The sequence below is a fragment of the Stomoxys calcitrans genome, chromosome 2 (genome assembly GCF_963082655.1).
Source record: "Stomoxys calcitrans chromosome 2, idStoCalc2.1, whole genome shotgun sequence".
Taxonomy (NCBI): Eukaryota; Metazoa; Arthropoda; class Insecta; order Diptera; family Muscidae; genus Stomoxys; species Stomoxys calcitrans.
The window spans coordinates 196,485,215-197,023,465 of NC_081553.1; the positions used below are offsets into that span (position 1 = coordinate 196,485,215).

The following is a 538,251-nucleotide window of genomic DNA, read 5'->3' on the forward strand; positions in this document are numbered from 1 at the left end:
AAGTAATTCTGTTTATTTTACGAATCGTCTTCGAATTTCGAACTGCGGAATGCTAGAAAATATTCGAAATTCGAAAAAATGAAGGAGTTACAGCGTAGTTGGCCTTGAAAACGACTTTGAATTTTTACGCCCAAAATAAATTGGTTTTTGCTATGTTTTCCATAGCAACCTTTACAGTATCGCTTCATGTAGCACCTCTACGGAAAGGGATCTTTGTCACGAATCTAACGGTGTCTGAAAATTTGTAAAGTTTGCCAAAATAGGGAAGTTACAGCAATTGCAAACTCAAGTTGGTTTTTTTGAATTTTTGGGATATGAATTATGCGATTTTGATGCAATACACTGAAGATTTCAAGGAAATGGGAAATAGTATTGATTCGTCCGGCACCACTACGGAAAGAGAATTTCTTCACGAATCCAACGGTGTCCTCAGAATGTTGAAGTTCGCAAAACTAACGAAGTTACAGCAATTTGAAACTCACGTAGATTTTTTTTGCGTTTTTTTGATATCAATTATGCGATTTTGAGCTTGTTTTTTGAAGAAAAAACATGGGAGTTGCGCAAAACCGATTTTTTTGCCATAATCTTCAATACTCTATACTCAACTCGAAAATTTTTTTCGCATCAAAAATTGAAAATTTTCATAAGGGGTTAGCCTTTGCTAAAAAAATGCAAAAAAAATAAAATGTGAAATTTTAAGTAATTCTGTTTATTTTACGAATCGTCTTCGAATTTCGAACTGCGGAATGCTAGAAAATATTCGAAATTCGAAAAAATGAAGGAGTTACAGCGTAGTTGGCCTTGAAAACGACTTTGAATTTTTACGCCCAAAATAAATTGGTTTTTGCTATGTTTTCCATAGCAACCTTTACAGTATCGCTTCATGTAGCACCTCTACGGAAAGGGATCTTTGTCACGAATCTAACGGTGTCTGAAAATTTGTAAAGTTTGCCAAAATAGGGAAGTTACAGCAATTGCAAACTCAAGTTGGTTTTTTTGAATTTTTGGGATATGAATTATGCGATTTTGATGCAATACACTGAAGATTTCAAGGAAATGGGAAATATTATTGATTCGTCCGGCAGCACTACGGAAAGAGAATTTCTTCACGAATCCAACGGTGTCCTCAGAATGTTGAAGTTCGCAAAACTAACGAAGTTACAGCAATTTGAAACTCACGTAGATTTTTTTTGCGTTTTTTTGATATCAATTATGCGATTTTGAGCTTGTTTTTTGAAGAAAAAACATGGGAGTTGCGCAAAACCGATTTTTTTGCCATAATCTTCAATACTCTATACTCAACTCGAAAATTTTTTTCGCATCAAAAATTGAAAATTTTCATAAGGGGTTAGCCTTTGCTAAAAAAATGCAAAAAAAATAAAATGTGAAATTTTAAGTAATTCTGTTTATTTTACGAATCGTCTTCGAATTTCGAACTGCGGAATGCTAGAAAATATTCGAAATTCGAAAAAATGAAGGAGTTACAGCGTAGTTGGCCTTGAAAACGACTTTGAATTTTTACGCCCAAAATAAATTGGTTTTTGCTATGTTTTCCATAGCAACCTTTACAGTATCGCTTCATGTAGCACCTCTACGGAAAGGGATCTTTGTCACGAATCTAACGGTGTCTGAAAATTTGTAAAGTTTGCCAAAATAGGGAAGTTACAGCAATTGCAAACTCAAGTTGGTTTTTTTGAATTTTTGGGATATGAATTATGCGATTTTGATGCAATACACTGAAGATTTCAAGGAAATGGGAAATAGTATTGATTCGTCCGGCACCACTACGGAAAGAGAATTTCTTCACGAATCCAACGGTGTCCTCAGAATGTTGAAGTTCGCAAACTAACGAAGTTACAGCAATTTGAAACTCACGTAGATTTTTTTTGCGTTTTTTTGATATCAATTATGCGATTTTGAGCTTGTTTTTTGAAGAAAAAACATGGGAGTTGCGCAAAACCGATTTTTTTGCCATAATCTTCAATACTCTATACTCAACTCGAAAATTTTTTTCGCATCAAAAATTGAAAATTTTCATAAGGAAACTCACGTAGATTTTTTTTGCGTTTTTTTGATATCAATTATGCGATTTTGAGCTTGTTTTTTGAAGAAAAAACATGGGAGTTGCGCAAAACCGATTTTTTTGCCATAATCTTCAATACTCTATACTCAACTCGAAAATTTTTTTCGCATCAAAAATTGAAAATTTTCATAAGGGGTTAGCCTTTGCTAAAAAAATGCAAAAAAAATAAAATGTGAAATTTTAAGTAATTCTGTTTATTTTACGAATCGTCTTCGAATTTCGAACTGCGGAATGCTAGAAAATATTCGAAATTCGAAAAAATGAAGGAGTTACAGCGTAGTTGGCCTTGAAAACGACTTTGAATTTTTACGCCCAAAATAAATTGGTTTTTGCTATGTTTTCCATAGCAACCTTTACAGTATCGCTTCATGTAGCACCTCTACGGAAAGGGATCTTTGTCACGAATCTAACGGTGTCTGAAAATTTGTAAAGTTTGCCAAAATAGGGAAGTTACAGCAATTGCAAACTCAAGTTGGTTTTTTTGAATTTTTGGATATGAATTATGCGATTTTGATGCAATACACTGAAGATTTCAAGGAAATGGGAAATAATATTGATTCGTCCGGCACCACTACGGAAAGAGAATTTCTTCACGAATCCAACGGTGTCCTCAGAATGTTGAAGTTCGCAAAACTAACGAAGTTACAGCAATTTGAAACTCACGTAGATTTTTTTTTGCGTTTTTTTGATATCAATTATGCGATTTTGAGCTTGTTTTTTGAAGAAAAAACATGGGAGTTGCGCAAAACCGATTTTTTTTGCCATAATCTTCAATACTCTATACTCAACTCGAAAATTTTTTTCGCATCAAAAATTGAAAATTTTCATAAGGGGTTAGCCTTTGCTAAAAAAATGCAAAAAAAATAAAATGTGAAATTTTAAGTAATTCTGTTTATTTTACGAATCGTCTTCGAATTTCGAACTGCGGAATGCTAGAAAATATTCGAAATTCGAAAAAATGAAGGAGTTACAGCGTAGTTGGCCTTGAAAACGACTTTGAATTTTTACGCCCAAAATAAATTGGTTTTTGCTATGTTTTCCATAGCAACCTTTACAGTATCGCTTCATGTAGCACCTCTACGGAAAGGGATCTTTGTCACGAATCTAACGGTGTCTGAAAATTTGTAAAGTTTGCCAAAATAGGGAAGTTACAGCAATTGCAAACTCAAGTTGGTTTTTTGAATTTTTGGGATATGAATTATGCGATTTTGATGCAATACACTGAAGATTTCAAGGAAATGGGAAATAGTATTGATTCGTCCGGCACCACTACGGAAAGAGAATTTCTTCACGAATCCAACGGTGTCCTCAGAATGTTGAAGTTCGCAAAACTAACGAAGTTACAGCAATTTGAAACTCACGTAGATTTTTTTTTGCGTTTTTTTGATATCAATTATGCGATTTTGAGCTTGTTTTTTGAAGAAAAAACATGGGAGTTGCGCAAAACCGATTTTTTTGCCATAATCTTCAATACTCTATACTCAACTCGAAAATTTTTTTCGCATCAAAAATTGAAAATTTTCATAAGGGGTTAGCCTTTGCTAAAAAAATGCAAAAAAAATAAAATGTGAAATTTTAAGTAATTCTGTTTATTTTACGAATCGTCTTCGAATTTCGAACTGCGGAATGCTAGAAAATATTCGAAATTCGAAAAAATGAAGGAGTTACAGCGTAGTTGGCCTTGAAAACGACTTTGAATTTTTACGCCCAAAATAAATTGGTTTTTGCTATGTTTTCCATAGCAACCTTTACAGTATCGCTTCATGTAGCACCTCTACGGAAAGGGATCTTTGTCACGAATCTAACGGTGTCTGAAAATTTGTAAAGTTTGCCAAAATAGGGAAGTTACAGCAATTGCAAACTCAAGTTGGTTTTTTTGAATTTTTGGGATATGAATTATGCGATTTTGATGCAATACACTGAAGATTTCAAGGAAATGGGAAATAGTATTGATTCGTCCGGCACCACTACGGAAAGAGAATTTCTTCACGAATCCAACGGTGTCCTCAGAATGTTGAAGTTCGCAAAACTAACGAAGTTACAGCAATTTGAAACTCACGTAGATTTTTTTTGCGTTTTTTTGATATCAATTATGCGATTTTGAGCTTGTTTTTTGAAGAAAAAACATGGGAGTTGCGCAAAACCGATTTTTTTGCCATAATCTTCAATACTCTATACTCAACTCGAAAATTTTTTTCGCATCAAAAATTGAAAATTTTCATAAGGGGTTAGCCTTTGCTAAAAAAATGCAAAAAAAATAAAATGTGAAATTTTAAGTAATTCTGTTTATTTTACGAATCGTCTTCGAATTTCGAACTGCGGAATGCTAGAAAATATTCGAAATTCGAAAAAATGAAGGAGTTACAGCGTAGTTGGCCTTGAAAACGACTTTGAATTTTTACGCCCAAAATAAATTGGTTTTTGCTATGTTTTCCATAGCAACCTTTACAGTATCGCTTCATGTAGCACCTCTACGGAAAGGGATCTTTGTCACGAATCTAACGGTGTCTGAAAATTTGTAAAGTTTGCCAAAATAGGGAAGTTACAGCAATTGCAAACTCAAGTTGGTTTTTTTGAATTTTTGGGATATGAATTATGCGATTTTGATGCAATACACTGAAGATTTCAAGGAAATGGGAAATAGTATTGATTCGTCCGGCACCACTACGGAAAGAGAATTTCTTCACGAATCCAACGGTGTCCTCAGAATGTTGAAGTTCGCAAAACTAACGAAGTTACAGCAATTTGAAACTCACGTAGATTTTTTTTGCGTTTTTTTGATATCAATTATGCGATTTTGAGCTTGTTTTTTGAAGAAAAAACATGGGAGTTGCGCAAAACCGATTTTTTTGCCATAATCTTCAATACTCTATACTCAACTCGAAAATTTTTTTCGCATCAAAAATTGAAAATTTTCATAAGGGGTTAGCCTTTGCTAAAAAAATGCAAAAAAAATAAAATGTGAAATTTTAAGTAATTCTGTTTATTTTACGAATCGTCTTCGAATTTCGAACTGCGGAATGCTAGAAAATATTCGAAATTCGAAAAAATGAAGGAGTTACAGCGTAGTTGGCCTTGAAAACGACTTTGAATTTTTACGCCCAAAATAAATTGGTTTTTGCTATGTTTTCCATAGCAACCTTTACAGTATCGCTTCATGTAGCACCTCTACGGAAAGGGATCTTTGTCACGAATCTAACGGTGTCTGAAAATTTGTAAAGTTTGCCAAAATAGGGAAGTTACAGCAATTGCAAACTCAAGTTGGTTTTTTTGAATTTTTGGGATATGAATTATGCGATTTTGATGCAATACACTGAAGATTTCAAGGAAATGGGAAATAATATTGATTCGTCCGGCACCACTACGGAAAGAGAATTTCTTCACGAATCCAACGGTGTCCTCAGAATGTTGAAGTTCGCAAAACTAACGAAGTTACAGCAATTTGAAACTCACGTAGATTTTTTTTGCGTTTTTTTGATATCAATTATGCGATTTTGAGCTTGTTTTTTGAAGAAAAAACATGGGAGTTGCGCAAAACCGATTTTTTTGCCATAATCTTCAATACTCTATACTCAACTCGAAAATTTTTTTCGCATCAAAAATTGAAAATTTTCATAAGGGGTTAGCCTTTGCTAAAAAAATGCAAAAAAAATAAAATGTGAAATTTTAAGTAATTCTGTTTATTTTACGAATCGTCTTCGAATTTCGAACTGCGGAATGCTAGAAAATATTCGAAATTCGAAAAAATGAAGGAGTTACAGCGTAGTTGGCCTTGAAAACGACTTTGAATTTTTACGCCCAAAATAAATTGGTTTTTGCTATGTTTTCCATAGCAACCTTTACAGTATCGCTTCATGTAGCACCTCTACGGAAAGGGATCTTTGTCACGAATCTAACGGTGTCTGAAAATTTGTAAAGTTTGCCAAAATAGGGAAGTTACAGCAATTGCAAACTCAAGTTGGTTTTTTTGAATTTTTGGGATATGAATTATGCGATTTTGATGCAATACACTGAAGATTTCAAGGAAATGGGAAATAGTATTGATTCGTCCGGCACCACTACGGAAAGAGAATTTCTTCACGAATCCAACGGTGTCCTCAGAATGTTGAAGTTCGCAAAACTAACGAAGTTACAGCAATTTGAAACTCACGTAGATTTTTTTTGCGTTTTTTTGATATCAATTATGCGATTTTGAGCTTGTTTTTTGAAGAAAAAACATGGGAGTTGCGCAAAACCGATTTTTTTGCCATAATCTTCAATACTCTATACTCAACTCGAAAATTTTTTTCGCATCAAAAATTGAAAATTTTCATAAGGGGTTAGCCTTTGCTAAAAAAATGCAAAAAAAATAAAATGTGAAATTTTAAGTAATTCTGTTTATTTTACGAATCGTCTTCGAATTTCGAACTGCGGAATGCTAGAAAATATTCGAAATTCGAAAAAATGAAGGAGTTACAGCGTAGTTGGCCTTGAAAACGACTTTGAATTTTTACGCCCAAAATAAATTGGTTTTTGCTATGTTTTCCATAGCAACCTTTACAGTATCGCTTCATGTAGCACCTCTACGGAAAGGGATTTTGTCACGAATCTAACGGTGTCTGAAAATTTGTAAAGTTTGCCAAAATAGGGAAGTTACAGCAATTGCAAACTCAAGTTGGTTTTTTTGAATTTTTGGGATATGAATTATGCGATTTTGATGCAATACACTGAAGATTTCAAGGAAATGGGAAATAATATTGATTCGTCCGGCACCACTACGGAAAGAGAATTTCTTCACGAATCCAACGGTGTCCTCAGAATGTTGAAGTTCGCAAAACTAACGAAGTTACAGCAATTTGAAACTCACGTAGATTTTTTTTGCGTTTTTTTGATATCAATTATGCGATTTTGAGCTTGTTTTTTGAAGAAAAAACATGGGAGTTGCGCAAAACCGATTTTTTTGCCATAATCTTCAATACTCTATACTCAACTCGAAAATTTTTTTCGCATCAAAAATTGAAAATTTTCATAAGGGGTTAGCCTTTGCTAAAAAAATGCAAAAAAAATAAAATGTGAAATTTTAAGTAATTCTGTTTATTTTACGAATCGTCTTCGAATTTCGAACTGCGGAATGCTAGAAAATATTCGAAATTCGAAAAAATGAAGGAGTTACAGCGTAGTTGGCCTTGAAAACGACTTTGAATTTTTACGCCCAAAATAAATTGGTTTTTGCTATGTTTTCCATAGCAACCTTTACAGTATCGCTTCATGTAGCACCTCTACGGAAAGGGATCTTTGTCACGAATCTAACGGTGTCTGAAAATTTGTAAAGTTTGCCAAAATAGGGAAGTTACAGCAATTGCAAACTCAAGTTGGTTTTTTTGAATTTTTGGGATATGAATTATGCGATTTTGATGCAATACACTGAAGATTTCAAGGAAATGGGAAATAATATTGATTCGTCCGGCACCACTACGGAAAGAGAATTTCTTCACGAATCCAACGGTGTCCTCAGAATGTTGAAGTTCGCAAAACTAACGAAGTTACAGCAATTTGAAACTCACGTAGATTTTTTTTGCGTTTTTTTGATATCAATTATGCGATTTTGAGCTTGTTTTTTGAAGAAAAAACATGGGAGTTGCGCAAAACCGATTTTTTTGCCATAATCTTCAATACTCTATACTCAACTCGAAAATTTTTTTCGCATCAAAAATTGAAAATTTTCATAAGGGGTTAGCCTTTGCTAAAAAAATGCAAAAAAAATAAAATGTGAAATTTTAAGTAATTCTGTTTATTTTACGAATCGTCTTCGAATTTCGAACTGCGGAATGCTAGAAAATATTCGAAATTCGAAAAAATGAAGGAGTTACAGCGTAGTTGGCCTTGAAAACGACTTTGAATTTTTACGCCCAAAATAAATTGGTTTTTGCTATGTTTTCCATAGCAACCTTTACAGTATCGCTTCATGTAGCACCTCTACGGAAAGGGATTTTGTCACGAATCTAACGGTGTCTGAAAATTTGTAAAGTTTGCCAAAATAGGGAAGTTACAGCAATTGCAAACTCAAGTTGGTTTTTTTGAATTTTTGGGATATGAATTATGCGATTTTGATGCAATACACTGAAGATTTCAAGGAAATGGGAAATAATATTGATTCGTCCGGCACCACTACGGAAAGAGAATTTCTTCACGAATCCAACGGTGTCCTCAGAATGTTGAAGTTCGCAAAACTAACGAAGTTACAGCAATTTGAAACTCACGTAGATTTTTTTTGCGTTTTTTTGATATCAATTATGCGATTTTGAGCTTGTTTTTTGAAGAAAAAACATGGGAGTTGCGCAAAACCGATTTTTTTGCCATAATCTTCAATACTCTATACTCAACTCGAAAATTTTTTTCGCATCAAAAATTGAAAATTTTCATAAGGGGTTAGCCTTTGCTAAAAAAATGCAAAAAAAATAAAATGTGAAATTTTAAGTAATTCTGTTTATTTTACGAATCGTCTTCGAATTTCGAACTGCGGAATGCTAGAAAATATTCGAAATTCGAAAAAATGAAGGAGTTACAGCGTAGTTGGCCTTGAAAACGACTTTGAATTTTTACGCCCAAAATAAATTGGTTTTTGCTATGTTTTCCATAGCAACCTTTACAGTATCGCTTCATGTAGCACCTCTACGGAAAGGGATCTTTGTCACGAATCTAACGGTGTCTGAAAATTTGTAAAGTTTGCCAAAATAGGGAAGTTACAGCAATTGCAAACTCAAGTTGGTTTTTTTGAATTTTTGGGATATGAATTATGCGATTTTGATGCAATACACTGAAGATTTCAAGGAAATGGGAAATAGTATTGATTCGTCCGGCACCACTACGGAAAGAGAATTTCTTCACGAATCCAACGGTGTCCTCAGAATGTTGAAGTTCGCAAAACTAACGAAGTTACAGCAATTTGAAACTCACGTAGATTTTTTTTGCGTTTTTTTGATATCAATTATGCGATTTTGAGCTTGTTTTTTGAAGAAAAAACATGGGAGTTGCGCAAAACCGATTTTTTTGCCATAATCTTCAATACTCTATACTCAACTCGAAAATTTTTTTCGCATCAAAAATTGAAAATTTTCATAAGGGGTTAGCCTTTGCTAAAAAAATGCAAAAAAAATAAAATGTGAAATTTTAAGTAATTCTGTTTATTTTACGAATCGTCTTCGAATTTCGAACTGCGGAATGCTAGAAAATATTCGAAATTCGAAAAAATGAAGGAGTTACAGCGTAGTTGGCCTTGAAAACGACTTTGAATTTTTACGCCCAAAATAAATTGGTTTTTGCTATGTTTTCCATAGCAACCTTTACAGTATCGCTTCATGTAGCACCTCTACGGAAAGGGATCTTTGTCACGAATCTAACGGTGTCTGAAAATTTGTAAAGTTTGCCAAAATAGGGAAGTTACAGCAATTGCAAACTCAAGTTGGTTTTTTTGAATTTTTGGGATATGAATTATGCGATTTTGATGCAATACACTGAAGATTTCAAGGAAATGGGAAATAATATTGATTCGTCCGGCACCACTACGGAAAGAGAATTTCTTCACGAATCCAACGGTGTCCTCAGAATGTTGAAGTTCGCAAAACTAACGAAGTTACAGCAATTTGAAACTCACGTAGATTTTTTTTGCGTTTTTTTGATATCAATTATGCGATTTTGAGCTTGTTTTTTGAAGAAAAAACATGGGAGTTGCGCAAAACCGATTTTTTTGCCATAATCTTCAATACTCTATACTCAACTCGAAAATTTTTTTCGCATCAAAAATTGAAAATTTTCATAAGGGGTTAGCCTTTGCTAAAAAAATGCAAAAAAAATAAAATGTGAAATTTTAAGTAATTCTGTTTATTTTACGAATCGTCTTCGAATTTCGAACTGCGGAATGCTAGAAAATATTCGAAATTCGAAAAAATGAAGGAGTTACAGCGTAGTTGGCCTTGAAAACGACTTTGAATTTTTACGCCCAAAATAAATTGGTTTTTGCTATGTTTTCCATAGCAACCTTTACAGTATCGCTTCATGTAGCACCTCTACGGAAAGGGATCTTTGTCACGAATCTAACGGTGTCTGAAAATTTGTAAAGTTTGCCAAAATAGGGAAGTTACAGCAATTGCAAACTCAAGTTGGTTTTTTTGAATTTTTGGGATATGAATTATGCGATTTTGATGCAATACACTGAAGATTTCAAGGAAATGGGAAATAGTATTGATTCGTCCGGCACCACTACGGAAAGAGAATTTCTTCACGAATCCAACGGTGTCCTCAGAATGTTGAAGTTCGCAAAACTAACGAAGTTACAGCAATTTGAAACTCACGTAGATTTTTTTTGCGTTTTTTTGATATCAATTATGCGATTTTGAGCTTGTTTTTTGAAGAAAAAACATGGGAGTTGCGCAAAACCGATTTTTTTTGCCATAATCTTCAATACTCTATACTCAACTCGAAAATTTTTTTCGCATCAAAAATTGAAAATTTTCATAAGGGGTTAGCCTTTGCTAAAAAAATGCAAAAAAAATAAAATGTGAAATTTTAAGTAATTCTGTTTATTTTACGAATCGTCTTCGAATTTCGAACTGCGGAATGCTAGAAAATATTCGAAATTCGAAAAAATGAAGGAGTTACAGCGTAGTTGGCCTTGAAAACGACTTTGAATTTTTACGCCCAAAATAAATTGGTTTTTGCTATGTTTTCCATAGCAACCTTTACAGTATCGCTTCATGTAGCACCTCTACGGAAAGGGATCTTTGTCACGAATCTAACGGTGTCTGAAAATTTGTAAAGTTTGCCAAAATAGGGAAGTTACAGCAATTGCAAACTCAAGTTGGTTTTTTTGAATTTTTGGGATATGAATTATGCGATTTTGATGCAATACACTGAAGATTTCAAGGAAATGGGAAATAGTATTGATTCGTCCGGCACCACTACGGAAAGAGAATTTCTTCACGAATCCAACGGTGTCCTCAGAATGTTGAAGTTCGCAAAACTAACGAAGTTACAGCAATTTGAAACTCACGTAGATTTTTTTTGCGTTTTTTTGATATCAATTATGCGATTTTGAGCTTGTTTTTTGAAGAAAAAACATGGGAGTTGCGCAAAACCGATTTTTTTGCCATAATCTTCAATACTCTATACTCAACTCGAAAATTTTTTTCGCATCAAAAATTGAAAATTTTCATAAGGGGTTAGCCTTTGCTAAAAAAATGCAAAAAAAATAAAATGTGAAATTTTAAGTAATTCTGTTTATTTTACGAATCGTCTTCGAATTTCGAACTGCGGAATGCTAGAAAATATTCGAAATTCGAAAAAATGAAGGAGTTACAGCGTAGTTGGCCTTGAAAACGACTTTGAATTTTTACGCCCAAAATAAATTGGTTTTTGCTATGTTTTCCATAGCAACCTTTACAGTATCGCTTCATGTAGCACCTCTACGGAAAGGGATCTTTGTCACGAATCTAACGGTGTCTGAAAATTTGTAAAGTTTGCCAAAATAGGGAAGTTACAGCAATTGCAAACTCAAGTTGGTTTTTTTGAATTTTTGGGATATGAATTATGCGATTTTGATGCAATACACTGAAGATTTCAAGGAAATGGGAAATAATATTGATTCGTCCGGCACCACTACGGAAAGAGAATTTCTTCACGAATCCAACGGTGTCCTCAGAATGTTGAAGTTCGCAAAACTAACGAAGTTACAGCAATTTGAAACTCACGTAGATTTTTTTTGCGTTTTTTTGATATCAATTATGCGATTTTGAGCTTGTTTTTTGAAGAAAAAACATGGGAGTTGCGCAAAACCGATTTTTTTGCCATAATCTTCAATACTCTATACTCAACTCGAAAATTTTTTTCGCATCAAAAATTGAAAATTTTCATAAGGGGTTAGCCTTTGCTAAAAAAATGCAAAAAAAATAAAATGTGAAATTTTAAGTAATTCTGTTTATTTTACGAATCGTCTTCGAATTTCGAACTGCGGAATGCTAGAAAATATTCGAAATTCGAAAAAATGAAGGAGTTACAGCGTAGTTGGCCTTGAAAACGACTTTGAATTTTTACGCCCAAAATAAATTGGTTTTTGCTATGTTTTCCATAGCAACCTTTACAGTATCGCTTCATGTAGCACCTCTACGGAAAGGGATCTTTGTCACGAATCTAACGGTGTCTGAAAATTTGTAAAGTTTGCCAAAATAGGGAAGTTACAGCAATTGCAAACTCAAGTTGGTTTTTTTGAATTTTTGGGATATGAATTATGCGATTTTGATGCAATACACTGAAGATTTCAAGGAAATGGGAAATAGTATTGATTCGTCCGGCACCACTACGGAAAGAGAATTTCTTCACGAATCCAACGGTGTCCTCAGAATGTTGAAGTTCGCAAAACTAACGAAGTTACAGCAATTTGAAACTCACGTAGATTTTTTTTGCGTTTTTTTGATATCAATTATGCGATTTTGAGCTTGTTTTTTAAGAAAAAACATGGGAGTTGCGCAAAACCGATTTTTTGCCATAATCTTCAATACTCTATACTCAACTCGAAAATTTTTTTCGCATCAAAAATTGAAAATTTTCATAAGGGGTTAGCCTTTGCTAAAAAAATGCAAAAAAAATAAAATGTGAAATTTTAAGTAATTCTGTTTATTTTACGAATCGTCTTCGAATTTCGAACTGCGGAATGCTAGAAAATATTCGAAATTCGAAAAAATGAAGGAGTTACAGCGTAGTTGGCCTTGAAAACGACTTTGAATTTTTACGCCCAAAATAAATTGGTTTTTGCTATGTTTTCCATAGCAACCTTTACAGTATCGCTTCATGTAGCACCTCTACGGAAAGGGATCTTTGTCACGAATCTAACGGTGTCTGAAAATTTGTAAAGTTTGCCAAAATAGGGAAGTTACAGCAATTGCAAACTCAAGTTGGTTTTTTTGAATTTTTGGGATATGAATTATGCGATTTTGATGCAATACACTGAAGATTTCAAGGAAATGGGAAATAATATTGATTCGTCCGGCACCACTACGGAAAGAGAATTTCTTCACGAATCCAACGGTGTCCTCAGAATGTTGAAGTTCGCAAAACTAACGAAGTTACAGCAATTTGAAACTCACGTAGATTTTTTTTGCGTTTTTTTGATATCAATTATGCGATTTTGAGCTTGTTTTTTGAAGAAAAAACATGGGAGTTGCGCAAAACCGATTTTTTTGCCATAATCTTCAATACTCTATACTCAACTCGAAAATTTTTTTCGCATCAAAAATTGAAAATTTTCATAAGGGGTTAGCCTTTGCTAAAAAAATGCAAAAAAAATAAAATGTGAAATTTTAAGTAATTCTGTTTATTTTACGAATCGTCTTCGAATTTCGAACTGCGGAATGCTAGAAAATATTCGAAATTCGAAAAAATGAAGGAGTTACAGCGTAGTTGGCCTTGAAAACGACTTTGAATTTTTACGCCCAAAATAAATTGGTTTTTGCTATGTTTTCCATAGCAACCTTTACAGTATCGCTTCATGTAGCACCTCTACGGAAAGGGATCTTTGTCACGAATCTAACGGTGTCTGAAAATTTGTAAAGTTTGCCAAAATAGGGAAGTTACAGCAATTGCAAACTCAAGTTGGTTTTTTTGAATTTTTGGGATATGAATTATGCGATTTTGATGCAATACACTGAAGATTTCAAGGAAATGGGAAATAATATTGATTCGTCCGGCACCACTACGGAAAGAGAATTTCTTCACGAATCCAACGGTGTCCTCAGAATGTTGAAGTTCGCAAAACTAACGAAGTTACAGCAATTTGAAACTCACGTAGATTTTTTTTGCGTTTTTTTGATATCAATTATGCGATTTTGAGCTTGTTTTTTGAAGAAAAAACATGGGAGTTGCGCAAAACCGATTTTTTTGCCATAATCTTCAATACTCTATACTCAACTCGAAAATTTTTTTCGCATCAAAAATTGAAAATTTTCATAAGGGGTTAGCCTTTGCTAAAAAAATGCAAAAAAATAAAATGTGAAATTTTAAGTAATTCTGTTTATTTTACGAATCGTCTTCGAATTTCGAACTGCGGAATGCTAGAAAATATTCGAAATTCGAAAAAATGAAGGAGTTACAGCGTAGTTGGCCTTGAAAACGACTTTGAATTTTTACGCCCAAAATAAATTGGTTTTTGCTATGTTTTCCATAGCAACCTTTACAGTATCGCTTCATGTAGCACCTCTACGGAAAGGGATCTTTGTCACGAATCTAACGGTGTCTGAAAATTTGTAAAGTTTGCCAAAATAGGGAAGTTACAGCAATTGCAAACTCAAGTTGGTTTTTTTGAATTTTTGGGATATGAATTATGCGATTTTGATGCAATACACTGAAGATTTCAAGGAAATGGGAAATAGTATTGATTCGTCCGGCACCACTACGGAAAGAGAATTTCTTCACGAATCCAACGGTGTCCTCAGAATGTTGAAGTTCGCAAAACTAACGAAGTTACAGCAATTTGAAACTCACGTAGATTTTTTTTGCGTTTTTTTGATATCAATTATGCGATTTTGAGCTTGTTTTTTGAAGAAAAAACATGGGAGTTGCGCAAAACCGATTTTTTTGCCATAATCTTCAATACTCTATACTCAACTCGAAAATTTTTTTCGCATCAAAAATTGAAAATTTTCATAAGGGGTTAGCCTTTGCTAAAAAAATGCAAAAAAAATAAAATGTGAAATTTTAAGTAATTCTGTTTATTTTACGAATCGTCTTCGAATTTCGAACTGCGGAATGCTAGAAAATATTCGAAATTCGAAAAAATGAAGGAGTTACAGCGTAGTTGGCCTTGAAAACGACTTTGAATTTTTACGCCCAAAATAAATTGGTTTTTGCTATGTTTTCCATAGCAACCTTTACAGTATCGCTTCATGTAGCACCTCTACGGAAAGGGATCTTTGTCACGAATCTAACGGTGTCTGAAAATTTGTAAAGTTTGCCAAAATAGGGAAGTTACAGCAATTGCAAACTCAAGTTGGTTTTTTTGAATTTTTGGGATATGAATTATGCGATTTTGATGCAATACACTGAAGATTTCAAGGAAATGGGAAATAGTATTGATTCGTCCGGCACCACTACGGAAAGAGAATTTCTTCACGAATCCAACGGTGTCCTCAGAATGTTGAAGTTCGCAAAACTAACGAAGTTACAGCAATTTGAAACTCACGTAGATTTTTTTGGCGTTTTTTTGATATCAATTATGCGATTTTGAGCTTGTTTTTTGAAGAAAAAACATGGGAGTTGCGCAAAACCGATTTTTTTGCCATAATCTTCAATACTCTATACTCAACTCGAAAATTTTTTTCGCATCAAAAATTGAAAATTTTCATAAGGGGTTAGCCTTTGCTAAAAAAATGCAAAAAAAATAAAATGTGAAATTTTAAGTAATTCTGTTTATTTTACGAATCGTCTTCGAATTTCGAATTGCGGAATGCTAGAAAATATTCGAAATTCGAAAAAATGAAGGAGTTACAGCGTAGTTGGCCTTGAAAACGACTTTGAATTTTTACGCCCAAAATAAATTGGTTTTTGCTATGTTTTCCATAGCAACCTTTACAGTATCGCTTCATGTAGCACCTCTACGGAAAGGGATCTTTGTCACGAATCTAACGGTGTCTGAAAATTTGTAAAGTTTGCCAAAATAGGGAAGTTACAGCAATTGCAAACTCAAGTTGGTTTTTTTGAATTTTTGGGATATGAATTATGCGATTTTGATGCAATACACTGAAGATTTCAAGGAAATGGGAAATAGTATTGATTCGTCCGGCACCACTACGGAAAGAGAATTTCTTCACGAATCCAACGGTGTCCTCAGAATGTTGAAGTTCGCAAAACTAACGAAGTTACAGCAATTTGAAACTCACGTAGATTTTTTTTGCGTTTTTTTGATATCAATTATGCGATTTTGAGCTTGTTTTTTGAAGAAAAAACATGGGAGTTGCGCAAAACCGATTTTTTTGCCATAATCTTCAATACTCTATACTCAACTCGAAAATTTTTTTCGCATCAAAAATTGAAAATTTTCATAAGGGGTTAGCCTTTGCTAAAAAAATGCAAAAAAAATAAAATGTGAAATTTTAAGTAATTCTGTTTATTTTACGAATCGTCTTCGAATTTCGAACTGCGGAATGCTAGAAAATATTCGAAATTCGAAAAAATGAAGGAGTTACAGCGTAGTTGGCCTTGAAAACGACTTTGAATTTTTACGCCCAAAATAAATTGGTTTTTGCTATGTTTTCCATAGCAACCTTTACAGTATCGCTTCATGTAGCACCTCTGCGGAAAGGGATCTTTGTCACGAATCTAACGGTGTCTGAAAATTTGTAAAGTTTGCCAAAATAGGGAAGTTACAGCAATTGCAAACTCAAGTTGGTTTTTTTGAATTTTTGGGATATGAATTATGCGATTTTGATGCAATACACTGAAGATTTCAAGGAAATGGGAAATAATATTGATTCGTCCGGCACCACTACGGAAAGAGAATTTCTTCACGAATCCAACGGTGTCCTCAGAATGTTGAAGTTCGCAAAACTAACGAAGTTACAGCAATTTGAAACTCACGTAGATTTTTTTTGCGTTTTTTTGATATCAATTATGCGATTTTGAGCTTGTTTTTTGAAGAAAAAACATGGGAGTTGCGCAAAACCGATTTTTTTGCCATAATCTTCAATACTCTATACTCAACTCGAAAATTTTTTTCGCATCAAAAATTGAAAATTTTCATAAGGGGTTAGCCTTTGCTAAAAAAATGCAAAAAAAATAAAATGTGAAATTTTAAGTAATTCTGTTTATTTTACGAATCGTCTTCGAATTTCGAACTGCGGAATGCTAGAAAATATTCGAAATTCGAAAAAATGAAGGAGTTACAGCGTAGTTGGCCTTGAAAACGACTTTGAATTTTTACGCCCAAAATAAATTGGTTTTTGCTATGTTTTCCATAGCAACCTTTACAGTATCGCTTCATGTAGCACCTCTACGGAAAGGGATCTTTGTCACGAATCTAACGGTGTCTGAAAATTTGTAAAGTTTGCCAAAATAGGGAAGTTACAGCAATTGCAAACTCAAGTTGGTTTTTTTGAATTTTTGGGATATGAATTATGCGATTTTGATGCAATACACTGAAGATTTCAAGGAAATGGGAAATAATATTGATTCGTCCGGCACCACTACGGAAAGAGAATTTCTTCACGAATCCAACGGTGTCCTCAGAATGTTGAAGTTCGCAAAACTAACGAAGTTACAGCAATTTGAAACTCACGTAGATTTTTTTTGCGTTTTTTTGATATCAATTATGCGATTTTGAGCTTGTTTTTTGAAGAAAAAACATGGGAGTTGCGCAAAACCGATTTTTTTGCCATAATCTTCAATACTCTATACTCAACTCGAAAATTTTTTTCGCATCAAAAATTGAAAATTTTCATAAGGGGTTAGCCTTTGCTAAAAAAATGCAAAAAAAATAAAATGTGAAATTTTAAGTAATTCTGTTTATTTTACGAATCGTCTTCGAATTTCGAACTGCGGAATGCTAGAAAATATTCGAAATTCGAAAAAATGAAGGAGTTACAGCGTAGTTGGCCTTGAAAACGACTTTGAATTTTTACGCCCAAAATAAATTGGTTTTTGCTATGTTTTCCATAGCAACCTTTACAGTATCGCTTCATGTAGCACCTCTACGGAAAGGGATCTTTGTCACGAATCTAACGGTGTCTGAAAATTTGTAAAGTTTGCCAAAATAGGGAAGTTACAGCAATTGCAAACTCAAGTTGGTTTTTTTGAATTTTTGGGATATGAATTATGCGATTTTGATGCAATACACTGAAGATTTCAAGGAAATGGGAAATAGTATTGATTCGTCCGGCACCACTACGGAAAGAGAATTTCTTCACGAATCCAACGGTGTCCTCAGAATGTTGAAGTTCGCAAAACTAACGAAGTTACAGCAATTTGAAACACACGTAGATTTTTTTTGCGTTTTTTTGATATCAATTATGCGATTTTGAGCTTGTTTTTTGAAGAAAAAACATGGGAGTTGCGCAAAACCGATTTTTTTGCCATAATCTTCAATACTCTATACTCAACTCGAAAATTTTTTTCGCATCAAAAATTGAAAATTTTCATAAGGGGTTAGCCTTTGCTAAAAAAATGCAAAAAAAAATAAAATGTGAAATTTTAAGTAATTCTGTTTATTTTACGAATCGTCTTCGAATTTCGAACTGCGGAATGCTAGAAAATATTCGAAATTCGAAAAAATGAAGGAGTTACAGCGTAGTTGGCCTTGAAAACGACTTTGAATTTTTACGCCCAAAATAAATTGGTTTTTGCTATGTTTTCCATAGCAACCTTTACAGTATCGCTTCATGTAGCACCTCTACGGAAAGGGATCTTTGTCACGAATCTAACGGTGTCTGAAAATTTGTAAAGTTTGCCAAAATAGGGAAGTTACAGCAATTGCAAACTCAAGTTGGTTTTTTTGAATTTTTGGGATATGAATTATGCGATTTTGATGCAATACACTGAAGATTTCAAGGAAATGGGAAATAGTATTGATTCGTCCGGCACCACTACGGAAAGAGAATTTCTTCACGAATCCAACGGTGTCCTCAGAATGTTGAAGTTCGCAAAACTAACGAAGTTACAGCAATTTGAAACACACGTAGATTTTTTTTGCGTTTTTTTGATATCAATTATGCGATTTTGAGCTTGTTTTTTGAAGAAAAAACATGGGAGTTGCGCAAAACCGATTTTTTTGCCATAATCTTCAATACTCTATACTCAACTTGAAAATTTTTTTCGCATCAAAAATTGAAAATTTTCATAAGGGGTTAGCCTTTGCTAAAAAAATGCAAAAAAATAAAATGTGAAATTTTAAGTAATTCTGTTTATTTTACGAATCGTCTTCGAATTTCGAACTGCGGAATGCTAGAAAATATTCGAAATTCGAAAAAATGAAGGAGTTACAGCGTAGTTGGCCTTGAAAACGACTTTGAATTTTTACGCCCAAAATAAATTGGTTTTTGCTATGTTTTCCATAGCAACCTTTACAGTATCGCTTCATGTAGCACCTCTACGGAAAGGGATCTTTGTCACGAATCTAACGGTGTCTGAAAATTTGTAAAGTTTGCCAAAATAGGGAAGTTACAGCAATTGCAAACTCAAGTTGGTTTTTTTGAATTTTTGGGATATGAATTATGCGATTTTGATGCAATACACTGAAGATTTCAAGGAAATGGGAAATAATATTGATTCGTCCGGCACCACTACGGAAAGAGAATTTCTTCACGAATCCAACGGTGTCCTCAGAATGTTGAAGTTCGCAAAACTAACGAAGTTACAGCAATTTGAAACTCACGTAGATTTTTTTTGCGTTTTTTTGATATCAATTATGTGATTTTGAGCTTGTTTTTTGAAGAAAAAACATGGGAGTTGCGCAAAACCGATTTTTTTGCCATAATCTTCAATACTCTATACTCAACTCGAAAATTTTTTTCGCATCAAAAATTGAAAATTTTCATTTGCTAAAAAAATGCAAAAAAAAATAAAATGTGAAATTTTAAGTAATTCTGTTTATTTTACGAATCGTCTTCGAATTTCGAACTGCGGAATGCTAGAAAATATTCGAAATTCGAAAAAATGAAGGAGTTACAGCGTAGTTGGCCTTGAAAACGACTTTGAATTTTTACGCCCAAAATAAATTGGTTTTTGCTATGTTTTCCATAGCAACCTTTACAGTATCGCTTCATGTAGCACCTCTACGGAAAGGGATCTTTGTCACGAATCTAACGGTGTCTGAAAATTTGTAAAGTTTGCCAAAATAGGGAAGTTACAGCAATTGCAAACTCAAGTTGGTTTTTTTGAATTTTTGGGATATGAATTATGCGATTTTGATGCAATACACTGAAGATTTCAAGGAAATGGGAAATAGTATTGATTCGTCCGGCACCACTACGGAAAGAGAATTTCTTCACGAATCCAACGGTGTCCTCAGAATGTTGAAGTTCGCAAAACTAACGAAGTTACAGCAATTTGAAACTCACGTAGATTTTTTTTGCGTTTTTTTGATATCAATTATGCGATTTTGAGCTTGTTTTTTGAAGAAAAAACATGGGAGTTGCGCAAAACCGATTTTTTTGCCATAATCTTCAATACTCTATACTCAACTCGAAAATTTTTTTCGCATCAAAAATTGCTAAAAAAATGCAAAAAAAATAAAATGTGAAATTTTAAGTAATTCTGTTTATTTTACGAATCGTCTTCGAATTTCGAACTGCGGAATGCTAGAAAATATTCGAAATTCGAAAAAATGAAGGAGTTACAGCGTAGTTGGCCTTGAAAACGACTTTGAATTTTTACGCCCAAAATAAATTGGTTTTTGCTATGTTTTCCATAGCAACCTTTACAGTATCGCTTCATGTAGCACCTCTACGGAAAGGGATCTTTGTCACGAATCTAACGGTGTCTGAAAATTTGTAAAGTTTGCCAAAATAGGGAAGTTACAGCAATTGCAAACTCAAGTTGGTTTTTTTGAATTTTTGGGATATGAATTATGCGATTTTGATGCAATACACTGAAGATTTCAAGGAAATGGGAAATAATATTGATTCGTCCGGCACCACTACGGAAAGAGAATTTCTTCACGAATCCAACGGTGTCCTCAGAATGTTGAAGTTCGCAAAACTAACGAAGTTACAGCAATTTGAAACTCACGTAGATTTTTTTTGCGTTTTTTTGATATCAATTATGCGATTTTGAGCTTGTTTTTTGAAGAAAAAACATGGGAGTTGCGCAAAACCGATTTTTTTGCCATAATCTTCAATACTCTATACTCAACTCGAAAATTTTTTTCGCATCAAAAATTGAAAATTTTCAAAAGGGGTTAGCCTTTGCTAAAAAAATGCAAAAAAAATAAAATGTGAAATTTTAAGTAATTCTGTTTATTTTACGAATCGTCTTCGAATTTCGAACTGCGGAATGCTAGAAAATATTCGAAATTCGAAAAAATGAAGGAGTTACAGCGTAGTTGGCCTTGAAAACGACTTTGAATTTTTACGCCCAAAATAAATTGGTTTTTGCTATGTTTTCCATAGCAACCTTTACAGTATCGCTTCATGTAGCACCTCTACGGAAAGGGATCTTTGTCACGAATCTAACGGTGTCTGAAAATTTGTAAAGTTTGCCAAAATAGGGAAGTTACAGCAATTGCAAACTCAAGTTGGTTTTTTTGAATTTTTGGGATATGAATTATGCGATTTTGATGCAATACACTGAAGATTTCAAGGAAATGGGAAATAGTATTGATTCGTCCGGCACCACTACGGAAAGAGAATTTCTTCACGAATCCAACGGTGTCCTCAGAATGTTGAAGTTCGCAAAACTAACGAAGTTACAGCAATTTGAAACTCACGTAGATTTTTTTTGCGTTTTTTTGATATCAATTATGCGATTTTGAGCTTGTTTTTTGAAGAAAAAACATGGGAGTTGCGCAAAACCGATTTTTTTGCCATAATCTTCAATACTCTATACTCAACTCGAAAATTTTTTTCGCATCAAAAATTGAAAATTTTCATAAGGGGTTAGCCTTTGCTAAAAAAATGCAAAAAAAATAAAATGTGAAATTTTAAGTAATTCTGTTTATTTTACGAATCGTCTTCGAATTTCGAACTGCGGAATGCTAGAAAATATTCGAAATTCGAAAAAATGAAGGAGTTACAGCGTAGTTGGCCTTGAAAACGACTTTGAATTTTTACGCCCAAAATAAATTGGTTTTTGCTATGTTTTCCATAGCAACCTTTACAGTATCGCTTCATGTAGCACCTCTACGGAAAGGGATCTTTGTCACGAATCTAACGGTGTCTGAAAATTTGTAAAGTTTGCCAAAATAGGGAAGTTACAGCAATTGCAAACTCAAGTTGGTTTTTTTGAATTTTTGGGATATGAATTATGCGATTTTGATGCAATACACTGAAGATTTCAAGGAAATGGGAAATAGTATTGATTCGTCCGGCACCACTACGGAAAGAGAATTTCTTCACGAATCCAACGGTGTCCTCAGAATGTTGAAGTTCGCAAAACTAACGAAGTTACAGCAATTTGAAACTCACGTAGATTTTTTTTGCGTTTTTTTGATATCAATTATGTGATTTTGAGCTTGTTTTTTGAAGAAAAAACATGGGAGTTGCGCAAAACCGATTTTTTTGCCATAATCTTCAATACTCTATACTCAACTCGAAAATTTTTTTCGCATCAAAAATTGAAAATTTTCATTTGCTAAAAAAATGCAAAAAAAAATAAAATGTGAAATTTTAAGTAATTCTGTTTATTTTACGAATCGTCTTCGAATTTCGAACTGCGGAATGCTAGAAAATATTCGAAATTCGAAAAAATGAAGGAGTTACAGCGTAGTTGGCCTTGAAAACGACTTTGAATTTTTACGCCCAAAATAAATTGGTTTTTGCTATGTTTTCCATAGCAACCTTTACAGTATCGCTTCATGTAGCACCTCTACGGAAAGGGATCTTTGTCACGAATCTAACGGTGTCTGAAAATTTGTAAAGTTTGCCAAAATAGGGAAGTTACAGCAATTGCAAACTCAAGTTGGTTTTTTTGAATTTTTGGGATATGAATTATGCGATTTTGATGCAATACACTGAAGATTTCAAGGAAATGGGAAATAGTATTGATTCGTCCGGCACCACTACGGAAAGAGAATTTCTTCACGAATCCAACGGTGTCCTCAGAATGTTGAAGTTCGCAAAACTAACGAAGTTACAGCAATTTGAAACTCACGTAGATTTTTTTTGCGTTTTTTTGATATCAATTATGCGATTTTGAGCTTGTTTTTTGAAGAAAAAACATGGGAGTTGCGCAAAACCGATTTTTTTGCCATAATCTTCAATACTCTATACTCAACTCGAAAATTTTTTTCGCATCAAAAATTGCTAAAAAAATGCAAAAAAAATAAAATGTGAAATTTTAAGTAATTCTGTTTATTTTACGAATCGTCTTCGAATTTCGAACTGCGGAATGCTAGAAAATATTCGAAATTCGAAAAAATGAAGGAGTTACAGCGTAGTTGGCCTTGAAAACGACTTTGAATTTTTACGCCCAAAATAAATTGGTTTTTGCTATGTTTTCCATAGCAACCTTTACAGTATCGCTTCATGTAGCACCTCTACGGAAAGGGATCTTTGTCACGAATCTAACGGTGTCTGAAAATTTGTAAAGTTTGCCAAAATAGGGAAGTTACAGCAATTGCAAACTCAAGTTGGTTTTTTTGAATTTTTGGGATATGAATTATGCGATTTTGATGCAATACACTGAAGATTTCAAGGAAATGGGAAATAGTATTGATTCGTCCGGCACCACTACGGAAAGAGAATTTCTTCACGAATCCAACGGTGTCCTCAGAATGTTGAAGTTCGCAAAACTAACGAAGTTACAGCAATTTGAAACTCACGTAGATTTTTTTTGCGTTTTTTTGATATCAATTATGCGATTTTGAGCTTGTTTTTTGAAGAAAAAACATGGGAGTTGCGCAAAACCGATTTTTTTGCCATAATCTTCAATACTCTATACTCAACTCGAAAATTTTTTTCGCATCAAAAATTGCTAAAAAAATGCAAAAAAAATAAAATGTGAAATTTTAAGTAATTCTGTTTATTTTACGAATCGTCTTCGAATTTCGAACTGCGGAATGCTAGAAAATATTCGAAATTCGAAAAAATGAAGGAGTTACAGCGTAGTTGGCCTTGAAAACGACTTTGAATTTTTACGCCCAAAATAAATTGGTTTTTGCTATGTTTTCCATAGCAACCTTTACAGTATCGCTTCATGTAGCACCTCTACGGAAAGGGATCTTTGTCACGAATCTAACGGTGTCTGAAAATTTGTAAAGTTTGCCAAAATAGGGAAGTTACAGCAATTGCAAACTCAAGTTGGTTTTTTTGAATTTTTGGGATATGAATTATGCGATTTTGATGCAATACACTGAAGATTTCAAGGAAATGGGAAATAATATTGATTCGTCCGGCACCACTACGGAAAGAGAATTTCTTCACGAATCCAACGGTGTCCTCAGAATGTTGAAGTTCGCAAAACTAACGAAGTTACAGCAATTTGAAACTCACGTAGATTTTTTTTGCGTTTTTTTGATATCAATTATGCGATTTTGAGCTTGTTTTTTGAAGAAAAAACATGGGAGTTGCGCAAAACCGATTTTTTTGCCATAATCTTCAATACTCTATACTCAACTCGAAAATTTTTTTCGCATCAAAATTGAAAATTTTCAAAAGGGGTTAGCCTTTGCTAAAAAAATGCAAAAAAAATAAAATGTGAAATTTTAAGTAATTCTGTTTATTTTACGAATCGTCTTCGAATTTCGAACTGCGGAATGCTAGAAAATATTCGAAATTCGAAAAAATGAAGGAGTTACAGCGTAGTTGGCCTTGAAAACGACTTTGAATTTTTACGCCCAAAATAAATTGGTTTTTGCTATGTTTTCCATAGCAACCTTTACAGTATCGCTTCATGTAGCACCTCTACGGAAAGGGATCTTTGTCACGAATCTAACGGTGTCTGAAAATTTGTAAAGTTTGCCAAAATAGGGAAGTTACAGCAATTGCAAACTCAAGTTGGTTTTTTTGAATTTTTGGGATATGAATTATGCGATTTTGATGCAATACACTGAAGATTTCAAGGAAATGGGAAATAATATTGATTCGTCCGGCACCACTACGGAAAGAGAATTTCTTCACGAATCCAACGGTGTCCTCAGAATGTTGAAGTTCGCAAAACTAACGAAGTTACAGCAATTTGAAACTCACGTAGATTTTTTTTGCGTTTTTTTGATATCAATTATGCGATTTTGAGCTTGTTTTTTGAAGAAAAAACATGGGAGTTGCGCAAAACCGATTTTTTTGCCATAATCTTCAATACTCTATACTCAACTCGAAAATTTTTTTCGCATCAAAAATTGAAAATTTTCAAAAGGGGTTAGCCTTTGCTAAAAAAATGCAAAAAAAATAAAATGTGAAATTTTAAGTAATTCTGTTTATTTTACGAATCGTCTTCGAATTTCGAACTGCGGAATGCTAGAAAATATTCGAAATTCGAAAAAATGAAGGAGTTACAGCGTAGTTGGCCTTGAAAACGACTTTGAATTTTTACGCCCAAAATAAATTGGTTTTTGCTATGTTTTCCATAGCAACCTTTACAGTATCGCTTCATGTAGCACCTCTACGGAAAGGGATCTTTGTCACGAATCTAACGGTGTCTGAAAATTTGTAAAGTTTGCCAAAATAGGGAAGTTACAGCAATTGCAAACTCAAGTTGGTTTTTTTGAATTTTTGGGATATGAATTATGCGATTTTGATGCAATACACTGAAGATTTCAAGGAAATGGGAAATAGTATTGATTCGTCCGGCACCACTACGGAAAGAGAATTTCTTCACGAATCCAACGGTGTCCTCAGAATGTTGAAGTTCGCAAAACTAACGAAGTTACAGCAATTTGAAACTCACGTAGATTTTTTTTGCGTTTTTTTGATATCAATTATGCGATTTTGAGCTTGTTTTTTGAAGAAAAAACATGGGAGTTGCGCAAAACCGATTTTTTTGCCATAATCTTCAATACTCTATACTCAACTCGAAAATTTTTTTCGCATCAAAAATTGAAAATTTTCATAAGGGGTTAGCCTTTGCTAAAAAAATGCAAAAAAAATAAAATGTGAAATTTTAAGTAATTCTGTTTATTTTACGAATCGTCTTCGAATTTCGAACTGCGGAATGCTAGAAAATATTCGAAATTCGAAAAAATGAAGGAGTTACAGCGTAGTTGGCCTTGAAAACGACTTTGAATTTTTACGCCCAAAATAAATTGGTTTTTGCTATGTTTTCCATAGCAACCTTTACAGTATCGCTTCATGTAGCACCTCTACGGAAAGGGATCTTTGTCACGAATCTAACGGTGTCTGAAAATTTGTAAAGTTTGCCAAAATAGGGAAGTTACAGCAATTGCAAACTCAAGTTGGTTTTTTTGAATTTTTGGGATATGAATTATGCGATTTTGATGCAATACACTGAAGATTTCAAGGAAATGGGAAATAGTATTGATTCGTCCGGCACCACTACGGAAAGAGAATTTCTTCACGAATCCAACGGTGTCCTCAGAATGTTGAAGTTCGCAAAACTAACGAAGTTACAGCAATTTGAAACTCACGTAGATTTTTTTTGCGTTTTTTTGATATCAATTATGCGATTTTGAGCTTGTTTTTTGAAGAAAAAACATGGGAGTTGCGCAAAACCGATTTTTTTGCCATAATCTTCAATACTCTATACTCAACTCGAAAATTTTTTTCGCATCAAAAATTGAAAATTTTCATAAGGGGTTAGCCTTTGCTAAAAAAATGCAAAAAAAATAAAATGTGAAATTTTAAGTAATTCTGTTTATTTTACGAATCGTCTTCGAATTTCGAACTGCGGAATGCTAGAAAATATTCGAAATTCGAAAAAATGAAGGAGTTACAGCGTAGTTGGCCTTGAAAACGACTTTGAATTTTTACGCCCAAAATAAATTGGTTTTTGCTATGTTTTCCATAGCAACCTTTACAGTATCGCTTCATGTAGCACCTCTACGGAAAGGGATCTTTGTCACGAATCTAACGGTGTCTGAAAATTTGTAAAGTTTGCCAAAATAGGGAAGTTACAGCAATTGCAAACTCAAGTTGGTTTTTTTGAATTTTTGGGATATGAATTATGCGATTTTGATGCAATACACTGAAGATTTCAAGGAAATGGGAAATAGTATTGATTCGTCCGGCACCACTACGGAAAGAGAATTTCTTCACGAATCCAACGGTGTCCTCAGAATGTTGAAGTTCGCAAAACTAACGAAGTTACAGCAATTTGAAACTCACGTAGATTTTTTTTGCGTTTTTTTGATATCAATTATGCGATTTTGAGCTTGTTTTTTGAAGAAAAAACATGGGAGTTGCGCAAAACCGATTTTTTTGCCATAATCTTCAATACTCTATACTCAACTCGAAAATTTTTTTCGCATCAAAAATTGAAAATTTTCATAAGGGGTTAGCCTTTGCTAAAAAAATGCAAAAAAAATAAAATGTGAAATTTTAAGTAATTCTGTTTATTTTACGAATCGTCTTCGAATTTCGAACTGCGGAATGCTAGAAAATATTCGAAATTCGAAAAAATGAAGGAGTTACAGCGTAGTTGGCCTTGAAAACGACTTTGAATTTTTACGCCCAAAATAAATTGGTTTTTGCTATGTTTTCCATAGCAACCTTTACAGTATCGCTTCATGTAGCACCTCTACGGAAAGGGATCTTTGTCACGAATCTAACGGTGTCTGAAAATTTGTAAAGTTTGCCAAAATAGGGAAGTTACAGCAATTGCAAACTCAAGTTGGTTTTTTTGAATTTTTGGGATATGAATTATGCGATTTTGATGCAATACACTGAAGATTTCAAGGAAATGGGAAATAGTATTGATTCGTCCGGCACCACTACGGAAAGAGAATTTCTTCACGAATCCAACGGTGTCCTCAGAATGTTGAAGTTCGCAAAACTAACGAAGTTACAGCAATTTGAAACTCACGTAGATTTTTTTTGCGTTTCTTTGATATCAATTATGCGATTTTGAGCTTGTTTTTTGAAGAAAAAACATGGGAGTTGCGCAAAACCGATTTTTTTGCCATAATCTTCAATACTCTATACTCAACTCGAAAATTTTTTTCGCATCAAAAATTGAAAATTTTCATAAGGGGTTAGCCTTTGCTAAAAAAATGCAAAAAAAATAAAATGTGAAATTTTAAGTAATTCTGTTTATTTTACGAATTGTCTTCGAATTTCGAACTGCGGAATGCTAGAAAATATTCGAAATTCGAAAAAATGAAGGAGTTACAGCGTAGTTGGCCTTGAAAACGACTTTGAATTTTTACGCCCAAAATAAATTGGTTTTTGCTATGTTTTCCATAGCAACCTTTACAGTATCGCTTCATGTAGCACCTCTACGGAAAGGGATCTTTGTCACGAATCTAACGGTGTCTGAAAATTTGTAAAGTTTGCCAAAATAGGGAAGTTACAGCAATTGCAAACTCAAGTTGGTTTTTTTGAATTTTTGGGATATGAATTATGCGATTTTGATGCAATACACTGAAGATTTCAAGGAAATGGGAAATAATATTGATTCGTCCGGCACCACTACGGAAAGAGAATTTCTTCACGAATCCAACGGTGTCCTCAGAATGTTGAAGTTCGCAAAACTAACGAAGTTACAGCAATTTGAAACTCACGTAGATTTTTTTTGCGTTTTTTTGATATCAATTATGCGATTTTGAGCTTGTTTTTTGAAGAAAAAACATGGGAGTTGCGCAAAACCGATTTTTTTGCCATAATCTTCAATACTCTATACTCAACTCGAAAATTTTTTTCGCATCAAAAATTGAAAATTTTCATAAGGGGTTAGCCTTTGCTAAAAAAATGCAAAAAAAATAAAATGTGAAATTTTAAGTAATTCTGTTTATTTTACGAATCGTCTTCGAATTTCGAACTGCGGAATGCTAGAAAATATTCGAAAATGAAGGAGTTACAGCGTAGTTGGCCTTGAAAACGACTTTGAATTTTTACGCCCAAAATAAATTGGTTTTTGCTATGTTTTCCATAGCAACCTTTACAGTATCGCTTCATGTAGCACCTCTACGGAAAGGGATCTTTGTCACGAATCTAACGGTGTCTGAAAATTTGTAAAGTTTGCCAAAATAGGGAAGTTACAGCAATTGCAAACTCAAGTTGGTTTTTTTGAATTTTTGGGATATGAATTATGCGATTTTGATGCAATACACTGAAGATTTCAAGGAAATGGGAAATAGTATTGATTCGTCCGGCACCACTACGGAAAGAGAATTTCTTCACGAATCCAACGGTGTCCTCAGAATGTTGAAGTTCGCAAAACTAACGAAGTTACAGCAATTTGAAACTCACGTAGATTTTTTTTGCGTTTTTTTGATATCAATTATGCGATTTTGAGCTTGTTTTTTGAAGAAAAAACATGGGAGTTGCGCAAAACCGATTTTTTTGCCATAATCTTCAATACTCTATACTCAACTCGAAAATTTTTTTCGCATCAAAAATTGAAAATTTTCATAAGGGGTTAGCCTTTGCTAAAAAAATGCAAAAAAAATAAAATGTGAAATTTTAAGTAATTCTGTTTATTTTACGAATCGTCTTCGAATTTCGAACTGCGGAATGCTAGAAAATATTCGAAATTCGAAAAAATGAAGGAGTTACAGCGTAGTTGGCCTTGAAAACGACTTTGAATTTTTACGCCCAAAATAAATTGGTTTTTGCTATGTTTTCCATAGCAACCTTTACAGTATCGCTTCATGTAGCACCTCTACGGAAAGGGATCTTTGTCACGAATCTAACGGTGTCTGAAAATTTGTAAAGTTTGCCAAAATAGGGAAGTTACAGCAATTGCAAACTCAAGTTGGTTTTTTTGAATTTTTGGGATATGAATTATGCGATTTTGATGCAATACACTGAAGATTTCAAGGAAATGGGAAATAGTATTGATTCGTCCGGCACCACTACGGAAAGAGAATTTCTTCACGAATCCAACGGTGTCCTCAGAATGTTGAAGTTCGCAAAACTAACGAAGTTACAGCAATTTGAAACTCACGTAGATTTTTTTTGCGTTTTTTTGATATCAATTATGCGATTTTGAGCTTGTTTTTTGAAGAAAAAACATGGGAGTTGCGCAAAACCGATTTTTTTGCCATAATCTTCAATACTCTATACTCAACTCGAAAATTTTTTTCGCATCAAAAATTGAAAATTTTCATAAGGGGTTAGCCTTTGCTAAAAAAATGGAAAAAAAATAAAATGTGAAATTTTAAGTAATTCTGTTTATTTTACGAATCGTCTTCGAATTTCAAACTGCGGAATGCTAGAAAATATTCGAAATTCGAAAAAATGAAGGAGTTACAGCGTAGTTGGCCTTGAAAACGACTTTGAATTTTTACGCCCAAAATAAATTGGTTTTTGCTATGTTTTCCATAGCAACCTTTACAGTATCGCTTCATGTAGCACCTCTACGGAAAGGGATCTTTGTCACGAATCTAACGGTGTCTGAAAATTTGTAAAGTTTGCCAAAATAGGGAAGTTACAGCAATTGCAAACTCAAGTTGGTTTTTTTGAATTTTTGGGATATGAATTATGCGATTTTGATGCAATACACTGAAGATTTCAAGGAAATGGGAAATAATATTGATTCGTCCGGCACCACTACGGAAAGAGAATTTCTTTACGAATCCAACGGTGTCCTCAGAATGTTGAAGTTCGCAAAACTAACGAAGTTACAGCAATTTGAAACTCACGTAGATTTTTTTTGCGTTTTTTTGATATCAATTATGCGATTTTGAGCTTGTTTTTTGAAGAAAAAACATGGGAGTTGCGCAAAACCGATTTTTTTGCCATAATCTTCAATACTCTATACTCAACTCGAAAATTTTTTTCGCATCAAAAATTGAAAATTTTCATAAGGGGTTAGCCTTTGCTAAAAAAATGCAAAAAAAATAAAATGTGAAATTTTAAGTAATTCTGTTTATTTTACGAATCGTCTTCGAATTTCGAACTGCGGAATGCTAGAAAATATTCGAAATTCGAAAAAATGAAGGAGTTACAGCGTAGTTGGCCTTGAAAACGACTTTGAATTTTTACGCCCAAAATAAATTGGTTTTTGCTATGTTTTCCATAGCAACCTTTACAGTATCGCTTCATGTAGCACCTCTACGGAAAGGGATCTTTGTCACCAATCTAACGGTGTCTGAAAATTTGTAAAGTTTGCCAAAATAGGGAAGTTACAGCAATTGCAAACTCAAGTTGGTTTTTTTGAATTTTTGGGATATGAATTATGCGATTTTGATGCAATACACTGAAGATTTCAAGGAAATGGGAAATAATATTGATTCGTCCGGCACCACTACGGAAAGAGAATTTCTTCACGAATCCAACGGTGTCCTCAGAATGTTGAAGTTCGCAAAACTAACGAAGTTACAGCAATTTGAAACTCACGTAGATTTTTTTTGCGTTTTTTTGATATCAATTATGCGATTTTGAGCTTGTTTTTTGAAGAAAAAACATGGGAGTTGCGCAAAACCGATTTTTTTGCCATAATCTTCAATACTCTATACTCAACTCGAAAATTTTTTTCGCATCAAAAATTGAAAATTTTCATAAGGGGTTAGCCTTTGCTAAAAAAATGCAAAAAAAATAAAATGTGAAATTTTAAGTAATTCTGTTTATTTTACGAATCGTCTTCGAATTTCGAACTGCGGAATGCTAGAAAATATTCGAAATTCGAAAAAATGAAGGAGTTACAGCGTAGTTGGCCTTGAAAACGACTTTGAATTTTTACGCCCAAAATAAATTGGTTTTTGCTATGTTTTCCATAGCAACCTTTACAGTATCGCTTCATGTAGCACCTCTACGGAAAGGGATCTTTGTCACGAATCTAACGGTGTCTGAAAATTTGTAAAGTTTGCCAAAATAGGGAAGTTACAGCAATTGCAAACTCAAGTTGGTTTTTTTGAATTTTTGGGATATGAATTATGCGATTTTGATGCAATACACTGAAGATTTCAAGGAAATGGGAAATAGTATTGATTCGTCCGGCACCACTACGGAAAGAGAATTTCTTCACGAATCCAACGGTGTCCTCAGAATGTTGAAGTTCGCAAAACTAACGAAGTTACAGCAATTTGAAACTCACGTAGATTTTTTTTGCGTTTTTTTGATATCAATTATGCGATTTTGAGCTTGTTTTTTGAAGAAAAAACATGGGAGTTGCGCAAAACCGATTTTTTTGCCATAATCTTCAATACTCTATACTCAACTCGAAAATTTTTTTCGCATCAAAAATTGAAAATTTTCATAAGGGGTTAGCCTTTGCTAAAAAAATGCAAAAAAAATAAAATGTGAAATTTTAAGTAATTCTGTTTATTTTACGAATCGTCTTCGAATTTCGAACTGCGGAATGCTAGAAAATATTCGAAATTCGAAAAAATGAAGGAGTTACAGCGTAGTTGGCCTTGAAAACGACTTTGAATTTTTACGCCCAAAATAAATTGGTTTTTGCTATGTTTTCCATAGCAACCTTTACAGTATCGCTTCATGTAGCACCTCTACGGAAAGGGATCTTTGTCACGAATCTAACGGTGTCTGAAAATTTGTAAAGTTTGCCAAAATAGGGAAGTTACAGCAATTGCAAACTCAAGTTGGTTTTTTTGAATTTTTGGGATATGAATTATGCGATTTTGATGCAATACACTGAAGATTTCAAGGAAATGGGAAATAATATTGATTCGTCCGGCACCACTACGGAAAGAGAATTTCTTCACGAATCCAACGGTGTCCTCAGAATGTTGAAGTTCGCAAAACTAACGAAGTTACAGCAATTTGAAACTCACGTAGATTTTTTTTGCGTTTTTTTGATATCAATTATGCGATTTTGAGCTTGTTTTTTGAAGAAAAAACATGGGAGTTGCGCAAAACCGATTTTTTTGCCATAATCTTCAATACTCTATACTCAACTCGAAAATTTTTTTCGCATCAAAAATTGAAAATTTTCATAAGGGGTTAGCCTTTGCTAAAAAAATGCAAAAAAAATAAAATGTGAAATTTTAAGTAATTCTGTTTATTTTACGAATCGTCTTCGAATTTCGAACTGCGGAATGCTAGAAAATATTCGAAATTCGAAAAAATGAAGGAGTTACAGCGTAGTTGGCCTTGAAAACGACTTTGAATTTTTACGCCCAAAATAAATTGGTTTTTGCTATGTTTTCCATAGCAACCTTTACAGTATCGCTTCATGTAGCACCTCTACGGAAAGGGATCTTTGTCACGAATCTAACGGTGTCTGAAAATTTGTAAAGTTTGCCAAAATAGGGAAGTTACAGCAATTGCAAACTCAAGTTGGTTTTTTTGAATTTTTGGGATATGAATTATGCGATTTTGATGCAATACACTGAAGATTTCAAGGAAATGGGAAATAATATTGATTCGTCCGGCACCACTACGGAAAGAGAATTTCTTCACGAATCCAACGGTGTCCTCAGAATGTTGAAGTTCGCAAAACTAACGAAGTTACAGCAATTTGAAACTCACGTAGATTTTTTTTGCGTTTTTTTGATATCAATTATGCGATTTTGAGCTTGTTTTTTGAAGAAAAAACATGGGAGTTGCGCAAAACCGATTTTTTTGCCATAATCTTCAATACTCTATACTCAACTCGAAAATTTTTTTCGCATCAAAAATTGAAAATTTTCATAAGGGGTTAGCCTTTGCTAAAAAAATGCAAAAAAAATAAAATGTGAAATTTTAAGTAATTCTGTTTATTTTACGAATCGTCTTCGAATTTCGAACTGCGGAATGCTAGAAAATATTCGAAATTCGAAAAAATGAAGGAGTTACAGCGTAGTTGGCCTTGAAAACGACTTTGAATTTTTACGCCCAAAATAAATTGGTTTTTGCTATGTTTTCCATAGCAACCTTTACAGTATCGCTTCATGTAGCACCTCTACGGAAAGGGATCTTTGTCACGAATCTAACGGTGTCTGAAAATTTGTAAAGTTTGCCAAAATAGGGAAGTTACAGCAATTGCAAACTCAAGTTGGTTTTTTTGAATTTTTGGGATATGAATTATGCGATTTTGATGCAATACACTGAAGATTTCAAGGAAATGGGAAATAGTATTGATTCGTCCGGCACCACTACGGAAAGAGAATTTCTTCACGAATCCAACGGTGTCCTCAGAATGTTGAAGTTCGCAAAACTAACGAAGTTACAGCAATTTGAAACTCACGTAGATTTTTTTTGCGTTTTTTTGATATCAATTATGCGATTATTTTGAGCTTGTTTTTTGAAGAAAAAACATGGGAGTTGCGCAAAACCGATTTTTTTGCCATAATCTTCAATACTCTATACTCAACTCGAAAATTTTTTTCGCATCAAAAATTGAAAATTTTCATAAGGGGTTGTTAGCCTTTGCTAAAAAAATGCAAAAAAAATAAAATGTGAAATTTTAAGTAATTCTGTTTATTTTACGAATCGTCTTCGAATTTCGAACTGCGGAATGCTAGAAAATATTCGAAATTCGAAAAAATGAAGGAGTTACAGCGTTGTTGGCCTTGAAAACGACTTTGAATTTTTACGCCCAAAATAAATTGGTTTTTGCTATGTTTTCCATAGCAACCTTTACAGTATCGCTTCATGTAGCACCTCTACGGAAAGGGATCTTTGTCACGAATCTAACGGTGTCTGAAAATTTGTAAAGTTTGCCAAAATAGGGAAGTTACAGCAATTGCAAACTCAAGTTGGTTTTTTTGAATTTTTGGGATATGAATTATGCGATTTTGATGCAATACACTGAAGATTTCAAGTAAATGGGAAATAGTATTGATTCGTCCGGCACCACTACGGAAAGAGAATTTCTTCACGAATCCAACGGTGTCCTCAGAATGTTGAAGTTCGCAAAACTAACGAAGTTACAGCAATTTGAAACTCACGTAGATTTTTTTTGCGTTTTTTTGATATCAATTATGCGATTTTGAGCTTGTTTTTTGAAGAAAAAACATGGGAGTTGCGCAAAACCGATTTTTTTGCCATAATCTTCAATACTCTATACTCAACTCGAAAATTTTTTTCGCATCAAAAATTGAAAATTTTCATAAGGGGTTGTTAGCCTTTGCTAAAAAAATGCAAAAAAAATAAAATGTGAAATTTTAAGTAATTCTGTTTATTTTACGAATCGTCTTCGAATTTCGAACTGCGGAATGCTAGAAAATATTCGAAATTCGAAAAAAATGAAGGAGTTACAGCGTAGTTGGCCTTGAAAACGACTTTGAATTTTTACGCCCAAAATAAATTGGTTTTTGCTATGTTTTCCATAGCAACCTTTACAGTATCGCTTCATGTAGCACCTCTACGGAAAGGGATCTTTGTCACGAATCTAACGGTGTCTGAAAATTTGTAAAGTTTGCCAAAATAGGGAAGTTACAGCAATTGCAAACTCAAGTTGGTTTTTTTTGAATTTTTGGGATATGAATTATGCGATTTTGATGCAATACACTGAAGATTTCAAGGAAATGGGAAAATAGTATTGATTCGTCCGGCACCACTACGGAAAGAGAATTTCTTCACGAATCCAACGGTGTCCTCAGAATGTTGAAGTTCGCAAAACTAACGAAGTTACAGCAATTTGAAACTCACGTAGATTTTTTTTGCGTTTTTTTGATATCAATTATGCGATTTTGAGCTTGTTTTTTGAAGAAAAAACATGGGAGTTGCGCAAAACCGATTTTTTTGCCATAATATTCAATACTCTATACTCAACTCGAAAATTTTTTTCGCATCAAAAATTTAAAATTTTCATAAGGGGTTAGCCTTTGCTAAAAAATGCAAAAAAAATAAAATGTGAAATTTTAAGTAATTCTGTTTATTTTACGAATCGTCTTCGAATTTCGAACTGCGGAATGCTAGAAAATATTCGAAATTCGAAAAAATGAAGGAGTTACAGCGTAGTTGGCCTTGAAAACGACTTTGCATTTTTACGCCCAAAATAAATTGGTTTTTGCTATGTTTTCCATAGCAACCTTTACAGTATCGCTTCATGTAGCACCTCTACGGAAAGGGATCTTTGTCACGAATCTAACGGTGTCTGAAAATTTGTAAAGTTTGCCAAAATAGGGAAGTTACAGCAATTGCAAACTCAAGTTGGTTTTTTTGAATTTTTGGGATATGAATTATGCGATTTTGATGCAATACACTGAAGATTTCAAGGAAATGGGAAATAGTATTGATTCGTCCGGCACCATTACGGAAAGAGAATTTCTTCACGAATCCAACGGTGTCCTCAGAATGTTGAAGTTCGCAAAACTAACGAAGTTACAGCAATTTGAAACTCACGTAGATTTTTTTTGCGTTTTTTTGATATCAATTATGCGATTTTGAGCTTGTTTTTTGAAGAAAAAACATGGGAGTTGCGCAAAACCGATTTTTTTGCCATAATCTTCAATACTCTATACTCAACTCGAAAATTTTTTTCGCATCAAAAATTGAAAATTTTCATAAGGGGTTGTTAGCCTTTGCTAAAAAAATGCAAAAAAAATAAAATGTGAAATTTTAAGTAATTCTGTTTATTTTACGAATCGTCTTCGAATTTCGAACTGCGGAATGCTAGAAAATATTCGAAATTCGAAAAAATGAAGGAGTTACAGCGTAGTTGGCCTTGAAAACGACTTTGAATTTTTACGCCCAAAATAAATTGGTTTTTGCTATGTTTTCCATAGCAACCTTTACAGTATCGCTTCATGTAGCACCTCTACGGAAAGGGATCTTTGTCACGAATCTAACGGTGTCTGAAAATTTGTAAAGTTTGCCAAAATAGGGAAGTTACAGCAATTGCAAACTCAAGTTGGTTTTTTTGAATTTTTGGGATATGAATTATGCGATTTTGATGCAATACACTGAAGATTTCAAGGAAATGGGAAATAGTATTGATTCGTCCGGCACCACTACGGAAAGAGAATTTCTTCACGAATCCAACGGTGTCCTCAGAATGTTGAAGTTCGCAAAACTAACGAAGTTACAGCAATTTGAAACTCACGTAGATTTTTTTTGCGTTTTTTTGATATCAATTATGCGATTTTGAGCTTGTTTTTTGAAGAAAAAACATGAGAGTTGCGCAAAACCGATTTTTTTGCCATAATCTTCAATACTCTATACTCAACTCGAAAATTTTTTTCGCATCAAAAATTGAAAATTAGCCTTTGCTAAAAAAATGCAAAAAAAATAAAATGTGAAATTTTAAGTAAATCTGTTTATTTTACGAATCGTCTTCGAATTTCGAACTGCGGAATGCTAGAAAATATTCGAAATTCGAAAAAATGAAGGAGTTACAGCGTAGTTGGCCTTGAAAACGACTTTGAATTTTTACGCCCAAAATAAATTGGTTTTTGCTATGTTTTCCATAGCAACCTTTACAGTATCGCTTCATGTAGCACCTCTACGGAAAGGGATCTTTGTCACAAATCTAACGGTGTCTGAAAATTTGTAAAGTTTGCCAAAATAGGGAAGTTACAGCAATTGCAAACTCAAGTTGGTTTTTTTGAATTTTTGGGATATGAATTATGCGATTTTGATGCAATACACTGAAGATTTCAAGGAAATGGGAAATAGTATTGATTCGTCCGGCACCACTACGGAAAGAGAATTTCTTCACGAATCCAACGGTGTCCTCAGAATGTTGAAGTTCGCAAAACTAACGAAGTTACAGCAATTTGAAACTCACGTAGATTTTTTTTGCGTTTTTTTGATATCAATTATGCGATTTTGAGCTTGTTTTTTGAAGAAAAAACATGGGAGTTGCGCAAAACCGATTTTTTTGCCATAATCTTCAATACTCTATACTCAACTCGAAAATTTTTTTCGCATCAAAAATTGAAAATTTTCATAAGGGGTTAGCCTTTGCTAAAAAAATGCAAAAAAAATATGAAATTTTAAGTAATTCTGTTTATTTTACGAATCGTCTTCGAATTTCGAACTGCGGAATGCTAGAAAATATTCGAAATTCGAAAAAATGAAGGAGTTACAGCGTAGTTGGCCTTGAAAACGACTTTGAATTTTTACGCCCAAAATAAATTGGTTTTTGCTATGTTTTCCATAGCAACCTTTACAGTATCGCTTCATGTAGCACCTCTACGGAAAGGGATCTTTGTCACGAATCTAACGGTGTCTGAAAATTTGTAAAGTTTGCCAAAATAGGGAAGTTACAGCAATTGCAAACTCAAGTTGGTTTTTTTGAATTTTTGGGATATGAATTATGCGATTTTGATGCAATACACTGAAGATTTCAAGGAAATGGGAAATAGTATTGATTCGTCCGGCACCACTACGGAAAGAGAATTTCTTCACGAATCCAACGGTGTCCTCAGAATGTTGAAGTTCGCAAAACTAACGAAGTTACAGCAATTTGAAACTCACGTAGATTTTTTTGCGTTTTTTTGATATCAATTATGCGATTTTGAGCTTGTTTTTTGAAGAAAAAACATGGGGGTTGCGCAAAACCGATTTTTTTGCCATAATCTTCAATACTCTATACTCAACTCGAAAATTTTTTTCGCATCAAAAATTGAAAATTTTCATAAGGGGTTAGCCTTTGCTAAAAAAATGCAAAAAAAAAATAAAATGTGAAATTTTAAGTAATTCTGTTTATTTTACGAATCGTCTTCGAATTTCGAACTGCGGAATGCTAGAAAATATTCGAAATTCGAAAAAATGAAGGAGTTACAGCGTAGTTGGCCTTGAAAACGACTTTGAATTTTTACGCCCAAAATAAATTGGTTTTTGCTATGTTTTCCATAGCAACCTTTACAGTATCGCTTCATGTAGCACCTCTACGGAAAGGGATCTTTGTCACGAATCTAACGGTGTCTGAAAATTTGCTAAAAAAATGCAAAAAAAAATAAAATGTGAAATTTTAAGTAATTCTGTTTATTTTACGAATCGTCTTCGAATTTCGAACTGCGGAATGCTAGAAAATATTCGAAATTCGAAAAAATGAAGGAGTTACAGCGTAGTTGGCCTTGAAAACGACTTTGAATTTTTACGCCCAAAATAAATTGGTTTTTGCTATGTTTTCCATAGCAACCTTTACAGTATCGCTTCATGTAGCACCTCTACGGAAAGGGATCTTTGTCACGAATCTAACGGTGTCTGAAAATTTGTAAAGTTTGCCAAAATAGGGAAGTTACAGCAATTGCAAACTCAAGTTGGTTTTTTTGAATTTTTGGGATATGAATTATGCGATTTTGATGCAATACACTGAAGATTTCAAGGAAATGGGAAATAGTATTGATTCGTCCGGCACCACTACGGAAAGAGAATTTCTTCACGAATCCAACGGTGTCCTCAGAATGTTGAAGTTCGCAAAACTAACGAAGTTACAGCAATTTGAAACTCACGTAGATTTTTTTTGCGTTTTTTTGATATCAATTATGCGATTTTGAGCTTGTTTTTTGAAGAAAAAACATGGGAGTTGCGCAAAACCGATTTTTTTGCCATAATCTTCAATACTCTATACTCAACTCGAAAATTTTTTTCGCATCAAAAATTGAAAATTTTCATAAGGGGTTAGCCTTTGCTAAAAAAATGCAAAAAAAATAAAATGTGAAATTTTAAGTAATTCTGTTTATTTTACGAATCGTCTTCGAATTTCGAACTGCGGAATGCTAGAAAATATTCGAAATTCGAAAAAATGAAGGAGTTACAGCGTAGTTGGCCTTGAAAACGACTTTGAATTTTTACGCCCAAAATAAATTGGTTTTTGCTATGTTTTCCATAGCAACCTTTACAGTATCGCTTCATGTAGCACCTCTACGGAAAGGGATCTTTGTCACGAATCTAACGGTGTCTGAAAATTTGTAAAGTTTGCCAAAATAGGGAAGTTACAGCAATTGCAAACTCAAGTTGGTTTTTTTGAATTTTTGGGATATGAATTATGCGATTTTGATGCAATACACTGAAGATTTCAAGGAAATGGGAAATAGTATTGATTCGTCCGGCACCACTACGGAAAGAGAATTTCTTCACGAATCCAACGGTGTCCTCAGAATGTTGAAGTTCGCAAAACTAACGAAGTTACAGCAATTTGAAACTCACGTAGATTTTTTTTGCGTTTTTTTTGATATCAATTATGCGATTTTGAGCTTGTTTTTTGAAGAAAAAACATGGGAGTTGCGCAAAACCGATTTTTTTGCCATAATCTTCAATACTCTATACTCAACTCGAAAATTTTTTTCGCATCAAAAATTGAAAATTTTCATAAAATGCAAAAAAAATAAAATGTGAAATTTTAAGTAATTCTGTTTAATTTACGAATCGTCTTCGAATTTCGAACTGCGGAATGCTAGAAAATATTCGAAATTCGAAAAAATGAAGGAGTTACAGCGTAGTTGGCCTTGAAAACGACTTTGAATTTTTACGCCCAAAATAAATTGGTTTTTGCTATGTTTTCCATAGCAACCTTTACATTATCGCTTCATGTAGCACCTCTACGGAAAGGGATCTTTGTCACGAATCTAACGGTGTCTGAAAATTTGTAAAGTTTGCCAAAATAGGGAAGTTACAGCAATTGCAAACTCAAGTTGGTTTTTTTGAATTTTTGGGATATGAATTATGCGATTTTGATGCAATACACTGAAGATTTCAAGGAAATGGGAAATAGTATTGATTCGTCCGGCACCACTACGGAAAGAGAATTTCTTCACGAATCCAACGGTGTCCTCAGAATGTTGAAGTTCGCAAAACTAACGAAGTTACAGCAATTTGAAACTCACGTAGATTTTTTTTGCGTTTTTTTTGATATCAATTATGCGATTTTGAGCTTGTTTTTTGAAGAAAAAACATGGGGGTTGCGCAAAACCGATTTTTTTGCCATAATCTTCAATACTCTATACTCAACTCGAAAATTTTTTTCGCATCAAAAATTGAAAATTTTCATAAAATGCAAAAAAAATAAAATGTGAAATTTTAAGTAATTCTGTTTAATTTACGAATCGTCTTCGAATTTCGAACTGCGGAATGCTAGAAAATATTCGAAATTCGAAAAAATGAAGGAGTTACAGCGTAGTTGGCCTTGAAAACGACTTTGAATTTTTACGCCCAAAATAAATTGGTTTTTGCTATGTTTTCCATAGCAACCTTTACATTATCGCTTCATGTAGCACCTCTACGGAAAGGGATCTTTGTCACGAATCTAACGGTGTCTGAAAATTTGTAAAGTTTGCCAAAATAGGGAAGTTACAGCAATTGCAAACTCAAGTTGGTTTTTTTGAATTTTTGGGATATGAATTATGCGATTTTGATGCAATACACTGAAGATTTCAAGGAAATGGGAAATAGTATTGATTCGTCCGGCACCATTACGGAAAGAGAATTTCTTCACGAATCCAACGGTGTCCTCAGAATGTTGAAGTTCGCAAAACTAACGAAGTTACAGCAATTTGAAACTCACGTAGATTTTTTTTGCGTTTTTTTGATATCAATTATGCGATTTTGAGCTTGTTTTTTGAAGAAAAAACATGGGGGTTGCGCAAAACCGATTTTTTTGCCATAATCTTCAATACTCTATACTCAACTCGAAAATTTTTTTCGCATCAAAAATTGAAAATTTTCATAAGGGGTTAGCCTTTGCTAAAAAAATGCAAAAAAAAAATAAAATGTGAAATTTTAAGTAATTCTGTTTATTTTACGAATCGTCTTCGAATTTCGAACTGCGGAATGCTAGAAAATATTCGAAATTCGAAAAAATGAAGGAGTTACAGCGTAGTTGGCCTTGAAAACGACTTTGAATTTTTACGCCCAAAATAAATTGGTTTTTGCTATGTTTTCCATAGCAACCTTTACAGTATCGCTTCATGTAGCACCTCTACGGAAAGGGATCTTTGTCACGAATCTAACGGTGTCTGAAAATTTGTAAAGTTTGCCAAAATAGGGAAGTTACAGCAATTGCAAACTCAAGTTGGTTTTTTGAATTTTTGGGATATGAATTATGCGATTTTGATGCAATACACTGAAGATTTCAAGGAAATGGGAAATAGTATTGATTCGTCCGGCACCACTACGGAAAGAGAATTTCTTCACGAATCCAACGGTGTCCTCAGAATGTTGAAGTTCGCAAAACTAACGAAGTTACAGCAATTTGAAACTCACGTAGATTTTTTTTGCGTTTTTTTGATATCAATTATGCGATTTTGAGCTTGTTTTTTGAAGAAAAAACATGGGAGTTGCGCAAAACCGATTTTTTTGCCATAATCTTCAATACTCTATACTCAACTCGAAAATTTTTTTCGCATCAAAAATTGAAAATTTTCATAAAATGCAAAAAAAATAAAATGTGAAATTTTAAGTAATTCTGTTTATTTTACGAATCGTCTTCGAATTTCGAACTGCGGAATGCTAGAAAATATTCGAAATTCGAAAAAATGAAGGAGTTACAGCGTAGTTGGCCTTGAAAACGACTTTGAATTTTTACGCCCAAAATAAATTGGTTTTTGCTATGTTTTCCATAGCAACCTTTACATTATCGCTTCATGTAGCACCTCTACGGAAAGGGATCTTTGTCACGAATCTAACGGTGTCTGAAAATTTGTAAAGTTTGCCAAAATAGGGAAGTTACAGCAATTGCAAACTCAAGTTGGTTTTTTTGAATTTTTGGGATATGAATTATGCGATTTTGATGCAATACACTGAAGATTTCAAGGAAATGGGAAATAGTATTGATTCGTCCGGCACCATTACGGAAAGAGAATTTCTTCACGAATCCAACGGTGTCCTCAGAATGTTGAAGTTCGCAAAACTAACGAAGTTACAGCAATTTGAAACTCACGTAGATTTTTTTTGCGTTTTTTTTGATATCAATTATGCGATTTTGAGCTTGTTTTTTGAAGAAAAAACATGGGGGTTGCGCAAAACCGATTTTTTTGCCATAATCTTCAATACTCTATACTCAACTCGAAAATTTTTTTCGCATCAAAAATTGAAAATTTTCATAAGGGGTTAGCCTTTGCTAAAAAAATGCAAAAAAAAATAAAATGTGAAATTTTAAGTAATTCTGTTTATTTTACGAATCGTCTTCGAATTTCGAACTGCGGAATGCTAGAAAATATTCGAAATTCGAAAAAATGAAGGAGTTACAGCGTAGTTGGCCTTGAAAACGACTTTGAATTTTTACGCCCAAAATAAATTGGTTTTTGCTATGTTTTCCATAGCAACCTTTACAGTATCGCTTCATGTAGCACCTCTACGGAAAGGGATCTTTGTCACGAATCTAACGGTGTCTGAAAATTTGTAAAGTTTGCCAAAATAGGGAAGTTACAGCAATTGCAAACTCAAGTTGGTTTTTTGAATTTTTGGGATATGAATTATGCGATTTTGATGCAATACATTGAAGATTTCAAGGAAATGGGAAATAGTATTGATTCGTCCGGCACCACTACGGAAAGAGAATTTCTTCACGAATCCAACGGTGTCCTCAGAATGTTGAAGTTCGCAAAACTAACGAAGTTACAGCAATTTGAAACTCACGTAGATTTTTTTTGCGTTTTTTTGATATCAATTATGCGATTTTGAGCTTGTTTTTTGAAGAAAAAACATGGGGGTTGCGCAAAACCGATTTTTTTGCCATAATCTTCAATACTCTATACTCAACTCGAAAATTTTTTTCGCATCAAAAATTGAAAATTTTCATAAGGGGTTAGCCTTTGCTAAAAAAATGCAAAAAAAAAATAAAATGTGAAATTTTAAGTAATTCTGTTTATTTTACGAATCGTCTTCGAATTTCGAACTGCGGAATGCTAGAAAATATTCGAAATTCGAAAAAATGAAGGAGTTACAGCGTAGTTGGCCTTGAAAACGACTTTGAATTTTTACGCCCAAAATAAATTGGTTTTTGCTATGTTTTCCATAGCAACCTTTACAGTATCGCTTCATGTAGCACCTCTACGGAAAGGGATCTTTGTCACGAATCTAACGGTGTCTGAAAATTTGTAAAGTTTGCCAAAATAGGGAAGTTACAGCAATTGCAAACTCAAGTTGGTTTTTTTGAATTTTTGGGATATGAATTATGCGATTTTGATGCAATACACTGAAGATTTCAAGGAAATGGGAAATAGTATTGATTCGTCCGGCACCACTACGGAAAGAGAATTTCTTCACGAATCCAACGGTGTCCTCAGAATGTTGAAGTTCGCAAAACTAACGAAGTTACAGCAATTTGAAACTCACGTAGATTTTTTTTGCGTTTTTTTTGATATCAATTATGCGATTTTGAGCTTGTTTTTTGAAGAAAAAACATGGGAGTTGCGCAAAACCGATTTTTATACCCACCACCGAAGGATGGGGGTATATTCATTTTGTCATTCCGTTTGCAACACATCGAAATATCCATTTCCGACCCTATAAAGTATATATATTCTTGATCAGCGTAAAAATCTAAGACGATCTAGCCATGTCCGTCCGTCTGTCCGTCTGTCTGTTGAAATCACGCTACAGTCTTTAAAAATAGAGATATTGAGCTGAAATTTTGCACAGATTCTTTTTTTGTCCATCAGCAGGTTAAGTTCGAAGATGGGCTATATCGGACTATATCTTGATATAGCCCCCATATAGACCGATCCGCCGATTTAGGGTCTTAGGCTCATAAAAGCAACATTTATTATACGATTTTGTTGAAATTTGGGACAGTGAGTTGTGTTAGGCCCTTCGATATCCCTTGTCAATTTGGCTCAGATCGGTCCAGATTTGGATATAGCTGCCATATAGACCGATCCTCCGATTTAGGGTCTAAGGCCCATAAAAGCCACATTTATGGTCCGATTTCGCTGAAATTTGGGACAGTGAGTTGCCTTAGGCCCCTTGACATGTTTCTTTAATTTGGTCCAGATCGGTTCAGATTTGGATATAGCTGCCATATAGACCGATCCTCCGGTTTAGGGTCTTAGGCCCACAAAAGCCACATTTATTATCCGATTTTGATGAAATTCGGGGCAGTGAATTGTGTAAGGCCCATCGACATCCTTCGTTAATTTGGCTCAGATCGGTCCAGATTTGGATATAGCTGCCATATAGATCGATCCTCCGATTTATGGTGTAAGGCTCATAATAGCCACATTCATTATCCGATTTTGCTGAAATTTGGGACAGTGAGATGTGTTAGGCACTTTGACATATTTCTTCAATTTGATCCAGATCGGTTCAAATTTGGATATAGCTGCCATATAGACCGATTTCTTGATTTATGGTTTTGGGCCCATAAAATGCTCATTTATTGCCCGATGTCCCCGAAATTTGGAACAGTGAGTTAAGTTAAGCCCCTTGACATACTTCTGCAATATCGCAGAGATCGGTCCAGATTTGGATATAGCTGCCATATAGACCGATATCTAGGTTTTAGGTTTTGGGGCCATAAAAGACGCATTTATTGTCCGATGTCGCTGAAATTTGAGACAGTGAGTTTGGTTAGGCTCTTCGACGTCCTTCTTCAATTTTGCCCAGATCAGTCCAGATTTGAATATAGCTGCCATATAGACCGATCTCTGGATTTAAGGTTTAGGGCCCATAAAAGAGGCATTTTTTGTCCGATTTCGCCGAAATTTGGGACAGTGCTTAATGTTAGGCTCTTCGACATGTTAATGCAACTTGGCCCAAATCGGTCCAGATATTGGATATAGCTGCCATGTAGACCGATATCTCGATTTAAAGTCTTGGCCCCATAAAAGAAGCATTTATAATCCGATTTCACTGAAATTTGACACAGTGACTTATGTTCGGCTTTTCGACATCCGTGTCGTATATAGTTCATATCGGTATGAGGTATGAAATTTATATGAGTATAAGGTATGAAATTTTCACTGAATATTTATGAAAGGTGGTTTACATATATACCCGAGGTGGTGGGTATCCAAAGTTCGGCCCGGCCGAACTTAACGCCTTTTTACTTGTTTTGCCATAATCTTCAATACTCTATACTCAATTCGAAAATTTTTTTCGCATCAAAAATTGAAAATTTTCATAAGGGGTTAGCCTTTGCTAAAAAAATGCAAAAAAAATAAAATGTGAAATTTTAAGTAATTCTGTTTATTTTACGAATCGTCTTCGAATTTCGAACTGCGGAATGCTAGAAAATATTCGAAATTCGAAAAAATGAAGGAGTTACAGCGTAGTTGGCCTTGAAAACGACTTTGAATTTTTACGCCCAAAATAAATTGGTTTTTGCTATGTTTTCCATAGCAACCTTTACAGTATCGCTTCATGTAGCACCTCTACGGAAAGGGATCTTTGTCACGAATCTAACGGTGTCTGAAAATTTGTAAAGTTTGCCAAAATAGGGAAGTTACAGCAATTGCAAACTCAAGTTGGTTTTTTTGAATTTTTGGGATATGAATTATGCGATTTTGATGCAATACACTGAAGATTTCAAGGAAATGGGAAATAGTATTGATTCGTCCGGCACCACTACGGAAAGAGAATTTCTTCACGAATCCAACGGTGTCCTCAGAATGTTGAAGTTCGCAAAACTAACGAAGTTACAGCAATTTGAAACTCACGTAGATTTTTTTTGCGTTTTTATACCCACCACCGACGGATGGGGGTATATTCATTTTGTCATTCCGTTTGCAACACATCGAAATATCCATTTCCGACCCTATAAAGTATATATATTCTTGATCAGCGTAAAAATCTAAGACGATCTAGCCATGTCCGTCCGTCTGTCTGTTGAAATCACACTACAGTCTTTAAAAATAGAGATATTGAGCTGAAATTTTGCACAGATTCTTTTTTTGTCCATAAGCAGGTTAAGTTCGAAGATGGGCTATATCGGACTATATCTTGATATAGCCCCCATATAGACCGATCCGCCGATTTAGGGTCTTAGGCTCATAAAAGCCACATTTATTATCCGATTTTGTTGAAATTTGGGACAGTGAGTTGTGTTAGGCCCTTCGACATCCTTTGTCAATTTGGCTCAGATCGGTCCAGATTTGGATATAGCTGCCATATAGACCGATCCTCCGGTTTAGGGTCTTAGGTCCACAAAAGCCACATTTATTATACGATTTTGATGAAATTCGGGGCAGTGAATTGTGTAAGGCCCATCGACATCCTTCGTTAATTTGGCTCAGATCGGTCCAGATTTGGATATAGCTGCCATATAGATCGATCTTCCGATTTATGGTGTAAGGCCCATAATAGCCACATTCATTATCCGATTTAGCTGAAATTTGGGACAGTGATATGTGTTAGGCCCTTTGACATATTTCTTCAATTTGGTCCAGATCGGTTCAAATTTGGATATAGCTGCCATATAGACCGATTTTTTGATTTATGGTTTTAGGCCCATAAAATGCTCATTTATTGCCCGATGCCCCCGAAATTTGGTACAGTGAGTTAAGTTAAGCCCCTTGACATACTTCTGCAATATCGCACAGATCGGTCCAGATTTGGATACAGCTGCCATATAGACCGATATCTTGGTTTTAGGTTTTGGGGCCATAAAAGACGCATTTATTGTCCGATGTCGCTGAAATTTAAGACAGTGAGTTTGGTTAGGCTCTTCGACGTCCTTCTTCAAATTTGCCCAGATCGGTCCAGATTTTAATATAGCTGCCATATAGACCGATTTGATAGACTCTGGATTTAAGGTTTAGGGCCCATAAAAGAGGCATTTATTGTCCGATTTCGCCGAAATTTGGGACAGTGCTTTGTGTTAGGCTTTTCGACATGTTTATGCAACTTGGCCCAAATCGGTCCAGATTTGGATATAGCTGCCATGTAGACCGATATCTCGATTTAAAGTCTTGGCCCCATAAAAGGCGCATTTATAATCCGATTTCACTGAAATTTGACACAGTGACTTATGTTCGGCTTTTCGACATCCTTGTCGTATATAATTCAGATCGGGATGAGGTATATGAGCATAAGGTATGAAATTTTCACCGAATTTTGATGAAAGGTGGTTTACATATATACCCGAGGTGGTGGGTATCCAAAGTTCGGCCCGGCCGAACTTAACGCCTTTTTACTTGTTTTGATATCAATTATGCGATTTTGAGCTTGTTTTTCGAAGAAAAAACATAGGAGTTGCGCTAAACCGATTTTTTGCCATAATCTTCAATACTCTATACTCAACTCCATAGCACCTCTACGGAAAGGGATCTTTGTCACGAATCTAACGGTGTCTGAAAATTTGTAAAGTTTGCCAAAATAGAGAAGTTACAGCAATTGCAAACTCAAGTTGGTCTTTTTGAATTTTTGGGATATGAATTATGCGATTTTGATGCAATACACTGAAGATTTCAAGGAAATGGGAAAGAGTATTGCTTCGTCCAGCACCACTACGGAAAGAATCACGAATCCAAAGTTCAGATTTAGATGTAGCTGCCATATACATATGTACTTCGCCCGATTTTTACTTCTAAAGCCACCGCAAGCGCATTCATTGACCAATCTTGCTCGACAACTACCAAAATATCTAAGAAGTTTGGTCGAAATCGGTTCATATTTAGATATAACTCCCATATAAAGGGTGATTTTTTTGAGGTTAGGATTTTCATGCATTAGTATTTGACAGATCACGTGGGATTTCAGACATGGTGTCAAAGAGGAAGATGCTCAGTATGCTTTGACATTTCATCATGAATAGACTTACTAACGAGCAACGCTTGCAAATCATTGAATTTTATTACCAAAATCAGTGTTCGGTTCGAAATGTGTTCATTCACCGTAACGTTGCGTCCAACAGCATCTTTGAAAAAATACGGTCCAATGATTCCACCAGCGTACAAACCACACCAAACAGTGCATTTTTCGGGATGCATGGGCAGTTCTTGAACGGCTTCTGGTTGCTCTTCACTCCAAATGCGGCAATTTTGCTTATTTACGTAGCCATTCAACCGGAAATGAGCCTCATCGCTGAACGGTGAATGAACACATTTCGAACCGAACACTGATTTTGGTAATAAAATTCAATGATTTGCAAGCGTTGCTCGTTAGTAAGTCTATTCATGATGAAATGTCAAAGCATACTGAGCATCTTTCTCTTTGACACCATGTCTGAAATCCCACGTGATCTGTCAATTACTAATGCATGAAAATCCTAACCTCAAAAAAATCACCCTTTATATGTTCGTTTGCAATAATGCTGTCATTTGTTCAACCGTAGTTATTTCAGAGATTATAAAATGAGCACGAAAGATCAAGCCGCTGGGAACGTTATTCTACGTTCCAGTAAGTTATTACTGTTTGAACATTGTTGCTCTAAATTTGATACGGATTGTTTAATATTTGAAAACATCCGCCATTTGAAAACATCCGCCGAGGTCCATCAAAGTTGGTTCAGCATTAGATATAGCTCCCACTTTGTACTTATAGGGTAGGTGAGGATCTGCAATAACCATTATGCAGATTTTTCCCTTCCTATAATCTAAGAAAAAAATTATACATTTTTAAATATAATAAAAATATATATTATTTTTTTAAATGATCTCCAGAAACATTCAATAATTGAATACAGCATAAATACAATAAATGTATAATTAAATGTTTTCTCTCTTCAATGATTTAATACATACATTACATATACATAATAGTTTTTGTTTTCATTTTCGTTCGATATATATGCAAATTTTATCTAAATTTTAATTAAAAAAATTTTTTATAATCATTCGATTCTTATCATTGTCCCAATAGAAATTGTTTTCCGACAAGAGTCGTACAAAAATCATACAATAATAATATTTATATAGCTAAGGGGGGAAAAATACATAATCTATAAAATTTAAAAACTTAAAAAATAATGAAGAAACAGTCCGTTCATAGATATATATATGTATGTATGGGTGTTTGTTAAGAAAGTTACAAGGAGGGAAGGGAAAGAAGGAACATGGTTTTATGTAAACAATTTATGAATTTGATGAAGTTGAGGTTAACATGGCATCGGGCTCAGGAATGGTTGAGACCGCATCCTTAACATAGCCATAGATTTGTTTTCTTGTATCGGCAACCACATCTCTAACCATACTTTTGAAAAAGTTTGTGTGGCGAGGAGCTTCCGCATAGCGGTCGTAATGGTCCAGGGAATCTTGTAGCTTTAGGGTTAGATCGTAATTTTTTCTAACCACATCGAGAATTTGCTCTTCTGTGGGAGTGGATAGACCCTGTTCGGCCAGCCACTCTTTAATTTTGTTTTGGAAATGCTTGACAATTGCCAAAATATTGACCAATGAATTCAATAGCTTAATGACATCGTCTTTGTATTCACAGTCGGGCATGGTGGTGTAGCGTAGAACTATTCAAAGGAAAAAAATTACATTTAGAGTAACATATTTACACTTTTGATTAGTATAGCTCCACTTACCCATGGCATGTAATTCAGTAAAGACTTTTTCCTCCCTATTCAGCTCATAATATAACTCATCATAACTATTTGTAGTGGCCAAAAATGTATCACCATAAGTTATAAATAAATTAAAAATATTCACCACCTGTGTAAGATATACATGAAATGTTATATGATGTTTTGTTACTTTGAAACATAGATGGGCAACAACACACAACCGCAATTATATTCCTATGCCTTATGCGAGTATAGAAAAAACGAACAGAGCACACGGACAGTGTAAGCAACTCGTTTGCCTTGGTCCGCTCGGGATTTACTATCCCTCATACAAACACAATTTATTATGTTCAGCTATGTAAGTGTGCCCATCACTGCTTTAATATGACTGTCTAAGAACCCACCTGCAACGATAAATAGAATATGTTGCACTTTTTCATTAAGGCTTGCTCTTGATTCACCAGAAACCTTAGCAAACCAATTAAGGCTGACCACAACTCCTTCCAGGGATAATTAAGGCGAACTCGGCAACGTTTCTGATAGCACAATATACGATGTATAACTCCCACACACAATAAGTACAGTTCCATGGGGAATTTCTTCATTAAATGTGAAACTATAAATTCCACCAGAAGATCCAACAAAGTGGCTGCCAAGGGTTGAGATTTGCCCACACGATCCACATTTAATTTGCGATGGCGCATTTGGGCTCTATGCAACATGACCTTAAAGGTCAAATTATTATCATGCATCATGGAATTGGCATATTGGTCTTCTGATATGCAGGTCAAGATTAAGAAGCACAATTTCAAATTGGCCACACTAGATTCGTTTTTATTGTCCTGCATGACAATGGAACTGTAGATGAAAAATACATACGAAATTAAATAAAAAAAAAAATTAACTAAGGGCAGTCAGTTTTAAAGCACTTACCAATATTGGAAAACAGCCACCAACAAATTCGTTGGATATTGTGTCATATCTATTATGGGCGCATTGGCCAAATCAGGCACCGGTTGCGTTAGACTTAAAGTATTACTGGGCGATGGTGGTGCACTCGACTCAGCCTGTGTATGGGCCAAGGTGGTGATAAAATTACGATTTAAATGCACTGCCTCATAGAGTGCCAATAGCAAACCATTATTGGCTTTAATTTGTTGCACTCGTTCACAGCCCTCATCCGAAACAAACATATTTCCCACAATATTTGACAGAGAGGAAAACCATGATGATGACTGGGCATTGTTCAGGCTTTGCATGTATTGGCGGCAGAAATCAATTAATGACTGAGATATCATTTGGCCATATCTAAAAAGGAAACTTGTTTAACAATGAATAATATAAAAGGAAATCTTATATGGATATATGTGCCCTAACTAAACTATGAATGGTCTAGATATGGTAAGTTTGGTTTTTAGGGATTTTTGGCATTTAAAAATAACCGTCATCGGCAATGGCTGCCGCCTTAGTGTAGAACATACTGCTACAACAACAACGATGACAAGGCGAGTTATTGTGGCCTTTAAATAAGCAATGGTCACCCTGTTCCCGCGGCGATCAGTCCTTTGAACCGGAACTCACCTACAGGAGCTTGACGAGGATCGCAACCTCCACATGAAAAGGTGTACAACGACATATAAGACCCCGACATTTGAGATGAGAAGGAGATGAATAGGGTATGGAGCAAGCGCCAATCCGATACGCCCACAAGTATGTGCCTCCCATGAAGGACCATGGGTATCTCAAGTATCTACTCGCCATCACGGCTTGTGTATGAATTTGAGAAGATCTATTAGAGTGGAAACAAGTAAAAGCGTGCTAAGTTCGGCCGGGCCGAATCTTATATACCCTCCACCATGGATCGCATTTGTCGACTTCTTTTCCCGGCATCTCTTCTTAGGCAAAAAAGGATATAAGAAAAGAGTTGCTCTGCTATTAAAACGATATCAAGATATGGTACGGTTCGGACCACAATTAAATTATATGTTGGAGACCTGTGTAAAATGTCAGCCAATTCGTATAAGAATTGTGCCCATTGGGGCTCACGATGTAAAATAGAGAGAACGATTTATATGGGATCTGTATCGGGCTATGGACCGATTCAGAACATAATAAACACGTTTGTTGATGGTCATGAGAGGATCCGTCGCACAAAATTTCAGGCATAGCGGATAATAATTGCGACCTCTATGGGTCAAGAAGTCAAGATCCAAGATCGGTTTATATGGCAGCTATATCAGGTTATGAACCGATTTGAACCTTATTCGACACAGTTGTTGAAAGTAAAAATAAAATACGTCATGCAAAATTTCAGCCAAATCGGATAGGAATTGCGCCCTCTAGAAGCTCAAGAAGTCAAATCCCCAGATCTGTTTATATGACAGCTATATCAGGTTATGAACCGATTTCAACCATACTTGGCACAGTTGTTGGATATCATAACGAAATACTTCGTGCAAAAACTCATTCAAAAATCGGATAAGAATTGTGCCCTCTAGAGGCTCAAGAAGTCAAGACGCAAGATCGGTTTATATGGCAGCTATATCAGGTTATGAACCGATTTAAACCATACTTGGCACAGTTGTTGGGTATCATAACAAAACACGTCGTGCGAAATTCCATTCCAATCGGATAAGAATTGCGCCCTCTAGAGGCTCAAGAAGTCAAGACCCAAGATCGGTTTATATGGCAGCTATATCAGGTTATGGACCGATTTGAACCATACTTGGCACAATTGTTGGATATAATAACAAAACACGTCGTGCAAAATTTCATTTCAATCGGATAAGAATTGCGCACTCTAGAGGCTCAAGAAGTCAAGACCCAAGATCGGTTTATATGGCAGCTATATCAGGTTATGGGCCGATTTGAACCATACTTGGCACAGTTGTTGGATATCATAGCAAAACACGTCGTGCAAAATTTCATTCTGATCGGATAAGTATTGCGCACGCTAGAGGCTCAAGAAATCAAGACCCAAGATCGGTTTATATGGCAGCTATATCAGGTTATGGACCGATTTGAACCATACTTGGCACAATTGTTGGATATAATAACAAAACACGTCGTGCAAAATTTCATTTCAATCGGATAAGAATTGCGCACTCTAGAGGCTCAAGAAGTCAAGACCCAAGATCGGTTTATATGGCAGCTATATCAGGTTATGGGCCGATTTGAACCATACTTGGCACAGTTGTTGGATATCATAGCAAAACACGTCGTGCAAAATTTCATTCTGATCGGATAAGAATTGCGCACGCTAGAGGCTCAAGAAATCAAGACCCAAGATCGGTTTATAAGGCAGCTATATCAGGTTATGGACCGATTTGAACCATACTTGGCACTGTTGTTGGATATAATAAGAAAACACGTCGTGCAAAATTTCATTTCAATCGGATAAGAATTGCGCACTCTAGAGGCTCAAGAAGTCAAGACCCAAGATCGGTTTATATGGCAGCTATATCAGGTTATGGACCGATTTGAACCATACTTGGCACAATTGTTGGATATAATAACAAAACACGTCGTGCAAAATTTCATTTCAATCGGATAAGAATTGCGCACGCTAGAGGCTCAAGAAATCAAGACCCAAGATCGGTTTATATGGCAGCTATATCAGGTTATGGACCGATTTGAACCATACTTGGCACAGTTATTGGATATCATAGCAAAACACATCGTGCAAAATTTCATTCCAATCGGATAAGAATTGCGCACTCTAGAGGCTCAAGAAGTCAAGACCCAAGATCGGTTTATATGGCAGCTATATCAAAACATAGACCGATATGGCCCATTTACAATACCAACCGACCTACACTAATAAGAAGTATTTGTGCAAAATTTCAAGCGGCTAGCTTTACACCTTCGGAAGTTAGCGTGCTTTCGACAGACAGACGGACGGACGGACAGCTAGATCGACATAAAATGTCACGACGATCAAGAATATATATACTTTATGGGGTCTCAGACGAATATTTCGAGTAGTTACAAACAGAATGACGAAATTAGTATACCCCCCATCTTATGGTGGAGGGTATAAAAATGCCTCCCAGGGCAAGCCCGCACATGGACAAGGTAAATGCTTGATCGTCATCAAGAGAGCTTCTACAGTAAGCACCCCATGTCGGCCGCCATAAGGAATGTCGTACAGTGCTCGGTTAATAGAGATGTGCGCATGAGCGATTTCCACGAGAAAAAAATTTCCCCACGCACGACTGTTTTATGTCCACTCAAATTCACGCAGGCTAACGAGACGAACATTTTACTCACGCACGACTCACGAGACACTTACGCCGCACGAAACACGCACGTGACAATCACGACTCACGAGCCATTCACGAGAAAATCACGAATTACGAATCACGAGACACACACGAAACACTCACGACTCACAAGAAAATCACGACTCACGAGAAAATCACGATTTACTTAAAACTCAAAAGTCACGGTTAAACAAATCTTTTTCCATGAAGCGAACAATAATTATGTTTCATGCGTCTCAAATCATTTGAACGTACGAAAATTAATACAATTGAACCTCGATTATCCGGGCCTCTATTAACTGGTTACCCTTGTAAATCGGCAGAACGTGCTTTTGTACCTCTTTTAACCGCGGTTAGCTCCATTATCCGTGCTTCAAAAATGCTACCTATAATTTTGTTGTTGTTGCTTTTTGTTGTGTTCTATCTTTCGTCTGCTTGATTCTGTTGAGTGTCAAGACGCAGGAACTCTGCGACTAAGATGGGGTGCGTCCACAGGTATCTTGGTCTGAGTCGATGGGTCTAGCTGGGCAGTTAAACAGGTGACGTGTATCATGCGGTTCCTGGCTACAATCAGGACATACATCTTGCACGTCGGCATCAATCCTTGCTCTGTAGGAGTTGAGGCGGCTGCATCTGCCGAAACGTAATTGAGCCACAACTATTCTGGTTTGCCGAGGGAGGTCAGTTTCTTCGGGTGCAGTGGGAGGCGGTCGTTCTTCAAGGACTACATTCACCCGGTAGCCATTTACCGCATCTGCTACCGTGTCTGCATGAATGTTGTCTAGACCTGCTTGATATGCCGCTTGATCTAGAGGTTCTCTCTTGTAGCGCTGAACCTCACGCTCTAGCTCATGTAGATCTACCTTAAGGCTTCTTGGCGATGGATATCTATCCACAAGATGACTATTTGGATGGTCTCTGCCTCTATCAACCGTGCTTTCCTCTATTATCCGTCCACCACTCAAATTTTTTGAGGTAAAATTCTGGGACTCCCCTTTTTATTATACCCTCCACCATAAGATGGGGGGTATACTAATTTCGTCATTCTGTTTGTAACTACTCGAAATATTCGTCTGAGACCCCATAAAGTATATATATTCTTGATCGTCGTGACATTTTATGTCGATCTAGCCATGTCCGTCCGTCTGTCTGTCCGTCCGTCCGTCCGTCTGTCTGTCGAAAGCACGCTAACTTCCGAAGGAGTAAAGCTAGCCGCTTGAAATTTTGCACAAATACTTCTTATTAGTGTAGGTCGGTTGGTATTGTAAATGGGCCATATCGGTCCATGTTTTGATATAGCTGCCATATAAACCGATCTTGGGTCTTGACTTCTTGAGCCTCTAGAGTGCGCAATTCTTATCCGATTGGAATAAAATTTTGCATGACGTGTTTTGCTATGATATCCAACAACTGTGCTAAGTGTGGTTCAAATCGGTCCATAACCTGATATAGCAGCCATATAAACCGATCTTGGGTCTTGACTTCTTGAGCCTCTAGCGTGCGCAATTCTTATCCGATTTGAATGAAATTTTGCACAACGTGTTTTGTTATGATATCCAACAACTGTGCCAAGTATGGTTCAAATCGGTTCATAACCTGATATAGCTGCCATATAAACCGATCTTGGGTCTTGACTTCTTGAGCCTCTAGAGTGCGCAATTCTTATCCGATTGGAATGAAATTTTGCACGACGTGTTTTCTTATTATATCCAACAACAGTGCCAAGTATGGTTCAAATCGGTCCATAACCTGATATAGCTACCATATAAACCGATCTTGGGTCTTGACTTCTTGAGCCTCTAGAGTGCGCAATTCTTATCCGATTGGAATGGAATTTTGCACGACGTGTTTTGTTATGATACCCAACAACTGTGCCAATTATGGTTCAAATCGGTCCATAACCTGATATAGCTACCATATAAACCGATCTTGGGTCTTGACTTCTTGACCCTCTAGAGGGCGCAATTCTTATCCGATCAGAATGAATTTTTGCACGAAGTATTTCGTTATAATATCCAACAACTGTGCCAAGTATGGTTCAAATCGGTTCATAAACTGATACAGCTGTCATATAAACAGATCTGGGGATTTGATTTCTTGAGCTTCTGAGGGCGCAATTCCTATCTGATTTGGCTGAAATTTTGCATGACGTATTTTATATTTACTTTCAACAACTGGGTCAAATAAGGTTCAAATCGGTTCATAACCTGATATAGCTGCCATATAAACCGATCTGGGATCTTGACTTCTTGACCCCTAGAGGTCGCAATTATTATCCGATATGGCTGAAATTTTGTACGATGGATCCTCTTATGACCATCAACAAACGTGTTTATTATGGTCTGAATCGGTCTATTTCCCGATACAGATCCCATATAAATCGTTCTCTCTATTTTACTTCGTGAGCCCCAATGGGCACAATTCTTAAACGAATTGGCTGAAATTTTACATAGGCCTCCAACATATAATTTAATTGTGGTCCGAACCGGACCATATCTTGATATCGTTTTAATAGCAGAGTAACTCTTTTCTTATATCCTTTTTTGCCTAAGAAGAGATGCCGGGAAAAGAACTTGACAAATGCGATGAATGGTGGAGGGTATATAAGATTCGGCCCGGCCGAACATAGCACGCTTTTACTTGTTTTGAGTTAAGGTAGAGTATCAAATTATTAAGTGGGGACAATATCTATTTATTGGTTAATCTAAACATAATCTAGTGTAGGTGTATCAAATTAAGGAATTATGGCTTCTAGGGGTGCAATAAGTAAATTCCAATTGACGGCTAATTGGAGAAGCGCCAAGGTAGCTGCGTTGGTAGTAATATCGAATTCTTAGTGAGGGGATCGTGGGTAAGACTCCCACCAGAGACTTGTTTAAGTGAGATTGATATAGGACTACCACTACAACCTAACCTATCCAAACCCTATATCTTTGCGAAATTTCAAGAGGATAGCTTTATTCGTTCGAACTCTTCATGACAACTCAAGACGACCCAAAATGTATACACGTAAGTTCATATTTCGGGGTGTTATCACGAAATGACCAGACAAGTATACCTCCACATGAAAATTGGCTACAACAACAAGTATAATATACCGTCATCCAATGGTTAGGGGGTTCACGAAATGCAGTTGTAATTATGACAAATCCCTAAATGGGGGTTTAGTAATCGCAAAACGAAAATTTTTTCTATATCTACTACGCCTTTTAGTCGACACAATTTGGGGTCGCCGACGTTTTACTATGTTGAAATTCCATTACAACATGCATTAAAATATCAATATGATAAACAAAAGGAATTTTATGACCCGAACAAAGGGGATGAAAGCGTAGAAAGTAGGATTTCCCGGGATTGTAAAATATTTCGCGATTTCGCGGCAAATGAAAAAGGTCAAGAAATGAAAATCGCTACTCTGGGCACACCGCACCTTAGTCGCCGAGTTTCTGGATCTGCATATTTAGCAGAACCAAGCAGAACAGAACACACAGCTACCCGGCACGGGATAACTATAAGCGCCACACTGGCTGGAACTTTGAGCTCCGATCTTTGCGGTGTTCATTGTTATTACGAGAAGCTGCGAGCTACCGGGCGCGCTCACAGTTTGCGGAAAGAGCTTGCTCACCTATAGGAGCCAGACAAGGATCACCACCTCCACATATAGACATGTGGCTACAACAACAACAACAAATAGAGAAGGCACACTCTGTATACACGCATGGGTCTTAATTGGGTGGGGCACCGGCGTGTACTGTTGCTGTGGTTTGCAGGGTGTCAAAGGAATATTTCGCGGAACAGGACGTCATGTATCCTTGGGCTGAGGATACATGACCTCAGACTGCGAACAGAAGTCCAGACGCATCGATAGGTTGGCGACCGTCGAGACGTAGGAAAATGAGTAAAAACTTCGTTTTGTTCCCCGGTTCGCTTCAGGTAATGAGTCCTTTCGTCATACTTTTGGTCTGAATTCGCTGACTAGACGATGCTCTCACTGATAGAACTGTCCGGTTGTTCTATTATTTTTATTGTTGTTGTTGTAGCCACTTGTTATACACTGAGACGTCAGCCCTTGTCGATGAAGACTTCAATTCCTGGCATCTTACATCTGCTAGCATAGTCCTAAGCCTTTCCTTGTCCCCATTTTGGCAGTGCCCTTAGTAACCTTTCCATAATCTCACAGCACAACATCTCCCTTTACATTCTCACATAACGTTAGACCACGAGTTAGCATAGTCCAAAGCCTTTCCTTGTCCCCATTTTGACAGTCCCGTCAATAACCTTTCCATGATCTCACGGCACAACATCCCCCTTCACATTCGCATACAACGTTAGACAACTTGCTTTAACCCAAGAAATTGTTAGGCTACGATCAGTGGATATATTGGGTTGCCCAAAAAGTAATTGCGGATTTTTCATAGTCGGCGTTGACAAATTTTTTCAACGGCTTGTGACTCTGTAATTGCATTCTTTTCTTTCAGTTATCAGTTGTTATTTTTAGCTTGCTTTAGAAAAAAAGTGTAAAAAAGTATATTTGATTAAAGTTCATTCTAAGTTTTATTAAAAATGCATTTACTTTCTTTTAAAAAATCCGCAATTACTTTTTGGGCAACCCAATAAATACTGAACGAAGTTCGTCGTGGCTCGATTCATTGAAAAAAACCTAGATTGGACAAAAGAGAAATCTTTCTGTATAAATCGAGAATGACACCTTATTCTTGGAAAACCTTTAAGTACATTGCAGACGGTATCATTAATTGCCATTAACTTGGAAATTTTTCATATATAGCCCGTAGATTTGATAATTTGGGATCACGCACGTGTCACGAACAAAGCTCTAATTTGGGCTTTGTACCCTTTATGACATCCTACAACTTTTTCATGTATAGTCACTAAATTCGATTATTAAGGTTCACGCACGTGTCACGAAAAAACTTTTTTTGACTTTATATGATATGGTTACTAGTAATCCATTTTCGTGGGCAATAGATTGTTTGCTTCTATTATCACAAACATGTGTATTGCCTTGAGGATTAGAAAGTAGGATTAATATGGGTGACGAATGTCATGATGTCATAGCCGGTACACAATGTTATGTCAATGATTCAATATGTTTCTTTCTACAACTAGCATAGCATATCCATCAACTTACCCATTCAAAGCCAATTCATCAGCCAAAATTGATAATTGCACAATATAGGGATTAGTTGCTTCATGCTTCCGATAGTTAACCAATATAGTAAGCAGTATTACTATATCATGGCCATGTTGTGCTCTCAATGTGGGATCACTAAGCAGTTTAACAAAGGCTTCAAACAAAGTGTTCATCATAAGATATTCCAGCAGCACATTTTGGCTAACATTGTCAGTGCCCGTTACTAAGACCAGCAATAACTTCAGGCACATAAAGCGGGCGTTTTCGGTAATATCGCCTGGGAATAGTGATAACAGCCAAATTACTAAATCTGCAAATCTACTGTCCCAACCTCTTTTTCCACACTTACCCAACAATATACGATTACAATGTTCCATCAATTGCTTCATCCATTTGTCCATATGTTCATAGCCAAATATTTCATTGAGTATATCATAGGAGTTGTCAGCTGTGGATTTCTTAAAAATCCCATAAAACAATGAGCACAGAGTTTGAAGGCTATTGCAAAGGCGCTTGGGATGATCTGTTTAAATAAAATAACAAAACAGAATAAGGAAAATTATGGTGTACCATTAAAACACTTTGTTGATAAGGAGAACCACACCCTGTTGCTATTACCCTTAATCCAACATATATTAAATTAAAAGGGCAAACAGTTTGTTTGACTCCTGTCGCCCACACACACACACACTCACCTGTGTCCAACATTTCTATGCATTTATGGAATATCATATTTAGATTTGGTTTCACCAGCGCAAATTGTTCGCCCGTCAATTTGCTAATCTCTCCCTCCAAGACCTCCACATTGGGTTGTAGCAAAAAGAACTCATTCCAAAATTCCGAGAAATCAGGACGGCGGTCTTGGCTAGGATCTTCACCGCGAAAGAGCAATTCGTATATATAAACCACCTTTTCTTTGGGCCTCTTGGAGGAACCACTTCCACTACGTTTCCGCGATGTCATATTCTTCCAATATTACCAAAATTTTAATTTTATTGTTTACTTTTTCGTCTTGGTCGTTGCTGCTACGTTGATACGTTTTTTTTTTTCCAAAAACAGCTGAGTGTAAAGTCATGGAGTCTTTACACTGTGCAAAGATTAATAAGGCAAAAAGATAAGTTGTACAATATTTATTATAGCAGTACAAATACATAACGGGTATGTTGTTTTTGACAATATTCCAGGAATATTCTACAAAAAACAAAAGTAAACTAAATAAATACGGAAAACATAACATAAAGCATATAAAGAAATAAGAAGAGAAACAAGTAAAAGCGTGCTAAGTTCGGCCGAGCCGAATCTTATATACCCTCCACCATGGATCGCATTTGTCGAGTTCTTTTCCCGGCATCTCTTCTTAGGCAAAAAAGGACATAAGAAAAGAGTTGCTCTGCTATTAAAACGATATCAAGATATGGTCCGGTTCGGACCACAATTAAATTATATGTTGGAGACCTGTGTAAAATTTCAGCCAATTCGTATAAGAATTGCGCCCATTGGGGCTCACGAAGTAAAATAGAGAGAACGATTTATATGGGATCTGTATCGGTCTATAGACCGATTCAGACCATAATAAACACGTTTGTTGATGGTCATGAGAGGATCCATCGTACAAAATTTCAGGCATATCGGATAAAAATTGCGACCTCTAAGGGTCAAGAAGTCAAGATCCCAGATCGGTTTATATGGCAGCTATATCAGGTTATGAACCGATTTGAACCTTATTTTACACAGTTGTTGAAAGTAAAAATAAAATATGTCATGCAAAATTTCAGCCAAATCGGATAGGAATTGCGCCCTCTAGAAGCTCAAGAAATCAAATCCCCAGATTTGTTTATATAACAGTTATATCAGGTTATAAACCGATTTGAACCATACTTGGCACAGTTGTTGGATATCATAACGAAATACTTCGTGCAAAAATTCATTTAAATCGGATAAGAATTGTGCCCTCTAGAGGGTCAAGAAGTCAAGACCCAAGATCGGTTTATATGGTAGCCATATCAGGTTATGGACCGATTTGAACCATACTTGGCACTGTTGTTGGATATAATAAGAAAACACGTCGTGCAAAATTTCATTTCAATCGTATAAGAATTGCGCACTCTAGAGGCTCAAGAAGTCAAGACCCAAGATCGGTTTATATGGCAGCTATATCAGGTTATGGACCGATTCAACCCATACTTAGCACAGTTGTTGGATATCTTAACAAAACACGTCGTGCAAAATTTCATTCTGATCGGATAAGAATTGCGCACGCTAGAGGCTCAAGAAGTCAAGACCCAAGATCGGTTTATATGGCAGCTATATCAGGTTATGGACCGATTTGAACCATACTTGGCACAGTTGTTGGATATGATAGCAAAACACGTCATGCAAAATTTCATTTCAATCGGATAAGAATTGCGCACTCTAGAGGCTCAAGAAGTCAAGACCCAAGATCGGTTTATATGGCAGCTATATCAAAACATAGACCGATATGGCCCACTTACAATACCAACCGACCTACACTAATAAGAAGTATTTGTGCAAAATTTCAAGCGGCTAGCTTTACTCCTTCGGAAGTTAGCGTGCTTTCGACAGACAGACGGACGGACGGACGGACGGACGGACAGACGGACGGACATGGCTAGATCGACATAAAATGTCACGACGATCAAGAATATATATACTTTATGGGGTCTCAGACGAATATTTCGAGTAGTTACAAACAGAATGACGAAATTAGTATACCCCCCATCTTATGGTGGAGGGCAGGATTCACTGAATAAGGTTAAGCCAAGCGATCAGCCGATATACTTTTTTTTTAATATTTGGCAGTACTTGGCATTGAGGATGTCAACTTGTTCTCTTTTTACATTCATTCTTTGTTTACGTTTTCTCCTATATGATGACATTTTCAATCGTCAGATTTGACATCCTTAATGATGTTTATGGGGCCTATCCACTTTGTGTTTTTGCATGTGACCTAACCTTCTATTAGTGAATCCTGGGTGGAGGGTATAAAAAGATGCCTTCTAATTATAATCGTTGAAAGAGCCTGATAGCTTTAAAAAGCCGAATAACTTTCGAATGCTAATATCCGCCGAAATAGATAAGTCTTTAAAGAAATAAGATCCTAATGTGGTACTCCTTCTATGATAGTGCAGGAAACGCACGCAACATATATTCTATAGTTCCCTTGATGACTTCCCAAATTCTGCGGGAATCGTTACTTAAGTTAGGTTCAAAGGCACTCGACTAGCAACATCGGTTGATAGCCACTTCTTTCGGAGACCTAAGGTCAATTGTATTGTCGGTCTTGAAGAAGGTAGAATAGAAAAAGAAGATGGATTATCGCAGATAGAGATACACCCCAATTAGGTGCAAGACATCAAAAGCCATAGGAACGAGGAAGGCAAGGCACAAGACAAAAAATGGGGGAGCAAGGCGACCGGAGAGAAACTTTTACAGTGCAAAATCAAAATCTATTCGCCCATTATTATGTTTCTTCTCCTGTAAATACCTGCGTAAGTCCGCCTGACCGGTATCCATAACAACGTCAGACACTTGAGGACAATGGGGTCTTCATTTACCTGCAGCAATCGCCAGCACCAACGCACGCCTCTTTCTCCCGGTCTTCGCCTCCTCCCTAACAAAAAGCTCACACAAGGGACGACCCATCGATATCGTAGCACGATCCGAGCCCATTCTTGGTCAGCTCTGTGGCCGCCTCGTTCCCCGCCCTTTTTCGATAGCCCGGGACCAAGGAGACCCTGACAGCTTTCTCCATGGTTCGAACAAACTTCTTTAATCTTCTAGTCTTGACCTCACGTGACCCGACGTTAGAGCCTTGAACGTCACCTGATGGTACGCGTTTATCCTGACAATCCAATCTGGCAGCCGCTTCCTCATCGACATTGACTTCAGCGGCTTTAGAACCGCGAAAAACTGCACCTGAAAGACGCTACACCGGTCCAGAAATGTGTTTCCCTAATTCCAAGAAACTCTATTAAGACTTAACCCACAGCTCAACGATCCCTTTCCGGGAAAAATACGTCTTACCCGTCAATACCTTTCGGTAAGTTATTCAATTAGAAACTACCATCACGCGACGGAAACAATGAATGAGTGGTTATCCTGACAATCCAATCTGGCAGCCGCTTCCTCATCGACATTGACTTCAGCGGCTTTAGAACCGCGAAAAACTGCACCTGAAAGACGCTACACCGGTCCAGAAATGTGTTTCCCTAATTCCAAGAAACTCTATTAAGACTTAACCCACAGCTCAACGATCCCTTTCCGGGAAAAATACGTCTTACCCGTCAATACCTTTCGGTAAGTTATTCAATTAGAAACTACCATCACGCGACGGAAACAATGAGTGAGACTTTTGTTCTTCTCGATGACAACAAAGTGAACTCTTCAAGATTAGGTTTTCCCACATACTGTGGGAGTGTTCACAGTCCCAAGTTTGTGAACATCGTTTATCCGTTGGGCACATTTTCCAGCTCTTTAGTAATGACGCCACCGTAGCGTCGAGGTCAGCATGTCCGCCTTTGACGCTGAACGCCTGGGTTCGAATCCTGGCGAGTTCATCAGAAACAATTTTCAGTGGTGGTGTTCGCCTTCCAATGCTGGCAACATTTGTGAGGTACTATGCCATGTAAAACTTCTCTCTAAAGAGGTGTCGCACTACGGCACGCCGTTCGGACTCGGCTATAAAAAGGAGGCCCCTTATCATTGAGCTTGAACTTGAATTAGACTGAACTCGTTAATATGTGGGAAGTTTAACCCTGTTCCTTAATGGAATGTTAATGGGCAAAATTTGCAATTTTAGTAATGAGGCAGTTCTCAGTCTTCCAATACCATCTCCCAAGTTTGCATAAAATCATACCACATAGCATTTTATTCGTCCATTATAAGATATGTGTATGAGTGAATCGTCAAGTGATCCAAAATGGCTATTATCGACTTTATTTCTCCTAGGTGTTAAATGCACCATCGATAACCAGAACAGTCACCATGTCGTACTCCTTCGTTGCAGAGAAGTATCTATCTCTCGTTCCATTGTGAGGAAGGCTGTCTCCACCGACCAACCCTTGAACCACTAAAGTTTTACTGTATCAGTCTCTCCTTTACCTTCAGAACTATCAATTTTTTCGGTATTTTCAATAAAAAAAAAGATGTCAGAATGATGGGCCTATAGCCCTATGTTGTCCTCTCCAGACCTAGGTGACCTCAGCTTGCCCTGATAATTAAGTCCAGCCACAACAGCGTTACTCCAAGGGATTCCTCAAGAAGTGCCGGGATGATTGCATCCGGTCCAACGATATATCTATCTTCTATCCTTTCTATGTCAACAATGTTACCAAAGGGATCTTCCGTTGTTGTAGGTGCCACATATTTGCATGTGGAAAAAGCGATCCACAGCAAGAGCCTTGAGGTGAGCAAGGCCGTTCTTTCTAAAGACCCAACGCCTCGGGAACGCGAAGACTATTGGTTATTTAAAGGCGCCAGTGAATCGCCTTGTCATATTGAGTACCATAGGCACTTAGTATTTAGGCAAGAGCTGGAGCCTTCCAGCCTCTTACTTAGACTCTTCACATGATATCGCTGATTGCCCGCAGCTGCAGTTACTCCGTATATATATATACTTTGAGGCAGTTACTGTAAGTATTGCGATACTTTGAGGTTGGCCACTCTTCCTCGCTGCCATGAAAATGCGTCTCCATCAGTAGTTCACTTCTAGCTCTCAGTGTAAGTTCCCTCCTACCTCCTTTGTTCTTTTTACTGGTGAGAGATTTAGGATCAGTCTTACTTGAGGCAAAGCATGTGAAGAAGTGTTTCTTCTTACAAGCTTCAGCTCTGGGTGGACATACGTTGTGTAAAAACGTACCTATTACGAGGAAACATTGTTATCATTATACTGGTAAAGGAGATACATAGCTCCAAACTTTAACTCTGGGTGGACATACGTTGTGTAAAAATGAGATAGCTTCAGCTTGTTTTTGCGATGGCTTCTTCTTCTTGTCTTCCAAGAAGTTTTTGTGAACCATCAGATGGGGAAATATGACGAATTGGTAGGTCCATTTAGCATGGGTTATCTTTTTTTATCTGAGCGACACCATGATCCGCCTAGTTTTAAAATTGGAGAATTCCTCTCGGTCGGTCGTTTGAGGTACTTAGTAGCCCTCCAAAGAAGAGTATCATCATATTTTGAGTTATTTCTTTTGTCGATAAAAGAAGCGTTTTCGATATTTCTTCGATGATCAAGGAGATTCTTCAGATCTTTACAAGCTTTGTTGTAAACGTCTGCTAATCTGCCATGTTTCCCGTAGCCTTCTTCATTTTTACAAAATCGCTTATGCTTTGTATTTGTATCTTTTGCTGGACTTGACAAAAGAGCTGCTTCATGAATTAAGCGCGTAAGTTTATATATATCTAAGTATAGCTCTCTGCCTTAAGGATTCATGAGTCGCGAGCCCCACCAGGGGAGTTTGGCGCTAAAATCGCCACCTGTGATAAATTTGCTTCCGAGAGTATGGAAAAACCTTTCGTATTGCGGTGTAATTACAGAATGTCTTGGTGAAAAATAAATGGACGTTATGCAAAGATTTTCGTTGGAGGATTTTACTTTAATGGTTGTTGCCTGTAGATAAGGTTCAGCAACAGATGGACATACCATTGAATTGAATTTCGGACTAAATTGCATGATTCAGCATGGGCTCTATTACTCGTGTGATTTGTATTTAACAAGTCATATCCTCTTATTCGAAAATATGATATGAAATATGAAAATATACTGAGCAACCTTTATAACTTGCAATGTGATTTTCTAAGCAATTAGTGCATAAAGGAGGAATATTTTCATGTTTATAACAAACTGCCGTTGTGTGATCTAGACCGCATTTTACACATGTGTAGTTATTTCTACAATAACACCTAGAATTTCTAAATTGTTGACATCTATGGCACTGGATAATATCGTCCTTTTTATCCGGGGCTTCTATTTTAACAATAGCGTGAAATATATCTCAATTTTAAATACGTTTGGTTTACTTTTTGCTGGCTCCAAGTCGGCATAAAATATTGGGTTGCCCAAAAAGTAATTGCGGATTTTTTAAAAGAAAGTAAATGCATTTTTAATAAAACTTTAATCAAATATACTTTTTTACATTTTTTTTCTAAAGCCAGCTAAAAGTAACAGCTGATAACTGACAGAAGAAAGAATGCAATTACAGAGTCAAAAGCTGTGAAAAATTTGTCAACGCCGACTATATGAAAAATCCGCAAGTACTTTTTGGGCAACCCAATATTAACATCGGATTCCTGGTAAAACGGCTTCTGATATTTGAAATGTTTTTGACTTTATGTCCAAGTTTTTCAATACCATTTTTTATCATTTCAGACAGAGTTGAATAATGTAGGTTTTTGACCACAATTCTGCTTCAATTGAAAAGTATGGAAACTTTTGCCTTCAACATCCAAATAGTTCACCAATCTTATATATACAATACAAATCAATTTGTGTTTGTTTGTTTGTATGTTCCTTATAGACTTAGAAACGGCTTAACCGATTTGCGTTAAAAATTTCACTGATGGTGCATAATGATCCCGTGCTGAAAATAGGGTACTACATTTTTTGATATCTGAAGGGGAGGCGGACCCTCCCACTTATCCTATTTTTCAGAAACGCCTATTTTTCAGAAACGCCAAATCTGGGTTAGAGTGGTGCGATTTAAGCGAAATTTTGTGTGATTAAAAATTTTGGTATCCAAATTTCGGATGGGGTACCTAGGGGGGCCACCCACCCCCAAAACCTACCAAATATGTTTATATCACTCACGATAATATGGGACTCAAATGAAAGGTATTTGCGAGTAGAATACGAATCTGTTTCCAAAATGTGGGACCAAGTGTTTGGGTGACCACCCCAACCTCCAAAAACACCCCTAAATCGGACATATTTACCGACCATGGCAATATGGGACTCAAATGAAAGGTCTTTGGTAGTAAATCACGAATCTGATATCAATATTCGGGAAAAATGTCAATGGGGCTACCCCACACCCATGGTGCTCAAATAAGAGGTATTTTAGAGTACAACACGAATCTGATACATGTTTTCACAGCCAAATCACAGAGTGGTCGCTCCATCGCCCTAACCGAACATGTTTGCTCAAATAAAATGTTTGGAAATATAGAGCTCAAATAAAAGGTATTTGAAAGTAGACCACGAATCTGATATCGACATTCGGGACCAACTGCCTAGGGGAAGTCCCAACCCCATAACAACCCCCAAATAGGACGTATTTGCTAACCATGACAATTTGGGACTTAAAGAGAGTGGAGCACGATATTGATTGTTTTTAGGGACATCGGACATGTGTACTGACTTTTGGAATAAGGGGTTTAAATGAAAGGTATTTGAGATGAGAAAACGAATTTTGTAACCAATTTTGAGGCCAATGGCAATATGGGATATGATGATATTTGAGAGTAGAGCAGGATGCTGATATATTTTCAGGGCTAAGTTTTTAGGAGACCACCCCAAAATTTTAGGGGAACACCCCAAAATCGGGCATATTTACCGACCACTTCAATATAGGGCTCAAATGAAAGGTATTGGGGATAAGATTACGAAATTGATACCCACTTTCGGGACCAATTTTCTGGGGGTCTACCCCTTCCCCAAAACACCCCACAAACAATAATTATTTACTGACCATCGCAATATGAGGCTCAAATAAAGGTATTTGGGAGTAGAATACGAATCTGATATCCAAATGTGGGACCATGTATTTGGGGCACCGCCCCTTTACAAATTTTGGGACCAAGTGATTGAGGACGCCTCATCCCATAAACTCCCCTTAAACCATAACAACCCCCAAATAGGACGTAATTGCTCACCATAACAATTTGGGTCTTAAAGAGAGTGAAGCTCGATATTGATTGTTTTTAGGGTCCATGCCCAAACCAGTCGTATGTACTGACTTTTGCAATAAGGGGTGTAAATTAAAGGTATAGAAAACGAATTTTATAACCAATTTTGAGGCCATTGGCAATATGGGGTTCAAATAAATGATATTTGAGAGTAGAGCACGATGCTGATATATTTTCAGGGCTAAGTGTTTGGTGGACCACCCCTTTCTCCAAAACACCCCAAAATCGGTTATATTTTTCGACCACGTCAATATGGGGCTCACATTAAAGGTATTGGGGATAAGTGTACGAAATTGATACCCACTTTCGGGACCAATTTCTCGAGGGGTCTACCCCTTCCCCAAAACACCCCACAAGCAGCAATTCTTGACTGACCGTCGCAACATGAGGCTCAAATAAAGGTATTTGGGAGTAGAATACGAAACTGATATCCAAATGTGGGACCATGTATTTGGGGCACCGCCCCTTTGCCAAAACTAAAAAAAACCTTCTCTAAAACCTAATTGACGAAAATCAATATTCAAAGGCTAATTTTGTTCCATACAAAGTAAAAGAAGGCGCAGCGGAGCGGGCCCGGTTCAGCTAGTATGATGTTAGAGTAAGAAAATTATCCAATATTCTATTCCAACCAAATTTTGCATACATTTTTCAAAAATTTTGTATTTTACCGCAATGACATTTTTGAAAATTATCGCCAAATTGGCATCTCTCTTAGTTTGCAGATTTGCGAGATGCAGATTTAAGAAGCATCTGAGCTCAATCCAATTCAGTCGTCTTCCAGCATTGGCTCACCTTCGTGTCTCTGATGCCGCTGAATTTCACGCTCAATCGCAATGAAATGCCTTAGCCGCTCACATATGGCCATTATCATTGGCTGTCTAAATATATTGACCTATTGTTTGGTCGGCATAATGGTATTTGAAAATGTAAAATACGATCGCTATTCGCACTATGATTATGACGACTATCGTGACGTGTACAAAAGTTATGAGCTGCGAGAAGAAACGCGAGCCTACCGTGAGCTGTACTGCATGATTTATGTCATTGTGTGTGTTATAATGATGCTATTATCAGGTCTACTTATTTGGGGTGTTGTGAAGGTGCAATTAAAATTGATTTTTTTTAAAGAATTGAAACTAATTATACATTTTTTAATTTAATCACAGCAACGCCCAGGTTTAATGGTGCCCTGGCTCTTGGGTTCTTTTATTGTGGTGATTTATAGCAGCACCGAAATATTGGATGATATATTTCTGAAATCATCATTTCAGAGTGTTGCAAACGCTACTATATTTTTTTCTGTACTTTTTATTGTTTTTGGTAAAAAGCTTTGCATAGCCATTTATAAATGATTTATTTTCACATTTCCTTTTATTTTTCAAGGCTTTCAAATGTTATGCTTGGCATTGGTCTACAGCGTATTTAGAAATTTTGAAGTGAAAATAATTTTGCAACGATTTTGTGACCAGCACGGAGAGGTATTTGATGACTACAAAACTGGAGAACTTGCATCGAACTTCAAAAAGACAAAAGCTGAAAAAATATTAAAGAAAACGAATTAAATAAATCATGATTTTAAAAAATAAAATATGTATGTAAAATGAAAAAACTTATTGAAGCCTTAAAATAGGTTTATGTGACAGTTTTATAAAAGAAACCTGCCTAAACATTTTTATACCCTACACCACTACTGTACTACAGGGTATTATAACTTAGTGCATTTGTTTGTAATAATAAGAAGGAAGAGAGATAGACCCATTGATAAGTATACCGATCGACTCAGAATCACTTTCTGATTCGATATGCAATGTCCGTCTATATGTCTGTGTGTCTGTCCATCTGCCTGTCTGTCCATGTTCATTTGTGTACAAACTACAGGTCGAAATTTTTATCCGATCGTCTTCAAATTTGGTACAGACATGTTTTTCAGTCTAGAGACGAAGCCTATTGAAATTAGACAAAATCGGTTCAGATTCGGATATAGCTCCCATATATATGTTCGTCCGATTTGCAGTAATAATGCAATAAAATGGTCTTTTGTTAACCGATTCTCCCGAAATTTGGCAGGATGAATTTTCTTATGACTTTCGATATTACTGGTGAATTTCATAGAAATCGATTCAGATTCAGATATAGCTCCCATACACATGTTTGTCCGATTTGCAGTAATATTGCAATAAACTGGTCATTTGTTAACTGATTATCTTGAAATTTGGTACGAAGGATTTTCTCTTTACTCTCGACATTACTGGTGAATTTCATAAAAATTGGTTCGGATTTAGATATAGCTCTCATATGTATGTATATCGCCTGATTTTTACTTCTAGAGCTACTGCAGTCGCATTTATTTACCAATCTTCCCAAAATTTTGTACAGCGCTTTCCTCGACTACTACCACTATATCTGAATCTGAACCGATTTAGAGCACACTTCTAAGATATTGTGAAAGTTGTTGTTGGGCAACCCAATATAACACACTGCTACAATATTGGGTTGCCCAAAAAGTAATTGCGGATTTTTCATATAGTCGGCGTTGACAAATTTTTTTCACAGCTTGTGACTCTGTAATTGCATTCTTTCATCTGTCAGTTATCAGCTGTTACTTTTAGCTTGCTTTAGAAAAAAAGTGTAAAAAAAGTATATTTGATTAAAGTTCATTCTAAGTTTTATTAAAAATGCATTTACTTTCTTTTAAAAAATCCGCAATTACTTTTTGGGCAACCCAATACACTGAAGCGGCAGCCCTTGCCGATGAATATCTCCATCGGGTCAATCCGGTACGTACAACCGGCTGCCATGGGATTGATATTTGATAGTTGATAAGGAAAGCAAATGCGCTTGCAGTGGCTCTAGGATTGAAAATCGAGCGATATATATATGAGAGCTATATCTAAATCTGAACCGATTTTTATGAAATTCACCATTAATGTCGAGAGGTAATAGAAAATCCTTCGTACCAAATTTCAAGAGAATCAGTTAACAAATGACCATTTTATTGCATATTTACTGAAAATCGGACGAACATATTTATATGGGAGATATATCTAAATCTGAACCGACTCCGAGCAACCTTCCCAGATATTGCGGTAGTTGTGAAGGAAAGCTTTGTACAAATTTTTGGCAGGATTGGTCAATAAATGCGTTTGCAGTGACTCTAGATGTGAAAATGGGGTGATATACATATATGGTAGCTATATCTAAATCTGAACCGATTTCTATGAAATTCACCAGTAATGTCGAAAGTCATAAGAAAAATTTTCCTGCCAAATTTCGAGACAATCGGTTAACAAATGACCATTTTATTGCATTATTACTGCAAATCGGACAATCATATATATGGGAGCCATATCCAAATCTGATCCGATTTTTTCCAATTTCAATAGGCTTCGTCTCTAGGCCGAAAAACATGTCCTTACCAAATTTGAAGACGATCGGTCATCCTTGTTCGGTTCCTAGAAGCTTTAATTTTTGCTGGTTTGGCAGAAGTTTGGTATGAAGAATAAAATAATGCCCTTCAACTAAATTCGGTCCGGCCGAACATAGCACGCTTTTACTGTTTCAATTTCTCGCCGAACTAACCTCTTCGCCAAGAATCTAATAGCGTATATAAAATCACCCATCTTGGACCGGAGAATTCTGTATTATGATCGTCCAAGTGAAAAACAAGTAAAAGCGTGCTAAGTTCGGCCGGGCCGAATCTTATATACCCTCCACCATGGATCGCATTTGTCGAGTTCTTTTCCCGGCATCTCTTCTTAGGCAAAAAAGGATATAAGAAAAGAGTTGCTCTGCTATTAAAACGATATCAAGATATGGTCCGGTTCGGACCACAATTGAATTATATGTTGGAGACCTGTGTAAAATTTCAGCCAATTCGTATAAGAATTGCGCCCATTGGGGCTCACGAAGTAAAATAGAGAGAACGATTTATATGGGATCTGTATCGGGCTATAGACCGATTCAGACCATAATAAACACGTTTGTTGATGGTCATGAGAGGATCCGTCGTACAAAATTTCAGGCAAATCGGATAATAATTGCGACCTCTAGGGGTCAAGAAGTCAAGATCCCAGATCGGTTTATATGGCAGCTATATCAGGTTATGAACCGATTTGAACCTTATTTGACACAGTTGTTGAAAGTAAAAATAAAATACGTCATGCAAAATTTCAGCCAAATCGGATAGGAATTGCGCACTCTAAAAGCTCAAGAAGTCAAATCCCCAGATCTGTTTATATGACAGCTATATCAGGTTATGGGTCGATTTCAACCATACTTGGCACATTTGTTGGATATCATAACAAAACACGTCGTGCGAAATTCCATTCCATTCGGATAAGAATTGCGCCCTCTAGAGGCTCAAGAAGTCAAGACCCAAGATCGTTTTATATGGCAGCTATATCAGGTTATGGGCCAATTTAAACCATACTTGGCACAGTTGTTGGGTATCATAACAAAACACGTCGTGCAAAAATTCATTCAAATCGGATAAGAATTGCGCCCTCTAGAGGCTCAAGAAGTCAAGACCCAAGATCGGTTTATATGGCAGCTATATCAGGTTATGGGCCAATTTGAGCCATACTTGGCACAGTTGTTGGATATAATAACAAAACACGTCGTGCAAAATTTCATTTCAATCGGATAAGAATTGCGCACTCTAGAGGCTCAAGAAATCAAGACCCAAGATCGGTTTATATGGCAGCTATATCAAAACATGGACCGATATGGCCCATTTACAATACCAACCGACCTACACTAATAAGAAGTATTTGTGCAAAATTTCAAGCGGCTAGCTTTACTCCTTCGGAAGTTAGCGTGCTTTCGACAGACAGACGGACGGACGGACATGGCTAGATCGACATAAAATGTCACGACGATCAAGAATATATATACTTTATGGGGTCTCAGACGAATATTTCGAGTAGTTACAAATAGAATGACGAAATTAGTATACCCCCCATCTTATGGTGGAGGGTATAAAAATTCATGTTACGATGTGTAGGCAGCAAAAAATTATTCGCAATATCGTGCAGGCGTGTTCGGTGACGCATGAGTAGAGATGGGCTTCTATCGGGAAAATACCCAACGCTTGGGTATTTATTGGGTAAATACGCAATAAATACCTTTTTTGAGTATTTATTTGGGTATTTATAATTGCAGATATCTTGTATATAAAAACATTTTCCAAACAATTTTTGATGATTTCCTATTCTCTGTATATAAACCTGACATTCTGACCTCATAAAGTCGGATTTTAGTTTTATATAGCCGCTACATAGACCGATGTCCACACTTAAAGTCTTGAGGCAATAAATTGGTCATTTTTCATCCGATTTCGATGAAATTTGGTAGTGAGTTCTGGTAGACCCTATTCATTTCTGTGAAGTGTGGTTCAGATCGGACTATATTTGGATATAGCTGCCCTTGACCGACCTCCCGATGTAGTTATTGAGGCCATAAAAGATCCATTATTTACCAGAATTCGATGAAATTTGGCACAGTGTGTTCTGATAGACTCCTAACCATTCCTGTCAAATGTGGTACAGATCGGACCATATTTGGATATAGCCGAATTCCCGATATTGTGTAATGAGCCAATAAAAAGTGCATTTTCACCATATTTCAATGAAATTTGCCACATCGAGTTCCCCTACCCCTCTAAACCTTTTTGTTGAATGTCGTCCAAATCGGACCATATTTGGATATGGCTGCTATAAAGACCGATCTCTCGATATAGAGTATGGAGCTCATAAAAGGAGCATTTTTCATCTATTTTGATAAAATTTGAAACAATGAATTTTGATAGACCTCTACACCTGTTTGTTGAATATCGTCCATGAGAAATCGGCAACTTCTTGAAACTCTTCAATAGAGGTCACAAGTGGTAAGAGAAGCAGATACCGGGACTTTAAAAACAGTTGCCTTGTCCGTCTCTCTATCTTATGATCGGGGTAAGGTCACATTTACTGTCCAATTAACATCCAATTTTTGCACTGTCATTGATTCTTCTCTACAGAGAGTCCAGACATTTCAAGTGTAGATTAAATCATACTTTTTAAAAGGCTTGGCGAGATTTCCAAAGTTTTAAGTTTCATTCGATTCTTTACAGCATTTCCTGTTTTTTGAGGAACAAATCCCTCTAAGCAGAAAACACTTGATCACACATGTAATAGACCGGCATAAAGAATACCACGGCCGCCTCATACCATGGCGAAACAATTAAAGGTGGTCTCATTTGTACAATAACCACAAATCATATGGTACAATCCGCCATCTTGTCATCAAGCTGATCGACTTTTTACCAACACACACAAAGAAATTTGTGTGCGTACATGAGCAGAGAATATGGGAGAAAGAAGATAACAACAAAGAGAATGGAAAAACACATCTGTAATCTTTAAAATCTGGCCGGCTGTTAACAGCTGTTCGCGTGAAACCGCCTTTTTATTTCCGCTTTGGCCTCTTACTATGAATGCTTGGGCTTGAATCCTGGTGGGAAGATCGGAAAAATTGTTCAATTATCTAAAACCCATTGATATGAGAGAGGATTCCGTTTCTTCTTAATGCGATGATTGTGGTAAAGTTGCCAATTTTGCCCATGAACATTCCACTAACGAACAGTGGCAAACTTCTCACATATCAATGAGTGCAGTCCAATTCAAGTTTTAAGCTCAATGATAAGGGGCCTCCTTTTTATAGCCAAGTCCGAAAGGCGTGCCGCAGGGTAATATCTCTTTGGAGAGAACTTTTAGATGGCATAGTACCTAACAAATGTTTCCTGCATTAGTAAGGGAAAACCACCGCTAACAATTTTTACTGATGGTTTCGCCAGGATTCGATCCCAGGCGTTCAGCGTCATAGGCGGACATGCTAACCTCTGCGCTATTCAAAATTTTCATCAGTATTTTCATCGTAATATTCAATATTTTCATCAGTGTCACAAACTAATTCCATTGTTGAAATATATAAATTTATAATAACAAATACATACATATTTTGATTTGCCTTATTTTCATATTTTTTTTGACAGTTCATTTTATTTGATATCATTAAAACACGCATCCACTGTGATTTTTATTAACAGAAAACAAGTAAAAGCGTGCTAAGTTCGGCCGGGCCGAATCTTATATACCCTCCACCATGGATCGCATTTGTCGAGTTCTTTTCCCGGCATCTCTTCTTAGGCAAAAAAAGGATATAAGAAAAGATTTGCTCTGCTATTAGAGCGATATCAAGATATGGTCCGGTTTGGACCACAATTAAATTATATGTTGGAGACCTGTGTAAAATGTCAGCCAATTCGAATAAGAATTGCGCCCTTTGTGGGCTCAAGAAGTAAAATAGAGAGATCGATTTATATGGGAGCTGTATCGGGCTATATACCGATTCAGACCATAATAAACACGTATGTTAGTGGTCATGAGAGAATCCGTCGTACAAAATTTCAGGCAAATCGGATAATAATTGCGACCTCTAGAGCCTCAAGAACTCAAGATCCCAGATCGGTTTACATGGGAGCTATATCAGGTTATGAACCGATTTGAACCATATTTGGCACAGTTGTTGGATATCATAACAAAATACTACGTGCCAAAATTCATTCAAATTGGATAAGAATTGCACCCTCTAGAGGCTCAAGAAGTCAAGACCCAAGATCGGTTTATATGACAGCTATATCAGGTTATGGACCGATTTGAACCATACTTAGCACAGTTGTTGGATATCGTAACAAAACACGTGGTGCAAAATTTCATTCCAATCGGATAAGAATTGCGCACTCTAAAGGCTCAAGAAGTCAAAACCCCAGATCGGTGTGTATGGCAACTATATCAGGATATGGACCGATTTAAAACATACTTGGCACAGTTGTTGGATATAATAAGAAAACACGTCGTGCAAAATTTCATTTCAATCGGATAAGAATTGCGCACTCTAGAGGCTCAAGAAGTCAAGACCCAAGATCGGTTTATATGGCAGCTATATCAGGTTATGAACCGATTTGAACCATACTTGGCACAGTTGTTGGATATCATAACAAAACACGTCGTGCAAAATTTCATCCCAATCGGATAAGAATTGCGCACTCTAGAGGCTCAAGAAGTCAAGACCCAAGATCGGTATATATGGCAGCTATATCAAAACATGGACCGATATGGCCCATTTACAATACCAACCGACCTACACTAATAAGAAGTATTTGTGCAAAATTTTAAGCGGCTAGCTTTACTCCTTCGGAAGTTAGCGTGCTTTCGACAGACAGACGGACGGACGGACGGACATGGCTAGATCGGCATAAAATTTCACTACGATCAAGAATATATATACTTTATGGGGTCTCAGACGAATATTTCGAGTAGTTACAATCAGAATGAGGAAATTAGTATACCCCCCATCTTATGGTGGAGGGTATAAAAAAAACTTTTGCGAAAATGTAAACAAACATTAACAATTTCACAAAGCCTGTCATGTAGACAAACAAATCGACGATTTAAAAAACAATTACAAAGCCCAACCTGGGCATCATCTTCAAATCTCTCTCGCACACGAAATGCCCATCATGTACGGTATGTTTTTTAAAGCTTCCGTTGTTGTTTTTTTGTGTTCTTTTTGGAAACAATCACTCACTTGGCTGTCATATGGGATAGATCACCACATAGCTCACTTGAACCTATTCATCAATTCGCATACTCGTACTATAAAACTGGCATCAAAAAAGCTTTTGCATTTAGTCGAGTTTGCGGTCTAACCTCGGATTGAACTCATTTCTGTGCTTAAGTCGTGATTTTGGATTTGATTTAAATCGATTTACATACATACTACTAAACGAGTCATATAAAATGCGTTTCGCTTTGGGATTCTTCTTGGGTAATTATTTTGTTTAATTAATGACTGGCCATTCTAACATAGTAGTGGAGTACTCGTACATTTTTAATTGCCTTTATTTTCTTTTGTGTTAATTGAAGTGTTGATAAAATCAAGTCATTATTTACTTTTTTAATTGGAAGTGTAAAATTAGATCATCTATTCTAGGAATCCATAGAAAATATGATACGAGAGATTATGTGGCTTATATGATATACCTATATGCATATTATATATACACATACTATTCTCGTATTATATACAAAAATTCCGGCTGACCTAAAAGTAGAATTTTAATGTGTTTGAATTCATTGTTTGTTTTTCCATGCACTTTTCACGAATGTTTGATTTAAAATTAAGAAAAAAAGCTAAAGCGATAAGAGGCTTGGGACGGCTCAATCCAATCCAATGGTTTAGGATAACCTTTTAGAACTTCGGACTATCTCCAGAATCTCCCCATAAAAGAGATAGCGAAACTCTGTCCCAAAAGTACAGTTGAATTTTGATTTGGAGCTTGCTCGGGACTGAGCTTGCCACAGAAAATCGAAAACACGGTTACTAGGTAAATTTATACAAGGTAAAGTCATCAGCCGAGCTGATGAAATTTTTCAATACCAGAGTTTTATGTAAATCCCACTAGAACGTCAAATGCGTTGTTTGGGTTTTAAAAGTTTCTTACATTGTTTATTTAATTTTTCACATTTTTATTCCCTCCACCATAGGATGGGGGTATACGTCGTCATTCTGTTTGTAACTCCTCGAACTATTCGACTAAGACCCCATAAAGTATATATATATTCTTGTTCGTCGTGACATTTTAAGTCGATTTAGTCATGCCCGATTTAGTAAAGCTAGCTGCTGGAAATTTCGCACAAATACTTCTTATTTTTGTAGCTCGGTTGGGATTGTAAATGGGCTATATCGGTCCATGTTTTGGTATATCTTGAGGCACTAGAGGGCACAATTCTTATCCGATTTGGCTGAAATTTTTCATGAGATGTTTTATAATGACTTCCAACAGCGGTGTTGAGTATGGTTGAAATCGTTTCATAACCTGTTATAGCTGCCATATAAACTGATCTAGGGTCTTGACTTCTTGAGTCACTAGAGGGCGCAGTTCTTATGCGATTTGGTTGAAATTTTGCATGAGGTGTTTTACTATGACTTCAAACAACTGCCTGAAATCGGTCCATAAACTGATATAGCTGCCATATAAACCGATTTCGGGACTTGACTTCTTGAGCCACTAGAGGGCACAATTCTTATCCGATTCGGCTGAAATTTTGCACGAGGTGCATCATTATGACTTCCAATAACTGTGCCAAATATGTTTCAAATCGGTCCATAACCTGATATAGCTGCCATATAAACCGATCTGTAATCTTGACTCCCGAAATTTAATACAACGTGTTTTCCCATGACCTTCAACATACGTGTCAAATATGGTCCAAATCGACCCATCTCCTGATGTAGCTCCCATATAAACCAATCTTTTTATATTACTTCGTGAGACCCTAAAGGGCACAATTCTTACTTGTATTGGCACAATGACTTCTACTATGGTCTCCAACATTCAGTTCAGACCGAACCATAACTTGACATAGCTCCAGTATTATAGCATTTCTTTTCTGTTATCCTTTTTTTCCTAAAAAGAGATATCGGGAAAAGAACTCGACAAATGCGATCTATTGTGGAGGGCATATAAGATTCGGCCCGGCCGAACTTAGCACGCTTTTACTTGTTATCGTTTGAATTTATAATTTACACCTTTATAATAATAAATCTTTAGATCTTGTGGCTGCTACACATGATAACGCAAATAAAAACAAGTAAAAGCGAGCTATGTTCGGCCTGGCCGGATCTTGGGAACTCACCACCATGGATTCTGCTAAAATATGGGAGCTATATCTGGTTAATGACCGATTTGGACCGTACTGGGCATAGTTGTTGAGAGTCATAACAGACACTAACTAACACTATATGCAAAATTTCTGCCAAATATCGCTTTAATTCGGAGCTACGGTGAGGCTTCCAGGGGCTTAAGAATGTATCAGGATATAAACCGATTTGGACCGTATTAGTCACAGTTGTTGGAAGTCATAACAGAGCACTATGCGCAAAATTTCAGCCAAATCGGATGAAAATTGAGGCTTCCAGGGGCTCAAGAAGTCAAATCGGGAGATCGGTTTAATGGGAGTTATATCAGGCTATAGACCGTATTTGGCACCGTTTTTGGAAGTCGTAACAGAACAAATCGGATGAAAAGTGAGGCTTCCAGGGGCTTAAGAATGTATCAGGTTATAAAACGTATATGGCACAGTATTTGGAAGTCGTAACAGAACGCTATGTGCAAAATTTCAGCCGAATCGGATGAAAATTGAGGCTTCCAGGGGCTTAAGAAATCAACTCGGGGATCGGATTATATGGGAGATTATCACTTTATAGACCGATTTGGACCGTATTTGGTACAGTTTTTGGAAGTCGTAAGAACACTATGTGCTAAATTTCAGCCAAATCGGATGAAAAGTGAGGCTTCCAGGGGTTTAAGAATACATTAGGTTATAGACCGATTTGGACCGTAATTGGCACAGTTGTTGGAAGTCATAACAAAACACCGTTTGCAAAATTTCAGCCAAATCGGATAAAAATTGAGGATTCCAGGGTCTCAAGAAATCAAATCGGGAGATCCATTTATATGGGAGCTATAACAGGTTATAGACCAATTTGGACCGTGATTGGAACAGTTGTTGGAAGTCATAGCAGAACACCGCATGCAAAATTTCAGTTAAATCGGACTAAAACTGTGGCTCCAGGGGCTCAAGCAGCTAAATCGGGAGATCGGTTCATATAGGAGCAATATCCAAATCTGAACCGATATGGCCCATTTGAAATTCCTCAACGACCTACATCAATATTAAGTATCTGTGCAAAATTTCAAGCAACTACCTTTAGGCGTTGGAATATATATGCTTAATGGGGTCCTTGATCAATATTTCGAGGCGAGTACAAAGGGAATAACTAGATTAGTATATCCCCATACTATGTATAACTAGAATGTCAATTAGGAAGTGCCAAGAAATTTGACAGCCAAATGGGAATTTGCACCACCATTCTCACAGGCTTGGTACAATTATAAGGTAAAGTCATAAGCCCAACAACAACGAAATCAACGATACAACCCTGTAGGGATGGTGGCGCAAATTCCCACTAGGTTGTCAAACTTCTGTACACCGTCAAATTGACATTCTTGTTTTTATTTGCATCATCATGTGTAGCAGCCATAAGATCACAAATTTATGATTATAAACTATAAATTCAAACGACAAAAATGTGAAAAAAGAAATAAAATGTAAAACAAAACATTTGACGTTCAAGTAGGATTTGGATGCAACTCTGAAATTGGAAAATTTGATCAGCTTGGCTTATGACCAAGATATATAGTGCACTATCTCTCAAAATCAGTGATTAGTGCAACTCTGTTTTTGTGTATGTTACTAATTCGCGCCATTTTTTATTGTTCGTCTGTGTTGTCGTTCTTAACTATAATACGCACACACACAACCAAAACTCGTTGACAGATAGTGCACACCGCGAGAAAAAAATTGTACTCAGCTGTTTACGGTACACTACCTTTTAATTAAGTCATGCTTATGACTTTACCTTGTAAAGCTGAGTATTCTGTTCGGCTTTTCGAGCGGAATGCGGTCAAACTTCATATAAAACAAGTAAAAGCGTGCTCAGTCCGGCCGAGCCGAATCTTATATACCCTCCACCATAGATCGCATTTGTCGAGTTCTTTTCCCGATATCTCTTTTTAGGCAAACAAAGGATAAAAGAAAAGAATTGCTATAATATTGGAGCTACGCCAAGTTATGGTCCGATTGGGACCATAATTGAATTGATTGTTGGAGACCATAGAAGAAGTCATTGTGTAAAATTTCAGACAATTCGAGTAAGATATCGGTTTATGTGGGAACTGTATCGGTTAATATGGGAGCTGTATCAGGCTATAGACCGATTCGAACCATATTTGACACCTATGTTGACTGTCCTGGGAGGAGTCGTTCAGCAAAATAGGATAATAATTACGCCATTTGGAGGCTCAAGAAGTCAAGACCCCAGATCGGTTTATATGGCAGCTATATCAGGTTGTGGATCGATTTCAACCATATTTATCACAGTTTTTGAAATTCATAACAAAACACGTCGTGCGAAATTTCAGCCAAATCAGACAAGAATTGCGCCCTCTAGTGGCTCAAGAAGTCAAGATTCAAGTTCGGTTTATATGGCGCTATATCAGGTTATGGATCGAATTAAACTATGCTCAACACAGTTGTTGGAAGTCATAATAAAACACGTCATGCAAAATTTCAGCCAAATCGGATAAGAATTATGCCCTCTAGTGGCTCAAAAAGTTAAGATCCAAGATCGGTTTATATTGCAGTTATATCAAAACATGGACCGATATAGCCCATTTACAATCCCAACTGACCTACACTAATAAGAAGTATTTGTGCAAAATTTCAAGCGGCTAGCTTTACTCCTTCGAAAGTAAGCGTGCATTCGACAGACAGACAGACGGACGGACATAGCCAGATCGACTTAAAATGTCATGACGATCAAGAATATACATACTTTACGGGGTCTTAGACGAATATTTCGAGGACTTACAAACATAATGACGGAATTAGTATGGGGGTATACTATGGTGGAGGGTATAAAAAATAGAACACATATGTAAATGTGTGTCTCAGTGGGTGTTTATAATCACCACTGAATGTATATTGTTGTTGTAGCCATATGTCTACATGTGGAGGTGGCGATTCTCATCTAGCTAATTTAGGTGTTCAAGCTCGTTCCGGTCCAAAGGACCTATCGCCACGATAACATGATGACCACTGGTTATTTAAAGGCGCCAATAACTCGCATTGTCATATTTATGCAAGAGTCGGTGCTGCACGGCCTCTTTAGGTGTACAAGCTCGTTCCGGTCCAAAGGACCTATCGCCACGATAACATGATGACCACTGGTTATTTAAAGGCGCCAATAACTCGCCTTGTCATATTTATGCAAGAGCGGGTGCTGCACGGCCTCTCACTGAGACTCTCCGCTCGATACCGCTGATTGTCCGCAACTGTAATTGCTGCTACTCCGTATGGAGCATTCCACTATCCGCAACCTGTGGACGCGCCCGGTAGCTAGCTTGTCGGGATAACAATAAACACCACACAGATCGGAGTTCAAAGTTGAACAAAAAATTAGCGATCCGATCATGAATGTATCCCTATTTCACATTTTTCAGTCGTACTTCTTGTTGAGTATTTCAGGTATCGTTCGTTTCGGCCCCTAACCCAATATAACTTTCTTATTAAATCTCTGGATTTTACTGCTTGAGCCTATAGAGGGCACAATTTTTATCCCATTTTGTACAATAATTTTTCTCATGATTTTCAACTGACTTTATTAAATTTGATTTTAATCGATCTATGCATTGATAATGCTTCTATATAAAATGGTCTTTTGATTTTTACTTCTCATCTTCGTTTTAAATATAGGAGATAGGAAATTATCGATAGTATCGAATGTCGCAAATACTGTTACGATCTCAAACAAACGTGCTAAGTACGGTTGAAATCGGTAGATAACATGACATGGCTCAATCCCATGGCAGCCGGTTGTACATACCGGATTTATCCGATGAAATCCTTCATTGGCAAGGCAGCTCTTGTTTGGCAGCCTCGATGTTCAACACACTGCTACAACACAACATGGCTTCCATCTCTTGACTTGACATCTTGAGCCACTCTCAACATGGTAAATTTTGTCTAAATCGGTCTACAACTTGATATAGCACCCGTATACACCGATCTCGCGATTAGTCTTGTCCTATTGCTTAAATTTTTGCCTTATACTGCATAAATTTAGTACGCAAAGTACACACATGCCCTTCAGCAAAGTTCAGTTGGTGGTGGACTCCCAAGATACGGCCCGGTCGATCTTAGCACATTTTAACTTGTCTGAGAACAAACATTTTAATGGAGTTCGCCACCTCCACATGAAAATGTGGTTACAACAACAACGACAATTTCCTGTTTAATCTTGATTTTGTTGTAATTTTCATTACGATTTTACTCCGCTACAAACTTTAAATATAAAAAAAAAATAATTAAAATTTTTTTTTTTGGTTCATTTTTAAGTTGCCTGCTTGGTTGCCATAGCTTTGGCCACTCCATCCAAAAACAAACAAGGTCCTGCCTGTTCCATAAACTGCGGTGAGAAATATGAACCGATCTGCGCCAAGGCTAAGAATGGCAATAAGGAACGTCTTTTAACTTTCGGCAACGAATGTGTTATGGGCAATTACAATTGTCAACATAGCGATGATCGTAAGTTTAATGGATACAATCACAATCACTGCTATTAATCACAAAACATATTTTCAATTTCCAGCTTATGAAGTAAAGTCCAAAGGAGAATGCGGTGGCAATGTATCCGTACGTCTATCCTAAATTTCAATGAAGAACGTAAGGGACAACTGTATGCCAGAAAAGATCAATAAATGTGTACAATAAAGCTACAAATATAAATATTTATAACAATTAAAGCATATAATTTATTTTTGTAATATTCATTTGTTGTGGTTGTAGTTGTAAGCTTAAGAAAGGTGCATTATATGGACTTTGCCATCTGCTTCTTTTTTCAAAAATGGGCATAGACTATTTCCAGCTGGAGTCGTTTAGGTATATAGATTTCCTTCAGTCATTTCATAGCTTCAACTCTACTAAACTTTCTCTTAACGTATATTCATCTTAAATAGTATCATTATAGAAAAACTTTCCAGTGAAGCTCAGGCTTACACATTTCGTTTTACAAAAATATGATTTTAATCAAGTTTGGGTTGGGGTGGTTGAGTTTGGTTAAAACTAAGCGTACACTAGGAGTACTACTACAATATATAACTAGATAAATTTCAAATAATTGTGAAAACTCTGCTTTCCAAACAGCTTTTCCAGGGCATCCATTTTAATTTTTAGCTCGGAATTAATTCTCCTTCTTCTTCTGCTGCTTGACTTTGTAATCAGCCAAAGCTGCTTTAATGGCATCTTCAGCCAACATGGAACAATGCAATTTTACGGGGGGCAATCTCAATTCCTTGGCAATATCGGTGTTCTTCAATTTGCCTGCTTCATCGATGGTCTTGCCCTTAACCCATTCGGTGGCCAAAGAGCTGCTCGCTATGGCCGAGCCACAACCAAAAGTTTTGAATTTGGCATCGATAATTTTGCCATTCTCATCGACTTTAATTTGCAATTTCATGACATCACCACAAGCTGGTGCACCAACAAGACCAGTGCCCACCGTGGAATCTTTTTTATCTAAAGAACCCACATTGCGGGGATTTTCATAGTGTTCAACGACCTGAGGAAGGGATTTAAAAAAAACGAGACAAGTAAAACGTAAACAAATTAATAGGGCTATAAAACAAAATGTTTTCTTGCTAATCTTATCAGCCAAAATGTGTCTGAGAGATAATGAAAAAAAATGAGCGTGTGAGACAAAGAGGCTCGAGGGTGTTGTGGAAGGAATGAGTTGCTTAAAAATACTGTGTTATGGGAATAATGTAATTTGCATTTTTCTTTTCACTTTAAGCTTCTAATCTGTTATCAGGTTAATCTGTAGTAAGGTTCTAGTAAAATCTGTTCCAATATCAAAAGGAAAATGTGTCCCAAAACAAGCAAAAAAGGAACAGAATTGAGACTTCTTTCACAAATAATGAGTCCGGACGGTGTCTTTCAGTAAAATTTTGTCTTTAGAGAAAATTTCATGAAAATTTAGTCTTTAAACAAAATTTCATGGAAATTTTGTCTTTAGAGAAAATTTCATGGAAATTTTGTCTTTAGAAAAAATTTCATGAAAATTTTGTCTTTAGAGAAAAGTTCATGAAAATTTTGTCTTTAGAGAAAATTTCATGGAAATTTTGTCTTTAGAGAAAATTTCATGAAAATTTTGTCTCTGGAGAAAATTTCAAGGAAATTTTGTCTTTAGAGAAAATTGTATGGAAAATTTGTCTTTAGAGAAAATTTCATGGAAATTTTGTCTTTAGAGAAAATTTCATGGAAATTTTGTCTTTAGAGAAAATTTTATGGACATTTTGTCTTTACGGTAAATTTCATGGAAATTTTGTCTTTAGGGTAAATTTCATGGAAATTTTGTCTTTAGAGAAAATTTTATGGAAATTTTGTTTTTAGAGAAAATTTCATGAAAATTTTGTCTTTAAAGAAAATTTCATGAAAATTTTGTCTTTAGAGAAAATTTTGTCCTTGGAGAAAATTTCATGGAAATTTTGTCTTTAGAGGAAATTTCATGGAAATTTTGTCTTTAGAGGAAATTTCATGGAAATTTTGTCTTTAGAGAAAATTTCATGGAAATTTTGTCGTTAAAGAAAAATTTTTGGAAACTTGTCTTTGGAAAAAATTTAATGGATGATTTGTTTTAGAAAAAAATTGTCTAAGGAAAAATTTCAATGCCATTTGAAAAAATTTTATTGAATGGAAGAACAATATTTTCTCGATTGTTGTTAATGACTGATATGTAAGACCCCTAATCTAGGTTATATAAATCTAATCTGACGTCGGCACCTGTTCCAAAAAAAACCGTTGTTGTTGTAGGGTATTCAACTACTATTCCTAAGAGGATAGGGGCAGGTCATACTTTGCCGGTATAAGTGATATGATGATAGGAAAGCTGGATGAAATTGAAGAGATTTCGGAGCGGATGCCTGAGACATTTGAAGTCAAGTGCGAACCACATCTGCCAGCGGCCTTGGATTCACAGAACTCTGGTATTGCTACATGGAATTTTACGCTACACGGCCGGATCAAAGCTATGGGGCACAGGGGTCTGCATTGCGGACCCAGTGACTGAGATTTTTTTTCGACTGCCTGCTCATAATAGGGTCGCTCAGGCGTAGATCCGTGTTGTTGTTGCAGTGTGTTGTAGACTGAGTCGGCAACCCCTGCCGATTCTGGCCTCCATCGGGTCAATCCGGTACGTTCAACCGGCTGCCATCCAGGTGATCACCGAATGATTGAGGTGGTATTATATTATCACGAGGAAGTCGATTGCCACTATCATTACAAACTGTAAAGTGGACATCAGGGTTATAACATCCAGAACGGCCTTCGAATGTAAGAAGGGTATTACCGCCTTCTCTGAGGATGACACGGTTCGGAATGGTTTGGTGTCGGACCATAGAAAAGGGTTACGAAAGAGTCTGGACAACTTTCATGCAAACACGGCAACGGATGCGTTGAATAGCTATGCAAATTGCAAATTTTGCCCATGAACATTCCACTAAGGAACAGGGGCAAACTTCTCACATACCAATGAGTGCAGTCCGATTCAAGTTTTAAGCTCAATGATAAGGGACCTCCTTTTTATAGCCGAGTCCGAACGGCGTGCTGCAGTGCGACACCTCTTTCGAGAGAAGTTTTACATGGCATAGTACCTCACAAATGTTGCCAGCATTAGGAGGGGAAAACCACCGTTGAAAATTTTTTCTGATGGTCTCGCCAGGATTCGAACCCAGGCGTTCAGCGTCATAGGCGGACATGCTAACCTCTGCGCTACGGAGGCCTCTGCCGGCACACCAGATAAGTTCTGGCTCATTTACGATACAGCAGATGCAGCTGCCCCAACTCCTACACAGCAAGGATTAATACCAACGTGTAGGATGTGTGTACCGACTGTGAAATGGGACCAAACGTCACCTGTTTAACTGCTCAGCCAAATTCACTCTCGACTCAGACTCAGATACCTCAGGACGCACCCCACCTTAGTCGCAGAGTTCTTGAATATGGATATTCAACAGAATCAAGCAGACAAACTATAGAACACAACACACTGCTACAAGAGCAACAAAAACAGCAAAAGGCACACAAAGTGGCTGTATGGCCAAGAAGGCCGCAGTTAATAAATTCGGTAAACACGGGGCGTCGCAGTCCCAGATAAGGGCGTGGGCAACGAACGCGCGTGAAGCGATGGGTAATAGTGAAACGATGGGTGGGACGACCAAATCCCCAAAAATGGATCCGCACCGTGAGAGGACGAAGATATTGCTGAAAGGTAGCAGTATCGTAGTCAGTATGGCTTTCGGCAACATTACAGGTTACATAGGGCTACGGTCGCAAATTTACAGAATAGTTGAAGCAAGTGGCTGCGTGCGTAGGGCATTTGGGTAAAGATGAGACATTTTAACATTTCCTTTGTGGATGCCCGGTTTTTACAGCTAAAAGACTCAGGCACCTGAAACGAGCTTAGCGGCATATAATGAAAAACGATTAAGGATTTGTGAGCAACGCGAAATTCAGCACGAAATTCCTGTCATAGATATCTTCAGGGATACTTTTTGTACTTGATGCACGTAGTTAACAAGGTGACTTGAAAATAATCGTCCTGCTTCTGATTTTGCCACAAACTGCTGTGGCATGTGCGGAGGACCTGTAAAGGCTGTCAAAAGTAGCTTCATACATTTTGTGAAAGTTTGAGGTCGGAATCTTTACTCCATCGACTCTCATATTCAATTGCCAACGTACTTCCACTGTCCATGTTGTGAAAAATGTGGCTGAAGATTTGGTGACAGATCTTGCAGCTATATATGCTACAAAATTGATATGGTTGACGTTTAATACATTCCAAAAATCATCAACGTAGAGGCTTGAAATCATGATCGTCATCTGCATACGATACAATCTCGATGCCGTCTAAAGTGAGCGGAATGTAGGACAGGTACAGGTTAAAATGTGCCGAAGGTAGCACCCCTAGAGCTACGATGATCCGGTTCAAAACTCGGTTAATGGGTGAAGAGATTTCGCACAAATAATTCGCCGTGCTATGCAATTTACCGAATCCATGTGGGTCCGCACTGGGAAACTCTCCAACAAGGGTTGAAAGCCAAATAGTGTTTCAAGCGTCTTAACTACAGACGATAAAAGGAAAAACCTTTTACGGTTTTCCCATGGCTCGAATGTTTTCCTGACTTTAGTTGCTGAATCACTCAGTCTCTTTCCCAGAAATCGGCAACTATAAGAGAGTCAAACGTCAGGTTGTGAACCTGTCGGGTATTCGACTCTCGGTATATTCAGATTTCTCTGAACCAATGTAAAAATTCCATCGCAACCTAGATTTGGCGATGCGAATGAAGTTTGGAACCATGTCCACGGTTAATTGTGATGGTTCTTCATCAGCTTGGAGATCATAGATTCAACGAATGGCGTTTCTTCTCGCCCTGTCAATCTCGGGATGATCGCAAATTTTCCCATGAACACTTCATTAAGGAACAGAGGCAAACTTCTCACACATCAAAGAGTGCTGTCCGATTCAAGTTTAAGGTCAATAATAAGGGGCTTCCTTTTTACAGCCGAATCCTAACGACGTGCTTCAGTGCGACACAACTTTGGGGAGAAGTTTTTAAATTGCATAGTACCTCACAAAATAGGACGAGATAACCACGGCTGAAATTTTTTTATGCGTTATAGGCCTACATGCTAACCTCTGCGCTGCAGTGGCCTACAGTCGGCTTGGTCAATAACCAATAAAAAGGAGACTGATATACCATTCGCGTCTTTCCGGATCAAATAACCAAGGTCCTACGTTGTTATTGTTGTTGAAACATCCTTGCAGATCGCGGTAGCAATCCTTAGCCATCTTCTGGTATGCTAGTTTTGTTACCTGCTAGAGGAATTTAGGCCCACCGGCCGGCTTGGCATAAAGAGAGCGGGAGCTTTTTTAATGATGTCTACCATTTTATCATCTCCTTTAGCGGTGCTCAAAGTTGAGTTGGAATTGTGGCAAAAGGTTAATGGCAAGCGTAACAAAAGATTTTTCTATTCGTTTTTTAGTTTCCCTAAAATTACCTCACAAATCTGTTTCGAACGAATCGTAATTGGTAAAAATATAATATGCATAGACATAGGTTAGGTTGGGTTAGGTAAGAGTGGAAGTCCTTTACAGACTCACTTAGACAATTTTAAGTACATTGTGATACCAAAGTAGCGACAGACCAAGACTTCTGGCGGTAATCGAACCCACGACCCCTGCAATGGTAATCCAAGTACTCTACCAACTCGGTTACCGGGCCGCCCTACGTATAGACCATAACAAAAGTCAATATGATGCTTATTTTGTACATTATGGTCATTCTAGTTGGCCGTAAAATATTTGTCTGTTCTTATGATAAAGGTCTAAAATCCTTTTAGAAATTTTTTGAATATATCTATACTCATTTTATTGAAAATGTAAATTTAGTTTGCGGCGTTACTACCTACGTAGATCCACAACAAGCAAGCAGTAGAAAAAAAGTATCTTTTAATCTAGGTTTTTGTTAAACAAATTGGTTTTAACTATTGCACAATACCCATTATCTTGCAAATAATTAACACTCTGCTCATCTTCCTCTAACTAATGGGACTTTACCCTTTACCTCAAGAACCAACAAAAAAAAACACATCTATTCTATTGTTGTTATGTGTGGAGAATCTTAGATATTCCAATACAATCACCAATGCGATCAAAACAATAAGTCGTCATTTATTTCCCCCTTCACATCATATTTTTTGTCAATTAGCCAAAAATATCACCAACAACAAGAACCGGCAATAGAACCTTCACTTTGAAATAGAAATTACAGTATGTACAGAGTGTAAGACCTTGAAAATAGTTGCCTTTTTAAGAAGTATTAACAAAGATAATAAAAGAACTGGTAACACTACTTATTACACTATCTATAGTGTTGGGCAATGGCATCTCATTTCCCCACGTTCCAGTGGAGGTAGATGACCAAATATATATATATACTTACATTCTCGTGATATAAAGCGACGGGAATACTTTGAGTGCGTCTTAATGGAGCTTGCAACAGACGGGAAACTCGTACCAAGGATGCCATTATGTGGATTAACTTACTTGGGCGACCGTTTTATGAACTCGAGGAAAATAAAAGTTTTGTTGTGAAATATATCAGCTGATAATACCTATCGATAAGTGTAAAAATATCGATTATTCAACCTTCAACAAAAATCGATAGCAATATTGTGAAAAATAACAACTAGTACACAGAAAAAAAACACAGCATGATATATTTAGCACCAAAAGAAAGTAATTAATACTTATGACTTCCAAACGGGAGCCACTTTATGGGATTATGTTTCAACATATCCATTTTATGTGTTTTATATGTATCTGAAAAAAATAGATATAACTTTTTATTTTTTATTATATTTGTAATTTGCAATAATATTGTCATTTCTCAACCGATTGTATATATAATTCTTTTGTAACTGTTGACATATTTGTTAATTATTATCAAAAGCGGTTAAGATTTATATTTAGCTTTCATATACATACATTTATACACACAAAGGATTCACTAATAGAAGGTTGGGTCTGTCCCATGAACATCATTAAGGTTGTCAAATGTGCTTAATGAAAAATCATCAAATGTTTGTTGATTTTTTTCTTTAACTCTCAATTTCAATTTGGTCGCAAAATGACGAAGGAAATTCCAATCTAAATAAAAACAAGTATAAGTGTGCTAAGTTTGGCCGGGCCGAATCTTGGGTACCCACCATGACATAATTACCAGGTAGTGTACCATAAACGAGCTGAGTACAATTTTTTCTCGTGAAGTACACTATCTGTCAACGAGTTTTGGTTTTGTATGCGTATTATAGTTAAGAACCATAACACACATAAAAGAGTTGCACTAACAATTGATTTTGACAGATAGTGCACTCAATTTTTTGTTGTTGGGCAACTGCTACTACCTGTAAATGAATATATCTTGGGAACCCACCACCATGGATTCTGCTACAATATGGGAGCTATGTCTGGTTATAAAACGATATGAATCGCACTTGGCACAATTGTTGAGAGTAATAACAGAACACAATATGCAAAATTTCAGCCAAATCGGATAAAAATCGCGGTTCAAGAAGTCAAATCGGGAGAACAATTTATATGTGAGCTATATCAGGTTATGGAGCGATTCGAACTGCATATGGCTAAGATGTTGAACGTCGTAACAGAACACCATGTGCACAATTTCAGCCACACACAACCAAAACTTGTTGACAGATAGTGTACTTCACGAGAAAAAATTGTACTCAGCTGTTTACGGTACACAACCTGGTAATTATGTCATGGTACCAACCATTAAATGAAACACAGCATGTAATAAGATTAAATAATCAACTTATTAGACCATGTATAGGTCCCCTTATCTTCTATTCAGCTGTGCCGCCATATGTTTTTTTGGGTTGCAAAATAAAAAACAACAAATATCACATCAGAAAGCGATTTAAAGAAAGTAAATTTTTAGAAATTAAAAACAAGTGAAAAGGCTGAAAGAAAACTATGAAATTTTGCACATTTTTGATATTAATTGGTTTAATCCAGACGACATGGACGAAAGAGGCCAAGGAAACTAAGAAGAATCACACGACGTTTGTGGCCACCCATGAATGGCAAGAAATTGAAGAGGGTATGTATGATGTGTCCGATATCGAGTAATGCATCTCATTAGTGATTGTCAAAACGTCTCGTATTTTTTTTTTAGGTCAAGGCATCCCTCAGGGTTTACATGTGCGTATTAATTTGCAAACAGGTAAAAAGGAAGCCAAGCTTTTGGATGAATCACAGGAAGAATATGATAAAGATAATGAGCACATTCAAAGAGCTGTGCACAAAGATGGTGCACTGTCAATTTTGCCGGACGATAATGGTGGAAACGAAGATGAAGATGGTGATAGTAATGGAAAAGCTAAGAAGAAAATCAAACACTTAGATGAGGCCTTTAAAAGGATTGGCATTGACTATGACCCAGAAGAAGGGGGAACCAAAGCAAAGCGAGAGTTTCGTTCCTACGAGGAACTGAAGAAGACATTTGAAGGCATGCGCAAAGCTTTTAAATCGGATGCCGAAATTATAATACAATTTATTGAAGAATTTCGCAATGCCACCAAGGAGAGCAAGGATGCTGATGCCCGCATTAAGATACAAACTCAGATATTGGAAAGTTTTAATTATCTCATGTCTCAGTATGATAATGCCCTACTGTTTGTGGAACAAGGTGGCTTGGATCATGTTATTTTGCCTACTCTAGTCAATGTGTCTTACACTCATGTGGGCCTAAAAGTAGAGGCCATGAGGGTATTGGGAGCCATGTCCCAGAATAATCCCAAGGTGCAAATTAAAGTATACGAAAGGAATGTGGGATCACATTTGACACAAATTCTGATGACCTCTACACGCACTGAAGAGCTTTCTACGGCTCTGTATGCTTTCAGTAGCCTATTAAGAAAATTTCCACATGCCCAACAACGTATTCTCTCCACATCGGGCACACAGGCCTTGGTGTCAGTGTTGAGCAAAGATTGCGATTTAAAAATTAAAGCAAAAGCTGCCACACTAATCAGTGACATTGTTTTGGAAAAGGAGTTGGTTCTATCCAAATCCACGGTGGATGATGATCCCCTGGCTGCTGCTCAATATGCAGAACTAAGTTTCCCAGAATGGTTGCAGGCCAACTCATACTGTGAAACAATGGACGCTCTGGTCACATCGAACTTATACGATTTTCTAGAGGCTCCCGACATTCTAGAATATTTTATACACTCTCTTGCCAATACAAAATCCTTTTGTTCACTACTCTGGTCTCAAAGTCCACAACTGCGGCATGTTCTATTGACTTTGAGGAATCGTTATTCCCAATCGGAGGATGAATACCGTTTGGAAATCTCTCAACTGCTAAACAAATTAATAGATCAATTGTATCCCGAGACCGTACGGCATGATGAATTCTAAATGGTGTTTGCAAAGCGTTCCATGTCTATGTGTGAACTTTTTGAAGGCTGTTTTTTCCTGTTAAGTATAACTTTTATAGTAATTTATTTTCCTTATTTTAAAACATTAATTCCTCTAGTATGCAATTTAAAGACTTAAAACTATTTTTTCCATTCGTATTGGCTTAGAACAAATCAAAAGTTGAAAAACTTAAGTTCCATAGGATTTGAAAACTATCATTAATTTTTTTTTTTGATTTATTTGAAACAAACTAAAACCAGGTGCAAGGCAAATGCCCACTGTTTGGTATAATTTATTTTCTTTTTTTTCCTATTGTCTATTTAAGTGTTGAGGTGTTCGTGGCACAAATGAAAACATAAAAAATACACACAAAATAGAACTCATACCTTTCGTTATCCCAGTTTTGTATTCGCTAGAAATGTTTTGTTCTACTGTTTTTCGTGAAAGTTATCCCATTGAGGTGATATAGTCATTTTAAGTTGTTAACTTCGAAATTTCTACAGAGCAGGCCAAGTGATTTAGCAAGCTATTATTTTATAATTGCTCTGATAACCAGCGATAAATAGGCATATTTCTCACCGTGATCAGTTATATGTGGTTTTTGTCCCTTACAAATTGACGCACCCTAGTTATCATAGGCCCGAAGCTCGATTTTGATTTAAGACCCATGGTTTCGTGGGCAAAGTTTCATAGATCTTGTCGTAGATTACTATTTTGATAGATGCTAAGTGGGCTTTCCCCTATACATATTAATCCGTACTTGTGATCATAGTATAGCAAATTCCCAACAGGCCCATGAAAATTCTATTAGGGACAAGGGGCACACTTCTCACATATCAATCAGTGCTGTCCGATTCAAGTTTTAAACTCAATGATAAGAGGCCTCCTTTATAATGACGAGTCCGAACCGTGTGCTGCAGTACGACACCTCTTATGGGAGAAGTTTTTACATAGCACAGCACCGCACAAATATCTTCAGTATTAGGAGGTGATAAACACCGTAGCAATTTTTGTCTGTTGTTCTCGCCAGGATTCGAACTCAGGCGTTTAGCGTCATAGGCGGACATGCTAAGCCATAGACCTATATAGGCCTCTGGGTGGGATAAGCAATCACAGAAAAGTTTAAGTGTTAAAAGTGTTCAGAATTTAAATTTACATTTTCACGATTGTTACCAACGATGTCAAGCAATATTTTCTTACCATTGTTTTGGCCGCTCATTAGTTTATTTTTATTGTTCCAATAAAAGCTTCTTCCTTCAGATATCAGCTGCTCTTCCCTGACTACTATCCTTTTTTCTCCGTTGAGCTTCTGCAATTTTTTTTTGGAAGCTTCTCTCTCTGGAGCCTAACACCACTCAAATCGTTTTCAATAATATGGGTGTGCCAGCTAACAATGTAGTATATCTAACAACATTCGTCACTGTTTTGGTTGAGTTGTGTTCCACTAAAACTATCATCTTCCCCTTTTTCTCTTGCATTTTTTGTTTTTATAAATTCTACTAGCCGAGCCTGTCCCTTCTTTAACTCTTTAATATCTTATTAGGCTGAATTTGGATACAGAATTCGTGCCATTGTAGCCTATGACGCTGAACGCGTTCGAATCCTATGTTTATCCCCTCTTAATGTTGGCGACATTTGCGACGTACAATGCCGTGCATGATCGTTTAAAAAATGTTCCCCAAAGAGGTGTCGCACTGCGGGATGCCGTTCGGGCTCGGCTATAAAAAAGGTCACTTATCATTGAGTTTAAAATTGAATCGGAAAGCACTCATTAATGTTTGAGAATTTGCCCCTGGTTCCTGGTGGTAATGTTCTCATTAGGGGAAGGATGGCCCCTTAGACATTTAATATGGACATCAAATTCGTTCCTTATTCACAACGGAAACCAATCAGTTCAGGAGGTGCTTCAGGGCGTACTCCAAAACACTTGGCTCCAAAATTGGATATCAAATACCTTTAATTTGAGTCCCATATTTACATAATGGGTCAAATAATCCATTTCACGTAGAACACAAATTTAAATGTCATATTTGTAATCTACTCTCTAATACCTTTCATTTGAATACCATATAATCATGATCGGCTAATATGCCCATTTGGCGGTATTTGGGGGTGGGCGACCTACCATTAATTGGACCTAATGTTTTATGCCATACTTGTAATCTACTGCCTAATACTTTTAATTTGAGTTCCATATGGATATGAACTTCGAATATATCTGCTTAGAGGAGTTTTGGGGTTTGGGGGGCCCGTTGGGCACTTGGACCCAACTTTTAATACCATATTCGTTTTCTGGTCTTCAATACCTTTCATTTGATACCCTTATTGTGCCCATCGGACCACTTTCGGATATGGGTTGCGGGTTTGGGGTTAGGGGGAGAGGTCCGTCTCCTCCCGATATCTAAAAAAGTCTTGGTTCCTTTCAGATAAACGTACACAATCTATGAAAATTTTAAGAAAATCGGTTCAGCCAAGTATCATATAGTAATAATGGGTCTTATGAAGTTTTTGAGGGTTGGCGTGACCCCCTATACTTCGATCTAATTTTGTATGCCAGAATCTACTCCCGAAGTTTGGGGGAGTTTTGGGGTTGGGGCGACCCGATGGGTACTTAGATTCAAATTTTAATATTATATTCGTTATCTACTCCCGCATACTTTTCATTTGATATTGTCCTTATCGCTCCACTTTAGATTTTGGGTGGTGTTTTTGGGGTAACGGTGGAGGGTCCGCCCCCTTCCGTAATCAATAAATTATAAAGCCTATTCCTAATTCCTAACCATATTCGTAATCTACTCCCGAATACCTTTCATTTGAGTTCCATATTGTCATGATCGGCAAACAAACCTATATTAAGGGGTTTTGGGGCTGTGCGGCCCTCCAGGTACTTGGACTCAACTTTTATTATGAAATTCGTACTCTTCTCTTGAATACCTTTCATTTGAATCCCATATGGTCCGATCGGTCCAATTTAATTTTTGGGTAGTGCTTTTGTGGTAAGGGGGAGGGTCCGCCCCCTTCCGATATCAAAAAATTATATAGCCTATGTTTCCTTCTGGACGAACCAACACAATCTGTGAAAAATTTTAATATAATCGGTTCAGCCGTTTTTGAGTCTATACGGTACAAACAAACAAATACAAATTGAATTTTATATATAAGATTTCCGGTTCAATGCTCATCTTGAGGTTGGCATAGAAAAGTTCCCTGACTGCCCTATTTAACAATTTTTGGTTGGGTAGTCCATGCCCATTTGGTAGTCCATTTGGTTGGTAGTCCATGACATGCTTTATGATTAAAATTTTGTTACTGTATGAAACAACTTTAATGTAATGACGACCTAGGAATAATTCTAAAGTTTGTAGTATGATTTTAGGCGTAACTTGTGTTCTTCCTCTTCTGGGATTATAAGCCGTGCAAGATATATATGGAAGGTATATTTTAATCAGAACCGATTCATTTGAAATTCACCCGATATGTCAAAGTCTCAAAAGAATGAGTTGTGCCAAATATTTTTATAATTGTTTAACAAATGACCATTTTATTGCATTATTACTGTAAATCGGACAAACTTATATATGGGAGCTACATGTATCCAAATCTGTACCGCTTTTTTCCAATATCAATAGGCTTCGTCTCTTCTCCAAAAAAATGTATGTGGCAATTTTAAGATGGTTGGAGAAAAACTGCAACCTGTACTTTGTACACAAATTTAAATGAACAGACAGAGAGACGGAAAGAATCAGAAAGTGATTTTGAGTCGATCGATATACTTATCAATGGGTCTTTCTCTCTTCCTTCTGCGCGCTACAAACAAATGTACTAAGATATAATTCCCTGTATAGCAGTGGTGGTGTAGGGTATAAAAAATGGGTATTAATTTGGTTTGCAGTACCTTATAGGAGACAGTATTTAGTGGTAATTTTTTATACAGTCCACAAACGTTGCCATAGGGATCCATGGTTTATGTCTTTGATAAATATATGATATACGAATTGGAATATTTCTTGCAGTTATTTTCGCCTCAAATTTTTTTTGTTATATTGGATGGACGAGTCATGCCTTGCAATTAACACAACAGCGCGAGTTAAATGTCATATGTGTATTTAAAAACCTCGGAAAAAGAGTGAGCTATCACAAATAACAGCTTTGGCCGCTCGTGGAAACATCAGTACCTCTGGAGACATCAGCAATGGAGGTAAGTTTATTCATTAATTTATTCAAATTTACACATTTTATTTCTATAATTTTATAAAAAAAATTTGTATTTGTAGAATATTCGTGGTAACTTGAGTTTTGATGCCGATTCTATCACAAACCTTTTTTAATACCCACATTGAAAAAAACTGCTATACTGACCTCATTTCATTTAAAGCACTTTACTTTACTTGGCTATGACAGAATATTTGTTCCACTAGCCGAACGTAGAATAGCGTTTCAAGCGACTCGATCTTCTGCGCTCATTCTAAAATCTCTGACACAAAGTTTCGAGGTGTCTCCCACCACTTGATCTTTCCATCGGGCTTTTGGTCTTCCCAGTTTGCGTGTACTACCGTGTTTGCCTTCAAAATACTTCTTTGTTGGAGCTTCTTCATCCATTCTGACAACATGACCTGTCTGTTGAAATCACGCTACTGTCTTTAAAAATAGAGATATTGAGCGGAAATTTTGCACTGATGCTTTTTTTGTCCATAAGCAGGTTAAGTTCAAAGATGGGCTATATCGGACTATATCTTCATATAGCGCTCATATAGACCGATCCACCGATTTAGGGTCTTAAGCCTATAAAAGCCCCATTTATTTGGGACAGTGAGTTATGTTGGGCCCATTGAAATCCTTCCTCATTTTGACCCAGATCGGTCCAGATTTGGATATAGCTGCCATATAGACCGATCTTTGGATTTAAGGTCTTGCGTTCAAAAAAAGGTGAATTTATTGTCCGATTTTGCCAAAATTTGGAACGGTGAGTTGTGTAAGGCCCTTCGACATTCTCCTTCAATTGGCCCAGATCGGTCCCGATTTGGATATAGCTGCCATATAGATCGATCTCTCGATTTAAGGTCTTGCGCCCATAAAAGGCGCATTTATTGTCCGATTTTGCCAAAATTTGGGACAGTGAGTTGTGCTAGGCCCTTCGACATTCTCCATCAGTTTGGCCCAGATCGGTCCCGATTTGGATATAGCTGCCATATAGACCGATCTCTCGATGTAAGGTTTTGGGCCATAAAAGGCGCATTTATTGTCCGACTTCGCCGAAATTTGGGACAGTGAGTTGTGTTAGGCTCTTCAACATTTTTCTGCAACTTGGCCCAAAACGGTCCAGATTTAAATATAGCTGCCATATAGACCGATATCTCGATTTAAAGTCTTGGCCACATAAAAGGCGCATTTATAATCCGATTTCACTGAAATTTGACACAGTGACTTATGTTAGGCTTTTCGACATTGGATCAGATCGGATTATTGAACAATGACTTGGACTTATTAGTATTTGGTCCAAATCGGAACATGGTTCGATATATCTGCTATGGGGCATAAGATATGCATTTTTCACCGGATTTGGACGAAAAGTGGTTTACATATATACCCGAGGTGGTGGGTATCCAAAGTTAGGCCCGGCCGAACTTAACGCCTTTTTACTTGTTTTTTTATTGAAATTTGGTTGTGCTAGAAAATTCGTGCTAATATGCCAGCCGTGGAACTTAAATCCATAGATTACAAACCAAAGTACCGGAAAGAATATGAAAAAAGAACATGCTTAAGAGGTTGTAGACGGACTATAAAATATGAAAGGAAACGAATGTAATCCGTTAGGCGTATTCCGACAACAAAAAACGGCCAAACAAAGGATCTTTGAAAAAGATCAAAAATATGGACCAAATTTCTCAATTCAAACAATGGCTATAAAAAGATTTAGAAAAGACATAAATTTACGATTAACACAGGCACTTTGAATTGTCGAAAAAATGTGTAAAAACACTAAAAACTGACCATACAGTCCAAAAAATCCAAAAAGACAAGGACCAACATCCCTCTATGGCTTTCAACCACCACTATCATCAACACCACCCGCTATAAATCTGATCGTGCCAGATTGTCTATTTTTTTTTGCCAAAGGACATGCAGCTGATGTCCCCTAAAAACGATAATTAAGGTTTATTTTTATACCAAAATTGTAAGGGATTTTTATGGAGTATAGGGGGAAAAAGGAGTCCAGCATATCACATTGGCACAAGCGAAATATAAAACAAAGAAAAATAAAAATAACGAAATTGGTCTCGTGCAAAGATATGCTGCCAAGGCATCATTGATGATGGTTGAGATAAAAGGTCAATTGTTTGTCTTCGCTTGCTATGAATAGCCAGAATAGTCAATGTCCATTTGGAAAACAGACAATAAGCAGCCTAAAAATCAAAAGGAAAGGACTTTATTCTCAGAAAATGATAGAATGAAAGAGAAAAAACGTTACACACTTTTGAGGTTACCTTAGAGGTCATCTTGATCATCATTCTAAATAAAATGTCAATGTGCAATGGCAAAAGGATAGAATTTTTGTTGTTGTTGGCTCATAAGAGGAATTGCCAGAAACATTTGATGCACCTTTAGTACGCTGGCTGGCCACTGAAGTCTGCTTAGAATGTCAAGATGATCTTAAATGCTCATTTTAGACAAACCATCAGCTAGGAAAACTCATTAATTTCATAGACTCTCCTCACAAAACAAAACAGTTGCTCAACATGCTCAACAAATTTGGCGCGCTCTCTTCAGAAGAATAGAGTTATACCTCTCTCTTTCTATTTTTCGTAGCATCCTTTATTTGCCATGATCACATTTGTTTAAAATGTCATTTGCTTTGAAATGGTCATTGTATTAGGCTGCTTAGTATTCTTTTACTCTCTTTGCTGAGCATGCTTTGTTTCTGAGTTAATGCTTAATCCCTACACTACAGGACCATCACCATCAGTATCATATGGCTATAAATGAGCTCTCTCATACTCTCCGAGTGGGCAGAGTTATCTTTTGAAAACCTTTGGTTTCTGGTATTCGATTTCTCAACATCTTGAGGAAGTGGCCAATACTTTACTTTTTTCGTTTTCTCATTCTTTCCTCATTTCCACAAAATCCCCAGGGACAATGGTCCAGTGACAAAAGACCACTGTTTGGTGTTAGAGAGTGTCACAAGACAATAGCCATGGCATGCACGCAGGACATTTCCGGATTTATTATTTTGTGTTGATTTTTTTTTTTTCGGGAACACACCAATCATTTGCAAAAAAATGAAATGTATGAAAAGATATGATCTTGGAAAAACTTCTTTGTTGAAGATGATGGTTTTTTTTTTCGAAGATATTGTCCCTAACTATGATACATCTACTAATCTTTTGGTTTTTTAGCTCATTTTACCTTAAATGTTTTTTAATTGTTGTCCTTGAAAGATGACCTTTTTCCTTCTAGAGATAATCATCAATCACTTTTCTAAAGGGGGGTGTTGCCTTAAAAAACCAGTGCCAAGTGATAAGGTGCTGTATAGGGCATTTGATTTAAAACTTGGAGTTATGGAGTTTTTATCTTCATTGACATTGTAGACATTTTCTGTTTTTGATAGTCCTGTGGATTTTTTTACGAGCAAATATTTCGCTTTTGAAATGGTCTTTGCTAAAACATTTTTTTGAACCTTGATCATTGGATTTAGGCACAATGGCAGATATATGTAATGGAACTACAGATACCCCGTCATTTAGGTACCCCAAGAGAACCAAGTTAGAGGACTTTTAGGCAAAAGTTTTTGATAAAAATTATTGTACAACCATTCCTGATAGAACCGATTGGAACTACGATATTCCTAGTAACAGAAGTTACATAGACTTCTGTACGGATGGTTCCAAACTTTGGTGTGTACTCTAAAGGTCTAGAACTGGCCATATCGAAAAGGTTACCCGACCACTGCAGTGTGTATCAAGTGGAGATCCTAGCAATTAAGGAAGTGGTGGAATGGCTAAGATATAATGTCATTACGATGATTGGCATAAATATCTTCTTAGAAAGCCAGGCAGCCATTAAATGCCTGGAGAACGTAGTTCTGAACACAAAAACCGCCCTCGACTGTCGCAGATCTCTCAACGAGATGACTGAACAGTTCAAAATTCACCTGTTATGGAGAGAGATATCGCAGGAAATTGTAAAGCGGATGAGCTTGCGAGATTAGGAACTACCCTACACATTCCAATGACATTGGAATCGGTGGGTATGCCCCTAGCGACATCTAAGCAAAGTTTTCAGGACCAGGCCCGAAGGACAACGAATGATAGATGGTCACAAAGAGGGGCCTGTCAGCATTCCAAAACTATGTGATCTAATCTAGAACTGAAGAGATCTACTGCTTTGCTGTCATTGGCTAGAACGCACGTCTCAGTCATTGTATCCGTCATGACAGGTCACTGTCTAATCGAAAAACATGCTGACAGACTGAAGGTTGCCAGCAACGACTTTTGCAGAAGCTGTAGGGACATCGAAGAACAAGAGACTATAGAACACCTTCTGTGTGTGTGTCTCGCACTAGCAGTTAGAAGGAGTTCCATTTTAGGTTCTCATTTCTTTGAGAACCTGTTTGATTAGGCGGATGTGAACATTCGCAAGTTATTTGGCTTTTTAAAGCGATGTGGATCGTTCAACGATAGGAACTAGAAGGCATCCTACTTCGTCTGTTCCTGTGGTATCACAATGGACGAAAACGTCTAAGTGAGTCTGATGGCAGACTGTCACTTAAACCTAACCTAACCTAGGTATCAATTGGTATAATTATTCATGGTGTGCAAGTTAACTGTGTAGCCAAATTAACGGTCTTCGCTCAAGAAACAACTCTGGTGACACTAGCTTGACCAAGACTTCTTTGTATTGAACGACTGCCGGCCTTCGTTGGCTTTACCGAGACTTTTTATTCAAAGCGACCGGTTTGGGGGTGTTTGGGGAAGGGGTGGACCCCCAGAAACTTTGTCCGAAATTTGGATATCAGATTCGTATTTTACTCGCAAATACCTTTCATTTGAGTCCCACATTGCCATTGTCGGTAAATATGCCGATTTAGGGGTGTTTTGGGGGTTGGGGGTTGGGGGGGCCTCCCAAACACTTGGTCCGAAAATTGGATATCAGATACGTTTTCGAAAGCATCCAATCCGAGAGCACACAAAAGTTCGCTTAAATCGCACTTAAATCCGAAAATTAAGGTAAGGGGGAGGGTCCGCTCCCCTTCGCAAATCAAAAATACCCTATTTTCACCACGGGATCATTATGCACCATCAGTGAAAATTTCACGAAAATCGGTTCAACCGTTTCTGAGTTTATAAGGAACACACAAACAAACAAACCTTCAAACCAACACAAATTGATTTTTATATATAAGATATGCTAGCGCATTTACTGACCAATCTTCCCAAAATGTTGTACAACGCTTTCCTCGTCAAATTCCACAATGTCTAGAAAGTTTGGTCGAAGTTAGTTCGGATTTAGATATAGCCCCCATATAAAGGGTGATTTTTTTGAGGTTAGGATTTTCATGCATTAGTATTCGACAGATCACGTGGGATTTCAGACATGGTGTCAAAGAGAAAGATGCTCAGTATGCATTGACATTTCATCATGAATAGACTTACTAACGAGGAACGCTTGCAAATCATTGAATTTTATTACCAAAATCAGTGTTCGGTTCGAAATGTGTTCATTCACCGTAACGTTGCGTCCAACAGCATCTTTGAAAAAATACGGTCCAATGATTCCACCAGCGTACAAACCACACCAAACAGTGCATTTTTCGGGATGCATGGACAGTTCTTGAACGGCTTCTGGTTGCTCTTCACTCCAAATGCGGCAATTTTGCTTATTTAGGTAGCCATTCAACCAGAAATGAGCCTCATCGCTGAACAAAATTTGTCAAAATTTGAACACATTTCGAACCGAACACTGATTTTGGTAATAAAATTCAATGATTTGCAAGCGTTGCTCGTTAGTAAGTCTATTCATGATGAAATGTCAAAGCATACTGAGCATCTTTCTCTTTGACACCATGTCTGAAATCCCACGTGATCTGTCAAATACTAATGCATGAAAATCCTAACCTCAAAAAAATCACCCTTTATATGTTCGTCCGATTTGCAGTAATATTGCAATAAAATGATTACTTGTAAACCGATGCTCTCAAAATTTGGCCGAAAGGATTTTGTCTTGACTCTTCACATAAATGGTGAATTTCATAAAAATCGGTTCAGATTTAAATATAGCTGTCATATATATCGCCCGATTTTCACTCCTAGAACCACTGCAAATGCATTTTTTGATCAATCTTGCCAAAATTTTGCACAACGCTTTCCCCAACGACTACCACATGATCTGAGAAGTTTGCTCGAAATCGGTTCTGAATGAGATATAGCTTCCATATATATGTTTGTCCGATTTTGAGAAATATTGCAATAAAGTGCTCATATGTTAACCGATTTTCTCGAAATTTGGCAGGAAGGATTTTCTTTTGACTCTCGACATTATTTGTGAGTTTCATACAAATCGGTTTAGATTTAAATTTAGCTGTCCTATTTGTATATCGCCCGATTTCCACTCCAAGAGCCACTGCAAATGCATTTTTTGATGAATCTTGGCAAAATTTTGCACAACGCTTTCCCCGACGATTACCACATGATCTGAGAAGTTTGCTCGAAATCGGTACAGAATTAGATATAGCTGCCATATCTACGTTTGTCCGATTTTGAGAAATATTGCAATAAAGTGCTCATATGTTAACCGATTCTCTCGAAATTTGGCAGGAAGGATTTTCTTTTGACTCTCGACATTATTTGTGAGTTTCATACAAATCGGCTCAGATTTAAATCTAGCTGTCCTATTTGTATATCACCCGATTTCGACTCGAAGAGCCACTCCAATCGCATTTTTTTTTAACAATCTTGCCAAAATTTTGCACAACGTTTTCCCCAACGACTACCACATGATCTGAGAAGTTTGCTCGAAATCGGTTCAGAATTAGATATAGCTCCCATATATGTGTTCATCTGATTTCGGGTTATTTTTTTTTGTCAAAAATTAAACGCCTGCCCAATTTTTTTTCCTTTTGATCCCAGTAAATAAAATACGAAAAATTATGGCGATCGGGGTACAATAACCCATGCCGAAATGACATGCAAGCTGGAAATGCAAATTTGCCTATGAAAATTCCATTAAGGAACTTTGGCCAACTTCTCACAAATCAATGAGTGTCCGATTCAATTCGAAGCTCCATGTTAAGGGACCTCTTTCTTATAGCCGAGTCCGAATGGCGTGCCGCATAACGACATCTCTTTGGGGAGAAATTTTTACATGGCAAAGTACCTCACAAATGTCTCCAGCATTAGAAGGGGATAAGCACCGTTGAAAATTTTTTCATCATTAGGAGGGGATAACCACAGTTAAAAAGTTTTCTGATGTTCCTGCCAGGATTCGAACACAGACCTTTAGCGCCTCCACGACATGCAATTTGGATGTTTTAATTTTCTAAAGGATCCAAATCAGGGTTTTAGGTCCTAAAATTAAGCACAAAGTACATATTTACATAAATGGCATTTCTGGTTATACGGCGAACTGTACCCTGCGCCACTACTGTGGCTGTGATTAAGGGCACATTTCAACTCCGAAATTCTTCCCGATTCGGTTTAGGCATGTCCGTGTATCCTTACTGTACCGAATGCCCATCTGTAATTGTTGTTTGAAACCAAGTTGGAGATAGTAAGTATCAACCAATCATCATGAAATTTTCACAAGTTATAAGACTTTAATGGCAAATTTAAATTTGAGGAACTCTATTTGTAAAATTTCTATACATTCTAAAAAACTAACCCATTCACTTTTTTTTAAAAAAAACATCCTCCAAAATAATTTTCTTCTTACTTTACTTTAATTGGCTATGACAGAACATTTGTTCCACAAGCCGAACGTTCCAAGCTCCTCGATCTTCTGCGCTCATTTCGTTTTTCGAGGTGTCTTTGGTCATCCCGGTTTTCGGGTACCACCGTATTTGTCTTCTAAAGGCTTCTTTGCTGGAGCTTTCTCGTCCATTCTGACAACATGACCTAGCCAACGCAGCCGTTGCATTTTGATACGTGTAACTATGCTTTCGTCGTCATACAGCTCATACAGATCGTGGTACTTTCCTCCTGCTTCCTCTAAATTCAGTAAACATGATTCGCTGAAATCAAAGTGTTCTTCAAACATCCTCCATTTTTTTCAAACACACAATAAAAATTAAACTAAAATTAAGTAAAAACATGTAAACTCTGTCACATAAATTATACACACCCCACACCAAGCATCACACAACAACAAATCCTCTACTTATGATCCTTGTCTACAAAAAAGGAGCCAAGTAGCAGAAGGCCATGCCTTTGGCACCTTGCCATTCTTCATCGAAGAAGTGGGGGGGAGTAAGGTAAACTATTTTTAAAATCATGACACCGTAAGGATCATTACACTAAATGTCCTGTTTTTGTTCCTTTGAACTGTACAGGCTACTGGGGGCAAATGTACATTCACATATGTCATGCGTGTCAATCTACAATACAGCTGCTGCCGAAGCGGCAAAGAATTGCTGGCGTAACACTCCATTTACATTTGTTTCCAGTTAAAAATTAGTGTTTTTTGTTGTCTTATTAATATAAATGTCCTGTGTTGTCTTAAGCACATGCATCAGACAGGATTTCAGTAGCTAAAGAACATGTGATCCCCCACTTTCTCTCTCTACTCCTTGAGAGATAAAAATTTGTTGCTTCTACACATACTTGAAAAAGGGGAATATTCCACATTTATGCCATAGATACATGGATTTAATAGAAGTGCATCGTCTGCCCATGGTTCATCTTGACGGTCTTGGTGTTGAAAAAGGCGTCGTTGGTGTTACTCGTATTGTCTTAGAGGTGTACCTTAAGGGTGTGGATAATGGGTTTTCGAAAGGATTACATGTTGGCTTCTCATATTAATCCATTTATTATCTTGAATACTTTCTTTGGAATGAATGGCTTATTAATGTGTTGCAATAAATCACATAAATGTTTGAGGGGAATGAAAGTATTGCCCCACTTTTTTTTTGGGAGCATCGATATATCTGCTACAATCTGATATGGGTTACCGACAAAGAGGCACCATATAGGAATGCAAACCATTTGAAGTATGCTGGGTGGTAAGATGGAGCTAGAATCGCCAAAGTGATTGCTGCCAAAATCCATTGTAAGTAGTTTTGAGGTAGAGTGCCTTCCGACCATCTAAGGGAAGGAATCACAGAGTGTTTGAAGAAACGAAGACTTATAAGCCGATACTAGAATTAAGTACTGAAAGGCCCTGTGCGAGTACATAATCGCGGTGGAATTCGTAAAACGGGATTCAATCTGAAGACCTTCGAGCTGTACGTTAGGTGCCCAAAGCCAAAGATCAGTAATGGAGTAAGGCTGTGAAGAACCTACAAATGAAAATTTTGCCATAAACTTCCATCTAGGAATAGAGGCAACTCCTCAGAGATTAGGGACGAGTCCGAACGGCGTGCCGCAGTGCGAAACCTTTTTGTGGAGAAGTTTTTACATGGCTGCTATATCATTTATCGCCAGCATTAGGAGGGTATAACCAACGCCGACATTTTTTATACCCACCACCGACGGATGGGGGTATATTCATTTTGTCATTCCGTTTGCATCACATCGAAATATCCATTTCCGACCCTATAAAGTATATATATTCTTGATCAGCGTAAAAATCTAAGACGATCTAGACATGTCGTCCGTCTGTCTGTTGAAATCACGCTACAGTCTTCAAAAATAGAGATATTGAGCTGAAACTTTGCACAGAATCTTTTTTTATCCATAAGCAGGTTAAGTTCGAAGATGGGCTATATCGGACTATATCTTGATATAGCTGCCATATAGACCGATCCTCCGATTTAGGGTCTTAGACCCATAAAAGCCACATTTATTATCTGATTTTGCTGAAATTTGGGACAGTGTGTTGCCTTAGGCCCTCCGACGTCCTCCGTCAATTTGGCTCAGATCGGTACAGATTTAGATATAGCTGCCATATAGACCGATCCTCCGATTTAGGGTCTTAGACCCATAAAAGCCACATTTATTATCCGATTTTGCTGAAATTTGGGACAGTGAATTGTCTTGGGCTTTTCGACATCCTTTGGCAATTTGGCTCAGATCGGTCCAGATTTGGATATAGCTGCCATATAGACCGATCCTCCGATTTAGGGTCTTAGACCCATAAAAGCCTCATTTATTATCTGATTTTGCTGAAATTTGGGACAGTGTGTTGTCTTGGGCCCTCCGACGTCCTCCGTCAATTTGGCTGAGATCGGTCGAGATTTGGATATAGCTGCATATTGACCGATCCTCCGATTTAGGGTTTTAGGCCCATAAAAGCCACATTTGTTATCCGATTTAGCTGAAATTTGGGTCAGTGAAATGTGTTAGGCCCTTCAGCATCCTTCGTCAATTTGGCCCATATCGGTCCAGATTTGGATATAGCTGCCATATAGACCAACCCTCCGATTTAGGGTCTTAGGCCCATAAAAGCCACATTTGTTATCCGATTTAGCTGAAATTTGGGGCAGTGAGTTGTGTTAGGCCCTTCAGCATCCTTCGTCAATTTGGCCCAGATCGGTCCAGATTTGGATATAGCTGCCATATAGACCGATCCTCCGATTAAGGGTCTTAGGCCCATAAAAGGCGCATTTATTGTCCGATGTCGCCGAAATTTGGGAATGTGAGTCAAATTAAGCCCCTTGACATACTTCTGCATTATCGCACAGATCGGTCCAGATTTGGATATAGCTGCCATATAGACCGATCTCTCGGTTTTAGGTTTTGGGGCCATAAAAAGCGCATTTATTGTCCAATGTTGCTAACATTTGGGACAAAGAGCCCCTACACATATATCTGCAATTTGGTCTAGATCGATCAAGATTTGCATATAGCTGCCATATAGACCAATCTCTCGATTTAAAGACTTGGCCCAATAAAAGGCGCATTTTTAATCCGATTGCACTGAAATTTGACACACTGACTTATGTTATGCTTTTCGACATCCGTGTTGTATATAGTTCAGATCGGTTTATTTTTAGATATAACTACTAAAAGGTCCAATATTTTGTTATATACAATTGAACAATGACTTTTAATTATTAGTATTTGGTCCAAGTCGGAACATATGTTGATATAGCTGCTATGGGGCATAAGGTGTCAGTTTTGCACCGGATTTTGACAAAAGGTGGTTTACATATATACCCGAGGTGGTGGGTATCCAAAGTTCGGCCCGGTCGAACTTAACGCATTTTTACTTGTTTTCTGATGTTCTCTTCAGGATTTGAACTTAGGCGCTCAGCATCATAGGCGGAGAATAGTCAAGAACCTGGAACTTTTAGAATTTCGGGCTAACGAGTGGGATGTCATCTTCTCGAAAAGAGAGAGAGCTGGCATGGAGGCTATTCGAACCTTCTGGAACTTAGGTATGCACGGACGGCCCCGGGTGGAATAAAGGCAAAAGGCAAAGCCTTTATTAGGTTAGGGAATCACATAAATTTTATTGCTGTGATTCGTCCAAAGTCCATCCGAGGGTGTCTGGTCTGGCATCCAGCTGCAGGAAAAAGGAAGCCTCCGCAGTATGATCGGGGAGGTGCAGTAGACCGGGGGGTACTCATCTTGAAAACGGAAAGTAGTTCGCAGAGAAAGGTTCTAAATACCCTAAGCGATCTGAAAACCTTCCACCTGGACGTAAGTTGCCTAACGCCAAAGATCAGTTTTGAAGTAAGGGAGTCGAGAACTTGAAGCTCCTCGGGCACTTTTCTGTATTGCTAGGGTCTACACATGCGGAGATACGGACTATATGCCAGGGAGACATTCTTAATTGCCATGTTGAACCATGTCTTCCAGAAGAAGGAACCTGCCATTTTTTTAACGTTTGGAATATGCTGACGGGTCCAGGTTGGATGGGGCTGTGAGGCAGGGGTTTTGATTGAATTGTTAGGAGTTTTAGGTGTTAGTGTATCATATAAACATCTGGACGGGTAGAGCCGAAGATCTTCGTAGTCTTAAGACGATCTTAAGGCACGGCGACTGCCGTGGCAGACTTACGATTTATGTCTACAGTTAGGCGCCACTGAAGTGGTATGGCTCAACGAGTTCGAGACTTTTTTAGGGATGCAAGAAGTATCTCTCGACCATCCGGAAATCTATCTGGATCAAGGATGGAAAAGTTAGTACTTAAGTACTATATTCAATACTTTATCCACTCAACGAGTACCGTAGAACGCACGCGACCGATTAAATACCGTTTTACGACCTAAGAAATTTTAGAACAGTTCGAATGTTTTTTGAGTTTTGCGAAGCAACCGCAGTTGCCAATCGCTTCACTCGATGACCTCTGGTCCATTGTGTTCGACCAAAAAAAAAGAACACAGCAGACGAAAGCCATTAAAAAAATATAAATAACAAAAAACCAAGCTTGCATAGGGACCGAAGAAATCTTACCGACTAGAGGGCCGCCCCATCAGCCATCCAAGACCCTCGTAGAATTCCAGAATAACTCGGGGGTCGAGAGACTGTATAGGTGTTCACCTATAATCCTACTCCCCGTTATCGCGGGGCACTGGCCCAGCAGATGCTCAACCTTCTCCAGCTCCTCCTCATCGCCACAGACTCTGCAGAAATCCTCATCTTCCCGAGCCCAGCGCCAAGTCAGCGACCTGACATTGAAGTGGCCGGTCAGGACTCCCATCATCAATCCAATGTCACGTTTCCCCAGTTCGAGAACAAACGACGTTCTGGTTATGGAGAACCTTGGCCAGAGGACCTCGGGAATCCTGAAGCCTACAAAGCCTGCCCACGCCGAGTGAGCCATTCGTCATAGTAAAAATCCACCATCCCAAATAGCAAACTCAAAGGAGGGTTTACCATCGGCGTCACACTTCCAGAGTCCATCCGCGACCCAAACCTGGCCTGGCTCGTCAGCCGTTTCTTTACTCGCCATCTCTTGATGGCCCAACCCCAGCAGAATCTTACAGCAGCTCGGACTTTTAGGCCGAGAAATGCCTTGCATCTCCCGACAAGCCTTGACCTTACGTGACCCGCAGACAAGGCCTTCAACGGCGCCTGACTATCCACATAAATCGTGACAGTCTGAGAAGGCTGCCGCTACTGACTCAGGATCACATCCAAGGCCCTGAGGATCGTGAAAACCTCTGCCCCAAGCACACTGCAGCCATCCAGAAATCAATGTGACTCCCCAGTTCCGAGGAATTCAACAAAAACAAGTAAAAGCGTGCTAAGTTCGGCCGGGCCGAATCTTATATACCCTCCACCATGGATCGCATTTGTCGAGTTCTTTTCCCGGCATCTCTTCTTAGGCAAAAAAGGATATAAGAAAAGAGTTGCTCTGGTATTAAAACGATATCAAGATATGGTCCGGTTCGGACCACAATTAAATTATATGTTGGAGAGCTGTGTAAAATTTCAGCCAATTCGTATAAGAATTGCGCCCATTGGGGCTCACGAAGTAAAATAGAGAGAAAGATTTATATGGGATCTGTATCGGGCTATAGACCGATTCAGACCATAATAAACACGTTTGTTGATGGTCATGAGAGGATCCGTCGTACAAAATTTCAGGCATATCGGATAATAATTGCGACCTCTAGGGGTCAAGAAGTCAAGATCCCAGATCGGTATATATGGCAGCTATATCAGGTTATGAACCGATTTGAACCTTATTTGACACAGTTGTTGAAAGTAAAAATAAAATACGTCATGCAAAATTTCAGCCAAATCGGATAGGAATTGCTCCCTCTAAAAGCTCAAGAAGTCAAATCCCCAGATCTGTTTATATGACAGCTATATCAGGTTATGGACCGATTTCAACCATACTTGGCACAGTTGTTGGATATAATAACGAAATACTTCGTGCAAAAATTCATTCAAATCGGATAAGAATTGTGCCCTCTAGAGGCTCAAGAAGTCAAGACCCCAGATCGGTTTATATGGCAGCTATATCAGGTTATGGACCGATTTAAACCATACTTGGCACAGTTGTTGGGTATCATAACAAAACACGTCGTGCGAAATTCCATTCCATTCGGATAAGAATTGCGCCCTGTAGAGGCTCAAGAAGTCAAGACCCCAGATCGGTTTATATGGCAGCTATATCAGGTTATGGACCGATTTGAACCATACTTATCACAGTTGTTGGATGTCATAACAAAACACGTCGTGCAAAATTTCATTTCAATCGGATAAGAATTGCGCACTCTAGAGGCTCAAGAAGTCAAGACCCAAGATCGGTTTATATGGCAGCTATATCAGGTTATGGACCGATTTCAACCATACTTGGCACAGTTGTTGGATATCATAACAAAACACGCCATGCAAAATTTCATTCTGATCGGATAAGAATTGCGCACGCTAGAGGCTCAAGAAGTCAAGACCCAAGATCGGTTTATATGGCAGCTATATCAGGTTATGAACCGATTTGAACCATACTTGGCACAGTTGTTGGATATCATAACAAAACACGTCGTGCAAAATTTCATCCCAATCGGATAAGAATTGCGCACTCTAGAGGCTCAAGAAGTCAAGACCCAAGATCGGTTTATATGGCAGCTATATCAAAACATGGACCGATATGGCCCATTTACAATACCAACCGACCTACACTAATAAGAAGTATTTGTGCAAAATTTCAAGCGGCTAGCTTTACTCCTTCGGAAGTTAGCGTGCTTTCGACAGACAGACGGACGGACGGACGGACGGACGGACGGACGGACGGACGGACGGACGGACGGACGGACGGACGGACAGACGGACGGACATGGCTAGATCGACATAAAATGTCACGACGATCAAGAATATATATACTTTATGGGGTCTCAGACGAATATTTCGAGTAGTTACAAACAGAATGACGAAATTAGTATACCCCCCATCTTATGGTGGAGGGTATAAAAACCCTGCTCCGGTGCTCTATCCAGCTTAGAGCCATGCTTGTAGACAGAGAGACCCAAGAATGTCGGGACGCCCTCAAACCAAAGCTCCCTCCCATTAAAGACAACCTCCAGGTCACCATTGAAGAAAGATCCGCGTGGCACATAGTTCGTCGCATTGCCTATATGCACATAGTCCGTCGCATTGCCAATATGCACAATTTTGCACAGATGCTCCGTAGCCGGTTTATAGGCCAAGATTTGCTTTTTCGCAAATATTGGGATGCCCAAAAGTAATTGCGGATTTTTCACATATTCGGCGTTGACAAATTTTTTCACAGCTTGTGACTCTATAATTGCATTCTTTCTTCTGTCAGTTATCAGCTGTTACTTTTAGCTTGCTTTAGAATAAAAGTGTAAAAAAAGTATATTTGATTAAAGTTCATACTAAGTTTTATTAAAAATGCATTTAATTTCTTTTAAAAAATCCGCAATTACTTTTTGGGCAACCCAATAGTTTGCCAGTAAGCGTTACTAATACCTCTTGCAAAAAATGGCAATACTGAACCATTTTGCTCTATGTAATTGACCGTAGAGCAGAAAGTTTTTTAAAGTACCGTCCACCAGATCACAAAACCATATATTTTCTATGTCGGACCAATGTAGTATGCAGCAAATGCACTACACCAGGTTAAACTCTCTAACTATTGCCACAAACCCTTAGAGAAAGATTTGCCTTTGTATCCTCTCAAGAAAGTTGGGATTTGAAGTCCAAAGTATTGGTAAATGTTTGGAGGATGTGAGGACATCTGGTGGATACAGCTAGAACGACATAGGCGTCTCAGATCAGAATTACAAGCTTTCAGATCAGTATTATGGGTTCTAAAATTTTTATTTTTGAATGTTATAGGCGAAATATTTTTAACACTTCATGTGGTTAAAAATTTCCCACTTAATATTTTTGGACATTTTATTCTTATCCCAAATAAAAACTTAACTTATTTCCGCATATTTTCGCTCCATGTGCGTAAAGGGCAGCTGTAAATACAACATACAGGATCCCATCTCCCTTTCCGTCTGTTGGTCCTCAATAATATCCATAACGAATTCCTTTGACAATAGTTGGCGACTTTAGTTAGCACATGTTGCAACAAAAATAGTCATAGATCGTTGAGAAAATTTAACAAAAAATTCTCAGACACCAGAACTAAGAAGAAAAGTGAAAAACTCATTCAAATGCCACGAACCCCACGACTGGAAAGGCGACAATGACACATACCAAAGGGCATACATACTGGTTTAAAGAAATCTCATTTAAATTTATTTTCCTTAGAAATTCATATCCCTGAAGATCATTATAATAATAGGAGCCATGAACTCTGAACCATTGCTAATGCCTTAGCAAAGGAGAGCCGTGGTGCATTTTTAGTTTAGTTTTTCTCCCCCTCCCTTTGCCAAGTTTCACTGCCATGAAAATAACACACTTCAAAGATATTCAAATATCTTGTGTTAGCAATGCATAACAAATGTCCAAGGCTGCTCTTAACTCCTAGTGAAGGGGCTCACAAAAGGTCGCAGCATCCTCAGCACCTTTGACATAGGGGATAGCAAGGCAAAAGAATTTGAATGTGTGCGCGCGCGCCACTAAAATCTAACACTTCTTGGGGTGTTTCTTTCAAACTAACAGCATACCCCATCCAGCATCTTAGGCATGCGCATAAGGATTTGCTTCCTTCTTCTGGGCAGCATCTCTGCTTTATTTAGGGGTTGTTGCTTAATTTTCCTTGGCTGGCATGTTTTCTTTACACTTCCTTCTTTTCTCTATGGCCTTTGGCATTGTTTTTGTTTTCCCTAAGAATTTCTAATGCAACATTAGGACAACACCTAAGGTCGGTTGGGGTGTTTAGCTTGTGCTGTTGTTGGTTGATCTTTGAGTAGACAGGCTCTTTGCTGCAGCTCCTGCCAAAGATCTTTGTCATAATCTTACGTATGAGCTGCTGCTTGTGGTCCTTTCGTCTTTTCTTTCTGGCTTATCATGACAAAATCTCAACTGAAATGTGAGTTGAGAGGGGGGGACATTTTGTATGTCTATCTGTGTGTGATTGTGTAGCGTGTGTTGCGCACGCGCATTTCATTCATTAGTACATTTTCTCATATTTGATTATTGTTTTGATTTGTTTGATTTCTTACCCGGCGATCCTTGGAGTATTAAATGATTTGTAGACAGGAAATGGGTTTTTATTGTTGTTACCATGTATGCTTGCTATGGAGAATGCATTGAATAGTGGCCTTAATAACGTCTTTTTGGCTCATAATAATTCTGTGGTTGCTTTGGTATTCCTGCTTTGAGGGTGTAGAAGATTTTGGTTTGAGGTCTGGCAGTGATTATGCATAATTTAATATGAATTTTCATAATTTTCAACAGTGTGGGGGTAAACTTTGTATATATTGTGTTGGATTGAGATGGTATTGGAAGATTTGATGTGATGTGTGGGGAAAACAATTCCTTGAGGTTAATGAGAAGGATGTATTAGGGTCAGTTAAGCGGTAAAACATAAATGAATTGAACGAATTTTCAAGTATAAAACCAGTTAGGAAAGGCAAAAGTCGGGAGATGCCGACTTTATAATACCCTACACCTAACCTCTAGGTACAAAGTGGACCAATTATGATGGACCTCGCCGGATGGGTTATTTAACAATCCATATGAAATTTGGAGCATATATTGGGTTGCCCAAAAGTAATTGCGGATTTTTTAAAAGAGAGTTAATGCATTTTTAATAAAACTTAGAATGAGCTTTAATCAAATATACTTTTTTTACACTTTTTTTCTAAAGCAAGCTAAAAGTCACAGCTGATAACTGACAGAAGAAAGAATGCAATTACAAAGTCACAAGCTGTGAGAAAATTTGTCATCACCGACTATATGAAAAATCCGCGATTACTTTTTGGGCAACCCAATATATTGAAGCTGTAATAACTGCGGTTGACAAATGACAACATTATTGAAAATTACCCAAACTCTAACAGAACTTATATATGGGAGCTACATCTAAATCTGAACTAGGCATCGAGGAAAGTGTCGTGCACAATATTGTCAAGATTGATCAATAAATACACTTGCAGTGGCTCTAGAAGTGAAAATCGGACGATATACATATATGCCAGCTATATCTAAATTTGAACCGATTTCTATGAAATTCACCAGTGCTATTAAGAGTCTTAAGAAAGTCTTTCCTGCCAAATTTCTAGGGAATCGGTTAACAAATAAGCACTTTATTGCAATATTTCTCAAAATCGGACGAACATATATATGGGAGCTATAGCTAAATGTGAACCGATTTCGACCAAACATTATAGATATTGTGGTAGTCGTCGAGGAAAGCATTGTACAAAATGTTGGCAAGATTGGTCAATAAATTCGCTTGCAGTGGCTCTAGAAATGAAAATCGGGCGATATATATATATGGCACCTATATCTAAATCTGAACCGATTGCTATGAAATTCATCAGTAATGTCGATAGTTAAGAGAAAATCCTTCCTACCAAATTTCAGGAGAATCGGTTAACAAATGACCATTTTATTGCACTATTACTGCAAATTGGACGAACATATATATGGAAGCTATATCGAAATCTGAACCGATTTTTTCCAATTTCAGCAAGCTTCGTCTCTAGGCCGAAAAACATGACTGAACCAAATTTGAAGACGATCGGATGAAAATTGCGATCCATAGTTTGTACACAAATTAACATGGACAGACGGACATAGATACAGACAGACAGACAGACGAACATAGTTAAATCGAATCAGCAAGTGATTCTGAGTCGATCAATTTGGGTGTTACAAAAAAATTCACTAAGTTATAATACCCTGTACCACATTAGTGGTGTAGGGTATAAAAACAGTTGTTGAAAAAGTGTTTTTCACTTAATTTATTGTTCTTTCATAAAGTTTCACTTAAGCGATATTTTTCACTAAAGCCTATTTCAGTTATACGTTATCGACTGTACTTCCTTTTAATAGCTTAGCCCGAACGGCGTGTCGCAGGGATACACCTCTTGGGGAAAAAGTGGCCACCGAGGCGTAGAAGTGAGCATATCCGCCTATGACGCTGAACGCCTGGATTGGAATGCTGGCGAGAAAGTAAGAAAAAATGTCAGCGGTGGTTAACCCCCTTAATGCTGCGACATACGCATATACTATGTCATGCATAGAAACAATATAAAAACTTCTGTGAACTACTGCAATCACCCATAAGTCTCGTGGGGGCATGCTCATTCAATTGCAATCCATTTTCCCATCGCCTTAAGTCTCATAGCCGCTGTGGCTGGCTCAATCTGTATGTCAATGGGTGGGATATGTAGAATAGTCTCCAGTGCCCTAGTGGGCGTGGTCCTCATCGCTCCGCCTATGCCAAGACAACAGGTTCAGAGAACATGTTGTCATATATAAATGCAACATATGGACATATAGTCCTTATGTTGCACTTTTTTTCCAAAGCAGTCCACCAAACTACTGAGGGGTAAGTAAGTATTGGTCTAATCATGCTTCTGTAGAGCCAGTGGACTATCCTCGGATTCAGGCCCCATTTAGAGCATACGAGATCTCTACATAGAGCCCAATATCTGTGAGCCTTCTCAGTACTCTCCTCAATGTGGCATTCAGTATCCTGTCCAAGATCACACCTATGTATTTGACCTTGTCAGATATCGAAATCGTTTCGTTATCTTGTGAACAGGCTGAAATTTGCCTTTTTGATAAACATTGAGACCTCTAAGAACCCGGTCCACTCGGTACTGGTGTAAGGATTGGATCAATGTGCACGTCTTGCCATCAAAGGATTCTTCTATTTTTTGCACAGCCTCGAGCAGGGCAGTCTCCATCGATCTTCCCTTGACATAGGCATGCCTTTTTGTATTTGAGCAGTTCGCTGAATGTCCTTCTCTTTATCATGGTATCTACAATACGTTCCATGGTTTTGAGTAGAAAGGACGTAAGGTTTAAAGGTCTGTAGGAGTCGCATAACTTGCCTTGCAGGGCTTGGGTATAAACACCACTTGCCTCCTACCAGACTTCCGGAGTATATGCAAGTGATAGGCACGCTGTGAAAATAGTGGCAAGATGAGACGCCAGATAGTCGGCCTCTTTCTGTAGTAACGCCGGAAATATTCCATTAGGTCCGGGTGACTTAAATGGTTTAAAAGGATTCCTTGACCACAAATTCCGTTTTAATAAGCATTTGATCAACCTCATTATTCCAAGATTCCGGTGTCTCCGTGAGTCCCGTCGTATCCTTTGGAAAATGGGTTTTCATCAAAAGCCTCAACATGTCCTCCGTTGCCTCTGCTCTCACTCCCATGTCGCCTGCTAAAGTTTAAGTTTGGACATGGGCTTTTGAGAGAAACTTTTTCATCTTGGCGGCGTCATTAACGCTAACTACCTGTTCGCAGTAAAGCTTCCAGTATGCACGTTTTGCCGCTCTGATAATTTTATTGTATTCTTTGAGCCGTGTGTATTACACATCCCAATAAACTTCCGCTTTTTTACGATGTGATCTGTTAAAATGTCTGTAGACCTCTCTCCCAATGTTGCGAATCACCCCGGATACACCACGTCACGTCTGCTTTGCTTTCCTCACCAACCGTTACAGCTCCGACGTAGGTGGCGGTGTTGGAGAGTTGAAGCGCATATAAAGTGATGCAAGGTATGCTCCACCGTCTCACTGTCTCATCACTGTTGCATCCGACGTTGACCACTCTGGGGAAAATATAGTATTAAAATTTTTATGACAAATAATGAAGGTCAATCAATGATCCTCCATTAGATGAGCTTCTTGGGAGTAGGTTATGGTCTCATCGTCGGCTCCCTGTGTGTTAGGCGGCATTGAGTTCTCTTGAGTTCCATGAGCCCATAGTAATTTCATGCCGAATTAAAAATTTGCCAATCACCAAAAATTTACTGCAACTGATCGTTTTTTATTCTTCACAAAAAAGAAGAGAAGAGAAATTTCATGGCAACAAGGATTATGTGATGTCAAAAGTGGCATCATTCATACACAAGTCCCCGCACACTTTCGAAGACAACAAAAGCGCTTAAAAAATAATCTCCTCAACCAAATTCGAGGGAATCTTCACGGTCAATTAGTAATCAACAATTCAAGCAAACTTAAGACACATTGTCAGCAGGACATGTCAGCCAAAACTCTTGGCTTAGGCCAAGAAGACATGAAACAAGAGGACTTGGTGTATAATCCTGTCAGCATGTGATTGACATGCCTAAAAATATAGATCACTCCAGGATCTTGAATGAAAATGTTCTCAATTTAATCTCCAAAGCAAAAAATTATAATATTTTTTGAGGAAAAATAAAAATCCTCGATTGTCCCTTCAAAAAAATCACCAATAAGAGAAAATTGTCACGCTTATGGGCACACATGGACAATGCGAATCATGACATCTGTTTTTGCTAGCTTGATGACAGTTAGAAAAGATCATGCCATTGAACAGATAGATTGTCGGAGCAATTGTAAAAATCACATGATATAGAATGGTAACAACTGCTGGGCCACTGCTTCTGCTGGTATTGGAAAATTTAAATGTGTATTTTATGCCTGAGGGCAGACGCACTATTGCACCTTAGCCATGGGTGAATAAATGGTCTTACATGTCTCACTTCGCCATTTGAGTTGTGATTATAAAATACTTTAACGAGGGTGGTTGAGTAAATAGGGTTGAAAGTTTCTCTCAAAGACCTATGGTCAAACTGAAACGTTAGTAGATGATGTGGAAGTAAGAGCAGAGACAACAATAAAAAACGCATTTTCCACAGGATATGATGCACAGTGGTCCAAAAGGAGAAAAAAAATGCAAATTGGTCCATAACTTTTTATCTGCTGATCTGAGTGAATTGAAAACATTTATGGAGGAGGGCATAGGCTTTCAGGGAAATGGTTGTTCGTCTATATCTATTGTATAACACAGGGTGTCAAAATCAATCATTTTCTATAGTTAAACTTTAAATTTTTAGTCCACAACATTTTGTACCGTTTAACAGACTTATTGCCAATTTTTTCTTCGTTTGGATCACTGTACGACATGACAGGGAATCTTGAAACATTGAGATTGATCGAAGACTTATCATAACAGAGCTTATGGTAAAGAAAGCCTTATGAACCTTCCAACCATTTAACACACTTGCATTAGGAGACAATGGTGTTGTTCATACCCGGCAAGCAAGCTATGCGACACCAAAGGCTTATAGACCTATAACCTTACATCCTTTCACCAAAGGCCTACAGACCTAAAAGCCATTCATCCTTTCTACTCGAAACCGTGGAACGCATTATGGATACCATGATAAAGAGTAGAAAATCCAGCGGAATGTTCAGACATAAGCAGCATGCCTATGTCAAGAGAAGGTTGGTGGAAACCGTGAGCCCCACAAACATTTTTCATAATTTTGGAAAAGCGTTCGTTTCCGCGATGAATAAAACAATCATCTGTAAGATTTTTACGCAATTGTTCTTCAGTATTAGTCACGACGATTCTCTTACAACCCATTGCGTTATAATCGACCGCATGACTCATGAAACACCATTCTTGGTTATCATTAGACAATCCATTCCATGTGCGGAAGTTTTAGCAACTCTACGCGACGGTTCTTTTACAACCCTTTGCGTTATATTCTTCCGTATGACTCGTGAAACACTCTTCTAGGTTATCATTGGGCGATCCATTGCGTGTGCGGAAGTTTTAGCAACTTTTCGCGACAATTATTACGCAACCCATTGCGTTATACTCGTCTAGAAGATTTGTTTATTAATCACCTGATTTAACTTTCCGCGATTCGTTTTATTTTCAAGTTTAGTGCGTTTATGACTTGTATTGAATTATGTTATTCGATGTTTTGTTTTGAGTGGACAACTTCCATAACACTAAACAGAATTCTCACATGGCTTATATGACGATTGGTACTTATATGACGAATAATACAAAAATTTCTTTTTTTTCGTAGTTGTTACGTTTTTGATGAACAACTAATCTTGATATGCGTTTTTCGATCTTCTAAGCGAATAACGCTTAGAAGATTAATAAATATTTCAAAACACCTAGGTTAGGTTGAAAACAGGGTGCATATATTATTCTGCCCCATGCCACGATAGACATACACCTAAGCCAGTAATCGGCTTGTTGGGCGCTCTACAATAAAAACTAAAAAGTATCCTCGAAAATCTAAGTTAGGAATTTCGTGATACTTACAAAATCCTTTATTGTTTTCCATGCCACGCCCCTAAGTTGGTTCATGTCTCCACCTAAGTGCCGGTATCTGTTAGACGCGAAAGCCGGGCAATGGCAAAGAAAATGTCCCAACGACTCATTATCTTCCTCGCATGCCCTACACATGCTATTACTTGCCGCACCGATTTTACATAAGTGAGCTCGTAGTCCTATCTATCCCGTTATGATACCAATAGCTATACTGACCTCTTTCTTACTTCCTTTCAGTAACAGCCTAGTCTTCTCACAATTCGGATCACCCCATAGGATTTTCGCCGTCCTACCGACCATTTCGCTGTTCCACAGGGTTGCATGCGCATTCATCGCCCACGCCCTTAACTCGGACTGCGTCGAATGGCTTCGGGTTAACCAACAAATCGTCTGTCCTTTCATTCCCCCTTACTTCGTTCTAGCCCGGCACCCAAACGTTGCGGATTTTGCCATCCTCAGAGCAGGCATTAATTTCCTTCTTACACTGCAAGACTGTTTGTGACCTTACTGTCCTGCTTGTTATTGCCCTTATGGCAATTTTACTGTGCGTATAGATGTTCACACTCAATGTCCTCGCGTTTGCACCACACCACCTTACACATTCCGTGATCGCCCGGATCTCCACCTGTAGGACAGTATTATGGTCAGACAGTCTAAAACAGATCTCAGTTCCCGGGTTCTCAATGTAGACCCCCAGACCCACCCTGTCTTATAGCTTTGTTCCATCCGTGTAACATGATCTTCCAGATGGCAATACTAGTGTTCCGTCAATCCAAGAGTGTGCCGCTGGCAGCAGTGCCTTGCACTGACCTCAAGGTTCATCTCAGGTATCCGATCGGAAACAATTCTTCCAATTCAGTTTCCCATCAAAGATCGCACCTAAGTATTTGACCTTGTCAGATATCGAAATCCCCTTAATGACGAAACGTGGTGCGTTAAATTGGCCCAGCTTAGTCTTCCTCGTAAAAAGGCATATTTCAGTCTTCTCCGGGTTAACATTGAGACCTCTGGGTCTAGCCCAGTCAAATTCCATATGCAAAACCTTTTCGGCGCTTCTGCATGGCTGGTTCGGATCCTTACATTTAGAAGTATTATAACATGTAGTAACGCCGGAAATATTCCATCAGGTTTGGGTGACTTAAATGGTTTGAAGCTCCTCAAGAATTCCTTCACCATTAATTTCATAATTATAAACCTTCGATCAACATCATTATTCCAAGATTCCGGTGTCTCGGTGATTTCCGTCGTATCCTGTGGAAAATGGGGTTTCATCAAAAGCATGTTACGTTTTGGTATTACTTATAACAGTTGTGCCAAGTATGGTCGATATCGGTTGATAACCTGACATATCTGCCATATAAACCTATTTCCGGATTTAACTTCTTTAGCCTCTAGAGGTCGTATTTATTATCCGATTTGGCTGAAATATTGCACGTTGAGTTTTGCTATAAATTCCAACAGCCGTGCTAAGCATGGTCGAAACCTGATATAGTCCGCATATAAACCGATCGCGCGATTTTTTTTATAGCCTTTAGAGGGCGCTATTTGTATTCAAATTGGCTGAAATTTTGAATGTAGTGTTTTGCTATAATTTCCAACAGCTGTGTTAAGTATGGTGGAAATCGATTGATAACCTGCCATAGCAGCCATATAAACCGATCTCCCGATTTGACTTACTGAACATCTATAGGGCGTAATTATAATTCGATTTGACTGAAATTTTGCATGTTTTTACGTTTGCCTATGACTACCAACATCCGTGTTAAGTTTGGTGCAAACCGGTCTATAACCTAATATAGCTGCCATATATCCAATCGCCCGATTTGATTTCTATAGCCTCTAGCTACTATACCATTTGGCTTAAATTATATTTTTACAGCTTCTAACATAAAAAGTTCGGTTCATAACGGTCTATGACTTGATCCCATATATTTGAAAAAGTCACTCAAATAACTTGTCACATGCGATCCATGGTGAAGGGTATATACGATTCGGTCCGGCCGAACTTAACGTTCGTACGCTACTCCCAAAGACGTTTTATTTAAGTCCCATATTGTACCGGTCGGTATATATGCCCGTTTTGGGGTGGGGCCTTCCCCCCTAGGTGGGACCTTTCCCCCTAGGTGGGACCTTCTCCCTTGACCCCAAATTTGAATTTGTGATTTGCTTTTTTGGGTTACCATTAACGTACACACAAAATTTCGTATAAATCGGTCCACACATTTCTGATGAATTTCGGATATAATGCAAACTATGGGGATCCCGGGTCTTCGGTTTAAGGCCCTAGAAAAGGTTTGCCTGAGAACTATAAACTGTTTTGGGGTTTCGCTCTACTGACCTAAAACCATCAGCCTAAGTTGTAATGCCCCTTTTCCAGAGTAACCAATCTACATGCCCAGTATGATAAAAATCGGTCTGTAACATGATACATTTATATATTCCCCATATATTAACCTCCACTTTTGACTTCCTCAAGGGTGCAATTCTTCTCCCATCTGAATAAGTCTTTTGTTTCTGCTTGGAAATTAAAACCGTTCAAAGAATTTGGCAAATGCGATTTATGAATGATAAGACTTTTTTTCCAAAATTATGCTTATAGTTTTTCTTTGTTCCTTTGCCTACCATACCACCCTCGTGAGAACGTGCGTTAACATAAATGATGACATGACACAAAGCCGTCTCGATATTATAATTCAAAGTAAGTGCATTTTTTGTATTGTTCTCTTGTGTGTCAATGTGTGTGTGTGTGGGAGAGTGTGATTATTTTGTGGGCTAGCATAAGGATGAGGATGTTGCAGGACAATCAAAGAGAGAAGAAATTGGGGGCAGGAAACAAAAAAACACCAGGTCCAGCAAACCATGGAAAAAAGAAAGTTACAGACAGCAACATGCAACATGGTATTCCAGACAGAAAGCTGATGAAGTAAGGAGCAAGGGAAAATGGTGGTGTAGATGACGTGGACGATGCTGTGGATGATGATGACGTTGGCTTTGCTGAGACTGCGAGGTATGCTGATGGTGGTAGAGCGGTTGGAGGTGGTGTTGTTGGTTTCTAGGTGGTAGGAGTAAATTCGCTTCTGTTCTTTCAGTGTGGTTGTTGCTGTTTTCACTTTGACTATTGAATGTTGAGTGTTCGGTTTGCTTTTTGTCCTTTAGTCGTCGTCGTTGTCGTCACCGTCACCGTCATCGCATATTTGATAGTTATTATGTGTTTATAGTATTTTTAGTTGTTGCTGGCAATATTATTTTGTTTTTGTTTTCGCCGTCATTCAGTGTCAGCTGAATAATTCCGCAAGCACTCACACGCACATGCACTCTCTCAACCATACACACTGGCAACAACTCATTGGAATTTCGTGCGTGAGGAGGCTCTTTCTATGATTTTTCTATTTTCCTACAGGACTCCGAGTCTATTTGTTTTTTTTGTGGGTGTATGAGAGTGTCTGCGATTTCTAGGGTATAGTGTGAGTATCAACATGGCCATTACAGTATGGTAGTATAGTGGTATGTTTGTGTGTATGTATTCGTATTTTTGTTTATTCATATTCATTACGTATGCAATATTGTTTGTAACGGATGTTGATGTGGTACACAAACAAATACCTCTGTGTGTATGTGTGAGTATACAGTACTTGCATGCCATATCCTCTAGATGAATATAAAATAACCGTTTTTTTTCTCGGAAAATTCTATATAAATATCCCCTGAAAAAATCATTGCCATCATCGACATTCGCCGCGGCTATGGCAGCGTCAGAATCGATAGCAACAATAATAAAAATATCCTGTACAAAAAGGATATTAGAAACCTTCCCTCCCCCTCCATCTCTTCCTTCGCATAACATAAATGTAAACAACAACAACAACAAAAATGAGTAAAAATCGCATAATATTTTCCATTAATTTCCTTTGCTTTGGTGGTGGTGGTGTGCTCAGCTCGCTTCATGTTGACCCGTTTTTATTAATGTCCTTGCTAGCTAGGGCCTCTGCAAATGGAGAAAATTTCATTGAACAGTTTTTTTTTTTGGTTGCCTATTTTGAAAGAGAATGAAATTTATGTTGGCTTAATTGTGTTACATGCAGATGACTTTGTTAGACATGTGAGAGCAGCAGCAGAAGCCGCAGCATATGAACGAATATTCGCATGTGTCCTTTAGTTGTGGCATAATCCTGTTGGGTTCTCTTTTTATTTTTGGCAAATCATATTTGTCTGCGATAACAATGACATTTCAATATTTTTCTAATACCAAGGTGCAAGGTTATTTGGTAGAGATTTTGGGTGAGAGTTAGAGTTTAGGCTAAATCATTAGAAAATCTTTAATGAGATGCTGAGGGTAAAGAGGAAATCTCTTCAAAAAAATCCTTGCTCCTGTGAACTTTGATCTTTTTTTTCAGGGTTTAAGTCTGGGAATATAAAAATGATTTTATTTTGGATTTTTATTGGACGGATGTTTGAAGGACATTTAAGACCTATTACACTTCATAGCAGCCATTATGATAGATGAATATTTCCAGGTTAGGATGATGGCGCACCTGGAAAACCACAAAAGGGTTTAGAGTTCTCAAGTCGAACAATTTTAGAGGCCTTTTCTGTAGCAAATAAAATGTCACCTTTTGCCAATGAACATTCCACTAAGGAGCAGGGCAATCTTCTCACATATCAATGAGTCCGATTCAAGTTTAAGCTCAATGATAAGGGGCCTGCTTTTTATAGCAGAGTCCGAATGGCGTTCCGCAGTGCGACACCTCTTTGGAGAGAATTTTTACCTGGCATAGTATCTCACAAATGTTGCCAGCATTAGGAGGGGAAAACCAAACCCTATGCTGCAAAAAAATAAATTCACCAATCCCAGTTGATGCTAGTCCCGGCAAGAAGAATCAAAAAAGGGTTGAACCAAAACCATAAGTTAGAAGGATTGAGAGAAAGAAAGCCGACAAAGAATCTAAAGCGACGAAGAGGATACCGCAGTGAAAATTGTTACCAACATTTTCGTACTAGCGGTTTTCACTGCAGAGTCTTACATCCTTCTGGCACGCAGAAAGTACTTTAATGTACCAGAGCATCTAATGAGTATGTTAAAGGACTATGTGGAAATCCTTCTGTCTGTTAGTGCGGAATACACACACAGTAGATGTTCTATATATTCTATCTTCCTCGACGTTCTCACAGCATCTGCAGACGTCGGCACCCAGAACAGATGAATTTTGAAATTTTCAGCCATCTTCTTGAGAGATCTGCGACAGTCAAGGGCGGTTTTTGAAATCTTAAATATGTTCTCCAGAGATTTAATAGCTGCCTGGCTGTCTGAGAAGATATTTATGCCATTCGTTGTTATGACATTGCATCTTAGCCATTCTAATAGTTCTTTAATTACAAGGACCTGCGATTGGTACACACTACAATCGTCGGTTAACCTTTTCGATATGACCAGTCCTAGTTTTTCGGAGTACACCCCAAAGCTAGTTTCGTACCATCCGTTTAGAAGTCTAAATTACTTCTATTATCAGAGATATTGTAGTTCCAATGGGTTCTATCAAGAATAGTGGGAAGTACTTTTTATAACAAAGCGCCTCAAGCAATCTACACTGCCTGAAACATCGGGCAACGTAACAAGGATAACACAGTGTCCGTGGCCGCCGCTTGACCAAAGAGAAAGCTCCCTTAGCCTCGCAGCAGAGGTCGCAACAATTTGTGTAGCTGCAATGTCCAGAGGCATTAGATGTAGCATTAAACTCACTTCATCAGATGGTGTCATCTTCAGTGCGGCAGTGGTGCACAAACAAGCCATCCTTTCAATTCAGCTAAGTATTGAACAGTAGACGCACATTTTTAGCGTCATCCACCAAATGGCAACAGTATTGCAGTATACACCCAGTACATGACACGCTGTGTAAACCCCCCAACTATTGTCGATGGACTTACCAAATCCAAACAGATATTTGAATTTAGGTTTAAGTATCTAGGAGTACACTCCAACACAAAAACCCTCTAAACGGTCATATAGACCGATCGGTAGAGTAGAGTACGAATTTGATGCAAAGATTTGGGGCAAAGTGTCAGGGGGTATACTCCATATTTCGATACTACTATATAGACCAATCGGAACAATATGAGACTTAATTGGAAGGGTTTGAGTGTTTTGAAGATGGAGTGGGCCTCCACACTTGCCCACCCACCAATTATACACCATCATTGTGGTACAAGGTATTATAACTTAGTGCATTTGTTAGTAACACCCAGATGGAAGAGAGATAGACGCATTGATAAGTATACCGATCGATTCAGAATCGCTTTCTGATTCGATTTAGCTAAGTCCGTCTGTCTGTCTGTACATCTGTCTATGTTAATTTGTGTAAAAACAACAGGTCGCAATTTTCATCCGATCATCTTCAAATTTGGAACATAAATTTTTTTTGGAGTAGAGACGAAATGGAAACTGGAAAATATCGGTTCAGAATTGAATATAACTCCCATATATATGTTCGTCCGATTTGCAGTAATAATGCAATAATATGGTCATTTGTTAACCAATTTTATCGAAATTTGACAGAAAGGATTTTCTCTTGACACTTGATATTACTGGTGAATTTCAGAGAAATCGGTTCAGATTTAGATATAGCTTTCATGTATATATTGCCCGATTTTCACTCCTAGAGCAACTGCAAGCGCATTTATTGAACAATCTTGCCAAAATTTTGTACAAAGCTTTCCTCGCAGACTACCACCATATCGAAGAAGTTTGGTCGAAATCGGTTGTTTGCGATAATGTTGCCATTTGTCAACCGCAGTTATTACAGTTTGAACATACTTGCTCCAAATGGGATACGGATTGTTAAATAACCCACCTTAAAACATTCGGTGAGGTCCATCAACATTGCTTCGGAATAAGATATAACTCCCACTTTGTACTTATAGGGTAGGTGTAGGGTATTATGTAATCGGCACCGCCAGACCTGTGCTTTTCCTTACTGGTTTTTATATATAATTGGTACTCTACTCCCAAATGCTTTTGATTTAAGTCCCACATTTTACCGATGGGTCTATACATCCCTTTTTTTTTGTCTTCGGTCTATATGCAGCTGCGCCAAAATATGGTCCGATTTGGATTTGATTTGGATTTGATTGGAACAAAATTTCTATCTTTTCCAAGTTTTGTCGATATCTGAGGCTTTTGTGAGTCCATGACCTTCAATCAAGAGATCGGCCTTTATGTTAGTTGTATGCAAACAGAGTTCAAACTCGACCACATTAAAAAAAAAAAAATGATGAAAAATTCGCCTTTTATGAGCTTAAGACCATACATTGCGAGATGGCTCTATATGGTAGCTATATGTAAATATTATTCGATTTTGGGACATATATAAAGGAATCTCATGAAATTCACTGCTCCAAGTTTCAGCGAGACCGGGCAATAAATTCGCCTTTTTGCGGCTAAAGACCCCGAATCGAGAGAATGGTCTATATGGCAGTTATATTTAAATATGATCAGATGTGGACCGTATTCGGTCTTGATATCAGGGACCATAGTGGAACTCACAGTTCTACATTTCAGTAAAATTAGACTTAGATGGCCTTAAGGCCCTAAATCGGTAGATCGGTCTAATAACAGTTTTATCTAAATATGATCATGTCTGGACCGTAACTGACATGCGGACTGACGGACAGTCACACGGAGAGACACAAGGACATCTTTAAATGTTATTTATATATTTACGACAGTCATGAATAAACATCAGATATACTTTGTAGGCACGGAAATGCACATTTCTATGCGTTGCCAATGGTATGACAAAATGAATATAACCCCCATCCTATGATGCTGGGCATAAAAACAGTGAATAGATAAATATTCCAGTCCATATTCAATATGCTACCAACATTTCAATTAGCAAACAAATTGAACTCTAATTGTTTAATAATACGATCATCCATAGCCGTCCACGCATTCATGTAAAAAACCACATCTATTAAAAAACAAAACCTCCTCAAAATAACAAACCATTATTGCCAATATATTTTTTTTCAATAACAAAAACAATTGCATTGTGAACGTATCAGAGGTTAATTGGTCAATTAAAGAATCACATTACAAATCAATTGCATGTCCTTTTTTATGCCACTCAACATGGTGCCGGACATTTTATGCAGAGTTTTTATACTCATTGAAGGGAGTGTGTGTTTTTTTTTAATAACTATGGCATGTTAAAAAAAAATCACCCCATATCCGTTTTTTTTGCCATAAAAACCACGACCCTGGAACTCATAACAAATAACTCACAATAGTTAAGTGGCGCAAGAACATGAAGTTATCATTAAACAAAAAACATACAAATTAAGGGTGTCCTTTTTTATGCCTCTATGGGCCACATCACAGAGGGACGAATTACATGATCGCCCTTTTTTCTTGTGGCTGATAACGAGAATTAATCCCTAAAAAATCGCATAATCCAAAAAACAAAACAAAAACAGAAAAGAAAAAATTAACCTAAAAAAAGCGGAAGTTAGGGCAATCATTTTGTTCCCCCAATTACCCACACGAAAAAAATAAGTAAATGAAGAGCTCTCAGCAAATTATCCCTTGTTGATTGTTGTGTGGCATAAAAAATTGGTGGTTAATTGCCTCACCTCAGCAGCCACTCTCAATAGGGAGTAAGTGATGGAGTGTGATAAGTATCCCAGATTAGGATGTGAGGGTTAAAAATTGCTTCCCCTCAAACACAATTTTTTACTCTCACCATTTTTTGTTTTCATTTTTTTTTTTCATGAGTCTCTGAGAAAGTTGAGTTAGGGATTGTGATTTTTTTTTGTATACCCTTAACACCCATAGTGTGATATTGGATAACATGACAAGAGCTGCTACTGCTTATCCTCCATCCATCCATCTATTCTCAAATGCAACAAGTTAATGTGATGGCATGCTCTATGCATGTCCTGTCCCACAACCAACAACAGAGACCAAGACCCTTAAGGGAAAGAGAAAATTGAAGTGAGACAAAAAACACACCATGGCACGTGATGCTGGGGATTCTGTGTCTTTTTTTTACATGTCTTGCCAACTCAAGGGTAAACAAAAGGATTACATCCCAAGCATGATAATATGAGTTGCGGGAGCATAAAGGGTTTAGGACATATCTTCATTAAATTTATCTTTTTTTAGTTCTCTTTTTCCCCCTTTACTCCTAGATTTTTGTCGGCACTTCTGTATAGGCCACCAGGCATTGATATTTGTTTGTTTTTCCCTTTGATGGCTATCAAAGTGTGGGTAATATTATACAACAATTGTTTTTCCTCTTTTCATTTTTATTTGACTTTAAGTAGTCATGGTGTGAACATGGTTTTTTTTTGAAAAATTGATCATTAAAAATAGATTTGATAACTCATTTGCTTTGAAAAGGGGTGGGGACCTGATGAGCGAAAAACTACCCCTTTTTTTGGGTTAAAGAGAAATGGAAGAAGCGTGTCTTACATATGTTTTCCATTTTTCAAGTTCATTGCTCCATGCTGGGCGAAGGAAAATATAAAATCACTTGATTTACTGGCTGCCATTTGAGTATTGGAATTTTAATATCACTTTAGGGCTAATTATAGAAAATTGGCTCCATTTTTCAAACAAAGTCAGACATGAAAAATTGAAAATGTTTCTTTAAAAACGTTTTGAAAAGTTCAACCAAAAAATAAAATTCAAATAAAATCAAACAAGGAAAAACGTTTTAAATTCAGTCGTGCCGAACTTTGAATACCCACCACCATGGATAAATTAACCATCCTCTTTTAAAACAACTCAACTATCATATCCATTGTGATATGCAAATCGGGGCTGGTCTGGATCATATTTGATTGATGTCCCGATAACTCACAGTTTCAGCGAAATCGGGCAACAAATCTGCTTTTTATTGAACTAAGACCTCTAAATTGGAAGGTCGGTTTATATGGCAGCTCTTTTTTTGGTCGGATATGGGGAGGCTTAGAAAAACTTACCATTTCAATTTTCAGCGAAATCGGTTAACAATTAGGGCTTTTATGGGCTCAAGACCCTAAATCGGCAGATCGGTCTATATGGCAGTTATATCTGCCATAGGTCATAGGTCAGAACCATGTTTGGGTTCTGACCGGTCTAAGATTTCAGCGAATTCGGGTATTAACTGCGGCTTTTGTGGGCTCAAAAACCTAAATCGGCAGATCTGTCTATATGGCAGCTATATCTTAATATAGTCCGGTCAGAATCATGTTTGGGTTGGATGTCGTGGGGCTTAGAAAAACTCACCCTTTGAAATTTCAGCGGAATCGGGTTATAAATGCGTCTTTGATGGGCTCAAGACCCTAAATCGGTAAATCGGTCTATATGGCAGCTATATCCAAATAAAGTTCGATATAAACCATATTTGGGTTGGATATCGGGAAGCTTAGAGAAACTCATGATTTAAAATTTCAGCGAAATCGGATAAAAATTGCGGCTTTTATAGGCTTAAGACCCTAAATCCGCAGATCGGTCTATATGGCAACTATATCGAAATATAGTCCGATCTGATCCATATTTAAGTCGGATATCGGAAGGATTAAAACAACTCAGTGTCATGCTATATGGGAGCTATATCCAAATATAGTCCGATTTGGATAATATATGCTCCTCTTACAGGCTTGAAACCCTAAACCGGCATGTCGGTCAATATGGCAGCTCTATGTAAATGTGGAACGATATGGGCCATATTCGGTTTGCATATCGAAAGCCCCTAATGCAACTTCCGGTTTCAAACTTCAGCGCAATCGGATAAAAACTTCGGCTTTTTCGGGCTTAAGACCTTAAATCGCCAGATCATGCTATATGGGAGCTATATCCAAATATAGTCCGATTTGGATAATAAATGCGCCTCTTACAGGCTTGAAACCCTAAACCGGCATATCGGTCAATATGGCAGCTCTATGTAGATGTGGAACGATATGGGCCATATTAGGTTTGCATATCGGAGCCCCTGGTGCAACTTGCAATTTCAAACTTTAGCGCAATCGGATAAAAACTTCGGCTTTTACGGGCTTAAGACCTTAAATCGCCAGATCGGGCTATATGGGAGCAATATCCAAATATAGTCCGATTTGGCCCATTTTAGAACTTAACCTGCGTATGGAAGAAAAACGAGTCTGTGCCAAATTTCAGCTCAATATCTCAATTTTTAATAACTGTAGCGTGATCACAACTGACGGACACACGGTCAGACAGTCTGACAAAAACACGAGCATTGTTAAATCGTCTTAGAATTTTACGGCGATCAGAAATATATATAAAGGGTAATTTTTATACCCTCCACCATAGGATGGGGGTATACTAATTTCGTCATTCTGTTTGTAACACCTCGAAATATGCCTCTAAGGCCCCATAAAGTATAAATATTCTTGATCGACATGACATTTTAAGTCGATCTAACCATGTTCGTCCGTCTATCCATCCGTCTGTCTGGCCGTTCTTCCGTCTGTCGAAAGCACGCTAACTTGCGATGGAGTAAAGCTAGGCGCTTGAAATTTTGCACAAATCCTTTTTTTTAGTGTAGGTCGGTTGGGATTGTAAATAGGCCGAATCGGTCCATGTTTTGATAAAGCTGTCATATAAACCGATCTTGGGTCTTGACCTCTTGAGCCTCTAGAATGCGCAATTCTTGTCCGATTTGACATTTTGCAAGTGATGTTTGGGTATCACTTTCAACAACTGTGCCAAGTATGGTTCAAATGGGTTCATAACCTGATATAGCTGCCATAAAAATCGAAGTCTTGATTTCTTCAGCTTTTAGAGGGTGCAATTCTTATCCGATTTGGCTGCAACCACTGTGTTTCGTATGGCTCAAATCGGTACATAACCTTATATAGCTGCCATATAAACGATCTTGGGTCTTGACTTCTTCAGCATCTAGAGGGCGCAATTATTATCCTATTTGGCTGAAATTTTGGACTTGTTGTTTTGGTATCGCTTCCAACAACAGTGATAAGTATGGTGGACATCGGTCCATAACCTGATTAAGCTGTCATATAAACTGATCTTGGGTCTTGACTTCTTGAGCCACTAGAGGGCGCAATTCCAATCCGATTTGGCTGAAATTTTGCATGGCGTGTTTCCAACAACTGTGCCAAGTATTTTTTAAATCGGTCTATAACCTAATATAGCTGCCATATAAACCGATCTTGGGTCTTGGTTCTTCTTGAGCCACTAGAGGGTGCAATTCTTATCCGATTGGGCTGAAATTTTGCATGAAGTATTTTGTTATGATTTCCAACAAGTGGGATAAACTTTGTTCACATCGGTACATAACTTGATATAGCTGCTATATAAACCGATCTGGGTTCTTGACTTCATATGCCTCTACAGAGCGCAATTCTTATCCGATTTCGTTGAAATTTTGTATAACAGCTTCTCTCATGACCTTCAACATACATATTCAATGTGGTCTTAATCCATCCATAGCCTGATACAACTCCCATATAAACCGATCACCCAATTATGTTTCTTGAGCCCCTACAAGGCGCAATTCTTATCCGAATGGACTGAAATAATACCCAGTTTCGTCTTCTTTGGTCTTAAACATTCGTTTCACTTATGGTCTGAGCCGGACTTTAACTTGGTATATCTCATACTATACTAATTTTTATCCATTATTCTTTGTTTGCCTAAAAAGGGATACCGCGCAAATAACTCGACAAATGTGATCCTTGGTGGAGAGTATATAAGATTCGGTCCCGGTCGAACTTATCACGCTCTTAATTGTTTTTAAACTACTATTTCCAAAAGGAATAGTTGCAAAATTGATCATATTTAAATTAAGTTTGCTTATCCTGGGTTCTAATTTTTAAAATTAGGAACAAAATTTCAGTGAAGTCATTCATCAGGTGAAATAGAGAAAAAACTTTCTTAGCCTTTAGTACCAAAGGTGCTCTCAGTTGAGGAGACATCCAATCGTGTCATCTTTTTGGTATCCAGCTAGAGCAATGCCGATAGATCTTAAAATAATATTTAAGTATTAAAACAAGTAAAAGCGTCGGGCCGAATCTTATATACCTTCCACCATGGGTCGCATTTGTCGAGTTCTTTTCCCGGCATCTCTTCTTAGGCAAAAAAGGATATAAGAAAAGATTTTCTCTGCTACTAGAGCGATATCAAGATATGGTCTGGTTTGGACCACAATTAAATTATATGTTGGAGACCTGTGTAAAATGTCAGCCAATTCGAATAAGAAGAAGAGGTAAAATAGGGAGATCGATCGAAGAATTGCGCACTCTAGAGGCTCAAGAAGCCAAGACCATACTTGGCACAGTTGTTGGATATCATAACAAAACACGTCGTGCAAAATTTCATTCCAATAGGATAAGAATTGCGCACTCTAGAGGCTCAAGAAGTCAAGACCCAAGATCGGATTATATGACAGCTCTATCAGGTCATGGGCCGATTTGAACCATACTTGGCACAGTTGTTGGATATCATAACAAAACACGTTGTGCAAAATTTCATTCCAATCGGATAGGAATTGCACACTCTAGAGGCTGAAGAAGTCAAGACCCAAGATCGGTTTATGTGGCAGCTATATGAGGTTATGAACCGATTTAAACCATACTTGGCATAGTTGTTGGATATCATAACAAAACACGTCGTGCAAAATTTTATTCCAATCGGATAAAAATTGCGCACTCTAGAGGCTCAAGAAGTCAAGACCCTAGATCGGTTTATATGGCAGCTATATCAAAACATGGACCGATATGGCCCATTTACAATACCAACCGACCTATACTAATAAGAAGTATTTGTGTAAAATTTCAAGCGGCTAGCGTTACTCTTTCGGAAGTTAGCGTGCTTTCGACGGACAGACGGACGGACGGACAGACGGACGGACATGGCTAGATCGACATAAAATGTCGCGACGATCAAGAATATATATACTTTATGGGGTCTCAGACGAATATTTCGAGTAGTTACAAACAGAATGACGAATTTAGTATACCTCCCATCCTATGGTGGAGGGTATAATAAAATAAACATAAAAATTCTACAAAAATCGTTTAGAAATACTTCATCTTGCAAAGTGAATGAAATAAATTCAATGCTCTATAAAACTATTATTTGGTGCGATTTTAAAATTGTGGTTTAAAGGTGGTTTCAAGATGGAAGATCGACAATTTGTTGAAACTTTCTGAAGCCATACTCATATCATCCCCCATATGTCTTAAGACTTATAGATCACGTGGCACCACATGTTCATAGTACTCACAAAACTTACATAAAGAAGATCCTGTGGCAGCACACAATCTAAGTAACGAAAAGAGGAAGGGGTATCCATAGGTGCCTTTCAACTCCACTTCCTATATAATCGTCTCCTCAAGATTGCATTAGAGCCTCCACAAAATAGCTTCAATCTCATTTGGTGCTGCATTATTTCAACACCTTGGTAGGCTATGGGATTTACAACTACCACCTCTGCCTGTGCCTCCCTCTCTAACACCATTGCCTCACACCTCTTAAAGCATATATTTGAAGGCATTCAAATAAGATGTCTTCCTTCTTCTTTTTTTCAATGCCACACAAATTGTTATTCTTGAGATTGTCGTTGTTGGGATGGATGACTTTAATTGGTTTCTCCTGAGTGTAGCCGGTAATGCTCTCTTAGCTTAGCTCCTGCCATAGTCACATGCTTGCATTCATTCATGTATTTATTCGTTCATCATCATCATAGGAGTATTTCCAACCTCCAACTCTTTCTTGTGCTTTGCTTCTTCACTTTAATCATTCCTCTTTGGGATACCCATCATTAAATGGGCTCAATGTGCAACAAAAGTATGGCGCACGCGTGTTTTCACTCATCATAAGTTTTTTTAGTCTTTTTCTTAAAATAAAAATAAAACAAAAAGGCCCATGTGATGGTTGTTGTTGTTGCGTACTAAGGATTGTTATGAGTGGAGTATGGGGGCCATTGTTTTTTTCTTTTTTAACTTGGAGAAGGGGGCGTATTTTTGTAGCTTGCAATTGGGTGGGGTAGAGAAGCAATGGCGCGAGGTTTTATGTGCCTACCAAAGTGATTTGAACGGCCTATAAAAACTGAAAAGTGGAGGAATGAATATTTAAAAGAGTTTATTTTTAAAGGAGAGAGTATGAAATTGAGGTGATAAAAATGAGATCAGAATATGGAATATGGTGCGTTTTAAAGTTTTTGATAAAACCACCTTTATGCACTTTAATGTATGTAGTCTTTTAAAGGCTGAAAAAGAATATTTTTATTAAATGAGATCTTATCAATCCTGGATGTCTTAGAGCGATTTAAGAGTTTTGTTTAATTATGCTCAAGAATAATTTCGTCCTGGATAATAATTTTCATAATTTTTTTTGGAAACTTTTCAAACTTTTTTATGCTAAAAATAAAATTTTGGTGTTTTCGTTATTTTTGACAAACACTCACCATTGACCGCATATTCAAGAGAACATGAGCATAAAATTATTTGTGGTGGTCCTTTGAATTCATGTGAACACCGAACAGTAGGTGGACTTTTGAAGCGCCGTCCACCAGACCACAACACCATATAGCATTGTAGGTTGACAATTGCAGTCCCGGCACGGGATAGCTGTGAGCGTCTTTAAATAAACATTGGCCACCCTCTTCACGCAGCGATCGGTTCTTTGGACCGGAATGAGCTTGCTTACCTATATGACGAGGATCGCCACCTCCACATGAGAATGTGGCTACGACAGCAACAACAATAATTGCAGTATACATCCAGTACTTCTCTTTCTGGTATATAGGGCAAGATCGCCGTTGTATTTCGTATTATACTTATTGGGACCAAAAAAAAAGGAAGGTTTACAATTCTTTATTTGAAAACGAAGTGCGCATATCAAAAGCTTGTGCGAATAAAGCGCTTGTGCATATAAACTATTTCCGAAAAAGTTATTGACATGATGGGTGTATTACGGTTTTGAGGGGATTTTATGAGGTAAAGCGCCACCCCTAGATATTTGTATACAAATTTTAATATCATATTCGTAGTCATTATCGACAAGTAAGCGACTTGATGTTTATGCCATTTTCCTTATATATGGGCATGAACTCGAATATGTCTGTCTGAAAAAGTGTTGGGGTTGAAGCGGCCACTGAGCGGGTACTGAAACTAAAATTCTAATAAAAAACGTTCCATTTCAAGTAATTTTTGGTATTTTTCTCCATAGAGATTACGTTTGTACCTATTGCAACCAAAACAGGTAAGAGCGTGCTTAGTTCAGCCGGCTCGAATCTTACATACCCTCCACCATGGATCGCATTTGTCAAGTTCTTAGGGCGGTATCTCTTTTTAGGTTAACAATGCTAAAGACATGTATGCTGAACATTGTAGAAGTCATTGTGTTATATTTCAGTTCATTCAGATAAGAATTGCGTCTTCTAGAGGCTCAAGAAGTCAAGATCTCAGATCCGTTTATATGACAGCTATATCAGGTTATGCACCGATTTGCACCATACTTAACACAGTTGTTGGAAGTCATAACAAAACACAATTCAATTTCAGTCAAATCGGACGAGAGTTGCAGATGCTAGAGGCTCAATAAGTCAAGACCCATATATGTGGCAGCTATATCAAAACATGGAGCGACCTACACTAATAAAAAGTATTTGTGCAAAATTTCAAGCGGCTAGCTTTATTCCTTCGGAAGTTATCGTGCTTTCGGCAGACAGACTGACGAAATAACAGACGGACGGACAGACGAACGGACAGCTTGCTTACCTATATGACGAGGATCGCCACCTCCACATGAGAATGTGGCTACGACAGCAACAACAATAATTGCAGTATACATCCAGTACTTCTCTTTCTGGTATATAGGGCAAGATCGCCGTTGTATTTCGTATTATACTTATTGGGACCAAAAAAAAAGGAAGGTTTACAATTCTTTATTTGAAAACGAAGTGCGCATATCAAAAGCTTGTGCGAATAAAGCGCTTGTGCATATAAACTATTTCCGAAAAAGTTATTGACATGATGGGTGTATTACGGTTTTGAGGGGATTTTATGAGGTAAAGCGCCACCCCTAGATATTTGTATACAAATTTTAATATCATATTCGTAGTCATTATCGACAAGTAAGCGACTTGATGTTTATGCCATTTTCCTTATATATGGGCATGAACTCGAATATGTCTGTCTGAAAAAGTGTTGGGGTTGAAGCGGCCACTGAGCGGGTACTGAAACTAAAATTCTAATAAAAAACGTTCCATTTCAAGTAATTTTTGGTATTTTTCTCCATAGAGATTACGTTTGTACCTATTGCAACCAAAACAGGTAAGAGCGTGCTTAGTTCAGCCGGCTCGAATCTTACATACCCTCCACCATGGATCGCATTTGTCAAGTTCTTAGGGCGGTATCTCTTTTTAGGTTAACAATGCTAAAGACATGTATGCTGAACATTGTAGAAGTCATTGTGTTATATTTCAGTTCATTCAGATAAGAATTGCGTCTTCTAGAGGCTCAAGAAGTCAAGATCTCAGATCCGTTTATATGACAGCTATATCAGGTTATGCACCGATTTGCACCATACTTAACACAGTTGTTGGAAGTCATAACAAAACACAATTCAATTTCAGTCAAATCGGACGAGAGTTGCAGATGCTAGAGGCTCAATAAGTCAAGACCCATATATGTGGCAGCTATATCAAAACATGGAGCGACCTACACTAATAAAAAGTATTTGTGCAAAATTTCAAGCGGCTAGCTTTATTCCTTCGGAAGTTATCGTGCTTTCGGCAGACAGACTGACGAAATAACAGACGGACGGACAGACGAACGGACAGCTTGCTTACCTATATGACGAGGATCGCCACCTCCACATGAGAATGTGGCTACGACAGCAACAACAATAATTGCAGTATACATCCAGTACTTCTCTTTCTGGTATATAGGGCAAGATCGCCGTTGTATTTCGTATTATACTTATTGGGACCAAAAAAAAAGGAAGGTTTACAATTCTTTATTTGAAAACGAAGTGCGCATATCAAAAGCTTGTGCGAATAAAGCGCTTGTGCATATAAACTATTTCCGAAAAAGTTATTGACATGATGGGTGTATTACGGTTTTGAGGGGATTTTATGAGGTAAAGCGCCACCCCTAGATATTTGTATACAAATTTTAATATCATATTCGTAGTCATTATCGACAAGTAAGCGACTTGATGTTTATGCCATTTTCCTTATATATGGGCATGAACTCGAATATGTCTGTCTGAAAAAGTGTTGGGGTTGAAGCGGCCACTGAGCGGGTACTGAAACTAAAATTCTAATAAAAAACGTTCCATTTCAAGTAATTTTTGGTATTTTTCTCCATAGAGATTACGTTTGTACCTATTGCAACCAAAACAGGTAAGAGCGTGCTTAGTTCAGCCGGCTCGAATCTTACATACCCTCCACCATGGATCGCATTTGTCAAGTTCTTAGGGCGGTATCTCTTTTTAGGTTAACAATGCTAAAGACATGTATGCTGAACATTGTAGAAGTCATTGTGTTATATTTCAGTTCATTCAGATAAGAATTGCGTCTTCTAGAGGCTCAAGAAGTCAAGATCTCAGATCCGTTTATATGACAGCTATATCAGGTTATGCACCGATTTGCACCATACTTAACACAGTTGTTGGAAGTTATAACAAAACACAATTCAATTTCAGTCAAATCGGACGAGAGTTGCAGATGCTAGAGGCTCAATAAGTCAAGACCCATATATGTGGCAGCTATATCAAAACATGGAGCGACCTACACTAATAAAAAGTATTTGTGCAAAATTTCAAGCGGCTAGCTTTATTCCTTCGGAAGTTATCGTGCTTTCGGCAGACAGACTGACGAAATAACAGACGGACGGACAGACGAACGGACAGCTTGCTTACCTATATGACGAGGATCGCCACCTCCACATGAGAATGTGGCTACGACAGCAACAACAATAATTGCAGTATACATCCAGTACTTCTCTTTCTGGTATATAGGGCAAGATCGCCGTTGTATTTCGTATTATACTTATTGGGACCAAAAAAAAAGGAAGGTTTACAATTCTTTATTTGAAAACGAAGTGCGCATATCAAAAGCTTGTGCGAATAAAGCGCTTGTGCATATAAACTATTTCCGAAAAAGTTATTGACATGATGGGTGTATTACGGTTTTGAGGGGATTTTATGAGGTAAAGCGCCACCCCTAGATATTTGTATACAAATTTTAATATCATATTCGTAGTCATTATCGACAAGTAAGCGACTTGATGTTTATGCCATTTTCCTTATATATGGGCATGAACTCGAATATGTCTGTCTGAAAAAGTGTTGGGGTTGAAGCGGCCACTGAGCGGGTACTGAAACTAAAATTCTAATAAAAAACGTTCCATTTCAAGTAATTTTTGGTATTTTTCTCCATAGAGATTACGTTTGTACCTATTGCAACCAAAACAGGTAAGAGCGTGCTTAGTTCAGCCGGCTCGAATCTTACATACCCTCCACCATGGATCGCATTTGTCAAGTTCTTAGGGCGGTATCTCTTTTTAGGTTAACAATGCTAAAGACATGTATGCTGAACATTGTAGAAGTCATTGTGTTATATTTCAGTTCATTCAGATAAGAATTGCGTCTTCTAGAGGCTCAAGAAGTCAAGATCTCAGATCCGTTTATATGACAGCTATATCAGGTTATGCACCGATTTGCACCATACTTAACACAGTTGTTGGAAGTCATAACAAAACACAATTCAATTTCAGTCAAATCGGACGAGAGTTGCAGAGGCTAGAGGCTCAATAAGTCAAGACCCATATATGTGGCAGCTATATCAAAACATGGAGCGACCTACACTAATAAAAAGTATTTGTGCAAAATTTCAAGCGGCTAGCTTTATTCCTTCGGAAGTTATCGTGCTTTCGGCAGACAGACTGACGAAATAACAGACGGACGGACAGACGAACGGACATAGCTAGATCGACTTTAAATGTCCTGACGATAAAGAGTATATAAACTTTATGGGGTCTTCGACGAATGTTTCGAGGTTTTACAAACAGAATGACGAAATTAGTATACCGCCATCCTATGGTGGAGGGCATTAAAAAAAATTGTCGAAGCAGTCGCCAACAAAAATCGTATTGAAACAAACCCCATTTTGACTTTTCTCCAACTTTTTGACTTTTTGGCTTTTTTGACTTATTTCCAATTTATTCCGACTTTTCTTCTTTTTTCGTCTCTTTTTTGACTTTCAGAGTTTTTTTAGACTTTTCGACTATTTTTGACTTCAAAGTCGATTATTCGACTTTTTTGAGCAGTAAAAGTCGCCTCCCTTATATGGTACGACTAAGAGTGTCGAGATGCTACTGAAGTCAAGAATGCGGAATCCTGAGCAACCTTGCAATCAGTAGCAAAGCGTCAGATGAGGGAGAGTTATCGGGAGAAGTGGAGGGGGGAAAAACCTATATTTCGCAGAAAGAAAAAGGAAATGGAAAGATGTGAGTGTTATCGAATTGAGATGTACAGGACTCAAAATAAAGTCTGGGAATTCTAAAAAAATTAAACATCAAACCTTTGACTTTGGCGCAGGCACATCCTCCTCTAGAGACAAAGAAGGAAATCTGGTAACTGACACAGATAGCGTGCTGAGGATATGGAAAGAACATTTCACCCAACTGCTCGTGTCCGACGATGGCGGCGAAGAGGATACCGCAGAACCAATTTCTGATGATGGTATAGAATGATTACCCCCTTGTCAGAGTGAGGTCCAATTGGCAATCACCCGACTGAAGAACAACAAGGCAGCAGGAGCAGACGGGTTACACCCTGAACTTTTTAAGACTGGACGCGACACGCTTGTCTGCGCAATCTGGCTAGAAGAACGCATACCCGAAGATTGGAACCTCAACATACTAAGTTTCGTTCAAAGGTATTTCAAGCCATGTCTGAGTTTGGTAAACCTGCAAAATTAATAAGACTCTGCAGAGTGACTCTTGCTGATTCGCGTCCCTCGATAAAAATATGAAAGAATCTCTCTGAACCATTCAATACCAAACAAGGTTTCAGATAATGAGACAGCCTATCGTGTGATCTATTGTGATATCCTGCTGGAGAAGATTATATGAGATCCAGATGTGAATAGATATGGCACACTACTCACTAGTGTGCGAGGAGAGTCTCGAAAGGGAACCAGTGAAAATGGGTCTGGCAGTAAATGGAGATAAAACGAAATGGATGGTATCAACTCCCAAAACGCCCTGTACAACCGATCAGATAAAGAAAATGGAGAAAGTTGGGAACCATAACTTTGAGATAGTCAGCTACTTTATCTACCTAGGCACCGCCGCAACCGAAACGAATGACACCAGTTTTGAAAAAAAAAGCGAATAATAATACTGGAAAACAGATGCTACTTTGGATTAAGTAGGCAGTTTTGAAACAAGACCACCTCTCGACAGATGAAGATCACACTATACAAGACACTGACACTACCCGTGTTGTTATATGGTTGTGAGGCATGGGTACTTGTGAAAGCAGGTGAGGCATTGCTTGGAGGGTTTGAGAGAAGGATTCTTCGTAAAATATTTGGACCAGTTTGCGTTAATGGAGAATATAGGCGACGTATGAACCACGAGCTGTATGACGACGATAGCATAGTTACACGCATTAAAATTGAACGGCCGCGTTGGCTAGGTTATATTGTCAGAATGGATGAAGAAGCTCCAACAAAGAAGTCTTATGAAGGCAATCTCGGTGGTATACGCTAACCGGGACGACCAAAAGCTCGAAAGAAAAATCAAGTGGTGGAAGACACCTCGAAACTTGGAGTCAGAGATTATAAAATGAATGCGGCAAATGACAACATTATTGCAAATTACCCGAAAATCTAACGAACGCGTACAGGGGAGCTATATCTTAATCTCAATCGATTTCGAGCAAACTTCTCAGATATTGTGGTAGGCGTTGAGGAAAGAGTTGTGCAAAATTTTGGCAAGATGGGTCACGAAATGCGCTTACAGTGGCTCTAGAAGTGAAAATCGGGCAATATACATATGTCACAGCTATGTCTAAATCTGAACCGATTTTCATAAAATTCACCAGTAACATTAGGAGTCGTAAGAAAATCCATCCTGCCAAATTTCGAGAGAATCGGTTAACAAATGAGCACTTTGTTTCAATATTTCTGAAAATCGGACGAATATATATATATATATATGGAAGGTATATCTAAATCTGAACCGATTTCGAGCAAACTTCTCAAATATTGTGGTAGTTGACGAGGAAATCTTTGCACAAAATTTTGGGAAGGTGGATCAATAAATGCGCTTTCCCCAGCCAAATTTGAAGACAATCGGAAGAAAATTGCTACCTGTAGTTTGTACAAAAATTAACATGGGCAGACAGTCAGACGGACATAGCTAAATCGAATCAGAAAGTGATTCTGAGTCGATCGGTATACTTATCAATGGGTCTATCTCTCTTCCTTCTGGGTGTTACAATCAAATGCACTGAGTTATAACACCATGTGCTTTGCAAGGCAAAGCAAAAAAATTTCAATTCAATATAAAATTTACTTTAGCTTTTCATATCCACTACCTGAATACTTCAATCATTCATTCTTTTCTGAAATAAGATATTTCCTTTCTTCTGGCTAGCAGTTCCTAATATTTTTACCCCAAAACAGCTGCCAAATTTTGCTAAATTTTAGCCATTAATTTAACATCTTCATCATTATTCCTTTCGAAAAATGAAACGGAAATAAAAGGGTAAATTTTCTCTGGCGAAAGTATCCGAAAAAATTGATACTTTTTTCAAGTGCTAAATAAACCCCAACTCCAAGATCCTAGAAAAATATGCCAACAATAAAACGCCGACACAAATGTCAAGCCAACAAAATACAACCGCAAAATGTATGGCCAGGAAAACACCAAAATCAAAGGATATGTGAACAGAGAACCGTGTGACTTGACAGAAAAAAATGCAAACAACAGATGGTGCCACCAAGTCGTGGTGCCTCAAAGCAACAACTGGTGGTCATCGCAGGGAAAAAGGGAAACTATTTGTAAAAAGGAGTAAAAGGAAACACTTCAGCGTAAACAAACAATTTTGCAAGGCAATAGCGTTACCAAAATGCTACAACCACTATAAGCCTCAAGCAAAACACCCATGCCAGAAAAGAAATTGAATCCTTTTTCTCTTCATTTTCAACCATAAAACAATGGAAAATTGAAGGAAAAAGAGAAAATGTAAATGATAGATGAGCCAAATGGTGACAGATGATTTTTCCCCTTTAAATGTTGCCCCATTAACATTCAAAAAGTCACCTGCATTTTTGAGACTTCGATTGAGGGCAAAATGAAATGCTAAAAAAATCTACAATGCAAAGAAATTGCATTTTGAAAACTCCATAGAAAATTATGGGATTGTTGTTAGGGCTATTTTCCGATTTCAAATGATGTGGTATGCCACGAAACCAGGTGAAAATTTTGTGGTTGTATTTAGATTTGTTGTCTGGTATTCATTAATGAATTCATTGTGCAAAAGGATTGGATATTGCGAATGACGAATTTCTTGGTAAAAATTATTTGCGGCCATTGAGTATTTCATCGGGTTTTAGGTAACACTTTAGACAAGAATGAATAATTCTTTAGTCGGAAATATTACAAAGGGGTTGCATCCATAGTCGGCAACCTTTTGACTTGGTACTTTTCTGTTTTGAGGCAAAGGTGAAAATTGGGCAAATTCATCGTTGGATAATTGAAATATTTTATTGTACCCTTTATTATCCTTTGATGGAAATGTTCATAGATTAGATTGTCCCAAGCTAAAAGCAGTTTTTTTTTGCAAATAGGAAAACGCGTTACCTCAATTTTTTCACAATTTCTTCCTTTCGTTCTGAATAAGCAAAACACGAAATATTTTTAGCAATAACCCGTGCCGACAAGATGTCTTAAGTTGGATGTATTACTTTCTTTAGGATCCATTCGAGAATTCGTCAATTGGCCCATCATGAAATTCGTAGACAAAGTACACATTTATATGGCATTTATGATTAAAACATGAACTGTACCCTGTGCCACTACTTTGGCTATGGTGCAGTGTACTGCTCTACTCAGAAATTCTTGCTGATGAGCGCTAGCCATGTCCGTCTGTCTGTGAATTCTTTCGGTGCCATTTGTCTGTCCGTCATGTTTTAGCAATCAAGGTGGATCTCGGATTTGTTTCCCAATCGTCACGAAGTTTTCCACATATCACCCTTCCAAATACAAGCATTATAAATATAGGTAAAAATCGGTTCAGATTTAGATATAACTTGCATATATACATATGACGACCGATTGTTACCTATATGATCATAATTACTACAATTTTCCGCCGGTTTCCATGACATTTGGTATGAATATTTTTATTACCCATCTGCAAGCCTCTGCTTAATTTCATCAAAATCGTTTCAGTCCATGACTGCAGCCCATTAATTAAAACCCGGGTGGTATCTTTATATGGGAGGTAGCCATATCCAAATCTGAACGAAATTTGGCATTGGCTTTCAACTGAGTATTAGATTTTTGTTATGACCTCCCATTAAGAAGAAGTGTCTACTTATAAAGAGAAACCGAACAAATAACTTCACAAATATGAATTTAACACGATTTTACTTGTTTTTCACTTATACTGGTGAAATTTGGGTAGTCTTCAGCCATGTACAACTTCTCTTAAAATTGGTGTCGCCTTGCAGCATGCTGTTTTGGACTGGCCTATAAAAGAGAGGTCCGTCATAATTGAGCCAAAAGTAGAACAGCACTCATTGATATGGGAGAAGTTTTCCCGCAGTTTCCCAGTGGAATGTTGACATGGCACTTAGAGGTGACATCGCACTGGAACGTCGCAATTCTTATCTGATATTGGCCTCATATAATTATTTACTTGGTTGCCTTTGCAGACCGTTTGATCCTTTACCTACTTACTTAGTTGGCTATCACAGAATATTTCTTCCACTGCCAAACTCGGAAGGGTTTCCAAGAACATGTATTTTCTGCGCTTGTTCTTCTATTTTTATCCTTCCACCAGAGTTCTGGTCTTCGTCTTCTGCCTTTATCATCAGGTTCCTTTGCAAATGTCTTCTTAGCTGGGTCTGTTGAACTCATTTCTACAATATGACCTATCCAATGTAATCTTTGTATTTTGAAATACGCTTGACTTTGCGAACTTTGTCATACAATCATACAATTCAGCTCGTGGTTCATATGACGCCGATAATCTCCTTCAAAGCAGATTGGTCCATAAATTTAAGGAAAAATGCTTTTCTCAAACACTCCAAGTACTCCCCTGTATGCCTTCACAAGTACCTATGCTTCGGTACAATATGGATTCGTGCATAATGTGACGCCGATAATCTCCTTCAAAGCAGATTGGTCCATAAATTTAATGAAAAATGTTTTCCTCAAACACTCCGAGTACTCCCCTGTTTGTCTTCACAAGTATCTATGCTTCGGTACCATATAGATTCGTGGTTTATTTGACGCCGATATTGTCCATCAAAGCAGATTGGTCCATAAATTTAACGAAACATTTTTTTCTCAAACACTCCAAGTACTCGCCTATATGCCTTCACAAGTATCTAAGCTTCGATACCATATAGATTCGTGGTTCATATGACGCCGATATTCTCCTTCAAAGCAGATTGGTTCATAAATATAACGAAACATTTATTTCTCCAACACTCCCAGTACTCCTCTATATGCCTTTACAAGTACCTATGCTTCGATACCATATAGATTTGTGGCTCATATGACTCCAACATTCTCCATAAAAGCGGATTGGTCCACAAGCTTAACGAAACATTTATTTCTCAAACACTCCAAGTACTCCCTTGTATGCCTTCACAAGTACCTATGCTTCGATACCTTATAGACTAGTTTAAACCAGTAAGGAAAGGCAAAAGTCGGACGGTGCCGACTGTATAATACCCTACATCTACCCCATAAGTACAAAGTGGGAGTTATATGTGTGCCCGTAGTCCTATGTGACCCGTTATGAAACCGAAAGGCTTAATGACCTCCCTTCTACTTTCTCTCAGAAATACCCACGTCTTCTCACTATCCGGATTTCCTATACAGTTTTCGTTGTCCTACAGACCGTTTCACAGTGCTACAAATGGCGTTCGTTTCCGACGTCTTTAGCTCGAACTGTATGACCCTAAAAGGCTTCCCATTCGCCAACTGATGGCAGTTCTCTGGCCCCTTCGGCCAAATTCGTCCGCTCTTTTATTCTTCGCGTTTTCCTCTTTGGTTCTACATCCAAACGATGTTGGTCGGGTTGTCCACTTAAATAGCCGTCCTGATTGTTATGGCCCTAATGGCTAGTTTACTGTCCTTAAAGGTGTTCACTTCTGTGGTTGCCCGGATATCCGCCTGCATATCGCTTGGATCTCTGAACAGATCGAAGTTTCTGCATCCTGTATGTCCTCTTGCTTTGATCGTAACATGAACTTCCAAATGGCGATACCAAAGTTCCTTCCATCCAAGACCGTGCCGCTGCATAGTGGTATGGTATAATGGTTAGGAATAACTTTTTTTTGAATGGTTATAGCAGAGGTGTTCACGAGATCATGTTAAAAATTTCCCGGGAGACTTTTTGCAGGCCCCTAAAGTTTGTTCCCTCGTCATTTTGAAAAAATTTTTTGGGCTGTCTAATCTTTATTTGACTTTACTTTTTATTGTATAGTACTCAAAAATCCCTACAAAAAAAGTCCACTTGAGGTCTAGAATATCTCTTCTGGTCTCGAGGGTTTTAATTTTTGGACGAAACAAGTGGACTATCCTCAGTGTCAGGCCCCATTTCGAAATTTCGGCCTATCTAGATAGTGCGCAATATCTGTGACCTTCTCAGTACGCACCTGAATGTGACACTTCAAATTAAATTTCCTATCCAATACCACTTCCAAGTATTTGACTATGCCGGATATCGAAATCGTTTTGTTGAGTAATTGTGGAGCCTCGAATTGGCGCACCTTCGACTCCCTCATAAACAGGCAGATCTCAGTCTTCTCTGACATTATACTCTGGCCTATAGGTCTAGCCCAGTCGTATTCCATTTCCAATACCCTTTCGGCCCTTTTGCATAGCTGATTCGGACAGCTATAGAAGTATTATAACATCGTCTGGGTAACAAAACCATCTTCAATCTGGATCCGCAATAGGTTATTTTTGATGGTCACCTATAAGAGCAGCTATAAAATGCCTACTTGTGGCGTGCCTTTTCCCCTTATCCATATATGCACCTGATCGTAAGCACATAATTTTGCTGTCTCTAAACACCCAGTCCATCCGGTATTAGTCTTAGGATTGGATGAGTATGTCGGTCCTCACATCATTAAAGGCCCTCGCAATACATACCGCCAGTGTGTATGTCTTGCCATCGAAGAACAGTGTCCACCGACCTTCCTTGACAAGGTATCCACAATACGTTGCATGGTTTCGAGTAGGAAGGACGTTGGGCTTATTGGTCTGTAGACGTTTGCTATCCCATAATTTGCCTTGTCGGGCTTGGTTATAAATACCTTTCTTACCCCCTGCCAGGTTATCGCAGTGTATGACGCCTCCAATTTTAAATCGATTAGTTGGTTGACCATCGGCTCCTGCTGCCTGGTTATTCTTGAGCTGGGTTACCTTCGCCCTCATTCTGACTAGGCGGAAATCATTTTATTATAACGTTACTAGGGTTTGTATCTAGAGTATCCTCATCAGTGCCGCTATCTGATACTGGAAGAAAAGAAGTGTTTTCTTTAAGCAGTTGGGTCAGTCGAGTGGATAATGTCGTTGTCATAGTTTATGTCCTGGTGAATTTTGGGATGTTAAAACCTTGTGTTAATTTTGTACCATGTTTTTGTGCCGCAGCGAATCTCTTAGCCTCAATCCACTATGGGACGTTTCTCTCTTAAACGCTTACATTTCCGACTGTTTGACCAAAAACAAACAATGACATGGTGTGGTCTGCGGTCATATAATTTTAGGGTATTCATATGTTTTTGTTCATCTTTCGAAAGTTGTGTTATCGGCTTTGAAGGTAAAATTTACGGCAAATTGGTCAACGGGATCAATAAGCGCTGCCCGATTCACGTTTAAGCTTAATGATATGGGATCTACTTTTTATTGCCGAGTTCGAACTGCGAGCTGAGGAGTTTTCCACCGCTTAGTAAGGATATAACTACTGCTGAAAAATGTTTGTGATGCTTAATGGACGGACATGATAGCCTCTGCGCCATGGGGTTACTGATTATTATACCCACCACCATAGGATGGGGGTATACTAATCTAGTCATTCCGTTTGTAACACCTCGAAATATTTAACTAAGACCCCATAAAGTGTATATATTCTGATTCGAACTAGCCATGTCCGTCTATCGAAATCACGTTAGCGGTCGAACGCGCAAAGTCAGCCTCTTGAAATTTTGCACAGATACCTAATATAGTTCGTTGGGAATTGCAAATGGGCCATATCGGTTCAGATTTGGATATAGCTCTCATATAAACCGATCTCCCGATTTGACATCTTGGGCTCCTGGATGACGCAATTTTTGTCCGATTTGGCTGAAATTTTGCACATAGTGTTCTGTTACAACGACTGTGCGAAGTACCGTTTAAATCGGTCTATAACCTGATATAGCTCCTATATAAACCGATCTCCCTATTTGACTTCTTGAGCCCCTGGAAACTTCCATTTTCATCCGATTTGGCTGAAATTTTGCACATAGTGTTATTTTATGAATATCAATAACTGTGCCAAGTACGGTAAAAATAGGTCTATAACCAGATATAGCTCCCATATTTTAGCAGAATCCATGGTGGTGGGTTCCCAAGATTCGGCCCGGCCGAACCTAGCACGCTTTTACTTGTTGTTTTCTACTTTCTTGCTACAGCCTTTAGGCTACATCAAATTATGCATTTTTTTCTACATCTGTCTCTTCGTGGCATAGGACGTTCCCAAACACGTGATATTTTATTGTGACATATTTGAAAACCTTACTCTAAGATTAACACAGAATCCTCCTTCAACAAACGCCCCTTGCAATTGAAATAACATTTCATGTGGCAGTTGCCAAGAGGCGTTCAAAAAGTGGTTAGCTTTTGGTTTACACCCAACTGAAAATAAGAAGAAAAAAATATAATTTTCCCCACTTACCACATGATGATATGTGAATATCAATTTACCTGAAAAAAGTAAGGCCACAACCTTACGAAGGAAATTAAATACCTGTTTCCGTTTTGGTTATTTTACAAATATGAATTGATATTTTTTGCATTTTTTTTCAACATACTATAACAACTTTTATGCACCTAACTGTCCTTTACATTTTCTTTGACATTTTGTATCAAAAATCAAAATCTTTGCACATCTTTTTTTTTAACAACAAGAACAAGAGTAGGTCACCAAAGATCACCTGTTTTTTGTGTCTCAACACTTGAGCTGGATGTAGTATTTGCTCAGATTACTTAAAACAATAGAGGCTGTGTGCTCTTTCAAGAAGAATTTCTTGGAAATTATTCTTGTGGATGAGATATTGAGAATGAAAACACAAAATTCTATGACAGAAAATACGATAGAATATGGTTTTCAAGGCAATATTAAATTTCTTGTTAGAATAGTTAGCAAATAAGGGCTCTGAGGAGAGGGAGGAGTGCAGATACTTATAGTTAGTTACTTATTTTTGATTTTAAAAAGGGCATATTAAAATCTTTTTTATTCCCTCCACCATGGGATGGAGGTATACTATTGGGTTGCCTAAAAAGTAATTGCGGATTTTTTAAAAGAAAGTAAATGCATTTTTAACAAAACTTAGAATGAATTCTAATCAAATATACTTTATTTACACTTTTTTTCTAAAGCAAGCTAAACGTAACCGCTGATAACTGACAGAAGAAAGAATGCAATTGCAGAGTCACAAGCTGTGAAAAAATTTGTCAACGCCGACTATATGAAAAATCCGCAATTACTTTTTGGGCAACCCAATAATTTCGTTATTCAATTTGTAACTCCTCAAAATATTCGTTTCAGACCCCATAAAGTATATATATTCTTGATCGTCATGACATTTTATATCGATCTAGCCATGTACGTCCATCTGTCCGTCTGTCAGTCGAAAACACGCTAACTTTCGAAGGAGTAAAGATAGCCGCTTGAAATTTTGCCCAAATACTTCTTATAGGTATAGGTCGATTGGGATTGTAAATGGACCATATCGGCCCATGTTTTGATATAGCTGCCATATAAACTGATCTTGGATCTTGACTTCTTGAGCCACTACAGGGCGCAAATTTTGTATGAGGAGTTTATTTTTATGATTTTCAGCAACTGTGTTCAGTATTGTTGAATTCGGTTCATAACCTGATATAGCTGTCATATAAACCGATCTGGGGTCTTGACTTCTTGAGCCTCTAGATGGCGCAATTCCTATCAGATTTGGCTGAAATTTTGCGACGTGTTTTGTCATGACTTCCAACAACTGTGCCCTGTATGATTCAAATCGGTCCATAACCGGATATAGCAGCCATATAAACAAATCTTGAATCTTGGCCTCTTGAATCACTGGAGAACGCAATTCTTAACCGATTTGGCTGAAATTTGCATGAGGTGTTTTGTTATCATTTCCAACAACGGTTGAAATCGATGCATAACCTGATATAGCTGTCATATAAACCGATTTGGGGTCTTGATTTTGTGAGCCTTTAGAGGGAGCTAATCCTATCCGATTTCGCTAAAATTTTGAACAACGTGTTTCGTTATGACTTTCAACAACTGGGCAAAGTATGGTTCAAATAGGTCCATAACCTGATATAGCTGCCATATAAACCGATCTTGGGTCTTGACTTCTTGAGCCTCTGTAGGGCGTAATTATTATCTGGTTTGGGTGAAATTTTGTACAACGGCTTCTCCCATGACATTCAACAAACGTGTCAAATATGGTAAAAATCGGTCTATAACCCAATTCAGCTATCGGGAGATAGTTTTATAGGGGCCCGAGCCCCTGTATCTGTTTGAGTTGGACAATTTTGAAAACGCCCTCTTAAAATTTTCTTACCCATAAAATTGCTTAACTGTAATGTTTTTGTTATAATTTTTTGGAACCACATAACGGTCATATTTATCATAGAATAATTTTGAGAATTATCCCATTCCCTTGCGAGCATTTAAAATTTTCACAAAAATATTCTTTTTCCTGCTTTTTTTTTGCTCATGCGGCGCAAGTCCTTTTTAATATCGAGTTTTTAACATTCTAATAAGTCACTCCTTAAACACCGCCTCTATCCACAGGTTGCCAAAGATATTGGAAAAAAAACAAAAAAAAACGGAACCTTTCCACAAAGATCCTTTCTTTGATCCTGATGACAGCCAAATTCTTTTTTTACGGTGATCATTGCCAAACAAAACAAAACACATGTTGTTTTGGGACAAGGATCAGTAAAAACAAGTAAAAGCGTGCTAAGTTCGGCCGGGCCGAATCTTATATACCCTCCACCATGGATCGCATTTGTCGAGTTCTTTTCCCGGCATCTCTTCTTAGGCAAAAAAGGATATAAGAAAAGAGTTGCTCTGTTATTAAAACGATATCAAGATATGGTCCGGTTCGGACCACAATTAAATTATATGTTGGAGACCTGTGTAAAATTTCAGCCAATTCGTATAAGAATTGCGCCCATTGGGGCTCACGAAGTAAAATAGAGAGAAAGATTTATATGGGATCTGTATTGGGCTATAGACCGATTCAGACCATAATAAACACGTTTGTTGATGGTCATGAGAGGATCCGTCGTACAAAATTTCAGGCATATCGGATAATAATTGCGACCTCTATGGGTCAAGAAGTCAAGATCCCAGATCGGTTTATATGGCAGCTATATCAGGTTATGAACCGATTTGAACCTTATTTGACACAGTTGTTGAAAGTAAAAATAAAATACGTCATGCAAAATTTCAGCCAAATCGGATAGGAATTGCGCCCTCTAAAAGCTCAAGAAGTCAAATCCCCAGATCTGTTTATATGACAGCTATATCAGGTTATGGACCGATTTCAACCATACTTGGCACAGTTGTTGGATATCATAACAAAATACTTCGTGCAAAAATTCATTCAAATCGTTTAAGAATTGTGCCCTCTAGAGGCTCAAGAAGTCAAGACCCAAGATCGGTTTATATGGCAGCTATATCAGGTTATGGACCGATTTCAACCATACTTGGCACAGTTGTTGGGTATCATAACAAAACACGTCGTGCGAAATTCCATTCCATTCGGATAAGAATTGCGCCCTCTAGAGGCTCAAGAAGTCAAGACCCCAGATCGGTTTATATGGCAGCTATATCAGGTTATGGATTGATTTGAACCATACTTGGCACAGTTGTTGGATATAATAACAAAACACGTCGTGCAAAATTTCATTTCAATCGGATAAGAATTGCGCACTCTAGAGGCTCAAGAAGTCAAGACCCAAGATCGGTTTATATGGCAGCTATATCAGGTTATGGACCGATTTCAACCATACTTGACACAGTTGTTGGATATCATAATAAAACACGTCATGCAAATTTCATTCTGATCGGATAAGAATTGCGCACGCTAGAGGCTCAATAAGTCAAGACCCAAGATCGGTTTATATGGCAGCTATATCAGGTTATGAACCGATTTGAACCATACTTGGTACAGTTGTTGGATATAATAACAAAACACGTCGTGCAAAATTTCATCCCAATCGGATAAGAATTGCGCACTCTAGAGGCTCAAGAAGTCAAGACCCAAGATCGGTTTATATGGTAGCTATATCAAAACATGGACCGATATGGCCCATTTACAATACCAACCGACCTACACTAATAAGAAGTATTTGTGCAAAATTTCAAGCGGCTAGCTTTACTCCTTCCGAAGTTAGCGTGCTTTCGACAGACAGACGGACGGACGGACGGACGGACGGACGGACGGACAGACGGACGGACATGGCTAGATCGACATAAAATGTCACGACGATGAAGAATATATATACTTTATGGGGTCTCAGACGAATATTTCGAGTAGTTACAAACAGAATGACGAAATTAGTATACCCCCCATCTTATGGTGGAGGGTATAAAAAGTATCTGTTGCACAAAAGATCCTCCAGTTGTCATACCTGTTTTTTAACATCAATTTCTATTGTTTTCTCTTCGGAAGAAAATCCAAAAAAGTATCACTTTTTCCAAAAAAAAAACAAATATTTGACTCATTGTAAAGTAGACACGGGAGTTATAGAGATTTTTCTTTTTGGGAAAAGCAACCCTTATATCCTGCTTACACATCAAAATATACTACAGCATAGGGTTCCCCGGCTGTTTGTGTGTGCTTGTATGTGTGAGTGTGGGATTTACGGTATTGTTTTGCTGTTTGGCTGTTTTTCTTTTTTTTGGCAATTTTATTTTTTGGGTACTCCATTGTGTTGTTTTTTGGGTTTTATTTGCAACGAAAATTTTTGGGTTTCCACCCCTCTCTCCACCACCACCACCACCAACAACACTTGAGCAGCCACAAACAACTCTACTACGGCCACCACCCCAAGGGTATTGGGTTTGGCACATTCGTTGGCAATAGGATGACGGAAGGATGAATGTATGCATGGAAGTTGGAATGAATGAATGTGGCCAGCAGTAAAATTCGTTCATTCGTTCGCTTTGGTATATAAAGGTTTTTGTATTTTTATTTTCCAATTTTTTATTAGCATTTTTGTTGTACCCACACACTGACACACACACAGGCATAGACAAATATACACAAACACATTTATAAATGACTCTATGGGGATGTATGACATTTGTGTCTATGTCTATGTGTGTTGTTGTGCTATATCCGTTTTTGTTGTGGTATGGGTTGTCAGAGAGTCCTGAATTCTGTGTCCTGATACCGAAATATTATTTCAAATGGCCTAACGTATGATATTTTTGTTGAATGCTGGTTTTTGGGTGTTTAAGGGTTGCAAATGAATGAATTTGGGTTTTGTCATATAAAAATTTGTTTTTTCTTTTTTACATTTTTATCAACATTCATGTTGTTTTATTGGCAAATATAGCTTTTGAGCCTGCATAAAAATGAAAGGACAAACACACACATACATTTACATATTTGTGGGGAGTTCAACCCACAGCCGGGAGAAAAAAACAAACTCCCTGCCACATTTTTTATGTATGTTTGTTTTTTGTTTTATTAAAAAAAAAAATGGTTTATGTAAAGTTTTGTGATTGGTTGGTTTTTTTCTCCCTCAAAGGAGATGAGTGGGTAAATGACACCCCTCATAGGTTTTTTTTTATGGCAGGGGAAGTAGATTTTTTATGGCTTTATGTATTTGGAAGGTTGTGGGGTGCTTAAGAGTGTTTGTGTAGTAGTTGTGGAAATTTTTACCACACATAACGACTCTTGATTGGTTTAATAATTATTGTATATGTAAAAGAGGACTCTTGGGATTATACATAAAAAACACATACAGAATTTAAAGCAGTGATGAAAACTTGTGGATTTTCTTTGATTAAATAGGAGTATCAGTGCAACAACAGGCGGGGGTACAGCAAAGTTTCTAGAAACCGAACAAGGATAATCGAGAGACCGGTTTATATGGGAGCTGTATGAGGTTGTAGACTGATTTGGACCGTACTTTGCACAGTTGTTGGAAGTCATAACAGAACACCGCATGCAAAATTTCAGCCAAATCGGATAAAAATCGGGGTATTGGTTTATATAGGAGCTATATCAGGTTATAGTTCGATTTAGACCGTACTTGGCTTAGTTGTTGGAAGTCATAACAGAACACTATCTCAAAATTTTAGCCCTATCGGACAATAATTACGGCTTCCAGGGGCTCAAGAAGTCAAATCGGGAGTTCGGTTTATATGGGAGCTATATCCAAATCCGAACCGATAGGGCCTATTTGCAATCCCCAACGACCTACGTCAATAAAAAGAATCTATGCAAAATTTCAAGCGGATATCTTTACGCGTTTGACCGCTATCGTGGGCTCGACGGACGGCCATGACTAGATCGATTGAGAATGTCGAGACGAACAAAAATATATTCACTTTATGGGGTCTTAGAAAAATATTTCGAGGTGTTACAAACGGAATGATGAAATTAGTATACCCCCATTCTATGATGGTGGGTATAATAATTCGTGGTTGATGTAGTTTAGTTCCAGAACTTTATTCCGTCCATGGCTCCTGGATTGAGGCAACATGAATCTTGCCCTTGCTGATTTTTTCCATCGTAGCATGTATAGCTTCCTCATTCCGATGGAGGTTTATCTGGATGGCCTCAATCATTGATCCTCGAGTAAATAGGTAATTTGGGAGTGGGTGATGGTTTCATCGTCTGCTCCCTGTTCTTTAGACTACTTTTCCTGCCTGATGTTTTAATATTAGGATCTAACCTATCATGGTGCTCCAAATCTTGACTAAATGGGCTTCTTAGAAGTGGTTGATGATCTTATCGTCGGATCCCTGTTCGTTAGTCTGTATAGAGTTTCAAGTCACTGCACTGCCTGATATTTCAATATTAAGATTTTTGCTTATATTAGGATCTTTGCCTATCCTAGTCTTCCGAATCTTTTGAAAATCTGTGATGGTTCGATACTCTCATGTTTAAGGCATGTGGTGAAGATATTGAGACACTAGAGTATTTCCTCTGTTATTGCCCGGCTTCGCGGCTAACAGACACCGGCATATTTCAATATTAAGATTTTTGCTTACATTAGGATCTTTGCCTATCCTAGTCTTTCGAATCTTTTGAAAATCGGTGATGGTTCCATAGTCGCATGTTTAGGGCATGTGGTGAAGATGTTGAGACGATAGAGTATTTCCTATGTTATTGCCCGGCTCCCCGGTTAAGGCGACACCGGCATAAGGTGTGGACACAATACTAGACTTCAATTAATTTAGGGTCGTGGAATAGAGAAAAAGTATGTATTTTGTGATTAGCACGGAATTCCTAGCTTAGATTGTTATACCCACCACCAAAGGATGGGGGTGTATATACAACACATCGAAATATCCATTTCCGACCCTATAAAGTTCATATATTCTTGATCGTCGTAAAAATCTTAGACGAAAATCTGCAGTCTTTAAAAATAGAGAAACTTTGAAACTGAAACTTTGCATAGATTTTTTTTTGTTAATAGGCAGGTTAAATTGGAAGATGGCCTATATCGGATTATATCTTGATATAGCCCCCATATAGACCGATCTGCCGATTTGGGGTCTTAGGCCCATAATTTATTATCCGATTTTGCTGAAATTTGGGACAGTGAGTTGTGTTAGGCCACTCGACATTCTTCTTCAATTTGGCCCAGATCGGTCCAGATTTGGATAAAGCTGCCATACAGAACGATCTCTCGATTTAAAGTTTTGACCCCATAAAAGGCGCAATTATTATCCGATTTCGCCAAAATTTGGAACAGTGAGTTGGGTTAGCCCCATCGACATATTTTTTCAATTTGGTTCAGATCGGTCCAAATTTAGATATAGCTGCCATATATACCGATCTGCCGATTTAAGGTCTCGGGCCCATAAATCGCGCATTTATTTTTCGATTTCGCTGAAATTTGGGACAGTGAGTTGTGTTAAGCCCTTCGACATCCGTTTTTAATTTGACCCAGATCGGTCCAGATTTGAATGTAGCTGCCATATAGACCGATCTCTCGATTTAAAGTTTTGTCCCCATAAACGGCGCAATTATTGTCCAATTTCGCCAAAATTTGGGACAGTGAGTTGTGTTAGCCCCATCGACATATTTTTTCAATTTGGTTCAGATCGGTCCAAATTTAGATATAGCTGCCATATATACCGATCTGCCGATTTAAGGTCTTGGGCCCATAAATCGCGCATTTATTTTTCGATTTCGCTGAAATTTGGGACAGTGAGTTGTGTTAAGCCCTTCGACATCCGTTTTTAATTTGGCCCAGTTCGGTCCAGATTTGAATGTAGCTGCCTTATAGACCGATCTCTCGATTTAAAGTTTTGTCGCCATAAAAGACTCATTTATTATCCGATTTCGCTGAATTTGACACAGTGATTTATGTTAGGCTGTTCGACATCCGTGTGTTATATGTGTCAGATCGGTCTGGTGGATATAGCTCCAAAAAAAGACAAACATTTGCTCTACTAAATTCAACAGTGACTTGTATTTATTAGACCACTCAATGTCCGTCCCGAATTTGGTCCAAATTGGTCGATAGTTCGATATAGCTGCTGCAAATGCAAATTTTGACCATGAACATTCCAATAAGGAACAAGGGCAAACATCTCACATGTCAATGAGCGCTGTCCGATTCAAGTTTAAGCACAATGATAAGGGGCCTCCTTTTTACAGCCGAGTCCGAACGGCGTGCCGCAGTGCGACACCTCTTTGGAGAGAAGTTTTACATGGCATAGTACCTCACAAATGTTGCCACCATTAGGAGGGGAAAACCACCGCTGAAAATTTTTCTGATAGTCTCGCCAGGGTTCGAACCCAGGCGTTCAGCGTCTTAGGCGGACATGCTAACCTCTGCGCTACGGTGGCCTCCTCGATATAGCTGCTATGGATGCATAAATTATGCATTTTTCACCGGATTATGACAGAAGGTGGTTTGCATATAAACCCGAAGTGGTGGGTATCCAAAGTTCGGCCCGGCCGATCTTAATGTCTTTTTACTTGGTAAAGATCATTGTTTTGTGTTTAGTGTTTAGAGCGTACAGCAAGCCGATTACTGGCTTATATTTTCATGGTGCCATGGGGCGGATTAATATCCACGCCATATTTTCAATCTTACTTAAACTAACCTTCGTTGACATTAAAGCCTGAATGCAAACTAATAGTCTTTTTGAGCATAGTCCATTTTCTAAGGCTCCTCCTTTACTTAGCCCGAAAGTTGGTATTTACTCGATAGTGTTAGAAAGCGTACCCAATGATAGGATCGTTAGTATAGTATGGCCAGCGCACGAGAAGAGCGAAAAACAAGTAAAGGTAGTCAAAACTCTAGAGAAGTTGAGTCTATTTACTACTTTTAAGCAAATACAAGCAAAGCAAATGAACTTGGTTACACTTTGTGTCAGCTACCCTATAAATATAGCAACAAGAATCGAAATCTAGACAATATTCTACTGAAAAATAAAAAAAGCACAAGATTAAGAAACTTTATTTTTTTTTAATTGAAAGAAGTTGTGATCCCTGCTCTGTGTTCCTTAATTCGTGGGATTTATTACGAAGAATGGGTATTATAATTAGAATGGGAGCATACTAATCTGGTTATACCGTTTGTAACACCTCGAAATATTCGTCTAAGACCCCTGCAAAATATCAATCTAACCATGTCCGTTTGCTTGTCCGTCCGTCTGTCAGAATCACGATACCGATCTATCGGTTGGGCATCTTGAGCCACTGGAAGCAACCATTGCTATCCGATTTGGCTGAAATTTTGCACGGAGTGTTCTGTTATGACTTCCAACTACTGTGCCAAGTACGATCCAAATCGGTCTATATCGGGAGGTATATAAGGTTATAGACCGATTTGGATCGTACTTGGGACAGTTGTTGGAGGTCATAAGAAAACACTCAGTTCAAATTCTAAAACATTGAAAAAGCGCCTTCTTCACGGATTGAGCTACAGCTCTGAAATTTGGAATACAGTTACATCTAGGCACTATATACCGAGCAACTACAAGATTTGTTTTTCATATTCGTTCATTTTAGCACTAAAACATACAAAGTGGTACTTTATTTACAGACTGAGCTACATCTGTGAAATTAGGGATACAGATACAAACTTTTAAAATGTTCTTTTTTTACGGATAAGGCTAAAGCTAAGAATTTTAAGACATTTTTGCTTTTGATTTTTGAGAGATAAAAAATTGCTGACTTTTCACAACTTTCCTTCAAAACATGATGGGAAAAATTGTTGTAGCTAATTTCAGTCGTCTACTTCACGCCAATCCAAATGGCATTACGATACGTTTTTCCTAACTCGAGCTAGAATTTTTCTATTCTTGGGTATTTGTCGTCGTTAATGCTAACCTGGGCACACGGAGCAGCAACAAGAGCCGTTGCCCTTGTCTAGCTTTCGAAGCCATTAATACAACTTCCAAAAACTGATTGGTGGCAATCAGTGTAAAATTCAGCTCTGATTTTATGACCAAATGTCACCGCCGATGTGTCAGCTCCTGCACCCAATTGCTATCACAATTAAAAAAAAAAAAAAAAAACAAGTAAAAGCGTGCTAAATTCGGTCGGGCCGAATCTTATATACGCTCCACCATGGATCGCATTTGTCGAGTTCTTTTCCCGGCATCTCTTCTTAGGCAAAACAGGATAAAAGAAAAGATTTCCTCTGCTATTAGGGCGATATCGAGATATGGTCCGGTTTGGACCACAATTAAATTATATATGGGAGACCTGTGTAAAATGTCAGCAAATTCGAATAAGAATTGGGCCCTCTGGGGGCTCAAGAAGTAAATAGAGAGATCGATTTATATGGGAGCTGTATCGGGCTATAGACCGATTCAGACCATAATAAACACGTATATTAGTGGTCATGAGAGAATCCATCGTACAACATTTCAGGCAGATCGGATAATAATTGCGACCTCTAGGGGCTCAAGAAGTCAAGATCCCAGATCGGTTTATATCAGGTTATCAGGTTAGGAACAGATTTGAACCTTATTTGACACAGTTGTTGAAAGTAACAATAAAAAACGTTTTGCGAAATTTCAGCCAAATCGGATAGAAATTGAGCCCTCTAGAAGTTCAAGAAGTCAAGTCCCAAGGAGTCAAGCTTTACTCCTTCGGAAGTTAGCGTGCTTTCGACAGACAGACGGACGAACGGACGGACAGACGGACGGACATGGCTAGATCGACATAAAATGTCGCGACGATCAAGAATATATATACTTTATGGGGTCTCAGACGAATATTTCGAGTAGTTACAAACAGAATGACGAAATTAGTAAATCCCCCATCCTATGGTGGAGGGTATAAAAAAAATTGAGGTATCTTTACCAATTTCACAGTATCAAGAATTTTTGCAATTTTCGATTTTGAAAAAATGTGGGGTGGGCCCCCCAAAATAAAATCCTGGGTACTTCCCTGGCTCCCATATAACCAGATCTACTGACTTGATTTGGCTAAAATTTTGCACTGAGTTCTTTGTTATGACTTTCAACAACCGTGTCAAGTATGGTCTAAATCGGTTTAAAACCTTATATGGCTCCCATATAAACCGATTCGTCCCGGCTGAGCCTAATGCTTTTTCTTATTTTTTATTAAAAAGAAAAAAATGTCCAAGTGCCTTTGAATATGTTTTTGGATATTAAAAAAAAACATCAATTGGGCTTGCAGCAATTTCTTCAAATATTTGATCTTTCATTGCTTAAAGTTGTCCTTCTAAACATCTGATTGATGACAACATGGCATTCCCAATCACTATCCCCCTTCCTCTTGATTTGTATATTTACTTTTACTTTTTTGAGTATTTTCCAAAAGTAAAATCTAAAAATCATAATGACCATCAGATTTCCTGCCTATTCAAGTGCTGGCCCAAAAACCACCAACAAAGAAAAACCAGCTGCTTCTGATGTTGGCACTTTAGTCTCGGTCAAAGTAGCACAGACACAGACGCGCACACACCAGAGAACACTAGCATTTACACCACAATAAAATAGTTTGCTCCATTGTTTTCCATGCAGTTTTGTTGTCCCATATTTCCCTTGCCAATGGACACGCGTCCATTCTTTCAATTTTTGTCAATGTCAACTGGCTATGGGATATCAAGTCTCTGTTGTCTGATGATTGTTTTCCACATTTTCCGAATTTTTTTTGTAAATTTTTTTTTTTTGGGATTTTTATTTGATTTTATACCGTTTTTCAGGCACACTTTTGATTGTTTAACTGCAACGGGGACATTTGATAATGACCAATACTACCATCGCCACCACCACCACCACCACCAACACCGTTTATCGACTATGGTGTATCTATTGGACAGGGGCAGCCATCTATCTCATAGATACGCTAAATGAGGTTGCGATTTTGTTTTTTTGTTTGGTTTTCTAGAGGAACAGATGATTTTTCTATAAAGTGTGGTGGTGGTTCAGTGAGAATGGCAAAAGATGGTGATCGCAAATAATTGAATGCCTAATTTTTAGAATAATTTTCTTATTTTTATATAATTCAACAAAAAATATGGGGAAAAATTGCATGAGAAATAAAATGTACATCCTTTTCTTTTCCTTGTTGAGAACCACCTATTGTACAATTCGTGGAAAATAACCTTCAAGCCCCCACCTAAAGGAAGGTATTTTTCCACTCGACAAATAATAACAATATCGCCCACTGATATATGGTACAATTTTACATGTGTGTGTGTGTGTGTTTATTTTTATAGAGATCTCATGGAAACCTCCTTTGAGGGTGGTGTTTCTTACAATGGGAAAACATGGCTTTGCCATTTCCTCATCCCCCTCCCCCCCAACTTTCTCCCACCTTTTCATCTGTCTGCGTATAAAACCCTAGGAAGCCATCATTTTCATCAACGCGACACTAACAACAACGATGATGGCGAGATGGAAAATTTAAGAAAATTGAAATTGCTTAATGGATGGAAAACAAAAGAAGAAAAACAGCAACAACAACAACAAAGGCCACAGTTAGAGGGTGGAGGTAAAAATAACGCAATGGGTTACAAGAAGGTACACATTTATCGTAGTATTTGTTATTAGGCAAGCACTTAAGGCATATGTATGAGCATTTGTTTTTGTTTTCGGCGAAAAGGTGGGGATAATTTTTGGAAATTGTGGCAGAAAGAGGGGGAGGAGGGGGTAGGAAAGAGTAGTAGGGGTTGTTAGTGAAAGTTTGTTATATACTTTAGATTTAAAAAAGAGAGGAGTAAAGACTTTGCCTCCCTCACCTATTTCTAACCACTTATACTACCACATCCTAACAATGTATACATATGGAAGTCTTTTAGGAGCTCAAGCATTTCAGCCGTGAGATCGTTCTATATTAGTAAGACAATCAAGGATTCGGTTGACATGGCAGCAATTCTTCTTAAGTTCCTTTAGGAAGCGTTTTTAACCCAAATGCATTGAAATTTGAATACTAAGTGGTATTAGACTCATCGATATAGGTTCAAACCACCCATATTTTTGGTTTGAAGGTGTGATGGCTTCAAGGGCTGTGCGTTGGTATGTTGTATTTGAATCGTATTATTTTCGAAAATGCATACATGATACAATTACAACATTAACCACGCTCGACAACCCTATCTATTAGCTGTACTTTTTCCCAATGCATGTGTTTTTGGTTAATGACAGACTTTTTTTTCTGTGGCAATTTCACTACTCCCATAGTACACATGAATCTGTGCATCTATTGGAAGTTGTATTTATGGCTTCGAACGCTAGACAACGGCAACGGCGAATCCCGGCAGGCCTCTGCCGAATTTTTTCTTTTTCAAGTTTTTTGCCTGTTGGGGCGAAGATCATTAATTTTTAAAATTTTTATTTGTTTCTCTTTCGAGACGAGCTCAATGATCGGAGATAGATATTTTATACGAGCGCCTAGAGAGAGAGAATACGACCGTTGCCCCTCTCATGATGTAAACATCGTTTTGGGAGATTTTAATGCGAGAATAGGGAAGAAAATATCTTTGGTCCAAAAGTCGGAAAATTAAGCCAACATGAAAAAACTTCTGATGGTGGATTGAGGTTAATAAACATCGTAAAGTTGGTATTTTTTGCTGGATAGTGTTATACAAAATTACGACTCGTTTCGGGTATATTTCACTTTAAATTTTTATTTTTTGAAATTTTGGCTTATATTTGCTTCGTATTCTGCGATTTTCGAAAACATTTGTGGTTTGATTTTAATTTTGATGCATGATTTTGAATGGCGACAAATTAGCAATGACTTTGCTGCAGTATGCGTCAACATCCTATAGCATTCAATCAGCAATCAAAAGCATTCAATCAGCATGTTAGATGTACAATCGATCTAAAAAGCAAACATTGATTCGGATCATTACGCTGTTGCTGCAAACCATTTGCCCACTGAATGAAAAATGGCTAGAAATCCGTACTTGGGTACCGGAAGCCTCCAGCAAGAAATCCATGGTACCACCAAGATTGTCGAAATGCTGCTGAAGCCAAGAGTGCGGCATACACACCAACCATGTAATCAGTAGCAGTCTCGGGAGAAAAGGAGACAGGAGAAACTTCTATTCCGCAGACAGAAAAAAGAACTAGAAAGATCTGAGTGTGAGCGAAGGGAGATGTTCAGGAGTCAGAATGAAGACCGAATTTTCTACCAAAGAGTTAAACATCTTTGGTATAGGCACATGCTCCTGCAGAGACAAAGAAGGAAATTTGGTAAGTTGTGGGCCACCGTAGCGCAAAGGTTAGCATGTTCGCCTATGACGCTGAACGCTGGGATTCGAATCCTGGCCGTGTTGGTTATCCTCTCCTAATGCTGGCGAAATTTGTGAGGTACTATGCCATGTAAAACTTCTCTCCAAAGAGGTGTCGCACTGCGGCACGCCGTTCGGACTTGGCTATAAAAAGGCGGTCCCTTATCATTGAGCTTAAACTTGAATTGGACTTTAAATCGAGATATCGGTCTACATGGCAGCTATATCCAATATCTGGACCGATTTGGGCCAAGTTGCATTAACATGTCGAAGAGCCTAACATTAAGCACTGTCCCAAATTTCGGCGAAATCGGACAAAAAATGCCTCTTTTATGGGCCCTAAACCTTAAATCCAAAAATCGGTCTATATGGCAGCTATATTCAAATCTGGACTGATCTGGGCAAAATTGAAGAAGGACGTCGAAGAGCCTAACCAAACTCACTGTCTCAAATTTCAGCGACATCGGACAATAAATACGTCTTTTATGGCCCCAAACCCTAAAACCTAGATATCGGTCTATATGGCAGCTATATCCAAATCTGGACCGATATGTGCGATATTGCAGAAGTATGTCAAGGGGCTTAACTTAACTCACTGTTCCAAATTTCGGGGACATCGGGCAATAAATGAGCATTTTATGGGCCCAAAACCATAAATCAAGAAATCGGTCTATATGGCAGCTATATCCAAATTTTAACCGATCTGGACCAAATTGAAGAAATATGTCAAAGTGCCTAACACATCTCACTGTCCCAAATTTCAGCAAAATCGGATAATGAATGTGGCTATTATGGGCCTTACACCATAAATCGGAGGATCAATCTATATGGCAGCTATATCCAAATCTGGACCGATCTGAGCCAAATTAACGAAGGATGTCGATGGGCCTTACACAATTCACTGCCCCGAATTTCATCAAAATCGGATAATAAATGTGGCTTTTGTGGGCCTAAGACCCTAAACCGGAGGATCGGTCTATATGGCAGCTATATCCAAATCTGAACCGATCTGGACCAAATTAATGAAACATGTCAAGGGGCCTAAGGCAACTCACTGTCCCAAATTTCAGCGAAATCGGACCATAAATGTGGCTTTTATGGGCCTTAGACCCTAAATCGGAGGATCGGTCTATATGGCAGCTATATCCAAATCTGGACCGATCTGAGCCAAATTGACAAAGGATGTCGAAGGGCCTAACACAACTCACTGTCCCAAATTTCAGCGAAATCGGACCATAAATGTGGCTTTTATGGGTCTTAGACCCTAAATCGGAGGATCGGTCTATATGGCAGCTATATCCAAATCTGGACCGATCTGAGCCAAATTGACAAAGGATGTAGAAGGGCCTAACACAACTCACTGTCCCAAATTTCAACAAAATCGGATAATAAATGTGGCTTTTATGGGCCTAAGACCCTAAATCGGCCGATCGGTCTATATGGGGGCTATATCAAGATATAGTCCGATATAGCCCATCTTCGAACTTAACCTGCTTATGGACAAAAAAAGAATCTGTGCAAAATTTCAGCTCAATATCTCTATTTTTAAAGACTGTAGCGTGATTTCAACAGACAGACGGACATGGCTAGATCGTCTTAGATTTTTACGCTGATCAAGAATATATATACTTTATAGGGTCGGAAATGGATATTTCGATGTGTTGCAAACGGAATGACAAAATGAATATACCCCCATCCTTCGGTGGTGGGTATAAAAAAAACAGATAATAGTTATTTTCAATGGGTCAATGGGTCTATCTCTCTTCCTATTGGGTGTTACAAACAAATTCACATTCAAGTTATAATACCCTGTACCACACTAGTGGTGCAGGGTATAAAAAATCACACGATTTGTTGACACAGACAAAAATCTCTAAAAGTTTTAAATTTCTTATAGATATGCTCAATGTGCATTTTTTTTTCTCCGTCATTATATTATGTACAAAACAATTATTGGTGGTTGATAAATTATGAAAATCAATTTATATTTTTGTAAATACATAAATCCTCTCACTCTGGTATGTATGCCCGAAATTTCGTTTCTAGGCAATTATTATTTTCCACAAAAATATTTACCCCTCAACAAAGGAATGGAAAAAACGCACGCCATAAGGTTTTAATCCCACACATTGGCGAACATCCAGGGAAAAGTAAAAACAAAACAAAAATGTGGGTGAGATTTCAATGCCATGATTAGCGTTAGAAACTTATTCCCCTAAAAATGAATACAAAACATTTTGTGATGCCACATAGAAAATCGCTGGGTTAACAAAAAAAGGACTCATAACTGACCCAGTGAGGTTTTGTGAAGGGGTGGGATGAATGGCTGAATACACGCAACTTTTTTTTCCTTCCCCTTGTTTCTTTTCCTTTATCCATGATGTTTAACGCTTTTTAATTGAATTTTCAAAATAAAATTTGTAGCCTGCTATGAACCTATCAACGCTTCTCAAGCATCTGTGAAGGGGCTATTATGGCTTTTGAAATGCCGCGCGCATGCGCATGAAGCAAATCAACCAACACCCGCATTAAGGCCAATTAACAATTATGGGAATAATGTAAGAGTGTGGCAGACCTTTTTTCATATCTATCTCCTTCTCTCCCTCTCTCTCTCTCTCCATCTTCCCTCTTGGTTTTATATTGTAACTAATCATTTTTAGGCTCTAAGTAGCCTTGTGATACAGGTCTTCTTTTTTCCTCCCCCCACTCCATAAACAGACAATTGGCAATTTTTAACCTTATCTTGAAGGGTATTAAGATCGCTGTAGTTGTTGATGTTGCTGCCTTGGATTAAAACAATAGTCCTGCATTTTGACCCTATAACAACTTGTGGCTAAAGTGAGCCTCGTTTTTTTTTCCTTTGTTAGTATTTTCTTTGGCGCCCTCAACCAAGTCATGTGCATGTTCATCCTCATCCTCATCATCACCATCACCAACGACAACAGCAGCATCGTTTTCACTCTTGTCCATTTGGCATTTTCAAAGTGACCGTTGAAAATCTTCAGTGGCGTTTTTATGGTCTGTTGTGTGTGGGTTTGTGCCTCGTTTTAAAATTTCTCAAAAAAAAACATAATAATTTATTATTGTAAATATTTAATGAAGCGAATTCTCATGTCCTCATCCAACAGATGACCATTTGGCTAGTAAAAGGCGTAGCAAATTTTTAAATGGCTGATGGTGAATAAATCATCTTAATGGCTTATCAAGAGAGTATTATTTCTAAGAAAAGGCTAAAGAAAAACCAGTAGGGAAAGGCAAATTATCCAAAATCTGACGAATATATATATGGGAGCTATATCTAATTTTCAACCGATTTCGAGGAAACTTCTCAGATAATGTGGTAGTGAATGAGAAAAGCGTTGTGCAAAATTTTGGCAAGTTGGGCCAAAAAATGCGCTTACTGTCACTCTAGAAGTGAAAATCCGGCGATATATATATATGGCAACTATATCTAAATCTGAACCGATTTCTATGATATTCGCCAGTTATGTCGAGAATCATAAGAAAATCCTTCCTGCGAAATTTTGTGAGAATCGGTTAACAAATGAGCGCTTTATTGCAATATTTCTCAAAATTGGACAAACATATATATGGGAGCTATACCTAAATCTGAACCGATTTCGAGCAAACTTCTCAGATAATGAGGTAGTTATCGAGAAAAGCGTTATACTAAGTTTTGGCGAGATTCGTCAATAAATGCACTTGCAGTGGCTCAAGAAGTGAAAATCGGGCGATCGACATATATGGCAGCTGTATATAAATCTGAACCGATTTCTATGAAATTCACCAGTGATGTCAAAAGTTATAAGAAAATTCCTCCTGCCAAATTACGAGAGAAACAGTTAACAAATGAGCACTTTATTGCAATAATTCTCACAATCGGACGAACGTATATATGGGAGGTATATCTAAATCTGAACCGATTTCGAGCAAACTTTTCCAATACTATGCCAGTCGTCGAGGAGAGCGTTGTGCAAAATTTAGTCAATTTGGGTCTATAAATGCGCTTGCTGTGACTCTAGAAGTTAAAATCGGGCGATAAATATATATGGCATCTATATCTAAATCTGAATCGATATCCATGAAATTCACCTATAATGTCGAAAGTCATAAGAAAATCCTTTCTGCCAAATTTCGAGAGAATCGGTTAACAAATGACCATTTTATTGCAATATTACTGCAAATCGGACGAACATACATATGGGATCTATATCTAAATCTGAACCGATTTCAATGAAATTCACCAGTAATGTCAAGAGTCGTAAATCGAAATCCACCCTGCCAAATTTGAAGAGAATCGATTAACAAATGACCATTTGATTGCATTAGTACTGCAAAGCGGATGAACATATTTATGGGAGCTGTATCCAAATCAAAACTGATTTTTTCCGATCTCAATAGATTTCGTTTTTAGGCCGAAAAAACATGCCTGTACCAAATTTGAAACGATCGGATTAAAACTGCGACCTGTACTTTGTAGACAAATTAACATGGACAGATGGACAGGGAGACAGACAGACGAACGTAGCTAAATCGAATCAGAAAGTGATTTTGAGTCGATCGATATACTATACTTATCAATGGGTCTATCTCTCTTCCTTCTGGGTGTTACAAACAAATGCAATAAGTTATAATGTCCTGTACCACAGTAGTGGTGCAGGGCAAAAAAAATTCAGTTAGGCTTTGCACGAAAAGGTTGGCATTTTTATTCACACTTACCTACATAGAGCATTGAACGGCGGCCTAATTCGGAAGGCATCTAAGGGATTGAAAATATAGGCTGTGTGCACGACTTCGCCTTCTTCATGTTCGAGGAAGCTAAGAGAACTTCAGATTAATTTCTATCACTCCACGGCCGCTTCGAACGAATTCCTACTAGCACTATCAAGCTCTTTAATGGATATTGTCCTGATTGAGAATACTTGCATTGTTGATTTCTGGGTTAGGCAAAAAGAACATGTACCCTTTACCCCAACCTCTGCAGATGAAGTAAGAACATGTATTGTAGGAAATGTGAGTTTAAATCTAATCCTCAAGGCCTTGAGGGCCGCCACACTGTCCACATATATGCTGAGTTTCGAACATAGCAGGTTCATCTTTCGGAACCCCTTTTGCGGCCAATAATAGCACAGACCTCTGCTTGAAAGATCGTGCACTCCTTCGGCAGTTTAACTGACATACCGATGGCGATTGTGTTTTAGTAAATCCCAACTCTAACACCGTCCGCCACTCCTCCCTACCGGGAATGTGAATTCGGAACAAACACTCCGAAATCGGTCGCGGCGACAGGTAGTCTGAGACCCTCCTCAACCAACCTCTAGCATCCATGACCTCCAGAATGGAGCAGTGAGCGAAATAATTTAAAATAAGTCCACAACTTATTATCTGATGAGCTGAGCATCCCTAGCATGGAAAGCCTATGCCCCTGTAGATCCGGGCATGAGCAAAGCAGGCGTTCGATCTTCTCCACAGTCCACAGTTTTCGTTGTGCGGGACTCCCATGCGCGAGTCCATATGGCCAATCGCACAGTGGCCGGTTATGACTGCTATAATCGTACTCAGTGACTCCTTGCCAAGGGCCAACAACTCCCTCGTCCTCTTCCGGTCAACAGCAGGCCTGAGTATCCTGGCAATCCACAGACTCTCATCTCGCCACTATCTCCTAACTGTCTATCTCCTATCCGATGCTAAGTAGTTCGATAAAAGGCAGGTGTCCAAGACCGTCCACAGGTCTGCCTGCTGTGAATGATTCCTTCCTGGCATACTCCACCTTCTCAATTGCCAGAAAAGCGATGTGTCCGCGATCCCAGACTAACACAACGTCATCGACCTGGTCGTCGTAAAGTCATGGCCCCCAAACACTCCGCCGCTCACTTTGACCTCATCGTGATTGAATTCAAGTCCTTGGGGGCCTTCATACTGCCCACATATATCCTGAGTTGCGAAGGTAGCAGGTCCATACTCCGGAACTCCTTTTGTGGCTAACGTAACGGCACTGAATCCTGCCTGAAAAATCGTGCACTCGTTCGGCAGTCTAACTGACATACCGATGCCGAGTCCCATCCAACTGAGACACAACATCCGCCTACCACTCCTCCCTCCTGGGAAAGCGAATCCTGAACAACTCTCGGCGAATGATAGCCTGAGAAAATCCATTCCAGTCATGGCTGTGTGAATGCAAGATACTGTTGCAGCAGCGCCGATCCGTTTAACACGGATGGAATTTGCGAATCGCCCACACTATCTTCTCCTCGTCAACAATGTCAATGCTAACATCTTCCACGGATTCATTCCATGTGGGCATTACGATGTTCTGATCAGTAGTACCATTATCTCATGCTTGTTCTCAGTGTTAGTATCTCCTTAGTCCCTCAGAGAGCTTGGTGTGCTAGGATCCTTGGAAATCCTAGAGTTTTGGCATGTTCGAAAATGGGTTATGTTAGACTATATCTCGATATAGCGGGTTTAAGGACTAGGAACTTTAAAAAGCGAATTTATTAACCGATTTGGTTCATTGAACTGTGTTGGATCCCTCCCTATCCGTGCTAATTTTGATCGAGATCGGTCTATATTTGGATGTGTCTGTCTTATATACCAGTCTCCCGGTTTTTATTCTTGGGTTCCTAAAATACTAATTTTTTACACAATTTCGCTGAAATTTGTCACTGTGAGCTGTGTGAGACCCCTTTATGTCTCTGCCGAGTATGTTCCAAAACGGATCATATTTGGATATAGTTGCCATATAGACTATCAAACGATTTTAGTACGGTTGAGCCTTTTAAGCACTGCCGGATATTTTTTGCTTGTTTTAAAATTTTTATTGTTTTACAATTTTTATCGTTTTACAATTTTTATTGTTTAAAATAATTGGTATACATTTTTTTTATTTTTCTGCTAACTCTATTTGTTTCAATTTTTATTATTTATTTAAAATTATACATACAAATACAATTCTCTAATTTTCTACCTTTTAAAATATAACTTTTCTTTAATTGTTTCTCAAGAGACAATAGAAATAGATTCCATGCATACATACAAGTACGTATGTGATTGGCTGCTTTTGGATTTCAGGCCCACATTAATTTAAACTGAATTGAATTATTGAACATTTGGCTTTTTCTCTCTGTAATGAATATTCTCAATGTATTTTTTTTTAATATGCAAGTGTAAGTGCGACTTTATTTATTTACATATATGCCCACATAACATACATATGTGTATGCCTTTATTATATCCGTATCCTGTAAAAATTTCTCTGCTGCGGCTGCTAATGTGATGATGATTTTATGTAGCTGCTGCTAATGCTGTTTACGTTTGTTCTGCTATATTTTGGGCTTATTATGGGATATATTTGCATGTGTGTGTGTGTGTGTGTGCAAGTATGTCTCTTGTATTCTTATCAATATGGCGTTTTTATGTCGTTTTAGGCTACGCTGTACTGCTTGTGTGCAGCATTTATAATGATTATTTTTAACAATGGGTGGTTTTTAATTCACTCACACCACAGCCACATACAAATACTCAGTGACTTCAAGTTCCCCCTCTGACTTTCCCCAATGCTCCCCACCACCCTTCGGCTCTCTCAACCCCCCGATGATAAAAACATTTCAAATGCATTGAATCAATGTGTGTTTTTGTTGAAAGCAGAGAGTGGGGAGACAAAGCAAACACAACAACTCACTTACCTAAGCATACTCAAATACAAACCAACACATATACTATGTCTGTGTGGGTGTGTAAGTATAGAGCCTGGAGAATTTTTGCTTTAAATGTGCGTTAAATTTCATATAAAATATTAAAAATGTTTCCTGTAGTTTCTCGCCACCACAAAATAAACCAACATTTTAGGGGACCTCATCATCCTTTTCTGCCATACGCACTACAAACCTTTGGGGTCTCATCGTGTGTGTGTGTGGGAGCTGGTGGGGGTGGCAAAAAATAAATAAAAATTGAAAACTTTTTCATTGACACACATTCGCACGCAGATCCATTCCGCGAAGCCAGTCAGCGAATACACACTTGCTGTGGATTTGAATATTCAAATTTACTTTTATTTTATGTATTTAAAACATAAAACACATATACGCACACACACACACACACACACATAATCACCCAAATGATGGCCACGAAACGCGCGCGCAATTTAAAATTTTTGTTGTTGGCAGGCATCTAGGCAACACATATTCCAAAAATTTTCTCTTCCAAGCAGCAGCATTTGCAGCATCTCCAAAAAGTGAAAATTATTAAGAAAGTTCAAGCCTTCTGTAACTCTGAGATTTGGGTGTTGGGTAGTGGTCTAATGGGAAAGAGTAACAGTAAACTTCCCCTAATTAATTTTACACACATACACACACCCAGCCACATTTTAAGAATCTTTCTCATATATGTATACATTATGTTGCCCCCCACCCCACCAAAATTCTCCCTCATTAAAATTTCTTTTAAATTCGTCGTTGTGGTGTCTTCGTGCATTTTGCATATCAACAACTTCTTCGTGTGCTTAAAACTCTATCACAAATGTGCTGTGGTGTGTGCGTAGGTGAGAGCCTGTTTTGGAGAAGAGCCGAAGATGTTTGTTTTGCACGAATATAAAGAGCTCTGCGAATCTGTGCTGCTGCAGAGCACAGCAGCAGCTAGACAATGAGCAGCGCTTAAGCATCTACTTTCAAGTGTCACAACAACTTCGTCTTGGCATTGCATCCCACATGTTTTGCTAAGCAGTGTTGCCACAAGAAAATATTAGAAAGAGTCAATAAAAATGGACTTTATTTTTAGTGGTTTTTTAGTACCCACCATAGAATGGGGGATATACTAATCTTATCATTGTAATTCCTCGAAATATTGAGCTGCAGTCCCATAAAGTGCATATATTCTTGATTGTCTTGATCTTCTAACTCGATCTAGCCATGTCCATCCGTTCGTCCCTCTATCCGTCTATGTGTGGGATAGCGTCGAAACGAGTAAAGCAATTTGCTTTAACTTTTGCAAAGATACTTCTTATGCATATAGGCGGTTGGTGATTGCAATTGGGTCAAATTGGAGGCTCAAGAAGTTAAATCGGTAAATGGGTTTATGTGGGAGCTATATCTTGTTCTTGACCGATTTGAACCGTACTTGGAAAACACAGAAGCACCCTTATCATTGAGCTTAAACATTTATTGGACTGCACTTATTGATATGTGAAATGTATCCCCTGTTCCTTAATGGAATGTTCATGAGAAATTTAGTATTAGTAGTAGATCAGACAATGTTTGGATATGGCTGACACGTAGACCGATCTACCGACGTAGAGTATTAAGCCCCTTAAAAGGCCACCGTAGCGCAGAGGTTAGCATGTCCGCCTATTACGCTGAATGCCTGGGTTCGAATCCTGGCGAGACCATCACAATAAATTTCAACGGTGGTTTTCCCCTCCTAATGCTGACAACATTTGTGAGGTACTATCCCATGTAAAACTTCTCTTCAAAGAGGTGTCGCACTGCGGCACGCCGTTCGGACTCAGCTATAAAAAGGAGGCATCCTATCATTGAGCTTAAAACTTGAATCGGATTGCACTCATTGATATTTGAAAAGTTTGCCCCTGTTCCTTAGTGCAATGTTCATGGGCAAAATTTGCATTGCATTTGCAAAAGTTTATATGAAACTTGGCATCAGTCCATAACCTGATATAGCTGCTATATAAACCAATCTCCCGCTTAGACTTCCTGAGCTTCTTATCCGATTATCCTGGTGGCGCAATTCTTATCCGATTTGACTCAAAATTGTTGTCCATATCGTTTTGGTATAACTTCCAACAACTGTGTTAAGTATGGTCTAAATCAGTTCATATCCTGAGAAAGCTGCCATATAAACCGATTTCCTAACCTTGAGCTCCTAGAGGGCGCAATTATTATTCAATTTGGTTGACATTTTTCATATGTTGTTTTGGTATGACTTCCAACAACTGTGCTAAGTATGATCTAAATCTGTCTGTAACATGATATAGCCACCATATAAACCTAATTCCCGATTAGACTTTTTGAGCTTATAAAGGGCGCCATTGTTATCCGAATTGACTGAAATTTTTCATGAGGTGTTTTGTTATGACTTCCAACAACTGTGTTTAGTATGGTCTAAATCAATTCATAACTTTTAAAGCTGCCGATCTCCCGACTAGACTTCTCGAGCTTTTAGAGGGCACATTCTTATCCGATATGGCTGAAAATTTGCGCATATGACTTCCAATAACTGTGCTAAGTATGTTCTAAATCAGTCCGTGCAATTCTTATCCAATTTAAAACTGAAATATTTATTGGTTCATTTTGATATTACCTCCAACAGCAGTGCTAAGTATGATCTAAATCGGTTCATAACCTGATATAGCTGCGGTATAAACTGATCTCCCAAATGGAGATGGACCCGAAATTTTCGAGGCGTTATTTTTCAATGACTTGTACTGCATGATACGTACGGTCCATTTCGGTCAATAACTTGATAAAGCTCATATATATTTGAAAAAGTAATTCAAAGAACTTTTATTTCATTTTATTTTTATTTATTTTATTTTATATTATTTTATTTTTTTTTAATTTATTTTATTCTGTTTTAGTTTATTTTATTTTATTTTTTATTTTATTTTATTTTATTTTATTTTATTTTATTTTATTTTATTTTATTTTATTTTATTTTATTTCATTTTATTTTATTTTATTTTATTTTATTTTATTTTATTTTATTTTATTTTATTTTATTTTATTTTATTTTATTTTATTTTATTTTATTTTATTTTATCTTATTTTATTTTATTTTATTTTATTTTATTTTATTTTATTTTATTTTATTTTATTTTATTTTATTTTATTTTATTTTTTTTTATTTTACTTTATTTTTTTTATTTTATCATTATTTTATGTAATTTTATTTTTAGTGGCAGCTCTGCCTCCAGCATAAACTCTCTCTCACACATGATTATAATGCAAAGGGGAGCTTTGAAATTTGCATATTTTACCAACTAATTATTGTGCAAAAATGGCATTTTGTCGCATAAACTGAGCTCGGTTGCTCTCAAAACACATTGACGTAGCGCCGTCGCCGCCGCTGACTGCAGCTGATGTGCTTGCTTCAATACTTTAGGTTTGAAGGCATGTGTTTGCCTAATTTACCCTAATCAATACTTAGCGAAACAGCGCTTTTCAGCAGAAACTTCTGCTGCTGCCAACATCGTGTGCATAGTACATCTTCGTTATACGAAGATGTTTGGCACATTGCTGTTGCTCTGCACAACCTCCCACAAGCGCTCATAACTGAGCTTCTTTTGGGCCTATTGCTGGCAGGGATTTTTTATATAAAATTTTTGGAAAATGTCATCACCCTCTAAAATCTTTTCGTTTTAAAGTTGTTGGCGGGTACGACGAAAGGGGGGATCTTACGATTTTTAAATAGGCGGGCAGGCAGCGACAGCTTAGAGAATGGGCCCAATTCCAGGGGCCATAATGAGGCTCAGTCTCATTGCTACAATAATTAGGAGCATTTCTCTATAACAGTAAATGGTAAATAATTTTCCATACATCAGACCAGGCCAAGAAGCCTGGCTGGTATACATATATGTATGTGTAAGTGTGGTTGGTTGATTGTTTAAGTACGACGACGTTGATGCCGTCGTCGTCGCCATCATTGTCTTATGTATTGTACATTTAAATGTAGAAATTCATAAGTAGCATCTAAAAAATGGTAAATGAGCATATAATCATATACAGAACTCGACTTGAGATGTGTGTTGCGTGCGTCAGGACATTTGTCAATACGCATAGGTATGTATGGGGATATTTTTGTACTTATGTGTATAGATGTGTGGCACTTATGTGCATGCATAAATACATTATTTAAATTATCAAACGATTGTGCAGGTACATGCTTGCTACCTCTAAGTACATGGTTAATAAGTTTAAAAATTGGTGTAGATAAAATGAAAACTTTTGGAATATTCTAGACATAATAAGAATGAGAAATTTTAAATGATGAAATTAGAAGTAATGGTTATTTGGTCAAAGAAAATATTATTTTGTAGGATAAAAAATGTAACTGTTGTTCGTTTTTAAGAAAAAAGGTTTTAATCCATTAACGACTGACCCTCGATTCCCTTATCCTTTTGAAGGATTTTATGTATTTTTTTCTGGCATTTATATCGACCTAATTTTTTTTCAAATTTTTTTTTTTAACAAAATATTTGAAAATATCGTTTTCTCCAAAACATGTAAGTAAGTTCAGCCAAGCTTAAGCTTGGAAACCCATCAACATTGATTCTACTTAAAATTGACACAAAGTGAATTAAGGCATATGTGTACTTTGCGTACCAAAATTTCTGCTAAATCATGCATATAAACCGATCTCCCGATTTGACTTCTTGAGCCCCTGGAAGCCACAATTTTTGTCCGATTTGGCTGAAATTATGCACACTCGTTCTGTTATGACTTTCAACAGCAGTGCCTAGAACGATCCAAATCGGTCAGGTCAGTTTAGGTAAGACCTAATATGGCTCCAATATAAACCGATTTCCCGATTTGACTTCTTGAGCCTTTAAAAGCCTTAATTTTTGTCCTATTTTGGCTAAATTGTGATTGCGGTGTTCTGTTACGACTTCCATCAACTGTGCCAAGTACGGTACGAATCGGTCTTTAACCTTATATAACTCCTATATAAACCGATCTCCCGATTTTGATTCTTGAGCCCTTACGAGCCGCAATTTTTATCCGATTTGGCTGAAATCGAATTATGACTTTCAATAGCTGTGCCAAGTACGGTTTTAATCGGTCTATAACCTGATATAGCTTCCATATAAAGCGATCTCCCGATTTGACTTCTTGAGCCCTTACAAGCCGCAATTTTTGTCCGATTTCGCTGAAATTTTGAATGTAGTGTTTTGTTAAGACTTCCAACAATAGTTCGGAGTACGGTCCAAATCGGTAAAGAATCTGATGTATCTCCCATATAAACCGATCTCCCGATTTGACTTCTTGAGCCCCTGGAAGCCACAATTTTTGTCTGATTTAGCTGAAATTTTGCATGTAGTGTTCCGTTATGACCTTCAACAACTGTGCCAAATAGGTCCAAATCAGTCTATAACCATGTAAACCGGTCTCTCGTTCATCCTTTATCATTATGTGTTTGACAGAAGTTTGATATGTAGAAAAAAATTATGCCCTTCAACTAAATTTATTTTGTATAACATTTTAGCATACTTGCCAAATATAGTCTGAATCGGTCCATAACCTGATATAGCTCCCATATAAACAGGTCTCCCGATATTACGTCTTGAGCCACCATAAGGCGCAATTCTTATACGATTTGGCTGTACAATGACTTCTTCTTTTGTCTCCCATAGCCAAACTAAGTTTGTCCCTAATATGTCCATAACTTGGTATAGCTCCGATAGCATAACAATTCTTATCCATTATCTTTTCTTTGCCTATAAAGAGATATCGGCTACAGAACCTGATAAATGCGATCCATGATGGGGGTATATAAGATTGGGCTAGGCCGAACCTAGTAGGCCTTTACTTGTTTAAACTTGTTAATGTTTTCGCTAGAATTCGAATCCAGGCATTCAGCGTTTTAGGCGAGAAAGTTTACCATTGACCTATAGTGGCCTTTTATATCCTTCCCAAGGAATTTATAAGATTTTCAAAGCAGATTTTTAGGGATTCCCCTTAAAAACTTAGCAAAGGGGTAAAATTATAAGTTAAGGTTAAAGGTCACCATTAAAAATTTTTTCGGCCTCATATTGTCAAACATTTTTAGTCATGCAGCATCCACCCTTACGGCATCTTTTGCAAATCAAATTTTGTTAGATTAGTTGAGTTAAGGTTAAAGGTCAACATTAGAGATTTTCCTGGGCTCAACACCACAATGATGACGAATTGTCACACTTCTTCAGTTAGGCAGCATCCGCCCAATTAACCCCTAATTGTAGTAAAGATTCATATCTTCACCTTGACAGCATCTTTAAAAGTCGAATTTCATTAGAAAAAGTTGAACTTTGACTCCCATTGAGATAGGCATTATAAAAATTCTGGGGAAGGTTTCAAGGGATGCTGCATTTGGTGGTAATTTTTCAGCATTAGATAATTTGCAAAAATGTGATTAACCTTTAAGGAGAGTTGAAGAAGCTGAAATGGATGAAAGACTTAAAGCATGATCAAAAGAGGGATGGAAAATGTTGGCCTTTAAGAAGCGATCCTTTATAGTTTTATAGAAAAAGAAACATTTTAGTTCTTGGAAAGAGACCATAAAACTTTTTCAAAACTAGTTTTATCTTCAACTTTAGACGGTGTGAATGACCGCTGCATCCTTGACCGTAAACGGTGAAAAATTAAGTATAGAATGAAGAACTTGTTCTTTTCTACCAAGGGAAGAAATTCCGTTCCTTTAAGTCTGTGTTCAACGGTTTGGTAGTTTTTATTGCAAACACTTTTCCTTGGCTGCGTGCTTCATCTAGTTCCCAGTAGATATGATGACAAAAACGTTAACCCTCCCCTTACCTAAAGGCAAATTCAAGAAGATAATCTCCAAGTGTGTGAAAATATTTTGTAACATTTCCATAGTTTTTGTGGTAGAAAAAAAACAAGAAAAAACAGGATTTTCTGTTTAAAAAATAGGCTTAAAAAACGTCGCATATAATGCAAATTCCTTGAATAAGAAATTCATTGAAAAGAAGAAGATCTTTTGCCTTCAAAGTGATATCCTCAAAGGACATGCACACAAAAACTATGCTCAAAGGACTTGCATATGTGTAATATCCCATTAAGGGTTAGTATTATCTTGTCTCACAAAACTGGTTCTAACTTAGCAATAGTCCTTGCACTTAGTGTCCACTCCATATCATAACCGGTTGGATGGTCAGCCAAACGATCATGTTTTGATCGATTGTCTGTAGAGTTGTTTGCTTTCAATTAAATTGTACTTCGTATATTTGGGTGAAAATTTTTCCCACGAATATTTTTTAAGATTATTAAAAGAATAAAAAGGACAAAAGAGAATTTTTTGAAGAAAAAATTTTGGAGGGTTATTAGCCTTATATTCCGGTTTGGGATTGTTCATTTGTTTTGATATATTTTTTAGTGGGAAAAATTCTTTAATTTTTTTATACAGCTGTCTGCAAAAAAAGAAATCAAAGGCCAGGAAGCCGACCCCCTTTATTGTACTGTTCTTGTCAGCCATTAAATTTGGGCATTTTAATGTTCATAGATATCACTATGGGATGAGCTGTATACTATTGGGTTGCCCAAAAAGTAATTGCGGATTTTTCATATAGTCGGCGTTGACAAATTTTTTCAACGGCTTGTGACTCTGTAATTGCATTCTTTCTTCTGTCAGTTATCAGCTGTTACTTTTAGCTTGCTTTAGAAAAAAGTGTAAAAAAAGTATATTTGATTAAAGTTCATTCTAAGTTTTATTAAAAATGCATTTACTTTCTTTTATATATGTTTGTTGATTTCAAAGGAACGTTCGATTACCTTTTATGACATAGTGTACTTTCGATGTTGGGTGAAATAGGTTGTCATGAACTTTCTCTGTTCTGTTTCTCTGTTTGTGTGGTTGAGGCTAGCGATACGGCTTAGAAGGATATTGAGCTCAGCTATCCTTAGGCGTCTATCTACAATATTGCAAACTTGCCGAAAACCATTCCATTAAGGAACAGGGGACCTTCTTTTTAGAGCCGAGTTCGTACAGCTTGTACCAAGGCAAAGTACCTCACAAATGTTCACAGTACTAGGAGGGGAAAACGACCGCATAGGCGGACATACTAACTTGTGCGCTACAATGGCCTCTATATAGGCTTCTATCTAAACTTTGGTTTATTTTAGTATTATATAGAGCATATCAATCCCGTCAAGCCAAGCTATGCGACTCCAAAGGCCTACAGAGCTATAAGCCTTACGTCCTTTCTACTCAAAACCATGGAACATATTGTGGATACAATTATAAAGAGTAGGATAACCTGCGAACTGTTCAAATGAAAACAGCATGACTATACCAAGGGAAGGTCTGTGCCCTGCTAGAGGTTGAACATAAATAGAAGAATCCTTCGATGCCTAGACGTACACATTGGCTGTATGCATTGACATCGAGGGGGCTATTAATAATGTGCGGACTGACACACTAATCCAATCCTTAGACCAGTACTGGTTGGACCTGGTCCTTAAAGACTGGATAAACCATATGCTAAGAAACAGCTCGATAGATTGTGGGTCCCAGGACATAAATATAAGAAAGATGCAGAGGGCACACCGCAAGGGGGTATTTATTGGGTTGCCCAAAAAGTAATTGCGGATTTTTAAAATGAAAGTAAATGCATTTTTAATAAAACTTATAATGAACTTTAATCAAATATACTTTTTTTACACTTTTTTTCTAAAGCAAGCTAAAAGTAACAGCTGATAACTGACAGAAGAAAGAATGCAATTACAGAGTCACAAGCTGTAAAAAAATTTGTCAACGCCGATTACATGAAAAATCCGCTATTACTTTTTGGGCATTCATAGGAGTGGCAATGAAATATTGCCTACCAACCTATTACGGATACCGACCGAGGAGGAATTTGAACCCGCCTTCTATGCAGACGATGTTATAATATATACTTCTAAGGGGTTAGGATTCGAACCAGCAATGCAGAAGCGCCGAAGGGTATTGCAGATGGCAAATGACTTAGATCAGACTTAGGGGTCTCAATGATAACCCAGGAAAGTCTGAAATCTGCATGTTCACAAGGAAGACTAAAGTGGGCGCACCACGTTTCCTCAATAGAACGATTTCGATATCTGACGAGGTCAAATTAGGAGTGATCTTGGACAGAAAACTGAACCGAAAATGTCACCGAGAAAGCTCACAGATGTTGGGCACTATGCAGATGGGTCGTAAGCTCGAAATTGGGCTTGAATCCGAGGATTGGCTCTACAGGAGCGTGATTAGACCAATTCTTACTTACACCTCAGTAGTTTGGCGGACTGCGATGGATAACAAGTATATCGAAAGAATAACACAACAGTTTCAGAGAACATGTTGTCTTGGCATATACAGAACGATGATGACCATGCCTACTAGGGCACTGGAGACTATTCTAGATATCCGACCCATTGACATTCAGATTAAGTGTGAGGCACCCACTGTGGCTATGAGACTTAAAGCGATGGGAGAATGAATAAAGGATAGGAGCAGGTCATACCATCACAGATAATCGGGACAACGATAGGAAACCTGGAAGGAATGGAAGAGATTTTCCATCGGATACCTGAGACGAAACTTGGGGTCGAGTGCGAGCCACTGCTGCCAGCGGCACTGTCTTGAGTTGACGGCACCCTAGTATTGCCCACTGGAAGATCATGCTACACAGATGGAGCCAAGCTAGGGGACAAAGTGGGCCTGGGGTTCTGCATTAAGAACAAAGGGACTGAGATCTGTTTTAGACTGCCTGACCATAATACGATCCTACAGGCGTAGATCGGGACGATCACGGAATACGTGAGGTGGTGTGGTGCCAACGCTAGGACGTCGAGTGTGAACATCTTTACGGATAGTAAAATGGCCATAAGGGCAATAACAACCAGGACGGTAAGATCACGAACAGTCTTGAAGTATTAGAAGGAGATTAACGCCTTCTCTGAGGATGGCAGGAAAATTTCACTGAAATTTTGTCTTTATAGAAAATTTCACTGATATTTTGTCTTTAGAGAAAATTTCACTGAAATTTTGTCTTTAGAGAAAATTTCACTGAAATTTTGTCTTTAGAGAAAATTTCACTGAAATTTTGTCTTTAGAGAAAATTTCACTGAAATTTTGTCTTTAGAGAAAATTTCACTGAAATTTTGTCTTTAGAGAAAATTTCACTGAAATTTTGTCTTTAGAGAAAATTTCACTGAAATTTTGTCTTTAGAGAAAATTTCACTGAAATTTTGTCTTTAGAGAAAATTTCACTGAAATTTTGTCTTTAGAGAAAATTTCACTGAAATTTTGTCTTTAAAGAAAATTTCGCTGAAATTTTTGTCTTTAGGGAAAATTTCACTGAAATTTTGTCTTTAGGAAAATTTCGCTGACATTTTATAATTAGGGAAAATTTCACAGAAATTTTGTCTTTTGGGAAAATTTCACTGAAATTTTGTCATTAGGGAAAATTTCACTGAAATTTTGTCATTAGGGAAAATTTCACTGAAATTTTGTCTTTAGAGAAAATTTTAATATGGCCCCCTGTATAGACCGATTTCCAGATTTTATTGCGTGGGGACTTAAAGGTCGCATTTTTCTTTTGCAATTTTTATTTATGTAGATATAACTTTTCCGCTCTTTCTTTTATATCCTTAATGAGTTTATGAAAACGTTCTCAAAATCCTGACAACCATATGATGCTGTAACGGATGCCAAATGTCAACATAGCGAAAAAGAACTGCTCATGATTTATGATCATTTTCAGCTTTTCACATCACAATGATCCCCATCAACTGAGTCAAATGTGCTCAATCATTAGCTAATCGCTGGGGAAGAAAGAAACCATTTACCCACATTATTGCTTTTCTGCCAAATCCAATGAGATTTTTTTCTGCGGGCTACCAGCGAAACAAATGAGTAAGGGCCAAGAATAAGAAAGACAAAAAAATTAAACAAAAGATCCTGGCTGTCAAGGACACGATGAACTGGCATAAATGCCACCATAAGAACAGCAAACATTTGCCAATATTGTGTAAAATAAGAAAAGGAAACTCCTCTCATTGGTAAAGGAAAAATTGAAACAAAACAATTTAAAAATTCAAAAATTGTTATAAAATTATGAATAACTCATAAGGACATGATGTCGAAACTGATCAATCATTTGAGGAACAACATCTAAACAATCAAACCAGATGTTGGAGAAACAAACAAGCTTGTCAACCATCCAAATGGGTAAAGTGTGGCTGGCATCAGCATTACAAGCAGAAGCCACAAATGCTCAAATGCTCCTAGCCAGTTCTTTCGTCTGCTCTCTGTTCTTTGGGCATAAACGTTGACGCCTTGTTATGCACCATAGAATCTTTTGAAGGAAAAATGCAGCAGTGTCTCCCCTCATGTGGCATGTGGTTAAAGATGAAAATTCATAAAAATTTTCTGCCATTCTTACAATGACTATTCAAATTTTTCCCTGGTTTTTTCAATATTTGTAAAGTCTTATTATCCTTGTGCCTGGCACACTTTTTGTTTGGCTCTTCTATACTGTGAAAGAATTGAGGACCACTTCAATTGGCTGTTGTTCTTAAATTGAATTTTATTTAAACAAAATATTTCTAAGCTAGCTTAAGCCTAGGCAGCATGTTCCCATGCTGTTGGGTTGCTCACCTGTGTGAATATGCAACGTATGTATATTCACACGGCAACGCGGATGGGTGTCCATATGCGCGAATCAGATTACCTAAGCCAGACAATGATCATGACCAAGGCCAGACAATTGTCTCACACATATACACACTACATCTCCCTTTTCACAAAAAAATGATTACTTGCTAATCATTTTTTAATATGTACAAAATTACTTAATAGATAATTATTTCTTATGGAAAATATAAACGTTTTTAATAAAATCTTAAAGTTAAAAAAAACATTAATTATTAATTCTACAATTTAATTAAATGTTATGTGTTAGTTAGATTAATTTTCTTAAAATGACAGGATATACATTTAACAAAATTACAAAAAAAAAAATTAATAATAAATGCTAAAATGATCTTAATTAAGGTACACGAATTTGAATATATTTAAAAAGAAATACCAAAAAAAAAAACTATGAAAATAAATTGGTGAACAGGCCTGTCTCTAATCTATTTTCTAAATATTTTTAATCTATCGCTATGAACAGTAATAGTCTTTTTGCCCTTTATAACGTAATTACCATTTTTCATCACGTCAATTATGTTATAAGGGCCTAAATATTTACTATCTAATTTGTGACCAGTTTCATTACGAAGAAGCACAGTATCACCTATATTGAAAATTGGTTCGATTTTTCCTTTATCATGCCTTTCTTTACGCTCTATTTTTGCCGTTTCTAGCAATTGCCTTGCCCTTTTATACGCCATTTCCATCCTGTATCTTACTTCCTTGGAGTAATCCTCAGGATTATACAATGGTTGAATATCCTTAATTTGATTAAATACCTGAAACATGTTCGGAACCCTGCCGAATAACAGTTCATAGGGGCAATATCCGTGAGAAACTGAAGGTGTCGTATTGTAACAATACGTGAAGTACCTTAACCACACATCCCAATCGTCCTTGTCAATGGATATGTAAGACCTTACATATTCGTTGAAAGTCCGATGGTTCCTCTCTACTGTCCCAAGAGTTTGATGATGGTAGGCTGTGGAAGTAATGTTTTTCACTTTCAAATATTTGCACAAGTGTTCAATCAAACTGTTTTTATATTCAGTACCCATGTCAGTAACTATAGTTCTCATAGGCCCATAAGTCAATATATGAGACTCAAAGATTGCTTTAGCTACTGTTTTGGAATTTTTGTCCGGTATTGGCAAAGCAACTAAGTATTTTGTGAAATCACAAATAAGTGTTACTGCATACTCATTGCCTGTTTCGGATTTCGGGAAGGGTCCAATGGTGTCAATCAACACAATATCAAAGGGCTGTGCTGGCGTATGTGTCAATGTCATCGGAGTTTTGGTATGTCGGGTTACCTTTGAGAGTTGACATTTCTTGCATGCCTTAACATATCTGGTAATATCCCGAACCATACCTTTCCAATAATAGTGTCTTTTAATCTTCCCGTAAGTACGTGTAATACCAGCATGACCTCCTTCAGCGGCATCATCATGGTATCTTGTCAAAATAGTCTTTTTTTCTTTCTCATTATTTCCGTTTATAATGGTCACCATAGGTAGTAGCGCTACTTTTACCCTATTTAATATCTTCTTGCCCGTTTTCTTGAATAAATCAAGTGGAACAAATTTAAATATTTGTTCGCTTGGTGCCATCTGAAGTTGGGATATTTTCAGTGAGCCAGCTTCTCTATTAAGCCTGTGGAAAAATTGATCTAAATCAAAATTTCCATTAGCACACAAATCCACAACATGAATTCGTTTTAAAATCACTTTGCCATGTTTTAAGCAACACTGGTTTAAAGATAACTTTAATTTTACGAATTTTTTAACATCATTAAAATTAATGACGTCATAAACGTTGGGCTCTTCGATTGAAATATTTCCACGAGTGTCGTCATAAACGTGGTTTGGACTATTTCGACGAGTTTCAGATCTTGTCACGACTTTATATACTCCAACTGTCTGTTCATATTGCTCTTTTAGCTCATTAAGAGTGATGCGGGAAAGAGCATCCGCTACAACATTTTGTTTTCCCTTGAGAAATTCCACGGTAAAATCATATTCCTCCAAATCCAATCTTATTCTCGTCAACTTGGAACTTGGATTTTTGAGCGAAAATAAATATGATAAGGGCTTGTGATCCGTTTTCACTAAAAAATGTGTTCCGTAAATGTACGGCCGGAAATATTGTATTGCCCAATGAATTGCAATTAACTCTTGTTCGGTTGTTGATTTATTACTTTCGCCGTTTGTAAACGTTTTGGATGCAAATGCAACAGGAAGCTCTTTTCCATTATACTCTTGGCTGAGCACAGCTCCACATGCATATTTGCTTGCATCCGTTGTAATACAAAATTGCTTTTCAAAATTCGGGTACTGCAGAAGTGTAGGTTTCAACAATTGTTTCTTGAGGTACTCGAATGCCTCATTGCATTGTAATGTCCATTCAAATTTTACATTTTTCTTGCAAAGTCGAGTTATATGCCGAGAATAGAATGAAAAATTTCTGACAAACCTTCGATAATAATTGCAAAAAGCAATAAATCTTCTAGCACTATCGCTATCGGTTGGAACAGGATACTTTTCAATTATGTCGTATTTGCTCTTATCAGGTAGAATACCATTATCCGTACATAAATGACCAAGAAAATTAACTTCACATCGAAAAAATGAACACTTGTCAGGATGAAGCTTGAGGTTATATTTACGGCATTGTTCGAAAACATTCTTTAAATTCTTTAACATATGATTCGAACTACATCCGATAACAATCAAGTCATCCATGTAGACAAAAGCTTTTGTGGGTTCTAGTCCCGAAAACGCAAGTGTCATCATACGCTGGAAGGAATTCGGAGCAATTTTTAATCCATATGGTAATCGAGTGAACCTATACGAACCATTGTCCGTGGAGAATGATGTTATGTCTCGTGATTTTTTCTCCAGTTCTATCTGATGAAAGCCAGACATCAAATCTAAACATGAAAAATATTTAGCTCGACCGAGTTGATCCAAAATATCTTCGATTCTCGGGAGGGGAAATTTGTCTGCTATTACCTTTTTATTAATTTGGCGATAATCAACAACTAAACGCCAACGCTTTTGTTCAGAATTTGGAAGCGCCTTTTTCGGAACAAGAAGTAGTGGGCTATTAAATTCTGATACGGACGGTTCAACTATACCATCAGACACAAGTTTATTTACTTGTTCGTTTATTTCTGCTCTATGTGTATGTGGAATCCTATAGTTTTTTATATATACCGGGTCAGAGTCCTTGAGTTTTATCTTTTGTTTATAAAAATTATTAGCTGTGATTGGTTCTGTTTCTAAACCAAAAACATCCGTGTAATCAGAACACAATTTGTGAAGTTGATCCTTAAACTCTTTGGGACAATTCTTTTCCAACCTTGAAAGAATTTCCTCTTTTCTGTCATTTTGTAGATATTTTTGTTCAATCAAGTCATAATTTTTCAAACTCTCAGTCGCAATACTCTTGGTGTTTAGTATAACATTTTGTGAAGTTGTATTCAAAATTCGAACAAATGTGTTTTTAGCATTTACTATAGAGCTAGCGACTAAAACACCAGGTTGAAGTTCCTGATTCATCACTAAAAACTCTTTTTCGTTTGTTGTTATATGTACTTTTCTAATTACTTCAGAACGAGCAGGTAACAAAATGTTATGGTTAACGTCAGAAAATATAATAGGGACTTGAATATTACAATGAAAGTTGTTAGGTCTTAGAATCAACCAATCATGGTGCTCATTGAAATCCAAAATACAGTTGTATTTCTTAATGAAATCCATGCCAAGAATACCATCACAAGGTATACGGAAATTCCTATCCACCACCTGAAAATCATGGGGTATTAAGAATTTTTCAATTTGGAGATCCAAATCAATTGATCCAAATGACTTGGTTGTTCCTTCACCTATACCACTTATTATTGTGGTATTAGACTTGATTAATTGACTATATTCTTTATTAAATTGCTTTAATAAAGATATATCCGCTCCTGTATCTACTAATAATGTGAGAATGTTATTAGAAAAATTGTTTTTTGCCTTCACAAATATGCTCTGACTTAGATTTATATGATGTATAGTTGGATTTTGGACTATTGTTCTCCCAAGGGAAGATTCAGGTTTCCCGAATCATTATTTTCTTCGGTAAGGATACGCACGTTGCGGTTCCTATTACCTTTATTGTTTCGACTGTCGAAATTGTGGTTATTGGAGCCACGTCCTCGATTGTTTCTATAGTAACGACCTCGTCCTCTATAGTGGCCATTACCCCGTCCACGACTATTTCCGCGTCCATACCATTTCGAATTGTAGTATCTTACATCAAAGGTGGACATGCCCTCGGTGGCCGGTGCCACTCGACCTCTCACTGAGACTCTACACTCGATACCGCTGATTGTCCGCGACTGCAGTTGCAGCTACTCCGTATGGAGTATTCCACTATCCGCAACCTGTGGACGCGCCCGGTAGCCCCCAGGTGAGCTTTTCGTGATAACGAAGAACACCACCCAGATTGGGGCTCAAAGTTCTGGCCTGCGTGATGCTCATAAGTTATCCCGTGCAGTTAACTCCTAATAAAGTTAGGTTTGAGTGACAGCCTGCCATCAGACTCACTTTGATGTTTTCGTCCATTGTAATACCAGAGGAACAGGAGAAGGAATATTCTTTCTACTTCCTACCGTTGAACCATACAGATCGCTTTAAAAAGCCCAACAACTTGTGAATGTTCACATCCGCTAAATCAGACAGGTTCTAAAAGAAATGTGCGGAAGTTTATTACACAGGGCTCAAGGAATACAATAAGATTACCAGAGCGGCAAAAAGGGCCTCCTGGAAGCTTTTCTGCGATTCAGGTCGATAGCGTTTATGACGCCGCCAAGATAAAAAAGTTTCTCTCAAAATCCCATGTCTAAACTGAAACTTTAGTAGACGACATGGGAGTGAGAGCATAGACAACGGAGAACATGTTAAGGCTTTTGATGAAAATCCATTTTCCACAGGATACGAAGGGACTCACGGAGACACCGGAATCTTGGAATAATGACGTTGATCGAAGGTTTATTGCGAAGGAATCCTGGAGGAGCTTAAAACCATTTAAGTCACCCGGATCTGATGGAATATTACCGGCGTTACAACATAAAGAGGCTGACTATCTGGCGCGTCGTCTGGCCATAATTTTCACAACGTGCCTAGGACTTGCATATATTCCGAATGCCTGGCAGGAGGCAAGGGTGGTGTTTATACCCAAGCCCGGCAAGGCAAGTTATGCGACACCAAAGGCCTACAGACCCATAAGCCTTTCGTCCTTTCCACTAAAAACCATGGAACGTATTGAGGACACTATGGTCAAAAGTAGGACATCCAGCGAACTGCTCAAATACAAACAGCATGCCTATGTCAAGGAAAGATCGGTGGAGACTGCCCTGCACGAGGTTGTGCAGAAGAATACTTGAATGCCAAAACGTACAAACTGGTGGTATGCATTGACATCGAGGGGGCTTTTAACAATGTGTGGACCGACACACTTATCCAAACCTTAGACCTGTACCGGGTGGACCTGGTCCTTAGAGACTGGATAAACCATATGCTAAGGAACAGGTGGATAAATTGTGTCCCATGGCATAAATATAAGGGAGAAAGTGGCACAAGGCACGCCACAGGGGGGCATTTTATCGCCACTCCTATGGGTGACCACCATAAATGACCTATTACGGGCGCTGACTGAGGAGGAATTAGAACCCGTCTGCTATGCAGAGGATGTTATAATACTTCTAAGGAGTAAGGATCCGAACGAATTATGCAGAATGGCCTAAAAGGTCGTGCATATGGCATATGACTGGGCTAGACCCAGAGGTCTCAATGTTAACCCAGAGAAGACTGAAATATGCCTGTTTACAAGGAAGAGGAAGGTGGGCTAATTTAACGCACCACGTTTCCTCAATAAGACCATTTCGATATCTGACAAGGTCGAATTCTTAGGTGTGCTCTTGGACAAGAAATTGAATTGGAAGTGTCACATTCAGCAGTGTACTGAGAAGGCTCACAGATGTTAGGCTCTATGGGTCCTGAAACCGAGGATACTCCACTGGCTCTACAGGAGCGAGATTAGACCAATACTTACTTATGACTCTGTACTTTGGTGGACTGCTATGGAGAAAAAGTGCCACATAAGGAACATACAACAGGTTCAGAGAACATGTTGTCTTGGCATAGGCGGAGCGATGAGGACCATGCCCACTAGGGCACTGGAGACTATTCTAGATATCCGACCCATTGACATTCAGATTAAGTGTGAGGCAGCCACTGCGGCTATGAGTATTAAGGCGATGGGAGAATGGATTGAGGATGGGAGCAGCTCATACCATCGCGGTATAATCGAGGCGACGATAGGAAACCTAGAAGGAAGGGGAGAGGTTTCCGATCGGATACCTGAGATGTACCTTGAAGTCGAGTGCGAGGCTCTGCTGCCATGGGCACACTCTTGGATTGACGGAACCCTAGTATTGCCATCTGGAAGATCATGTTACACGGATGGATCAAAGCTAGAGGACAGAGTGGGTCTGGGGGTATACATTGAGAACCCAGGGACTGCGATCTGTTTTAGACTGCTTGACCATAATACGGTCCTGCAGGAGGAGAACCGGGCGATCACGGAATGAGTGAAGTGGAGTGGTTTTAACGCAAGGACGTTGAGTGTGAACATCTTTACCGACAGTAAAATTGCCATAAGGACAATAACAACCTCCTTGCTGTGTAAGAAGGAGATTAACGCCTTCTCTGAGGATGGCAAAATCCGCAGACGATTTGACGGTGAAGGGCAATCTTCAGTCTGTCAGCATGTTTTCCGATCCGACAGTGACCTTTTATTGCGGACACAATGAAAACGATATCTTCCTAGCTAGCAATAGTAAAGCGGTCCAACTCTTCAAGTCTAGATTAGGTTATTATGTTGTTATGTCATCCGTAGCCCTTCGGGCCTGATCCTGCAGACTTAGTTTACCTATCGCTAGAGGTGTACTTACAGATTTCAGTTTCTCTAAAATGTGTCAGGTATTTCTTAGTCTCACAAACACGTTTGCAATTCCCTGGGATATCTCTTTGGCCCGGCACCAAAAACAGGTGAATTTTAATCTGTTCAGCCATCTCGTTGAGAGATCTGCGAGGTCGAGGGCGGTTTCTAAATTCAGAAATATGTTTCTTAGATATGCCAGGAAATGCTTCAATGTCCCATCATCTTCCTTCACATTCCCTACACAAGCTTTCACTTGCCGCAATGATTTGTCATAAGTGAGCCGGTAGTCCTATGTGTCCCGTTATGAAAACGAAAGCTACACAGATGGATCAATACTGAACTCCTTCTTACTTCCTTTCAGTAATAGCCTCGTCTTCTCACGATCTGGATTTCCCCATAGGGTTTTCGTTGTCCCACCGACCATTTCGATGTTCCACAGTGTGACATGAGATTTCATCGCCCACGCCCTTAACTCGGACTGCGACGCCCCGAAAGGCTTCGGGTAATCCAAGTTTAGTGACGGCAGTCCTCTGGCCTTCACTACCGCAAAGTCTGCTCTTTCATTCCCTCTTACTTCGTTACTCCTTCTTATACTGACAAGACTGTTAGAGGCCTTACCGTTCTGGTTGTTATTACCCTGAATGCCAGTTTACTGTCCGTTAAGATGTTTACGTTCTCGCATTAACACAACAACACACCACCTCGAGCTTTTCGTGATCGCCCAGATTTCCGGCTGCAGGACAGTGTTTTGGTCAGGCAGTTGAAAACCGATCTTGGTTCCTGGGTTCTCAATATAGACCCCAGGCCTACTCAGTCCTCTTGTATTGATCCATCTGTGTAGTATGATCTTCTAGATGACAATACCACGGTCCCGTCAATCCAAGACTGTGCCGCTGGCAGCAGTGCCTGACACTCGACTTCAAGTATCGTCTCAGTTATCCGATCGGAAACTTCTTCCCTTCCTTCCAGGTTTCCTATCGTCGCCTCAATTATACCGCGATGGTATGAGCTGCTCCCACCCTCAATCCATTCTCCCATCGTCTTCAGTTTCATAGCCGCAGTGGCTGCCTCACACTTATTCTGTATGTCTATGGGTCGGATATCTAGAATAGTCTCCAGAGCCCTTGTGGGCATAGTCCTCATCGCTCCGCCTATGCCAAGTCAAGAAGTCAACAACTCTAACCTAACCTATCTTCGAAAGACCTCGCTGCTTTAAAATTTTTTCCAGCTGTATTTTAACCTTATTTCGGAAGCTTATTGGATTTGTCGAAAAGTTACGATGATACGGGAAGCAGTGTTCAATAGACACCCCCTCCTCATCAATCCTGCAACTTATCGATTGGATTTTTCGAGCATATTGTCACATTTAGAACCTCCCTAATTCTGTTAACAACGGAATCGGAGTTTCCAATACAAAGTGTTATAAGGCCGTAAGTATTTAAGAATTCTGTCAGGGTTTGGCACCGCTTATTAATGTTGGTACTTCCCCACGATATGTGGCCAAAGTTCGCAACGCACCCCATTAGTACCTCATATGTTACTTGTTCTGTCTTCCTTACCAGTTGTTGCAATTCAGACGTGTGCGTTGATGTCAGACAGTCGTTAGACAGAATCCACCGTCTATCTGTCTCAGCATTGTTGCATCCGACGTTGACAATTCTGGGAAAAAGAGAGAACTTAAATTTTTATGACAAATAACGCAGATCTTCGGCCGTTAGCATAGAATCATTGGTAGTTGACATGAATGAGTCCATAAACTTTGTTCTGGGTCGTCCGTGGCTGCTGAATAAAGGAAATATGGGTCTGTCCTTGAGACACCTTTTTGGGAGACAAATGTTCTCTGATGTTCTCGCCAGGATTCGAACCCAGACGTTCGGTGTCATAGGTGGACATGGCTACCTCTGCGCAATGATGGACTCCTCTCCTCCCCAATGAGGGGCGGTACGCCGTTTGGACTCGGCTATAAAAAGGAAGTCCCTTTTTTATTTAGCTTTCAACTTGAATCGGCCAGCACTCATTGGTATGAGCGAAGTTTGGCCCTGTTCCTTTATGTAATGTTCATGGACAAATTTGGAATTTTGGATATTGCCCTTGCAAACTTTTTCTATCAGGTGGAGGCTTGTCTCGATGACCTCAATCATTAGTGCTTCAGTAAATGGGTTTTTTGAAGGATTATCAGCTCGGGTTTTTGAAACCCGGTTTTTCGATTTTTGGACCCATTATACTAATCGGATTTTTAAAAATTGCCATTTTCCGGCTTTTGGTATATATATTAGTTGAGGCTATATATATTAGATTCGGCCCGACCGAACTAAGCATGTTTTTATTGGTTTTTTAAATATTTATTTCATTTTTGCAAATCACAAGTCGATATTTATTGGGTTGCCCAAAAAGTAATTGCGGATTTTTCATATAGTCGGCGTTGACAAATTTTTTTCACAGCTTGTGACTCTGTAATTGCATTCTTTTTTCTGTCAGTTATCAGCTGTTACTTTTAGCTTGCTTTAGAAGAAAAGTATAAAAAAGTATATTTGATTAAAGTTCATTCTAAGTTTTATTAAAAATGCATTTACTTTCTTTTAAAAAATCCGCAATTACTTTTTGGGCAACCAATAGATCTCCAACTTGTTATACCCCACACCACTACAGGGTATTAGAACTTTGTGCATTTGTTTTTTTTTTTTTTTAAATCCACATTCCTTCATTAATCCTTGATAAACCCCTCACCATACTTTGCTTATCATCATCAGCCAATTATGTTATTAACAAGCATGCTAAAAGAATAGACTTACCTTTTTATCTCCATCTACATCCATTTTAAAGATCAATGCACAATTTTATCTCCCCACAAACATCACCTCATCTGACCTCATCGCATCTTAACTCACAAAAAAGGAGCAAATAAGAAAACCGAAAATGATTTCCTTTAACCTATACGAAGAAGTATGGTGGCATGCGTCGTGGAAGAGGATTTTTGATTTTCTAAGACATACAATCTATGTGGCACACTTCTAAAAGTTCATTAATGTTAGGCAATGCAGCATCATCAAGCCACAAAAGAAGTGATCTTTCTAACATTTAAGCGAAAGGAAGGATAAAAAGGAAACACACACACACACACAGAAATGATCTTTGAACTAACTACTGAAGATGATGTGGCACCCTTAAAATTAAACAGACAGAAACTATTCTCAAAAAGATGTTGGCAGACGTTTGGCCTTTAAGAAGATGGCTATCTGTTGAAATTCTAATACCAAAATTATTCATAAGGAAAAAGGATGCTGCGGATCCTGCTGCATGTCAAACAAATGTTTGCCGTTAGAAGGCTGGACAAAACTGACCCCTGTTGTTGTTTGAGGTAAGAAAAGGCAGCCAGCGAACTAGCTAAGGTTTTGGTTAGGCAGACGGACATTCTTTTGAACAAAGGTACAAAAATTCCTTTCTTTTTAGGCTGTTGTTTGTCTTTGATCTTATCTCAGCTTGTGGATTGTCCTTCGAAAAAAAAAAACGAATAATAACTAGAAAAATAATGAATTTTTTGTATTTATTCAAAGGATTTTTTCCTGCTTAGATCTTGGAGAGAAAAAAAAACAATTTTTTGCTTAAGAGTTTCAAAGATCCAATAGACTTTTTTCCTCTTATCCCAAAGGAAAAAATCCACTTTTGGCGAAAGGTGTAATTTTCTTTGTATTCCTCATCTCTTCATTCCTATTTGGCTAAATGAACATTATTTGTTTTTTTTCTGTTATTTTTTGGCACTTTTTTTGCTTGTTATTTAATTTCAAATGAAATGCATCTACATTTAGCTACTTGTCGAAATAATGTTTTTTTTATAATTTTGCAGCTTGGTTCTTAAGAAAATTGGAATTTTGTTACTAATCTAATTTGTAAGAATTTTTCTTCATAGTTTTTTTTCTATAGCCTGGTTAGGCCACCCATCTTCATTCATTAGGCAGCATTAGGCGTTCATGGCATTTTATGTGTGTGTGTGTTCTTGTTGTTTTTTCTTCGTCATGGCATGAGATGGTCAACTATAATAACAATGGGAAACGGAAATGAGTTAATCGAGTTCCGTTTTGATACCTTCGAGTATGGGATATGTAATCTTTTATCCGTTTAATGTTTAGTGTTTTTGCAAAGCATGAGAAATACAACTGAGTGCTGGTGTGAATGATGCATGTGCGAAAATGATTGATTAGGTGTTTATGCCCTAACCCCAATGAATAAAAAAGGCAAATGAGTTATTTTTAAGAGACTAAAGGAAAACTGCTACAATTTTAAAGGATAATTACGAAAGGCTGTAATTAAATGTCAAAGGCAATCGCTTTTCTTATCACACTTCTCTCTCTGTACATTCAAACGAAGACAACGTGCGGTGAAACAGCTCCACCGACGATTTTACACAGCAGTGCTTGAGAATAGTTTGCCAAGTTCAGAAAGAACATTTTGAGCTTGAGGACTTTAGGTTACGAGATATAAAGAAAACCAGTACGGAAAATCAAAAGTCGGTCGGAACCGACTATATAATCTCCTACACCACCGAGTCCAAGCATTACTTTTAATACATAGAACCTATGTCTAAATCCAGTCAGACTTTAATTTCGAATACTTATTGAAATATCGAATAGAAGCTTGCAAGGTTTTCCAACGATACGACTTAAATTGTGGCGAGAAATTGTGAACACATGTTGAAACGTCAAGTGGAACACACCATGCAACCGTGTTTTTTTAACCCGGAACTTTAAGCTCCGATTTGTGGGTGTCCATCGTTATCATGGAATTCTTAGCTGAATGCAACCGGGTGAGTCCACAGGTTGCGGATAGTGGAAAGCTCCGTCTTTATGAAGGGAAGCTGCAAATTCGGCCGCGGGCAGAGGAGAGTCTCAGTGAGAAGTCAGGTGACTACTACTACACTACTGACAAGGCGAGTTATTGGCGCCTTTAAATAACCAATGGCCAACATCAGCGTCTGTTCCCAGGTTAGGGACGGCTGGAGCAGAGCGTCGGACCAAGCGACTCGCGACAACGAGGGATACATGTGCGATCCCACAAAACCCATGCGGTTAGGGTGCTGGGCCAGTAACCAATGCCCCGGCAAACTATGAGAACTATTGGGTTACCCAAAAAGTAATTGCGGATTTTTCATATAGTCGGCGTTGACAAATTTTTTCACAGCTGGTGACTCTGTAATTGCATTCTTTCTTCTGTCAGTTATTAGCTGTTACTTTAAACTTGCTTTTGAAAAAAAGTATAAAAAAGTATATTTGATTAAAGTTCATTCTTAGCTTTATTAAAAATGCATTTACTTTCTTTTAAAAAATCCGCAATTACTTTTTGGGCAACCCAATACTATGGGAAACAAAGGAATAGTAGAAAACCATGATTTGCGGATTGCACCTGAAAGGTCCGCACTCTCTGCAGAGCAGGAGCAGTATACGCGCTGACGGATGTATTGGAGAAGTACAAGGCAGATATTACCGCCTTACAGGAAGTGCGATGGATTGGGAATGGCGTCACAACAACACCAAACGATGACTAACTATACCATAGCTGCCATAACACGAGGCATGAATTTGGCTGTGGATTTGTGGTTAATCGGAGACTGAAACACCTGAGCTGCTAGCCACAATCCGCATAAAAGCCAAATTCTTCAACATCAGTTTTATTTGTGCCCAAGCCCCGTCTGAAGACAAGGACGAGCTGACCAAAGATATTTTCTACAAGCGCCTAGAGAAAGAATATGACCGCTGCCACACCCATGATATTAAAATCATTTTGAAAGATTTTAATGCGAAGATAGGGGAGGAAGACATCTTTGGTCCAACGGTCGGAAAGTTTAGTTAGTATCCACGAGATTATGTCCGGTAATGGGTTGGGGATAATAGATTTCGCCGATACGATATGGAAAGACGTGAGTGTGAGCGAATTGAGATGTACAGAAGTCAGAATAAAGTCCGGAAATTCTACCAAAGAATTTAACATCAAACCGATGGCTTTGGTGCCGGCACATCCTCCTGCAGAGACCAAGAAGGAAAACTGATAACTGACACAGATAATATGCAACTGTTAGGTGGCGAAGAGGGTAGCGCAGAACCAATCCCTGATGATGGTATAAAATATTTACTTCCTAGTCAGAATGAGGTCCAATTGGCAGGTACCTGACTGAAGGAAAACAAGGCAGCAGGAGCCGACGGGTTACCCGCTGAACTATTTAAGACCGGAGGCGACACGGCGTATGCGCAATCTGACTAGAAGAACGCTTACCCGTTGATTGAAACCTCAGCATACTATGTCCCGAACACAAGAAAGGAGACAAGACGGAATGTAAACCGACCCCCAGTTTTGGCTACTTGAGCCCTTAGAGACCTCAATTTTCATCCGATTTAGCTGAAATTTCGTACAAATACTTGGGTTGTGACTTTCTGACCAATATCAGCGTCGGGGGGCTATACCAGTTTGTAGACCTAATCGGTCTATTAACTGGTTTAGCCCACATACAAACCGACCCCCGGATTTGGCTTCTTCAGCCTCTGCAAGCCTCAGTTTTCAACCGATTTGGCTGAAACGTGGCACAAAGACTTATTGACACTTCTAGATGTGTCAATATGGCTGAAACTTGGCACAAAAACCTCTGTTCTGATTTTCAACATTATTGTCAAGTATGATCCAAATCGGCCAACAAACTGATATAGCCCCAATACAAATCGATCCCCGAAGTTGACTTCTTGAGCCCGTAAAAGCCTCAGTTCTCATCTGGTTAGGCTGAAACTTGGTCCAAGAACTTCCGCTCTGGCTTCCAACATTAATGCGTATGATCCAAATCAGTATATAATGATATAGTCCCCATATAAACCGATCCCCGGATTTGACTTCCTGCGCCCCTAGAGGTCGCTATTTTTATTCGATTTAGTTGAAATTTGGCACAAGGACTTCCTTCCTGACTTCTAACATCATCGCCGAGTATTATCCGAATCGGTCTATATACTGATATAGCACCCATACAAACCGATCCCCCGATTTGATTTTTGAGCGTTTAAACGCCTCAGTTTTCATCTGACTTTACTGATACTTGGCAGAAAGACTTTTATTTTGCCATCTAATTTTAACATTTTCAAGTTTTTTTTACCTGTTAGGGCGAAGATAATTAAATTTCACTATTTTTGTTTATTTCTTTTTCGAGACGAGCTCAATGATCGGAGATTTTCTTTGCAAATGGAAAAGGGAATTCAGAGATCGCAACACGCATCAAACACTATGGGACGCGTTTCGTCTTTGGTTACAAGACTTTTCAACCATATTAAGTGTGATGCCTTTAAGGGCCATTCATTGATATGTTGTATTTGAATCGTATTTATTGCGAAAACGCCTCTATGATACAAATACCTCATTAACCACACTCGACAATACTATCTTATAGCTGTTCTTTTCCCAATTTTATTGCCGAGTATGATGCGAACCGGTCTATATACTGATATAGTTCCCATATAAACCGAACCCCGTATTTGACGTCTTGAGCTCGTAAAGGCTTTAATTTTCACTCATAGAGGCCCCAAATTTCACCTGATTAGGTTGACATTTTATACAAGCACTTTTGCCATGACTTTCAGCCTTATCCCAAAAGCACCACCCAAAAAATTAAAGTGGACCGATCGGAACAATATAGGACTCAAATTAAAGGTATTGGGGAGTAGAGTATTAACTTGAAAATAAACATTGGGACCAAATACCTAGGTGAGGCTCCGACTCAAAAGCCCTCAAATAGGCATCATGGCAATATAGGACTCAAGTGAAATGTATTTGACGTCTTGAGCGCTTAGAGGCCTAAATTTTCAACTTGAACTCCTCAATTTTCACCTGATAAAGCTGAAATTTGACACAAACATTTTGCTATGACTTCCAGCGTCCGTGGCAAGTATATTCCGAATCAGTCCATATACTGATATAGGCCCCTTAAATACCGATTCTCCCATATGACTACTTGAGATCCTAGCAGCCGCAATAAATTCTTGATTTGACTGTTGTAAATTCAATTACGCCAACTTTATCTTGTTATACCCAACACCGTAGGATAAGGGGTATATTCATTTAGTAATTCCGTTTGCAACACATCGAAATATCAATTTCCGACCCTACAAAGTATATCTTATTCGGATAGTCGTAAAATTCTATGACGATTTAACAATGTCCGTGTGTCTGTCCGTCCATCTGTTGTAATCACTCTATAGCCTTCAAAAATTGAGATATTGAGCTGAAATTTGGCACAGATACGTCTTTTTGATGCACGCTGGTTAAGATCTTGAACGGGCCAAATCGGACCATATTTAGATATAGCTGCTATATAGACCGATCTGCCGATAAAGGGTCCAATGCCCATACATGCTATATTTTCTATCCGATTTCAATGAAATTTGAAGCAGTGAGTAGTTTAAGTCTCCCAACATCCGACACAAATATGGTACAGATCGGTCTATATTTAGATATAGCTGCCATATAGACCGATCTCCGATTTCGCTGAAATTTAAAATAGTGGGTTATTTTCTGCCTCCCGGCATCTGAACTAAATATGGTTCAGATCGGACTATATTTAGATATAGCCTCCATATAGACCGATCAGCCGATTTTGGGTCTTAGGCCAATAAAAGCCACATTTATTATCCCATTTTGCTGAAATTTGGGACAGTGAGTTGTGTTAGGCCCTTCGATATCCTTCGTCAATTTGGCTCAGATCGGTCCAGATTTGGATATAGCTGCCATATAGACCGATCCTCCGAATTAGGGTCTTAGACCCATAAAAACTACATATTATTATCCGATTTTGCTGAAATTTGGGACAGTGAGTTGTGTTAGGCCCTTCGACATCCTTCGTCAATTTGGCTCAGATCGGTCCAGATTTGGATATAGCTGCCATATAGACCGATCCTCCGATTAAGGGTCTTAGACCCATAAAAGGCGCATTTTTCATCCTATGTAGCCGAAATTTGGAACAGTGTGTTGTGTTAGGCCCTTCGACATCCTTCGTCAATTTGGCTCAGATCGGTCCAGATTTGGATATAGCTGCCATATAGACCGATCCTCCGAATTAGGGTCTTAGACCCATAAAAACTACATATTATTATCCGATTTTGCTGAAATTTGGGACAGTGAGTTGTGTTAGGCCCTTCGACATCCTTCGTCAATTTGGCTCAGATCGGTCCAGATTTGGATATAGCTGCCATATAGACCGATCCTCCGATTAAGGGTCTTAGACCCATAAAAGGCGCATTTTTCATCCTATGTAGCCGAAATTTGGAACAGTGTGTTGTGTTAGGCCCTTCGACATCCTTCGTCAATTTGGCTCAGATCGGTCCAGATTTGGATATTGCTGCCATATAGACCGACCATCCGATTTAGGGTCTTAGGCCCATAAAAGCCACAAGTATTATCTGATTTTGCTGAAATTTGGGACAGTGAGTTGTGTTAGGCACTTCAACATCCTACGTCAATTTGGCCCAGATCGGCCCAGATTTGGATATAGCTTCCATATAGACCGATCCCCCGATTTAGGGTCTTAGGTCCATAAAAGGCGCATTTATTGTGCGATGTCGCCGAAATTTGGGACTGTGTGTTGTGTTAGGCCCTTCAACATCCTTCGCCAATTTGGCTCAAATCGGTCCAGATTTGGATATAGCTGCCATATAGACCGATCCTCCGATTTAGGGTCTAAGGCCCATAAAAGGCGCATTTATTGTCCGATGTCGCCGAAATTTAGGACAGTGAGTTAAGTTAAGTCTCTTGACATACTTCTGCATTATCGCACAGATCGGTCCAGATTTGAATGTAGCTGCGATATAGACCGATCTCTCGGTTTTAGGTTTTGTGGGTCATAATGTCCGATGTTGCCGAAATTTGGGACAAAGAGTTGAGTTAAGCCCCTTCACATATTTCTGCAATGTGGTCTAGATCGATCAAGATGTGGATATAGCTGTCATATAGACCGATCTCTCGATTTAAAGTCTTGGCCCCATACAAAGCGCATTTTTAATCCGATTTCACTGAAATTTGATATACTGAGTTATGTTAGGCTTTTCGACATCCGTGTCGTATATGGTTTAGATCGGTTTATTTTTAGATATAACTACTAAAAAGACCAATATTTTGTTATATACAATTGAACAATGACTTTTACTTATTAGTATTTAGTCCAAATCGGAACATATATTGATGTAGCTGCTATGGTGCATAAGGTATGCATTTTGCACTGGATTTTGACGAAAGATGGTTTACATATATACCCAAGGTGGTGGGTATACAAAGTTCGCCCCGGCCGAACTTAAAGCCTTTTAACTTGTTTTGCACTTACCTTTGTTTTTGCCCAAAATGAAAATGCTATTTCACTTCACTTACGTATTTTTTTTTGTTGTCAAAATTTTTAAAAATTTGATATATTTTTCTTCTTCTTCAAATGATTCACATTTTGTTCGTTCCTGTGTTTTTTTTTTTGTTAAATCTAGATATCATTTTTTTTCTTTTGGTTTGTTTTAAAAAACATCTAAAAGTTAAACTTAACCTGAATTCATAAAGTGTAAGTATGTGAGTGTGTGTGTTAAGGTGTTGATTTCTTAGGTATGTGTGAGTTAGTTTTCGATTTCGTTTAGACAAATGAGAGAGTCTATCTAAATTTTTAAATAAATAATTTTTATTATTGGCATATGTATATATATATACAACACATAGTACATACTAAATGGTAGTTGTGGTGGTAGTAGTGGTAGTAGTAGTAGTGGTGATTCAAATACTTATGAGATTTTCCAAAATTCAAATTCTAATTTTGATAATAGTATACTTGTATGCTCAAAGTCTACCAAAAAATTCGTTTTTCCGAAATGTTTGTTTTTGTTCTTTTTTTCAGAGTTTGGGGGTATCTTGAAAAAATTTCGTCGTTTTTCTCGTTCAGATGTCTTTTTATTTTTGTGTATTTTTTTTCTTGTAAAAATGCCTTCAACTGTTTTTGTTTTAGTATTTCCTTTTTTTCGTGGAAAATTTTGTACTTTTTTTTTAGAGGAAAACAAATATTGTCGTTTCGTCGTCGTGTTTAGTTGAGAGTGTGTGTATGGGTGAGTGAGTGCTTTTCGGTTAGGTTGAATTTTCATTTCGTTTGGCTAAAACTCTTTTTTTCTTTTAATCTAAAATCTTTTCTAAAATAGGAAAATAAATTTCATTGTTTTTAAATAGTTACATGTACATACATACATTGTTATAAGAAATTTTTAGGTTTTTGGCTAAATGAAGAAATAATAGGAAAAGTTATGGTTAAGTGGTCTAGTTTATGAAAAAAAAATGTTTTTTTTTTATTTCTCGTTAGAAAAAAAAAATATTTTTTTTCTTAAAATTTGTATATAAGTTTTATTTATTCCTATTTTTTCATTTATTTCAATAGGTATTAGTTGCTAGTTATATATATATATTTAATTTCAAAATCAACATGTCTTTGTTTGTCACAATAATATATTCATTTAAACAGTTTGGCTGGTTTTGGTCGAGAGATTTGCAATGATTTTTTGAAATAATAATCTGCACCAAAACAAAAATTAATATAAACATCGAACATTGGAAATTTCATTTTGTAAGGGATTCATTTCATTTGTGGTAAACATAGTGTAGTTGCTGCAACTAAACTTCGTTTGAAAGTTGCAGATTATCTTTTTGGAAGTATTTGTTTTCATGGTAGGTTTTTGAAACAGAGAGTTGAGAGTTCTTTCTGCGTCAAAAACATGTGTTTTTAAGTGTTTCCCAGAAAAATTTGCATTGAACGGAAATAATTATAAAAAATCCCTGTTATAATAATACCACACTAATGATTAGAGTCCGGATTTTTATGCAAAATCGAAATTTTGTTATCCATTGTTTTCCAAATGCGGTGTTATCTATTATAAATAACTCAATGTGTGTTTGTTTGTTCCGAATAGACTCGAAAACGGCTGAACCGATTTTCTTGACTTTTTCACTGATTGTGTGGGATGGTTTGTAGAGAATAATAGGCGGACCTTCCCCCACCATCCAAAAATAAAAGTTGACCGATCGGGACAGTATGAGACTCAAATGAAAGGTATTTGAGAGTAGAGTACTAACTTGGTATTAAAAATTGGGTCCAGATACCTAAAAGCCGCTCCGACCCAAAAACCCCCTCCAATAGGCTTATTGAACAAAAATGACAATATAGGACTCAAATGAATGATATTAAAGAGTAGAATCCGAATATGTTCTGGAAGGAGCAACAGACTATAGAGTTTGTTGATATCGTAAGGGGGCGGACCCTCCCCCTTACTTCAAAAGCACCATCCAAAAATAATAGTGGACCCATTGGGACAATACGAGACTCAAATGAATGGTATTATCCAGTAGATTACGAAAATTGTCTGGATGAAGCAAAAGGCTATAAGGGGGAGGACCCTCCACCTTACTCCAAAAGCACCACGCAAAAATAAAAATTGACCGATCTCTGCAATATAGGACTCAAGCGAAAGGTATTAGGAAGTAGATTACGAATATGGTCCAATATGCCCCCTCAAATAGGCATATTGGCCGATAATGACAATATAGGACTCAAATGAAAGATATTAAGGAGTAGAATCTGAATATCTTCTGGAAAGAGCAACAGTCTATAGAATTTGCCGATATCGTAAGGGGGCGGACCCTCCACCTTACCTCAAAAGCACCATCCAAAAATAAAAGTGGACCCATCCGGACAACTTGAGACACAAACTAATGGTAGTAGGGAGTAGATTACGAATATGGTCTGGAAGGAGAAGTAGGCTGTAGAATTTGTTTATATCGTAAGGGGGCAGACTCTCCCCCTTACCCCAAAAACACCATCCAAAAATAAATGTAGATCGATCGGGACAGTATGTGACTAAAATGGAAGATATTTGAGGGTAGCACTTTGTATTAAAGTTAGTACATTGTATTAAAAATTGGGTCCACATACCTAGGGGGCCGCCCCGACCCAAAAATCCCCGTCAAATAGGCATATTGGACGATAATGACAATATAGGACTCAAATGACAGATATTAAGGAGTAGAATACGAATATGTTCTGGAAGGAGCCATAGGCTATAGAGTTTGCTGATATCGTAGGGGGGCGGACCCTCCCCCTTTCTCCAAAAGCACTAAGCAAAAATAAAAGTGGACCGATTGGTACAATATGGGACTCAAACGAAAGGTATTAGGGACTAGATTACAAATATGGTCTGGAAGGAGCAATAGGCTATAGAATTTGTTGATATCGTAAGGGGGCGGACTCTCCCCCTTATCCCAAAAGCATCATCCAAAAATAAAAGTGGACCGATGGTTACAATATGGGACTCAAATGAAAGGTATTAGGGAGTAGAGTAGTAGTTTCATAATTAACCATTGGGTCCAAGTACCTAGAGGACACCTCCCACCCAAAACCCCCTCAATTAGGCATATTGCACTATAATTACAATATAAGACTCAAATGAATGGTACTAGGGAGTAGATTACGACTAGGGTCTGGAAGGAGAAATAGTCTATAGAATTTATTGATATCGTAAGGGGGCGGACCCTCCACCTTACCCCAAAAGCGCCACCCACAAATAAAAGTGGACCGATCGGTATAATATGGTACTCAAACGAAAGGTATTAGGGAGTAGATTACGAATATGGTCTGGAAGGAGAAATAGGCTGTAGAATTTGTTAATATCATAAGGGGGCGGACCCTCCCCCTTATCCCAAAAGCACCACCCAAAAATAAAAGTGAACTTATCGGCACAACATGAGACTCAAATGAAAGGTATTCGGGAGTAGAGTATAAATTTGATAAACATTGGGTCGAAGTACTTAGGGTCCGCCCCCACCCAAAACCCCCTCAAATAGGCACATTATATATATGACAATATAGGACTCAAATAAAAGGTATTAGGGAGTAGATTGCGAATATCGTCTGGAAAGAGCAACAGTCTGTAGAACTTGCCGATATCGTAAGGGGGCGGACCCTCCACCTTACCTCAAAAACACCACCCAAAAATAAAAGTGGACCGATCGGAACAATATGGTACTCGAACGAAAGGTATTAGGGAGTAGATAACGAATATGGTCTGGAAGGAGCAATTGGCTATAGAATTTGTTGATATCGTAAAGGGGCGGGCTCTCCCCCTTACCCCAAAAGCACCACCTGAAAATAAAAAAGGACCGATCGGGACAATATGGGACTCAAACGAAAGTTATTAGGGAGTAGGTTACGAATATGGTCTGGAAGAAGCAATAATAGGCTATAGAATGTATACATATCGTAAAAGGCGGATCCACCATGGCTATATGGGGTACATATTTTTCGCGTGGTGTTAATGAAGGCGCAGCGGAGCGGGTCGGGTTCAGCTAGTTGTTAATAAGATTAAATTGTTTAAACATATAAAGACTTCGGCACTTCGATTTTGCATGTGTGTATGCAAAATAACACCACATATCCCAAATAATTGATACAAAACTTCGATTTTGCATAAAAATCTGGACTCAAGTAATGATGTATGTTTTAATATAAATCCCTTGACATTTTTGTATATGGAATTTTTTTTGAAATTTTTTTTTCCAAAGAATATTTTGTCCAGATATTTTATTTTTAATTCCTTTTTCTTTTGCACAGACATTTTTTAGGTGTTTTTTTTCAAGTAAAGTTAATGAAAATTAGTTTTTTTTTATTGGAAATGTATACTTAAAAGATGTTCACTTAAAGTAAATGTAAATACTAAGTTACTGGTTTATGGCTTACTATTGCTGCTTATGGATCTAGTTCTATTGTTGTTGTTGTGGTTTTTGGTTTTGGTTTTTATCTGTTGTGGAATAATAATATTTAGATGATTGTAATTTAAAGTCAAACTTGTGGTGTTCGTAGGAAACAGATGTACCTATATTTTGCGAACTTAGAAAACTTAAAATAAAACATTACTTACTTCAATTATAGCAATTATGTTAAAAATAAAAAAATATTTTGTTAAAAAAAATAAAAAAATTATTTTTTTTTTTAATGTATGCTTCTGTTAATTTTTCCAAAAATTATAACTTTGGCAAAATGTTTATATTAGGGTTCTATTGTAAATTAAACAACTTCTGTTTCTAGGTTAAAAAGAGTGCGGATATAAATTCGCCCCATGCCACTCGGGACAGCCAGTAATCGGCTTGTTGTGCGCTCTAAAGACTAAAAAGTAGTCTCCGTCCTACTAACAAAAACTAGCTTGAAGGTCACAAAATGAAGAAATTGACACATCAAGAAATGTTGTACAGGAGGCAGCAGTTGTTGCTTTGTTGTGGTACTTAGATTCCAAAGGAAATATACTTTGCATTCTAAGCTTAAATACCAGAGACAAGCAAGCCAAGAACTGTGAGCTGAAAGACGGACACCCCTAACCAGACACCCGAAACTTCAGCTGGTGGTGTATTGTCTGTGTCAATTCCGCCTGTATGTCTGGTGATTTCTTTTCTGTAATCAATAAAAACATTTCATTCTAGCGATATTCATTCTCATGGTCAACAGCTCGTTACTCTCCCCTTTGGGAGATTAACAAAGAATATGTGAAATGAGTGACCAAGCCGTAATAGGTACCCATAACGAATATAAAATCGCTAACCATTGTCCATACCACTCCCCTAAGTCGTTTCATGTCTAGTATTGTGTTCCCAATTAAGTGCCGATGTCTGTTAGCCGGAAAATGCTTCAAAGCACAGTGGGATTGAATAAAAAAACAGAAAGCAAGGTACAGGTACTCCATTTGGGCAGGTACTCCATTATGGGCGTAAAAATTCAAGGTCGTTTTCAAGGTCAAACACGCTGTAACTCCTTAATTTTTTCAAATTTCGAATATTTTCTAGCATTCCACAGTTCGAAATTCGAAGACGATTCGTAAAATAAACAGAATTTCTTAAAATTTCACATTTTTTTGAATTTTTTACAAAGGGTAACCCCTTAGAAAAAATTTAAATTTTTGATGCCAAAAAAAAAAATTTCGAGTTGAGTATAGAGTATTGAAGATTATGTCAAAAAAATCGGTTTAGCGCAACTCCTATGTTTTTTCTTCAAAAAACAAGCTCAAAATCGCATAATTGATATCGAAAAACGCAAAAAAATGTACGTGAGTTTGAAATTGCTGTAACTTCGTTGGTTTGGCGAACTTCAACATTTTGAGGACATCGTTGGATTCGTGATTGGAGTTGGATTTTTTCCGTAATGGTGCTGGACGAAGCAATACTCTTTCCCATTTCCTTCAAAACTTTAAGGTATTGCTTCAAAATCGCATAATTCATATCCCAAAAATTCAAAAAAACCAACTTGAGTTTGCAATTGCTGTAACTTCCTTATTTTGGCAAACATAAAAATTTTTCAGACACCGTTTACAGTATTGCTTTGTGGTGCTGCACAAAGCAATACTGTAAAGTTTTCTTTGAAACATATCGCAAAATCCTAATTTTTTTCGGCGTAAAAATTCAAGGTCGTTTTCAAGGCCAACTACGCTGTAACTCCTTCATTCTTTCGAATTTCGAATATTTTCTAGCATTCCGCTGTTCGAAAATCGAAGACGATTCGTAAAATAAACAGAATTACTTAAAATTTCACATTTTATTTTTTTTGCATTTTTTTAGCAAAGGCTAACCCCTTATGAAAATGTTCAATTTTTGATGCGAAAAAAATTTTCGAGTTAAGTATAGAGTATTGAAGATTATGGCAAAAAAATCGGTTTAGCGCAACTCCCATGTTTTTTCTTCAAAAAACAAGCTCAAAATCGCATAATTGATATCAAAAAAACGCAGAAAAAATCTACGTGAGTTTCAAATTGCTGTAACTTCGTTAGTTTTGCGAACTTCAACATTCTGAGGACACCGTTGGATTCTTGAAGAAATTCTCTTTCCGTAGTGGTGCTGGACGAAGCAATACTCTTTCCCATTTCCTTGAAATCTTCAGTGTATTGCATCAAAATCGCATAATTCATATCCCAAAAATCCAAAAAAAAAACCAACTTGAGTTTGCAATTGCTGTAACTTCCCTATTTTGGCAAACTTTACAAATTTTCAGACACCGTTAGATTCGTGACAAAGATCCCTTTCCGTAGAGGTGCTACATGAAGCGATACTGTAAAGGTTGCTATGGAAAACATAGCAAAAACCAATTTTTTTGGGCGTAAAAATTCAAAGTCGTTTTCAAGGCCAACTACGCTGTAACTCCTTCATTTTTTCGAATTTCGAATATTTTCTAGCATTCCGCAGTTCGAAATTCGAAGACGATTCGTAAAATAAACAGAATTACTTAAAATTTCACATTTTATTTTTTTTGCTTTTTTTTTTAAGCAAAAAGTAATTCTGAGTCGATCGGTACACTTATCAATGGGTCTATCTCTCTTCCTTTTGGGTGTTATAAACAAATGCACTAAGTTATAATACCCTGTACCACAAAAGTGGTGTAGGGTATAAAAGCAAGTAAAAGCGTGCTAAGTTCGGCCGGGCCGAATCTTATATACCCCATATCATCATCATCTTATATACCCGAATCTTATATACACCATATCGCATTTGTCAAAATCTTTGAATGACTTTTTCAATAAATATATATGAGCAAAATCAAGTTATTTACCGATATGGACCCTACTTGGTATGGCTGTTAAAAGTCATAGAAAAATACCACCTCCAAAATTTTTAGGCAATTCGAGTAAAAATTGGGCCCTCCAGTGGCTCAGTGTGTCAAATTGGGAGATCCTCTTATATGGCAGCTATGTCAGGTTATAAACCGATTTGGACCATACTTGGCACCGTTGTTGGAAGTAATAACAAAACTACATATGCAAAATTTCCTCCAGGCCGAAAAACATGCCTGTACCAAATTCGAAGACGATCGGATGAAAGTTGCAGCCTGTCGATGGTACACAAATTAACATGGACAGACAAGCGGACAGACATTCAAACAGACAGACACACAGACGGACATGGCTAAATCGATTCAGAAAGAGATTCTGAGACGATCTGTTACTTATCATTGGATCTATCTCTCTTTCTTTTGGGTGTTACAAACAAATGCACTAAGTTATAATACCCTGTACCACAGTAGGGGTGTAGGGAATAAATATTTTAGAAAGTTGCTAAGCACACAAGGCTAGTTAGTGTATGTTGTTAATTTAGCGAAAACAAAGAAAAAAAATAAATAATTTTTTTTTTGGTTTTTTTTTTTGCAATAATTAAAATTTCAAATGTCCTAAAAACTTCTCTTCACGATCTTCTCATACGATATCTTTCTTCAACCACAAGTTTGACTTTTAAATCACTTTAAAGAAATGTAAGTCTATGGCTTTATATGGCTATTGTTGTTGTTTGTTATATATGTATGTATATGGGAAAATTAAAAGTAGTTGTTGTTAATGCTATTGTTGTTGCTGCTGTTGTTGTAGTGGTTTACAAAATAAATATATGGAGTTGCATATGAGCTGATTTCAACTATGGTTTGAGTTGAGATTGTGGTTGGTTGTAGTTGATAAACAAAAAAAAAAATAAATAAAAAAAAAAATTAAAAAAAAAATAAAAAAATATCAAAAAAAATCAAAAAAAAATTTTTAATTTTTAAAATAAAATAAAAACTGCAAAAGTTGTTTTTTTGTTTTAATATATGAAAATAAATTTCTTTTATTTCTTTTGTTGTTTTTTTTGTTTATAAATTCTTAAGAATTACAATCTCTCTATAATTGGGTAATAGCGTTTTTCTTTTCATTTTATATTAAATTACTACAAATAAAAATTTTTTAAAAAATATATATATTTTCGTTTATTAATATTAACTAAAAAACTTAAACAGAACTAATGACTTTGATTATTTTGATTTTCGTTGTTTAACTTAAGTGTACACATATAGGGAAAACATAAAAATGTTTAATTTGTTTTTGATTTTGGCATAGGGGCATAGGGGGGGGGAGAGAAACTTAAAGTTAAAAATTTTTAAACCTTTAAAGGTTTTTGTTAAAATTAAGAAAGAAGAGCAGAGATACACAGGGAAAGTTGTAAAACTATATATAATAAAGGGAAAATATTTAAATTACGGTTTGTTTGTTGGTTTGTTTGTCTTGCACTTACACTAACACAAAAAGAATACATTTCAAATACGTACATACATACATATGGACAAGAGAGCAGTTAAAACAAAAAATAAATCGAGTTTTCTTTCTCTAAATCAGATCATTAGCATTATCATTAAAAGGAACCGTTTTTTCTGGATTTAGTTGCAAAAAGGGAACTTAAGACATAAAGAAATTAAAAAAAAAACTAAAAACTAAATGTTTCATATTTACAATTCATGACAACGTTTCGCTTAGTTGACCTACCCCCCTTAGTGGGCTATTTGGTTTTTCTTTCAGTGGAGAGGGGGGGAGGGGGGGTGAGAGGCCAACTAGGCTACTTAAAATTTTTTTCTATATACAATTCAAAGCAACGAAAAATAAAATAATAACAAAAAACATATACAAAAGTTTGCATTCAAGTCAAGTCAAGACCAGGGTCGCAGGTTTCGAGGGGGGTTTTAAGGAGTTTATAAAAATTTGGTTTCTTACGAATGAGCATTGCGAGCCATGTGCACAAACAGCCCCACCGGGCCATCACATTTCTCGCCGCACATGTTGCACTTGAAGACATCATCACAGCTGTGGTAGCCCATGTGTATGGTGTAGAGGACAGCATCCTTGAAGAAGATATCACAGTACTTGCACTCGTACATGGTGGTGTTGGTGGTGGTGGGACTGGTGGCCGCCGATGAGGAGCCATTCGAGGCCGAGGTGGAGGAGCTGTTGGAACTGTTGCCCGAGGAGGAGGCCGTTGAGCTGGCGCTGGTATTCGCAGCCGTGGTGGTGGGATGATGGTTTTGGGGGCCGTTGGCCTGCTCCATGGACTCATCCGCCGAGGAGTGTTCTTCGTTTTTATTTTGAGCGGGAGCTGCAAAGCCATTCGCCTGAATGGGCGAGGAGGTGGTGGGAGGATTTTCGCTAGCATGTTGAGGTGATGAGGGCAGTGAAGTCGCTTGATGGCTCTTCATTTGCTCCGGATCCAGCTTCAAAACTCTGCCCTTGCGTCTCACCGCCGCCGAGGAACTGAACAGGGGGGTATCACCATGATCTTCGCCACTTAACTTCAGATTCATGGCCATGTCTGGGGTTTGCTGCTCCTCCTTGGTGGGGGTGCCTTGTGACAAATCCATGGCCGAGTCCACAGATTTGCGATCGAATTCCTCCTGATCCTCTTCCTCATCGCATTCCTCCTCCTCTTCTTCATTGAGATCGTCGGAGTTTTGATGGAAATCACTGCCATTTTCGGACTGCTTCTGTTGCAATTGTTCACGCATGCGCGGCGATAATTGGGCCAAGACCGCTGCCTGCTGCTGGGCTGCCAACATTTGCAAATTCAAATTCCAATAGGGGAAAAAGGCCATATTGCGATTCTGCTGCAGCAAGGAGGCCAAGGGGGGCAAGAGGTTATTAAGCTGCTGTTGCTGACTATTGGCGGCCTGCTGTTGGGCCGAGGACCCTGCGCCGGGCGATTGCGGTGGCATATTGGCCTGTTGCTGCAGCGACATGTTGAGCGTCAAGGCAGGCAAGTCAGAGACCACCGAGCTATTGCTTTTGGCTGGAGAGGCTGGCATTTGACTGGAGTGCATGGAGGAGGAGGAGGCGGATGATTGCGTCTGCTGCTGTTGCTGCAAGGGAAAACCTTGCAAGGCTGCCGACAATTGTGAAGTGGGAGGAATTTTCAAATCACTGCAAGCCTTCTTAAGGCCAGCTGCTCCTGAGGAGGATTTGTTTTTGGGGCCACGTCTGGTGCCATAGACATCAATGATCACCGAGGGATTGGGTATGCCCTCCTCATCCAACACCATGCCTGGCTTGTGCTCATACTTGCGCAAATGCAGTTTAAACGAATGACAATACTTGGTGGCATAATCACAGTCGGCACAGCGATACTGATACACCGAGGAGTGCGATTTGCGATGCGAGTTCAGCATGGACTTGTTGACACACGAGTACGAGCATTTGTCACACTGGAAGGGCTTGAGGTTCTTGTGCTTGCGTATGTGATATTCCAGATGGTGCTTGAGCTCGGTGACAAAGGGACACTTGGGGCATTGCAAAATCTTCTCGGGCTTCATGTGTGTGCGGGCATGCTCCCAGAAGGCCATTTTGGTAATGGCCACCATGCCGCAGGATTTGCATTTGTGATTCTTCATCTTGCCATGTGAGTTGTAAATGGGCATGCGTATGGACTCATCATCCTCGGACTCGACTATGTATTTGAGATCCTCACTGGAATTGGAGATGAGATCCTGATCCTCATGTCCTTGTTGATTGTGATCCATCATCATGCTGTTGCCATTGGAGGGGTTGATGTTACCATTGGACATTTTCGGCGACTTGGGTGGCGTTATATCCATGGGAGGTGTATGGCGGGGCGTCAGTGCCGCTTTCTCCAAATTCTCATTCAGACATGGGCTGGGAGTCTGTTGCTGTTGCCTTTGCTGGGCTTGTGTATAATAATGATGGGACATGGCAGGCAATACGGCATTGGGCAGGCCCGGCGGCGTCAAAGGATTGAAGCCCAAAGGCAAATGTGAGCTGATTTGATTTTGTGCAGCAGCCTGTTGGGCCTGTTGGAAATGTTGTTGATATTGTTGCTGTTGCAGCAGCTGATGTTGATGATGCTGTTGTTGCTGCTGCTGCTGCAGTGAGTTTGTTTCAAAAAACTCTGTGTTATTGGTGGGTGAGGGTGTCATGGCTGGTAGGCTATTTTGCGCCGCCGCTGCTGCTGCTGCAGACTCTGCGAATTGCTGATGATGCTGCTTCAGATAGTTCTCCAAATGGCTGGCTGTGTTCAGGGGCGAATGCTGGGGCTGTGAGACCACTGTGCCCGGCTCCTGTTTTATGTTGGCGGCAAACATTTGGTTATACCATGTGTTGTGTTCCAGGAAATTGTTGCTGGCCGCTGTTGTTTGTTGCATGGTGGCAGTATCCCAATTTTGCATGTTTGTTAAGGGAAATGAATTTTGTTGGAGGGGAGAGTTGAATTCCTCTTGGGGCTCGATCCCCTTATGATAAGCTTAGAGCTTTCCAAAGGGAAATCTAAAAGATAAGAAAAAAAAGAAAAATTCATTAAAAAACTGATTTTTGATTTTAAAATATTCTAAAAAATATTCTAAATTTTTAAAAATAAATTTAATAATTTTTTATAATTTTAAAAATAATTTAAAGAATTTTTTTAATTTTTTTCAAAATTTGTAATAGTTTAAAAACTATTAAAAATTTTTAATTTTCATGATTTTTTTTAATCTTCAAAAGTTTTTTTAAGTTTAAAAAGAACTTTTTTGGTTTTTAAAGTTTTAAAAAATAATAAATATTTTGTGTATATATTCAAAAAATTTTAAAAATTATTTATTATTTTTGTTTTTAGGATTTTTAACATAATTTAATTAATTCAATTAATTTTTTTAATTTTGATTAAATTTTTAAAAATATGAAAAATATTTTTTTAAGTTTTTTGAGTAACTTTTAAAAATTATCCAAAAATTGTGTTATTAATTTTAATAAAAAAAAACAAAATATATCATGAATATTTAAAATTTCTTAAGATTTTTTTTGTTTAAAAATTGATTATATAATTTTAAAAATTTTGTAAAATTTTTCATTATTATTATTATTTTATTTATATATTTTTTTCAATTTTTTATTTAAAAAAAAAGTTTTAAGAAGTTTTTTTATTTTTAAATATTATATTTGTGTTATTTTATTTTTTAATGTATTATATATAAATATTTTTTAATTTTTAAAAAAATTATTTTTTGGTATTTTCTTTAATTTTTAAATAATTTTAAGATTGTCTTTTTAATGTCAATAACCCAAAATGTGTGCCTATATGAATGTGCATGTGTGTGTGTGTGTGAGTTGTGGGTGTTGGGATTTTTTTTGTTTTGTTTTTGGAGAGATATGTGAGGGAGCCTTTGTTTAAAAAAAAAATCATTAATTTATGCTCCTTAAAGCGCAAGCGCTAAAATTTACGCGTTTCATGTGCAGATTTTCATCGGCGAGCAAGTAAGTCGTTATCCTGGCGGTTTTCGCTGCTTTTGGAGTGTAAAGACATTTATATGCTCTTTTTTGTTTTTAATGAATTTTTAGTATTTTTTTACTTTGTTTTTGTTAAGGGGAAATGAGAAAAAAATGAAGCAAAAACTCTATGACAGAGTGGGGAAGAGAGTATTCTCAGTTGACCATAAAAATTTGTTTTGAATTTTTGCATAAAATCCCAACAACAGGCTTAAATGATGGTTATGATGTTTTGGTTTTGCCTGAGTTCTGCCTCCAATGAGGGGTAGGATTTTTTTAACACATTTTTTTTTGCTTGTTCATAAGGCTATGAGGGGTGGCAATTTTTTATGCCTAACTTTTTTTAACCAATCACAATTTATTTCACACCAACAACAAAAACACTGTAATCCAAATGGGCCTTTGGGGGTGAAGGGTGTCCTGGAGTAGCGGGGTTTATATACCTTTTAAATGAAATCCTTTGGTAAAATCCAATTTTTTTGTTAGCACCACTTTTGTATTGTTTTGTTTTTTGTTAATTTTCGTTGATTTTAAGAAAAAGTTTTTTCACTTCTAGGAAGTTCGTTTTTTAGTTAAAATTCCGTTTGTTTTGATTTTCGTTTTTTTAAATAAAAAATTAAATTCGTTTTTTTGTAAAAAAAAAAGTCACCCAAGCAAATCTCTTCTTGCGTAGGAGATGTCAAGAAGAGAAAACTGTAGGGGGAGAGTAGAGCGTATGTGTTTCACGTTTCGTAGTTGAAATGCAACTGATGCTCAAACCAAAAAACAGGCAAGTATTTAAACAACGGTGACGATGACTACGACCACGACGGCAATAACGATGGTGGCTGGCGCGGCTGAGTGTGGTTGAGAAGATGTTGTTGGGTTGTCTTCCAACAAAAAGGACCCACAGGCACACACACACACACACGCCCAACACACTCAAGTAAGCACGCACAATCTACGCATCTAAACATACAAACAAGGCCCTAAACAGCAGCCTCATCATCAACAACAACACAGCCTCTCAGCGAAAACTCGCACACGAAAAAGTCAATATTTGTTGCCGAAAAAGATGCGTAGAGGTTAGAGTGTGTGTGTGTGCGTGTGTACGAATGTTTTAGAATCCAATGAATTTATTTGTGGGTCCCTTTTTCCATAACACCAAGAGAAATCTAAACACAGGTAGCTGGCAAATAGGCTCTTTTTCTAAAATTCAAATCATCTCTACTCTCCCAATGGTGGTTTACTCACTCTCGCCACACACTCACTCACACACACACACCCATATACGACAATCATGGTTCGCCAACCAAACCGCGCGCCACAGCCATCGAACCAACCCAGGTAAGGTCAGGTATGTGTGCGAGTTTGGTTGTCGTCTCTGCGAACCTCTCTTTGCTGGCACTTCGTGAGGATATTTTTGATCCACGAGACCAATGACTGTGTTTTTGGGTGTGTGTGTGTGTGTGCCATGATTTTTAGAATGGATTAAAAACATAAGTCTCGCCTGTGAAAAGCGTGTGTTATTATTATTTATTTTTTTTAAGTCACTCAGATTAGCGCATGAATGCCATGCTTAAGTCCTCCCTGCTCTCAGTGTGAACCTTACTTACTTAACTTTTCACATTTCTAAATCCGGGATTTTATGAACGGAATTAAGCAATCCTCCTGCAATATTAGCGGATTTAGCCAACGGATCATTTTAGGCAATGAGAGCAAACCAAATTAAGCTGGAAAAATTGGTAAATTTAAGTAAAGCAGGCCCTACTTTAGTTTAAGCCTTAGTTTTAGTTAACAATGCTATCAGATGGCTGGCTCAAGGGTCCATAAAAAATGTTTGCTTGCTGCGAAAAAAGATCCTAAATAAAAAATGTCATAAAAAAGAGTTGGGATGAGTGTTGCTCTGCGGGTGCATTGTGTGGTTTTCCATAGAGAGGTATAAAAAACCAACCTGCAAGGGGTGTTGCAAAAACAAAAAAGCAGATTTATAAGTTGTTCACCTCAGTTATTTTAGTACCTTTTTTTAGGTATTCTAAAAAAATTGGTAAAAAAGGAAAGAGAGTTTTTTAAGCTGAAGATTAGAGGGTTGAAAGAAGTTCAACTTCCGTTTTTGAAAGAGGAAAAGAAAAAAAAAAAACAAGTTGAAAAATTAAGTTCATTAAAATTTCTCCTTTGTTCACCTCAGTTTTTTTAGTTCCTTTTTTAGGTATTCTAAAAATTTGTAAAAAAGTAGAGAGTTTTTAAGCTGAGGATTTTTTAAGCTTAAGACTAGAGGGGAGTTGAAATAAGTTCGACTTCCGTTTAAGAAAGAAAAGAACACAGTATCTAGATAATAGGTATACATTTTTAAGGAAGTCATGTTATTTTATTATTGGTATTTGTGAGATATTCTAAAGGGAGATATTTAAAAAGCTATAGGAAAGTTCTTAAAAAAAATCAGAAAAATGCATGAAATAGTACGGTCCATATATATCATTATATGTTTGAAGATTATATCATGAAAATGATGACAGTGACTGCGCCCCAAATTGTCCATCCGCTTAGTCCAATTCTGGCATACTCATTCCAACATTTCGGCCGGCTCTTGCATTTTGGGCAAAAAAAAAATTGGATATCATCTCACGGTAGCGATCACCATTTGCAGTTATGTTACGGTTCGCATCATTTTAGAAGAAATACGGTCCAATGATGCCACCAGCCCATAAACCGAACCAAACTGTGACTTTTTCTGTGAGTTACATTGGTAGCTCTGGCAATACTTCTGGCTGATCTTCACTCTAAAATCGACAATAATGCTTATTTACGTACCCATTGAGCCAAAAGTGAGCTTCGTCGTAAAATGGAGCAGGGCGCGATGAACTTTCTTAACAGAGCACGGGTTTTGATAAAAAAATGCAATAATTTGCAAGCGTTGTTCGTTTGTAAGACGATTCATGGTTAAATTATAGACCAAACTGAAGATGATTGACAGTGAAACAAAACACCAAACGTGAGTGAGCTGTTTAAACCAGTGTAGCCAAAAGGACAATATCCATCATTCTTTACTTTACTGGGGAAGGATGACGGTGGGCTTAATACAGCCCACTTTGACAAATTCCAAAGAAACTGCATAAACAATGTCGTTTTATGTGTCTAAGACCAAACATTAGGAAATGGAAGCTATTTCCAAATATGACCCGACTCGAACCATACTCGACACATCTGAAAGCTCATGCTACACGGATGAATAAAAGCTAGAGGACGAAGCGGGCCTGAAAACCCAGAGACTGAGATCTGTTTCCGACTAACAGACCATAATACGTTCCTGTAGGCGGAGATCCGGACGATCACGGAATGGTATTAAAGCAAGGACGTCGAGAGTTAACGAGTGTTACGAACAGTAAACTGGTCGTCTGGGCTGTTGAAAATCCTATGGGGAGATTCGGATTGTGAGAAGAAGAGGCTATTACTAAAAGAAATTAAGAAGGAGGTCAGTACGAGACTAGGAGCTTACTTATGCAAAATAGGTGCACCAAGTGATAGCGTGGTAAGGGCATGTGGGGATAATGATGAGACATAGCAGCATTTTGTATGTCATTGCACCAACGAACAGGGGATACCTCTCATTTTTTAATGAATGGAGTCCGATTAAAGCTTAAGCTCAATGATAGGGGCCTCCTTTTTTTGCTGAGTCCGAGTAGAGAAGTTTAAACATGACAGAATATCTCACATATCTAAACAATAGTTGTAAGAATAACCGCCGCTAAAAATTCTTGAGCCCCTCAAGGGCGCAATGCCTACCCGAATTGGCTGAAATTTTACACAATTGCCGCCACTATGGTCTTCAATATTTAATTTAATTATGGTCCTTGCCATATTTCTTCTGCAGCTTGTTATACCCTATCACTATGGTACAGGATATTATAACTTAGTGCATTGGTGTGTGGAGGCTACCGTAGCACAGTGGTTAGCAAGTCCGCCTATGAAGCTGAACGCCCGGGTTAGAATCCTGGCGAGACCATCTGAAAAAATTTTCAGCGGTGGTTTTCCTCTTTTAATGCTGGCAACATTTGTGAGGCACTATGCCATGTAAAAAAACTTCTCTCGAAAGAGGTGTCGCACTACGGCACGCCGCCCGGACTCGGCAATAAAAAGGTGGTCCCTTAGCTTAAATTTGAATCGGACTACACACATTGATATGTGAGAAGTTTGCCCCTGTTCCCTGGTGGAATATTCATTTTGCAATAGTTTGTAACGCCCAGAAATGAAGAGAGACACACCAGCATACGGATGGACTCAGAAACACTTTCTGATTCGATTAAGCTACGTCTGCCTATTTGTCTGTCTGTCTGTCCATCTGTCTATCTGGTAGTCCTTCTGTCTATATGTCTGCCAGTCTGCCCATCTGTCGGTCTGTCTATATGTCCGCCTGTCTGTCTATCAAAGTGTAGGTGACAATTTTCTTCCGAAGACGTAGACTATTGAGACTTAAACAAGTCGATTCAGATTTGGATATGTCTCCCATGTATATATTCGTCCGATTTGGACTAATATTGCTATAATGTGATTATTTTTAAGCCGATTCACGATATTTGGTATGAAGGATCCTCTTATAACTCGCGACGTTGCGGCAAAACTTGATAGAAATCGGTTCAGATTAACATGTAGCTCCCACACATGTGGATCACTCGGTTATACTTTTAGAGAAAAATTGTTAACAAAGGGGGTTGTATAGACAATAGTCAGTGGAAATCACAATATTTTAGTTATTAGAACTTCGTGCATTTTTTTGTAACAGCCAGCAGGAAGTAAGTATAAGTATACCGACCGTCTCGGAATCCCTTTCTGATTCGATTTAGCCATGTCCGTCGGTCTGTCTGTCTGTCCATGCTAATTTGTGTGCAAACTACAGTCCACAATTTCATCCGACCGTCGTAACATTTGGAACATTGAAAAATTGGAAAAAATTGGTTCAGATTTGGATAAAGCACCCATCTATATGTTCGTCCAATTTGCAGTAATACTGTAATAAAATGGTCATTTGTTAACCGATTCTTCCGAAATTTGGCAGGAAGGGTTTTCTCCTGACTCTCGACATTACTGTAAATTTCATGGAAATCGGTTCAGATTTAGATACAGCTGTCATATATATTTTCGCCAGATTTTGGGTAATTTGCAATAATGTTGTCATTTGTCAACCGAAGTTATTCCATTTTGAACCTAATTATGCGATTTTGAGTTTGTTTTTATAAGAAAAAACATAGGAGTTGCGCCAAACCGATTTTTTTGCCATAATCTTCAATACTCTATACTCAACTCGAAAATTTTTTTCGCATCAAAAATTGAAAATTTTCATAAGGGGTTAGCCTTTGCTAAAAAAATGCAAAAAAAATAAAATGTGAAATTTTAAGTAATTCTGTTTATTTTACGAATCGTCTTCGAATTTCGAACTGCGGAATGCTAGAAAATATTCGAAATTCGAAAAAATGAAGGAGTTACAGCGTAGTTGGCCTTGAAAACGACTTTGAATTTTTACGCCCAAAATAAATTGGTTTTTGCTATGTTTTCCATAGCAACCTTTACAGTATCGCTTCATGTAGCACCTCTACGGAAAGGGATCTTTGTCACGAATCTAACGGTGTCTGAAAATTTGTAAAGTTTGCCAAAATAGGGAAGTTACAGCAATTGCAAACTCAAGTTGGTTTTTTTGAATTTTTGGGATATGAATTATGCGATTTTGATGCAATACACTGAAGATTTCAAGGAAATGGGAAATAGTATTGATTCGTCCGGCACCACTACGGAAAGAGAATTTCTTCACGAATCCAACGGTGTCCTCAGAATGTTGAAGTTCGCAAAACTAACGAAGTTACAGCAATTTGAAACTCACGTAGATTTTTTTTGCGTTTTTTTTATATCAATTATGCGATTTTGAGCTTGTTTTTTGAAGAAAAAACATGGGAGTTGCGCAAAACCGATTTTTTTGCCATAATCTTCAATACTCTATACTCAACTCGAAAATTTTTTTCGCATCAAAAATTGAAAATTTTCATAAGGGGTTAGCCTTTGCTAAAAAAATGCAAAAAAAATAAAATGTGAAATTTTAAGTAATTCTGTTTATTTTACGAATCGTCTTCGAATTTCGAACTGCGGAATGCTAGAAAATATTCGAAATTCAAAAAAATAAAGGAGTTAGAGCGTATTTGACATTGAAAACGACCTTGAATTTTTACGCCCAAAAAAGCTTGCTTTTTGACATGTTTTTCATAGAAAACTTTACAGTATTGCTTCATGTAGCACCACTACGGAAAGAGGTTTTTGCCACGAATCCAACGGTGGTTGAAAATTTGTAAAGTTTGCCAAAATAAGGAAGTTACAGCATTTGCAAACTCAAGTAGTTTTTTTTGAATTTTTGGAATATGAATTGTGCGATTTTGATGCAATACTCTGAAGATTTCAAGGAAATGGAAAATAGTGTTGCTTCATCCAGCACCATTTCGGAAAGAGAATTTCTTCACGAATCCAACGGTGTCCTCAGCATGTTGAAGTTCGCAAAAATAACGAAGTTACAGCAATTGGAAACTCACGTAGATTTTTTTGCGTTTTTATACCCTACTACCCACCCTAAAACACTACTGTGGTACAGGGTATTATAACTTAGTACATTTGTTTATAATACCAAAAACGATGAGAGATAGACCCATTGATAAGTATACCTATCGCCTCAGAATTACTTTCTGATTCGGTTTGGCTATGTCCGTCTGTCTGTCTGTCCGCCTGTCCATGTTAGTTTGTGTACAAACTACAGATCGCAATTTTCATCCGATCGTCTTCAAATTTGGTACGGGCATATTTTTCGGCCTAGAAACGAAGTCTATTGAAATTGCAAAAATCGGTTCTGATTTGGATATAGCTCCCATATATATGTTCGTCCGATTTGAACTACCGATTTAGATTTAGCTGTCATAAATATATATCGTCCGATTTTCACTTCTAGAGCCACTGCAAGTGCATTTATTAACCAATCTTCCCAAAACTTTGTACAACGCTTTCCTCAACGACTTTTACAATATCTGTAAAGTTTGCTCGAAATCGGTTTAGATTTAGATATAGCCCCCATGTATATGTTCGTCCGATTTGCAGTTATAATGCAATAAAATGGTAGTTTGTTAACCGATTCTCAAGAAATTTGGCAGGAAGGATTTTCTTATGACTCCCAACATTACTGTTGAATATTATAGAAATCGGTTCAGATTATAATATAGCTCTCATATATATATCGCCCGATTTTCATTCCTAGAGCCACTGCAAGCGCATGACCAATTTTGCCAAAATTGTGCACAACGCTTTTCTCGACGACTACCACAATTTCTAGAAGTTTGCTAGAAATCGGTTCTGATTCGGGTATAGCTCCCATATATATGTTCATCCGATTTGGACTAATAATGTAATAATGCAGTCATTTATTAACTGATTCTCTCGAAATTTTGCAGGAAGGATTTTCTTATGACTCTCGATATAACTGATGAATTTCATAGATACCGGTTCAGATTTAGATATAGCTCTCATATATATATCGTCCGATTTTCTATAAAGTTTGCTCGAAAGCGGTTCAGATTTAGATATAGCTCTCATATATATGTTCGTCTGATTTTGGAAAATATTGCAAAAAGTTGCTCATTTGTTTACCGATTTTCCCGAAATTTGGCAGCAAGCATTTTCTTATAAGTCTCGACATTACTGGTGAATTTCATAGAAATCGCTTCAGATTAAGATATAACTCTCATATGTGTATATATCGCCCGATTTTCGCTCCTAGAGTCACTGCAAGCCCATTTATTGACTTTCCTAAAACTTTGTACATCGCTTTCCTCGACGAGTTTCGTACGAGTTCGTCCGTATTGACTAATACTCCAAAAATTTGATAATTTTTTAACCGATCCTCACAATGTAAATGGACAAAATTATATCGGCTTTGATCAACTTTAGCCCGTCCTTGTTTGTTTAACTTAAACAAGTAAAACGTACTAAGTTCGGCCGGGCCGAATCGTATATACCCTCCACCATGGATTGCATTTGTCGAGTTCTTTTCCCTCTATCTCTCTTTAGGCAAACATATGAGGAAATAATTGCTATGATATTGGAGCTATAATAGCAATGCCAATTCGTCCGATTTGGACCATAACTGAACTGAATGTTGGAGACCATAGTAGAAGTCATTGTGGAAAATTTCATCCAATTCGAATAAAAATTTCGGCCTTTAGGGCTCAAGAAGTAAAATAGGGATATTGGTTTATATGGGAGCTGCATCTGGCTACAGACTGATTCAGACCATAATTGACACTTAAGGTCATGAGAGAAGTCGTTGTACAAATCGGATAATAATTGTGACCTCTAGAGGCTAAAGAAGCCAAGATCCCATATCGGTTTATATGACAGCTATATCAGGTTATAGACCGACTTGAACCATACTTAGCATGGTTATTGGAAGCCATAACCAAACACCTTGTGCAAAATTTCAGCTAAATCGTATAAGACTTGCGTTCCCTAGTGGCTCAAGAAGTCAAGATTCAAGACCGGTTTATATGGCAACTATATCAGGTCATAGACCGATTTGAACCATACTTAGCATGGTTATTGGAAGCCATAACCAAACACCTTGTGCAAAATTTCAGACAAATCTGATAGGAATTCAGACAAATCTGAAGAAACTTTCATTCACTACATCAAAAAATAAACAAGACTTCAACCTCCCAAATGCTCGAAGACTCTAAACACTCAACTGTATGACCTCTTCGCCAGCGATAGAGGCCCCTTAATTACTAAATCCTTTCCATACACCCACATATATCACACAACTCAACTCACACCTTGCGGCACTGCCTACCTGATATCGCCCATTCATATAAAACCAACAAAACGCGAATGTCTTTTTAAAATCTAAAACACGCTGGCGACTCCCAGAAACAACCCTTTCAATGGTGTATGTGTAAAAATTTCCATACGATTCGCTGAATATAAAGGAACTCCCACTGTCAAAAAAGGACGCGAAAAATGTCATTAATTATTCAAAAAGTCTAACTAACGTCTGTTACATAGCGAAATTCTCTCACACAAAGATCCACACAAAGCCCACACACAACTCTAAAGGCATGTCTCGGGCAAAAACTTTTTGCTACCGAAAAGAAATCAGAAAACCTCCATCAGCGCCATCAGGCACAAACAAACAACCATCTCTTTACGAAATAAGGCAAACAAACAAACAGACAGACAGACAGACCTTTCTCCCATAAAAGGGAAAACAAAAAATCATTTGCGCTGCTGCTGCTGCCTTTGAATAGCAACAAAAATTGCCACAGAAGAAGAACAGAGCAGAAGACGAACAAAAAAAAAATAAAACTCAAAAATTTTACAAAACTCCTGTAAAGGATTTTTTCAAAGAGGTTCTACTAAATCATGTCCTTTGTGAGTGTGCTTGGGGTTTTTTTTCTGTTATGTTTTTGTAAACAACAACATCAACAGCACATAACACATTTTCAACCCTCTACTGCTGTAGAGGATGCATGCGTCTTTCTTGTTTGGCCAAACTTCACTCTCGCAACACAGCCGGCAGAAGGATTCGCTGCCACCAGTTTCTCATCATCATCATCGTCATCGTCATCTTGAGATGCTAAAATGTGGAAATTACCCCTTTTTTCTTGCCTCATAGAGCAGTAAAAGCAAGACAAATTTCTTCAGCCCCAACCGAACTTGACGTTTGTGTTCTAAGCTTCGCGGCTTTTAAAACGCCAAACAGAACTGCGACAGAACGGAACTGCGAAAGTCATACGCTGCTGCTTTGCTGGTTGAGCAGTATATTGCGTATATTTCGCGAGGAGTTTTGGTGGGAAGTTTTCGTTTTAGAGCGTTTTTTGTTTCAGTTGATATGGAAATTGCGCGTTGGGGTTGAGGGGGACTTGAACCGCAACACCCATCACTCGAAAAACTCCTCCCCACCTTTTGGAGAATTTCAGTGCGCTCCATTGAAAACCACCAAGCAGAGCCACCTTTTACTTGATGCTCCAAAGGTTTCTTTAGACTTGTGCCTGCGTGCGTGTGCATATGGCCTGAATAGGGTGTAGGCAAATGTTCTAAGGATATCAGCATATCTGCAAGCATTTGCATATGTACTTGTTGTTCGAAGAATGCGTGTGTGTGTGTGTGTGTGTGCCTTTGTTTGTTGGTGTATGCTATGCTATATAAGAAAGAGATGGAAACATGGTAAATAGAAAAGTTGCTTAAAAAGATAGCTGCGCCAACACTGCGAAAATAATTGGAAATGGATTTTTTTTCCTTAAAACTTTGTAATGGAAACCACGGAATTCTTGTCGTACTCTTGCAAAGAGAAAAAGGAATTTCAAAGGATTAGTAAAAATAAAGGGAAACAGAGCAAATAAGGCTCCACCCATTAGCGGAATTTAAGAACCGGTTAACAATTTAAAGAAAAGCTAAATCTAATTGAATCAGCCCATTTGGCAGACTAGGAGATTTTTATGGAATATTGAGAAGGCAGGGTAATTTATAGTCCGCCTGGCGGAAAATTAATTGAAACAAAGAAACATCCCATAATGGAATAACACGAATAGTCTTAGCCGCGAAAAAAAGGAAGTAAGCAGCAATAGCATTTACCATCTCGCCTAAGAAAATTAGTTATCAGAATCGTATTCTACTGCTAAAAACCTTTTATTTAAGGCCCATATATCCTTATGTCGATTGGTGAGGGTTTTGGAGGTGTGACGGCCATCGCCATGGTCGCTTAAAATGTCCTGTTTGAGCTATGTGTGCGGGTGTTTTTTTTTTTTGGTGGGGGCCCTCCCAACACATGGCCCCGAATGCAAAGCATTTTTTCTGATGGTCTCACCAGGATTCGAACTCAGGGGTTCAGCGTCATAAGCGGACATGCAAACTTTTGCACTACAGTGACCTCCCATGGCCCCGAATGGGATATCAAATTGGTGCTGCATTAAAAAATTTTCCAAGATACCTTCCACTTTAGCCCCATGAAAATGCAAATTTGCCCATGAACATTCCATAAGGAACATGGGCAAACTTCTCATTATTAAGCTCAATGATGAGGGACCTCCTTTTTATAGGCGAGTCCCAACGGCGTGTCGCAGTGTGACACCTCTTTGAGGAGAAGTTTTTACATAGCTGCTATGCCAAATGGTACAGAACTCACAAATGTCGCCAGCCCTGGGAGGGGATAACCACCGCTAACAATTTCTTTTGATGTTCTCTCCAGGATTCGAACCCAGGCGTTCAGCTTCATGGGCGGATATACTAACCTCTCCGCTACGGTGAATCCCATAGTCGGTAAAATTTTACTATTTATGGTGTTTTTTGGAGGTGGAGTAGCCCCCGAAAAACTTTATCCCGAAAGTAGATTTCATATTCGTAGGCTACTCCCAATCACTTTCTTTTGAAGCCTCATATTGCCATGTTTGGTGAAAATGTCTTCTTTCGTGTTTAGGGAATGATGGGGATGCACCCCAGAAACTTAGCCCTGAAAGTAGGTATCAGATTAGAGCTCTATGGCCTCTCTTTCGAGCCCCATATTCTCATGGCCGTAAAAAATATATCCGGTCCGGGGGGTGGGGGGGGGGGGGGGGTGGGTTCTTTGGGATGGAATGGCTTCCTTAACACTTGGTCTCAAAAGAGGATATTAGATTCGATTTCTCCTTTCAATTATCTTTCATTTCAGTCCCATATTGTGCTGATCGGCCTATATATCGATTTAGAGGGATTTGGAAGGGGCGCTCCCCTAAGAACTCCACCCCATATTTTTGTTCTCAAATTCGTGTTTTTGGGTTATGAGATTTTGAGACTTGAATTCGCAAATTTGCTTTAAACATACGTTTGCGGCGTTTTAGGTGGGGCGCCCCCCTTGAGGATCCTACCCCAAATTTGTTAGCCAAAAAATTTTTTTTTGGGTTACATTAATAATCTTTGAGATGTTGCATTTTTTGAAAATTAGGATAAGGTGGAGGGTCCGTCTATACTATTGCGGACCAGGTTAAGGGGGCATTGAAGAAGTTGTCTGAATGGGCCAAGGCCAAGAGGATTGCCATAAACTGCAGAAAGGCTGAGCTTCTGGGCTTGGTTATGGGACACTACATTTTAAGTTAACGACCGTAGTTTGGCCGGTGGGCTGCTGTGCCATCCGCAGGATGATTGAGTGGGTACAGAGTAACACGGTGGTGCTGATCTCTATAGCAGAGGGAAGTGCTTCAAAGTAGGCGTTGAATGTCATGCTCGTTCTTAGGAGTTTGCACCCAATGAACGCGACGCATATTCGTCGGCGTCGGCGACTAACTATCGGCTGTATCTAGGCTTTCTGCACTATTTTCATTTTTATATTGGGTGTGAGACAACAAAGATTGCCCTAGGACCGAGAGAGTCGAAAACATTGCTTTCCTCGTTCTATGGGTATTCTTCTGATTTTCTGGCGGCTGGCGAGGCGAGACAGGCGTTACGGATTATGTATCGGGGGAATGCTTCCTTGTTGATGGGCTGAACGTCGTCTTTCCGGGGGAATCTTTGGTTGGGCCTTTCCCGGTACCTTGTGTGTAGAAGGATCAATCAAAAGTGGATTGGGCCACCGGGTCGAGAGTCTTCATGGAATTAATTGGGCTAAGGGAATATAGGCTTATGAACCAATGTGGAGTCTATCAAGCAGACGTCTTCGGGATCCTGAAGGTTCTTGAGACGCTATCAATGGCGAAGATGCTGTCAGACTGAACTGTTATGGTAGTCGCCGTTAGTTAGGTGGCGATGACGTCTGGCGTAAGGTAAGTTGAGGTAGGGACTAGTTAGGAGAAAGTCTTCGGGATCTGGAGAAGCTGCGGACTGTCACGATATTCGCGTATACTCAGGCGGCGCTGAAAGATTTGGTTACGACATGCAATGAAGTCTTCGCGATCGTGAAGGCTCTGGGGAAAGTATCGATGCGGCGGCTGTCACAATATACGTAGATAGTCAGAGTTAGAGCCATATGAGTTGGAGCCTGGCTAGGAGATGCGATGAAGTCCTTGCGATCCTGAAGGCACTGGAGAGAGGTGGGGTGGAGACTGGCTGGAGTAGTTGTCGATGCGGAAGCCGCTGTCTGGTTGGACTGCCATGATATACATACATGAGGTCAAGATAGTTTTGGAGAAGCATGGAAGTCTTCGAGATTCTGAAGGATCTAGACACAATGTCGATGCGGCGACGGCTCGAAAGGACTGTCGCTGTATATCTACGTAGATAGTCAGGCACTGAAGGTACTGGAGAAATTGTCGAAGGGTAAACGGGTTGTCATGATATTCGTGGATAGTTAGGCGGCGAAGAAAGCTTTGGCATCGGGCCATATGTAATCAAGATTGGTCACAAGATGCAGGAAGTCTTCGCGACCCTGAAACCTCTGGAGATAATGTCGATGCGGCGGCTACCCAATCGGACTCTCACGATATAAGCAGATAGTCAGAGATGGAGCCATGTGGGTTGGAGACTGACTAGAGTAATTGCCTATGAGGAAGCGGCTGTTGGGTTTGACTGTCACGATATATATATATATATAAACATGGATAGTCAGGTGGCACTGAAAGCTTTGGCGTCGAGCCACATGAGGTCGCATAGCTTAGTAGATGCAAGAAAGTCTTCGCAATCTTGAAGGCTCTAGAGATAAAATCGATGCGGCTACGGCTAAAACGGACAGTGGTGTTACATCTACGTAGATAGTCAGGCGGCAAGAATGATTCAAAGATGTTGGGAGTTTCCACGAACCATGGGCTAAGCAATCAGGTTTTGCTGGGTCCAGGGCTATCAAACGGTGGAGGGGAAAGAAGCCGCCGATGAACTAGCCACGACGAATGGACTGATGATGGGGTGCCAACTGTGCTGCTGAGTAAGTGAACTCGGCGCTGATCCAGCTTGTTGGTAGATTGGATGCCTTCTACGATAACCGCGCAAATAGGACATGGTCTGAACCCGCGGTTTGCAGGCTAGCCAAGGCCCAGTGCCAAGTGTCTCGAAGATTAGGACGTCGGTAAGGTGATGCAAGAAGTTCTTCATGGCAAAGGCTGTAGGGCTCAGCTGGGTCCAGGATCATCGAGCGGTGCTGGGAATAGGCTGCGGATGAGCTAGCCAGCGACGGGACGCTGATGAGCGCCAATTGTGCTATTAAGCCTGTAAATTCTTCCCTGTGCCCCTTTTTTATAGTGTGACGCTTTCTACGGCAACCGCAAGAATGGGTCGTGGTCTAAAGCCAAGAGTTGCTGGGCAGCCAAGGTCTGAGAATTGTTCAAAACATGGGAAAGGCTGTCAAGCTCTGCTGGGTCCAGGGCCATCTAATTGGTTGGTGGAAAAAGGGGCTTTCGACGAGATAGCCCGGAATGAATCACTGATAGTGCTGTTGAGACAATGAGTCCTCCCCAGTGTGTCCTATCCTGTGAACCCACCCATGAGCTGACGCCGCGGGTTGCAGGTCAGCCAAGTCCCTGTGGACGATTTTTTCGCGGAACAGGGTGTAGGTTAGATATGCAAGGAGTTTCTTCGAACCATGTAGAAGGCTGTCGGACTCAGCTGGGTCTAGGGTCATTGAGCGATGCAGGGAATAGTTTGCGGGTGAGCTAGCCAGGAATGGGACGCTGATGAGCGCCAATGGTGCTGTTGAGTCAGTGAACTCTCCCTTGGTAAGGTGGACGCTTTCTACGGTAACTACACGAATTAGGCATGGGATAATGCAGAAGGTTGTAGGGCTGCCTAGACCCTGCGGCCGAATGCTTTGCGCAATAGGATGTCGGTTAGGAGACGCAAGGAATTTCTGCAACCCATCAAGCGAAACTGCGTGCCGACAAACTAGCCTTGAATGGATCGGTGATAAGCCCCAATTGTGCTACTGAGTCAGTGAACTCTCTCCTGTACGAACTTCTTGGTGTTGAGTTAGTGAACTCTCCCTTGGTAAAGTGGACGCTTTCTACGGTCACTACACGAATTAGGCATAGGATAATGCTGAAGCTTGTAGGGCAGCATAGACCCTGCGGCCGAATGCTTTGCGCAATAGGATGTCGGTTAGGAGACGCAAAGAATTTCTGCAACCCATCAAGCGAAACTGCGTGCCGACAAACTAGCCATGAATGGATCGGTGATAAGCTCCCATCAGTTTACTGAGTCAGTGAACTCTATCCTGTACGAACTTTTTGGTAAGGTGAACGCCTTACCATAGGCAGGTTAAGTTCGTAGATGGGCTATGTCGAAGACCGATCGCCTCGTAATGTCATTAAAAAGAGGTAATTATTTTCCGCTTTAATTTAATATAGAGGGTTGTATAAGACCCCCACATATCCCATCCGAATATGGAGCAGATCGGACCATATTTGGATATAGCTGCCATATACATACAACGATATCCTCGATCATGGTCTTGAACCCATAAAGCCCATCTATATTCCTCTTGTTATTTTCTCATTTCTTCGATCTTCTAGGGTAAACCCAATAGCCCTTGGGTCTTTAAGTGAAGAGGATAGCCACTGAGGTTCTCAGTCGCAAGCCCATTAGCCGAACCTAACCCAATTGAGAAGGCATCGGGGAAAAAACATAATATTTTCCATTTTTTTTTAAATTCCTTAATTAAATATTTTGTTAAAATGCCAAAAATCTTCAAATGCAACTCAAAACCACATTCCTTTCAAACATCCCAACATGCAATTTGTCACTCGCTCACTCAGCATGTAAACATCAAAAAAACAAATTTCCAAAAAAGCAAAACAAATACGCAATTTTTTTTTTGCAAAATTTGAAAAATTATTTTTATGCCAGATTTTAGCAATTTAATGCTATTTTTGTCAGCATACATTCACGCTTTTGTACAACAATGAATATTTGGCCACATTTAAAAGATCCAACGCATATATTTTGCGGAAAATATCTAAAACAATTAAAATTTGTAATTAATTTGGCGTTGTGGTGCTTACGTGTGGACATACAATTTTTGTCAAAAAATTTTTACAAAAAAACTAAGCCCACATACACATCAGCGTCATCATTATCGGGAAAAAAGCGGAATTTAAACAAAAATGACCGGCGGCGACAATAGTGTCGTGCTACATGACAACAACGCCTTCATCCCCATCCCCGAAGCCACAAAATTATGATGTTGACAAATATTATTTTATAGAAATTAACATTTTTCCTTTTCAAAAATAATGTTCTTTATGTTATTTTGTGTAAAGAATTCAAGTAATATAAGCAAAATTAAAATTTTCACACAGTAACTATTGAGGGAGATGTGCAAACAATTAGCCAAAGAAAGAAATTGTTTGTAAAAACCAAAAAAAAAAAAAAAAATCAAAAATACATTTACCTCCCACCAAATAGTCGGGGGCAATCTACAGTGGTGGACAGAAGTGTGTCTATGAAAATTTCTGCATTCAAATTCACAAAAAAATTCATTAAGTTTTTTTTTTTATTCAAATAAAATTAACTAAAACGTCCTAAAATTAAGTAAATTTTTCTTAAAGGCAAAACTTAAGTAAAATTTTTCTTATAGATAATTTTTGTAAAATGTCACTAAAAGCTAAAATTTCCCTAAACTAAATTGTTTCCAAAATTTTCCCTTAGGAAAAATTTTAGTAAATTTTCTCTAACACCAAAGTCTAGTAAATTTTTTCGTAAATTAAAATTGTCTCTAACTATAAGTATAAGAAAAGACTTAAATTTAGTAAATTTTTCTATAAAGACAAATTATTGGTAAAAATTTCTAACATTTTAGTAAATTTTCTTTAAAATACTAATAAGGAAGAGAAAATTAAAAAAAAAAATTAGAAGAAAATTTAACCAAAATTTTCTTTTTATAAAAACTACTAACATGTTGTCTTTAAAAAAATTTGAATAAAACTGGAGAAAATTTACTAGCTTTACCTTTAGAGAAAATTTTACCAAAATATAGTCTTTAAAGCTAATTTTACTACAATTGTTTCTAAAAAGAGAATGTTATTTACATTTTGTCTTTTCACTAATAAAATTTTAGTAAATTTTCCTGACAAAATTTTAGTAAATTATCCTGACAAAATTTTAGTAAACCTTTTCTCTTCCATTACTTTACTTTACTTTAATTGGCTATGACAGAGCATTTGTTTCTCTAGCCGAACATAGAATAGCGGTCCAAGCGCCTCGATCATCGACGCTCATTTTAAAATTTCTGACACCAAGTTAAAAGATGTCTCCCACCACTTGATAATTCCATCGGGCTTTTAGTGTACCACCGTGTTTGCCTTCAAAAGACTTCTTTGCCTTAGCTTCTTCATCCAATCATACAACATGACCTAGCCAGCCTTATGAAAGCAGACGAGGCAGTGCTTGGAGTGTTTAAGAGAAAGCTTCTTTGTAACCTATATGGACCAGTTTGAGTTAATGGAGATTATAGGCGTCGTATAAACCACGAGCTTTATGAGCTATATGACGTCGATTAGTAAAATCGTCGATTTATAGCTCATACAGTAAAATCGTCGTCATATAGCTCGTGGTTCATAAGACGCTTATATTCTCCATTAACGCAAACTGACCCATATATTTTACGAAAAATCTTTCTCTCAAACACTCCAAGCACTGTCTCGTCTGCTTTCACAAGTACCCATGCCTCAGAATCATGATAAAATTAATAAAATTTTCTCTTATAACAACATTTTGGTAAAAGTTTCTCTAAACACAAAATGTTAGTATATTTTCTCAAGTTTTAGTAAGATTTTCTTTAAACTCCAATTAAAATATTATATATATACAAAATCGTTGTAGATTTTTCTCTACAGAAAAAATTGCAGTAAATTTTCGCAAATTTTAGTAATATTTTCTCTTAAGACAAAATTTCAGTAAAATTTACTTTAAAGTCAGCATTTCATTAATATTTTCTCTAAGGACAACTTTTTGTAAAATGTTTCCTAATGACAAAATGTTGGTAGAATTGTCTCTGAAGACAAAGTTTTAGTAAAATTTTTTCTTAAAACAACATTTTGGTAGAATTTTCTCGAAACACAAAATTTTAGTATATTGTCTCAAGTTTTAGTAATATTTTCTTGATAATCTTATTAAAATATGTAATACATACAAAATTGTAGTAGATTTTACTCTAAAGAAAAAATTTCGGAAAATTTAGCTCACATTCAATTTTGGTCAATTTTATGTAAAGACAAAATTTTGGTAATTAAGCAAATTTTTTCAAATTTAAGTAAATTTTCATTAAGAAAAAAAATTTTAGTAAACTTTTTCTTAAAAAAAAAACTTCGAAAATGTTTCTCTTTGGAAAAAATTTTAGTACATTTTTCTCCAACAAATTAAGTAAATTTTCTCAAATTCAGTAAAACTTTGCTGAATTTGAGCTAAATTTCAGAAAATTTAGCTCACATTCAATTTTGGTACAATTTCGTTTAAAGACAAAATTTTCTCAAATTTAAGTAACATTGTCTTTAAGAAAAAAATTTTAGTAAACTTTTTCTTAAGACAAAATTTTCAAAAATGACAAAATTTTAGTAAATGTTATAAAATTTAAGTAAAATTTTCTTTAAGGCAAAATTTTAATTTTTCTATTGACAAATTAGTAGAAAAAATTTTAAAAATTTTCTCAAAAAAATTTTTTAAGGACAAAAAGTTTGTATATTTTTCAAATGTTCGAAGATTTTTCTCTTTGGAAGAAATTTTAGTAAATATTTCTCCAACAAATTAAATAAATTTTCTCAAATTTAGTAAAACTTTGTACAAATTCTAGTAAAATTTTCTCAAAAATTTCAATGAAATTTTCTCCAAAGACAACAATCAATGAAATTTACCTTTAAAGAAGTTTTATTAAATTTTTTTCTTAAGACAAAGTTTTCTAAAAAGGCAAAACTTCAGTTAATTTTCTCAAATTTTAGTAAAAATTTTTCATATTGACTAAACATAAACTTTTTTAAAATTTTCGTTCAAAATGTTAGTAAATTTTTACAAGTATTCGAAGATTTTAGTAAATATTTAACAAAAATTAAGTGAATTTTCTTAAACTTAAGCAAAATTCTGCACAAATTTTAGTTAATTTTGCAAAAATTTTAGTTAATTTTGCATAAATATAAGTTAAATTTCATCCAAAGAGAAAAAAATTTATGAAATTTTCTCTAAAGACAACAATCATTGAAATTTATCTTAAAAGACAAAGTCTTCACAAAATCTTCTTCTTCAAAGAAAAAGATTTAAAAAAAATTATCGTTACAGACAATTTTCAAATTTTCCTTAAACCAAATTGGCATGCCATTTTTGCTGAAAACAAAACTTTAGCACTTCAGTGTATATTTCAGCAAGCGATCACTCTTTCTTTCCCTCTCTCTCACCCTATTCCTTTCTGTTTGCAATTAAAGATAACGAATGCCCAAATGCACATTTCCAATGCATATCTGCATAGAAGTGAACAATAAAAGAAAAAAAAAAGAATATTTTTGTGTGAAAAACTTGGAACGAAATACGCACATTTTTCATTTTTGATAAAGCGTTTTATTTTTTTCCCTGTTGGTTAGTTGATTCTTCTAATATTTGCGTTTGTAGTTAAATGTTGTGGGATTTCTAAACAAAACGTTGCTACTTTTGAAATCTGGTAAAGATCGCGGTCATGTTTTTTGTTTTTGTTGTTCTTGTTCTTGATTTTCGGGTGCTGAGGTTTTTATATGTAAATGTAAATATTCGAAGGCGTAGGAATATTTAGATGTTTCAGTAAAAACAGAGGAGAAGATCTTCTTCAACTTCTGTGTTGTTATTATAGCTGCAGTTTTAGAGGCCAAGTGTAAAATTAATATTGGGATGGCAAAAAAGGCAAAAACAACAACAAAAAGATGCAATTGAAACAAAAAACACATTACCACTGGCACCAAAGGCTGCAACAACAACAACACCACCAAGCAGCATCAGCCCCATCATCATTATCAACAACTAAAAGAGAAAAAAAACTTTGGACACTGTGCACATTTTACATGGATGTGCATTGACGAGGTGCATTACTGCGAGCACAGTGGTATGGCAATATGGAAGTACATGCAAATATTAGATATCAACAAAAGTCGTCTTACAAAGAAAATTTTACAAGATTTTGTGTTTAAAACAAAATTTATGTAAATTTGGCTTTAAAAAAATGTATGGAAATTTTGTCTATGGAGAACATTTCGGGTAATTTTTGTTTTTGTAGAATACGTTGTAGAAATTTTGCCTTTTAGGAAAATTTTTTTTAAAAATTTCCATTAAACTTTCTGTAATGAAAATGTCAGTTCTTAGAAAGAACTCGTGAAAACTTTTTCTTTAGCAAAAGTGTCAGAGAAATTTGGTTTTCGGCAAATTTAAATGGACATTATTTTGTCAGTAGGGAAAATTTCATGGAAATTTAGTCTTAGAGAAAATTTCATGGAAATTTTGTCTTTAGAGAAAATTTCATGGAAATTTTGTCTTTAGAGAAATTTTCATGGAAGTTTTGTCTTTAGAGAAAATTTCATGGAAATTTTGTCTTTAGAGAAAATTTCATGCAAATTTTGTCTTTAGAGAAAATTTCACGGAAATTTTGTCTTTAGAGAGAATTTCATGGAAATTTTTTCTTTAGAGAAAATTTCATGGAAATTTTGTCTTTAGAGAAAATGTTATGGAAATTTTGTCTTTAGAGAAAATTTCATGGAAATTTTGTCTTTAGAGAAAATTTCATGGAAATTTGACAAAGGTGTTGGCGATGGTATGAGCTGCTCCCACCCGACTAAGTATTGAGCAGTGGGTGGACTTTTGAAGCGCCGTCCACCAGACCACAACACCATATAGCATTATAGGTCTGACAACTGCAGTAAACACACAATGCATGACACGCGGTCTAAACCCCCTACTTTTGCCAATGACTCTTTTTGGAAATTTTGGCTTTGAGAAAACTTTATGGAAATTTTGTCTTTAGAGAAAATTTTATGGAAATTTAGTATTTAGAGAAAATTTCATAGAAATTTTGACTTAAGAGAAATTTTTATGGAAATTTAACAAAGGTGTGGGCGTATCAGAAATCGCGACCCACCATGCCAGTCAAAGTGTTTTGATAACAACACACATTAGTCTAGGTTAGGCTAGGTACGTGTGGCAGTCCTTTCAAGACTCACTTAGACAAATTTTAAGTCCATTGTGATACCACATTAGGGACAGACCAAAGTCTCTGGTGGGAATCGGACCCACGATCCCCACATTGGCAATCCGAGCACGCTACCAACTCGGCTATAAGGGCACGGGTACACACACTGGCCTGACTTCTAAAAGTTTTTTGCTATGCAATTCTTTGAATAGAAACCATTGAGTATGATATCGAGCTGGGCTGGAACATATCCCAGAAAATCATAAGAAGAGATTTGGTTTTTAAAGAATATTTGATGCAAATTTTATCTTTGGAGAAAATTTAATGGAAATTTTGTTTCTAGAGAAAATTTTATGGAAATTTTATCTTAAAATAAATATCATGGAAATTTTGTCCTAAAAGAAAATTGTGTGGAAATATTTCAAATGTTGTTTTAAGAGGAAATTTAATCCAAACATTTATTAGAAAATTTGTCTTAAGCTCATGGAAATCGTAGCACGATTTTTTTGATTGATGAAACTTAGAAGCTATCTTCATCATTATATCTTTTTATTTAAAAAATCCTTTCTTATTCTTGTTTTTCTTAGAAAAAAAAACTGCAATAGTGTATTAAACATCATCTTCCCCAGCCGCCCCAACCTACACAATTTGTGTGGTGTTTCTTTTTTTTTCGCCAACTATCTATGGCATGTGCTAGCCAGGCAGCCAGCCACCCCCTTCCGTGTGACCTTGACTGTGGTTGCTGAGTGTTACTCTTTTGGGGGTTTTAAAAAAATATTTATGCCTTTGCGAAAAAAGTGCATTCAAAAACTATTTGTGTGATTTTTTTTCTCGTTGCTTTGCTTCCTTCTGAAAGCTGCTGTTGCTGTTCTGTTTTTGGTTCTGGTAATTTTCCCTCATGAAAAACGAACGAAACAGAATGTGCATAGATGCGATTTTGTTTATTTAAAAAAATTTATATATTTTATTTTTTTTTTTCCTTTTGGTTTCTAAAATTTTTTGTTTAGAAGAAGAAGCTGTAGCTGGTTTTTTTCTTCTGGCAATTTTTTTTTTTTTTGAAAATATACCCAAAGACGTAAATGCTAAAATTTATGCATTTTTTACAATGAAAAACAGAACAAAAAAATTTTTTTTTGTAAATATCTGCTGCATGTGGCAGTGAGTGAGTATTAGAATATGAATAAGATGAGATGTATGTATGTATGGTTGTGTATATATGTATTAATATATATATTGAAATAATGTAGTAAGTTTTTTTGATGATTGAGATGATTAGTGATGGTAGATAATGCCTGTTGCATGGGTGGAATAATGGCAGGAGCGTAGATAGAGCAAGGGGAAAACTATAATTTGATCATTCCTTTGTAAAATAAAATAAAATAAAATAAATAAAAACAAAAAAAAAATATAAAATAAAGTAAAATAAAATAAAATAAAATAAAATAAAATAAAAAAAATAAAATAAATAAAATCAAATAAAATAAAATAAAATAAAATAAAATAAAATAAAATAAAATAAAATAAAATAAATTAAAATAAAATAAAGTTGAATAAAATAAAATAAAATGAAATAAAATGAAGTAAAATAAAATAAAGAAATCAAATAAAATAAAAAAATAAAATAAAGTAAAATAAAATGAATTTATATAAAATAAAATAAAATAAAGTTAAATAAAATAAAATAAAATAAAATAATAAAAAAATAAAATAATATAAAATAGAAATAAAATAATACAAAAATTAAAAAAAAATAAAAATAAAATAAAATAAAAAAATAAAATAATACAAAAATTAAAAAAAAAATAAAATAATAAAAAAATAAGTAAAAAGGCGTTAAGTTCGGCCGGGCCGAACTTTGGATACCCACCACCTCGGTTATATATGTAAACCACCTTTCATCAAAATGCGGTGAAAATTGCATACCTTATGTCCCATTGCAGTTATATCGAAGTATGATCCGATTTGGACCAAATACTAATAAGTACAAGTCATTGTTCAATTGAGTTTAACAAAATATTGGTCTTTTTAGTAGCTATATCTAAAAATAAATCGATCTGAAGCATATACAACTTGGATTTCGAAAATCCCAACATAAGTCAATATGTCAAATTTCAGTTTAATCGGATTATAAATGCGCCTTTTTTTGGGGCGAAGACTTTAAATCGAGATATCGGTCTATATGGCAACTATTATATGCAAATCTTGATCGATCTAGACCAAATTCCAGAAATATGTGCAGGGGTTTAACTCAACTCTCTGTCCCAAATTTCGGCAACATCGGACAATAAATGTGGCTTTTATGGGCGTAAGACCCTAAATCGGAGGATGGGTCTATATGACAGCTATATCCAAATCTGGACCGATCTGAGCCAAATTGACGAATGATGTCGAAAGGCCTAACACAACTCACTGTCTCAAACTTCAGCAAAATCGGATTGTAAATGTGGCTTTTATGGGCCTAAGACTCTAAATCGGAGGATCGGTCTATATGGCAGCAATATCCAAATCTGGACCGATCTGATCCAAATTGACGAATGATGTCGTAAGGCCTAACACAACACACTGTCTCAAACTTTAGCAAAATCGGTTAGTAAATGTGGCTTTTATGGGCCTAAGACTCTAAATCGGAGGATCGGTCTATATGGCAGCTATATCCAAATATGGACCGATCTGAGCCAAATTGACGAGGGATGTCGAAGAGCCTAAAACAACTCATTGTCCCAAATTTCAGCAAAATCGGATACTAAATGTGTCTTTTATTGACCTGAGGCCCTAAATCGGCGGATCGGTCTATATGGGGGCTATATCAAGATATAGTCCGATATAGCCCATCTTCGAACTAAACCTGCTTATGGACAAAAAAAAAGAATCTGCGCAAAGTTTCAGCTCAATATCTCTATTTTTGAAGACTGTAGCGTAATTTCAACAGACAGACGGACATGTCTAGATCGTCTTAGATTTTTACGCTGATCACTTTATAGGGTCGGAAATGGATATTTCGATGTGAACGGAAATGTTTACCGCTTTGGGCAATATGGGTATCAAATGAAAGGTATTTAAGAGTAGAATGCGAACTAGGCATAAAAATGGCACCCTAAGTGTCGTGGGGGTGTACCCCACCCCCAAAAACATCACCCAACAGGACACATTTGCTGCTTTGGGCAATATGGGTATCAAATGGGAGATATTTAAGAATAGATAAGCTACTTGACATACAAATGTCACCTTTAGTGTAGGGTGGGTTCCCTACCCCCAAAAACACCACCCAATAGGATACTTTTTTCGCTCTGGGCAAATTTATTCCTTGGTGTCTGAGGGGCCTCTGAACCGATTGGGACAATATTTTGTGTGCTCTCTTATAGTAACCTAAAAATAACAAGTAAAAGCGTGCTAAGTTCGGCCGGGCCGAATCTTATATACCCTCCACCATGGATCGCATTTGTCGAGTTCTTTTCCCGGCATCTCTTCTTAGGCAAAAAAGGATATAAGAAAAGAGTTGCTCTGCTATTAAAACGATATCAAGATATGGTCCGGTTCGGACCACAATTAAATTATATGTTGGAGACCTGTGTAAAATTTCAGCCAATTCGTATAAGAATTGCGCCCATTGGGGCTCACGGAGTAAAATAGAGAGAACGATTTATATGGGATCTGTATCGGGCTATAGACCGATTCAGACCATAATAAACACGTTTGTTGATGGTCATGAGAGGATCCATCGTACAAAATTTCAGGCATATCGGATAATAATTGCGACCTCTAGAGGCTCAAAAAGTCAAGATCCCAGATCGGTTTATATGGCAGCTATATCAGGTTATGAACCGATTTGAACCTTATTTGACCCAGTTGTTGAAAGTAAAAATTAAATACGTCATGCAAAATTTCAGCCAAATCGGATAGGAATTGCGCCCTCTAGAAGCTCAAGAAATCAAATCCCCAGATCTGTTTATATGACAGCTATATCAGGTTATGGACCGATTTCAACCATACTTGGCAAAGTTGTTGGATATTATAACGAAATACTTTGTGCAAAAATTCATTCAAATCGGATAAGAATTGTGTCCTCTAGAGGCTCAAGAAGTCAAGACCCAAGATCGGTTTATATGGCAGCTATATCAGGTTATGGACCGATTTAAACCATACTTGGCACAGTTGTTGGGTATCTAACAAAACACGTCGTGCGAAATTCCATTCCAATCGGATAAGAATTGCGCCCTCTAGAGGCTCAAGAAGTCAAGACCCAAGATCGGTTTATATGGCAGCTATATCAGGTTATGGACCGATTTGAACCATACTTGGCACAGTTGTTGGATATAATAACAAAACACGTCGTGCAAAATTTCATTTCAATCGGATAAGAATTGCGCACTCTAGAGGCTCAAGAAATCAAGACCCAAGATCGGTTTATATGGCAGCTATATCAGGTTATGGACCGATGTGAACCATACTTGGCACAGTTGTTGGATATCATAGCAAAACACACTAGAGGCTCAAGAAGTCAAGACCCAAGATCGGTTTATATGGCAGCTATATCAAAACATGGACCGATATGGCTCATTTACAATACCAACCGACCTACACTAATAAGAAGTATTTGTGCAAAATTTCAAGCGGCTAGCTTTACTCCTTCGGAAGTTAGCGTGCTTTCGACAGACAGACGGACGGACGGACGGACAGACGGACGGACAGACGGACGGACAGACGGACGGACAGACGGACGGACATGGCTAGATCGACATAAAATGTCACGACGATCAAGAATATATATACTTTGTGGGGTCTCAGACGAATATTTCGAGTAGTTACAAACAGAATGACGAAATTAGTATACCCCCCATCTTATGGTGGAGGGTATAAAAATTGCGTATTCAAATTTCGGATGGGGTACCTGTGGGGGCGTCTCACCCCCAAAACCTACCAAATATACAATATATATAAACCAATCACGACAATATGGGACTCAAATGAAAGGTATTTAAGATTAGAAAATGTATCTGATGTGTGTGGCTGATCACCTTAACCCCCAAAACACCCTTAAATCGTACATATTTGCCGACCATGGCAATATGGGACTAAAATGAAAGGTATTTGCGAGTAGAATACGAATCTGATATCCAAACGTGGGACCACGATTATGGGGGTCCACGCCCTCCCCAAAACATCCCCAAACAGAACTTATTAACTGACCATGGAAATATGGGGCTCAAATAAAAGGTATTTGAGTGTACAATGCGAATCTGATATCCAAATGCGGGGCCATATGTTTGGGGGTCCGTCCCTACCGAAAAATACCCCCAAAGACGACAAATTTGCGACGATAGCAATATGGGGCTCAAATGAAATGTATTTGGGAGTAAAGCACGAATCTGATATCAATATTCAGGAAAACGTATCTACGGGTCACCCCATATGAGATTGGAAAACCAATTTGATACCCAATTTTGAGGCCAATGGTAATATGGGGTTCAAATAAATGACATAGAGCACTATGGTGATGTATTTTCAGGGTTATCTGTTTGGGAACCACACCACTCGCCAAAACACCCCTAAATCGGGCATATTTACCGACCATGTCAATGTGGTATTGGGGAGTAGATAACTGCACCACATTAGTGGTGTAGGATATAAAAACGCAAATAAAAATCAACTTGAGTTTCAAATTGTTGTAACTTCCTTAGTTGTGGGAACTTAATTTTTCAAACACCGTTGGATTCGTGGCAAAAATATCTTTCCGTAGTGGTGCTGGACGAAGCAACACTCTTTCCCATTTCCTTGAAATCTTCCGAGTATTGCATCAAAATCGCATAATTCATATCCCAAAAACTAAAAAAAAACCAACTTGAGTTTGCAATTGCTGTAGCTTCCCTATTTTGGCAAACTTTACAAATTTTCAGACACCGTTAGATTCGTGACAAAGATCCCTTTCCATAGAGGTGCTACATGAAGCGATACTGTAAAGGTTGCTATGGAAAACATAGCAAAAACCAATTTATTTTGGGCGTAAAAATTCAAAGTCGTTTTCAAGGCCAACTACGCTGTAACTCCTTCATTTTTTCGAATTTCGAATATTTTCTAGCATTCCGCAGTTCGAAATTCGAAGACGATTCGTAAAATAAACAGAATTACTTAAAATTTCACATTTTATTTTTTTTGCATTTTTTTAGCAAAAATTTTATGAAAATTTTCAATTTTTGATGCGAAAAAAATTTTCGAGTTGAGTATAGAGTATTGAAGATTATGGCAAAAAAATCGGTTTAGCGCAACTCCTATGTTTTTCTTCAAAAAACAAGCTCAAAATCGCATAATTGATATCAAAAAACGCAAAAAAAATCTACGTGAGTTTCAAATTGCTGTAACTTTGTTAGTTTTGCGAACTTCAACATTCTGAGGACACCGTTGGATTCGTGAAGAAATTCTCTTTCCGTAGTGGTGCCGGACGAATCAATACTATTTCCCATTTCCTTGAAATCTTCAGAGTATTGCATCAAAATCGCATAATTCATATCCCAAAAATTCAAAAAAACCAACTTGAGTTTGCAATTGCTGTAGCTTCCCTATTTTGGCAAACTTTACAAATTTTCAGACACCGTTAGATTCGTGACAAAGATCCCTTTCCGTAGAGGTGCTACATGAAGCGATACTGTAAAGGTTGCTATGGAAAACATAGCAAAAACCAATTTATTTTGGGCGTAAAAATTCAAAGTCGTTTTCAAGGCCAACAACGCTGTAACTCCTTCATTTTTTCGAATTTCGAATATTTTCTAGCATTCCGCAGTTCGAAATTCGAAGACGATTCGTAAAATAAACAGAATTACTTAAAATTTCACATTTTATTTTTTTGCATTTTTTTAGCAAAGGCTAACCCCTTATGAAAATTTTCAATTTTTGATGCGAAAAAAATTTTCGAGTTGAGTATAGAGTATTGAAGATTATGGCAAAAAAATCGGTTTTGCGCAACTCCCATGTTTTTTCTTCAAAAAACAAGCTCAAAATCGCATAATTGATATCAAAAAAACGCAAAAAAAATCTACGTGAGTTTCAAATTGCTGTAACTTTATTGGTTTTGCGAACTTCAACATTCTGAGGACACCGTTGGATTCGTGAAGAAATTCTCTTTCCGTAGTGGTGCCGGACGAAGCAACACTCTTTTCCATTTCCTTGAAATCATCAGAGTATTGCATCAAAATCGCATAGTTCATATTCCAAACATTCAAAAAAACCAACTTGAGTTTGCTATTGCTGTAACTTCCCTATTTATACTTCCCTATAACAGTTTTTCAGACACCGTTAGATTCGTGACAAAAATCCCTTTCCGTAGAGGTGCTACATGAAGCGATACTGTAAAGGTTGCTATGGAAAACATGGCAAAAAGCAAGCTTTTTTGGGCGTAAAAATTCAAGGTCGTTTTCAAGGACAAACACGCTGTAACTCCTTCATTTTTTCGAATTTCAAATATTTTCTAGCACTCCGCAGTTCGAAATTCGAAGACGATTCGTAAAATAAACAGAGTTACTTAAAATTTGACATTTTATTTTTTTTGCATTTTTTTAGCAAAGGCTAAAATTATGAAAATTTTAAATTTTTGATGCGAAAAAAATTTTCGAGTTGAGTATAGAGTATTGAAGATTATGGCAAAAAAATCGGTTTAGCGCAACTCCTATGTTTTTTCTTCAAAAAACAAGTAACTTCCTTAGTTTTGCCAACATCGACATTCTGGATTGGATTTGCGAAAAAAAATCTCTTTCCGCAATGTAGCTGGACGGAGCAACACTCTTTTCCATTGCCTTGAAAACTATAGAGTATTGTCACTTTCTTAGTTTGGCAAACATCACAATTTTTCAGACACCGATGGTTTCGTGGGGAAAATCTCTCTTTGTAATAGTGCTGGATGAAGCAAACCTAGAAGGAGGTTTCCAGACGGGTTCTAAAGTAAACCGTATCAAATTTTGAACAATAATTTTTTATTGAGTACTTAAGGCCTCGAAGGCGCCATTTATAGAGCTTGCGTTCTTTAAGCCTTATTGTTCGCAATCAAACTAATTGCTTAATCTTCGTTTTGATTTTTACCTGCCAACCCACCGGCTCCTACTGCTTTGGTGGATCATATTACCAGGTATCGCCTTCAGCAAATTCTGCCGACGATTTTACATGCGAGTTAAACACATCTTTACATTTGAGTTAAAAGTAGCAACAAAAACCTACAGATAACAATTTTTAATTCGGATTATAGATACTCTGGTATAGAGATGTGCACGTGAGTGATTTTTCCCTCAAGCTCACGCACGTTCACGGGACAAAAAAAATATATTTACGCAAGACTTTTTATGTCGACTTACGTTCAGGCACGCTCAAACGCAATGGTTTGTCCAATGATAACCCAGAAGAGTGTTTCACGAGTCACACGGACGATTAGAACGCAATGGGTTGTAAGACAATTGTCGCGAAGAGTTGCTAAAACTTCCACAGACGCAATAATTTGTCCAATGATAACCCAGAAGAGTGTTACACGAGTCACACGGACGATTAGAACGCAATGGGTTGTAAGACAATCGTCGCGAAGAGTTGCTAAAAACAATGGAAGAGTTTTTTCGTGACTCATACGAAAGAATAATTGCGTAAAAATTTTTTTCATCGCGAGAACGAACTCTCTTCCATGTTTTTGAAAATTTTTAGTACTCGTTTTCCCACAACCATTCATGGTATGTAAGTTGGAGCTTCAGACGGCCGCCTGCATCTGCTCAAGAAGTCAAATCTTAGGATCGGAATATTTTTATCAGGTTTTGCCCCAATTTGTATTATAGTTTACATGTCAAAAATAACATTAACACGTTCAGCCAAATCCGAATCAAATTGAACCTATGCTTTATATAAAAGCTATATTTGAAGAAAATCAAGTAAAAGTGTGCAAAGATCGGCCGGGCCGAATCTTATATACCCTCCACCATGGATCCCATTTGTCGAGTTCTTTTCACGGTATCTCTTTTTAGGCAAACATATGATAAAAGGTAAGAATTGCTATGGTATTGGAGCTATAATCTCAAGTTATCGTCCGATTGGGACCACAATTGAACTGAATGTCGGAGACCACAGTAGAAGTCGTTGTCTAAAATTTCAGACAATTCGATAAAAAGTATTGCGCCCTTTAGGGACTCAAGAAGTAAAATAGGGAGATCGGTGTATCAAGCTATAGACCGATTCAGACCATAATTGGCACGTATGTTGAAGGTCATGAGAGAAGTCGTTGTACAAAATTTCAGCCAAATCGTATAATAATTGCGATCTCTATAGGCTTAAGAAGTCAAGATCCCAGGTCGGATTATATGGCAGCTATATCAGGTTATAAACCAATTAAAATCATATTTTGCACAGTTGTTGGGAGTTATAAGAAAACGCCTCATGCAAAATTTCAGCCAAATCGGATAAGAATTGCGCCCCCTAGTGGCTCAAGAAGTCAAGTTTCATGATCGGTTTATATGGCAGCTATATCAGGTTATGAACCGATTTGAACCATACTTAGCATAGTTGTTGGATACCATAGCAAAACACCTCATATAAAATTTCAGCCAAATAGGATAGGAATTGCTCCCTCTAGGGGCTGAATAAGTCAAGACCCCTGACCGGTTTATATGGCACCTATGTCAGGTTATAAACCGATTTAGACCATGCCTGGCACAGTTGTCGGATGTGATACCAAAACATCATGTGCAAAATTTCAGCCAAATCGAATAATAAATGCACCCTCTTGTAGCTCAAGAAGTCAAGACCCATGATCGGTTTTATGGCAGTTATATCAGGTTATTCACCAATTTCAACCATACTTAGTACATTTGTTGGAATTCATAACAAAACACCTCGTGCAAAATTTCAGCCGAATCGGATAAGAATTGCGGTCCCTAGTGGCTCAAGAAGTCAAGACCCCTGATCTGTTTATATGGCAGCTATATCAGATTATGAACCGATTTAGACCATACCTGGCACAGTTGTCGGATGTGATACCAGTACACAATGTGCAAAATTTCAGTCAAATTGAATAACAATTGCACCCTCTAGTAGCTCAAGAAGTCAAGACCCAAGATCGGTTTGTATGACAGTTATATCAGGTTATGCACCGATTTCAACCATCTTAGCACAATTGTTGGAATTCATAACAAAACACCTCGTGCAAAATTTCAGCCAAATCGGATAAGAATTGCGGTCCCTAGTGGCTCAAGAAGTCAAGACCCAAGATCGGTTTATATGGCAGCTATATCAAAACATGGACCGATATGGTCCATTTACAATCCCAGCCAACCTACACCTATAAAAAGTATTTGTGCAAAATTTCAAGAGCTTAGCTTTACTCCTTTGAAAATTAGCGTGTTTTCGACAGACAGACGGACGGACGGACATGGCTAGATCGACTTAAAATGACATGACGATCAAGAAAATATATACTTTATGGGGTCTCAGAGGAATATTTCGAGGAGTTGCAAAAGGAATGATGAAACTAGTATACCCCCATCCTATGGTGGAGGGTATAAAAAGAAATTCAATCAGTTACTTTCCTTATCGATCTACATTAATTACAAGTATTTGGGAAATTTTGAAGTTTGGGAGCAAATTTTCAAAAAATGGGCAGACGAACAAACCAACATCAACAGATCGACTTGGAATGTCGACAAGAGTTTATATGAATACCTCATATGATTTTAGATCATAATTTTCCAGATGTACTTTAAATAATGGAGGCCACCGTAGCGCAGAGGTTAGCATGTCCGCCTATAACGCTGAACGCCTGGGTTCGAATCCTGACGAGACCATCAGAAAAAAATTTTCGGCGGTGATTTTCCCCTTCTAATGCTGGCAACATTTGTGAGATACTATGCCATGTAAAACTTCTCTCCAAAGAGGTGTCGCACTGCGGTACGCCATTCGGACTCGGCTATAAAAAGGAGGCCCCTTATCATTGAGCTTAAACTTGAATCGGGATAAGTGAGAAGTTTGCCCCTGTTCCTTAGTGAAATGTTCTATGGGCAAAATTTGCATTTACTTCAAATAATTCAGAGAACTTTTTATAAGTCTAACGCTATTTGTCATATCATTAAATGCCTATTTTACTATTTCTCTTTTCAAGAGTCCCCTTTTTTTTGCAGGTAATATATACAGGTGCCGTTTGTGATAGCTTGTTTTCGGCTAAAGGTGTTTTTATTTCAAAATTTCTTTTAACATTTTCTTTCATTTGTCATTTAATTAAATTTTAATTATACTGTTGATGATACATTTAAATAGTTGATAATAGCATACTTAAGAATATTGGCTAAGGGGACAGGGACGTGGTAGGCAGAGAAAAAAAAAATAATTAAAAAAAATATTAAATATGTATACAAAATTGTAAAATTTATACAATCAGGTTTCTGCTAAGAGAAAACAAGTTTAAGATTTTTTTACCCCCTTTTCCACTACCCCTCTGTTTTTGCATGTTTTATAAATTATTTAAATGTTTTCTTGAAGGAACATCAAGGAACAAAGACTTTGCTTTTCTATTTTTGAGAAAAAAATATACCAGAAATAACCTCTTTAAGATGATTAATTGTGTTCCCTTCGCCTACACTGATGTGCTACCACCCTGCCTGGTACTTTTACATGATATGCACGCCAACGAAAAAAAATGAAACAATTAAAATTTTAGACAGTTTCATAAATACATTTTGAAAAAAGCCAACAATAACAACATGGCAGGGCATCAAGAACGGCAAAAAAGCGCAACAAGGCTTTTTGATAGTATGAAAAAAAAGCGCGCAAAATTGTTTTCTTAAAAAATCGCGAAAAGAAATGATCTCTAGCGGAAGGACAGACCGATAGACACATGTATGTGTAGTGGCTGTGAAGGAACACCATTGCAACAAAAAAACTATAAATCAACATTGCAAAAAAAAAAATCTGAAAAAATAAATAAATAATGAAATTAAAATAAACATGCATGCATCTGTGCATTGGATTACCAATAGTTTTAAAAATAGTCAAAATGATAAATTCACTTTAAAAGAAAATTTAGTTTAGATTGCTTATTTAACCTTGACTAATGTTTAATCATAAGAAATTTAAACAAGTTGTAAACTTATTTTTTTAATAGTTGACTCAAGATGAGGTGAAATCATTCTTTTACAATAATTTTTATAGACTAGTCACTCTTGGCCCTTTCTTTATCCCTTAACGGAAGTAAAAATGTTGCTTATTATGGATATGAAGAAACACTCACAATGTCCTTAACGCTCAAATAGGCAAGGAAGAAACGTCTGTTATGGTGACTGTTCATAAAAGTTGGATTTTACACCCTCCACCATAGGATGGGGTTATACTAATTTCGTCATTATGTTTGTAACTCCTCGAAATATTCGTCTAAGACCTCATATATTTAAAGTCCATCTTGTCATGTCCGTCCGCCCGTCTGTCTGTCGAAAGCTCGCTAACTTTTGAAGAAGTAAAACTGGCCGCTTGAAATTTTGCACATATACCTCTTATAAGTGTAGATCAGTTGGGATTGTAAATGGGCCATATCGGTCTATATTTTGATATAGCTGCCATATAAACCGATTTTTAATCTTGACTTCTTGAGCCACTAGAGGGCGCAATTCTTATCTGAATTGGCTGAAATTTTGCATGAGGTGTTTTGTTATGGCTTCCAACACTGTGCTAAGTAAGTTTGAAATCGGTCCATAACCTGATATAGCTGCCATATAAACCAATCTGGGGTCTTGACTTCTAGAGCCTCTAGAGAGCGCAACTATTATTCGATTTGGCTGAAATTTTGCATGGCGTGTTTTACTATGACTTCCAACAACTGTTTTAAGTGTGATTCAAATCGGTCCATAACTTCATATAGCTGTCATATAAACCGATCTTGGGATCTTGACTTCTTCAGCCTCTATAGGGCGAAATTTTAACCCGATTTGGCTGAAATTTCGCACGACGTATTTTGTTATGACTGCTAACAACTGTGATAAGTATGGTTCTAATAGGTCCATAACCTGATATAGCTGCCATATAAACCGATTTTGAATCTTGACTTCTTGAGCCGCTAGAGGGCACAATTCTTATCTGATTTGGCTGAAATTTTACATGAGGTGTTTTATTATGATTTCCAACAACTATGCTGAGTATGGTTGAAATCGGTCCCTAACCTGATTTAGCTGTCATATAAACCAATATGGGGTCTTGACTTCTTGAGCCTCTAGAGAGCGCAACTATTATTCGATTTGGCTGAAATTTAGCATGGCGTATCTCGCTATGACTTCCAACTACTGTGCTTAGAATGGTCTAAATCGTTTCATAAACTGATATAGCTGCCATATAAACCGATCTTGAATCTTGACTTTTTGAGCCACTAGAGGGCGCAATTCTGAAATTTTGTACAACGGCTTCATGACCTTGTCAAATATGGTCTGAATCGGTCTATAGCCTGATACAGCTGCCATATAAACCGATCTCCCTATTCTACTTCGATCTCCCCTAAGGGACGCAATTCTTATTAGAATTGTCTAAAATTTTACACAATGACTTCTGCTATGGTATACAACATTCAACACGATAATGGTTCGAATCGGACCATAACTTGATAAAGCTCCTATAGCATAACAACTTTTATCTATTATTCTTTGTTTGCCTAAAAAGAGAACTCGAACAAGTAAAAAGGCGTTAAGTTCGGCCGGGCCGAACTTTGGATACCCACCACCTCGGGTATATATTATGTAAACCACCTTTCATCAAAATCCGGTGAAAATTGCATACCTTATGCCCCATAGGAGTTATATCGAAATATGTTCCGACTTGGACCAAATACTAATAAGTACAAGTCATTGTTCAATTGTGTTGTTCTTTTTAGTAGCTATATATAAAAATAAACCGATGTGAACCATAAACGACACGGATGTCGAAAAGCCTAACATAAGCCACTGTGTCAAATTTCAGTGAAATCGGATTATAAATGCGCCTTTTAAGGGGCCAAGACTTTAAATCGAGATATCGATCTACATGGCAGCTTTATATAAATTTAGATCGATTTAGGCTAAGTTGCAGAAAAATGTCGAAGAGCCTAACACAACGCACTGTCCCAAATCTCGGCGAAATCGGACAATAAATGCGCCTTTTATGGCCCCAAAACCTTAAATCGAGAGATCGGTCTATATGGCAGCTATATCCAAATCTGAACCGATCTGGGCCAAATTGAAGAAGGACGTCGAAGAGTCTAACACAACTCACTTTCCCAAATTTCGGCAAAATCGGATAATAAATGCGTCTTTTATGGCCCCAAAACCTAAAACCGAGAGATCGGTCTATATGGCAGCTATATACAAATCTAGACCGATTTGTGCCAAGTTGCAGAAAAATGTCGAAGAGCCTAACACAACGCACTGTTCCAAATCTCGGCGAAATCGGGCAATAAATGCGCCATTTATAAGCCCAAAACCTTAAATCGAGAGATCGGTCTATATGGCAGCTATATTCAAATCTGAACCGATCTGAGCCAAATTGAAAAAGGACGTCGTAGAGCCTTACACAACACACTGTCCCGAATTTCGGCAAAATCGGACATTAAATGCGCCATTTATAAGCCCAAAACCTTAAATCGAGAGATCGGTCTATATGGCAGCTATATTCAAATCTGAACCGATCTGAGCCAAATTGAAAAAGGACGTCGTAGAGCCTTACACAACACACTGTCCCGAATTTCGGCAAAATCGGACATTAAATGCGCCATTTATAAGCCCAAAACCTTAAATCGAGAGATCGGTCTATATGGCAGCTATATCCAAATCTAGACCGATCTGGGCCAAATTGAAGAAGGAAGTCAAAGAGTCTAACACAACACACTGTCCCAAATTTCAGTAAAATCGGATAATAAATGTGGCTTTTATTGGCCTAAGACCCTAAATCGGCGGATCGGTCTATATGGGGGCTATATCAAGATATAGTCCGATATAGCCCATTTTCGAACCAAACCTGATTATGGACAAAAAACGAATCTGTGCAAAGTTTTAGCTGAACATCTCTATTTTTGAAGACTCTAGCGTGATTTCAACAGACAGACGTACGGACATGGGTAGATCGTCTTATATTTTTACGCTGATCAAGAATATATATACTTTATAGGGTCGGAAATGGATATTTCGATGTGTTGCAAACGGAATGACAAAATGAATATACCCCCATCCTTCGGTGTGGGTATAAAAAGGGAAGGGGAAAGGACAGAGCCCTGTGACATACCTGCGGTATATATATTCATCGGATGTGAACCCATCTACAACAACTCATATAGTGCTATCTCTGAGAAAGCTCGAAATTGGGAAATTTATCTCTCATATCACTGAGTGCAGTCCGATTAAAGTTTTAAGCTATGCCAAGGGGCCTTCTTCTTTAGCGACATCACTTGGTAGAGAAGTTTCTAACATGGCAGGATACCTCACAAATGCACCCAGCATTAGTAAGGGGAAAACCACCGCTGACAATTTATCTGATGTTCACGCCGGATTTTGAACCCAAGCGTTCGGCGTCATGGGCCCACATGCTAACGCCTCGGTGGCCTCCCTATAAACTGATATAGCACCCATATAAACCGATCCTCGGATTTGACTTATTAAATCCCAATAGCCGATTTGATTGAATACTAGATGATTCAAACACAAACTGGGTTATTAAGAGTAAATTTTTATCGTAATCTATGGTGGTGGATATCCTAGATTCGGACCGGCCGAACGTTTTTAATTGTTTTATTTACATTTCGGAACTTTGTAAGCTTGTTGACATTCTATTTGACAATTTTCTTTGGTCCACTTCTTGACTGGGCTATACCGGTCCAGATTTGGATCTTTCCCCCTTATAAACCGATCTCCTTGAGCCCCTGGAAACCTCCATCCAATTTGGCTGAAATTTTAGCACAAAGACCTCTGTTCTGACTCACAACATCCGAGGTATTATCTTAATCGGCCTATAAACAGATATAGCTCCCATATAAAACGATCTCCGAATTTCACTTCTTGAGACCCTAGAAGCTTAAATTTTTTTCCGATCTGTCTGAAATTTTTGTACCCTCTAACATTCACCTTAAATCCCGCCTAGATAGGTCCATATATAGATATAGCAATCATATAAATCGATCCCCGAATTTTACTTATTGAGCTCCTAGTAGCCGCAATTGTCAACAAATTTGGTTGAAGTGCTGCACAGTGGTTACGACTTCCAACAGCCGTGTCAAGCACAGTTTAAATTGGTCCATAACCTTGATATGGCACCCATATTAACCGATCTTCCAACTAGTCTTCTACGGCACCTCAGAAGCTTAAATTTTCAATTTTTGGCAGAAATTTGGTACGTAAGGTGAACTTGAATCCTTCCTTTGTGTAAATTTGTACCAGAATCCATGGTGGTGGGCCAGGCCGAAGATTTGGCCCGGCCGAATTTAGCACTTTCTGAGTAATAACAAAAAAATATTCCTTAAGAGTTTCCATGTGCATAATTTTTATACCCTACACCACTACTGTGCATTGTAACTTAGTGTATTTGTTTGTAATACGCAGAAGGAAGAGAGAAGGACCCATTGATAAGTATTCCGATCGACTCAGAATCACTTTCTGATTCGATTTAGCTATGTCCGTCTGTCTGTCCATGTTAATTTGTGTGCAAAGTACAAGTCGCAATTTTCATCCGATTGTCTTCAAATTTGGCATAGGCATATCCTTGGGTCTAGAGACGAAACCTATTGAAATTGGAAAAAATCTGTTCAGATTTAGATACAGCTCCCATATATATGTTCATCCGATATGCAGTAGTAATGCAATAAAATGGTCATTTGTTAACCGATTCTGTCGAAATTTGGTAGGAGGGATTTTCTTGTGACTCTCGACATTAGTGGTGATTTTCATGGAAATCGATTCGGATTTAGATAGAGCTCTCATATATATATCCCCTGATTATCAATCCTAGAGTCACTGCAAGCGCAACGCTTTTCTCAACGACTTCCACGAAAGGGCTAGGACAGCTCTATTTCTCGGTATTTTTCTACTCACTCGGCGTTAAAGGTCATCTAAAACAAAAATTCTTGACTACATCACCTTTGAGAGGGTGATTTTTTAACTGTTATCTTTTTGGCAAAACCGGTTTAAACAGCTCACGCACGTTTCGTGTCTTGTTTCACTGTCAAACATCTTCAGTTTGGTCTATAATTTAACCATGAATCGTCTTACAAACGAACAACGTTTGCAAATTATTGAATTTTATTATCAAAATGCATGCTCTTTAAGAAAGTTCATCGCGCGCTTCTTCCATTTAACGGCGAAGTTTATTTTTGGCTCAATGGGTACGTATATAAGCAGAATTTTCGATTTTGGAATGAAGGTCAGCTAGAAGCATTGCAAGAGCTACCAATGCATCCAGAAAAAGTCACAGTTTGGTGCGGTTTAGGGGCTGGTGCCATCATTGGACCGTACTTCTTCAAAGATGATGCGAATCGTAACGTAACTGTGAATGGTGAGTGCTACCGTGAGATGATATCTACGGTAGCTTGCAAGACATGTGGTTTAAACAAGATGGTGCCACATGCCACACAGCACTTGTAACAATGGACTTATTGAGAGACGAGTTCGGTGACCGATCAATTGGCCTCTTAGATCGTGCGATTCAATGACTTTAGATTATGTTTTGTGGGGCTGTGTTAAAGCTCATATCTATACAGATAAGCCCACTTCAATTGACGCGTTGGAAGAAAACATTGAAGCATTTATTCATGAGATACCTGCCAAAATGTTGGAAAGAATAGGCCAAAATTTGTCTAAGGACCATTTGAGGCGCAGTCAGGGTCAACATTTGCATGAAATAATCTTCCAACATTAAATTATATGGACCGCACTATCGATTCAAATAAAAATATCATGCATTTTTCTGAATTTTATGAAGAATTTTTTCTGAAAAACTTTTCTATAGCTTTTAAAAAATCCCCCTATTTAACCTTATAACCAGTTTTTCTTGAAATAGCCTTTGAAAACATATTCCCAAAGTTTTGACATGAGTCGACTACACCGTGCTGTAGAGCAACCTTATCGAATTTTTTTTTATTCTATAAAATGTGCGGGATTATTTTTTTCTCCAACAAAATTTTACTTATTTAAGTTGTTGCTATTGTTGGGCATAAATGAAATGTGTGATGTGCATATGTGTGTCCGTCTGTGCGATGTTATGCTGTGGTGTAATGTCCGAGTAGAGTGGACTTGTTTAGAAAACCCAACACGAGGACTTTGAAGGTTAGCTGTGACAGACACTGACCAAAGCAGACCATGCCAGACTGACTGACCGAATGGCAGACAAACTGACCAAATGGACTTGATAAGCAGACACATGGTGGCAGGAGTTGTGAATGGTCCGTCTAAAGTGGAGGAAAAATATGTGCTCTCTCCACACAAACACACACACACACACACACACATATATATATGTATATACAAGCAAACAGAAAAAAAGGATTCAAAATAAACTTTGAAAAACATGATTAATATTTACCTTCTTCTTAAAGTCCTCAAAAGGAGGAAAGTTTCCTTTTTATTTTGGGGGTTTCTATTGGGACAGCATACATTTGGCAGGCAGCAGCAAATCCTTTATGCCTAAGGGAAGGCTTTTCTTAATGGAGTTTTTGTAAAACTTTGAAATTTTGAAAGCCACCACTGTCCGTTTTTGGATTTTCTTATTTTTGTGAGTGTTTTTTTTTTTTGCTTAATTTTGAAAAAGGTTCCAAGAAGAAGAATTTTGTTTTTTTTTAATTCTTAATCAAAATGTCAAAATCCTTAGTTATTAAGAGCCAGGTCTGTTTAGTTTCTTTTTTTTGTGTTCCTCTTCTTTATGTTTTTCTCCACAAATTTGTGATTTTTTTGTTGGGTTTTTGGTTGTTTAGATGACTCTCGTCTCACGCATGACCGTAGAAAAAAAGACAACCGAATTGCAAAAACAAAAAAACGCATCAACGATTTTGCGTTTGTTAGAACAACGAAAGATGGAGGCAATGCACGGCATAGATTGTTGAGGTCGGGGGTGGGCAAAGGCAAAGAGGGGAAACAACAGCGACGGTAAGTAACAACGAACAGCGGCGAAAAATGCACAAAACTGCACAACACACCAACAAAAAAAGCAAGGAGCGCACACACACACAACAGCACAAAGCAAATAAACCGCAGACGAAATTTACTGTTATATCTGGTTTCGATGTTTCTTTTGATTTTTACTTAAATAAATTAATAAATTAGTTACTTTAAGTTTTTCTAGACGATATTGGTTTCAAAACAAAAATTTGTTAACATTAAAATTTGTTTTATTTTCTTTTTTTAAATCTGCTGCTTTTTTAAAAATTTTTTGTTTCTTTAATTAATTTTTTTTCTTTTTTATTTTGTGTTGTTGTTGTTATTTTATTTTATTATTATTGTTATTATTGTTTAGTTTCTAATGTCTGCACACATCCTTTGCGTTTGGAGGCTCTGAGCGCGACTAATGAAAAGTTTTACTCAACGCCGCTAAAAGTACGGAAAAAATTAACTAAAAACTAATGTGTAATGTGAATGCTCCCCCGAAAAACGTATCCAAAAGCACACACAAAGGCGACAGAGGACATACGACCGGCAGGCAGGCAGGCAGCATGCTCAAAACCCAGTGGAAAGCATCTCATTTGTAGCAGCAGCAGCGGCGACAGCGACATCAGCCCCCCCTCGTTTAGGCAAAACAAAAACCCACAATGCACAGAGTACGACGCCAATGTCTATGCCAACGCCTAACAAAAACAGAGAACGACCTTAACTAATTTCTAATGCATTTCATGTGCTGTTGTGTTGTGTTGTTTTTGTTGTGTTTGTGGAGCTAAAAGCATTGCTCAGCACGCGTCAAGAGTACGACAATAATTCGCAGCCGCCGCAACCTTTGTCACTCATCATCATTATCATCAACTCAACCACCATATTTAAAAGCAACAACAATGCTGTATCATCAACAAAGCAGCACCATGCTTGTTTGACTCTTGTATCAACAGTCAGTAGCCGTCGTCGTCGTCGACATCATTGTCGTCGTTAACGCAGCCGTTGTTTTTGACTCTCATAATAATTTCCATATGCCGAAAATATTCTTACAAAAGTTTTACAGCAGCATCTTGCCTAGTCTATGCCTTACCACCACCACCTCCCACACCCCCTTTGCCGAAAACAACAACCATGCCAATAATATACTCATTCTTGCTCTGCCATTATTTTCTCCCATCTTGCTTGAATGGCTCTCACACTTTTGTAATGTCTCTCTGCAACACTCTCTATGCCTCCCTCAATAAAAACCTAATTTTTTGTCAGGAGGAGGAGTGATGGATTGAGTGGGGAGAGCGAACATAGGCAACAAAAACCTTTCATATCATTTACTTTGACACTACGTGGAGTCACCAGACGCACTCTTATGTAAAGTTTTCCTTTTGTAGGCATTCTAATCTTACACCCTTCTATAAATGCAGGGATGGAAAACGAAAAATCAACGAATATTTAACAAGTCATAGTAAAAGGGCATGTTGAATAAAGTGGAGTTTCCTATAAGTTTAAACATAATAATGGTTATCGAAAGCTTCAACAGCATCTTCTGCCCACAAAAATCGTTGACCACGCATTTTCATACTCATCACCATAGAATGGGGATATACTAATCTAGTCATTCCGTTTGCAACGCCTCGAAATATTGACCGGAAACTCTATTAAGTATGTATATTTATTATGGTGGGGCGATTAGTGTGAACGGAAAAAAAGCTTAATGGGTCCTTAGCTTTTCCGATTATTAGGAAAAAAATTTTTTTTTTGTCGACCGGGGGACTTCTTCGTCTTCGATTCAATGCTAAAATTCGTTGAGAATTTAATATTTCACATACAAATTTGGTAGTTGGTTTATTCTAAGAGTTATTTTTTTCTGTGTATCTCAGCAGTTTTCATTTTCTTTTCAGGTACACAAGAAACAGGTGAACTGTATGTGTTCCGAAACTTATCCAAATGATACAAAAATTTGTAGACAAATCTTTGCAAGGTTCCAGGATCTATGTCTCCTATTCCCCGCACTCTTGAGTAGCTTAAATCCTGGAATTCTTAGACCTCCAAACACTTACCATACACCATGGCTTCTCGATAAGAACAATGTCAAACCCTGTTCGCCTAAGTCCTTGGTGATCGAATGTCTATTTTCGAGTCCAGACTTGGGACATTTGGGGTAGCCTGTATAGCAAATCCCCAAGCCCATTTAAGGTAACCTCCCTCCGGGAGAGTTTAAGGATCATTCGCAGTAAGTCTTTCAATTAACCTGAGAGCGATGTGGCTTTTATTATTCCAAGGGCATATTCGTTTACCAAAGAAGGTCGATGTCCTTATAGAGTTGCAAAGATGAGATAGGATCGGTCTTGCTCTCAAAACTCGAAAAATGAGTCTTCGTCAAAAGCCCCTGCAGACAAGTTGGCTATCGGGTAGTAGAGCATATCAAAAATTTACACAGACTCTTTTTATTTATTTAATTTATGTATAATTGCAAATGAGCCAAATCTGGGCCAATCTGTTCATGTTTTGATATTGCTCCATATAAACCGATCTGCGATCTCGACTTCTTCCGCTAGAGAGCGCAGTTCTTATCCGATTTGGCTGAAATTTTGCAAGTGGTGTTTTGGTATCACTTCCAACAACTGTGCAAAGTATGGTTCAAATTGTTCCTTGAACTGATATAGCTGCCATATAAACCGATATTTGATCTTGACTTGAGCCGCTAGAGGGCGCAATTATTATCCAATTTGGCTGACATTTTCAATGACGTGTTTTGCTATGACTTTCAATAAATGTTCTAAGTATGGTTGAAATCGGTCCATAACCTGATATAGCTGCCATATAAACCGATCTTGGATCTTGACTACTTGAGCGACTAGAGGGCGCAATTTTTATCCGATTTGGCCTAAATTTAGCATGACGTGTTTTGCTATGACTTGCAACAACTGTGATAATTATGGTGGAAATTAGTGCATAACCTGATATATGTGCCCTATAAACCGATCTTGGGTCTTGACTCCTTGAGCCTCTAGAAGACTTAATTCTCATTCGATTTGCAGTGGTGTTTTGGTATCACTTCCAACAACTGTGCAACTTGCACGTGGTGTTTTGGTATCACTTCCAACAACTATGCTAAGTATGACGCAAATCGGTACATCACCTGATATATCTGCCCTATAAACCGATCTGGGATCTTGAATTCTTGAGCCTCTAGAGGGCGCAATTCTTATCCGATTTGGCAGAAATTCTGTACAACGGCATCTCTCATGACTTTCAACATACGTGTCCAATATGGTCTGAATCGATCAATAGCTTGATACAGCTCCCATATAAACCGATCTCCCGATTTTGCTTATCGAGCCCCTACAAGACGCAATTCTTTTCCGAATGGAGTGAAATATTACACAATGACTTCTAGAATGTTCAGCAAAAATGCAAATTTACAAATTTTGCCCATGAACATTCCACTAAGGAACAGGGGCAAACTTCGCACATATCAATGAATGCAGTCCGATTCAAGTTTAAGCTCAATGATAAGGGGCCTCCTTTTTATAGCCGAGTCCGAACGGCGTACCGCAAAATTTTGTCTTTAATGAGTTTCTTTGAAAATAATTTAATGTTTCATTTGGATGTTTCAACTTCGATATATATTGAAAACTCCCATCACTGGCTTTCTATGATTGCTGTCACTGACATTCTCTTACCACGTGTCTCACTCTTCACACTCACTCAACTCAATTTGTTTGCATGGAAAGACAGTTGTTGTCGTTCGTTTGTTTTCGATTCAGTCCAATGCTCTCCTACTCATTAATTACAATTATGTATGTGGCTGACTCTCCGCATTTCGTAGTTTTGTTTTGATTTGAAAAATATATGCTGCATGCACATTAGGCACGTAAGTTTTCTGCTTTTCTATTGCTATGCTCTTCTCTGCTTGTTCTCATTCTCAATGTTATCAAACAAAACATCACTGCTGCTGCTGCTGCTATTGTTGTTGTTGTTACTATTGCTCCAACTGCAGGCAGGCAGATGCTGTGCAGAAGTGCATAAACAGCATTAACGGAAGTTCTCCATTATAACTTGTGGGCGCTCTCTTTCTCTTGCAGTCTCTCTTTTGTTTTTTTATTATATGCTCACTTACTTTTACCTTTGCAATTGTATCTCTTGTTATCTTTTAGTGTGTGTTTTGGCAACAACTGACTTAACTGCCCGCTTGATGTTGTTGCTTGTTGTCTTTTTGCATTTTCAAATTTCTCCGCCAAGTTTTGAAAAACCAAAAGCACGACACACGCAACAACATTCGCTCGCACGCTCGCTAACTGACTGACGACTGAATGACTGAGCATTGCCGTTGTTTTGAGTGCGTTGAGCTTTGTTTTTTTCTTTTTTTGCTTTTATTTTTCTTTAGGATTCCTGTTGTTTATCCTGTTTAATGCGTATGCGAGTGTGTGCGTGTATTTGTATTTGTTGTGATGATGGGTAATGGGGGGTTGGTGGTGTTATCCTGGTTTTTGTGCTTTTTTGTTGTATAACAAAAACACACTCAGCCAGCCAGCCGTTGCTGTTGCTTTTTTGTTTTCGCTGTATTTTTGCCGATGTCGTTATATTTTTTCTAATTTTTCCTTTCTTTTTGTTGTTTTTGTTGCTTTTTGGCATTTGTGTATCCGCCGAACGCCTATTTTAGAGACAATTTTTTTGTTGCTGCTGCTGTAGCTGTTGGTGTTGTTGTTTTTGTTGCAGTCGCTGTTTTATGGAAATAGTTTTTTTTTTCGTCTATTTCTATTTCGTTGGTATAATAAAATGTTTAAATTTTAATTGCTTTTCGTGAAAAATGAAAAGTTTAGGGGGAATTCTTAAATTTTTTTGAATTTTTTGAAGAAAGATTAAACAAAAAAAAAAAAAGTTTAAAGATAAAGGGAATTGGGAAGGAATTTTTAAGATAATTTCAGGGTTTCCATGATTAATTTCTTGAATGTCTTGGGAAAGAGTTCTAAGAATTTGCTATCAGTCTGTTTCTCCAATGGTCTAAAATTGTGGTCTTTTTGGCTGAAAAAGCATTCTGAGTTCAAATGCGTGCGAAGTGTTTGAAAGGGGAGCAAATGTTTTTTTGCCTTTGCGAAAGATCCTTGCGAAGTGCTTGAAAGTGGGGCAAGGCTCCAACTTTTCCATTACTCCATATTGTGGTATTGCTTGAGTTTGGTCCCCTTATGGAGGAGCCTCCAAGAAATTTTGTTTTTAAAGCACCAAGGACTCAAAATGGTGCTCAAGGCCAAGTATCTTCTATTGTCATACAAAAATGTGGTCAGATTCGCAAAAAACTCAATTAGCCATCACAGAATCTCTTTAGGATTATTGTTAACGACAAAAATTCTTTAAAGTGAAACATTTCCAGGTTAAAAAAAAAACCTAATTAGCAACCACAGATAAAGGAAAATAAAGATGTTTTTTTTATATTTTCTTCCTTTGGTCAAAACTATTCTTAAAAAACCTCAACAGCTATCTTAAATCGGCTTAAAACTCAAGATGTCCTTAATGCCAATGAATGGAAACCACTCTAACAGACACTCGACAAAAGTGAGCCGAACATAAGCATTTTTTCTAACAAATTACCACAATTCAATTCTTAAACAATTTTAAGGATTTCAAGTACAGATGATAAACAAATTAGAAGAACATCCTGTTTTGCATAAAATTGAGAAAAAAAACTGTAAAGAAAAAAATGGATTTGCCCTTCTTAAGGCTTAACATATCTGAAAGGTCTCTTAAGTAACTAAAGGATCATAACATTTGCCTGCGAGGGAAATGTTGCCTAAGTCTCATTCTATTCTAATGTGTTTTCCTTGCTTACACTTTAAGGTCAAATGGAAAATTTGTTGTCTTTGAAGGATGCTGCGGCAAGATCAAGATGTGACTCTTCATATTTTTTTGGGGTGGAAAAGTTGTGTGTATGTTGTTGTTTTCAGAGAAGAAATGATAGGGACATCTTTTATATGATCTTAATTTATTGACACACTTTTTGGGTTAAAGTTCAAGATATGATAATTTGAAATAAATGTCAAATTGAAAAGATTTTGTGAAATAGAATAGGGGGAAGAAAGTAGGCGAGATGAAGAAAAAACAAGTAATCTTATAAACGAATCTTATATACCCTCCACCATGGATCGCATTTGTCGAGTTCTTTTCCCGGCATCTCTTGTTAGGCCAAAAAAAAGGATAAAAGAAAAGATTTGTTCTGTTATTAGAGCGATATCACGATATGGTCCGGTACGGACCTCAATTCTATTATATGTTGGAGACCTGTGTAAAATGTCAGCCAATTCGAATAAGAATTTGGGGGCTCAAGAAGTAAAATAGAGAGATCGATTTATATGGGAGCTGTATCAGGCTATAGACCGATTCAGATTATAATAAACACGTATGTTGATGGTCATGAGAGGATCTGTCGTACACATTCAGGCACATCGGATAATAATTGCGACCTCTAGAGGCTTACGAAGTCAAGTCATCCCAGATCAGTTTATATGGCAGCTATAGCAGGTTATAAACCGATTTGAACCTTATTCGGCACAGTTGCTGGCAGTCATAGCGAAAGACGTCATGTAAAATTTCATTCCAATCGGATAAGAATTGCGCCCTCTATAGGCTCAAGAAGTCAAGACCCAAAATCGGTTTATATGACAGCTATATCAGGTTATGGACCGATTTGAACCTTATTTGACACAGTTGTTGGAAGTCATAGCGAAACACGTCGCGTAAAATTTCATTCCAATCGGATAAGAATTGCGCCCTCTAGAGGCTCAAGAAGTCAAGACCCAGGATCGGTTAATATGACAGCTATATCAGGTTATGGACCAATTTAAGCCATACTTGGCACAGTTGTTGGATATCATAGCGAAACAAGTCGTGCAAAATTTCATTCTAATCGGATAAGAATTGCGCCCTCTAGAGGCTCAAGAAGTCAAGGCCCAAGATCGGTTTATATGACAGCTATAGCAGGTTATCAACCGATTTGAACCTTATTCGGCACAGTTGTTGGAATTATTATCCGATTGCAAAATTTCATTCCAATCGGATAATAATTGCGCCCTCTAGAGGCTTAAGAAGTCAAGACCCAAGATCGGTTTATATGGCAGCTATATCAGGTTATAGACCGATTTGAACCATACTTGGCACAGTTGTTGAAAGTCATAGCGAAACACGTCGTGCAAAATTTCATTCCAATCGGATAAAAATTGCGCCCTCTAGAGGCTCAAGAAGTCAAGACCCAAGATCGGTTTATATGGCAGCTATATCAAAACATGGACTGATATGACCCATTTATAATTCCAACCGACCTACACTAATAAGAAGTATTTGTGTAAAATTTCAAGCGGCTAGCTTTACTCCTTCGAGGCGTGCTTTCGACGGACAGACGGACGGACGGACGGACAGACGGACGGACGGACAGACGGACGGACATGGTTGGATCGACATAAAATGTCACGATGATCAAGATATATATACTTTATGGGGACTCCGACGAATATATCGAAATTAGTATACCCCCATCCTATGGTTGAGGGTATAAAATCAATTTCTACTTATCCAATTTAGTAGAAATTTTGCATGCGTCGTTTTGGTATGACTTCCAACAACTGTGCCTAGTATGGTCCAAATCGGTTGATCACCGGATATAGCTGCCATATAAACCGATCTGCCAATTTGACACTCTGACACTTCTAACAGCCATAACAAGTACGGTCCATATCGGTAAACAACTTGATTTGGCTCGATTTTATTGAAGAAGTCATTAAAAGATTTTGACAAATGGTATCCATGGTGGGTGCTATATAAGATTCGGCTCGGCCGAACTTAGCAGGCTTTTACTTGTTTTTATACCCTTCACTACTACAGTGATACAGGGTATTATAATTTCGTGCATTTGTTTATAAACCCATAAAGGAAGAGAGATAGACCATTGATAAGTAGACCGATCGACTCAGAATCACTTTTTGATTCGATTTAGCTACGTCCGTCTGTTTGATTGTCTGTATGTTCGTCTGTCCATGTTATTTTGTGTACAAACTACAGTTCGCAATTTTCACACGAACATCTTCAAAGTTGGTACGGACATGTTTTTCGGCCTAGAGACGAAGTCTATTGAAATTTAAAAAAATCGTTTCATATCTGGATATAGGTCTCCTATATATGTTCGTCCGATATGCAGTAATACTGCTATAAAATGGTCATTTGTTTACCGATTCTCTTGAAATTTGGAAGGAAGGTTTTTTATGACTCTTAACAATACTGGCATTTATGTATATCGCTTCTAAAGCCACTGCAAGAGCTTTTTTTTTACCAATCTTGCCAAAATTGTGCACAACGCTTTACTCGATGACTACCACAATATCGAAGAAGTTTTGTCAAATTCGATTTAGATTCCCACTTTGTAGTTATAGGGTAGGTGTAGGGTATTATACAGTGGATGAAAATCCACTGTTTTCTCGAAAACTTGTGTTCAACGATGAGACTAATTTCTGGCTAAATGGATACGTAGACAAGTAAAACTGTCGCATCTGGGGAGAAGACTAGCTAACTTGACGTAAAAAGTTTTTGATGCATACTGAAAAATCTACAGTTTGGTGTAGTTTATGGGCTGGTGGCATCATAGGCTCGTTTTTCTCCAAAGACGACACACTGTCAGAGAAAATAAAAAAAAACTGGTAAAGAATATCCCGAGTGAGAATGGGTAGAGATATTTCTTTGAAATTTTGAATAGAGCTGAGGTGTTAGCGCGTTGTTAAGGCCCTATGTTGTTCGGGCGCATTTTAGTAGACCCCAAAGTAGACCACAAATGAAGATTTTGCAATTGACAATTTTTCGAAATACCGAGGTGACCACATTAAGGAGTCTTCCAAAAGGTGCCCGGATAACCTAGGGGCTTGATATGTTGCACATAACAGTACCTCAACCCCTTAACCGTCCTAAATTTCAAAGAGTTATATCCACCCGTGCCTAAATGGCATATTTTTTATAGTTTTTTTTTCGATTTTATCCCACTGTGCAAAGTGAGTTTACAATTGCTGTAACTTCCTTACAATGTTTCAGACACCGTTGGATTCGTGGCGAAAATCTCTTTCCGTAATGGTGCTACATGAAGTATACTGTAAAGTTTTCTATCAAAAACATGGCAAACAGCAAGCTTTTTTGGGCGTAAAAATTCAAGGTCGTTTTCAAGGTCAAACACGCTGTAACTCCTTAATTTTTTCGAATTTCGAATATTTTCTAGCATTCCGCAGTTCGAAATTCGAAGACGATTCGTAAAATAAACAGAATTACTTAAAATTTCACATTTTATTTTTTTTGCATTTTTTTAGCAAAGGCTAACCCCTTATGAAAATTTTCAATTTTTGATGCGAAAAAAATTTTCGAGTTGAGTATAGAGTATTGAAGATTATGGCAAAAAATCGGTTTTGCGCAACTCCCATGTTTTTTCTTCAAAAAACAAGCTCAAAATCGCATAATTGATATCAAAAAAACGCAAAAAAAATCTACGTGAGTTTCAAATTGCTGTAACTTCGTTAGTTTTGCGAACTTCAACATTCTGAGGGCACCGTTGGATTCGTGAAGAAATTCTCTTTCCGTAGTGGTGCCGGACGAAGCAACACTCTTTCCCATTTCCATGAAATCTTCAGAGTATTGCATGAAAATCGCATAATTCATAAAAGGCCATATCGGATGAAAGATATATATGGGAGCTAAATCAAAATTTGAACCGATTAGAGTGAAATTTTGCACACGTATTGAACGTTACATAAAGAAACTTTAGTAAAGATCGGGCAAAACACCTCACCCAAAATTTTGTAAAGATCGGACCATAATTGTGGCTTCTATAGCCTTAAAAGGCCATATCGGATGAAAGATATATATGGGAGCCATATCTAAATTTGAACCGATTTTGATGAAATTTTGCACACTTTTGAGGACGCCAAGAAAAACACCTCATGCAAAATTGTGTAAAGATCGGACCATAATTGTGACTTCTACAGGTTTAAAAAGCCATATAGGTTGAAAGATATATATGAAGGCTATATCTTAACTTGAACCGATTTTATTGAAATTTTGCACACTTTTGAGGACGTCAAATAAAACTCCTCACCCAAAATTTTGTAAAGATCGGACTATAATTGTGGCTTCTACAGCCTTAAAAAACCAAATCGGATGAAAGATATATATGGGAGATATATATTAATCTGATCCGATTTTGTTCAAAATCTATAGCGTTCGTCCTCGGGCCCAAAAAAAAATGGAATGTACAAAGTTTTGTGACAATCGGACAATAAATGCGAACTGTACCTTAATCACAAGAATGCATGGACAGGCAGACGAACCGACGGACAGACGGACATAGCTTAATCAAATCAGGAAGTGATTCTAAGCAGATCGGTATACTTATCGATGGGTCTAGCTCTTCTCCTTCTTAGCGTTGCAAACAAATGCACAAAGTCATAATACCCTAAACCACAGTGTTGGTGTAAGGTATAACAAGTAAAAGCGTGCTAAGTTCGGCCGGGCCGAATCTTATATACCCTCCACCATGGATCGCATTTGTCGAGTTCTTTTCCCGGCATCGCTTCTTAGGCAAAAAAGGATATAAGAAAAGGTTGCTCTGCTATTAAAACGATATCAAGATATGGTCCGGTTCGGACCACAATTAAATTATATGTTGGAGACCTGTGTAAAATTTCAGCCAATTCGTATAAGAATTGCGCCCATTGGGGCTCATGAAGTAAAATAGAGAGAACGATTTATATGGGATCTGTATCGGGCTATAGACCGATTCAGACCATAATAAACACGTTTGTTGATGGTCATGAGAGGATCCATCGTACAAAATTTCAGGCATATCGCATAATAATTGCGACCTCTAGGGGTCAAGAAGTCAAGATCCCAGATCGGTTTATATGGCAGCTATATCAGGTTATGAACCGATTTGAACCTTATGTGACACAGTTGTTGAAAGTAAAAATAAAATACGTCATTCAAAATTTCAGCCAAATCGGATAGGAATTGCGCCCTCTAGAAGCTCAAAAAGTCAAATCCCCAGATCTGTTTATATGACAGCTATATCAGGTTATAGACCGATTTCAACCATACTTGGCACAGTTGTTGGATATCATAACGAAATACTTCGTGCAAAAATTCATTCAAATCGGATAAGAATTGTGCCCTCTAGAGGGTCAAGAAGTCAAGACCCAAGATCGGTTTATATGGTAGCTATATCAGGTTATGGACCGATTTGAACCATACTTGGCACAGTTGTTGGGTATCATAACAAAACACGTCGTGCGAAATTCCATTCCAATCAGATAAGAATTGCGCCCTCTAGATGGTCAAGAAGTCAAGACCCAAGGTCGGTTTATATGGTAGCTATATCAGGTTATGGACCGATTTGAACCATACTTGGCACTGTTGTTGAATATATTAACAAAACACGTCGTGCAAAATTTCAATCCAATCGGATAAGAATTGCGCACTCTAGAGGCTCAAGAAGTCAAGACCCAAGATCGGTTTATATGGCAGCTATATCAGGTTATGGACCGATTTGAACCATACTTGGCACAGTTGTTGGATATCATAACAAAACACGTTGTGTAAAATTTCATTCTGATCGGATAAGAATTGCGCACGCTAGAGGCTCAAGAAGTCAAGATCGGTTTATATGGCAGCTATATCAGGTTATGAACCGATTTGAACCATACTTGGCACAGTTGTTGGGTATCATAACAAAACACGTCGTGCAAAATTTCATTCTGATCGGATAAGAATTGCGCACTCTACAGACTCAAGAAGTCAAGACCCAAGATCGGTTTATATGGCGGTCCATGTTTTGATATATCAAAACATGGACCGATATGGCCCATTTACAATACCAACCGACCTACACTAATAAGAAGTATTTGTGCAAAATTTCAAGCGGCTAGCTTTACTCCTTCGAAAGTTAGCGTGCTTTCGACAGACAGACGGACGGACGGACGGACGGACGGACAGACGGACAGACGGACGGACATGGCTAGATCGACATAAAATGTCACGACGATGAAGAATATATATACTTTATGGGGTCTCAGACGAATATTTCGAGTAGTTACAAACAGAATGACGAAATTAGTATACCCCCCATCTTATGGTGGAGGGTATAAAAAGCGTCGTAGTCAACGTATTAGTTATGGCTGCCCAGAGCTTTCGCCTCTTGTCAAGGAGGTCCATCAGTGGGCTTCGTCAAGTTTAGTCCGGTCAAGTAAAAATACAAACTAGAAGGGAAAATCGGGCGATAAACAAATATGGCACCTACATCTAAATCTGAACCGATTTCTATAAAATTCACCAGTACTGTTGGGAGTCAAGAGAAAATCCTTCCTACCATTTTATTGCATTATTATCAAAAATCTGACGAAATTGTATATGGGAGCTATATCTAAATCTGAACCGATTGCGAGCAAACTTTATATACATTGTAAAAGTCGTCGAGGAAAGCGTTGAACAAAATTTTGGGAAGATTGGTCAATAAATGCGCTTGCAATGGCTTTAAGAATGAAAATCGGGCGATATACATATATGACAGCTATATCTAAATCTGAACCGATTTCTATGAAATTCACCAGTAATGTCGAAAGTCATAAGAAATTTCAAGAGAATCGGTTAACAAATGACCATTTTGTTGCATTATTACTGCAAATTGAACGAACATATATATGGGCGTTATATCCAAATCTGAACCGATTTTTTCCAATTTCAATAGGCTTCATCTCTAGGCCGAAAATCATGCCTGTACCAAATTTGGAGACGATCGGATGAAAATTGAGACCTGTAGTTTGTAAACAAATTAACATGGACAGACGGACAGGCAGACACGCGGACATAGCTAAATCGAATCAGAAAGTGATTCTGAGTTGATCGTTATACTTATCGATGGGTCTATCTCTCTTACTATATACGACACGTATGTCGAAAAGCCTAAAATAAGTCACTGTGTCAAATTTCGGCTAAATAAGATGCGCCTTTTATGGGGGCAAGACTTTAAAGCGAGAGATCGGCTACATGGCAGCTATATCGAAATCTGAACCGATCTGGGCCAAGTTGACGAGGGATGCCGAAGGCCCTAACACAACTTACTGTCGGCAATTTCGGCGTCACCGGAAAATAAATGCGCCTTTTATTGGCCCAAAACCTTAAATCGAGAGTTCGGTGTATATAGCAGCAATATCCAAATCGGGACCAATCTGGGCCAAATTGCAGAAAGATGTCGAAGAGCCTAACAGAACTCACTATCCCAAATTTCGATGAAATCGGACAATTAATGCGCCTTTTATGGGCCCAAGACCTTAAATCGAGAGATCGGTCTATATGGCAGCTATATCCAAATCTGGACCGATCAGGGCCAAATTGAAGAGGGATGTCGAAGGGCCTAACAGAACTCACTGACCCAAATTTCGGAGAAATTGGACAATAAATGCGCCTTTTATGGACCCAAGACCTTAAATCGAGAGATCGGTCTATATGGCAGCTATATCCGAATCTGTACCAATCTGGACCAAATTGAAGAAGGATGTCGACTGGCCTAACACAACTCACTGTCCCAAATTTTGGCTAATTCGGACAATTAATGCGACTTTTATGGGCCCAAGACCTTAAATCGAGAGGTCGGTCTATATGGCAACTATTGTATATCCATATCTGGACCAATCTGGGCCAAATTGAAAAAGCATGTCGAAAGGCCTAACACAACTCACTGTTTCAAATTTCTGCAAAATCTGACAATAAATGTGGGCGCCCCGATAGCCGAATTGGTAGCGTACTTTGTAACCAGTGCAGGGGTCGTGGGTTCGATTCCCGCCAGAATCTTTGGTCTGTCGTTACTGTGGTATCACAATGGGCTTAAAATTGTCTAAGTGAGTCTGTCAAGGACTACAACTAACCTAACCTAACAATAAATGTGGTTTTTATGGACCTAAGACATAGCTAAATCGAATCAGAAAGTAATTCTGAGTCGATCGGTATACTTATCAATGGGTCTATCTCTCTTCCTTCTGTTAGAAACCACAGTAGTGGTGCAGGGTATAAAAATATTGATAGACAGAAACAAATGTAATCTTTAGACTACAATGTGATTTCTTCCATTTTTCTTTGGCATGACTTCCTTTCCCCACACCATCCCTCGAAAAACACATCTAATTCTTTCAAAGCATTTGAAACTATCTTTGTCTAACATCATCCCAGATAAATTTAATTTACGATGTGCAAACAATATTGGCAGTTCAAAAAAATGTGTAAAAAATCAATTCCCTTTCTGAAGGACCCCATTAAAAAAGGCAGTAACAACTGATCAAATATGAGAGTGCCAAAGAACATGGTTTGGCCTTCAATAAAAATGGTCTCAATAGTGAGAGACTGTGAAATATTTTTTTGTTATAAAAAGAAAAACTGTTGATCAGCTGTTGTCTGCTTGACACTAAATTTGAAATATTGGCATCGTTTTATAATAGCAAAGATTAAGATTGTAGAGATCGTGTATCGCTTATGTCACTCCTGAAGGATGTTGGATTTAAAACATCCGACTAATCTAGGTCCCTGCCTCACCTCAATTGTGGACAGTTGGTGACAACTGGGGTTGGTATATCTTAAAGGATGAGATATATTGTTGAAGTAATTTTTATACCCATTACCATAGGATGGGGGTATGCTAATCTAGTTATGCCGTTTGTAACACCTCGAAATATTCGTCGAAGACCCCATAATCCCCATGATCGTCTCATCGTTCTGAATCGATCTAGCCATGTCCGTCCGTCCGTCTGTCGAAATCACGATAGAGGTTAAACGCGTAAAGCTAGCCACTTGAAATTTCGCACAGATACTTTATACCGATGTAGGTTGTTGTTGTTGTTGTAGTAGCAGTGTGTGGTACACTGAGGCGGCAGCCCTTGCCGATGAAGGAATTCATCGGGTCAATCCGGTACATACAACCGGCTGCCATGGGATTGCCATGGGATACCGATGTAGGTCGTCGGGGATTGCAAATGGGCCATATCGGTTCAGATTTAGATATGGCTCCCATATAAACCGATCACCCGACTTGACTTCTTGAGCCTCTGGAAGCCGCAGTTTTTGTCCGATTTGGCTGAAATTTTGCATGTGGTGTTCCGTTATGATTTCCAACAACTGTTCCACGTACCGCAGAAATTGGTTTATAACCTGATATAGCTCCTATATAAACCGATCGCCCGATTTGACTTCTTGAGCCCTCACAAGCCGCAATTTTTGCCCGATATGGCTGAATTTTTGCATTTAGATTTTGATGTGACTTTCCACAACTGTGCCAGGTATGGTCCAAATCGGTATATAACCTGATATAGCTGTCATATGAACCGATCTCCCGATTTGACTTCTTGAGCCCTTGCAAGCCGCAATTTTTGTTCGATTTGGCTGAAATTTTGCATGTGGTGTTTTGTTATGATTTCCATCAACTGTGCCTAGTACGGTCCAAATCTGTTTTTAACCTGATATACCTCCCATATAAACCGATCTCCCGATTTGACTTCTTTAGCCCCTGGAAGCCGCAATTTTTCTCAAAGAAATGAGAACCTAAAATGGAACTCCTTCTGACTGCCATTCGGGACACACACACAGAAGGTGTTCTATAGTCGCATCTTCTTCGCTGTCCTCACAGCTTCTGCAAAAGTCGTTGCTGGCAACCTTCATATTTTCCGATTAGACAGTGACCTGTCATGACGGACACAATGACTGAGACGTCTGTTCTAGCCAATGACAGCAAAGCCGTAGAACTCTTCCAGTCTAGATTAGGCCACATAGTTTTGGAATGCCCACAGCCCTCTCCTCGTGAGCATCTATCATTCGTTGTCCTTCGGGCCTGGTTCTGAAAACTTAGCTTACATATCGCTAGAGGCATACCCACAGATTCCAGTATCCCTGAAATATGTAGGGCAGTTCCTAGACTCGCAAGCTCATCCGCTTTACAATTCACTGGGATATCTCTGCGGCTCGGCACCCAGAACAGGTGAATTTTGTACTGTTCAGCCATCTCGTTGAGAGATCTGCGACACACGAGAGAGTTGTTTTTGTGTTCAGAAATACGTTCTCCAGGGATTCAACGACTGCCTGGCTGTCTGAGAAGATGTTAATGCCAGTCGTCGTAATTAAATTATTTCTTGACCATTCCACCACTTCCTTAATTGCAAGGATCTCCGCTTGATACACTGCAGTGGTCGGGTAACCTTTTCGATATAACCAGGGTCTGGGTCTTTAGGGTACACCTCAAAGCCCAACTGGTCGTCTAGCTTGGAACCATTCGTATAGAAGGCTATGTAACTTCTATTGCCGTATACTGCAGTTGTCAGACCTACAACGCTGTATGGTGTTGTGGTCGGGTGGACGGCGCTTTAAAAGTCCACCTACTGCTCAATACTCAAGCGGATCCAAAGGATGGCTTGTTTGAGTATTGCGGCCGCACTGATGACAACACCAACAGATTTACCGTAGTTCCAAACTACGACCAATCGGTTCTATCAGGAATAGTGGTACAGTACTTTTTATCGAAAAGCCGCTCAGGTAGGGTGTTATCCACACTGCATGGAACATCAGATATTGTATCAAAGATAATACAGTGTCCGTAGCCGCCACATGACCAAAGAGAAAGATCTCTTAATCTCACGGCAGTTGTCGCTCCAATTTGTCTAGCCAAAAACTCCAAGGGCATTAGATGTATTGTAGCATTAAATTCAGTTAATCAGTTGGTGTCGTCCTCAGTCCGGCTGCAATGCACAAACAAGCCATCCTTTGGATCCGGTTGAGTATTGAGCAGTAGGTGGACCTTTGAAGCGCCGTCCACCTGAACACAACACCATATAGCATTATAGGTCTGACAACTGCAGTATATGCCCAATACATGAGAAGCGGTCTAAACCCCCAACTTTTGCCAATGGCTTTCTTGCAGGTATGCAGGGCAAGAGTTGCTTTTCTTGCCCTTTCCAAAATGTGGGATTTGAAGTTCAATTTCCTGTCCGGTAAAACACCCAGGTATTTTGCGCTTTCTGTAAATGGAACATTCTCTCCAACCAAGGAGACAGGTTCCAATGTAGGCAACTTGTATTTCCTGCTGAAAAGAACTACTTCTGTCTTGCATGGGTTTATACCTAGACCACTTTCGGTAGCCCACTTTGCTGTTGCACGTAGAGCTTCCTGAAGTATATCTCTTAGAATGCTGGGAAACTTTCCCCTGACCGCAATTGCCAGGTCACCAGCATACGCGACCACTTTTACGCCTTTTCTCCCAGAGACAATAAAATATTTGCTACTCTCTCTATACCAAAGCAGAGGACACAGTACACTTCATTGAGGTGTTTCTCCGCTGATCCATCTTTTTAGACCCACAGATCCCAAGTCTGCCGTAATGCACCCTTTAGTGAATAAGTTATTAATAAACTTTCTCACGATAGAGTTGAAACCTAGAAACTCCAACTCCTTTATGATTGACGTCGGGTTTACATTATTGAGAGCATCTTCAATGTCAAGAAATGATACCATTGTATATTCCTTGACAGCAAGAGAACCCTCTATGTAGCCGACTAGGTCGTGAAGGGCTGTTTCAGTGGATTTGCCTTTACTATATGCATGTTGCTGCCGCGACAGGCAATATCCAGGATTCGTTGCCCTAAGATATGTTTCTATCAACCTCTTAAGAGTCTTCACCTTCGTGTGGTAAGGTTTTCCTGCTTTCAGAATGAAAATGACCTTCGTTTCCCTTCATCCCGCAGGAATACATGACATTCTGGTACAAGCAGAGTATATCTCCATAAGCCAGGGAATCAGTCTATCAAACACAGCTTGTAATTCAACCGGTGATTCATCATTAGGGCCTGGCGACTTAAAGGAGTCGAAACTTCTAATCGCCCAAAGGATTTTTTCTCAGACACAATTTCCCTAATAACCTTCGACGAATGATGGGGGGGATAACCACCGCTGAAAATTTTTCTGATTTTTTTTTGCCAGGATTCGAATCCAGGCTTTCAGCTTCCTAGGCGAACATGCTAACCTCTGTACTACAGTGGCCTTAATCATTAAACAGCTAAATTTCTCGCTTATCCTTTTTTCACCATGGCCATTTGTTGGGTTAATTTTAATCCATTTCTGGTCCAGTTCAAGCGAATGATTAACTTCTGGCTCATGACTAATGATTTACATAATTTTGTGTAAATCACATGATCAACGTGTCATTTGCCAAGTATTGATCCTAGTTGATCTTAGACTTAAGACTGATCCCAGTGCTTTGCTGGCCATCTATCTACATCAACTGCCTACGAACAAGCAGTGTGCGCACATGTTACGTCGTTACTCACCAGGGCCAGGATCAAACAAGTAAATCCTGTTTGGCATGCAGCAGCAGCATGGACAAAATTAGAAGTCACCAAAATAGTGTGGCATTTTAAGCGTAATTTTGGATTAAAAAGGCGTTGAGCTACGCCTACACCAAAGACTTCAGAACAACAAAGAGATTAAATAAGCTGGCAACATTTAAATCTAGAGCAGTTCGGTTAGTTTTTCCAAAAGGCCGCGAGGATTAATGAATAAGTCGGGCACTCATATTCATGAGTGGGCCACAAGGCAGGTAGTGTGTGAAAGTGAACGCGTGATGTATGTTAATCCTTTCGGCGGTTAAATCCTGTCGCAACTAGTAAAAATTCGCATTCTAAATCCGGTACTGCGAAAAATTCTAATCCGGTTTAGTTTAAATCTTCAATGATGTTAGGCATACACAGGCACACACACACACACACACCCACTCATAATTACCTGATTGCCTGAGTGGGTGAGTGAGTGCATGTCCCAGAGATGACCGACTGAACATGCATTCACTCTCTAACTCATACTCTTAGTTAGAGAGCAGTTATGAGAGCTGCTTTTTGTGTGTGGGTGGTTGGGTGTTCGGTGCTCTGCCATTTGGTTTGGTTTGAGGTCTATGTTTGGGATTATTTGTGTTAAATATTTTGAATGTTCGTCTTTATTGTTTGGAAAATGCTACGCAAGTATGCGTGTGTGTGTGTGAATATTTGCATAATTTACACACACACACACACGCAATTACACAAACTTAGTCTAAATTATTTCAACTATTATTTTCATATCGCTTGAAACGATAAAAATTATTTTTCAAAACATTTTGCCTTTCTTTGCCTTTAGGTGATGCATAAAAATGTGTCGCCATACATGCAAAACACAACGCCACAAAAAATCTTTTGTTTGATTGAAAAACATGCCAATGGAGGAGAAAAAACATCAACTTTTCAAAATTACTCTACCAATGTTGATGAAAAAAAAAAAAATCATATAGGTTTGACAAACTTGTGTCATATAACAGAGATGTGTATAGGGCAGTACATGCAATGCAAGTTAAGTGGACGGACAGACACAAAAAATGGCATTTTAATGAAAATTTTCTAATTAATATTGCTTAAATATTTACATTTCTGCAGCATAACATTCATCATCAAAATCATCGTCAACAGCAACAACAACAACAACAACCACAGCAGTATTGTCATTATGTTTATTATTAGTACTTAGTGATGCACACATACACACACACACATACAACATGGACCAAAGGAGTATAAATGCCTATTTGGATTTTGTGAAAGGATTTTCAGTAGAAAATCATTTGGCATCTCATTAGATACATGCATGTGGAATGCATTTTGTAAACAATTTTTGTATCAAGTTGCTCTTTTATATATGACCTAGAACTGATCCATTTGTATACCCTCAAGGCTTTTTTGAATTTTCCGAATTCGATATTAAAGCTATAGTTGTTATATTTTATATTAATAGAAACATAAAACAAGTAAAACGTGCTAAGTTCGGCCGGGCCGAATCTTATATACCCTCCACCATGGATCGCATTTGTCGACTTCTTTTCCCGGCATCTCTTCTTAGGCAAAAAAAAAAGGATATAAGAAAAGATTTGCTTTGCTATTAGAGCGATATCAAGATATGGTCCGGTTTGGACCACAATTAAATTATATGTTGGAGACCTGTGTAAAATGTCAGCCAATTCGAATAAGAATTGCGCCCTTTGTGGGCTCAAGAAGTAAAATAGAGAGATCGATTTATATGGGAGCTGTATCGGGCTATGGACCGATTTAGACCATAATAAACACGTATGTTAATGGTCATGGGAGAATCCGTCGTACAAAATTTCATGCAAATCGGATAATAATTGCGACATCTAGAGGCTCAAGAAGTCAAGATCCCAGATCGGTTTATATGGCAGCTATATCAGGTTATGAACCGACTTGTACTTTATTTGATATAGTTGTTGAAAGTAACAATAAAAACCGTCTTGCGAAATTTCAGCCAAATCGGATAGAAATTGAGCCCTCTAGAAGTTCAAGAAGTCAAGTCCCCAGATCTGTTTATATGACAGCTATATCAGGTTATGTACCGATTTGAACCATATTTGGCACAGTTGTTGGATATCATAACAAAATACTACGTGCCAAAATTCATTCAAATTGGATAAGAATTGCGCACTCTAGAGGCTCAAGAAGTCAAGACCCCAGATCGGTTTATATAGCAGCTATATCAGGTTATGGACCGATTTGAACCATACTTGGCACAGTTGTTGGATATAATAACAAAACACGTCGTGCAAAATTTCATTCCAATCGGATAAGAATTGCGCGCTCTAGAGGCTCAAGAAGTCAAGACCCAAGATCGGTTTATATGGCAGCTATATCAGGTTATGGACCGATTTAAACCATACTTGGCACAGTTGTTGGATATCATAACAAAACACGTCGTGCAAAATTTCATCCCAATCGGATAAGAATTGCGCACTCTAGAGGCTCAAGAAGTCAAGACCCAAGATCGGTTCATATGGCAGCTATATCAAAACATGGACCGATATGGCCCATTTACAATACCAACCGACCTACACTAATAAGAAGTATTTGTGCAAAATTTCAAGCGGCTAGCTTTACTCCTTTGGAAGTTAGCGTGCTTTCGACAGACAGACAGACTGACGGACGGACGGACGGACATGGCTAGATCGACATAAAATTTCATGACGATCAAGAATATATATACTTTATGGGGTCTCAGACGAATATTTCGAGTAGTTACAATCAGAATGACGAAATTAGTATACCCCCCATCTTATGGCGGAGGGTATAATTAGGATAGGTTGAAAAGAGGGTGCATATATTAATCCGCCCCATGCCACTATGGACATACACCTAAGCCAGTAATCGGCGGCTTGTTGTGAGCTCTAAAAACTGTAAAGCAACCTCTTAAAAGAAAATTTGAAGTTAGGAATTCCGTGCTACTTACAAAATCTTTAATTGTTTTCAATACTACTCCCCTAAGTTGGTTCATGTCTGGTATTGTGTCTCCACCTAAATGCCGGTATCTGTTACACGCGAAAGTCGGGCATTGACTAAGAAAATGCTCCTACGTCTCATCATCTTCCCCGCATGCGCTACACTTGCTATCACTTGCCGCACCGATTTTACATAAGTGAGCTCGTAGTCCTATGTGTCCCGTTGAGATACCAATAGCTATACTGAACTCCTTCTTACTTCCTTTCAGTAATAGCCTCGTCTTCTCACGATCTGGATCCCCCCATAGGATTTTTGCCGTCCTACCGACAGTATCGCTGTTCCACAATGTTGCTTGAGCATTCGTCGCCCACTCCCTTAACTCGGACTGCGTCGACCCGAAAGGCTTCGGGTTAACCAGGTTTATTGATGGCAGTCCTCTGGCTTTCACCGCCAAATCGTCTGCCCTTTCATTTCCCCTTACTCCGTTATGGCTCGGCACACAAACGATGCGGATTTTGCCATTCTCAGAGAAGGCTTTAATCTCCTACTTACACTTCAAGACTGTTCGTGACCTTACCGTTCTGGTTGTTATAGCCCTTTTGGCAATTTTACTGTCGGTAAAGATGTTCACACTCAACGTCCTCGCGTTAGCACCACACCACTTCACGCATTCCGTGGTCGCCCGGATCACCGCCTGCAGGATCGCACAGATCTCAGTCTCTGGGTTCTCAATATAGACCTCCAGTCCCACTTTGTCCTGTAGCTTTGACCCATCCGTGTAACATGATCTTCCAGATGGCAATACTAGGGTTCCGTCAATCCAAGACTGTACCGATGGCAGCAGTACCTCGAACTCGACTTCAAGGTTCATCTCTGGTATCCGATCGGAAAATTCTTCCCTTCCTCCCAGGTTGCCTCGATTATACCACGATGGTATGAGCTGCTCCCAACCTCAATTCATTCTCCCATCGCCTTAGGTCTCATAGCCGCAGTGGCTGCCTCACACTTAATCTGTATGTCAATGGGTCGGATATTTAGAATAGTCTCCAGTGCCCTGGTGGGTGAGGTCCTCATCGCTCCACCTATGCCAAGACAATATGTTCTCTGAACCTGTTGTATGGTCCTTATGTAGCACTTTTTCTCCATAGCTGTCCACCAAACTAATGAGGCGTAAGTAAGTATTGGTCTAATCGCGCTCCTGTAGAGCCAGTGGACTTTCCACGGATTCAGGCGCCATTTCGAGCCTACGGCCCGACTACATAGTGCCCAACATTTGTGAGCCTTCTCAGTACGTTCCTGAATGTGACACTTTCTGTTCAGTTTTCTGTCCAAGATCACACCTAAGTATTTGACCTTGTCAGATAGCGAAATCGTCTTATTGAGCAAACATGGTGCGTTTAATTGGCCCAGCTTAGTCTTCCTCGTAAACAGGCATATTTCAGTCTTCTCTGGGTTAACATTGAGACCTCTGGGTCTAGCCCAGTCATATGCCGTTTGCAAGAACCTTTCGGCCCTTCTGCATAGTTCATTCGGATGCTTACCCCTTAGAAGTATTATAACATTGTGGCTACAGTTGAATAATATACGGTCGACGACATCTGCAACTTCTTCCATCTTGTATACGCTGGTGTGAGAAGTGCACTAACCCATCCGATGCAGATCCTTATTAAAATACCTATTGCCCGATAACATTTGAGTTCGAAGGATGTTCACGTTCCCGTGATTTTTGTCTCTCACTTATAGGTCGGTATGTCTACCTACCCCGAGTCTCGTTTAACCACCTCTGTTGCCATCTTTATATGGTCTTTTCGTTCGTTCTTCGTGCGAGGTCAGTTTGATATTGTATCGCTCCATTGCGAGGAGATCAATAGAAGTCATGACAGTGATTACAAGATCGAATGATGTGACTCTTAGAGCTATCATTCTTTAGACCGATGATATTCTCTTTGATCTTATCTGCGTTTTAAGGGTTGGATGACTTGACTGTGTGTCACAGGCGCACTGAGGGCAACACATGTCAGTGATTACAAGTTCGAATGATGTGACTCGTAGAGTTCTCATTCTTTGGACCGATGATATTCTCTTTGATCTTATCTGCGTTTTAAGGGTCGGATGACTTGACTGTGTATCACAGCCGCACTGAGGACAACACCATCTGATGCACAGAATTTAATGACACACCTAATGCCTGCGACAACTGCTGTAAGGCAAAGGGGATTTGTCTTTGGTCATTCGGTGGCTACAGACACTGTGTTATCCTTGACACAATGTTCGATGTTCCAGGCAGTGTGGATTACACATTTTGAGCCGCTATTTGATAAAAAAAACACCCAAGTCGTGAAAGTGGCGATTGACACTACGTACCTGAAGGTACTTAGACTTCTATACGGATGGTTCCAGACTATGCGACCAGGCGGGCTTTCGGGTTTACTCTGAAGAATATGGAATGTTACCAGACCACTGTAGTGTGTATCAAGCGGAGATTTTTACAATTAAAAAAGTCGTGAAATGGCTAAGAATAATGTCATGTTATTGAAGGCAACCGTAGCGCAGAGGTTAGCATGTCCGCCTATGAAGCTGAACGCCTGGGATCGAAACATGGCAGGAACATCAGAAAATTGTTCATCGTGGTTATCCCCTCCTAATGCTGGCGACATTTGTGAGGTACATTGCCATGTAAAAACTTCTCCTCAAAGAGGTGTCGCTATGTCGCACGCCGTTCAGACTCGGCTATAAAAAGGAGGTCCCTTATCATTGAGCTAAACATTGAATCCGAGAACACTCATTGATTTGTGAGATGTTTGCCCCAATTTCTTAATGGAATGTTCACGGGCAAATTTGCATTCGCAATGTCATAACGACGATTGACATGCAGGAAGCCATAAAATCTCTGGGGAACCTATTTCTAAATTCAAAAGCCGCCCTCGATAGGCTTGATATGGCTAAGCAGTTCAAATGCATCTGATCTGGATACCAGGCCATAGAGACATCCCAGGGAATTGCAGAGCAGATGAGCTTCCGAGACTAGGAACTACCTTAAACAATCCGAGGGAACTGGAATCCATTGGCTTAATATTTTAATCGACATAGCGTTTATAGCTGAGTCCGAACGGCGAGCCGCAGTGCGACACCTCTTTTGAGAGAAGTTTTACATGGCATAGTACCTCACGAATGGAGGGGAAAACCACCACAGAAAATTTTTTTTGATGGTCTCGCCAGGATTCGAACCCAGGTGTTCAGCGTCATAGGCGGACATGCTAATCTCTGCGTTATGGTGGCCTCCCGGATTTTTATCGACATTGGGGATTTATATCCACAATGTGGACTTTTATCAACAAAGTGGATTTTTAACCACAATGTGGATTTTTATCCACAATAAGGATTTTTATCCACAACGTGGATACAACGAATTCATTGGAAATTTACTCAAGAATCCATGGGTCTAAAATCAAAATTGAGCAACCGGTGTTTAACGGCAATAGTCCGTCCGCCGGATGGTGTCTTTATATGGGAACTATAACCGAATCTGAAATATTTTTTGATGAAATTTAGCAGAGGCTTACAGATGGGTAATGGCACAGAGCTTAGCATGTCCGCCTGTGACGTCGAACGCTTGGGTTCAAAGCTCGGCGTGAACATCAGAAAATTTTTCAGCGGTGGTTATCCCTAATACTTGTAAGGTATCCTGCCATGTTAAAACTTCTCTCCCAAGTGGTATCGTTATTAACAACGCCTCTCGGACGCTGCATAAAAAAGAATGCCCCTTATCACTGTGCTTAAACTCTAATCGGGCTACACCCATTGTTGTGAGAGAAGTATCTCCTGGTTCTTAATGAAATGTTTATGGAAAATTTAGTATTTAGATAATTATTAACGTCACATTTCATACCAGATTTCTGCAAATCGATTGAACATTGTGGTCACTGCTGTCTCATATGTGTAAATCGTCTTTGGTTAGAAGACTTTTCAACCATATTAGGTGTGGAGGCCTCAAAGACCAATACATTGGCTGGCCGTGTTTAAAGAAAATTTCAAAATGTTTTATCTTTAGAGCTTATTTCATACAAAATACTTTCCATATACATACACCCATAAGTTTGTATAATGAGGCCTACGGCATTACCATTGTGTTATGCCTCTCTAAATTTTCTTATAATTTTGTATTGTTGTTATAATAATGTATTTAACTTAAAGCTCTGCTATGGAAAATAATTACACAACAACATTAATATTATAGCCGTCATAATCACATCATCATCATCATCCTCATCAACATCATGATCATTCTCATTATCCTTGTTATAATGAGCAATGTAATAATCATATTGTTTAGGATGACAACAACAAAACCCGATTGAATACAGCAACAGCAAGTGGAGAAACATCAACAACAACAACAATGCTGCTGCTGTAGCAACAAAAACTTAAAATTTATTATTTTATTTTGTTATTCCTGCGTTGAATCCCTAAGGGTATCATTTAACTAATACGAAATATATGCAATACACACACACACATTCGCATACACAATCACATACAGAATGCATTACACACAACCGAATAACCATCTCAATTATGAATGTTCATACGGATGTACGGGCTGCTGCACACGCACACACTCACTCAGAATTGACACGAAGTTATTCCTAATACACGCGTATCCGTACGCATAAGCCTGAACACAATAAGTATATTGTCTATGACAACCGATGTACTCGTACTTTGTACATATTTATAAATGTATGAACACAAGAGTGCTTTGCTTTATGTTTTTTTTTTTCTTGAGAATAAAAAATGGCGGGCAGTGATTTTTACGCTCGGTTAGAAAGACAGTTATAGGCCGTGGATTTTTTATCCACAAAGTGTTTTTTTTTACCCACACCTTGGATATTTTACCCACAAAGTGGACTTTTATCCACAGTGTGGAATTTTATACACAGTGTGGATTTGAATCCAATGTCCACATTTATCCACAATGTCGATTTTTATCCACAAAGTCACTTTTTATCCGCAAAGTGGATTATTATCAACAAATTGATTTTTAATCCACACAGTATGTTTTTATCCGCAATGTGAATTTTTATCCACAATATGGACTTTTATCCACAATGTACATTTTCATCCGCAATGTGGATTTTAAAATACAACTTGGATTTTTATCCACAAAGTGAATTTTTATCCACAACGTGGATTTTTATCCACAACGTCAATTTTTATCCATAATTTTGATTTTTATCCACAAAATGGATTTTTATTCACAAAGTAGATTTTTATTCACAAAGTGAATTTTTATCCACAAAGTGGATTTTTATCCACAACGTGAATTTTTATCCGCAATGTAAATTTTTATCCATAATTTTGATTTTTATCCTCAAATTGGAGTTTTATAAACAAAGTGGATTTTTATGCACAACGTGGATTTTTATCCACAACGTGAAATTTTATCCACAACGTGGATTTTTATCCACTACGTGGATTTTTATCCACAACGTGGATTTTTATCCACTACGTGGATTTTTATCAACAACGCGGATTTTTATCCACAATGTGGATTTTTACCCACGACGTGGATTTTTATCCACAACGTGGATTTTTATCCACAACGTGGATTTTTATCCACAACGTGGATTTTTATCCACAACGTGAATTTTTATCCTCAACGTGGATTTTTATCCACAACGTGGATTTTTACCCACGACGTGGATTTTTATCCACAATGTGGATTTTTATCCACAATGTGGATTTTTATCCACAATGTGGATTTTTATCCACAATGTGGATTTTTATCCACAATGTGGTTTTTATCCTCAACGTGGTTTTTTATCCACAATGTGGATTTTTATCCACAATGGGGATTTATATCCACAATGCGGATTTTTAACCACAATGTGGATTTTTAACCACAATGTGGATTTTTACCCTCAACGTGGATTTTCATCTACAACGTGGATTTTTATCCACAACGTGAATTTTTATCCGCAATGTAAATTTTTATCCATAATTTTGATTTTTATCCTCAAATTGGAGTTTTATAAACAAAGTGGATTTTTATGCACAACGTGGATTTTTATCCACAACGTGGAATTTTATCCACAACGTGGATTTTTATCCACTACGTGAATTTTTATCCACAACGTGGATTTTTATCCACTACGTGGATTTTTATCAACAACGCGGATTTTTATCCACAATGTGGATTTTTACCCACGACGTGGATTTTTATCCACAACGTGGATTTTTATCCACAACGTGGATTTTTAACCACAACGTGGATTTTTTTCCACAACGTGGATTTTTATCCGCAAAGTGGTTTTTTATCCACAATGGGGATTTATATCCACAATGTGGATTTTTATCCACCATGTGGATTTTTATCCACAATGTGGATTTTAATCCACAATGTGGTTTTTATCCTCAACGTGGTTTTTTATCCACAATGTGGATTTTTATCCACAATGGGGATTTATATCCACAATGCGGATTTTTAACCACAATGTGGATTTTTAACCACAATGTGGACTTTTACCCTCAACGTGGATTTTCATCTACAACGTGGATTTTTATCCACAATGTGGAATTTTGTCCACAATGTGGATTTTCATCCACAATACTGATTTTTATTCACAATGTGGATTTTTATTCACAAAATAGAATATTATCTACAACGTGGATTTTATCCAAAAAGTGGATTTTTATCCACAACGTGGATTTTAACCACAATGTGGATTTTTTCCACAATGTGGAGTTTTATCTACAATGTGGAATTTTATCCACAGCGTGGATTTGTATCCACAATGCTGATTTTTACTCAAAATGCTGATTTTTATCCACAATGTGGATTTTTATCCACAATGTGGATTTTTATCCACAATATGGGATTTTATCCGCAATGTGAATTTTTACCCGCAATATGGATTATTATCCGTAATATGGATTTTTATACACAATGTGAAATTTTTATCCACAATGTGGATTTTTATCCATAATATGGATCTTTATCCACATTGTTGATTTTTATCCACAATATGGATCTTTATCCACACAGTGGATTTTTATCCACAATGTTTATTTTATTTTTATTTCCAAATTTATCCACAATAGGGGCTCTTATCCACAATGGTGATTATTATCCACAATGTGACTTTTTATCCACAACGTGGATTTTTATATACAAAGTGAATTTTTATCCATAACGTGGATTTTTATCCACAATGTGGGTTATTATCCACAACGTGGATTTTTATCCACAACGTGGATTTTTATACACAACGTGAATTTTTATCCACAACGTGGATTTTTACCCACAACGTGGATTTTTATCCACAACGTGGATTTTTATCCACAACGTGGTTTTTTATCCACAACGTGGATTTTTATCCACAACGTGGATTTTTATCCACAACGTGGATTTTTATCCGCAAAGTGGTTTTTTATCCGCAACGTGGAGTTTTTAAATGCAGTAACCATTCATTGGTTTCGCTGGAACCTGCTCAATATAAAGATCACTCAATCAATAACCCAGTAGATAAGGTTAACTTAGGTTAAAAAGAAGGTGTGGATATCAGTCCGCCCCATGCCACTATGGGCATACACCTGTACACCGAGTAATTGGCTTGTTGTGCGCTCTTAATACTTAAAATAACCACGAAACCGTAACCGAAACGAATGACACCAGTTTTAAGATAAAGCGAAGAATAATACTGGCAAACAGATGCTACTTTGGACTAAGTAGGCTGTTTAGAAACAAGGCCACCTCTTGAGAGACGAAGATTACACTATACAAGACACTGATACTACCCGTGCTGTTATTTGGTTCTAAAGCATGGGTACTTGTGAAAGCAGATGAGGCAGTGCTTCGAGTATTGGAGAGAAAGATTCTTCGTAAAATATTGGGTTGCCCAAAAAGTAATTGCGAATTTTTCATATAGTCGGCGTTGACAAATTTTTTCAACGGCTTGTGACTCTGTAATTGCATTCTTTCTTCTGTCAGTTCTTTCTTCTGTCAGGAAGCATACCCCAGTAAAGATGTAAACATTCTTAGTAGTTTTGCGCATGAAGCACCCCAATGTCCATATGTATTGCACATTATAATTAAATAAACATTTCTACGTTTTATACATAAATGAACTAATTATAAATTTATGTTATTTCAGTTATGAGTGCACAAATGTGCACACATATCCAAAAGTACCTTTGACTGTATGGAAAAACTGAATGTTAGTATATGCTTATGCATGAATGTATGTAAGTATGCACTCATATATACCTACGTTCATACATACATGATATTGTATTATAATTTTTAGTTTTTCAAAAAGGTAAAATTGTATGTATGCTTGCAATTCCTGATTTCATATATCATTTTGACAAAGACTAAAATTCTGCATTAGTGCATATTCATGGTCACATATTTAACATTTTTGTGTGTGCTACTTATCAGCGGCGGAGTTGAACATGTCACATGAAAGCTTAGGAGGGGCCTTGAAAGCAAAAATGCTTTAAAGCTTGTTAAGATTGCAAAGATGATCTCTTCGAGCGTCGACTACTGGATTAGGTGTATGTCCATAGTGGCATGGGCGGATTAATATATGTTCCCTCTTTTCAACCTAACCTGACCTACCTTTTCGAGCGTAAATTTTAGGCAAATGACATTGTCGCTTAGTTTTCCCATGATTTTTTTTAACATTTTTAACAACATGTTGAGAAAACTCCCCTCACTTGATCATTCTGATCAAATAGTCATATATTCGTATTCTACAAGTTTTTAAGATGTATATTTTTATCAGAGGCCACCGTAGGGCATAGCTACGCGTATCCGCCTTTGACTTTGAAAAATTGAGTTCAAATCCTGGTCAGAAAAAAGTGTTCAGAGGTAGTTATCCCCAGCTAATACTACACAGAAAAAAAAAATTCTTTAGTTGAGGTATTTGGTAAAATAGGCGTACTACCATGTAGCTCACAAAACTCCCATGCCATTCATAACTTGGTCAAAACATATTTAATTTTTTTCATTAAACTTCTTTTAGAAAATTTCGGCATAAAAAATATGAATTTTGTACTCAGAAAAAAATTTTTTTTAGGGGTTTTTACCTTTTTTATACCCACCACCATAGGATGGGGGTATACTAATCTAGTCATTCCGTTTGTAACACCTCGAAATATTGATCTAGTACCTCATAAGGTGTATATATTCTGGATCGTCTCAACATTCTCAGTCGAACTAGCCATGCTAGTCCGTCCGTCTGTCGAAATCACCATAGCGGTCGAACACGTAAAGCTAGTCGCTTGAAATTTTGCACAGATATTTTGTATTGATCTAGGTCGATGGAGATTGCAAAAGGCCATACGGTTCAGATTTAGATATAGCTCCCATAAAAACTGATCTCCCGATTTGACCACTTGAGCCCCTGGAAGTCGCAATTTTTGTTCGATTTGGCTGAAATTTTGCACATGGTGTTCAAACAACTGTGTCAAGTACAGTCCAAATCGGTCTATAACCTGATAGTGCTCCCGATTTGACTTCCTGAGCCCCTGGAAGCCTCAATTGTTGCCCAATTTGACTGAAATTTTACACATAGTGTTCTGTTATTACTTCCATCAACTTCTAGTCAGCATCCGTAATATGACAGGTAGATTTAAGTCTTCTCTGGGTTAACACTGGGACCCCTAGGTCTAGTACAGCCGTTTACTATCTCCAAGATCCTTTCGGCCTTTCTGCATAGCTGATTTACATCCTTAGCCCTTAGTGGTATTATAATATCGCTTGCGTAGCAAATGATATTCAAATCCCATTTCAGTCAACATCCGTAATTATTTATGATGGTCACCCATAGGAGTGACGGTCTTTAACCAGATATAGCTCCCACATTTTAGCAGAATCCATGGTGGTGGGTTCCCAAGATTCGGCCCGGCCGAACTAAGCACTACCGCGTAGCAGTACCCTTTGATTTCATTTCATCATGAAGAAAATGATGTCAGTAGGCTAGAGGTTGCGTGCAAGACTACCAAATAAGAGATCATGGGTTCAATACTCTGCGGCAACAAATTTTTTAAAATTTGTTTTTAATGGTAATAGACAGAGAAAAACCCGAGAGCAGCAGTAAAACGAACGAGACAAAGCAGCGCGAGCCGAACAAAGAAAATAAAAGCACAACCACCCGAAGCAAAGAACATGTGTTGGCTGGTTAGATGGTTTTTATACCCTCCACCATTGGATGGGGGTACACTAATTTCGTCATTTTGATTGTAACTCCTCGAAATATTCGTCTCAGACCCCATAAAATATATATATTCTTGATCGTCATGACATTTTATGTCGATCTAACCATGTCCGTCTGTCCGCCCATCCGTCCATCTGTCCGTCCGTCCGTCCATCTGTCCGTCCGTCCGTCCATCTGTCCGTCTGTCTGTCGAAAGCACGCTAACTTTCGAAGGAGTTAAGCTAGCAGCTTGAAATTTTGCACAAATACTTCTTATAGGTGTAGGTCGGTTGGGATTGTAAATGGACCATATCGGTCCATGTTTTGATATAGCTGTCATATATACCGATCTTGAATCTTGACTTCTTGAGCCACTAGAGGCGCAATTCTTATCCGATTTGGGTAAAATTTTCCAACAACTGTTCCAAGTACGGGTGAAATCGGTGCATAACCTGATATAAACCGATCTGGAGTCTTGACTTCGTAAGCCTTTAGAGGGCGCAAATCTTATCCGAATTCGGTAAAATTTTGAACGACGTGTTTCGTTATGACTTTCTACAACTGTGCAAAGTATGGCTTATATCGGTCCATAACCTGATATAGCTGCCATATAAACAGATCTGGATCTTGACTTCTTGAGCCTCTTTAAGGCTCAATTATTATCTGATTTTGGTGAAATTTTGTATAACGGTTTCTCCCATGACTTTCAACATACGTGTCAAATATGGGCTGAATCGGTCTATAACCTAATACAGCTACCATATAAAACGATCTCCCTATTTGTCTTTTTGAGCCCCTAAAGGGCGAAATCCTTATTCGATTTGGCTGAAATTTCATTCCATTTTGATCCGAATCGGACTATAACTTGATATAGTTCCAATGGCATAGCAATTCTTTCTTTTATCCTTTCCTTTGTTTGCCTAAAAAGAGACACCGGGAAAAGAACTCGACAAATGCGATCCATGGTGGAGGTTTATATAAGATTGCGTCCGGCCGAACTTAGCACTCTTTTACTTGTTTGTCTTGTTGTTGTTATTATATATTGGCTTGCAAAGAGTGTCTTTCAACAACAAATTTGTACTTTGGGTCGTTGAGATGCAAAATAAATTGTTGCAGGAAAATTAACAATTTTCGTCGTCGTTTTTTCGACCAAAGTTGTTGTTTTTCAAAATTATTTTTATTTGTGTGGCAACATTTGTGAGTTACTTGCCATGTAAAAGCTTCTCCCCACAGAGGTGTCGTACTGCAGCTCGCCGTTCGGACTCGTCTTTACATATTGGCTTGCAAAGAGTGCCTTTCAACAACAAATTTGTACTTTGGGTCGTTGAGATGCAAAATAAATTGTTGGAGGAAAATTAACCATTTTCGTCGTCGTTTTTCGACCAAAGTTTTTGTTTTTCAAAATTATTTTTATTTGTGTGGCAACATTTGTGAGTTACTTGCCACGTTATAGCTTCTCCCCATAGAGGTGTCACACTGCGGCTCGCCGTTCATACTCGTCTTTAAAGAGAAGGTCCCTAATCATTGAGCTTAAACTTAAATCAGACAGCACTCATTGATATATGATTAGTCCTTAATGGAATGTTCATGGGCAAATTTGTATTTTGAATTTTCGTCGGCTTAGGGTTTAGTCTCCATCAAAGAAAGTTTTCCCCTCAATAACTCCAATAGGTACCCGATTTATTGGTATATTTTGTTCAGAACTATGCATAGAAACAAAAGCTTTATATTCTATGTTTGCGAACCACATAGTAGGGTAGTAATTATCTGTAAGTATGATTTTTGCTTGCTAATTTGCTACTTACCTTAAGCCAAAAGCCAATATTGTTCTCCATTTTCATGATAGCCTTCTTCCGCCTCTGTGAAAATTCCATACATTTTCATGTGTTGAATTTGTTGTTTGTTGTATATGGTCGTGCGCAAATCTATAAATTAATAAGGATGCCTTCAGTTGCCTTCATTTCATATTTCTCTATGTCACATAATTTTACAACGAAATAATGTCAAGGGAGGCAAATTCATATACACTTAGAATGGTATAAAAAATGAAATAATAACAAACAAACAACACCAATAAAATAAGATGGAATGACTGGCCATATTAAGTTAGCAAACCTTGTGGCATAGAACAAATTTATAGAAATTCCACTATACTATGTACGTCAATGAAATCCACAATTAAATTGACAAGCCTTCTAACGCAACAAGCTCAGATTAAGGGAAAATTTGGAAAAGTACAATAAAGTTTGAAATGGTCAAGGATATAACCGTTAAAACTAAAACTAGTAAAAGCGTGTAGGTAAGCACGATAAAATGCAATGCAAATTTTGCCCAAGAACATTCCACTTCTCACATATCAATGAGTGCAGTCCGATTCAAGTTTAAGCTCAACGATAAGGGGCCCCCCTTTTATAGCCGAGTCCGAACGGGGTGCCGCAGTGCGACACCTCACAAATGTTGCCAGCATTAGGAGGGGAAAACCACCGCTGAAAACTTTTTTGATGGTCTCGCCTGGATTCGAACCCAGGCGTTCAGCGTCATAGGCGGACATGCTGACCTCTGCGCTACGGTGGTACACGTTAACCAGGACTACCAAAAACCTGATGGATACCCACCACCATGGATAAATTAATCATTTTCTTTTGTCACAACTCCACTACCACATCCATAGTAATATGTAAATGGGGGCTGGTCTGGATCATATTTGATTCAGGCCCGAGAACACTTATACAAGTCACAGTTTGAGCGAAATCGGGAAAAAATCCGCTTTTTTACAGGATTAAAAGTCTAAATTGGAAGATCGGTCTATATGGGAGCTATATCTAAAAATATTGGGTTGCCCAAAAAGTAATTGCGGATTTTTCATATAGTCGACGTTGACAAATTTTTTCGACGGCTTGTGACTCTGTAATTGCATTCTTTCTTCTGTCAGTTATCAGCTGCTACTTTTAGCTTGATTCAGAAAAAAAGTGCGCGAAATTTTGTTTACATTTGTTTGTTTGGCGTCAATTTTAATATGGGTACCACATGTATTGAAAGAAATTCATTTAACAAACCGAATCAACGCTTGTGATAGGCACTTTAAACGCAATGAATTCGATCCGTTTTTAAAACGAATCAAAACTGGAGATGAAAAATGAATTGTTTACAACAACGTTAGTCGAAAACGATCATGGTCCAACCACTTCAAAGGCTGATATCCACCAAAAGAAGGTTATGCTGTCTGTTTGGTGGGATTGGAAGGGTGTGGTATATTTTGAGCTGCTTCCAAGGAACCAAACGATTAATTCGGATGTTTACTGTCAACAATTGGACAAATTGAATACAGCCATCAAGAAGAAGTGACCAGAATTGGTCAATCGTAAAGATGTCATATTCCACCAGGACAACGCTAGACCGCACACATCTTTGGTCACTCGCCAAAAACTGAGCGAGCTTGGCTGGGAACTTTTGATGCATCCACCATATAGCCCTGACCTTGCACCATCAGACTACCATTTATTTCGATCTTTGCAGAACTCCTTAAATGGTAAAACTTTCGGCAATGATGAGGCTATAAAATCGCACTTGGTTCAGTTTTTTGCAGATAAAGGCCAGAAGTTCTATGAGCGTGGAATACTTAATATGCCAGGAAGATGGCAAAAGGTTATCGAATAAAATGGCAATTATATATTTGATTAAAGTTCATTCTAAGTTTTATTAAAAATGCATTTACTTTCTTTTAAAAAATCCGCAATTACTTTTTGGGCAACCCACGATTTTCACTCGCCACTGCAAGCGCATTTATTGACCAATCTTCCCACATTTTTGTACAACGTTTTCCTCAACGACAACTACCACAATACATGAGAAGTTTTTCGAAATCGGTTCAGATTTTGATATAGCTCCCATACATATGTTTCTCCGATTTTGAGAAATATTGCATTTAATTGCTCATTGCTTAACCGATTCTTTCGAAATTTGGCCGGAAGGATTTTCCTATGGCTCTTAATATTACTGGTCAGTTTCATATAAATCGGTTCAGATTTTGATATAGCTGCCATATATACATATCGCCCGATTTTCACTTCTACAGCCACTGCAAGCGCATTTATTGAGCAATATTGCCAACATTTTGCACACTGCTTTCCTCGATGACACATTATATTAGAAGTTTGCTCCAAATCGGTTCAGATTTAGATATAGCTCTCATATATATGTTCGTCCGATTTTGATAAATATTGCAATAAAATGCTCATTTGTTTACCGATTCTCTCAAAATTTGGCAGGAAGGATCATCTTGTTGCCCTCGACATTACTGGTGAGTTTCATAGTAATCAATTCAGATTTAGATTTAGCTTCCATATATATGTTCGTCCGATTTTGAGAAATATTGCAATAAAGTGCTCATTTGTTAACTGATTCTTTCGAAATTCGGCAGGAAGGATTTTCTCATGACTCTTTACTTTACTGGCGAATTTCATAGAAATCGGCCCAGATTTAGATATAACTATCATATATGTATATCGCCCGATTTTCACACCTAGAGCCACTGCAAGCGCATTTATCGACCAATCTTATTGACCATCGTCAGATTATGGGTAATTTTCAATAATGTTGTCATTTGTCAACCGTGGTTATTACAGTTTTAACAGATTTCATTTGCTCGAAATTCGATACCCACACCCTATGCAACGTGCCTTTCGTTTTCTCTTTTTTTTTCCTTCTTTTTATACCCTCCACCATAAGATGGGGGGTATACTAATTTCGTCATTCTGTTTGTAACTACTCGAAATATTCGTCTGAGACCCCATAAAGTATATATATTCTTGATCGTCGTGACATTTTATGTCGATCTAGCCATGTCCGTCCGTCTGTCCGTCCGTCCGTCTGTCTGTCGAAAGCACGCTAACTTCCGAAGGAGTAAAGCTAGCCGCTTGAAATTTTGCACAAATACTTCTTATTAGTGTAGGTCGGTTGGTATTGTAAATGGGCCATATTGGTCCATGTTTAGATATAGCTGCCATATAAACCGATCTTGGGTCTTGACTTCTTGAGCCTGTAGAGTGCGCAATTCTTATCCGATTGGAATGAAATTTTGCACGACGTGTTTTGTTATGATATCCAACAACTGTGCCAAGTATGGTTCAAATCGGTCCATAACCTGATATAGCTGCCATATAAACCGATCTTGGGTCTTGAGTTCTTGAGCCTCTAGCGTGCGCAATTCTTATCCGATCAGAATGAAATTTCGCACGACGTGTTTTGTTATGATATCCAACAACTGTGCCAAGTATGGTTCAAATCGGTTCATAACCTGATATAGCTGTCATATAAACAGATCTGGGGATTTGATTTCTTGAGCTTCTGGAGGTCGCAATTCCTATCCGATTTGGCTGAAATTTTGCATGACGTATTTTATTTTTACTTTCAACAACTGTGTCAAATAAGGTTCAAATCGGTTCATAACCTGATATAGCTGCCATATAAACCGATCTGGGATCTTGACTTCTTGACCCCTAGAGGTCGCAATTATTATCCGAAATGCCTGAAATTTTGTACGACGGGTCCTCTCATGACCATCAACAAACGTGTTTATTATGGTCTGAATCGGTCTATAGCCCGATACAGATCCCATATAAATCGTTCTATCTATTTTACTTCGTGAGCCCCAATGGGCCCAATTCTTATACGAATTGGCTGAAATTTTACACAGGTCTCCAACATATAATTTAATTGTGGTCCGAACCGGACCATATCTTGATATCGTTTTAATAGCAGAGCAACTCTTTTCTTATATCCTTTTTTGCCTAAGAAGAGATGCCGGGAAAAGAACTCGACAAATGCGATCCATGGTGGAGAGTATATAAGATTCGGCCCGGCCGAACTTAGCACGCTTTTACTTGTTTTGATCTTAAATTCTTATTGTAATTCCATTGCAGGTTATGTTCCTGCTATAGACCACATTGTTCAATGCTTTCTATTCAGGGCACATCACAGCAAATAACTCCCAAAAGTAATGCAAACTGTTTGATGTTGCTGAAAAGCATTTGACCGCCTTCTCCTTTCGCGATTTCTGAGTCTCCTTGAATTTTCATCTTCATCAAAACCAGTTTTCTCTAAAAATATTTGTCAACATTTAATTTCTTTAAAAATTTGTTGTTTCTAATTTTTTCCATATTTTAATTTCCTTCCACCATCAATAATAAATTCCTCAAATGGCTTTCGCCTATCACTCGAACGCAAAAAAAAACAACTTGTTTTCCTTTCCCTTCTAGAAGGGAAGGAAACTTCCTTAGATGCTACAAAGACAAAAGGACATCAACCAAAAATGCATTTACTACGAATTCGCATAACCTTCCAGGAATATTTCCCCGAAAACCATGCACAAAACACAACCGTGACAAGAATGATTTTAAAGGACGCAAAAAAAAAACTACAAAACTTAATCTTTTTTTAACCAAATATGTGAAAATATTTTTGGGAAATATCCTTGTTTTATTGTGGAGGATTAGTGAAGGAAACTAGAGCACACCCAATATCCCGAAAAGGGAACAAACACAGACTCAGTGTCCTTTGTTTGGTCGCTCGCCCAAACGTTTGGAAGACAGACGAATGCTCTAATTTCTATTGTTATGTTAATGATTACAGAGTAAAACCTGAAATATGGAGAAGACCCTTGTGCGCATGCGCACTCACACAGGGCCGACTATAATAAGGCTTGAAGGACATTCAAGGGACTTGTAGAGTAAATGTGTTTTTCAAATATGCTAAAATGAAAGAGAAAGCGTAGCAAAGAAAAAATTCAGAAGTCATTTGTTGCGTGAACCAAAATATTTGCCTAAGGATTTGTGGTAGACGGAGAGAAAAATACCTAAAAGGGAGAGATGGAGAGTTGGAGAAAGAGAGAGAGAGAGAGAGAGAAATGCATATTAAACAGGCAACAGGTATTTTACCAGAGGCCTTAGGGCTTCAGTTTGCCATATTCAATATTTCTTAAGCTCTGAGATTAACAATGAAAATATTTAGGGAAAATTGTTTCAATATGGGCTTGAAAGTGTTTTCAAAAAATTTGTTGCTCTTTGGGTTAATGAGTTTAGCCATTTAGTATAAGGGGAAGGCTTAAGGCTTGGCTTGTCCTTATCCTTATACTTATCGTTTTGCTTCTTTCCAAATGATGGATTTGTAATGGTGTGATTTTTGCCATGGCCAGATTATTTGTTTCAAAAATGATCTGATTTGGTTAGTTTATGATGTCATGGCAGCATTTCAACAAATTTCCTGCTGCTTTCGCATAGACATTAGCCTTGAACATTTTAGAAAGAAAAAAAGATGTTTGAAACTATAATGCATGCATATAGTTATCCCTATGCCCAAATGTCCTTTCATTGTCCTTTTTTTTGAGAAAGGACAGGTAAGTGATTTTTTATGCTCTCCTTTGGTTTGGTCAAGCATTTTAACCCTTTTTTCAGTTTACGCTTGCGGGACAAATGTTGTGTCCTTGCACATGCAAATTTTTCCACGAACTTAGAAAAAATCCTGTTTTCTGTCCCAAAGTGAGATTCCTTTTTTTTGTGAAGAACAAAGACATGTTTTCAGATTTTCTTGTTGTATTGCCAAGGAAATTATCCTTTTTTCTTAGTTTTATGGCGCTATTAGAGAAAAAAAACACCCCAAAAAACAATCTTCTGTTTTGGGTGATTAGTTTACCGAATATAGTTCAGCGTTGTTGTTGTACTCCTTAGACATGAACCTTTCTTTTTAACCCTTTTTCGTATTATTTGGGCGCTGTCCATTAACGGACATGCAAACTGGCGATTGTCTGTAAGATGTTCTCTTTTGGGTTAGTTTTAATTACATTTTCATGTGAGTTTTTGCATTTTTTTTTTGAGTTGTTAGGAAAAAGGCTATTTTTAAAAACTAGTTTTTTTTCTAAGAAAATTTCTATGTCATGTGCGGGTCATGGGAAAGGACATAAAGTTTGAATATCTTTAAAATTTTTTCTCAGGGCTTGGAACAACCTTCTCATCGGCCTCCGAAAATCAGGTTTGGTCAGTTTTGATATATTTTATGCCTTTTGGCATGATTTTATTATTAAAATTCCTTTTCCCTTTATGGGGAGAAGGAAAATCTCCAATATCCTTTCAGTTAACCTTATACCTTTGCCTGGGTCAAAATTGTCAAAAAGAAAGCGTTAAGTGTTTTATTTTGAATCGGGCAGGGATCAGTGACAATAACTTTAAATTAAAATTTTTCAAAATCTTGAAAAGGATACGAATTTGGATAGAAAAGGATGGAAGGAGCAACTGTGATAATTTTAAAATTTAAGATTAACAAGTAACAACTAAAAGCCTAGAAAGTTCGGCTGGGTTGAATCCTGGGAAATCACCACCATGAATTCTGCTAAAAATTTTTACAAAATAAATTTAGTTGAAGGGTAAAATTTTTTTTCTATATACCAAACTTTTGTCAAACCAGCAAAAATTAAAACTCTAGGTAGCGAACAAGGATGATCGAGAGACCGGTTTACGTGGAAGCTATACCAGGTTCCCGAGTTTGGGGAGTCGTACAGACCGATCTCCCTTCTCCCATCAGTGGCAAAGACACTTGAGGCATTACTCCTCCGGAGCCTTGTAGGAGAATTTCCATTCGCAGAATTTGTGGCTGGAACACTTGGAGCAATGTTACTTAGGCACCGGTGCAGGCAAACTGTGGGCCACTGTTAAGTCTCTCTCGAACCCCGGTAGACGGGACGACAGGACCTCAGTCACTTTTGGCGAGATAACCGTGACTGATCCGAAGAGATGCGCCAGGTTGTTAAACCGTCAATTTATTGTGCATCCCGAGAGAGACAGGGCAAGGAGGAGAGCCATTCGCCGTATTCGTGGTCTCCGAGCCGATGAACAGCCATCACAATTTACCGTGGGCGAAGCTACGAATGTCATCCGTGGCGCCAAATCTTCCAAGGCGTTGGGCCCCGACGGAATCTCTACATTGATGCTGAAGAATCTGGATTCACCTGGAGTTGAGTACCTGACCACTGTCCATAACCTGTCATTGAACACTCTTATAGTTCCCGATGTCTGGAAAATGGGCAGAGTGATCCCGCTACTGAAGCCTGGAAAAGACCCGAGTTTGGGGGAATCGTACAGACCGATCTCCCTTCTTCTCTGTGTGGTCGCCAGTCATTTGTGAAATTTAGGGATAAGAAGTCGAAACACTGTAGAGTGCAACAGGGAGTTCCCCAAGGTGGGGTGATATCTCCGGCACTGTTTAACCTTTACCTATACTTTATTCCCCCCCCCCCCCCCCCCGGACGATTGTACGATCATGGCATCAGGCCCCCCACCCATTGATGACATCTGCCATAGGTTGAACGTCTACCTCAACGAGCTTGCCTCATATTTTGCTGCAAGAAATCTGAAGATATCCGCCACCAAATCTTCAGCCACACTGTTCACTACAAATACGCGTGACGTGAATACTAAGCTGACTGTGATGGTCGCTGGAGAAATGATTCCGACCATCAAGTGTCCCAAAATACTTGGCGTCACATTTGAAAGCTCTTACATATTCACCCCATATGCCACAGCAATCTGCGATAAAGTCAAAAGTAGAAACAAGGTCCTCAAGTCACTTGTTGGCAGTACTTGGGGTGCAGACAGAGAAACCTTGTTGACCACGTACAAGGCAATTGGCCGGTCTGTGGTCTAGTCAACTTTGTGCCACGCCGTGGAATAATATTCAGAACTGTCAGAATGCCGCCCTTCGAACTGCGACGGGCTGTCTCCTCAGTTCTCATGTGGACCACCTCCATCAGGAGACAAAGATCCTACCAGTGCGAAGACATAACTACATGTTGTCTAAGCAATACCTTTTGGGCTGCTATCGCTGAAACCATCCAAATCATCATCTTGTGGATAGATATCCACCGCCCAGAAGCCTTAAGGTAGATCTACATGATCTAGAGCGTGAGGTTCAGCGCTACAAGAGAGAGCCTCTAGATCATGCGGGTCTAAACAACATTCATGCAGACACTGTAGCAGAGGCGGTAACCGGGTGAATGTAGTCCTTGGAGAACGACCGCCTCCCATTGCACCTGAAGAAATCGACCTCTCCCGCCAAATCAGAGTAGTTCTGGTTCAATTACGTTCCGGCAGATGCAGCCGCCTCAATTCCCACAGAGCTAGGATTGATGCCGACGTGCAAGATGTATGTCCCGATTGTAACCAGGGACCGCACGATACACGTCACCTGTTTAACTGCCCGGCCAGACCCACTCGACTCAGACCCAGATCCCTGTGGACGCACCCCACTTAGTCGCAGAGTTCCTGGGTCTTGACACTCAACAGAATCAAGCAAACGAAAGATAGAACATAATAAACTGCTACAACAACAACAAACAGGTTCCTAACCGATTTGGACCTTACTTGAAACAGTTGTTGGAAGTCGTAATAAAACACTACATGCTCAAATTCAGCCAAATCGGACAAAAATTGCGGCTTGTAAGAGTTCAAGAAGTCAAATCGGGAGATCGGTTTATATGGGAGCTATATCAGGTTACAGACCGATTTCGACCGTACTTCGCACAGTTGTTGTAGGTCACAACAGAACACTACGTGCAAAATTTCAGCCAAATTGGACAAAAATCGCGGCTTGTAAGAGTTCAAAAAGTCAAATCGGGAGATCGGTTTATATGGGAGCTATATCAGGTTACAGACCGATTTGAACCGTACTTCGCACTGTTGTTGTAGGTCACAGGAGAAGACTACGTTTAAAATTTAAGCCAAATTGGACAAAAATTGCGGCTTCCGGGGGCTCAAGAAGTCAAATCTGGAGATCGGTTTATATGGGAGCTATATCAGGTTACAGACCAATTTGAACCGTACTAGGCACAGTTGTTGTAGGTCACAAGAGAACAGCAAGTGCAAAATTTCAGCCAAATCGGATGAAAATTGCGGTTTGTAAGGGTGTATGAAGTCAAATCGGGAAATCGGTTTATATGGGAGCTATTGGGTTGCCCAAAAAGTAATTGCGGATTTTTTAAAAGAAAGTAAATGCATTTTTAATAAAACTTAGAACGAAATTTAATCAAATATACTTTTCTTACACCTTTTTTCTAAAGCAAGCTAAAAGTAACAGCTGATAACTGACAGAAGAAAGAATGCAATTACAGAGTCACAAGCTGCGATAAAATTTGTCAACGCCGACTATATGAAAAATCCGCAATTACTTTTTGGGCAACCCAATATATCAGGTTATAGACCGATTTAAACCTCACTGGGTACCGTTGTTGGAAATCATAACAGAACACTACATGCAAAATTTAAGCCAAATTGGACAAAAATTGCGGCTTCCGGGGCCTCAAGAAGTCAAATCGTGAGATCGGTTTATATGGGAGCTATATCTAAATCTGAACCGATATGGCCCATTTGCAATCCCCATTGACCTACATCACTATTACGTATCTGTGGAAAATTTTAAGCGGTTAGCTTTATGCGTTCGATCGCTATTGTGATTTCGACAGACGGGCGGACACACATGGCTAGATCAACTCAGAACTTCGAGACGATCAAAAATATATACACTTGATGGGGTCTTAGACGAATATTTCGAGGTGTTACACCCCCATTACCGCCATCCTATGGTGGTGGGTATACAAATTGAGATATTTAGTTGAAATTTTTGAATAGACTAGAATTGGGTTGCCCAATAGACTAGAATTGGGTTGCCCGCAATTACTTTTTGGGCAACCCAATAGTTCTTCTACACGCATGTTAAGTTCTTGAATGGGTCACATCGGTCTGTATTTGGATATAGCTGCTCTATAGACCGATCTGGCGATTAGTATACCCCCATCCTATGGTGGTAGTTCTTCTATACGCAGATTAAGTTTCTGAATGGACCACATCGGACTAGATTTGGATATAGCTGCCCTATAGACCAATCTGGCGATTAGTATACCGCCCTCCTATGGTGGTGGGTCAAAAAAATGAGACATTGGGTTGAAATTTTTGAAAAGACTAGTAGTTCTTCTATACGCAGGTTAAGTTCTTAAATGGGCCACATCGGACTGTATTTGGAAAAAGCTGCCATATAGACCGATCTGGTCAATATGGCAGCCGATTTATTACCCGATTTGGCTGAAATGTGACATAGTAAGGTTTATTAGGCCCGCCGATTTTTGAACCAAAAATGGTCTAGATCGGAACATATTTCGATATAGCTGTCATATACACCGATCTGCTAATTTTGGGTCTAAAGCCTATAACAAAAATGCAAATTTTGCAATGAACATTCCATTTAGGAACTGGGGCAAACTTCTCACATATCAATGAGTGCAGTCCGATTGAAGTTTAAGATTAATGATAAGGGGCCTCCTTTTTATAGCCGATTCCGAACGCCGTGCCGCAGTGCGACACCTCTTTGAAGAGAAGTTTAACATGGCATAGTACCTCACAAATGTTGCCAGCATTAGGAGGGGAAAACCACCGAATCCTGTTGGTCTCGCCATGATTCGAACCCAGGCGTTCAGCGTCATAGGCGGACATGCTAACCTCTGCGCTACGGTGGCCTCCATGATCGGCCTATAACAGGTGCATTTATTACCCGAACATAGAACAACTCGAATTTGGTCCAGATCGGCCTATATTTGGATATAGCTGCCACAGATTTAGGCCGATTTCGGGTCTCAAGCCTATAACAGGCGTATTTATTACCAGATTTCGTTGAAATTCAGAACAGTGAGTTTTATTAGGCCCGTCGATATTCGAACCAAAACTGGTCTAGATCGGAACATATTTGGATATAGCTGTCGTATAAACCGATCTGCCGATCTTAGGTCTTAAGCTTATAACAGGCGCATTTATTACACGACTTCGCTGAAATTTGGAACAGTGAGTTCCATTAAGACTCCCAACATTTATAACAAAAATGGTCCATATCGGGCTGTATTTAGATACAGCTGCCATAGAGACCAATCTTCAGCTTTGTGGTCTAAAGAACATAAAATACGCATTTATTCTCTGATTTTGCTGAAATATGAGCTGCTTTAAGACTCCCGACATCCAACGCAAATATAGTCTAGTGGGGCCCATATTTAGATATAGCTGTCATATAGATTGATCATCCGATTTAGAGCTTCATCACAAAAACGGCGCATTTATTACCCGATTTCACTGAAATTTGGAACTATTACTTGTAGAAGGCTTATCGGTACCGGCTTATATTTGGATATTAGTGTGGATATAGTGTGTTAGTGTTATAATAAATTTGGACAGTAATATATCCATGGTGGTGGGTATCAAAAGTTCGGCACCTTCGAACTTAATGCGTTTTTACCTGTTTATTCCCATACGGATTTTTTAAATATATTAATTTTTATATCCACCACCATAGGATGGGGGTATACTAGTTTAGTCATTCCATTTGTGACACCTCTAAATATAGATCTAGGACCCCGTAAAGTATGTTTTCTTGATCGTCTCGACATTCTCGGCCGAACTAGCCATGTCCGTCCGTCCGTCTATCGAAATCATGATAGCGATCGAACGCGTAAAGTTAACCGTTTGAAACTTTGCACAGATACTTAATATTGACACAGGTCCTTGGAGATTGCAAATGTGTCATTTCGGTTTAGATTTGGATATAGCTCCCATATAAACCGATCTCCCGATTTCACTTCTGGAGCCCCTGGAAGCCGCAAATTTTGTTGGATTTGGCTGAAGTATTGCACATAGTGTTCTTTTATGACTTCCAATAATTGTGCCTAGTACGGTTCGAATCGGCCTATAATCTGATACAGCTCCCATATAAACCGATCTACCGATTTGACTTCTTGAAGCAGTTTTTGTCCGATTTGGCTAAAATTTTGCACATAGTGTTCTGTTATGACTCCCAACAACTGTCAGAAGTACGGTCCAAATCAGTCTATAACCAGATATGGATCCCATCATATTGGGTTGCCCAAAAAGTAATAGCGGATTTTTTAAAAGAAAGTAAATGCATTTTTTATAAAACTTATAATGAACTTTTATCAAATATACTTTTTTTTACACTTTTTTTCTAAAGCAAGCTGAAAGTAACAGCTGATAACTGGCAGAAGAAAGAATGCAATAACAGAGTCACAAGCTGTGAAAAAATTTGTCAACGCCGACTATATGAAAAATCCGCAATTACTTTTTGGGCAACTCAATATAACAAAATCCATGGTGGTGAGTTCCCAAGATTCGGCTCGCCCGAACTTGGGACGCTTTTACTTGTTTAAATTTATTTAACTATTCTATTTATTAAACAAATTATAAGTTTTTTATAATGTTAACTTTAAACTAATTTCATCTACCCCAACTTGCCTTACACCATTCATCCATCCCAGAGGACTTATGCTTTAAATTAACAAAAATTTACAAAATCTTTCAAAACAAAATGTCAGTCTTAATTAAAGTTAAATGACTGAAATTGATGAAATCCAAAAATTTTGTCTAATCCTTTTTTCCTCAAAGGAGACTCCCATACTTAAGCCTAGCAGTGTAAAATAAACCCTCATTTTAAAATGATTTCAAAGAAACCCTTTCTTCGGGACGCTTTTTTTCATAGAAACCACACAACAAAAAAGGAAAAGAAAAATCGGCAACAGAACTTCTAAGGTCCTTATCGCCCTCCTTCCATCCCAGAGGGCAAGAGAAAATAACCCAAAAAATCCTCTGGAACATTAACAAATTTAATGAAATTTCTTCCCCCCCCCCACCATCATCTGCGAAGAACTTTTGTTGGAATTCTTTTATTTTCTTTTGTATGATGGTGTTTCGTTTTTTTTTTGTTGTCAGCCAATCTACATAAAAATCTAATTTAGTCACTCCAAAGCGTATCGTTGTTGTCGTGGTAGTAGCACATATAAAAACATGCTTGCACACATACACAGACACTAGGCCATTGAATAACAAACTCATGCGCCCATATCCTTGGCCTTACAAAAACATACATTTCGAATAAAAATCATTGTCCTTAAGAAAATGGAAAAGCAACCCAAAACCCAAATGCCACCCCCATCATAGAGAAAAAAAGCCAGCCTTTGAAATGAATTCAAGCCATAAGCCACCTAGTCCCCGCCACCGTTCTTTGTAAAGTCAAAACTTACAAAGCGAAGATGTGGAAAAGCCGAAGAGGATGACGGCAACGAAGATGATGAGGTTGATGATGAAAACGCCGAAACTTTACTTCAAGGAAGTCCATAATGCCAAACAGGAAGATGGTGGACGTGGCTGCATAAACAAAAAGTCCCCCAACAAACACACAACAAAGATATGGGTAAACACACTCCTACGGCTATACACACACACACACACACACCAACATAAAAGTCCTTTTTTTGTATAAAAAGCTATGCTGTTTTGCAACATTATGGCCACGAATGTTGAAGAAAAATCTGAAAATGCTCGCTCTAAGAAACCCTTGTTCTTGGCCATGTTGAGTGGTGGTGGAGGGTGAAAGTCTTTGAATGGCAATTTTTATATGAGAGAAAGGTTTGACAGCCAAGAAACCCAAAACTGGGGGTGGCAGTTAAATGTTAAAAAAGCTTTATTTGGAAAAAAAGCCGTAAGGATATAATTCCTGGTTTAGTGCTGTTGCTGCTGTTTGTGATGTTCTGTTGCTGGAGACACCATCAAATACAGAAGAAACAACAAAAATTCTTGTATATACTCACACAGAGCCACTTTGAGTTGGGATCTCATATTCCAGGAACATCTTATGGGAGAGCAAGCTATTGGTTATAAGGGTGGGTGTTTAAAGGTATGCTGTAAAGGTAGTTTAAAAAGAAAGGTCTAATCTTTAAAATACTGAAGTTTAAGTTTAAGAACAAACATAGAGGGGTAAAGTTCTATAGGGTTATTCCTAAATATCCTTCTTACCTAGTGTCTAGTGAACTTTGAGTTTAAGGGCTATGCGTCCTTGGGACAAAGGAAGAGGCGCTGGTAGGTGACAAGACGGTTGTGATCTCGGCGTCTGAGGGATAGGTCATACGACGAGATGCTGACAACTAGGGCGACTAGGCACTGTATTGTCACGATCATGCTCACTCCCATTCCAATTGGGAATGACTGAGCTGGCTGGGACAAAAGGCAGCAGGCACTGCCCCAATTACCGTTGTCACGAAGGCGGAATAATGGAGAAGCAAGGGACTCTTATTTCAGGGTCTCTTGTTGAATTCACTTGAATGACTGGCGACATGGTGCTACATTGTCACGGCCACTTAGGGGAAGTCACGAGCAGGAAGGCGCTAAGTTGTCACAATAATGAAGGCAATGTTTTGTTCTGTCACGCTCACAATGGTGGAGACTTGGGCTGCAAGGCACTGTGAAGCCAGTTGAGGTTTGGGCTGAATCACGGCCCGCAAAATGGCACGTTGTGATGGTCCCTAAGGCGAAGACAGCAAGACATTGTGATATAATGCTGTCTGTGACTTCTTGACTGAACCAGGCAAAACATTATGGTTTTAAGGTATCCAGGTCTCGAAGGCGGAAACCGGCACTGGGACAGAAAGAACTGTTTTCTACGGTCACAAAGCCGAAGTCATGGACAGCAAGGCACTGTGTTGTCACCGTCGCTTGTTGTATGCTGTTAGGTTAGGTTAGATTTAAGTGGCACTCTGCCATCAGACTCACTTAGACTTTTTCGTTCATTGTGATACCACAGGAACAGAGGAAGGAAGATGCCTTCTAGTTTATACCGTTGAACCAATAACTTGCGAATGTTCACATCCGCTAAATCACACAGGTTCTCAAAGAAATGAGAACCAAAAGTGGAACTCCTTTTAACTGCCACTGACACCTGCGGTATATACCCAATGCCTGATACGCGGTCTAAACCCCCCAACTTTTGCCAATGGCTCTCTTGCATGTGTATAGGCCAATAGTGGCCTTTCTTGCCCTTTCAAAAATGTTGGATCTGAAGTTCAATTTCCTGTCCAGCAAAACACACAGGTATTTTGCGCATTCTGTAAATGGAACATTCTCTTCATCCAAGGAGACAGGTTTTGAAAATCGGACCTCAAACCAGGATTTGGCAGTCCCAACAATTATCGAAATAGCAAGGTTACCAAATTTAGAGGCCTGCCAAAAGGCGCCCGGATAACCCAGGGTCTTGAAATTTCTCGATCTCGAAAATACCTCAGCTCAAACCATTTCAAGTATTCAAAAAATTGCCTCCACACGCTCTTATATGACAACTTTTTTGCTATTTTTTGTTTTTGATTCCATCCCACTGTGTTGGTTTGGGGTATAAAATAGTCGACTCCGCCCGAGTTTTGCCTTTCCTTACTGGTTTTTACTAGTTTTTTTTCGATTCCATCCCACTGTGCGAGGGAAGGACATTGTTGTTAATAACTGAAAGCCCGATTTTGATGTTAGGCTCATAGTTTCTTTGGGAAATTTTCTTAGAACTTGTCGTAGACTCCGATTTTTATATCAGCTTTGTGGACTAGAATATTGACACACCCTTATATCCATATCCTCACTAATCCTGACAACAGTTGTGAGGTTTTCATGTATGTAAAGGGTGATTTTTTTGAGGTTAGGATTTTCATGCATTAGTATTTGACAGATCACGTGGGATTTCAGACATGGTGTCAAAGAGAAAGATGCTCAGTATGCTTTGACATTTCATCATGAATAGACTTACTAACGAGCAACGCTTGCAAATCATTGAATTTTATTACCAAAATCAGTGTTCGGTTCGAAATGTGTTCAAATTTTGACAAATTTTGTTCAGCGATGAGGCTTATTTCTGGTTGAATGGCTACGTAAATAAGCAAAATTGCCGCATTTGGAGTGAAGAGCAACCAGAAGCCGTTCAAGAACTGCCCATGCATCCCGAAAAATGCACTGTTTGGTGTGGTTTGTACGCTGGTGGAATCATTGGACCGTATTTTTTCAAAGATGCTGTTGGACGCAACGTTACGGTGAATGAACACATTTCGAACCGAACACTGATTTTGGTAATAAAATTCAATGGTTTGCAAGCGTTGCTCGTTAGTAAGTCTATTCATGATGAAATGTCAAAGCATACTGAGCATCTTTCTCTTTGACACCATGTCTGAAATCCCACGTGATCTGTCAAATACTAATGCATGAAAATCCTAACCTCAAAAAAATCACCCTTTAGAACACCTTCTTCGCAGAGGTGTTGATTGGGGCGCGCCGTTTGGACTAAGCTATAAAAAGATGGACAGAACTCACTTATGAGAGAATAGAATCACCGCTGCTTCCTATTAAAATGTTCATGGGGGAAAATTGCTAAATACAAACAGAAGGACGACATTGTTATACCATTCATGTTATGGTTGAAGGTCTAAAAAAAGTTATGCTTAAAAAGCTTCTACAACCAAAAAAATTTATCTTAAAAAAATTAATTCCAAAATCTTGTAAGGCGATTCTCTATCTCACTCTTCTGCAAGGAAATTTCTTAATTTCTTACTTCTTTATCATAAGATTTCCATTGTGGAAATCCCATTCATATGTCCAAGTTTTGGTACTGGCCCCTTGGTATCCATCAACCTAACCACAACGACAACATCAACAACAAAAAAAAAACAAACTTGATGTTAAAAATGACAATACGATTTGGTAAATATGACATACTAACACTTGGAAACGCACATACACACTAAAAGTACACTCACACAAACACACACACACATACTCTAACCCTAATAGCCATTGAAGTGTGTGTTTATTTATGTTGATGTGCATGTGTGTGTGTGTGCGAGTATGTGCCAGATCGAAGGTCCTTTTGGAGTGTTTGTATTGCGTATGGGGATATTATGAGAATTGTAACGATTGTTGCTCCTGCTGCCGCTGTTACTGTTTTTCCCATATCCTACGGTGACAGGACAACAAAAGACGCTGACGTTATAAAAATTCCAAACAACGCAAAAGACTGAAATTAAACACAGGAGGATGATGCGTTTGAGCAGCATTAAATGTTGGCCAACGAAGATGATGATGGAGGTGATGAAGGAGGGGGGGATGTCACTGGTAACGAGGGGTTTCTCTTTCAAGAAAGCACCGAGAAGGTTACCAGAAATGATGAAGCTAAGGTTATATTTTTTTCGGGGTGGTGGTTTTTTCATGTTACACACAGGGGCTTTTTTTGGCCACTTGTTCCTTGTGTCGCCATGATTTTCGTCACAGGCCATTCAAGTTATAATTTTATGTGCATTTTTTTGTTTTGCTTTGCCCCACACTTCCTTAAAGCAGTTTCATACGCTCTCTTTTTGGCCAATATTGGGAAGGTTTTCATTTATGTGTGCGGACAGACAAACACACAGAAAAAAAAACTTTGGAACCGAAAATTCTAAGGAAATTTGGTCAAAATTTGTTTGGTATGAAAATTTTATAAAAATTTTCTTCATGTGATTTCAAGCCAGATTAAAAACGAAATAATATTAACAAAGAAAAGGTCAACTATTTTCCAACATCAAAATTTTGCCTTTGTTAAAACTGTTGGTGAAATTTCATTTAAAAAGATTTTTTTTTTTGGAAATTTGATTTTTAAAGACATTTTCACCAAAAAATTTTCTGATAGATCTGCATGTCCTGTATAAGGGGTTTTAATAGGTTCGGGATAGTCCCACGATCATAGGTGTCCAACAAAAAAATAAAATTCCTACTATACCTCCTATGATACTTTGCTTGGATTCTATATTGAACCGATCTAGGCCTTGTATGTCATTTTAGAGGGATTTTTATGGGGAATGTTTCCCCCTAAACACTTGGTCTCAAATTTTCAAATCAGATTCGTACTCTTCTTTCAAATACCTTTCATTTGATACCCATTTTGTCCCATTTAGTAAATATGCCCGTTTTGGTGTTTCTGGGTGGGGCGTTCCCCCTAGCTGCTTTACCCTACTTAGAAAAAAAGAGTTTTATCTGCCTTTGGACTCTCCGACACCGCCACCCACATCGAAGTTGCAACGGCTGGTGAGGAAAGCGAAACAGACAGGAAACGAGGTACTAATAGGGTGCGATGCGAACTCTCACCACATTTCGTGGGGTAGTATCAACACTAAAAGGCGGGGCCTAGTGTTGATACTACCCCAGAGGGGCCTGGCAGAGTTCCAACGACCTAATAACACTTAATACTGGTAACACCGCAACCTTTGTTTATAAGATTAGGGAGGAGGTATAAGATGTGACGATATGTTCGGAAAATCTAATCGATGAGGGTCTCGATGGAACACTCTTTCTCTGACCATCGCTACATTAGCTTTAGAATAGCACGGCCAGCGCCGAATCCGATAAGCTTCTGTAGTAAGTTGACACCCAACTGGACAAAATTCGGAAAGCTACTCAGAAGAAGACTTGTGCAAGATAATTTAGATTATCCAAGCATAGAAGACTTTGACGAAAATGTCATCAGGATTATGACTGCACTGGTGGGGTCCTTCGAAGATAGTTGTCCTATTCGGGAAAGGATGTCAGCCCAAGAAAAACCCTGGATGACCGGGGAGATTCGCAATATTGGAAAAGAGGTCCGCAAACTTTTTAACAGAGCACGTCGTAAAAAAGCGGAAGTTTATTGGGATGTCTATTGAACACAGCTCAAGCGATACAATAAGATAACCAGAGCGGCAAAACGTACCCCTTGGAAGCTTTTCTGCGAACAAGTCGATGGCGTTAATGACACCGCCAAGATAAAAAATTTCTCTCAAAAACCCATGTCCAAACTGAAACTTTAGTAGACGACATGGGAGTGAGAGCAGAGACAACGGAGGACACGTTGAGGCTTTTGATGAAAACCCATTTTCCACAGGATACTACGGTACGCACGGAGACACCGAAATCTTGGAATAATGACGTTGATCATAGGTCTATAATTACAGAATTTATGGTGAAAGAATCCTTGAGGAGCTTCAAACCATTTAAGTCACCCGGAACTGATGGAATATTTCCGCCGTTACTACAGAAAGAGGCAGACTATCTGGCGCCTGATCTGGCCAATATTTTCACAGCGTGCCTAGGACTTGCATATATTCCGAAATCCTGGCAGGAGGCAAGGGTGGTGTTTATACCCAAGCCCGGCAAGGCAAGTTATGCGACACCAAAGGCCAACAGACCCATAAGCCTTACGTCCTTTCTACTCAAAATCATGGAACGCATTGTGGACACCATGATAAAGAGTAGGACATCCAAAGAACTACTCAAATACAAACAACATGCCTTTGTCAAGGGAAGGTCGGTGAAGACTGCCCTGCACGAGGTTATGCATAAAATAGAAGAATCCTTCGATGCCAAGAGGTACACCCTGGCGGTATGCATTGATATCTAGGGGGCTTTTAACAATGTGCGAACCGATACACTGATCCAAACCTTAGACCCGTACCGGGTGAAGCGGTCCTTAGAGACTGGATAAACCATATGCTAAGCAACAGGTGGATAAATTTTGTGTCCATGACATAAATATAAGGGAGAAAGTGGAACAAGGCACGGGGGGGCATTTTATCGCCACTCCTATGGGTGACCACCATACATGACCTATTACGGATGCTGACTGAGGAGGGATTTGAACCCGTCTGCTACGCAAACGATGTTATAATACCTCTAAGGGGTAAGAATCCGAACGAGCTATGCAGAAGGGCCAAAAGACTCTTACATATGGCATATGACTAGGCTAGACCCAGAGGTCTCAATGTTAACCCAGAGAAGACTGAAATATGCCTGTTCACAAGGAAGAGAAAGGTGGGCTAATTTAACGCACCACGTTTCCTCATTAAGACAATTTCGATATCTGAGAAGGTCAAATACTTAGGTGTGATCTTGGACAGGAAACTGTATTAGAAGTGTCACATTCAGGAGCGTAATGAGAAGGCTCACAGAGGTTGGGCACTATTCCGAGGACAGTCCACTGGCTCTACAGGAGCGTGATTACTTACGCCTCAGTAGTTTTGTGGACTGCTGTGGAGAAAAAGTGTAACATAAGGACTATAGAACAGGTTTGAAGTGGTATGGCGTATCGCGAGGACGTCGAGTGTGAACATCTTTACCGACAGTAAAATCGCCATAAGGACAATAACAAAATCGACGGTAAGGTGACGAAAAGTCTTGCAGTGTAAGAAGGAGATTAACGCCTTCTCTGAGGATGGCAAAATCCGCATCGTTTGGGTGCCGGGCCATAACGGAGTAAGGGAAAATGAAAGGGCAGACGATTTGGCGGTGAAGGCCAGAGGACTGCCGTCAATAAACCTGGTTAACCCGAAGCCTTTCGGGTCGACGCAGTCCGAGTTAAGGGAGTGGGCGACGAATTCGCATGCAACGTTGTGGAACAGCGAAACGGTCGGTAGGACGGCGAAAATCCTATGGGTGGATCCAGATCGTGAGAAAACGAAGCTATCACGGAAAGGAAGTAAGAAAGAGGTCAGTATAGCTATTGGTATCATAACGGGACACATAGGACTACGAGCTCACTTATGTAAAATCGGTGCGGCAAGTGATAGCATGTGCAGGGCATGCGGGGAAGATGATGAGACGTTGGAACATTTACTTTTTTATTGCCCGGCTTTCGCGTCCAACAGATACCGGCACTTAGGTGAGGACACAATACCAGACAGAAACCGACTTAGGGGAGTGGCACAGAATTCCTGACTTAAAATTTTCTTTTTAGAGGTTGTTTTAAAGCTTTTAGAGCGCACAACAACCCGATTACTGGCTTAGGTGTATGTCCATAGTGGCATGGGGCGGATTAATATCTGCACCCTCTTTTCAACCTAACCTAGGTTACCATAAGTTTGCGCACAACAATTTTTGTTCAAATCGGTAACTCATCTTCGAGATCTGGCGTTTTTGAAAATTGAGGGAGAGAACTTTGAATTCCTATAAAAATTTTGGTTTTTATAAAAAAATTCGATTTTTTTTGCAAAATTTCATCGCAATAATATTTTCACGAAATATTTCGTCAAAGTTGGATATTCGTTGGAAATTTTGTAAAAATTTGACTTTAATTGAAATTTTCATCCAATTTTTTTCTTATTTTTAGAAAATTTCTTAAAGAATTGAATGGAATTCATAAAAAAATCTTCTTTTTCTAGCGAATTTCATAGTGTATGGATTCTGTGCAATATTTTAAGGGTGGTGTTTATATGGTGGCGCTGTGTGTGATGGTGGTGGTAGTGGTGTGGTGGCCCAAGGGAAGGGCATATCAAAAAACAGGACATATATTTTTATGTGATTTTTTTGCTTTCTTCGGTGTTTATGGTCTGTATGGCCATACTATGGCATTCACTGTTTTGTTATACACTCCCCATTTTATTGTACCGGCAGTTGTTAATGGTATTGGTGTTGGTATGGCGCTGGTCGTAGTTGTGGTAGTGGTGTCCATGCTTGTAGGAGTTCAATAGTCCTGGCCCTCTCCATGCGCGGATGTGTGTCTGTGTGTGTGTGAGTTAGTCCTTGCCTTGGTACTCTGTTGGAAAATGAAAATGCTTTTTATGAGGCTTTTTACCAAATTGCTTTTTTCGGCTCTTTGTTATTCAGTTTTGCCGCCATTGCTGTTTTCGGAGGGTTTTTTTATTATATATACACGGCTGTTAGTTTGTTTTCTTGTCGTGTATCACATTTTCTTTCATTTTTCTTTATCTCATTGTTGGGAGGGGGAAAAGGGGGGAAAGACCCCTCATATACACAAAAAAGCAAAGAAAAATGGTATATATTTGTGTTTTTATTCTTCCCCATTATTGTCGGCGGTCGACACAAAAGAATGAAAGAACATTATCCATATGTCATAGCAAAAGCTCCATGTTATACGCCGTTAAATATGCAACGATTTCTTTTTTATAACCACTGATAGCATCACATCAAAAACATAAATATTTCTACTCACTTCTTTTGTTTGTTTGTGATTTCATTTTAGCGTAACGCCGCGCTAAGATAAAAATGGCCAAGATGGCAAAGTGTTGCCAAATTGTGGGAAAATAAGCATCGACATTAAATGCAGACAGGGTCAAGGAAAATTTGCTATACAGAAGTTAGGTATAATTAAACGATAAGGTAGCCAAAGAAATTTTAATTTTTTGGAACAAAGAGGTCTTCAATGTAAAACATCCAGTATATATACCGGGGCGCCTATCCGGTATAAAAGTTCTCCTTAAAAGACTAGAAGTTAAGGCAACTCAAAAAGTTCCCTTGGCAACATCTGTGGATTATTTAGGTTATTTGAAGCAATATGAGAATGATAACCAGTAGGGAAAGGCAAATGGCGGACTGTGCCGACTGTATAATACCCTACACCTATCCTAAAAGTACAAAGTGGGAGCTGTATCTTACTCTGAAACAATTTTGATGGACTTCGTCGTATGTTTTCAGATGGATTATTAAGCAATCCGAATCAAATTTCGAGCAAATATGTTCAAACTGTTATAACTAAACTAAATGTACTTAATTTTCCCATGAACATTTAGTAACAGGGTTTAACATGAACAGGGGAAACTTCTCTCATATCAAAGAGTGCCGTCCGATTAATGTTTAAGCTCAATGATAAGGGGACTCCTTTTTTATGCCGAGTTCGAAGGGCATGCCGCATAACGACACCACCGTCCATCTTACCATCTTACAAATGAAGCCATCATTAGCAAGGGGATAACCACCGCTGAACATTTTTCTGATGTTCAGGCCGGAATTTGAGCACAGACACTCGGCGTCATAGGCGGACGTGCTAACCTCTGCGCCACGGCACCCTCCGTAATAACTTCGGTTGACAAATGACAACATTATTGCAAATTACCCAAAATCTGACAAACATATATATGGGAACTATATCTAAATCTGCGCCGATTTCGACCAAACTTCTTAGATATTGTTGTAAGCTCCGAGGAAGGCGTTGTGCAAAATCTTGGCAAGATAGGATAATAATTACGCTTGCAGTGGCTCTAGAAGTAAAAATCGGGCGATATATATATTCAACAGATATCTATATCTGAACCGATTTCTATGACATTCACCAGTATTATCAAGAGTCGCAAGAAAATCCTTCCCGCCAAATTTAGAGAAAATCGGTTAACAAATGAGCGTTTTATTGCAATATTTCTCAAAATCGAACGAACATATATATGGGAGCCATATCTAAATCTGAACTGATTACGAGCAAAATTTTAAGATATCGTGATAGTCGTCGAGGAAAGCGTTGTGCAAAATTTTGGCAAGATTGGTCAATAAATGCGCTTGCAGTGGCTTTAGAAGTGAAAATCAGGCGATATGCATATATGGCGGGTATATCGAAATCTGAACCGATTTCTATGAAATACACCAGTAATGTCGAGGGCCACAAGATAATCCTTCCTGCCAAATTTCGAAAGAATCGGTTAACAAATGAGCACTTTAATGCAATATTTATCAATATCGGATGAACATATATATGGGAGCTATATCTAAATCTGAACCGATTTTGACCAAATTTCTTAGATATTGCAGTAGTCATCAAGAAAATCGTTGTGCAAAATTTTGGCAAAATTGGTCAATAAATGCGCTTGCAGTGGCTCTAGAAGTGAAAATCGGGCGATGTATATATATGTGAGCTATATCTAAATCTGAACCGATTTCTATGAATTTCTTCAGTAATGTGGAGAGTAAAGAGATAATCCTTCCTGCCAAATTTCGGGAGAATTGGTTTAAAAATGAGCGCTTTATTGCATAATTTATCAAAATCGGAGGAACATATATGTGGGAGCTATATCTAAATCTGAACCGATTTTTATGAAACTCATCAGTAATGTTAAGGGTCACAAGATAATCCTTCCTGACCAATTTCGGGGGAATTCGTTAACAAATGACCATTTTATTGCATTGTTACTGCAAATCGGACGAACAAATATATGGGAGCTATATCTAAATCTGAACCGATTTCTATGAAATACACCAGTAATGTCGATAATCACAAGATAATAGCTCCTGCCAAATTTCGGGAGAATCGGTTTACAAATGACCATTTTATTGCTTTATTACTGCAAATCGGACGAACATATATATGGGAGCTATATCTAAATTTGAACCGATTTCGACTGAACTTTTAAGATATTGTGATAGTCGTCAAGAAAAGCGTTGTGGAAAAGTTTGGGAAGATTTGTCGATAAATGTGCTAGCAGTGGCTCTAGGAGTGAAAATCGGGTGATATATATATATATATATATATATATATGAGAGCTATATCTAAATCTGAACCGATTTCTTTAAAAATCACCAATAGTGTCGAGAGTCATAAGAAAAACCCTTCCCGCTACATTTCACGTGGTACATATGGGAGCCATATCATATACCGATTTGAACCGTACTTGGCACAGTTGTTGAGAGTCATAACAGATTACCAGTTGCAAAATTTCATACAAATCGTACAAAAATTGCGGCTTCTTTGGGGTCAAGAAATCAAATCGGGAGATCGGTTTATGTGGGAGCTAAAAACCGATTTAAACCGTACTTGGCACATTTGTTGGAAGTCCTAACAGAACAGTACAGGCAAAATTTAAGCCAAATCGGACAAAAATTGCGGCTACCAGTGGCTCAAGAAGTCAAATCGGGAGATCGGTTTATATGGCAGCTATATAAGTTTCTTGACCTATTTGAACCGTACTTAGAACAGTGGTTGAAAGTCGTAACAAAACACTTTAAGCAAATTTTCAGCCAAATCGGACAAAAATTGCGGCTTCCAGGAGCTCAAGAAGTAAAATCGGGAGATCGGTTTATATGGCAGCTATATAAGTTTCTTGACCTATTTGAACCGTACTTATCACAGTTGTTGGAAGTCCTAACAGAACACTATTAGCAAAATTTCAGCCAAATCGGATGAGACCTAAGACTTCCTGGGGCTCAAAAAGTCAAATCGGGAGATCGGTTTATATTGGATCTATATCAGTTTCTTGACCGATTTGAACCGTACTTAGCACCGTTGTCGAAAGTCACATCATTTTGTGCAAATTTCAGCTAAATCGGACAAAAATTTCGGCTTCCAAGGACTCAGGAAGTTAAATCAGGAGATCGATTTATATGGGTGCTATATCCAAATCTGATCTGATATGGCCCATTTACAATCCCCAATGAATTACTTCAAGGTTAAGTATCTGAGCAAAATTTCAAGCGGCTATCATTATTTCGACAAACGGAAAGACGGACATAGCTAGATCGACTCGGAATGCCGAGATGATCAACAACATATATACATTGTGGGGTTCTAGAACAACATTTCGAGGTGTTACAGTGGAATTCCCCCATTAATTCCATTTTTCTTACAAGTGGCCACATCGCTACCAACTAAGGCCCCCATTTCTGCTGCTAAGCAGCTACTTTTTTTCTTACAAAAAGATTTTTGTGAATGATTTTTATTCGAATTTTTTTTCTTGTCTTGGCAAATTATCATGTGGTAAATAAATGTGTCGGTGTGTGTGTGTGATTTAGGTTAGCACACAAAGTGAAATGCGTGTGTGTGTATGAATATACGCGTGACTGTTTTCTGTCCCTTCTTTTGTGAGTGTTTGTGTGCACTTAATGTACATGTATTTGTTAGACATATTTCATAGTTTGTTATTGTTTATGATATACAATATTTTTATATGCCGCCACATTATTACAATCGCATACACGCAACAACAATCAAACGCACCTACATATACATATACAAACGTATGTATATAGATGAAAGCATAGAAAAATGTTTATATGTATGAGCTCGTTAATATATGAGACATTGGAGATACTAAGATGCGTAAGGCCAAAATACCACTCTAAGACAATTCGATGGCAGTTGGTTCCTTGCAATTGATCCAATGGAAGGAAACTTCTTGAGTAAAATCGCATGTTAGGTTGATGGTACTAGGTCAGTAGAGCGAAGCCCCAAAATGGTTTAAAATTCTCAGGCACTTTTGAGGGCCCTTTCTTCTTAACCGAAGGCGAAGGTTCCCCAATTTCATGGTATATCCGAGATATATACGTATCAAAGAGGTTGGACGGATTGATTCGAAATTCTATTTGTACCTTAATACGAGGGTTTCCTTTTATATTTCGGGATTAGAGAACAAAAACAAAGATGAATCATCAAAAATCGCTTTATTTTCTTTCAAAATATTCCCCATTAAGATCTATACATTTTTGCATGCATTTGAACCAATTGTCGAAGCAATTTTACCACTGTGATTAAGGTATCTCCAAAACATGCATTCTGAAGGCATCAACCGCTTCTTCAGGTATCGAAAAATGTTGACCTCTCATTTTTTTACGTATGGGAATAAGAAGAAGTCATTTGGTGCCAAGTCAGGACTATGCGGCGGATGACTCATCAAATGGATGTTTTGAAATGCAGTTGTCTTCGGCGGTTGGTTTTCCTGATTTCTTGGAAGACAAGTAAGCATTGATTGTTCTGCGTTGTTCTAGTGGTACGATTGCGACATGTCCAGTTTTTCCGAAAAAACAGGCGAACATTTGCTTGCAAGTGCTTCGTGCGCGGGCAACTTTCGTTGAATTTGGCTCATCTTGAAACACCCATACAGTCGATTGCTGTTTACCTTCGGGCGGTGTCATAGACGTGTTTCGAAGCACCACGGTCGTATTTTTGGAGCATTTATTGCGACCAATCGACCTTTTTTTGAGCTATTGACATGACAACATCGCAATTATAATTTGAGTCAATGTGTTGTCGGTGTTTCCATTCTTGTCTTACACTCACTATTAACACCTCTAAAAACTATGTTAAAAGCAGTGGTACATGAAACATAACAAGTAAAAAGGCGTATAGTTCGGCCTGGCCGAACTTTGGATACCCACCACCTCGGGTATATATGTAAACCACCTTTCGTCAAAATCCGGTGAAAATTGCATATTTTATGCCCCCATAGCAGCTATATCGAAATATGTTCCAACTTGGACCAAATTCAACACGGATATTGAGTACAAATCATTGTACATCTTTGTAGGACAAAATATTGGTCTTTTTGGTTGCCATATCCAAATATAGACCAATCTAAACCATATAAGACACGGATGTCGAAAAGCCTAACAAGTCACTGTGACAAATTTCAGCGAAATCGGCTTATAAATGCGCCTTTTATGGCCCCAAAACCTTAAATGGAGAGATCGGTCTATATGTCAGCTATATCCAAATCTGGACGGGTCTTAGCCAAATTAAATAAGAATGTTGAAGGGTCTTACACAACTCACTGTCCCAAATTTCGGCGACATCGGACAATGAATGCGCCTTTTATGGGCTCAAAACCTTAAATCGGTTTTGGATATATCCAAATCTGGACCGATCTGGGCCAAATTGGAGAAGAATGTCGAGTGGCCTAACACAACTCACTGTCCCGAATTTCAACAAAATCGGAAAATAAATCTGGCTTTTATGGGCCTAAGACCCTAAATCGGCGGATCGATCTATATAGGGGCTATATCAAGATATAGGCCGATATATATCTTCGGACTTAACCTGTTTATGGACAAAAGAAAAACACTGTGCAAAGTTTCAGCTAAATATCTCTATTTTTAAAGACTGTAGTGTAATTTCAACAGACAGACGGACGGACATGGCTAGATCGTCTTAGATTTTAACGCTGATCAAGAATAAATATACTTTATACGGTCAGAAATGCATATTTCGATGTGTTGCAAACGGAATGACAAAATGAATATACCCCCATCCTACGGGTATAAAAGTGAGTATATGTGTATTCAAATGATCTCCACTCATATTAGCACCTATCAATTGCGGTGGGTATACTCGCTAACAACGAATATTTATGAGTACACCACAATTTTATGAGTACACCGCAAATCAGAAAAATACCACTGCTTGCAGTTCTCTAGTACAGATCGTCCCATTTAAATTATTTAGCATCCGACAACTACAAATTTTCTTCCGGCTTGGCTGAAAGTCGATAAGTAAAGTAACATAGTAAAGTACATAGTAGATGTAACACGTAAATGCGTGTTAAGTTCGGCCGGGCTGGGCCGAACCTTATATACCGTCCACCATGGTTCGCATTTGTCAAGTTCTTTGAATGACTTTTCCAATATATATATGAGCAACATCAGTTTTGGACCGATATGTACCGTTCTTGTCATGGCTGTTAGAAGTTAAAGAAAAAGACCACCTCCAATATTTCAGCCAAACCCAGTAAAAGTTGCGCCCTCCAGTAGCGTCAAATGTCAAATTGGAAGATCGATTTATATGGCAGTTATATCAGGTTATGAAATTTAAGATTATATTCGGCACAGTTGTTGGAAGTCATACCAAAACGACCTATGCAAAATTTCAACCAAATTTGATATTGATTTTGATAGAATTTGATTTGATTTGATAGAATTGCGCCCGTTAGAAACTCAAGAAATATAATCGTAAGATCAGTTTATATGGACTGATCAGGTTTAGACCACACTTGGCATAGTTGTTGGAAGTCATTATCCAATGACATGTGCAACATTTCCTCCAAATCGGATAACAATACTGCCCTCTAGCAGTTCAAGGAGTCTAATCGGGAGATCGGTTTACATGTCAGGTTATAAACCGAACATCCAAATCGGATAAGAATTGCGTTCTCTAGTGGCTTATGAAGTGTAATCAGGAGATCGGTTTATATGGCGGCTATATCAGGTTATAGACTGATTACGACCATACTTGGCACAGTTGTTGAAAGTCATTCCTTAACGATATGTGAAAAATTTCAGCAAAGTCGAATAAGAGTTGCGCCTTCTAGAAGCTCAAGAAATCTAATCGGGAGATCGGTTTATATGGCAGCTATATCAGGTTATCCACCGATTAAAACCATATTCTATACTCATACCAAAACCCTACATGCAAAATTTCAGCCAAATCGTATAAGAATTTCGCCCTCCAGAAGCTCATGAAGTGTAATCGGGAGATCGGTTTATATGGCGGCTATATCAGCCTAGGGACTGATTAAGACCATACTTGGCATATTTGTTAAAAGTCATTCCTCAACGAAATATGCAAAATTTCAGCCAAATCGGATAATTGTTGCGCCCTTTATAAGCTTAAGAAGTCGGGAGATTGGTTTATATGGCAGCTATATTAGGTTATGAGCCGATCTGAACCATACTAAGCAAAGTTCTTGGAAGTGATACTTAAACGCCAGGTGCAAAATTTCAGCCAAATCGGATAAGATTGCGTCCTCTAGTGGCTCATGAAGTGTAATCAGGAGATCGGTTTATATGGCGGCTATATCAGGTTATGGACTGATAAAGACCATACTCGTTGTTGAAAATCATTCCTCAACAATATGTGCAAAATTTCAGTCAAATCGGATAAGAATTGCGGCCTCTAGAAGATCAAGAAGTCAGCTATGGCAGCTATATCAAATCATTGACCGATATGGCTCATTTACCTAACCCTAACCGACCTACCCTAATAGGAAGTATTTGTGCAAAATTTCAAGCGCCTAGCTTTACTCCTTCAAAAGTAAGCGTGCTTTCGACATACAGACGGACGGACGGACATGTCTAGATCGACTTAAATGTCAAGACGATCAAGAATGTGTAAATTTATGGGGTCATAGACGCATATTTCGAGGTTATGCAAACGGAATGACAAAATTAGTATACTCCCATCTCATGGTGAAGGGTATAAAAAGAGGTGTAGCTCCAACTAAATCAATCCCTCGATTTTATTAACGAACTCGCCACTTATTCAGCCACTGACATCAAGGGGAGCAGACAACCACATTTACAATTAAGAAGATATAGAAATTAGGATTGTCCTGAATTTAAGAAGTTTTTAAATTTTTCGTATGATTTCCAGCGTATATGTGGTAAAATGTCCCATATTAGGTTAACTTTATATGTAAGCACATGTGAGTGAGTGTGTATGTTAGTGTATTAGGTTTTTCGGCTGTTTTGGCGTTTTTATATCATTTTTCATAATAAATGTGGTCTTTTGTTTTTCACAGGGAATTTCATCTATAATTTTTTATAGGAGTATTTTTATGATGATTTCAGTTTAGTTCAGTTTGCTTGTGTATTTTAGCTGAATATCTGTCTGTCTGTCTGTCTGTCCTTAAGCGTTACGATTTTCCAGAGAGTATGTGTCTATGTAGTATCCTTGGTGGCCCTGAATGGGAATGTATGAAGTTTTTGCGTGTTTGTGTGCATGTGTTTGGAGGCATGCGTTGGTGTTTTGTGCTGCGTATGGGTCTTGCAAATAAAATATGCTTTTTATTGTAACTCTTATCTGCACATTTTTAATGCCTTTTTCTATCCAAAAACATATAGAGAGATATATGTTGTTGAACATACATAAGTATTTATACATTTACATACATATGTATGTGTGCGTGTGGCAAAATTTGTGGCACTAGTTTGTTGCCATTTCTTTTGATATTTTTCATCCTCCCCTGGACCTTTCCCCGATACACAAAGTGAATGTGTGAGTGTGCATATGATTACATTCATATTTGTTTTATCTGTTTGTGTGTGTGTGTGTGTGTGTATGGGTATATTAAAGAGTGTTTTTGTGTGTGTATGCCAATGTATGTTGCTGTTTATTTTTAATAACCGCAATTTTTCCCTCTGCCTTATACTACATTTTTATGATAAATATTATTTTAGTAGATGGATCTAAGTACGTGTGTGTGTGTGTGTTCGTTTGTGTGTGCTTGAATTTATGATGGTGTGTTTTTGGTGGGCCTGTATATGATGTATTTTTACTTATTTTTCGGTCATATTGTTTTTGTCATTTTGCCTCCATTAATATCATTCACTTGTTTAGTCCTTTGTTTCTTTCAGTTTCTCGTTTTGTTGTTTCTGTTTCGTTTGGTTTTTTGAAGTCTTAGGCCGATTTATCTTCTTTGTGGCCCCGGGTTTTGGTTTTTTGTTTTTGGTAACTCAAACATTTACTTAAATCGCATCAAACATTTATTTGATTATACAAATGGAGATATTTATTTGTGTACATTACATGCACACACACATCCAATGAAGTTGAAATGTCGATGAAATATGTTTACATGTAGGTGATGGAAAATTATTAATTTAGAAATGTGTTGGAAAACTAATTTTTTAAGGTGATTAATTGGATTTGAAAAGAAAGATTTCTTCTTGAAGATAGAAAATTGTTTGTGTATTTGCATATAATCCTTCAAAATTGTTCCTGAAAGTAAAAGCGATTTTATAGGGAATATTTCCACATTTGCACACATAGTCACTTTAAACGTATGCAAATAAAGAACTCTTTCGTAAAACTTTTTCCTTAATCAGTTTTTCAATATCAATTCTTTTGTAGACAATAATAAAGAATTAAAAAATTAATATTACTCATACAACCCATGGTTCAATAAAAATATTCATCCCTAGCTCGGAGAAACGAATTGATATTGAAATGCTGATACAATCAACAGCTTCAGTGAAGAATGTTATATTCAACTGATTTTGAATGATTTGTGTGTGCGTTGAAAAATTTTTAACTCACTGTAATAATTGGCAAGGTAAATTTTAGTCATAACAAATATCTACAATACACGATTTCCGATACACATATTTGTGCAATGTTTGAGCTTCTTCTATTCTTAAATGACTCTAAAGTTATTGCTAAGTAGTAGGAAGTTTTTTTCTTATTTCACTCTTTAGAAATTAGGTAAATATGCTCATTACAGGGTTTAAGTCCGTGAAAGTTAATTACAGGATTTGCTTGCGGTTATTTCTGATATTTGCACACATAGTCACTTTGAACTTTTTTAAACGCAAAATCTTTTTGTGAAACATGCTCTTCAGTAATTTTTTCAATATCAATTCCTTTGTAGCCAATAATAAAGAATTAAAAAAATTGATATTACTCATACAACCTATGGTGCTAGAAAAATATTTACACATAACTCAGTGAAACGAATTGATATTGAAATTCTGTTCTTTTAAGTTCACCGTTATAATTTGCCAAAGTAAATTTTATTCATAAGAAATATCTTCAATACGCGATTTCTGATACACATATTTGCGTAATGTTTGAGGTTCTTCTGTTCGTAGACGACTCGAAAGCAATGACCGAAAAGTTTTTAGTCCATTTTGTATTTGACTATTTACGAATTGTGCAAATTAACTCATTAGGGTATTTTTGTCCGTAAAAGTTTGTTAAAGGATTTGCTTGCGGATATTTCTTACATTTGCACACATAGTCATTTCGAACTTCCTTAAATGCAAAACTCCTTCAAAAAACATGTATTTTAATACCAATTCTTAGGTAGCAAATAATAAGGAGATAAAAAAATTAATACTATTCATACAACCTATGGTGCTAGATAAATATTCACATATAACTCAGCGAAACGAATTGATATTGGAATCCTGGTGCTACCAACAATTTTAGTGAAGAAAGTTGAGTTAAGCAGTTTTCTAGTGATTTGTGTGTGCATTCAAAAAAATATTATTGCTGTCATGCGTCAGTAAATTTTTCGTATCAATGAGTGTTGCACAAATCAATGATTCGAACGAGCTGTTTGGTAGTGATGACAAGTTTTACAAAGATGAAATCCCCAAAAACGGCTTAAAATTATATAATGTGATGATAACCCTAAAATTAATTTGCTCTTCACATAAGTATTTCAGGCGATATGGTAACCTATACGCCACCTGTACCACTGATAGTTAGCGAAAGGCTTGTATTGTAGTTATAGGGGATATCAAATAGTAAGACCTTAATAGGTTAATTGAGATGTCACAAATATGTTGCTGGATCACTGCAGTTCGATAACGACCCTTTAAACAGAGGAAACCTATTGTTTTAACTATTTTTGCGTGCTTTTTGAATGAAATTGCCATATCTGGGATCTTTCTTGGATTTGCGTTCTTCTAGTGCGTTAAAAAATATCATTTTTTTATATTTCTATTTTCAGGGTCCTAGGCAGACATGCCAACCTATAAACCACATACAGGGTGGCTGATGAAAGCCGCTACCAAAAAAAAATGTAATAACTTTTTTTCTATTTAATAATAATAATTTAATAATTAATTTAATTAATTAATTAATTAATTTAATTAATAATAATTTAATAATTAATTTAATAATTTAATTTAACATGAATAAAAGAAAAATGTATTCCATACACCGAAAAAAAAATGTAGCAATATTCATCATTGTAGCAATATTCATCAGCCACCCTGTATATCGAGAAGGATTATGCAAAGGCCTTTTTCGTTTTGGATGTATTCTTCCTGTCATAACCTTTGTGAAGATATGAAGACTGACTAGCTCCGTCAGTTCAAATTCTGAATATGTTGCATGTTGGGGTCTATATTCGGTGCTGTGACGCCAAGTTTGGCATGGGCTGAATGAGGACTAGGTATGCTGAAAGAGGACGGGTATGTTAAGAGAAATGGTTTTGCTGAGTAAGATCTAAAACTCCTTGGCATCGACACCCATTTGAGACAGAACCTTAAGAATGCCCATTATCACCAGAGTAGAAAGCGGGATTCTGCTTTTTTGAGGACAATGAAGTTGAGGAAGCCCTATTCACAGGCACTAGTTATCAAAATGCTAACTTTTGAGGTCTTTATTCGGACCTATACAACCAACTTTACCCTTATGCTGAGGAAACTCGATACGATAATCTAAAAAAACTCGATATTCTGAGGGGAACGAGTTGAGCACAGTTAGAAGCTAACGTGGTGAATCGCCAACAAGGGACGAACTTCCTTCTCCTAGAATGGTAGTGAGTATGCCATGCAACAACAAGTAACAACTAGTGAACCACCATACACAGAACGGGCAGCAGACTTTATGACCCCACTCACTCCTTAGAAGCCTTTTGAGCACTCTGATCATCTCCTTAAGCCAATCCACCGTAAATCTGTTCGCACAATCACGATTACCTTACCAGATCGAAGCATAGGAGGAAGATTCCGATTCACTCAATGCACAAGGTCCGTATAACAGGTCTGAATAGTCTTTAGCAACCCAGACTGCAATATCCTTCGATCCGGATTAGCAGTTTAGCACCATATACGCTAATCTAGAAGGATTCAGGTATATAGCAGAGATGGGCTCCTTAGGCCACCCCTACTCTATAGTCTTGCAGGCCATGCAGTTAGTACCGCCCTGTGCTTCCATGATTCCGGTTAGGCTGAGGAGACTAGGCATGGTTAGATAAGGCGGCGAATCTTTAATGATGGCTTCACGTAATCGGTATGGGGGTTTTACTCCGATACGGTTGTTACGGGCACAGCATTGCGATTGTGGGACGGGAAGTCATAACAACACTAGTGCTGACTTATAAGGTATTGTTGTATCGCAAGCTGTGAAGAGGAGGACACTTAAAGAAGATTCAATGGCTGTCCTTCACCTATGGAAGTCTATATTCAGAATTGTGCAGTCAAGGTCGTGCTTAGGCTGTCCACGGATGCGGACACAGTAGTATCGAAAAAACTTGGTATCACATTTAACAGCTCTTACAAATTCTCCTCACATGCCACTGCAATCTGCGATAAGGTCAGAAATAGAAACAAGGTTCACTAGTCACTTGCCGACAGCCTTTGGGGTGCTGACAAAGAGTCGTTGTTGATCACATTCAAAGCAATAATTACCGGTCAGTGGTGAGTTATGCAGCGTCAGTATCTGAATATTCAACAGAACTAAGTAGACGAAAGATAGAAAAGCCCAACAAACTGTTATACTAACTACACCCAAGTTAAGTTAATAACTTCAGGATACGCATTCCCAAATAGGAAAGATTGGGCGGCGCAAGCTGTATTTGTTGACGATGAGACCTCAATCTTGGATAATGGTTCCAGTATAGAAGCACTTAATATCGGCATAATGTTGAGACTGTCGGACAAGTAAATGGGGAGTACACTACGCAATCAAAATCCTGTGAAGGGATCTTCCGCAAGGTGGTCACTGAATGCTCTAAAGGGGTCAGCGAGCATGGAAATCCCGCACAAAGATTTCTATTGAAATTATCTAATACGTCTGAGTGGGGGAAACACTTGCAGCTATCTTGTCCAGGCCTGCAGGGGCCCAGAGCAGACCATTAACTACTTTGAAGTAACTATTCAACTTGTTGTCTGTTCGGAATTATGTTTGCTATACAATCAGAAGCTATTCTAGATAAAAGTTTTTATGCAGAATAATTGCTCGGAGTTAACCAAAAACTTCAATGTGAAGTGTGAGATCACAGATCAGGTTATAGAGGAGCTACATCAAGGTATGAGTCAACTCTGACCACACATGCAACCTTTCAGCCAAAGCGGATAACCAAGAATTTAGATCTTCAGATGGGTTTAAATATCAATTATTCTGTCTTCCAAGATTCATATCTTATTTGACATTGGTGACAGTCTTGAACTACAGAGCCTGAACTTGAACGTCAAAAAATTGTTTCAGCGTTTACTACCAAATGCTGGCGATAGCTAAGAATATTTAAGTTTTCTTACACCCATGAACAAAATAGTATCGCTGTCAGACGTTTGGACTTCGCAAGTAATGCGGGTCCCCAACCTTTTCATATATTAAAGTTAAAGTATTTGGGCTTTGTTCACCATTTCCTATAGACTCAAAAACGGGTCAAACAATTTTTCGTAAAATTTTCAAAAGGTGTAGAGTTTGATCCACCTGTGGAAATAGGGGGAGATGGAAAATGTTACGGAGTTTTTTTTTCAGAAACTAAATTTTTGATAAAAAAAAAACTCTCTGCACACAGATTGAAATAGAACATACCTTAAGAGAAGTCTTTGGACTAAAACCGTATCCTCAAACATTTTGTCGAAATCAATTCGTTTGTGTAAAATAGAAAAAAATTAAGAAAAATTAAAATTACTCATACAACATATGGTACCACAAATAGATTTCGATATAATTCTGTCAAACGAATTGATGTGAAATTTTTATAACCTTTATTTGATTCAGTAAGCTATCCCAATTTAAATTTTCAAATACTGATTTATGTGTGCATGAAAAAATTTTAAGTCTGCAAAAAAATATATATGCGGCCCAACTGTACTAAACCTTTTACAACTCTTAGACTAAACGAAAGCCCCAAACTGCTTTCCTTGAATTAAATTTTCTTTATATATTTAGTATAAACTCATTTTTCATCCCTCCCCGCCCTGCTTCTTCCATTTGTTAGTGACTTAAACAAAAGATTCAAAAACTTTGTCTTTACATTAACGTATTAAAAATGTTTACGTCAATCCCCAACTTTTCTTAATAAATTAAAATATTTTTTGCCTTTTTCTCTCTCCTTTTGTTGCGAATCAAGCAAGGAAAAAAGCGACCACCATTAGACAAGTCATTTCGTTCGTGAAAATTTATGTATACCCAAGAAGACCTTTTGCACCTTGGATTTACTTAAAAGCCAGCATGGCAAGCCATAAAAATCTTACAGAGTTGATTCGATGAGTGTGCGTTTGTGTGTATATCATTTTAATTGAGGGTAAATATGCAAATTTTATAAAGAACTCCCGCATCACCGATTCATACGCATATGTACGTCCATTCATTCACCCAAAAGAGCCCACAGGCGGCAAAGAAGCACACCTAAAAAGAGATTTTCTAATCACATTTTAGGCAAACATAAGGGGAAGAGAAAACTCCTAAGTCTAAGGCAAATGGATGTGTGTGTGAGTGTGTGTGTGTGTGTGTGTGTGTGTGTGCTGGCAAAGACACCCGTGAAAAAGTTTTTCAACAAAAAGAGAAGAGAGTGGGAGCCCAAGGTGGGCCAAGTTACGAGTATTTACTAGGAAAGGGGTAATGGAAATAAAATGATGCTGGTGGTATTGTCGGTGGTGGCGAATACTGTTGTGGTTATTGTTGTTGTGCATGTAGTATATCTCAAGAAATTTATCTTGAAAAGGGTTGCAGACGCTTCATGTATGTATGACAAGGATGTAGCCTTGACGCTTTCGCTGCTTACTTGCCTTGAGTAAGAAAAGTAATTACCAAAAATTTAATTGTAGGGGTGGTTGTGACATACATAAATCAAAAGATGGCTGAACGGCGCAATGGATGTCTGCATCCCACGCGAAACCATTGAATCCACCTCCCAAACTTCCAACCGCAATGCCACCTCCAAAGTTTTGAGTATATGCTGCCTTTGGAGTAGGGGAAAATCGATATTCAAATCTGCGAAATTTCGTAGAAGAAGCAACGAAGTTAAAACGAATAGAAGCGGCGAAATTTTTCAAGGTATACCAACGAATAGTCGAAAATGTCTGTATCAAGAAAGTAACGGAAATTTTCCATCATCATTATTTCACACCAATCTTGGCAATTCAATTATTCCCATACTAAGATTTAGTTGCATGATGATGAGTCAAGGATATGATGAGTTAAATAAATACACACACACACACACACATTAAAATTTTTCAGGAGGGTTGCTGTCCTGCAACATGCTGTCATTGTTAATGACATCCTTGAAGGTCATTCCATTGCAGCCTCCATGCCATGTAAATTCTTATGCTTGACCCATTTATGTTGAACGCAAGAGAGAGAGATTATGGTCAGTTTTCAGTTCAAGGAGTTGGGGTGAGCTAAACGGCTGACTGTTGCTCTGACCTTTCCATACAATTCGCATATCCATAGGTTAGAGTTTGTGTAAGTAAGGAATTCCTTTGCCCTTTGCAATGTAAACAATTCAAAGGTGTGAATATGAAGTATTTTCGATAAGGAATGATGATTTGTTTATTGATTTCCTGTTGGAGAGGAGCTAGCTGGGAAGATGGGATCACCTTCTAAGAAAAACGTTAAGAGTTTTGGGGGTGGTTTAAATGAACCACCCTTATGTTGATATAGTTAGGTCCGTTCGTCTGTCAGACAAGAGATAATGAAGTCTTTTTTTCGAAAATTTCTATAAATACTTCTTATTGCTGTAAAACGCTTAGAATCACAAATGAGCCAAATTTGCAAAAAAAAATGCTTTAAAAGATTTTTTTATATATGTTTCCATACTTCCAATAAGCATCTCGCAAGACAAATAGTGTTACCTTCTTCTGTGTATATAAAAGTTTGACCTGCCAAAACCTTACACCCGATTTTATTTTTATCAGCTCACCTTCTAAGGGAGAAAATGAATAAATTTTTCCTTTATATTGTCGCTATTTATTTTTCGCTTAATATCCGTTGTAACAACATTTCAACAGCACCCTGTTGATCCTTGAACAGCATCCCTGTTGATCTTCGGGTTTTCACCACTATTTAAATATGTAAATAAGTTTTCTTCCCCTTTTTCTGGAAAATTAAATCACATGGCACGCGAAAAAGAAAATGGTCCATCTTCTGGCACGTTCCACAACATGCGACTGCAGAAAGCAAATATTGTAGGCACATGTTTAGGAGGCCAACATAAATTTGCATATTCCCAAACCCCTGCTTGAAAACAATAGGTGATAATATGTCAGTTATACAAATCATTTATGATTGAAGGCACGTTCCAATATTTGGAAAAAGTAATATGGCTAAGAAAAAGTTAGCATAGAAATTTTAATCCTAGTGTTTTACAAAAGGAACAAGTAAAAAGGTGATAAGTTCGGCCGGGTCGAACTTTGGATACCCACAACCACGGGTATATATGTAAACCACCTTTCATTCCGAATCTCGACCGATCTGGACCAAATTTACGAAGGAAGTCAAAGGGTTTGACACAACTCACTGTCCCAAATTTCATCAAAATCGGATACTAAATGAGGCTCTTTTGGGCCTAAGACTCTAAATCGGAGGATCGGTCTATATAGCAGCTATATCCAAATCTGGACCGATCTGGGCCAAATTGACGAAGGATATCGAAGTGTCTAACACATCTCACTGTCCCAAATTTCAGCAAAATCGGATAATAAATGTGGCTTTTATTGGCCTAAGACACTAAATCGGAGGATCGGTCTATATGGCAGCTATATTCAAATCTGAACCGATCTGAGCCAAATTGACGAAGAATGTCGAAGGGCCTAACACAACTCACTGTCCCAAGTTTCAGCAAAATCGGATAATAAATGTGGCTTTTATGGGCCTAAGACACTAAATCGGAGGATCGGTCTATATGACAGCTATATCCAAATCTGAACCGATCTGGGCCAAATTGACGAAGAATGTCGAAGGGCCTAACACAACTCACTGTCCCAAGTTTCAGCATAATCGGATAATAAATGTGGCTTTTATGGGTCTAAGACACTAAACCGGAGGATCGCTCTATATGGCAGCTATATCCAAATCTGGACCGATCTAGGCCAAATTGATGAAGAATGTCGTAGGGCCTAACACAACTCACTGTCCCAAATTTCAGCAAAATCGGATAAAAAATGTGGCTTTTATGGGCCTAAGACCCTACATCGGCGGATCGGTCTATATGGGGGCTATATCAAGATATAGTCCGATTTAGCCCATCTTCGAACTTAACCTGCTTATGGATAATAAAAAAGAATCTGTGCAAAGTTTCAGCTCAATATCTCTATTTTTGAAGACTGTAGCGTGAAATCAACAGATAGACGGACGGACATGTCTAGATCGTCTTAGATTTTTACGCTGATCAGGAATATATATACTTTATAGGGTCGGAAATGGATATTTCGATGTGTTGCAAACGGAATGACAAAATGAATATAACCCCATCCTTCGGTGGTGGGTATAAAAAAAACAAATAAAAAGGCATTAAGTTCAGCCGGGATGAACCCCACAAACCACAGAAACAGCTAGCTGAATCTGGAAATAAACAGGGCAATCAACGAAGATAGGCGGAATTTGTGGCTGGAACACTTGGAACAATGTAACTTATGCACCAGTTGAAGCAAGCGGTGGTCTACTGTCAAGTCACTCTCGAACCCCGGTAGGTGAGATGACAAGCCCTCAGTCACTTTTGGCAACGTAATCGTGACTGATCCGAAAAGATGCGCCAGGTTGTTCAACCGTCAATTTATTGTGCATCCCGAGAGTGCCAGGCCAAGGAGGAGAGCCATTCGCCGTATACGTGGTCTCAGAGCCGATGGACAGCCATTACAAATTACCGTGGGCGAAGTGACGTAATGTCATCCGTGGCGCCAAATCATCCAAGGCGTTGGGCCCCGAGGGAATCTCTACATTGTTGCTGAAGAATCTGGATTCACCTGGAGTTGAGTACCTTACCACTGTCCTTAACCTGTCTTTGAACACTCTTATAGTACCCGATGTCTGAAAAATAGGCAAAGTGATCCCGCTACTGAAACCTGGGAAGGACCCGAGTTTGAGGCAAACGTACAGACTGATCTCCTTACTCTCACCAGTGGCCAAGACGCTTGAGGGCTAATCCTTCCGAGCCTCGATGGAAAATTTCCATTCGCCGAGCATCAACATGGATTTCGAAGACTGCATAGCACAACCACTCAGCCCAGGCCGTGTGATAGTGCCACAGTGTCCTAGTGGCACTGGACCTATCGAAGGCATTCGACATGGTCATCCATGTCAAACTATTTGAGGACATCGCCAACACGTCCCTACAGACAGGCCTGAAACGATGGGTCGCGAATTATCTGTGTGGTCGCCAGTTATTTGTGGAATTTAGGGATAAGAAGTCGAAGCACCGTATAATGAAATAGGGAGTTTCTCAAGGCGGGGTGATATCTCCGGTACTGTTTAACCTCTACCTATCCTTCATTCTACCCCCTCCAGACGGCATAGAGATCGTATCATATACGGACGAGTGTACGATCATGGCATCGCTCCCCAACCCATTGTTGACATCTGCGATAGGTTGAACGTCTACCTCAACGAACTTGCCTCATATTTCGCCGCAAGAGATCTGAAGATATATGCCACCAAATCTTCAGCCACATTGTTCACTATAAATTCGCGTGAGGTTAATATCGAGCTGATTGTGATGGTCGATGTAGAAAAAATTCCGACCATTAAGTGTCCCAAAATACTTGGTGTCACATTTGACAGCTCTTACACATTCTCCCCACATGCCACAGCAATTTGCGATTAAGTCGAAGGTAGAAACAAGGTCCTGAAGTCACTCGCCTAGTTGACCACGTACAAAGTAATTGGCCGGTTAGTTATGCAGCGCCAGTGTGGTTTCGCCAGCTCTGTGACACGCAGTGGAAAAGTATACAGATCTGACAGAATGTCGCCCTCCGAACTGCGACGGGCTCTGTCTCCTCAGTTCTCATGTGGACCACCTCCACCAGCAGACAAAGATCCTACCAGTGCGAAGACATAACTACATGCTGTCTAAGCAATACCCTTTGGGTTGTTATCGCAGAAACCATCCAAATCCTCATCTTGTAGACAGATATTCACCGCCCAGAAACCTTAAGGTAGATCTACATGATCTAGAGCGGTCCAGCGCTACAAGAGAAGACCTCCAGATCAACGGGGCATATCAAGCAGGTCTAGACCACATTTATGCAGACATGGTAGCAGATGCGGTAAATAGCTACCAGGTGAATGTAGTCCTTGGAGAACGAACGCCTCCCATTGCACCTGAATAAATTGTCCTCCACCGGCAAACCAGAGTAGTTTTGGCTCAACTACGTTCCGGCAGATGCAGTCGCCTCAACTCCTACAGAGCTAGGATTGATGTCGACGTGCAAAATGTATGTCCCGATTGTAACCAGGGTCCACACGATACGCGTCACCTGTTTAACTGCGGGCGATATATATTGGGTTGCCCAAAAAGTAATTGCGGATTTTTTAAAAGAAAGTAAATGCATTTTTAATAAATCCTAGAATGAACTTTAATCAAATATACTTTTTTACACTTTTTTTCTAAAGCAAGCTAAAGGTAACAGCTGATAACTGACAGAAGAAAGAATGCAATTACAGAGTCACAAGCTGTGAACAAATTTGTCAACGCCGACTATATGAAAAATCCGCATCTACTTTTTGGGCAACCCAATATATAGTCGGTTATATAGAGGGTTCTCTCACTGTCAAGGAATATACCATGGTAGCATTTATTGACATTGAAGGTGTTTTCAATAATGACTTTAATCATCAAGGAAATAGAGTTTCTAGACATCAACTCTACCTTAAGAAAGTTTAATAATAACTGACGTGAAAATTGCGGTAAGGGGAAAGTTTCCCAGCACTCTAAGAAATAAACCTTAGAAAGCTCTACGTGCAACAGCGAAGTGGGCTGCCGAAAGTGGTCCAGGTATAAATCCGTGCAAGACAGAAGTAGTTCCTTTTAGCAGGAGATACAAGTTGCCTACGGTGGCACCTGTCTCCTTGGGAGGAGAGAAAATTCCATTTACAGAAAGCGCAAAATACCTGGGTGTCTTGCTAGACAGGAAATTGAACTTTAAACGCAACTCTTGCCTTGTACACCTGCAAGAGAGCCATTGGCAAAATTTGGGGGTTTAGACTGCGCCTCATGTATTGGGTGTATACTGCAGTTGTCAGACCTATAGTGCTAATACATGGTGTTGTGGTCTCGTGCCGCTTCAAAAGTCCACCTACTGCTCAATACTTAACCGGATCCAAAGGATGGCTTGTTCGTCCATCACAGTAGAACACAAATCTCACATTAACATCAGCGACCAATTATATGAATCGCCACAATATACTCAAAACACCTTTGATAGCGAGAATATGGACCTAGAAAAAATATCCTAAACAGTAGAGTTCAAATTTGATATCATTATTATTTGACTCTCCTCCCCCCAAAAAGCAAAAAAGGGTTGATCAGGCCGACCGGGACTAAATTGTACTCGATAAATGGTCTATGGGAGTGGAGTACGAATCTGATATCTAAATGTAAGACATGTGTCTTGGGGTCGTACGGGACAAAGTAAGATCCCAGTGAAAAGGTTCGTTTGACGCTCGTAGAACCTGTGGATCCTTGAACACTCTTGATCCTATATGGTAACTTTGTCATATGAATTCAAAACTTCATTACAAAAAACACTAAACAAATCAAGTAATGTGAATGAGAACAAAACACATTGCCATTAATGTATAGATTATCTGGGTACAAGTTTCAAAAAATTAAAAAAAAAAAAAAACATTTTAAAAAATTCATTTTAGTGCTTAGCGAAGCGCATCAGACCAACTAGTATATACATATCCATGATAGAGGGCATTTAAAGTTCCGACCGAGCCGAACTAAATTTGTATTCACGTATTAAAGATTTGTGTAGAATCCATTTTTGCAATTTATGTATATTTTTATACCCTCCACCATAGGATGGGGGTAAACTAATTTCGTCATTCTGTTGGTAACTACTCGAAATATTCGTCTAAAACACCATAAAGTATATATATTCTTGATCGTCATGAAATTTTAAGACGAACTAGCCATGTCCGTCCCTTGTCCGTCTGTCCGTCCGTCCGTCCGTCTGTCTGTCGAAAGCATGCTAACTTTCGAAGGAGTAACGCTAGCCGCTTGAAATTTTGCACAAATACTTCTTATTAGTGTAGGTCGGTTGGGATTGTAAATGGGCTATATCGGTCCACGTTTTGAAATAGCTGCCATATAAACCGATCTGGGATCTTGACTGCTTGAGCCGCTAGAGGGCACAATTCTTATCCGATTTGGCTGAAATTTTGCATGAGGTGTTTTATTATGACTTCCAACAACTGTGCTGAGTATGGTGCATAACCTGATATAGCTGTCATATAAACCGATCTGGGGTCTTGACTTCTTGAGCCGCTAGAGGGCACAATTCTTATCCGATTTGGTTGAAATTTTGCATGAAGTGTTTTATTATGACTTTCAACAACTGTGCTGAGTGTGGTTTAAATCGGTCCATAACCTGATATAGCTGCCATATAAATCGATCTTGGGTTTTGACTTCTTGACCCTTTAGAGGACGCAATTATTATCCAATTTGGCTGAAATTTAGCATGAGGTGTTTTGTTATGACGTTTAACAACTGAGCTAAGAATAGTTCAAATTGGTCCATAACCTGATATAGCTTCCATATTAACCGATCTGGGGTCTTGACTTCTTGAGCCACTAGAGAGCGCAATTATTATCCGATTTAGCTGAAATTCTGTACCACGGCTTCTCTTATGACCTTTAGCATACGTGTCGAAAATGGCATGAATCGGTTTGTAGCCTAATGCAGCACCCTATAAACCGATCTCCCTATTTTACTTCTTCAGCCCCTAAAGTGCGGAATTCTTATTAGATTTGGCTGAAATTTTACACAATGACTTCTACTATGGTCTTCAATATTCAGTTCAATTATGGTCCGAAATGAACCATAACTTGATATTGTTCCAATAACATAGCAATTCTTTTCTTTTATCCTTTGTTTGCCTTAAAAGAGATACAGTGGCAAGAGCTCGACAATTGCGATCCATGGTGGAGGGTATATAAGATTAGGCCGGGCCGAACTTAGCACGCTTTTACTTGTTTATAATTATTTCTTCAAGTTTTCCGGATAATGGGCTACTAACCCGTCGCCTCAAACCATCTTTTTATAGTTCTACAGGTAAACTGGTGTAACATTTCAGTGCAGGTTATACCAAAATGAGCCTGGATTTTGCCACGTTAAAATTAATCCAAACCGTTGCTTGGTGTCCAACATTCCCAAGTCACCTAATATTTAATATTCGGAGAGAAAATTTCAATGAAATTTTTTAACACAAATATCAGTTAAATCTTTTCTAAGGATACAATTTTCGGTCAAATTTTCTCCCTAGAAAAGATTTAATTGATATTTGTGTTATTTGTGTTGTTCTTGAAACACAAAATTTTATTGAAATCTGAACCAAATTTTTTCAAAACAAATTTCTAGCGACAATATTTTAATGAAATGTTTACTGAAGGCAGTTTCATAATGGAAAGCTACAGAAGCTCTACAAATAAAATTTTATTGAAATTTCTATTGGGTTGCCCAAAAAGTAATTGCGGATTTTTCATATAGTCGGCGTTGACAAATTTTTTCACAGCTTGTGACTCTGTAATTGCATTCTTTCTTCTGTTAGTTATCAGCTGTTACTTTTAGCTTGCTTTAGAAAAAAAGTGTAAAAAAAGTATATTTGATTAAAGTTCATTCTAAGTTTTATTAAAAATGCATTTACTTTCTTTTAAAAAATCCGCAATTACTTTTTGGGCAACCCAATATTCTTTTATTATTTGACATTTTTCCTTTATAGAACTGTTACGTAAACCTATTTTTAGGCTGCATAACGTCTTGTGAATAAGACCGTTTATATATCACTGACGAAGAACAATTACTTATTCATCGTAAAAAAGATGGGTAAGTTTTGGCACAGAAAATAAAAATCAGACTCTACTACTAAGTTTGGCAAAATACCTGAATCAAGTTTTCATGTTGGAGGCCATCGTAGCGCAGAAGTGAGTGGCTCCGCCCATGACACCGAATGCCTGGGATCAAATACCAGCGTGAACATCAGAAAAAATGTTCAGCGCTTGTAATCCCCTTTCGGATATTGGCGACATTTGTAAGGCAAACTTTTCTAACATGTGGTGGTTATCATAAATCAAATTTACGAAATTGCTAATCAATAACACAAATGCCGACCGATTTCAGCAAATGTTTTAATTGAATGTACAAATTTCTTAATTGAATCTAGTTTTTTTCTTGTGTAAACGGCACCCCATTCGGACTCAGCATTAAAAAGGCGGCCCCATATCATTGAACTAAAACTTGAATAGGACCGCAGTCTTGGATATGAGAGAAGTCTCCCAGTTCCTTAATGGAATGTTCATGGGAAAACATGTAAGAACCGTTGGCTTTATTGGACTGTATTGATATAAATATATCATAGTGGTTGGCATCTAAAGTTCGGCCGGGCCGCAATTTGCGTTTTTACTTATGTAAAGATTTGTGTATATCATTTTTACGAATATTTTACATTCAATTTATATTATTTAGAAATAATAATAAGTCGAAACACACATTCTCCTCTTTGGGGAGGAAGTCTGTTTTGTTACTGCAAAAATATTTGAAAATCTTATGTAGTTTTCAGTTTTCAATTAACACCACAAAAACGTTACATTTTGTCTAAGGGATGTAATCTCTCGGGTGTTATTTTAAGTAGCAACTTTTAAAATAAATTAACATTTCGAAAGGTCAGCCTTAGCATTGGCCAATGCTGTGGTCAGCTCTGTGTCCATGGGTGGTGACATTTCACCCTGACCTCATTTTTCTTCAAATCCATGCTTACCTTAAGAAATTGCACATATTTTTCCATAAGTGAATTTCACACCATTTAAGGATTTTAAAATTGATTTATTATGGATCGATTTAATGTTTTTGCTGGCAAATATCGAGACTCAAGGGATATGTAACGGACGAAAAAGGTTAAACAAAGGTGTCAAAAAGTAGGGCCCTGGCAAAGGTTGTTGTAGTGAAAAGAAGTGTTTGTTATTGAATTGGGAAAAATGGCGCTCAAAGTGCCTTTGATAAGCCATATGCAATTTTAAGGATATGAGTATCAACCGTTATGTATTCGAGTATATAAACGGAATTTTTATATGAAATGCATTGAAATCTTCCCACGTGATGTACAATATTGGAAGAGTAATCCTTGTTTGACTTAATAACGTTACTTTTATTAGTTTAAGATACTAAGCGCATATATAGAGCATTTGAAATGCATCTAAACATTAATTTTGAATGATTTCAAAGAAAAAAACCGTTACAATTCTTTTAGTGAAAATAAGTATTCAGCTCAACTTTCAGATAAGCCACATTGAAAGGTCATCTACTGCATCCACTCTTCATTGAATACAGCATTGAAGTCTGCTATGGTCAGTCTTTTATCTTTTGGTTGGTATTTAAGCATTCTGACTATTCTTTGAGAAAATATTTTCTTAAGAATTTGCAGTACCTTTGATAAATTAATTTCACACTTAAAGTGTTTGCGACATGCAATAACGAATGTAAATGGGACTATTTTGTTGTTGTTGTAGTAGTTTGATGTGTTCTATCTTTCAGCTGTTTGGTTCTGTTGAATGTCAAGATCCAGAAACTCAGCGAATAAGAAGGGGTGCGTCCAGAGGGATTTGGGTCTGAGTCGAGTGGGTCTGCCTGGGCAGTTTAACAGGCGACGTGTATCGTGTGGTCCCTGGTCACAATCGGGACATGTATCTTGCACGTCGGTATCAATCCTTGCTCTGTAGGAGTTGAGGCGGCTGCATCTGCCTGAATGTAATTATGCCAGAACTACTCTGGTTTGCCGGGGGAGGTCGATTTCTTCGGGTGCAATGGGTGGCGGTCGTTCTCCAAGGACTACATTCACCTGGTAGCTATTTACCGCATCTGCTACCGTGTCTGCATGAATATTGTCTAGACCCGCATGATATGCCGCCTGATCTAGAGGTGCTCTCTTGTAGCACTGAACCTTACGCTCTAGATCATGTAGATCTACCTTAAGGCTTCTGGGAAGTGGATATCTATCCTCAAGATGATGATTTGAGTGGTATCTGCGATAACCCATGTATTGGTTTGCCCAAAAAGTAATTGCGGATTTTTTAACAGAAAGTAAATGCATTTTTAATAAAACTTAGAATGAACTTTAATCAAATATACTTTTTTTACACTTTTTTCTAAAGCAAGCTAAAAGTAACAGCTGATAACTGACAGAAGAAAGAATGTCTTAGCACTGGTAGGACCTTTGTCTCCTGATGGTCCACATAAGAACAGAGGAGACAGCCCCTCGCAGTTCGGAGGGCGGCATTCTGACACATTTGAATATTATTCGAACGAGAACACACTGGCGCTGCATAACTTAGCACAGAGCGGCCAATTGCTTTATGCGTGGTGTCAACAAGGACTCTCTGTCTGCACCTCAAAGGCTGCCGCCAAATGATTTGAGGACCTTGTTTCTACTTTCGACTTTATCGCAATTTGCTGTGGCATGTGGGGAGAAACTGTAAGAGCTGTCAAATGTGACGCCAAGTATTTTGGGACACTTGAAGGTCGGAATTATTTCTCCACCGACCATCACAGTCAGCTCGGTATTCACCTCACGCGTATTTGTAGTGAACAATGTGGCTGAAAATTTGATGGCAGGTATCATCAGATCTCTTGCAGCGAAATATGAGGCAAGTTCTTTGAGGTAGACGTTCAACCTATCACAGATGTCAACAATGGGTGGGGGGCCTGATGCCATGATCGTACAAACGTCCGTATATAATACGATCTCTATGCCGTCTGGAGGGGGTGGAATGGAGGATAGGTAGAGGTTAAACAGTGACGGAGATATCACCCCGCCTTGGGAAACTCTCTATTTCACTCTACGGCTTCTTATCCCTTAATTCCACAAATGACTGGCGACCACACAAATAATTAGCGACCCAGCTTTTCAAGCCTGGCTGTAGGGACGTGTTGGCGATATCTTCAAACAGTTTGGCATGGCTGACCGTGTCGAATGCCTTCGATGGGTCGAGTGCCACGAGGACCGTCCTATCACATGGCCTGGGCTGATTGAAGCCATGGCAAATGTGTGCGGTGAAGGCATGCAAAGCAGTTGTTGTGCTATGCAGTCTGATGGCGAATGGATATTCTCGGGAGGAGGCCACCGTAGCGCAGAGGTTAGCATGCCCGCCTATGAGGCTGAACGCCTGAGTTCGAATCCTGGCGAGACTATCAGCAAACAAATTTTCAGCGGTAGTTTTTCCCTCCTAATGGTGCCAACATTAGTGAGGTACTATGCCATGCAAAACTTCTCTCCAAAGAGGTGTCGCACTGCGGCACGCCGTTCGGACTCGGCTATAAAAAGGAGGACCCTTATCATTGAGCTTAAAATTGAATCGGACTGCACTCATTGATATGTGAGAAGTTTTCCCCTGTTCCTTAGTGGAATGTTCATAGGCAAAATTCGTAAATTTGCAAAGATATTTATTCTCGACGTCTTCGCGTTATCACCAACTCACGCATACCGATCGCCCGGATCTTCGCCTGCAGGACCGTATTATGGTCAGGCAGTCTAAAACAGACCTCAGTCCATGGGTTCTCAATGCAGACCCCCAGGCCCACTCTGCACTCTGTACGACTCCCCCAAACTTGGGGTCTTTCCAGGCTTCAGTAGCGGGATCACTCTGCCCATTTTCCAGACATCGGGAACTATAAGAGCGCTCAAAGACAGTTTGGGGACAGTAGTAAGGTACTCAACTCCAGATAAACCCAGATTCTCTAACATCAATGTAGAGATTCCGTCGGGGCCCAACGCCTTGGATGATTTGGCGTCACGAATGGCATTCGTACTTTTGCCAACGAAAAATTGTGATGGCTGTCCATCGGCACGGAGACCACTGATACGGCAAATGGCTCTTCTCCTTGACCTGTCACTCTTGTGATGTGTAAATAATTGACGGTTGAACAACCTGGCGCATCTCTTCGAATCAGTCAAGGTTACGTCGCCAAGAGTGACTGAGGTCCTGTCATCCCATCTACCGGGGTTCGAGAGTGACTTAACAGTAGACCACAGCTTGCCTAAGTGACATATCTCCAAGTGCTCTGTCCGTTGACTACCCTAATTACTCCCAGATTCAGCTCGCTGATTCTGGGGTTAGTGGGGTTCGTACATCGAGTCCCATAACGCTAGTCTGTGAGTACCACTGCCTGCGCCGGGAAATTGGGCCGTACTTGGGATATTCGGCCGGCTGGTATATAGCAAGCGGCTGCTGCTTTTATGATGTCCCGGAATTTCCTCTCGGTAATTAGCACATCCGAGTTGGGTGGCTGTTTACTTAAGCGGCGATTGGTGTACTCTCTGAAGCCAGCCCAATTGACCTTCTTCTGATTGATAAACGTCCGGCTCTCAGAGGTTATGAAGTGTGGTCGGTCGATGGTGAGAATTATGGGGAGGTGGTCTGACCCCAAAGAGATGACAGCTTGCCAGGATACGTCACTCAGGACGTCTCGGGATGCAATGGAAATGTCTGCGGAGCTGCTGCACCTCCTCTTAATCCTAGCGGGGGCATCCTCATTCACCGTGCGGAACGAGGAGCCTTCAATCTGCTCTGCCCAAGCCATGCCACGCTGGTCGTTACATAGGAGAGAATGCCATGTAATGTGATGTGTATAAAAATTCCCTAGAACTAGACGATTATGGCCAGATAGTAACCCACTTATGTCGGGGTTGTAAGCTTGCCCACTAATTGGGACAAAGCTACCAACCGGCGGTATGTACACGTTGTATATCTCTATCTCGGCAGTACCGGACCTGACTACTCTCCACATGCACTTCATGTAGGGGTTACTAGCGCCCGGTGCAGGCGAGATGGGTCTATATTGCACGGAATGGTGTATCACGAAGGCCAATCCCCCACCTCCATTCCTTGAACAATCCTTACGTGTATCGGTGACAACTGTGCAAGCTGCAGTTGTTGGTCAGCTTTGTCTTCTGAATCGCTGCGACCAATATGTTCTTCTGACTCATAAAATCTACAATCTCGTCGATCTTGCCACAGAGACCGTTGCCGTTCAGCGGCACTGGCCTGGCAATATTGAGGCTGGGAAGCTGCCTTTGCGTATATTACCGCACAGGAGAGGACGAGGGTAACATGGTCCAACGACGAGGACGCAGAAAGCGACGACGACGACGCATGTGACCCACTGCTGTCTATGTTCACACATCACCTTGCACCATATTCAGTATGGCTTTACTCCCGTCGTGATGTGAGGCCAGAGCAAGATTGGAAATGTGCCCACTCCATGCACTGGTTCCACCTCGCCGACACCAACCGATGATAGAGGCGGTTCTGGCAAACCGAACAACAGAACCAGGGCCGGGTTTTTTTCAATCCCGGCACGTACCAGAAGCGTGCGGAGAAGGTACTCTGGGATGTGTCTCTCCCATGATGAAAATTCGGCGAACACGTAAACTGAGGCGGCAGCTCAGTGTACTTTCGACAGCTGTGCCATGTTTGTGTAAAATCGGTCGATATTCTGGTATAACTCCTATGTATACCGATCGTTCGAATTGACCTCTTGAGCCTCTAGAGAACGCCAATTACTATCAGATTTGGCTGAAATTTTGAAGGCGGTATTTTTTATGACTTCTAATAGTCTAGACAAGCATGGTCCATATCGTTCCATAACTTGCTTTTGCTCCTATATGTTTGAAAATGTCACTAAAAGAATTGGAACCATGCGATCCAAGGTGGAGGGTATATAAGATTCAGCCCGACCGAACTTAACCCGATTGCTTTGGGCAAATTATAACGGCATTACCCCCTGAGACATAATTTTCTTACATCATAAAATTTTTTTTTTAACGTATTTTTTCCATAAGAAAACCCTCAAAACTCTTTTATTTAAAGCAGAATTACTTTTAAAAGACAAATTTCATTATTCACCCAAAATAATCTTCTCTTCCTTCAACATTACTCGCTACACTTCAATTATTGTGAATATGTGACAAATAATCGAAATGTCCGCCCTTTAAAATAATTTACATGCAAATAGGTTTCTTTTGATTTGGTTTGCTTTGACCCCTGACCTATTGTTGATGATGTGGTCAGTTTTTCCACCAAGGGTGGGTTCTCAAACCGCCCTTGGCATTTTATGCAACATTCTTATCTTAAGAAATTCGTTTTCTAGGAATAAACGAATTTCACAGCAATGAATTATTTGGAAATTGATTTGTCTATGGTTTTACTATGAAGAACATTACGTTTGAAAATATTTGCCTTGCAAAAAATAACGGATAAGGCAGTGGTAAAATGGGGAAACGGAAATGAGCTTTAGATGCATTGGAAAGAATTACGGGATTTGTCAAAAATTTTAAAATTTATTAGGACGGACGCAATGGAAATGGAGGCCGCAGTTGATCTTGTCACGGGATGCCTGAACGAGGCCTTTTTGAAGGCATGTCCCGAAAGAGTACCGCCACGTAAAAGCAGCCAGTCATGGTGGTCACCGGAACTGAAGGTGCTCAGGAGGGAGAGCAGACATCTTTTTAATAAAGTCAAGAGAGAGAGAGAGAGAATACGGCAAAGGGCTGGGACGAGTATCGTGATGCCCTTGTTAAGTTCAAGAAGGAGACGAGGAAGGCGAAGAGGAGTTCCTGGGCAATATTTTATGGGGAATTGGAAAGAACTAGTAAGGCATCCAGGTTGCGCAAAATGCTCTCGAAGAGGCGGTGGAACTTTTGATGGTGGCTCATTTCCCAGGTGGCCAGAAAGAGGTCGGCGATCAAGATATCGTAATACCCACCCATGTAGTCTTAACGGATGACCTCATCAGGCACATCGTTGACGGGGAGAAGATAGCGTGGGCGGTCCGCACTTTCCGGCCATTTAGGTCGGCCGGACCTGATGGAAGTATCCCGGCACTGCTGCAGGAGTCCCTTGGAGTCAACCTGCCCTGGCTTGAGTGGATCTTCCGAGCGAGCCTGGCACGGTCCTACATAACGAGGGCATGGAGGGAAGTCAAGGGGGTCTTTATACCCAAGGCGGGAAGAATAAACCACAGTCAACGAAGGATTATAGGCCTATTAGTCTGTCATCGTTTTTGCTGAAAACACTGATTGACCAGAAGGTGAGAGTGGGACTGACGCCGGAAAACTTCAGTGGGGCACAACACAACGCATACCTCAAAGGCAGGTCGGTGGATAAAACCCTTTACGAGGTGGTACAAGAGGTCGAGACATCTGTCCCACAGAAGGAGTACACTTTGGCGGCCTTCTTGGATATTGAGGGGGCCTTTAATAATGTGGAGATAGGGGTGATAGACACCGCACTGAACCGCACGGGTATTCACCCCTTAATCTCCCAGTGGACCAATATTATGCTTTATGGCAGGATTATTAATGCGAACCTGGGATATAGTGTGGTCAGAAAGCGGGTGACCAAAGGAACGCCACAAGAAGGGGTGTTCTCGCCGATTCTATGGAACCTCGTGATGTATGATAGATCTCGATGGGGAAGGCACGAAGATTATCGCTTATGCGGACGACGTCGTGCTGCTGATCCGAGGCAGGTTTCTGTCAACGATCAGTGAGATCATGAAAGGGTCACTGAGGGGATTGTGGCGATGGGCTACCAGAAATGGGCTGGGGATCAACCCAAGAAAGATGGAGCTGGTGCCCTTCACTCGTAAATACAAGACACCGGAGTTCAGACTCCGTCCCTGGACCGGATCACCCTTCAGTTGTCAAAGGAGACGAAGTTAAAATTGCAAATTTTGCCCATGAACATTCCACTAAGGAACAGGGGCAAACTTCTCACTTGTCAATGAGTACAGTGCGACACCGGAGGCCACTGTAGCGCAGAGGTTAGCATGTCCGCCTATGACGCTGAACGCTTGGGTTCGAATTCTGACGAAACCATCAGAAAAAATTTTCAGCGGTGGTTTTCCCCTCCTAATGCTGGAAACATTTGTGAGGTACTATGTCATGTAAAACTGCTCTCCAAAGAGGTGACGCACTGCGGCACGCCGTTCGAACTCGGCCTTATCATTATCAGCTCAAACTTGAATCGGGCTGCACTCATTTATAAGTGAGAAGTTTGCACCTGTTCCTTAGTGGAATATTCATGGACAAAATTTGCATTTTTGCAGTGCGACACCTCTTTGGAGAGAAGTTTTACATGGCACAAATGTTGCCAGCATTAGGAGGGGAAAACCACCGCTGAACCCAAGCGTTTAGAGCATAGGCGGATATGCTAACCTCTGCGCTGTGGTGGTAGGAGGCGAAGTACCTTGGCATAGTTTCGATTCGAAGCTGTCCTGAAAGATGAATACCGAGGAGAAAGGTCATATGGCACAATGCGGTTTTTACTCCTGCAGGAGCATGTTCGATAGGAAGTGGGGGTAACTCCCAAAATGATTTATTGGATGTGCCGTCAGGGTCGCGCTTAGGCTGAGGGAGCTCGGCATGCTGAAGGAGGATGGTTGCGACCACAGTTCGTTTCTGGGTGTTATGGATGCGGAGGGTACGGATGAGGAGGATCGTCGTCTACTTGGCACCAGAGCCGACTGGAGTGAGGGCGATTCAATTGCTTTGGAGGGACGATAGGGTACTTGAGGAGGATGAGACCTCGATTTTCACTGATGGCTCCAAGATGGTGCCATGGACTGCATTGAGGGGTCTTCTCTGATGCACTCAATATCAGCATATCTCTGAGACTGCCGGATGAGTGAACGGTCTTTCAGGCAGAGGTCTGTGCCATTTTAGTGGCCGCAAGAGAAATTTTGGTAAGGGACTTAGCGCCCTCGAAACATAGAATTTATGTGGATAGTATGGCGGCGCTCAAGGCTTTAGGGTCGAGATGCGTGGCAAATTGTTTGGAGTCCCTGGATAGGCTCCGGGCCCACACTGCGACACACACATGGGTTCCTGGGCATGAGGGAATTCCATGAAACGAGAGGGCGGACGAGTGCGCCAGGAGGGATTCATCTGCACAAGGCGGACCAGTCATCGGTCTTGTCTTCGTGCCATTTGTCGAGCTACTAAGAACAATAGAGGGGATGACTAGGGCGACGTCGGTGGTAAGGTTGGACTTGGTGGATGTTTGCGGGACTGCAAAGGCGCTATGGCCGGTCATCGACCGGAGAAGGACGAGGGAGTTGCTGGCGTTCGATAAGAGGTCGATGGGTACCTTGACAGTGGTCATAACTGGACACTGTGCCATAGACTTCTATAGGAGATACATCCGTGCTTGCGGGACAGGCGTTTTTTCACCCTCCGCTCGGGTTCTCCATTCCTCCTGGCATTTTTTTTTTCGTGTATAACGTCTGGTCCTAGGTTTCACATATTCATGAAAGTGCCCTATCGCTTTCTGCCAGGTAATTTATGTTGCAAAAAGTTTGACCTTTCTCATTCCCCAATTTAAAAGTCTCTAAGATATATAGAACGTGTCTTCCCATTATTATACCCTCCACCATAAGATGGGGGGTATACTAATTTCGTCATTCTGTTTGTAACTACTCGAAATATTCGTCTGAGACCCCATAAAGTATATATATTCTTGATCGTCGTGAAATTTTGTGTCGATATAGCCATGTCCGTCCGTTTGTCCGTCCGTCCGTCTGTCTGTCGAAAGCACGCTAACTTCCGAAGGAGTAAAGCTAGCCGCTTGAAATTTTGCACAAATACTTCTTATTAGTGTAGGTCGGTTGGTATTGTAAATGGGCCATATCGGTCCATGTTTTGATATAGCTGCCATATAAACCGATCTTGGGTCTTGACTTCTTGAGCCTCTAGAGTGCGCATTTCTTATCCGATTGGAATGAAATTTTGCACGACGTGTTTTGTTATGATACCCAACAACTGTGCCAAGTATGGTTTAAATCGGTCCATAACTTGATATAGCTGCCATATAAACCGATCTTGGGTCTTGACTTCTTGAGCCTCTAGAGGGCACAATTATTATCCGATTTGAATGAATTTTTGCACCAAGTATTTCGTCATGATATCCAACAACTGTGCCAAGTATGGTTGAAATCGGTTTATAACCTGATATAGCTGTCATATAAACAGATCTGGGGATTTGACATCTTGAGCTTCTAGAGGGCGCAATTCCTATCCGATTTGGCTGAAATTTTGCATGACGTATTTTATTTTTACTTTCAACTACTGTGTCAAATAAGGTTCAAATCGGTTCATAACCTGATATAGCTGCCATATAAACCGATCTGGGATCTTGACTTCTTGACCCCTAGAAGTCGCAATTATTATCCGATATGCCTGAAATTTTGTACGACGGATCCTCTCATGACCATCAACAAACGTGTTTATTATGGTCTGAATCGGTCTATAGCCCGATACAGATCCCATATAAATCGCTCTCTATTTTACTTCGTGAGCCCCAATTGGCGCAATTCTTATACGAATTGGCTGAAATTTTACACAGGTCTCCAACATATAATTTAATTGTGGTCCGAACCGGACCATATCTTGATATCGTTTTAATAGCAGAGCAACTCTTTTCTTATATCCTTTTTTGCCTAAGAAGAGATGCCGGGAAAAGAACTCGACAAATGCGATCCATGGTGGAGGGTATATAAGATTCGGCCCGGCCGAACTTAGCACGCTTTTACTTGTTTTTATTTCAAATACCTGATCATTATTCAAATTTATCACAAGGGTTGATATATGCAAATATATCCCTCATTTTCGCCTTCTCTTTCTAAATCTTTCTAAATTATGAAGCGTGCCATACGCAGGACCATTTTTGAGCATCCGTGGATGCTGGAAAATATTTTGTGATAAGGGTAGCAAACTAATTTGCATAAGAAAAACTCAAGATGATCATTAATTAAGAGGCTAGAGACAAATTTCTATAACAAATAGTGATAAAGAAAATAGAAGCAGGATGTAAATTTCTGTAAATATTTGTAGAGAACTTGATGTTCGGTAACAATAATAATAAGTAAGACGGGTCTAGATAGGCAGGGAGAATCTCATACAACACTCCACCATGCATATCCATCCAGCATGAGTTTTCAAGTTCTATGGACAATGTATTTGTAATATAAATATGACATTTTTGTCTAAAGCTGGACATTATCTATAACAAAATCATTTTTGTAACTTTTAAAATTTGTACTAGAATAACATTCCATATTTCAATAATCTCACTACAAACAATGCACTATTACACACAACAATCTCCTTATTAGTTTGAATTAATCCATTGGATTTGGGGTGGTATTTAATACCGTTGACAAATGTGTAACAAGGATTACAAGCGATTTAACTCAAATGTACAGATTTCCCCCATAGGGTCAGTTGTGTAGCAATAAGAATCTCTCTTGACCCATAGAAGAAGCTTAGAAATTACAAACAGTTCTTATTTTGGAAAAATAATTACATCCATGGTCATATGGCTTGAACATTTTCAAAGGAAAATTCATAATACATTCCATATTGAAACTTCCCCTACGCTATTTGTTTTTGTTGGCAACCTATGTATGAATCAAAAATTTTTTTATTTCAACATTAAGAAAATTTGACTAGAACTATGTGTTTGGAGAAAGTTTCACTGACATATTATCTTGGAGAAAAAATTAAGACTGTATTGTGTTAAGAAAAATTTGTATTAAAATTGTATTCATAGAAAAATTGTCATTAAGGAGGATTTACTGAAATTTGATCTATTTTTTCGTGATTTTTCGAAAGTGTTCCAGTTTGAGACCCTATTTAATGCTTTCTATTTAAAGAAGACCATAGCAAAGAACTTTTAAAAGTTAGGCAATTGTGTGCTGTTTTTGAAACACTTTGGACTGGCATGGTGGATCGCGAAGATACATGGCGTATCAGAATACGCCATGATATAGCACCCATATATATGTACGTCCGATTTTGAGAAATATTGCAATAAAGTGATCATTTGTTAACCGATTCTCTCATATACAGCCACTTTCTATATGTTCGTCTGATTTGCAATAATATGGTCATTTGTTAACCGATTCCCTTGAAATTTGGTAGGAAGAAGTTTTATGTTACTCCTAGCATTACTGGTGAATTTCAAAGAAATCGCTTCAGATTTAGATATACCTGTCATGCATAAATATCGCCCGATTGCACTCCTAAAGCCACTCCAGGTGGAAACGTTTTAAAACGCCTGAACTTCATGAGCAATTCCGCACGATAAGAAATAAAGTTAATGCACTCATTAGTGATGTAAAATTACGATATTATTCGTCCAAATATTATTCGGCGTTAGACAGGCAAGTGGTGAAGAATCCAAGCAAGTGGTTGAAGGATCCAAGGCAATTTCTAATTAACATGGTGATATAAATGAATTGAATGAAACTTTTGTTAATATTGCGACCTTAGATATAGACTCGACATTTTACCAAGAAACTAATAGGCTTGCGGAAAGCACAAATGTTAATTGCAGTTTTAAGTTTAGATGTGTATCGCACGACGAAGTTTTACATTGTCTTAGATCAGTCAAGTCAAATGCTATTGGTCTTGAAAACATTGCCCCAAGATTCATTAGAATCTTCTACCTTATTTTACTCATCTCTTTTAATTCAATTCTAATCGCCAGTGCATATCCGACTATTTGGAAAAGATCAAAAATAATCCCAGTTCCTAAATCGAATAATGATTTTCGTTCGATTTCTATATTATGTTACCTCTCGAAAGTTTTCGAGCAGTTTTTGCATAAACAAATATCCGAATATCTCCATCATGAATCTTTGTTGTCCGATAGACAATCCGGGTTTCGTGCCCATGATAGTTGCGTTGGAGCATTAGTTGAAGTTTCGGAATCAATTAGAAGCGAAATAGATGATGGCAATGTTACTTTTCTCGTCCTACTAGATCATTCAAAGGCTTTCGACTCGGTTGATCATCATCTCTTATATATAAAATTCAACTTGTGTTTGTTTGTCGGTTTGTTTGTTTGTTCCGTATAGCCTCAAAAACGGCTGAACCGATTACCTTGAAATTTTCACAGATTGTGTAGGTTGGTGTGGAAGGAAACATAGGCTATATAATTTTTTGATATCGGGAGGGGGGCGGACCCTCCCCTTGCCCTAAAAGTACTACCCAAAAATAAAAGTGAACCGATTGGGACCATATGGGATTCAAATGAAAGGTATTCAAGAGTAGAGTACGATACGAAGATTACGAAAATGGTCAAGAAGTAGGAATAGGCTTTATAATTTATTGTTAACGGAAGGGGGTAACGGTGGAGTGTCCACCGTTACCCCAAAAATACCACCCAAAATCAAAAGTGGACCGATAAGGACAATAAGGGTATCAAATGAAAAGTATGTGGGAATAGATAACGAATCTGGCATACAAATTCATGTCGAAATATAGGGGGTAACCCTGCCCTCACAAAAACGACCAAAATGGGCACATTAGCCAATCACGGATATATGGGATTCGGTTTGTTTGTTCCATATAGACTGAACAACAGCAGAACCAATTTTCTCGAAATTTTCGCATATAATGCAGGTTGGTTTCAAAGGAAACATAGGCTATATAATTTTGCGGCATCGGAAGGAAAAAACACAACCCAAAATCAAAAGTGGACCAATCGGGACAATATAGGTATCAAATGAAAGGTATTGGAGAGTAGAATACGAATATGGTATTAAAATTGATTCCAAGTACCCATCGGGCCGCCCAACGCCAAAACTAGCCCAAACAGACATATTGGACGTTAATTTCAATATGGGGCTCAAATGAAAGATATTCAGGAGTAGATTTCGAATCTGGCATATAAAATCAGATCGAAATATAGGGGGTCACGCCACCCCTCACAAACGCTATTAGACCCATTATTACTCTTTGATACTTGGCTGAACCGATTTTCTTAAAATTTTGTGTACGTATGTCTGAAAGGAAACATAGGCTATATAATTTTTAGATATCGAGTGGAGGCGGACCACCCCCAAAACTCCTCTAAACAGATATATTTGAAGTGCATGTCAATATAGATCTCAAATGAAAAGTATTAGGCAGTAGATTACAAATATGGCATAAAACATTAGGTCCAAGTAATGGGAGGTCGCCCATCCCCAAATACCATCAAATGGGCACATTAACCGACCATGGCAATATGGGACTCAAATGGAAGGTATTAGGGAGTAGATTTCGAATATGACACTAAAAAATTTACGCTTTTCCTCCTAAAGATACGTCAAATGGGTTAATGTGTCAACCATTATGATAATATGGGACTCAAATGAAAGGTATTTGAGAGTAGAAAACGAATTTGATATCCAGTTTTGGGGCCAAGTGTTTAGGGGTACGCCCTAAAGCACCCCCTAAACTGAACTCCATTTCCGTTGTGAATAAAGAACGAATTTGAAATTCTCTCAATGAGTGCTATCCGATTTAAATTTAAACTCAATGATAAGGGATCTTTTTTTATAGTCGAGTCCGAACGGCATCCCGCAGTGCGACACCTCTTTGGGGAAATTTTTTCAAATGACCATGCATGGCATTGTACCTCCCAAATGTCGCCAACATTAAGAGGGGATAAACACCACTTTGCCCGATGTTTTCGTCAGAATTCGAACGCGAATTTTTCAATTTTAGAAACACTTCCGACAAATTATTTCAATCATATCTTAGTAATCGGCAAGTGTCAAAAAAAGTGTCTCAAACGATCTTCCTACCCAGCTGGACCATAGCCAAATCGTTATGTATGCTGATGACGTTCAGTTATTCCTTAGCGGTTCTGTTAATAATATTAGTGAATTCATTGCAAAACTCAACGAGGACCTGCCCCATGTCTATAAGTGGGCTACAGCAAATGGTTTATTTCCGATCCGCCAGAAATCGAAAGCTCTATAACTATAAGATTTAATCTTGTTGTGTAGGTACTCATTAAATGAATAACCAAAAGTTGTTATGGAAAATTTTACTGACTTCTCGATTCGGTATTCACTATTCAAAATTACCCCTAAGAAATATTGTCCCTATTGTATAATTAGTTAGTTCCTTATCAATGAACTTCTATAAAAGCCTTTCTTCGTTTATTTACATATCCCTGTGATAGAAAATTAGTTTACTACTTTAACAAGAAGTCTTTGAAAAATATCCCTGTGTAATTAATGTGTTATTTGTAATATTCTAATTATCGATTTTATGCAAAGCAGTATATGTAAAGATTAATCTGCATCTGTTTATATGCACTGGACCACTCCTTCACTTTAATCAATGCCTTGTCCCATCTATTATTGCGAATATTTAATTAATGAGTTTGACAGCAAGTAAGAAAATATTAAATTAAAATTGTATTCAAATGCAAAACAAATATTGGGTTGCCCAAAAAGTAATTGCGGATTTTTTAAAAGAAAGTACATGCATTTTTAATAAAACTTAGAATAAAATTTAATCAAATATACTTTTTTACACTTTTTTTCTAAAGCAAGCTAAAAGTAACAGCTGATAACTGACAGAAGAAAGAATGCAATTACAGAGTCACAAGCTATGAAAAAATTTGTCAACGCCGACTATATGAAAAATCCGCAATTACTTTTTGGGCAACCCAATATATTATTTCTTAAATGATGAGTTTTAATTGTGCATAAGTGTGGGGAGGGAGGAACAAATTTACATGCCACAGTTAATCTGTGGGAGGAAATTAAATAAAAACAAGTACGAGCGGTATATAAGAATCGACAGGGCCGAATTAAAAAAAAACAAGTAAAAGCGTGCTAAGTTCGGCCGGGCCGAATCTTATATACCCTCCACCATGGATCGCATTTGTCGAGTTCTTTTCCCGGCATCTCTTCTTGGGCAAAAAAAAAGATATAAGAAAAGATTTGCTCTTCTATTAGAGCGATATCAAGATATGGTCCGGTTTGGACCACAATTAAATTATATGTTGGAGACCTGTGTAAAATGTCAGCCAATTCGAATAAGAATTGCGCCCTTTGGGGGCTCATAAAGTAAAATAGAGAGATCGATTTATATGGGAGCTGTATCGGCCTATAGACCGATTCAGACCATAATAAACATATATGTTGATGGTCATGAGAGAATCCGTCGTACAAAATTTCAGACAAATCGGATAATAATTGCGACCTCTAGAGGCTCAAGAAGTCAAGATCCCAGATCGGTTTATATGGCAGCTATATCAGATTATGAACCGATTTGAACCATACTTGGCACAGTTATTGGATATCATAACAAAACACGTCGTGCAAAATTTCATTCCAATCAAATAAGAATTGCGCACTCTAGAGGCTCAAGAAGTCAAGACCCCAGATCGGTTTATATGGCAGCTATATCAGGTTATGAACCGATTTGAACCATACTTGGCGCAGTTGTTGGGTATCATAACAAAACACGTCGTGCAAAATTTCATTCCAATCGGATAAGAATTGCGCACTCTAGAGGCTCAAGAAGTCAAGACCCAAGATCGGTTTATATGGCAGCTATATCAGGTTATGGACCGATTTGAACCATACTTGGCACAGTTGTTGGATATCATAACAAAACACGTCGTGCAAAATTTCATTCCAATCGGTTAAGAATTGCGCACTCTAGAGGCTCAAGAAGTCAAGACCCCAGATCGGTTTATATGGCAGCTATATCAGGTTATGAACCGATTTGAACCATACTTGGCACAGTTGTTGCATATCATAACAAAACACGTCGTGCAAAATTTTATTCCAATCGGAGAAGAATTGCGCCCTCTAGAGGCTCAAGAAGTCAAGACCCCAGATCGGTTTATATGGCAGCTATATCAAAACATGGACCGATATGGCCCATTTACAATACCAACCGACCTACACTAATAACAAGTATATGTGCAAAATTTCAAGAGGCTAGCTTTACTTCTTCGGAAGTTAGCGTGCTTTCGACAGACAGACGGACGGACGGACAGACGGACGGACATGGCTAGATCGACATAAAATGTCACGACGATCAAGAATATATATACTTTATGGGGTCTCAGACGAATATTTCGAGTAGTTACAAACAGAATGACAAAATTAGTATACCCCCCATCTTATGGTGGAGGGTATAAAAAAACAAGTAAAAGCGTGCTAAGTTCGGCCGGGCCGAATCTTATATACCCTCCACCATCGATCGCATTTGTCGAGTTCTTTTCCCGGCATCTCTTCTTAGGCAAAAAAGGATATAAGAAAAGAGTTGCTCTGCTATTAAAACGATATCAAGATATGGTCCGGTTCGGACCACAATTAAATTATATGTTGGAGACCTGTGTAAAACTTCAGCCAATTTGTATAAGAATTGCGCCCATTGGGGCTCACGAAGTAAAATAGAGAGAACGATTTATATGGGATCTGTATCGGGCTATAGACCGATTCAGACCATAATAAACACGTTTGTTGATGGTCATGAGAGGATCCGTCGTACAAAATTTCAGGCATATCGGATAATAATTGCGACCTCTAGGGGTCAAGAAGTCAAGATCCCAGATCGGTTTATATGGCAGCTATATCAGGTTATGAACCGATTTGAACCTTATTTGACACAGTTGTCGAAAGTAAAAATAAAATACGTCATGCAAAATTTCAGCCAAATCGGATAGGAATTGCGCCCTCTAGAAGCTCAAGAAGTCAAATCCCCAGATCTGTTTATATCACAGCTATATCAGGTTAAACACCGATTTCAACCATTCTTGGAACAGTTGTTGGATATCATAACGAAATACTTCGTGCAAAAATTCATTCAAATCGGATAAGAATTGTGCGCTCTAGAGGCTCATGAAGTCAAGACCCCAGATCGGTTTATATGACAGCTATATCAGGTTATGGACCGATTTAAACCATACTTGGCATAGTTGTTGGGTATCATAACAAAAGACGTCGTGCGAAATTTCATTCCATTCGGATAAGAATTGCGCCCCTTGAGGCTTAAGAAGTCAAGATCCAAGATCGGTTTATATGGCAGCTATATCAGGTTATGGACCGATTTGAACCATATTTGGCACAGTTGTTGGATATCATAACAAAGCACGTTGTGCAAAATTTCATTCCAATCGGATAAGAATTGCGCACTCTAGAGGCTCAAGAAGTCAAGACCCAATATCGGTTTATATGGCAGCTATATCAGATTATGGACCGATTTGAACCATACTTGGCACAGTTGTTGGATATAATAACAAAACACGTCGTGCAAAATTTCATTCTGATCGGATAAGAATTGCGCACGCTAGAGGCTCAAGAAGTCAAGACCCAAGATCGGTTTATATGGCAGCTATATCAGGTTATGGACCGATTTAAACTATACTTGGCACAGTTGTTGGATATCATAACAAAACACGTCGTGCAAAATTTCATTCCAATCGGATAAGAATTGCGCACTCTAGAGGCTCAAGAAGTCAAGACCCAAGATCGGTTTATATGGCAGCTATATCAGGTTATGGACCGATTTGAACCATACTTGGCACAGTTGTTGGATATCATAACAAAACACGTCGTGCAAAATTTCATTCTGATCGGATAAGAATTGCGCACGCTAGAGGCTCAAGAAGTCAAGACCCAAGATCGGTTTATATGGCAGCTATATCAGGTTATGGACCGATTTGAACCATACTTGGCACAGTTGTTGGATATCATAACAAAACACGTCGTGCACAATTTCATTCCAATCGGATAAGAATTGCGCACTCTAGAGGCTCAAGAAGTCAAGACCCAAGATCGGTTTATATGGCAGCTATATCAAAACATGGACCGATATGGCCCATTTACAATACCAACCGACCTACACTAATAAGAAGTATTTGTGCAAAATTTCAAGCGGCTAGCTTTACTCCTTCGGAAGTTAGCGTGCTTTCGACAGACAGACGGACGGACGGACGGACGGACGGACAGACGGACGGACATGGCTAGATCGACATAAAATGTCACGACGATCAAGAATATATATACTTTATGGGGTCTCAGACGAATATTTCGAGTAGTTACAAACAGAATGACGAAATTAGTATACCCCCCATCTTATGGTGGAGGGTATAAAAACAGTAAGAAAGGGCAAAAGTCGGGCGGTGCCGACTGTATAATACCCTTCACCTACCTCATAAGTACAATGTGGAAGCTATATCCAATTCTGAACCAATTTTGATGGACCTCGGGTTATTAAACAACCCATATCACATTCAGAGCAAATATGTTGAAACTGTAATAACTACGGTTGACAAATGACAACATTACCGCAAATTACCCAAAATTTGACGAACTTATATAGCTATGTTTAAATCTGAACCGATTTCGAGCAAAAATCTCAGATGTTATAGTAGTCGTCAAGGAAAGCGATGTGTAAAATTTTGGCAAGATTGGTCAATAATAGTGGCTCTAGGAGTGCAAATCGGGCGATATACACATATGGCAGCTATATCCAAATCTAAACCGATTTCTTTAAAATTCACCAGTAATTTTTCAAGGTTTTTGCCTGTCAGCGCGAGATCATTAAATTTTACAATTCTTGTTTGTTTCTCTCAATGGAAAAGAAAAGCCAAAGATAGCAACACACACCAGCCACTATGGAACGCGTGTCGTCTTTGGTTAGAAGACTTTTCAACTATATTAGGTGTGATGGCTTCAAGGGTCGTGCGTTGGTATGTTGTATTTGAATTGTTTTAATTGCGAATTATAATTGTATCAATCGCCCGAACAGGCAAAAAACTTGAAAAATTAAAAATTCGGCAGAGCCCGGCCAGGATTCGAACCTGGGCACACGGAGCAACAGCGTGAGCTATTGCCGTTGTCTTAGCGTTCGAAGCCATCAATACAACTTCCAACAGATGTACAAAATCATGTGTGGTACGGAAGAAGTGTAATTTGTCACAGAAAGAATATTCTGTGATTACACAAAAATACATGCATTGGGAAAAAGTACGGCTAATAGACAGGGTTATCGAGCGTGGATAATGTGGTAATGGTATCATAGATGCGAAGAAAATCCCTCCTGCCAATTTACGAGAGAATCGGTTAACAAATGAGCACTTTATTGCAAATCGGACGAATATATATATATATAGGAACTATATCTATATCCGAACCGATTTCGAGCAAACTTTATAGATAATGTGGAAGTCGTCGAGGAAAGCGTTGTACAAAGTTTTGAAGGAAGATATTTTGTACCCATTGAGCCAGAAATGAGCTTCGTCGCTGAACACAATGAACTTTCTTTACAGAGCACGCATTTTGATAATAAGATTCAATAATTTGTAAGACGATTCATGGTTAAGTATAGCTGTGGCCTCTATATAAACTGATCTCCCGATTTGACTTCTTGAGCACCTAGAAGCCTCAATTTACGTACGATTTGGCTGAAATTTTGCACTTAGTGTTCTGTTATAACATCCAACAACTGTGTCCGGTCTAAAGCGGCCTATAACCTGATATAGCTCCCATATAAACCGATTTCCCGATTTGACTTCTTGGGCCCTTACAAGCCGCAATTTTTGTCCGATTTGGCTGAAATTTTGCACAATGTGTTCTGTTATGACTTTCAGCAACTGCGTCAAGCTTGGTCCAAATCGGTCTATAACCTGATATAGCTCCCATATAAACCGATCTCCCGATTTGACTTCTTGAGCCCTCACAAGCCGCAATACAGTCCATATCGGTCTATAACTTGATATAGCTCCCAAATCGGACATAAATTGCAGCTTGTAAGGGGTCAAGAAGTCAAATCGGAAGATTGGTTTATATGGGAGCTATATCCCAATCTGAACCGATATAGCCCATTGGCAATTCTCAACGAACTACATCAACATAAAGTATCTGTGCAAAATTTCAAGCGGCTAGCTCTTCGTGTTCGACCGCTATCGTGATTTCGACAGACGGACGGATGGGCATGGCTAATTTGACTCGATGATCGATGTCGGGAAGATCAAGAATATATATACTCTATGGGTTCCTAGATCAATATTTCGAGGTGTTACAAACGGAGGCCACCGTAGCGCAAAGGTTAGCATGTCCGCATATGACACTGAACGCCTGGGTTCGAATCCTGGCGAGACCAACAGAAAAAAAGTTTTCAGCGGTGGTTTTCCCCTCCTAATGCTGGCAACATTTGTGAGGTACTATGCCATGTAAAACTTCTCTCCAAAGAGGTGTCGCACTGCGGCACGCCGTTCGGACTCGGCTATAAAGAGGAGACCCCTTATCATTGAGCTTAAACTTAAATCGGACTGCACTCATTGCTATGTGAGAAGTTTACCCCTGTTCCTTAGGGGAATGTTTATGGGCAAAATTTGCATTTACAAACGGAATGACTAGATTAGTATACCCCCTATCCTACGGTGGTGGCTATAAAAAAGTCAATTGTCGAAATTTTTTAAAGGATATACAAGACCAAAGAATTTTTTTATAAACTTAAATTCTGTCATTAACCAGAATTACAATCATAATCCTTGATGTTAAACAAAATTTTCCTTTCTCCAAAAAAAAAAAAAAAAAAAAAAATTAACATAGGCTCATTTAGACAATCACTAAAACGTATTTATGTACTAAATTCCACATGCACCAGAAATAAAAGGTCTTATGTACAAAAAAAAAACCAAAGTAGGACAGACGGATGGGGTGTAAAAGTGTGTTTGATGTGACCCCTGTGGATATTTAGCAGACATTTGATGCTACATTTTTCCGTATGAATGCTGCACATTTTCTTCTCTCTCTCTCTTCTAGGATTTCGTTAGCATTGCATAGAGCTGTAAATTGTAACACCAAATGTAACCATTATCGAAGGTATTCTTAGGGGTCAACTATTGGTCAGCCATTGTATTAGGACTGCCAAGGGGTTTTGTTGTTGTCATAATGTAACAAAAATAAAATTCTGCCATAAGATGTGGAAAAAAAATTGCAGGCGGCAATGGTTATTGCCAATACTGTCAATGTCCTTATCATTATCCTGCAATACACCAAAAAAAAAAGGAGGGAAACTCTGCGGCTGCAACCCCATTTAGCACGTTCCACTAAAAACTGGTCAATGAAATGAAATAATTTTTCACAAAATCAAATAAAATCACATGAAAAGAAGCCAAAGAAACCTTTCAGCGAGGGACAACAAAAGCACTGCCATGCCCTGGGGTCACACATAAGAAAATTCAAACCAAAAAAAAATTTTTTCAAATGTTTCTTCAGAGTTGACCCCTTAGGGGTGGCTGATTAACGGCTGCACTCCAGACAAAAGGTGGTTGTTTTAAATATAATTTTTTTTTTTTTTTCAAAAACTGGCGCTAGATTTTGTGTTGTTAATTTATGACCTTTTCGTTCAAATAATCAATTTTTGTCATTAAAAATTTTGTGTGTTGAAAAATCCTTGCACAAAATTTCTGTAACGATTTTTCTATTCTGGGAAATAAAAAGGATTTAGGGTGGCTTATATTCACACATCGAAAGGATGGTTACATAGGAAAGAAGAAACAGAGCGAGAGGGAGGGAGGGTTCCTTGCGGGTCAAGCCATATCCATATTTAAATTGCCCTTTTCCCACTGACCTTTAAACAATAAATTCGCTTGCATATATGTACATCTGCATATGCTTGTCGTATGTATATGGCCAAAAAGGATATTTTCATAGATTTGCCTAAATATTGGGTGGTGCCCGGGCTATTGAAATTTGCACAAACAACAATTGACCTTTTATGGTGTTTTTGTCATTTTCTGTCCTTTGTGTCACCGTGATGAAATCGATGCATTTATTTTTGCCATTTGATATTGTATTTAAATTTTATAAATTTCACACTTAACTAAAGGTCCTGTGACTGCTGTTGTTGCTGTTCAAATCGTTTCTGTAGCTGCATTGGCTATCTCGACTAGTAGGGCTATGAATAACAAAAAGTTTTGTGATTTAATTGCTTGACCTTTTTGTTTGAAAATTGCTTTTTGATTTTGAATTTAAATTTATCGTCGCTGTAGTTTGTTACAGTTTTGATAATGGATTTTTCGCAGACATCTGCAGTTTGAGGAAAAATGAGATTTCGTTACTTTTTTCGGGTAACGGAACAAAATTTTGATTTAGATCAAACAAACTTTGGCCAAGCAATTTACGATATGTTCAAGGATACGCGGACAGAAGGACATGGCTAAACTGTTTCAGGAAGAATTTTTAAGTTGAACCGTATACGACATCACAGCCAGAATAGTAGGGCAGGATACAGATCATGTTTTTACCACAACTTCCGTATAATTCTGTACTTTGTATACAAATTTCATTCAAGGACCTAAAAGCCTCAACGTCCTGTCGGCACTGATTATCCTTAACTGATTGCCATAGTACTTCGTGTTTTACTTATTGGGACAAAAAGGATTTAAAGAGGAGGGTATGCGATTCCATATTTTCAAAAAAAAATTTCTTTAATAGCGTGGGACAGTCTAATGTACAGCCCCAAATTAGTCGGCCGCACCAGCACACCCACTATAGATGACTATCTTGTTGCCATTGCTAAGGTGACCAATCGCAAGTTGTCCTATAGCGCTCAAAGGGTCTGCCTTTAATGTCACAGCCTAACTAAAAAATTACCCCCTATATTTTTTTTATCTCTAATGGCACCTTGGTTGGGTCTCTCGGCCAATAGATGCCTCCAGTCCGCACATCTCCCGGTTGCACCATCACATTAAGATATTTTATGGATGCTTACACCTTATATCAAATACTTTGCTTGAAAAGGTGATTAACCTTTCAATTATTGAATCGTCCTCAAGGGCCCAACATAATTCGCATCAATCGTTCCTGGATAAGTGCCTGTGGCGCAGGACAGTATTCAAGGTGTCATGTCCTGTCAGTCTTATAGACTTAAGCCCTACGAATGCAAAAAATGTCAATTTGTCCATTACTATTCCATTAAAAAACAGCAGGGATACTTCTCTCATATCAATGAGCTGAAAGTCATGTAGCCAATTAATTCGTGAGTTGTTCTTCAAAAGAAGTTCCATAGCCGTCTGTAGTCTCTATTTACCAGTCTAGGAGTAGAAGCACTAATAGAATTCCCTTTCTAACTCTGTACAAAAGAATCTTTCATACTTTGCAAAAGTATAAAACTTGCCACCACATACCACTCCAAAATCCGCTTAGCCATTCCGGCTTTTCCGGTCAATCTCTCCTTCAGTCGATCCATTTAAACCAGTAAGGAAAAGTGGGTATACTTCTCTCATATCAATGGGTGTTTTCGTTTTACGATTAAGTTCAACAATACCTCTTTTTTTGCCCAGCCCGAATAGTGTGCTGCCGATCAACACTATTTAGCAGAGAAGTTTTTACATGACAAAGTACTTCACAAATGTCGCCAGCATTAAGAGGGGATAACCACCGCAAAAAATTCTTTCTGATGTTATCGTTAAACCCAGGTGTACAACGTCATATGCCTTATATCCTGAAAACTTTGCACCGTAATGTTCTCCATGAAATAGGTATTTTTAAACACAGTGAACGCACTCTTGGAGGTTACCGTAGCGCAGAGGTTAGCATGTCCGCCTATGGCGCCCAGCCCAGGATTCGAACCCGGGCGTACAGAATCCTGGCGAGACCCCCAAAACAATTTTTCAGCGGTGGTTTTCCCCTTCTAGGAGGCCGCCGTAGCGAAGAGGGTACTATGCCATGTTAAACTTCTCTCTAAAGAGGTGGCGCACTGCGGCACAACGTTCGGAGTTGGCAACAGAAAGGATGCCCATTATCATTGAGCTTAAAACTTAAATCGGACTGCACTCATTGACATGTGAGAAGTTTGCCCCTGATCCTTAGTGGAATATTCATGGGCAAAATTTGCATTTGAAAACACTTGGCGCCAAGATCTCATTGACATCCGCAGTATTTCTTAATACCCACTTAACAGGCTTTCGAAATCTTGACACCGTAACCCATTTTAGCTCTTTTCATGCATGTGAAGAAGGTTGATGTCCTCATACGATATGCAAAATACAAATTTGCTCATTCGCCGCGGAGCGGCACTTCTCGGGAGAGAAGTTCTTACATGGCAAAGTGCTTCACCGCTGACACATTTTTTCTGATGTTCTCGCATGTATTTGAACCCAGGCGATCAACGTTATATGCGGACATGTTAACCTCTACGCTATGGCCTTGCGATATGAACTGGGGAGAATTAACGGTGGATGCCGTGTTTAAGGTGGAAAAGACCCCAATATTCACGAGTGACTAGGAGAGTTACTCCGATATGGACCTCATGAGGCAATTAAAGATTTGCGAAAGAATCTCGAAACCGATTCGGAACGTACTTAGCATAGTTGTTGACGGTCTTCTCAGAACACTACATGCAAAATTTCAGCCAAATCGGACAAAAATTTCGGTTTCCAGGGACTCAAGAAGTCAATTCGGGAGATCGGTTTATGTGGGAGCTATATCTAAATCTGATATATTTACAATCCCTAACAAACTACGTTAGTAATAAATATCTGTGCAAAATTTCAAGCGGCTAGCTTTACGCGTTCGACCGTTATACTGATTTCGACAGACGGACGGACAGACATGGCTAGATCGACTCAGAACTTGGAGACGATCAAAAATATATGTGCTTAATGGGGTCTTAGGCGAATATTTCGAGGTGTTACAAACCGAATGATTAGATTAGTATACCCCCATCCTATGGTGGTGGGTATAAAAATGAGAAATAGACTAATATGCCTGCAACGGCTCGGATACAGTCAACGAGCTAGCAATCAATCTCGAAAGAAACGTCGAAGAAAGAGTCAAAAGGTGACTGCATGCGCTCTACTCCTGTCACAACTGTTGTTGGGGGCTAAGGCCGGGGACGGTGCACTGAATGTTTACGGCGGTCGTTCGGCCAATTCTCGCCTGTGATTGTGTGGTGTGGCACAAAGCTCTGGACAATTGTACTCTTCACGGGATGATCGAGAAGACACAGGTTACCGCGGCAGTGCTAATCTCTGGGCCAAAAAAAGGTGCTCCGAGACAGGCGCTGAATTTCATAGTTGAATTTATGACTACTACTAAATTTCGCTTGAACTTTCCATTAAACCACAGGGGATACTTCTCTCATATCAAAGAGAACAATCTGATTAATGTTGCGTCTCAATTATAAGAGTCCTACTGCGAGTCCGAACGGCGTGCCGCATAGCAGGACCACTTGGTAGAAAAGTTTTAACATGGCAGGATACCTCACAAATGTAGCCAGCATTACTAAGAGGAAAACCACCGCTGAAAAATTGTCAGATGTTCACGCCGGAATTTGAACCCAGGCGTTCGGCGTCTTAGGCGGCTATGCAAACTTCAGCGCCACGGAGGTTTTCATTCGCCATCTCCATTCTCAATATTATGCCATTGTTGGGTGTGTGACAAAAAAGGTCATCATGAGACTTTGGGAGTCAGGTACATAGCGCTCCTCTAATTTAGGTCATTATTTTGTTCTGCGGTTGGATGGCGATGCCGCCTGGGGTCATGATATATGCGCGCCAAAATTAAGGGAAGTCCTTCCTTTTTGATAGGTTGGAAGTCGTTTTCTCGAAAAGAGATCTAGGGGTTGGAGGCACCTCTCCCTTCCAAGGACCCTTTGTATACACGTATGGGTCTAAATTGGATGGGTGCACTGGAGCAGGAGTCTTCGTTGAATTCCTTGGATTCTGGAAAACTAATAGACAGGTGTAGCGTGTTTCAGACGAAGGTCTTTGCGATCCTGAAGACATTGGAGACGATGTTGGTCGGGCGGCCCGTTCAGACTGTCACAATATACGCGGACAATTAGACGGTGTTGAAGGCTCTGGCGTCGGCCCGTATGAGATCAAAATTGGTTAGAAGATGCAAGGAGCTTTTACGAGTCATGGGAAAGGCTATCAGGCTCTGCTGTGTCCCAGGCTCTCAAGGTGTGGCGGGAAACGAATCGGTCGACGAGCTGGCTAGGAATGGATTACAGATTGCCGCAGATCTTGCTATGGAATCAGTAAGGCCTACACTGTGCGAGCTTCTTGAAGTAGAACTGGCAAGCTATCGATAATCGCAACATTCGATATTCTCGATATTTTTAATAAAAAATATCGATACTATCGTTCACCTATGTTTCAAACAAAAATGAGAAGTAAAAATAAGAGATCGATTTATAAAGGGTGATTTTTTTGAGGTTAGGATTTTCATGCATTAGTATTTGACAGATCACGTGGGATTTCAGACATGGTGTCAAAGAGAAAGATGCTCAGTATGCTTTGACATTTCATCATGAATAGACTTACTAACGAGCAACGCTTGCAAATCATTGAATTTTATTACCAAAATCAGTGTTCGGTTCGAAATGTGTTCAAATTTTGACAAATTTTGTTTAGCGATGAGGCTCATTTCTGGTTGAATGGCTACGTAAATAACCAAAATTGCCGCATTTGGAGTGAAGAGCAACCAGAAGCCGTTCAAGAACTGCCCATGCATCCCGAAAAATGCACTGTTTGGTGTGGTTTGTACGCTGGTGGAATCATTGGACCGTATTTTTTCAAAGATGCTGTTGGACGCAATGTTACGGTGAATGAACACATTTCGAACCGAACACTGATTTTGGTAATAAAATTCAATGATTTGCAAGCGTTGCTCGTTAGTAAGTCTATTCATGATGAAATGTCAAAGCATACTGAGCATCTTTCTCTTTGACACCATGTCTGAAATCCCACGTGATCTGTCAAATACTAATGCATGAAAATCCTAACCTCAAAAAAATCACCCTTTATATTGGGTTGCCCAAAAAGTATTTTTTAAAAGAAAGATTTTTTAAAAGAAAGTAAATGCATTTTTAATAAAACTTAGAATGAACTTTAATCAAATATACTTTTTTTACAGTTTTTTTCTAAAGCAAGCTAAAAGTAACAGCTGATAACTGACAGAAGAAAGAATGCAATTACAGAGTCTCAAGCTGTGAAAAAATTTGTCAACGCCGACTATATGAAAAATTCGCAATTACTTTTTGGGCAACCCAATAGAAGCAATATCAATGCACAGACCGAATAAAAAAAGTTGTAAGTTATGAGAGAACTCATTCTACAAAAATTAAGTCCAATGAAATAAAAACTGCGCCCTCTATAGGCTCAGTGAATCTTATAGGATACATTCAGTTTCGGATCGCTTTTTTTTTTGTTCAATTTATTCAGACAAAAAATAGTGTCATCGATATTTTTCTAGGGTGAATACCTTCTAATATGTCTGCATGAATAAGGCGTGTGGTGGTGCTGTAGGCTATAAGCTGTAAAAAGACCTGTCGCATGTATTTCGCGAAACAGGACGTCTCTTATTCCGAGGCTGAGAAAGCATGACTTAGAACTGCTAATAGGTGTCCGGACTGGTCATTACAAATTTCGTCAATAACGGACGAGAGAATCGAGGATCAGGCCCTAATAGGTTAATGTAGGTCGGTTGGGATTGTAAATGGGTCAATTCGGTCCATGTTTAGACATATATCAACCTATCTCCCGCTTATACTTCATGAGCCTATAGACAGCGCGATTCTTATCCAATTTTCTATTTCGAAACTTAAAAAAAAAAAAAATCCGCAGAAAAAGATTTGCCAGTAATGAAGGGCTGGGAGTTGTAGTTGATGGCTATTTTGAAGAGCTAGACAGTTTTTTACTATAAAAAGGGTATCGAAGCTATTGAAAATATCTGGAAAAGTGTATTGAGTTAAGAGGAGATGTGTTTTCAATGTTAGGTCGGTTATTTTTGGGTCCGCCTTCGCACATTCTTGGTCGTCGTAATAATTTAAGACGATCCATCCATCTGTCCTTCCGTCCGTCTGTCCTCCATCCTTCTGTCTTTTCGTCCGTCTGTCTTTTCGTCCATCTATTCTACCGCTTGTTTGCTCCTCTGTTCTGTCCTTCCAGTTCAGATTTGGGTATAACTTCCATATAAACCGATCACCCGTATTGACTTCGGTAGCTCCTGGAAGCCGCAATTTTAGTCTTTGGCTGTTCTGTTAAAACTACCACCGACTATGCTAAGTACGGTCCGAATCGGCGTATAACCTGATCTATCTCCCATATAAACCGATCTCCCGATATGACTTTTTGAGCCCTTACAAGTCGCAATTTTTATCCGATTTGGCTGAAATTTTGCACATTGTGTTCTGCTATGACTTCCAACAACTGTGCCTAGTACGATCAAAATCGGTCAATAACCTGATATAGCTCCCATATAAACCGATCTCCCGATTTGATTTCTTGAGACGGAACAAGCCGCAATTTGTGTCCGATTTGGCTGAAATTTTGCATGTAGTGTTCTGTTATGATTTCCAACAACTCTGCCAAATACGGTCCAAATCGGTTAAGAACCTGATATAGCTCCCATATAAACCGATCTCCCGATTTGATTTCTTGAGCCCCTGGAAGCCTCAATTTTTATCCGATTTGGCTGAAATTTTGCACGTAGTATTCTGTTATGATTTCCAACAACTCTGCCAAGTACGGTCTGAATCGGTTAAGAAACTGATATAGCTCCCATTTAAACCGATCTCCCGATTTGACTTCTTGAGCCCCTGGAAGCCTCAATTTTTATCCGATTTGGCTGAAATTTTGCATGTAGTGTTCTGTTATGATTTCCAATAACTCTGCCAAGTACGGTCCAAATCGGTATAGAACCTGATATAGCTCCCATTTAAACAGATCTCCCGATTTTACTTCTTCAGCCCCTGGAAGCCTCAATTTTTATCCAATTTGGCAGAAATTTTGCACATTGTGTTCTGTTATGACTTCCAACAACTGTGCCTAGTACGATCAAAATCGGTAAAGAACCTGATATAGCTCCCATACAAACCTATCTCCCGATTTGACTTCTTGAGCCCCTGGAAGCCTCAATTTTTATCCGATTTGGCAGAAATTTTGCATATAGTGTTCTGTTATGACTTTCAACAATGTCCCAAGAACGGTCCTAATCGGTCTATAACCAGATATTATAGCTCCCATATTTTAGCAGAATCCAAGATCCGGCCCGGACGAATTTAGCACGCTTTTACTTGAGTTTAGCATAGTCTAATAGTTTCTTGTTTAATTTTTGAAAGATTTTTTTATTATTCTACCAAAATTCCCAAAATCCTTTATACTTCTTCTCATCTCAAGGTTACCTCCTTCTTGTCCAAAATAGGGGAAACTTTCGCCATTATTTAAATTAGTTTCCAAGAAACAAAAAATACAACCATCCCTAAAGCGGATATTTTTGGTTTTCTAAAAAAACTTGTTTTCCTCCTCTTAATGACTGGCCAGAGGCAATTCATGAAAACTCACTCAAACACTAATGCACATCTGAAAGCCATAAACATTGTAAATTACTTAAAGCATAAAAAACAGCAGAAATCTAGAGCAACTCATTTTAACCCCTTCGCCGTGCAAATGTCCTGTACAAGGACACTCGCACAGGTAATACAATTCATTAAGCAATTTGAGTGAGTTTGTAAAAAAAAAAACTTCAAAGAATTCATTATGTGAACAATGGCAAGCAGGGATTTTTATGGAGCAGGGGTTGTAAAAAAAAATGCAAACACAACCCAAAACATGACACTCTCATAAAAAACATTTCGTTCACAAATAGGGTACTAAAAAATGAATTTAACCCTTTTTTCCTTAGAAGAGGAAACAGAAGCAGGTATGCGTTTGTGCATTAAGGCGGACATATGCCTAACCCTTTGACTATGCAAAGGAAAGGGTTAAACCATGACCTTGTGTTGAGGTAGTGTGTGTGTGTGGAAGGACAATTATGAGTATAGCCAGAGCTAATGTTGCCTCCCTTACATCTCTCTGCCAGTTTTACAATCATCCTTTTTTTTAATTTTCTGCTAAAATTCATCTACAATTTTATGAATTATTTTCTAGAACATCGTTTGTTGTTTACCAAAGAAAGAGTTTTACAATCTGTCGCTCTGTCTGCTGGCCTGTCTCTTCATATTTGCATTTTTGGGCTGTGTATTTATTTGCCAATGGACTCATTAAACTCAAAAATAGTTTCTTTGTTTTCTTTCTTCTTTTTTTCTTCGCATCTTCATTTCTTGTTCGTGGAAACTTTTTATGAGGGTTTTTGTCATTTGAGTACTCTAATTTTTGTCTGTCCGTCCACACATTGAGTAGAATAGATTGTCTGGTGGACTTTCATGTTGTTTGTCAAAAATATTTATTTTCATTGTTTTGTCTATGATAGTGATACAAAAAGTCTTTCAAATATTATTTGCATTTTATTTGGATTATTTTTAAAATATTCTCAAACAAAAACTTCTTATCATGCAGCCTAATTAAAATAGAAATGGAAGAAAAAAAAACATGTAATGCTACGGCTTGGACTAGAATTGAATATCGATAAGTGGGACCGTAGCCAGAAACGCGTTTTGGAAAAAATGTAACATAAGAAATAGAAAACGATTTCATTAATAGGCATATAGTCTTATTAACCCCCTACCCACTAAAATGTCTGATGAACTGCTGCCGACGGCGCAACACGGCGCATAAAATTTTTGCAATGTTTTTGATTTTTTTATACCCACCACCGAAGGATGGGGGTATATTCTTTTTGTCATTCCGTTTGCAACACATCGAAATATCCATTACCGACCCTATGCAAATGCAAATATTGTCCATGAACATTCCACTAAGGAACAGGGGCAAAGTTCTCACATATCAATGACTTCAGTCCGATTCATGTTTAAGTTCAATGATAAGGGCCTCCTTTTTATAGCCGAGTCTGAACGGCGTGCCACAATGCGACACCTTTTTGTTGAAATCAGGCTACAGTCTTTAAAAATAGATATATTGGGCTGAAACTTTGGTCAGATTCTTTTTCTGTCCATAAGCAGGTTAAGTTCAACGATGGGCTATATCGGACTATATCTTGATATAGCCCCCATATAGACCGATCCGCCGATTAAAGGTCTTAGGCCCATAAAACCACATGTACTATCCGATTTTGCCGAAATTTGGCCGATTTGTGTTAGCTATTAAAAGAAGGCCCCTTATCATTGAGCTTAAACTTGAATCGGACTGCACTTATCGATATGTTCCTTAGTGGAATGTTCATGGGCAAAATTTGCATTTGCATTTGTAATCTACTGCCGAATACTTTTCATTTGAGTCCCATGTTAACATGAACCTCCTTGTTTGGAGGTTTGGGGTTGGGGCGGTCCGCTGGGTACTTCGACCCAAATTTTAATACGATATTCGTTTTTTAGTCACAAATACATTTCATTTGATACCCATATTGTGCTTATCGGTCCACTTTTGGTTTTAGTTGGCTTTTTTTTTTGTGGTAAGGGGAGGGTCCGCCCCCATCCGATATCTAAAAATTACATAATCTATGTTTCCTTCCCCAAAAACCCACACAATCTGTGAAAATGTTAAGAAAACTGGTCCAGCCGTTTTTGAGTCTATACGGAACAAACAAACAAACCTAGTCCTATATAGTCATGATGGGACATTTGACCATTTGGATCTTTTTTGGGGGTGACCCCTATACTTCGATCTGGTGTTGTATGCCAGTTTCCTAATCTACTCCCGAATACCTTTCATTTGAGCCCAATATTGACATGAACGTCCAATATGTCTGCTTGGGAGAGTTTTCGGGTTGGGGCGCAGGAGCGGTGGGTACTTCGACCCAAATTTTAATACGATGTTCGTTTTCTAGTCTCCAATACCTTTCATTTGATAGCCATATTGTGCCTATCGGTCAACGTTTGGTTTTAGTTGGCTTTTTTGGGGTAAGGGTGGGGAGCGCCCCCATCCGATATCTAAATATTTTATAGCCTATGTTTCCTTTCCGATAAACCTACACAATTTGTAAAAATGAAAGAAAATCGGTTCAGTCGATTTCATGGGCATATGACCCATCATGACTCACATAGTCATGATGGGTCATATGACCATTTGGTCGTTTTTGGGGGGTGGGGTGACCCCCTATACTTCGATCTGATTTTGTATACCAGTTTCGTAATCTACTCCCGAATACCTTTCATTTGACCTCCATATTGACATGAATGTCCAATATGTCTGTTTAGGGGAGTTAAAATTTTAATACATATTCACATATTCGTATTCTACTCTCCAATACCTTTCTTTTGATACCCATATTGTCGCGATCGATCCACTTTTGATTTCGGTGGTGTTTTTGGCATAAGGGGGAGAGTCCGCCCCCCTTCCGATATCAAAAAATTCTATATCCTATGTTTCCTTCCAGACCAACCTACGCAATCTGTGAAAATTTCAAGATAATCGGTTTAGCCGATAAACAAACAAACAAACAGAAATTGATTTTTATATATTGGGTTGCCCAAAAAGTAATTGCGGATTTTTTAAAAGAAAGTAAATGCATTTTTAGTAAAACTTAGTATGAATTTTAATCAAATATACTTTTTTACACCTTTTTTCTAAAGCAAGCTAAAAGTTACAGCTGATAACTGACAGAGGAAAGAATGCAATTACAGAGTCACAAGCTGTAAAAAAATTTGTCAATATAAAAAATCCGCAATTACTTTTTGGGCAACCCAATATAAGAAATGTCTTCTGAAAAAAACTATTATTTTATCAAACAAAAGATTTTCTCCCATTTTCTTATAGAAAATTGAAGCAAAAATGCCAATTCTGAATAGAAATTCTATGAAATATCAGATATTTATTTACGTATTACTGTAATGAAGACTAATAATATATTTTATGGTCATGGCATACCGTCGGCTCAAACAACCCCTACTCCCACTCATAAGCACATGCCCTCTCTATCACAACCACAAGCCAATTTCCAATGAAATGTTAGGATGGTTGTATTATTCTTTATGTTTTTCTCCCCCCTCATCCAGATAGACGACTTTGTCGACATTGAGGGAAAATAAAAAGTCCAACAATGGCAAAACAAATGTAACAAAAAATAAGGGAAAAATCCCAAAAATATATCGAAGGTCTTAGATGCAGAGGGTTAGAAGAAGCGGGGGCCACCAATGGTTGTCGTGCAAAAATGTCTGCTAAGTAACCGTCACTTAAGGCCGCGCGGCACTCTACGCACCACACTTAAAATATGAATGGCTGGGTGAGTAACCATCACCCTGTCCTTGCTTAAGCATCACATACCATCAAGACAGCTTGCCAACCATATCCTCGGAGCAAATCAACCAACCAAGCAACCATCCAACCGAAAAGCCATCACCCTCGCCAATAATAAGCGAAAAAAGCCTAAATAAAAAGCAAGAAGCAAAAAAAGCGGGGTCTCTTTCAGTTTATAGGCAAAACGTGCACTCAACGCATCGTAACGCACAAATACTCATAAAAACACTTAAATAATGAAACAGGGTAACCATTTCTTTTCGTCTTTGGTTCGTAGACTTTTCAACCATTTTAAGTGTATGGCTTCAAGAGCCGTGCGTTGGTACGTTGCATCTCCGATCATTGAGCTCGTCTCGAAAGAGAAACAAAAATTGCAAAATTTAATGATCTCGCCCTAACAGGCAAAAAACTTGAAAAATGAAAAATTCGGCAGGGCCCGGCTAGGATTCGAACCAGGGCACACGGAGCAACAGCGAAAGCCATTGCGGTTGTCTTAGCGTTCCAAGCCATCAATACAACTTCCAACAGATGCACAAAATCATGTGTAGTACGGAAGAAGAGTGATTACACAAAAATACATGCATTGGGAAAAAGTACAGCTAATAGACAGGGTTATCGAGCGTGGTTAATGTGGTAATTGTATCATAGATGGGTTTGCGCTATTAAAACGATTCAAATACAACATGCCAACGCACGGCCCTTGAATTCTGGTCCGATTTGACTGAAATTTTGCACGTGATGTTTTGATATCACTTACAACAACTGTGCCAAGTATGGTTCAAATCGGTTAATAACCTGATATAGCTATCATATAAACAGATCTGGGGACTTGACTTCTTGAGCTTCTAGAGGGCGCAATTCAAATCGGTTCATAACCTGATATAGCTGCCATATAAACCGATCTGGAATCTTGACTTCTTGAGCCTCTAGAGGTCGCAATTATTATCCGATTTACCTGAAATTTTGTACGACGGATCCCCTCATGACCATCAACATACGTGTTTATTATGGTTTGAATCAGTATATAGTCTGATAACAGCTCCCATATAAATCGATCTCTCTATTTTACTTCTTGCCGCCAAAGGGCTCAATTCCTATTCGAATTGGCTGACATTTTACACAGGTCTCCAACATATTATTTAATTTGGACCGATTTGGACCGTACTTGGCACAGGTTGGAAGCCATAACAAAACACTCCGTACAACATTTCAGCCAAATCGGACAACAAATGCGGCTTCAAGGGGCTCAAGATTTCAATTCGGAAGATCGGTTTATATGGGAGCTGTATTAGAATATAGACCGATTTGGACCGCACTAAGTACGGATGTTGGAAGTCATAGTAAAACACCCCGTGCAAAACTTCAGCTGGGATAAAAATTGCGGCTTCCAGGGTCACAAGATGTCAAATCGGAGGATCGGTTTATATGGGAGCTATATTGGCTTATAGATCGATTTGGACCGTACTTGGCACGGAAAAAAATATAAGCTTCGTGCTATATTCTCAAATACTTTTTATATGAGCTTCATATATCCATAGTCGGTAGATAAGTCCTGTTTCATTTGAGCCCTATATTGTTATGATTGGTTCATTTGATGGAATGTGCTTTTTGGGGGTGGGAAGGTATCTCAGACATTTCGCCCAAAGGTGGATGTCAATACGTGCTCTACTCCCAAATACCTTACACTTAAGCTCAAAGTTGCCGTGGTAGATAAATATGAACGGTTTGGAAGGCATTTCGGAGCTGGGGCTGGGACCGACATTCCGCAGCTTTGCCCTACAAACAGATATCAAATTCTTTCTTTACTCCCAAAAACTTTTTATTTGAGCTTATTAATATCTTCGGGAAATAAGTTTAGTTTAGGGGTTGCTTTGAGTCTTACCCATAAACACTTGGCTCCAAAACTGGATTGCTGATATTGTCCCGATCGGTCAACTCTTGATATTGGATGGGAGACCCTCCCCCCACCCCCTACACACTTAGGGCGACATTTTTATACCAAGTTTGCACTCTACTACAAAATACCTTTCATTTGATACCCATATTGACCCAATCGGTAAACATGATCGTTCAGATGGGTTTTGGGATGGGGCGTCCCCCCCTTGTTTTTTGACCCCAAAATTTTATGAAAAATTCGTGTTTTTGGGGTACCTTAATTTGGCGTACAATCGGTACACCCATCACCAAGATCTGGTGTTTTTGAAAATGGGGGTAAGGGAGATAGAGGCCCACAAAAACAGTCAGTTCGCCGGGCCTTTTTTCGTCCTGACGACATGTGCTGTGATGGCGGTAAGTGACATTGTTGTGCTGCGCATCTTGCTGAATCAATGCTGGTGGTCTGTTGGAAGTAGGGACAATTTAAAGTGGGTAGGAATAGCGCCTCGAGCGTCTTTGCGAGCAGAGAAAGATCGGTCTGTGTGACTCTCCTTGTTGTGTATGCTTCCATGGTTTCAGGACAGGCACCACTCAAGCCATCCTTCATAACTCATGTATAACTAGAGTGGAGATAGACTGATTGAGGGTGCCAGCATTAGCATTGATATTCCGTCAGGGCCCATAGCCTGGTTTCAGTCTGCCTGTCTAGCGCTACTAAAAAGTTTTGACCTTGTAATGTTCATTCAGGAGTCCAATCAAAAGACCAACCCAAAGGGCTTTGTCTACCCCTGAACCCACGGCAATAGCCCACGCCTTATTCGCACTACTATCGTAGAAAGATTTTGATTATAGTAGGAAGTTTCCGTCGCCAGCCCTTAGCAGGACAGACCTACGTCTAAATTTGAGGAATGCGTGACACCGCGACTTCCGGCTTTTACAGCAGTCTATAACTACGAGAGGGTGCCTAGAGGGAATCACGGCAAGAGGTATTGGTTCACTCAAAATACTAATTGTACTTCTCGGTGACACAAAAGGTGATCAACAGTGACACAAAATATGCTCCACAGTCTCTAACTTCCTTTTTATCATAGACCCTACAGAAGTCCGTTTTCCTCTGTATACAGATTCAAAGTTCAGTCAAGAGTCCAATCAACGAACCATGGGGATATTTTCTCAACCTTAGGGTAAGTGACGATTTGTTCCGTTATCTTAGAAAGCGTACCGTCTTACATGAAAGTCGCACGAGTGAGCGCTCTTCAGCGATCCTTTGCTGGCTGCATCGTTGGCCATATTGCCGTGCAATGGAATAGAGTACTGGATATCCACATTCGGAGTGAGTCCGTCCCACTCACAAAATGCCTCAAACTGTACTTATTTACCGACCATGGCAATACAGAGCTAAAAAAAACATACTAGAGAGTGAAAGAAGGCGCAGCAGAGCGAGTTCGGTCCAGCTATATTTTAATAAACATCCAATTTTACCATAATTTTTTTTTTATAAAATATAAATCGGGTTTAAAATTTCATTGTAATATAAAATTTTCGTCCGTGGCAACCTTGATCCTAACACCCCCATACATTTTGTTCTGTGGTCTTGCTGGCATAGTGAAGAGTATAGCCATTTAATGGCTTTTGTGTATGCTTGTGTTTGCGTTTAACGGTGACCGGTGGACTAAGGCTATAACTGTGTGTGTGTGTGTGTGTTTGTAGATGTTTGTAGGCCCTGGGTGGTTTTTTCGTTCTTGCGATTTTTTCATCTCGCACTCCTTCTCCACCCTCCTCTGCACGCGATACCATTGTCGATGTTTTGAGACTCATTTTTTGCAAATTCCTCTATTTTTTTTTCTACATCATTTTGAACGGGGGTGGTGAGGCAGAGTAAACAGCCTGACTGTTGGTGAGGGTGAATTTATGCCTGTTTTTGTATGGCAATGTCTACTCTTTGGGGGTGACTATTTTGATGGAAAATATATAAAAATAAATTAGTTTTTTTTTTCGAACAATGGTTATTAGGAAAAACTGCGTATGACGGATAAAAGAGTATGTGCGTAAGTGTGTGTGTGTGTGTGTATATAGGCGGCTGCTGCTGCTGTTATTGTTATTTTTATTTAAGCGAAACAAAAATATAGCGGATTAGAGAATTATAAATGAATGACGACTCACCGACTGACTGACTGACTGATTCAATGAATGAATAACTGGATGGATGGAAGTGAGAATTATGTGGATTTTTTGCTTGAAACATGAAGAGGGGTCTTGGCCTTGCTACTTATTCGAAGCTTGGTATTAACGAATATGTTAATCTTCTAGAAAGGTTCTCTGTAATGGAAATAAACATTTACGGGAAAATTTAACAAATATTTTTTTTAATTAAAACCAAATTGCAAATATTTATATTTTTAAGTATTTAAGTTATCTAACGGCAAATCACTTTATTGACAAAGTTTTGCGTCAAAAATTTAAAATTTTTGTTAGAATCCTCCATCAAAATAAAATTTTGAAAAAAAAAATTTTTGTTGAAAATTTCATCTACACAATATTCAGTCATTATTATTGTTGCCGTTGAGTGGAGCGGACGTGTTTTTATTTCACTCCACAAAGAAAAAATATCCGTATCTTGGAATAGGTACTAACTACGAACAATTTTTAAGCCTTTTTGGAATAGGCTACAAATGGACTCCAAAGACCCCACAGCAGCGGTGGTGGCGTCAGACCGTGGCACGTTGTTCTCCCCTCCTACAGGTGTGGGTGCCTAGGCACCTGTAGTCGAGAGTAATGCTTCAAGCGCACAACTAGTCGTTAGACTAATTAATGAGGAAGAGACGGATAAACCTGAGGGATGCACAGTTCGTCCCCAGCCTTTAAGTATAGGTGGTGTTTCCGGCTCGGATTCAGACAGCGACGGTGTCAACGAAACAATCATCGCAGTCAAATCGAGAGATGAGGGCAGATGACGGCAGAAGTGAGCGATGGCTTTGCTAAGCTCACAAGCAGACCGAGAAAGCGATCCGCGGCACGACGAAGGAGATAGAGAAGAATGTACCGGCAGCGCAATAGGGATCTACTATGGGCTCCAACAGAGTGTGGTCCGAGTCGGTCCAAAACCTGATATAGCATCAAAAGAATAGCAATTCTTATCCATTATACCTTGTGTGCCTATAAAAAGATACCGCGCAAAGAACTTGACAAATGCGATCCATGGTGGTCCTACTGAACTTAGCATGCTTTTACTTTTTATCACTGGATTCGTTTGCCAAATCTTCCATATCAACTGATTTCGATGAGTTGGCGACAAGTGACAAAAGGTATGTTGTTTTGACAGTGAGGGAAAAACCCCATGGGATACAATGGGTTCAAATTCTGGCAAGACCATCATAAAATTTTCAGCGGTGGTTATCCCCTCCTAATCCTGGCGACATTCGTGAGGTGCTATGGCATGTAAAAACTTCTTCTCTAAAGAGGTGTCGCACTGCGGCTATAAAAAGGAGGACCCTTATCATTGCTCCTGTTCCTTAATGTTCTTGGGTAAATTTGCATACAAACAAAAGGGTGAGTTATGTTTTGGTAACATTTTGTCCATTAACTTGGATATCTGCTACAGGGGAAATACCCCGGCGTACTATAAAGGGACCAGTGAACAGGTTATAAATATTAATTTTGTCAAGAAAAGTGACTCGATCAAAGTGTCGAACTGGAACATCTCCACTTAGTGATCTTTTTCGGACTAGAAATGAAGAGGCCATGCAGAAATCCGAGAAAGACCAACAAAGATAGTTAAGGGAATACAGGCAGGGGCTTGGCTCCCCTGGGTTGCCAATATCGGACTGGAACCCGCAGAAGGCCATTTACGATGTGCCTAAACGAGGCCTTTCAGAGGGCATGTCCAGAAGGGGTGCCTTCGCGTAGAAGGGGTACTTTATAGTACCTTCGGGTACCAATCGTGGTAGACTCCGAACTTTAAGGTACTCAGGAAGGAAAGCAGGAGTCTCTTTGACAAGGCGAAAGAGAAAACACAGCGGAGGGCTGGGACGAATATCGTGAAACCCCAATAAAATGCAAGAAGGAAATAAGAAATCAAGATGAGTTGAAGGACACTAGTGAGGCATCTTGGTTCCGCAAAGTGCACACGCAGGCTTTCTGAGGATAGAGAACTGAACTAACGCCAAGAACAGTCAGGAGACGGTGGAACAACTGAGAGAGACGCATTTTTCAGTTAGCCAGAAGGAGATGAGCGATACACAGATGGGCTGCAACTACGGAAAACCCTATCAGTGACACTTTCCAGCCATTTAAATGGGTTTCGGTCTTAAATCATCCCGGTGATTCTGCTCTAGACTCTTGAAGTTAATCTGCCATGGCTGGAATGGATTTTAAGGGTGAGCCTTACATTATCCTACATACCGTGGGCATTGCTCTCTACGCCCTCGGCCAGGTTGGTCTTTATAACCAAACAGGAATAATCTCGTTCACACTTTAGCAGTCTTTGGAGTTACTGCGCCACGGAAAACTCTATCAATGACATTGTCGATGAATAGAAAAAAGTTTGGGCAAATCACACTTTCCAGCCATTTATAGCTTGAAATGTCAATTTCAAGCACTTCTCCCGAAGATCACAACACTGCTAAAATGCTGACGAAGAAAAAGAGCTCCCCACTTTCAAGTACTCTGGGAAAACCAAGCCAGCCATTCCGCAATGGAGATTTCAGACAGTGTCCTGTGGAGGCAGACATAGTCGGAAAAACAACGAAGAAGCGGCCCCTTAGTCTTCATGGAGGACTATGACTTCCATCCATCACAGAAGGGGAAAATGGTCGCTGAGAATGGTAAGGAGCCGCCCTCTTACGCCAGAGTGGCAAGGAAGCACAACAGAGTTGAGCTGACTTATGCAGTCATCAATTTCAGCAGTTCATCCGGTAGGATTCCACCAGATCATCGGTCCCAAGTGGAGGATCTGGATAACTAGCGGATTTTCGAACATGTGTGAAACTCTGTAGAGGGTCCATCCATACAAATGATGAGCTACGAGTATAGAAAGGATATCTTTACGCAAACAGCTCGTCAGAGGTATCCACGCTACTTGGGAGGGCGCAAAGCTGGACCTGATGAGAAAGGTAGACCTCCCCCAGCTCACAAAGGCGACAGTCTTCATTAAGGGATGGGGCCGTAAATTTGTGACGGAACGCATGTTGGGATTCGTGGGCAAGCAAAACCAAGGTTTGATCGCAGAAAAGTGGGAGGTCTTCCACAGGGTGGAGAAAGGAGGAAGGAACTCTCGTAGTGGTTGACATTGATCAAGTCTTCCTGACGAGTTTGACTAAGACTTAAAGCATGGGGCACTACGGGAGCAAAGCTGCCCCAGCTCACAACGGCGATAATCTTCATTAAGGGATGGGGCAGTACATTTACGACGGAACGCATGTTGGGATTCTTGGGCAAGCAAAACCAAGGTTTAATCGCAGAGAAGTGGGAGGTCTTCCACAGGGTGGAGAAAGGAGGAAGGAACTCTCGTAGTGGTTGGCATTGATCAAGTCTCCGTGACGAGTTTGGCTAAGGCTAAAAGCATGGGGAACTACGGGAGCAAGGCTGTCTTTTTCAAGATTGGGAAGACTAGGATAGGCAGAAATCCTTATATTGAGACATCAGGCCGTGCAGTGGTAGGAGACTTAATAGCGCCTAACGGGGAGCTCCCCTGTTGGGGACTATTTTGCACTTTTTGGTGCCAAAATACACAAATGTTGAAAAGATCATTAAGTGATCCATTATAAATTTCCTTCTTGTACCTATATGACAAGTTCCAGACCTCTAGCTCCATCTGTAGAGAAAGTACAAAATGGTCTAATTTTGATAGCAAAAAGATCGAATTGTGAATAGATAATTTAGTCACCCATCATATATTTCTTAGTTGTAGCTACATGAGCTTAAAATTGATTTGGATAGTACTCATTGATTTGTGAGAAGCTTGTCCCAGTTCCTTATTGGAATGTTCATAGGCAAATTTGCCAAATTTCAGACCTCTAGCTCCATCTGTAGAGAAAGTACAAAATGGTTCCAATTTTGGTACCAAAATGTACGAATTTTGAATAAATCATTTAGTCACCCATCATTTATTTCTTAGCTGTACCTTCAAGCTAAATTTCAGACTTCTAGCTCCATCTATAAAGAAAGTACTAAATGGTACTAGTTTTGGTACCGAAATATACGAATTTTGAATGGATCATTAAGCCACCCATCATTTATTTCTTGGTTGTATGTACATGCAAAATTTCAGACCTCCAGCTCCATCTGTAAAGATAGTACCAAATGGTACCAATTGCGGTACTAAAAGTACGTTTTCTCCCGTTACCAGTACTATTTTTGCATTTTTCTTTTTACCCTCATTATTTGGTAGCAGATATCATTTAAGTCAAATTTCAAAATTCTAGTTTTACCATCCACCCTGTACAAAGTTCAACCATTTTATACATGGGTGGTACTTTTTTTGTAAATAAATGCACAGATTTCCAAAAACTCTTATTGTCACCCAATTTAGATTGCCATGGTGTACCTTAGTTCCAAAATTCAGAGATCTACAAAGAATTTAACAAATAGTACCAATAGCGTACTATTTCTTCTTCTTTCGGTACGAGAAGAACAAGGACATAATTCTAGCCCTTTCCGTTCGCACTGAGCAAAAATGTACTATTTCGTACTTTTTGGTACTTTTTAGAACCTTAACGTACGAATATCACCAAATCCAGCCTTATCCCGTGCCTATGACTCTAGACCACCATTCGTGGTTCATTTCATAATTCTAACTTTAGCCGTTTGGACTGGGCGTGATCATTCAGTCAATGCTCTCCGCAGGGAGAGCAGGTACAGGTTGTCGCATCAGTGCTTATCTTCTGGGCAAGGAGAAGTGCCTCGAGAGACGTGCTGAATGCCATGAGGATGCGGTGTGGCTAAATGATATATGCGGCGCCACTGATTATACCAGAGGAGTCCTTCCTTATTGACGGGTTAGATGTAGTTTTCCCGAAAAGGGGTCTCTGGGCTAGTAGCATTCTGGTCTTCCCGGGACTTTCTGTATACACGGATGGATCTAAATTGAATGGGGTACTGGGGAAGAGTCTTCATTGCATTCTTAGAAATTAGGGAATAATAAATTGGCATTTAAAACGGATCCAGCATCTTTCAGGCGAAGATCTCGCTGAAGGCAGTTGATACGATGTTGATGGTACCCAATCGGATTGTCACGATATACGTGGTTAGTCAGGCGGCGCCGAAAGCTGATGCATCGGACCATGTGAGGTCGAGACTGGTTAGAAGTTTCAAAGAGCTTCTTCGAACCATGGGAAAGCCTGTCAGGCTCTGCAGGCCTGGTTTATCGCTATTGTGGTATCACAATTAAATAAAATAGTCTCAGTGAGTCTGGTGGTAGGGAACGAGACTTCTGGTGAACTGGTCTAGAATGCATCGCTAATAGGAGCAGGATCGTATAACGAATCCAACGAGTCTTTGTCAGTGCGGGCTTTTTAATAGGGTCGACGAAGTTTACAAAGACATCGCGAATGAGGCTTGGGCTAGTGCAGTGGGTTGTTAGTTTGTAGGTTTAATATTTCACGAAACTGGAAATCGTTCATCTTGGAGCTGAGGAAGCATGACATGGAACTGTTTATCAGATTCCTGACTGGTCACTGCAATGTCAAAGTTCTGACGTTGAATACCTTTTGCTTCTCTACCCCGCAGGTGCGAGGAAAAGACACAGTATAATGGGCGAACACCTTTTTCCGTGTTTGGATTCCCTCCATGCACTTTGTTCTCACCGAAGGATGGGGTATATTCGTATTGTCATTCCGTTTGCAACACATCGAAATATCCATTTCCGATCCTATAAAGCATATATATTCTAGATCAGCGTAAGAATCTAAAACGATCTAGCCATGTCCGTCCGTCTGTTCTTCCGTCTGTCCGTCCGTCTGTCCGCCTGTCTGTCTGTTTAAATCACGCTACAGTCTTTAAAAATAGAGATATTGAGCTGAAACTTTGCACAGATTCTTTTTTTGTTCATAAGCAGGTTAAGTTCGAAGGTGGGCTATGTGGAACTATATCTTGATATAGCCCCCATATAGACCGATCCGCCGATTAAGGGTCTTAGACCCATAAAAGCCACATTTATGATCCGATTTTGCTGAAATTTGGGACAGTGAGTTGTGTTAGGCCCTTCGACATCTTTCTTCAATTTGGCACAGATCGGTTCAGATTTGATTATAGCTGCCATATAGACCGATATTTCGATTGTAAGTCTTGGCTCCATAGAAGGCGCATTTATAATCCGATTTTGCTGAAATTTGGGACAGTGAGTTGTGTTAGTCCCTTCGACATCTTTCTTCAATTTGGCACAGATCGGTTCAGATTTGGGTATAGCTGCCATATAGACCGATCTCTCGATTTAAGGTTTTGAGCCCACAAAAGAAGCATTTATTGTCCGATGTCGCCGAAATTTGAGACAGTGAGTTAAATTAAGCTCCTCGACATACTTGTGCAATATGGCACAGATCGGTTCAGACTTGGATATAGCCGGCATATAGACCGATCTCTCGATTTAAGGTTTTGGGGTCATAAAAGACGCATTTATTGTCCGATGTCGCCGAAATTTGGGACAGTGAGTTGTTTTATGCCCTTAGACATTCGTCTCCAATTTGGCTCAGATGGGTCCAGATTTGGATATAGTCGCCATATAGACCGATCTCTCGATTTAAGGTTTTGAGCCCATAAAAGGCGCATTTATTGTCCGATGTCGCCGAAATTTGGGAGAGTCAGTTGTGTTATGCCCTTCGACATTGTTCTTCAATTTGTCTCAGATCGGTCCACATTTGTATATAGCCGCCATATAGACCAATCTTTTGATTTGAGGTTTTGGGGCCATAAAAGGCGCATTTATTATCCGATGTCGCCGAAATTTGGGAGAGTCAGTTGTGTTATGCCCTTCGACATCTTTCTTCAATTTGGCACAGATCGGTTCAGATTTGGGTATAGCTGCCATATAGACCGATCTCTCGATTTAAGGTTTTGAGCCCACAAAAGAAGCATTTATTGTCCGATGTCGCCGAAATTTGAGACAGTGAGTTAAATTAAGCTCCTCGACATACTTGTGCAATATGGCACAGATCGGTTCAGACTTGGATATAGCCGGCATATAGACCGATCTCTCGATTTAAGGTTTTGGGGTCATAAAAGACGCATTTATTGTCCGATGTCGCCGAAATTTGGGACAGTGAGTTGTTTTATGCCCTTAGACATTCGTCTCCAATTTGGCTCAGATGGGTCCAGATTTGGATATAGTCGCCATATAGACCGATCTCTCGATTTAAGGTTTTGAGCCCATAAAAGGCGCATTTATTGTCCGATGTCGCCGAAATTTGGGAGAGTCAGTTGTGTTATGCCCTTCGACATTGTTCTTCAATTTGTCTCAGATCGGTCCACATTTGTATATAGCCGCCATATAGACCAATCTTTTGATTTGAGGTTTTGGGGCCATAAAAGGCGCATTTATTATCCGATGTCGCCGAAATTTGGGAGAGTCAGTTGTGTTATGCCCTTCGACATTCTTCTTCAATTTGTCTCGGATCGGTCCAGATTTGGATATAGCTGCCATATAGACCGATCTCTCGATTTAAGGTTTTGGGGTCATAAAAGACGCATTTATTGTCCGATTTCGCCGAAATTTGGGACAGTGAGTTGTGTTGGGCCCTTCGACATTTTTTTTTCAATTTGGCTCAGATCGGACTAGATTTGTATATAGCTGCCATATAGACCGATCTCCAGATTTAATGTCTTGGGCCCATAAAAGGCGCATTTATTCTCCAATTTCGCCGAAATTTGAGATAGAGTTTTTTTATGCCCTTAAAGACGCTTCTTGAATTAAACTCAAATCGGTCCAGACTTGAATATAGCTGCCATATAGACCGATTCCTAGATTTAAGGTTTTGGGCCCATAAAAGACGCATTTATTGTCCAATTTCGCCGAAATTTGGGACAGTGAGTTTTTTTAGGCCCTTAAACATTATTCTTGAATTTAACTCAGATCGGTCCAGATTTGGATATAGCTGCCATATAGATCGACCTCTCGATTTAATGTCTTGGCCCCATAAAAGGCACAATTATAATCCGATTTTGCTGAATTTTGACTTATGGAGGTAACCATCTCGCAGAGGTTAGCATGTCCACCTATGACGCTGAACGCCTGGGTTTGTATCCTGGCGAGACCATCAGAAAAAATTTTTAACGGTGGTTTTCCCCTCCTAATGCTGGCAACATATGTGAAGTAATATGCCATGTAAAACTTCTCTCCAAAGAGGTGTCGCACTGCGGCACGCCGTTCGGTCTCGGCTATAAAAAGGAGGCCCCTTATCATTGAGTTTAAATTTGAATTGGATTGCACTCATCGATATGTGAGAAGTTTGCCCCGTTCCTTAGTGGAATGTTCATGGGCAAAATTTGTATTTGACTTATGTTAGGATTTTCGACATCCGTGTCGTATAGGACTTGTACTTATTAGACCACTCAATGTCCGTGTCGAATTTGGTCCAAATCGGAACATATTTCGATATAGCTGCTATGGGGACATAAGGTATGCATTTTTCACCGAATTATGACGAAAGTAGGTTCACATATATACACGAGGTGTGGGTATTCAAAGTCCGGCCCGGCCGAACTTAACGCCTTTTCACTTGTTTTTCATGTTAAATGTTTCGTTCGTATTACACGATGTGTACAACTTTCCGAGTTAGGTAAGGTTAAAAAGAGGGTCCAGATATTAATCCGCCCCATGCCACTATGGACATCGTTCTAAGCCAGTAATCGGCTTGTTGTGCCGCCTGTATACCAAAATTCACCTCGAAATTGTTTTCCATATCACGCCCTAAGTTGGTTTATGGTATTATGTCCCCACCTAAGTGCCGGTGTCTGTTAGCCGCGAAAGCCGGGTAATGATATGTAGGCTAGGTTAGACTGGCAGTCTTTTTTCTAAATAGACTCACTTAGAATATTTTAGTCCATTGTGATACCACAATAGCGACAAACCAGGTCTCAGGGGAGAATCGAACCCACAACCCCCACACTGGCAATCCGAGTACGCTACCAACTTGGCTACCGGGGCGACCACACACACATTTTAAAATACATATAAGAAAACATATCGTCTAATAACACCTTAAGTTGGTTGACCATACTCTCAACGTTTAAAATCCCGGTGCGCCAGGTTGTGGGTTGGCTTTTTTTTTCTGCAGTGTCTGTTGTCTTGCATTGGGGTCTGATGTTTATGTGTGTTTCTGCATCATTCTCTTCTCTTTCTCTTCTATCTTTTTCTAAGGGCGAATACAATGGACCCAATATCTCCGTGTGAAGGAGGTTGCTTAGTCGAGTGCCCCTACAACCTAACCTACGCAAATACTGAAGCATATCTTATACAAGATTGTTAAAGACTACAACACTTTTCTAGTTCAACTATACCCCATTTTCAAGTTCAAAATGTGGTGGACTATACACCAAAACCTTTCATTTGTGTCTCATATAGTCCCGATCGGCCTACATGTCTGTTTTGCGAGATTTTCCGAGTTTGACCATGTATTCTTGTAATCAAATTGCAGGCCGTATTTGTTGTCCGATTGTCACGAAATTTAGCATATGCCACTTTTTTGGCCCAAGAACAAACGCTATTGATTTTGATAAAAATCGGTTCAGATATAGATATAGCTCCCATATAAATTTTTCATCCGATTTGGCTTTTTAAGGATGTAGAAGCCACAATTTTTGTCCGATCTTCACAAAATTTGGCATGGGGTGTTTTATTTAAGGTCTACATATGTGTGCAACATTTCATAAAAATCGATTGAGATTTAGATATAGCACCCATATATATCTTTCATCCGATATGGCTTTTTAAGGCTGTAGAAGCCACAATTTTCGTCCGAACTTTACAAAATTTGGCATTGGGTATTTTATTTTGAGGTCTACATATGTGTGCAAAATTTCGTAAAAATCGATTGAGATTTAGATATAGCTCCCATATATATCTTTCATCCGATATGGCTTTTTAAGGTTGTAGAAGCCACAATTTTCGTCCGATCTTCACAAAATTTGGCGTTGGATATTTTATTTAAGGTCTACATATGTGTGCGAAATTTCATAAAAATCGGTTGAGATTTAGATATAGCTCCCATATATATTTTTCATCCGATTTGGCTTTTTAAGGATGTAGAAGCCACAATTTTCGTCCGATCTTCACAAAATTTTGCATTGGGTACTTTATTTGAGGTCTACATATGTGTGCGAAATTTCATAAAAATCGGTTGAGATTTAGATATAGCTCCCATATATATTTTTCATCCGATTTGGCTTTTTAAGGATGTAGAAGCCACAATTTTCGTCCGATCTTCACAAAATTTGGCATTGGGTATTTTATTTGAGGTCTACATATGTGTGCGAAATTTCATAAAAATTGGTCCAGATTTAGATATAGCTCCCATATATATGTATCACCCGATTTGTACTTAAATTGTACTACAATTTTCAACCGATCTGCACAAAATTTGGCACGGACTGTTTTGTTACCGATCTTAATATATCTGGAAAATTTCATAAAAATCGGTTCAGATTTAGATATAGCTCCAGTACAAATCTTTCATTCGATTTGAACTATTAAAGCTGTAGAAGCCACAATTTTGGTCCGATCTTTACCAAATTTGGTGTGGAGTCGTTTTTGTGAAGTTTCAATGTATGTGCTAAATTTCATAAAAATCGGATCAGATTTAGATATAGCTCCCATATATATCTTTCATCCGATTTAGCTTTTTAAGGCTGTAGAATCCACACTTTTCGCCCGATTTTTCATGAGACGTTTAAATTGACGTTCCAATACGTGCGCAAAATTTCATTAAAATCAGTCCTAATTTAGATATAGCTCCAATGTGTATATTTCATCCGATATGGACTTTTATGGCAGTAAAAACCACAATGTTGGTCACATCTTAATGACACATACTGGGCGATTCAATCTCTATTTGACGCCCCAGTATGTGTCATTAAAATTGGCACAGGTTTCGATATAACTCCCATATAATCTTTTATCCGATATGGCCTTTTAAATATGTGGAAATCCAAATCTTTTGTCCTATGGTTAGAAAATCTTACTAGGTTCTAAATTGCTATTTCAATAGGTATCCAAATTGAAGTCTGACTAGATTTCGAGATAAGTTCTACAATGCATATAAAAAGTGCTATATGCACTAGGTGGTGTAGGGTGTTATATAGTCGGCACCGCCCGACTTTTGGCCTTCCTTACTGGTTTATTAAGATTTTTCGCCGCAATTTTCAACTGTCGGAAATTATTTGCTTATTGGAAATATATTTTGCTGCAGCCTAGACACATACCCACAAATAACAGCAGAGACTTGAACCAAAGAAAACAGTACGGCAACCATATAACAAATTACAATTGTACTGTATAAACTAATACAATATGTTGGGTGTTTGGGAAACGGAAGTACTAAACAAGTAACATATTTGAAGAAAACATGATTCGAAGTGCGGTTAATCAAATGTAAGATGTGTTGAACGATTTGTCAGAGAAGAAATAATTTCTATTAAATAACTGTTAAAGCAACGATTTCGCTTACCCCAATTTGCATAAACCCCAGATTTCAGAGACGGCAATTTTTGGCAATGTTATGGAATCCAAACGGACGTGTTAACCAATTGGGATAATATGGATATCAAATGAAAGTTGAGTGGGGATGGCACCTAAAAATTTGGTCACAACCATCTATGGGTTGCCCAAAAAGTAATTGCGGATTTTTCATATAGTCGGCGTTGAAAATTTTTTTCACAGCTTGTGACTCTGTAATTGCATTCTTTCTTCTGTCAGTTATCAGCTGTTACTTTTAGCTTGCTTTAGAAAAAAAGTTTAAAAAAAGTTTATTAGATTAAAGTTCATTCTAAGTTTTATTAAAAATGCAATTACTATCTTTTAAAAAATCCGCAATTAGTTTTTGGGCAACCCAATATAAAGGGCTCTCCATCCCAAAACAAAACCCATCCAAGTGGACTTAAAAAACCGATCGGGCATAATGGGGCATAAACTAAGTGCTTTTGACATGATATACCCCACAAAAGGAGATGTCCGCCAATCGGGACAATATATGACTCGAATGTTAGTATGATGGTGGGAGTAGTATTCAAGGATGCCTCTATCTCACGGTATCTAACATGACGAAAAATTTACTAAAACCTTTAGATCCTTTATATCCCTATTGCATGTTGCTAGTATGGCAAATTTATTTTTTTTAGAATTCCTTTACAGGGTGTTAAAGAATTTCGTATAAGAAAATACCATGCAGTAGACAAATTGTAATAAATGAGTTCTATTAAAATACAACAAACTTAAGTTTCATGTTGCCTAGCGTAATTTATTGAGATTATAAGCGCTCAGTCATGGTTAGCCCTACCTTAGGAACGTCAACATTTTTGTTTTTTGGCCATTGAGCCATTGATGCAGAACGCAACACCAACCACTCACTCACCCTTGTGCAAAGGTTACTTACTCGCCACTAATGAAATGTTAAAAGGCATGTGTCTTTCTTTGCTCGAATCCAGTAAAGAAAAAAAAGTGAAATCGTATGCCACTAAAAAAGGAAGCAAATGCATCCACCCATAGGAATTATTTAGTTTCGTTTCTTTGGAATGGTTCAAAAAAACAAAAAAAAAAACTACGTTGCCAAGGAGGAAATTGGTCAAATGTAAACAAACCTAAAAAGAATGTAAACAATAGCAAGCGGCGTTTTAGGAAACCGGCTGTTAAACCTGGGGATAGTAGATGGGGTATAAAATGTCAATACTAGTATGGGCATTTGAAGGCTTCCACTAAATTGTTATTGAATTTTGTGAGGAGAGTCGATATTAAGATTTTATTTTTAGCTTCGAAGCTCCATTACCAAAATAAAATTTAGGATATGGGGAAAGTATTTAAAAAACTTAGTTGCTCATATTAATGATGTAAAATTGCGATAACACCGCGGTATTGTTATGTGTGTTGCCAATAAAAAAATAAATTAATTTTTAGCTTTTTTTTCCATTTAAGATTCACAGAGAAATTTCTCTTAAATCACTAGAGCAAGTATTTACTGTTATTTTCAGAAGGACACCTTTTCGCAGCTGAGTTGGTAGCGTATTAGCTAATATAACTTTAAATCCTGTAAAAGAATTCAACAAGATTTTGACCTATGATTTCTTAGGTTATGTTAGATTGAAAACAGGGTGCAGATATTAATCCGCCCCATGTCACTACAAACATACACCTAAGCCAGTAATCGGCTTTTTGTGCATTCTAAAAGCTATAAAGTAACCTCTAACAAGAAAATTTTAACTTAGGAATTCCGTGCTACTTACAAAATCCTTAATTGTCTTCAATACCACTCCCCTTAAGTTGGTCATGTCTGGTATTGTGTCTCCACCTAAGTGCCGGTATCTGTTAGACGCGAAAGCTGGGCAATGACATAGGAAATGAGCCAACGTCTCATCATCTTCCCCGCATGCCCTCCACATGCTATCACTTGCCGCACCGATTTTACATAAGTGCCCTCGTAGTCCGATGTGTCCCGTTATGATACCAATAACTATACTGACCTCCTTCTTGCTACCTTTTAGTAATAGCCTCGTCTTCTCACGACCTGAATCCCCCCATAGGATTTTCGCCGTCCTACCGACCGTTTTGCTGTTCCACAATGTCGCATGCGCATTCTTTGCCCACTCCCTTAACTCGGACTGCGTCGACCCGAAACGCTTTGGGGTAATACAGTTCTCTGGCCTTCACTGCCAAATCGTATCTCCTTTCATTCTCCCTTACTCTGTTATGGCCCGGCACCCTAACCATGAGGATTGTGCCATCCTCAGAGAAGGCGTTAATCTCCTTCTTACACTGCAAGACTGTTCGTGAACTTACCGTCTTTACCGACAATTTTATTGTCGGCAAAGATGTTCACACACGACATCTTCGCGTTAGCACCACACCACTTTACGCATTCCGTGATCGCCCGGATCTCCGCCTGCAGGACCGTATTATGGTCAGGCAGTCTAAAACAGATCTCAGTCCCTGGGTTTTCAATGTAAACCCCCAGGCCCACTCTGTCCTCTAGCTTTGATCCATCCGTTTAACATGATCTTCCAGATGGCAATACTAGGGTTCCGTCAATACAAGACTGTACCGATGGCAGCAGTTCCTCGTACTCGACCTCAAGGTTCATCTCAGGTATCCGATTGGAAACCTCTCCACTTCCTTCCAGGTTTCCTATCGTCGCCACGATTATACCGCGATGGTATGAGCTGCTCCCATCCTTAATCCATTCTCCCATTGCCTTAAGTCTCATATCCGCAGTGACTGCCTCACACTTAATCTGTATGTCAATGGGTCGGATATCTAGAATAGTCCCCAGTGCCCTAGTGGGCGTGGTCCTCATCGCTCCGCCTATGCCAAGACAACATGTTCTCTGAACCTGTTGTATGATCCTTATGTTGCACTTTTTCTCCATCGCAGTCCACCAAACTACTGGGGCGTAAGTAAGTATTGGTCTAATCTCGCTTCTGTAGAGCCAGTGGACTATTCTCGGGTTCAGGCCCCATTTCGGGCCTACGGCCGGTCTACATAATGCCCAACATCTGTGAGCCTTTTCAGTACGCTCTTGAATGTGACACTTCCAATACAGTTTCCTGTCCAAGATCACACCTAAGTATTTGACCTTGTCAGATATCGAAATTGTCTTATTGAGGAAACGTGGTGCGTTAAATAGGCCCACCTTCGTCTTCCTCGTGAGCAGGCATATTTCAGTCTTCTCTGGGTTAACATTGAGACCTCTGGGGTTAGCCCAGTCATATGCCATATGCAAGACCCTTTCGGCTCTTCTGCAAAGCTCGTTTGGATCCTTACCCCTTAGAAGTATTATAAAATCTTCTAGGTGGCAGACGAGTTCAAATCGCTCCTCAGTCAGCATCCGTAATAGGTAATTTTTGGTGGTCACCCATAGGAGTGGCGATAAAATGCTCTCCTTGTGCCACTTTCTCCCTTATATTTATGCCATGGGACACACAATTTATCCACCTGTTCCTTAGCATATGGTTTATCCAGTCTCTAAGGACCCAGTCCACCCGGTACGGGTCAAAGGTTTGGATCAGTGTATCGGTCCGCACATTGTTAAAAGCCCCCTCGAAGTCAATGCCTACCGCCAGGGTGTACGTTTTGGCATCGAAGGATTTTCCCATTTTAGGCACAACCTCGTGCAGGACAGTCTCTACCGACCTTCTCTTGCCATAGGCATGCTGTTTGTATTTGAGCAGTTCTCTGGATGTCCTATTCTTTATCATGGTGTCCACAATGCGTTCCATGATTTTGAGTAGAAACGACGTTAGGCTTATGGGTCTGTAGGCCTTGAGTGTGGCATAACTTGTCTTGCCGGGCTTGGGTATAAACACCAACCTTACTTCCTGCCAGGCTTTTGGAATATATGATAGTCCTAGGCACGATGTGAAAACCTCTTTCTGTAGTAACGCCGGAAATATTCGATCAGGTCCGGGTGACTTAAATGGTTTGAAGCTCCTCAAGGATTCCTTCACCATAAATTCCGTAATTAGAAATCCTTCGACCAACGTCATTATTCCAAGATTCCGGTGTCTCCGCGAGTCCCGTCGTTCCCTGTGGAAAATGGGGTTTCTGATGTTCAGCAAAAAAAAAAAAAAAAAACAAGTAAAAGCGTGCTAAGTTCGGCCGGGCCGAATCTTATATACCCTCCACCATGGATCGCATTTGTAGAGTTCTTTTCCCGGCATCTCTTCTTAGGCTAAAAAGGATATAAGAAAAGAGTTGTTCTGCTATTAAAACGATATCAAGATATGGTCCGGTTCGGACCACAATTAAATTATATGTTGGAGACCTGTGTAAAATTTCAGCCAATTCGTATAAGAATTGCGCCCATTGGGGCTCACGAAGTAAAATAGAGAGAACAATTTATATGGGATCTGTATCGGGCTACAGACCGATTCAGAACATAATAAACACGTTTGTTGATGGTCATGAGAGGATCCATCGTACAAAATTTCAGGCATATCGGATAATAATTGCGACCTCTAGGGGTCAAGAAGTCAAGATCCCAGATCGGTTTATATGGCAGCTATATCAGGTTATGAACCGATTTGAACCTTATTTGACCCAGTTGTTGAAAGTAAAAATAAAATACGTCATGCAAAATTTCAGACAAATCGGATAGGAATTGTGCCCTCTAGAAGCTCAAGAAGTCAAATCCCAAGATCTGTTTATATGACAGCTATATCAGGTTATGGACCGATTTAAACCATACTTGGCACAGTTGTTTGGATATCATAACAAAACACGTCGTGCGAAATTCCATTCCAATTGGTTAAGAATTGCGCCCTCTACAGGGTCAAGAAGTCAAGACCCAAGATCGGTTTATATGGTAGCTATATCAGGTTATGGACCGATTTGAACCATACTTGGCACAGTTGTTGGATATCATAACAAAACACGTCGTGCGAAATTCCATTCCAATCGGTTAAGAATTGCGCCCTCTAGAGGGTCAAGAAGTCAAGACCCAAGATCGGTTTATATGGTAGCTATATCAGGTTATGGACCGATTTGAACCATACTTGGCACAGTTGTTGGATATCATAACAAAACACGTCATGCAAAATTTCATTCCAATCGGATAAGAATTGCGCACTCTAGAGGCTCAAGAAGTCAAGACCCAAGATCGGTTTATATGGCAGCTATATCAAAACATGGACCGATATGGCCCATTTAGAATACCAACCGACCTACACTAACAAGAAGTATTTGTGCAAAATTTCAAGCGGCTAGCTTTACTCCTTCGGAAGTTAGCGTGCTTTCGACAGACAGACGGACGGACGGACGGACAGACGGACGGACATGGCTAGATCGACATAAAATTTCACGACGATCAAGAATATATATACTTTATGGGGTCTCAGACGAATATTTCGAGTAGTTACAATCAGAATGACGAAATTAGTATACCCCCATCTTATGGTGGAGGGTATAAAAAAGTACCCCATTCTGTCTTCCCTTAGGAATTCGAAATATTTTGAAATAAAAAATATTTATCACCCAACACCCTACCCATTGGACACTCCTATGACATGGTGGTGCCCGAAAAAATAAATAAAAGAACGGAAAGAACATTAAAACAAAATAAAAACGAAACAAAACAATTCATTCATGTAATAGTGAAGCACACCGAGAGACAGACAGACAGACAGACGGAAGGAAGGACGGACACGCAAAGAGACACAGTTCATAAACTTTTGCATTTCATTACAAAAACGTAGAGGGAGATGCTATGAGGGAGTCTTCACTACGCTTTCACACTGTATTCAAAATAAATGAACTTAAATCAAATTGGCTTCCATTACAAGTCAACTGCTGTTGCTGCGAGTGATGTTGCTGACATACAGATTGAGAGTTTGCGCGCGTGCGCATTGTAGTCTGGAGTTACCCACTACCTTCATATAGACAACATCAGTGATTAAAGACTTACTAAATTTCAGTTAGATGTACAAAATGCAATGGAGTTTGGTTGGTCTCTTTCTTCCTCTCTCTCTCTTCATATCAGCAACATCGTCATCGACATTGTCTTCTTCATGATTATCTTCATCAGGCACTTTCAAGCGCACCACTTCAAAATGGAAAAACAACCAAACACAAAAAAGAAAAATTGAATTGAAACGCTTGACGAGTGATGTGGAAACATTTTCAACATATATTAACACATGTATATGTAGCTATGTTACGAGTATGTGTATAAAATGATAACCATATATGAAGGCTTTGGAGGAAAATGAGTGCTGGCAAAAGTAGAGGGTGTTTATATTCGATTTTCGGACGAATATCATGGCAGTGGCTAATTTTGAGGGTTATTCTCTATTATATGAAAAAAAAATTAAGCTATGAGTAGGAAAATGTACTACACACTCCACCATAGCTTGTCAATTTGTTTATAGCACCTCGATATATAGTTATAAGGCCCTATCATTAGATGGATGGAGCGGACGTTTTGTGATATCGCTCTGCAAGAATATTCTGCAATTCGTAGGTAGTTGCAAATCGCAAATTTGCCCACGAACATTCCACTTAGGAACTGGGTCAAACTTCTCATTTATCGATGAATGCTGTCCGATTCAAGTTTAAGCTCAAGGATGCCGCAGTGCGTCACCTCCTTGAAGAGAAGTTTTAACATGGTATAGTACCTCACAAATGTCGCCAGCATTAGGAGGGGATAGATTAGGTTAGGCAGACTGCCACTGCCATCAGACACACTTAGACGTTTTCGTCCGTTGTGATACCAAAGGAACAGACGAAGGCAGATGCCTTCAAAAAAATGAGAACCTAAAGTGCGGCACACACACGCAGAAGGTGGTCTATAGTCTCTTCTTCTTCGGTGTCCTCACAGCTTCTGCAAAAGTCGTTGCTGGCAACCTTCAGTCTGTAAGCCTGTTTTCCGATTAGACAGTGACCTATCATGACGGACGAAATGACTGAGAGGTTTGTTCTAGCCAGTGACAGCAAAGCAGTAGACCTCTTTAAGTATAGGCCACATAGATTTAGAATGCTCACAGTCCCCTCTTTGTGACCATCTATCATTCGTTGTCCTTCGGCACTTGTCCTGAAAACTTAGCTTACATGTCGCTAGAGGCATACCCACAGATTCCAGTATCCCTGAAATTTGTAGGGTAGTTCCTAGTCTCGCAAGCTCATCCGCTTTACAATTCCCTGGGATATCTCTGTGGCCCGGCATCCAGATCAGGTGACTTTTGAACTGTTCGGCCATCTCGTTGAGAGATCTGCGACGGGCGGTATTATGTTCAGAAATACCTTCTCCAGGGATTTAATGGCTGTCTGAGAAGATATCTATGCCAATCGTCGTTATTACATTTCGTCTTAGAGTTTCCTCCATTTCCTTAATTGCAAAGATCACCGCTTGATACACACTGCAGTGGTCGGGCAACATTTCGATATGACCAGTTCTAGATCTTTAGAGAACACCCCAAAGTCCTGCTGGTCGTCTAGTATAGAAGTCTATGCAACTTCTGTTACCAGGGATATCATAGTTCCAATCCGTTCTATCAGTAACAGTGGTACAGTACTTTTTATCAAAAAGAAGGGGATAACCACCGTTGGAAATTTTTTCTGATGTTCCCATCAGGATTCGAACCCAGGCGTTCAGCGTCATAGGCAGACATGCTAACATCTGCGATACGGTGGCCTTCTTCGTAGGTATTTAATTACGGACAATTTTAAGTTACTGAATAATAGCTACGATAATGTTAACCACTAGGCGGGTGATGATCTGCGTCTTTTTCCAGAGGAGCGGCAGATCTAGAACCCGGGAGTATGCTTAAAATAGATTCCAAAAAACCCAAAAGCTGATGTGGTGGTTTCAGGCCGTTTCAAGAGCAGCAGACTGCCCTTCAACCAAGATGAGAAGGTTATCCGCATAAGCACAAACCTTAAAAGAACGCGCCAACAGCTGAAGCAGAGAATTCATCATGAGGTTCCAAATGAATGGACCACAGATGGAACCCTGCGGGTAGGCCCTTACAACGTCCTTCCGGACAGTCTCACTGTCCCCAAGCACACAAGCCCTTCTGTCCCTAAAGTAACTGCGCAACAGTTAAATTTCCTGACATCCTACTGCAGACCCGGGCATGAACACAGCAAGTGACCGATAGTCTCCTCTTTGCCTTCATCAAGGCAACTCCTGCAGAAGTCATTGTGCGGTATTGCAATGCTCGCCACCATGCGGTGTGTCTATGGCACAGTATCTGGTTGTGACCCATGTTAAGGTACTCATCAAAATCTTATCGAACGCCAGTTACTCTTTTGTCTCATCCGGTCATTGACACGACAGAGCGCCCTAGCAGTCCAGCAACCATCCAGCAACCATCCGCCGAGGGACTGCAAACAATATGCCACACTAATAGGCTGCATATCCAGCATCGCTTCCAGACCTGCCTGCGGGTCGGATTTCAGTGCTCCTGTGACCCCGACGCATGTCTTACGACCTTCACGAATTCCTCGTAAGAGCCCTATTTTTCACGGGCCTCCACCATACCAGTGCTCTATAGGTCAGTACTGGTCTCACGATGGCCCCCCACTTGCTACCGAAAATCCTCCTGCAGGAGTAAAAAGCGCACAATGCCTTACGGCCTCTTTCCTCGGTATTCCTCTTCCAAGAAAGGGGAAACTGCGGAGTTTAAACACGTAGAGACATTGAATGACTCGCTTCATGTCAGCATGTCCTAGAGTCCAACCAAGGGGCAAACAGCGACTACCATGGTGGACCCCAAAACTGATTGGTCAAAAGTAGGATTGCAGAAAATTCTTCAATAGAGCGAAAGCCTCAAGGGCACCACACAACTATGACGTCTATACAGCTTTGCTAAGAAAATACACAAGCGAACTGAAAAAGGTTTAGACCAAATCCTGAATGGAACTCTGAAGCTCCTTGGAAAATGCATCCGAGGCCTCTAGACTACGGAAGATCTTTACAATCACACCTATTACTGTTTGATACTTTCAAAAGTCATATGGGCAATGTAAATTTAGGAGAACTAGTTCTAGAACACTAGAACTTTTCGTAAATCTTAACTTACTTACTATAATTGGCTATGACAGAATATTTCTTCCACTAGCCGAATGTAGAATAGCGTTCCAAGCGCCTCGATCTTCTGCGCTCATTCTAAAATCTCTGACACCAAGTTTCGAGGTGTCTCCCACAACTTGATCTTTCCATCGGACTTTTGGTCTTCCCGGTTTGCGTGTACCACCGTGTTTGCCTTCAAAAGGCTTCTTTGCTGGAGCTTCTTCATCCATTCTGACAACATGACCTAGCCAACGCAGCCGTTGTATTTTGATGCGTGTAACTATGCTATCGTCGTCATACAGCTCATACAGCTCGTGGTTCATACATCGCCTATATTCTCCGTTAACGCAAACTGGTCCATATATTTTACGAAGAATCTTTCTCTCAAATACTTCAAGCACTGCCTCATCTGCTTTCACAAGTACCCATGCTTCAGAACCATATAACAGCACGGGTAGTATCAGTGTCTTTTAAAGCGTAGTCTTTGTCTACACTTTCGTAAATCAGATATTTAAAATTAAAATTAAGTATGTAGGGGGACACCCAACCTCCAAAATCTACCAACGGGAATATAGAACGATCTGAAGAATATGGGACATCCCATCCCAAATCCCATATATGCCTTCAAAGTTGGTCACCTCGATCCTACACATTTTGTTCAGACTGCGACCAACTTAAGTGCGATTTTTTAGGAGTTATAGAAAAGATTTTCAAAAAAAAAAACACCAAAAATCCGAAAAATTCATGAAGTCTTTATTTGAATCGATAATACGGTCCATATAATTTAATGTTTGAAGATTATTTCATGCAAATGTTGACCGTGAATGCGCCTCAAATGGTCCATCCGCTTAGTCTAATTTTGGTATACTCTTTACAACATTTCGGCCGATATCTCACGAATAAGTGCTTAAATGCTGTCTTCCAATGCGTCAATTGAAGCGGGCTTGTCTGTAAAGACATGAGCCTCACAAAACATAGTCTAAAGGCGTTAAATCGCACGATCTAGGCGGCCAATTGACCGGTGCCGAACGTGAAATAAAATGTTCACCGAACTCGCCTCTCGATAAGACGTGCTTTGTGGCATGTGGCACCGTTTCGTGAAACCACATGTCATGCTGGTCAAGCTCTTGCATTTCGGACAAAAAAAAGAGTTAGATATCATCTCACGGCAGCGCTCACCATTCACAGTTACGTTACGATTCGCGCCATGTTTGAAGAAGTACGGTCCAATGATGCCACCAGCCCATAAACCGCATCAAACTTTGACTTTTTCTGGATGCAATGGTAGCTCTTGCAATGCTTCTGTCTAAACTTCACTCCAAAATCGAGAATTCTGCTTACTTACGTACCCATTGAACCAAAAATGAGCTTCGTCGATGGAACGGAAGAAACGCGCGATGAACTTTCTTAACAGAGCACGCATTTGATAATAAAATTCAATAATTTGCAAGCGTTGTCCGTTTGTAGGACGATTTATGGTTAAATTTTAGACCAAACTGAAGACGTTTGACAGTCAAGCAAAACACGAAACGTGCGTGAGCTGTCTAAACCAGTGTGGCCAAAAAGATTATAGCTAAAAAATCACTCTTTAAAAAGGATTTTTCATAAAATAAATTTCAACCAAACTAAAATGGGTTAAATCTACTACATACTCATTATGCTAGCCTTTTGTACCCTATGGGCTTCATATAAAAATGGGCAATGGAATAATAACAGAAAACTACCCAAAATTGCACTGAAGTAAACAAGGTAGAAGGAAGGGCGTATAAAAATTTTTGTTAAATCTTTGTAAGGAAGAAACAAATGCAAAAAATCTTAAAAAACTTAATAAAAAATTTTTTTGCCAAATATGTATGCAAAGAAAGTAAAGTAAATTTGTAGAAGATGGGCCATTTAGGACTACATAGCCCTTATATCCACCCATCTCCCGATTTAAGGTATTGAGTCCATAAAAATCGCATTTAATAACCGATTTTGCTGAAATGTAAATAAATACCGCGATATTCTTAAGGAGCACGGTCCAGATCGATACACATTTATATGTAGCTACCATATAGTCCAACTCCCGATTAAGGTATTTGTGTTGATAAAAAGTCAAATTTTCAACCCGAATTTGCTAAAAGTTTGATTTAACTGCTCTATATACTAAAAACGGACAAACAAGAGTTACAAGTTCCATAAATATCAAATCGACCAAAAATGCAAATTATGGATCTCAAAATTATATTCCATCAATATATTAGCTTTTCTTGTCCCCTTAGCAAAATTGTTAACACCCTGATCACAGTAACCTCTTCCATATATTTTCGAAAGAAACACAAGTCAACAACAAAAGGCAACAAAAAAAAACGCAAAACTATTGATGGTTGGCGGCAACAGCTAACAGCTAACAGCTAACAACAAAACTACCCTTTCCCTTAAGAAAGAATATTAAAATTATCCTCTCCCTATAGAAGGGGTATTAAAGCCACCATTTCCCTTAGGAAAGGGTGTTAAATCTACCCCTTTTCTAAGGAAAGTATATTAAAATTGTCCTCTTCCTAAAGAACGGGTATTAAAGCTACACTTTCCCATAGGAAAGAGCATTAACGCTACTATTTCCCTCAGGAAAGGGTACAAAAGCTACCCTTTCCCTTAGGAAAAGGTATTGAAGGTACCTTTTCCCTACGAAAAGGGTATTAAAGCTACCCTTTCTCTTAGGAAAGGGTATTAAAGCACAATTTAAAAAACTACCCTTTCCCTTAAGAAAGGGTATTAAAACTACCCTTTACTTTAGGAAAGGATATGAAAACTAGCCTTTCCCTAAGGAAAGACCATTTATGCCCCTATGTTAGTTTTTGTCAGGTATTATGTTCCCAGCTATGTGCCGGTATCTGTTAGACGCGAGAGCCGAGCAATGAGAAAGGAAATGCTGCAACGTCTCATGATCTTTCCCACATGTCCTACATGCTATCACTTCCAGCACCGATTTTACTTAAGAGAGCTTGTAGTCCTATGTGTCCCGTTATGACACGCACAACTATAATGACCTCTGATCTTCTTATTTCCTTTCAGTAATAGCCCCATCTTCGCACGATCTGAATTCCCCCATAGGATTTTTGCCGTTCTACAGACCGTTTCGGTGTTCCACAGGGTTGCATCCGCATTAGCACCCCACGCCCCTAACTCGGACTGCGTCGACCCGAAAGGCTTCGAGTTAACCAACGCTAGATTTTCCCTTAGGAAAGGGAACAAAAGCTACCCTTTCCATTTAGAATGGGTATGAAAACCACTCTTTCCCTTAGAAAAGGGTGCTAAAGTTACCCTTTCCCTTAGTATTTAAACTACCATTTCCCTAAAAAAAGAGAATTAAAGCCACCATTTGCCATAGGAAAGTGCATTTAAGCTACCTATTCCCTTAGGAGAGGTTATTAAAACTACCCTTTCCCTTAGGAAAGGGTATTAAAGCTACCCTTTCCCTTAGAAAAGCTACCCTTTCCCTTAGAAAAGCTACCCTTTCCCTTAGGAAAAGCTACCCTTTCATTTAGGAAAGCTACCCTTTCCCTTCGGAAAGGGTATTAAAGCTACCCTTTTCCTTAGGAAAGGGTATTAAAGCTACCCATTCCCTTAGGAAAGGGTATTAAAGCTACCGTTTCCCTTCGAAAAGGGTATTAAAGCTACTCTTTCCCTTCGGAAAGGTTACTAACGCTTCTCGTTTTCTTAGTAAAGGGTATTAAAGCTACCCTTTCCATTCGGAAAGGGTTTTAAAGCTACCTTTTCCCTTAGAAAAGGGTATTAAAGCTTCCTTTTCCCGTAGGAAAGGGTATTAAAGCTACCCTGTCCCTTCGGAAAGGGTTTTAAAGCTACCCTTTCCTTAATAAAAGGGTATAAAAACTACCCTTTCCCTTAGGAAAGGGTATTAAAGCTACCCTTTCCCTTCGTAATGGGATTTAAAGTTACCCCTTCCCTTGTAAAAGGGTATAAAAGCTACCCTTTCCCTTAGTAAAGGGTATTAAAACTACCCTTTTCCTTAGAAAAGGGTATAAAAGCCCTTTTCGTTGGGAAAGGGTATTAAAGCTACCCTTTCCCTTGGGAAAGGTTACTAACGTTACTCGTTTCCTTTAGGAAAGGGTATTAAAGCTAACCTTTCCCTTCGGAATGGGCTTTAAAGCTACCCCTTCCCCTATAAAAGGGTATAAAAGCTACCCTTACCCTTAGGAAAGAGTATTAAAACGGCCCATTCCCTCAGGAAAGGGTATTAAAACTACCCTTTTCCTTAGGAAAGGGTGTTAAAGCTACCCTTTCCCTTCGGAAAGGTTACTAACGCTACTCGTTTCCTTAGTAAAGGGTATTAAAGCTACCCTTTCCATTCGGAAAGGGTTTTAAAGCTACCTTTTCCCTTAGAAAAGGGTAAAGCTAACATTTCCTTAAAGAAAGGATATAAACGCTACTATTTCCCTTCGGAAAGGGTATTAAAGCTACCCTTTTCCTTAGAAACGGGTATCAAAGCAACCCTTTCTCTTAGGAAAGGGTATTAAAACTACTCTTTCTCTTAAGAAAGGGTATCGAAGCTACCCTTTTCTTTATGAAAGGGTATCAAAGCTACCATTTATCTTAGGAAAGGGTATAAAAGCTACCATTTCCCTTAGGAAAGGGTTTAAAAGTACCCATTCTATTAGAAGAGGGTATTTAAAGTACCATTCCTGCCCGTTCCATTAGGAAAGGGAATTAAAACTACCCTTTCCTTAGGAAAGAAAACTACCCGTTCCATTAGGAAAGTGTATTAAAAGTACCCTTTACCTTTTCTTAGGAAAGCGTATTAAAACTACCCTTACCCATAGCAAAGAGTACTCTTTTCGAAAATATTTCGAAAATCCGGTTACAAATAGTTTTCTATGCTCTTATCACACATAATGACTGCTTGTGGCAATGAAGAGCCAACAACTCCAAATATCTCCACTGTAAAATGTGCCGCGTCTAAAAAGCCCTCGTTTGTTAACACCACCAAAAATACACGAAGAAAACTCCAATGTTGGCTAAAATGCTGAGCATTATATGTTATTACGAGTCAAGAGAGCACGAGCCTCAGTGGCGGTAATGGTGATGAGAATGTGAGTGAATACGTCTGCCAATGAATTCGAATGAGGGGCCATAACGCACACGCAGACAAAGACATAAATGTTGAATTGTAACAAAACATAACGAAAATACACTCTGCTTGTTGCTCTGGTTGCTTGGCGGCGTTACGCCCGGCTAAACAGAGGCTAACTAAGTTTGGTTAGAAAATTAAAATCAGTTTACAGTTGGTACGCTTCGTGGTTGGTAACTTCAATCGAAATCGAACTCGAAAAGTATAAGAAATTCAATTGAAAATAGAAAAAAAAGCAAAAATTAAATCCATAAGTGCAAAAAGTTCAGTTTTTAGGTAAAAAAAAATTAAATTTGAAAATGAAGAGAAATACTACTTTAAAGAGTGCCCATGAGTTTAAATATTAGCCGCATATTTGTAATATTTTATCGGTAATTTTGTAAAATATGTGAAATTACCCCAAAATAGTCAAACAAACAAAATGGCGCTAGAAAAATTATTGTGAAAACTTAAATAAAAAAAAACTAAAAATAATATATATATGATTTTTCTTTTTATAAAAGTGGAATTGAAACACAGCGAATGTTGATTGTGCGAAAACATCTTGAAATAATATATCTCAAACAACTACAGTGCTTAATAAACAAAAACAAATGAATTTAAAAGGTTTATATGGATACCGAAAATAATTTTTCAATCACCTTTACACAATTCAATCAAAAAGGATTAAAACGCAAGACTGAGTTGTAATACGAAGGTGCTAAAGTAAGAAGTATTTTGAGAAAAATGTTAAGATGACTTGTGATTTTCTTGGGTATATATTTACGCTGAATTAAAACAAATAAAATAATAAAAGACAAGTAAATGCGCGTCAAAGAGATAAGGTGGAGGGTATATTAGATACGGACCGGGCGAGCTTGAAGCGCCTTTTAAAATAGGGATACTACAGTTTTTGATATCTGAAGGGGGGCGGACCCTCCCCCTTACCCTAATTTTCAGAAACGCAAAATCTCGGATATGGGTGGTGCGAAATTTTGTGTGCTCTCATATAGTACCCTAAAAATAAAAATTTGGTATCCAAATTTCGGATAGGTACCTAGGGGGCTGCCCCACCCTTAAAAACCTACCAAACATATATTTAGAACAATCACGACAATATGGGACTCAAATGAAAGGTATTTAGGATAAGAAAACGTATCTGATATCCAATTGTCGGACCAAGTACTAGGGGGACCAGCCCAAGCCCCAAAACACCCCCAAATCGGACATATTTACCGACAATGGCAATATGGGACTTAAATGAAAGGTATTTGCAAGTAGAATACCAATCAGATATCCAAATGTGGGACCACGTTTCTCGGTGTCCACCCCTTCCCCAAAACACCCCCCAAATATAACTTATTTACTGGCCATGGGCATGTTGGGCTTAAATAAAAGGTATTTGAGTGTAGAATTCGAACCAATTGTCGGACCAAGTACTAGAGGGACCATCCCAAGCCCCAAAACACCCCTTAATCGGACATATTTACCGACAATGGCAATATGGGACTCAAAAGAAAGGTATTTGCGATTAGAATACCAATCAGATATCCAAATGTGGGACCACGATTCTGGGGGTCCACCGCTTTCCCAAAACACCCCCCAAGCAGGAATTATTTAAGGGCAATGGGAATATTGGGCTTAAATAAAAGGTATTTGAGTGTTGAATTCGAACCTTATATCCAAATATGGGACCAAGTGTTTGGGGCGCCGCCTCTCACCAAAAACATCCCCCAAAGGGAGCAAATTTACGACCATAGTAATATGGGGCTCAAATGATAGGTCTTTGGGAGTAAAGCACGAATTTGATATCAACATTCGGGAAAAGTGTCTATGGGGCCACCCCACCCCCAGAACACCACCCACCCAGTATTTGCTGACTATTGCAATATGAGGCTCAAATAAGAGGGTTTTTGAAGTGGAACACGAATCCGATATATATTTTTAAGGTCAACTCACTGAGTAGCCATCCATCCCCAAAACACCCCCAAGCCGGTCATGTTTGCCAACTATGGAAATATGGGGCTCAAATCAAAGGTATTTGGGAGTAGACCACGTATCTGATATCAACATTAGGGACCAACTGTCTAGCGGACGTCCCCCCCAATAACAACCCCCAAATATGACGTATTTGGGTCGTAAAGAGAGTGGAAATAAATATTTATAGTTTTTAGAGCCAATACCCCAAACCGGACATATTTGCTGACTTTTGCAATAAGGAGTTTAAATGAGATTTGAAAACGAATTTGATATCCAATTTTGAGGCCAATGGCAATATGGGGTTCAAATAAATGGTATATAGATATATGAGAATAGAGCACGTTGCTAATATATTTTCCGGGCTTAGTGTTTGGGCGACCACCCCAATCCCCAAAACACCAATAAATCGGCCATATATACCGACCATGTCAATGTGGAGCTTAAATGAAAGGTATTGGGGGGTAGAGCAAGAATTGATTCCCACTTTCGGAATCAATTTTCTGGGGGACAACCCCTTTCCCAAAATACCCCACAAACTGCAATTTTTTTGTGACCATCGCAATATGGGGCTCAAATAAAGGTATTTGGGAGTAGAATACGAATTTGATATCCAAATTTAGGACCATGTATTTAGGGCATCATCCCATTCCTAAAACACCCCCAAAGGGAAAAAATTTTTCGACTATGCCAACATGTGGCTCAAATGAAAGGTATTTGAGATTAGAAAACGAATTTGATAACCTATTTTGGAGCCATGTGTTTGGGGAACCCCTCATCCGGTAAACTTCTCATAAACCAATGGCAATATGGGGTTTAAATAAATGGTATTTGAAAGAAGAGCACGATGCTGATATTTTTTCAGAGCCAAGTGTCTGGGGTACCACCTCACCGCCGAAAACACCCCTAAATCAGATATCATGAGAATATCGGCCTGAAATTAAGTATTTTAAGAATGGAGTACACCTTACATCCAAACTTAAATTCGTAGACCATTAAAGATCATATTGGCTTCAGATAAAGGCACTTATATTATTAAACTGTTAGTCAAGCGATATACTATTTTCGTAGCATGGTATTTCACTAAAAGCTCTTTAATTGTCGAAAAAATATTTCAATGAAACTTTTGTTCCATATAAAGTAAAAAAAGACGCAGCGGAGCGGGCCCGGGTCAGCTAGTTGTAAATAAAGGACAATGATCAAAAGGCGTGTCAAGCTCGGCCGGTCCGAATCTTATATACCCTCCACCTTGGATCGCATTGGTCAAGTTCTTTGCCCGGCATCTCTTTAAAGGGAAACAAAGGTTAACGAATTAGAATTGTTATGTCATAAAAGCTATATCAGGTTATGGACCGATTCGGGTGATACTTGGTTTGGATGTTGGAGACCATAGTAGATGTCATTGTGCAAAATGTGGGTAGCTCCCATATAAACCTATCTCCCGATTTTACTTAGGTTATAGACCTATTCAAGCCATGCTTGGCATGTATGTTGGAAGCAAAGTTTCAGTTACATCGGATAAGCGCCCTCTAGAAGAAGAATAATCGGGAGATCGGTATATATGGAGGCTATATCAAAACAAGCACCGATATGGCCCATTGAGGTTGTTACTTTGTTTTGAATGTTAAAGAAAAGACAACGCAGGGCATGTTGAGAATTTTGATGAAAACACGATTTTTGCAGCTTACGAAGGAACTTACAGGGACACCAGGGAATCTTCGAATAAAGTGTTTGATCGAAGGCTTAACTTTACAGAATTTATGGTAAAGGAAGCCTGGAGGAGTTTTCAACTATTTAAGTCATCAGGACCCGTTGGAATATTTCCGATGCTACTGCAGAAGGAGACCGACTATTTGGAGTCCCATCTGACCACCATTTTCACAGCATGCTTAGAACTTGCATGCACTGCGAAAGCCTAAATTGTGGGTTCTATGACATAAAGATACATCAGAAAGTGCCACAGGGAGACATTTTTTCGCCACTCCTAGGGTGACCATCATTAATAATACGCAGACTATGTTATACCACTTCTAAGGGGTAGGGAGGCCACCGTAGCGCAGAGGTTAGCATGTCCGCCTATGACGCTGAACGTCTGGGTTAGAGTCTTGACAAGAACATCAGAAAAATTTTTTGTTGCTGCTAACGACTTCTCCCCAAAGAGGTGTCGCAATACGGCACGCCTTTCGGACTCATCTATAAAACGAAGGCTTAAAGGAGGCTATTGAGTTAAACTTTAATCGGACAGCATTCAATGATATGTGAGAAGTTTGCCCCTGTTCCTTAATGGAATGTTCATGGGCTAATTCGCATTAGCAAGGCATTGGGATGCGAATCAGCTATTTTAACTGGCCCGAAGGGGTCTTGGAAATGACATATGAATGGGCTAGGCCTGGGGTTTGAATCTTCAAACAGAGAAAACAAAAATCTGCATGTTCATGAGAAAGACGAAGGTGAGCCAATATGACGCGCGACCTTTTCTGGGAGTGGTCTTGGACTGGAAAATTATCTGAAGTGTCAATTCGGGTGCGTACCGAGATGGCTCACAGATGTTGGGCACTAAGTAGACGGGCTGTAGGCTCGAAATGGGGCCTGAATTCGAGGATAGTCGACAGGCTCGTGATTAGACCTCGACTTTTCAGTAGGTTGGGGAACTGCGATGGAGAAAACGTGCAACATAAGGATCAAACAAAAGGTTCAAAGAACATGTTGTCTTGGCATAGGCAGAGCGATTAGGACCACGCCCACTAAGGCACTGGAGACTATTCTTTATATCCAACTCATAGTCATATAGATTAAGTGTAAGTTCAAATACTTATGAGTGATCTTGGATAGGAAACATAATTGGAAGTGTCACTTTCAGGAGCGTACTGAGAAGGCTCACAGATGTTGGGCACTATGTAGACGGGCTCGAAATGGGGCCTGAATCCGAGGATAGTCCACTGGCTTTAGAGGACTATGATTAGACTTACATACGCCTCAATGGTTTGGTGGACTGCGATAGAGAAAAAGTGCAACATAAGGACCACACAAAAGGTTCAGTGAACATGTTGTCTTGGCATAGGCAGAGCGATGAAGACCACGCCTACTAGAGCACTGGAGACTATTCTGGATGCCATACAAATTAAGTGTGAGGCAGCCACTGCGGCTATGAGACTTAAGGCAATGGGAGGATGGATTGAGGATGGGAGCAGCTCATATCAACGCAGTATAAGCGAGGCGCAAAAGAAAACGTGGAAGGAAAGGAAGTGGTTTCCAATCGGATACCTGAGACGACATTTGAGATCGAGTGCGAGGCACTGCTGCCGGCGACACTGTCTTGGATTGAAGGAAACGTAGTATTTCCGTCTGGAATATCATGTTACACTGATGGATCAAAGCTATGGGACAGAGTGGGCCTGGGGGTCTACATCGAGAACCCAGAGACTGAGATCTATTTTCGACTGCCTGACCATGATACGGTCCTGCAGGCGGAGATCCGGGCGATGACGGAATGCGTGAGATGGTGTGGTCTTAACGCGAGGTCGTCATGTGTGAACATATTTACGGACAGAAAACTGGCCATATAGGCAATAACAACCAGGAGGGTAAGGCCACGAATGTTCTTGGAGTATAAGAAGGAGATTCACTCCTTCTATGAGGATGGCACAATCCGCATCGTTTGGGTGCCGGGCTATAATGGAGTAAAGGGGAATGAAATCCATGCCGAGTCATCCTCGGCGAGTGTAATACACTAAATTTCTGGTTTACAAGTGCTAGGAAGCCCGATTTTTTGATTTTTTATCTACCGTAGTACTCGTATATATCAGACAACGTACTTTTACACACACAACTTATTACGAATCGGTACCTTTATGGAAGCTAATCTAAAGTTCGACGTCTTGCAGAGTTGCTATGACACGTTTTCCATACAATTCCGCCTTGTAAATTCTTAATTAAGTCTGCCTGGGCTTACATGGCTTCTTATCCTTAGAGAGTCCACCAGAGAGTCCATTGTTCATTCTGGATTCATTCACTTTCAAAAACCTCTTAATTTACTATAAAGTTATACTTAAATAGTAATACTTCGATAAAAGCAAGCATTACTGTACGAGTATTGATTTATGGCTCTGAAAGTTTCAACCCTTTACTAGCAGAGCATCTAACTCCTAGAAGCATAGTTTACCTAGGTACAGTTAGTCATGCATACTTTAAGCTTAATTTATTTTAATTTCCAATATTCCTGAAGGAACTTTTACTCATGGTGTTTGTTTAATGCACCATCCCCTTTTGAGTATGCACGAAAAAACCTCGCACTAAGCCATAATTATGTATGGAAATGTCACACAAAAACGTCTGAAGGACTAAAACGTCACAAAATCCAAACTGGACCTTAGGTAGTATGCAGCCTTTACCACAACCTCCAATTTGGGGTAAAAAACATTAATTCTATTAAACCAATTCCTGCAGACACAAAGTGAAAACGACTTAATGGACGCGTTGCATGTCCAAGAGCCCACAAACCAAAAGGCAGCAGCACATGAGCCCATAAACCAAGAAATCAAGAAACATGAGCCCACAATTATAACAATGCAACAAGAGCTGGGGTTAAAGAAGAAGCAAGCCACCAGCACCACAACCATCACTGGCCAACACAGCCAGACACGTCAACACCAAGAAAGTGAACTCAAACGCAGATTAGTACAGGTGGAAATGGTCAGAGGTCTTGGCTGCAATGACCATAACAACCAACGAATTTACAAAAAAAACCACCACTGCCAGCAAGTAGGGCAGAGTTGCCAATTTGAATGGTGAACTAAATTTTTATGAAAATTTTTCATATAATTTTATATAACAAACAAATTTTATGAGAAAAAAAACTTCGTTTTTGCGCTTCTTTCGTTTGGTCACAAAATTATTTCATTTCATTGTTGGATTAACCAGCTTAGATCAATGTGTTTTTATTTCTTGCTTCTATTTCAAATAAAAAAAAAACAAAACAACAAAAACCCCTTAAAGAGTCTCAGCAACTGTGGTGTGTTAAATGTTTTGTAGACGGGCTGCAAAGACCGCGATTTCGGCCTTTGCCATGGGGCTCATCAGCTTGCGATGCCACCAAAATATTACATGCTTCCTCCTACTCACAAATTAGTGACCAGTGCCATGGTAGAAGCATGCCTTTCGAATGAAACGTTGATTCTTGTTATTCAGTCCTCAAAAATGAAGTTGTTTGAGCCGATGTGTGAAAGCTCACATTGCCGTGGTGAAGAGTGATCCGTCGTCGGTGGTTGGTTTTCCTGATTTTTGGAAGACAACTGGTAAACAAATGATTGTGTACCACTCAGAAGTGACTGTTCTATGTTGTTCTAGTGGTACAATTGCGACATGTCCAGTTTTTCCGAAAAAAATAAGCGATCATTTGCTTGGAAATGCTTCGTGCGCGGACAATTTGTGTTGGATTTGGTTCATCTTGATACACCCATACAGTTAACTTTCGGGCTCATATGCGAAAGCCTCATTGCCAAAAATTGAATTATAGTTCATCGCTGCACTGTTGTTGAGTTAATCCACGTCGAAAGTTGTACAGCAATTGGCCGGTAATTCGCAGGGTTGCTCACCCCACCTTTTTTGGGGATGGGCTGAACGTTCGCAACCTTCCAACGCGCTGGAAAAACTCCCGCACGGTAATCAAGGTTGAATAGGTTGCGTAGTGGACGAGCAAGCGTCGAAGAACACTTACAAAGGACAAGTGTTGATATACCGTCCGGGCCCGGAGATTTTTTTGAACCCAGGCGTTCCACGTCATATGCGGGCATGCTAACCTCTGCGCCACGGTGGTCTCCCAAGGGCCTCTAAAAGATTAACTTTTTGTCCGATTTTGAGGAAATTTGCAAAGTAACATAAAGAACGCATATGACTTTCAACTATGTTAATTATTTGTTATTTTTTGCTGAATACATGGTGGTGGATTCCCAAGATTCAACCCGACTGAACATAGCATGTTTTTACTTGTTTGTGATCAAATATGTAATGTTGCTCTTCTTTATACAAAGTTTTTATAAAATATTTCGTTATCTGGCAACCCTGCCTCTAACGTGAGTGGACTCAAGCAATTGTTGAAATATTTGCTAATGTCCAACCATCCAGGCGGCTACTTCATCCCCCTCATTTGCATTGTAGTCACCGCACCATACAAAGCACCAGCAAGCGTTGTTACAGACTTGCAGGTGAATGACTTTTTCTTAAACGTTTCCTACTTCCGGTCAAGTTTTTCGTTGTAAGTAAACTGTTGTTGTAGTGCATTTTACCCTTGGCTCTTCCCCTGGACTGGACTACAAGTAGACGCGGTGTCGTTGTTAACTTAACATTATTTGAAAATACTTGCTGGCCTAAGAGAGAAAATTATGCCAAAGGAAGACAAAGTGATAAATGCAGGACGTGAAAGGAATGTGGGGTGGTGTCGAAAATCTGAATTTCTAATAAGCTTGTGTGTAGGAGTACATAGCGAAGGGCTTTTTAATACCCGGACTTCTTATTTACATACAAGGCATTTATTAGAAACTAGTTAGGAAATAAAAACGGAGAGCGATAAAATGGAATGCTTGAAATCCAGGTTACACTGAAGAATTGTTACTGACCAAAGGAGTTTGCTAAAGGATATGTTGATTTATCGACTGAGGTTTTAGCAGAATTTAGGTCGACTGACACCTTAGATGGCCAAAAATGATGTCGGTAATTAGTGGTGAACTAGATTGGTCGGGTCAGGTAATAGATGAGGGTAAAGTAGAACAATTTAGGGGGTTTAGTTATAAAAGGAAAACAAAATTCTATTTCATTTATAATGAAATATTTGGCTATACCATTTTTTGGCTGTAAGTTTTTTTTTAAATTGAAAAAAGTTATTTTTACTCAATACAAGTAAGATTTGTACTCAATATCAGGAAGATTTTTACTCAATACAAGTAAGATTTTTACTCAATATAAGGAAGATTTTTACTAAAACCGATTAAAATTTTCCTTGTAATTTGTATAACATATAGAAAAAACAAGTAAAAGTGGGACACCCGCGAATCTTGGATACCCTTGGATACCTTATTAACTTAGTTTTTATTGGAATTATTTTGGTCTCAAGAAATCATATCGGGATATCGGTACTTAGAAGAGCCTATATCACCATATTGACCGATTCGGATAAAACTTGGCACTGATGTTGCAAGTCATAAAAAAGGGCTTTGGGCAAAATTTCAGCCAAATCAGGTGAAAATTTAGGCTTCTAAAAGCTAAACCAATCAAATTCGGCGATTGGTTTATATGAGGGCTATATCTGTTTATAGACCATGGTTGTTGAAAGTCATAACTCAAGCCTATGTTCCAAATTTCAGCCAAATCGGATGATAATTGAGCCTTCTAAGGGCTCAAGAAGTAACATCCGGGGATCGTTTTTTATGGGGGCTATATCTGTTTATTGACCAATTCCGATCATACTTGCCATGGTGGTTGAAAGTCATAACTCAATTATTTATCCAAATTTTAGCCAAATTATTGGTTGCCCAAAAAGTAATTGCGGATTTTTTAAAAGAAAGTAAATGCATTTTTAATAAAACTTAGAATGAACTTTAATCATATATACTTTTTTTACACCTTTTTTCTAAAGCAAGGTAAAAGTAACAGCTGATAACTGACAGAAGAAAGAATGCAATTACAGAGTCACAAGCTGTGAAAAAATTTGTCAACGCCGACTATATGAAAAATCCGCAATTACTTTTTGGGCAACCCAATAGGTCAAATCGGGGGATCGGTTTTTATGGGGGCAATATCCAACTCTTAGCCGGAATGGTCTATTTGCAATCCCCAACGACCTACATCAATAAGAAGTATCTGCTTCGTGATTTGGACAGAAGGAAAGACAGACATGGCTAGATAGACTCAGAATGGCGAGACGACCCGGAATTTATATACTTTATGGGGTGGACCCGGTCCTTAGAGACTGGATAAACCATATACCAAGGAACAGGTGGTCACATTCAGAAGCGTACTGAGAAGGCTCACAGATTTTGGGCACTATGTAGACGGGCCGTAGGCTCTAAATGGGGCCTGAATCCAAAGATAGTCCACTGGCTCTACAGAAGCGTGATTAGACCAATACTTACTTATGCCTCAGTAGTTTGGTGGACTGCTATGCAGAAAAAGTGCAACATAAGGACCATACAACAGGTTCAGAGAACATATTGTCTTGGCATTGGCGGAGCAATGAAGATCACGCCCACTAGGGCACTGGAGACTATTCTAGATATCCGATCCATTGACGTACAGATTAAGTGTGAGGCAGCCACTGCGGCTATGAGACTTAAGGCGATGGGAGAATGGATTGAGGATGGGAGCAGCTCATACCATCGCGGTATAATCGAGGCGACACTAGAAAACCAGGAAGGAAGGGAAGAGGTTTCCGATCGGATATCTGAGATGAACCATGATGTGGAGCGCGAGGCACTGCTGTCATAGGCACAGTCTTGAATTGACGGAACTCTAGTATTTCCATCTGGAAGATTATGTTACACAAATGGATCAAAGCTGGAGGACAGAGTGGGCCTGCGGGTATACATTGAGAACCCAGGGACTGAGATCTGTTTTACGACGGACGATCACGGAATACGTGAAGTGGTGTGATGCTACCTCGAGGACGTCGAGTGTGAACATCATTACGGACAATAAAATTGTCATAAGGGCAATAACAACAAGAAGGGTAAGGTCACGAATAGTCTTGCAGTGTAAGAAGGAGATTGACGTCTTCTTTGAGGATGGGAAAATCCGCATCGTTTGGGTGCCGGGCCATAACAAGTAAGGGGAAATGAAAGGGCAGACGATTTGGCGGTGAAGGCCAGAGGAAGCCTTTCGGGTCGACGCAGACCGAGTTAAAGAAGCGGGCGACGAATGCACATGCAACATTGTGGAACAGCGAAACGGTCGGTAGGACGGCGAAACCCTTATGGGCGGGATCCGTATCGTGAGAAGACGAGGCTATTACTGAAAGGAAGCAAGAAGGAGGTCAGTATAGCTATTGCTATCATAACGGGACACATAGGACTGCGAGCTCACCTATGTAAAATCGGTGCGGCAAGTGATAGCATGTGTAGAGCATGCGGGAAAGATGATGAGACGTTGGAGCATTTCCGATTTGGCGGTAAAGGCTAGAGGACTGCCGTCAATAAACTTGGTCAACCCAAAGCCTTTCGGGCCGACGCAGTCCGAGTTAAGGGAGTGGGCGAAGAATGCCCATGCAAAATTGTGGAACAGCGAAACGGTCGGTAGGACGTCGAAAATTATATGGGGGGATCCAGATCGTGAAAAGACGAAGCTATTAATGAAAGGAAGCCAGGAGAAGGTCAGTATAGCTAATGCTATCATAACGGGACACATGATAGCAATAGCATGTGTAGGGCATGCGGGGAAGACGATGAGACGTTGGAGCATTTCCTTTGTCATTGCTCGGCTGTCGCGTCCAACAGATACCCGCACTTAGGTGGAGACACAATACCAGACATGAACCAATTTAGGGGAGTGGTATTGAAAACAATTAAGGATTTTGTAAGTAGCACGGAATTCCTAACTTAAAATTTTCTTTTTAGAGGTTACTTTATAGTTTTTAGAGCACTCAACAAGCCGATTACTGGCTTAGGTGTATGCCCATAGTGGTATGGGGCGGATTAATATCTGGACTCTCTTTTCGACCTAACCTAACCTTACGGGGTTGCAGATCGATATTTCGAGGTGTTACAAACGGAATGACTAGATTAGTATACCCCCATCCGGAAGGCACCGTAGCGCACAGGTTAGCATGTCCGCCTATGACGCTGAACGCCTGGGTTCAAATCCTGGCAAAACCATCAGAAAAAATATTCGGCGGTGGTTTTCGCCTCCTAATGCTGGCAACATTTGTGAGGTACTATGCCATGTAAAACTTCTCTCCAAAGAGGTGTCGCACTGTGGCACGCCGATCGTACTCGGCTATAAAAATGAGACCCCTTGTCATTGAGCTTAAATCGGACTGCAATCATTGATATGTGAGAAGTTTGCCCCTGTTCCTTAGTGAAATTTTCATGGGCAAAATTTGCAAAAATTTGGTGTAGGTATAATAAATAAAAAGGGCTTTGGACATAATTTCAGCCAAATCAGGTGAACATTTAGCCTTCTAAGGGCTAAAGAAATCATATTCGGCGATTGGTTTATATGGTGGCAATATCTGTTTATAGATCAATTCGGATCATACTTGGCATGGATGTTAAAAGTCATAAAAATAAAAGTCAAACATATGTTCTAAATTTCAGCCAAATCGGATGATAATTGATGCTTCTAAGGGCTCAAAAATAGCATCCGGGGATCGTTTTATATGGGGGCTATATCTGTCTATTGATCAATTCCGATCATACTTGCCATGGTTGATGAAAGTCATAACTCAAGTCTTTGTTCTACAATTTTAGCCAAATTAGATGAAAATTGAGGTTTTTGGGGCTCCAGAAGTCAAATCGGGGGATCGGTTTTTTTATACCCTCCACCATAAGATGGGGGGTATACTAATTTCGTCATTCTGTTTGTAACTACTCGAAATATTCGTCTGAGACCCCATAAAGTATATATATTCTTGATCGTCGTGACATTTTATGTCGATCTAGCCATGTCCGTCCGTCTGTCCGTCCGTCCGTCCGTCCGTCCGTCTGTCTGTCGAAAGCACGCTAACTTCCGAAGGAGTAAAGCTAGCCGCTTGAAATTTTGCACAAATACTTCTTATTAGTGTAGGTCGGTTGGTATTGTAAATGGGCCATATCGGTCCATGTTTTGATATAGCTGCCATATAAACCGATCTTGGGTCTTGACTTCTTGAGCCTCTAGAGTGCGCAATTCTTATCCGATTGGAATGAAATTTTGCATGACGTGTTTTGTTATGATATCCAACAACTGTGCCAAGTATGGTTCAAATCGGTCAATAACCTGATATAGCTGCCATATAAACCGATCTGGGGTCTTGACTTCTTGAGCCTCTAGCGTGCACAATTCTTATCCGATCAGAATGAAATTGTGTACGACGTGTTTTGTTATGATATCCAACAACTGTGCCAAGTATGGTTCAAATCGGTCCATAACCTGATATAGCTGCCATATAAACCGATCTTGGGTCTTGACTTCTTGAGCCTCTAGAGGGCGCAATTCTTATCCGAATGGAATGGAATTTCGCACGACGTGTTTTATTATGATACCCAACAACTGTGCCAAGTATGGTTCAAATCGGTCCATAACCTGATATAGCTGCCATATAAACCGATCTTGGGTCTTGACTTCTTGAGCCTCTAGAGGGCACAATTCTTATCCGATTTGAATGAATTATTGCACCAAGTATTTCGTTATGATATCCAACAACTGTGCCAAGTATGGTTTAAATCGGCCCATAACCTGATATAGCTGTCATATAAACAGATCTGGGGATTTGACTTCTTGAGCTTTTAGAGGGCGCAATTCCTATCCGATTTGGCTGAAATTTTGCATGACGTATTTTATTTTTACTTTCAACAACTGTGTCAAATAAGGTTCAAATCGGTTCATAACCTGATATAGCTGCCATATAAACCGATCTGGGATCTTGACTTCTTGACCCCTAGAGGTCGCAATTATTATCCGATATGCCTGAAATTTTGTACGACGGATCCTCTCATGACCATCAACAAACGTGTTTATAATGGTCTGAATCGTTCTATAGCCCGATACAGATCCCATATAAATCGTTCTGTCTATTTTACTTCGTGAGCCCCAATGGGCGCAATTCTTATACGAATTGGCTGAAATTTTACACAGGTCTCCAACATATAATTTAATTGTCCGAACCGGACCATATCTTGATATCGTTTTAATAGCAGAGCAACTCTTTTCTTATATCCTTTTTTGCCTAAGAAGAGATGCCGGGAAAAGAACTCGACAAATGCAATCCATGGTGGAGGGTATATAAGATTCGGCCCGGCCGAACTTAGCACGCTTTTACTTGTCTTGTTTTTTCTTGTTCGAAACAGATCTGTGAAGTCGATTGGAGTCCAGGTTTTGTCTCTTTGGTGTGGGACTAGGTGGGGACTAGGTGGGGACTATAGGTGGGGATATATAGTGCATATAAAGATAATTCAGGACATGCAGCTTTTTGTATTCCCAAAGGCAAAGACCAAAAATAGTGCAGACAAACTCTAGTTATGCATTAGAAAAAATTTATATAACTATAAGAAAAAAACTTAGCAATTGATACACAATAAAAAATACGTATTCCAATTTTTCTAACAACTACCTTTTATTACTTTTGTACCATCTGCATAGCTCATACCCACACGTACTACCTTCCATAACTTTTTATAATTTTCTGTGTCAATTTTAATGTGATGTTTGCCACTTATCTTACTTTCTATGCAAAAGCGTGAAAATATCGCAAACTCTTTAAATTTTTGCCTTTTGTTTTATTCTCAAACTATTTGTTGTTGTAATAATAAGGCCACCATATTGAAGTAAATGAGCAGAAAAATATATATTAGCAGAAATCAGAGCAAGAAATTGTTTTAAAGTTTTATTTTCACAAATAAAACCATAAAACGAGAATCATGAAGATGTGCCAAATTGGAAAAGTGATATGGAAGAAGGTAAAGGGGTATTGACACGGTTAGATATGTTTTGGGACGATTTCAATCGAATTTCAGTCACATCGGGTAAAAACTAAGGCATATAGGAGCTCAAAAAATCCAATTTCGGAAATCAGTTTATATGGAGGATATATATATGTTATGAACCTATTTGGGTGGGATTTCGAGTGAGTGTTGAAGGGCATAAGTGTACTTCACGTACCCAATTTGCAGCTGCATCAATAAGATAAAAATTGAGGCATCCAGGGTCTCAAGAAGTGAAATCCAGGGATCGGTTTATATGGGGGCTACATCAATTTATAGACCGAATCGGATCATACTTGGCATCAGTGTCGGAAGCCATAACAGAATTTCAATGAATATTGAGGCTTTTAGGAGCTCAAGAATTCAAATACGGGGATCGTTTTATATGGGGGCTGCATCCGTTAATGATCCAATTCAAGGTATACACAGCATGGATATTGGGAGACATAACGAAATGTTTGTTCCAAATATCAGCCATATGGGATGAAAATTGAGGCCTCTAGCAACTCAAGAAGTCAAATCGAAGGACCACTTTTTATAGGAGCTATATCGAAATTTGAACCAATATGGCCCGTTAGAAATCCCCAATGACATACATAAATAAGAAGCATCTGTGTATGATTTCAATAAAATATTTGTTTTTATTCAACCGCTATCGTGATTTCAACAAACGGAGAGACGGACATGGCTAGATCGTCTTAGAACGTCAAAACGCTTAATACTTTATGGGTCGCAGAACAATATTTCGAGGTGTTACAAACGGAAGGACTAGATGGAACTTACGATAAATGATGGACTTTTATTTTTTCGGGACTTCGTTCTATACGGACGCTTTATCCGATTTGAGTCATAATCAGCACGTTAAAAAGCTGAAAACAGGTCCCTGTTCCAAAATTTAGTAAATTCGGGTAATAAATGCGCCTTTTATGCACCCAACAACTTAAGTAGGGAGATCGGTATATATGGCAGCTTTATCCAAATATAGACCGGTCTAAACCAAATTCAGCATGGATGTCGAGGGACCTAACCCTACTCACTGTACCAAATTCGGTGGTCCTTCGATGGTGGGTATAATATTTTTCGGGTTCGAGCATCTAGGGGGAACGTCCCACCCAAGCGGGCATGTTTACCGATTGGGACAAAATGGGGCTCAAAAGGAAGGTGTTTGAGAGTGTAGTACGAAACTGATATTATTATTAGGCAACTAGGCCAAACGGAACTTTATGGTACACAAATAGGAGGTCTATGAAATAAGGAATATATCAAAATTTCAGCTAATCGGCTAATAAATGGACCTGATATGGAGTCAAGACTGTAAATCGGGAGATCGGTCTACATGGCAGTTATATCCAAATATTGTTAATTTTGCATCATATTAGGGAAGAATGTGTATTATAAAAAATTACGGCAAAATCGGGCAATTAATCCACTACTTATTGGAAGTGCCGTCTAAATGGGCACTATATCTAATCTGAATGGCTCAGATCCCAGCACGTTGAAAAGTTGAAAACAGGTCCCTTTTGAAAATTCTAGCAATTTTTGCCTTTTATCGGACCAAGAACTTAAATAGGAAGATAGGTATAAATGGCAGCTATATCTAAATATGGACCAGCAAAATCGGGCAATTAATCCACTATTTATCGGAAGTTCCGTCTAAATGGGCGCTATATCCAATTTGAATGGCTCATATCCCAGCATGTTGAAAAGTTAAAAACAGGTCCCTTTTCAAGATTCTAGCAAATTCGAGCAACAAATTCGTCTTTTTTGGGCAGCTATATCTAAATATAGACCGGTCTAAAACATATTCGGCAAGGATGTCCAGGGACCTTATTGTGACAACTTATTGTGCTAAATCCGGTGTACCTTCGGTAGTGGGTATAATAATTTTCGGATTCAAGCAAATTGGGGGAACGCCCCACCCAAACGGGCATGTTTACCAATTGCGACAAAATGGGTCTCAAATTAAAGGTGTTTGAGAATGTTTACAAAACTGATATTATTATTTGCCATCAAATTTATTGAGGGCGCCTCATGCCCGCGGTACTGACATTAAGGCCACCCGAAACTTTATGGTACACAAATAGAAAGTCTATGAAATTAGCACATTCTAAATAACACATTTAATGTTCTAAGTCTCAGTTAATCAGGTAATAAATGGCCCTTATATGTATTAAGGGCCATAAATCGGTTTATATGGTAGTATTGACCGATTTGCACCATATTTGGGAGTTGCACAAAATTGGGTTTCCATATAGACCGAACGCCCGATAAATAGTGGACTAATATTATACACAACTCATTGTGCCAAATTCGGTGGTCTTCCGTTGGTGGGTATAATAATTTTCGGTAGTTTATGGCAGTTATATCCAAATATTTTCCAATTTGTACCCTATCCAGGAAGGATGTGTATTTTACAAAATATGGGCGATATATCCGATCTGAGCCATACCCAGCACTTATGTAGCAAAATCGGGCAATAAATGCGCCCAATATCTTAAATCGGTATATCGTTTTATATGGCAGCTATCTTCAGAGCGATCAAAACTATATTCGGCATGGATGTCGAGGGACATAATGTGCTGGACGATTGTCCAATATTGTTTCGAATATCGTGATCTACAATCAGTGGAGACTTACTTACATTGGTGTAGGAATGTTTGCTGGGTAAGGAAGTTCTGCTTTAGTAATCATTCTAACTCTTATACACAATTGTTTTTTTTTTGCTCTTATCTCATGTCTATTGAGATGTATCTACGTGAATGCATTCCCAAGTGTAGGTGTCAAGTGATGAAACTCTATTATAGCTGTCGTTTAAGCCAGGCTGGCGATGGGTCAGTGGGGATTGCGGCGGACTACCAGCCAGTGGACTCAGGTTCGAGCCCAGTTAAGGCCATTATTTTTCTGGATTTTTTCCCTTTCTCGAGTTTTTTTTTTCTGTTCGTCGACAGACAAATGGTTTAATGAAAAGGAATTGTTTTATGTGCGGAAAAGAGATCGACCATGAACAACCGTTGGCATATTTGTTGCTTTTAAGTAATATGCTAGACTTGTTCAAGGTGAACTTGTTTGGGCTCCCGATGGATGTTCATGGATTTAATTAGCCAATCGGATTCTTTTAACGGTTTATGCACTGGATCTTCCAGTATCTCTCATTTTCGTCAAGTTTTTTTTGGTTGGAGTCAGTTTCTTTTTTCCATTGGCTTCAGTTATGGTGTCAAGACTTCGAGTTTTATTAATTCTTTCCATCTTGAACATCATCTAAATCACATCGCTCCTGTGGTAAAGTTTTTTAAGTGAAGTATTTTTTTTTTTTTCTAAATTGTCGAAAAGGCGTACAGACAGCCAAACAGAGCCTTTTAAAGCAGTGGAGTCCTTATTTAAGGAGATATAAAAGTGAATCTTGTATCAAACCCTAAAGGTAACGAATTTTATACGTGGTAACCAATGAAGTTTTATTTTGATCAAGGGTTTTATTTAGGTGCAATTGCCATCATTCCCTTATAGTGTCGTTATAAGGGAATCTATATTGACTCCTTCGAATTTGTGGTGGAGTTTTTCTTAACTTGTTCGCAATTTGGGGGAAATCCCAAGAAAAAAGACGAAATCCAACCGTGATACTAGGTCTTATCCTGGTAAATCATAGGCCTTGTTGCGAGTTAACGTGTGGATCCACCTCCTTGCTAGAGTTTGGTGAGAATTTCATGAGTTAAGGGCAAACCTTTTGGTGAAAAAATTCAGCCAAGGGGCCTGAAGGAGCGGAGTAGTTTTCTATTGCTTGAGGTACTACAGCCAGTCTGGTTGCTTGACTAAACACTTACCATAATTCGAGGAGAAATTACGAAAGTTCCATACAAAGCTGTCCTTGCCTATAAAGTGCTGACTTACCCCTTTTTGAAGACATTATTTAATTGTGGTCATTATTATCTAAGTCGACAGCGAACTGCCGCCACCCATTTATTAGCAGCGCCAACTCATCGACATAACCCCTCTTGCTCACCCAACTACAACACCCACACACGACAGAGCTAAGTCTATAAATAGACGCATGGGAACGTGGAGCACAGCTTAATCATCTCCGCATAACAGACTCCACACATGAATAACGTCATCAACAAGACGCCCTCAATTGTATCTGGCTAGTGGCTGAGTGAGCTAGCAGATACCTACTTACCGCATCAGTTATCTAAGGTCTCCGGTTCAATTCCCGAGCCGGCCAGGATGAATAATTTTTAATTAAATTAAATTAGCAGATAAGTGTAATTATTATCATATGCAAAGTTTATCATCCTATCTCATTCCTAAACAGCTAAAAGCCCAATAGAATCCACGTCCAGCGTAAAATGCTCATCGAGGCCTCGGCGATCATCGTGCTAACCTGGCTAATGGAAATGGTTAAAAAGTAAAGCCAAAAGGCTTAAAAACAAAAGTGAGTTAAAAAAAATCAATTTTCATTTAAATTTTGCATATGAAAGGTTAATGTAGTAAAAAGTTAATTTTAGTCCATTATAATTATAAACTTAAAAGAAATCAATTTTGGGTCATGTCAAGGAAAATTCAATGAACTATTAATTATTACATTTCCTTCCTTTTGAACTATTTCGTCTCAGTTTGCATGCTTGCATAAATATATATTTTTTTTTGACCGTTGAGTTTTCCCTGAGCTGACATATTTAGAATTTGAACGCGTTTGAATAATTATCCGATTAAATTAAATATTACGAGATTAACCCTTAGATCGTTAAATATGAACTGGAATTATAAACTTTTGGTTGTTCGTTCCAAATATTTCCTATTTTATTTATATAATACTAGTTATTAAGATTTTGGCTTATATGGCATCATCTTCATGAATTTTCTTAAATATAGATATATAATCTGAAATGGATTTCTAAATTCTTTTACCTTTCCTTGGTAGTGATATAGAGATGGAGTAGATATTGCGTTTGGGGCACTGGCAATTGTTAAGGCCGCTGGTGCCATGGTAGGGTAGGGTTTGGAGGCCATGGTTCCCAGAACATCAGGGAATCGAACTAGCTTGTCGCCTATGTTTCTTTACTATAGATTACAATACCAAATTAATGGGGGAATTTCATTCTGATTTGGTTTGGTCCATTAAGTTTTCAAAGTCTAGATCCATAGTGCTTGTGTTTACTGGGAGTCTAAAATAATATTTTGTTTGTGTCCGAGATTGTGGAAATCAGGTGAATAAAGGAGGTCCGAACCCCCCCCCCCCCCCGACTGTCTTGCTAGCCCTTTTTAATGGCTCCCAGTCCTCTTTGTTTGCATAGAATTATAATTGGAAATTAAGTCAACATCTTCCACCACAATCTATTTTGTCGAAAGGCGAGTTTTAGCGACCTTCTGGGTAGTAGAAATCTTATAACGTCTTTGTGACCACAATCCGAACCCCTTTTGGACATTACATAAATAAATGGCGCCCAACGTGGGGCCGAAGTTTTTGTCTTTTTAGAATAAATTTTGCTTAATAGGGCAGAGGAATTCTATTAAGTCTGAATATAGGCCCATTTGCTTAATCAGAAATAAATTATACGATTAGAGTTCATTTGTTTTAGAGGTATTGGAGACACCGTTTTATTTGGATGATTTACTGCACTCGAATACTTAATAAGACTCTCTGGATTTTCATAGATCTGCTTGTTGCGAGTCCTATGACCGAGAATCAACTTATTATCACTTTCAGTGTGTTTTTAGTGTGAATAGAAAGGTGCTGATAATATCTGGTGAAGGATCTTATTGATATTCTTGGTAAAGGATGTGGCTGGATTCTGGCATCCTGTAGGTTATAGGATATACTTTAAGGTGCTACAGGCGTTTTAAAGTCCATGAATTACAGTTCGTGACGTTTAAGAAGTATGCTAGTTTGCTTATCTTTTACTATAGAACCTAAGGCGACTTCACGCCATAGCCCTGTTTTTTTTATTAGACGACAAGATATTGTTTTTTTTTTCAACTCCATTCTCGAAATCACTTACCGAAACAAGGAATGTGTTATTATTATATTATTGAACTCATATATTGTTTTTTTTTTGTACAGGTTTTTAATCTGGCTCCGAGGTCAGGCATTATTTTTTCTTTACTTTTAAGCGAATATTTGGTTAGAATAGACACACATTGATAGGTAGTTGACGGAATTTAAACCAGAACTGTATAAATTTCCGAATTCCGGATTTGTAATGGCGACGGCTCGTAGTCCACCACCACGACAGGACCCTTCAATGGCAGGTTTGGTAAATTCTAGTCTGACCGAGCTGAAATGTTCTATATGTGAGGAGTTTATGAATTTTGTAGTTCAAGAATGCTATAAGCTTTCGACATGTGGTCATATTTTTCATAGAGCCTGTATTGAGACGACTTTGTCGACTTCGTCGAACTGTCCGGCATGCAAATTATCATGTGAGCTTTCAGATTTGAGAAAGTATGGTACGGATCTTCCTATGAGGCCTGAGGCATTAGTGAACTCGACAGGGGCGGTCAAGAAAAAGACGGCAGGTCGCGGTAAGCCTAGGGGAGTGGCAGGAAATCGCATGGGTACGCGAAGTATAACTAGGGCTTTATTTCCTAACATGGGCCTTGGGGCTTCCGGTGTGCCTGATATGACCAATGGTGATTCTCCGGGTGATGATATCCAGGGTTCAGATCGTATGGGACGGAATCAGTTGGATGAACCTTCGGGTTCACCCATGCCAATGGTGAATAACAGACATGAGGTGGATTATGACTGGATCGGGCAGATGATTGAAGATAGACTTTCTCGAATGATGCGGAACTTGAGTGTTACACGATCTTCAGGACCAGTGCAGCAGTCTGGTCTTGGACAGTCTCCCTTGGGTTTGGATCCATCTTCTTTGAGAGTTCCTAATTCAAATCCCAATCATTATGATCAAGGGACACATCGTAGACAGGCCAGTCTTCGTCCTCAGCCTATTCCAAATGCGGAAAAGGTGACTTCTATCATCCAGAACTGGAACGTAAAGTTCGACGGTTCCAAAGATGGTCTCACGGTTGACGAGTTTCTCTATCGGATAAGATCTCTTACAGCTTTGCATTTTGAGGGTAATTTCGATATGATATGCAGGAACCTGAATATTCTTTTAGTGGGCAAGGCTCACGAGTGGTTCTGGCGCTACCACAAGAAGGTAGACCAGATTGAGTGGACTGAATTTTGTGGCGCGTTGAAGTCACAATACAAGGATATGCGGTCCGTATATGACAGAAAGGAGGAGGTCAGGAATAGGAAGATGCGACCAGGTGAATCCTTTGATTCATACTATGACTCGATATGTTCAATCATGGATAGATTGGAGCATCCAATGGAGGAGGAGGAGCTGGTCGAGATCCTGGTACGGAATTTACGTCCGGACATCCGCCACGAGTTGCTGTATTTCCCTATCTATTCCATTGCCCAATTGAGGAAGCTCGTACAAATGCGAGAGAGCCTTCTGAGCGATGACAATTTTAGAAGAGGCCTTTCCTCAAAGACTTCTATGACTCCTCAGTTACCAGCCCGTAGGAATGTCGCTGAGGTTGATTGTGAAGAGAGGGACTTGGATATGTCGACAACCAGTGAGATGCTGGATGCCATCAACTACAGCTCTACAGTTTATAAGTGTTGGAATTGTGATGAGGTGGGGCATTTTTGGGATGACTGTGTTCGAGAGAGAAAAGTCTTTTGCTACGGTTGTGGGGCAAAGGGGGTGTATAAGCCCCAATGCGAGAAATGCGCCGCCAAGAAAGTGCTTGTTTCAAAAAACTCCCAGCGCCCGAATCCAAAGACCAATTATCCCTAGGTGCTGACTTAGGTATTCCACACAACCCTGATTTGACAACAAAAATTTCAATTCTCAGGAGAAATTCTTCTGAAAGTGATAACCGGCCTAGACTTTTACATCCAATTCGTCCATACCACCAGCGATATTTTGACTATATCCAGAGACGTAACCAGATATTTTTGGTAGATACGATTTCTGACCGGAATTCCATGAGGAGGAGGAGATCCACTTTACGTCTTAGGGATTATTTTAAAAGAAGGAGAGCTTCAAATAAGTATATTGTTTCCGCTATTGTCAACAACCCCGATGACCGAAGGTATTATGCAGAGGTTCGTTTTTTGGAATTTAGAGAATTTGGTTTGCTTGACACTGGAGCAAATGTCACATGCATAGGCTCTAGTTTAGCCGATTATGACTTTTCGAAGTTTGACCAATATGTTCCCGGGAAATCTTTCGTGCGAACGGCGGATGGCAAGTTCCAAAGGACTTATGGGTATTTGATGGTGGATGTTGTTTTTCGGAATCAAACTAGGAGTTTGAAGGTATTGATCGTCCCTTCTATCACCCAAAGGCTGATCTTAGGCGTCGATTTTTGGAAGGCTTTTGGACTAGCATCGGATGTTTTCGATTCGGCTCTTATTGTTGCCCCTAGTGATTTTCCACACACGAATAGGTTTTTACGAGTCAGTGGTGTAGAGAAGATTTCACCTGTTCAGGGGTCTGAGTCTGTTGGGACTTTAGAGAACAGATATCCATTAACCCCAGAGCAAAGTCAACAGTTGCGGACTATAATTGCATTGTTCCCGGATTTCCACAAACAGGGTCTTGGTAGGACGACATTATTGACACATGATATTGATGTGGGCAGCTCAAGGCCGATTAAACAGCGCTATTATCCGGTTTCTCCCGCTGTGGAGAAGCTGATGTACCAGGAGATTGACCGAATGTTAGCGCTGGGCGTGATCGAGCCTTCATCTTCACCATGGAGTTCGCCCATGCGACTCGTGGTGAAACCTAATAAGGTGCGCTTGTGCTTGGATGCTCGCAAGGTGAACCAGGTGACGAAAAAGGACGCATATCCTCTGCCTTCGATGGAGGGAATTTTTTCGCGGTTGCCAAGGGCCAACATTATTTCCAAGCTGGACTTAAAGGACGCCTACTGGCAGATTGCGTTAAGCGATGAGGCTAAGCCGTTGACGGCTTTTAATGTACCTGGGCGTCCTTTATACCAGTTTGTCGTAATGCCTTTCGGTCTATGCACGGCACCGCAGACGATGTGCCGTCTTATGGACCAGTTGATTCCGCCGGAACTAAGACACTGCGTCTTTGGTTACTTGGACGACTTGATAATTGTTTCCAAGGATTTTCCTAGCCATATTTCTGCGTTGGTCCGGATTGCAGAGGAATTTAGAAGAGCTAATCTGACATTGAATGTCGATAAAAGCCACTTCTGTGTTACAGAGGTGAAATACCTTGGGTATATGATCGGAAATGGTGGAATCAGAACTGATCCCGAGAAGATAGATGCGATAACGAGATGGCCCGCCCCTAGGAGCATCAGACAAGTGCGTGGTTTCTTAGGATTGGCAGGGTGGTATAGGCGGTTCATTAAAAATTTTTCGTCGTTGACCTTTCCTATAACGGAGACACTGTCTTCGAAAAGGAAATTCCATTGGACCCCGGAGGCCGATGAAGCCTTTGAATTGGTCAAGAAACGCCTTACTACCGCGCCCGTCCTCATAAACCCTGACTTCTCGAAGAAGTTTTTTGTGCATTGTGACGCCTCCGATTACGGTATAGGGGCAGTTTTAGTTCAACTGGACGAAAATGGATCAGAGCGACCCGTCGCCTACATGTCCAAAAAACTAAACACTGCCCAAAGGAACTATAGCGTAACGGAGAAGGAATGTCTGGCTGCCGTAGAGGCGGTGAAGCGATTCCGATGTTACCTCGAGATGCAGGAGTTCGAAATCGTCACCGACCACTCATCATTAGTCTGGTTAATGGGTCAACCGGACTTGTCAGGAAGGCTTGCTAGGTGGGTGTTTAAATTGCAGGCATTCAAATTCTCTGTTAGCCACCGTAAGGGAAGGGACCATGTCGTTCCAGACTCTTTATCCAGGAGGGACTTTGATGAGATATCTGGCCTGGATCTGTCGGACCCCGAAATAGATTTGAACTCGAGATGTTTTGATGACGAGGATTACAGAGAATTGAGGGACCGCATAGGCAACGACCAATCTGCATACCCGGATCTGAGGGTTTTGGATAGATACGTTTATATTCGTACTGAGTTTTATAGCGGAAATGAGGATCAAGAGGCCAATTCCTGGAAGCTCTGGGTTCCACGGAATCTGAGAGATTCCCTCATATCACGTTTTCATGACTCGGCTATTACCGCACACGGAGGAATGTCAAAGACTCTCGACCTTATACGACGGAACTTTTATTGGCCAGGGATGGTTTCCGATACTAGGGACTTTGTTCGCAAGTGCGAGATCTGTAAAGGGACGAAACACCCCAATTTTGTTTTACGACCGGAAATGGGGAAACAAGTTATTACGACGCGACCTTTTCAGCGATTTTATATCGATATCTTGGGCCCCTATCCAAGATCGAAAGGCGGCCACATTGGGCTCTTAATAGTACTTGATCATTTGACCAAGTTTCATTGGTTATGCCCAATGAAAAAGTTCACGGCGCAGGTCATTGGAAAATTTCTTTTGTCAGACATATTCCATGTCTATGGAGTACCCGAAGTTATCGTTAGCGATAATGGTTCGCAGTTTAGGTCAAATGACTTTAATGCATTTTTGACTAAATTGGGCATTCAGCATACCTACACGGCTCTTTATTCCCCTCAGGCCAAGGCATCTGAACGGGTGAATAGGTCTATGATTGCAGGAATCAGAGCATTTTTGAAGAAGGATCATAAAATGTGGGATGAACACCTTAGTTCCATAAGTTGTGCTTTACGCAACTCTGTTCATCACACCATCAAATGCTCTCCTTATTTTGCCACCTTTGGCTTCGATATGGTGACCCATGGCGATTCTTATCGATTACTGCGTAATGTCCATATGTTAGATGAATCTCATTCTACATTGAAGAGGGAAGATCAGCTGGCTTTGCTGAGGAAAGACTTGCGAGAGAATATTTCGAAGGCTCATGCCACTAATCGAGATCGGTACAACTTGAGAACTCGTCCTGTTTCCTATTCTGTAGGGCAAACCGTTTTCCGCAGGAACTTTTCACAGAGCAGTGCAGAGAAGCAGTACAGTGCGAAGTTCGCACCGGTATTTGTAAAGGCGGTAGTGAAATCCAAACTTGGGACTAATTACTATGTGTTACAAGATGTAGATGGTAATTCAAGCGGAACGTATCACGCGAAAGATATGCGTCCTTAAGTATAATTCCTGGTAATCTCCTGACCGATACGATCGAGATTACCCGGTTTGTGCTGGACGATTGTCCAATATTGTTTCGAATATCGTGATCTACAATCAGTGGAGACTTACTTACATTGGTGTAGGAATGTTTGCTGGGTAAGGAAGTTCTGCTTTAGTAATCATTCTAACTCTTATACACAATTGTTTTTTTTTTGCTCTTATCTCATGTCTATTGAGATGTATCTACGTGAATGCATTCCCAAGTGTAGGTGTCAAGTGATGAAACTCTATTATAGCTGTCGTTTAAGCCAGGCTGGCGATGGGTCAGTGGGGATTGCGGCGGACTACCAGCCAGTGGACTCAGGTTCGAGCCCAGTTAAGGCCATTATTTTTCTGGATTTTTTCCCTTTCTCGAGTTTTTTTTTTCTGTTCGTCGACAGACAAATGGTTTAATGAAAAGGAATTGTTTTATGTGCGGAAAAGAGATCGACCATGAACAACCGTTGGCATATTTGTTGCTTTTAAGTAATATGCTAGACTTGTTCAAGGTGAACTTGTTTGGGCTCCCGATGGATGTTCATGGATTTAATTAGCCAATCGGATTCTTTTAACGGTTTATGCACTGGATCTTCCAGTATCTCTCATTTTCGTCAAGTTTTTTTTGGTTGGAGTCAGTTTCTTTTTTCCATTGGCTTCAGTTATGGTGTCAAGACTTCGAGTTTTATTAATTCTTTCCATCTTGAACATCATCTAAATCACATCGCTCCTGTGGTAAAGTTTTTTAAGTGAAGTATTTTTTTTTTTTTCTAAATTGTCGAAAAGGCGTACAGACAGCCAAACAGAGCCTTTTAAAGCAGTGGAGTCCTTATTTAAGGAGATATAAAAGTGAATCTTGTATCAAACCCTAAAGGTAACGAATTTTATACGTGGTAACCAATGAAGTTTTATTTTGATCAAGGGTTTTATTTAGGTGCAATTGCCATCATTCCCTTATAGTGTCGTTATAAGGGAATCTATATTGACTCCTTCGAATTTGTGGTGGAGTTTTTCTTAACTTGTTCGCAATTTGGGGGAAATCCCAAGAAAAAAGACGAAATCCAACCGTGATACTAGGTCTTATCCTGGTAAATCATAGGCCTTGTTGCGAGTTAACGTGTGGATCCACCTCCTTGCTAGAGTTTGGTGAGAATTTCATGAGTTAAGGGCAAACCTTTTGGTGAAAAAATTCAGCCAAGGGGCCTGAAGGAGCGGAGTAGTTTTCTATTGCTTGAGGTACTACAGCCAGTCTGGTTGCTTGACTAAACACTTACCATAATTCGAGGAGAAATTACGAAAGTTCCATACAAAGCTGTCCTTGCCTATAAAGTGCTGACTTACCCCTTTTTGAAGACATTATTTAATTGTGGTCATTATTATCTAAGTCGACAGCGAACTGCCGCCACCCATTTATTAGCAGCGCCAACTCATCGACATAACCCCTCTTGCTCACCCAACTACAACACCCACACACGACAGAGCTAAGTCTATAAATAGACGCATGGGAACGTGGAGCACAGCTTAATCATCTCCGCATAACAGACTCCACACATGAATAACGTCATCAACAAGACGCCCTCAATTGTATCTGGCTAGTGGCTGAGTGAGCTAGCAGATACCTACTTACCGCATCAGTTATCTAAGGTCTCCGGTTCAATTCCCGAGCCGGCCAGGATGAATAATTTTTAATTAAATTAAATTAGCAGATAAGTGTAATTATTATCATATGCAAAGTTTATCATCCTATCTCATTCCTAAACAGCTAAAAGCCCAATAGAATCCACGTCCAGCGTAAAATGCTCATCGAGGCCTCGGCGATCATCGTGCTAACCTGGCTAATGGAAATGGTTAAAAAGTAAAGCCAAAAGGCTTAAAAACAAAAGTGAGTTAAAAAAAATCAATTTTCATTTAAATTTTGCATATGAAAGGTTAATGTAGTAAAAAGTTAATTTTAGTCCATTATAATTATAAACTTAAAAGAAATCAATTTTGGGTCATGTCAAGGAAAATTCAATGAACTATTAATTATTACATTTCCTTCCTTTTGAACTATTTCGTCTCAGTTTGCATGCTTGCATAAATATATATTTTTTTTTGACCGTTGAGTTTTCCCTGAGCTGACATATTTAGAATTTGAACGCGTTTGAATAATTATCCGATTAAATTAAATATTACGAGATTAACCCTTAGATCGTTAAATATGAACTGGAATTATAAACTTTTGGTTGTTCGTTCCAAATATTTCCTATTTTATTTATATAATACTAGTTATTAAGATTTTGGCTTATATGGCATCATCTTCATGAATTTTCTTAAATATAGATATATAATCTGAAATGGATTTCTAAATTCTTTTACCTTTCCTTGGTAGTGATATAGAGATGGAGTAGATATTGCGTTTGGGGCACTGGCAATTGTTAAGGCCGCTGGTGCCATGGTAGGGTAGGGTTTGGAGGCCATGGTTCCCAGAACATCAGGGAATCGAACTAGCTTGTCGCCTATGTTTCTTTACTATAGATTACAATACCAAATTAATGGGGGAATTTCATTCTGATTTGGTTTGGTCCATTAAGTTTTCAAAGTCTAGATCCATAGTGCTTGTGTTTACTGGGAGTCTAAAATAATATTTTGTTTGTGTCCGAGATTGTGGAAATCAGGTGAATAAAGGAGGTCCGAACCCCCCCCCCCCCCGACTGTCTTGCTAGCCCTTTTTAATGGCTCCCAGTCCTCTTTGTTTGCATAGAATTATAATTGGAAATTAAGTCAACATCTTCCACCACAATCTATTTTGTCGAAAGGCGAGTTTTAGCGACCTTCTGGGTAGTAGAAATCTTATAACGTCTTTGTGACCACAATCCGAACCCCTTTTGGACATTACAATAACCTATCTCACTGTGTCAATTATCGGGAGATTAGACTATATTGGGGCTATATCAAGATATAGTCCGATATAGACCATCTTCGAATTTAACTTGCCTATAAACAAAAATAAGGAATCTGAGTCAAGTTTCAGCTCAAATATCTCTATAACGGACGGACAGACTCACGGACATCTTTAAATCGTTTTAGAATTCTACAACAATCAAGAATATATATACTTGTCGAAAATGGATATATCGAAGTGTTGCAAACGGAATGACCAAATAAATATACCCCTGTCCTTCGGTGATGGATGTAATATTGGGTTGCCCAAAAAGTAATTGCGGATTTTTCATATAGTCGGCGTTGACAAATTTTTTCACAGCTTGTGACTCTGTAATTGCATTCTTTCTTCTGTCAGTTGTCAGCTGTTACTTTTAGCTTGCTTTAGAAAAAAAGTGTAAAAAAGTATATTTGATAAAAGTTCATTCAAAGTTTTATTAAAAATGTATTTACTTTCTTTTAAAAAATCCACAATTACTTTTTGGGCAACCCAATAGTTTTCGGAGTTAAGTAACTTAGAGGAACGCCCCACCCAAGAGGGCATGTTTACCGATTGGAACAAAATGGGACTCAAATGAAAGGTGTTTATGAGTAAAGTACGAATCTGATATTATTATTTGGCAAAAAGTTTATTGGAGGGCCCCATAACCCCTTTACTCACGCTTAGGCCAACCGGGACACGGGATCTGTTGTTGATCGTCTTGAAATTCTAAGTCGATCTAGCCATTTCTATCCGTCTGTAGAAATAACGATAGTGATCGCACAGATACTTCTAATTGATGTAGGTTTGCAAATAGGTCATATCGGCAAAAATTTCGATATAGCTCGTAATAAAATGGTCCTTCGACATGATCAAAGTGTTTTGAAACAGCACACACTTGCCTAACTTTTATAAGCTTTTATTTGTCTTTTATTTTACTATTTTAATAACCCTTTCAGATATTCATATGAAATTGTTGATCAAAGGCACTTTTCAATGATAATCTAAAAAAACAAAATGTTATAAAAATGTGGTTGCTACATCCTAAACGATACTCCTCAAACAGACAACATGTTAAATTATATAAATAACAACCATAGTGTATATGTATGTGTGTGTGGGTGTATGTGTGTTAAACAAAAAAAGTGGTGAAAAATAATTTTTCTGGTACATCAGATAGGGGAAAAATAAACTCTGTCTGTATGTGAGCCACATTTAAATCAAAACTAGCAACAGAAATAAAGACAACACGAATTTATGAAAGAAAGAAAAACTTTACACCACGAAATGTAGAAAACCATAACAGAAAAATCCCTTAAAAAAACAAACAATAACAAAATAAAACTGAAATAGTGAAAAACAAAATAAAAGAGCGAAAAAACGACAAAAACAAATAAACAAGACAAAGTAAGGTAAAGTCTAGAACGCATTTTAACCCTCATCATAAAGACTGGCGAACATGTTAACAGTGTTAACGGCTCACTAATGGCAACACGAAACAAATGTGTCTGAAAACGGCAAAACCTTGTTCTCCCTCCAAAGTTCCCATGAACAAAAAAAACATCAAAACAAAAACTTAAACGTTGACTACCGAGAAAACTATATTGTCAGCCCGCCAGGTGTTACTGTTGCTACTGTAGCTGGCATTGCTACACTGCTACCAATGCCTGTTGCATCAACGTTGAACTTGTCTTTGAAAACAAACAAAAAAAAACCAAAACTTGGCTTTTATGCCACTTAAAATGGTGTTGGCTATGAAGATGCCACTTCAAGTACTGCCATCGTTTCCATCATCATCATCAACATCTGCAACAGCCATTGTCTCAGTTACAAGCCAGAAAGTGTGTCTCCACTTAGGCAATTTCACATTGCTATCAGTGTAAAAATATCTCAGTGCATAAAAACGGTGAATAATAATTAAAAAAAAAAACCAAAACAAAACAAAACACCTCAAAGTGGGCTTTGCAACATCAACTTGTAATTATGCTGAAATTATGGCCATGTGCTCTACAAAGTCTTTCATTAACTCCTCAAATAATGGCCATTAAACAAATTGTGATCTTGTGAATATCGAAAATCAAATTCGCCACTAGCTGTGACTACATTACAACTATTCAACAACATTGAAGTGATAGCCAAACTTAGGTGTTATACAAAGGAGTGCTCCATATTGAACATAACATTAACATGTGGATTATATATCATTGGATTATTGCCGTTGGCTTGATATGCCTTATATTACAAATTGATGGTAAGTTAAAAAATATCTATGTATATATATATAAAAATGCATATGTGTTTGTTGGTTTGTTTGTTTGTGGGTTTGTAAATTTGTTTGTTCCGTATTGACTCAAAAACGGCAAAACCGATTTCTTTGAAATTTTCACAGATTGTGGGGAGTGGTCCGGAAGGAGCAATAGGATATATAATTTTTTGATATCGCATTGGAGGCGGACCCTCCCCCCTCCACCCCAAAAGTACCAGCAAAAAATAAAAGTGGACCGATTGGGACAATAAGGGACTTAAATTGAAGGTATTCAAGAGTAGAGTACAAATTCCATATTAAAAATTAGATCCAAATAATTGGGAGGGCCGCCCCTACCCCAAAACCCCCCATAATAGGTTTATTGGACGATAATGACTAAATGGGAATCGAATGAAAGGTATTCGGGAGTAGATTACGAATATGGTCCGGAAGGAGCAATAGGCTATATAAGTTTTTGATATCGCAAGGGGGGCGGACCCTCCCCCTTACCCCAAAAGTACCAGCAAGAAATAAAAGTGGACCGATTGGGACAATAAGGGACTTAAATTGAAGGTATTCAAGAGTAGAGTACAAATTCCATATTAAAAATTGGGTCCAAGTAATTGGGGGGCCGCCCCGACCCAAAAACCCCCCAAAAATAGGTTTACTGGACGATAATGACAAAATGGGAATTGAATGAAAGGTATTCGCGACTAGATAACGAATATGGTCAGGAAGGAGATAAAGGTTATGTAATTTGTTGATGTTGGATGGGGGGGGGGGGGGGGGGAACCTCCCCCGTTACCCCAAAAAAATTCAATTTACGTTTGTTTGTAGATTTGTTTGTTTTCCGTATAGACTCAAAAACGGCTCAACCGATTACCTTGAAATTTTCACAGATTGTGTAGGTTGGTCTGAAAACAAACATAGGCTCTATAATTTTTTGATATCAGAAGGGGGGCGGACCCTCCCCTTACTCCGAAAGTACTACCCAAAAATAAAAGTGGACCCATCGGGACAATATGGGATTCAAATGATAGGTATTCAAGAGTAGAGTACGAATTTCATAATAAAAGTTGAGTTCAAGTACCTGGGGGGCCGCCCCAGCCCCAAAACCCCTTGAAATAGGTTTATTTGACTATCATGACAATATGGGACTCAAATTAAAGGTATTCGGGTGTAGATTACGAATATGGTCAAGAAGTAGGTATAGGCTTTATAATTTATCGATAACGAAAGGGGGCAGACCCTCCACCGTTACCCCAAAAACACTACCCAAAATCAAAAGCGGACCGATAAGGACAATATGGGTATCAAATGAAATGTATGCGGGAGTAGATAACGAATCTGGCATACAAATTCATATCGAAATATAGGGGGTCACCCTAGCCTCACAAAAACGCCCAAAAAGGGCACATTTACCAATCATGGATATATGGGACTCCGTTTATTTGTTCCGTATAGACTGAACAGAACCGATTATCTCGAAATTTTCGCATATTGTGTAGGTTGGTCTGGAAGGAAACATAGGCTTTATAATTTTTGGTATCGAAGGGGGTACAGACCCCAACCCACAATTAAAAGTGGACCGATCGGGACAATATAGGTATCAAATGAAAGGTATTGGAGAGTAGAATACAGATATGGGCTCAATTGAAAGGTATTCGGGTACAGATTTCGTTTCTGGCATACATAATCAGATCGAAGTATAGGGGGTCACGCCACTATATGACTATATGACACTTGGCAGAACCGATTTTCTTAAAATTTTCATAGATTTGGTACGTTTGTCTGGATGGAAACATAGTCTATGTAATTTTAAAATATCGGGTGGAGGCGGACCCTCCCCCTTATCCCAAAAAACGCCAACCATATCCGAAAGTGGTCCGATGGGCACAATAAGAGTATCAAATGAAAGGTATTGGAGACCAGAAAACGAATATGGTATTAAAATTAGGGTACAAGTTCATGTCAATATGTGTCTCAAATGGAAAGTATTAGGCAGTAGATTACAAATATGGCATAAAACATTAGGTCCAAGTAAAGGGAGGTCTCCCACACCCCAAATATCCCCAAATGGGCATATTAGCCGACCATGGCTATATGGGACTCTAATTAAAGGTATTAGGGAGAAGATTACAAATATGACATTAAAATTTGCGGTCAAGTCGAGGTGGCGCTTTCCCTCCTAAAGATACGTCAAATGGGTATTTGACCCATTGTGACAAATGAAAGGTATTTGAGAGCAGAAAACTAATTTGATATCCAATTTTGGAGCCAGGTAGTTTGGAGTTTGTCCTAAAGCACCCCCTAAACTGAACTTGATTTCCGTTGGGAATAAAAAAAGAATTTGATTCCTATTTCCAGTGCAAAGTGCCGGTGGCCGCCCTAGCCCCAAAACACCCTCCAAACAGATCATATTTACCGGCCATGGCAATATGGGGCTCAAATTAAAGGGATTTTTAAGTGTAGCACGAATTTAATATCCAAATTTGAGTCGAAATGTCTGTGGTGCCATCCCTCCCCTAATGAGTACATTACCCTAAGGAAGAACCTTACCACCAGGAACCGAGAGTGATTTCCGATTCAAGTTTAAACTCAATGATAAGGCACCTATTTTTATAGCCGAGTCCGAACGGTGTCCCCCAGTGCGACACCTCTTTGGGGAAAATTTTTTAAATAGCCATGCATGGCATTGTAGCTCGCAAATGTCACCAACATTAGGAGGGGATAAACACCGTTTTGTACGATGTTCTTGCCAGGATTCGAACGCGTTCAGCGTCATAGGCTGCAATGGCACGAATTCGATATCCGCATTCAGGGTAAAGTGTCCCCACCCTAAAAAGATATTAGAGAGTAAAAGAAGACGCAGCGGAGCGGGTCCGTTTCGGCTAGTAATCTTTAACAAACAGTAACAAGAAATGTAGTGCATAAAACATTAAAAAAAATATTTTCGTGTATTCTTCCTTAATATCCGTCATTTAAGTTCCATATAGTCCTGATCGCTTTGCATTTCGAATCATGGAAATTTTCGGTAGTACACATGGTGATAATTGAAACATTTGCCCAGTATTGTTAGCATGTTAGGGCTGGTATGAATTTGAATGACCTGTTCATTTCCCTTTCAAGACGAGCCCAGTGATCGAAAATTTCTATACAATGGAAAACAAGTAAAAGCGTGCTAAGTTCGGCCGGGCCAAATCTTATATACCCTCCACCATGGATCGCATTTGTCGAGTTCTTTTCCCGGCATCTCTTCTTAGGCAAAAAAGGATATAAGAAAAGAGTTGCTCTGCTATTAAAACGATATCAAGATATGGTCCGGTTCGGACCACAATTAAATTATATGTTGGAGGCCTGTGTAAAATTTCAGCAATTCGTATAAGAATTGCGCCTATTGGGGCTCACGAAGTAAAATAGAGAGAACGATTTATATGGGATCTGTATCGGGCTATAGACCGATTCAGACCATAATAAACACGTTTGTTGATGGTCATGAGAGGATCCATCGTACAAAATTTCAGGCATATCGGATAATAATTGCGACCTCTAGGGGTCAAGAAGTCAAGATCCCAGATCGGTTTATATGGCAGCTATATCAGGTTATGAACCGATTTGAACCTTATTTGACACAGTTGTTGAAAGTAAAAATAAAATACGTCATGCAAAATTTCAGCCAAATCGGATAGGAATTGCGCCCTCTAGAAGCTCAAGAAATCAAATCCCCAGATCTGTTTATATGACAGCTATATCAGTTTATGAACCGATTTGAACCATACTTGGCACAGTTGTTGGATATCATAACGAAATACTTCGTGCAAAAATTCATTCAAATCGGATAAGAATTGTGCCCTCTAGAGGGTCAAGAAGTCAAGACCCAAGATCGGTTTATATGGTAGCTATATCAGGTTATGAACCGATTTGAACCATACTTGGCACAGTTGTTGGGTATCATAACAAAACACGTCGTGCGAAATTCCATTCCATTCGGATAAGAATTGCGCCCTCTAGAGGGTCAAGAAGTCAAGACCCAAGATCGGTTTATATGGTAGCTATATCAGGTTATGGACCGATTTGAACCATACTTGGCGCAGTTGTTGGGTATCATAACAAAACACGTCGTGCAAAATTTCATTCCAATCGGATAAGAATTGCGCACTCTAGAGGCTCAAGAAGTCAAGACCCAAGATCGGTTTATATGGCAGCTATATCAGGTTATGGACCGATTTGAACCATACTTGGCACAGTTGTTGGATATAATAACAAAACACGTTGTGCAAAATTTCATTCCAATTGGATAAGAATTGCCCACTCTACAGGCTCAAGAAGTCAAGACCCAAGATCGGTTTATATGGCAGCTATATCAAAACATGGACCGATATGGCCCATTTACAATACCAACCGACCTACACTAATAAGAAGTATTTGTGCAAAATTTCAAGCGGCTAGCTTTACTTCTTCGGAAGTTAGCGTGCTTTCGACAGACAGACGGACGGACGGACAGACGGACGGACATGGCTAGATCGACATAAAATGTCACGACGATCAAGAATATATATACTTTATGAGGTCTCAGACGAATATTTCGAGTAGTTACAAACAGAATGACGAAATTAGTATACCCCCCATCTTATGGTGGAGGGTATAAAAACGAAAGCCAGAGGATAGCACAACAACAACCATGATCAGGCTCTTGTTGTGGTCTATAAATCTTCTAATCATCAACTTTATGGTCTATAAATTTCCTTATCCCCATCTATGTTGCCTTAATTGTTATTTGCGATGCTTTTCCAATAGCCAGCTTGTCTCCTGACATTACGATTACCAACCATATTTCCTTCCAATTCAAAAATCATTCAATAGCTGTGGTTTTATTGAAGTCCATGTCTCTTGACTTTGAAAACTAGACCCATGAAAGCTTTTCACCAAAAACATCAGTAGTCAGTTATGGTCATAAAACAAGTTTTGGGTGCCTACGAGTATTTCTTTCTTGCAATCTCTTGAGTTGCCCATTTCAATGCAATCATAACAATTTCCAAGAAATTACTTTATGGCCTATTAAGTCATAGTCTTTAGGATGATGTTTAGTTATGACCACATTTATTAATCAGAGCTTGGCATTGAAAAGCCAACAAGTGGTCTAGGGAAAATTTGTTAAAGAACCGGTTGAGAAATGTGAAGATTGTACAATCTCTGAAGGCAGACATTGAAAAGCCTACCATAATTGGGAAAAGCCTTTCAAATTGTTTACATATTTTTTTAATTACTTGCATTTTTTCTTTCAAATAAATTGATTCCGCATAGCAAGAGTTAAGACAAATTGTAATTGTTGCAATTAAATAAAAATAAATAAAAACTTGCTTAGTTCGGCTTGGCGGAATCTTGGGTACTCACCTCTTAGTTTGTATTTGAATTATTTTGTAACAATCGGAAATTGATTGCGGCTTCAATGATCTGAAGAATTCATATCGGGGTATATCGGTATTTAAGGGGTACTATATCAGTACAAAAGACGATTTAAATCATACTTGTGCCAAATCGTATGAAAATTGAGGCCTCTAGGGTCTCAAGAAGTCAAATCCGGGTAGGGTTTATATGGGGGCCAGATCAGTTTATAGACAGATTCGGATCATACTCAGCATGTATATTGGAATTCCAAAACAGAAGTCATAGAACTTTTGTTTATTTCTCTTTCGAGACGAGCTCATGATTGGACATTTTCTTTGCAAATGGAAATTGAAGGCCAGAAACAGCAACACACACCATCCACTAAGGGACACCTTTTTGTCTTTGGCTAGAAATCTTTTCAATCATATTAGGTGTGATGGCTTCAAGGGTCGTGCGTTGGTATAATGTATTTCAGTCGTATTAGTTGCGAAAACGTCTCTATGATACAATTACCACATTAACCACGCTCGACAATCCTGGCTAATAGCTGTACTTTTTTCCAATGCATGTGTTTTTGTGTAATGACAGACTTTTTTCTGTGACAATTACCCTGCTTCCGTGATACACATGATTCTGTGCATCTGTTGGAAGTTGTATTGATAGCACGTTAAACAACGGCAACAGCTCTCGCTGTTGCTCCGTGTGCCCAGGTTTGAATCCCGACCGGGCTCTACAAAAAATTTTTTTTTTCATTTTTAAGATTTTTTCCTGATAGGGCGAAGATCAAAACCAAATTTTAACCAAATCGCACGAAAATTGAGTCTTAAAAAGTAAAAGCGTTCGGCCGGGCCAAATCTTGGGAACTCACCACCATAAATTCTGCAAAAAATTTATAAAAACTAAATTTAGTTGAAACTACTATCAAACGAACAAAAATTAAAGCTTTTAGGAACTGAACAAAGATAATCGAGAGATTGGTTTATATGAGAGCTATATCAGCTTATGGACCGATTTCGACCGCACTTAACACAGTTGTTGGAAGCCATAACAGAACACTACCTGAAAATTTGTAACCAAATCGGACAAAAATTGAGGCTTCCAGGGGCTCAAGAAGCCAAATCGGGAGATTAGTTTATATAGGAGCAATATCAGGTTATAGACCGATTTGGATCATACTTGGCATAGTTGTTGAGAATCATAACAGAACCCTACACGCAAAATGTCAGCAAAATCGTATTAGGCACAGTTGTTGGAAGTCACAACAAAACACCAAATCGGACAATAATTGCGCCTTGTAAGGGCTCAAGAAGTCAAATCGGGAGATCGGTTTATATGGGAGCTATATCAGACTATATACCGATTTGGACAGTAATTGCACTGTTGTTGAAAGTCATAACAGAACACTACACGCAAACTTTCAGCCAAATCGGACAAAACTGGTGGCTTCCAGGGGCTCGAGATGACAAATCGGGAGATCGATTGTTATAGAAGCTATATAAGCTTATAGACAGATTTGGCACAGACGCTGGAAGTCGTAACAGAACACTGCATGCAAAATTTCAGTCAAATCGGACAAAAATTGCGGCTACAATGGGCTCAAGAAGTGAAATCAGGAGATCGGTTTATATGGGAGCTATACTAGGTTGTGGATCGATTCAGACCATATTTGGCACGTATGTTGAATGTCATAGCAGAAACCTTTGTGCCAAATTTCAGTCAAATCAAAGAGGAACTGCGCCTTCTAGAGGTTTAAGAAATGACGTCTGGAGAACGGAGCTATATCAGGTTTTAGACCGATTCAGGCCATATTTGGCTCGTATATTAAGAGTCATGGAAGTCATTGTGCAAAATTTCAGCCAAATCAGATAAGAATTGTGCGTTCTAGATCTATATCAGGTTTCGGACAAATTCAGACCATATTTGACACACTTGTTGAGTGTCGCAGAAAACATCATAGCACAAAATTTCAGCCAAATCGGACAAGAATTGGGCTTTCTAGAGACTCAAGAGTTATAAACGTGAGATCGCCTCATAAGGAACATATATCAAAATATGAACCGATTTGGCCCATATACAATTCCAACGGAAGAACTAAATAGACTAACAATGCAAAGACAATCAAGAACATATATATTTTGTTGGGCCTGAGATCATTATTCCGATGAACTACAAAAGGAATGACAAAGTTAGAATAACCCCATCCTATGGTGGAGACTATAAAATGTAGCCTCGTTCAAGTCTGTGCTACTAACAAAATCCCTAATTGTTTTCCATATCACGCCTCTAAGTCGGTTCATGCCTGGTATTGTGTCGCCACCTAGGTGCCGCTGTCTGTTAGACGCGAAAACCGGAAAATGATATAAGAAATATTGGGTTGCCCAAAAAGTGATTTTTTCATATAGTCGGCGTTGACAAATTTTTTCACAGCTTCTGACTCTGTAATTGCATTCTTTCTTCTGTCAGTTATCAGCTGTTACTTTTGGCTTGCTTTAGAAAAAAAGTGTAAAAAAAGTATATTTGATTAAAGTTCATTCTAAGTTTTATTAAAAATGCATTTACTTTGTTTTAAAAAATCCGCAATTACTTTTTGGGCAACCCAATACTTCAACGTCTCATCATCTTCCCGTGGTCGCCCGGATCTCCGCAAGCGGGACCGTATTATGGTTAGGAAGTCAAAAACAGATCCCACTCCCTGTGTCCTCAATAAAGACCCCTAAGCGCACTCTGTCCTCTAGCTTTGATCTATCCGTGTAGCATGAACTTCCAGATATCTATACCAAAGTTCCGTCAATCTAAGAGTGTGCCGCTGGCAGCAATGCCTCGCACTCGAGCTCAAATGTCGTCTAAGGTATCATTTCGGGAACCTCTTCCATTGCTTTAAGGTTTACTATCGTTGCCTCAACTATATCGCGATGCTATGAGCTGTTCCATTCTCCCATCGCCGTAAGTCTCATAGCAGAAGTGGCTGCCTCACACTTAATCTGTAGGTCAATGGGTCGAATATCTAGAATAGTCTCCAATGCCTTAGGGGGCGGGACCTCATCGCTCCGCCTATGCCAAGACTAAGAGTTTTCTGAACCTGTTGTTAGGTCCTCATGTTGCACTTTTTCTCCATAGCAGTCCACCAAACTATTGAGGCATAAGTAAGTACTGGTCTATTCACGCTCCTTTAGAGCCAGTGGACTATCCTCGGATTCAGGCCCCATTTCGAGGATATTGTATACCTCGAGCGTACATTTTCGTAGGAATTTTTGAGCAAATATAGAATTTTGAAAATCGGACCACATTCGAAGATTTGGCAGGCCGAAAATTTTTTGCAAATACCTAGGTGACCAACTTTAGGGGTCTGCCAAAAGACGCCTGTACTACCTAGGGCCTTGAACTTTTTCACACGATCTCACTGTCACCTCAGGTCTATTAATTTCAAGGAGATGTCTCTACCAGTCCTAACACGGCCCTTTTTTCTAGTTTTTTCTGATTTTCTCCCACTGTGCGACGAGCTTTGCTATAAAGGCTGCCGCTACTCTTTCCCAATATTTCGAATCTCCCCGGTCATCCTGGGGTTTTCTTGGATTGGTTTCCTTTGTCGAAGAGGACAACTACCTTTGAAAAAGCCCATTATTGCAGCCGTAATTCTGTTGATATTTTCGTCAATGTCTTCTACGCTTGGACAATCTAAATTATGTTGCCCAAGCATTCTTCTGAGTAGTCTTCCGAATTTGGTCCAGTTGGTTTTCAACAAATTACGGACGCTTATCGGATTCTATGCCTAATGTAGCTATGGTCAGAGAATGAGTGCTTCACGGAGACAATCTAATCCTGAACCTCATCGATTACATTTTCTGAACATATCGTCACTTCTAAAACCTCCTCCCTAATCCTATTAACAAAGGTAGCGGTGTTACCAATATTAAGTGTTATTAGGTCGTTAGTATTCGAGAATTTGCCTGGACTTGGCCCCGCTTAATCATTAATCCCGCTTAATCATGTTTGTCATTAATTTGTCAATTGCAATAAATAGAGATCAGGTCTAACTCAATTTAAACAAAAGAAAGTGACATCCTACAACACTATTTACCAGTGAACCAGAAACTCTTGGCCGTTAGTTAACCATCTGAGAAAATAAGTTCACTTTCCACGCCAGCGTTCAACTAATGATCATGGTGAGGTGATAAAATGACACATTTATCGGGTTAAGATGGTAGTAATAAAAAGACACGAAACATTTAATTTTTAAATACGTGAGAGAAATTGTCACTCCAGGTGGTATGGTTTGCAAGACAATGCTGAACACGGTCAACTGATGAAAGGTCTAAATGTGATGACATTTAGTGTTGACCAATCTCCAAGAGGGGTTAGCCAGAGGAAGAAAAAGTTTCTTCAAAGCGAAGACAAATTTACATTTTAATGACGGTGGCAATGGTCACATTGGCCAAGTAAAAGATCATGATTAACATGTTTAACATTGAGGTTTCTTGCCATTTAGTGGCTCATTTAAGACTCAAAATGTCTTTTCACTTGGCTTTTAATTGTAAATCATCAATTGCTGGCAATGGAGGTCATAAATCTCATGGAAACCCTAACAACAGCTGCAGTAAGTAATAGCTCATAATATCAAATCAACATTTTTTGCTGCCAAGATTTAAGCGGATATCCGCAAGTCATCATTTAATTCAGTTATTGCATATGAAAGCCCAGCTGTTCATACAACAGACATGACCAAATAATACAAAATCGAAAGTGTTGGCAAGAAAAGAAGAAGAGCAGTTTTCTTGAATAACTCCAAAGACACATGGGGTTAGCTAAGCAATGACCTTTTTATGAACTATGGCTGTTTAAAGAAAACTTCAATTACATAAAATTTAACTGAAAAATACAAAAGAAACTCTTATTTTGTAAACACCTGGTTTTCGCTATGCTTTGAACCGCATTTTGCTTGGTAGCATGGTTTTACATGAAAATCCAAGCAATGAAAGTGAAATTTTTCTTTAACATCATCACAACACCTCTAAGCACACTCCAAAGATCTGCATGGAAAAGCCCCATATGCGATCATTCCATATGTGTAGTAGAAGCTACAAAACTGAAAAGTTCAAAAACCAAATATTTTCCAAGCCAAAACAAAACACAACTTTACTCTGACATACAGCCAGCCATTCGTTCTGCTGAGTGATTTTGCAATTTTCAATTTGTTTTTTTGTAAAATTCATAAAAAACAACACAAAACAGGGAAATTCGTTGAAAATAGCTGAGATGTTAAAAGAAGAAGAAGAAACTATAGGAGTCTCTCTCTCTCCGTTTCATACATGCAGCTAACTTAAATTAGCTTTCAACAAAAGAAGCGTTAAAGACTCATATATCAATTAACCGCTTAAATAGCTTAGACAGAAGGGAAGAAGTTGGGGGAGAAAAATAATGCGTTACGCACTTTTGGAATTATGAAATGTTCAAAAGTTCACTACTTCGGTGGAGGTCATTATAAGTTGAAGCATTTGTTTGTAACACTTTGGAAGGAGAAGAGATAGAACCTTTTAAGTTAAGTTTATCAAGTGCTTCAGAAATACTTTCCAAGTCCATCTGGTCATGATGGCCTGTGTGCCGGATTTTTTATTAGAGCCACGAAGTTGGTATCATCCGAACCGTAGCTCAGAGGTAAGCCTGTCTGCCTTTGAAGAAGCTAAACGCCTGGATTCATTTGCCGGCAAGAACATCAGAAATATTTTTCAGAGCTGGTTTCCCCTCCTTGCGCTTGCGACACTGGTTAGGTAAAGGGTTTTCTAATAGGGACTAAACAACTTTGGATTTAATTTGTGAATGCATTCTTATGCTAATCATTGAACTGTCACTGTCAATTTATTCAGTAAACTCAACATCTTCATCAAGGTGAAGTACACGAACGAACAATGTCTGCAAATCATAAACATTTACTGCCAAAATTCAAAGTCGGTGACCGCTATTTTAAGAGCAAAATCATCTTCAGTAACGAAGCTCATTTTTGGTTTAAGGGGTTCGTCAAAATAAGCAAAATATCCGTTAATGGTCAGATGAAAATCCTCATGGGTTTCACAAATAAACACTTCATCAACACAAAATAACTGTTTGGTGCGGTTTGCATGCTGGCGGCTTCATTGAACCATACTTCTTCGTCGCCAATCGTCACGTTACTGTGTGTAGACAACGCTACTGCACCATGCTCACTGATAAAAAGGTTAGTCATGATGTGGTGTGCTCTTCGATTTTTTACTATTCGAGAAAATGGATCGAAGAAAATTTAGTTTTGTGCAACCAAAAAGCTCGTTTCAAAAGTGTTTCAAGAATTGGAAAAAAAACGAAAAAAATTGGAAAAAAATATCTGCGAGGGATTTCTTTGAAGGGCACAAAATAGTTATTGATGTGTAAATAATTTAAAATAAAGGTTGTTTTTTTGATTAGTCCTCGTATACTTTGTTGGGTCTCAGATCGTTACTTCCATGAGTTGCAAACGGAAGGACAATATTTTTGTATTACTTTGAAGGGGACAAAATATTGTAGTTATTGATGAATAAATAAATATTTTTGGAAAAAATTAAAATAACGGTTATTTTTGATCAGACCTGATCAAAGTAAGATCAGATATTGACCACAGTCCTAGTACAACTTACTGTTTCAAATTTCAAAGAAATCGGGTGATAAATGGGCCTTTTATTGCCTTAAGACCGACCCGCTTCGATCTCTATTATCGCCGGGTGGAACAACCAGAGATCTAGTCCAACGGATTTTATGAGCATAATACCGACCCTAAATCGGCAGATCGGTGATAGCTAAATCAAAATTAAGTCGTATCTGAACCATCTTCGGTTCGGACAACGATATGTCTAGTCCAAGTCACAGTTCTGTACTTCATCGAAATCGGGTAATAAATGCGGTCTTTATGGGCTTAGGGTCCTAAATCGACAGATCGGCCCAGACAGCCCAGAGATCGCTTTTGGGGAAAACGACGCCCAACCTGTCAATAAGGAAAGACTTTCCTTGGTATATAATTAGTCACACCGCATATAGCATGCCGCCTCACTACATCCCTATCCCCATCACGAAGCAGAACAAGAAGAATGCTCAAAGTTTGAGGAGCGCCAAGTACCTGACTCTCTCAGTCTTTGGGCGAACTTCGCTGCCGCAGACAAAACATACAGGGGTGCAAAGGCCTAAGATCGAGAATGGAGGAGTGATCAGTGTCTCGCTCGGGGTAGTCCTCCTTCCTTTAAAGATCAGCGCGGCCACGGTTCCTGTACCTTCTCGATCATACTGAGGACTGCACAGTTGCCAAAGGCCAAATGGCATCCATTGGCTGAACAACTACGCAGGTCGTTAACGGCAAACATGCAGCGTAGCGTCCCCGGTTTAACTACGAGACTTGGAGCACCAGCTTTAACAAGAGAGAAAGGTTCGACCGTTTTGGATCGGATGTTATACTAGTCCTGAATTAAATTATAGGCATAGAATAGAAGAGAATTGAGGAATATGTGAAAAGCATAAAATTCTCAGCAATGTGTTTCTAGCTCCAGGAATCTGGCTGCTTTTATTGGAGCGGATCCTAGTGATTAGCTGGTTTCTCCGGCCATTATCTTTTGAAATCAGTGGTGGGCATCGAAGAAGGACTATATTCGGTTGGAATGATGAAATCGCATAAGTTAAGGTGTTTTCTAATCGCTTGTCTAAACATCCAGATACTCCTCTTGACATGTCTCGAGGGGTTCTAGCTCAGTAAGTTGACATTCGTGTGATTCTCGTGGAGGCAGTTTAGAATATACTGTTCATGTTTAATATGGTGGATCTTCATATACTCTCCCGATTAGACTTCTTGAGCTTCAAGAGGGCGCAATTATTATCCAATTGGGCTGAGATATTGCACATGTCGTTTTAGTATGACTTCCAACAACTGCGCTAAGTATGGTTTTAATCAGTCCATAGCCTGATATAGCTGTCATATAAAACGATCTCCCGATTAGACTTCTGAAACCTCTAGAGGGCGTAATACTTATCTAATTTGGATGACATTTTGCACATGTCGTTTTGGTTTGACTTCCAACAGTTATGACAAGTATGGTCTAAATCGGTTCATAACCTGATTGAGCTGCCATATAAACCGATCTTCATGTTTGACTTTGTGAGTCTCTGGAGGCCGCAATTATTACTCGATTAGCCCGAAATTTCGGAGGTAGTATTTTTCTATGACTTCTAACAACCATGACAAGTATGGTTCATATCGGCCAATTTTTGACATAGCTCTTATATATTTTTGAAAGTCATTACTCCAAAAGTCTGGTTGGAGGCACGCCACAGGAGGCATTTTATTGCCACTCCTACGGATGACCCTTGTCAATGACCTATTACATATGCTGTATGCTGTATGCATACTCTCGCCAGAATTCGAACTAATGCACTTAGCGTCATAGGCGAGCATGCTAGCTTCTATGCTACGGTGGCCTTCAACGGTTCACAAACAAAAATATGCAAACAAGCAAACACAAAAAAGACAAAAACATTTGATAACGAGTTCAGAACTCCTTCCCAACTGTCGAGAAAACATTTCTGCAGATATTAAAAATATGCACAAAAAAATCGTTACGAATTCCATCAAAACTGTCGAAGAAACATTCCTAACAGTTCAAACAAATTAATATGTAAAAAAACAAAAACATCAAACACGGAGTTCAGACTTCGTTCAGAATTCCTTCCGAACTGTCGGAAGGAAATTAAAAAAAAGCTTATGAAAAGAAGGTCAGAAATCATTCAGAATTCCTTTCGAACTGTCGGAACAAAAATTCTTTCAGACAAACAGTGCAGAAATAGTTCAGAATTCCTTTCGAACTGTCAGAAGAAAAATTCAAAAGAACCCGTATAAAAAGACGGTTAAAAGTCGTTTAAAATTCTTTCAGAACTGTCAGAACAAAAATTGCTTCGGCCAATCAGTGCAGAAATCATTCAGTATTCCTTCCGAACTGTCGGAAGAAAAATACAAACAAACCCCATACGAAAAGACGGTCAGAAATCGTTTAAAATTCTTTCAGAACTGTCTGAACAAAAGTTTCTTCAGACAAACAGTCCAGAAAACGTTCAGAACTCCTTCCGAACTGTCGGAAGAAAAATCCAAAAAAAAACAGTCGAAAAGACGGTCCGAAATCGTACAGAATTCTTTCAGAACTGTCGGAACAAAAACTCTCTCAGAATGTTGAACAGAATTCGGAACGAATTCGAAAAGATCTGATCGGAAGACTTAAGAATTTGTTCAGATTTGTCTGACATTAGACATTTGGTTTGTTGGGAAGGCACGCAAATTAATTTCAGCTTTCAAAACTTTGAACGGTAGCTGTGTGTGTGTCTTCTATTCAGTTGCGGTCAATGTGAGCCCTCGTGAGAATTACACAAAATGTAAAATACGACCAGCAATCATTTTATATTCATCAGCAAAAATACTTACAACAACTCAACGAATTTAAAGGAGAATTTAAAATTCGATTGCCAGTATAAGGTGTGAGCTTACCATTCGCTGCATGTCTATCATATGCACTAATTTTTAAGGTGGCTTGCTGCTGTTCTCTTGCCTGTGCCTTCAGCACAAACCAATCCTATGGAACAACAAATCGTATTATCCACTTATGGCAGGGATAACCACAGTTTGGCTATCCATGTATGTTAACCTATGCATCGTATATCTTCTCAACTTCTACTTTTCATATATGAGCTTAACAACTTTAACCTCAAATGCGTAGAAATGAAATAAAAACAAAAATTATCTTAAACAACAACAAAAATAACAACAACATTGTTAAAAAGTATGACAAACTTATTATAGATCAACAAGTTATGGCTGAAGTAGAAAAACAACAACTGCCTGAATGAAGAACTTCAAAAGGCAAACAATTCGACAACTTCAAAAGGCAATAAATGACAGGAAAAGACAGACAAATCAGTGAAGTATGAAAATATAATAACAGTAATAAATAATAGAGATACATACTCGTACATATGTAGGTACTATTGCATGAAAAACAAGAACATGAACAAACAATCAACCTCAATAATTTAAAGTCATTACAAAGTTGAAATGAAACGGAACATTCTAAAATCAAATGCAATAAATTGGTCTTTCAAAATTATGGAGCAATGTAAAGATTTAAGATAATTGAGATCTTGTAATCCGTGCGGAGTTCCAAGCTACTTCTCGCATCGAACGCCTCCCCAGGTGGCGGATTGGGAAAGCTCATCAGATATGACGGGTAGCGCAGAAATAAAATATGCGGGGCGAACCAACACGTTAGCACAAGCAAAGGGGGAATGCAACCGCGATGGGTACGTGCAATAGGGTCGGCAGCGGATGAGCTAAAAGAAATGCCCAACGTTGGCACTCGCAGATCTTCAGAAGATTCACCATCAAGAAAGGCCGGTCTAGAGGGTCGCCGGCAGTAGCAGGCACTGATGTGATGACCCAATCCGCCAAACATCTAAAAATCACGATTGCAGAAACACCAACAAGAAATAATGGAACTAACAATCGCCCGAGGACAACATATGGATTCAGAACACGGTTCATGATTGGAATATGAAACGTCAGAACTCTCTCAGAAGACCTTATTAAGTCCCGAACGAGTTCGTTCTCGTTCTCTGGACCAACAGGAGACATTGATTGTTATGGGAGATTTTAATGCCAAGGTGGGCAATAACAACACTAATCGACAATCAATCATGGGAATGAAAGGACTTGGCGATACCAGGAATGACAATGGCCACAGATTGGTTAACTTCTGCCCAGGAAACCGGCTCTTTAATGGAGGCACAAAATTCCCCATAAAAATATACACAAATATACTTGGGAATCACCAAATGGAAACACCCGTAATCAAATCGACCAAGTCCTTAACAGCAAACTCTTTCTGGATTCGCTGATGGATGTGAAAACTAGAAGAGGAACCGACATCGATAGTGACCATATGCACTTAGTGGACACTCTACGTTTAGGCCCAGCCGTCGTGAAAAGGGCTCAAACAAAAAGCACAAAGTTAAACCTCTTAAACCTAAAAGACCACGAAACAGCTCGCGAATATAAGGCAACATTAACGGAGAAGCTTCAAATATCACCCATACATGGACTGACATAACAGCAGCATGTACGGAGATGGCCATCTCAATCATAGACTTTGCTCAACGTTCCCAAAAACCTTGGATAAGCAACGAAACTATAGAGAAAATGACACACCGGAAACTTCTACGCAACACTCTGCTACGGGCAAAATCAAGTGTTACTAAAATCGCGGCCAGGACTGAATATCGTGCCTCCGCCTCGCTGGTCAAACGCCTAGTTCGCAGAGATAAGCGAATATATTTTTTTTAATATGCTGGCAGAGTGAGCCGAGAATGCAGCGAAAATGAGCCGTTCTGGTTTTACTCCAAAACGGCCAATCAGTCGGCCCTGATAATATATCGTCTGAACTGTTGGGTATGGGGCATACCTGGGACAAAACGCTGTCCCCACGGAATGGAAAAGGGGATCATGGTCACATTCCCAAGGAAGGGTGTAAGACCTGGAGAGGGGTTACATTGCTAAACGCAATAAATAAAGCGACGGCAAGCCTTCTCCTGCAGCGTATTCCGCCTGACAGCATTTTGAGGAAGAAATAGGCAGGTTTTCGGCCAGGACGTTCTTTTGCCGACCACATTAACTCCCTTTTTTCACGTAACCAACACACAGGGAATGTCCCCTATATATGCAGTGTATTGCGTTGGCAGTTAGGAGGGGTTTAGGAGTGAGAGGGGGTAGTGTTTATTGATATTCGTCTTAAATTTCTGAATGTAAATGTCGGTGGGAAAGACATAAGCCGGAAGTCGATTCCACTTATGAATGGTTCGGGCGAAAAATTAATATTCTCGGTAATGCATGGTTCGGTCGACTGGTCAATCCATTACAAACGGGTGGGAGTTCCTGGCAAGTCTTGTATTCTTGGTGAATATCCTAACTTCAGGGATAAGAAGACAAATATCCCTGGAACACACCCATGAAAATAACGATACGGCAATACAACGCTACCCACATTCCGACGATGTTCAAGAGGAGCTATAGAGTTGGATACTCTACTGTCCCCAATCAACCACCATTGCTCTCCGTTGAACCCGGTCAAGTAGCTCCTAGGATGATTTTGGAACTCCTGCCCGTATATAAGAGTTATATTCCATTATCGGCCTAACGTAGGTAGTATCGATATTGAAAAGATCGGAAGAGGTGAAATATTTCTTGCACCGCTTAAGAAAGCCCAAATACTTGAATGCTTCTTTCGACACTTCGAATACGTGTTTTGACCAACGGACATCACATTGTATCTTCATGCCCAGAACATCAAGAGCATCTGACTGCTTAATATCTATACCGTCAATATATATCGACGTGTGTAGTGGGTCAATGAATCGCTTGTGAGACAAGAAACAGCACTGCGTCTTCGGAAATGGCCAACAATTTGGAGAGCGTCTCATCCATATACGCCTTGAGGACTGGATCTGTGGTCGAATGAGTATGAATGGCACAGACTACTGTCATCGGCAAATGAGTAGACTGGATTCGGAGTCTGACCCAATAGATTGTCAATGAAAATAAGAAAAAGGGAAGGGGAAAGGACAGAGCCTTTTGATACACCTGTAGTCAATGTATACTCATAGGATGAGAACCGATCTACAACAACTCGTATGGTGCGAGCTCTGTGAAAGCTCGATATAAATCGAACGAAGTTATTACTGACTCCAAAAGTGACAAGATTTGGTAAAAGTGCACATTAACTCCCTGCGCGTAATCATTGAACAGTCTGCAGAACTTAATACACTCCTATTCCTTTTATTCGCCGACTTCGATCGTGCTTTTACCACAGTTTCGCGAAGTTCAATGTGTAGTACGCGGTTGAATAAGGGCATCCCTGAAAAAATTACGGGCACTTGCCAGGCCAGTACCCGTAAGTGTATCAGATTTGCAATTGAATTGCAACGGTCTCCGAAGCAAGATCGACGAGATAGTGGATTTTATGAGTCGGAAAAACATATTGGTTACGGCGATCCAGAAGACAACAGCTGACCAACATCTGCAGCTTGTACAGTTGTCACGGATACAATGTGCGACCTCTCTTCTCTCACCAGTAGCCAAGACGCTTGAGGCACTACTCCTCCTGAGCTTCGTAGGAGAATTTCTATCCGCCGGACATAATGCATGGATTTCGAATACTGCATAGCATAACAACTGCTTCGCATACCATCACCGCACACATTTGACGACGGCATAGAGATGGTATCATATGCGGACGATTGTACGATCAAGGCATCAGGCCCCCAACGCATTGATGGTATCTGCGATAGGTTGAACAAACTTGCCTCATATTCGCTGCAGGAGATCTGAAGATATCAGCCACCTAATCTTCAGCCACGTTCTTCACTACTGAGGTGAAAGTGACTGTCAATGGAGAAATCATACCGACCATCAAGTGTCCCAAAATACTTGGCGTCACATTGGACAGTTTGTGCACATTCTCCCCACATGCCACAGCAATTTCCGATGAAGTCAATAGTAGAAACAAGATCTTTAAGTCACTTGCCGGCAGCTCTTGGGGCGGACAAAGAAACCTTGTTGGCCACGCATAAAGCAATTTGCCGGTCTGTGGTAAGTTATACAGCGCCAGTGTGGTCTAGCCAGTTCTGTGATACACAGTGAAATAATCTGATCCGAACTGTCAGAAAGTTGCCCTTCGAACTGCAACGGGAAGTCTCCTCAGTTCTCATGTGGACCACCTCCATCAGAAGAAATATATGCTACCAGTGCGAAGATATAACTACATGCTGTCTTAGAAATACCTTTTTGGGCTTTTATCGTATAGATCATCCAAATCATCATCTGGTGGATAGGTATCCACCGCCCCGAAAGACTTAAGGTAGATCTACCTGATCCAGAGCGTGGGGTTCAGCGCTACAAGAGAGATCCTTAAAATCAACCGACATATCAAGCGGGTCTAGAAAACATTCATGCAGGCAAGGTAGCAGATGCGGTGAATGTGGACCGGGTGAATGTAGTCCTTGGAGAATGACCGCACCGCACATGAAGAAATTGACCTCCCCCGGCAAACCAGAGTAGTTCTGGCACAATTATGATCCGGCAGAAGCAGCTCGGTAAACCCCTATAGAGCAAGGATTGACGCCGAGGTGCAAGATGTATGTTCCGATTGTGACCAGGGACAAAACGACACGCGTCAAGAAACCGGTTTACATGAGAGCTATATCAGGTTATAGACTGATTTTGGCCGTATTTGGCACAGTTGTTGGAAGTCGTAACAGAATATCGCATACAAAATTTCAGCCTAATCGGACAAAGATAGCGGCTTGTAAGGGCTCAAGAAGTCAAATCGGAAGGTCGGTTTATATGGGAGCTATATTAGGTTATAGACTGATGTCAAATTATAGACATGCCAAATTTGAGCCCAATCGGGCAAAAATTGCGGCTTCCAGGGGCTCAAGAATTCAAATCGGGAGATCGGTTTATATGGGACCTATATCAGGTTATAGACCGATTTAGTCGGGCGGACGGACATGGCTAGTTCGAATGCCGAGCCTTTATGGGATCCTAGATCAATATTTCGAGGTGTTACAAACGGAATGACTGGATTCGTATACACCCATCCTATGGTGGTGGGTATAAAAACACAGCGACTAATACCGGAATATAAACATTTTTGTAACCATTCGAGCAATTTATCGGTACGTGTAAACTACCCATTATGCTTATTATCAAGGGGTCTTTGTACAACACACACAAATTTTTTTAGAAAATTGTGCAATTTACTAATGAAGCAAAAACAATAATTGGCTATTAACATTTTCCAATTATCATAAAAAATTTTCGCTACGTGTGAACATCGCATTAACTTTAATATAAAAACTAAAAGTAGGAAATATTAAATGAAGAAAAATATAAAATTGCAACAAATAAAGCAATTATTTTTGGTTATTTATAAAATTAAATAAATTAGTCTAAAGTTTGCCAATTAAACAAAAAAAAACAGTAATTTAAAGAAGCGAAACATAAAATTTTCAAATTAGATGATTCAAAAAGAAGCGAACAAAAATTGCTGCTTGGACGTTAAAAATCATAGACACACGTAAGCTTTGCAATAGCGGGCACAATTAAAAATTAAGACAGTTACATGCAGACATGTATTGCGTCCATTTTTATTTATTGCAACTTTGTGGATAGACATCAACTTCTTTTCAACAGCTACCTCATAATTAGACCCAAACCCAAATCATTGGGCCAGAACGCACACATGCTTGCATTTCATTCATTTGTCATATGGTTACGTAGCATGTACATACTATTATGGTGTTACATATAATGTTTTTTTAAAGAAATGTTTTGGTATATTGTACTTACTACAATTTCCTCTGCATAACGAGTCAGCCAGGGAGTAAAGCAACAAAAAAGTGTAATTTTCCAAAATTGGGGGATCCATGCAATGAAGTGAACTCAGATGATTAGGTTGACTTCATCAAACGTTTCATCTTGATTACACTTTTTGAGATAGTTAAATTTTGTCTTTTTTCTTAGGTAGGGTTAGGTGTTCAGCAACCTCACCCTAACAATAAATGTAAAATGTGGATGTAATAGGGTCGAGTGATGCAGAAAGTAAATGAAACCTACAAAATAGAGAATGAGAAAGAAAAAATATTTAAAATATTTGTAAGCTAGAATATAAACATTGTTAATAACGTAATACGAGTTTTATACCCTACACATCTACTGTGGTACAGGGTATTATAATTTAGTGCATTTGTTTGTAACACCCAAAAGGAAGAGAGATAGACCCATTTATAATTATACTGATCGACTCAGAATCACTTTCTGATTCGATTTAGCTATATCCGTCTGTCTGTCTGTCCGTCTGTCCATGTTAATTTGTGTACAAACTACAGGTCGCAATTTTCATCCAATCGTCTTCAAATTTGGTACGGGCATGTTTTTCGGTCTAGAAACAAAGCCTATTGAAATTGGGAAAATTGGTTCCGATTTAGATACAGCTCCCATATATATGTTGGTCCGATTTGTATTAATAATGCAATAAAATGGTCATTTGTTAACCGATTCGAAATTTGGCAGGAAGCATTTTCTTATGATACACGATATTACTGGTGAATTTCATGAAAATCGGTTCAGATTTAGATATAGCTCTCATATATATAAATCGCCCGATTTGCACTCCTAGAGCCACTGCAAGCGCATTAATTGACCAATCTTCCCAAAATTTTGTACAACGCTTTCCTCAACGACTTCCAAAATATCTATAAAGTTCGGTCGAAATCGGTTCAGATTTAGATATAGCTCTCATATATATATATATATATATTGCCCGATTTTTATTCCTAAAGCCACTGCAAGCGCATTTATTGACTAATCTTCCTAAAATTTTGTACAATGCTTTCCTCGACGACTTCCACAGTATCTACAAAGTTCGGTCGAAATCAGTTCAGATTTAGATATAGCTCTCATATATATATATCGCCCGATTTTCACTCCTAGAGCCACTGCAAGCGCATTAATTGACCAATCTTCTCAAAATTTTGTACAACGCTTTCCTCGATTACTTCCACAATATCTATAAAGATTGGCCGAAATCGGTTTAGATTTATCGGTTTAGATAGATATGTATATATATATATATATATATATATATATATATATATATATATATATATATGTATATATATATATATATATATATATATATATATATATATATATATATATATATATATGTATATATATATATATATGTATATATATATATATATATATATATATGTATATATATATATATATGTATATATATATATATATATATATATATGTATATATATATATATATATATATGTATATATATATATATATATATATATATATATATATATATATCGCCCGATTTTCAACCCCAGAGCCACTGCAAGCGCATTTATTGACTAATCTTCCCAAAATGTTGTACAAGGCTTTCCTCGACGACTTCCACAGTATCTACAAAGTTCGGTCGAAATTGGTTCAGATTTAGATATAGCTCTCATATATATATATCGCCCGATTTTCACTCCTAGAGGCACTGCAAGCGCATTTATTGACCAATCTTGCCAAAATTTTGTACAACGCTTTCCTCGACGACTTCCACAATATCTATAAAGTATGCTCAAAATCGGTTCAGATTTAAATATATCTCCCACGTATATGTTAGCCCGATTTTGAGAAATATTGCAATAAAGTGCTCATTTGTTAACCGATTCTCCTGAAATTCGGCAAGAAAGATTTTCTTATGATTCTTGACATTACTGGTGAATTTCATAGAAATCAGTTCATATTTAGATATAGCTGTCATGTATATATATCGCCCGATTTTTACTTCTGTGGTCACTGCAAGCGCATTTATTGACCAATCTTGGCAACGAAAGCACGACGCTTTCGCCGACGACCATCACAATATCTAAAAAGTTTGCTGGAAATCGGTTCAGATTCAGATATAGCTCCCACATATATGTTCCTCCAATTTGCAATAGTGTTGTCATTTGTCCACCGCATTTATTACAGTTTGAACAAATTTGCTCGAAATTTGATACGGGTTGTTTAATAACCAATCTGAAAGTATCCGCCGAGGTCTATTACAATTGTTTCAGAATAAGATATAGCTCCCATTTTATACCTATAGCGTTGATGTAGGGTATTATAAGGTAGGCACCGCCCGACTTTTGCCTTTCCTTACTGGTTTTTATATGAAATATTATAAAAACATTTTCAATAAATTTCGTTCCACCCTATGACACAGCGAACACATAATGACCTATATAATATACTTATTAAATTAGCCATAGGCAAAGAGTAAGAAAATATTATTTTCTTTATTTCACTTTATGGTAAATTGAAAATCGTATTGAACTGAAAATTTAAATTTCGTAAAAACACATAAATAATAACAGGTCACACACACGCACTAATGACGTCTTTGTCATGCTGTTACAACTGCAGTGAGTAGGGAACTCTTAGCGTGTTGCATTTATCTAAAATCCTAACCATATAAAGGTTTTTTGTATATTTCTAATTTTTAGTAAGCAGCCAAATGGGAGGATACATGAATTGTTTGATGTCAACCTGAACCTGATGTTAACCTCGACTTTCTTTCGACGACTACCACATTATCTGAGAAGTTTGCTCGGAATCGGTCCAGAATTAGATATAGTTCTCATATATATGTTCGTCAGATTTTGGGTTTTTTGCCATAATATTGTCATTTGTCAACCGTAGTTTTTACAGTTTGAACATATTTGCTCGCCGAGGTCCATCAAAATTGGTTCGAAATTGGATATAGGTCCCACATTGTCCTTATAGGGTAGGTGTAGGGTATTATACAGTCGGCACCGCCCGACTTTGCCCTTCCCTACTGGTTCATTAATAGATTATGCTGACATTTTGAGCAGTGAATTGTGGCGAGTTTGATCCAGATTGGACTTTATTTCGAATCTTGCATTTTTCACCGGATTTTAACGATGTTATTTCTATATCTGCAAGGTGGTTGGCATCCAAAGTTCGGCCCGGCCAAAATTGATGCCTTTTAATTTGTTTGAATTTGTTTTTTTTTTGCTGAATATTTACATGTTAAAAGAGCTAAAACTAATTTAAATATTTTAACGTCGTATTTATTTATGCAATCCTCCATCAACTCACATTCATCTTTTAATGCATAAATTTTTAAAACTTGTAAATTTGTATAATAGCAATATTCAAATAAATAAAACTGATGAATCATTTGACTGAAACAATGGATAATGCATTAAAACTACACACTCTCATTTTCTGTCTAGTAGAAAAATGTGTTAAAATATGATTAACGAGCTAAGAGTGCTTTAAGGGAAAGGGTGCAAATGATTTGGAGTGATAAAAGAGCCTTATCACAATGCAATGTTGAATGCACAAATAGCAAATTTTCCCATAAACATTCCATTAAGTAACAACGACAAACTTCTTGCATGTCAATGAGTACCGTCCGATTTAAGTTTTACCTCAATGGTAAGGGGCCACCACTTTATAGTGGAATCCAAACGGCGTGCAGCTATGCGAAACGAAACCACTTTGGGAGAAGTTTTTACATGGCGTACTACGCCATGTAAATGGCGTAGTACGCCATGTAACAAATGTTGCCAGCATTAGGAGGCGATAGGTTACCTAACCTAGGAGCTGACAATTTGTTAAGATTTCTCGCCAGGATTTGAACCCAGTCATTTAGCCTCATAGGCGGGCATGCAAACCTCTGAGCCATGATGGCTGAATGCATTATCATAGACAAAGAAATGTTTCTTAACGCTCTTTTTATTGATAAGGATGCATAATTGCATTATTGGGGCAACGAGCAATGGTGCTTTTTTCAGCATGATTTTCAAAACTAAATTCCATACTTTTTATATTTTTATCATGATTTTCAGTCGAACCCTTTACTTTCCTTCACTCAGTTAAGATTCTTGAATGCAAGCTTAGTAGAGCATAACCGGTGCAAATAATAATAAAATTGCTACAGCAACAATTTATACAAATGTTAGCATAAATTTGCCAAACTTAAATATAAGAAACTAAATCAAGTACGAGGGCTGCTATATAAGGCATTTGACATTTTCTGGCATAATCGTACTAAGAACATTTTGGGGTTCAAAAATTTCGTTTGTACAAGAGGACATTAATGAGGTGCCTAAACTAAACTGCAAGATAGTCATGTTACATACCGTGAGATAGAGGCATCCTCGAACATTTCTCCCACTGGCATACATTTGATGTGGCCGTAAAAAAGGTTAATTCTCGTGGGATCCGACACAATTTGACAATCACTCGTGTCGATTAGTGCGAAGAAATGTTGAAAAAATACCATCGTGGTGTTAAAAGACGTTTATAAGGTCATAACAGGTGAAGAATAACGGATATATGCGAAAGAGCTCGAAACTAAATAGCAATCGAGCTTGTGGATCTTCGAAGACGTGCCATATCTGAAGAAAGTTGTTTGTGGAAGAAACACTTCGAAGCAAATGGTCGCCTGTTTCTTCGGCAAAAGTGGTCATGTGACAACTGTTCCACTAGAGAAAAGTAGGACGGTCAATTCTGAGTGGTGCATCACAATTTGTTTGCCTTCAGAGAAAAAAGAAAGAAAACAAGTAAAAGCGGCCCGACCGAATCTTATATACCCTCCACCATGGAATTACTATTGGAGTTATACCATGTTACTTGAGGAGGATGAGACCTCGATCTACACAGTTAGCTCCAAGATGGAGTCAGGAACTGGATTGGGGGTCTACTCTGATGCACTCAATATCAATATGTCTCTGAGACTGCCGGACGAGTGTACGGTCTTTCAGGTAGAAGTCTGCGCCATTGCAGTGGCCGCAATAGAAATTCGCGTAAGGGGCTTACCGCCCTCGTACTTCTACGGGCTCAAGACGTATAATAGGAAGATCGGTTTATATGAGAGCTATATCAGGTTATGAACCGATTTAGACCATACTTGGCACAGTTGTTGGAAGACAATACATGACAATACAATCCTTGCAAATTGTTTTTGATATAGGAAGGGGGCGGACCCTCCCCTTACTCCAAAAACGCCACCGAAAACCAAAAGTGGACCGATAGACACAATAGGGGAATCAAATAAAAGATATTAAAGACTAGAAAACGAATACTGGGTCCAAGTACCCAGCGGTCCGCCCCAACCCCAAGTTTCCTCTAAACAGATATATTCGACGTTCATGTCAATATGAGACTCAAATGAAAAGTATTCGACAGTAGATTACAAATATGGCAAAAAAAATTAGGTCCAAGTAATGGTTGGTCGCCCCATCCGCAAATACCCCCAAATGGGCATATAAGCCGACCATGGCTATATGGGACTAAATTAAAGATATTTGGGAGAAGATAACGAATATGACATTAAACTTTCCGTTCAAGTCTAGGTGGCGCATTTCCTATTAAAAATACGTCAAAAAGGTTAAATGACCCATTATGACAATATAGGACCCAAATGAAAGGTAATCGAGAATAGCACACGAATTTGATATCCAATTTTGGAGCCAAGTTTTCGATGATAAGCCCTAAAGTGTCCCCTAAACTGACCATCATTTCCGACTGGGGCAATATGGATCTCAAATCATTGGTATTTAAGAGTAAAGAAAGAATTTGATAACTTTTTTTAGGGCAAAGTGCCGGTGCCCACCCCAGGCCCAAAACACTCTCCAAACGGTTCATATTTACCGACCATGGCAATATGGGACTCAAACAAAAGGGATTTGGAAGTATAGCACGAATATGATATCCATATTTGAGTCGAAATTTTTGAGGTGCCATCCCATCCCCTAAAAGGCTGTTCTCATTATCCCAATTTTCCAAAACACCAAATCCCGGAGATTGGTGTTGCGATTCGTTCGAACATTTTTTGCACTCTTACAGTCACAAACAGTCAACAAAATATGGTTTCTATTGTTGAGGTCGGGAGCTTCGGGGGCCGCGCAAAACTCGGCAAAGGGATAAATAGACCAATCACGACAATTTAGATCTCAAACGAAAGGTGCTTGACAGAAAATAACGAATTTGATGGTGCCGCCCATCCTCCCTAATCGGACGTATTTACCGACTATGGCAATATGTGACTTATATTGATACTCATTTCCGGAATAAAAACCCTGGGGTCCACCCCACCCTCAAACAGAACTTATTTTCAGATCATGATTATATATGGGGCTCATGTAAAATGTTTTAAAAGTAGAGCACGAAGCTTATATTTACTTTTAGGGCCAACCCACCCCCGAAATCCCTCTAATCCCTCAAAAGAAAGTCATTTGGGAGTGAGTAAAAATTTGTCCAGGAACCGTGCAGGGGCAAACTTTTCACACATCAATGAATGCTTTCCGACTCAAGTTTAAACTCAATGATAAGGGACATTTTTTTATAGCCGAGTCCGAACGGCGTGACGCAGTGCGGCACCCCTTTGGGCAGGATCTTTTACATGACCATGCATGGCATGGTACTTCGCAAATGTCGCCAGCTTTAAGAAGGCATAACCACTGATTAAAATTTTTTCCGATATTCCCTCCAGAATTCGAACGCAGGCATTTAGCGTCATAGGAGGACATAGACTACAGTAGCTCGAATTCGATATTGACATTCAGGGCGAAGTGTTCGCACCCTAAAAAGATATCGGAGAGTAAAAAAAGGCACAGCAGAGCGGGCCCGGTTCAGCTGGCACAATTTAAAATAAACCAAATAATTAGTTTCCTTATCTCTTTGGTATCAACTATTGGGATTAAATGAGTTTTTTCAATGTCTTTTAAAGTCACCGTCTATGTTCTAACTTTAAATACTTTTTCCTTCACTGGAAACTTATCTGACTGAATGTTTTCATTGCTCTCTATGTTTTCCCTCTCTTTTCCAGCTGTCGAAAGTGCTATACTTGATTCTCGCTGCTATCTGGAGGGTGGTGGCTCAGCCGAAAGTTTTCTGGCCAGTGAAGATCTGGACATTGGCAACATAATTGGAAAGCTACGCATTAATGGTGATCCAGATCTGGAGGAAGGTGATATCAATTTAAGTTTAAGAGAAAAAGATGCTCCCGTAGAAATTGTGCCAGGCACCAAAGATTTGGCTTTAGCCGTTGAATTGGACAAGGAGGGCAAGAATGGTCCCTCCTCCATCTATGTGAATGTGATTTGCATACGACGCCATTCCACAGACCCGGTAAGTTCAATGACCAGCATATAAAAATTCTCAACTCAACTTTAATAAAAGTTTCGACGATTACTTTCGTGCCATTTACCAAATTGCATACTTGAAACTTTAATTCCCAAAACACAAAATAGAATTATTTTGCTAAAATTAGGAGGAAATTATTCTGGGTCGAATGAAACACGCCTTTATTTAATTTCAACTTCTATGTGCAACAACAAAAACGCCAACAGCAGCGAACAGTAAACCAAGTAAAAAGTAAATCATAAAAAACAAGAAACTGGAAATAGTTGCACCCAACAGGGTGGAGTATTAGAATAGAATTACCATCAACCGCAAACTCTAGTTTCGAGAAGCTTCCTACTCTTTGAATATTGGGTTAAGAGTGTTGTTATGCTGTCTGTATTTAGAATGTTAGGCACTTACGTTGAGGTTGTGTGATGGTTTCCCGGCAAGACCATAAATTAGTCCCTCCACACTTCCGGTAAATTTGGGGTTTTGAGGCTAAACAAATTCCCTACAAATACTACATGCCACACCATGCCGGTAACGCATGGTGTTCACATTTTGCCACGTTTCGTAGGGACTATGCGTTATATGACTTTCCTTTTTTGATGGAATATGAAATGTTGGCACCTACTAAGGAATATACACTCAAAAACTATATCCAAGCCAAGTGAAGAAGAATATCTAAAATAGATTTAGTGTCACCCAAACATCCCATTATGAAACAAATTAGAGGGAAACTAACTTCTCACAATATCAAATGAGTGCTGGCCATTTCAAATTTATGCTCAATGATAAGGGGACCTTCTGTTTTATGCCGAGTCCGAACGGCGTGTCACTAAAAGTGACACCACTTTGTTGAGAAGTTGTACATGGCTGAAATACTTACAAATGTTGCCAGCATTTGGTGAGAGGATAAACACCGCTGAAAAGTGTATTAAAGTTTTCTCGCCGTTGGGAATCGAACCCGAGCGTTTGGATGCGATAGGTGGGCATGCTAACCTATGCACCACGGTGGCTCCCTAAAATAGAATTATGTTTTAAAAGTTGCATATCCCTTGGCTAAAGATGCATATCCCCTGGGAGGCCACAGTGGAGCAGAGGTTAGCATGTTCGCTATGGTGCCGAATGCCTCGGTTCAAATCCCATCATGGACATCAGAAAAATTTTCAGTTGTGGTTATGCTTTACTAATGTTGGCTACATTTGCATGGTATCCAGGCTTGTTAAAACTTCTATACTTAGTGGTGTTGCTATGCGGTACGCCTTGCGGACTTGACAGAATATTGATAGGAGAGAAGTATCCCCTGTTCCTTAATGGCATGTTCATGGGAAATTTGAGCAAAGCTGTTGCTTCATAGGAATGCATCATTTTTATACCCTCCACCATAAGATGGGGGGTATACTAATTTCGTCATTCTGATTGTAACTACTCGAAATATTCGTCTGAGACCCCATAAAGTATATATATTCTTGAAATTTTATGTCGATCTAGCCATGTCCGTCCGTCCGTCTGTCTGTCGAAAGCACGCCAACTTCCGAAGGAGTAAAGCTAGCCGCTTGAAATTTTGCACAAATACTTCTTATTAGTGTAGGTCGGTTGGTATTGTAAATGGGCCATATCGGTCCATGTTTTGATATAGCTGCCATATAAACCGATCTTGGGTCTTGACTTCTCGAGCCTCTAGAGTTCGCAATTCTTTTCCGATTGGGATGACGTGTTTTGTTATGATAGCCAACAATTGTGCCAAGTATGGTTCAAATCGGTTTATAAACTGATATAGCTGTCATATAAACCGATCTTGGGTCTTGACTTCTTGAGCCTCTAGAGTGCGCAATTCTTATCCGATTGGAATGAAATTTTGCATGATGTGTTTTGTTATTATATCCAACAACTTTGCCAAGTATGGTTCAAATCGGTCCATAACCTTATATAGCTGTCATATAAACCGATCTTGGGTCTTGACTTCTTGAGCCTCTAGAGGGCGCAATTCTTATGCAATTTGAATGAATTTTGGCACGTAGTATTTTGTTATGATATCCAACAACTGTGCCAAGTATGGTTCAAATCGGTTCAAAACCTGAGGACTTGACTTCTTGAGCTTCTAGAGGGCGCAATTCCTATCCGATTTGGCTGAAATTTCGCAAGACGTTTTTTATTGTTACTTTCAACAACTATGTCGTATAAAGTACAAGTCGGTTCATAACCTGATATAGCTGCCATATTATCCGATCTGGGATCTTAACTTCTTGAGCCTCTAGAGGTCGCAATTATTATCCGATTTGGCTGAAATTTTGTACGACGGATTCTCTCATGACAATTAACATACGTGTTTATTATGGTCTGAATCGGTCTATAGCCCGATACAGCTCCCATATCAATCGATCTCTCTATTTTACTTCTTGAACCCACAAAGGGCGCAATTCATATTCGAATTGGCTGACATTTTACACAGGTCTCCAACATATAATTTAATTGTGGTCCAAACCGGATCATATCATGATATCGCTCTAATAGCAGAGCAAATCTTTTCTTATATCCTTTATTTTGCCTAAGAAGAGATACCGGGAAAAGAACTCGACAAATGCGATCCATGGTGGAGGGTATACTTAGCACGCTTTTACTTGTTAGTCCTATATTTTTCTTTCTATTTCGTTTTTTTTTTCTCGAGTGTAATTGTCTTAAATGTTCTCCTGCACGTCATACTCATATCATTAGGAAGTTTTTTTTGCCACATTAAAAGTAAAGTCAAAGCCCTTTGGGTAATGAAGTGGTTCTTTGCAAACAAATCACAATCAGGAAAAGCTAAAACCAACAACAACAACACCACTTAACACTTCATTCACTTCAAAAACTTCTTAATACAGCTGAAATATTGCAAATATTATGATAGAAACGTTTCATTGTTTAACAACATTTGCTTTTGTGTGTGCTATTTTGCGAGGAAGAGGATAGTTTAATAGCTTAAGACAAGTAAATTGAGAATGTTGAGGTATTGTTTCAACAACAAGGGTATAAGACTTTCCTCAATGTACGTCATGGGAGAAGCACATCCCGGAGTGTCTACTCCGCACGCTTCTGGTCCGTGCTGGAATTGAAGAGAACCCTGGACCCCGGTTCTGTTCGGTTTGCCAGAACCCATCATCGATCGGTGTCAGAGAGCTGTAACCCGTGCATATAGTGGGTGCATTTTCGACCTTGCTCTTGCCTTACGTCACTTCGAGAGTATAGTCGCTGTTGTACTAACATAGACAGCAGTGGATCACAAGCATCGTCGTCAATATACGCATCAACAACACCCCAGCCCCAATATTACCGGGCCAGTGCCGGAAAGTGCGACCACCGTAGCGCAGAGGTAAGCATTTCCGCCTATGACGCTGAACGCCTGAGTTCGAACCCTGACGAGAACATCACAAACAATTTTCAGCGTTGGTTATCCCCGCTGATGTACTGTATCATCTGGTAAAGCAGCCATTTAGAAACTTCTCCACGAAGAGGTGTAGCACTGCGTTCGGACTCGGTTATAAAAAGGCGCATTCTGATCATTGAGCTGTAACTCGAATCGGACTCAGTGATATGTGAGAAGTTTGCCCCTGTTCTTTGATGGAATGTTCATGAGCAAATTTGCAGTGACGGAAAGTGCATCTTTCTTGCAATTGAATTGCAATGGTCTTCCAGGCAAGATGGTAGAGATAGTAGATTTTGTGAGTGGGAAGTACATATTGGTTGCAGCGATCCAGGAGATAAAGCTGACTAACATCAACAGTCTGCACAGTTGTCACGGATACAATGTGCTACGTTAAAATCGCACCCAGAGTGGAGGTGAGGGATTGGCCTTCGTGATACACCATTCCGTGCAGTATAGACCCATCAACCTGCGGCTGGCGCTTGTGACCCCTTCATGTTGGGGTGTACGTGTATTGCTCTCGGTTAACGACCAAGTTTACAGATCCGGCATTAGTGGTCTACTGTCTGGCCATAAACGCCTGGTTCTAAAAGACTTTAAAGCACATCAGGTTTCGTGGCTTTCTCCCCTAGGTATCGACCAGCGTGGCAAAGCTTTGACAGAGCAGATTGAGGGTTCCAACTAATGCAAGGTGAATGAGGATTCCCATACAAGGATTACGAGTATGCACCAAAACTCACCAAATATTTCCATTTCATCCTCTGATCTTCTGAGTGACGTATTCTGGCAAGCCGCCAAGACTAGCTTCAGCGACCTGACACCCACCTCAAATGTGCTAGTTGACAAGAGGAAATTTCGAAACATTATTAACCCTCCGCGGGGTGAGAAGGTCCCCGGCGACTTTTTTCAAGGTCCCTGGGGACCTTTCTCCTAGTTGTCTCAAAATTTAAAAAAATGCGTTTTCATATAAAATTCCAAATAAAAAGTACTAGGTCCCTGTGGGCCTTGCACTTCGGCAACGGATGACTCAACCGTCGGAGGGTTAACGCAGCAGCCGCTGGTCGAAAACCCCAAGGGGGGCCCAATTTTCCGGCGCAGACAGTGGTACAAGCAGACGAGCGTTATAGAATTCCTTGCACGGACTCTACTAACCCCGGAATCTGTGAGATGAATTTGGAAATAAACAGGGTAGTCAACAAAAATAAGCCGAATATGTAGCTGGAACACTTGAAGCAATGTGACTTAGGCGTAGGAAACCTGTGGTCTACTATTAACCCATTAACGATGAATGGATAGAAAAATACCCGAGAATAGTGCTGCCTTAGAAAATTTCTAGCTCGAGTTTAGAAAGATGTATCCTAATAAAATTTGAATTGCGTAAAGTAGACGAATGAAATCAGTTTTTTTCCCGCATAATGAGGTCAAAAAAGCAGTGACTCGACTGAAGAACAACAGGGCAGCAGGAGCCGACGGGTTGACCGCTGAACTAAGGAAGAAGCCCCAGCGAAGAAGTATTTTAAAGGCGATTACTGTGTTCCCACAAACCGGGGTGACCAAAAGCCCGATGAAAGATCAATTGGTGAAAGACATCACGAAACATGGCATCTGAAATTTTAGAAGGAGCCCAGAAGATCGAGGTGCTTGGAACGCTATTCTGAGTTTGGCTAATTGGACAAATGTTCTGTCATAACCCATCAAAGCAAAGATAGGTCTATATATCTGCTTGTTGGAGTTTTGCGAATATGGCGACTAACCGGACATTTTAATCCAAATTTACCTTTCATTTGAGTTCTATATTGTCTCAATCGGCCAACATGTCCGCTCGGTGGGGTTTTGGGTGGGGCATTCCCCTCAAACAAATTGGATGTAAGAATCTCATTTGTAGGTTAATACTTTGGGCGAACGTTGGCCTTTACTTGATTTGGATTATATTTTCGTACTATACTATCAAATATTTTTTATTTAAGGCCCAAGTTGCACAGTGGGATAGAAGCGAAAAAAGTATTAAAATGACAGCCGTTTGTGAACGGGTAAAGAAATCTTTTCGAAATGGTTAGAGCTGAGAGGCGAACAAGATCATTTGAAAAATGTTGTGGACCTAGTTTGTTCGGGCAGGGCCCTAAGTTTGGCCACTTCAGCATTTCTAAAACTTGTTTTGGCTGCCAAATCTTCTATTTGCAACTTTTGTTTGATGGATAGTGCTTTTGTGCAGGGATTCATAAAAGTTCCGTTTGAGGTCTACAATATATATTCTGGTCTCGGGAATTTTCGGCTCTTTTTATACCCTCCACCATAAGATGGGGGGTATACTAATTTCGTCATTCTGTTTGTAACTACTCGAAATATTCGTCTGAGACCCCATAAAGTATATATATTCTTGATCGTCGTGACATTTTATGTCGATCTAGCCATGTCCGTCCGTCCGTCCGTCTGTCTGTCGAAAGCACGCTAACTTCCGAAGGAGTAAAGCTAGCTGCTTGAAATTTTGCACAAATACTTGTATTGTAAATGGGCCATATCGGTCCATGTTTTGATATAGCTGCCATATAAACCGATCTTGGGTCTTGACTTCTTGAGCCTCTAGAGTGCGCAATTCTTATCCGATAGGAATGAAATTTTGCATGACGTGTTTTGTTATGATATCCAACAACTGTGCCAAGTATGGTTCAAATCGGTCCATAACCTGCTATAGCTGCCATATAAACCGATCTTGGGTCTTGACTTCTTGAGCCTCTAGCGTGCGCAATTCTTATCCGATCAGAATGAAATTTTGCACGACGTGTTTTCTTATTATATCCAACAACAGTGCCAAGTATGGTTCAAATCGGTCCATAACCTGATATAGCTACCATATAAACCGATCTGGGGTCTTGACTTCTTGACCCTCTAGAGGGCGCAATTCTTATCCGATTGGAATGGAATTTCGCACGACGTGTTTTGTTATGATACCCAACAACTGTGCCAAGTATGGTTGAAATCGGTCCATAACCTGATATAGCTACCATGTAAACCGATCTTGGGTCTTGACTTCTTGACCCTCTAGAGGGCACAATTCTTATCCGATTTGAATTAATTTTTGCACGAAGTATTTCGTTATGATATCCAACAACTGTGCCAAGTATGGTTCAAATCGGTTCATAACCTGATATAGCTGTCATATAAACAGATCTGGGGATTTGATTTCTTGAGCTTCTAGAGGGCGCAATTCCTATCCGATTTGGCTGAAATTTTGCATGACGTATTTTATTTTTACTTTCAACAACTGTGTCGAATAAGGTTCAAATCGGTTCATAACCTGATATAGCTGCCATATAAACCGATCTGGGATCTTAACTTCTTGGCCCCTAGAGGTCGCAATTATTATCCGATATGCCTGAAATTTTGTACGATGGATCCTCTCATGACCATCAACAAACGTGTTTATTATGGTCTGAATCGGTCTATAGCCCGATACAGATCCCATATAAATCGTTCTCTCTATTTTACTTCGTGAGCCCCAATGGGCGCAATTCTTATACGAATTGGCTGAAATTTTGCACAGGTCTCCAACATATAATTTAATTGTGGTCCGAACCGGACCATATCTTGATATCGTTTTAATAGCAGAGCAACTCTTTTCTTATATCCTTTTTTGCCTAAGAAGAGATGCCGGGAAAAGAACTCGACAAATGCGATCCATGGTGGAGGGTATATAAGATTCGGCCCGGCCGAACTTAGCACGCTTTTACTTGTTTTTCCTTTTTGGTACTTTGGTCGAGAAAGGTTTAGTATTTTGCAATTTACGAAGGCATTTTGATGCATGATTTGGATTGGCGAAAATTTACAAGAATGTCCAAGTCCGACTATCAAGTTAAAATTTATAAAGTTTGAAAGTTAAAACATTATTTTCACTGTTTAGTCTCTATTGAAAAAAGCTGCCTAAATACCTCAATTTTTTCTTTTTGATTTGTAAAGAGAGCATGTTGAAGATGTGTTTTTAGTAAAATTTGAAAAACATATATAAACTTAAACGAATGTTGTATGTATTGAAAAATAGGAAATTTTTATAAAAAATTGGAAAATTGCTCCGAGTTTTCAAAACTCAAAGCCCAGATCCCCCATTTGTGTTAATATTTTTATACCCTACACCACTACTGTAGTAAAGGATATTATAACTTAGTGCATTTGTTTGAAACACCCAAAAGGAAGAGAGATAGACCCATTAAAAAGTATACCGATCGACTCAGAATCATTTTCTGATTCGATTTAGCTATGCCCATCTGTCTGTTTGTCTGCGTGTCTGTCAGTCTGTCCATGTTAATTTGTGTACAAAGCACAGGTCGCAGTTTTTATCCGATCGTCTTCAAATTTGGTACGTGCATGTTTTTTCGGCCTAGAGACGAAGCCTATTGAAATTAGAAAATAACGGTTCAGATTTGGATATAGCTTCTATATATATGTTCGTCCGATTTGCTGTAATAATGCAATAAAATGGTTACTTGTTCACCGATTCTCTCGATATTTGTCATTTGTCAACCGCAGTTATTACAGTTTGAACATACATGCTCAAAATTTGATACGGATTGTTTAATGACCCATCTGAAAACATCCGCCGACGTCCTTTAAAATTGGTTCAGAATTGAATAGCTCCCACATTGGAAGGTGTAGGGTATTATAAAGTCGGCACCGCCCGACTTATACCCTTCCTTACCGATTTTACTGCATATGTCCCTTTAACAAACATGCAAACAGTTGTTTGCACTAAACAATATTTGTAGCCTCCATAGCCAATTTCCTAAAAAATGCTTATTTTGAAATCATCTTTGAATGAAATGTGTTTTATTTTCGTTTTTTGTTTTTTTTTTTTTTTTTGAAAAAGTTCGATCATAATTTATTTTCAGTTTCATAAGGACACTTGATTCTGTAAAATTTAAAAAGAGTTATAAATATATCTCTATTAATTTTTTCCCTACAATTTCTATTTTGAATTATTGTTTTCAGAAAAATACTAGTGCTGCGTCATAATTTAACGACCGCAAGCTTTGGACACCATAGCGAATGTTGAATTTCTTGATATTTGTTATACGCCCCACTGTACTCTCTTTACTATTGTCCTTTCCACTGCTCATAAAAAGTGAGAAAGCGGGAAGTACTTTCTCAGTACAACACAGGCCTTACGTATTGAGCTTCATTCTTACCACCAAGCTCTATATACAAATCAAAGTTCGCATGTTAGCATACAGCTAAATCTGTGTGGTCATTCAATGTGTGTCTAACTGTGCATATATATGTGTGTGTGTGTAACATTTGAACGTCACTATTTCAATTTTCTCATTCTCTCGAGAACTCTTCCAACTATTGTTGACGATGCATTTCTAGATGTTTGTGAGTGAGTACGTGTGTGTGTGTGTAAAGTTTCTAACAAAACACGTTGTTGTGTTTACGCGTTCGAGTTCATTGACCACCACATGTGATTGCTAGAATTCTCGCTTAGCCAACTGCCAGCAAGTACAACATGTGTGAGGAGGACCTGGGGTCTATTTGTTTGTTTGATTGTTCCGATTAGATTGCAGAGTATTTTTATTGGAATTGTTTTTTATTGTTGGCATTCTTCAAAGTAAGTTGTATGTACACATGCCTTTGTATTGTTGTTTTTGTAACAACTAAAATACAGCTTGTTTTGCTGTTGTTGCACACACACACAGGTTGTTCAATTCTTTTTAAAGCTGCCATAGAAGAGTAACTTAAATCAAAGATTTTTCACTAAAACTGGGGAAGTAGGGAAGGAATGAACCTAAAAGGTCTGTTTTTTTTTTATTGAGTAATTATTTTTCTCAATCGTTTGGCCCAATTATAGCGTGGGATAGAGGAGTTAGGGACTCACATCAAAATTACCATCAAATAAAATGGTCTAATTACACTGGTATCGCATTCAACAAATCACCATTAACGCCATTAAAATAATTATCGCTTAAAGTATAAAATTGGAAAAAAGCGTTACCTAGAAAATTTAAATGAAAAGAATTTTTGATGGAAATTTAAATTTCCGCGAAAAAGATTGTTAACATTTAAACAACATCACTATTTAGAAACATTTAAAGAAAAAACTAAATTTTTAAGAAATGTTATGTTGACAAGAGGTTGCGGGCTTACAGCTAAGGCAGTATTTGGCTGTTCTATTTATTGCGAAAACTGAACATAGAAGACCTGTGGTCACATAATTTTAGGATTGTATAGCCCACCATAAAGTATGTACACTCGAAAGGCAGTTTTGGTTTCCAAACATCGTTTCTCGCTATGTCTCACTTCTATCTTTTATTCCTTCTCCAAACGGATTAAATTTCCCAACCGCAAAAGCTGCCCTTACATAACCTGTATGTCTTTCGTAAGATATCCAAAGTTGTCTTCAGTGACTTAGAAGTTGTCTTCAGTGACATTGTACTCGTTGGAACGCCTGTGCCAAGACTTCTTCTCCATCGTTGCTCACCATACCAACGAGGCGTAAGATAGTTTCTTATTACCCTTTAACAGCCAGGAACCTATTTTAGAAATTATACCTCATTTTAAGTCTACAACCGTTCCACATTGTGACTAACGTGTAGGAACCTTATCAGTAGGCTTTTTAATGCGGCACTTTCAGTTAATTTTCCTACCCAGAATCTCTCACAAGTAGTTCAGTATGACAGATTAGAGTCCACAGTGGCGCAGATGTTAGCATCTCCGCCTATGATGCTAAACGCCAGGTTTTGAATCTTGGCTAGAACACCAAAAACGTTTAGACCCCTAGTTCTCGTCCAGTCATCCATGAAATTTTAAAACTTTAAACGGACGTGGATTCCAGCTCTTTAGAAGTATTTTAAGATTGTCTGCGTAACAGATGGGTTCAAATCCCTCTCCATTTAGGTGTTTATAGGGGTCACCCTAAAGAGAGCATATCGACTCTATAGGAGCCCGATCGAGCCCAGTACTGGTCTATGGATTGGATCAGAGTTTAGGTTCTCATGCTGCATGTATTTGAGCAATTTGTCGAGTGTTCTACTATTTATGACATCCAAAGTACGTTCTATGGCCCGTAAAGGGATGCCACGGGTTAAACCTCTGTGTGTGGTGTTCATTGTCAGCGCAAGAAGCTCTGTTGAGAGCTACCAGGCGCGTCCACAGGTTTCGTATAGTGAGATGCTTCGTATAAGGAGCAGCTGAAATTGCAGTCCCGGAAAATCAGCAATACCGAGCGGAAAGTCTCAGTGAGAGTCCGTGCGGCATCGGTTCTTGCTTAAATACTGAGTACCTATGATACGCGATATGACAAGGAGAGTTATTGGCGCCTTTAAATAACCAATGGCAATAACGTCCCCGCTGCGATCAGTCCTGTAGACGAACTTGCTCAACTATTTAGCTTGTAGAGGATCGCCACCTCCATAAACAAATGTGGCTACAACAACATTCTATGGGTATGAATTGACTAAATGTAAGGCCTATTGGTCTTTAGGGGTTTGGCGCAGCATTACCTTGTCGGGCTTGGGTATAAGCACTACCCTTGACTTTTGCGAGGCCTTATATCAAAAAAGCGTATTGAGATCGGCTGTGCTTCATCTTACACACCATTTCACCTTTTTCCGCTTTGGGTAAGTTCTACGGATTGCTTTAGTCTATATGAACTGATATGGCCTCACATTTGATAAGCATGTCGTAAGTCAGAGCAGCAGTTCATATGAAAATTACATCCAATTTGGACAAAAGCTGCACTGAGTAAATGTTTAAGAACTCAAAGTGGAGAATGTAAAAACTCTTTATACAAAATTTTAGCCGAATCGGATAAAAGCTACGCCTCCAATGCTAAGAAATTAATTCGATTTATATGGGAGATTGGAGTCATATAACAAGGGGGAACGCCCGACCCCAAAACCCCAACCGAGCGGACATCTAGACCGATCGGGACTATATAGAACTCAAATGAAAGGTAATTTAGAGCAGACTACGAATCTGACATCCAAATTTGAGGTTAGTGTCTGGCGGCCGCTTCACTCCTCAAAAAATCCAAAATTTGAATCCACTGTGTTACGTGTATATAAATAGATAACGAAGCGAGAATTTCATAAAAATTAAATGTTGAAGAAATTTTCTATTTGAAAAAAAATTTACCCCTTTAAAAACACATTTATTTTTACACTCGAATTTTGTTTTAATTTATTCTTCATTTTTCCATTTCCAGAGCTTCGTTATACCTGTCAATGTTCGAGTGACCGATATCAACGATAATGCTCCACAATGGATTGGCACACCCTATACGCTAACCCTCTCCGAGGTTACAGTGCCGGGCACAAGAATTTTGCAAGGTGCCAAAGCTGAAGATGCCGATCAGCAGGGGCCCTTTTCCACCGTGGAATATCAAGTATTGCCGGGTCCCTACTCAGAGTATGTGCAATTTTTGAATCCTTTGGAAGGTACCCTGGTGCTAAAGAAACCTTTGGATTATGAACAAATGCAAAATTTCACCGTACAACTAAGAGCCCAGGATCAAGGAACGCCTCCAAAATTTTCAGACACAATCTTGAGGGTAGTCATAACAGATGCTGATGATCAAAATCCCAAATTTTTAAGAGAAACCTATAGTGCTGATCTGCCTCCTGATGGTAGGCCGGGGGATTTGCGCATAAGACCCGAGCCCCTGAAGGCCATCGATCAAGACGAGGGCATATGTGCTCCCATACAATATTCGGTGGTGCAGTCACAGGATACCAAATATTTTCGTATACATCCGCACAATGGGGCCATAACACTGCTGACGCCCATTGGCTATTCGGATCTCACCAATGGTGCCACCCTGGTGGTTAAGGCCACACAAATAGACAATCCCGATCGTTATGCTTTGGCCACGGTGACTTTATCACGTCCCGGAGTGGGTACTCACAGTGATTTGAGTGCTTTGAGTTTTGTGCAAAAGAAATTTTTCATGCGCATACGTGAGGATACTGCAGTGGGCAATAGAATCTTGGCCTTGCCAACCAATAAGCCGGGGAAACATTTGAAATATACCATAGCTGATCCGGTGAATGCGGAATTCTTCAATGTGGGCTCTTTGGGGGAACTGATATTGGCCAAGCCTTTGGATTATGAGAAAATGACAAAGCATGACTTTCAAGTTTATGCCACAGATGGAATGACCAATACAACGGCCGAAATTACATTGGAGATTATAGATGTCAATGATTGGGAGCCAAGGTTTAGGGAGACTCACTATGAGTTTGTGGTGCCAAAAAGTGTGAGTATCACAGAGAAGGAGAGTGAGAGACAGAGATAAATTTAAATTAAAGCTTGTTTCTTGTTACAGCAATCCCTTCAATCCCGTACTGATTCTTTGGAAGGCGTGGTTATTGGCAAAATCGAGGCAGCCGATGGTGATCGCAACGATAAACTGGAATTGTCACTACGAGGCCAGCATGCTGGGCTCTTTGAAATCGATAATACAGGCAATATTTATATGAGACCAGAGCAATTACAATCCCTCAATGAATCCACTATACATCTCATAGCCATAGCCACCGATACGGGAGTACCACCGCGCAGCACTTCAGTACCCGTTTCGGTGACCATGGAGGGAGTGGCAGTGGCCCAGGCCTTCTGGAGCAATAGCATACTAGGCATGTTTGCCGTTATAGTTGCCCTCTTCATTATCATCATTCTAGCCTTGACCTGCTACATTGTGCGTTACAAAAGTAAGGCGAGAAAAACTTCTCCAACCTTGGGACGCAATCGGGTGCACAGTCATGGCCATAGTACCGTATCATCGGCAAATTTGGTTACCCATGAGAAAGTAGTGGGAAATGGCAATGGAGCTACTGTGACAAGTGGCAATGTCTCGGTGTTGCATATGAAACATAATGGCAATATTTCTATGGCCAATCCCATAGGTAATGGGGGCTACCATCCGGCTAGCAGTAACATGGGTTTAGGAGCCTCCGCCATGTTGGCGGCAAGTTTGGAGAGAGAACGTGAAAGAGAAAGACAAAGAGAGAATTATGCAGCCACAGTTAGAAGTGAGTAGAGATATTTTGTCATTATTCTTATTCGAAAGCTTTGGATTGGAACCTTTCCTCTGTGACTGTGCCGGACGAGGTCAGAGTCTAGCTAACTTTGAACTTAGAATTGTGGTTCTATGGTGCGATACGCTTCGAAGATAACAAAGAAGAAATTGACTTTAGAAAAGACTGGATAGCGCTGGCATCTCAATTTTTATGAGGGTTTTGGTTTGATCACAGGCAGTGTCATGAGTCAATCGCAGCCGAATTTACAAATCACTGTGAACAAGTCATAACTCTTGTGTCAGTCGAGAGTACTAAGTTCGTAAATGTCGGACGCGGACAAGAAAACCCCCAGAACAGCTTTAACGGCGAACGAATTTGAATTTGAATACAACGAGTGACGGCTTTTCCTTTGAGAAGGGGTAGTTTTTGTACCCTTTCTTTTGGCAAAGGCTAGTTTTAGTACCCTTTCCTTAGGAAAAGGGATAGTTTTAATACCCTATCCTTTGGAAAAGGATAGTTTCAGTACCCTTTCCTTTGGGAAATAGTAGTTTTAGTACCCCTTCCTTTGGGAAAGGCTAGTTTATATACCCTTTCCTTTGGGAAAGTGTAGTTTTAGTACCATTTCCTTTGGCAAAGTGTAGTTTTAGTACCTTTTCGTTTGGTACCCTTTAGTACCCTTCCTTATACGTGAGAAAATGGTAGTTTTAATATCCTTTTCTTTGTGTAGCTTTAATATCCTTTTCTTTGGAAATACCCATTTCTTTAGGAAAGGGTAGTTTTAGTACCCTTTCCTTTGGGAAAGGTTAGAATTAGTTCCCTTTCCTTTGGGTTTCAGTACTCTTTCCTTTTAGAAAAGTGTAGTTTTAGTAACCGTTTCTTTCGGAAAGGGTAGTTTTAATTCCCTTTTCTTTGGAAAAGGGTAGTTACAATACCCTTTACTTTAGGAAAGAGTAGTTTTGATACCATTTTTCTTTGGGAAAGGGTAGTTTTAGTACCATAAATTTTGGGTAAGGATAGTTTAAGTACTATTTCCTTTGGAAATACCCTTTCCTTTGGGAAAGGTTAGTTTTAGTACCCTTTCCTTTAGGAAAATATAGTTTTAGTAGCCTTTCCTTTTGGAAAGGCTAATTTAAGTACCATTTCTTTTGGAAAAGGGATAGTACTCTTTCCTTTGGGAAAGCATGGTTTTAGTACTCTTTTCTTTGGAAAAGTGTAGTTTTAGTACCCTTTTCTTAGGAAAAGGTCAGATTTAGTACCCATTCCTTTGGCAAAGGGTAGTTTTTACCCTTTTTGGGAAATGGTGGTTTTAGTACCCTTTTTTGGAAAATAGTAGTTTTAGTACTCTCTTTAGGAGGGGGTAGTTTTAATACCCTTTTCTTTGAGAAATGGTAGTTTTAATACCATTTTCTTTGAGAAATGGTAGTTTTAACACCCTTTTCTTTGGGAAAGGGTAGTTTTAATAGCGTTTTCTTTGAGAAATGGTAGTTTTAGTACCCTTACCTATGAACAATGGTAGTTTTTGTAGGGTAGTTTTAGTACACTTTCCTTTGTGAAAGGGTAATTTTAGTACACTTTCCTTTGGGAAAGGTTAAAATTATTACACTTTCCTTTGGGAGATAGTAGTTTTAGTACCCCTTCCTTTGAGAAAGGGTAGTTTTAGTACCCTTTCCTTTGGGAAAGGTTAGTTTTGGTACGCTTCTTCTTTGTGAAAGGGAAGTTTTAGTACCCTTTCCTTTGGGAAAGGCTAGTTTTAGTACCCTTTCCTTCGGGAAAGGGTAGCTTTAGTGTCATTTCCTTTCGGAAAGGGTACCTTTAATACCCTTTCATATGGGCAAGTGTAGTTTTAATACCATTTTCTTTTAGAAAGGGTAGTTTTAGTACCCTTTCCTTTGGGAAAGGGTAGTTTTAGTACTCTGTCTTTTGGGAATGGGTAGTTTTAGTACCCTGTCCTTTGGGAAAGGGTAGTTTTTTTCAAAGGAAAGGATAGTTTAAGTACCCTTCGCTTTGGGAAAGGGTAGTTTTAGTACCCTGTCCTTTGGGAAAGGGTAGTTTTTTTTTCAAAGGAAAGGATAGTTTAAGTACCCTTCGCTTTGGGAAAGGGTAGTTTTAGTACCCTGTCCTTTGGGAAGGTAGTTTTGGTACCCTTTTCTTTGGGAAAGGGAAATTTTAATACCCTTTCCTTTGGGAAAGGGTGTCTTAATACCCACTCCTTTGGGAAAGGGAAGTGTTAGTACCCTTTGCTTTGGGAAAGGGTAGTCCTAGTACTCTGTCCTTTGGGAAAGGGTAGTTTTAGTACCTTTTCCATTGAGAAAGAGTAGTTTTAGTACCCTTTCCTTTGGGAGCGGGTAGTTTTAGTACCTTTTGCTTTAGGTAAGGATTGTTTTAGTACGCTTTCCTTTGGAACGGGTAGTTTTGGTACCCTTTTCTTTAGTACCCTTTCTTTGGCAAAGGGTAGTTTTAGTACACTTCCCTTTGGAAAGGGTAGTCTTAGTACTGTGTCCTTTGGGAAAGGGTAATTTTAGTACCCTTTTCTTTGGGAAAAAGTAGGTTTAGTACCCTGTCCTTTGGAAAAGGGATAGTTTTAGTACCCTATCTTTTGGGAAAGGGTAGTTTTAGTAAACTATCATTGCTAAAGGGTAGTTTTAGTACACTTTCCTTTGGAAAGAGTAGATTTAGTACTCTGTCTTTTATAAAAGGGCAGTTTTAGTACTCTTTCCTTTTGGGAAAGGGTAGTTTAAGTATCCTGTCCTTTGGGAAAGGATAGTTTTAGTACCTTTTCCTTTGAGAAAGTGTAGTTTTAGTAGCCTTTCCTTTGGGAGAGGATAGTTTTAGTACCTTTTCCTTTGGGTAAGGATAGTTTTAGTACGCTTTCCTTTGGGAAAGGATAGTTTTAGCATGTAAGACCAACCCTTATCGACATTTTTCTGGGAGATCTTACTCCCTCTCGATTAAAGCGCATCAAAACAAACACGCACCCGTCTAAAGCTTTATCCCTAAATTTAAAGATTTTCTAAAGCTACACATGTAGCTCTTCTTATATAAAATCTAACCTTTTTTAATAAACATGGCCTTTCTCTTTTTCAGGCATAGTCTCTCGTGCCTCAGCCAATGGTCAACTGTATGAAGAGGATGAAATCGAACATGATTCTCTTTCACATTCAGCCCCCCATACAGCAGATAATAATAACAGAAAGAAAGCTTGGGAACCGCCACCAACAGCAATGTCCCAGCAGACTGGCATAACAACCATAACATGTGCGAATGGCAGCATTACAAATGTAGGAGTCAATGGCCCAACGACGGGGCACAGCAATCTGGCAACATCGGATACCATGGGCTCGTCGGAGAATAATTTAACGGTTTATTTTTGAATCAATCTTTAGAGAGATAGATTTTGAAAAATAAGTTATATACTTGTATATATTGACTTGAGTTATTTGTTTGATATTTGTTTTTGTTCCATAATTGTGTATGTATTCACCCACTTACCTATGTGTTCCAGTGTATAAGTAGTATCCTGTATTTATGTTCATTTAGTTGCATGCAAAACCTTTACCCTCCATCTTCGATAGTTGATAGTCATACTGTATAAGAAAAATAAGTTAGTTAAGATGAAAAAAAAGTTATTAAATGCGTAACCAAGTATTTTCTCTTACATAAAATAAGGTTTACTACTCATATACTTATTTTTTATTTATTCTTAGAATTTAGACTAAGGCTTATACGAAATGATTGTACTTGGGTACAGTTGACTCCATTTGTAAATCTTTAGCTTCCATTAGAAGAGATTTTTGTTATAACCGAAAAGAAAACCAGAAAATTTAAGTAATATATTGAGATTTATATACATATTTGATGTGTTCTCTTTGTAGAATTCTATTTTAGGTTTAAGAGTATGTAAGATAAATAAAAATACAAAAAATATTGTGTTCGAATGAGAAAATAACCTTGTTGGGGTCAAAATTTTGAAAAAAAAATATTGAAAATTATTCGGCTATATCCAGAATTTCTTCAGTTGAACGTTTTTGTTATGGACCACTCACCACCTCGGGTATATATGTAAACCACCTTTCATCAAAATCCGGTGAAAATTGCATACCTTATGTCCCATAGCAGTTATATCGAAATATATTCCGATTTGGACCAAATACTAATAAGTACAGTACCTATATCTAAAAATAAACCGATGTGAACTATATACAACACGGATGTCGACAAGCCTAACATAAGTCACTGTGTCAAATTTCAGTGAAATCGGATTTTAAATGTGCCTTTTATGGGGCCAAGACTTTAAATCGAGATATTGGTCTATATGGCAGCTCTATCCAAATCTGAACCGATTTGGGCCAAGTTGCAGAGAAACGGCGAAGAGCCTAACACAAAGCACTGTCCCAAATTTCGACGAAATCGGACAATAAAGACGCCTTTTATGGCCCCAAAATCTATAACCGAGAGATCGGTCTATATGGCAGCTGAATCGAAATCTGGACCGATCTGTGCCATTTTGCAGAAGAATGTCAAGGGGCTTAAATTGACCCACCGTCCTAAATTTCGGCGACATCGGACAATAAATGCGCCTTTTGTAGGCCCAAAACCTTAAATCGAGAATTCGGTCTATATGGCAGCCATATCCAAATCTGGACCGATCAGGGCCAAATTGAAGAAAGATGTCAGAGGGCCTAAGACAACTCACTGTCCCAAATTTCAGCAAAGTCGGATAATAAATGTGGCTTTTATAGGCCTAAGACCCTAAATCGGAGGATCGGTCCGATCTGAGCCAAATTGACGAAGGATGTCGAAGGGCTTTACGCAACTCACTGCCCCAAATTTCATCAAAATCGGATAATAAATGTGGCTTTTAGGGGCCAAAGACCCTAAATCGGCGGATTGGTCTATATGACAGCTATATCCAAATCTGGACCGATCTGGGAGAAATTAAGGAAGGATGTCAAAGGGCTTAACACAACTTACTGTTCCAAATTTCAGCAAAATCTGATAATAAATGTGGCTCTTATGGGCCCAAGACCCTAAATCGGAGGATCGCTCTGTATGGCAGCTATAACCAAATCTGGACCGATCTGGGAGAAATTAAGGAAGGATGTCAAAGGGCTTAACACAACTTACTGTTCCAAATTTCAGCAAAATCTGATAATAAATGTGGCTCTTATGGGCCCAAGACCCTAAATCGGAGGATCGCTCTGTATGGCAGCTATAACCAAATCTGGACCGATCTGAGAGAAATTAAGGAAGGATGTCGAAGGGCCTAACACAACTTACTGTCCCAAATTTCAGCAAAATCGTATAATAAATGTGGCTTTTATGGGCCCAAGACCCAAAATCCGCGGATCGGTCTATATGGGGGCTATATCAAGATATAGTCCGATATAGCCCATCTTCGAATTTAACCTGCTTATGGGCGAAAAAAGAATGTGTGCAAAGTTTCAGCTCAATATCTCATTTATTTAAAGACTGTAGCGTGATTTCAACAGACGGACGGACAGATATGTATAGATCGTACAGATATGTATAGATATGTATACAGATATATATAGATTTTTACGCTGATCAAGAATATATATACTTTATAGGGTCGGAAATGGACATAAGTAGACTACTATATGCCTACAATCGTCTGGTTCACATTTAATGGCATTCTCCCCTAGGTAACGACCAGCAGGACATAGCTTTGGCAGAGCAGATTGAAGGCCCGGCTTGAAGGCAGTGGTACTCGCAGACTAGTGTGATGGGATTCGTTGTACGGACCCCACTAACCCCAGAATCAGCGAGATGAATCTGGAACGAACATACGCGGAATTTGTGGGTGGAACACTTGGAGCAATGTAACTTAGGTACCGGTTTTGGGCAAGCTGTGGTCTACTGTTAAGTCACTCTCGAACCCCCGGTAGACGGGATAACAGAACCTCGCAGACTAGTGTGATGGGATTCGTTGTACGGACCCCACTAACCCCAGAATCAGCGAGATGAATCTGGAACGAACATACGCGGAATTTGTGGGTGGAACACTTGGAGCAATGTAACTTAGGTACCGGTTTTGGGCAAGCTGTGGTCTACTGTTAAGTCACTCTCGAACCCCCGGTAGACGGGATAACAGAACCTCGGTCAATTTTGACGACGTAACTGTGACTGATCCGTAGAGATGCGCCAAGTTTTCCATTTCAATTCAGTTCATTGTGCATCCCGAGAGTGACAGAACTAAAAAGAGAGAGATATTCGACATTTCCGCGGTCTCCGAGCCAATGGACAGCCATCACAATTTACCGTGGGCGAAGTTACGAATGTCATCCATGGCGCCAAATCATCCAAGGTGTTGGGACCCGAAGAAATCTCTACACTGATGCTGAAGAATCTGGATCTGCCAAGAGTTGAGTACCTTACAACTGTCCTCAAACTGTCTTTGAACACTTTTATAGTTCCCGATGCCTGGAAGATTCAGAGTGATAACGTTACTGAAGCCTGGAAAGGGTCCGAGTTTGGGGGAGTCGTAAAGACCGATCTCCTTCTCTCACCAGTAGCCAAGATGCTTGAGACACTACTCCTCCTGAGCCTCGTAGGAGAATTTCCATTCGGGCAACAGCATGGATTTCCAAGACTGCAAGGCACAACAACTGCTTTGCATGCCATCGCCGCACAAATTTGCCGTGGCTTCAATCAGCCCAGGCCGTGTGATAGGACGGTCCTCGTGGCACTGGACCTATCGAATGCATTTGACACGGCCAGCCATGCCAAATTATTTGAGGACATCGCCAACACGTCCCTCCAGCCAGGCCTGAAACGCTAGGTCGCGAATTATCTGTGTGGTCGCCAGTCTTTTATGGAATTTAGGGATACGAAGTCGAAGTACAGTAGAGTGAACAGGGAGTTCCCCAAGGCGGGGTGATATCTCCGGCACTGTTTAACCTCTACCTATCCTCAATTCCACGACCCCAAACGTCATAGAGATCGTATCATATGCGGACGATTGTACGATCATGGCATCAGGCCCCCGACCCATTGATGACATATGCTATAGGTTGAACGTCTACCTCAACAAACTTGCCTCATATTTCGCTACCGGAGATCTGAAGATATCTGCCACCAAATCTTCAGTCACATTGTTCACTACAAATACGCGTAAGGTGAATCCCGAGCTGACTGTGATGGTCGATGGAGAAATGATTCGGACCATCAAGTGTTCAAAATACTTGGCGCCACATTTGACAGCTCTTAAACATTCTCCCCACATGCCACAACAATTTGCGACAAAGTCAAAAGTAGAAACCTCAAGTCACTTGCTGTCAGCACTTGGGGTGCAGACAAAGAAACCTTGTTGACCACGTACAAAGCAATTGGCCGGTCTTTGGTAAGTTATGCAGCGCCACTGTGGTCTCGTCATATCCAGATCAAAGATCCTAAGCGTGCGATGACATAACTACATGCTGTCTAAGCAATTCCTTCTGGGCTGTTATTGCAGAGACCATCCAAATCATCATATTATGGGTAGGTATTCACCGCCCAGAAGCCTTAAGGTGAGGTCCAACAAACGGCCTAGAAAACATTCATACAGACACGATTGCAGATACATTAAATAGCTACCGGGTGAATGTAGTCCTTGGAGAACGACCGCTTCCCATTGCACCTGAAGAAATTGACCTCCCCGACAAACCAGAGAACTTTTGGCTCGATTACCATCCGGCAGATACAGGCGACTAAACTTCTACAGAACAAGGATTGATGCCGACGTGCAAGATGAATGTCCCTCGTGTGACCAGGGAGCACACGTCACCTGTTTAACTGCCCAGCCAGACCCAGTCGACTCAGACCCAGATCCCTGTGGACGCACCCCATCTTAGAGAGAGACTTCCTCGATTTGGACACTCAACAGAATCTAGCAGACGAAAGATTGAGCACAACAAATTGCTACAATAACAACAACAAGCATCACTTTGGATTTAAGTGTAGGCTTCAGCAGGAGGGATAAGGTCAGTTAACATAGAAAGTGGCCAAAAAATCCAATTTTTTGCACATCCCTCTAAAATGGTCAAAAAATTATTTTTTTGCACATCCCCCTAAATTGGCTTCACGAATACGAAATTTGTTGGGAGCTAGGGCCTTGGGTCTCCCAAACGCCTCCCTCCCCTAAATGCGAAGTCATAGCAGAAGTTCTGGTGCCAAATTTCAGCAAAATCAGTTGAAAACTAAGGCTTCTAGGGGTTCAAAAAGTCAAATCCAGGGATCGGTTTGTATGGGGACCATATCAAAAATTTCAGCAAAATCAGTTGTAAATTTCAGCAAAATCAGTTGAAAACTAAGGCTTCTAGGGGTTCAAGAAGTCAAATCTGGGGATCGGTTTGTATGGGGACCATATCAGTTTACAGACCGATTAGGATCATACTCGGCACTGTTGTTGAAAGTCAAGCCCTTGGACCAAATTTCAGCCAAATTGAAAGAAAATTGAGGTTTCTTAGCGCCCAAGAGATCATAACTGGGGAACGGTTTATATGGGGGCTATAACCAAATCTGAACCAATATGGCCCATTTGTAACCCTCAACGACCTACGTCGATAGAATCTGTGCAAAATTTCAAGCGGATATTTTGATAACTTCATTCGTTCGAACGATATCGTGATTTCGACGGTCAGACGGATGGACATGTTAAGATCGACTAAGAATGTCAAGACGATGAAGAATATATGTATATAGTGTCTCAGTTCAATATTTCAATTCGTACAAACGAAATGATTACGTTAGTATACCACCACTACCCTATCCTATGTGCAAAAAGAAATAAATTAAGCTCTAAAAGAAAGAAAATTTGTACAAAAAATCGCGCGCTTATCTATCGTAATCTACTCCTTGGTACCTTTCATTTGATACCCATGTTGCCTATGTTACCTGTCTTAAAATTCTCAAGACCCCTTACGTTCCTCCCAGGTCCAATTTTAATACATATTCGCAATCTAATCGACAAAACCCTTCATTTGCTGCCCATATTTCCTAGGTTGGACCACTTCCCCACAAGGGGAGATTTTGACCCCTAAGGCGGCTCAGGAGCCTTTGCACACAAAACAGACTTCAGACTTCCTGGGGTAAAAAAATTAAAAAATGTTGTAAAGTGCATTCTTTTTTACAAATTCTATTTATTCCTAAGTGTAAACCACCCATTGGGTATATCAATACCAATAAGTAATGTCAATACCTTTGCAAGTAATGTTGTCTTTTGAACATTTAAATTAGCCGATTCACTAACCGTGGTGTAGCTACAGTGGTTGTTGAACAGGATATACAGACAATACAACTCAATAAAGATGCTTAAAACGCTTTCAAATTAGGTTACACATCATATGGTTTTTTCACCAAGAATTATTCACCACATACACAAAATAACCATTTGGCAACGTTTAGTAGAAATACAATTTTGACATTTGTATCATAAACATTGCAAAACCAATCGCATTCTAGATTAAAAAAATTTTAAAAATATTGTTTTTTTAACAAAAATAAACCAATAGACTTGCAAAAATGAACAGCAATCTCAATAGCAATGCAACAAACATCGGCAGCTTATCCCAAACCACCATAGGCGGGGCAAGTGCTGGAGGTGGCAGCACGCCAACTCTGGAGGACAATGTATCCTTACTTTCGGAAATCTCGGATATTATGCGAAGTTTTGGCGATAGCGACCAGCCGCGTATGGAAAGTGTTAAACTGGTGGAGCATATACTACAACAACAATTGCGCGGAATGTTCAATGAGGCTTCTTTGGTGGCCATGAAACGCAAAAATAATCCCTGCCCCTCACAAGCAGACTTTGAGTTTCTCATGCGTAATCATCCCGTTAAGATTGCTCGCATGCGTAAACATCTGAAGGATATGCGTATTCTAAAGAAATTCCTTAGTATACGCACTGGAAGGCCACAAGATTTTATGGAAGACTTAGATCAACAAGATTCCGATGAAGAATTGGGCATTGATGTGCCCGAAATGTATGATGAGGATAGAACGCGCCGTCTATTTCGGGCAGATCGTATATCGCAAATTTTAAGCGGGCAACAATATTTGGAATTCAATGAGGCACGCAAAACCTCGTTCTATTGTCGCCATGGTGAAAAGATTAAAAACAAGTTTAGACGTTTTCTGGATTTGCCCGCAGATTTAAGGATACCCACTACCACAATGAATATATTGGCCTATTTTGCTCATGAAACCATAGCCGTAATTGTGGACTATGCCATTTTGACAAGATTGAATTCATCGAATCGCATAACTGAGCCCTTTAGTCGGGTCACATCTACAGGGGCTTCGCCCGCAATGATGCACATATGCCCTGAGGTAACCCAGGGCAGGGGCATGGAAGTGGTTAAGCCCATTAGTGTACAGGAGATACATGAGGGTATACGGCGTTTCAGGCAAATGACCAGCAAGAAAGTGGGCTTCTATAGAAGTTCATGTGACACAGATTTCAGGAGATCCTTTTTGGCATTGTAAAATCAGCAAAGAAATTCCGACAACAACAAGGCCATGGTAATGAAAGTGTTGCTGCTCTAGATTCTGGCTCTACGATTTAATGGCAAACCTTTGGTTTCTATCAAAATATGCTTGTAAGTTTACGATTTTTTTTTATATTTAATTTTTCCAACAATACGCCCTACTTTTAATGCCTAGTTTAGCATTATAAAATAGATAAAAAACCTTTTTTTATATTTTTGGTTTTTTTTTCTAAAATCAATGACTGGTCTAATAATTTCTTATTGAAAGAGATTAAATTAAGAAAATAAACTTAAAACCCTTTAAAATTACCTATACTAAACTGTTTCCTCTTCGTCTTCTCCCTCCTCCTCCTCCTCCACCACAACATCATCTGTGGTATCTTGACTTTGGCCTTCTTCCTGATGCAAGGCAGCAGCAGTTTCTGCAGCGGCCACTGCGCCATCTGCTAATTGCACTGCCTTTTTATGTGATTTGGTTAGTTCGTGTTGTTTCATATGATGTTGCAAGCGAAAATCTTTTTTACAATAATAACAACGATACAATTTGACTTCAGTATGTATGAGTCTATGTTTCTTTAGGGAATGACCATAGCTGAAAGCTTTGTCGCATATATCACAGACATAGGGTTTAATACCCTTATGGACACTGGAAGAGTGAAAGAAATAATTAGTTTACAGGTACATGATTCCAATTATCAACTTACAGTTCGTGGGCTTTTAATACACTCTGATAGTAGAAGGTGCGGGAGCAATAATCACATTTTAATGGTTTACCACCACTATGGGAGTACATATGTTTCCTTAGGAGTTCACGCATATGGAACTTCATATCACATAGTCTGAAAAAGCAAAGAAAAAAAAAACAAAAAATTAATGTGGCCGCATTATAAGTTGGACTTAATGGTTCGCATTAAACTTTTTTTTTGCAATATGGAGTTAATTTTCCTTGAAGATGCTTAGAATTATTATCACAGGAACATTGAGTTTACAGACTGACTTAAAAATCGCATTTTTTTACAAATTTGAGCATGAGCCTTCCATTTGGTAACAGAGGGCATACTTTTCCCATAACAATGATTGCTGTCCGATTCAGGTTTTAAGCTCTAAAGAACCTCTCCTTTATAGCCTAGTCCGAAAGTCATGCCCCAGAGCTACTCATCTTAGAAGAGCAGTTTTAAATGGCTGAATATCTCACAACAGTCGCCAGCTTTTGTGAGGGAATAACCAACACTGAAAATTTTGTCTGATGTTCTCCCCAGGACTCAACGACGCCGGCCTCCTATATACACATACACATCTCTATAAACAAACTTTAAAGAGTTACAAGCAATTTAAGTTTGAAAAAATATAATAAAACGGTGGCAGGAGGTTCAATAAAACCTTGACCCACCAAAGGTTTTCGCTTCAGTGTAATCTGTGCGGAATTTGAACCCAAAAAAGACTGAGGAAGACTAATGCGAGCAAATGTGAGGTCCACATTTCCTCAACAGAGCTATTTCGATATCCGCCGAGGACAAATATTTGGGGGCAATCTTGAATAGGGAATTGGGCTAAAAGTGCCACATCCAGGAGTGAACTGCACAGATCACATATGTTGGGGACTATGTAAACCGCGCCGGCGGTAGGCTTTAAATAGGCCTTGAATGTGAGGATAGTCCACTGGCTCTATAAGAGAGTGATAAGACCAATACTTACGTACCCATTACAATAGGTGCAAGGACACCTTGTTTTGGCGAATGCTAGGGCAAGTGCAATTTTTGCCCATGAACATTCTACTTGGGAGCAGGGGCAAACTTCTCAATTTTCAGAGTGCAGTCCGATTCACGTTTAAGCACCTTTTTATAGTCGAGTCCGAATGTCGTGCCGCCGTGCGAGAATTTGAGAATAGTCCACTGGCTCTATAGGAGGGTGATTAGACCAATATTTACGTACCCATTACAATAGGCGCAGAGACACCTTGTTTTGGCCTAGGCTAGGCGAATGCTAGGCCAAATGCGAATTTTGCCCATGAACATTCCACTTAAGAGCAGGGGTAAACTTCTCAAATGTCAGAGTGCAGTCCGATTCAAGTTTAAGCTCCTTTTTATAGCCCAGTCCGAACGTCGTGCCGCCGTGCGAGATCTCTTTGGAGAGAGGTTTTTACATGGCATAGTACCCCACAAATGTTGCCAGCATTAGGAGAGGAAAACCACCGCCGAATATTTTCTTTCTAATCGTCTTGCCAGGATTCGAACCCAGGCTTTCGGCGTTATAGACGGACATGCTAATCTCCGCGCTTCAGTGGCGGATATCTAGAATAGTCTCTAGTGCCCTATTAGGGCACTCCTCTAGACATACCGATTTAGTATGAAACATCCACTACGGCTTTGAGACATAAAGTGCTGGAAGAATGGACAAAGTATATGAACAAGTTGTTGTAGCTGTGTGTTGTGTTCTATGTCTTTGTCTGCTTGATTCTGCTGAATATGCAGATCTTGGAAGTCTACGACTAAAGTGGGATGTGTTTAAAGGGATCTGTTGTTGTTGTTTTTGTAGCAGTTTGTTGTGTTCTATCTTTTGTTTGCTTGATTCTGTTGGGTGTCAAGACCCAGGAACTCTACGACTCAAGTGGGGTGTGTCCAGAGAGATCTGTCTCTGCGTCGAGTGGGCCTGGCTGGGCAATTGAACAGGTGACGTATGTTGCAGGTCCCATTGGGAACACACATCCTGCACGTTGGTATCAATCTTTGCTCTGTAGTAATTGAGGCGGCTGCATCTGCCGGATCGAGCTGTAACTACTCTGGTTTGAGCTATAACTACTCTGGTTTGCCGAGGGAGGTTAATTTCTTAAGGTGCAATGGGTCATTCTCCAAGGACAACATTCACCGAGTAGCTTCAACCCTTCTGTTACCGTGTCTGCATGAATGTGGTCCAGACCCGCTTTACATGCTGCTTGATCTAGAAGTTGTGGTGTAGCGCTGAACCTCTCGTTCTAGATTATAAAGGTCCCCCTTGAGGCTTCTGAGCGGAGGATACCTGTGAACAAAATGATGATTTGGATGGTCCTTGCGATAACAGCCATGTCTACGCACTGGTAGGATCTTTGTCTCCTGCAAGTTGTTGTTGTAGCAGTGTGTTAGGTTTCATCCAATCATCTGCTGAGTTCTGTAAAATATCCAGATATAGGAACTCTGAAACTAAGTTGGGCTGTGACCAAAGGGATCTGGGTCTGACTTGAGTGGGGCTGGCGGGGCAGTAAAACAGGTGGCGTGGGTCCCAGATTACAATCGGACATACATTTAGCATGCTGATGTCAATCCTAGCGCTGTAGGAATCGAGGCGGCTGCAACTGCTGGAAGGTAATTGAGCAAGAACTGCTCTGGTTTGCTAGGGGAGGGTAACTTCTTCAGGTGCAAAGGCTGACGGTCGAACCCCATGTTCACCGCATCTGATAACGTATCTGCGTGAATGCTATCTAGACCCACCTGAAAAGCCTCCTAATCTTGAAGTTCTCTCTTGCAGCGCTGAACCTCTCGCTTTAGATCATGGCATCTAGACCTTTAGACAGCATGTAATTATGCCTTCGCATGGGTAGGTTATTCGTCTCTTGGTGGAGGGGGTCCACATAAAAACTAAGAAGACAGTCTATGACTGTAGATTTTTGTTTTTGGTGTAGCAGTCTGTTATACACTGAGGCAGTATGTAGGTCTGCGTTGTGACATGACTGAATGTTATTCCACTGCGAGTCGCTCAGCTGGTGAGTCCACCCCAGCGCTGCATAGTTTATCACTGACCGGTCAATTGCTTTTTATATAGTCAACCCTCAAGTTCTGCCAGCAAGCGACTTGAAGACCCTGTTTTCACTCCCGACTTTGTCACAAATTGAGCTCCGACGATGTGTGTTTGCTCACCTTTTGGAGCTTGACGAGCACCGCAAACTTCACATAAAAATGTGACTACAATAACAAAAGCAACAAATTTCGGTGGCATGTCCGGAAGATATATTAAGGCTGTCAAATGTAACACAAAGTCTTTTGGTATAGTTGGTCTCGGAATTCTACCGCCTTCGACGATCACATCCAACTGCTGATGCATCCCCGCTGACCATGTGTGAGTGAACAGTGCGGCAGTAAGGCGCCCTAGACGATTTGAAGCTGAGGATGACATTTGTAAATTCTTCTACGGTAAACCTCTCACATATCAATGAGTGTCGTTCGATTCAATGTTAAGTTCAATGATAAGGGACCTCCTTTTTATAGGCAAGTCTGAACGGCGTGCGGCAGTCCGACACCTCTTTGGGGAGAAATTTTTACATGGCTTCAATGCTTGCCCTAGCAACTCAAAAATGTCGCCAGCATGAGAAAGGGAATCCCTTCCCCAAAAAAATTTGTTTGATGTTCTCGCCGGGATTCCGTTGTAACCGTGTGTGGTACACAGAGACTGCAGTCCTTGCCTATGAAGAACTCCATCGGGCCAATCCGATATGTACAACCGGCTGCCATGGAATTGGCGGGATTCTAACCCAGGTGTTCAGCTTCATGGGCGGACATGCCAGCCTCTGCGCTACATTGGCCTCCAACTTAATTTCAGCTTTCTCCTTAGAATTAGCTAAAAACATTTTACAACATTTCATAATACCTAATTTGTACTTACTCGCATTCAAATCTTTTTTCCTTATCATGCCTTTGGCGATGTTCCATCATACGTCCACGTTTTGTGTAAACATTACCGCATATATCACACATATAACCCAATAGCTTATTGGGATCTTTACTGGGGATCTGTTTGCATCCTCTATTACGACGAGCTAAGGTTTTTAAATCCAACTGCGGGCTATTTAAATCAATGTCTATTTCTACATTACTTTCTACATTTTGCTTTAAATTCTTTGATTGACCTTCAGTTGCGGGGGAATGAGCAAGTGACTTTGGCATTTCCTCTCCTTCGATGTATTGAACACTGTTATCCTCTTCCTCCTCCTCTTGCTTCATATCTTCATTTGGTTCATTATCTCTTTCGTCTGATGACAAAAGATTTTCCTCCATTTCTTGTACGGCTTCAACAGTTTCCATACTTCCAATCACTTCATCATAATGACGATGTTGTTCAATAGTAGAGGCTTCCACATCTTCATAGACAGGACCTGGGGATAAATCTTCTATGTTTTGTTCGTCATACTCCTCATCATCATTGGTTTCTCCCTTAACGGGTAAGATAAGCTCATGTAAATGCATATCAATGGTATTGTCATCTAAAGCTTCGGCAGCATTTATAATGTGAACTTCATGATCTGCCTTGGCAGTATTTTCGACTTTTAAGGAGGTGTTATTTAACTGAGACTTACTCAACTCCGCTGTCAACACTATGTGGGATTGTGCCTCAGTGTCTGGAAGTGTGTTGCCTTCCTCTACATCGGGATAAGGTATTTTTAAATCTTGCATATAGGTAACAATAAGTTGATGACTATGCAGGGCTTTCTCACGAAACTCAAAGGCCATGCTGAGAGTCATTTCACAGTTCTTACAAATACTCTTTGGCAACATTTCATGCTTATCCATCTGAAAGTAAAGAATTTTTGTTTACCTAAAGTCACTCTAGTGCAATCGAAACTCACATCCTCCACTGCGATACCAGCTATTTTCAGTAGCATCTCTCGGGGTGGTTCATCGTCCTCATCGGCTGCCTTGTATAGAGAACGCAATTTCTTGTTTTGAGTCAAACAGATGCGACAAGCTCTCGCCGAAACTTCACCTTTCATTTTTGTTAGTTTTTTGTACTTAAAATAAGAGTTAATTTTTATTTAACAAAATTTTAATTTTGTTTACACCATCCGTCGTCTGTCTGTGGGGCAATTGATGATTTTCCCTAAAATGGTAAACATATGTTCGACAGGGTTGTATTTTTCGGTATTCTTTGTTTACCTTTGCTAATGGTGAATATACGACGTGTTTTGTTTCGAGAACACATACTGATTACCATAGAAAATCCAATCGAAATTGGTTTTCATAGAACATTTTTGAAAAATTGTATTTTCAAAACAATTTAAGACTATACTTGATGTTGTTGTAAATAAATATTCATATATTAGTATGTAACTCCACCTTATATCATTTACCGGCAAAACTTTCTTATCTAACTTCAAATTCAGTGAAGACCACACTAATAGAAGTGGCCAGTTCTATGGAGTTGCGGGCTTTAGCCAAGCTCTTTCTCTTTAAATTTTTTATACCCCCTACTGCTTTATAATTTTATTCACCTCCCTAATTTTAACTCCAGGACTATGAGACTAAAGTCAATTATTGGGGCAAAGACCGGGAGACCGCCCTAGGGCTAAAAACTTCCTTCCTTCCTTTATGGGTGGAGGGAAGTATTGATGAATATATTATGAATAAGCAAACAAAGTTGTAAAAGATTACCCGAGAAGGATCTATGGAGCCTTAAAAACTTTGAAGCCTCCAATATGGGTTGTTGTTGTTGTAGCAGTGTGTTATACACTGAGGTGGCAGCCTTTGACGATGAAGAACTTCATCGGGTCAATTAGGTACGTACAACCAGCTGCCAATATGGGTACCAAATAAAAGCGAATGACGATATCTTTGATACCCTAAGTTGGGGGTAAACAAGATTTCCCAAAATATTCACTTCAGATTTGTTTTCCTGGAATCACATCACGTGTTCAAACCAATTCTCATCGGAAACGGCAAGCTCCTTAAGGTGAGTAAGCTCGTTCCGTTCCAAAGGACCGATCGTGGCAGGAACAAGTTGGCCATTGGCTATTTAAAGGCGCTAATAACTCGCCTTGTCATATCGAGTATAATAGACACTCAGTATTTGTGCAAGGGCCGGTGCCGGCCGGCCTCTAACTGAGACTCTCCGCTCGATTGTCCGCGACTGCCGTTGTAGCTTCTCCGTATGAAGCATTCCCCTGTCCACAACCTGTGGACGCACCCGGTGGCTCGCAGCTAAGCTTCTCATGACAGCCATGAACACCACACAGATCGGACCTCAATGCTCCAGCCTGTGTGGTGCTCACAGCTATCCCGGCACGGGTCTATTTGTGGTCTATAGTGATTCTGAAGTTTGATTATATGATTAATAAAGATGCATGCACGGCAGAGATCAGGGATGGTATCATCCAGTCTCCAGCGATATGAATGTAGTTGGCTACACAATCCGAATCTTAAATGGGTGGCATGGAGTCCAGAGTGATCTTGCTTTACATATGAAGAGATAACCTGTGTTCCCAGTTTACAGGCGGAACACAATTGATTCCAACATCAAAGGGAAATGATGTTCAATCTGCCGGATCTTAGTTGAGCTAAGTTTTCTTTGATTTGTAGAGAGGGTGAAGTTAACTCCTACTGATGCTACTGTGACATTTCTTTTCGCCAGTTCATGAAAACTTTGGAGACAGCCAGTCACGGTTCTGCCATGTCTGAATCTTATTCCACTGCATGTGGCTAAATACGGGTGCAGCGTAGAAGGGCATTTTTTGAGTTGAGAATTAGGTAGTCATTATGGAGTTAGCTACCATGGCCTGCTCAAACTTACGCATTTTTCTGTTCTGCTGAGAGATAGAGATGCAGCCTGGCGGCAAGATTGATTATTAGCAGTTTTGAAGTCGTTTTTCTTAAACGGATATCTGGACTGGTGGTACCTCGCCCTTTCCGGGACCTTGTATATATGCAGATGGGTCAAAATTCGATGGGAGCACCCGGGCAGGAGTTTCATTAATTCTTTCAAATGGGGCAAACTTTTGCTATTATGAAATCACAAGAGACAATGTCGATGCCGGAGTGGCTGACCGGCGGTGAGACTGTCACAATAAAAATGGACTGTTAGGCGGCGCTGTAAGCTTTGGCGTCGGGCCATGTGAGGTCAACACTGATAAGAAGACGAAAAGAGCTTTTTGGAACCATTTCGGGCTCGGGCTCTGTTTGGTACCGGGTTTCATGATGCAATGGGGAACGAATCGGCCAACGAACTGGCCAGGAATGAGTCGCTGGTTACCGTAGATCGTGCTACGGGGACAGTGAGATCAGTGATTCATGATGCAATGGGGAACGAATCGGCCAACGATCTGGCCAGGAATGAGTCGCTGGTTACCGTAGATCGTGCTACGGGGACAGTGAGATCAGTGATTCCTGATCCAATGGGGAACGAATCGGCCAACGAACTGGCCAGGAATGAATCGCTGGTTACCGTAGATCGTGCTATGGGAACAGTGAGATTAGTGATTCAAAGGCGTGTGTTGGCCTATATGAGGCGTGAGTTAGGGCTAACCATTACAGAGTGGCAATCACCCTGTGGCCAAGTAGTTCGCGAAACAGGACGTCTCTTATCCTAGGACAGAGGAGGCATAACTTCGTATTGCTGTTAGGCGTCCATACAGGTCATTGGAGCGTCAGGTCCTTGAAGTCTTCCTGGACGCAGGGAGAGGCAAACTTCTACCGCTCCATCCATTGTTGTTGTAGCCGCATTTCCATATGTGGAGTTAGCGATCCTCATCGAGCTCCAAAGTGAGCAAGATCGTTCCGGTCCATGGGACTGATTCTCACGGGAATGGCATGGCCATTGGTCATTTAAAAGCCCCAATAACTCGCCTTGTCATATCGAGTATCATACGCACGCAGTATTTATCACTGAGACTCTCCACTCGATATCGCTGATCATCCGTGACTGCAACTGAAGCTACTCCTTATACGAAGCGTCTTTATCGATTGGTTGTCAAGGCGTTTTGTGAGTTGAAACCATTTATTTCGTCTTATCTCCATTTATTGTCAGGCCCATTTTCTCTGACTCCCTATCGATTCTTTCAAAGGCTGCAGTTACTACTTCCGTTGAACGACCTATGATTTCGATGTCGTCGGCATAGGCGGGTAGCATGTGTTTTCTTGTGAGTAGTGTGCCATATCTATTCACATCTGCATCTCGTGTAATCTTCTCCAGCAGGATATTAAAGAGTGTGATCTCTTTAAGCAGTCGTCGTCGGCATAGGCTACCCGCCTATGCCGACGACAGTCTCCTTGTCTGAAACCTCGTTTGCATTGAATGGTCCGGAGAGACTCTTTCCTATTCTTACTAAGGAACGTGTTTAGCAAGGGTCATCCTACAGAGTCTGATTAATTTTTCAGGGATGGCAAACTCAGACATGGCTTGAAATACCTTTGAACATATAGGGCTATTGAAAGCTGCATTACGGTGGATTTACCAGGTCTAAAGCATCATTGATAGGGCCCAATTACCTTATTGACTTTAGGTTTTAAGCTTTCACACAGTACGCTCGGGAGTATCTTGTGTGCGATGGGCAGGAGACTTATAGTTACGGGACATGGTATGCTTTGGTTTAAAACGTCGGGTATTCGTTGTTCTAGCCAGATCGCGCAGACAAGTTGATGCATGCGCCTTAACATCGTGTCGCATCTAGTCTTAAATAGTTCAGCAGGTAACCTGTCGGCTCCTGCTGCCTTGTTGTTCTTCAGTCGGGTCACAGCTACTTGGACCTCATTCTGACTAGGAGGTAAACATTCTATACCGTCATCAGGGATTGGTTCTGTGGTATCCTCTTCGATGTCATCGACGAACACGAACAGCAGGGAAAAATGTTCTTTAAGTATTCTCAGCACACTATCTGTATCAGTTTAAAGATTCCCTTCTTTTTCTCTGCAGTAGGATGTGCCTGCACCAAAGTCATCGGTTTGATGTTTAATTCGTTGGTAGAATTTCCGGACTTCATTTTGACTCCTGTTCATCTCAATACGCTCACACTTACGTCTTTCCATTTCCTTCTTCTTTCTGCGGAATAGACGTTTCTCCTCTCTCCTTTTCTTCCGATATCTCTCCTTCATTGCTACTGATTGCAGGGTCGCTCTGTATGCCGCTTTCTTGGATTCGGTAGCATTGCGACACTCTTGGTCGTACTGGGGTTTTTTGGGTGAGGTTTCCTGCACCCAAGTACGAATTTCCATGGATTTGGGCAAGGGATTGCCTCTGCGCCGTTATATCATCGGGACAAGGAGTGCTTTCATCAAGCAGTTGGGTCAATCTTGCAGTAGTATACCGTTGCGTTTGCAGCTTTTCAATGTCCAACTTCCGTGCAGTGTCAGATCGTACTTTCCTCGCCATGCTCAAACGGGTGCGAACCTTTGCTGCAACATGATAATGATCCATATCTATATTCGATCCACAGATCGATCGTACATCTATCATGCTGTTTGAATGCCGTCCATCTATCATAACATGATCTATCAAGGCGCAAACAGCTGTTAACAGCCGGCCAGGTTTGACGGTATTAAGATGTCAGCTTTTTGTTTGCATTCTCTTTGTTGTTGTCTTCTTTCTCGCATATTCTCTGCTCATATACGCATACGTATACACACACGCACACAAATTTATTTGTGTGTGTTGGAAAAACGTCGATCAGCTTGATGGCAAAATGGCGGATTGCACCATATGATTTGTGGTTGTTGGACAAAGAGACTACCTTTAATTATTTCGCCATGATGATCTATTTGGTTTCTCATGTTTTGATCGGGTGACAGCCAAGTGGACGTGTGAATCCTTCGATGTTGGAATCTAGTGCTGCTAACTACCATGTTCTTTGCCGCGGTGTGTCTAATAGTCTCAATCCATTATCGGAAGTTTCTTCATGTAGGCTGTGTTTTGCGACTGTTGGGCCAAAGATATTTTCCTTCCCTATTTTCGCATTAAAATCTCCCAGAACGAATTTAATATCATGGGCGGGACAGCGGTCATATTTCCTTTCTAGGCGCTACTAAAAATATCCTTAATCTGTTCGTCCTTGTCTTCCGTCGTGGCATGGGCTCAAATAAGGAAGATTTTGAAGAATTTGGCCTTTATGTGGATTGCGGCTAGCCTCTCATCCACGGGAGTAGAGCTTGAGACAAGGTGTTTCATTCTCCGACTAACCACAAATCCACAGCCAAATTCATGCCTCGTCTCATGGCAGCTATAATAAGGGCGTCACCACTCGGTGTTGTTGTGGAGCCTTTCCGGAGCCATCGCAATTCCTGTAAGGCGGTAATATCTGCCTTGTACCTCTCTAATACATCCGCCGGCGCGTATACAGAACCTTCTCTATAGACAGTGCGGACATTCCAGTTGCAGATACGCAAATCATGGTCCTTAAAACTTTTGCGGGGGCCGTCAACATAGGGGGGTCCGTTTGTTTCCTTCTTTGTTTTTTTCAAAGTAATTCCTTCGCGTTTTTTAACATTCGTCAATGGTAGTTTTAGCTCAACACCACGAGTTCACCTATAAAACGATAAAAAGATAGGTTGGGGCGTCGGGTAAGTAGCCCATCGCCCAGAAAACCTGAAGGAATTACTTTGAAAAAAAAAAAAGAAGAAGGTAACAAACATCCGTTAAAAGTAGTTACCCAGTTGACACAGCGGGGAGGTTTGTGACCACATTTGAGATGAAGGAAGACCAAGATAAGCCAAGTAAAAACCAATCAGAACCGTTGCTTGGTTTCCAATATCCCCAAGTCACCTTATTGACAATCGCTAATGCTTTGTATTTACTGCTATGCTAGAATAAATCCAATCTCTTTCAGACATAAACTGAAAACTTTGTTATCTTAATTTTTCGTACTTTATTTCGTACTTTGTTAAACTCTTCCCTCTATCTAATTTTAAATTATTTATATTTTAATTTTGCGATGCGTACACTTTTTTGCTGCCATCTAAACCATTCGTATTAATGGAGATTTGCTCCCAAAAGACGATCAAAATTAAGACGGAAAGTAATAAAATTTAAAGATATTCCTAAGATTCCTTGTTGCAATCTGTACGGCAGTTAAAAGAATGCAACCACGAGATACATTAATACAGTCACTCAATACTCATACAAACACACATACACGCACACGTACTCACGCAAATTTTGAATTTCTTGGTACAGTGGTTTATGCAATGAAAAAAAAGAAGCTTGCCAAATGAGCCGTGAAAAATTGGCAACGATTTTTAATACCATTTGGTATCAATTCAATACCAGAAAAAAGGAGTCTATTAAGAATTGATGGCGTCATATTTGTATTCTTGTCATCTCGTCAGAAGTTTTGTTGAGCATTGTATTTAAAATATTGACGCCATTACAAAATATTTGTTAGCTAATAAATAAAAAGTTTTTAATATTGGGTTGCCCAAAAAGTAATTGCGGATTTTTCATATAGTAGGCATTGACAAATTTTTTCACAGCTTGTGACTCTGTAATTGAATTCTTTCTTCTGTCAGTTATCAGCTGTTACTTTTAGCTTGCTTTAGAAAAAAAGTGTAAAAAAAGTGTATTTGATTAAAATTCATTCTAAGTTTTATTAAAAATGCATTTACTTTCTTTTAAAAAATCCGCAATTACTATTTGGGCAACCCAATACAATTCGAGTGCGTAGAAACTTATTCAAATACTCGAAAGCGGTGAACGACGAGTTTGCCTCTGGTTGCTGGGGTACAGCTCACCGGGGGCAGGGTCGGTCAGTCACAGAAATTTATTTGTGTCAGTGACAGAGAGAGAAAAGGCGGTTTGTATTGTTTTCAATGAGTTTTATTTGGTAGGTAGTACTTAATCTAGGCGTTATCGGTTTAAACTTAGGTTCTAGGAGGAGATCTGCGGCACGGCGATGTCAATCCTTGAAACGTGATTCGCTAACGGCGGGGATATGTCTCTAAGTCACGGTGAGGCAGTCGCAGGTCGTTGGCACGAGTGTGCGTTCGCGGGCGTAGCGGCTCTTACGTCGGAGGGACGAAGGCGGAGTGCTGGCTAAATGTCTCTCGAAGAGGTGATTCACTCACGGCGTGGGTACGAGGTAGTGGTTGTAGTCTCTTGGCACCAATGGGTGTTCGCGGGCTCAGCCGCTCTTGTGTCAGAAGGACAAAGGCGAGGTGCTGGCTGTGGTTGTCTCGGGGACGTGGTTCACTCACGACATGGATACGGTGCTAACTCACGAGGTGAAGGTCGTGGACAGGCGGCACGTAGGAGTATTCGGGGGCTCAGCGACTCTTATGTCTGTAATGTGCACGTTTGACATCAACTTTTCCCTGGGTGTAGTACCAAACGGTACTAATTATTTTATGTTTCATCGATACCATCCGGTATTGTTTTACCATCAATACCGTATGGTACTGAAGACAAGATCAGAGTGATGATTTGGGGATACTTTAACTACAGGGCAGGTAATGTGCGAGAAAGAAGAAAGCAAAGAGAACGTAAATCAAGATCTGAAATTTTAATAATACATTAAAATTTAAGGCCAAAACAGAACAAGTGCGTTGAGCTTTGTTTTTCAGCGTTACGATGAAAAATTCAACTCTGCAAACAAATCCCACAAAAGCAATGCTCTAAAGTTAAACAATTTTTAACTTTCCAACGAGGATAGGGAGGAGTAGTCCCTCAAGCGTCTTGGCTACTGGTGAGAGAAGAGAGATCGGTCTGTAGGACTCCCCAAACTCGGTTCTTTTCCAGGCTGCAGACGCAGGATCAATCGGCCTTCTTCTGATTGACAAATGTTCGGCGCACAGAGGTTATGAAGTCGGGTGGTCGGTCGATGGTAAGAATTATGGGGAGGTGGTTAGATTCCAAAGAAATGACGTCTTGTCAGGTTACGTCATTCAGAAGATCAGGGTATGCAATTGAAATGTCTGGCGAGCTGTTACACCTCCTCGTAATTCTAGTGTGGGTATCCTCATGAATCGAATTACTCACTTCGGTGATACAAAGTTGGTGAGACAGGCAGTAAGTGAATGGTCAATGTCTCAGTAGAAAAAGCTACAACTACTTGAAAATACATTTCGCAAGAGAGTGAAAATGTAACTCAATAAGTGGTTGTTATTGTAAAAGTGTGTTGTGTTGTTCTATCTTTCGTTAGCTGGGTTCTGTCGAATATCCAGCTCCAGGAACTCTGCGACTAAGATGGGGTGCGTCCGTAGGGATCTGGGTTTGAGGCGAGTGGGTCTGGCCGGGCAGTTAAACAGGTGACGTATATCGTGTGGTCCCTGGTTACAATCGGAACATACATCTTGCACGTCGGCATCAATCCTTGCTCTGTAGGAGTTGAGGCGGCTGCTGGAACATAATTGAGCCGGAACTACTCTGGTTTGCCGGGGAGGTCAATTTCTTTAGGTGCAATGGGAGGCGGTCGTTCTCCAAGGACTATATTTACCCGGTAGCTATTTACCGCATCTGCTACCGTGTCTGCATGAATGTTGTTTAGACCTACTTGATTTAGAGGTTCTCTCTTGTAGCGCTGAACTTCAAGCTCTAGATCATGTAGATCAACCTTAAGGTTTCTGGGCGGTGGTTATCTATCCACAAGATGATAATTTGGATGGCGATAACAGCCCAAAGGTATTGCTTAGACAGCATGCAGTTATGTTTTCGCACTGGTATGATCTTTGTCTCCCGATGGAGGTGGTCCACATGAGAACTGAGGAGACAGCCCGTCCGGTTCGGAGTGCGGCATTCTGACAGATCTGAATATTATTCCACTGCGTGTCACAAAGTTGACTAGACCAAAAACCGGCCAATATCTTTGTACGTAGTTAACAAGGTTTCTTTGTCTGCACCCCAAGTGCTGCCGGCAAGTGACTTTTTTCTAATTTTGACCTTATCACAAATTGCTGTAGCATGTGGGGAGAATGCGTAAGAGCTGTCAAATGTGACGCCAAGTATTTTGGGACACTTGATGGTCGGAATCATTCTGCATCGACCATCACAGTCAGCTCGGTATTCACCTCACGCGTATTTGTAGTGAACAATGTGGCTGAAGATTTGGTGGAAGATATCTTCAGATTTCTTGCAGCGACATATGAGGCAAATTCATTGAGGTAGAAGTTCAACCTATCGCAGATGTGAAGAATGGGTGGGGGCCTGATGCCATGATCGTACAATGTTCGCAGATGAAACGATCTCTATGCCGTCTGGAGGGGGTGGAATGGTGGATAGGTAAAGGTTAATCAGTGCTGGAGATATCACCCCGCCTTGGGGAACATCCTGTTTCACTCTACGGTGTTTTTACTTCTTTTCTCTAAATTCCACAAAATGACTGGCGGCCACACAGATAATTCACGACCCAGTATTTCAGGCCTGAGTGGAGAGATGTGTTGGCGATTTCCTCAAATAGTTTGGCATGGCTGACCGTGTCGAAGGACTTGGGCGGATTGAAGTCACGGCAAATGTGTGCGGTGAAAGCAAAGCAGTTGTTGTGCTATGTAGTCTTCGAAATCCATGCTGATGCTCGGCGAATGGAAATCTCCAACGAGGCTCGGTAGGAGTAGTGCCTCAAGTGTCCTTGGCTACTGGTCAGAGAAGGGAGATTGGTCTGTAAAACTCCCCAAAAATTCGGGTCTTTTCCTGGCTTCAGTAGCCGGATCACTCTGCCCATCTTCCAGACATCGGAACTACAAGAGTGCTCAAAGACAGTTTAAGGACAGTTGTAAGGCACTCAACTCCAGATAGAACCAGATTCTTCAGCATCAGTGTAGAGATTCCTTCGGGGCCCAACGCCTTGGATGATTTGGCGCCATGGAGGACATTCGTAACTTCGCCCACGGTAAATTGTGATGGGTATCCATAGGCTCTGATACGACGAATGGCTCTCCTCCTTGCCCTTTCACTCTCGGGATGCACAATAAATTGACGGTTGAACAACGTGGCGCATCTCTTCGGATCAGTCACAGTAACGTCGCCAAAAGTGACTAAGGTCCTGCCATCCCATCTACCGGGGTTCGAGAGTGATTTAACAGTAGACCACAAAAAATGCAAATTTGCAAATTATGCCCATGAACATTCGACTAAGGAACAGGGGCAAATTTCTCACTTATCAGTGAGTGCAGTCCGATTCAAGTTTCAGCTTGATGATAAGGTGTCTCCTTTTTATAGCCGAGTCCGAACGGCGTGCTGCAATGCGAAACCTCTTTGGGGAGAAGTTTTACATGGCATAGTAGGAGGGGAAAACCACCGCTGAAAATTTTCGGATTCCAGGATTCGAACCCAGGCGTTCGGCGTCATAGGCGGATATGCTAACCTCCCCAGCTTGCCTTAAACGGTACCTAAGTTACATTGCTCCATGTGTTCCAGCCACAAATTCCGCTTATGTTCGTTGACTACCCTGTTAATTTCCAGATTCAGCTCCCTGATTCTGGGGTTAGTTGGGTCCGTACAACGAATCCGCGAGTACCATTGCCTGCGCCGGGAAACTGAGCCGCACTTGGGGTATTCAACCGGCTGGTATAAAGTGAGCGGCTGTTGCCCATATCTGGTTGTTGTGGCCACATTTTTTATGTAGAGGTGGCGATCCTCGTTAAGCTCCTGTAGGTGAGCAAACTCGTGCCGGTCCAACAGAGTGGTCATTGGTTATATAAAGGCGCCCATAGCTCGCCTTGTCATATCGAGCATCATAGGCTTTCAGTATTTATGCAAGAGCCGGTGCCGCACGACCTCTCCCTGAGACTCTCCGCTAGATACCGCTGATTGTCAGCGATTGCCGTTGCAGCTACTCCGTATGGAGCATTCCATTATCCGCAACCTGTGGACACACCCGTTAGCTCGCAGCTAAGCTTCTCGTGACAGCAATGAACACCTCTCAGATTGGAGCTCAATGCACCAGCCTGTGTGGTGCTCTCAGCTATCCCGTCCCAGGGTCCATATCTGGTTGTTGTTGTAACCACATTACCATGTGGAAGTGGCGATCCTCATCAAGCTCCTGTAGGTGAGTAAGCTCGTTTCGGTCCAAGGGGCCGATCGCCGCGAGAACAGGGTGGCCATTGGTTATTTAACGGCGCCAAAACCTTGAATTGTCATATCAAACATCATAGGCTCTCAGTATTTGTGTAAGAGCCGGTGCCGCACGGCTTCTCACCGAGACTCTCCACTCGATACCGCTGATTGTCCGCGACTGTCATTGCAGCTACTCCGTATGAAACATTCCACTATGCGCATTCTATCGACGCGCCCGGTAGCTCGCAGCTAAGCTTCTCGTGACCGCAATCAACACCACACAGTTAGGAGCTCAGTGCACCAGCCTGTATGGTGCTCTCAGCTATACCGTGCCGGGGTCCATATCTGGTTTTTGTTGTTGTTGATGTAGCAATGTGTTGTACACTGAGGCGCCAGCCTTTGCCGATGAAGAACTCTATCGGGTCAATCCGATACGTACAACCGGCTGCCATGGGATTGCTGGTGATATGTATTAGCATCACTTCCTACATTGAGGCTCTTTTTTTCCTGCAGAAGCGGCTTCAATCAACCACTTAGGGGTTAAAGGCGGCATCTCTGAGTCGTTTGTCATATATAGGGAGGCCAGTCAGTAATGAGACTTGGTAATTTCAAGGCTGGCTTCTACTGAATGTTCAGTGCTTCGCGACGAAAGAAGAAAGGGATTTAGACAAATCTGTTTCATTGTTTTTCAAGTCGAGCTTAATGACTAAGCGACACCCAAAGGAGAGATTGTTAAATGAAAGAAAAGAATTTGCCAGTTCCTCAGACAAGTTAGGACACATGTCACCCCACTGGGCGTTTCGATAATTGGGTTTCTTTATCTCATCGGCACTATGTCCGTCCGTCTGACCGGCCTACAGTTCACAGCCTGTTGGTTTGTAGTACTTATAGTAGAGATCATAAGCAGAAATCCTATGTGAAATCTCAACTACTACTACCAGACTGTTCGCTGTAAGCTTTTTCACTGAGCAATATCCCTTCAAACAAACTCCAACTCCTTTCTATGGGCTTTGCATTCATTTTATTCTTTTGTCAACGTGAAGCTCTGCCTGCCGATGTCAACATGAGCACCACACATGTGGTGGATTTTGTTTTGGAGACGAGCTTTTCGTCTTCCATTTTAGAAACAACAAATCTTTGAAAGAATGCAGGCTCTGTGCCTCTCATTTCTCTTTTCCATGAGTAGTTTAAATCTAGGAATTCTTAGTCCACGTGCCACTCCTCCACACACCCATGGTTGCTAGATAAGAACCTCCTCAAATCCACCCGCCTTCAGAAGGACCTTTTAGCCAAATATAAAAAAAAATTCCATAAGGACTACTAGTTATGACCTAAAATTATCCGATTTTTTAGTTTCTTTGCTATAAAGAGGGAATCATGCATAGGAGTTTAACCAGTTTTTTTTTTCTTGCCTTTTTTTGTCTAATTTCACTGTGCGACCTTCTCCATTGTGCAATTTACTCATAAAACATGAAGGCGGTACAAAACCGACACATTTAGTTTCCGTTAAACAAATTTACCAATGTCGGTGGGGTTAAGCAGCGTGCGGATATATTAGACGATTATGTTCGTTGGCATACAAACGAGCTTGATACGAAGAAAGAAAAGCACAGATACAAATGAACTTGTTCATGTATATCTGAGAGAAGGCAAAAATGCGTGGGTGCCTATATGTGTGTGTGTGTGTTTAATAATACTTAGACAAGAAAAGCCGGAAACGGAAAGAACCAAGTGTATGTGCCATACAAATACTACGCATACACACACTCACATACACATATTGCATTGCGAGATATACTTATTCATACTCTTGTTTAAGTACTGAACAAAGTGAGCTGTCGTTTCCTTTGTTATTGTACGCTTTGTGATACAAAAATGTTTGTGAGAATGAAAAAATCAAGCCAAATGTCCAATACCCTTTTGGCAGGACTTTTAAAAAACAAAAAAAAAGTATGGTAAATTGCCGGCATAAATGAAAACCCCGATGAAATGAGAGTGCAAACATGGCTGCACCAAATTCTTAGACATAAAGGAAGCAACACTTCATTTGGTTGGTGCAATTTTTGAACGGTGACGATGCCATCACCCCAATAGCAAGTGCGTTGCTGTTGCCATTAACACTTTGTGAAGTTGAGTTTGTTTTCGTTGCTGGCCCACTCCCTTGGAGGACTAACTCTTAAACGAAAATTATGAAATTCAAATGTCTAAAATCTTTAGTACTGTGGCTTGGATGGCTGAGCAGTATCTTTAGTTTCTAAATTCTTATCTCAAGATTTGCTTCGTCCTTAATTTGCATTTATATTATGCATGCGTCCTGAATGAGTGGTGGTATGGATGGGTGGATGTATTTAAACGGTGCTTCTGTGTTACTTTTACCGCCTTCTAGTCCTCATTTCGTTGTTTTTCTTCTTATTTTTTTTTTTTGTATATTTCCCACTCTTTGAGAAACCTGAAAAAATGTTGGCCTGTTCGTTATATGGTCCCATTAAAGCATTTTAACTACTTCAATGCCTTCGGGGCCACACTGTGCCAACTACTCATTTTTGCTGCCCTGCTCTACTCTACAACGGAGAGGAGGACAAGAAAAACAACATTAAATACATAGACAAATAATAAACATAAAATGTTTGTTTAAAATACACTTTATGCCAATGTGTAGGTAGATGGACATTTTGTTAAAAAAAAAGCAGCAACAGCATCATTTCTTAGCCATTGATATGAGTTGAAAAAATATCACTGCGGCTATTCATTCTTTGTATTCTTTAGTATTTTTTTTTAAATTCCAAAGCAAACATAATGAAAAATGGACAACGACAAATTGACATTGTTGACCTTATTAAGGCCTACTAGCATAGAGTTCAAATATCGCTTAAAGCAAAAGTGAAAACTACATTCATGTTCTGACCTAAAAACAATCCAAAAGCTTTTTGGATTCAGGCTTTTATAAGTCAAGTTATGTAAATTTTATTGAACTTCAAATAAGACTGAAAATTGACTATTCAATTTTTTTAAATCTAGTGACTAACATTATTTTGATAACAGAAATGCATGGGAGTCATATGAAGAAGCAAGCGAAATGAAGAAGCGTGGTATGAATTAAAACAAGTAAGAGTGTGCTAAGTTTGGCCGGGCCGAATCTTATAGACCCTCCGCCATGGAGCGCATGTGGCAAGTTCTTTGAATAACTTTTTCAAATATATATGAGCTGTATCCAGTTATTGACCAATATGGACCATACTTGTCATAGCTACCAGAAGCCATAGAAAAATACCACCTTGAAAATTTCAGGAAAATGGAGCAATAATTGGGCCCTCTAGAGGCTAATTGGGAGATCGCTTTATATGGCAGCTATATCAGGTTATGGACTAATTTCGATCATACATGGCACGGTTGTTGGAAGTCATACCAAAACGATATACGCAAAATTTTAACCAAATCTGATAAGAATTTCATTCTCTAGAAGCTCAAGAAGTCTAATCGGGAGATCGGTTTATATGGCAGCTATATCAGGTCATGAACCAATTTGAGCCATACTTGGCCAAATTGTGGGAAGTCATACCAAAACACCATATGTGAAAATTCAGCTAATTCAGATAAGAATTGCGCCCTATACAAGCTCAAGAAGTCTAAACGGGAGATCGGTTTATAAGGTAGCTATATCAGGTTATAAACCAATTTGAACCATATTTTGCACATTTGGCGCTCTCTAGAATCTCAAGAAGCGCACAGAAGGACGGTCATGGCTGGATCGACTTAAAATGTCATGACAATCAACTCTGCTTATATGCATTCTTGATCGCCGTCTATAAAGCCCCTATATAGACCAATCTCCCAATTATCCTTTATTATCTTATCTCGAGCTAACTTAAATGTTGCTTTAAGTTCGCCAAGGTAAAAACCTAAACAAGTAAGAACGGGCTAAAGTCGGACAAAGCCGACCTTTTCGGTACCCTACACTACATTAGATATGCAGGGTAAGCCGTCGAATTAAAATTTGCTTAAATGTGCGTTTGCAAAGGCACTTAAAGCGAAAATGAGTAGATACGTACATATGGTAGCTATATTCAAATCTGAACCGATATTTTGCAGTATCAGTTGGATTTGTCTCTAGGTCAAAACAGAGGCTTGTGGTGAATTCGAAGACGATCGGATGAAAATTACGACCCTTACTTTGTACACAAATTAATATGGTTAGACAGACATACCGTCATCAAATCACAATGCAACTCTGAGTTGATTCCTATACTTATCAATGGTCCACCAGAAAGACCAACGGTAAGGGTACTAAAACTACCCTTTCTAAAAGGAAAAGGTACTAAACCTACCCTTTCCCAAAGGAAAGGGTACTAAAACTACCGTTTCCTAATGGTAGGGGTACTAAAACTACACTTTACCAAAGGTAACGGTACTAAAACTAACCTTTCCCAACGGAAAGGGTACTAAAACTACCCTTTCCCAAAGGAAAGGGTACTAAAACTACCCTTTCCCAAAGGTAGGGGTACTAAAACAACCCTTTTCCAATGGAAAGGGTAATACAGCTACCCTTTCCCAAAGGTAAGAGTACTAAAACTACCCTTTCCCAAAGGAAAGGGTATTAAAGCAACCCTTTTCCAAAGGAAATGGTATTAAAATAACCCTTTCCCAAATGTAAGGGTACTAAAACTACCCTTTCCCAAAGGTAAGGGTACTAAACCTACTCTTTCCCAAAGGTAAGGGTACTACAACTACCCTTTCCCAAAGGTAAAGGCACTAAAACTACCTTTTTCCAAAGGAAAGGCTACCAAAACTACCCTTTTTCAAAGTAAGGGGTACTAAAACTACCCTTTCCCAAAGGTACGGTTACTAAAACTACACCTTCTTAAAGGTAAGGGTACTAAAACCACACTTTCCCAAACGTAAGTGTACTAAATCTACCCTATCTCAAAGGTAAGGGTACTAAAATTACCCTCTCCCAAAGGTAAGGGTACTAAAACTACCCTTTCTCAAAGGTAAGGGTACTAAAACTAACCTTTCCCAATGGTAAGAGTGCTAAAGCTACCCTTTCTCAAAGGAAAGGGTACTAAAACTACCCTTTCCCAATGGTAAGGATACTAAAACCACCCTTTCCAAAGGTAAGGGTGTTAAAAGTACCATTTCCCAAGGGAAATTGTACTAAAAATAACCTTTCCTAAAGGAATGGGTTTTAAAACTACCCTTTCCTAAAGGTAAGGGTACTAAAACTACCCTTTCCCAAAGAAAAGGATACTAAAACTAGCCTTTCTCAAAGGCAAGGGTATTAAAACAACCCCTTCCCAAAGGTAAGGGTACTAAACCTACCCTTTCCGAAAGGTAAGAGTACTAAAACTATCCTTTCCCTAAGGTAAAGGTACAAAAACTACCCTTTCCCAAAGGTAAAGGTACTAAAACTTCCCTTTCCCAAGGGAAAGGGTACTAAAACTATCCTTTCCCAAAGGTAAGGGTGCTAAACCTACCCTTTCCGAAAGTTAAGGGTACTAAAACTATCCTTTCCTTAAAGTAAGGGTACAAAAACTACCCTCTCCGACAGGTAAGGGTACTAAAACTACCCTATCCTAAAGGTAAGGGTACTAAAACTATCCTATCTCAAAGGTAAGGGTAGAAAAACTACCCTTTCCGAAAGGTAAGAGTACTAATACTACTCTATCCCGAAAGTAAGGGTACTACAACTACCCTTTCCCAAAGGTAAGAGTACTAAAACTACCCTTTCCCAAAGGTAAGGGTACTAAAACTACCCTTTCCCAAAGGTAAGGGTACTAAAACTTCCCTTTCCCAAAGGTAAGGTTACTTAAACTAGCCTTAATTAAGAGTACTAAAACTACTCTTTCCCAAAGGTAAGGGTACTAAACCTACCCTTTCCGAAAGTTAAGGGTACTAAAACTATCCTTTCCTTAAAGTAAGGGTACAAAAACTACCCTCTTCGACAGGTAAGGGTACTTAAACTACCCTCTCCGACAGGTAAGGGTACCAAAAGAAAACTACTAACTACTACAAAACTACCCTTTTCCAAAGATTCGGGTGCTAAAACTACCCTTTCCAAAAAGGAAATGATACTAAAACTATTCTTTCAAAAAGGCATGAGTACTAAATTACCCTTTACCAAATTTAACCGTACTAAAACAACCTTTTCCCAAGGGAAAGAGAGCTAAAACTATCCCTTTCCAACGGAAAGGATACTACAACTGTCCTTATCCAAGGGAAAGATTGCTAAAACTACTCTTTCCCAAAAGAAACTGTACTAAAACTACCCTTTCATCGATGAGCTTTTTGGTATGTCCATGTGGGTTCTCATTTATTGGAGGATTTCATCAATAAAAATCACAGAGTTCAAAGTCAGTTAGCCTTCAAACGTAGTGTAGAGTCACTTCTTTTTCAATGACATCCGATCAAACTTGGATGATCTTCTCAATATTTTGCAATATGTTTGGTGATAACTTATTTCGAGGACATATCCGTTGCAGGTTCTATCACTTGAATTCTGTTGTTTTTGTCAGAGGTGGTCTTACCAGTCCTTGGTGGTGGTTGTGGGTTAATTTGGTTAAGTGTTTATGCCGTCCAATATAGCAGGTGAAGGCATATATTCCACAACCTGTACTTGCTCATTTAAATGACGGCTCTTCAGATACCTTAAACTGTGTTTAAGCCCCCTCCCTGTTTTTCTTCATCCGTTTTCTTTCCCTTGCAGCTATCCCCATGAGTGGTGCTTTTATTTTTGTTGCATTTTTTCCAATGTTATATTCTCACAGAATGTTGTTAAATTGTAATTTCCCTTAATTCAATCTTTATATTGGAAAACATATAATGTAGGTGGGTACAGTAGGAATATAGCCAAAACTTTTCCGCCATTTTATGCGATTGTAATTTGTTTTAATTCCTTTATTTAAAATAATACAAAAGTTAATACTTCGTGGAAAGTTCAAAACACCTCTATCTCCATATTAAGTAAAAAAACATTTAAAATTTTCATTTGTCTCATAGTTTAAGTCATACATTTACAGTTAATTTAAATATTTACCTGATTGTTTGTTTTGGCAACATTAAGCAAATAACAGGCTTCCGATATTGTGTGAATGCATACAAATTCAATATAGAAATAAAACAATAAAAATCAAACCACAAGCATGCTTTTGCTATAAATGCAACAATTCCAAATAAAAACAAACAAAGGTAAGCACATTAAAATTTTCATTTTTTAAATGCATGTATAAATTTATTGTAGAATAATAAAAATTTGATTTAGGCTAGGTCAAAGTGGCCGTCTCAAATCAGAATCACTTTGATAATTTTTGTTCATTGTGATACCACGACCCCTTACTGATAATCCGAGCTCGCTACCAACTCAGCTACTACGAATCCAATTTTCTGCTTGCAGCTGCATGAGTTTCTTTTGTTGAGTATTTTAAGCAAAATATCTACCACACCTTACTCTTGTTAATCCAATTTTTTTGAAGATAGAGGAAAGCAGCTGTATTCCAAAGGTTGAAAAAGTTTGTTAATTCGATTATTGGCAATCTGTTTTTCGTTGTTCATACGGCAAGCATTGACAGAATATGTCACTATTGTTAAAACTACGCCATATTTTCAATTAAAATCACACCGCAAACATACATTCGCAAAACATGCTTTTCATTTCAATGTCGGGTATTCCATAAAATGTGGGGATTCGATTATAGAAATTAATTTGAGTTTTATTCGAAACTACATATAAGCTGTGTGTATTCAATTTAGGAACTCCCAAAATGATCGTGTTTACTAAACCGAGCGAACGTACGAGAATCTGAGCTTGCGAACGGCCACCCGAAGTAATTTTCCATCTCATATGATGGTATGGCAGCTGTGACCGCCGGTGGCTGGTATCTAATCGTTTTCATTGAGTCTGGCGTCATGATGAATGTGACTTATTATTGGGAAAACATTTAAGAACTGCTTTGGATCCCGTATCAATCTTCTACCTATGCTTTATTCATTAATAGTTCGACTTTCTTCTTTGCTATGTCTTGTTCGTGTTACTTCCGTCTATACGTCTCTCCTCCGTCTATTCTTCAATTTTCCTCCGTCTGTTCGTGGTAAATTCTCCATCTATACTCAAACGATTCTTCATCTGCTATCTTCTTTTCCTTTGCATATCCTTCGCCTATCTTCAGTCGATGCCTATTCATAGTCGATGTGCGCCTTTCCTTGGACTAGCGTCAGTTTGTTCTTTCTCTATCTCCTCTCTATTCTTCTGCTAATTTTCTTCCACCTGGCCGCCTTCTATCTTCAGTCTATTCATAATATATCCTCCGTTTATTCTTTATCCTGAGTTTCCTCTCTCTGTGCTCCGTCTTTCTTTCCTTTACTCTTTTTTCTGGATCTTTCCCATGCCTATCCCTAGTATATACTTTGTCTGTCCTTTGTCCAACTTCCTTCTTTTATCCGTCTATCTTATTCTATTTATAAGCGAGGGAGAACTAACCTTCGCTTATCTTTTGTTAATCTTCAGTCGAACTTTCGATTTTCCTTTTTCTTTCCTACGTCTATGTTTCGTCTATCCTCTCCATCTGTTTCGTCGTAGTTTATCATCCATCTGTTCATTGTCTCTCTTCTCTCTATTCTTGTTTATCTAATATCCGTCCATCCTCAGCCTATTCTCTATCTATCCTCCGTTTGTTCTTGGCGCATAGATTATTCTTCTATTTTCCTTTCTCCATCTATCCTCCTTACTGCGTCTATCCTTCTTTCTCAGTCTATCCCTTGCCTATCTTCCGTCTATCGCTCATCTATCCTCCGTGCATCTATCGCCTATTCTACGCCTATCTTTCATCTATCTTCCATCTGTTCTCCGCTTATCTTCCATCTATCATCGGTCTTTTCTCCATCGGGTTTCCGTCTCTCCCCCCTCTATTGTTGGCTATCCACCAACTATCCTCCGTTCATCTTTCGTCTATGTTCCGTCTATCTTTCGTCTATCCTCTATCTGTTTTCCGCTTATCCTCCAATTATCGTCGGTCTATTCTCCATCTGGTATCCATCTCTCCCCCCTCTTTTCACGGCTATCCACCATCTATCCTCCATCCTCCGTCTGTTCTCGGTATATTCTCCGTCTATTCTCCGCCTATCCCCCACATATCTTCCTACAATCTTCAGTGTATTTTCCGTCTATCCTTAATTTAGCATCTGCCTTTCCTTGATCCATCTGTTCTTCGTCTCTCTCCTGTCTATCCTTTTGCAATATATCTCCCGTCCATCCTCAGTCAACTCTCTATCTATCCGCTGTTAATTTTTGACGCATAGATCTTTCTTCATCTCTCTGTATATTCTCCTTTCTCCATCTATCCTCCTCCCTCCGTCTATCCTCTTTTCTCCATCTATCCTCCTTACTGCGTCTATCCTTCTTTCTCGGTCTATTCCTTGCCTATCCGCCGTCTATCGTTCATCTATCCTCTGTGCATCAATCGTCTATGCTACACCTATCTTTCATCTATCTTTTCTCCATCGGGTTTCCGTCTCCCCCCTCTATTGTTGGCTACCCACCATCTATCCTCCGTTCATTTTTATTCCGTCATCTTTCGTCTAACCTCTATTTGTTCTCAGCTTATCCTCCATTTATCATCGGTACATTCTTTATCGGGTTTCCATCTCTCTCCACTCTTTTCACGGCTATCCAACATCTATCCTCCATCCTCCGTCTATTTTCCGCCTATCCCCCACATATCCTCCTACAATCTTCAGTGTATTTTAATTTATCATCTGCCTTTCCTTGATCCATCTGTTCTTCGTCTCTCTCCTCCTTATACTTTTGCTATCTGTCCCCCATCCATCCGCAGTCATTTTTTTTTATCTATCCGCTGTCTGTCTTCTTTCTCCGTCTATCCTCGTTTATTCATCTATCCTCCTTACTGCGTCTATCCTTCTTTCTCGGTCTATACCTTGCCTATCCTCCATCTATCGTTCATCTAGCCTCCATACATCTTTCGTCTATGCTCCTCCTATATTTCGTCTATACTTCATCTTTTTTCCCCCTATCCTCTATTTATCATCGGTCTATTCCCCATTGGTTTTCGTCTCTCCACCCTTTAGTTTCAGCTATCCACCATCTATTCCCCGTCTGTCCTCTATCTACTTTCCATCTATCCTTGGTTTATCCTCCGCCTGCTCTCGGTATATCCTCCGTCTGTTTTTCGCCTATACCTCGCATATCTATCCCTTGACCATCGTCAGTCTATTCTCTATCTATCCGCTGTTTATTTTTGGTGCATAGAGATTTTTCATCTCTCCTTTCTCCGTCTATCCCCCTCTCTCCGTCTATCGTCCTTTCTCCATCTATCCTCTTTACTGCGTCTATCCTTCTTTCTCGGTCTGTCCCTTGGATGATACATCAATACATCCTCCGTCTATGGTTCATCTATCCTCCATACATCTATCGTCTATACTCCTCCTATCTTTCGTCTATCCTTCATCTGTTCTCCGCTTATCCTCCATTTATCATCGGTCTATTCCCCATTGGTTTTCGTCTCTCCACCCTTTATTTTTAGCTATCCACCATCTATCTCCCGTCTGTTCTCCATCTACTTTTCATCTATCCTTTGTTTTTCGTCCGCCTGCTTTCGGTATATCCTCCGTCTGTTTTTCGCCTATCCCTCGCTTATCCTTCGCCACTCTTTAATTCATTTTCTATATGTTCTTAGTCGGTTGTCCGTCTTTCCCTGGACTACCATCCATCTATTCTTCGTCTATGATCTCCATTTTCTTTTGCTATCTCTTCTCCGTCCGTCCTCAGTCTATCTTCAGTATTTTTTCTATCTCCCCTTCGTTTATTTTTGGTCTATTCTCTTCCTATACTCTACCCTGTTTTCGATTTTTTCTCCCTCTGTTCTCCTTTCTGCGTCTATCCCTAGTCTATCGCTGATTTACCCCCGTCTTCGTTTTGCCTAACCTCCTTCCTTTCTCCATCCATCCTCCTTTCTCCATGCATCATCCTTTCTCCACCCATCCTCCTTTCTCCATCCATCCTCCTTTCTTCATCCATCCTCCTTTCTCCGTTTATCTCTTACCAATCATTCGTCTATTCTCTGTCTATGCTTCGTCTTTCTTCCATCTATCTCTTGGCTATGCTCATTCTACTACGCCTTTTCTGCTTTTTTTACGTCTTTCCTTCTTTTATCCTCGTTTCCTCGCCTTCGCTCTGGTTTTCTCCTCCTCCTCCTCCTCCTCCTCCTCTATTCTTCGGCTATCCACCATCTATCCATCGTCTATCCTCCGCCTATACTTCGTCTATCCTTCGTGTCTTCTCGGTAGACCCTCCGTCAGGCCAATGCCTATTCCTTGCATATCCTCCACCTGTATTCAGTCTATTTTCCGCTTATCCTTAGTATATCGTCGGCCTTTGCTCCATCTATCTGTCCATGTCTGTTTTCCTTCTATTTTCCGCTTACCCTAAATTTATCGTACGCCTTTCCGCCATCCTCTATTCTTCGGCTATCCACCATCTATCCATCGTCTACCCTCCGCCTATACTACGTCTATCCTTCGTGTCTTCTCCGTATACCCTCCATCTGGCCAATGCCTATTCCTTGCATATCCTCCACCTGTCTTCAGTCTATTTTTCGCTTATCCTTAGTATATCGTCCGCCTTTCCTCCATCCATTCCCCCATGTGTGTCTTCCTTACATTTTCCGCTTATCCTTAGTTCTTCGTACGCCTTTCCTCTATCCATCCTTCCATCTGTTCTTCATTTCCCCTCTCTTCATTCTTTTGCTGTCTATTGTCTGTCCTTTTCCTCAACCTATTCTTTATCTATCCGCCATTAATTCTTGATCTATCCTCCACCTGTCTTCAGTCTATTTTTCGCTTATCCTTAGTATATCGTTCGCCTTTCCTCGATCCATCCATCCATATCTGACTTCCTTCCATTTTCCTTTATCCTTAGTTTATGGTACGCCTTTCCTCCATCCATCCTTGCATCTGTTCTTCATTTCTCCTTTCTCTATTCTTTTGCTATTTAATCGTCCGTCCGTATACTTTATCTATCCGCCATAAATTATTGATCTAGGCTATAACTCCTCTACATTTACTACCCGTCTGTTCCCCACCTACAACCTCTCTATCTTTCGCCTATCGATTGCCTCAAGAAAAAAACACAGTTTTGTAGCCAAGAGTGTAGATGGGAACAGTAGGAATCTAGCCTAATATTTTCTCTTATTTTATAAGACTATATAATTTTTGATTTATTTCATTACACGGAAATACCCATACATCACGTAAAAGCTTTCTTGCATATGTTATTTGATATTAACCACTTCCGTTTTTGACATATGGGTCTACATTAGGGATGTTTGATTTTTTTCAAAGTTTCCCATGCTCTACAGAATAAACTGCTGGCTTTAATTTTTCCTAATAAAATTAAGCTTACAAATCTTTAACCCTTATTTGGTTAACATGAAATAATGACTCGTTCTATCTGCACACAAATATGTATGCATGTAACAAATTGCATTCTACCCTTATGTTGCATCATGACTGACAACTCTCTGCTACGATATGTGCTTAACCAAATTAAAGGAACACACAACAAAAAAAAAAGAACAAAACAATTGCAATTTTTACAAACAAATACAATTATCCGTTTTTTTTTACTCGTTGACAAATTTCGTTTTTGTTATTTATTTTAACAACAACCATGAGAGATTTCTCCCGATTTAAGGAAAGCGAACAGGCATAGGGACAGGAATGTAGGTTCTATGGATTTGAGAATGCATGCAAATAAAGTGCATCAACCACGTATTCGTTTTAATCGACTACAGACGAATGACGCATTTGAAGCGGCAATCTCAGGTGCATTTAATGTGAGGGCATGAAAATCGTTAAGGCATGAAATCAATATTTTTAAGCATTTTTAACACTTAAATAGTTTTGTACAGAAATGTTATATGAAATTGAAAATGGAACCGAAATTTAAGACAACAAGTAAAAATGCTTTAAAATGACCTTAGCCAGCTTATTCGGCATTTATATCCTAATGCCAACGGACTTGGCGATATAGTGTGGACGAGATGTTTAATACAACACACTTTGAGGACAAGAAGTGAAATCGAGAGATCGAGTTCTAACATCAATTACAAGCTGTGTCTGATAGACTGAATCCCTGGCTTAGGGAGATATACTCTGCTTGTATCACAATGTCATATATACCTGTGCGATGGAGGGACACGAAGGTCATTTCCTTTCCGAAAGCAGGAAAGGAAATCCCTATCACACGAAGGCGAAAGATTTTCGTCCTATTAGTCTGTTATCCTTTATGCTGAAGACTCTTGAGAGGTTGATAGAAACTTATCTTAGGGTAAAAATCCCTGGTGATCGGCTGTCGCGGCAAATCCACTGAAACAGCCCTTCGCGACCTAGTCGGCTACTAAGAGGGTTCTCTCGCTTTCAAGGAATATACAATGGTAGCATTTCTTGACATTGAAGGTGCTTTCAAGAATGTAAAACCGACATCAATCATGAAGGAGTTGGAGTTTCTAGGCATCCACTCTACCGTAAGAAAGTTTATTAATAACTTACTTACTTTTAGAGCGCACAACAAGCCGATTACTGGCTTAGGTGTATGTCCATAGTGGCATGGGGCGGATTAACACCTGCACCCTCTTTTCAACCTTACCTAACCTAAGCTATTTAATTAAAGATGCATTACGGCAGGATTGGCATCTATGGATCTAAAAAGATGGATCAGCGGAGGAACTCCTCAAGGAGGTGTACTGTCTCCTTTACTTTGGAATAGAGCCACTAGCAATATATTATTGTCTCTGCAAGAAAATGGCGTAAAAGTGGTCGCGTATGCTGATGACGTGGCAATTGCGGTTAGGGCAATTGACATGAAAATTGCTGTTAGGAGAGCTTCCTGAAGTATATCTAAGAGATATACTCAGGAAGCTCCTGAAGTATATCTAAGAGATATACTCAGGAAGCTCCTGAAGTATATCTAAGAGATATACAATACTTCAGGAAGCTCTACGTGCAACAGCAAAGTGGGCTAGCGAAAGTGGTCTAGGTATAATTCCGTGCAAAATAGAAGTAGTTCTCTTCAGCAGGAGATACAAGTTGCCAACAGTGGAAACTGTCTCCTTTGGAGAAGAGAATGTTCCATTTACAGAAAGCGCAAAATACCTGGGTGTTTTACTGGACAGTGGAGAATTGAACTTCAAATCCAAAATTTGGAAAGGGCAAGAAAGGCCACTCTTGCCCTATACACCTGCGAGAGAGCCATTGGCAAAAGTTGGGGATTTAGACCGCGTGTAATACATTTGGTATCTACTGCAGTTGTCAGACCTATAATGCTATATGGTATTGTGGTCTGATGGACGGCGCTTCAAAAATCCACCTACTACTCAATACTTAACTTACGCCTCAGTAGTTTGGTGAACTGCTATGGAGAAAAAGTGCAACATAAGGATCATACAACAGGTTCTGAGAACATGTTTTCTTAGCATAGGCGGAACGATGAGGACCACGCTCACCAGGGCACTGGAGACTATTCTAGATATCCGACCCATTGACATACAGATTAAGTGTGAGGCAGCCACTGCGGCTATGAGACTTAAAGCGATGGGAGAGTAGATTGAGGATGGGAGCAGCTCATGCCATCGCGGTATAATCGAGGCGACGCTAGAAAACCTGGAAGGAAAAGAAGAGCTTTCCGATCGGATACCTGAGATGAACCTTCAAGTCGAGCGCGGGGCACTGCTGCCATCGGCACAGTCTTGAAATGACGGAACCCTAGTATTGCCATCTGAAAGATCATGTTACACGGATGGATCAAAGCTAGAGGACAGAGTGGGCCTGGGGGTTAACATTGAGAACACAGGGACTGAGATCTGTTTTAGACTGCCTGACCATAATACGGACCTGCAGGTGGAGATCCGAGCGATTAAGGAATGCGTGAAGTGGTGTGGTGCTAACGCGAGGACGTCGAGTTTGAACCTATTTACCGACAGCAAAGTTGTCATAAGGGCAATAACAACCAGGACGGTAAGGTCACGAACAGTCTTGCAGTGTAAGAAGGAGATTAACGCCTTCTCTGAGGATGGGAAAATCCGCTTTAGTTGCCGGGCCATAACGGAGTAAGGGGAAATGAAAGGGCAGACGGTTTGGCGGTGCAGGCCAGAGGACTGCCGTCAATAAACTTGATTAACCCGAAACCTTTCGGGTCGACGCAGACCGAGTTAAGGGAGTGGGCGACAAATGCGCATGCAACATTGTGGAACAGCGAAACGGTCGGTAGGACGGCGAAAATCCTATGGGTAGATCCAGCTCTTGAAAAGACGAGGCTATTACTGGAAGGAAGCAAGAGGGAGGTCAGTAAAGCTTTTGGTATCATAACGCGACACATAGGACTACGAGGTCACTCATGTAAAATCGGTGCGGCATGTGTAGGGTATGCGGGGAAGATGATGAAGCGTTTCCTTTGTCATTGCCCGGCTTTCGCGTCCAACCGATACCGGTTCTTTGGTTGAAAACACAATATCAGACATGAACCCACTTAGGGGAGTGGTATTGAAAACATATAAGGATTTTATAAGTAGCACGGAATTCCTAACTTAAAATTTTCTTTTTTAGAGGTTATTTTATAGTTTTAAGAGCGCACAACAAGCCGATTACTGGCTTAGGTGTATGTCCATAGTGGCATGGGGCGGATTAATATCTGCACCCTCTTTTCAACCTAACCTAACCTTAGCTAACCGGATCCTAAGGATGGCTTGTTTGTGCATCACACGCACTGAGGACGACACCATCTGATGCACTGAATTTAATGGTACATCTTATGCCTGTGGACATTGTGGCTACCCAAATTGCAGCGACCACTGCCGTGAGGTTAAGGGAGCATTCTCATTGGTCATGTGGCGGCTACTGACACTTTATTATCCTTGATACAATATCCGATTACACGCTACCTGAGCCGCTTTTTGATAAAAATTACTGTACTTCCTATTTCTGATAGAACCGATTGGAACTACGAGGGATGATAACAGAATTTACATAGACTTCTATACGGATGGTTCCAAACTAAGCGACCAGGAGGGCTTTGCGGTGTTCTCTAAAGATCTAGAAGTGGTCACCCGGCCACTGCAGTGTGTATCAGGCAAAGATTCTTGCAATTAAGGAAGTGGTGGAATGGATAAACTATAATATCATTACGACGATTGGCATAAATATCTTCTCAGACAGCCATGCAGCCATTAAATCCCTAGAGAACGTATTTCTGAACACAAAAACCACCCTCGACTGCCGCAGATCTCTCAACGAGATGGCTGAACAGTTCAAAATTCATCTGTTCTCCGGGCCACGGAGATATCCCAGGGAATTCTAAAGCGTACAAGCTTGCGAGACTAGGAACTACCCTACACTCCAGGGACACTGGAATCTGTGGGTATGCCTCTAGCTACATGTAAGCTAAGTTTCCAAGACCAGACCCGAAGGGCAACGAATGATAGATGCTCACAAAGAGGGTGCTGTGAGCATTCCAAAACTAAGTGGCCTCATCTAGACTTGAAGAGGTCTACTGCTCTGTCATTGGCCAAAAACAGATGTCTCAGTCATTGTGTCCGTCATGACAGGTCACTGTCTAATCGGAAAACATGCTGACAGAATGAAGGTTGCCAGCAACGACTTTTGCAGAAGCATTAGGGACATCGAGGAAGAAGAAGAACACCTTCCGTGTGTGTGTCCCGCACTAGCAGCTAGAAGGAGTTGCACTTTAGGTTCTCATTTCTTTGAGAACCTGTCTGATTTAGCGAATGTGAACATGGTTAAACGGTAGGAGCTAGAAGGCATCTTCCTTCTTCTGTTCCTGTGGTATCACAATGGACGAAAACGTCTAAGTGAGTCTGATGGCAGACTGCCGCTTAAACCTAACCTAACATCAACAAGTAAGAGCGTGCTAAGTTCGGCCGGGCCGAATCTTATATACCCTCCACCATGGCTCGCATTTGTCGAGTTCTATGCGCGGTATCTCTTTTTTGGCAAACAAATAATATTGAATAAGAACTGTTATGCTATTGGAGCTACAATATATCAAGTTATAGTCCGATTAGGACCATACATGAATGCTGAACATTATAGAAGTCATTGTGTAATATTTCAGTTCATTCGGATAAGAATTGCGCTTCGTAGGGGCTCAAGAAGCAAAATCGGGAGATCGGTTTATATGGGAGCTGTATCAATCTATTTATCGATTCAGACCATATTAGACACGTATGTTGAAGGTCATGAGAGAAGGCGTTGTACAAAATTTCTGCCAAATCTGATGAGAATTGCGCCCTCTAGAGGCTCCAGAATTCAAGATCCCAGATCGGTTTATATGGCAGCTATATCAGTTTATGTACCGATTTGCGCCATACTCAACACAGTTATTGGAAGTCATAACAGAACACCTCATTCAAAATTTCAGCTAAATCGGATGAGAATTGCGCGCTCTATTGGCTCAAGAAGTCAAGATTCAAGATCGGTTAAAATGGCAGCTATACCAGATTATAAACCGATTTAAATCATACTTAACACAGTTGTTGGAAGTGATACCAAAACACTACGTGCAAAATTTCAGTCAAATCGGACGAGAATTGCGCCCTCTAGAGGCTCAAGAAGTCAAGATCCCAGATCGGTTTAAATGACAGCTATACCAGATTATGAACCGATTTAAATCATACTTAGCGCATGCGTTGGAAATGATACCAAAATACCACGTATAAAATTTCAGTCAAATCGGACGAGAATCGCGCCCTCTAGAGGCTCAAGAAATCAAGATCCAAGATCGGTTTATATGACAGCTATACCAGATTATGAACCGATTTAAATCATACTTAACACAGTTGTTGGAAGTGATACCAAAACCCTACGTGCAAAATTTCCGTCAAATCGGACGAGAATTGCGCACTCTAGAGGCTCAAGAAGTCAAGATTCAATATCGGTTTAAATGGCAGCTATACCAGATTATGAACCGATTTGAATCATACATGACACAGTTGTTGGAAGTGATACCAAAACACTACGTGCAAAATTTCCGTCAAATCGGACGAGAATTGTGCCCTCTAGAGGCTCAAGAAGTCAAGACCCAAGATCGGTTTATATGGCAGCTATATCAAAACATGGACAGATTTGAATCATACTTAACACAGTTGTTGGAAGTGATACCAAAATACCACGTGCAAAATTTCAGTCAAATCGGACGAGAATTGCGCCCTCTAGAGGCTCAAGAAGTCAAGGCCCAAGATCGGTTTATATGGCATCTATATCAAAACACGGACCGATTTGGCCCGTGGGTTGCCCAAAAAGTAATTGCGGATTTTTCATATAGTTGGCGTTGACAAATTTTTTCACAGCTTGTGACTCTGTAATTGCATTCTTTCTTCTGTCAGTTATCAGCTGTTACTTTTAGCTTGCTTTAGAAAAAAAGTGCGCGAAATTTTGTTTGTATTTGTTTGTTTGGCGTCAATTTTAATATGGGTACCACATGTATTGAAAGAAATTCATTTAACAAACCGAATCAACGCTTGTGCACCTTATGCACCTTAAACGCAATGAATTCGATCCGTTTTTAAAACGAATCATAACTGGAGATGAAAAATGGATTGTTTACAACAACGTTAGTCGAAAACGATCATGGTCCAAGCATGGTGAACCAGCTCAAACCACTTAAAAGGCTGATATCCACCAAATGAAGGCTATGCTGTCTGTTTGGTGGGATTGGAAGCGTGTGGTATATTTTGAGCTGCTTCCAAGGAACCAAACGATTAATTCGGATGTTTACTGTCAACAATTGGACAAATTGAATACAGCCATCAAGGAGAAGCGACCAGAATTGGCCAATGGTAAAGGTGTCATATTCCACCAGTAAAGGTGTCATATTCAACGCTAGACCGCACACATCTTTGGTCACTCGCCAAAAACTGAGTGAGCTTGGCTGAGAACTTTTGATGCATCCACCATATAGCCCTGACCTTGCACCATCAGACTACCATTTATTTCGATCTTTGCAGAACTCCTTAAATGGTAAAACTTTCGGCAATGATGAGGCTATAAAATCGCACTTGGTTCAGTTTTTTGCAGATAAAGGCCAGAAGTTCTATGAGCGTGGAATACTAAATTTGCCAGGAAGATGGCAAAAGGTTATCGAACAAAATGGCAATTATATATTTGATTAAAGTTCATTTTAAGTCTTATTAAAAATGCATTTACTTTCTTTTAAAAAATCCGCAATTACTTTTTGGGCAACCCAATAGTTTGCCCCCATCCTATGGTGGAGGGTATAATAATAACTTGACTGTCATTGTCAGTTATATCCAATACGCAGCTATTATAATGTGTTAATGTGAATGTGTGTTAATGTGAATGTGCACTTGCGTTTATACAATTAAATTAAGTTTAATGCATAAATTAATACCAATATCGGCAGTTTTTGGGTTTGCTGTTACAACCAAACTTTCCAAGTGATAAGACAGTGATGCGTGATGAACTTCCTCAATTGTTTTTTCTGAAAACTACAATGCATCTATAGACAATTTCCACTTAACCATAAATATTGTGTTGCCCAAAAAGTAATTGTGGATTTTTTAAAAGAAAGTAAATGCATTTTTAATAAAACTTAGAATGAACTTTAATCAAATATACTTTTTTTTACACTTTTTTTCTAAAGCAAGCTAAAAGTAGCAGCTGATAACTGACAGAAGAAAGAATGCAATTACAGAGTCACAAGCTGTGAAAAATTTGTCCACGCCGACTATATGAAAAATCCGCAATTACTTTTTGGGCAACCCAATATATCCTCAGCCAATAAAACAATTTAGAACTCGATTTTGCAGCGTCATAGATTTGGCAATTAGAATCACAGATTTTTATGTGTTTGACCTTCAGGAGGTTTTCTCATTAACTACATTGTCTGCCTGTTATCACATGCTAATCAAAATTTTGCGCTTATTAATTTAATTACAGACATCAGTCAATCTTATCTGACCCTTGCAATTGCATGGCGTTCAATGTTTACGACTTCAATAAAGTTGGTTAAGATACGCCAATGAATCGTATCGTATTGATGTCAAACAGACACTGAGTGATATCTACTAATCATAATCGAATAGAATCAATTATCGCCAATATGCTGATATGAATGACAAATACTTGCTAATTTGTCATCAGGATATCAGGTGACACAAATATTTGTGGAAAACTTCAATGCGTAGCATGTGAATTGCCGCAATTTGGAGTTTTATGATAAATAATTTCCTAGATAACATAGGTTAAAGGGGAGAGAATAACCGATTGGCAATGGCTGGAAACAATTTAATAAATATTGTTGCCTTATGCCTTACAAAAACCTGGAAAAGTTTGTGGAAACTATTGTTGAAAATGTGCTGTATAAGTATTGACCTATAAATTTATTAGTTTCATGTCATCATCTAGAAAGCATGGGATATTCACGATACTCTTACATTACTCACCACCATAGGATGGGGGTATACCAGTCTATTCATTCCATTTGTAACACATCGCAATATCTATCTAGCACCCGATAAAGTATATATATTCTGGGTGGTCTTAACGTCCTAAGTCGACCTGTCCCCCTGTCCGTCCGTCTATGGAAATCACGATAGCGATCAAATGAATAAAGATATCCCCTTTAAATTTTGCACACATACTTTTTATACCCTCCACCATTGGATGGGGGTATACTAATTTCGTCATTCTGTTTGTAACACCTCGAAATATGCATCTCAGACCCCACGAAGTATATATATTCTTGATCGTCAAGTCATTTTAAGTCGATCAGCCATGTCCGTCCATCTGTCTGTCGAAAGCACCCTATCTTTCGAAGGAGTAAAGCTAGCCGCTTGAAATTTTGCACAAATACTTTTTATTGGTGTAGGTCGGTTGAGATTGTAAATGGGCCGATTCGGCCCATGTTTTGATATAGCTGACATATATACCAATCATGGGTCTTGACTTCTTGAGCCTCTAGACGACGCATTTCTTGTGCGATTTGACTGAAATATCGCATGTGGTGTTTTGGTATCACTTCCAACAACTGTGCCAAGTATGGTTTAAATCGGTTCATGTTTTGATATAGCTGCCATATAAATCGATCTAGAATCTTGACTTCTTTAGCCACTAGAGGGCGCAATTCTTATCCGATTTGGCTGAATTTTCGCATGAAGTGTTTTGTTATGACTTCTAACAACTGTGCCAAATATGGTTCAAATCGATTCGTAACCTGATATAGCTGCCATAAATACCGATCTGGGATCTTAACTTCATGGGACTCCAGAGGGCGTAATTAATATCCGATTTGGCTGAAATTTTGTACATCGCCTTCTCCCATGACCTTCAATATACGTATTCTTTGCCTTTATTTGCCTAAAAAGAGATATCGGGAAAAGAACTCGACAAATGCGATCTATGATGGAAGGTATATAAAATTCGGCCCGGCCGAACTTAGTACGCTTTTACTTGTTTTATACTTGTATAGAATTGATCTTTAGTTCTTGTATACTATCGGTAATCGGTACGTCAAGGTAAGGTCGGTGGAGACTGCCCTGCACAAGGTTGTGCATAAAATAAAAGAATCCTTCGACTCCTAAACGTACACCCTGGCGGTATGTGTTGACATCGAGGGGGCTTTTTACAATGTGCGGACCGACACACTGATCCAATCCTTAGGCCAGTACCGGGTGGATCCGGTCCTTAGAGACTGGATAAACCATATGCTATGGAACAGGTGAATAAATTGCGGGTTCCATAACATAAATATAAGGGAGAAAGTGGCACAAAGCACGCCACAGGCCGCATTTTATCGCCACTCCTTTGGGTGACCACCATAAATAACCTGTTACGGTTGCTGACTGAGGAAGGACTTGAACCCGTCTGGTGTAAAGTTGCTCACCTCGGTATTTCGAAAATTTGTTGGTGCAGATAAATCTTCCTTGTGGTTCGATTTCCAATTTTTTATGCCGAGGTCTACAATATCGCTTGAGGTCTACAATATCTCCACTGGTTTTGCAGATATTCGACCTTTATTGTTTTTTGCAATTTTGATGAGACCTGCTTTGTATATTTATACCCTCCACCATAGGATGGGGGTATACTAAATTCGTCATTCTGTTTGTAACACCTCGAAATATACGTCTGAGACCCCATAAAGTATATATATTCTTGATCGTCATGTCATTTTAAGTAGATCTAGCCATGTCCGTCCGTCTGTCCGTCCGTCCGTCCATCGGTCTGTCGAAGCACGCTAACTTTCGAAGAAGTAAAGCTAGGCGCTTGAAATTTTGCAAAAATACTTTTTATTAGTGTAGGTCGGTTGGTATTCTAAATGGGCCAAATCGGTCCATGTTTTGATATAGCTGCCATATAACCCAATCTTGGGTCTTGACTTCTTGAGCCTCTATTATTTAACTGAAATTTTGCACGTAATGTTTAGGTATCACTTTCAACAACTGTGTCAAGTATGATTCAAATCGGTTCGTAATCTGGTATAGCTGTCATATAAACCGATAATGGATCTTGACTTCTTGAGCGAATAGAGAGCGCAATTCTCATCCGATTTGCCTGAAATTTTGCATAAGGTGTTTTGTTATGACTTCAAATAACTGTTCTAAGTATGGCGTAAATCGGTATAGAACCTGATGCCATATAAACCGATCTGGGATCTTGACTTCTTGAGCCTCTAGAGGTCGCAATTCTCATCCGATTTGGCTGAAATTTTGTACAACGGCTTCTCTCATGACCTTCAACATACGTGTCTAGTATGGTCCAAATCGATCAATAGCTTGATACAGCTCCCATATAAACCTATCTCCCGATTTTGCTTCTTGAGCCCCTACGCGGCGCAATTCTTATCCGAATGAACTGAAATATTACACAATGACTTCTACAATGTTCAGCATTCATTTATGGTCCCAATCGGACTATAATTTGCTATTGCTCCAATAGCATAACAGTTCTTATTCCATATTCTATGTTTGTCTAAAAAGAGATACCGCGCATTGAACTCGACAAATGCGATCAATGATGGAGGGTATATAAGATTCGGCCCGGCCGAACTTAGCACGCTTTTACTTGTTTTGCAAATTACGATGGCTTTTGTCGTTCGATTTTCATTTTGTACATGATTTAGATTTATGACAAAATTTACAACAACTTTGCCGCAACAAATGTTAAATACTGATTATTCAGTTAAAGGTTATACAGTTTGGAAATCAAAAACTTTGAAAAAATAGTATATTTTGAATTTTTTGGTCAAAGAAAGTATTTTTTTTTTTTTTTTTTTTTTTTTTTTGTAAAGGGAACATGTTGTAGATGTGTTTGAACAATATTTGTCAACATAAACGGATGCAATAAGTTCCTTCAAATAAGTAATTTTTTATTAAAAAAAATTGGAAAAATCCCTCGAGTTCTCAAATTCCAAATCCCAGATCCCCCATTTGGGTTTAGGGTTTTTTACTTTAAATGTCCCCTAAACCAATGCAAAACATGTTTTGCACCCAACAATATTTATTGCCTCCACATAAAATTTACTAAAAAATGGCGATTTAGAAACCATCTTCGCCCGAGAGGGGTTATTTTGGGGATTGTTGTTGAAAAATTGGGGCACACTTTATTTTAGTTTTTTAATTACATTTTTATTACAAAATTCAAAAAGAATTATTTAAATATCACTTTTCGTTTTTTCTAATAGTTTTTTCTCGATATCTCTTCCCGATTTCACACGGCATATTTTTCGATTTTCTCCCACTGTACGACGATTGGTGTATTCTCTGAAGGCGTCCCAATCGGCTTTCTTCTGATTGATAGACGTCCGACGTTCAGAGGTTACAAAATTGAATGTTCGATCAATGGTGAACATTATGGGGAGGTAGTATGCCTTGCCAGGGGACGTCATTAACTATAGAAGCTGCTATAATAGCCGAAGTTTTGTTTGGGCCATCCCTCTCGGGTCGTTCCCTTGCGACCCTCTGTTCCCTATATTGCCAGGTCGCACAGCACCTTGCAATGTAGTCAGAATGACTTTACTTACTTACTTTACTTTAATTAGCTATGACAGAATATTTCTTCCACTAGCCGAACGTAGAATAGCGTTCCAAGCGCCTCGATCTTCTGCGCTCATTCTAAAATCTCTGACACCAAGTTTCGATGTGTCTCCCACAACTTGATCTTTCCAACGGGCTTTTGGTCTTCCCGGTTTGCGTGTACCACCGTGTTTGCCTTCAAAAGACTTCTTTGCTGGAGCTTCTTCATCCATTCTGACAACATGACCTAGCCAACGCAGCCGTTGTATTTTGATGCGTGTAACTATGCTATCGTCGTCATACAGCTCATACAGCTCGTGGTTCATACGTCGCCTATATTCTCCGTTAACGCAAACTGGTCCATATATTTTACGAAGAATCTTTCTCTCAAATACTCCAAGCACTGCTTCATCTGCTTTCACAAGTACCCATGCTTCAGAACCATATAACAGCACGGGTAGTATCAGTGTCTTGTAGAGTGTAGTCTTCGTCTGTCGAGAGATGGCCTTGTTTCTGAACTGCTTACTTAGTCCAAAGTTGCATCTGTTTGACAGTATTATTCTTCGCTTTATCTCAAAACTGGTGTCATTCGTTTCGGTTACGGCGGTGCCGAGGTAGATAAAGTTACTGACTATCTCAAAGTTGTGATTCCCAACTTTATCCATGTTCTTTATCTGCTCGGTTGTACAAGGCTTTTTGGGAGTTGAGACCATCCATTTCGTCTTATCTCCATTTACTGCCAGACCCATTTTCACTGACACTCTTTCGATTCTTTCAAAGGCTGCAGTTACTACTTCCGGTGACCGACCTATGACATAGATATCCTCGGCATAGGCAAGTAGCATGTGCTCTCTTGTGATTAGTGTGCCATATCTATTCACTTCTGCATCTCGTATAGTCTTCTCCAGCAGGATATTAAAGAGATCACACGATAGGCTGTCTCCTTGTCTGAAACCTCGTTTGGTATTAAATGGTTCGGAGAGATTCTTTCCTATTCTTACTGAGGAACGCGTATCAGCAAGTGTCATCCTGCAGAGTTTCATAATTTTGCAGGGATACCAAACTCAGACATGGCTTGAAATACCTTTGAACGTAAAGGAGTATCGAAGGCGGCTTTGTAGTCAACAAAGGTGTTGATAGGTCCTTCTCGGGTCTTTTCCACGATTTGGCGCAGTGTGAATATCTGGTCTAGGGTGGATTTACCAGGTCTAAAACCGCATTGACAGGGCCCAATTATCTCATTGACTTTAGGTTTTAATCTTTCACACAGTACGCTCGAGAGTATCTTGTATGCGATGGGGAGGAGACTTATTCCTCTGTAGTTGGCACATTCCGTCTTGTCTCCTTTCTTGTGTACGGGACATAGTATGCTGAGGTTCCAATCATCGGGTATGCGTTCTTCTAGCCAGATTGAGCAGATAAGCTGATGCATACGCCTTATCAGCGTGTCGCCTCCGGTCTTAAATAGTTCTGCGGGTAACCCGTCGGCTCCTGCTGCCTTGTTGTTCTTTAGTCGGGTTACTGCTACTTGGACCTCATTCTGACTAGGAGGTAAACATTCTATACCATCATCAGGGATTAGTTCTGCGGTATCCTCTTCGCCGCCAACATCGGACACTAGCAGTTGGGTAAAATGTTCTTTCCATATCATCAGCATGTTGTCTGTGTCAATTACCAGATTTCCTTCTTTGTCTCTGCAGGAGGATGTGTCTGCACCAAAGCCATCGGTTTGGTGTTTAATTCTTTGGTAGAATTTCCGGACTTCATTCTGACTTCTGTACATCTCAATTCGCTCGCACTCACGTCTTTCCATTTCCTTTTTCTTTCTGCGGATTAGACGTTTCTCCTCTCTCCTTTTCTCCCGATACCTTTCCTTCATCTGGCGCGTTGCTACTGATTGCAGGGTTGCTCTATATGCCGCATTCTTGGCTTCAGTAGCATCTCGACACTCTTGGTCGTACCATGGGTTTTTTGGAGGAGGCTTTCGGTACCCAAGTACGGATTTCGCGGCATTTTCCATGGAGTTGGCAATAGTTTGCCACTGCGCCATTATATCGTCAGAATGACTTTACGCCCGTCAATAGAAAATCACAGAGACAAATTGTGTTGTTATTCCGTTCCTAACTTTTTCAAGATTTTATTGGATTTCATTTCATTCACTTACAAAATTTCAAAAGTTCTTATTATAATTTTGTGTATTTGTCGGTTTGTGTGTCTCCACACACACACGAGTTTATTATTGTCTTAACATCCGTTGAAACTTGCCGGAAGTGCTTGACTATGCCTTTTTTGTAATTTGTTAAATAAACAAACGGAAAAATTTATACACAAGTATTTGTACGTACGTTAAAACAATGAAATTCAAAAATATTTGAATTATTAACAAGTAAAAGAGCGCTAAGGTCGGCCGGGCCGAATCTTTTATACCCTCCACAATAGGTAGCAGGGGGTAAGTTCTTTGAATGAGTTTTTCAAATATATTGGAATTCTATCAAGTTGAGGGAAATATGCCACATAAATTCGAAATTTCATCCAAACCAGATAGTAATTGCGTCCTCTAGAGGCTTAAGAAGTCAAATCGAGAGATTCGGGCAAATGTGCAGTTTACAGGAAATGGAGCAAAAAAAATTTTTTTTGCACAATCCCCTAAATTGATAAATTGGGCTCTGCCTGGAGGCCCCAGAACGGGTCTTCCCCCACATCAAGTGAAAGTGAACGGAATATAGGCAATATGGTACTCAAATTAAAGGATTTTTTGCGAATATGTTTAAAACATCATAAAATTCAATCCTGAGGCTGCAGGGACTTTAAATAAAAAATATCCCCCCTTTTCACACAGGGGACACTTTTTATATTCGTATTCTACGCAACATTTTCTTTAATTTGAGTACCATATTGCCTATATTCGGTGTCATTTTGCCTGTTGAGGGGGAAGGCCCGTTTGGAAGCACCCCCAGGTCCGAGCCCCAAAAACAGACTTCATATTCGTGTTCCTGGATCATTTTAGGGGGATATGCAAAAAATATAGATTTTTTGCGATTTTCCCCGTATACTGCACTTCAGCTGAGAACTGTTTATATGAGAGCTATGTCAAGTTATGAACCGATTTTGAACATACTCAGGGTGTATTACGGCAAGTTATCCCCGTACGGGATAACTATGAGCTCTGATCTGTGTGGTGTTCATTGTTATCACAAGAAGCTTAGCTGCGAGCAACCGGGCGCTTCCACAGGTTGCGGATAGTGGTATGCTCCATACGGAGTAGCTGCAATTGCAGTCGCGTACAATCAGCGGTATTGAACGGAGAGTCTCAGTGAGAGGCCGGGCGGCACCGGCTCATGCATAAATATTGAGTGCCTATGATGCTTGATATGACAAGTGGAGTTATTGGCGCCTTTAAAGAACCAATGGCCATCATGTTCCCGAGGTTCGCCACCTTCACATATAGACATGCGGCTACAACAACAACAACAACAATGGCAAGTATCTTGGCAAGGTCTTCGTCTCGAAGCTGTCTTGCACATTTTTACTCCTGCAGAAAGATGATCGCTAGGAAGTGGGGGTTAACCTCCAAGATGATTTATTGGAAGCATATGGCCATTGCAAAACCAGTACTGATCCATGGGACACTGGTATGCTCGAGGCCATGGAAAACAAGACTCGTATGAGGGTATGCTCGTAGCCATGGAAAAGAAGACTCGTATGAAAGAGTTCGATAAGGTCCAGAGACTGGCCTGCATCGGAGTAACAGGGGCACTGAGATCCACATCGCAGCCTAAACTGGAAGCAATGCTGCATATGCAGCCCATTGGGCGTTACATTCGGAACTGCACCCCCGAAGTCGCGCTTAGGCTGAGTGAGCTCAGCATACTGAAGGAGGACAGGTGCTGAATGTTATGGATGCGGAGGGTAGAATGAGTAGGATCTCCGACTGCTTGGCACCCGTACCGATTGGGACAAGGACTCTTAGAACTCGTTTTCCCGGGAGGGAAGAATGGAGGACGAATGCTGTGTTTACATGAGATGGATGAGACCTCGATTTTCACTGATGGCATAAGGACTGGCTTGGGGGTTTACTCCGACGCACTCAATATCGGTTTGTCCCTGAGACTGCCGGACGAGTGTACGGTCATTCACAGAGTCTGTGCCTTTAAGCAATCGCAAGAGAAATTCCGGTAAGGGATGTACCGCCCTCAAAACTCAATCGATACCGTTTGGGATAAGGACATTTAGGATTCGTTTTCACGGGAGGGATGGATGGAGGTCGAATGCTGTGTTTGCGGAAGATAAGAGCTCAATCTTCACTGATGGCTCCAATATGGAGTCAGGGACTGGATTGGTGATCTACTCCGACGCACTCAATATCGGTATGTCCCTGAGACTGCCGCATGAGTTTACGATCTTTCAGGCAAAGGTCTGTGCCAATACAGCAGCCGCAAGAGAAATTTTGGTAAAGGATGTACCGCTCTCAAAACTCAACCGATACCGTTTGGGATAAGGACATTTAGGATTCGTTTTCCCGGGAGGGGATGAATGGAGGTTGAATGCTGTGTTTGAGGATGATAAGAGCTCGATCTTCACTGATGGGTCCAATATGCAGTCAGGGACTGTAATGGGGGTCTACTCCGATGCACTCAATATCGATATGCTTCTGAGACTGCCATATGAGTTTACGGTCTTTCAGGCACAGGTCTTTGCCATTGCAGTAGCCGCACGAGAAATTCTGGTAAGGGATGTGCCGCCCTCAAAACTCAAGTGGTAGCGATTGGGATAAAGACATTTAGTATTCGTTTTACCGGGAGGGATGAATGGAGGTCGAATGCTGTGTTTGAGGAAGATAAGAGCTCGATCTTCACTGATGGCTCCAATATGGAGTCAGGGACTGGATTGGTGGTGCTGAGACTGCCATATGAGTTTACGGTCTTTCAGGCACAGGTCTATGCCATTAAAGTAGCCGCACGAGAAATTCTGGTAAGGGATGTGCCGCCCTCAAAACTCAGGATTTATGTAGACAGTATGGCGGCGCTCAAGGCCTTGGTTGCGAGGACGATGAGTTCGAGGTGTGTGGTAGATTGTTTGGAGTCCCTGGATGGGCTCTGAGTCCACGATGCGACGCTGACATAAAGGTTGGCGGACAAACCAATCACCGATCTTGCCTACGTACCATTTGTCGACTTACTGAACTTAGTAGATGAGTTGGGCAGAGCGGTGTCGATGTCAAGATGAGACTCGGCGGATGGTTGCTTGATCGCTAGGGTTCACTGGCCTGTCATCGACCGGAGAAGGAGGAAGGAGTTACTGGCGTTCGATACGAGGTCCCTAAGTACCTCAACAGGGGTAATAACCGGACACTGTGTCATGGGCCTCATGTCGGGAATACCGCACAATAACTTCTGGGGGAGTTGTCTTAATGAAGTTAAGAAGTAGACTATGGAGAACTCGCTCTCTTTTCTGGAGAGGCGGTTCTTCCGGGATCGGGGTGATATTGCGAACGTATCTCTGGGAGGTCTCCTGAGATTTGTGGACGGGACGGGGAGGTTCCTGAGTACCTCAACAGGGGTAATAACCGGACACTGTGTCATGGGCCTCATGGCGGGAATACCGCACAATAACTTCTGGGGGAGTTGTCTTAATGAAGATAAGGAGGAGACTATCGAGAACTCGCTCTCTTTTCTGGAGAGGCGATTCTTCTGCGATCGAGGTGATATTGCGAACGTATCTCTGGGAGGTCTCCTGAGATTTGTGGACGGGACGGGATGGTTCCGACGGGGAATCTGGTACGTATGTACTTTCAAGAGGGATAGGCTCCGGTGCTCCATTCGTCCTGTTTCATTTATTCTTGTGTAACGTCTGTGTCCGAGGTCTCACATATTCTTTCTCTTTTCTTTCTCAAGAGGGTATTACAATCCGGTTGAACACATCTTTGCTGGTCAGCCCATTCAACCCATCCTAACCTAAACTAGGGTGTATTTTGGAAGTTGCAACATAACTCTACGGACATAATATCAGCCAAATCGGATAAGAATTGCGCCCTCTATTGGCTAAAGCAGTCAAATCGGATGATAGATTTATATGGGAGCTATATCGAAAGATGAACCGATTCGGCCCATTTACAGTCCCAGCCGATCTACACTAATAGGAAGTATTTGTTTAAAACTTCAAGCACCTAGCTTCAATTGTTCGAAAGTTAACGTGCTTTCGACAGAGAGATATGTAGACGGACGGACATGGCCATATCGACCTAGAATTTCAAAACGATCAAGAATATATATACCTTATTGGGTCTGAGATCAATATTTCGATGAATTACAAGCGGAATGGGGTAGTTGGTATACCCCCATCCTGTGGTGGAGAGTATAAAAATGGACTGAGTTTGTTATTTGAATATCAATCGTTACGATAGGATTTCACTAACATTGACAAAAGAAATAATTTTGAAAATTTTGTAAAATTAAGCTAATATGTTTTTTTTTTCTTTTTCGAATAGCCAAATTTTTTCTAGTTTTCTTATGATTGAACTATTTTTTGATATTTCTTTCTAGCCCATTAATTATCAAAATTAAAATTGGCACATTTTTTTTTTTTAATTTCCAGGTAGGCACATATAGTGTCGGTCGGAAAGGATGTCCACGTATGACGCTGATTAGCAAGAATACCACCAAAAATTTCAGCAGGGATAATGAACTAACTAATGCTGGAAAATTTAATGAAGTCCATCAACCATTCAAGAGGTGTTGCATAGCGCCACTCCGTTCAAACGCAGCAGTAAATAGGAGATAATTAATAGTTGAGCCTAAATTTGATTGGAGAATATTTTTTGTTATATGGAAAATCTCCTCGTACTACCTTTATTTGATGTTCGTGGTATAATTTACATTGGTGAGTACTTTCAAGAAATTTGTAATTTTTTTTTCATGACATTTAAAGTTTTTTATTATATTTTGAAAAAAAAAAAAATATTTGTCCTGTGTATGACAACTCTGTTGTAACCAATCAACTCATTCTAACTCTGTGCCTACTCGTATGTGTATGCACACAGAATTCTAAACTTTTTCTTATTATTTTTTCATATTGCATAAACAAAGGACACAAACAAGGACTTTTGACATTGGTAACGCCTAAATGAAAGCATGTCGTTCTGAATATTTTGATTGTTTTTCTACTGCTGAATAGGCGCTCGTTTATAGACCCATATGCAACAGTTTGTCGCATAAATATTTAATTTTTGTTTTCTTCTCAATCTTTTGAAATCAAATTCTAGGCTACGCGAATAAAAGTTATGCTGCAAAGAAATTTCGGGATAATATTTCTTTCCTAGACAATTTCCGTTTAATAACATTTTTTTAACAGTTTATTAATAATGGGGGGACAATGTGTGACGCTCCCAATTATTCTTAAGACTTACGAAACCTAGGATATTTAACTCGAATATTTAAACAGTCATTCTCTATGGCTCTGAGATCTGGAACGCAGCTTCCTTTGAGTTAAGTAAATGCATGATTAACATTCATGGACAATTAACTTAAACTTTTAAGTCGTGATTAAGAACGTTTTCTCCACTTTAAAGAAGCCAAATATTCAGTTAGTTCACTAACCTTCAAGCGAGGTCAATCAATAAAATTTTGCCAAGGTTTTTAAGCCATTTCTAACGTGGGCTGCAGTAGAAAAATTTCACAAAGTTCATCTCGACAGCTTCGATTAAACTTTGTCTCTCTGAATTTTACAATTGTAAACCGGTGGCCCTGTTCCTTAAAGGACAAATATACAATTGCAAACGGATGGCTATGCCAAGGAGAAGAAAAGAAGAACAAAAAGGAGTTTCTGATAGAGCTGGCAAACTATCGATAATCGCAACATTCGATATTTTCGATAGTTTTAATAATAAATATCGATAGTATTGATACTATCGTTAATTTCCCATTACCTATATATCGAACGAAAATGAGAAGTAAAAATCAGGAGATCGATTTATATAGAGGCAATATCAATCCATAGACCAAATAAAACCAAGTTTAATAAAGTCAATTGAAAATTGCGCCCTCTATAGGCGCAATGTATCTTCAAGGATGCATTCAGTATCAGATTGCTTATTTTTGCATAATTTCGCAAAAAATTTACTTTTGCGATATACAGACCGATATACAGTCAAAAAATTAAATATCGATAGTGCCATCGATATTTTGCCAGTTCTAGTTCCTGGTCGAAATTCTGTGAAAAATTGCAATAGATCTAGGTAGAATAAAGCGTTCTTTAAGCAGTCAAGAGATCTTCTAAACTTCCGATCTGTGTTACCGTTTTTGGTAGGTTCCTACCAAAAGGTTTTTATTCTCTTGGCAGGTTGGTAGACTGACCTCAATTTTTGGTAGGTTTTTCCATCATATGATTATTTGCCAAAAAGTAAAGAGGTTAAGCTCGGCCGGGCCGTACTTTGGATACCCGCCACCTCGGGTATATATGTAAACCAGCTTTCGTCATAATCTAGTGAACAATGGATTATTTATGCACCCATAGCAGATATATCGATATATGGCCCGATTCGGATCAATTTCGGAACTGTTCAATTTGGTTCAATATTGTTTTTTGGCTGGTATAACCACATATACACCGATCTGAGCCATATAAAATACTGATGTCCGAAAGCCTAACACAACTCACAGTCCCAAATTTCAGCGAAATCGGATAATAAATGCGCCTTTTATGGGCCTACGACCTTAAATCGAGTGATCGGTCTAGATGGCAGCTATATCCAAATCTGAGCCAAACTGAAGGAGGATGTCGAGTGGTCTAACACAACTCACTGTCTCAAATTTCAGCAAAATAGGATAATAAATGTGGCTTTTATGGGCCTGAGATCTTAAATCGGCAGATCGGTCTATATGGGGGCATAGTCCAATATAGCCCATCTTCGAACCTGCACAGATTCTTAAGAAAAAATAATCTGTGCAAAGTTTTAGCTCTGTCCAACAGACAGGCGAACAGACAGACGGACGGACAGACGGATGGACAGACGTACAGACGGATGGACAGTCGTACAGACGGATGGACAGACGGAGAGACAGACGGAGAGACAGACAGACGGACGGACGGACGGACAGACGGACAGACGGACGGACAGACGGACGGACAGACGGACGGACAGACGGACGGACAGACGGACGGACAGACGGACGGACAGACGGACGGACAGACGGACGGACGGACAGACAGTCGGACGGACAAATTGGTTCAATAGATCAAAAGTTATAGGCTCTTGCAGTAGGAGAAGGGGAAAGTTATCAATTTTGACACCTTATATTGAAAATATAGACCAACAACGCCATTTTTCTGAAAGCCTATGGCTTCCTCTACAAATGTCCAGTACATTTTCTACCGCTCAGATCAACAGATAAAATGTCGTGGACTATCAATTTTTTCTCCGTTTGGCCCACTGTGCCACGAACTCAGAAATTTGATTATGAAAAGCAAAAGTTTGTGGTAGGCTATGGATAAGAGGATTGTACTGGCGAGAGAGATTTGAGATTGAGATTTATATTTGAAACTTTGCTCCAAGACTATATTTGGAGGGTACAGCCACAGTTTCACTTTGGGTACTACGAATGCGTAGGGAAGACTGAGGAAGGTCTCAAACTAACTGAAATTGAAATCGATTCGAGTATGGATCATCAGAACTGTGTTATAAGACGATAAGACTTTGGTCTTCAAAATTGAGATAGGGCCGGAATAGAGGACTAATCCAGTGCACCTTATATCGGTATGCCGTTAAGACTCAACAGGTCGACCACTACGGTGTTCGTCATGTCGGCTCGTACGGCTCCGTTTAAACTAAGCTACCCAATATTTTATGGTTGTAAACAAAGTCCAAAACGTACCCAAAGTAAAATCTATCTCGGGTTTTTATTGAATGGACTGACATTGGTGGCCACAGTAACGCAGAGGTTAGCATGTCCGCCTATGACGCTGAACGGCTGGGTTCGAATCCTGGCGAGACCATTAGAAAAAAATTTCAAACGGTGGTTTTCCCCTCCTAATGCTGGCAACATTTGTGAAGTACTATGCCATGTAAAACTTCTCTCCAAAGAGGTGACGCTGCGGCACGCCGTTCGGACTCGGCTATAAAAAGGAGGCCCCTTATCATTGAGCTTAAAATTTGAATCGGACTGCACTCATTGGTATGTGAGAAGTTTGCCCCTGTTCCTTAGTGGAATGTTCAATTTGCATTTGGCTGACATTTTTCATGTGAATGTGTTGCGTTATATATCGTTTTTTTTATACCCTCCACCATAGTACGGGGGTATACTTATTTCGTCATTCCGTTTGTAATACCTCGAAATATGCGTCTAAGACCCCATAAAAGAAATATATATTTCCTTGATCGTCTGACATCTTAAGTCGTCCATCCAGTCTATCTGCCTGTCGAAAGCACGCTAACTTTCGATGGAGTAAAGCTTGGTGCTTAAAATTTTGCAGGTCGGTTGGGACTCTAAATGGCCCAAATCGGTCAATGTTTTGATATAACTGCCATATAAACCGATCTTGTATCTTGACTTCTTGAGCCTATAGAAGGCGCAATTTTCCAACAACTGTGCTAATGGTTCAAATCGCTTCATAACCTGATATAGCTGATATATAAACCGATCTCCCGATTACACTTCTTGAGCTCCTAAAATCCGCAATTCTTATCCAATTTCGTTTTGGTATGACATACAACAATTGTGCCAAGTATGGGCTAAATTGGCTGATAACCTGATATAGCTATCATATAAACCAATATCCCAATTTGACACTCTATGACGATCCAAAGCTGAAAACCGACTTGAATTATGAAACATATGGTTAAGAAGGTTGCCACTTTTCGCGAAAAAATTTATTTTCTTCTACTAGCGCAATCTGTATGTCAGGTCGGCTACTTTTGGAGCCGCCTTTGTAGTTTTCATAGTTTCGTGAGACCTTGGGAGGTGCATTTATTATTAGATTTGAAATGTTGCAGGTAGTGTCTTACTATGGCTTCCAACATCTATGATAAGTATGATTTAAATATGTCTATAATCACATATTCATAAGACCTATATAAACTGATATCCGGATTTGATTTCTTGAGCCTCTAGAGGGCACAATTATTATAAGATTCGGTTGAAATTCAATATCTTGCAATCGGATCATTCAAATCAGTTTACAACCTTATATTGTTTACATGTAAATCATAATCTGTCTATGAAAAACATGCAAAGTACTTGACTAATACAATTTATGGCGAATTGTATATAAGATTTGGCCAAGCTAACGCCCTTACTTGTGTTGTTTGAAATATTTATTACTTTAATGTTTTAATCTTTTTAAAACCATTTCATAGCTTAAATGTATGCGTATTGTCTATTTGGTATACATTTTCCAAGCTTTCTCATGCATGCAAAGTTAAATGTTAAATTTTAATTGTTTCTAATTTGGCGCTCTTAAAATAAAATCCTTTTGCCAGCGAACAAAACGATGACGTAGACATTTGCAAACTTACAAACACTTTTTTACATTCGTCGGAATATAATGATGTAGTGTAGCTGGCCATGCTGATGGTCTTTCTTACAATGGCAATGTTAAGTGTCTGTTAAGAACTTTTTTTCCCCCTCATCATGGAATAATGCATGAAACAATGTAAACGCACACACACACACAGAGTTCACACTTAATGCATTGTTGTTGTGTGTTGCACCAAAATTTGTCGTTGATACTCAAGCACAAATGACAATGGTAAAAACCATTACGCATGACCGTTATACGGCATTTAAACCATGCTCATCATGTAGCATTTTTTGTTGTTATTGTTGTTGTTGTAGACAAAGGAAAAATATTCATTCATAAAACAACAGAGTCCCGTTATGAAGGAGAAGCTTCTTTAAGTATTGGTCATCTTATATGCGACCCACTCTATAGGTGTAGCTTACTCTTGTGCTCTCTCTCTCTCTCTCACACACTCTTAGTAGCACACTCTGAGAGTATTTTAAAACAAACATTACATTACAATGAAGATGGTTGGAAATTCATCGATGATAACAAACTGCACGTTGTACTTTCCTGTGCATACTTTTAGGCTGTTCCTTTGTTTTGAGTGCTTGCCTACACACAAAATTCCTTATAAATGACTAAGTGTGTGTGTGTGTGTGTGTGTGTATAGAACAGAATTTCCCTTTCACAGCTGATAAACATACACACAAGAACATGGATATACAGCCAATTGTTGCTTCATCGTTTCAAATGTTAAATGTAAGTGTGTGTAGGGGTGTTCAACTGCATTTGTATGCGTGCCCATGTATGTGCCTGTGGATTGGTTTTGTAATATGTATGCGTGTGTTTGTCTATTCTAACCAAGTTTGTCCACACTGAGGTTTCTGCTGAAGTTGCTTTCCCAACATGCTTGTATGAGTGTTGACTTTGGCTGCGTGTGCGCTTGTGTATGTGTAAGTTTATTCGCTTATTTAACAACGTGCTTTGGTTGATCTTCATGTCAGTTGTTGCATACATTTTGACGTGTTCACATAATAAAGCGTTCCGTGACAACACAAATACTTGGTCAAGAAAAAAGACAAACGTTTATTTTTTATTTTTTTGAAAACAAAAAAAAAAATATTAAGCAATCTTTGTATTGCATTAACTGTTTTTGAATAATTGATGAGACCAGAGTTAGTGGCTTTTAATTGCATTTGTGTGCTGGTCAATATTGTGGCATAAATCAGTTGTATACCGTTAAAAAAAAATTGTGCTGTGAAAACTGTGACATTAAAATTTTATACTTTCGCTGGGTGATAATTTTTCAATTTTATGTCATAGCTCAAATGTTTTAGCGAATGTTTATGAAATTATTTATATGATAAAGGGCTATAAAGCAAAAAGGTATGTTGGACTTTAGATAATTTCTATAAAAAAAAAAATTAATAAGAATTTAAGTGATTATGACATAATTAATGCAGTTCTTATAAAATTAAAGTTAAACCATTAATGAAAGGCTAGATCTTTAGGAAAAATAAAATAAGTCATAATTTCAGATACTAAAATAAAATTCAGAAATATGAAATAATTTCAAAGGCAAAGAAAAAATATTTCCCACAATTGTATAACATCTTGGTTTTAAAACAAACTTTTGGAAAACTTATTTAAATAATGTAAATAAAAAAAAGTTTGAAATAAACAAACAGGTTCAAATGGTAGAAAATACAAAATTACGTCTGAAAACTTCAATTTAGATACTTTTCAAAAATGAAAAAAAAAAAATCAAAAATATCCAAATTGCCAAAGAGTAATTTTCGAATTTTTAGTTTTATTTTCAAGAAACAAATTTATTTCGTCTATTTACTGTGACCTTTACTCAAACCAATGGGCTCTTTGCACAATCCGCTTTTTATGGAACTTTAATTGTTTTTACTAAGGCTAAGGAATTTTGACCGATACGTTCTGGATCACTGTTAAGAGAATGGCTATATTCTAATTGCAAATTTCCAACAATATGAATCATATTGTAAAGCTACTAAGTTTATTTCATCAGCATGGTTCGTGGTTCCCTGTTCCTTAATGGGATGTTGGCGAGCAAATTTTCAGTTTTTGCACAATACAATTTTTCCTTTTTATCATTTCCCTTGGTGCGTATGAAAATATCATTACAAAAATAATATAACTCATACGCAACACTATCGCCCAATGAATGGATTGTATTGCCCTGTATTGGGCATTTCTCCTCACATTGGCTATTTTCACAATCGGATATTGTCAGGCTACAGACTGTAGGGTTCTCTGTTTCTAAACCCCTTTTTTTAAGTTAGGTAGAAAAGGAATTTTTGCGTTGGTATAGCATTTGATTGGTTTGCTAGACCACGATTTCCTTTGTTACCACATCAAAGTCATCGGTTGGATATGTAAAAAGATATGTCTTCCAGGTTTAAATAATGGTCTTAAGAGTATTTTCCTTTTGTAGCACATCAAGAAAAAAAAATTACTCTACCTCACAAACAAACACATCCAACTATTAGAACACAATACCCAATTTTTATGAAAATGGGGAGCAATTTGTATGAAAATAGGGGGGGTCAATTTTTGACTTGGGGACTGGGGACCAAAAATTGGAGATTTTTTGGGGAAAAATATTTGTGATAAAACGTTTTTAATGTTTTTTGCAATCTATTTTTTTTCTTCTATTTTATTTTTCTATTTTTTTTTTTCTTCTTCTTTTAAATATGGAAATCTGTCAGTATATACGTATAACTTGCAGTGGACAGTGTTAAAATAAAACAGGGTTTATGTCACTGCATTTTTTTTTTTTTTTTGACATTTACCTTTACACAACTAAGTATAGCGGAGGTGTTTTTAAATCGCCCTGGGAATAAATCTTATATACTTTTTTAAAGCAAATTTTCAAGACATAAAATTATTATCCCTTAAGCTTTTGGTGGTTTGCGTCTGTTCCAAGTGGAGCGGCAAATCTAATGCGCGGAAGTAGACCAAGAACGGATTTTAAGCACCGAACAACAGCGGTGGAGAATTCAGGCCGTAGTATGTTGTCTGCTAATGAAACCTCGAAAAGTGGAGCACCTACTCACTTTTAACTGAATCATCGGATGTTGACGCATTCCCCAGAAAATTCATTAAAATTTTTGTCGCCAATCCAAATCATGCTTCAAAATGAAAATAGAATCGCAAAATATGATGCCAATCTCAGTTAAAATTACAAAAAAAAATTTAAATTTTTTGTTGGGATTTTTGGGCAGCAGGATTTGGCAGCCCGAACAATTTTTCGAACTTTAGGATCCTGCCAAGAGCCGTCCGGACTACCTGGGGCCTTGAATTTTTGCACTTTATCTCACAAATTTGCGCTAACCATTAAAATTTTAAAAGTATTGTCTCTTCCAGTTCTCAAATGGCAGATTTATACCAGAGTATTTTTGGATTCTATCCCACTGTACTTTGCCAGGCTACATTAGTCTTTCACAACAACTTTCGTTGAATTTGGCTCGACTATGAAGACCCACACTGTCGTTTGTTGTTTTGTTTCGGGCTCATATGTTATTCGAATTACTCACAAGACTTCAGGCAATCAAATTATGATGTACCTCTCGGAATTGACTTTCCTATATTGTTCAAGCGGAACAGCCACCACATGACCAATTTTGACCAACCATAACCGAAGAAACTAGCACCGGGTTCGAAGTTCTTCTTTCACAAACAACTTTCGTTGGATTTGGCTCGACTATGAAGACCCACGCGGTCATTTGTTGTTTTGTTTCAGGCTCCTACGCCTAGATCCACGATTTACCACCTGTGTCGATCTTATAAACGTATTTTGAAGCACCGCGATCGTATTTTTTAACAATTCTACGCGCTAATTGAGGCGATTGTCGAATTAAGTGGAATCCAACGAGAACAAACCTTTTATAGTGCAAGATGTAAGGAATGCCCAAAGATGCCTCTATCTCACGGGATGTCACATGATGATACTGCGTTATAATTTCACGCACTTCATAGATGTTCTCTAGTATAACAACCATTTTTAGACGACCTTCACAGAATTCGACTTTGAGCGAACGTCGGCCATGACTCACTACATTTAACCAGTTTTTCACATTGCTATAAAATAGTGCTTTATCGCTTTACAAAGATTGAAGTCCATCAATGCACTCTTGTCGAGATAATACACGTCAAAAATTTTGAAAAATTGTCGCAGGAAAATGTTCACCAATTAATTTCATATTTGTGGAGAAGTTTTTACATGGCTGTCATACCATTTTCAAATGGCATACTTCCTCACAAATGCCGACAGCTTTAGAAGGGGATAACCACCGCTGAAAAATTCTTTTCTGATGTTCTGCTTAGGCTTTGAACCCAGCGTAATATGCGCACATTCTAACCTTTGCGCTACGATGGCCTGCGAAAATACATACTTTTTATTAATGCTGGTCGGCTGAGATGTAAATGGAGGAAATCCCATGATGCGTATGAAGATAATGGGTATAGAAAATAACTCATACGCCACCTAATTGATCCATTAATTACCCCATTCTTTCCTAAAAAGTAGACGATAAAGTATGCATTAAATTGTTAAATTACAATTGATATCGAAATAAGGCGTTTTATCGAGCACGGGAGCCAACTTTAAGACCACTAAACTGTAATTAACAAGAAAAAGCGTGCTAAGTTCGGCCGAGCCAAATCTTGGGAATCCTAAAAATTTATACAAAATAAATTTAGTTGAAGGGGATAGTTTTATTCTACTTCTGTTTAACTAGCAAAAATTAAAGTTTCTAGGAACCAAACAAGGATAATCGAGAGACCGCGGTTTATATAGGAGCTATATCTGGTTATAGACTGATTGTGACCGTACTTGGCACAGTTGTTGGAAGTCAGAACAGGACACCGCATGCAAAATTTCAGCCAAATCGGGAAAAAATTGCGTATTGTAAGGACTTTAGAAGTCAAATCAGAGAGCGATTTGGGCCGTACTGAGCACAGTTGTTGAAAGTCATAACAGAACACTACATGTAAAATTTCAGCCAAATCGGACAAAAGTTGCGGCTTGTAAGGACACGGGAAGTCAATCGGGCGCTCGGTTTATATGGGAGCTATATCAGGTTATAGACCGATTTGTATCGTGCTTGGTACAGTTGTTGGAAGTCATAAATGAACACTTTATGCAAAATTTCAGCCAAATCGGACAAAAATTACGGCTTCCATGGGCTCAAGAAGTCAAATCGGGAAATCGGTTTATATGGGAGCTATATCCAAATCTGAACCGATTTGGCCCATTTGATATCCTCAGCGACCTACTTCGATAGTAAGTATCTGAGCAAAATTTCAAGTGGATAGCTTTACACGTTCGACTGCTATCGTGATTTCGATAGACGGACATTGCTAGATCGACTCAGAATGTCGAGACGATCAAGAATATATATAATTTATGGGGTCTTAAATCAATATTTCGTGGTGTTACAAACAGATAACTAGATTGGTATACCCCCATCCTATGGTGATAGGTAAAAAAGTTTAATAACTTTCTTCGTAAACCCTGATATACGATGTAAATATAGCAAAATTGTTTTTAATTGCTTTCTTATACCCTCAACCATGGGATTGGTCGAAACATTGAATTGAACTCATCATCTTCCCCACATGGCCTACACATGCAATCACTTGCCCCTCCGATTTTGCATAAGTGAGCTCGTAGTCCTATGCTTCCCGTTATGATACCAAAATCTATACTGACCTCCTTTTTACTTCCTTTCGGTAGTAGCCTCGTCCTCTCACTATCCGGATCACCCCATAGGATTTTCGCCGTCCTACCGACTGTTTCGCTGTGTTTCATGCGCTTTTGTCGCCCACGCCCTTAAACTGCATCGGCCCGAAAAGCTTCGGCTCAACCAAGTTTATCGACGGCAGTTCTCTGGTTTCACTGCCAAATCGTCTGCCCTTTAATTCCTCTTTACTCCATTATGGCCCGGCACCCAAACGATGTGAATTTTGCCTCAGAGAAGGCGTTAATCTCGTTCTTACACTCCATCACTATTCGTGACCTTACCGTCCTGGTTGTTATTGCCCTTATGGCAATTTTACTGTCCGTAAAGATATTCACACTCGACGTGCTGGCGTTAGTACCGCACCACCTTACGCATTTCGTGATTGCGCGGATCTCTGCCTGCAGTACCGTATTATGTTCAGGCAGTCTAAAACAGATCTCAGTACCTGGATTCTCAATGTAGACCCTCAGGCCCACTCAGTCCCCTCGCTTTGATCCATCCATGTAATATGATATCCCAGATAGCAAGATTCAGTCAGTCCAAGACTGTGCCGATGGCAGCAGTGCCTCGCACTCGACTTCAAGGTTCATCTCAGGTATCTGATCGGAAACCTCTTCCCTTCCTTCCAGGTTTCCTATCGTCGCCTCGATATTACCGCGATGGTATCAGCTTTTACCACCCTCAATCCATTCTCCCATCGCCTTAAGTCTCATAGCCGAAGGGGCTGCCTCACACTTAATCTGTATGTAAATGGGTCGGATATCTAGAATAGTCTCCAGTGTCCTAGTAGGCGTGGTCCTCATCGCTCCGTTTATGCCAAGACAACATGTTCTCTGAACCTGTTGTATGGTCCTTATATTGCACATTTTCTCCATAGCAGTCCACCAAACTACTGAGGCATAAGTAAGTATTGGTCTTATCACGCTTCTGTAGAACCAGTGGACTATCCTCGGGTTCAGGTCCCATTTCGAGCCTACGGCCCGTTTACATAAAGCCCAACATTTGTGAGCCTTCTCGGTACGCTCCTGAATGTGACACTTCCACTTAAGTTTCCTATCCAAAATCCCTTCTAAGTATTTGGCGTTGTAAGACATCGAAATCGTCTTATTTAGGAAGCGTGGTGCGTTAAATTGGCTCATCTTCGTCTTCCTCGTGAACAGGCATATTTCAGTCGTCTCTGGGTTAACATTGAAACCTCTGGGTCTAGCCCAGCCATATGCCATATGTAA

General features: G+C 38.9%; 10 protein-coding genes across 14 annotated transcripts in view; 6 read left to right on the plus strand and 4 right to left on the minus strand.

The window, feature by feature from the left end:
- Positions 1–49,397: 49,397 nt before the first annotated feature.
- LOC106081768 (armadillo-like helical domain-containing protein 3) lies at positions 49,398–60,536 on the minus strand. The gene is made up of 7 exons (XM_013243962.2): positions 60,193–60,536; positions 59,847–60,020; positions 59,495–59,774; positions 51,017–51,391; positions 50,488–50,941; positions 50,105–50,231; positions 49,398–50,035 (listed from the first exon to the last, which is right to left on the minus strand). The coding sequence occupies exons 1-7, from the start codon at positions 60,458–60,460 to the stop codon at positions 49,650–49,652; spliced, it is 2,064 nt and encodes a 687-aa protein (XP_013099416.1). The 5' UTR covers positions 60,461–60,536; the 3' UTR covers positions 49,398–49,649.
- Positions 60,537–69,182: 8,646 nt separating this feature from the next.
- LOC106081771 (uncharacterized) lies at positions 69,183–70,012 on the plus strand. Its single transcript, XM_013243965.2, has 3 exons — positions 69,183–69,522; positions 69,589–69,742; positions 69,806–70,012. The coding sequence occupies exons 1-3, from the start codon at positions 69,256–69,258 to the stop codon at positions 69,982–69,984; spliced, it is 600 nt and encodes a 199-aa protein (XP_013099419.2). The 5' UTR covers positions 69,183–69,255; the 3' UTR covers positions 69,985–70,012.
- A 7,121-nt stretch (positions 70,013–77,133) lies between these two features.
- LOC106081786 (vasotab) lies at positions 77,134–83,896 on the plus strand. The gene is made up of 3 exons (XM_013243985.2): positions 77,134–77,287; positions 83,482–83,670; positions 83,735–83,896. Exons 1-3 carry the CDS (start codon positions 77,260–77,262, stop codon positions 83,791–83,793), a joined length of 276 nt encoding a protein of 91 aa, XP_013099439.2. The 5' UTR covers positions 77,134–77,259; the 3' UTR covers positions 83,794–83,896.
- Positions 83,872–90,303, minus strand: LOC106081785 (iron-sulfur cluster assembly scaffold protein IscU). The gene is made up of 2 exons (XM_013243983.2): positions 90,144–90,303; positions 83,872–84,703 (listed from the first exon to the last, which is right to left on the minus strand). The coding sequence occupies exons 1-2, from the start codon at positions 90,228–90,230 to the stop codon at positions 84,326–84,328; spliced, it is 465 nt and encodes a 154-aa protein (XP_013099437.1). The 5' UTR covers positions 90,231–90,303; the 3' UTR covers positions 83,872–84,325.
- A 1,288-nt stretch (positions 90,304–91,591) lies between these two features.
- Positions 91,592–93,528, plus strand: LOC106081784 (nucleotide exchange factor Sil1). The gene is made up of 2 exons (XM_013243982.2): positions 91,592–91,823; positions 91,899–93,528. Exons 1-2 carry the CDS (start codon positions 91,697–91,699, stop codon positions 93,143–93,145), a joined length of 1,374 nt encoding a protein of 457 aa, XP_013099436.2. The 5' UTR covers positions 91,592–91,696; the 3' UTR covers positions 93,146–93,528.
- A 115,362-nt stretch (positions 93,529–208,890) lies between these two features.
- LOC106081780 (protein hunchback) lies at positions 208,891–472,073 on the minus strand. 4 transcript variants are annotated; one of them, XM_059362249.1, is made up of 5 exons: positions 472,001–472,073; positions 447,742–448,004; positions 370,276–370,431; positions 286,811–286,930; positions 208,891–212,314 (listed from the first exon to the last, which is right to left on the minus strand). In XM_059362249.1, the coding sequence occupies exon 5, from the start codon at positions 212,215–212,217 to the stop codon at positions 209,758–209,760; it is 2,460 nt and encodes an 819-aa protein (XP_059218232.1). In that variant the 5' UTR covers positions 212,218–212,314; positions 286,811–286,930; positions 370,276–370,431; positions 447,742–448,004; positions 472,001–472,073; the 3' UTR covers positions 208,891–209,757. The 4 variants fall into 4 exon arrangements, with proteins under 4 accessions (XP_059218232.1, XP_013099433.2, XP_013099430.2 ...); XM_013243979.2 differs by lacking the exon at positions 370,276–370,431; XM_013243976.2 differs by lacking the exons at positions 286,811–286,930; positions 370,276–370,431; positions 447,742–448,004; positions 472,001–472,073 and adding an exon at positions 252,903–253,674.
- Positions 443,464–471,882, plus strand: LOC106081766 (protocadherin Fat 1). Its single transcript, XM_059361738.1, has 6 exons — positions 443,464–443,646; positions 445,138–445,282; positions 454,806–455,107; positions 466,699–467,748; positions 467,818–468,523; positions 471,596–471,882. Exons 1-6 carry the CDS (start codon positions 443,464–443,466, stop codon positions 471,880–471,882), a joined length of 2,673 nt encoding a protein of 890 aa, XP_059217721.1.
- A 5,870-nt stretch (positions 472,074–477,943) lies between the features above and the next one.
- Positions 477,944–479,209, plus strand: LOC106081783 (transcription initiation protein SPT3 homolog). The gene has a single exon (XM_013243981.2). It carries the CDS (start codon positions 478,031–478,033, stop codon positions 478,994–478,996), a length of 966 nt encoding a protein of 321 aa, XP_013099435.2. The 5' UTR covers positions 477,944–478,030; the 3' UTR covers positions 478,997–479,209.
- On the minus strand, positions 479,132–484,825 carry LOC106081781 (zinc finger protein 665). Its single transcript, XM_013243980.2, has 4 exons — positions 484,592–484,825; positions 483,631–484,535; positions 479,703–479,837; positions 479,132–479,644 (listed from the first exon to the last, which is right to left on the minus strand). The coding sequence occupies exons 1-4, from the start codon at positions 484,733–484,735 to the stop codon at positions 479,314–479,316; spliced, it is 1,515 nt and encodes a 504-aa protein (XP_013099434.1). The 5' UTR covers positions 484,736–484,825; the 3' UTR covers positions 479,132–479,313.
- A 47,429-nt stretch (positions 484,826–532,254) lies between these two features.
- Positions 532,255–538,251, plus strand: part of LOC106081794 (tachykinins) — an 89,517-nt gene continuing 83,520 nt past the window's right edge. For both annotated transcript variants that reach the window (XM_013244003.2, XM_013244004.2), the window contains exon 1: positions 532,255–532,637. The gene's annotated coding sequence lies outside the window, so the exon portion shown is untranslated. The remainder of the gene's footprint in view (positions 532,638–538,251) is intronic.

What these genes read in the sequence shown, in the direction of transcription:
- LOC106081783 (XM_013243981.2), top strand. Translation starts at nt 478,031, where the DNA reads ATGAACAGCAATCTCAATAGCAATGCAACAAACATCGGCAGCTTATCC.
- LOC106081768 (XM_013243962.2), bottom strand. Translation starts at nt 60,460, where the DNA reads ATGACATCGCGGAAACGTAGTGGAAGTGGTTCCTCCAAGAGGCCCAAA. An exon ending in CATAGAAATGTTGGACACAG is followed by an intron (nt 60,021 to 60,192) that starts GTGAGTGTGTGT and finishes TTATTTAAACAG; the next exon opens with ATCATCCCAAGCGCCTTTGC. An exon ending in GATGAATTGGCTTTGAATGG is followed by an intron (nt 51,392 to 59,494) that starts GTAAGTTGATGG and finishes TTTCCTTTTTAG; the next exon opens with ATATGGCCAAATGATATCTC.
- LOC106081771 (XM_013243965.2), top strand. Translation starts at nt 69,256, where the DNA reads ATGAAATGCCTTAGCCGCTCACATATGGCCATTATCATTGGCTGTCTA. An exon ending in TTATTTGGGGTGTTGTGAAG is followed by an intron (nt 69,523 to 69,588) that starts GTGCAATTAAAA and finishes ATTTAATCACAG; the next exon opens with CAACGCCCAGGTTTAATGGT. An exon ending in TGTACTTTTTATTGTTTTTG is followed by an intron (nt 69,743 to 69,805) that starts GTAAAAAGCTTT and finishes TTATTTTTCAAG; the next exon opens with GCTTTCAAATGTTATGCTTG.
- LOC106081785 (XM_013243983.2), bottom strand. Translation starts at nt 90,230, where the DNA reads ATGGCATCCTTGGTACGAGTTTCCCGTCTGTTGCAAGCTCCATTAAGA. An exon ending in TCGCTTTATATCACGAGAAT is followed by an intron (nt 84,704 to 90,143) that starts GTAAGTATATAT and finishes TCCCTTCCTCAG; the next exon opens with GTCGTTGAACACTATGAAAA.
- LOC106081766 (XM_059361738.1), top strand. Translation starts at nt 443,464, where the DNA reads ATGGCCATCTCAATCATAGACTTTGCTCAACGTTCCCAAAAACCTTGG. An exon ending in GACGCCATTCCACAGACCCG is followed by an intron (nt 455,108 to 466,698) that starts GTAAGTTCAATG and finishes TTCCATTTCCAG; the next exon opens with AGCTTCGTTATACCTGTCAA. An exon ending in AGTTTGTGGTGCCAAAAAGT is followed by an intron (nt 467,749 to 467,817) that starts GTGAGTATCACA and finishes TTCTTGTTACAG; the next exon opens with CAATCCCTTCAATCCCGTAC.
- LOC106081780 (XM_013243979.2), bottom strand. Translation starts at nt 212,217, where the DNA reads ATGCAAAATTGGGATACTGCCACCATGCAACAAACAACAGCGGCCAGC.
- LOC106081786 (XM_013243985.2), top strand. Translation starts at nt 77,260, where the DNA reads ATGCGTTTCGCTTTGGGATTCTTCTTGG. An exon ending in CGCTTTGGGATTCTTCTTGG is followed by an intron (nt 77,288 to 83,481) that starts GTAATTATTTTG and finishes TTCATTTTTAAG; the next exon opens with TTGCCTGCTTGGTTGCCATA. An exon ending in TTGTCAACATAGCGATGATC is followed by an intron (nt 83,671 to 83,734) that starts GTAAGTTTAATG and finishes TTCAATTTCCAG; the next exon opens with CTTATGAAGTAAAGTCCAAA.
- LOC106081781 (XM_013243980.2), bottom strand. Translation starts at nt 484,735, where the DNA reads ATGAAAGGTGAAGTTTCGGCGAGAGCTTGTCGCATCTGTTTGACTCAA. An exon ending in CTGGTATCGCAGTGGAGGAT is followed by an intron (nt 484,536 to 484,591) that starts GTGAGTTTCGAT and finishes CTTTACTTTCAG; the next exon opens with ATGGATAAGCATGAAATGTT. An exon ending in GTATTAAAAGCCCACGAACT is followed by an intron (nt 479,645 to 479,702) that starts GTAAGTTGATAA and finishes TCACTCTTCCAG; the next exon opens with TGTCCATAAGGGTATTAAAC.
- LOC106081784 (XM_013243982.2), top strand. Translation starts at nt 91,697, where the DNA reads ATGAAATTTTGCACATTTTTGATATTAATTGGTTTAATCCAGACGACA. An exon ending in ATGGCAAGAAATTGAAGAGG is followed by an intron (nt 91,824 to 91,898) that starts GTATGTATGATG and finishes TTTTTTTTTTAG; the next exon opens with GTCAAGGCATCCCTCAGGGT.